This window comes from Leuciscus leuciscus, assembly GCF_965113295.1.
Source record: "Leuciscus leuciscus genome assembly, chromosome: 18".
NCBI classification, from domain to species: Eukaryota; Metazoa; Chordata; class Actinopteri; order Cypriniformes; family Leuciscidae; genus Leuciscus; species Leuciscus leuciscus.
Genome location: NC_138742.1, coordinates 21,276,325 through 21,853,040, shown reverse-complemented (window position 1 = coordinate 21,853,040; position 576,716 = coordinate 21,276,325). Strand labels below are relative to the sequence as shown.

General features: G+C 40.1%; 4 protein-coding genes and 3 long non-coding RNA genes across 15 annotated transcripts; 3 read left to right on the top strand and 4 right to left on the bottom strand.

Annotated features, from left to right (window-relative positions):
- Positions 1–10,973: 10,973 nt before the first annotated feature.
- Positions 10,974–20,991, top strand: tcea2 (transcription elongation factor A (SII), 2). The gene is made up of 10 exons (XM_082144505.1): positions 10,974–11,248; positions 11,718–11,780; positions 12,634–12,739; positions 12,992–13,085; positions 16,011–16,147; positions 18,041–18,097; positions 18,570–18,724; positions 19,152–19,298; positions 19,595–19,666; positions 20,336–20,991. The coding sequence occupies exons 1-10, from the start codon at positions 11,180–11,182 to the stop codon at positions 20,342–20,344; spliced, it is 909 nt and encodes a 302-aa protein (XP_082000631.1). The 5' UTR covers positions 10,974–11,179; the 3' UTR covers positions 20,345–20,991.
- A 2,968-nt stretch (positions 20,992–23,959) lies between these two features.
- rgs19 (regulator of G protein signaling 19) lies at positions 23,960–62,844 on the bottom strand. Of its 9 annotated transcripts, none has more exons than XM_082144510.1 (8): positions 62,678–62,842; positions 55,205–55,241; positions 54,730–54,938; positions 51,848–51,958; positions 34,784–34,923; positions 32,861–32,944; positions 32,466–32,700; positions 23,960–29,091 (listed from the first exon to the last, which is right to left on the bottom strand). In XM_082144510.1, the coding sequence occupies exons 4-8, from the start codon at positions 51,860–51,862 to the stop codon at positions 28,903–28,905; spliced, it is 663 nt and encodes a 220-aa protein (XP_082000636.1). In that variant the 5' UTR covers positions 51,863–51,958; positions 54,730–54,938; positions 55,205–55,241; positions 62,678–62,842; the 3' UTR covers positions 23,960–28,902. The 9 variants fall into 9 exon arrangements, with proteins under 9 accessions (XP_082000636.1, XP_082000635.1, XP_082000638.1 ...); XM_082144509.1 differs by having other exon boundaries at positions 54,730–54,877; XM_082144512.1 differs by lacking the exon at positions 54,730–54,938.
- Positions 43,981–47,315, top strand: LOC309480124. Its single transcript, XR_014199545.1, has 2 exons — positions 43,981–44,575; positions 45,226–47,315. It is a non-coding gene; the product is annotated as an uncharacterized lncRNA (long non-coding RNA).
- A 31,982-nt stretch (positions 62,845–94,826) lies between the features above and the next one.
- LOC309480123 lies at positions 94,827–485,367 on the bottom strand. The gene is made up of 3 exons (XR_014199544.1): positions 485,306–485,367; positions 95,366–97,353; positions 94,827–95,275 (listed from the first exon to the last, which is right to left on the bottom strand). It is a non-coding gene; the product is annotated as an uncharacterized lncRNA (long non-coding RNA).
- On the top strand, positions 212,932–251,876 carry oprl1 (opiate receptor-like 1). The gene is made up of 4 exons (XM_082144504.1): positions 212,932–213,219; positions 214,550–214,763; positions 240,750–241,105; positions 244,704–251,876. Exons 2-4 carry the CDS (start codon positions 214,558–214,560, stop codon positions 245,207–245,209), a joined length of 1,068 nt encoding a protein of 355 aa, XP_082000630.1. The 5' UTR covers positions 212,932–213,219; positions 214,550–214,557; the 3' UTR covers positions 245,210–251,876.
- Positions 328,701–331,021, bottom strand: npbwr2b (neuropeptides B/W receptor 2b). The gene is made up of 2 exons (XM_082144421.1): positions 330,976–331,021; positions 328,701–330,785 (listed from the first exon to the last, which is right to left on the bottom strand). Exon 2 carries the CDS (start codon positions 330,615–330,617, stop codon positions 329,592–329,594), a length of 1,026 nt encoding a protein of 341 aa, XP_082000547.1. The 5' UTR covers positions 330,618–330,785; positions 330,976–331,021; the 3' UTR covers positions 328,701–329,591.
- On the bottom strand, positions 351,411–353,547 carry LOC309481299. Its single transcript, XR_014199975.1, has 2 exons — positions 353,375–353,547; positions 351,411–352,722 (listed from the first exon to the last, which is right to left on the bottom strand). It is a non-coding gene; the product is annotated as an uncharacterized lncRNA (long non-coding RNA).
- Positions 485,368–576,716: the final 91,349 nt, after the last annotated feature.

Below are 576,716 nucleotides of genomic sequence, written 5' to 3'. Positions count from 1 at the left end.
TACAGAATATGAACTGGGCTTTTAGAAGAACATTAGTGGATTTGGTAACAATTTTTATATGAAGCCAGTGTGTATAATGGATTATGCAGCTTACAGTCAGAAGTACTGTGTGTTCTTATAAACAATCACAACAACAGTTATAATACTTCTAATTATAGAAAACAAGATAAAATTCTTACAAGAGTGTTAATACTAATTCATTATGTTAATGAATGCTACTAATGTTAATAATGTTACTAATGTTTTTACATTTAATTAATGAATTTGCATTGAAACTGAATGCACTACACATTAAAAGCAAAGATATTTTATTTATATTTAGAAATTTGTTTTAATTTGAATAAGATTTATATGTATAAATATTTTGATATATTTATACATTTGTTTTTATAAACATAATGACTTTTCAGCCATTTCTAAATTTTACACTACATTTCAAACTACATTACATTTTTTTTTTATAAAATATGACAATAATAATATAAAAATTTCTGCAATTTCAACATGTAAGATTAATCACGTTACCTACAAAGATTAAAAAAAAAAGATGTTTATCTGAAGTCATTTTTGCTTATTAGTATGGTTGAATTTGATCATAGAAGGTCAGCAGCAAAGACAGTGGTTAATAAAGTGAGATTAAATACATAAAGTACAGTATTTGCGTTATTTAACATATTTAACTATTGCAGGTTTGCATTTCACTTCTTAATATTTTTTTGAAAATACTGAATCTGTTTTCATCTGAATCTGAATCAGCGCACACGACATCTCTGCATCTCACTCCCGATTTCTCTCAACATGACAGGAGAGCTGTCAGTCAGTAAACGGGAAAATAAAGTAACTTCCGTTACTTATTTGAAGAAGTAAAAGTAGTGAGTTACTTTACTAGTTACTTGAAAAAAGTAATCTGATTACATATAACTCACATTACTTGTAATGCGTTACCCCCAAAACTGGTTGCAAACAAGAATCAACAAATAATAAAGTATGCAAATATGATGTCAATTAGATTTTGAACATTCAATGCAAGTCCTCTTTGAAGCTTGAAACCTTGAGTTCACAATTATTATAATTGCATGTAAAAAATTGATTCTTTTTGTTCCGCAGAAGCAAGAAAGTTCTATGAGTTCGAAAAGACATATTAACGCACTTTTGCGTGAACTATCCCTTTAAAGGAGGAAGATGATGAAGGAAGGGGAACAGCAAGAGTGACAGGCAGCAGGCAGGGATGCTGACACAACTGGAGTCCTAATTTCACCAGCGCCTCAGCAGAGGAAATGCGCACACCTCAGGTTTACTGTCCCCCTATTCTTCTGCCGATCCCAGAGGAGAGAGAAGGAGAGAGGGAGAGATGAAAAAAGAAAACAGAACAAAACAAAAAAAACACAAAAAAGCCATGTGTGAGTGCGATGGCAGGCCGGCAGCAGGAGGAAGTGTTGAATAGGAAGAGCCGTGAGGTGCGTGTGAGAGTGAGAGGGCTGAGGGCTTCCCACACAGCGCCCTGCAGCACAGCAGCACAGAAACCCTGCTGAGACAGGCCAAGGGGAAGCTGTCGATCCCCTGACGCAGAGGGTCAAGGCTGGGCGGAGAGGAGGGGGGGGATCAGATGAGGCTGGGTGGTGGGACGTCTTCATTTTGCTCCTGGAATGGTTGGGTGGGCTGAGGATGGCGTCTTGAGACAGACACGAGAAGTTGCTGTCAAGGCAAGCGTTTCTGCTTGAGAGAGAAAGTGCTTTAACGGGTCTCAGGGCAAATAAAGAAGACTGGAAGGGGAATGGGGGCCGTAGAAAGGAGGGGAAAGATTAAAGTGAGAGGATGAGGGTGGTTTTGCTCAATTAATTGTTAGGTACAATGTACTTATTGTGTTACTTTTACTGCAATTGAGGTTTGATGTTTTGGGAGAGTGTTTATGAAAAGTCAAGAATGACGAAAAATGTGTGGAGATTCTTTATATATATATATATATATATATATATATATATATCAGGTTGGATGGCGGCAGGAAAACAGAAGGTTAGTGTGCCGGGGCAATTGTGATGTGTGAGTGGGTGATGTGTTTAATGGCTTATTGTGTGGCTGCATTATTGTACTTCCTGTTGAAGGCGAAATGACTGTCGTGAGTCCAAAAGGAAAACAGTGATGTCATTAGGCATCCCAATCAGTGCTTACTAAGGGAAGCTTCACGATTACTATTGCTCACACTTAAGGTTAGTGATCTGAACAAACCCCTAACTCTTCGTATTAAACTTCTCTCGGGGTGGGCACTTTTTACTTGGGCTAATAAGAATGGACCAATCACAATACAGTATGGACATTAACAAACAACAGTCTGGTTAAAATCTGGTTCAGTTTGACTTTTGCTTAAGCAGCACAAGTTATGTCCTTTTCACAATTTTATGATGAATGCAACTCCAACCGTTTAAATGTTTAGTTCACTCAAAATGGAAATTATGTCGTCATATCTCCCTTGTGTCCCAAAGCTATACAACTTTCCTTTTCTTTGAAAGACAAAATATATTTTGAATAATGTGTCAGTGGTTTTTGTCCTTGTCCATATTATGGAAGTCAATTGGACCCAAAAACTTTCAAGCTCCAAAAAGAACATAAAGATCAGTTTAGTAGTAAAAAAAAAAAAAAAGAGAGAGAGTTTTTTCTTTTCTTTCATTTTCGGTTAATAAAGCTGAAAAAAATAAAAATCTAAATAGCTGAAAAACTTAAATTTAATTGAAAATTACAAATGTCACCTTGGCAGCTAACTGAAATGAAAAGTGTAAGCAGAAGTATTAAAATGATGAAAACTAATACTGAAATAAAATAAATAAATAATATAAATATAATAAATCTAACAAAAATTACAAAAGCACATTATAAAATTACTAACACTTAAAAATGAAAACTTAAAAGTACAAAAATGAAGGCAAATGAATATATATTTATATATAATAGTATAACATTGATAAAGGCATAATAAAATGAATCATTACGACTCACCAGGGTTGAAATGAATCTGCCTCAATGTGAAATGTGTGCCTTTATTCACATGACGTGCAAAAACCAATGAGGTGTGAGGTAATGAGAAGGATTGTTGTTTAGGTTGTAATATTGTAAACTACTGTAATTTTGTATAGTATATTGAAGCTTGTCTGTTAATGGCATTATGCACCATCATCAAAAGGTTTGAGGCTGGTATATATTTATCATTTATTTAATCAAAATACAGTAAAAACAGAAACATTGTGAAATATTATTACAATTTAAAATAACCATTTTTTTTATTTGATTATATTATGAAATGGAATTTATTCCTGTGATGTCAAAGCTGAATTTTCAGCATCATTACTCCAGTCTTCAGTGTCACATGATCCTTCAGAAATCATTCTAATATGATAATTTGATGCTCAAGAAGCATTTCTTATTATTATCAATGGTGAAAACAGCTGTGCTGCTTAATATTTTTGTGGTAAAGATGATACATTTTTTGGGGGGATCACTGAAGTATAAGTTCAAAAGAACAGCATTTATAATATATTATACCATGGTCTGGGTGAATACTCGATTCTGATTGGCTGCAGGGTGTCCATCAAAAAGTGATAGAGGACACCTAGTAAAGGAGTTCTGGTGAAACTGACTGTTTACTGTTCGAAATTAATAAATAAATGAGCTGGCTACATCAGCTGTGAGTAACCATAGCAAAAGGCAGTCAAAGTATCCGCTGAGCGGACTATAAATATCTCCGGTTGCTAAATAAACCGTCAGGCGTAACCAGGGAAACCAAGTTATTGTTTGTAAAAACTTTAGATTTCGATTGTAAAACTAATTAAAATATAAACTAATGTTTTAAAAATGTGTTATTTGGCAAGTGACCATGGTATAAGCGGGTTAATGCCCTTCGCGGTGTCCATTGTCAGGTATTAATGGACTTCGGCGGACGGTTCACGCCTCGCCGTCGTCCATTAATACCTGACAATGGACACCTCGTCGGGCATTAACCCTTACATATGTATATATATTGTATGTATATATAATATGTATAATATGTGTACGTATATATACTGAACCACTGAAACGTTATTCATATACATATATATATATATATGAAGAGTTCAGATGTAAAAGCCTCTAAGTGCCATCTGAAATGTTCTTCTAGAATGATCATTTTTATCAAGCTTGTATATTTAAGTTCAGTAATTTCACTTAAATGGCAAATGAAGATTTCCTATTAATTGTCATTTAAGTGAAATTATTGAACTTAAATATACGAGCTTGATAAAAATGATCATTCTAGAAGAAAATTTCAGATGGCACTTAGAGGCTTTTGCATCTGAACTCTTCATATATAATTAATTTAATGCATTATTGCATAATACAATTATTTGAGAAAAAAAAAGGAGTGTAATTAATTACTGGTCAATGTTAACCATGACTGTCCAGAAAGCAAACACCACCAATGTTTGTTTAGAGGCTCTCGTCCTGCAGAATCACTTTTTATAGCTGTGTATTACAGGATGAAAATGATCAGAGCAGAATTGTAATATGTGGGCTCTGCAGATCACCCCTGGCCTAAAATCTCTTTCCCAGCACATCAAGAGCAAGCCTGGGGCCGTTCCTGCAGTCCTACAGACACTGTTTTATGTGTTCTGATACATGTGTTAAAAATCAAGAACATGCACTTTCCTTTCAGACGGAGAGGACCCTTGACAGAGAAGAGGAGAATGCTTCTTTGTCTCTAATAAGATCTTGGATGATGTTCAGTCCCCTTCTCCCGGAGTTTTTATGTAACTCATCATTCGCTTCGACCAGGCTCACATGTTTTACGGTATCTCACTGCCTGAGAGTGAAAAACACCATGAAAAATTACTCTAGACATTAAATATGGCATCGACTGGAGTTTGTTATCATATTGAGGACGGCCAGTGAAAGATACATTTGTTCCAAAGGTAATATGAGAACACGGTTCAGCAACAACAGCACAAAAAAGGCTACGAGGAGAAAGAGAAACCCAGCAATGAGCTAAATAAGCACAATTAGCTTTCATTTAGGTCAAACAGATATGATGCATCTAACATTCGCCATTTGCTTTTGTTTGTGCCTGAGATATTTGTCTATGTCCGCCGGTGCCAGGACGGTCATGCATCATTTGCCCGTAATAAACACATACCAATGCGCTTACAGTAACGGCAAAGCACATATGATGATATTCCAAGCCCTGGGTTTCTTTCCTAAAACTGTTTGCAATTATACATGGGCTTTTTGACTGCACTGGACAGGTCGCACTCCCTCAATGTTAAATTTCCTCTGTGATTGTAAAGAGGATGTAAGTTTGGGACTAGAAGTGGTCAGCATCTGATTTCAATTTGAAAGTGCTTATTGACAGAGTGATCTGTTTAAACTCAGCACACATGATATTGCCTGTATGAGATGTCACTCTCTCGCGCTCTCCTTCTCCCACTCAAACACACACAGCTCTGTTCTCCTGTGTGCTTTAAGCAGAGCTAAACAACAAATGTACATGCTTGAAACTATTCCACTGAACAGGGATTCTTAGGAGAAGCTTTTAAATACAGTACATTATATAGCAGTTCAATGGAAGTACGGAAACACATTGGTTATATTAATCATACATATGCTTTATTAATATATAACTATTTAATCATATTTGGAAGATAACATTATTGTTTATTATAAAGTATAGGCACAAGTATCATATCCTTATGAGATATTTTGATTCTTATATGCATATGCTTAGAACAACAAAACCATATCAATGTTATTTGATATTTGAAACCTAAAAAATATAAATGGCATCATCATAACCTTGGTATGGTTGTTATAAGCATAAGAATATGCCTACTTTATGCTTAATAAAAATGAATACTATCTCTAAATACAGTTATAGCAACACTAATAAAGCATATGTAACATATTAACTGTGAACTTAAGCCAACTATTGTTGTATGACTGTACTTATTTATTTAGTGGTTATATTTTTTTTTTAACGGAGAGTTCTTAAATTAAACGTAATTTTTTTAAATTAAATAAATAGTCAAAGGTGTTTATTAAATATTTGTATGAAAAATTATCAAGACAAAAAATCAGTTAATTGCTAAAAAATATTGTTCAGATTTATTTTTTTAAAGGTAAAATTATTTAAAACTAAATGTTTATTAAAACATTTGTGTATCATAAATTGTTTTAATTATTTAATTAATATGACACCTATTTAGTTAGTTACCTTTTTCACAATACTGGTCATTTTGACCCCCTTTATGCATTCATAAGTTTTCTTTTGTTCACACCTTCTAGAGTTCAAAATTGTTGTTCATTAATGTCCTTAGGTCAAAACTGTTGTGAAATGTTATGAAGAAGTGTTATTATTTAAAATAAATAAATAAATATGACAATCTGTAATTTCTCCATTTAAGATTAGTTTGACCCCATGTCTCGTAATGACAGATTAATGGTCGGCAACAGCCTCACACTGATAAGCCGAGTGAAATAAACACACACCTCAATCAATCAGCACATTTCTAAACCACACAAAAGTCCAAAGTAAGAATGGCACCGCCAGTAACCCTCTAAAAAGGGAATGTATGGCAGGAACAGGGCATGTTCTAGCGAGCCGATCGAGCTGCCTTATCCCGGTCCAGTTATAATCAGAGATGACCTCAGCAGGGTGATGAAGACCGGGTTTCCTGCCCGAGTGACTGAGGCCTGAGCTGGCTGTTTCGGGGACTTCCCTCCCCCCTCTGAACACATTCCCTCATTGCTGAGGTGGGGTTTCCTCAGCTGGAGAACATGCCATGCTGTCACCTTCACTCATATATGGAGGTTTTAACCCCAGTATGTGCACATAACTGTGGGGCATTAACACTCAGAGCTCTGATTCAGCGGATCACAATATATTGTCTTCTGCATCACGTGACATGTTAAAATCTGTATTGATCTGATTTAAAAACCAACAGATGCTGCTCAACAGTCAGAACAATATGTGAATGTAATATTTCCAGAGGTGAAGGGCTTGAGTCACATGACTTGACTCGAGTTGCACTTTTAAAGGGATAGATCACCCAAAAATGAAAATGAAAATTCTGTCATCATTTACTCACCCTCATGTCATTCCAAACCCGTAAGACTTTTGTTCATCTTCGGAACACAAATTAAGATCTTTTTGATTAAATCTGAGAGCTTTCTGTCCCTCCATTGACAGCCTATGCAACTACCACTTTGCTTCAAAAAGTTGATAAAGAGGTTGTAAAACTAATCCATATGAATTGAGCGGTTTAGTCTGAAGAGACACATAAGTTGTGGTAAACGGAAGCTGAAGCATGTTTGCTTGACGTGCGAGAACCAATGAGGTTCATTCTCATGTGTTACGCAGCACATTTGAGCTTCCTCAAGAACCAATGAGGTTCATTCTCGCGTTACGCAGCACATTTGAGCTTCCTCAAGAACCAATGAGGTTCATTCTCGTGTTACGCAGCACATTTGAGCTTCCACAAGAACCAATGAGGTTCATTCTCGCGTTACGCAGCACATTTGAGCTTCAGCAAGAACCAATGAGGTTCATTCTCGCGTTACGCAGCACGTTTGAGCTTCCACAAGAACCAATGAGGTTCATTCTCGTGTTACGCAGCAAATTTGAGCTTCAGCAAGAACCAATGAGGTTCATTCTCGCGTTACGCAGCACGTTTGAGCTTCCACAAGAACCAATGAGGTTCATTCTCGTGTTACGCAGCAAATTTGAGCTTCAGCAAGAACCAATGAGGTTCATTCTCGCGTTACACAGCACTTTTGAGCTTCAGCAAGAACCAATGAGGTTAATTCTCGTGTTACGCAGCACGTTTGAGCTTCAGCAAGAACCAATGAGGTTCATTCTCGTGTTACGCGGCACGTTTGAGCTTCAGCAAGAACCAATGAGGTTCATTATCATGTTACGCAGCACATTTGAGCTTCAGCAAGAACCAATGAGGTTCATTCTCGTGTTACGCAGCACGTTTAAGCCTCCCCAAGAACGAATAAGGTTCATTGTGTTATGCAAACGCAAAACGTTTGACCTTCCACAAGAATCAATGTGGTTCATTCTTGTGTTACGCAGCACGTTCGAGCTTCAGCAAGAACCAATGAGGTTCATTCTCATATGTTACGCAGCACGTTTGAGCTTCTGCAAGAACCAATGAGGTTCATTATCGTGTTGCACAGCACGTTTGAGCTTGATAATTTGGGTAAATGTGTAAGCTAGATTTATGCCTATTTTTTCACATCTTCATGGACACAACAAGGATTTCCCTTGTGTGTTAATATTTTTCCTTGTAATAATGTAGCCTATGATTTGCAAAAATGAAAACTGCTGCTTCTGTGTAGATGAGAGAATCAAAGAGTATGCGCGTTGTGCACACGCTACACTCTCAGAAAAAAAGGTACAAAAGCTGTGTGTACATAAGTGTACATTATGGCCAAGCATGCGCCCTCAAAATAGCATTTGAATAACATGCGCAACGAGCCACTTACTTTAGACTAGGTTTTTCCTGGTCAGTGGCGGAATTGTTTTCTAAAAAAATAAATAAATGATTTGTTACTACTTTAAAGCTAGCCTATATTAAATTATTGTGGGATCTCATTCTATGCTCACAGATTATTTTATTTTTTCTGTATTTTTTAAATGAACATATTTAATGACAGTATTTATGGTGACAGTTTTTATTGAACACATATTAATTATTTTGTGTATCAAAAAAAAAAAACGAAAATACAAACTTTGCTAAAGTGATTGTTTTGAACAAGTATTAACTTAGACATTATTAAAACATATTATTCTAGCTAAAGTTTTAGTGTAAATACGCCCCATGCTGGTGAGCCTTTTGCCCCATGTGTGGGGCACCTCATACATTTATAAGATTTTTAAACAAACAAACTACGTTTATGAAATCCCTGTAGGTGATAATTCATAAATTCATAAATAAAGTTAAACCTATGATATTTACTATAAAATAAATAAAATGAATACATAACACTTGTTAATTTACCTTCAACTGTTTTCAACATTTTTCTTATCATTTTTCTTATAGTAACAATAATATAATATAACAATAAATATGTTTTCTAATAAATTAGTATATATTATTATGGTATAAACGTATCATTAATTTTATCATTTCTGAGGAAAAAATAAATAAGGTTGAGGCCAATATAAACTCTCTTGTTTCTGGTTGGTATTGTAACTTGACTTGACTTAATCCTTAGAAGAATTCGACTTGACTTGCTTGAGGTGAATCACTGACTTGACTTAGGACTGCAACTTAAGATTTACTTGTGAATCGAACCTGCACCTCGAACCTCCAACCTTGCTCCAAGCTCTGATATTATCTTTATTTGATGAATAAATAATTTTTGATACAACTACATTATATATGTGTCTTATCACAAACTCACTCCTCTCCTTAAATTTACCTTTTCAAACATGATTATTCTTCTGATTCAGAAGAATAATCTGAGATATAGCCTAGTACATATTTATACTTAACAGCATGTTTGATTCACAGTAAAAAGTCTAAGTGTCAAGTGTAAAGAGTCAAATTCAGATGTTCTGAAACATATAAGATGCTCTTTTAATCAATAATGTCCATTCATGATTAGACAACAAAATACAATAAAAAAAAACTTTTAAACATTGAGCTCCATTGTTCTCATAGAAAACAATAATTTTGAGCCAGATTTTATTATATATATATATATATATATATATATATATATATATATATATATATATATATATATATATATATATATATATATATAACTTATAGTAATATATTAATTATAACATTCTAAAAGGTTGAATGGTTAATACAAGTCATGTTCTTTACCAAACACAACTCAAAGTTGACGTTAAGACAATGTATGGTTGAAATTGGTTTAACATTCTGCTGCAATGAAATTCATGCATTTTAAATTGTGGTTTAGATGTCTAAATACTTTAGCACTTTTGATACAATGACGCCCTCTACTGATCCAGTCTAAACTAAAACCTGTTCAAGCAACACACAGGCTTACACAATATAGCCTAGTTGCTAGAGTGAACGCATTTTGTAATTTTTTTATTATCATTCCCTATCATGATGTCGAGACTAGGCTTAATATGCTATTTTACAGTAACTGACAACAAAGTCAGTATACGTGAACTGTGAAATTAAAGGTTAAACCAACTATTGTCATGATAAGGTTACATTCCCGATTTATCTAGCCTACTTATATAACAAAATATCAGAATTGTTAAAAATATTCAGAAACGTTTGCATGTATGTATGTATGTATGTATGTATGTATGTATGTATGTATGTATGTATGTATGTATTTAACAAGCCATATGATTCACTGCCTTGTTGCTGAGCTGGGTCATAAAGACTTCACTTCCCATAATGCCCTGCTTCACAACAGAAGAGTTGTCCAGTCTATGTAATTTCCGCGAATCGGTTCTTTCGAACAGCGCATTGAAACAACCGGTTCTAAAAAAGATTCAGTGATTTTTGAATCATAGAATTTTGAGAATGATAAAACCATGTATTCACATATTGCTCTGTATAACAGTCTATCAGCGGTCTATAACATTTCTGTCAAATGTGTTGTAATGAATGTATAATGACTGCAACAAACTTAACTAGAACACATCAATTAAAACACTCGATATGTATACGTATGTAAATAAACCTGCCATATAACAGTTAGTTAACTCCTAAACATTTATATTACATTATATTCTAACATTAAAATAACGTACCTTTCGCCTCCTTTGTCATTCAAATGTTCTTGCTATCATTTCGCTCCTCTCGTCTTGGCTCATTTACGAGTTAAACATGACTGAAAAATACGCGGTTCTTGGTTTCCTGTGAGTCGGTATGTAGTTGACTCAAGAACCACTCTAACTGATTCAGTCTGATTCGTAAACGAGTCGTTCACACCGATTTTATGAAGAGGTTCGTTGGAAAAGATTCGATTCTAAAGAACAATTCGCTTGCGAATCGGTCATCGCTAAACAACAGTCGAGAGCGGAGAGAAAGGCAGTGGATTCCTCTCATACTGCCACTAAAAGAGACACACACACACACAGAGAGACGGGCGCATTTTCACACATAAATGGAGGCACGTCCATCGGGCGCCATCAAACAGCCCTAAACCTGTAAACATGGCGAAGGACCAAGAAGTGGAGCGCATCGCCAAGAAGCTGGACAAAATGGTGCACAAGAAAAACACTGTAAGTGTGACATTATTTCTTTATTCCTAGCATCTGAAAAAACGAAGAACTATTGATTTCATCCACGCGCTCGTTTCTGTTTGTCTAACAAGCACGAGATCTAACGTTAGTGTGATTATCACCTGTTTCATCCTCATCCAGTCAGTCAACCACCGGGCTCGTATTGGTCAATCTTCATGCACAATCACACATTTGGTGTTTATACTCTCATGTTTGAAGCGTTTGTGTATACTGTGATGAGCTGGCAGCTGGTTGTTCTCCAAATTTCTCCAGCGCAAACAAAAGACTCATTTATCCAACACTTCACACCAGTCAGTCCCAGTTATGTCCCCAAAACACAGCATTTATGTGCAGACTGGCTGTGTTTTTCTATGACCCAACCTATAGTTGAAGTAGCCAGTGTTTACTAATGCATTTGAGAAGTTGTTGTGTAACTGTATTTTCTCCTCTATGTGTTTTTAATCTTCAGGATGGTGCTATTGACCTGCTTCGGGAGCTGAAGAACATGAAGATGTCTTTGGAGACCCTTCAGGTATCTCAGCTGGACTGGAGACAGAATTTGTGGGCAGAGCATGTGCTGTGTTGGATTACATAATCCTCTCTTTCTCTTCCAGTCAGGGAATCCCATGCTTTTGTTTCTTATTGGCTACATTACTGCTTGTACTATTTCCGCAGTGTGTAGTATGCAATCTATGTAGTATGCAACATTTATATAGGCCTATGCATAGAATATCTGGGTATATTGCATGGTATATACCACGATTGTGATCAATCAATCCTGTCTTTTTTTGCCGTCTCATTGGATTATATTGGTTAAAAAAAAGGCCTACAGGATTTTTAAAAATGCTATAGTATTTCATTCTGGACAGAGCCACTGTGTTCCAGAACATACCAATGTTTTGGCTGTCAGTTTTTATCAGCTGGAATTTTGTTTTATTTTTTTATTTTTTTGTGATTCCAACAATATCATTCCTCTGTTATTACTCTGCTATTCATTTATATTTAGAATGATATATATTTTTAGAACTATAATGTTAATAATTATCGCTCTTGGTGTGAACGGGCCTTTAGTCTTTTCAGATCAATGCCTGATGTAATGTGATTAGAATTGTAAAGGATATCATGCCTAATACTCAATGTTGGTCAAAAACTGAAAATCTCATACGGACATTTGCTCATTATTTTATTTACTTACGATCCCCTCTCTTTTGAGCATTTTATAGCAGAAGAGTGAGTTAGTCAAAGCTTAGTAATTGGCTACTGGATGGTCATTTATAACAAAATGTATCAAGTTACAATATATCACAAGATTTTGTGATAGTCACTGTTAAATTTATTATAACAAATATGATCTTCCCATTGTTTCAATGTGGCCCACGTTGCAGTCGACACGGATCGGGATGTCAGTGAATGCAGTGCGGAAGCAGAGCTCGGAAGAGGAGGTGCAGACACTGGCCAAATCACTCATCAAGACCTGGAAGAAACTGCTGGGTACTGCATCTCCATTCACACCCAGACAGCTTAAACAAGACCTTTTAGACACGCGTTTCTCTTATTTCAGAGTGAATGAAAATGATTGAAGGAAACTGAAGATTTCCATTTTAAAAAGTGGTGGCACAAGCCTGCTGTCTTTTTGCTTTCTTGCTCTTATTATCTTAAGGATGTTACAAGTTAACTTGGTGATAGTAAATGCAATGGATTTTGTCTAATGTTAAAGCTGGATTGTGATCTTCTTTCATGTAGATGGATCTGAGGCTAAATCAGAGGAGAAGAAAAAAGTTGGATCTCCTCTCCAGTCCTCGTCTTCTAAAGACTGTCCTGGATCCAGTGACTCCAGGTGTGTGGGATCTATTTTGTAAATGCATATTATAGATCTTATTGTGAACAATTCTATGGAAGCTTGTTTTCACCTCTGAATAAAAAATAAAAAAAGGTAGTTGCCACTTTTTATCCCACAATTCTGACCTTTCTCCCTCACAATTGCGTGATATAAACCCGCAATTGTGCGTTATAAAGTCGGAAATGTGAGATATAAACTTGCAATTGTAAGTAAATGTCAGAATATTGTGAGCTGACTTTTTTCCTCAGGATTGGACTTTATAACTCGCAATTGCAAGGTTAGATCTCACAATTCTGAGAGAAGTCAGCATTTCAGGATATAAATTCAGAATTGTGGGATATGCACTCATAATTGTGAGGAAAAAAGTCAGAATTACGGGATATAAACTCGTAATTGCAAGGAAGAAAGTCAGAATCGTGGGATATAAACTTGTAATTGCAGGATATAAACTGGTAATTGCAAGAAAAGAAGTCGGAATTGCGGGATATAATCTGGTAATTGCAAGAAAAGAAGTTGGAATAGCAGGATATAATCTCGTAATTGCAAAAAAAGTAATTATTGCGAGAGATAAACTTGCAATTGTGAGAAAAGAAGATGGTATTGTGGGATATAAACTCATAATTGTGAGAATAATAGTCAGAATTGCGGGATATAAATGCATAATTGCAAGGAAAAAGTAAGAATTGCGAGATATAAACTCGAAAAACTGCGAGGTGAAAAAAAGCCAGAGTTGCGAGATATAAACTTGCAGCTGCAAGAAAGTCAGAATTATGAGTTTATATCTTGCAATTTTGAGAAAAAAAGCCCAAATTATGTGATTAAAAAGTAAGTCCAAATGATCTTTTAATTTTTTTTTATTTTTATTCCGTGGCTGAAACAATCTTCCATACAATTAATCTGTCCATGTTTCATAAAAAAAGAAAAAGAAAAAAAGATTGACCTCGTTACGGTTAAGAACATAATCTTCAAGCTACTTGTCACTAGTGGTTGATTGGATCTGGATTTTTTGATGGCCGTTACATAGTCAAACTTTTTGATAACATATCATTTTTATATATTTTTTTTACTGGTGGGTGCAGGACACTATAGTTCATTTATGTGAGGATAGCAAAATAAAGTAAACTGACATATTATACCCAAAAAATCTTCATACAGTGGACTACCAGTAAAATGTATACAAATTTTGGACCAAAAATTATTCAGACACTTTGACCTGACCTGTTTTGCTTAAAGGGATACTTCACCGTTTTTTCATATTAAACTATGTTATTCCCTTAACTAAGACGAGTTAATACATACCTCTATCGTCTCAGTGCGTGCACTCAATCACTTTGGCGTGTGGTGATACTTTGATAGCACTTAGCTTAGCCCAGTTCATTCATTAGGACCCAAACAGAGATGAAGTTAGAAGCGACCAAACACCTCCACGTTTTCCCTATTTAAATACAGTTACACGAGGAAGCACTTCGACTCGGCGCAGTAAAAAGTCACTCCTGAAAAATCCTCTCCCCCTCTCCCTCTCACTTCTGTCATTAGAACCAATGTGACTTTTTACTGCGCCGAGTCGAAGTGCTTCCAAGTGCTATTCCGCCATACATTATAGTTATCCTTTTTACCCGCTTAGAAAAGCGCCACGTTTTATTTTGTGTCACCATACTTGGTCGTGTAACTACTCGTGTAACTGTATTTAAATAGTGAAAACGTGAAGGTGTTTGGTCGCTTCTAAAGGCCAATTTATACTTCTGCGTCGAGTGTACGCCGTAGTGTACGTCGTAGGCTACGCACTTAGGCGACGCCGTCGTGAGCATTTATACTTCTGCGAATGTCTGTGTTGCTCTGCAGTTACACCGCCGAAACGCTAGTTGGCGCGGGTGGGTTTTAATGTTCCACTGTGTTTACATTCCTCGCGGCTGTCTGAGCAATGGCGACTGAAGGAGTCATACAGATGGCTATATTTTCGCACTTCTTCAAGCAATCTCTCGGTCACTTGGTCTATTTCCATGGCTCTTCACTGATCTTCGGAATTTAAAAATGGCGGGCGGGCGGTGCAGAGTGCAGAAGATCATTCCGGAAATGCGTAGGAGGAAACGCGATGCTATCCAGCCGACCAATCACAGATCTTTCGGTCCGCGTCGCCGCGACGCGTAGTTACATTTTTGAGGAGGTGCGCGTCAGGGTACGGCGAAGGGTACGACGTATGGTACACGTCAATGCGTATGCTACGCCGTACCTTCTACGCGCACCCGACGGAGAAGTATAAATTGGCCTTAACTCCATCTCTGTTTGGGTCCTAATGAATGAACTGGGCTAAGCTAAGTGCTATCAAAGTATCGCCACACGCCAAAGCGATTGAGTGCACACACTGAGACGAGAGAGGTATGTATCAACTCGTCTTAGTTAAGGGAATAACATAGTTTAATATGAAAAAACGGTGAAGTATCCCTTTAAGTGTTTTTTCTTTAATTTCTCATGCAAACTTTTTACATCACAGACTGAACAATATTAAGCATTGCTTGGTAATTGGTTGACCTAAATTGGTATTATCTAATTGTGTACTTAAATTTAACAGCTGACAGCTATTCAACCTAATTCATTTGTGAGACAGTCTAACAGAAGGATGGCCAAAACCAGTGAAACATCAACTGACTTGATAACTCTGAGTTCTTGTCATATTTTATTACCATTTTCTAAACTATAGTGAATAAACTGTGATAGTGTGAGAAATGTTGAAGGTGTCTAAATACATTTTGGTTTGACTGTACATATCACACTTTATTTAATTTACACTTTCTAAAATGCATCATTAACTATTAAAAAATGTGGCAAAATTAAGCATTTATTCTTTAGATAGCAACGTCTTAATCCTATAAAAAAAATGGAGTTTTACAAAACAGTGAAATGTTGTTTCTTCTTGTTGACTAGTAACAAACAAGAGACGCCAAAAACTCCCACCACCCCAGGCACCCCAAAATTCACCTCCTTCCCACCGGCACCCGTCACGACGGACAGTGTGCGCACTAAATGCAGAGAGCTGCTGGTGGCGGCCCTACAGACTGATGGTAAGCCATGAACAAATTAAGCTAAGTAACTGTAAGTTCATTTTACTTGAATATAAGTTCATTGCACTTAATTAAACAAAGTAACATGAACTCTAACTGTGAAATTAAGGGAACTAAAATGTTGAAATTAAGTGCTATAAAATTTATTTTTGCAAAAGCTGACTAAAGGGCGAGATCTGTTAATGTTTCATTTTTATATTGGATTTAAAATTTGAGTTAAACTATTTTAATTTAATGGTTTTACTAAATTCAGTTAAATTTCAGCTACACAGTGTATTTGAATAGAGTTTATAGTTATTTAATATTTAGAAATAAAAATATTTTTTAGTGACATCAAATAAAACATGTTCACATTTGTCATAAATATTGGTTTTGACCTTACAAAATGGTTTTTAGCATAAAATGATGAGTTGACACAACTCATTAGGTCTTTACTATAAATGTATTTATAAGTTATATATAATATGTAATTGTATTATATTAAGTCCTGGTTTTACTGATAGACCCTAGATTAAGCCAGGATTATTATGCTTCTTCGAATATTACATTTTGTGCAGTGTGTAATAAAGCTGTTTGTGAATGTGAGAGATTTGAAAAGTTTTAAAGATCAAAGTGCACGACAAATAAAGTTATTGTGTCCTAATATAAATAATCGGTTCTGAACTGGTGAAATGAGTCGTCAGCAATTCCAGTCTCACTTCCTGTTCAAACCTACGTAACAATGTAACAAATTAGCATAATACCAGCCTATGGTTTTCATTGGCTGCCCTCGAACGATGTCTACTTTGATGTCTACTCCGCCCTCAAACACTGTAGGGTAACTGAGTACTGGAAGTGTTTGGTTTGTATTTCGACCATAGACAGTAAAAGAAATGGACACAGCGACCCCATAGAGTTCAACGGAGACCAGTGAAGTCAATTAGAAGCACTCACTTCCTGATAGCTGAGCGTACTGCGCAGACTCAAACTGAGCTTGACGACGTAGATGTGACGTGAGCAACCTGTCTGACAGTTGTAAGTCTTCTAGTAGCTGTGGAAAGAGAAATCTGAATCATTCCCTTCCGAATCTTGCAGAGACGGAGAGCGTGAGTAGGAGCTGTCCATGAGCTAGGAGCATGAGCAACTTTATGACTCTCTATGGGCTTCTCCCTTGACTTTAACAGACTTTATGCCTCCACGTCCCCCCCGATTGACTGTGAGCTTCTATACGGTCATTTCTCTACTGTGCGACAGAGGGTCGCGTGGTTATGACGCAATCCTTAGCCTATTTTTACAAAAACGGCTTCTACAGGGCCATAGTGTAAGATACAAGGTAATGGAGCCTTTTATACATTGTCGTGTTTCTTAAGAAATAAACAATGGACAAATGGGGTCTTTAAACGCCTCAGATGTAAAGATATCCGCTGTCAAAGTGACGCCAAAATGAATGGGAGTCAATGGATGCTAACAGCAGGTGATGGCTTGTTAGCCAATGGATGCCCCCATAGAAGGTACGCTTTCCGGGTGCTGGATTACCCCCTTGGTTTCGACATGTCGAGAAGATGATGTTTTCAGCGCTGCAAGTCCACTTTGCTGCTCTTCAAAAGAATGAGGAGTCCCGTTGGAATTAATATGGAAAAACCAGCGCCACCGTAACAGTTTGTATTACTGTGTGTGTATCAAGCGCTGAGGAAGCCTCCGGAACTGAAATTCAGATGATAGGTGTTTCTTTTCTGACACGCGCTGAAAGCAGTAGACGAATCACAACAGACTGATCTGTAGGAGACCATGTAGGAGACCTCCAAAATAAAATTAGAAACAATTAAAATAGCATAATAGAGGCATGTTCAGCATAAACTGGACTATTAGTTTTAATTTATAACTATTGTTATAATTTTTGTATTAATTTCTCAGGTGATCACCAGACAATCGGAGCAGACTGTGAACACCTGGCAGCACAGATTGAAGATTATATCCTTCTCATTACCACAGTTAGTTGGTAAAACAGTAATCTTCTGAAATATTTGTACAATAAAAAAATAAAAAAAGTTTATTTAAATATATTTTTGGAAACCATGATACATTTTTTTTGATGAATAAAGAGCAGCATTTATTTGAAATTGAAATATTTGTATTGTACTGACCCCAAACTTTTATTTTGAAAATGCATTTTGCCTGCATATTGTGTAGTTACATCTACCAGCAGGGGACGTGATTATCAGCCAAACCTTGACCTATTACCCTAAACAATGTTTTGATAGCGCCACAGTGTTTACACTTTCCATTGAAATCCGCCAACAAATGGTTTACTTGCAGTAGTCTCTGCATATTAAACTGGGAGAGAAGAAAATATTTGAAATATCAGAAAAATTGCTTGCTTCCCTTTGAAAGGAGAATGTAAAATAAAGACTTTGTGCTTCCTTGACTGGACTTCATGGCACACGTATCTACCAGGAGTTCAAATCCACTGACATAAAGTACAAGACCAGACTGAGGAGTCGCATTTCCAACCTCAAGGACCAGAAAAACCCAGACTTACGCCGGAACGTCTTGTGTGGCAACATCTCGCCAGACCGCATCGCCAGTATGACAGCAGAGGTACGTCTGGATCTGATTTTGGCTTGAGAAGTGTTAAAGTCACCATGAGATTAAAATGACAATTCTTTTTTTTTTTTTATGGAATATTGCAGTATTCATTCAGTGCACATTATTGTTTATTTTTAAATATATTATAACTTCCCCTCCCTCCTGCAGCATCACTACTTCTTTTCTCTGATGACATGTTTACTGGTGTGAGGGCGGGACAACCTGTCACTCACATGACATCACAGCAATAGCAAACCACAATGATCCAATCAATTCCCAATTGACAAAATCAAGTCCTGCCCTAGATTTTTTTCTGGTTTGATAGACCGTTTCACTCCAATATAATTCACACTAGGAAAGAAAAGCCTATCTGCCATTTAAGGTCTAGTAAACTACAGCAAGATATGAAGCGTGTTTGTGTGAATTGCGTGTTTGGCAGGAGATGGCAAGCGCAGAGCTGAAAGAGATCAGGAAAGCGCTGACCAAGGAGTCCATTCGAGAGCATCAGCTCTCCAAAGTGGGCGGCACGGAGACTGACATGTTCATCTGTGGAAAATGCAGGGGCAAGAACTGCACTTACACTCAGGTATGCTGTGACCAGCGTTTAGGACTGTTTCATAACCAGATGCGTTTATACTTGCCATCATTATAAATAAAAAAACAGCTATCAATCTGAGCAGCAGTAGGTTACACAAGCATTTGTATACTTAAGCCACGCTTTTAAAAAAGAAAATGGGGGCGGATCAAGTTTCTGAAACACAAAAAGCCCCACATTTCTGTGCTTTGATCCGTTTGCATGTCTGAAAGGAAGTTTGCAAGTGGGTTAAAGCTGCATTGAAGCGTGAAACAAGCAGGAATGTAACGCGCAGTCTCTCCCCGCAGGTCCAGACACGCAGTGCAGATGAACCCATGACCACCTTCGTGCTGTGCAACGAGTGTGGAAACCGGTGGAAGGTAAGAATCTCCCTACACGCCTTGCAGTGCAAAAGCCTGAGTAATCTGGGTTACTGAAGACCTAAAAACTGTCAAATCCATTATGCGACTGATAAACACGTGCGTTTTCAATTAATGTTACAATGTCGCCACATGGTGGCAGTATTTATTCACTGTTATCTAACCTTACAGCCATACTTCATTCAAAGTTTACCAGCATTACTGACTGCACAAATTGGCTATAAGGAAATGATCAATTTAAGGAGGTTTATATTTCAAACAATGACAATGGAACAAGATAAAATATAGAGAGAAGAACGGGTTAGTTGTCACATGGTTTATGTTTCAGTAACTGTTAGATCAGAAGGAAAATTACACGCATGCTGGTGTTCCCTAGCTAGAAGATGTCAGTTTCAATCACTTGTTTAAATACTTAAATATTTAAAATAAATATAAATATTTTATGTATATTTTTTGCTATAGGTGTTGAGCACACAATAAAACCTCACTGGCTTACATTAAAATTAACTATATAATGATATTAAACTATATTAACTGAACCGCGAAAATCACAATGGAAAAACAAGATATTCAATATATTCCACTAGTTATTACTCTTCATTTACAGGGGCGAGGGGGAAACATGTTTTGAATACTGTATTTATTGTCTTCTGTTTTCTCTTTTCATAGTTTTGCTAAAGACTAACGTGAGCAGGATTCTTCATATGAAGAGATGACCTGAATTCATAGTGAAAGGAACTCTTTTTTTTTTTCTTTTGAGAAAAAAAAAAATCTGATGTCTTTTTTTGATACATTCATTTTCATAGCTTTGTAATATATGAGTGTTGCTACTTCAAAAACCTGCTCCGTATTATTTTTTATTATTTTTTTTATTTTTTACTGCTGTAATATCATTCCCTTTCATGCACGCCCGATAACTTAGACTCAGTAAGTCAGCTGGCTTGTTCATTCTTGCTTTGCCTTTTGATATAGCGCTTGTGCCTTTTTGCTCTGAGTGCCAAGTAATTGCTGAAAGAATTTGTACCCATTCATACAATTTTTTTTGTTTGTTTGTTTGTTTTGAACGTGTGCTTTTCATATGTATATGCAGTTTATGCACTTAGCAGATGATTTATTTAACCAAATCTTGATAGGTTGGTTGCTTTTCCAGAGTTTAGGAAGTCTTAAAGGATTACGGTTAATATTTGAGTCTTAACGTAGGCGGTAGTTTGCTTCTTGTAGACAGCCAGACAAAGAGTAAAACAGAATGTGGTACATGATTGAAGGTTCATATGTATTATATGAATAATTTGACTGTTTTGCCTCAGTAAATTTGACTAGAAATATTTTGTGGATTTAGTGTTTTTTTTGTTGTTGTTGTTGTTTTTTACTTCGTCCCTCCAGACCCACCTGTATGACTCCCTCCATGAATAAAGCTAATGTTTTAGCAGCTCTTCCATGCCATTCAATTCAACAGGGAATAGCAACAAACCATGGGATCAAACTTAAAAATAAAATAAAATAAAAAGTATGATTGCACAGTATTTTTAGTCATTCTCAAGTCATTTTGTTTTGTGGAAATCATACTTTTTTTATGACTATAAAGTTAAAAGGCCAATTTTTTTTTTTTTGTAGCATTAAAATATATTTACGGTCAATTATGATCCGAAAATCCATTTTGATTTAATGCGTTCTTGCTAAATAAAAGTATTAAATATAAACTCCTTACTTCTGACCCCAATCTTTTGAACAGTAGGGTGTCAATGGTTTTCAAATATGGTGCTAAGACACATCACAACAGGTTTGACGTCAATGGCAATTGGAACCAATGATGTTTGATATTGTTTGATATATATGATGTATTGTTAAACCACTTACATTGTGGTATCACTGGTATATGAGTTGCATGGTTCACATTTTGGAGCTCAATTGCCCTCATCTGCATTGACTACATCATTGTATAGAAGACACTATGGAATGTTTTCCATAATATAATAAAATGGTCTAATTTGAAAAACATGGAGGTGAGTAAATGAATTTTAAGATATTCTATATTTAGTCTGCTGCTACTTTTTATTGTGCTTCAGATGTTTTCCACTAGAGGGAGCAGTCAGACAATACTCAGAACAAACACTCAACAACTGTGTTCCACTGACATCATATGTGTGATGTATTAACAGGAATATGATGTTTTAATCCAGTGTTTGATGTCTTTGATCCCGAGGACTTGCACATCAAACTGGTCCTATATTTTGGGAACTTCTCAGCAGTGTCCTCATATCTTAATCAAATCTGAGAATAGAACTGACCCTTTTTTGACTTGCATAAGACACAGCTGGTGAGATGTGTCTGGCCTTTGCCCGAGCAGTAATTTGCTAAGAGCTGTCACATTTCTTAATTATGTTGACCAAAAATAAATGCTGTGAGATCTGGTTTTGAATTGAAGGGATCATGGAAGGTGCTCCTAAATAACAGCACATATGGGTTTAGTACCTGCCAGATCAATAAGAAAACAAAGCTTTGAATGTGTGATGGGTTGGAGAATAGGGTGGGAATCTCCCAAGCAACTGTCTCCACAGAGGGGCGTTCGAGGGACAAAATAGCCCCCAGTCATGGGGGAATTAAAGGGTCACTAAGCAAGCATTTAGATCTGCTGATTTCAAATGAATGGCTGGTTTATTTAAAATGCGCAGTGTTTGGAGGAAGTTTCCAGGCCTTTCAAGGGAGTAAACCATGAATGTATAGTCTGTAGGACCCAGCCTCAGGTGAAGAAGAAAGGAGGATTGTAACAGTCTACATGTTACAATCCTCCTTTCTGAAAAATGTGTTGTTCTGAAACACTGATCTCAGTCTCCATATCCAAATGTAAACGCATTCGTTGAAGACAACAGTGTAAATAATGGGAATGAGTTATATGTGCAATGCTTTAAGAAAGTAGCAATGACTCGATGCACAACTAATGTGGGGGCACAACAAAATTTTTTTAAACATTTTAAAATGTTTAAAACATTTTTTTTTTAAACATGGATAAATCATTTACAATAATTTAAATATACATTTACAAAATATGTCCAATTTATTTCGTGTCAACTTAAACCTACAGAGCAAGTTTCTTATTTATTGGTCTATAAAGGGTCTGTTTCTGTTACCACCTTTTATCATGTAACTTATCTGTTTTAATTAGTGTTTTTTGAAGAGTTACTCATCTCTGTCCAGGTGACGGGTCACTCTCTTTATCACCGTCAGATTCATGTTGGAATGGCAGCGTGAACTGAGCCTCATGTTCAACTCCAGGAATGTTTGTGGAACTTGAAGGGGGAGGGAAAAATGTCTCTGTGTTGGTATTTCCGTCTCACGTTTTAAGCCATTTGTTTTTTTCCTACTAAATACATTCAAACTTTATGCGACACAGATGTTTGAACAGTGCTGATATATGTGCAAGAAGCACATTCGCTGTTTCAGTCAGGACTCAGCGGTCACTTTACACGGCAGAAGCGGAGTGTGTAGAGCCGCTGACTGATATCCGTGTTTGTTTTGGCAATATGACATATTTCCATACATGCTCTCAGCGATGGCAACAAGAAGAACGATAAAGCCAGAGAAAATCCCTGAGCATTTAAGGATACTAACTTGGCATTTCACACTGGTTTCAATAATGTATGCGGTCACGGTTAGCCCAGAGTTGAAAGGATCAAGTCAACACAATAATGAGACATGTGACATGTATAACTAACTGATAGTAACGCGAGGAAGACAGTCTAGAGCTCTTGATGCTATACAAAAAAAATAAAAAATAAAAATAATAATACAAAAAAACATCCCAGTCAATTCGTTTAGTAAAACCCGATGTGCAGAAGGGGGTCAAGTTATAAATACTATTTATATGGATACTTAGATCACATTACTTTATATGGGCTTTCACATTTAAAATTAAACATGTGATTCTGCAGCCTGGGTTAATGTTATTCTTTTCCATATTTCTCACTAATCGTATACTTGACTGTAGGTTAGTGAATACATGTATAATTTGGACTTGATTGGATCATTGTGGTTTGCTATTGATGTGATGTCATGTGAGTGACAGGTTGTCCCGCCCTCACACCAGTAAACACATCATCAGAGAAGAGGGGACGTTATTTTGATTAAATATTAGGAGGGCACGTGAATTAAATATTCTAAAAAAAAAGAAAAGAAAAAAGAAAAGAAATAGTCAGTTTAGATTTTTATAGTGATTTTAAGCAGTTAAGGGTTCAGTACAGTTTTAAAAGCCTTCTGGAGGCTGCAGTAAAATTAAATATCTTGGCAAGCTGTAAATGAATAATAACACAAACATATTTATTATTATCACTATAGTCATATTCTCTCTTTAAAAAACATTCAAATAAAAAATAATAATTCTGCAACCAAGTCAAAAGTTATGGAATATTACAGACGGGTCCTTGATTAAATCATCTCCGGCAATGAGCTGGCCTGGGACCTCAATTCGGCCCCAACCACAACCTGAAGAGGGCGTCCTGCTACGGCACCCAAGGGCGAGGGGAGGTTACACAGTAATGGTCACAGACTTAAAAAAATAAAATAAAAATAAAAATGGTCCAGAAATCCATAAACATACTCTTTAAAACATAACTTGATTTATTTTAATACAAAATATAATGATAATGTCAATAAATAAGTGTCCATAGAAGTCCATGAGTCTGGGACCGATCTCACTGCTGTATGTCACGGCACTGCAAATCTCGTGAGAATACACGCCAAAGAGAAAACCTCACAGAGTGACCGGAGAGAACGTAAGAAAGAGTGAGGGAAGGCCAATGAGATGCCAAGACCTTGAGGCTAGCGTGTGAGGTGACGACAAAACCAAAACATATTGTAACAAAGTGACCATTTGATGATGGCGTAATGCAGATGATGGAAACAAACGCATCAGTTATTGACAGACTCACTCCTCCACACAAATGTCCTTAGTTTGAGACCGTTAGAAGGCTAGATTCATTTTGGCACCTTAAAGAAATTTATGTAAACATAAGCAGCTCTAGGTCACAGTCTCTGTCTCCAATCAAATACAAGTATGTGAAAGTCTGTCTGTTCTGTGCAGCTGACGAAAGAACACGATACAACAGATTCAAACACTCCATGTTGAGATGCATTCATTTTGCGTTTTTTTCTATATGCATGGAATATTGGAACCATATTGGTTATTGGCAGATATTAGAGAATTTATATTTAAATTGTTATGCTCATTTCCCCTATTTTTACATTTACAGACAAAAAAAATATTTAGGCCTGAATTTGCATTAATTGCATGTAAAATATACATCCATTTGGATTACACAGTTTTAATATAAACTATCAAATTTAGATGTGATGCATATTTCTCAGTCATAAATTAAACAGGTGAGACATCTGTAATAGTAATAATAGTGAATGTGATTTAAATACACAATAACCAGGTTTACACATTTATCGTCAATAAATCCAGTTTGTTTCAATCTGATACATTTGAACTAATTTAATATTGCTTGTTCCACAGCTAGCCATATGTTAACCATGTTCATATTTTTAATGGAATAAATGTAATTGGTTTCACAATTAACAGACGTATGCAGATTCTAAGCAATCTGAAGAAATGCATTTTGAAAATATGATTAAATTAAATAGAATTATGAAATTATTTTTGAGTGCATAAATCATTCCTGTTACATTTACTGTATGTATAACTGACGTCACAATAATAATTTTTTATTTAGTTAAAAAAGTGTAATCGAAATGGATGAAAATTTTAAATGCAATTCAATTAAATAAATATTAAAAGTATGCCCTTTTTTGAGTGAAGATTAATCTTTAAAAATACTAATAATTTAATATCACTGATTAATGTAATCTTTGGCACCAAATGATCAAATATCCACAACTCAACATTATACTGTTGTGATGCCTTAATTCACTTCTATCATTTAACCAATTCATTTTACTGTTTTATCTTTTTTTTTATTTAGACAAAATAGTATAGAATTTTAATATCAGCCATGACATGACAAAGATCAGCTTATCGGTTTTGGGAATGTTTAAATCTGTTGCATCGCATTGGTTACAAAGCGTTCACACTGACAGCGATTTGCAAAGCAATCTGAATTAACTTTCAATGTGACTTGGCAATTTGAGTTGACGACGTGAGTGACAGTTTAACATTATGCAAAAATGAACATGTGACAACCAGGAGTGAACAGTGGTGCTCATTTGATCAGCTGATACAGTACAGTAAAGTGACCTCTAAATCGCTTTCAGTGTGAACGCAAAGTGCAAGTGATGTGAAATTTTAAGAGGTCCACCAGCAAGCGTCCCTCATTGAGCGTGTCTTTAAAGAGCTTTGTGTAACTGTGAATATCCCTGTGTAATTGAGTGTTCGCTGTCAAAGGCCGCAATGACATTGACATCTCTCTCCTATTGTCTTAAGTAAGTTCACTTAACTTTTACCACACACGCACACACACGCAGGCACGCACGCACACACACACACACACTCTCTATCTGGCTTAAGTTAGACTGGTCACATCATGTCGGACAATAAGAGCAATACTAAATATATGTTCATATATAACCATATACACACATATTTTACACACATATTCCAAAATGTACATCTTCATGCACAACTGATGGAAGAAAAAAAAGGCATCAGTCATTTTTTTTTTTTTTTTTTGGTACTACAGTACATGAAGTTCCTCTAAATTTACACATGACTCTTGAAATCTCACCACTAGAGTCCTTAATTCAATATACATTTATTTTCTGTACGTATATATTTACAAAGAACCAAATCCTGAAAGTACCAGGCGGATGTGGATGATTTACCTCATTTCAATGTGAAATGAAAGATCTGATATTAAGACTTATTTGCTCAAACCAAAAGAACTACTTAAGGAAGGAGAATGTTCAGGGGAAATATGAACACCAGATTTTCAGATCAGTGCTGATATAAAAAGAGCGAGTCTATAACAAAACTCTATTATTGTGGATCCACTCGCACAGTACTGGTTGGTTTCATATGCACATTATGAAATATTTAGTGATGCATACGTTTGGAGTGGTATCACAGCTCACAGTGTTAACATCAATCAAACCGGTTACTCTCCGATATTCCTACTATTTTCTTAAAGGGATAGTTCACCCAAAAATTAAAATTCTGTCGTTCCAAACCCGTAAGAGTCTCGTTCATCTTCGGAACACAAATGAAGATCTTTTTGATGAAATCTCAGAGCTTTTTAAACCGCTCAATTCATATGTATTAGTTTAGTTTTACGATCTCTTTATGAACTTTTTAAAACGTCTAGTTGTGCAGCTGTCAATGGAGGGACAGAAATCTCTCAGATTTCATTAAACAGATCTTCATTTGTGTTCCGAAGATGAACGAAAGTCTTACGGGTTTGGAACGACAGAATTTTAATTTTTGGGTGAACTATCCTTTACTATCAAGTGGGTTCAGAGGCTGTTGAAGGCATCTGTAAAAGAAATGAGTTTAAGCATAAGTGCAGATGCAACACTGAGCATTAAACGTGAATAAATGAAGTGTACTGGACCAGTGAAATCAACGAGGGATCGAGAGGATTTTAAAATGGATTTTACAGCAGATAATGGCTTCTATTTTTAAAAGGTTTCTGTACAATACTATAAAATACTTTTTCTTGTTCTGACACATAAGAGATATTCTCCTTAAAATGTACATTGTGTGAAAAACAGACAGAGAAAACACTGATGACTTGATAATGCAAAAAGCGAGATGTTAAAATAATTTCCAATGGAAGTATAACGCTTAAATTCAAATGCGTTATTCGCTTTTATTTTAATAAGTTATTATATTATTTATTAACTTTTATCACAACAACATAAATTGGGAATTAAATAACTGCATTTAATTTTGCCATCATTTTAGATGAAGTTTTTACATTTACCAAGACAAGCTATTTTCTGTGGAATAATGTGCACTGACTATTAAAGTAGTTAAAGTTATTTTGGATTTTATGTTGACTAAGAGCATCTGCTTTTGCCTCTCCGACTGAAGAAAAGGCAGGAACATTGAGAAACAGCTCCGCAGAACTGAAGCGAATCCGCTTGCAGAACTGCAGTACCTGAAACTGCTTTTCAGGAGGCGCCAGAGAGACTTGTGATTTTCACACCATACAACCACACGCTTGAACACAGAGAAACAGCGCGATTGAGCACTCACCACTAACAGTTTGCTCGGTATGGCGTATATGTTCCAGGTTTAAAATAAAAAAATCAAATCAAATCAGGTCATAGTTTAACAAAATAAATAACATTAAAAAACTATTTTTTAAATGTGAGTGACCAGTCTAATTAAGACCATGGCATTCTCTCACCTCTGTCGTGTTTGTTTTATTTAATATCTCTAAAAATGGTGTTCCTCCTCTCTCTCCTATGTTGTTAAGTTGTTGTTATCTGTTGTTTAAAATAAACAGGCCCAAACGAAATCTGTAATGCACAGAAATCTGAAACATAACTTAAGTTGATAATGTTTTCAGCTAACTGTATGAGTTTAGTACACATAAAAAAATAAAATAAAATCATATTTAAATTATTTCCACAGATTTTCCCTCAAAATCAGAGCAGAAAATCCGGAAAGTTCCAGAGATTCCGCCTGGGCCTGGAAATTGATTTGCTTTCGAAACAGTGTGTGGAAATGTTTGTACCCATTTGTTTAGCACCTAAAAAAAGTGCTGTCCCTCTCTTTTACGATGCCACCAATCACCTCAAGACCCCTCGCCTCAAAGAGCCAATCAGAGCACAGAGACAGTGGACAGGTCAGGGTGAAGAGAGAGGAGCAGATTGGTCAGGCCACTCCAGTGTATGTTATTGCAGAGGCCCTCTCAGCTCTCTTCAACTAGAAACGTCAGGTGATACAAGTGAAGCATGTTTTCTTAAAAAAAAAAAGAAAAAGAAGATTGCTATGAAAATCAGTAGTTGATGCTGGAACGAGGGGAAGAAAAAGAGGATTGGACAAAATGAAAACTGCATTTTCAACCCTGTGTCTTCCAGTTTCAGTCTGTGCAGGTTCAGAAGAAATGTGGGATTCCCTCAAAAATGAGAGAGGAACATGGACTGAGCAAAAAACAAAAACCATAATCCAACCGGGATGACACGAAAAAGGAGTACTTTCTCCTCGAGTGGTTGTGCGATGAGCGGGATGGAGAGAAATGGGATGGAGAGAATGAGAGAAAGAGGTGGGGGTCGGGGGTCTATGACTCAGACGAGGAGCGCGACCCCCCCTGCACCAGTGATCTGTAGACGGAGGAGTTGAGGAATCGTGGGTAGGAGTCTCTGTGCATGAGGGTGTAGATCTGCAGCTGTGCATCCTCAAATATGTGAGGGGTGGGATCCTGTAACCTCCTGTTGATCACTTCCCTCACGCGAGAGTCCAGACTCACCTTCAAGACAGAAAGACAGCATTGTGAATATTAAAATACAAGCCTTTTTAAAAAAAAAAAGAGAGATCACTTCATTGCCGTTTTTATGCTTAAACTCAGGGTTAAGAAAGTCCGATTTTAGGATTTGGGTTAATGTCTTTTTAAGCCTGTGTTAAACAATGTTTCAGACTTTTGAAAGGGGTTATGAAGGATTGTTTCGAATTTCGTATGCAAGAATACAGTTAACCAATCAGAAACTAAACTAAACCTCATTAAATATTATTGCACTTTGTACAGTCGCAAGAAACATTTACAAGTTTACTTTTAACGGATAAGGAAAACATGACAAATTTGATGAACGTACATTCTCCTACCACCCTTTTTTGATCAATGAATTTTGATTACTTTTCCTGTCATTCATAACTGCATAAGTATTTGTAAAATCATTTCATAGAGATACAGGTTGCAGTCGTACCTAAATCAAGGAGTATTCAAAGCCAAAGAGAATAAATAAGTCTTTAAAGAAGATTTAAAGGTGGAAACAGAGGGAGCTAATCTAATGTAGAGAGGTAGACTGATCCAAAGTTTTGGGCCTGCAGTCGCAAAAGCAAGATCGCCTTGTTTTTTAAGTATACATCTAGGCACAATGAGTAGACAGTGATCACTAGATCTCAGAGTTCTAGAAGGAGTGTACGGACAGAACAGATCGGTCAAAAACAATAACAAAATCCAAGATCATTTTGTTAACAACAAAATGTTAACCAAGATAACCAATAAAGTAGTATAATGATTTCTCACTGAAATAATGATACATCAGTCTTCACAAAATGTAAAAAAATAAAATAAAAAAATAAAAAATTAAACAAACAAACCATTTAAAAGTTTGGGGTCAGTAAGATTTTTAACTAATGCTAATTAAATTAATCAAAAGTGACAGTAAAGACATTTATAATTTTACAAACGATTTCTATTTCAAATAAATGTTGTTCTTTTGAAATTTCTATTCATTAAAGAATCCTGAAACAAACATATCACGGTTTCCACAAAAATATGAAGCAGCACAACTGTTTTCAACATCAATAATAAGAAATGTTTCTTGAGCATCAAATCAGCATAGAATGATTTCTGAAGGATCATGTGACAAGTAATGATGCTGAAAATTCTGCTTTGCCATCACAGAAAGAAATTACATTTTAAAATGTATTCAAATAGAAAACAGTTATTTTAAATTGTAATGATATTTCACCTCAAATGTATAAAATCAGCCTTGGTGATCATAAGAGACTTCTGCAAATACATTAAAAAGTCTTACCGACCCTAAACGTTTGAATTGTAGTGTACCTCAAAATGTCTTGAATATCTTTAAAAAATGGCTGACACTACTACTACACCGACCGCTCTAGTTTACTTTCTTCCATGACTCTATTTAATGATTCCTTTCATTCTCAGACTAGACACTCAAGAGCTCGTACACTCTACTGGAACTAGGAGTTCAGGGCAAAACAAAGCTCATCCATCCGAAGTCACTCACTCCCTCTTGCACTCTACGGCCTATTTATATAACCACTTTACAGTAGAGCGTCCAGCAGGGATCAATTTATAGCTTCCTTTGCTCAACCTTTGCTCCTTAATTTACTTACTCAGCTGCCTCTAGAAAGTGGCGGAGTTTGAAGGTGTGAGTTCTGACTCCGATGATGAAAAAGGCAAAAAGTCACATTTAACATGTCAACACAATTAATTAAAGCGCATACCAGCAGCACACGTGCGCACCGAGAAGTGTGTACAATTCATGCACACCCCGCCGTCTCACACCGTTAGGAGGCAAAACATAAACAGCTCATAATAGAAAGCAGGATCGACCACCACATATGGTGCTAGAGGCCTGTATCTCAGGAAATGAGCCTTATAAAACATTAGGCTTCAATCGTACATCTGGCAGAATTCCTTCACAACTCGTTTCTTTGTCACAGATGATCTTTAAATGGTGTGAAGTTCAAGTCAAGCTTCCAAATAAGTTTACTTTAAGATAAGTCCCTAGTTGCTTCTCATTGGTCAGAACATAGCCAATCACAGACCTGCGCAGAGGCTGAAATCTGCATTCCACAAAGAAGAGACAAGACAGAGGTGATAAAGAACAGCCACCAATCTTTCCACTGCAGTTACTGCAAACTGTTTCATGGACAATTTTTTATGGACAATGTATTCGGTGGCTGATTAGAAAGGATGTAACATATATATATTTAAGTTTAATTTAATTTAAAGGTGCATTATGTAATATTGACAGCTAGTGGTTGAAATGGTACTTCAGTCCAAATTCAAAATATTGCAGAGAATTTGTTTCCCCCGCCGCCTCCTGCTCAGACTCGACACTCACACTGGTTGCCAGATTGAAGACACAACAGGAACTAGCGCGATTTACAATGGAAGGCGACAAGCCTTACACTGCAAGTTTATGAGTTGATTTATTTGGGTTTTAATATGCCTCTCATAGAGCTTTTTAGATGGATGCTGAGGCTTTTAGGTTGGGTAGAATCTGCTATCTCTGACCCAGTTCATTTGCTGGCTTCCATTGCAACGATACGCTGTGTTTTCCGCCAACTGGCAACCCTGGGTGTCAAAATACTACTGGGTTAATCGAATGTGTGGGGGATCACACGGACCAAAACAAAAACAGACATTCCGACACGAACACACATTTCAAAGTAAAATAACTGGCTGTAGCGTTGTTTTTCGGAGAAACAAGTATGTGAACTTTCCATGTTTCCTAAAAGTCCTCAAATCTCAAGTCTGTTGTCAATTATGATATAAACATATTTTAATTATAATTACTTTAGACAAACCCTAAACCAAACCAACAGAAAACATTGTACATAAAAAAAATAATTAAAAAAACCCGTAAATTGTAACTTGCTTTTTTTATGAATTTCTCTAAATAAGTACATTCCTAGATTCACTTAAAGGGTTTTGTCAGATTTATAGAACTTATAATATTTTAGATATTTTAATATTTTAGAAATATTAAACATTTTCCACAAACTCCGCATTTAGGTTTTAACTTTACAACCTGACCTGATAACACATGTACATTGACAGCATATCGGAGGGATGTGAGAGTTTTGTCCTTTTCATTGTCATGTGTGATGAGCAGACTTCGCTCATCTGCAAAACGGCGTTAAACGGTTGTGTGTTTCAAGGGCTGTTTTTGCGACAATGATTTAGATTTTTGGGGGATATTTTTTTACGTTTATCAAAAGTACACAAATAAGAGGCTTAAAAGAACACAATGATTTCCGATTATGCACCCTCTCACAGATGTGCTTACAGGACCAAATTCCTGCCTTAAAGACAGCAAAGAAGTTTACTCTGAACCATTGTGCTGGGGTGTGTGTGTGTACCTCTTTGGGTGAGAGGATCGAGATGTAGTCTTCGTAGATCAAACGTGTCTTCTCCTCGATGGCACTCTTGTTGATCTCCTTCTTCAGGTCTTCGCAGGCCAGCCAGAAGAGCATGTTCTCCTCGCTGTACTCCGTCCGCAGGAACTCACGGAACTTGTTCCGCCCTGCCGGGTTCTTCATCAGCTTATCGAAAGACTGTGCCCACAGTTTAATCTCCTCCATCGTCGGTTTGGGGCTGAGAGACAGAGAGAGAGACACTGGGTACATTCGCATCCCTAATAAACATAATAATCCATGATGACTTGGTTAAGAGAAAGAGCTCAACCCTCATGATAAAAAAAGTATATGGGACTGTATGTCTATGGCAATGTATAACTGTGAGTATGTGTTCTCACCAAGTTTCACATGGAAAGGGCTCCAGCTTTGTCTCCTGGGTTTTCCTCCGCCCACGCTTGTCATCTTCACTCCTAACAGTGAGACTAGAAGGTGGTAAAACGGCATTGAGAAATAACAGCAGTGCCTAAACAAAACAACACAACCTACACGCATACAACACACTCACATTCAACATGCAAGGCCCTTCAACTTCATGGTCAGGTAAATTCATGTGAGCCAAGAGGATTTTTTATTTTCTGATATGATTATGAACTTTGTCTCATGTTTCTCTAGTCACACCATATGACTTTGAATCACTAAAAAGAACCAGTTCCTAAGAGTCATTTGTTTGGGGAATAGATCGGATTACATTGTCTGATTTAAATTACTAAAAAGAACTGGTTCATAAGAGTAAATTGTTCAGGAACAAGTAAGACTACACCGGTTGCACCACATTGTTTTGAATCACTAAATATAACTGCTTAATAAGAGTAATTTAAGGAATGAGTTGGAGTACAAATCATTAAAAAGAACCTGTTCATGACAGTAATTTGTTTGGGACAACACTGGTCATGGTTTATGGCTTTGAATTACTAATAATAACTGGTTAATAAGAGTCATGCATCTGGTAATCGGTCGGACAACGGTCATTGCACTGTACAGATTTGAAACACTGAAAAAAACAAAACAAAAAAAAACAGGTTAATTAATGTCATTAGTTTGGGAATCCGTTTGACTACACTGGACTCACTGTATGGTTTTGGATCACAAAAACAAAAAAATTATTCTTAAGAGTCATTCATTTGGTAATCGTTGGATTACACTGGTTGTATGGCTTTAAATCACTGAAAAGAACCAGTTCAAAAGGGTTTTGAGTCACTAAAAAGCACCGGTTCATTTGAGTAATTCATTCGGCAATCAGTTGGACTGGATTCTTTTGCATCTCTAAAAAGAACTGGTTCATTAGAGTTATTAGTTAATGAATCGATTGGACCAAACTGGTTGCACTATGGTTTTGAATCACTGAATCAAGAACTGAAACATAAAAGTTATTTGTTCGGAAATCGTCGGACTACACTGGCCGCACTGTATGGCTTTGAAACGCTAAAACGAACCAGTTCATAAGAGTCATTCAATTGGCTTCGGTTTCTGAAGTATCTACAGAAGCAGCTCTAATGAAGCTCTGTCATTAAGAGGACATCAGAGTTTGGACCTTAACTATCTCTACTAACAGCTATGTGAAAATGGCATGCTTGAACAATGAGTGCGATTCTTTTCTCCAACCACGTTTATTCTCCTGACTGATAGTACACTTGAATGTGTATATGATCACAGAAGCATGTATTCACCAGCACTCACAAACACATATCATTTATCATGCTGAAATACATATCACATCTCAATCACACACTTTCACATTCAAAATAACTGTATGTGGTGATGAGGGATCTTCTTGATATGACAGTACGAGAGAGAGCTTTATAACATATTCAACTTAATGTGGCATTATTTCCAAGTGAAACTGAATATTTGTCCGGAACTAACACAGCATTGATTTTTCACAGGGATTTGATTGTATTGTAAAAAGTAGACTATGATATTATTATAATATTATTAAGCTTAATGGTGGTGACACTGAAGTAATGCAGTTGTAGTGTAGTTTGTTTATAGCCTATGTTTAGCTTTTTACTTCTGGTGATTAAAAAAGTTGTGTTCATTTTTGAAGACGGTGAACATGTGAAATGTGTAAAAATTCTAAACTTTTGTTGGTCACAGAACTTGTTTTCTGCAATAATCTAAAAGCCAATGGAAAAATCTTATTGGGTTTTTGTTGAGGGAAGCAGGGTGATGCTAACTTCCAGTTAGCCTACAAAATTGCGTCCTGAAGGAGAATATAATCTCCGCTGATGAGTGGAATGTACCATGTGGAGAGTGGGTCGTACCATGAGCAGCTACAGCAGCAGCACCAGCAGAAGCAGCAGGTGTTGGGTTTCTGTGAGGGGGAGGGATGCTGGGCACGGCTGGGGGACGTCTCGCTCCGCGTCATCGGAGACTCGCGGTCTGCCGGGACAGGGCCTGTGTACTGAGACATATTAGAGTAAATACCAAACCCTGTGCAGAAACACACACACAATGGAAACCCTCTACATCGGATGACTTGAGTTTGGAAATTATCATGCACGTGGTCATGAGATCATTATCAGGCCATCTAAACAACCCCACATAATCATAATCCTCTAACAAACAGAGGTGAGTAGTAAAGCAGTACATTTAAAAAAAATGTTTTAAATGTACTTGTAAGAGTAGGCTTTACTGACTATACTTATACTCAAGTTAATTTTTTATTACAGGAATGTACTTTTACTTAACTACATTCAATGATATTCCTCCCATTAATGTTAAATAATAATGAATGTATAGTTTTAATAGTTTATATTACGTACAGGCTACGCTGCATGTTCTGAATGCGTAAGCATCAACTGCTCACTTTTGAGCGGGCTCAGATCTGGAAGATAGGGCCAAGGAGAGGAAAGAAGAGTTTATATCGATGGAGGCAAGGCACCCATGGCCTAACATTCAACCAATCGATCTTCTCACTCCAAGCAGCTATATAATGCAATGCCTGCTATGTGCACCAAAACAAGTTATCTCTGCGTACAAGAATTCCAGCTCTAACTTAAAAAAACACATGGCGGTAAGTGTCACGACGATGCCTATTATAGTAGGGTTGTGAATCGTCACTGATCTCATGATTCAATACGATTGCGATTATCATGTCAACGATTCAATTCGAAATCCCAATGCATTACGATGCGTTGCAATATTACTGCACTTGGCTACATTTTCATTAATGAATACAAGCAGCGTATGTGGCGAATGACATTAGAGAAATTTCAGTGAGTAAGCTAGAATGGTTATAATCGATTATGGTCTATTACTGCATCGATGCAGAATCGGCCATGTCCGCATCGCAATGCATCATAGAAACAATTAATTTCATATATTATAATTTTGTAGCTATGGGCACTTTATTTTAGTATAAAATATATTAAAAAAATATTTGATTTTTCTTCTGTTTTTACATGTAATCGATTTCTCAGGGTTTTTTTCTGATATATGATCCAGCACCAGCGATAATAAATATGTCAGCTCTAGAAACAACATACATTTAAATGTTTATTCCAAACATCTGCACATTTTATACCCATTTAAATGATCTAAATAATGCAAACTGAGCAGCATTTATGACATCTTGCAATCAAACACAGCGCCCTAACTTCTATCCAGTTATGTGCCACTAGAAGAATCTTTTTCAGAATAAAATCTTGATGAGTGCCTTTTCCGCCCCTGTCACAAAGGTAACGCAGGCAGAAGTTGCCAAACTGTTGGTCAATTTTGTTTGTTAAGACAACCAACCATTTTATGTCATGGAATTACCTTTATTTTTTTTTTTAAATATAGAAACCTTGCAACCTCAGTGCATAGTCATGACAAGGAAAACATTACGCCAAAAAATATAGGAGGCATTCGAAAGTGCAGTTACTTAGAGGTCACCTGCCTTTGGATTGCCAAAACATCTTTAGAGAGATCATGTGAAAGAAGACTCCATCCTTGAAGATAAAGATGAAAGTGAATTGGAGGTGGAGTACTACCAAGATGTATTCACTATTTTGAATGAGGACTCAGGCCTGGAATACCAACTTCCCAGACGTCAGAAGTGTGCATGGCATGCCATCTTCTCAGTCTTATTAGTGTTGATGCCACAGCAGCAAAGGCTGGAAACGATACGTACTAGAGACTGTCACGGTCAGCATTTGCAAAATGTGTAGTAAAACAAGCAGGTCAGTATAACTGTCTGGTCTGCAGCACGCACAATGAGACGGAATAGGAACTCCGAATATTCTTTATTTAAACTTTATAACACTCAGGAACACACAGGGAAACGTAGGAGAAATCGCAAACCAATAAACACATACAAGAACCGACAAGGGACTGAACATAACAGGAGGTTTAAATACAAGACGAGCATAATGACTACCAGGTGATTGTTATTCATAACCATAGAATCAAATGAGGAGATAATCAGTAACCAAGGAAACCGGGAACTAAACAGAGCGGGACAACAGGAACTAAGGAAGCAGAACAGAATATCAAAATAGAAGACCACAATTGTGACAGTCAGCCTTGGCTTTTGAACCCTGAGTGTCAATTTCAGTTCCTGCATCTCAATCAGACCCGCTGGAACTCACTGGCCCTTGCTGTAGAAAGGGTGGTGTGCATCCAGAAGGAACAAGGAGACAAGCAATTTGAAATGTATGCACAGCATTAAAGATAAAAACGTAAGTTGTAAGACATGTTAGCATTTAAAAGATATTCTAATGTTTATAGTGTTTGTGTGAGTGTGTGTACTCTATTATTACACAGCTAAACTACAATATTATTATTGTTGTTATTATTATTAGCTATTTGTGTTTTTTTGTGCAGGCTGAATCCAGCTTAAATGGGATTTTTGGCTGAGTACACTGCTGTAATGAAGCCTGTTGCAATGGCCCTCAAATACTCCAAGGGGAATCATCTGTCCTGCTGCCAACTCTTTACTAACTGCTGAACAAGCAGAAGAGGCTGGAGTCAACCTGTAAAGTCTGTAAACCCCTCCTTAAGGCCCTAAAAGAAGGAATCCTGAAACGTCTTGGAAAGGTCATGGAGGAACCAGAGCTGATTGCTGCAGATATACTGCTTCCAAAAACTCAGAACCTCTTGGATAATAGAGCATCTTGAGAACTGGTAATACTTCTATGTGTCAATTCAAGTCTTTTTTGTTTGTTTGTTTCCTTCAGAACACCAAGCACAACCCAGGCAGTGTCATTCATTCGGGAAGAGCAGAAGGTACAGGGAAGGCTTCCTTTATTGACCAGGTCTGTACATTTCGAAGGAGCACGAGAAAATGTTGGCCGATGTGGGCAAACAACTCAGTAAATTGTCAGTAAAGACCAGACCTGGTATTGTGGTTCAGCACCCTGCACACTGTGTATTTCATTGAATAGACTACCCTGGGAGGATGCTACTGAGGAAGCAAATAAGAGGAAGAGGTTTCGGTACACGGAGATGGCAGCGGATGCTCAGCAAAAAGGATGGAAAGCATTGGTCCGTCCGGTAGAGATTGACTGCAGGGGCTTTGTGGCAACATCGACCATCAGGCTATGGAAAGAGCTGGGAATCCACGGCCAAGCCCTGCACCAGACCATCAAAGAAACAGACACTACTGCAGAACGCTGCAGTCAGTGGCTTTTGGATGAGGCGTAAAGACCCCAGTTGAGCCCCAAGATGATGGGGACACACACCCGGGCCTGATCTTTTCAGTCATGCAGGACTCCTGCTCACAGCTAAAAGATCAATACTGAAGTGTATATACCTTGCGAGCCAATTATGGTTGAAATTCAACAGTTAAATTCAGTAAGACAAGCAAATACACACACACACACACACACACACGCTACACTCTTCTCTCTCTCTCTTTACACATACTTTCTCCTCTGTTCTGTTCCATAGTCTGTTCTTTTGTTGCCCTGTTCAAATGCAGATGCTGAGGAGTTTGTATTGAGAACATTTTGTGAGAATAAAGACAGTCAACTGTCTTTAAAATTATGAGGTGTGTGATTTTGCATTGAAAATGACATCTTCTGTATTATTGTACCCATCAGTCACGAGAGGACTGGGACATGCTGCTTAATGTTGAACCCAGGTTTTACATTATTTACATGTAATCTGAAATTCAAGTCAAGTCAAGTCAAGTTTATTTATATATATATAGCGCTTTTCACAATACAGATTGTATCAAAGCAGCTTCACAGTATTAAATTAAAATAATACATCAATGTTTGTTTCTAGTGGAAAACATCCACGTTTGGTAATGCTGATCAATAGTATTGTTGATTGATTAAATTAAATATCCCCAAATATCCCCAACTGAGCAAGCCAAAGGCAACAGTGGCAAGGAACCGAAAAACTCCATCAGGTGACCTAATGGAGAAAAAAAAAAACCTTGGGAGAACCCAGGCTCAGTCGGGGGCCAGTTCTCCTCTGGCGTTTATGAACTAGAGGTCGGATTTAACTGTAAGATTAAAAGTATTATATGAATGCCTGGCTGAAGAGATGCGTCTTTAATCTAGTTTTAAACTGGGAAAGCGAGTCTGAGCAACGAACAGTATCAGGAAGACTATTCCAGAGTTTTGGAGCTAAATGTGAAAATGCTCTCCCTCCTTTGGTGGTTCTGGATATCCTAGGTATGACCAAAAGCCTTGAATTTAGTGATCTTAAAGAGCGCGATGGATTATAGGGCGATAGAAGATCCGTTAAATAGACTGGAGCTAAGCCGTTTAGGGCTTTATAAGTCAGTAGCAATACCTTGTAATTAATACAGAACTTTATAGGTAACCAATGTAGTGATGATAAAATTGGTGTTATATGATCATATTTTCTTGATCTAGTAAGAACTCTAGCGGCGGCATTTTGGACTAACTGTAGCTTGTTTATTGAGGATGCAGGACAACCGGCTAATAAAGCATTACAGTAATCTAGTCTCAAGAAAAATTCAAGAAATTTCTTTCAATTTTATTCAGATCCAAAGTAGCAACTTGCAACTTGAGTAGTTTTATCATTGGATACTTTGTTACGCTTACTCAAGCAATTATTATCATTAGCCTATTAGTTTTACTGTTACTTGAGTAGTTATTTTTAGAAGTAGTTTTACTTGTACTTAAGTACATTTTTTGGCTACTACTCTACCCGCCTCAGTTCCACTCTCAATCCACCTTTAAAAGAGGCAAAGACACAGGGAAAGAGGAAGAGTGTTGGGCCATTGTGATACATCACACGATATGGGATTAGTTTGATTTCTGCCACCACAAGCACACACAGAGACCAGATTAACCTGAGAGAAACCCCAATAAACAACTGTAAACCAACCACAGTTTAAGGCCTTGTCCACACTAATGGATTTTCGTTTGTAAACGCACCTTTTTCTCTCCGTTTTGGCCTTCCGTCCACACTGAGACAGCATTTTTATTAACGAAAACAAAGCTTTTTGAAAACACTCTCCAGAGTGGATAGAAGTAAAAGTAGTGTGGGTTACACTTTATTTTAAGGTGTCAAATTGTTACAGTGTAATTATATATTTAAGTACTGTGTAATATTAAGTAACTGCATGTACTTACTATAGGGTTAGGGTAGGATTAGGGTTTGGTTTAGGGTTAATTGCATGTAATTATGCATAATTTACTGTTATTACTACAGTAATTACATGTAACATATGTAACAATGACACTGTAAAATAAAGTGTTAGTGTAGTGTGGACTGTGAAAACAGAGGTATTTGAAAACGATGACATGTTTAGTCATGTGACGCATATTGTACCGATATGTTTATACCGGTATTGTGCCTGTTATAGCCTAAGGGTGCTTCTTACATTACTGTATAATTATGAACTGTGACTGTGACTATGAACTGTTTATACTGTGAACTTATAAACTCATAAAAGCACTTTTTACGCTCAATAGTTCAATCTGTCGACTAACAGGGTGGATGTACAAATACTGCACATCAGAGAACTTTTTTTTTTTTTTTAAGTCATGAAAATGACCACCATATCTCAACTGATGTATTGAGTTTACCAGCAGACTGTGGTACAAATTACATTGTATGGTTTGATTGCAGGGAAAAAAAATGGGGGCAGTTGTGGCCACGGTTTGCAGTGTGTGCGTGCATTACTCACTACTCCTAATGTGTGTGCACTAACCTGGATGGGTTAAATGCAGAGGACACATTCTGAGTATGAGTTACCATACTTGGCCATACATTTCAAGCAAGCAAGCAAGAATTTTATTTTATTTTATTTTTTGTAAAAAAAATGCCAGAGAGACCATTAGACCATTTCATTTATTTGGGAAATTTCCTAAGGTACATTTGTTTTGAGAGAAAACAGAATGTAATTTACATAAAGAAGCTAGGATTGCAGTAAATCTTGTAGAAGCTGATGTGATTTTTAGATGTTTCTTGATGAATCCAGTCTTTATTGGTTTGATTTGATTGTTAATTATATGAATTATTGGATTTAATTATTTTATTATTATTCACAAAGTCAATTGGATTTAAATTTTTTTTTTAATTTTTTTTTATATGTTTGAACAATTTAAACGTTAAACATATTTGGAATTTATATTAAAACATATTTGGAAATCTAAAATTAAAATCTTGAAAGCAATACAAACCAAAAACAAAGTTTTTATGTGATTATTTTTGTTGATTTCGAGTATTTCTATATATCTCTGACATGTTAGGTTATATGCACACTTCTGTGTACAATACACATGGTTCTAAAAAAATTGGATTAAAACGGATGACTTTGTCAGACTAATGTCATTGCTAACTGTTTATGCATCCTAAATATATGAAATTAAAAATATATATGTATTCTCACAGTTTTCAGTACATAACAAAGTTTGCCTGGAAATGGCACAAGAGTGCATTACAATAAATGTAATTTCTTTGCTTTTATCAAACTGAGAGAAAAGTCAATGGTTTTCAGTGGTAATCGACAGCATGAACCAGTATCGAACCCGGAACATTCCTTTAAAGTGGAACAGAGAGTGGGGTGGTGTGTTTAAACTCTCCTCTCCTCCCCCATATGACCTTCTCAATTCAGAGGTTATTTTTAATTCACTAAAAGGACTAAGCCATAATTCTTTTCCAATTACATTTGGGCCAGCTGTCCTAAATAGAGAGGCCCTATCCCACTGCATACCGAACATCTCTAATGCCATCACAATAGACACACAAACATACTGTACATGTGTGTGTTGAGAAAGAGAACCACACAGCATTAAAACAAAAGGCTTTTGTGTTGTTTGATGACAACTTCAGAGAGCACGGTCATATTCACATGCATAGAGAGCATTTTAAAATCAAAACTTCCATACACACAGACACACAACCACTCCACAGTTTCAGAAACTTCCACAGCCTCTGGCAAAACCAACAACAAACCCCTGAGTGTCTCTACAAGACTGAGTGCCAGCCTGGGAGTGAAGAAAAGCTGTTCACTGTAATGAGGAAACCAAAGTTAAAGCAACAAGAGGAAGTGTGCATGAGGGTGACAGCGAAGTAGAACTTCATACCCAAAATGGCAGCAAATGTCTACCTTGATGGAAGAAACCAGGAGTATGGAGCCTTTTGAGGCAGGTTGTCCCCTCATGATATCAACCATGTCGAGATGCAACTGTCCAATATGAGACACTTTCATTTTATAAATCAATCACAAATGCACCTGCGAATAAAGTATTTCTAAAATGGCATCTAGTAAATAAAAACATTAGGTTTGGTAAAAAAAGAAAGGCTCCAAAGGGGTTTTTCGCAGCTTGGTTCAATCCATCGGTTGTTGATTAGATGGAGGCAGATCGGAGTGTAAGCTTGCAGACGACTGGAGAAGTCCGACATATGTCACCAGAGACAAGTTTCACTGGAAGCTCGAATTATGACAATTTGATTAAAAATTACATGGACATTTAAAAAACACACTGAAATTGTTCACTATATGATCAATAACATGCATTTAGGAAATAGATCGGATGAACCGAATTTAAAATTCTTCACTATTTTTGTCTAAATAAACAAAAACAAAAAAAAACACGATAAATTTGAATAAATTATTTGAAATGCAAGTAAATTTAGGCATTATAATGTACAGTGTGAAAATAATTATATAATTTTAGATCTGCTGAAGAGTAATAATTTTATATGTAATAAAGATTAACTTTAGATGAACATCAGAGGTCGGAAAAGGTCCTCTAAATGTAAAAACAGAGGAAATAAATAGAAATTCTAATATCGACCAACTTGGTAGTACCAGTATTCCATGTAATGCACATTTAAAATATTTGTCAAATGTGTTATCTTTATTAGTCCACCACGCAAAACAAGTTACCAGGCAGCTACAATGAACTATATCTTGTGTTTTCTCTTCCCTCAGCCTTTGACAGGCTGTAAAAGAGGCAGGAGGAGACGTCCCCTCAACACCTACTCCCTCACTGTTTTACTTTCCTGACTTTCATTTTATTTTCCACAAAGTTTTCACAACTTCTCTCCTCATTCCCTCTCGTGCGTGAAATTCTCTCTGTAGAGATGGTTGCAGCCGCTTGAGGTATTTTTAGCTATTGGCAGACCCCCATTCACCCTCCCCTCTCAAGCTTTCTTTTTCTTTGCTGGCGAGCTATTTTCTGCACTGGGGTCAATGGTGGCCAGAAATTTTGACAACACACTCCACACTTCACAAATACTGTCGAAAGCAAACAAGGTATAAATCCTCCCCCGTCCCTACATTCTCACAGCGCGTGGTGTTGTACTTCCCTCCGGAGATTCTGTCTGTATTAAACGCCTCTCCTGTTTGCTTTTTTTTAGCATTGCACAATGACAGTCTCAAATGAGGTCCTGTGAACATTTGTGTTTTTGTTTAGTCTGCGTCTTTTTTCTTTTCTTCTTCTTCTTCTTCTTTTTTTAAAGGCTTGAAAGATTACACAGGGATTTAACACATATACACAACTGTGTTAAGCACTGCAGAATGAACGGCATGTTAACCATAACATGCTTTGAAGGGGTCTACTTTATGATTCTGCAAAATATGAAGAGGCAAATGTGTGTGTGGGTCCAGAGCTGAGACAAAGTGGAAGCTCAGTCCTTTCTAATCTTGTTAACCCTCCCTCCAATCCTGTTAGGAGGGATTTGGTAAAGTTTTGGCAACCCCAAATACCGTCCCATTTGACCCACAGTGAGAGGGAGCAATACACAACGCAAGAAAGACAGCGAGTAGATGTGAGAGGAGAACGTATCTTCTGGGTGTCTCTTGAAATACAAATCCCAATGCAGACATCACAAAACATGTTGCAAACATAAAACATATCATCGAGAGGACCCCTGCAAAGCCTTATGACTGTGTGTTGAGGTCAACAAGTCTCTTAAAGTATTAGATCACCAATAGAGAATCAAAGACAACGATAGCTTGTTATAAAATGTGCTGCAATTAGCCAAAAAACGGGGGTTTTTTTGTTTTGTTTTTAAATACTCATTAAAAGATTTTAGCTTGAAAAAAAAATATATAAAAAAAAAAAACTTTTTGGAAATAATGATCAACATGTAGGCCTACAAATTAAATAAATAGTGCCTTACGTTTCTCAGGGAAGTCTTACAGTATTCAAGTACATACATTGAATAATCAAATGTAAAATAACACTGCATTGTCTTCACTGTATAAATTAGATATAATGAATAGTTTTTACAGCTACAAAAGTGATTTTCTCTTTGTATTTTGTTGTTTGATTAATATGACACAGACGGCAGCAGGTATATTAGGCTGCTGTCACTTTAAGACCAAATGCACGGATCCAATATAATGATATGCATCCGTTTTCTTTCCCAATTGTTTATGTTCACATAAGCCATAAGTGACTGTGTTTACAAGCATTCTCGCCGAGATGAGTCTTTTTTGACATAATTATGCGTGGATGTGTCTGTTCAAACACAAACAGATGCAGAAGAGAGCAGATTCAGTGTTTGCGTGCAGCTCAGTGTGCGTGCAAGTTCAGAATTGACTTCTCTTTCGCCTCTTCTTAAACTCAAATGGTTTAAAATTACTTGAATGTTTAAACTGACAACACTTTAAAACACGTGCAAATGAAAAAAAAAACGTTTGCTTTATGATAAAACTTTGCAATTAAAGGACAAGTTCGGTATTTTACACTTAAAGCCCTGTTTACAGATCGTATCTGATGAAATAGAACGGTTAAGATAAAAATTTGGACACATGCTCCTGTCCCGAGAATTTTAGGTTTATTTCGCTTTTGTGGACCTATTTTGCCAAACGCGTCACACCCGTGATTCTTCCGTTGTGAGCTTGAATAATAGACACTCCAGCCCAGTTGGTGGCGATAATGCACCTTTGCCAATTGCAAGCAAACCACGGGCATTTCATTGAATACACAGAAGAAGAAGCGGCGGAGTAATACCGTAAAAGTGCTGCGGTCTCACAGCACGTCCTATTAAGTCAATGGAGGTGGACAAAAACTACGATAAAACCTGTTGGAATGCATCTTTTTCAGCGATTTTTGAGGGAACATATCAGTGAACACCCCCTGACCACTCGGTGAGTTTCACATCTTTGTAAACGAAAGTTTAATGTGTTTTTAGGAAGGAATCTTCCAGTGCATATAGACAACCATTGTGGGGGTGGGGGGGGGAAGCGAAATAAACCTAAAATTCTCGGGACAGGAGCATGTGTCCAAATTTTAATCTTAACCGTTCTATTTCATCAGATACGATCTGTAAACAGGGCTTTAAGTGTAAAATACCGAACTTGTCCTTTAATTGGCGAATCACTTGCGTTCCGAACCGTGGTGCCTAGTCCATATGGATCAACAACGATCCCAGTACTTGACATTGCAACCCAGTGAAAATGTATTTCTGCAGATGAGAACTAGAGAAGAGGCTAAATGTGTGAGTGAGAGACAGGACATGGTGTAAAAGTAATAGAGGCCCCTGGGAGCTCCAGTGTCACCAAGGCCCTTGTGAAGCACATGATGGCAGAGGGTGAAACTCAGAGAGTGAGAACCGAAATGGAGGCATGCTGGGACGTGTCTCTCTGGGCGGCGTTGCTCTGGTGCTGAAGGGCAGAATAAAGCTCTGCTGTTCATGCCCGGGGGCTTAAGTCAATTAAGAGTTCATTTGAGAATTAATCTGTGTGATTATTCCCTCATAATATCAAACACAGATCAGCGCTAGAGGACCGAGTCAGAGAGAGAGAGGCTTGTTCAAATAACGCCAGGCACTGTGCCCATGATTACACAACAGCAAAAGAGAAAAGTTGGGATCGCGCTCCCATCACTGGGCGGAACGTTTAAAAAAAAAAAAAATGTATGCAGTCGATTCAATGTAACAAATGTTTTTTAATTACAAATTGTCATTGTCACAACCAGACATGAGCCATAATTAAGAACGTCTGTAATGGCTTTGAACGAACCGTTGGCGTTGAGTCTGATTTAATGATGTTGAGGCTCTTTTTAGTCTTTTGGACAGATTCCTTAAGAGGAACCAGTTCATAAAACTAATTTGTTTGCATTGTGTCTCGTTGTAAGGGGGAGGGGAAGTTAAAATGAGTTGATTAAAGATAATGAGGGCAAATGGATTCTAAAAAAAATAATGATGTGTGCATGGATAAATCATTTATGATAAACACTGCAATATATACATGTTGAGTTTTTGAATAAATGATGCTCAGCAGTTTGCACTAAAATGTGCAATGCTGGCATGATTCCACAGACAGGCAGAGACGTGTAGTTTACATACAAAACAAGTGAAAACAAACACACTCCGATATTTGAGACTGGAATTTCACTTTGACACAAAAGCGGTACTCTTAAAAGCGGTGCCTGCCCTTATGGTGTGAGTCATCCCTGCCGCACCTTATGGGGGAATTTGGTGTCCAGTACAAAGGAGGTCAAAGGTTAAAGGTACGAGGGCAAACGTCTGACAGCTATAGACCTTATGTGCCAGAGAAACAAGTGCGCAGCAATCTTTAGAATATTGTCTTTGAACTTCCGTTTTTTTTTTTTTTTTGGTCGTTCTGTGTATGTCTATGGCATCGCTGTCGAGGAGTAATTAGCTGGTGAACTGGATTTACTTATTGTAGAGTTAACGGAAGTAAGCACGAGCATTGTAATGTTTAAAGCAGGTGTCTTAACAAATGTAAATAGACCAGGAAGATTTTAAAACGGGCATTTCATTCATAAATACATAAGATCGCTGTGGAAATACAAACCGGAAGACAAAAGACAACGAGCGCAGCGCTGAAAAGGGGCGCTGTGATAAGGTTTATTCCACTGGTGCAAAATGCTTTGGAATTAATTGCAATCAATGTGATGAGAAATTTCCTCAGTCTATGTTCTTTAATGGAGAGGAAATTCACCCCCCAAAAAAACCCCCAAAAAATTGCCCAGTTAGAACAAACTTATATAAATATATTACTAGTATGAATAAGTCTAAAAATAGGTTCTGTCCAGCAACGTTTAATGCTCATGAAAGCAACGTCAGGCAGAATGAGTCCTCAAAGCTCCAACCAAAACAAAAGAAGAAGAAGAAAAAAAAAAAACACAGGACAACAAAAGAACACAAAAAACCCCACAACAACACAAAACAAGACAAGACAAACCAAAACAAAAGACAAACCAAAAAAACTAAACGAAAGAAGACATAAACACAACAACCCAAGACAAAGACAAAACAAAAAACAACCCAAGACAAGACAAAAAACCTAAACAAAACAAAAAGACAAAAAACAACACAAGTTAAGACAAAAACATCACAACACAAGACAGGACAAGACAAAAAAAGACAAGAAACAACAAAACACAAGACAAAACAAAAAACAACAGAGGACAAGACAAAATAAAATAAAAAACACCACAAAACACACTGCAGAAAATTTCACAGACGAGAAGAGCCTTTGCTAACTCTGGTCTTGTTCTAACAGGCTCTGAAACTCAAGCTCCCAGTGAAACAAAGAGAACGAGTTTTCAGATCTTCACACACACTAACCTACGCCAGCATAAAGATTTGTGAGCTAAGAGTGCATTAACATTCTCCCTTAAATCATCAACTCACCCTGAAAAAGCCGAAAACCTTGTGTGAAATAACAGTCACATAGTATTATAACACTAATAGTTTATTTGGCCAATAGATATTTTTAATACTGTCAGGATTTGTAGTTTGATGTCCATGTAAGGAGATCCCACTGTACATTTCGGCTCATTTCGTACAGTCACACGGGAAAACGAAGACCTCAACTATGAAAACTATCATGAGCACCCTAAGGCTTTGTACATTGTACTTGATCACAGATTAAACTATTAAATGCTTATTTCAATATGAATACATTAAATTAGTTCTTTTGTAAATTCTTTGCTGTCCAGTACTAAAAACATGAATCCACTCCAGGGTTCACACATTTGCAATGTGAAATAGTGTACAACCCAGTGTTACGTTTACAGTTTACCGTGACATTGTGCTAACAGTTTCAAGTGTAAAGAGTACAGATAAAGGAACAGGAGAGGAAAGGAAGTGTTGTAACTCTTCAGATGTTGTAAGTGGCACACGGCGCTTGAAATCTAATGAGTCAGCCGCAACCTCTTCCTCTTTCTAGACACTCACCTCTCACCAGATCAAACCAGATGTCCTGACAAACAATGAGTCCACAACACCACATCTAAAGCTAACATCCGTGCACAACTCCAAATACACTCTTTATCAACGAGCACACATCTCAGCACAACACAGCTCAACGAGTTCAGTTAGCTAATTCATCTAACACATCCGATTTATTACACAGCAGCGTGAAGATGCAGATTTGGTCATTTCAGAAAATTCACAGAAACTAAATTGGTGTAGGATTTACTTGAAACCACTTTCACACAAAAATGCTGGTAAATTTCAGAAATATAAACAGAAACGACAAGTAACAATGAATTAAAAGTTAAATTTGTAGTGGAAAGACTGAAATAGCATTTTCTTGTCAAATGTAATAATCTGTTATATTTACAACTTTCGAAAAATCTTTTTTTTTTACAGTGTAATTTACTTTATTATATTATATTCAATATTATGTTCAAACATTCGGAAATACATTTTATTGTTTTTTAAACAATTCTCTAAGGCTGCATTCATTTGATCAAAAACACAGTAATTTTCAGAAATATTATTACAATTTAAAATATCTGCTTTCTATTTGAATATATTTTAAAAAGTAATTTATTCCCGTGATGGAAAAGCTGCATTTTCAGTCCTCAGTGTCACATGATCCTTCAGAAATCATTCTAATCTGCTGATCTGATGCTCAAGACACATTCATTATTATTATCAATGCTTAACATTTTTGTGGAAACCGTGATTTTTTTCAGGATTATTCGATAAATATAAAGAACATTTATAGAGAGAGTCATAAGAACAACATTTATTTGAAATAGAAATATTTTGTCAAATTATAAATGTGTGTATGTACATTCCGCAATTTACATGGCGAGAAGCTGAGGTTTCTGTCATGCCAGTGTTTGCTAATAACATTGACACATGACACTTGAGTGACTTCTGAGCGAACACGTGCCACATCAAGAGCTGGCATTAAAAAGCAGAAGCATCCCGTGCCCGTGGTCACAGCCAGCCTCACAAAGCAGCTTCCTCTGAGAGTCAATACAACAGCTCCTATCCTGCAGCTTATGGGGGAGCAAAAGGTCACGACCTCTGGAGATAACAGGCCAAATGTGAACTGTAACTGTTACAGTCCAAACTAGCGATTGAATACAGAAAATAATTTTATTAAGTTAGGAAGACTAAAGGGGCCATTCCCGGATCCACCAATTTTGAACAAGACTGACAGTGTTTCAACTTCCTGCTGGGAGTTGGGAAACAGTGGCCATGTTGGCCTCTTTTCCCATTAATAGTGCATGAACTCCTCACATGCCATCCCATGATCATCAGTACACTGTGTGATTCTAGTCATCATTAACTGTACTAGTCCTGAAGCTTCAGGATGTCTTTTTACGGTGCTTATATATAGAATCAACATGTGAAGAGAATTGAATTCAATTTAGCCAGTGGCAATGTTGTAACCGCTCCACATTTAACAGGTAAAAACAAAACAAGGACTTAAGATGTACAAAAGAAGCATTAGTGGTCTACGAAAGTAAGAGTTTCAAATAAGAGGGAGCTGCCTCAAAGAACCAATGAGAAAAGGAAGTGGTTTTACTGAAGAGCAACCGCAGCAGAGCAGCAGCCCACCAGGAACTGGCTACGCTTTGGTCTTAAATCACTGCAAACACACATAACAGCCCTTTAAAGCAACACAGAGCCGCACTTGTAACTTCTATTCCACTCGGTCACATGACTAAACTATCACGTTTGTTTAGAGGTTACAGCATGAGCCTGAGCAGAAACACTCACACTGCAACTCAACCAAACAACTCAACAAATCAACTCAAACAACTCAACTGTTGGGCGCGTACCCAACAATCAACTGGGCAAATTGGGTGCCATCAATTCACTTTTCAAAATCCAACCAAATTTAAGAAGTTTAACAGTATCTTCAGCGCACACTAACATGCACATTACTGCTAATGTAGATTCCATTTAATTATTTATTTGTTATTTGTTATCTTTTATCATATTATTTTAATTTCTTTATCTTTACTGGTTTGTAGCACAAATAGTTTTACAGTTTACTGCACTTTGATATTCTTCAACTTATTTACCTTTATCAGCTAATGAATCAGAAATTTCACACATCACAAGAAAATAGCTAACTTCCTGCGTTTTGCTAAATAAGGTGGGTACTGTACTGCACAATATGCATTCTGTTGCAAACACAGCCCATGTTTCTGCAACGTGCATGACCACTACAGCATGAATCAATCCTTGTTGGACTGAAAGCTTGAGCTTTCTGGAAACCAGCCCGGATCCACTATAGGCTGCACCACCTCCATCCCTTATAAAAAAGACGTAGCCGCTTGTTTTCTAAAAGGAGTATCAAAACCAACAGGCTTGAGAGCACTAGCACAGAGAACCCCCAACCTGGCATCAAGCGTGAGAAACTCAGAGATCTCCTGAGGGCAAGAAACTTAACCCAGGAGAGGGGGAGGGAGAGAGAGAATGTTTGCTTTATATTCAAATATGTGAGCCAAACTTTAGTCTATGGAGTTGGGAGGTGCTCTGCAGAAAGACATGCAACTAAATAAACTGCTGGAGATATGAGTAAGCTGCTCTGTGCTATTAAAGACGAGAGGAAAACTCCCTTACACACACACACACACATAGAATGAATGTCTGTCTGCTTGTCTGTTTTTAGATCTAAATCTTGCTTTCCTCTAACTTTATCCAGATGCCATGGCGGACTGGCCATGAATCATGTGACTTATCACTCCCTCCCTCTTCTTCAGACTTCTCCTTTCTGTCTCTCTTGCTGTCTTCCTAGCTTCCCTGCAGTCTTTGTCTCTTAATGAACATCTCAGAATCTCTTGTTTTCCATCCATCTGTTCTGTGAGCTTTGATGGACCGAAACTAGCCAGGGCGGAATCGTGAGTGTGTGTGTGTGCACGCTTTTGAGGGGTGACACCTTTCTGAAAATACCAGAAATGTAGTGAAACATCTTCAAATCGTGATGAAGACAGATGATGGCTTAATAAAAATGTCAAAGAATGATTTGTGGGACATAGTAATTATAATTAGCTTAATTTAGGCTCATCTAAAAAATAAAAAAAACATTTGTGGGAGGTTTTCATAAATTGGTGTGTTTGTGTGTGTGGAACAGGGAAAGGACAGGAGACAAAAGGTGGAAAAAAGGAGAGGAGAACAGAGCAGAGGAGACCAGATGAGATGTGAGGAGATAAGAGGAGACTCAAGGAGAGGAGAGCAGACTGGGAGAGACTTCACATGCTGTAAAGTAAAAAAATTCCAGCAACGACCAGAATAATTCTCTCAAGTATCAAACACAGTGAAGAAATGAAAACACACATCATGATATATGGGTATAACCAAGACCAGACGGAGTTCACATTTTCTAGAACACAAAAGAATTGACTTCTATTGCATGTTCTCAAAATATCTTCTTTTCTGTTCCACAGATGGTTTGGAACGACATATGGGTAAATGTTGACAATAAATGGTGACAGAATGTTCATTTTTGGGTGAACTAACCCTTCAACAAAAAGGGAACTTTGTGAATTATGGAGTTTCTAATTCCATTTCCGGCTGGTCCTGGATACAACAAACAATATCCATCAGTATCTATCAGGACATCACTTGAAGAAACCAAAAAGAACAAACCACATCAGAACACTCTTCATTCCATTAATATGCAAATAAACCACCACAAAAACACCCCAAACACAAACAGCAATGAGAGAAAAAGGGCCAGTTACCAGAATGTCCATCATGGCTTGGCGGAGGGCAGCCTACTAGTCTTAAAATCCTCAATGATGTTAAATGCCTGGACACATGCATGTCATCCCCCCGCAGGCCGCGGACCTCTCCTTCACACGCAAACACATATAGCACAGGCCGGAATGCACAGGAACACAAACAGGGCAACAGTAAGACACAGACACACACACAAATAGGGAGAGAGAACGGTGAGGGAGAAAAAGAGAGAAAGACTTTATATTAGTCACATCAAGCAAATGCTCACAATTAAATCTATGGCTTTGTGTTTTAGGAATTGAGCTAATTTAGTCAGGCATGTTCATTTTAATTGTCTACTAAAATGAGCATATGGTGGCAGAAACGTTAGGTTTTTAAATAATATTGTTAAGGAAGAGATTAAAATGAAAACATCTGCAAACAAATTCACCATTGTATGAGATTTAACAGAGAAAATGACACATCCATCCTTCCATTCCATTTCAAACTGCTTATCCATGTCCATTTCCCACCACCTCCACATGTACTGTTCAAAAGATTGGGGTCGGCAAGATTTGTTAATGTTTTTGAGAGAAGTCTCTTAGGCTCAGCAAGGGTGCATTTATTTGATAAAATACAGTAAAACAGTTTTAACAGCATTAAACTAACAGTTTATTAGATTTTTTTTTAAATGTATAACTTCTATATGAATATGTTACAAAAGAATAATTTATTCCTGTGATGCAAAGCAAATTTTTCAGCATCATTACTTCAGTCTTCAGTGTCACATGATCCTTCAGAAATCATTTTAATATGATGATTTGCTGCTCAAGAATTTTTTTATTTTTTTTAGCAATGGTGAAATCAGTTGTAATGCTTAATATTTCTGTGGAAAACATAATACATTTTTCAGGATTCTTGGAAGAATAGAAAACTTTTGTACCGTAAATGGTTTTACTGTCACTTTTCATTTAATTAAATGCATCCTTGCTGAATAAAAGCATTACAAAAAATTTACAGACCCCAGACTTTTGTTTAATTGTCAGGATTAGTCTGTATTTAATTTATACAATGAAGACTAATCAGTATTATTTTGCATTGGATTAATTTAATCAATTTCTCTAGCATTTCTGTACCTGAACACTACTGTTAGACCTACCTGAAAAACTTAAAGCACTGCTTATGTCATTTATATCTTCTCGTATATCTCGTCATGTATATTCTATTGTATTTATTTGTGCTACTATTTGCAATTTGACTGCTTGACTTTTTTTGAAATCAAGCTTCCTTGTGCTATGTGTAAGCTATTGCGCAACAAAATTACCCCATTGTAAAACAAAAAACAATGAGTAAGCGAACATTTAGCTGATAAATGTAATAATAATAATAATAATAATAATAATAAAGCATGTCTAAAAAAATCCTCCCCAAAAAAATTTTTTTAGACATGCTTTATTATTATTATTTGGCATAGACATTTAGACATTTATTATATAGACATTTAGATCAAAATTAAATGTCTTCAATACATTTTGGCTTTAATATGATTTCCCCAATAAATAGGCAAGAATAAACCTGATGTCCACCATCCTATTCTTTCCAACAACAAAGTACCTGAACGCGACGTAATCACGACTTCAGAAGTGGGAAGTAAGACATTTCCGACAGCAGGTGAAGGCAGCATGTCTTGACCCCACCCTCATTGTTATCTGATTATCAGTTCATTTGCCCCACCTGCTCTCTCTCTCTACCCTCCTTAGTTCCTTCCCTATTTATTCTCCGTTTGCTCTTTCCTTGGCTGGACTGTCATCATATCTTCGCTGTTGTATCGAGCCTTGCCTTACTATTGGACAGTGTTTCCCATATGGGGTAATTTTTGATTGTTTGTTTTCTTTTCACTAAAAAGCCCATTAAACTCTGCGACTGAGTCCTTGCCTCATCCCTCAACCACTTCTGACAGTTCATCTCATCGTCTCAGGTTATTTAGCTTATGTATCTATCTTAATTTGACATGAATGGATAAAAGGGCTCTGAGTGTTTTTGCATCTTCTGACCAGTGAATGTCAATTATTATTTATATAATTATATCAACTAAAGACATTTCCATGACCTTTCAATCACCTTTTTATGATTTCATTAATTTCCATGACTTTTCCAAGCCTGTAAATAACACTTTTGAAATTCTCTGGTATTTCCAGGGCCAATATGAGCCCTGGGAATGAAGTACAGTCTGTTCAATAGGTTGTATCTTAATGTCACAGGTCAGGTCTGTTTTTCACAACCGACGTTTCTTGGAGTTTCTCTTCCACTGAACTTCATTTGAAAAAATGTGTTTTCAATGTTTTGTAGGCTAAACTATTTACATCAGCCTATTCACATTAAATCAAATGTGGCGCATACTCCTCTGATCCATAATGCACAGAAAAATCACACAAATGACATGAAATTAAATATTATTCTAAAAATCCAAGTCTAATACCTTTTCAGAACTTTGTCTTAACCAAAATCAAACTTGACCTGTCGTCTGACGTTAAATAAAAATCTACCAAGAATCACCCACAAATCATGAAAAAATCATCCCCAGATGTTCAGCCAGCTGCCAAGATCCTGTGCCACCCTCAGATGCACACAGATGTGAGCTAAGAAGGTCAATGAGTTCATAACCCAGTGAGAAACTGGCATGCGATCTCAAATAGGACCAAATATGAAAACGCTCTGCTTTTATTAATACGTATTACCATATTTAATTAATATTAACGTCACTAATACTACTACTTCCACAAACACTACTGTTAATGCCATTCTAAGAAGGACAAATGTAATCTCACTGCCCTCAATATAGCAATATGCGTATTAAAACGAAGAACTTTTAATAGAACTATAGATCAGGTCGACTGATACTTACATGGCTCCAGGTTTTAGGGGTTAGATAATATCTCTGGACTGTCAGCTAACCTCCACTAGATTTTCCGGAGAGGGGTTTGTGACTACGCAGGGAACTAAAGGCGCTGCTGAGTCTGCTATGGCCACAATCTCCTACTTCCCTTTTAACTCTGTGAAGGAGAGAGGAGGAAGGGGAGCTACACATGAAAAGAGGAAACGTTCAACAGAAGACTGGGGAAGAAAAGCGGACATTGGCGAGGACATGCGTAAGAAAAAACAGAGATGGAAGGCAAAAACATAAGCGCTAAAAGTATGAGGGAGGGTGTGGACTCTGTTAGCCAGCCTCTCTACGGACAAAATGTGATATTTTAGTGATGCATGTGTCATGAAATGGCATTTGGACACTTGAGAAATGACCAAACTAAACTGGTTTTCCATAGCAAAGAGTTAAAAGAACTGTTTGACCCAAAATTAACATTCTGTCATCATTTACTCACCCGCATGTTGTTCCAAACCTGTATGACTTTCGTTCCTCTGTGGAATATAAAAGAAGATATTTTGAAGACAGTGCTGGTAGCTCTTTTCAATGCAGTTACAATAGCTCTCAATTTTCAAAAACAACACAAAAGCACCGTTAAAGTTTCCTAACAGTTGTTTATATTAATCTAAGTCTACATATAAAAGATTTGTGAGAGGAACAGACTAAAATGATCATTATTTGAGATAATTAAGTCAATTTGTAAATTAATCATTTAGACTTATTTTGTGAACCAAACCAACTGATTCAATGAAATTATCTGTTTAAAATGAACGTCTGGTTCATGAATCAGATGTTACAATTCACATGAATGCGCTAAGAAAACCGGAGTGAGTTTTTCATTGAATAATGACTTCAAATTTTAGTCTATTTCCTTCACAAAGGTCCTTCAAAAAAAGTCATCATTTGACTTCAGAACACTTGAAATATTTATATTAACCACTTTATGGCACTTTTATGGAGTTTTTGACCTTTTTTCTGAAGCTTGAAAGCTGCATGGAAAATAGCTTCCAGTATGAAGTCATATAGTTTTAGAAAGACATGAGGTGGGTGAGTAAATATTTTGCGAGACATGATGGATTGGAATGGAGAATGTGATAATCATAGCCATTTAAATTTTATGTAAAGAGAGAAATAGAAACAGGAAGTATAAGAAAAGTGACAGAGAAGAGTGTGAAAGAGTGTGATTGTGAAAGAGACAAGACAAGAGGAAAGTAGAGTGTGATGAAAGAGAGAGAGAGAGAGAGCGAAAGAAAGAAAGAAAGAGAGAGAAATGACTCAAGCTTCATCCTTAAACTCCGTTTTTTCTTACAGCGACACCAGGCTAATGCTGGGAACTTGCACTCCAAACTTTTCCTCAGACCAACACATGAAAACTGACAAAACAACAATGGCGCAATGAACTCAAGTTGTTTACACTTGAATTCTTCGGCTTTCAACTGTTGGGTCGTGACCCCAAAATTTGTCAGGGTTACGGACAGCAGGGATATAAACAATTCTAAATGCAAATAGTAAAGTGCTACAAAATCATGCATAGTTAGATACAGCACAATAAATAGGCCTATGCTTGTTGACACAACTCAATTGTATTTTGACACATATTCATCTTTTATTTGCTAGAGTCAAAAGATGCCATGACCTCATCTTTGAAAACCATGAACAAATGTACTTTGTCAGGGATGGGTCCTGATTCAAATCCTCACTGAAAGACTGTAAAACTATTTATCAAGTTTTACTCCAGCATATGATATGAAAACAATGCCTATCGAAATTATTTTGACAAGCAAGGCGTTCATGTCGGGGCTTGGGTTTTCCGAGCAATGACAACAGGATTGTGTTTCATCATAAAACAAGCAGTATCATGAAAAACATTTTTGGTCTTTCCTGGACAGCATTTGTCCCTTTATCAACTAAAAACCCAATCCTTCCCTTTTCAACCATTTTATCTTTATTGACAATATAATCACAGTTTTACAAGTACCGCTTGTCAATAATGCCAATAAAACACTTTTACTAGACCTAACCAATTTATCATTTAACTGACACTTTTATTCAAATAAACTACATATTGCACATCTTCCGAAGCCAAAAGTGATGATTAGTGTGCAATTTGAACCTACAACACTTCGGCATGCCCGTCATTCACAAAGTTCAACACATCAGAAGAGTAATTTATTGAATTTAGTATAGAAAGACATGTTTACTGTCTGTTTATCTAGTACACAAAGAAATGCAAAAAGAAAAAAAAAAGAAACGTTTAGGTCATGACTGCACTACAAAGATTTTCATCCAATCAAATGTTCTCAAGGATGAGAATGTTCTGCCCCCTAATACCACCTCCAAAATAACGAGTGAATGAATGAATCAATCAATCAATCAATCAATCAATCAATGAATCAATGAATTAATCCCCTATAGCAACAACAACTCACAGAAGCTAGACGTTTAACTTTAGCTTACTATACATAATGTAAAAATGCCACCTTTGCAATTTGCAATGGCGAAACACTTTTTGTTTTAAAAGGAGCTGTGTTTGCTAAGCAGTGTTCTGGTTGAATTAGTGCTTCAGAGAGGACGACTAGCCCCTTATGAACCCTGCACAACCCTGAAGGCCCTGAATAAGGGAATCATTTATTCAGTATTCTGCTCCAGTGACTGGTCACATTGCTTTTCTATTTTCTCTGGTTTTGTTCATTCAGTAACTGTTGTTGAATAATGCCTATACAGCAGACAGAATGAGTTTTTTTTTCTTTTTTTTTCTTGCAATAGGATGTGGTTAAAGATATCTTATCTGCAAACCATACTGACGGAACTCATCATTTTTTACAAAAATATGTAAATGCAAAAACAATGCAAAAACTTGCCAGACCATGATTTCCTGTCTACTTTACACACTGTAAAATAAAAAAAGTGACAGAAGCACTACCCCCCTGAAAAAGAACAGCGTAACAATCTCATAAAAAGTATAGCCTAGTGGCTTTTACTCCATGTCTTTAAACTTTGAAGTTAATACAAATAATTAACGTTTAGTGCAGTGTTTTTCTGCATCACCTTCAATGCCTGCAGTTCGAATTGAATGTGGTAAAATACAGGGCTGTACGCTAACTTTTTTTGAACATAGCACTGGTGCTACAGATGTTGAGTTTTGTCGCACAGGCCACACAATTCTAGCATAAAACGGCTGAAACCTTTTCTGAAAACAACCATAAATCATGCATGCTATACAGTATGTACTCTATGCTAATTATGTTATCATTCACATCAATAACCTTTCATTTAGGGGTGGGCGAAGTGACCAAAATATATATTTTTTTTTTCTTACAGTGTATTTAGTTATATTGTTTTAGAAATTATGGACCAAACTAAATTAAATTAATATGAATAGAAATTCATAAAATTATGAGTAACAAAGAGTAAAATTATGAAACATATCATATGCACATTTTTCTTGTGCATATGATATGTTAGCAAGAGAATTATTACCTGTGCTATATATTGCACTATACTTTAATATATTTACATAATATATCTTTATTCCTGTACAGGCTATCTCTGTTAATAAAAAAATAAATACACACATTTTTATCAAACAGCCTCAATATCCACGTCCCTCCAAATGTCCAAAACAACCTTCCAGAGCATGCTTGACATAAAATCAAAACCTAAATTTGAAGTTTGACAATTTGATCTGACATTATTCCACCAAACTACTTCTCACCACTACTTTCTGTTGGTTTAGAGGATTTTTATCTCCAAACATCCCCCTATCGTTTCAGAAAGTAAAATGATGAGTGTGTCAACTATAAACACATCTGAGGTGTAAGTCAGCGGTGCTAGATGAAAATAAAAACAAGACTTGAGTCAGTGTGTCTGTGAGTATTAAATTATTTTTCGCAGCTTATTGTGCTTAATAGTGTTCTGTGCTTTTTCTTATTCACTCATGTTTCTTTATCACTCTAATATGTCAATACATTTTAAGCAGTAGCTACTTTGCTGTGTGAATAGGCCTATATTTACATGATGCCATATCATGCACGAATGAAATCACCATGAAATCTGCAGAGCATGAGAGGGAAAAAAGTTTGTCTTTAGGGGGAGGAAGTGCAACGGATCACAAAAAACTCATGGTTTGGATCATATTACGTTTTTTTGAGTCACGGATCGGTTCAGCAAAAGTTCAAACATTATTAAAGACAAGTGAACAGTCAGTAAAGAAATAACAACAAATACACTAATTACAAGCATAGATAAATACAATATAATGAAGTTACGAATAAAGTAAGGTCTAACAGTAGTATTTAGGTACAGAAATGTAATAATTAAATGTAAAATAACACTACATAGTGTTCACTGTATAAATTTAATATAGTGTAATCTTTGTTAAAGCTGTCTTTTGTTGATTAACATTAATGACATCAGCAGGTATTTATAGGCTCCTGTCACTTTAAGAGCTAAAGCACGGATCCAACACATTTAGGCCTACACATTCCTTTCTCAACTGTTTACGTTCCCTTAAAGGACAATTCCGGTATTTAACACTTTGAGTCTATTTTGTAGTTTGTTTTGGATGAACAAGAGTGGTGGACAAAGAAATTTTGACAATGGTTCCTGTCTCGACTTTTTGACTATTTTAGAATTGCCCATGACCGCTTTAGAATGGGAGTCTATGGCCATGCACAAACATGCCCTTAAAACAACCCTTAACGTTCGTTTTCAAAACTGTGCAACTCACCGAGTGGTACTCGAACCCAGAGTACTCCCCCCGGTTGTTGTAAGAGTAGCTTAGGACTAGAAGTGAGGAGATGGGGTGGTGGAGGGATGCTGTTAAACTGTCAACGAACTGAACTAAGGGCGCTTTCACACTGGCAGTTTAGTGCGGACCAGGGCACGGTTTGCATGAAAAATCGCTAATGTGAACACTGTCATCGGACCCGGGTGCGCACTAGAGTACCGAACCCGAGACTACCTGGAGGAGGTGGTCTGAGCTCGGTTGCTCCCGAACCGTGGCGCGGTTCGCGTTAATGTGCAAGCAACACGGACTCGGGTGCGCGCTTGTTCAGGAAGTATAGTATCCCGCGCATGCGTATCACTGTCGATATAATTGTTTCCTCACACACGACAACCATGAGTGGCAGGGGAACGTTGTGGGATACTGAAGAGGTGATGTCTCTCACTATGTTGTGCATAATAGCACCAAAAAAACAGACAAATTACAGCTATGCTCAGTCGAGTTGTATTATCCATCCATTTTCCGTGTGCGTTTGCGATGACGTAAGATCACTGCAAACGCACCTGGGTTCGATACAACTAATTGAGTGTGAAACCAGACCAACGCTGCGGGGGGCGCCGGGAACTAGCGCACTCGGGTTCGGACCGCAGCAAACGAGCCCAGTGGAAAAACGCCCTTATGGTGCGTTCACACCGGACGCGAATAGCGCGTCAGGCGCGAGTGATTTCAATGTTAAGTCAATGCAAAATTACCAAAGCATTCACTTGGATATGTAACGTAATTACTTAACTCAATCAGACTAAAGAACAAAATAAGTTTCACGATAATCACAAGAATGTAATTTTGTTAATAAAACATCATTTAGTTTATCCACAAGGTGGCAACCGTGCCCTGGGGGCGTCGATTCACAAGCTAGACGAAGAACAGAACAGACCGGAAGCTACAGCGAAAATGAAGGCCTACATAGACGAGAGATTGTGCGAAGAGGTTAGAAAGTACCCTCATTTGTACAACTCTAGCATGAAAGAATACAAAGATATTTACATGGGTTGCAAGTCGTGGCGAGAGATTGCTCAAAACTGTGTATGCGTCGAACGCCTGTGTACATACGAGTCATATTACGAAATAATAATTCTATAGAGGAAACTGGCTTTGCGTTTTAAACTTTTTATTTTATTTTTTATCTTTTATCTTCTGGCTTATATCGGACAAAAAAAAAGTTCAAAATGACTCATCCTGCACTACAGATTTTTGTCCAATCAAATACCACCTGCAACTGCCGAGTATATAGCAAATCCTGGTTCATGGCTGTGACATAACTAAAGTCTATTGACTATTTTAAAGAGAGAGAGACAGAGAGAGAGATAATTACTTTGCTCAAACTAGCTTTTTCAATGGGAAATACATCAGCACAATAAAGAATGGGGTCCGTAAAGCACCACTAATAACCACTAATCTCCAGTTATTGGTTGCTGATTTAAATTTGGTTTAGCTAGTTTTCAAGGTCTTTATCCCCTGACTAGATATATAAAGTGCTCATGACCACTTCTCTGGTAATATATGGTTTAATTAATGCCAAATGCACCATTACAATAAAGACAATGCAAACACAATGTCCTCTGTGAATGTAAGAGTCTGACTTTAAGGAACAAATGAAGTAAGCTTACTAAACCTGAGTCCTTGTACAGCAGAGATGCTGAAGATATCAAAGCAGCTGAGCTTCGACTGGCATGCCCACGTGGAAGCTTACTTGGTGTTTCAAAGCATGTCATTCTTTTCGCTAAATATAGACCTTGTTGTTGTCACCACAAACTAAGAAGGCTACATACACTATGATGATTAGGGTGAATTCAGGTTGATTGGGACACTTTTTGCCATTGAGATGACTGGAATCACCATGTGTCCCAAATCAAGTCAAGTCACCTTCATTTATATAGTGCTTTTTACAATACAGATTGTTTCAAAGCAGCTTTACAGTGATAACAGGAAATTAATGCAACAAAGATTGTTTTGGCAATCAACCTGAATTCACCCATTTCATTTCGTCAAGCAACAGACATGCCTGTGGTGTGGTCAACAAATAAAAATCCAGGCTTGACGTCCTCAGGGAAACCAAAAGGTCACGTATAGACTGTCATTGATTGGCCAAAAATATCTCTTAACCTCGGGAATTCTCTTTCTGACGTCAGAGCTGCGCGAGCTCTGTGTCTCCCCTCCATTTCTGCAGGGACACGCGCGAACGCGTTCAAAGCGTTCTACCGCCACGCGACACCGCGGGCCCCGCCCCCCGATCGCGACGAGAACGCGCAAACAGAATTCATTCACCCGAAGGTTTCGCGCGTGCATCGCGAACGCGCTTTACTATACAGCCAGCTAAAGGAAAAAAGAGAAGAACATCTTTCGAGAAGAAAAATAAACGCGAGCACGCACACACAAACAAAAAGCGTTCGGGGTTTATTCTCATTGGTTACGTAAAACATGCGGTTAATTGATAGAAATACAGACGTAGATATATGTCAGTGACAAATGATAACCTGAGCTTTATCCTCCCCCACTTCCTAGATGTTTGAATTGAAAATATCACCCTTCATACAACGCTATAATCCGTGCATTAGCTTTCACTCTCCGATGAACTGAAATGCCCCAAACCAACATTGTATCAGCTCACACTGCTTTACGGATAGAGATTTAAAGCATCGGCTGTGGTGAAACCATAATGTGTTATGCAAATATTGTTTTTGTGAGGAAAATTCAAACCCGTAATGCCCGTGACACACACACACACACACACACACCGGGCGCACGACTACTGCATGGGGCTCACAAAATACATCTTACAGCAGATGACAACTCAGTTTAGCCTTCCAACCAGATATCTATCCCATTCTGATGAAGCGAAACGGGAGACGCGAAAATAAGCGGCATTCCCTCATCGACTGCGAATAAGCGCTGTAGCAGTATAACGTTAGTCTATCTCGGATACATTCAACCGCTCCATTTCTAGGAAAGCTTCGTTTACACCAAGCCATAGAAGTAAGTTCCTGCCCATAAGACTGTACAAAAAAACAAATGTAGAGACAGAAGGTTGGGGTTTACAGAGGACGACTCATTCTTCGGGGGGGAAAAAAACGGAAAAGGACCCACCATCCACTGGCAAACTCAACGTTTATGCTATTGAAAAACGCTAACGATGACAATACTTACAATTTTGGCATTAAAATGATCTGGAGGGCGGTAGCCGTTTCGTTTTCTGAAGCACATCCGTTTGTTTTTGCCTGTTTTGTGTGTAAAATACAGTATCTTTATTTCCTCCAATGTTCCAGCTTGAGAATCGACACCCTTACGGAGGCAGGCTGGGGATGAATTGCGCATGCGCTGATTTAGACAGTTCTACACAGTCGATTGACGAAAGACTTCCTCAGTAATTGTCATTTCCAGCGGAACTTTTCAAGTTGATCTGCCCATAATATTAATAATAGTAGCATCATTGTATTGATTAAAGTAACAAAATAGGTGGCTATAGGCTACTAAACGTTTGGGACTTCAGTCATAGAATAATTAGGCCTTGCATTAACTGACTTTTATGTAGCCTACCTATACAATCATTTCCCTTTAATGTATTCTCTCTTATATAATAGATAATAACTCAAACATTCACATAACTTCTACCCTTCTACCTTTCTTTACATGTATATAACAGTGTATTGACCACAAAGCAGACATGAGGATTCAAATTATATAGAATTTCTATTAATTGAATCATTATTGTTTCATAGATTATAATCATGTCTTCACAGAAACCTTGTAAATATCCAGCAGGGGGCGCCAAACACTAAAAGAACAAAAATCTCCCAACAGCATTTCTGCAAGATTCCTGAAGATAAAACAACAACAACAAAAAAAACAATTCAGTATCAAATAGATGCAACTCAACTGGCTTGGCATGCAAGTTTTATTGCTTTGAATTATCTAGATTCGTTTTATTGCCAGATTCGATTTGCTTTTAATAACAGAGTGCAGTATTGTGAACCATCTGAAGTAGCCTAGTGTGTCTCTCTTGCTAAAACTCCACTGTTCGACAGTTAAAGTGTGAGCCTATAGGAAATGGCTGAGGGTTATGAGGGGACACCTATGCGGCGACCACTTGGTGTCAGTAAAGCTCTCTGCCTCATTGTAGGGCTGAACCCCCTCGTACACCATTAAGAAGTCCGCAGTTTGATTTATCATGATTAAACGCGTATCCCTGCTAAAAGCACCTATTTTGCTGAGCATTTAGTTAGGTACAATAAGAATGTCTTTAAAAAGCAATTCCTTTTAGGTATAATTAACGATAGTCTATGTTGTTAGAGCTATTTTCTCTCCTTGCTAGCAGCTCAGCTAATTGTGTTATCTGCTTCCTGTCATCTTCATCACCCCCGTCTTTAATTTAAGAGACATGAAATTGACCAATCTTTCTCCCTCCCTCCCCTCTAATTACAATGCTGACATTATGACTTTAAGCCAATTAGGTTGAATTCTGACTTTGTTTACCTCTCTCTCTCTGATGCAGAGAACCAATATGTTCGCTCAGGGTGAAGACATGAGTGTAATTCTCAAATAGCATCACACTTAAAGCACTTTGCTTTGTCAATAGCTCCCTTTCTGTCATAACGTCAGCAATCTGAAAGGTGATTAGAGGGCAGTTTTATTACTCAGACACTATACTCATCATGCACACCTTACAGACTCATCATCCGCTCACAGTCCGACCCCCCGCTGCCAGATTCACCCCCTGGTGCTTTACAGATACTTCACAAACACACAAAAAGTCTTGCTGACAGAATCTGTGTTTGACTGCTACTGACATTGCAAGCTGCCCTGTTCTTTACTCTCACTTCTATTTGCCAGTAATGTCAGTCTGGGCTTCTTTCTTTTCACCCTGAAAACCTCTGTGCTTTAGCTGGAGACTTTCATTTAGTCTATATGGGTTTTTGTTCTCGATAATAATCTGCTGAGATGGGATTACTGAACATCCAGTCTCCACTTTGGCATCCCCCTTTGGTTTCCAAAACCCAGTTTGAAGATATAGCAGAAACCATGAAATATGATACAATAAGATCAAAGGTTCAGACCTCTGGTTATTGCAAGAGCTGCACAGTGGATTTTATACAACAGTTAGTCCTAGTCCTCTATTGCTCAAAATGAATGTTGCTAAAAATGAACAAATTAAATGAATTCCTAAATCGGTACCATATCGTTTACCAGTCAATGTACATTTTGCATTCGATATATTTTACATTTAAATTACCTTTGCTGTCATATAACCAGTGTCGTTATCATTTACTAAAACTATTACAAATTGTTTGCTTTAATTGAAATAAAGCTGAAATACAATAGCCTATAAATATTAGATGAAAAACTTAAAAATGGAAAGGAAAATTATAAAAGATGCCTAACTGAAATAAGTTTAAGTATACAACAATTTCTAAAACTAAAACTGAAATAAAAATAAAATTAAAGCAATTTTTTTTAAATGTCATAAGAACTCAATTATTAAAACTTAAACTAAAATTACAATGAAAACTGTAAAAATTATTATTAAACAATATAAATAATCATTATTTTAATACTTAAAGCACTAATAATAAAAAATAAAAAAAATCATAAATGTTGTAATTCACTTGTAATTTATTTCTACATAAATTATATAATTTATCAATTACCATCTATAACATTAAAATATTTTTCGGTAAATAACTGGTATCAGCCGGAATTTTTAAATCAGGTACATCCCTAAACATAAATGCTTTATTGGTCTGTGGTAGTACGGTAATATATTTCTTGAAATTTGCAACATTAGCTATGTTTCCACCTATGCACATTTTGGACATCGCATTAAAATACCTCTGGATGGAAACACAAAGATGCGCATAAATTCAAAAAATGTGCATAAAAATCTTACGCGCTCAATTGAGACAGATACATTATTTATCCCATAAGAAAACATGCACATAAACGACGATGGAAACACATTTACTGTTCATATCATGTATGCTCAGAAACCAAGGTTCGTTGACTATAGAAAGTCCAATCAAACACATGCATAAAGATTTGGTATGCAAGCAAGGCCACAATATAGTCTGCATTTTCAGTCTCAGAATTTTTTTTTGTCTTCAGTTATCTGCGGTTGAGGGTCAGGCCCTTCTCATCCTCCAGGATCTCTTCAACTCTTCGTCTCTAAATAGAGCATAAAAACAGATAAGCAACAGAAATGTTGAAAATTTAATTTGAAAAGTTCATGTTCTTAAAGATGCCCTTTCAAGTTTATTTATAATTTGAATATCTATTCATGTAGCAGACGCTTTATCCAAAGCGACTACAAATGAGGAACGCTAGCATAAACGTTTTATAAGCAGTCAAGTTAAAGGGATAGTTCATCCAACAATTACATTTCTGCAGAATTTTGCAGAACACAAAATATATTGAAGCATGTTTCTGGTTTTGTATGTACAATGAGTCAGTGAGATCCACTTTGATTCAGCGTCATTGTCATTAACTATAACTAAACATTTTTGTTAATTGCAATAAAATTAAATATAAAAATTAAAGGAAAAACAAAAACAAATTTATAAATGATGCCTTGGCAACTCACTAAAAATAAATATCTATGAAACTCTAGAGAGTGCAGGTCCTTTACATGCAGTCTACAAGCAATCACATCATTGCACGGCACAAGCTGATTGGCCCCTGCTGATCCTGCAGCCAATGAGTTTATATATAATACTAAAACAACACTGCTTTCATTGTTTGGGCGTCAAAAACCACAAAGACATTCTTCAAAATATCTACTTTTGTGTTTCCGCAAGAAAAAAAGAGAGAGTCAGGTTTGGAACGTGGAAAATGAGGATGAGTGCATGACGACATCATTTTCAAACGACAAACTTTTTGGGTAAACTATTCCTTTAATTAAGTAAAAAAAAAAAAAGAACCTTTATGTGCTTACAGAGGCCTATAGCATAAAAAAAAAAACACATACAATCTCTTGAACTGAACAGTTTTAAGTTTTATATTTACTTGAGAAGCCAACGGCTAATGAAGACCATGTATCGATCTATAGATCAATAAATCATGCAAACTTGCTTTGAGCGTGCTCTTTTTTTAAACAGCTCGGTCTGAGTCCCTGTGCACTCTGAATGTCATGATTCAATAATGTCAATTCCATCAATGCAGGGTCTCGCATGGCAGCAGTTTGACCAAGCCTGCCCATGTTACACCGATGACACTTGGCACTGCATTGACATTTTACTTCTAAAGATAACATGAAAGGAGAGTCAGATTGGGACCCCTGTTGTCATGATTCTTTTTTTTAAAGAAGAAGAATGAGCAGAACCTTTTAGGGTAAAATAAAGGCTGAGACAAAACAAGCAGTCACTTCAATATCTGTCTGCTGAGGGGAGATAATTGGAATGTGTCCCTCCACCTGTTAGAATATGTGGAGATCTGGAGCTCTCTCTCTCTCTCTCTCTCTCTCTCTCTCTCTCTCCCTCTCTCATTTAAGAGATAGCATCAGGACTGTGACGGTCAATGAGAAATTGTCAACTGGAGGCTGCTTCATGTTATTTTGTCATTTCAGCAGTGGGAAAAGGGGAAATGAAGCAAAGATCAGACTCCCTCTGCTCCTATTCCGCTGTAGAGCAGGCATTGAAGAACATTTTGGGACCTGACTCACACATTTCCCTGAGCTACATACTGATAACAAAAGAAAAGTATTGGGAATCTATGAGATTTGATAAGTTTTAAGTAAAAATATCCACCTGTAATTGGTCCATGCAGTCAGTGTGGGTTATCTTGCTCTGTCTCACAGTGAGTAAATGCTCCAGGCGTACAGCCCTCTGCGCGTTAGACTGGCATGAAATCATTAAGTTAATTTCCTGTTCCTGGAAATTTGCAAAGGAGATAGATTAGACTTTTAGGCAAGCGTCAAGGAGGCAAATACTCTATTGAGAATCCTTCCAAAGAACTGGGTGAGATTATTTTACTTGTGTAAATCCAGAGGTTCGTGTAATGATTTTTGATTAAAGGTTTGATTAAAGGAAATTTACTAGCAATTTCGGAGTGGAAATGGTTTCAAGCTAACACCATTTTTAAGTGGGGTGTGTTTAAGTGGACTAAATGATTGGAGAAGTCCTGCATATGTCTGTCTGTCTGTCTGTCTGTCTGTCTTTTCACCAGATGACATTTTGATTCAAAATTATGAGCAACGTAAAAAAACATGCATGCACAAATCGTGTACAGTAAGATCAAACACATGCATTTAGAAAATAGGTGACGTTTCATTTCATGGCAACTTTAAAGATTCCAGTCATGTAAGTAACCTAATATAGTTTTATTTTATATGTTTGTGGCTTCACAGCGGTATAAATGTTAAATACGACCATTCTAAATATGACAAAATAAATAAATTAATCATGGATGACTATGTACAGCCGTGGCCAAAAGTAATTGCAGTGACAAAGTTTGCTGCTTCAGTATTTGTAGATAAAAAAAAATTCAGATGGGTTTTCAGAAGTTTTAAAGGCTTTATTGGAATTTTTTTTTATGGTGATCCATTCCTGCCTTATTAGTGTTCGACACAATTTGTGGACTTCTGCTTGTTCACTCGCTTTATGAGGATTGACCACAGGTTCTCATATGAGATCCAGGGAGTTGCCTGGCCATGAAAATGTCAATTATCTCCGAGCCACATCATTATCACTGTTGCTTTGTCACATGGTGCTCCATCATGCTGGAAAATACACGGATCATTATCAAATTGATGGTCTCAGGATGCTTCACTGTTGGTACGACACTGGACTCATGGTAGCGCTCACCTTTTCTTCTCCAGACAATCGATTTTTCAAAGTCCTCAAATAGTCGAAAGGGGGCTTCAACAAAGAAAATAACTGCACCAGTCTTCTACTGTCCAATCCTTGTACTTCCTGCAGAATTTCAGTCAGTCCTTATGCTTTTCTTGGATAGAGGTGGCTTCTTTGCTGCCCTTCTAGACACCAGGCCGTTGTCCAAAAGTCTCACCTGCTGCCAATGCTGAGCAGCTTCGCACCGGGGATGATCCGATGACTGGAAGAGACAGTCCTGGCACTTGCTGGACTCTCTGGGACATCCTGAAGCCTTCTTCACTGCAGTTGAACCTCTCTCCTTGAAGTTCTTGATGATCCGGTAAATGGTTCTTTCAGGCATAATATTTTTTGCAGCAATTTCCTTACATGTAAGGCAATTATGGTGTAGAGCGATGATGGCTGCACATCTTTCTTTGGAGGTTTGCTGACACAAGAACAAAGCTTGTCTTCTCTCCTTTTATAGCATTCAGAATGACTGAGTGATTTCACCTGACTAATAGGCTACTTGATCACAGTCTCACACTTTCCTATGCGCTGATATGATTAGTGAAATTATGTTAAGTGGTCACTTTGTGCCAAGGCCAAAAAAAGACCAAGGCATTTTTCAACCAACCAACCAACCAACCAACCAACCAACCAACCAACCAACCAATCAATCAATCAATCAATCCCCTACCTTCAGATCTTGGTAGTGTAGTCTCAGTTGTCTAACACGATTCCTGGCCTCGGCGGCTTTTAATTGTGCGGTGAGTTGATTTTGACGCTCGGCAGCAGCAGTGGAGGTGCAGACCTGACAGGATTTTTGATGATTTAAATGCGCACACACGCGCTGTCTCGCCTCTGCCATCCATCTCTGTGTTTGTTTAGACGGCTCGTTGTAGGCTTCGTGACGAGCTCTCTGCTGAGGGCACATCTTCACAGAAATACTGTTCCGTGATTTCCGTCCTGCCATCTTTCACTTCCACAACAGGGCACAATTATAAGCTATAGGCCTAAAACATTTATTTTAATTTTTTATGTTAAATTAGCTTTTCAAGTTGACAAGAACGTAATGGACTACTTTTTGTTTTTATACAAAACAATACATTTGTACATTGTAGAGAAGAAAGTCAAACTTTTAATATGCTATGAGGATTTCCTAAACCAATAGCCTACTTTTCAAATAGCCATATTGCACTACGCATTTTTATTTTCCATGTTGCCAGTAGTGGTAGGCTACATTTTTTGTTCTCGTTCACTAACTCAACTCACACTTTAAACACTATTTCTTAAAAGATTTATGAAAAAGTATTGTTTAACATAGTAAAATAAAACTGCAATGAATCGTTTTTAACATTTACTTATTAAAAACGAATGTTGGTTGAATGAGAGAGTGATTTGATTTGATAGTCATTCATAACTCACAAAAGATGATTTTGTCGCCACCTGTTGGCGTAACAATGTAACATGCAGAAATGATCAGTGAAGGAATCTGATTGAATCGTTTTGTTGAACGAATTCAAATGTTTAGATTAACTGAGATAAATGAATAAAAAGTCATTATAACATCAAATTCAAAACATAACCCTCTGCGCATTATTCTAGATCTATAACCCTCTTGGATCTGTCTATCAAACATAAAACTATACATGCAACATATTTGAGAGACTATAATTTAAAACGTTTTACCTCACAAAAGTCAAACAAGTAACTGCGTTCTGCCGTAAAAGAAGTGAACACACGCTGTTTACCAAAGTCGTCATGGTGACTTGATCTTTGTCTTGTAGACAAAAGCAATGAACCAGTTCTGCAGCAGCAAGGCTATACCAAGAAATTGTTAATTTGTGAAATGACATTGCAGTAGCCTTTTCATATCCTATTACAGTTAGTCTGAAACACGCTTCAGTGAATAAATAAATAACCACAGCTGGCAAAATAAAAGAAATACTGACATGTTATGTTTTGTAACACCACTAGAATGTTTTTGAACATGTAGGTTATGGTAATATGATCATGGTATTCTTCGAAGAATGGATCAGGATAGGCTACCCACAGGTCTACATTGTAGGCCTATAGGAAAATGCTAATTGTGTTGTCTAACTCCCATGGTATTGTCATTTGATACCACAGTATCAAAGCAATACATTTTTAAGTGAACCTATGACATATTTTGAGGTAAACAGAGTTCTGAAACAGATGAAGTGAACAATAACTGCAATAAAGCATTACAAAATGTGCATGTGTGTAAGATACTTGGCTGCTTATAGGCTATGTTTCTGTGTAAAGGCAGGAATGGGCGATTATTGATGATTGAGTCCCAGCTCCTCCTCAGGACAGGTGCTGAGAAGATGAGAGATGAGATATGCTGCCTGTTCGCATCCTGTTCTGCAATGAGTAAACAAACGAGGACAGGAATTCAAACATGCACGCACTTCCTGAAAATGAACTTCTGTACACAAACCTGCAAGTTTTTTTTTTTTCTTTGCTGGGTTATAACTGATGCACTGTTGGCGCAGCTGGGGGAAATTGGACTGGCTGCACATGTCACCATGCAGTTAACATTGATCACAGAGTGCTGTGCAAAGTTCAATGTTCTCCATCACTATGGATCCCACAGTAGCACACTCAACTCCCGCTGTGATCTATGAACTATATAATGTGGAAAAAATGGAAAGTGAAATCTTATTTTACAACTTTTTTCCATGAAAATACTGGCAAAACCTTAAAAGAAACGTATCATTGAATAGTTTATTAAATATCTGCAACTATTTGATTTTATAAAAAAAAAAAAAACTCATTGGAATGAGCATAAATCTGTTAATTGTGAAAACAATGAGCATTACAAATATGAACATGGTTCAAGTGAGGCAATCTGTGGAACAAGCAATCTTCATTTAGTTAAATGTATGAGATTGGTTTACATAATAAATTGGATTTATTGATGATAAATAAACCTGCTTATTGTGTATTTAAAACACATTCTGTTTATTACTATTACATAAATGTAATTCTTACTTGTTTCATTTATGACTAACAAATAGCCTATGCATCATATTAAGTTTATTATTTTTTTTTAGTGTAGTTTTAATCAAATTTTATCAAAGATAAATTCCTGTTTGTAGCCATATAAATATCAAAAGCCTCACAGTTCTGATTTTTTTTTTTTTTTATACAAATGTCTCCATTTACTTGTCATAAGTGTTGTCAATTGAACTTAACTAGTTCTGAACCCATTTGTTTAACAACCCAATGAAACCATTGCATGCTTAGTTGGTACAGTGAAGATAAATTGTCCATCACCTCCATAAGATCATATTTGAAAAATGAGTTTCTAAGAGCTCTCTCTGTTTGGCTCTGAGCCCATAAAGGCCCTAAAAGCTCTTGAAGGGGATGATTCACAGTCTCTCTGCGGGTGCTTTTATTAATCTTTAGAAACACCATACCACACTAGAAAAGAAAGAAAAGTTAACTTTCAGTATTGTAGAAATGTGTAGTTGTGTGTGTGGGTTTCCAACACTAATATATGACACACTTGCTCTTTGATTCTAATACAGGCTGCTAAACTTATGTGTGTGTAGAGAGAGAGAGAGAGAGAGAGAGAGAGAGAGAGAGAGTAAATAGTATATATTTCTCTTTAGCAACAGGACAGTTATTTATGCCCTTATGAGTGTCTTAGTGATTAAAACCCCCATGAAATGGTTTGATCAACAGCTTTCTTTCCTGTGTTGACATATTTTCAATTCAAACAAAAATTTGAGATGGCAAATACTGACGTTTTACAGAATAAAATAAAATAAAATTGTAGCCTTTAGTTAACAGCCATTAGCCTTTAGTTAACATCACAGCTATAGGCACGTTTGTCACATTAAAAGCAATGGAGATATTTAACATTCAGGTGTGGAATATTTCACTCCGCCACCTTCATCTTGCAGACCGGCCAGTGTCAGAGAGCGATGAAGAAGGAATTTAATATTAGAATATATTGGAAATATTAGAACTTAAAATCTGAGGGTGACCAATCTGATGAAGAGGTTCACGGTCATCAATAGAAGGATGATCAAATTATTTCTTTATTTAAAAAATGTGAGATACTGTGTTGTTGCCTCACATATTGATGGCATATGGTATTTAAGAGTCAATCAACTCTCTGAATAGTTTTGGCATGTTATTAGCTGCGTTTCCATTACAGATTTTTGCAAAACTTTTGCAATATTCTCTAAATGTCGATAAAAAAACTATTTAAAAATTACGGCGTTTCCATTAACCAATGTTATGCGACTAAAACGTAATTTTTTCCTCTCGCGATAAGTCATTTAAAAAATCATGGCGATGGATGTTGGTAAGTTTATGTAGGCCTATATCCCTGTCAGCGCACTAGCCATTATTTTTAATCGAAGTAGACGTAGGCGTGTTATCCAAGCATTAATGGCAAGGAAAGCCCCTTATACTTGGAAGCGGCACATTAGGTGTTTCTCCCTCATATCTGCTTCAAGTTCTTGATAAATTGTGGCATTTCTTTGTTTAGAATTCAGTATTCCTGTAATACTTTTGTCTTTAATGAGTTTAATGAAGAATTATGTCTCGTCTTCTGTTGAAACATACCGCGCCATCTACGTCAGGTGACCTGTAAATGCGCAAAAACGGTTTCCATTGCAGTTCTGCAAAATATTCCTTTTTCGAATTGCCTGAAAAACAACCTTATGCGAGCGTAAAACCTTTTTTGCGATATATGGGAGTTTTTGCGAAATTGACGTGTTTCCATTGGGCGTAATTTCAATTTGCGCAATTTGAAGGATAATGGAAACGCGGCTATTGAATATGGCAATGTTAATTGTCTTGGTGGACTAGATCTGCTGCTGCTGCAGAGATAGTATATGGACTTGCTACTGCTAATAGATACACAGACGCCCTGCTGTGAGCATGTAAGATATGCTACTGCTGCATAAATAGACATACATCAATCCCCTTGCACATCTAGGCAGGTGGAGGGTTTTACCCCGGATTTCCACCAACTGCGGAACAGCTCCGTGCTCCGCCGTCCTTCAATACCCACCAGGTCCGGATTTGTTGCAGAACGGCTGCGGCCATGACTGACAGCTGAAGTCACGAGGACCCACGAGATCTCGCAAATTCACGTATGATCGCGCAACACACATGCTGAATTGCTGCAGAGCTCTCCGGCATCCGGCAAAAATGGAGTTGGTGGAAATCCAAGGTTAGATGAACTAGCAGGATTAGATTATAGCAAACAATGAACCAGACTGTTTAAATGTTGAGCAAGCAATCTCATTAGGCAGGATCAGCAGAGGCCAATCAGCTTGTGCCATGCGGTAATGATGTGATTGCTTGTACAGTATGTGCCCACATAAAATTCATATGATAATTTTTTTTCCCCCATGGAATATACTGTAAAAGGAGTTCAAAATAAAGATAAAAATTACTTTTATAATGGACATGTTCAGTTTAAATTGAATAAAAAATTATTTTTATATATTATAAACAGTTTATAGATAGAAGTGCTAGCAAGATACATTTGATCAAAAGTGACAGTAAAGATTTTACAAAAGATTTCTATTTCAAATAAACGCTGTTGTTTTCAACTTGAATGCATCATATTTTCCAATTTTTTAAAAACATTTTTAGTCAGCACTGTTTCCAACATTGTTAATTATAAGAAATGTTTCTTGAGCAGCAAATCAGCATATTAGAATGGTTTCTGAAGGATCACGTGACACTGTTCACTGATCATGTGACAATTACATTTTAAAACAGAAAACATATAATTTAAATTGCAATAATATTTCAGAAGATTCATGTTTTTATTGTATTTTTGATCCAATAAATGCAGAAATTACAAGCATATATATATATATATATTTTTTTTTTACTTTATCTGTAATAGTACATACCGACCTGCTACAGTGACTACGTTTACATGCAGCCAATAACCCGTTCAAAACCGGGATATTAGCAATAACCTGGTCGCGCACGGCCATGTAAACACCGGCAAAAACCCGGATATGCTCATATCCCGGTTTTTAAAAACCCGGATATTATACCTGGGGTACCCCCTTTCTAACCCGAATATTTGGTCATGTAAACGCGTATCGGCATATCCCCATCAAAAGGGACATTGATTTGTGTTCTGCGCATGTTCTATTCGCAAGGAATCTTGGTCTTTTGAGTAGGGACGGCGCATACAGAAACCCGCGTGCAGTATACCGGAAGTAAACAAGAAGTAGAGGTAAACATGGCGAGACGCAGCACAGCACCACACTTTTGGAGCGAGGAGGAAAGCGCAAACAAAGGCGATCGCTATCTGCCCCGAACTATTCATTATCCGCATGCTGCTGCTGTTGTTGTTGTCTTTGGATACAGGAAAAAGAATCGGAAATGACGCATATTGCGTCTTAAGGAAGTCCGTACGTCCAGACGCTAACCGCGCGTCGCCGTTTACATCGGGATATTGTAAATTCCATGTATACAGGAGTAACTCTCTCTGCTCACGCATGTAAACGCGTTATTCCGAATGTTTCAGAAACCCAAATAGTGACCCTAACCCGACCATAACCCGGATATTGGCTGCATGTAAACGTAGTCACTAACACGTCTTAAACTTATTTTACCTATAGGATACCAAATGAGCCTGGACAGCCTCCTCAATAAAAATAGGGGCACATGCACCCTGTGAACACCAGTGTGGTACAGGCATAAGAAGATGAAGGAGAATCAAAAGTTCCAATGCAAACTTTTACTAACAATATGATTCATACAGGTACAGACCGGCAAAAGGTTCACACATACGTAATAAGACAGAGATCAGACAATAAACAAGGTAACACACAGGGCGTAAATACATCGGGAAACAGATCAGCGAAACGAGACACAGCCGACAAGACTAACGAGGTAACAGGTGTGACAGATGAACTAATAAGGGTTACCGTGGGAGCAAAGGAGTGGCGGGAAAACAGTAGTGATGGCAAAATCGAGGCCTCGTGAACCAATGAAACAGTTGAACCAAATGTGCCATATTGTTTCGAGGCTTCGAATCAATCCGACACCCGTCTCAACGGTGCAACCTAGTGGTCACTTGCAGGTGTTGATCTGAAACAACCTTGACGAGCCATTAAATTTTTTTTTGTTTTTTTATTATTATAATGTTCTAATATGTGAAGCTTGTAACCTATAGGCTCCTCACTGTGCATAATGTTATTTTGGTCATGAAAAATGAATATTAATAAAAGAAATCAAGCCACAATGTCTCACTTTTTTAGAGATTTTTATTCAAAAATATTAATTTATCTGCTGTGGAAGGACTTAGCCTACTTCTTTTTTTACAGATAATTTCTCCAGCCTTTGAAAAAATCCTCTCACAAGGGACACTTGTTGCTGGCATACAAAGATATTTTTTTGCAAGGACATACAAATGAGGAAAGATTACTGCTCTCTCTTTCCAGTAAGTTAGTGGATCATGAGTTCTGGGCAAATACGCATCGTTGATGTATTTTTTCACTTCCACTGTGGCATCAGCTGTAGCATTGTGTATCATCTTGGTTTGATGGATGCGAGTATCAAAAAGTTCCCATAAACTGTCCTGTGTTTCTACTGGTGTTGATGGTGATGGTGATGGTGATGATGATGATGATGATGATGGGTGTGATGTTGACATTTCTGGGTCTGAATAAAAATGAAAACAGCAATTAGTAACAAATCCTAAACTGACGGCATATATGAAGGATATATTATATTACACGATTCAGATTACATAACATAACACAGACTGAAACTGTCACCACCATGTTTATAAGAGCCTCATCCAATTCCCTCTGTCTGACTTTTAAAAGAGAAGATAAAACATACTTTCAGACAAATACATTGGAAAAATACAGCTTCAATTAGTGCACATCTATTAAAAGTATAGCCTACTGGTTCATTATTTGGAAACCTTCCAGTGTTTATAATCAGTGCTTTATATAACTTATAAACTTTATAAACAGTGTCCCAAAAGGTTGTAATTATATTTCAATTATAATTATATTTCAAACAATGCATACCTTGCTTAGATGGCCCAGCAGAGTCAGTAGCAGGCCTAGGTACAGGGGGAATGCCATCCTCTGCACCCTGCAAAATGGCAGGATGAGTGCTCCTCAAATGGCGCATCATGGATGATGTATTGTTGCAGTAGGCTAGCTGCCGATCACAATACACACATCTCACTTTATTTGGGGTTTCTAAATGGAAATGCTCCCACACCACTGATGTACGGCATCTCTTCTGGGGAGCCTCCATTTTATCTATCTATCCAAATCTATCTATCTATATATGAATCGATCTATGTATCTAGATATGTATCTATAATCTATGTATCTATATATGTATCGATCTATAATATATGTATTTATATATGTATCTATAATCTATATGTATCGATCTATAATATATGTATTTATATATGTATCTGAAATCTATCTATATATGTATCTATCTATTAATAGCTGTCTATATATATTTATATCTATGTATCTATTAATGTGTCACTATATGTATACTCTGTCTGTCTCTAGCCTATCAGTCAATGTGTTGTGTAAATTTAAATATAAGTCTAAATTGCCTATAACTAATCAAATCGCACTATGTCACTATATCACCAAAAATCCGCTATCTCAAAGTCAAACAAAAACCCACGAGGTCAAAATGCGTTTATTTAACTTTTATACAGATGTGCGATTGTGTGGTCTGTTCCCGACCGTTCCAATCAAACGCTGATTCGGCGGACCACACCTGATGAAACACTTAGTGAAACACTTCGAGGCTTCGTTTGGTCACGTGACATGGGTGTTTCGAATCACGCTTCGGATCAGTGTTTCGACACATCTGCGCTTCGGGATCTCGCAAAGCTTCGGAACGACTGTTTCGCTTCAGCCATCCTTAGAAAACAGAACAAAGGAAGATATACGACTAAGGGAAACAAAATACAGACAGAAACACAACTGTGACTCCCTGAACATGGACAAGTCACAAAACTCCAATTTAGTTTTAATGGGGTCTTTAAGACAAGAGATTACTCAGACTGTACCTATACACAACCCCTGACAGGTAATCAGTGTATTTTTGTGTACATGTGCATGTGAAACACAGAGCTGGACAGGGAATCAGGTCCTGGTAATGGGTATTGACAATTACACATTACGACTTTTCTGTCCTAACAATCTTTTGGAGTGAAGATATAATTTGATGTGTATGTAGGAGAATCAGATGATGGCAGGAGAACAATGCCGTTAATGGGCTTCCTCCAGAAAAGATCATTGACCTCTAGGAAGAGAACAGAGATGGATAATGATGTACAGACTATAGGATGAAGAAAATATGAAATGATGGAGGTGGACGATAGTGCACAGATTGACATGCGTTTAGTTGCATATCATATTATTTCGTAGATTTCACTCATCTTGCATCAATTACTTCACTTACCTTTCAAGCAGCAGCAGCACGCCAGTAAACTGATGTAAAATATAAATATAAAATGTTCTAATTGGTGAAATGTGACCCTGAAAATTAGTTCCTACCCCTGAGTGTTTAGAGATGAGGGAAAACTGAGCTAACAGAAGCGACAAGTGGTTTTTTTTACACAGTAACTCTGTTCTCTGGCTTATTCCTGCAGGCAGTGGACTCCAAATGACAAGCCTGCCAAAGATGGAAAAATGGAGTGGAAAGGACACAATTAAAACCATAGCCAACTGCTTTTTGGCCTTGGCAGTCAAAAGCTAGAAGTTGTCCAGTTTTCATGTTTCATTTGCTGCTGAAAGCAAGTGAAGATAAATATAAGGACAGACAAGGTCTGCAGTTACTCACCACACAATAACTCTCCGCTTTCTCTAATTAACAGAGACAATGACTTAATCAATCCCCACAAGCAATGCGAGTTCCTCAACCTTGAGTAATGCTTGAATCGTTCAGTAGATGGGATGTGTTTTGCTTTTCTGAAGAATACTTCTGTTGCACTTGCTAGCATGATTCTAGGGTGTTTTGAATGGTTGCCATGTTGTTGCTATGCAGTCTTCTGGGTGATTTTAGCACATTGCTACGCAGTGAAATTAATCATGATTATTTTATTTACAGGTGTTTAGTTGTAAGCACAGTGAACCATCTGCTGGGTGTTTCTGCCTGACGCACCACTCCGGTGCCACAGATCTGGCTGATCTTTACTGATGTTTCACTCCTTTAATCCCGGAACATCTCAAGGTGGCGGAGCAGCAAGAAGGGATGTGTCCTATAGCTTTCTATCCTTCCTTCAAAGGCAAAAGCTCCCTTGTTCTGCTGCCTCTGTCAGGCCTTTGAGAGCCTTCCTCTGGATTCCAAGTGACTTAGAAATCGCTGGGTTGATGCTCTAGTCTAGCCTCTACACCCCATTTTCACTGGACAGACGAATGTCCTCCACCCCTCTGCGAGCACGCTGATGATAGCTCTGTGTTCTTTTCCTTCTTCCTTTCAAATGCAACCTCCATTCCCTCCTCCCAGGGGATGGTCCCCAGACAGCAACAATTCTGCCCACATCTGTTACTTGTGGAATCCACGTGTACCAGATGTGGGCTGGATCTGGGCCGACACTATGTTGCTGTCTGGGTCAGCTCAACCATTATGACCGTCTTAGCGTGGGTGGACCAGAACACAATGTCTGGCAGCAAGGAGGTCAGGGCAATCTCTTGTGGAAACCTCTGCTGCATTATTTCTCTGGACTTTACAGTAAGTTAGTTAGCAGTATAAGACATCAAAATATGCCTATAGATTTGTGAAAAAATATTGCAAACTTTCAAGAATCTTTGTAGAATTTTCATTTTAAAATAAAGTAAACATTTGACTTTCATACAATGCCAATATAAAAGGCAATTATTTATTGTTACAAACAACATGCTGTCTTTATAATAGAACTTAACTTTTTTTTTTTCTCACGGAATATACATGTGTCTCTATGAAGCTCAAATGTTTGGGGTCAGTAAGATTTTTTTTTTTTTTTTTCAAGAAATAAATACTTATTTTCAGCAAGGATGCATTAAATTGATTAAAGTGACTAAAGCAATGTATAATGTTACAAAAGATTTACAGCATTATTCAAATAAATGCTGTTCTTTAAAGGGGTCATATAATGCCATTTTTGTACAAGCTAATATGATTCTTTAGGGTCTAAATTAAAAGTTTGTAATATACTTTAATTAAAAATTCTCATTAGTATTGTAAGAAAACACTAATTTTACCTGGTCAAAAACAGCTCTGTTTTCAGCACGCCGTTTCAGTGCATGTGTCTTTAAATGATAATGAGCTTTGCTCACCCCGCCCCTCTGTTCTGTGGGTACACCGTATTAGACATTCTCTGACCGTATCTAACACAATAACCACGTGTTATTCGTTATAAACGTGGGATTATGAATTATATTGAGAACGTCGTACATAGAAAACATGCCGTAATGTACCCTGAGTGTAAACCTTAGACGCATTCATCGTGAAGCCTGCAGCAAGGTTTGCAAATTTTGCAAAGATTAATATAAATACTAATACAGGGTTCGTACACATTTTTACCATTAAATTTCCATGACTTTTCCAAGACTTTTCCATGACTTAAAGGTAAATATTCATGACATAGTTTTCCATAAAACATCTGTGTATACATGTTAATTAACTCCTTGTGGGCGGGTAACGTTAGTAGCGGATGAAAAATCTAAATGTGCTTGAAGAGCTCTTTTCCAAAATGCGATAAACGCCATAAAAAAAAAAAAAAAAAAAAAACGAGATTGTTAACAGATCATTAGAAGTCCTCAAAATTAGTCAAACTAATCTTATATTCTCTCTCTCTCTCTCTCAATTTTAATTGTTTATTAATAAACAAGTATTTTCTGTTTCGACTGCAAAGACGAAGTTGACTGACTCGCGATCTTCTTAGTTGTGAACACGCCGGAGAGAAATGCACATTTCATACGGATTAGGCTACATCGTTTTATTTTGTTTTGAATTGTTCTGTTTAAAAGTAGATATTTCTGTAGATAATAGATATAGGCCTATTTCAGTTTTGTTTAGGTCTGTGAGGCGAGTAGGCTACCTTTTACGCTGAGTTTCGGTTCATGGATGATCCAGTTCACTCCGGCGCCTCTGTGTCGTGATTATCTATTTTCTGCTATTTACTTTTTATTTAGGCTATTAAGCAATTGGGTAATGAAACATTTTAAAATCAAGATACAATTAATACAAAACGAAATTCGTTTAGGAAGGCTTTGTGCTTTCTGTTTGAGGTCTCTGTGTAAGTTTTAAAGTCTTTTAGTGCCGCTCTCAGAGGACTCATTACCGTAATGGAGAACGGTCACGTAACATTGTTTTTTCCTCATAAATGTGAACACGGAAAATAAAAGACCAAATAAATTTTTTTAAAGAAAAAAATCATATATATTTTAAATGTTTAACAAAGAGGCAAAAAGTCATAAACAAAAATCAGAAAATTTGTCGATATTTTTTTCTTTTTCGCACAGCATTTGGTGTAGCCTACAGTTCAAATTTAAATGTTGGCGTTCAACTTTGCGTTTTAAAAATAGCCTACTTACAACAACCCTTCATTTTTCGTTTTTCATTTGGGGGTTAAAGGAAAAACGAGTGGACACAAAAGAACACGGACCTTTTGGACAGAAAGAATACATGAAAGCCAGGGTTCCTTATTAAATTCATAAAAGAAACAATACAGGGATAGCCTACTCTCAAAGAAATGCCACAATCAAGGGAGAAACATGAAGAAACTTAGCATATAGCCTATGTGCCGTTCGCATAAGGGTCTTTCCCTGACATTAATACTTGGATAAGACATTAATAATAATAATTTGTAGGGCGGTGGGTGAGATATAAACCTACTAACGTCCTCCGTTGCCATGATTTTTGGAATGACTGATCAAAAAAAAAAAAAAAAAAGTTTTAGTCGGTTAATGGAAACGCCATCCTTTTGCAATAGTTATTTATCGATATTTAGAAGAAAAAAAAGTTTTGCTCAAATCTGTAATGGAAAGGCACATACGAAGCTATATGAAAATGCAAAGCAGCTTATTTTAATTTGAAGCACTGAGCTGATGACAGCAACACAAGAGCCACACAGGTGTGGCTACTTAGTCGCTGTCCTCAGTGCCGTAGAAAAGCGCTGAATGAGTTCCCCTTCATGTCCGTTTCAGCGCTTTTCTGCGGCACTGAGGACAGCGACTAAAACTAGATGGGCCAAAAGAAATGGGTCCTCTTTCATGTCCGTTTCAGCGCTTTTAGTTAATGGAAACGCGTCATTTCGCCTCTTACGCGCGTAAATTTCTAGACACGTCAGGCGCGAATTTGACGCGCTATTCGCGTCCGGTGTGAACGCACAGTAAAACGAAAAAAGTATTGCAATTTGTTTCCCCAATTTTATTAATTAAACAAATTCAAGTACACAGATATTTTGAAAAACAAATTTCCATGACTTTTCCAAAACTTTATGAGTTTATTCATTTTCCAAAACTTTTCCAGGCCTGGAAATTGCCATTTTAAAAATCCATGACATTTCCAGGTTTTTCATGACCGTACGAACCCTGCTAATATAAAGGTTAATAAAACATTACACTCACATCTTCTGGAGGTTCAGCAGGAACACGTTGGTACCGATCCGTTTTTTCTCGTTTGTGAAGCTGTCTGGTGTGAAATGATTCGCGCAAACATGAGAGCACAGACGATCGTGGGGAATCCCCGTGAGGGAATCCCCGCGTCAATCCTTTGGGCATATCGCTTCAAAAACAAAACTCAGCCACTGCTTCTTCAACGGCTCGGATTTAGGAACATCCAAATGACTGCTGTGTTCCTTATTACATCTAAGAACAGAACACCACAATCGCTTAGACGCCATTCTACTCCAGCATATCAACAATGGCGGACTACTATGACGACGGCTGTCACAGCTTGCTCAGGGCGGGTCTTGTGTTGAAACACGGCTGTCAATCACAATAGCGGGAGGGGCGTACGATCTTATGACGTCACAATATCGAACGGCTTGATTTCAGAGATGGTCAAACATATAAGGAGATTAAAACAAAACCACTGGATGGATTTTTATCATGATAGGATGGTTGTGTACAGGCACTGCCAACAGACATTTCAGTGCAATCAACTTGTAAAAGTGCATGTACCATTATATGACCCCTTTAACATTTTCTATTCATCGAAGAATCCTGAAAAAAAAATTAATAATAAAAAAAAAGTGTATATATATATCAAGGTTTCCACAAAAAATAAGCAGCATAACTTTTTTCCAACATTGATAATAATAGAGCATCAAATCAGCATTTAGAATGATTTCTGAAGGATCATCTGACACTGAAGACTGGAGGAATGATACTGAAAATTCAGCTTTGACATCACAGGAATAAATTACATTTTATTATTTTATTTTATTACATTTTTGTGATTTTAAACTGTAACAATATTCCACAATATTACAGTTTTTACTCTATTTATTTTTTTATTTATTTTTTATCAAATAAAAGCAGCCTTTTTGAGCACAAGACACTTCTTTCAAAAACATAAAGTTACCCCACAATTTTGAATAGTGCATACAGTATAGCTACCTTGAAAGGTTTTTTTTTTTTTTTTTTTTTTCATACTCTAAATGAATGATACTTCAAATCTGCCCTTTAAATAATGCTGGGTTGTTTTGACTCAAATTAGGACAAACCCAGCTGTTGGGTTACATTTTTTAGCCCAATGGCTGGGTTCGTCCATATTTGATCCAAATTTGGTTTAAAACAACCCTGCATTTTTTTAGAGTGCAGATTTGAGGGATTGATTTGAAGTATCACTCATGCCTGTAGCACACATGACACAGGATGAGTTATTTTCCACAATATGTTTTCCCTTCTCATATATTCATAAAGTATCTTGATTAGCTGGATTTCGAATAAACATGGTCAAGAAGGTCAACTGGCACTCGTCTGAGCCCGGGGCATCTCTTTGCATTGTGTCTTGCTCTCACTGCATCACACTTGGATTTACTGTAATTGCAGATGCCCTTTTGAGCAGCTATTTATGTGGATTCATAGATCAGACAAGTGGGAGCATTTGAAAGAAGAAATAAAGGCAGAAATAGCATGATGTCTCAGTGGCACGCAAAGGTATTTAAAGATTGAAATTCAATTGGAAAAGATGATACGCTATGTCCTCTTTCACCCTGTGCTGTCTGGACTTTAGATCTCTCTCCATCTGCCAGCTGCTCCTTGTGTATCTTGTAGCTTGTCTGCTTGTATATGTGTGTGTGTTTGTCAGAGTGATGTGATTAATAGAGTGAGATTATTACACAAAGATTAGAATGAGTTTCTGGTGCTGTTATCGGTGTGGCCCCAGACCAGATAATAGGTTTACAACCTTTCAGATAAATATAAAACAGAGGCCATGTAATTATAATAGTTATTTGTCTAAAACAGGCTATATAATGACAGGGTGTGCTGTGATTAACTGACTGTACCCCGCATGGATGAGCAAAGTGCAAATTTTGCTGAGGTGATTCGCTGTGCTGCAAAATATACTATTATTAGAGTATCATTGTACACAGCATCTACCCATGTTGATGGCCTCCCAATTTTATTGCTCGAAAGTTTGAAGCCTTAAAATACTGTTACAGAAGCTTTGAAATACAGTTACGCATATACTGAACAAAGTGTATCTATATTTTAAAGGAGAACTCCGGGCAATTTTTAAGTTAATCTTGATCGTTATACCTTTGTGAGTACTGTCTATAGAAAAAAAAACGAACCGGATTGGTGCTTGCAACACGGAGCTGCTACAACTAATGCCCAGAGCTCCCACTCAGCTAAAACTGCAGTTATGGGGGCATAAACATAAATAGTGTCTTTGTGCCTCTTAACAGACACAAAATGCAATTAAAATGTCTGTCCAACATGAACAGGGCCCTTACATGACAACAAGATGCGTTTAGCAACTTAGCCATTGTTTAAATTCACCTAAATAGTGTTTTAGATGGCTAGCTGTAGTCTCGCGCTGAAGTCCCATGGGAACTCAGTTGTAGCCGGAAAAAGGTAAATAGCAGTGTGCAGGTGGGAGGAGCGTAGTGTGTGTGAAGAGTGAAGATCGGAGTTGCTCACGAGTGAAGAAGAAATGGTTCGCATTTGTGCCGTTCCGAATTGTTGCAACAGAAATGGAAGGATAAATAAAGTTTACATTACCACCACAGTGGTTGCACCCGTCTTCGTCCACGGAATGGCATTTTTCTTCAACCGGCCCCGCTGTGTTGTGTCTGTGTAGTCATCCTTGTCAAAGTGTTCGCTGCAAATGCGATAATCTTTAGCGCGTAGTACTTGTATGGGAGTTTGCACATCAAGTTGAAGTAAAACTAGCCACAACTGCAGAATCTCGAAGTCATGGAAAGGAAGACGAAAAAAGTTCTTGTATTTTCGCATTCTGTTGCCACAATTCGGAACGGCACAAACGCGAACCATTTCTTCACTGCTATTTACATTTTCCGGCTACAACTGAGTTCCCACGGGACTTCAGCGCGAGACTACAGCTAGCCGTCTAAAACACTATTTAGGTGAATTTAAACAATGGCTAAGTTGCTAAACGCATCTTGTTGTCATGTAAGGGCCCTGTTCATGTTGGACAGACATTTTAATTGCATTTTGTGTCTGTTAAGAGGCACAAAGACACTCTTTAGGTTTATGCCCCCATAACTGCAGTTTTAGCTGAGTGGGAGCTCTGGGCATTAGCTGTAGCAGCTCCGTGTTGCAAGCACCAATCCGGTTCGGTTTTTTTTTCTATAGACAGTACTCACAAAGGTATAACGATCAAGATTAACTTAAAAATTGCCCGGAGTTCTCCTTTAAAGCAGCACTCAGTAGCTTCGGGACTTCTTCGCTGTATTCTCGCTTTTTGCTCGCAGGTTTCTCTCTAGAGCTCCCCCCACAGCTTCGGAATAGATATTTGACAACACTGTTGTAAAAACTCGTTGTTGATTCTCAGACACCAGAGGCTGTAGATCAACGACATCAAAGCAGATGGGACGTTCTTTAAAACGTCTTCTTCATTCGGGTTCGGACGGCGTGAGGGAGCGCAATAATGACAGTATTTTAGCATATTTCTTTTGGCCGTAAAGCAATTGTTTACATCGCGAGACCTGATATCACGCGAGACTTCCTGACGCAGCGGCCGGCGGCCCGCCGGCTCAAAGTTGCAAGTGCGTAAAGTTGCAAGTGCGGGCACCAGGGGGGTGCGAAACGACCACCATTCAACCCGAAATAAGTAATATAACCATTCCAATGACTCCGAAGCTGTTCAGTTAAGGTAAAAAAAGTTACTTAGTTCACCTTTAAGGCTTATAACTTTCAAGCTTATTACTTACTATAGCCAAGGCCGATGAGAAAGTGGGTGAACACTATATGGTCAAATATATGGTAGTTGAATAAAATTTATCTTCACGTCGTTATTTTAACTGCATTGAAATACATGCTAACAAAACACTGTTGAATCATTTACATTAGGCTTGACTAACACATAACATATTATTAGTACATATGATCACAGTGAAACAATTTACAAGGCAAATTGTTGTATGCACACATACCTTCAAAAGGCATAAATCTTTATTCAGATTTCAGAATGAGCGCTACACTTGCAGTAGGATATTTTGAAGTGTCTCTTTGTTTGCTTATGTGATGTTGATCTGTACTAGGCATGTTTACATGCTTTAATTTTCATCAATCGGAATGACTCCAATCCGATTTCAGATTTTAAAAACTTTGTTTATATGAACCCTAAATGTTGTTTACATGTGTATTACAAAACAAAACGTACTGTAAGTACATATAAAGTGTGCCATTTGAGACGGGGCCAAGGAAAGTCTGTTCACTTGGCGGCCATCCCAGACAGCAACATAGTGTCGGCCCAGATTCGGCCATCTGGTTGAATCCACATGTACCAGATGTGGGCCTGATCTGGGCCGACACTATGTTGCTGTCTGGGATATTTGCAACGCCTCCGAGCAGCTATTTCGGGCATTCAAGTTATTTGAATGGGGAATCCTGAAATCTCAAAAAAACTGCTTGACAAACTTGCAATTAAATAACATATTTCAAATCACCAACAAAATATGACATGAACTGTGACATAAATGTTGTTTCTTATGCTCAAATAGCGTTGAAAAACTTTGGCGAGACCCGCCAATGCGCATGTGCAGTCATAAGGCGCAAGTCTCAGGTTTCCAGAAACTGGTGCTTCTAACAGCAGCTGCAGTGATGCAATGACTTTACCAATCAGCGATCAGCTCTTTTATTTAGAAGGCATATTCTGCGTGTTGCAGTTTCTCCTCAGTCACTTTCATTATATCGAAAAGTGACCAGGACATTCCTAAAAAATATCCAACAGTTGCAAAAAGAAGAACACATGGCTTTGGATCGACACAAGGGTGAGTAGCCTAAATAATAACAGAACTGTCATTTTTGATGAATTAAAGACTTCTCTAGTTGACAGATTATGTCATCTTGCTGTGGGCTATAGACTGATTTAAATGTCACGCGCCACACCATCCCTTTCTGATTCAATACTAGGAAACATTTCAAGGTTATAATCCTTCAGTATGGTCTGTCACTATGGATAGACAGCGAACTAGTTCTTCCACAGGTAAACAACCCGAGTTGGAACCATGTTGTCTTTGGGTTTTTTCCCCCCTCGTGTGTATGTTTTATGATTTTACTCTAAGGATCAAGGGTCAAGTGTGGTTCCTGCATAGAGCGTTGGATCACCGTTGAGCTGGTCTCTGGTCCTCCCACGTGTTTACCATTTGTGGCTAGTTGTTTGCTTTTAATGATTTATATTACCTCCAAACCCTTCACCAGGCTTCAGGCTGAGGTATTGATCTAGTGGTGATTTGCTTGTCTGGTTCGTACAACCTTAGAGTTCCCAGGGGTTGAGCGCTACACAGTCTGCAGTGGCTCTCAACACACACATTAGCTCTGTGATCCAACCTAATTTATGATCTAGATCAAGGGTGCTCAACCCAGGTCCTGGAGACCTTCTTTCCTGCAGAGCAAAGGTTTAACCTGCCTCTATTAAAGAAAACCCAAAGACCTCGGTTAGCTGGTTCATGTGTGATTAAATAGATATGGGTCTAAACTCTAGTAAGCAGGCAATTAGATCTCCAAGAGCAAAATGAGCATCCCTGATGTAGCAAGACATTAAATGTGTTGGAATTATTATTATTTTTTTCTATCAGCTAAATATGCTGGGATAATGATAAGTAAAGGTGTGTTCACATTAATGAAATGCATGAGGGACCACTCACACAGAAGTCTTTCAAAGCAATCAGCTTTTTGTTGGTCAAATTGAATACGATCCAAATCTGTGTGGGGAACTTTTTTAGTCCTTGCGCGAAACTCCCAATCCTGTTGAACTGTATTTCGCCCACAAAATATTGTGACATCAGTAAATGTGAATGCACATTAAAACATTTAATGTTTTGACTGTTTCTGAAAACTGTTTCTGTTGCAATCAAAAAATTATTCTGTTTGTTTGAGCCATCCATCCAGAGTATATGTGATTGGAGGGGAGTTCCATTTTTTTTCTGAAGTGTAAAATGTTTGTTTTTTTGTTCCAAAATCACAGTCATGTAATTGTGAAATATTATCAGAAAGAAAGCAATCAAAATATTAAGTTTTAGTTTAGAATGCACCGATGTGAAAATGCACGCTGAAGATGAAGAGCTAAATGACCACCAGGAAACTGAAGCGATTTGTTAGCGGGTTAAATAACTCAACGAAACCTATATCACATTTAATCATATAATTTATGCAACATAAACATAATATTACAACTCATATCTGCACAAAATTACGCAAATGAACAAGTGATCTTGAACTAAGTTATGTGCTAGTCAGAATAACTCGCTAAAACACAGGCGAACAAAGAATTCACAACATTCTTTTACAGTAGTGTTTTCATTATTATTTAATGTAGCCTAAATGACAGATTTGCACTGCAAATGTTGCACTTAACTGTGTTTTCCTTTTCAAAGTAATTCCAATCATATTTCAAGCAATTCAAAACCATCATGGCCAACAGTGCACATCTGAAGTGTCTCAGCTGAAGGAAATAACACATTATCTATCAGCTTTAATATATCAGTCTAATTTACTTATCAGGTCGATAACGATAACATTAAAAATGAACATATGTCGGCTAATACCGATATGTTGGCCGATACATTGTGGATCCCTAGTTTTAGTGAACATTAAAGATAGAAAATGCAGGTATAACCAAATATTCATAGTGGATTTGTTTGTTGACCAAAGGCAGACTGAGTGTTTGTGAAACCGGTTTGAAAACAGTCATTGGGATGGTTCATGAAATGCAATCAGAGAAAAAAAAATATTCTGTGTAAAATTGCACATAAAACCTGTGAAACTATCACCCTGTTGTATTCAATTCAAAATTACACCAAAATTTCCTCTGATTGTGTTTCATGAATAAGCCCCATTACTTTAGCAAATTACACGCTTTAAAATGTGTAGCTGTGCATGGATTACCAATATGAGAAGAGGCCAGTTTCAGGGAACGTGAAAACAATGCCTAAAACGAGATACGCCAAGCAATCAGACTGCTGATGGATTCATTGTGCTGGAGATCTAGCATTGTGAGTGATAATTGTGTGTGATGTGTGGGTTATTCTGTTCTAGAGAAAAAAAATGAAAATAGCTGAAGTGAAACATTGCCAAGTGGGTGTTTAAAGAGAAGTCTCCTGTGGAGTGCACAGGAGGCTAAAGAAGACTACAGCCAGAGAGAGAAGCCAATGGCTGGGAAATGGCTAAACAGAATATATCGATGCCAAATCTGCAATTAAATGCGGCAATTTTTTTTATGTAATGTGGTATACAGTTGCAATGGAAAATGAATATGAATAGTGCATACTGATAAAAGAATAGGCATATGGTGCAATTTCTCCATTGAAGACGAGACAGAACTCCATTAACACCAAGCATTTTCTTTATCAAAACAAAATTGCTTAGCATTGCTGGCTTCAATTGGCACTAATAATCTTTTCATTCTGACAATCAGCCATCTGCCTACATTACCGTTTCCATTTAGCTTCCTCACTGTGTTCCTTCCCTCTGTCTTGTCTTAATTCATTCTTTCCATCCCTCAGATTTGCAGTGTAGAGTTGTATGAATACAAGCTAATTTTCAGTGACAAGCCTTTCCACCTGCACTATGTTTGATTTCATGGCACGACTGGAGCTTTTTTCCGGCTCTCGTTCTCTTAAATTATTTATGCCTCACAAATGCATGAAACAATCTGCATGAAAATGGTTTTATGTTTTAAATGGAATAATTGTTTTAAATAAAGAGCCTCATGCACATCATGGAGTTTTTACAATTAAGAGGATCACAGTGATTTATTGTTCTCTTGACCTTAATCGTCAAGTTTTTGCTTAGTTTCTCTTAGGGTTGCCTGATATGTTGGTATTATACAATTTCAAATGGAACAAAAATCAATACTTAATTGTTCATGCTCATTTCCCCTATTATTTCCCCTATTCTATTATTAGATTACGTTTGCCTTTATCTAAAACTCACATCAAGTACATTTTTTAAACAAAATTTAACACTGTTAAAGGGGTCATATAATGCCATTTTTGTACAAGCTAATATGATTCTTTAGGGTCTAAATTAAAAGTTTGTAATATACTTTAATTAAAAACTCTCATTAGTATTGTAAGAAAACACTAATTTTACCTGGTCAAAAACAGCTCTGTTTTCAGCACGCCGTTTCAGTGCATGTGTCTTTAAATGATAATGAGCTTTGCTCACCCCGCCCCTCTGTTCTGTGGGTACACCGTATTAGACATTCTCTGACCGTATCTAACACAATAACCACGTGTTAAGGCCAATTTATACTTCTGCGTCGGGTGCGCGTAGAAGGTACGGCGTAGCATACGCATTGACGTGTACCATACGTCGTACCCTTCGCCGTACCCTGACGCGCACCTCCTCAAAAATGTAACTACGCGTCGCGGCGACGCGGACCGCAAGATCTGTGATTGGTCGGCTGGATAGCATCGCGTTTCCTCCTACCCATTTCCGGAATGATCTTCTGCACTCTGCACCGCCCGCCCGCCATTTTTAAATTCCGAAGATCAGTGAAGAGCCATGGAAATAAACCAAGTGACCGAGAGATTGCTTGAAGAAGTGCGGAAATACAGCCATCTGTATGACTCCTTCAGTCGCCATTGCTCGTAGAAACCTAAACTCAAAACAGCCGCGAGGAATGTAAACACAGTGGAACTGGAACATTAAAACCCACCCGCGCCAACTAGCGTTTCGGCGGTGTAACTGCAGAGCAACACAGACATTCGCAGAAGTATAAATGCTCACGACGGCGTCGCCTACGTGCGTACCCTACGACGTACACTACGGCGTACACTCGACGCAGAAGTATAAATTGGCCTTTATTCGTTATAAACGTGGGATTATGAATTATATTGAGAACGTCGTACATAGAAAACATGCCGTAATGTACCCTGAGTGTAAACCTTAGAGCATTCATCGTGAAGCCTGCAGCAAGGTTTGCAAATTTCGCAAAGATTAATATAAATACTAATATAAAGGTTAATAAAACATTACACTCACATCTTCTGGAGGTTCAGCAGGAACACGTTGGTACCGATCCGTTTTTTCTCATTTGTGAAGCTGTCTGGTGTGAAATGATTCGCGCAAACATGAGAGCACAGACGATCGTGGGGAATCCCCGTGAGGGAATCCCCGCGTCAATCCTTTGGGCATATCACTTCAAAAACAAAACTCAGCCACTGCTTCTTCAACGGCTCGGATTTAGGAACATCCAAATGACTGCTGTGTTCCTTATTACATCTAAGAACAGAACACCACAATCGCTTAGACGCCATTCTACTCCAGCATATCAACAATGGCGGACTACTATGACGACGGCTGTCACAGCTTGCTCAGGGCGGGTCTTGTGTTGAAACACGGCTGTCAATCACAATAGCGGGAGGGGCGTACGATCTTATGACGTCACAATATCGAACGGCTTGATTTCAGAGATGGTCAAACATATAAGGAGATTAAAACAAAACCACTGGATGGATTTTTATCATGATAGGATGGTTGTGTACAGGCACTGCCAACAGACATTTCAGTGCAATCAACTTGTAAAAGTGCATGTACCATTATATGACCCCTTTAAGTTTAATCTTTAGCAAATCTCAAAATGAATATCCTTTTTCATATTGTGCAATATGATGTTGTGATGCCTAAATTCACTTGAAGCATTTAGAAACCATTGATTTCGGTTTTTAATGTTGATTTTTTTTTTTTTTTTTTTTATAACATAAAATCAACTTTTAATATGGCCCAATTGGTTATCAGCTTTAACTGGAAAATTATGTTTATTGAAATAAATGATAATCGGTAGGTGTGGTAGTCAAAGGCAGGGTAGCTGATTTACTCCAGAATTCTTTTTTTTTTTTTTTTTTTGGTATGCTGGTTGAAAGTCTCTTCACATCCTGATAGCAATCACAAAGTTAAATGGTCTTAATTAATTTATATGGATATATCGTCTGTGGAGAGGAGTAGGACCATTCGAATGCAATGATATGATGTCCTACCTGCCTGTCAGCGTATGTATTTCCGTACCTCCTTGCATCTGATCGCGCACACATCACGTCATCAGCTCGTTCAATGCTAAGCAGAGTTAGACAGACGTCAGTCACAGAGCACCACAAACAAAACAGCAGCCACCTTATACAGTTTCTCCTGAACCAAAACAACAAGCTTATGCAGCCTGTGCCCATGCCATAACTACTGTAATTTGTAAGAGATGGAAACCCGTGATGTGATAATCGGAGCGGTTCGTGACTCAAATTTATGGGTTTCAATGGCAACACTTAGCCTGACGTCATCATACTCAGATTCTAGTCAGAATAAGAGTCTGATACTGCTCCATTGAGCTGTGATTAAGGGGCGTGTTTCAACCGAACCAGGAAAGAAAATGCCTCTGCACTGTATTGGGTACCTACAACCAATCAGAGCAACGGAGTAAGTGACATATGTTCTTCATTCATCTTTCCGATCGACAAATGCCTTGATCGCGGTTCTCTGTTCCTCTTTTAAAATCAATGCGCTATCGATATCTTACAGACGCTATAACAGACGCGATGGCGGAATCTACACATCTCAATTCTCCAGCGGCAGTCATCTTTGTTGTAAACGAATTCAACCCAAGCGCACTTTGGTGACGTATATGAATATGTTATTGTTGATCATCTGTCCATCATCGTATAAAGCCCGCCCTGACAATTTGATTTGTCCGAACAGCTCTGGTTCGAGCATAGTTCCTCCACAACGGATCAAGTCAAGACCGAACTTCCCGACCCCAAATGTTGTGGGCAGGGCTAAGTTCAGCTGGCATCCAGGCTAGGCAACACTATCAATGCCGAAATGAAACTGCAGCAGTCCAGTGGTACACGTCAGTGCTCTTTAAGTTGTTTAAGTTCATTATCATTATCATTGTAATAGTAATTGTAATACATAACAGTGCTTTAGGACATGAGGATGTTTAAAGCCGTCTCTTGTGATGCTTTTGTTTGCTCCCTGCTGTATGCGTTCATGTTTTTTGGAGTTCTTTGGTGATGCTCTGAAGGGAGTTGTAGTAATTGTGGTTAAACTAGATTGCACAGCATTATAAAGTTGTTGTTATGTCCCATTTGCTCGGATTCGAGTCTTGGTTACTCGATAAACTAAAGAAAGGATTTGGTTTTGCGCTAGTCTGATGAGATCCTCAAGCATCTGTCCTGTCGTCGTTGTAATCGTATCGATCTATCTAATTTTCAGTCTTCCTCTGCACCTTGTACCCTTGATCTTTCCAATCATAATATCATTTTCTTTTGACCTTTCCATCCAAACTGTGTGACCAAAGTATGACAATTGCAGTTTCATCATTTGTGCTTTGAGGGGCATTTCTGGCTTGATCTTCTCTATGATTGACTTGTTAGTCTGTCTCGCTGCCCATGGCACATGCACGATTCTTCTCCAGCACCATATTTCGAATTAGTCTGTTACGGTCCCTAATATAAATGTCTAGGATTCAAGGGACACATAACATAAGAGATGGACAACGACTAGCGTGATCCAAATAAAGTATTTATTACAACACAAACAACTCACAAAAGTAACCAAAAATGAGAGACGGGGAACTCAGCAACAGAGGAAAAAGAAAGACAACCCAACTAAAGTCAAGCTGAGACTCCCCGCTCCTAACTAAAGTTACAAACTAAGAATAAAAGGTAAACATGATGAAATGGCGTTGAACAAGCTGGCTGCCGGCCAAGAGCTGCCTCCTTCCGCTTTATAGCCTGACTTCCCCAGCTCAGCCAATAGGAAACTAAGGAAGACAGAAATAAGACAACATTACTACAAACAATCATTGGAGGACTCTAGGCTGGGGCGTTCGCGAGACACGCGTAACATAGTCAATCTTCCTTCAGTCATGTTTCTGGATAACCTAGCTTTCGCAACCGAAGTTGACAAATCTATAAAAACTAGTCTTTATCTTCGTCTGCAATCTGATGTCTTTGCTTTTGAATATTTTAAGATTTCATAGCCGTCTTGCCCAGGGCCAAATTACCATTTCTTGAGTACTAGTCGAATCAGTGGTCACAAAGCAAAGGCAACTAAAAGGCTCAACAATCTCAAATTCTTCTATATCGAGCTCTAATTTATTAAAGTTATCAGTTGACATGATCTTGGTTTTCTTCATGTTTAGTTCTAGTCCCATCCTACACTGTAAAAATAAAAGGTGACTGGAGGAACCTTTTGGGGTTCTTCACTTTGCCACACCGGCGGAACCGTCTGTAGATCCTCTAGGCACCCTTTAAAAAGGGGTGGTTCTCTGAAGAACCACACAAGTTTCCTGAGGAACTCTTATGGGCACTGTGTGGAACCACTTTGGGTGCCTCCAGGAACCAAATTTCATTTTTTTTTATATTTAATTTCATGTTGTAACTATGGTTACCTTTGACTTCTATTATAATAAACAAATTGAACCAAATACAAAATAAATGTTTATTACATATTTTATATTCATTTTTATACATACACTTCCATACACATGGGAAAAAAGCTAACTATAGATTAATATCAATGAATACACCAAAAAAAAATAGTATAATACATAAGCAACATGAATAATCAACCAAGTATATGCAATAGGCTATACAAGAAAAGACATTTCAACAAAATGCATGGAAACATGGATCCTAACCTTTATCTCTATACAGAAATCTCTGATGATTAGTTATTCAGCTATTTTGAATCATAAAGTGTTGAAGTCTGGGATGCCTTTTGAAAAGCTTAAATGTGTGACTTGAATCAACAGTGTTCATAAATGGTTGTTGAGTATTCTCATGAAACAAGATAGAGGAAGTAGAGGTAGAATTCCAGTCATTTCAATAAGAATCCACACGATCAGCAATTTCATTTGTGGTCAAAAATGTCACTATGGGACCAAGTTGGTTACTGGAATTCGCTAGATTTGACCAACAGAAAGCTGCTTGAAAGTGACTCCTGTGTGAGCTGTGCTTCATACATTACGTCACTACATTGCTGACAATGATCAATGGACTTTTTTGCCTGTGTAATTTCACGAAATTCAAAAATGTGACCGCACCTTTACTCGCTGCAACATAAAATGCAATCAATAATAAAATCTTCACAAGGGACATGTGAGGTACTTAAATAGTTAGAAAAGTGAAAAGGTACAGCAGATTCGTTTTCCGTTTGTTTTTCCTCTGTTCTGGTGGATGGTCCAGGCACTTCAGTGATTTTCGGGTCTACAGGAGGATTTTTATTCTTGTTCAAACTTGTATTTCAGCTTACCGAGATCCCTGCAAAGTACAACATTTACTGTTAATAAGGTTATTAAAGTGATAGTTGTCAAATTTAAATAATTTCCTCAGCCTTGTGACGTTCCAAACCTGTTTGACTTTCTGTCTGTGGAACCCAAAAGCAGATCTCAGGCAAAATGCAACCCCAGTCCCCGTTCGCTTTCACTGCATGAAACACCAGCAGAAAGAAATTGTGTAAATCATTCATGAAACCATTCTTATGTACACTTGTGTAGTTCAATTCAATGCAACAATTTATGTAAAAATGGTTAAGCTCCAAAAATGTCCCAGAAAAGATCCTAAAAATAATCAATGAGTTCACAACTCATGTGTTATGGGTTGTGTTGTAAGTCTTCTGAAGCCATATAATAGCTTTTTCCTCTTTTTTTGTCGAAAAAGACTAAACTTGAAGTTAATTCAGAGTTAAAATGTCTTATTTTCAAATGCAAATGATAAAGATATAAGAAAAAATGCATAGCATTATTGGCGCCAAACCTGTGATATTATTTTTCTGAGTAACATGAATGAGATTTGAGAGCATGAGGGAAGATTTTCAGAGAATAACTGATTAAAAAAACACAAGTACACAGTCAAACAATACAATTTCACACAGAGAAAGTTCATAGTAATAAAGTACGTGCATGTGGTGTAGGTAACTTACTGTAATTCAATGTTGCCACTGAAATGTTCAGATTATTTTAGAAATGTAGCCTACTGGTTGTTCTGGGGAAACAAAAGAACAAAGCTGATTATTCACAAATATTTATTGACCAGTAAATGGCTTTAAAATGGTATTTGAGAGAATGAGGGCACATGTAGTAAGTAAAGTTAGGCTAAACAAAAACAGACCAAACTATATTAACCTGCTTTTGCTATTCATAACAAACGCCAATGACGACAGCAGGAATCAGCTAAATTAGTTAGGCTATATATCAGCAATTTTAAGACACAGTTGTACAGAATATGTTGAATTGAATGACTAAATCAATCTAAGACAATAAGTCAATAATTTCCATCTGTTCATTAGATCAACGTATCTAGCATCGCGGCTAAAACCTTCATACCAGATACTGTGCAATAAACGAGTGGTAAACACTGTAAAAACGTAGTATTGTATAATACATTTAGTTTATATATATGTGTGATTGAATATATAGTGAGTAGACTCTGTATTTATATTTATTTGGCGAGTTTACAAACCTTGTAACGGAGAGCCGAACAAACGGCGGAAGCTTTGATGAGAGGAGCCGTTACTTTCAATTCAAACCCGATGACGATCAGCTGAGCTTTGATGCGCGCGAGCAGCGCGAGCATCACTGAAGCGACGACAGCAGAGGAGAGAGCAGCAGTTTCGTGACAGAATAAAACTTTTAACTTAAAACTTTTCTCCTCCTGGTTCTTCTTCTTCATATTATTAATATTATTATTATTTAGTGTTGTAGTTTAAGGTTTAAATTAATCAATAAAATAGGCCTAGATAGGCTACTAAATAAATGTAAGCTACCCAGGTGAAAAGACGTAGGCTACTGTTAAATGTATTACAAATGCATTAAAGTATATTTGTATTGATAGGCCTATACTAAAAACACACTTAAGTACATTTTTAATTCATTTAATAGTAGCCTACGTCTTTTTCACCTGGTAGGCTATACTGAATCAAACTTCAGTAGCCTATAATAATAATAATAATAATAATAATAGGATATTAATAACCGTATTCTGGCCTCACTGAACCATTGGGTTCCTCCAGATGCTGGCTTTAACATAAGAGATCTTCCAGGAACCACTTAAATGTTAAAAGATCTTCCAGTAACCCTTTTATCGCATTCAAGTTCCTCTATTTTCCCCCAAAGCACTTCGAGGTCTCATGGTAATAAAAAGGTGACTCCAGAACCTCTGAACTAAATACAAATTGCTTAAAGGATCCCATAAGTTCCAGCAAGAACCTCAAAGATTGTCAATGCTCCTCCAGTAACCCTATATAGGAGAAAGAGCTTTGAGGCACTTAAATTACATTTTGAAGTTCCTTGAGTATCCGACAGGATATTTGAGGCTCCTTTAGTTTTTACAGTGTACAACTTTATTCTCTGACTTTCCTCAGCAGATATTCCATATCTTCCTTTGTTTCTGTCATCGTGTTGTGTTGTCAGCATACCTCAGATTGTATATCGTTCTTCCACAGTCGTATTCCAATGTTATCCTCCTCTAGAGTGGCTTTTCGGAATATGGCTTTGTCGTACAGATTGAACAGGTATGGTGATAACATACAGCACAGTCGTACACCTTTTCGAACCGTAAACCAGGGGTCCCCGTATTATATTAGAACTGTAGCTTCTTGGCCTGTCATAAAGATTTCTTCTTAGCTGAACGACAATATTCCCATTTTTCACAATTGACAGTCAAATATTTAGCTATCAGCCATAACATGAAAATAATTCTTGTAGCAGGCAGGATTTTAATATCAATACATCCCTAATTTCTGTTGGTCTAAATATTGGTGTAATTGATCTAAACTCCTTAATTTTTTTAATATAATTGTGTCATGTCATTTCAAGTTAACGGACACTGTTGTTCATATATATCCACATTGTTCATATATATCCACCCCCTCATGTCATCCACTAGTGTCGGACAGAGGGTGAACCTGCGAGAGAAGGAAAGTCACCAGTCAAGGTGTTGCTAGGAGACAGTCTATTTATTGGAGCCCTTTGGTCTATCTCAGTTTAGCTTTGATAAGTGACATGCAATAACATCACACACTGTCAAGAGAGCTGGCTATAAAACATTAAATGCTCTTTCACAAAAAGAGTTCAGTTGGACAGTGTGTGTTTGTGTTTCTGAAGTAAATGGTGGCTTTTCAGATTTACCTTGAAGTCTTCTTCTATAGTTTGCTTTGTAGATTGTTACATACTCTCCATTTTGGACGGTCTCAAACTCTGCGTGTTTGTCCATGGATGATGGATGGCTTTAATACTTTCGAATGTCTCTTACTTTAGCTGAAAGCTCCGGTAAAGGACAAACCTCTGGCACCCCCTGCGAGGGACACACGTAAAAACGCTCATAAACAGACCTTGTGACTCACCTTGCATCCATCTGTTTCTGTGCTTACTTTTATATAGTGTCTTATAAATAAATCGAATGGCTTCAGTGCATTAAAACCCCCACAGAGCAAAAAGACAATTCTGGCTGTGCTTATTTGTTGCGTTTGGTTTTTTTGTGCAGTCTTGTGTGTTGGTGTACACACTCTCTGTGTCTGTGCATGTGCAGCGGTATCTGGTGATTTATGGCCTGCCTCACAATTACTCATAACGTTTTATTTTTCTGTCGACCAGCTCCGCAAAAAGCACTTTACACGTCATGACCAACAAGGACAAGACTATCTATTCTGTTTTAATATCTATTTTATTTGTTTTTGTAGTACAACGGCACAACTAATATTGATACTGAATTTTAAATGAAATGTGTGCATGAATTGATGTGTTTAATAAGGTCATTGTTTTCAGTTGTTATTTGGGACCTGGTATTGCTGTGTTAAGGATTTGTTGTAAATGCTTCCCACATGGACATGAATGATACCTCAAATTAAGTGGATTGTTAGGGAGAGGTGTGCTCTTACTTTTCTAGAAAAGTGGTTTTGGCTACAATAAAATGGGACAATAAAATCCCAAAGATGTACTGTACATTAGAAGGATTCGAGGCAGATCTAGAGACCAGAAGAGACTTGCGGTTGGGCTTTTGACCTGAGCAACAACATAATAATGCCCTAGTGTTTGGGTAGCAAGGCCATGTGGAAATTTTATGATATGGAAATTCTGGCTGATACCGATAACCGAATTTTTTTTATATATTTGGAAGCCGATAACCAAAATACTGGTCGATAAATCTAAATCTTGATATACATTTTCTGAGCCTGATTACAAAAACAAAAGGCAAACATTAGACAACTGCTTTTACTTTAAAACCTTAACTGCAGAAAACAAGGAAACATCTAGATCTTTCTTTTCCCAAAATCATTTACTAAATGTAGCCTGCTTTGAAACAGTTAAAGATTCTTCAACTTTTAAAATTAATTTTACATTCCTATGGCAAATTGCAAGTCTGATGTCTTTTTAATCACAGTGAAAAACTCCCACCAGGCCGACATTGTCTAGCATAAATTATTCTAAAGCGTGGTAATCTGCTGCGTACTTTGTGTTACGGAATCAGACTCATAAGACAGAGATGAATGCAAACAGGAAGTTTGACAACAACAGGGCTGGTGAACGGGAAGCAGAATGCTGGATTGGAGAGTGGTGTGCTGGCAGTGAAAGGAATGTGTCTTCTTACAGGGATGGTGGTGGATCGCTGGAGAAGTCGTCAGGGAGATCATGGAAGGCAAGGTGAGTCATCATGCACAAGGCACTAATCAAAACCCTCATGGCCACCAGTGTGCATCTGATTTGGTTCAAACGGAAGAAATACTACATTATTTATCAGCTTTAATATACTGTGTCAACCTAATTTTCTTATCGGAGCAATAACAATAACATTAAAAGCAAGAACCAAGTCATTTATACCACTATTTTTTTTCTAGTTCAAATAAATTTATTTTTAAGATATTTTATATGAGGTCTTAATTTTTGCAACTCTCTTACAAGGTTGTGAGACTAAATCGAAATAATTTAACAACATATTTTTTATGATAAAAAAAAAAAAAGATTGTGTAATTTTCTATCAATAAACATAATTAACATCAAGATTAAGTAGAAAAAAAGTTACAAAAATGAATGAAAAGAAGACTGTCAGATTGGCTAACAGATTTGCCAATTTATTTTAACCCTAAGTTTGGTTTGTAGTTTTTTCTTATATGAATTTATCATAACATATGTACACTTAGAAATTTATATTTTTTTATTATATTTTTGTAACTGCATATGTTTTACTTAGAGAAACATCTGAGCTCTTCTGTTTTCTTCTGGTGCATTGACAAGAGTGAAAATGAGAGGGACCAATTTTAAAATACAGGTGGGATTGGATGCATAAGTTGTTTGACTGAGTATTCATGTTTACCAGTCAGATGGTTGCAGTGCTGAGCCGAGTGACTGAGTTTGATTGGATCTCGTGGTATGGTCTGACACACCTTGGCATCTGTCCCTCTCATTCCCTCTCCCCATCAGTCATCTTCTCCAGAATATCTTTCAGTTTTGGGCCATACCACACCTGTCAGACAGAGATACTGCTGAGTTATAAAATAACCATGACAGGGAAAGGGAAGAGGTAGTTTGTGTCATCTACAGATCTCACTCCCACAGGAGTGCACTTTTCTATTTGTATTCAGACAACAGGTGGCAACATGCTAAACTGTCCTCAGCTTCAGCACACATATGTTTCATGTGCTCTGATATTGAGACTGGTATAAAATATCTCACATGTGATTTCTTTCCCTTCTGTTTACGTTCACAGACATAACCGACTGTAATTTATTTGAACTTTGTGTGTATTTGACAAGTTAAGCACAATATGATGTGAAAGAGAACTTTTTTTAGTGATCACAATTGCCGTGTGACAGCTGGCTTTTTTGCATATGCTTGTGTGAACTCAGGAAACTGCATATCAGAAGAAATGTCACATGAGCGTAACCGCGATAGAGATGATAATCATAAACAAACAGATGTTCTGTTTATTGTTGGCAGAGTATCTGAGGCACGAGCTGTAACATGATGATGGAATAAATAATTTGTGTGGAAATTTGAGCTGAAACTTTTGAGACACATTCTGAGACACCTGATACTGAAAAGTATAATTGGTCCCCTTTAATGGTTATCAGCCATAATATGAAAATGATGGTTGGCTTATCAATATCTGGCAAAATATACGATAATAGGTAATTGTGGTAGTTAATTGTAGTTAAACTGGACTGAATGTAATTGGGGAGGAAGACAAACAGCTGGCTTCTTTTCTTTTTTTTTTACTGAATTTGCCCCTCAGTTTTTATGACTTGAGTAGACTATATTGAATACACTATAATATTAACTATAATTTTTGTCAGACTGCAGGACTTTATTGATTCACAAGGAAAAATAATGAAAAAAGTGGACACATTTTTGGGCTTGTTCATGTAAGTACCCAAATGCAGCTCAGTCTCTTGTCAGTTTGTCGCCAGTTTATGACCTACAGGCACAAGACATGTTATTTAGTTTGAGTTTACTGCTTGCACACCTGATTTAAGCACTTATTAAGCTCTTCTTTGGCTCAATTAGATTTAGTTGGCTGGGAAAACAAAACCTGTCCATGGGTCCCCAGAGTTGCTCTGAGAAACAAACCAATTGTTTGTAATCACTGTTGAGAATGTTTCCCTGGGGATGTTTTTGACCATCTATAACGTGACACAGTGGGAGCTGTTGTGCACTATGCTGTCTATTGTAATCCAGTAGAGAGAGAATAGCTTTATTTATCTTGTTTCAGAGGCGGAGGAGTTAGTCTCATGAGGAAATAAAGAGTAGTTTGCCTTAGTAAGCATGCTTTAATGTTCAAAACTGTCTTATTAGTGACAAGCTTATTAGTGACAAGCTAATAAGACCTACAGAAAGTATACACCTAAAATGATGTAGGCTAGGCATCCATTTTGTTTGTTTGTGGTTTGCGCTAATGCACACCACCGAGCCAATGTGTCAGTGAGTCATTCGCTCCTGCTGATGTCTTTTTGGAGGGGGAGTGGTGAGTAATGTCTCAGATGATTTTCACATCTAATACTAAGACAAATTAACTTGGATTACCTTTATCATCATCTAATACTCACTTAGGAAAGAATATGAGCTGATTGCCTCTTTGGATACGGATACATCATTAAACCCCCGATGCCAAGAAGCCCAGAGCTGAGGACAAGAAACCCCAATCTAAAGACAAAAAGCCCAGAGCTGAGGACAAGAAGCCCAGAGCTGAGGACAAGAAGCCCAGAGCTGAGGACAAGAAAAGGAGTTTAATTGATTACAAAAACAATACTTTTTAGGATAACTTTTTTAAATTATTATCTGGAAATCCAGACCTAAATCTGAAAGATTAATGGTTCTGGCATCGACTAATGAAAATCGGCCAGCTTGAGGGGCGGCACCAAGCATGCATTTGAAAATCTCACTGCACACAATTGGATAACACTACGACCAATCACAACAAGCCCCATACGCTTAGCTACCCTCAGCTAGTTCATCACATCTCAGCAGCTCCATCCAGCAGAGAAGAAAACAATTGCAACTTGTACAGTGACATTTGACACTCACGGACCCATCAAGGAACTCAATTTTCAACCACTTCAAGAATTGTCCACTGCAATTCTGGTTGGTTCTGATTCTCTGCTTGCAACAAAGTACATTTTACGATCTTGATCTTGTTACATGCTCTAAGCGATGTACATGCTAAGAAATAATTATTTTTCGGTGGCCATGAAAGATTAGCCTGGTAATACCAAACTCTGCTACTTCGCTTTGCTTCATAGACAGAGTCTGGAAGGGCATAATAGAAAAGTGTTTTCTTTCTCGCAGGGGGGCGCTTGTCTGAAGTTCATTAAAATCATTAGTTACCCGTAAGCCAATCACATAACGTGTGTTATGCGCTGGCTCAGCCGCATCTAACTTCCACTGTAAACACATGTATGATGCGAAAACAAAACCATCGAGCGAAATACCGGAGTGAACATGGCTGTGAACGACTTTTGCAGATTATTTGAAGTAAATCTACGCATCCACGGTACAATCAGCGTCTACGTCACGGCTCTCACCCCGCCTTCTGTTCGTTGATTGGCCGGCTGTTTTCAGGCCGGAGGAAAACTGATAGACAGGTCGCTATCTCAGAATGAGTACTGAAGCGAACTGAAATTGAGCGGAAGTACGAAGTCTGGCGTAGTCAGGCTAATGAAAGATACACTTTTCTTAGAATAAATTAATAATCAAAAGAGTTTGTTGGAACTGATTAATTGATTGTAGTATTAATTTAGCTACCTCAAGTTAATCCAATTAACTGACCCACATATTAATAATTAATCATAACTGATAATTATGAGTGATTATTAATATTTCCCCTTTGAGCTAATATTGTTACAGTAGTTACAAAAGTAAAGATATGAAAAATTAAGAAAACAACATACATACATTGATCAGAAGATTTATTTATTTCTAATACACTTCAATGCACCTACTGTACTAACACCCCCCCCCCCCCCCCTTTTTTTTTTTTTTTTTTTTTTTTTAAATGATCCTGCAGTCCCCAAAAATTACACAAAGTTAAAATTTAAAATAAATTCAGAAATGTTAACTGCATGAAAGTAACACCTTAAAATGTAATTCAATTCATGCCTCATATTTAAATCCTCAGCGTAATGCGACACTGTCAAACTGCCAAATCATTGCGTTTTACATTAGGAGCAGTTGTGCAGTACATTGAGAGTTGAAGTGGCAGAGACAATCGGCAGTGAAATGTTACGGATGGTTTTATTCCATCCGCACGCACTGAAATGCAAGCAGTTCTGCACGTTCACATTTTTCCACCAATGAACGGAACTGTCTGTGTTTTAGTGCGTGCACAAGAATAAAACTAATGTTATGGCAGTTTACGCAATTGCTTCCTGCCGCGTTAATGAAAGATAAGGTAAAAAGGTATGGGGCGCCGTTTGTAAAGCGGCTCACGCTGAAAATGACAGCAACATTTTGTCACATTTAGCTTCAAACAATGTTTAAAAAACTGGTATGAATTTTTGACGGTCTCTTTTTACCACATTTACAACAATATTTGTCAACTTAGAGATATTTTAAATAGTTAAATATAAATATTAAATGTTACACCTAAATGCTAAATCTAAATCTAAATGTTAAATATTAATATAAATATAAATATAAATGTTAAATATAAATATAAATATAAATATAAATGTTAAATATAAATGTTAAATCTAAATCTAAATGTTAAATCTAAATCTAAATGTTAAATCTAAATGTTAAATCTAAATCTAAATGTTAAATCTAAATATTAAATTTATCTTTGGACAAAAGCGTCTGCTAAATGTAAATGTAAATTTAAATTTAAATTTAAATTTAAATGTTAAATTTAAATGTTAAATTTAAATGTTAAATTTAAATGTTAAATCTAAATGTTAAATCTAAATGTTAAATCTAAATGTTAAATCTAAATCTAAATGTTAAATGTTAAATGTTAAATGTTAAATCTAAATCTAAATCTAAATGTTGAATCTAAATGTTTTGGGTGAAACTAAATATTTAACTAATATGCAAATTCAAAATGCCGGTAACCGGAAGTGGCAAAATAAAAGTGTGTATTTATAGCATGGTTTTATAGCAGGGAACGACAACTGGCGACCCGCGGGCCAAAACTGGCCCGCCAGCAGGGCCGGCGCTAGCCATTTGGGTGCCCTAAGCACAAATGCTTGGTGGTGCCCCCCCCACCCCCCCCCCCCCACCCCCCCACCAAGGGAATAACAACCATTCAGAATTTCTTAGTTAGGTTCTCTTTACTTCCAAAATAACTGCTGCAAATAAATAATTTTACATTAACAATGGCACCAAACATGAAAAGAAATAAATAATATAAAGGTTAAAATTATAAATACCAAATACCACCACAATTACTAAAAACACAGATTTGGAACTGAACAATGTAAACACAGAAAGTTAAAAGTGCAAAGGTCAGGCACAATATAATAATTCTGTACATAATTTGACAACTCTGTGAATATGAAAATATACAAACACTGAGATTGTGGGGGTTTTTTTTCTTCTAATTGCAGTTTCAAAGTAAAAAAAAAAAAAAAAAAAGATTTTAGCCATGCAGGGCTAAAGCCCCGGATCTTTTGCACTACTATAGCGACGCCCCTGGACATGCATACGCATAGGCGTAATTTGCGGGTAGGACATGTCCCCACCACTTTTGAAACATCTCGCGGCACGAATGTACCAATACAAACAAACAAAACATCTCCAGTTAACCAGCAGAGCATTCATTTCATTCGTTTTTTAAATAAGAGTCGATCTAGCGCTGAAATGTGTTTTTTTTTTAAATCAACTGATCAAAGTGCTCGTTGCCGAGCGATCAGTGGCGCGGATACTATGTTTGTTTCTGGCTCGCGCACAGCCTTCACTCAGACGCGCGTTTCAATCCGTTGTGGAGAGACTCTCTATTCGCTCCGGTACAATTAGAAAACAAAAAGCACAAAAAGTGTCCCTGCCTGATATACAACCACTAAAAAACATAATCGGTTTTGATGAAAAAAAAAAAAAAAAAAAACGATATGAGTGCGGATTAGAACTCAGAACCTCTGACACGCTTGGCAAAAATTCTACCACTGGATCACTTAAATAAACACAGAATTTTCGTCGGATCAACATATAATAGGCCTCATTGAACGACCACTTAAACCCAATATTAACATGCTTTAGACATATTTTATTTGTTATTTATACTAGTACCCTATTGTGATGATTTTTCACGACCCAGATTTTTTGGTGCCCCCCCAAGCACTTGGTGCCCTACGCGCAGTGCGTGATGTGCGTGTGCGGAGCGCCGGCCCTGCCCGCCAGCAATATTTTCTGGCCCGCCGGATTATTTTGGAAGTCCTAAATGCTGCACAAAACTCTTCCACTACTTGAAAAAAGCCGTAGTCGTGTGAAACACCCATAGGGACCATTTCATGTGTGAAACACCCATAGGGAATCATGCGGCGCGGGATTACATTTTAAAGTATAACTGTGCGTTCACACCGGACGCGAATAGCACGTCAAATATTGCGCCTGCCGCGTCTAGTTATACGCTTGACCACTTTGTGTCCATTCGCGCGTCAAAAGACGGTAGCGGTCAGAACTCTGGTGTAGGCTACTTTGGACGGAGCGGGCGGTCTGACTGACAATAGCCCACTCCCGACATCTTTTGACAGCGTATCCGCACTTAATTCTGACTACCTGTACACCTAGCTCTGAGGAGCTGTTTGGTACTGAAACCATTGTCAGTCAACAACATTCTTTTTTTGCAAGGATGTTTGAAATAGTTCGGCAGAAAATAGCCTACTTCATTTGTCAGTAGGGCAATATGATTTTCGTTTATGTTGCTTAGAAATTTGAGTGATAGGCTTTGTCCTATTTAATTTATGTTAGGCTATTTATATTTCATAATTTTTTTCTGTGGCATTTTTTTTCTCTGCTGACAGTACAATGTTAAAATAGCCTAATATTTATATTGACATGAACACAATTTTTGTATAGCATTTATTATAGGCTTCTTAATCTCATTCTTGCCGTTAGAGACATTTGAATGTGAGATTATGGAAACGAGATCTAAATTTTGCGGAACCGTCAGGTCGGGAAATAAAGCGGGTGAACACCGAGTGTATTTTAAGCGGTTGCTGAATAGAACCTTGTGGGAGCGGGACAGAAAAAAAACAGTCCCGCGCAGAACTCCTTAAACCTTAGGTGTGTATGTGTGTGTCCCGAATAAATAATAATACAAAAAAAAGGAATAAAGTTCAAAAGTCGGACTGTAAGCGAATGAGTATGATTGCTATTCACACCTTTATTAAAATGGCTGTAATCTGTTACCACAATAGTACTTGATCTGTTTAAAATGATTTCCTTGATATATGCCTAAGGTGTTAAATGAAAAATAAAAATAAAAATTTGTCTAATCCAGTAATACATTTTTTCTATTTTTGATCTGAGCACAATCAGAAAATCAGAAAACCCATTGTTATTCGTTTTTTCATTTTAGTTCAGGAAATAAATAATGGAAAAACAAGTCGTTTTTCATCTTTTTATTTTTGGTTTTAATTTGAAAAAATGATCCACGCACGGTGACGGACCCATCATATTCCGCGATTATAGGCCTATATAAAAGTATTTAATTTGTATCCATAGGCCTACTCTGTGTAACTGGCCCGCCATCTACTGGCTAAAAAAAATATTGGCCCGTGGCCAAAGTTACTTGCCAACCCCTGGTTTATAGTGTCAAATAACGAATAAAAACCATCTCATAATAATAACTATAATATAATGATAATAACTACCTAAAATAATAAACACGTTTGGAGAAACTGTAGAGTTTCGTGATGAGAGTGATGACAGAGTGATGACATGACATTCAGTCAAAGTGAGCCCCCTCATGGCTGGCTATTATGGCTGCAGGTCATAAGTCCCGCACTTTTCATAAAAGTGACACTAGCCTACTCTTCAAATACAGTTTCTCCAAATGTGTTTATTATTTTAGGTAGTTATTATCACGATAATCCATGTCCAAGAGTCCATTTCCTCGGATGAGATGGTTTTTATTCGTTATTTGATAAACCATGCTATAAACACACACTGACCTCCTCGAGCTTTTATTTTGGCACTTCCGGTTACCGGCATTTTGATTTTGCATATTAGTTAAATATTTAGTTTCACCCGAAACATTTAGATTCAACATTTAGATTTAGATTTAACATTTAGATTTAGATTCAACATTTAGATTTAGATTTAACATTTAGATTTAGATTTAACATTTAGATTTAACATTTAGATTTAGATTTAATATTTAGATTTAACATTTAGATTTAGATTTAACATTTAGATTTAACATTTAGATTTAGATTTAACATTTAGCATTTAGGTGTAACATTTAATATTTAGATTTAAACTATTTAAAATATCTCTAAGTTGACAAATATTGTTGTAAATGTGGTAAAAAGTGACAAAAGGCCGTTTCGCATTTATTTTAACGCACCTCTATATTGATACTTTTCTCTGTGATTCGCAGTCTTTAAAGGTGCTGTATGTAGCTTTTCTACTAAAACGAATCCTTTTTTTTATTGCCTTTGTGTGAAGGGGTTGTAATCTCACATTAAAATGATCCACTTTGCGGGTTTTGCTATTAGCCTACCTCTGAAAGCAAGTATTCTTATTTCTATGTGAAGGTGCCGGGTCGGATTTACCGCGAAATCCAGTGACGTCACCTGCATGCTCGCCCCCGAGCCTCTCACCTCGTCTAGCCTAACTTTGCACTCAACAGCGACGACACTGCAACTTATGACTTATGCAACTTATGACATGTCTGATAACACTAAGAAACGACCTGCTCCCAGCACAACACGTCACAGACTCCAACACAAAACTCCACATATTGATAAAAAGCAATAAAACGTTTTTTTTTTTCTGCTGAAGCTCGTAAAGGCCAGACGTGAATCGGATGAACTTCGGGTGAAAAAACACGGATCAACATCGGCAGGGCATTTGAATCATGGAGAAACCTTATCTACAAACCTAGAATGTACATTTCCTTAAGAAAATGTGAAGTAGTGCTTGCAGTGGCAAAATTCGGCACGGTTGATAGGGTTCCATACTTATCATGGTACGGTCATGGAGCATTAGTTCAACGTCAAGCTGATAAAAGAAGCCTATTATTGTAACGTTGCAGTGGGAGTTTACCTGAGTTTCCAGCGGGAGTTTACCTGAGTTTCCAGCATGTTGTGGGATGCTTTCTCCGGTGTGTTGTGTGAGTGCTCGCTCATAAATTCGAGCAGGCCACGAGCAAGAGCACGCGCTTGTCAACTTATTGGTTGCAATCTGAAACATCACCGCTAGAGGCTGCTGAAAACTACACTCTAAAAACTGCTGGGTTGTGTTAACCCAATTTTGGGTCAAATATGGACTAACCCAACATTGGGTTAAAAAATGCAATTTAAAAATGGACAAATTGCATTTTGGACAAAATAAAAAATGGACAAAAATGCAATTTAAAAATGGACAAATTGCATTGGTTACATTAAAAATGTAAACCTACGGCTGGACAAAAATGCAATTTAAAAATGGACAAATTGCATTGGTTACATTAAAAATGTAAACCAACGGCTGGGTTTGTCCATTTTTAAATTGAATGTTTAACCCAACGTTGGGTTAGTCCATATTTGACCCAACATTGGGTTAACACAACCCAGCATTTTTTAGAGTGTACATACAGCTCCTTTAAATGCATATAATTTGTGTTGTCATTGATGGAAAATCTGTTTGCTTATAGTTATAGCCATACTTGTAACAGTAAAGGAAGAACACAAAGTAACCCCAATTAACTTAGTGATTACTATCAGGATGTGAAGAGACTTTCAACCAGCAAAACAAAAATGTTTCAACTATCCTGCCCTGAAAAGAAAAGCTTAGATTGGGGAATTTAAACTCTTGAAATCTGGCAAGCTTAAAAGCTTGTGGAGAATTGTAACTGATGCAAGATGCAAGACAATTATTCTTAATCGATAGAAACAGAAATCATCATCATGATTAATCTTGATCTGACTGTCTGTACACAGAATCACATGATCAGTGTCACAAATTGACTTGATTAGTGACTTATAGTGCCACATTTCTTTACAGGTTTAAATTAGATTTTGAAATCCAGATTTATTTTTATTTTTTTATGTGGACCCCACTGTATAGTCAATGAGAACGGGCTGGTATAGTATGTCCCTCTAATGCATTCTTGTGGTTGAAAGCTGAATCATTTGAAATAGTATATTTTATCAAGCAGTTTATTTTCCAGACTCTCAAGCTGGAGCTGCTGACATTGATCTAGCACCCTGATGCCTGCAAAACCTGGCAGACAGCAAGACTGCAGTTTCCATCGATTTTTATCTAGTTAATCTCCAACATGATATTTAAATACTTAGGAAAAGCCACACAAGGAGAAATCATGTATCGACATCCCAGCTGGTAATATCAAACCGAAAAGTAACCTTTAAAGTTTGAGTTGGGGTATTAAAGTAATCATCTTTCTTTGCTGTTGTTTCCAGTGCTTTTGGGAGCACTGGCTCAAATATTAACATTTAAATTTGCTTGCTGCCTCCATTTTCAACCTAAAATAGAAGGGTCTACAGAGGCATAACCATACTGCACAGAGTGCAAATTAGTTTTTAGAAGGATAAGAAATAAGAAAATAGAAGAGATGATGGGCATGCTTTGGCGGTGTGTTAGTGTAGTGGCTCAGTTTATGCCTCCTGTTACGTTAAAGTGGGTGAGCTGAGTTGTACAATCACAGTTGTGTTATTCATATATTTGATTTGCACTAGGGATGCATCGATATTACAATTCTGATATAAACCGATAATTATATTGATGTTATGGCTGCTAAAACCGCTGAATCACCAAAAACATTGTTTCATATTGTTGAAATAAATAAAAAATAGACCACTAAAAACTGGAATCAATCATTTAAATGCTACAAGTGAAGTCAAGGTTCAGAAAGTAAAAGTCCTCCTCAGTATTTTGTTCCAATCACCTGGATTTGCTAATTAGCACAGTTTTTCAGCCAGGAAATAGAACTAATTAGTGAATTCAGCTGGCTGAGTTCATGGGTGGAATAAACATATGGCAGGACTTTTACTTTCTGACCCCTAGACTTTACATCTCAGCATCACGATGCATCGATTGGGTCGTGAAGCACATGTGAAATCAGTCCAATGGCATGACAGCACATCATAGACAGGTGACGTCAAAATTTGGAAGCTATAAAGCAGACCCAGACCAAACAGCACTGGCTTCTGTGTCTTGGGTGATTCCGGTCAGGAGGGACCTTCTGTCCAAAGCAGGGGGCACAATCCTTCACCCTTGTCCAAAGTTATGGAAGCTCATAGACTCAGGTCTCTCAACCAAGGTTGTTGCTGGTTACTTGTTTCCTCCAAGAAACCCACTGGTGACTCGTTTCTTCCATGGCACCTTGAGGCTGAGGCCTGTAGTGAGCACTAGAGTGCCGGCTTGGGATTTGGCCATTGTATTGGAAGGCCTTTCTATGGCTCCCTTTGAGACTATTGAAGAGGTTCCAGAACAAAAAAAAATTGCAATCTCAAAACTGTGTTCCTTCTTGCCATTGCGTCTCTCAAAATAATTAGTTGGCCAAGTATCTTGGTAAGCTTGGCTTTCTCCACCCTGTACTGGGATATGTCCCTAAGGTCCCCACTAATGTGGTGGGGCCTATTATGCTGCAGGCTTTCTGTCCTCCCCCCTTTCGGACATCAGATCAGGAGAAGCTAAATCTGCTTTGCCCAGTCAGGGCATTAGATGCATACATCCACAGAGTTATCCTGTGGCGAAAAACTGACCAGTTGTTTGTTTGCTTTGGGTCACCCGGGAAAGGGTCCCCAGCATCTAAGCAAAAGATGAGCAAGTGGATAGTTGAGGCTCTCTCACATGCATATGAGTCTGTCGACCAGCCATGGACTCAGGAATTTCTCTCGCTGGAACGGATTCAGGAATTTCTCTCACTGGAACGGATTCAGGAATTTCTCTCTCTGGAACGGACTCAGGGATTTCACTCTCTGGGGTGGACTTGGGAATTTCAGTCTTTGGAACAAAATTGGGAGTTTCAGTCTTTGGAACAGAATCAGGAGTTTCAGTCTTTGGAACAGAATCGGGAATTTCACTCACTGGAATGGACTTGGGAGTGGTCTCTGGATGTGGGGACCGGAGAGGGGAAATTTTCTTCAGAGCCACCTGGATGGAAATAAACGCAGGATCCGCCACTTTCGCTACCAGGTCGGCGCTGTTCGAAACCATCTTCCGGGCTCGAGGGAAGACTGGAGGGAAGGATGAGATGATCCCAATGTTGAGGGAGGTGGAGGGTTCGGTCGCAGGCTTGTGGTGAGCTAGAGCGCCCAAATGCTCTCGGGATGTGACTGGGTGAGTGTTTGTCTTGTCCTCTTTAACTTAATCAACCACAAAATCAGAACCATTTAGCCAGAGGATGCAATTAATTTAATCAACTAAGAATATATAAAATTTACCCGGAGCAAGAATCTGAAATTAATCATCATCCTGTCCCATCCATAAGCAAGCATTGAGCATGGACTCAGCTCACCAGATATGAATATTCCAAAAACTAGAGGTCGACTGTTCTTACAGACGGTGTACAGAAGATGGTCCTCAGCCCATCTAAATAACTGACAGAAACTGAGGGCTTAAGGACAAGGGCAAACAAAGGACTAAGGAGATAATTTACGAGGTACACGTGAATAAGATGATCTGGATCAAAGGAATAGAGACAAACAGAAACTAGTGGTGCAACGGATCATCATTGATCCGTGATCCGTTCGGATCAATATCTTCGGTTCGGCACTCACGTGATCCGCGGATTGATTTATGAAAAAAAAGTTGTGCGCATGTTCAGTCCACACACAGCGTGGTCATGGCGAGCGTTATGAGCCGCAGAGAGCGTGACGCCTCATTCGCGCCGCAAAACCTCAAGACGTGCGTAAACGCGTCTTTACGTTACTTCACATTGAAATCACTCGCGCCAGACGCTCTATTCGCGTTTGGTGTGAACGCAGCATGGGTGACGGCGAGAGAGAGAGAGAAAGAGTGCCTGCGAGTGCGAGCGAGCAAGGTAATACGTTGTCAAATATGTTTAAACTTAAATGAACTACATATACAAGTAGTTATGTCTCTTTGTATTAATTTGTCCTGTTATTGACATAGGCCTAATGCACGTCATTGACAAAATGCGCAACCAGATGTTCGAATAATTCGAATATGTGTTTTTTTAGAGGGAATATTCGAACGTCATTTTTGAGCAATTTTGACAGCCCTATATGACAGTGGAAACACATAAAGCATTGGTCCATGTTTAAAGGAAGGAGATGCCTTTTTATGTTGCACTTTAAGTTGTTTTTCATTAATTATGTTAAAAAGAAGATATTATGCCTTGTGCACTTTAAGATGATTTTATATATTTTAATTTAATAATTTAAAAGTGTTAATACATTTTTTTTATTTTTTTTGCTGATCCGAAAAATGATCCGATCCGTGACTCTGATCCGAGAAATGATCCGAACCGTGAGTTTTTTGATCCGTTGCACCCCTAACAGAAACTGAACACAATTAAAAATATAGCTGCAAGGAGCAATTATCGGGGCCAAGCGCAAGAAGACGATAAGACATGCCAACATGGCTAGGAGTGTCAAACCAACTGCAGCAAGGAGCAATTAAAGACATTTTAAGATGATTTTAGGTAAAATGGCTGAATAATAATATATACATTAACTAAAAATATGATTTAATGGATAATCACTTTCGACCAATAGGTGGCGTAGTTATGAAATTGATTTGATGTGGTCAGAGTGAAGTGACAATGACAAATACAATGTTTGGTGTCAATATGTCAAGGCACTGCAGAGATAAAGCCTGAATAGTCCTTTTAGCATCATGTCTCAAATTTGCTGCTGCGGTATATGAAAACGGTTTTGTCTATCAACACGAAATCCATAACTTTTAGTCGGCACAGTCAGGAGATGATACGATTCGATTTTGTTGAAAATCGGACAAACGGTCTTGGAGGAGTTTGAAAAAGTAGGTATTGAATGAAAATCAAGTGGCGGACAGGAAGTTCGGCCAAATACGGCAAACTTGGTATATATGTTCTCGGCGTGACCCAAGGAATCTATTAAGACCAGTGTCATAACAATAAGCAGATTTATTCAAAAGTTATTCTTCCACTTCTTCTTCTTCTTCCGCTCTGGAAGTCTACGGCAGCCCATAGAACCGCTAGTGGAAAAGTTTTGAAATTTGGCACACTGATAGAAGATAGTCTGGACATCTTTTTTTTTTAAAATATCAAAATATCTTTTTTAACCTTTTGACCGTCTGTAAAGCACTGTGGATCAGCAAATGTTGTGTTTATGTTGTGCTCTATAAATAAATTGACTTGACTTGACTTGACTGTCACCATAGCAAATTTGCAGTCTCTAACTCAGTCCCTCTAGCGCCACCGACTGTCCAAAGTTTCACTCATGTTTATGCTAATAACTTTTTTAGTCATAAGGGCTAGAAACAAAATTTTCCCTATAATTCCCATGCTCAAGACGATTCGATTGCACCCTATGACGTCATTTTAATTTAAATTTTCCGTCATGAAAATTTGTCCGCCATTTTGAATTCTCCAAAAAAATACTTTTTCGAACTCCTCCTAGGCCGTTGCTCCGATGTTTATGAAAATCAATTCAGATCATCTTTAGACTATGCTGGCAAAAAGCTATCAAAAGCTCAAAACCCAACTATTATCAAATAACACGCAAAATAAAATTGACGTAGAGCACCCCAAATTGGACACAAGGCTGTATCTCCGCAACGTTTTATCGTATTCAGACCAAACTTGGTACATGACATCAGAAGCATGACCTGAGGCAACATGCTGTGTTTCGGCGCAGCGCCATCTACTGGTCCGGAGATACGAAAAATGGCTATTTTTGCCTATAACTTCTGAACGGTTTGTCCAAAAATCATAAAAGTGGTCTCGTTAATCCTAACTTTAGGTGTCACAGTGTCTGGTTGTGTTCCCCAGGTCTCCACTAGATGTCCTCCTTACCCCCACGGTGTCTTGCACTAAGAACTTCATCTCCCACAATTCTGTCTGTAAATTACACCCAGGTGTCTGTAGTTTGTAATCACCAGCTGTCTATCGTTATCCCCTTGTCATTCATGTATTTAAAGCCCTGTTTGTCTTGTGTTCCTTGTGGATCAATGTTAGATGTCACACTGTTTTGTTCCCGAGTTTCCTGTCTCCAGTCAAGTTGGTTGTTTAATGTTTTTGGACTGATATTCTGGATTTTGACCCTTGCCTGTTTGTTGATTACCCTTTTTGGATTGCCCTATAATAAAACCCCGTTTACTGCAGTTGGATCCTGCGCCTCTCTTCAGTTTTAGCGTGATCGTGACAGATTGATCCACCAAGGGATGGATCCAGCAGGACGGGGTTTTGCGCCCGGTTTTTCTCGGGAGAGAATTGCAAGGTACGCAGCCTTAAGGTCTCTCCGTCAGAGGGGGACCGACGTATCGAGCTTTGCGCTCAAATTCAGCGCTGCTGCGGAGGGACTGACATTGGGAGAGATGGCTTTAAAGGACTTATTTAATGTTAGTCTGGATGATCCCTTGCCTCGGTGGGAGATGAAGGGGCTGGAAATTTTAGATTTTCCGGGCTTCACGAAATATCTCCACCATCGTGCTCGGTGGGATGCATCGGACCCGCCTGCATCATCGCTGCCCAGTCCAGAGTGTGCATTGCCGCTGCCCAGACCAGACATCGCTCAAGCCCCAGAACCCAGTTCAGAGCCTGCACCTCACTGTCGTAAGCGACGGAGGAGGAGAAAGACCCCCGATTCCCCCAATGTCCCGGAAACTTCCGCTGCGGAGGAGCCGGTGGCGTCTGTTCCTGAGCCTGTTCCGGTGGTCCCTGTTCCGGTGGACCCAGTTCCGGTGGTCCCAGTTCCGGTGGTCCCAGTGCCGGTGGTCCAGAGTCCGATAGCTCCAAGACACAGGAGGAGGAGAAAGGCTCCCTCCGTAACTGTTCACGTCACGTCTGCCCAGCCAGAGACTGTTCACGTCACGTTTGCCGAGCCTGTGTCACCGGACAAGATGGCCGCCGCAGAGCCTGTGTCCCCTGACAAGACGCCTGCTGAAACGATGGCCGCAGCCGAGCATGTTCACGTCACGCCTGCCGAGCCTGTGTCTTCGGACAAGAGGGCTGCCGCCGAGACTGTTCACGTCATGTCTGCTGAGCCTGTGTCTTCAGACAAGATGGCCACCACCGAGCCTGTTCACATCACGTCTGCTGAGCCTGTGTCTTCGGACAAGATGGCCGCTGCCGAGCCTGGGTCTCCGGACAAGATGAACGCTGGGCCGGTGCCTGTGTCTGTTCCTGAGCCGGTGCCTGTGTCTGTTCCTGAGCCGGAGCCAGTGTCTGTTCCAGAGCCGGAGCCAGTGCCAGTTCCAGTCCCTGAGTCGTTGGTTCCAGTGCCAGTTCCGGTGCCTGAGCCGGTGGTGCCAGTTCCAGTGCCAGTTCCAGTGGTGCCAGTTCCAGTGCCAGTTCCAGTGCCAGTTCCAGTGGTGCCAGTTCCAGTGCCTGAGCCGGTGGTGCCAGTTCCAGTGCCTGAGCCGGTGGTACCAGTTCCAGTGCCAGTTCCAGTCCCTGAGTCGTTGGTGCCAGTTCCAGTGCCAGTTCCGGTGCCTGAGCCGGTGGTGCCAGTTCCAGTGGTGCCAGTGCCAGTTCCAGTGGTGCCAGTTCCAGTGCCTGAGCCGGTGGTACCAGTTCCAGTGCCAGTTCCAGTCCCTGAGCCGTTGGTGCCAGTTCCGGTTGGGCCAGTTCCACTGCCAGTTCCGGTGGTGCCGGTGCCAGTTCCTGAGCCGGTGGTGTCGGTGCCAGTTCCTGAGCCGGTGGTGTCGGTGCCAGTTCCTGAGCCGGTGGTGCCAGTTCCAGGGCCAGTTCCAGTGGTGCCAGTTCCTGAGCCGGTGGTGTCGGTGCCAGTTCCTGAGTCGGGGTCGGTTCCTGTGCCATGGCCGCTTGAAGGGTCGTCTCCTTCCTGGCCTCCCGAGGGAAAGTCTCCGCCCTGGCCGCCCGAGGGAAAGTCTCCGCCCTGGCCGCCCGAGGGAAAGTCTCCGCCCTGGCCGCCCGAGGGAAAGTCTCCGCCCTGGCCGCCCGAGGGAAAGTCTCCGCCCTGGCCGCCCGAGGGAAAGTCTCCGCCCTGGCCGCCCGAGGGAAAGTCTCCGCCCGAGGGAAGGTCTCCGCCCTGGCCGCCCGAGGGAAGGTCTCCGCCCTGGCCGCCCGAGGGAAGGTCTCCGCCCTGGCCGCCCGAGGGAAGGTCTCCGCCCTGGCCGCCCGAGGGAAGGTCTCCGCCCTGGCCGCCCGAGGGTTCTTCACCGCCGTGGCCGTCCGAGGGTTCTTCACCGCCGTGGCCGTCCGAGGGTTCTTCACCGCCGTGGCCGCCCGAGGGGTCTTCACCGTCCTGGCCGCCAGAGGAAGAGTCTGCGCCATGGTCGCCGGATGAACTGCTCGCTCCGCCCCGGCCGCCCAATGGGCTATTTGTGTCATCCTGGTCCCCTTTGAATCTGTTACCCACTGTTTCTGTTTCCCTTCATGGACCTGGCCCCCCGTCCCTCCCCCTGATCCTCCACCGTGCCACCTCCCTCCTGAACTTTTGTTTTGTTCCATGTCCTGTCTTGGAGTGTCTGGGAGCCACTCCGTAGAAGGGGGGTTATGTCACAGTGTCTGGTTGTGTTCCCCAGGTCTCCACTAGATGTCCTCCTTACCCCCACGGTGTCTTGCACTAAGAACTTCATCTCCCACAATTCTGTCTGTAAATTACACCCAGGTGTCTGTAGTTTGTAATCACCAGCTGTCTATCGTTATCCCCTTGTCATTCATGTATTTAAAGCCCTGTTTGTCTTGTGTTCCTTGTGGATCAATGTTAGATGTCACACTGTTTTGTTCCCGAGTTTCCTGTCTCCAGTCAAGTTGGTTGTTTAATGTTTTTGGACTGATATTCTGGATTTTGACCCTTGCCTGTTTGTTGATTACCCTTTTTGGATTGCCCTATAATAAAACCCCGTTTACTGCAGTTGGATCCTGCGCCTCTCTTCAGTTTTAGCGTGATCGTGACATTAGGACTCTAAAATATTTTTTAAATCGGCAAGTTAGGAGCTACTTAGCCTTAAGATTTTTTTGTGAACACAGCCCCAGATGTACAGTATGGTACAGATATATTGTGCATTCCTACTGTTTTTCTGTTATGTTAAATTGTGCTGTCATCCTACGCACAAAAATGATCGAATCTCAAGCCAGGGATATTAGATCCAGTCTCTTTACCAGATTCCAACAGTAAACATCCTTTTGGTCTGTATCCAAAACTGTCAGCAGAGTCTTCTATCATCCTGTGAGGTTGATAGGGAAAATCATGGAATAACAGAAAGTAGGAGATGATGAGATGATAACAAATGATCAGGGTCTGAGCCAACAAATCTTTGGTACACAGGTTTATAAATGGCAGCTATTTAACATACAGCCGAGGGACAGATAATTGAGGACAGATGGCTGGTGAAAGTATTGATCAGTTGAGCATTTACTCAGCAATCAGGGCTTTCAACATGATTGTTTTATCCATATTGCAGAAACTTGCTGCATACTGTATAGGGAAAAAGTAACTGAAGAGAATATTAAATTATTCAACTCATTCTGACTACTCACTGTCAATCCGTTATAAAGGTTTGGACATAGTGGTGCATTGCACAGTGAGTGTGAAGGTGTTTGTATTTGAGCAGATATTATGTTTTTGTGCACCTATATTCATTCTTCTATGAAGGTCAACAGTAATATAATTCCAGCACCTGGGCTACATGCCCAAACCAACTCAACGCCATGATTTACAGAAGAAATACTGTGCTTTGGGGCACAATAATCTGTTTGTTATTCCATGCATTTCTTTTTCTGTAAGCCAAATGCAGGTCAGCCTCCAGAAACTATAGTTTCTGATTCTTCAAGTCTCTGTTAATGCAGAATGCTGCTGCAAGACTCGTGACAAATTCCAACAGGGCCCATATATCACCTATCCTCACCTCTCTTCTCTGGGTACCGGTTCAATTCAGAATTCAATATAAAGTGTTGTTATGTGTTTTAAAGGTTTTTAGAAGGGCACTTGTTTATATTTCGGAAGTCATCGGCTTCAACCATAACCACAGGCCTCTCAGAGAACCAACAACTCTTCTCTGTCTAATTTTAAGTGCCAATTACATCATCTGCCTCAAACTCATTTGTTCACTTTGGCCATTGCAACAGCATAATGATTGTTATGTGCTAGAGAGATATAATTTGTCTTTCTCCTTTTTTTTCTTTTTTTTTTGTAGCTGTATTTAATAGAGATTATATTTGATGAGTGTGTTATAGGCCTGTTTTTTCCACAATTGATAAGTGTTTTTTTTTTGTTTAACTAGTGAAATAATTTTGTTGTTGTTGTGAAATCTCTTCAAACAAGTCAAACTTTTTTTTTTTTTTTTTTTTTTTTTTTTTTTTTTATCTGTCTAAGTGTGCTCCCATCGACCGCTGTTACTTTAAAACAGCAGTCAGAATAAAACCCCAATTTCAGAAATCATAGTTTGCTTCAGGTGTGTATTTCTTCCATTACACCCGGTTACAATAAGTTTAGGAGGATGCAAGTTTTTCCCAAATTCAACTGAAAAGTCTCAAAATTATTCAACCACTTCATGGCAAGCATCTTTAGTACTTAGTAGAACATCATTTTGCTTTTATGGCCTTCTGCAAATAAGATGTTTAACCAGACTCCAGCTTCTGGCAGTGTTTCTGAGGAATCTTAGCCCATTCCTCATGAGCAATGGCCTCCAGTTCAGTAATATTCTTTGGTTTGCGTGCTGTAACCGCCTTCTTCAAATCCCACCAGATATTTTCTATGGGGTTCAAGTCAGGTGACTGTGATGGCCACTGTAGATTCTTCCAGGACTTCTTCTGCAACCAAGCCTTGGTGGAATTTGAGGTGTGCTTGGGAACATTGTCCTGTTGGAAGGTCCAATGATGCCCAAGCTTCAGCTTCCTCACTGATGGCATGACGTTTTCTCCCAAGATTTCCTGATACTTCACTAAATCCATCTTGCATTCCACATGCTGCAGGTTTCCAGTGCCAAAGGATGCAAAGCAGCCCCAGAGCATCACCGAGCCACCACCATGCTTAACTGAAGGTAGAGTGTACTTTTCAGTATATGCTTCATTCTTCTTCCTTCAGACATACTGCTGATCAATAGGGCCGAAAAAGTCCAGTTTTGTTTCATCACTCCACAGAACAGAATCCCCAAACTTCTGTCTTATTTATATGATTTTGAGCACTTTTCTTGTGCTTTTGGGTCTGTAGAGGTGTACATCTTGGAGTTATGGCATGGAAACCTCATGCGTTTAATATGCGCATTACTGTGCAAACCCTGTGCAAGTGTTTTTTTGTTGTTTTTTTAAACCTGCCTTCTCAGAAATCTTGTTGCACCCGTTGATAGCTTTATTTGTCTGCCCTGTCCAGGTAGTGTAACCATTATTCCTTTAACTTTGAACTTGCAAACTATACTTCCAACGATGTCTCCAGGAACATTTAGGTCCTTTGCTATCTTTTTGTATCCTGTTCCTTGTTTGTGAAGGGCGATGATATCTTCACTTAACTTTTTGGGCCATTCTTTTGACTTGGCCATATTTCTTACATGCAGTCAAATGTGACACTCAACAAACCTATTCAGTTCAGGTATTTCATGTATTCAGGTATTTCTAGCTCCATCACACCTGGTGCAACTAATGAAGCCCTTGATTAGTTGCATCAGGTGTGCTTGAAGACAGCACCTGTTTTGCATATTTGTGTTCTTGTGAGGGATGCTATTCAGGGGGTTGAATAATTTTGAATAATTTTCTGCATAAGTCATTAAAAGTAGAATTTTTAGTTGAATTTGGGGAAACCACTTAAATCATTTGTTGTGTTGAACTATTTCAATTACTTTTCAACCTGATTTGCAACGAGGGTTGAATAATTTCGAATAATTTTACATGTTTACTTAATTCCTTATTCGAATTTAATCTTTGACATAATCATTGCTTGTCTGCTTGCTCTCATAACATCACAAATTAAATCAGTAAGGGTTTGACAAAACACTTAGGCTATCTTACGAGATGATTACACGTGGGTCCATGAGAACGAGACAATGTTTTAACACTATTTTGAAGGAATCTTCAATGACGAAATATATGACTGGAAAAATTGTCTTTTATTCGCCTGAAAATCACAAAATGCAAAACAATGCAGGTAAATTTGGCACAGAATCTGCATCTGAAGTGGCATTCGTATTTACTGACTGTTTAATGCAGCTCAGAGGTTGCATGAATGCATTTACATTGCAATTACATAAAATGCTACGATATAAAATATAAATAAAACCTTGAATATTGAAATATGAATTGATTAAAAAAATATATTTGCTATGCCTACTTTAAATATGAAACTAAAACCAGGCAAGTTCATTCAAACACAGCTGTGTGTTGCTCAGAGTTTTGCACCTATTCTGCTGTGGCTTTTCGTTGTTGAAATAGATCAAAAATCAACAATATTGTGTCTGAAATGTTACTCACAATATTAACTTGTATATTGAACTGTTGTATAAAATGTGAATAACAAGACGAGCATTTATTTCCCCCTTATCTTAAATTTTCGGATCATTCTACTGCATTTTAATAGGCTAAATTCATCATCCAGTGAATGCATGGACTCTCAAGGCGTGTTTATGTTTGGTTTTTGCAAAGTGAGCGAAATAATCAGCTTGTCCATTGATAAAACAACAGTTGAACATATAGACAAGAAAGCTTTTTGTAGTTGTTTTATCGTAATTATTATTGATAATTATTATGCAGTTGTATTATTTATATATGCATTTCACACCCTGATCTCCTTCCAGCAAGGAAGTGTTCTGCTCCGCACTCTTCAGTCATTCATTATAAGATGATCTTTATCTTTTTTTGCACAGAAATACATTTAAATGAGAGCTGACAGTCAGTATTTGACCCCAGAGTCAAGGATTCAATTCATATTCATATTCTAATAGCAGCACTGTCCAGATATCTTTGAAGGGTATTAAATAGCTTTGCGCAATTGTTTACCTTTCACATTTAAACTGAATGGGTCTTCAAAAATGACCAAGGAAACAGAAGCAAAGTCTTCTTTCTTTTTTGTTTATTTGCTCACTAGGGTCTAACAGGGTTGCTTGGGTCTGACTTAGACATTTAATCTGCCTTTTCATTTTCTTCACTGGATACGTCTTTTGTCTGCTAACAGCTTTGTGCACTGCCACAGTCTGTCTGCCAGAAGCACAGGGGATTGAACAGCGGTTAGTATTCAGCTCCGTGTAACTGAGGTTCTTCGTTGTGCTGATCATGGTCATGTCTGTTGATATTAGAAATCCCTTGATTATATCTGTAGGACTCTTTTGTGTGAGTTTAAATGCTTTTTGACAAGTGGTCTGTACAGAGACATTTTGCAATATACTGTGCCAAAGCTTTTATTTAATGGAAACCTGATGTTATAGTTTCACAAATACCAATAATAGCAGTAAACAGATAAAAAGCATAAAAAAAAAATAAAAAAAAATAAAAAATGTTGAGCTTCATCTCGATCACTGTGCATTAGCGCTGTTGTTCCTCTCTGGTAATGTGAGCATATCTGTGGGATTATGAGAGAGATCCGAACACCCACTCAAAGAGAATGACAGAGACAAGGCTTTTAAGGCAACAGATATGGGTGCTTGTATACGCTCGATGTCGAAATGGGACATTCCTTTGATTTTTAAATGGAACAAACATGCATGAAATATCAGCCTCTGACTGACGCAATTAGTTGCAAAAGGCCACACTTTTGGGGTTTTTCACATTTGATTTGATTATTTAATTTTTTTTTTTTTTTTTGAGTTGATACATTTGTGTCATCCAAGGTCTTGATTTATTTTTTGTTAATTTTCACATGCTTTTCAACCTTCAAATATGAAAATCCATCAAATAAATATGAATTATTACATATTTAAAACTATGATACTGAAGCAAATAATGAAATAATCAAACATTTATTGTGTGACAGTAAATTATATATGTATATATATTTTTTTTTAATGGCAAATTTGTCTGGAAAAGTTGTCTGTATATGAAGACAGCAAAGAACAAACAAGGTAAATATAAATGTTATAACTTAATAAACGATATGTTCAAACTTATATATATATATATATAAAAAAATATATATATATACAGTATATATATGAAAAAAAATAATATATATATATATATATATATATATATATATATATATATATATATATATATATATATATATATGAACATATATGTGTATTTAGGAAATAAAATGTTAGTTATGAAATTGTCATGTAAAAAAGTTATTTTTCCAACACCACCACATAGTGCCATTAAACACAATACATCATTTGAAATGTTCATGACTTAAAAAAAATATATATAATAATAATTCTCACCATCGTCATGTGCTTCACTGCAGCCACAAATACCCTGACAATTATTAAGTATTATTATAAATTATTGTGTCTATGATTACTCCTACAGTGTGACAGCATTTACAGCTTGCATGCACTAAATAACTTTTCTTCAATGCAAACTCATTACACTGTTCCTTGTTTACAAAACAAAATGCTTCTATCAAACATATAATCATTTGACGCAATCTGGGACATCATTAAAATAAAACATCTACTTGTTTCCAACGCTGGTATCCGCCTGAAGTCTGTACAGAGACGCAAATGAGATGTTTAAACTTGGACGCATCAAATCGAACATACTTTCACTCTTCCATTTGTGTTGTTGTCAAACTCAAGCGCGTGGAGTATGTTAGAGCTGAATGCGCATACTGTATCCAGTGTAGACAGCAACGCGATGCTCACATCCAGTGTAGGCAAATGTAAGCCATTAAGTAGTCTCAGCCTCAGATGTCACACCCACGGACTGCTGGCTGAATAACGTCGGATGCATATGGCATTCTTAACTGGAAACATTTCAGGAGTTTTGAAGTCGTCATCTGAGGTTGAATGCTACAGGATGTCTGGAAGACGTGTGTTTAATGGTCCACCTGGAAACAAAGATGCCGTGATGCCAAACCCCCTTATGGAAGAAAATTAATAGATTAATTTACCCTTACGGAACAAAAATAAATGGGAATATACTGCAAAATATAATGCGATATATTACATAATACATTTCCATAAATGGGAAACTAGTGCTTACATTTTTTATATATATTGGGAAATACATTTTCTTTGCATAAGGGGACGTCCTGCTCTGGAGGCAGTTATATGCAACTGTATTTACCCGTGTGTGACATCACAGATCCTGCAATGATTAAATAAATGCTCTGTTTATAATAAGGATGTTTTAAGCTATGAAACTTTCAGGGTGTTTTATTGGTAACACAACCTCTTATATATCAAAAGATCAAGGCAAATTTGATTTCTCATGCCATGACCCCTTTAAAGTCAAATCATTCTAACAAGAAACTATCTTAGAGGATTAAAACAATTTTACAGTGCCAAGCAGGCTTTACACAACAGGAACAGCAAATTCTCAGTAATTTATCGAGACCAAACCTAAGAGCAGAGCACTCTGCCTCAGCTGCTATTGGAAACTTTAGAAGTGGCATTTACAAGAGAGAAGAGGTTTTATTTAGACATCAACTGTGTCCTTTAAGATGGATGTACTTTAGATTGCAGCTAGTCCAGTTTCATTTGGAAATGTTTCTTTAACATGTATTGCAAAGGTAGGTGAAGATATAACAGGAACGACATGACTCATACAGTTTAAAATAAATGTATTTTACACTGAAATAAAATCATGACTTTTTTTCTTATCCAAAAGTTAGTTTCCAGCCTCCTTGTTTGCTGTGTCCAGTTGTCTTTATGAAAGGCTGTGATGACTCAGAATTTTTGTCTGAGTATTTTAAGAAAGGCTTGTTAGTGGGACACCATTGTCTTAAATACCATACAATCTTGCTTATGCCGAGTTCAGACTGCACGATTTTAGCCCCGATTTTGGCTCGCAGACAGGTTTTGAGAAATCGCCGACAAATGCCCGAAATCACAGGCAAATCGGTGCTCGTTCACGCGAGTGACAATCACGCAGTGTGAAAGAGCAAAGACGCGTCTGAGAGAATCGCCGACGAGTCGCCGACGCCCGTGAGATATTTGGCATGCTAAATATCTGGACCTGTCGGCGATTCAAAATCCTGCTGTGTGAAAGTGTTCTGACTGAAAACTACATCGGCGATGACCGTCAGCCAATGAGAGAGCAAGATACAGAGCAGCGGGGAGTTCGGGGGGGGGGGGGGGGGGGGGTTATAGACCAGAATATCAGTATTTTAATAGATATATTTAAAATTATATCAAACAGAAACAAAGCACAAACATTTGCTTGACCAGCAGCAACAGCAGCACATTGCAAAACTATTTATTTACCCCCAACTCTCTTTGCAGAACACACAGTCCTTGCTCCCCTTGTCTTCCCAGCCATTTCTTCATGCATAATATGTTTTTCTTTTTCTCCTTTTCGCTGCAAATCAGTGCACAGACAATTTGGATCGCAAGCTTCTTGCAGGCTATAATTTTTAATAACAATTTCAGTCTTGCGCGAGAACTGCGGTCTACGCACGCGGGATTTTGCGCTATTTCCTTATCACTTCTCGGGTGTGTTTGGTTGCGAAACGCAGTTTGCGGACCAGACAGAAGTTGTCGGCGATTCTTCCTCCTGAAAGTCATGCAGTGTGAAACCTCCTGTCACCGATGCATCGTGCAGTGTGAACACACCAGCAACTGAATGTTACCCCAGATAGTCACGCAGTGTGAAAAGAACAGTGACCCGACTACTTTGAAAACCGTGCAGTCTGAACTCGGCTTTACCAGAGACAAAAACCTACTCAGTTACTATTTGTGTGTTTTCCAAATAGTGTTTTAACCCCTGCACTGTGACTCAAGGAGAGAGAGGCCATACAGGTTTGCTGTTGCCTGTTAAACTAGAGTGTTGCGTTGGCAACACTAATGAACGCTTCTATTTTTGTGGCCTTTTTTGGTTCTCAAATTGATGCCTTTGTTTTTGCCCTGCCATTCTGGTGGATTGTACTGTCCTAGGATTTTGTCATCTAGTATCTTTGATTTGGACCCTACTTTGACATGACTTTTTAATTGAATACTACACTTGGGCAGCTGACATTTAACCATGAACATACAAAAAATTTACAGAACAAGAAAATCATAGGCCTGTTCCCTTGGATGAAGGTATGTACTGTTTGTGTGAAACTTTTCAGCTTACACTTGTGATGCTTTTCTTGGCTAGAACTAGAACCTAGGGCAGTATATTGACTTTGAAAGATACATTAATATATTTTCAAAAACGATATAGGACAAGAAAGTACAGTTTATATTGATACACAGTAGTTTGATGTAGGACTGCCCTTACGGAATGAAAATATATTTCCCATATATGAATAATCAATATATTAAATGGTTTAAAGGGTTAGTTCACCCAAAAATGAAAATTCTGTCAGTAATTACTCACCGTCATGTTGTTCCAATCATGTAAGACTTTCGTTCATCTTCGGATCACAAATTAAGATATTTTTGATTAAATCTGAGAGATATCTCACTCCTCCATAGGCTTCCAGAGGGTCCGAAACTCGCCGGCCCAGAAAGTCAGTGAAGAAAATGTTGAAATAGTCCAAGTGACTACAGTGGCTCTACATTAAGTTTATCATGCGACGACAATACTTTTTGTGTGAAAAAACAACAAAAATAACGACTTTATTCAACTATTAGTGTTCTTCAATGTGGGCCTCTGACGAGAGTTCACGGGAGCGCCACGACGCATGCGCGAGAACTGAGATTACGGTGTTCTTTTTCTACTACTACTTGTTACTGGCTGCTCACTCCTTAGGAGTATTATCGCCATCTACTGTACAAGATGACGTCCCGACATTGCCGGGAGCGCAAAACGGTCTGTTTACAAGCAGCTGAAGACGCGCGCTGTATGTAAAACTGTATTCGTAAATATGTCCGCAGATTTCGATGTAGATGTAGATGAAGATTTGATTTTTTTTTTAACCAACCATACTTATTTGAACCAGAATACACAGACATTGAACTACAATAGATGGAAGATGCTGCAACACAACCGCAGTCTGCTTCTGAAAGACAGAGAGCATTGGACAGCTGATGTTGTAAATGTAATCAGTGCCAAGCGATGCCTACTGAGGCCATCCTTAAAAATATTTTGGTTTGCCGTAACAGCCAAAAAAAAAAAAAAGAAAAAAAAAAAGGGGTCGGTTGGTCGGTCTATATAGCCTACATGGAGGCAGCCGCGCGCTCGTCTCTTAAATGAACCAAAACTCTAAATTGAATCTTTAAAAAAAAGAAGAAAGAATATAGGCTATATATAGACCGACCAACCGACCCCTTTTTTTTTTTTTTTTTTTTTTTTGGCTGTTACGGCAAACCAAAATATTTTTAAGGATGGCCTCAGTAGGCATCGCTTGGCACTGATTACATTTACACCATCAGCTGTCCAATGCTCTCTGTCTTTCAGAAGCAGACTGCGGTTGTGTTGCAGCATCTTCCATCTCTTGTAGTTCAATGTCTGTGTATTCTGGTTCAAATAAGTATGGTTGGTTAAAAAAAAAATCAAATCTTCATCTACATCGAAATCTGCGGACATATTTACGAATACAGTTTTACATACAGCGCGCGTCTTCAGCTGCTTGTAAACAGACCGTTTTGCGCTCCCGGCAATGTCGGGACGTCATCTTGTACAGTAGATGGCGATAATACTCCTAAGGAGTGAGCAGCCAGTAACAAGTAGTAGTAGAAGAAGAACGCCGTAATCTCAGTTCTCGCGCATGCGTCGTGGCGCTCCCGTGAACTCTCGTCAGAGGCCCACATTGAAGAACACTAATAGTTGAATAAAGTCGTTATTTTTGTTGTTTTTTCGCACAAAAAGTATTGTCGTCGCATGATAAACTTAATGTAGAGCCACTGTAGTCACTTGGACTATTTCAACATTTTCTTCACTGACTTTCTGGGCCGGCGAGTTTCGGTCCCTCTGGAAGCCTATGGAGGAGTGAGATATCTCTCAGATTTAATCAAAAATATCTTAATTTGTGATCCGAAGATGAACGAAAGTCTTACATGATTGGAACAACATGAGGGTGAGTAATTACTGACAGAATTTTCATTTTTGGGTGAACTAACCCTTTAACCGTGTATTTGAAAATATACAGAATAATATAATCTTTTAATATATTACAATATATTGAATAATACATAAGGAATTGCTGCTTTTCATATATTGAAAAATAAGTGACACAATATTTACTAATATATCAATGTATGTAATTTTAAATTCAATAATACACTTCATAATATATAGATGTGTATGTGATCAGATATGGTACTACATGTGTAATAAATTGCAGATATATGTACTCATGCAAAATAAACTAAATATAGAATAACAAAAGAGAAAAATATATAATGTAATATATTTCTCATATTTAATTATTTTTTTACATTATAAATGTTTAATATTTTCCATCATAAGCACCTGCATGTATGTATTTAACTATCACTGTGCAGTGTGCACTGTTTTAGATATGGTAATTATGGTCTTAATATTTTTTGGCCAATCATACCAAACCACAGGCTCTACCTCTTCAGTATAGTCTTTAAAGGGATAGTTCACTTTGAAATTAAATTTTGGTATGTTTTAGCTTACCTCAAGGGCATCCAAGATGTAGGTCTTTTTTTCCGCAGTAGTTTCAATTTTGATATTTTTAGGTGAAACCGTTCTTGTCTGTCAGTCATATAATGCAGGTCGATGGTCACTGTCTCAAAGAGCATGCACAGAGTCCAAATTAAAACAATTCCCCATCGTCCAAATTAAACAATTCTCCATCGTAAGTACACATTGATGGACTAAGACACGAAATGAGCGGTTTGTGTGAGAAAACGAACAGTATTTATATCGTTTACCTCTTGAACACAGCTGCGTCCAAATGATCTGAGAGCGCGGGCGGGTATAGATATATACACTAGATGTCGCATTGGCTACTGCGAAACCCTACGTTTCATTCATTGCCGAAAGATGCTGTGACTGACTCCATAACCTGCCCATAAATAAACAGTGCACAGTTCTGAGAACATATTTTAACATCCAAAGTAATTGGATTTAGTATCTTTAGAATAAAATAATTTGTTTTATGCAAGGGATCGTTTCCATCAGTCGTTATAGGCTAACTGACATTGTGTCCTTGTATGTTGCCCTGCATAAAATAAAAAGATTTACAGCACAGTGATGCTTTTATAGATTAAATAAAATGTACACAAACCTGTAGGCCTATTTCGCAGAAGAAATGCTCCAAATTGGCGGCGCTGAGAACTCTCCAGAAGAGGATGCAAATGCCTGCGCTGAGTAGGACCGCCGGAACTTGAATGGTGCAAAATAAGTATAAAATGTATAATAACTAAGTATAATAACTAAGTATAATAATAAGTATAATGTACATTATGATAAGTTTTGCTAATGAAATAAAAAGTTTGTATTGTATTTCATCCACCCTTCCACTGCTGAAAAAAAAGAAAAAAAAGAAAAAGAAACGGATTATTGTATAGTGACTAATTGTGTATGACTGTTCTTCAGTAGTTACTTGAATAGTTATTTTTCTTGAACCTTAATTAGTAGATCATTAATAGTAGTTCTTCAGGAGGTATGACAGAATTCATTAGTTATTGATTTACTGTTACTTAAAGTCCCCGTGAAATCAAAATTGACCCTATTTACTTTGTTAGCGCATATTACTAGTCTTGTGGTGAACAATTAATCCGTGCAAGTTAAGACACAGAAAAAAATGTTTTGCCGTGGTAATCTTTAATCAAAGTCTGAAAAGTTACTTCCGGTCTGGAATGGCGTCTTTTTCTGATGACGTAGGTTTGACGGCTTGGGTTGAAAAACGCTTAACCACTCCCCTCAAACCGTTAAGGTTGATTTATACTTCTGCGTCGGACCTACGCCGGAGCCTCTACGCTGTAGGCAACGCGTTGGCTTTAATTTATACTTCTGCGTCGTTGTCCGCGTTGACGCGCAATTACACTTGCAGAGGGAGCATGTGAAACCCGAGGGAGGGGTTCTAGCAGACCAATCACAGCGCTTCCGTCAGCGTAGAGTTGACGCGTTGTTACATTTTTGGAGAGGTGCACGTCAGGGTACGCCGAAGGGTACGCGCGCTACACACAGCCTACGACGTAGCTGCGGCGTGAGTTCGACGCAGAAGTATAAATTGGGCTTTAGTCTGCTATGAGCGAGAGATGGAGAGGAGGAGCGCTAGAGTAAAACCCTGCCCTCTGTTCAATATTCCGTTTCACTGGGAAATACGTCACAACACTGGAGAAAAATCGTTTGCAACTTCCGGTTCACGGGGACTTTAACACAATCATAAAATTCAAATACATACTGATTAGTTAACACATCTTTCTCAGAAGTTAACAGTAGTGAAGAAGTAGTTAAAGAAGAATTGTCTGTTAGTTCTTTAGTAATTCCTTATAAATTATGCAGTAAGTAAGAAACAGTATTCTAAACTGTTACCCAAAATCCTAATGAAAATCATTATGTGAGCATGCATGATTTCTAAACTGCAGAAAGCACAGTCTGTGATTTGGGAATATTTTGGATACAGGATAGATGATGTATCACAAAGCCAGGTAATTTGCAAGACCTGTCAATACGTAGGTGTCAGGGTTCTGTCACTAGGGTCTAGTTTATTCTTGGTTTTGTGACAGAGCCCTGACACCCCTGTATTTTCTTGTCTTTGTCTGAGCGTGCAGTTCCGACTGTGCGTTCTCTTGTCAGTGTACCTATTGTTTCATGTTCGGAGCGTGGTGTTTGGATTCTGGCACTCATGTCTAGTTTGGTTTCAGTTCTGTGTCAGGATTCGTACATTCATGCTCTGTGTGTTAGTATTCTTTTGTGTGCGCACTGGGTTAGCATTCGCTTGTTCTCATGCACTCTGTCTTGCTGTATGAGCGTGCGGTTTCAAGTTCGCTCGGGCCGTATGTTCGTCTGTCTGCATATGTTGTTGTGTTCTGTGTAGCACGCGGTTCATGTTTAAATCAGCCGCGTGCTTTCATGTTATGTTTTGTCTGGTGTTGTGTTGCACGTGTCATGTTTTGTGTGAGCACATGGCTTACGTATAGGTGTGTTCGACATTGGCTGCTGCTTGATGTAACTGATCGGCGAGAGTTGCCGCGTGCAGGAGATGAAAATGGAGACGGACACTTTCTGCTTCCTGTAGTGACCGCTCACGTGGTGTTTGCATACTTTACCACAGCTGAAGTGAAATAAATGAAATATTGGTCAAATACACAGACGTTTCAGATACGTTTCCATTTAATACTTATACTCCTTAATACAGCGTCTGTTTGTACAAGAATATAGATTCAACATCAATGAAGTGGGGTCTACGTTTTTATATCAGTTGTTTTTTGATAAACATGACACAATATAACATCGCGACTACATGAAAAAATATTTTACTGTTATAAAAAAACGATTTGTGAGCATTAGTGGAACTGAAGGTGTGAGAATAAACACGAAACACACGTGATTGTTGTCATGCGGTGAATTCGGTTAATCGTGGAAGAGCTGTGTCGTCATCAGAGCTCGTGCAGCCGCTCTGGAGAAGCTGCGCAGAATGAACCACCCGGCTGCTCTCCAATCTCTCTTGATGGCATACGTCACAGTCACGTGGCGTCGGCGCTGTCTCAAGTCGGACAACATTTCTAACCGGCATGCACTGCTTCAAGTCAGCCACCAATCAGTCTCCGCAGCGCTGTATGAAGTTGAACAAGCCTTTTATGTTTCCTTGTGCCATGTGCTCTCCTGTATATTGTCTAACCCCGCCCATCTTGTTACTGATTATTGGTTCAGTTACCCCACCTGTCCTCCCTCGCTGCCTATTTATTCTCCTTGTGTTTGCTGTCCTGTGTGAGTTTGTTGTCTGAGTTTGTTGTCTAAGTTTGTTGTCTAATGCTGGGGCTACACCACAAGATATTCGGACTGATCTTGCTCCTTCTGACAATCCTAAATGAAGTCCAGATTACCTCGATGGTTCTACAGATTATTTTATCAGATTTTCCTGATGTGTTAAGAGCGACGAACCTGCTCGGAAGAACATCGGAGTCTCCTTGCTTGCGAATATGAGGACAAACACGCATGTACTCTGTTGATTGTCAAGTGGAACGAAATTAAACCCAATCAAAAGCGAGCTGACAGAAGATGGAAGCATAACAACCGCAGTCATGGCGCAGCACAGAGTCAAATCGATATGGATATCAGAGATGTAGGATCAGTTTGTTGATTTGTGGCAACAGCATGAATACAATGTGTCCTGTAAAACATACCACAATAGAGTTGACAATTTCATTACAGTTTCTTCCTGCCTGTTGTCCGCCATGTTTATTCTGATGTCTCGAGAGATTTTGCGAGATTTTTTTTGTCTTATGTCCACATTTTGAAAATCTTATATGATTTAAAATATCTTTTGGTGTGGCCCCAGCATACCCTCATGTGTCCTGATCCTGCCAAGTCCTGTCATGCTTTCCCCCATGGGGTAGTTTTGTTTTATTTTTTACTATTAATAAAAAGCCCATTGCTTTGCATTCGAGTCCTCGCTCCTTTCAACAAAACCCTGACAGTACCCAGACAGCAACATAGTGTCAGCCCAGATCCAGCCCACATCTGGTACATGTGGATTCCACATGGCCCAGATGTGGGCCTGATCTGGGCTGACACTATGTTGCAGTCTGGTTAGGGACTATTCACACAGAACATGTTTTTGCGGTCAACGCAAGATGCAGGTCAGTGGAAATCAGACACAATTATTTGTTATATTTAACAAATAATCTTTAAAACTCACTCTGGGATATATGGTCACATCCCCCTAACTAGGGCAAGAACAATGACTACCATCAGATAAGATGGTTTTATTGCTGTTAAAAATGTGGTCATGTGGTCAAGACAGAGGCCATAGGAAAGACAGAAACAGACATTAAAACACTCCTGCATTAATTTATAGACGAACTGATCTATAAATGAATTATGGGAAGAATGAGGCGGGAACCGGCAAACATTTAAAGACTTTAATAAATTAATTAAAAAATACAAAACGAAAGTAAAAGACAGAAGCCCCTCACGGACGACTGCTGTCACATATAATAAAACATAAAACACAACATAAATCTAGGCCTGGCCTCTCTCGTTCTTCACTGTCATCGCTCCTCCTTTATTGCTTCCGCTCCTCCGTGAGAGATACGATACCGGTGCGTCGCGCAGGTGTCGTTCATTAGTAATCACGTCACACCGGCCACTCTCTCACGGCCTTCGACCTCGTCCTGCTCGCCACACTCACCTACAGTATACCATATTTGGTCTCTATAAATTGTTACTTTGAAGATCTTGTAATCTGTGTAATAGCTGCGCAACATATTAGTATTACAAGAATCACAGTTCTTCATCAGCAACCAATCCAGCTGCACATGCAAATGAGCACTCTTGAAACAAACCCGGAGAGGTGGGACTTTTCTCAGACTTTATTAGAGACAAATTCACAGTGACTCTCTTCTCTTCTTCTTCTGGTTTCTTCTGCTGTTACTTCGGGTTGATGTCTGTGAGGACCCCCACCGGGGCCCATGGGCACCGACAGGCCTCGACCACAGCCTGCTATGCCTTCACTCTCCCAACTGAGTCAGACTGTAATTTCTTCATTACAGCTCAGAAAAAACTGCAACTTTACTATCACAGAATGGAGAACCATCAACTCTTCCGACTTTCTCCCTTCTTGGTTACTCTGCGTTTCTTCTCTGGGCCAGGGCCGGCAGGCCACAATGGACTCATGGAACCATCAAAATCCTTCTTCAGGAACTTCACAAAATGCTTTCACTGCAAAGGCCATGCAAGTAAACATTTAATGAGGCGCTCTGAAAATAATAAACTGATGGTTCTTTTCATAGTTAGATTAATCTTTTCCATAGTTCCATTTCCTGTTTACGGTTTCATCCTGTCACTTTCTATTTTTACCCATGTATGTGTGATTGTGCGAATGTGCATGTTTAGATTAGTTATGTTTGTGATTTAGTTAATAAAACGTGTGCACAAATACGTATTTGGTTCTGATTCTTTGCTTGCAACAAAGTTTATTTTACGATTTAGATTTTGACTACAGGCTCTTTTTAATTTCTTAGAATTAATAAACAATTAACACTGAGTGTTCACGGGGCGAACAGGTTGATTGATTGTAATATTAATTTGACTACATTAAATTAATTCTTATTAAATTAATTATAACAAGTTATGATTGATTATTCATATTTATTTTGAGCTAATTTGCTACAACTGTGAGACGCAGACTGTTGCTTGTGTTTACATTGAAAAACAATGAAAAAGTAGCACAGTGAAATGGAAAAACCCTTTCTGAGTATGGCCGGTATCGTCAAATCTCTTCCTTTTCCTGAGGCAGTGCCATAAAGAGCTCTACAAGCAATTCATACTGAGAAAAAACAAACAAACATAATACAGCAATGTGCACGTCATCCGAAAGGAGATCAAAAAGGCTTAAAGACATAATTAACTCACCCACATATCATTTGCAAAGATATATGGTGCCCACAAATATCGCCAATAAAGCCGGCTTCCAAAAACAATGATACAGACGAGTGTGTGTAAGGAAATGTTAAAAATTGTGATTAAAATCAAAGTCGCAGTATTGATTAGAAAGTTGTGATAGTACTTGTGTGATGTTGTGAGCAAATCTGAAAAATAGTCAAGAGTGTGTCACAGTGCATGCATATATACACGTGTTAATAATAAATAATACATTTTAATTTAATCTTAATTTCAGCCTAATGACAAAAACAAGATCAGCTCATGGGGTACCAGAAATACAATCTCCTCTGTCTCTAATTTATGCACTGGTCAGAGATCACCATCCTCATCTAGCATTCAACAGTGCAATCTCATGAATGTTAAATCATGGAAAGACGCTCATGAATATCAGCAGCAGAGTGAGGACGTGGAGTCCACTGCTCATTCCTGTGGTAACATGTCAGTGCTGTGCTGTAAGTGCTTTCAGCTGAAGTAAACAAGTGAGTAGATTATTGATTTATCACAGGGGTTTGAGGCACAGGTGGCCTGTAATTGAGTGACTGGAGTGGTGGCCGCTCGTATTAACACGCAGCGTGACACCAGACCAAATAAAAGAACGTGAGAGTTTATATTTAATATATGCTTCCTCTCGTGCTGATTGGGTGAACGTGCTCCTCCAGAACTTTAATAAAACATCATATTTTATGAGGGACTTAATGATGATTAATGATTGAAGTGAGAACTAAAAACACAAATTGATCACATCACCCTTTCTTACTGATTACCGCTGGTATTGAGTGACAGTACTATCACTCTTCGCCAAAAATATGAACAAAACTATTGCACTTACTTTTTAAAGCATAAGCAAATATGTTACTATGCTTGTGTTATTAATGTCATGGGAAATATCTAACTACTTCCTTTGCTTACTAGCTGGATACCATTACACAACTTAAGAAGAGAATGAAAGGGAACACTGAAGATTTGTCAAGATGTTTAATTACAAATAAATTATGGTAATTTTAAACGACATATTGTATGGCAAAGTGACCTTGCTGCTCATCTGGTAAATCATGATGCTAACAATGCCATGGTCATGGGTTTGATTCCCAGGTAAAGCATATATTGCTTTTAATAAAAGTGGCAGTCAAATATGCAAATGTAGGCAACTGTGATGAGAGTTTTTGAGAATATATTGGCAAACACATTTTGAGGAAATTTTTGTTGTTGTTGTATAAACCTCCACATACATAACCAGCCCCTTTAAACAAATGTCAACATTTTTCCATTCCTGAGGCATCACTTGCTATATTTAATGTCATACCAGCACACATGAAGTGCTAAAGCTAAGGGTTGTTGATCTAACTGAACACTGGTATTTAGAGGCAGAAGAAGATGCAATTTATTCTGTTTGAGCACATTTTCTTCAAGTGTCTATATGATGTGTCTTGCTTTGACCTGCTCTTACTGCTCTCATGCTCCTCGCATTTCTTTTTTTCCCACTAGTAAATTATTAATATCCATTGCCCCTTTCTCACCTCCTCATATCACTGTTTGCCCCGTTGTGCTCTGGTGGCATAGCAATATGTTTCCATGGGGACTGCATCCACCCTCTTCCATTTTGGTCACTTCACTGTGTGTGTAATTAAAGGATGTAGGTTTTTGATTAAGCACTCTGGAAGTCTGTAGGTGTTTCAGGTCACCCTGAAATACGTTGCGTCGTGCACGTTTCGCGACTGTTTCAAAGTGAAATCAAAGCCACTAGAAGACAAGCCTGCAACCTTTAGCCAAAAAAGCGCAACGGCTAATGCTAACGCTGCGGCTGTGGCAGGGAAGGAGACCAGAGGCAGTTTTTTTTTTTTAATGGATGTCAATGGAGAAGAGGCTTCACTACACGTAATAAACCGCTTTTGTGCGGAAATAGCTTATCATTTAAAGAATCGACTGCCTGTCCACTAATCTTCAACATGTTTTACGCTAAACAATACTTTTGTTGGGAATGATATGTAGGCTAGATTTTACTATGATAAAAAAAGTTATTTTATAAGAGAAGACAGAGAAGGGAATGTCGGAACAGGTAGGACTAATTTACGGTATTACCATAGTATTTGATAGTAATATTGTATAAGACAATCTCTGGTGAAATGTCCAGTGTGTGGCGCTAAAAGCTTGTTTAGTTTTTGCTGGAACAGATGAACGTGAATATGGCAGCGCTTTATTACGTTGGAGTTTGTACGTATTACCGCAGTTCTGAATTAAAATGTCCGTTGAGTGGCGCTTAAATCTTAATGCTCCATTTACACCTACACTAAACCCTAACCTACCCGAAACTGTTAACAAAAGCAAATGTTAGCTTATTTTTGAACTCTTGTATTGTGACTCATCTTTCAAGGGATTCAAACTCTTTCACTTTAGCTCTCCGCATCACAAGCACAATTCTGAACCAGCTGAGCTACCAAGCAAGCTTAGTAGCAAAACCGAACAAATGGAGCTGGTTAAGTGATGCAAACTCCAACATAGTTCACAAATCATGCACTATGGTAAAACGTTTTTTGAGGTCATAACATAATTGTGCAAGGAGCTGTGTGAAAACAAGCCTTTATTAATCCATAATCTGCACCTGTAATCATAATTATGTGTGAAAATGATTAAAAGTGTTTGCTATTTTACTGCCTCTAGTGTTCATTTCTGTTAGAAACTGAAGTGTACGTATTGGTACATATTTAGCATTTTGCAAAAATGTTGCCACAGGTACCTAGATTTTCACAATGAGCCTGCGCGTGTTAGCAAAATGCACAAGAAAGTTGTTGTTTTTGTTGTTTATGACCTTATAAACGGTGCTTTAAAGAGATAGATCACCCAAAAATGTAAATCCTGTCATAATTTACTCACCTTCATGTCATTCCAAACCCATAAGACTTTCATTCATCTTCAAAACACAAATGAAGATCTTTTTGATGAAATATATCCTGTCTTTCTATACCCATTCACAGATATGGAACTGAAACAGAAGTTCATAAAGAGATTGTAAAACTAATCCAAATGAATTGGGCTGTTTAGTCCAAATTTTCTGAATAGACTCGGCCGTTTTATATGATGAACAGATTGAATTTAGGCTTTTATTCACAAATAAACGTTGATCAGCGAACATAAACAGAACAGAAGCTGAACCGAACCTGCTTGACGGACGAGAACAAACCTGTTGTAGTAGCTCAAACGTGCTGCGTAACACACAAAAATGAACCTTACCTAATTGTTTTTTTTGCGGAAGCTCAAACGTTAGGATGAAATGTAACAATTATACTAACATAAACTGTAAACTGAAAAAAAAAAAATCGTAAGATTAGTTTTATTTGCGACTTTTCTAGTCACAGTCGGTAGTCAGTAAGCACTGAGGCAGATTATGATTGATTGTCTGTTGGTAACCTTGCTGCATTATTCTCGCACAGCATCACTTCACATTGCACACCTTTGGCTCTGCAGTTCAAAAGTGGTGCTCTGAAGCTGGCTTTTATAACCCAGCAGTGCTTACATCCTCTCAAAGTCTGAAATGTCGCTTAACCCAGGATTAAGCGCCGTGTGAAAAGCCCTTATCTCTCTCTAGTTGCATTTCAGCTTAATGCAGAATCTTTCTGAAGTCACCCAGTCATGAAATCATGATGGATGCTTCTGGAACTGCAGTCATGTTACAAGCTTCATAATCAAATTTAAATGCCTGTCCTGTCTCCTCATTTTCATTACTTTCTCTTATTTCATTACATAAAGTTCAAGTTCTCTTCAGCAGAAAGTAATCATCATACCTGTTGGCAGCAGCGTGGAAAATGTATCCAAAACCTTTCAAAGACATTCATCACATTTTATAAAATAATATCAAGCTCCGGAAGACTTCACACATCACTGAACCTCCCATTAATAAGTCTCTCTAACACACTGTTCCCATAATTCATGTAATTATGTTGGTGTCACCAAGTTCTGTAGTTGACTGTTGTAATTACAGCATTGCACAGGAGAGCAGAAGCTATTCATCTGAATGGACAGTTAACTCTTCTGTTACAAGTGTATGTGCCAAAGAACTTACAAACAGCCTCGTATAACAATTCTGGGCTGGAAGATATGCTTTGTTTAAGCCTTTGTGTCTGTTCAAACAAATGACTACAATCTCCATTGTTTTGAATTTTTTTAGGAGTTTCAGGCTCTCTTTTTCTTGACTCAGTTGTTGTGCTTATACACAGTGTTTAAAGGGACTGCTAGCCTATTTTAATGGATGGTGCATTATGTGGCATAATTAACCTGAGTTATGCTGCATAAATATCATCTAATTATCAGCTTAATTCTTAGATGCAGGAAGAATATTGAGTTTATACACATGCTGTTATTTATCATTCCTGCCTAATTATATCTTCAGATTAAAGTCCTGTAGTGTTTTTAAAATTGAACTCAGGAATTATTCAAAAAATTTGCTAATAGTTCTTATTTAAATAAAAACAATAGTAAGTCAGAAGATTCAAGCTAATTTGTGGAAATTATTTTTAATTAATTATTTTTAAATTAAATAATATGAAGTATTGTAATTTAAGTGCTGTAAGTGATTTTAGAAATTTTGATAACTGCTGCCAGACTTCAGGGCTGTTTACACCAATTATGATAAGTGTTTGGACCGACACAAGCATTTGTATTCTGTCAATCCAGCAGTTTTTTGTTTGTTTTTAAATGAAGAGGTGTTTTAACAATATATTTTCCCTTACACTGCGAATAAAACTGGCCAACCAATAGGATTCACTCTTTTGGTCACATGTTCAGAGCCACTGCTACAACTTGGTGGCGCTCACAATCACGAACAGACTTTTTTTGCCAAGCGACAGTGAATGTGTGTCACTTTGGTTTTCAGTGGCATTGCAATTGTAATTATTACATCAAAGGTGCAAACGTTCTAATGTGATTTATCTTTGTTTAATTTTGTACATCACAAAAAACAGCTGACTGTTTATATCTACTGTATTGCATATGACGAGCATTCATGTTGGTGTGAACAGGTGACTGTCATTGACTGTCTAAATGTTTCTAAATGTAGCTATGCTTCGAAGCAGTGTGACATATTCAGGAAGGGAGAACAGTGTGTTCTAGCTGAAAGAACGGCACAATAGATCAGACATGAAGGACGGTAGGGTTCCGGCAGGACGGTACTTGTTTACAGATGTCAGATGCAAACTACCGAGCTAGAGCTGTTAGGAGATGTAATGCGTTTTGGCTTGGAGTGGAAAATCGGAGAGGGAGAAGAACAGATGAGGCCGAAGCCACTGAGAAAAGTCAGAAGAGGAGAGAAAGAAATGGAGAACAAATGAAAGAGAAGAGCAGCGGAACGAGGGATGGATGGATTGGAGCTGTCCATTAATACACAGCGGGTTGATAATGTCTCAGTCCCTCCGGGAAATAAGTGGGGGTGATTTGCGACGCTGTGTGCCTGCAAAGTGTGTTTGCAGCCACTTCTCTAATAGCACTGATGTGTGTGGCACAAACTGCTTATGAATTGCTTTCACATCATATTTGTTTATTATCAATTTCTTTTTTGTAATGGGAATTCAGGATTGAACCTGTTCCTCCTTTCATTTAGCATAACAATTTTAAAGGTTTTACAGATTGACTTTTTAAGACTTGTTTTAGTCACTCTACCTTGATTTAGTCCATATTCTGTTTGAAACTTTAATATGGACGGAAATATTGGAGCGTGATTATACAGTATGCCAAAAGCAGCTGGCATAAAGCCCTCTGCAGTTCATTGAATCTTTTTGTACTTTTCTTTCCTTGGTGCATTAGGGTAGGCTATAACTTAATGAATAACTTACCATGTCTTTTTAGGAACTTACCCTTGAGCTTGTCTGCTCAGGATATCTGAAACTATTTGAGATTTGAAAGCTAGGATGAGATGGTCTCATGTGTCTCAGTTGCCTGGATACCTTGTTAAAAGAAAGCCTGCTAATTAGAAGTGATAATGTAATGGCTTCCAGTCCTCAGAAAATTATATTAATATTGAAAATAAATTAGCTTAGCCTTTTCATTTCCCCATTACCAATTTTTTATTTATTTTTGGGCAATCCATTTCAGTCTCATTTTAGCCATTGTCTTTGTGAATGAATGAAATGGTGTGATTTGTGTGTGTTCTTACTGTTCTTTATTTTCTCTAAATTGCATAAGTGATCAAATTAGGGGGGTACATCTTTGGGCTTACAGCAAATTGATTGGTTTGTAATTCACTTGTCTTCAATTGGACTCAAAATTGAATTCAGAATTATACAATAAACAACTTGATTGAATTAATAATATCTCTAACCTAAAAAAATGTATCGTACTTTAACAAATTGATTATTAGTCAGGGCAAACAATTCATATTTCAGTATGAAACAGCAGGGGATTTACTGTACATGATATCATAACCCAAGCCCAAGACGCTTCAATTATGTTGATTTGCAAGCACATTCGCTGATTTAACCGCAAAGCAAAGAACTTATCTGCTCGTTGTCTATTGATTTTGTGCACCGGGTCCAATGATATTGTTGCATGTTTACACGCAGTGCCCGAATCAGTCCATCAGTCATGAGATGTACATCTCAGACATGTTTCCTCTAGAAATTCGGAAGAGATCTCAACAATGTCACAAACCATACCAGAGATTTCAATATAATCCAAAAAGAAAAAAAAAGAAAAAAAAACCCAGCAATTAGTACAGGAACATATTTATGCTATTCACATCATTATTTTAGCTATAATCCTTTACTGTATTTAATTATTTCTTTTTTTTGTCTCATTTGTTTTGTATTTTATTTATCCTAAGGAACTTTAAAGTGCCCCTATAATGGTATTTTAAAGGTTACTAATTTTGTTTTGGAGGTCAGGGTTATAACGGGTTTACATGCATCCAAGGTCATAAAACACTTTTATTTTCTCATAATATACTGTATATTGCAACAGGTTCACTGGTGAAAAATGTAACGTTGACGTCCCTACAATAACAGACCGGTGTGTAAATCTTTTGGACATACTTTAAATATTCTATACTGAGAATCCTGGCAAACACTGAGCTTCTCGTCTTCCCCGCCAATCCGTCTCTACAGAACGATTTCACCATCCAGCTAGGTACATCGTCTATTAGCCCATCAAGGTCAGCTAGAAATCTTGGAGTAATCTTTGAGGACCAACTGACCTTCATAGACCACATTGCAAAGACAGCAATGCAGGTTTGCACTACACAACATCAGAAAGATCAAGCCTTTCCAAACTGAGCATGCAACACAACTTCTCAACAGGCCCTGGTCATCTCTAGGCTGGATTACTGCAATGCTCCTCTGGCTGGACTTCCATCATCTGCAATCAAACCTCTACAACTGATTCAGAACGCTTCAGCACATGTTGTCTTCAACAAGCCCAAAAGGGCCAACATCACACCTCTCTATATCTCTCACGAGTCTACATCCCTACCAGAAGCCTACGATCGGTAAATGAGCGACGGCTTGTGGTACCATCACAGAGAGGCACAAAACGTTCACTGTTACTTGTTGGTGGAATGATCTTCCCACATTCATCTGTAAATAAATGCAAATGTAAATGTACTTTTGAAAATGCAGTGTTATGTTGATTCTTATATATATAGTCCGACCTGCTTTCTACGTTATTCTTTCATATGATAGTTAAAGATAATTGAATGCTGGATACTGAGACACCATTTCTCTGTCAGATTATCTGTTTGGTCTTGTCTTGTCTGATTTATTCTTGCTTTGAGTGATGTGACAGCTCCACAATATCACAGTAAGTCAGGGAGAGAGAATAGCAGAGAGAATATTCTTAAGAAAAAGAAAGAGAGAACTGTAGCTGCAGGGATTTCAGGCACCCATTCTTGAGCTGAGCCACTGCTCAGAGTACATCTGTAACCCTTATTAGAGTTTATTTTGAGGCCCTTCATCTTCTCAGACAGTCTCATTTCCTTTAGGGCACCAAGTGTCATTGCCTGAGTGTTTGTGTTCGATGTTGTGATCTTGTTTCGTTCTTGTATGCAGTTGTGGGCAAGTGCATGCACGGCATGGGGTGTTGTTTGAGATTCATGGTTTTCCTGAGTGATCAACTGTGCTGCTTTCCATTGAGTCAGTCATCCAAAACCTGGTTAACAGGCTTACATGACTGTCTGAATGTAAAGCTTAGATTCCCCCTCCCATAAAACACAGGCACACAGAGAGGAACTTACTTGACTGTCACTCAACCCAACAAATGTCTAATTTGCATATTAATTAAAAACTCAATTTTGTTCCCTGCCGTCTTTACTTGTGTCGCACAAGTGGAGTGTCTTGACGGGTCTCAGTAGACCAGACCATGAAGCAGAACCAGAAGATTTGAAATGGATAAAAAACGTTAACAGTCATGAACCTGAAACATTAAAGACAAAAGATATGATGGTTTCTAAAAACAAAAACAAGTGAAACACATGGACAAAACAATTGGTATGTTTGCAATTTGGACTTCTGGGACCAAAATGAGCAGATCATAATGTGTTTTTACATAATATTTCTGAACTGTCCAATTCTATCTAAATTAAATGCAATGACGTGAGAGAGAAAACATCACTGAAAGTCATTTGAGAAAACTATGAGACTGCAATTGACTCCATTTCCCTTTTAAAACGTACCGCATATCTGCTCACTAACTGATCGCAGTCATTTGCATTGAGGATGAATGTGGCTCCCAATATCATTATGCAACTAGAGAGAGAGACACTTGGAGATGGTTTATTCGGGCTTGAAGAATCAGTTTGGTTGAGATTAAATGTGATTTTTAAAGCCCTTTCCATGTTTAGAATCATTGCTCTAGGAACACAAGGCATCCTTTAAATCATCAGTGATGACTTCCTCATATTAAGCATGATGTGAAAGGAGAGGGGTTAGATGGTACAGCATTAGACATCTTTTAGATAGAGGTAATAATAGTGTGTTGCATTAGCACAGATAAGCTAAAATGGATAGTTCACTGGTAAAATGGCTTCTAGCAGGTGAAGATACTTTTTTCATGAGCAGACAGACATATAGTAGCAGACGTGAGAGGGGGTGGCGAAATAAAGCAAAGAGCTGCTCAAATAAAGTTACCTGCTAAGATCATGATTCATTGTGAATGAGAGAGGCAGTCAGGTGGAAAGGAGAGCGGGCACAATCTTGTGGAACTGTTGCAGATGAGCCATAGTGAAGTGTGTGGGTATGTGAAGGTTCTGCCTCAGGGAGCGCTGCCGTCGTTGCCTTTATCGCCTATCCCAGAATTCGTCAATGGTTGTGACTTAACTGTCGCCATGACTTAGCGAGAAATGTTGTAAACATTGATGTGGATAACCATGCTGCTTTTCTTTTTCTTTCTTTTTTTCATGCTCCTCTGAAGAAAGATTACAGTACATGATCTTCCAGGCTGCAAGTCTGTGCATCAACCTATAATAGAATATTTTGGAGGGATTGAAGAAGAGGAAGATCTGAGACTGAAAGTGCCTTTTTTTCCCCCCAGCCAATTCAACAGTTCTTACTGAGAAGAGTTTCATAAAGGCCGAAATATTATAGACAAATATGTCAGTGCTGTACACTATTAAAAACATTACCTCCAGATTGTCTCTTAATCATTCAAATTTGCTAAGGTAAAATGCTGGAAATCCTATAGATAATACTAGCCTGACTACGTCATACTTCGTACTTCCGCTCAATTTCAGTTCGCTTCTGTACTCAGTCTGAGATAGCGACCTATCTCCCAGTTTTCCTCCGGCCTCAAAACAGCCGGCCAATCAACGAACAGAGGGCGGGCTGAGAGCCGTGACGTAGACGCTGATTGTACCGTGGATGCGTAGATTTACTTCACATAATCTGCAAAAGTCGTTCACAGCCATGTTCACTCCGGTATTTCGCTCGATGGTTTTGTTTTCGCATCATACATGTGTTTACAGTGGAAGTTCGATGCGGCTGAGCCGGCGCATAACACACGTCATAACACGTTATGTGATTGGCTTACGGGTAACCAATGATTTTAAACTTCAGACAAGCGCCCCCCCGTGAGAAAGAAAACGCTTTTCAATTATGCCCTTCCAGACTCTGTCTACGAAGCAAAGCGAAATAGCAGAGTTTGGTATTACCAGGCTAAGATGATACTGCAACAGGTTAATAAACAATTCCTGGTCTCCTATTGAGGGAGGTTGAAGTATATCATGTGAATGCTGATGTTTCACACAAGAAGAATGGTGTAAATGGTTATGTTTAACCTTGATCATTCCATCATTTACAATACGTCGGAACAGGGTTGTGAAATATTGGACTAGTGTGTATGAACCGCAAAATTACTGCTATTTAAATATGAAGCCTGCATGCTCTGCGTGTCTTTGTGTGAATGAGCGGCACAGTCTCATCTAATTTTTCACAAATTTTATTGGCACGGTGGCACCAACTACTGAAATGTTGGTATGTTGTGTCATGACAATAGTATACTATTTTACGGTATACAAAGCAGCCAAACCGTACGGGAAGTTGTCATGACTAACAAAACTCAGTCATAACAACTGATGGTTCGCCAGCCGCTGTCTACCTCAATGTCATCAAAATCAAACGAGTTAAGGAATTCAAGTAACTTGGCTTGCTTGTGCAGGAAAGAAAGTAGCATCAAGCTGAAGTGCAGTAAAATTGGCCAAGATTCCACCGCCTTTGGGTCACTCAAATGCCTGTGGAAGAAGCACAACATCACATATTTTGGATTTGAAATGTGGACACTGCTAAAAACAGACCTAAATAAACTCGAAACGTCTCAAATGTGGTACTACTAGGTGCCTCTCTACGTGACCAGCTTCGAAATGACACCATCAAACTGAGATGTGAAAATCAACAAACAGCCGAAGAAATTATCTAAAGCGCAGGATACAGTGGTTTGACCCCGTATGCTGAATGAATGACACCTACCAACTACTCTGGCAGCAGGAGCCGGCGAAATGGAAGGTCCAACTAATTGCTTCCAAGAAAACCTGGGCAAAACAGATCGTGGCTGACCTCAAAATCTCAAAAGCACGGATTTGATTTCCCAGACTTCCCGTTCCCCTTCAAGTTAAACGATTCCTTAAGATGTTTCTCTCAAACTGTCATCTGAATGTGTGAAATACTCAAAGATTTATATCTACATGTTTCCTTTCTGTTGGAATGATGACGTTTTAACATTTCTGTCAGTTTTTCAAAGGGCATCTTTTCATCACAAAGGATCTCTGCACCAAATTGTCTGACCTACATGTATCTGTGACAGAATTTCCCCCCAAAACACTGACATCTCTGCAATTATCAAAAGCATCATGTGAATCTTTCCTGTGCAAAGGGAGATCTGAGGAAAATTGATGCTCTGGGAAACATTATGCTCAATTATGCAACATTGGCATGAACAGAAATAGCTGTCAACACCCTTAGGAGATATGTCAGTTAATTTCTGTCCGACGGCACCAGTAATTTGCGTGACTTCAGCTTTAAATGCTCTACATGGTGAACTGTCAGAAAAATGAATGGTACTGACTGAGGGACAATTAGCAGGCATGTTTGGAGAGCATGTTCTGCTCTGCCTCATGCTTCTCAGAAGCAGCTTTAAAAGGGCATATCTGCAATTTTCTTTTCCCTAAAGTCCATTTGTAATGTTAGCTGAGGTTTTCTGCACCAAAACAGTCATAATTTAGCTCTACATGACAATTTTGTACCCTTCTTTCTGACCTTACATTTCCAGAAGTAAAAATCCCATTAATTCTCCTCATAGCTGGTTGGTTTGGATCATGTTGGATCATGTAAAACAGTTTATTTGTTATTTTTTTTATTAATGCCTATGGAACAAAAAAAAAAAAAAGAACAAAAAAAAGAGAGAAATATAAATGGAACCAAGATGGCTTAAAAATACCATGAAGATTCCTCAATATTTTTTTATTTTATTTTTTTACAGCCTGTGGTCCATTTATGATCTGTGAGGAATAAAGATAAGCAATTTCAAAAGAGCAAGGAAAATCGGCCATTGTTGTATTCAGTATATGGGCTCTAGCAAAAGCCTGCTAACATGATAAATATCCCTTCAGAGCCGCTTCTTGCCATCATTCTGTCCTAACAAATCTACCCTTGATGTACCCTTGTTTATGAGCATGAAATCTGATGTGTTGCAGTTTAGAAGCATCACTCTCACTCATTTTCTCAGTTGAGGTTCTGTGGGTTCCTGGGCCTCCTCTGAGGGGTGTTACGCTGTTCTTTCATCTCTTCTGCTGCATAGTTTAGCCTGCTAAGAGCTGTTTCTTGCACATATGTTCATGCTTGCTCCATTTGCACTGTCACAGCAGCTGTAAATGTTCTGAAAGCTCCAGGCTCTCTCAGAGCTGTATATTAAAGCCATGTAATGAAACACTACTCCTCCACAGAGCCCTGAGCTTAAAAATAAAGCTTTTATTTATATAACATATACATAACATATATGGTTATAAAATATGTAAGGACATTTGTCCACTAGCCTGAGATTTTATATACTTGGTTAGTACAATAAATTTGTCGATGTGATCTCACATTGACACATGGGAATAAGTGTATGAAAACTGTAGGAGAACACAGCTTTAGCTTCACACATCTTCAGATGGGAGAAGTCAGTGTTTCGGGAAACAACCTGGACATATGGCCAGTACAAAAAATAATACAGAACAAATATGAGGAAAATATGAGGAAGGAAAATTATTTTATTTTTTTTAGGCAAATTCACACCGCACAGACAAACGCTAACATACACCAATAAACAAGATGGATTCGTTGGATTTAGAATTTTATGAAAAATAACTGTCATGTTAACACTGTCCCAACAGACACTGATCCACTTGTTCATGTTCAGTCGGGTGAAAACAAACCCCCAAATTTTCATAGCGAGAACAAACATTATTAATGGATTTACTGTCGCTGATCCAGAATATTAAGGATATTAGGCCTACAGGTCCTGCGTCGATTCAGTCCTCCACGTATTTTGTAGCATATAGATACAAACTAATTTAATGCATTTAAGCACTGACACCGCAAGGCAAACTGTATCTTGCCGTTTGACAGCACATTTTGTGAATCAGAGGCTGGAGGCTTTGAAATCCTGGAAACTCAATGTCTTAAACGTTTAAATCTTACAGCGGGGTCCAAAAACACCTTTTCTCTCTCTCTTCCCACATTTAACCTAAGAATTTAAAGCCACAATATGTAACTTTTTTGCTTTAAAAATAGCAAAAATCACTATATCTATGTTATATATTTTTTTTTAGTTGTGTACTTACATTATCCCGACTGTTTCCAACAACTTTCAAACCAGGAGAAATGTGTAATTTAATTCGAGAAACGTCCCGTTTCTTTATTTCCGTTTTGTCGCCGTCAATGGCGTCATATCCGCGTTGTCCCTGGTTTCCGCTCGTACTGCCATGGCAACCAGAGCTATGAACCAGAGCCCTCTGATAGTAACCAAAGCGACTGATGGTAGTTCGCAATGTCTATTTGCACGCTGTTGTTGTTTCGTTCAAACATTATGGACCATGGCAAGCAGACTTTGGATACAAAAGGAGAACTAAAACGAGAATCAATATCAGCGCGGTGTTTTCGAGATGCCTAGAGCTCCCATAGACAGTATATAAACGAGAGCTCCACGTCCGAGACTTCGACCGCTTCTACATGTACTTTATTAAACAGGTGAGCACATTTACATAAAACTAATCAATGTTATATAGCTCAACATGATGAAATGTTAGAATATGATCTGTATGTTATTCTAATGTTGATCTAGCTAGCTTACTGCTAGTCTCATACAGACAAACTAACACATACATTTCAACACATTCAAATGCAGTTTAGTGTGCTAGTGTAATGTTAGACCAAGTGAAACAACGCTGCGTTACCTCACAAGTTTAATTTGTCTAATAAACTGACCTGTGACTGTGAGTAGTAATTCTGCACTCACGTGTAACGTTAGTTCAGTAGAATGAAATGTCCATATCGCGTCGCGTGTGGAGCTGATAGCTGTCTCTTAGCAATCCCGAACTGCTTCATATCACAGTCATGATAAAAGCATCGATGTATTCAGTCATCCATAAACAGCTTGACGTTGACGACCAGTGTTGGGTAAGTTACTTTAAAAAAGTAATTAGTTATAGTTACTAGTTACTTCTCACAAAAAGTAACTGCGTTAGTAACTGAATTACATCATTACAAAAGTAACTAATTACCAGGGAAAGTAACTATTGCGTTACTTAAAAAAAAAAGAAAAAAAGTTTAAATATAAGAAATTTCTTGGATACCCCCAATATGAAATGTTAAATGAATTAAGAACATGCTTCTTAAGAAATGTACCAAAAATAAATAAATAGTAATAGAAAATATAGCCTACATACACATACACTAGTGCATATCATTAAAATGATAAAACTCACACACCTTTACAACTGGTAGACATTCTGTATAGCCTACTTGAAGTATTTTCTTCCTCACAATATTAAGTTTAACAAAAAGTGCTCTCAATATAATACTGAACAATGTACCAACATAAATAATAATCATGAAATATAATCTTTTGGGGCTTTATTTTTATAACCTACAGAGAACGTCATCATCAGAGGTTATTTTAGCCAAATTAGTCGTGTTTGCCGCACAACAACCGGTCAAACAAATAGCCATGTTTGAACATTCCCTGCAGGTTATTTTGGAGTTTATGTTAGGCTATATTTAATTAAAACATTGCATATGATACCAATATGCTACAGAGATTATTCAAATGCTGAAATGTGTAATTTATTTATAAATAAAGTATTTATGCTCGTTGCTCGGACACACTCGGTCTCTCTCGCGCACTGTCGAGCGCGTTCTCGGACACACTCGGTCTCTCTCGCGCACTGTCGAGCGCGTTCTCGGACACACTCGGTCTCTCTCGCGCACTGTCGAGCGCGTTCTCGGACACACTCGGTCTCTCTCGCGGACTGTCGAGCGCGCTGGCTCGCGGCATTCGCCTCGCTTTTGTCCAGTCCGGCGCCTCATAAACACACACACACAGAGAGAGCCTACTCGGATGAAAACCGCTTCAGTGAGCTCAATTATAGTAACGCCACATTTTTATTGACAGTAACGGCAACGGCGTTGTAACGGAGGAAACATTAATTAGTTTGATTACTCGTTACTGACAAAAATAACGCCGTTAGTAACGCCGTTTATTTATAACGCCGTTATTCCCATCACTGTTGACGACAAGATCCATAATTCTTAGCAAATGTTGCGTCATCAAAATACGCCTTTGTTATTGTAAATAGGTTAGCGACCCCTAGTGGCGAAAAATTCCATACTGTACGTTTAAAACAAAGAAAACTTAAGTCAATGTGATTTAATACTCTGCACTATTTGTAGGTCACTATTACCAAATAAACCAAACATTTTAACCTCAGGTTTTCCTGTTTGAACATTCAGTTGGAACATTCTCAGATACTGGATGCCATGATTCAATTGGATGCTGTCATTTAAGACAAAAGCCAATGTTCATTTTTGAAGTAAATTGTTATGCTGAAAATCAAACTTATAATGAATAGTTATATTAATTTAGAAAAAAGAACTAAGTATTTTTGTCTAGTATTTTCAGACTTGTGGCACACTGTATGTGCTGTAGACGTACCTGCAAGCTTTAAATGGCTAGGCCATTATTTAAATGCTGTGACAGTGCATTCAAATGCTTTAAAATTTCCTTCAAATTGATAATATCCTGGCAGAAAAATCCATTTGAATTTTTTACAGTGTGTCTGTGACATGGATTATTAAGCACTCCAGTGCATGGCAACAGCTGTGCGGCATCCATGGTTTTTCCTCTAGTTTTCTTTGGAGCTAGATCTAGAGCTTTCCGTCATACGCTTTTGGTGGTACACGTGTCTCTGTCATCTGCAGAGATAGTCACCAATGCCCTGCAGTGTCTTTTTTTTCTGCGTAGACACAAACATTAGGCTGTCTGTGCCATTCCTTTAAATCTAACAAATACGAACCTCTGACTATATATATATATTAAAGCTGATAAGAGGCTGATTTTGAAAGCAGGGGTGTCCTGTGAAATGGATTTTGAAATGGATGACTTTGAACAGAAGAGAGACTGATCTCGTTTTTTAGGCAAATTAGGAAACGTTTAGCTTGTCTTTTTTGCTGAGCTTCCTGTTTTTGGAGAGTAATTCCTGATGTAATGAATACAGAATAATGAATGCACATTTAGGTTAACCTAAAAGACCACATGAAATGACGGCTGTTTTATTTCCTGTGTTGAAATGTTCACATTGAAACAGGGAGTTTCAAAAGAATTTCCCCAAAAGTGAATCAAGTATAAATCAGTTTGAGTATAAATGATAAAGTTTGTCAACTATAAGGAGTATAATAGCAAACCCAATACTTCAAAAGTTTTTAAATTTTTGTCTTTTTTTTTTTTACAAATTTTATTCATCAAGTATATTGCTTATAATTTTACTTCTAAAAAAAAAAAAAAAAAAAAAAAAATTGAGAATGTAACAAGATTTCGCTTTCAAATACATGTTCTTCTGAACTTCCTATTCAGCAAAGAATCTTACGCAAAGTACCATGGTTATGATTATAAGAAATGTTTCTTGAGCCGCAAATCAGTATATTATAATTATTTCTGAAGCATCATATGTGACACTGAAGACTGGAGTAATGATGTTGAAAGTTCAGCTTCGACATCATAGGAAAAGAAATACATCTTAAAATATATTAACAATGAAAAAACACAAATTTTGATGTGATTTCCCAGGCCAAGAAGAATATTGATGTGTCCTACTTGGGTAAATCATGTGAAGCATTTTGTCACATCCGCCAGCTGGATTGCCCATGACTGCCACCAGAGGGCACTCCTTCGGTTTCCTGTGCCATCTCATCATGAACTCCATTTCCCAGCACCCACCGCACTTACCTTGTTAACCCTGTCTATATAAGCCCTGTGTGTTCTGTCATTCTTTGCGAAGTCTTGTAAGTGTCACACTGCATTTCTGAGCGCTCTCCCTCTGGTCACCCGTGGTTTGGCTTTCTTCCTGGTTTGCCTGTATCTTGGACTCTGTTATTGTTTTGGATGATCTAGACTGTGTTTTGACCTATTGCCTGTTTTATTGATTATGATTCTGGATTGCCCTAATAAAGCTGCGTTTGGATACTTAACTGTGTCAGAGCAGTTTGTGACATTTAAGTTCTAGTCTTCATATAGCCTATGTCATATACGTTTGGGAATGTTTAGTTATATGCTGCTGTTCTTCAAGGATTTTTTCATGCAATTATATAAAATAATTAGTTATTCTTGTACTAGTCAGGTTTAAAGGGCTACTTCTCTCAGCAATCAAATTATGTCATTATTTATTAACCCTCACATTGTTTCAACCCCGCAGGGTTGACATAATGATATTTGGTCATGAGACATGAGATTCGATGGCATTTGATGTTATTGATGTCCAACATGCTCCCTATGCAGCATATTTGATTTTACAGCTGCATAATGATTTGCATGAATAAAGAGTAAATAATGGTTTGTCAATCACACAAAGCTATCGTAATACTGGGAATATAATTTTATGCTCCGCTTTTTTGGCACGTTATTAGTGCCTTTTCATCCTTTTTGCTCATATATTTAGGTTCTGGGATGAGTAAACAATGACATAATTTTCTTGTTTTAGGCGAACTTTATTATGTACCTGTAAACATGTTCATTAATTTGTGTCAGATAAATACTGCTGCTTTATTTTTTGCTACTTTTTTGTTAGTAGCCGGACTACTTTGGCTTCTCTAAAGCTGGTCTCCATAGGAATGAGTGAGAATTACAACAAGCTTACATTAGTATGCGCTCAGGGACTTTGCATACAATAAAAGTGTCACCTTTTTTTCTTTCCGTTACTCCTGTGACCCTGGAGACTGTCATTACCCATCCTCCCTTCTGTTCAACCTATCCTCCTTTCTTCTCTCTCTCTCTCTTCTGTGCTCGTTTTCCCCTCTGCCCATATTTAAGCTATAATTACACAAACTATTGGCTTTGACTAAAAAGAGAAGGTTCCTTCACCTCCTATTATATTTTCATATTTTTGTTTTCCACAGGTGATGGGGCACAGGCTGAGAGGATTTTTCATCTCTGGGCTTAATAATACCCCACCCTCCCTTGCTTCCTCTTCCTATTGAACAGATAAAATCAATATGGTTATGCACGTTTTCAAAAGCTCGAGCATTTTACTAGAACCAAATTCAATTTTTTTGTGCCATCAGGCAGGTGTGCTGTGAATAGACTCTTTGTATCAGATCCACAGATTCATTCCATCCCCAAATTCAATGAATTAATGAATCAAATGGATGAATGGGACCGCGCAGCATGAGCAGATTTATCAGTGGATAAGAACGTGGGCGAACAAATTATTGTGAAATGGAAAGCTGGGGTAGACAGACGTCGGAAGTCTAACTTAGAAAATAAAGAGAACCAAAAACAGACTTCAGACATTTTCTGTGGTATCAATGCAAAAATATTCAGTAAAACATTTAAATTACAAAGAAAGGTCTAAACTCTAGCAGAGAGTATGTACATGCACAATGAATACTTGAGGACTGCATAGACTGCACATACAGTTGTAATCTAAATTATTCAACCCCAATTGCAAAAAAGGTTTCTTGGCAAATATAGACCTTCAGCTGTTTGCAATGATTAAATCAAACAAAAGTAAATGAAATAGCTCGACACAACAAATGTTTCAAGTAGTTTTCCCAAATTCAACTGAAAATGCAACTTTTAATTACTTCTGCAGTCTCAAAATTATTCAACCCCCTAAATAGAATCCCTCACAACAGCACAATATATATATATATATATATATATATATATATATATATATATATATATATATATATATAATGTTCCTGTGTTCTCTCAAGCACACCTGATGCAACTAATCAAGGGCTTCATTAGTTGCACCAGGTGTGCTTGAGCTAGAACACATCAAATATCTGAACTAGCTAGGTTTGTTGAGTGTAAAGTTTTGACTTAGGCTACGTTCACACTGCAGGCTGAAACGACCCAATTCCGATTTTTTTGCCCCTATGCGACCTGTATCTGATCTTTTCATGACAGTCTGAACGACACAGATCCGATCTTTTCAAATGCGACCCAGGCCACTTGGGTATGTGGTCCCAAATCCGATACATATCCGATCTTTTCAAATGCGACTTCAGTCTGAACGGCCAGGTCGCATTTATCCGACCCGCACGTCATTGATACGCGAAAAACGTCATAATTCTGCGTTGAAGTAGTCGTCGGTTTGATAACGGACTGCATATTCGTCGAGCTGAGGTAAATCTGCCGAACGGGTCGACCTCGACGAGCCCGTTAATAAAAAATAAAAATAAAAAAAGCACACGGCCATTATATATACGTTATGTTAACTTATTTGTGCTGAATCTGATATTAGATAGGTCAGCGGCTGCTGTCTGGCTCTTGTGTAACGGTCGCTGCGCGCGCTCGTGTGTGTGTGTGTGTGTATGTGTGTGTGTGAGAGAGAGAATCACAGTTAAAGTTGAGCTACTTCCGCAAACAACAAGTGACGTCGTTGACCGTTGAGTACTCTTCTGCGCATGCGGGTCACTTCTGGGTCATTTCACGTTCACACAGGAGATCACAAAAGGTCGCATTTAATTGGAAATGTGAACGGCCTTGCAAAAAAATCAAATTTTTTCAAAAAATCGGAATTGAGCATTAAGCCCTGCAGTGTGAACGTAGCCTTAGTGATGGGAAGTTCGGATCCTTTTACTGACTCTCTTGTTCGAACTCGTTCATCAAAATGAACGAATCTTTTTTCGAGTCATTTCGTTCATTTAAGGGGCTTTAAATGTTATACTTTTAACAGGCAAATTCCCCGAACACATCCACCTACGCAATCTTGATCATATTCTGAATTAAGAAATCATTATAATGCAGTCAAAAATAATTTACAGGGAACATAAATAATGACTTTACCTTCCGAGTCTTTCGTTCATTTGTCACGTGACAAACGCAATGAACGACTCATCACTAGTTTGACTGCATGTTAGAAATAAAAAAAATAAAAAAATAAAAAAAGGTCCAAAAAGTTAAAAGAAGATATCATCGCCCTTCACAAACAAGGAACAGGATACAAAAAGATAGCAAAGGCACAAAATGTTCCTATTGACACCGTTGGAAGCATAGTTCACAAGTTCAAAGTTAAAGGAACAGTGGTTACACTACCTTGATGGGGCAGAAAAAGAAAGCTATCAAGACTAACCAGATTTCTGAGAAGGCAGGTTTAACCCTTGTGTGATTGCAAAAGACCTGCAGGAAGACTTGGTGGCAACAGGCACTGAGGTTTCAGCTTTCACAGTAAGGCGAGTATTAAAAACCCATTTGTGCCCAAATTTTTCTGAATGGTTTCATACTGTACATATAATCGTGTTAATAGCATATAACATGTTCTGCATTTATTTTCCCCAGGTTTTTTTTTTTTCTTTCTTGAAAATCATATTTGAATGTGCGGCAACTATAGTTGCCGGTGGGCAAATATGTTGTATGCACCCCTTCAATGTCAAATATGAATAGGAGGAGAACATTTGGCATCTATCTCAAAATAACAGATCAATCTTTATTCATAAACAAATTTATTATGTATAAAAGTCGAAGAACATTTGATGCAAACCCCAAAAAACTGCATCTAGTTTATAATCTCTTGAATATGAAAACACAACAAACTACAAATCCATTTGCCTTAACCATTGTGCGCTGTTCAGGGTCTTTTTGACCCACATTTCTAACTTTCATTCATGGGGATCACATGGATAATTTGACATGGTTTAGTATAAGATTTTTTCCCATCTTTTGGAAAATGCTATTTTAAAAGTAACAAATTATCACTTTAACCAGTAGATGGCGTCAGAACTATTTGCTATTTGACTAACTGAAAGACATCTTTTCACAAGTTTTTCCAGTTTTATTCATATCTACATATTATGAAATCACAATTATAATAATAAAAGTTACTTTTTGTCAAAGTTTAGGCACTTTTTGTACTTGACACTAAACCATGTCAAATTATCCATGTTATCCCCATGAATGAAAGTTAGAAATGTGGGTATTTTGTAAGGCGAATTTTACATAATTTTTTTTTTTTTTTTTTGGAGAATTTTTTCTTTTCATTTTTTTTAACATTTTGTGGAGTAAAAATGTCCAAATGTGGAGTAAAAACATTAATACACTGAGTAAAATTATTTGTTTAAAATATATATATATATACAGTATATTGTTACAAAATTACATTTTGTTGCCTGGGGTCTCTCAGACCCCAAACAGCCTGACTGTAAACCGCAAACGAACAGCGCACAAGGGTTAAAGTTGTGGAACATAGTGCAGAACAAAGTGCAGCCATAACAGGGCATTGTGTATCAAAAAGTTCAATGAAAATTAATAAATATAAATAAATAGAATGAAGAAAAAAATTATTCTATATAAAAAAAAAAATAAAAAAAGGCAAATAACAAAAATAACAGTACATACAGACAATTTATGAACAGTAGAGATGTCATTTAAAGGGTTATGTTTATGCACTAAACAAGACCAATAACCTTGATTTATTAACCTATTAACACAGTATACCCCATTTTCCCATGATATATGTACTTACAAGGCATTTGCCCACCGGCAACTATAGTTGCCGCTTGGACTTTTGACCAAGTATACAAAAAACTATAGATCTCTTGTAAGATTTGTTTTGTTTGGATGATTCTAGAGACCTTCGTGATTATGTATATATATGTCAACAAAAAATACTTATTAGTAACATGAAAATTACCTTTCTTTGGGAGGGTTTGCCTTCGCCATGCTTCCTGGAAGTAGGGGTAGGAAGTTGACAGCCTCATGTGACATGTTTTGTGTTGAGCTATTTGAATTACTTTTGTTTGATTTGTTCATTGCAAACAGCTGAAAGTGTGTATATTTTGCCAATAAACCTGATTTGCAAGGGGGGTTGAATAATTTCAATTACAACTGTAGTTCTCAAATCTCATTTTCATTTATTTCAAATATGATTTGTTAAGATGCTTCTTGCAATGCTATTGGTTCTCAATGGTTACATAACTGGCGTCAAAAGTGCTGTAATGCCTGACATGACATATTTGAATAAAATGAGATTTGAGAGCTATGATAAATGGAATATTTCAACACATACGACTTAAATGTTGGTCTGTTTCTCACACAAAATGTTGCAATAATTTTTTAAAAAGATTTATTTATTTATTTTTTTAAGCTTGAGAGTCCTGTCCACTCTGGATATTCTGCAGAATATCCTATTTTGTGTTTTCACAGAAAGAGTATTCTTTCTGGCAGTAGTTTTCACTGGCCCTGACTATATATATTTTAAATTTAGTTTTATATTTATATAAAAAAAGAAGTACAAATTTTAAATTATGATTTTTTGCATTTTACTATTTATAAATATTTTAATATGTATTATAAATATGTATATCATTTAGTATTATATATGTTACATTTTCTTCACAAAGACAATTTGCAATAACAGCTGGAAATTAAACTATAATTATTATGCAGTAATTATGCAAAGAAAACCAAGACAATAATAAATTCATAAATGCTTTCAATGAAAATTATGGAATACATAGCAAAACTAACTGATTGATTTATAATTTTCAGCCCATTCTTCCTGATGAAGTCATTCTTGCAGTTTCGACAAACTGTGAATATGGCTCATCCAATCCAAATTTTGATTATCTGTTTTATAATTCAGTGAGAACAGAACTCGCTGTGCTCCTATCATTTCCTCAGTAGCATGTGGATTCCTCAAGCTTCCTGGCAAAGTGGACGTGCAGGACGTCACAAGGCTGCTGGTTTGCATGCAGCCCTTAAATCTGCTCCTGGAAAGAGGGTCATGGCCACAATGTCGTTCGTCTCCCTGAGGCACGGGCTTTCTATTCTGAAGACGTCCCTGCCTCGCTGACAGCTATCGGTTGGTAAATCCCTCTGACCAGCACGTCAGATTCAAGGACAAGACAGATAGCTGTTAAAAAAGAAGAAGAGATAGGCAGAAAGAAAGAGGAGGCTCAGGTCAGTCATTAAATCCCTTTGCTCAATGGCCTCTGCCCCAAACTCCATTCCCTGAAGGCAATCTTATCCCACCGGTCAATCGAAAGTCTTTTACAGCCTCGAATCTATTCCCATGATCCGTGCTGGTTTTAAGATCACCGAAAGGGTACTATCGCTTCATCTTCCGAGCAATCATTGTCTTTTTCTACCTGTATTGTTGTGAAGGAGATGGCTACCATTTATTTCTGTATCTCTGAGTCATGGCTAATTATTTGCATTAACATTCAGCTCTAGATATGTTCCAAGGCACAACTGTGTCTTTGTGTCAAGAATCCTAATTTCATGGCATGGATCATAGTAATTAGGATTCAAATTGAAGCTGAACATAATCAAGAGAACCTGAGATTGCAGTCTGGACAACTGTCATCTAAGCGGCCTGTTCAGCATAATCGGCACAGATAGATAATTAAGTTCAAATGCTGTGAAAGGCAGAGTTCAGGCATGTTCGATTTTTGATACCTGTGGGAGAGTTTGATTGGCAGTCTTTGACAAAGGTGGCTGCACATTTATAATCTTTAAAATATATATATTTTTTGAAACAGGGGAGCCTTGTTAAATATTATAGACTTGATCATAAGCTACAATAAAAGCCTCATCGAGACAACCTTGTGCTTGAAAGCTGATGTAGTTGAAGGATTTCCAGTGTAAAATTATAGGACTCTAGACTCTAACTGTCGTAGGACTTTTTGATTCAGTGATCTCAGTGATTTGATTATTTTGAATCCATTCAACAAAAAGATTAATTTAGATTTGTTCACTATTCATTTAGTGTGTTTTTCTGCAGGTTGCATTGTTGTGCCAGCAGGTAGCAACAAGTGAGTGTCTATTTATTGTTTTGAATGAGTCAAAATGTCACTGTACAAATCAGTAAACGAATATGAACAAAACATTTAATGAATCTTGTTTCAGTCCTAAATTACTCTGAATCATTCACTCAACTGATTCTTTGGTAAACACATTTGCTGCATCTGAAATTGCATACTTCAGAAGTTAGAATATTCGTTCAGTGATTCATTTAGTTTAATTGACTGATATGTTCATACAGGGACTCTTTTAGCTGCTTATTTTGAACTGCCAGTGGTGACAAGTCAGTAGCAGTTTCTCAAATCCAATAACGGTTTTGCCAGCTACCTTGAAAGAACAAACTCGGAAGGACTCTAGAACACAGAACGCATCCTTGTGAGAATTGTGCTGCGATCTTGTTGCTAAACTGACAATCTCAGCATATTATAAGTAGCGTAACATCACATAACATCAAAGACAAATGTAATAACCCATTAAAACATTTATTTCATTTTATAATTCTACCATGTATATTTGTAAAATGGGTTTGTACTGTATGTTTAATGTTACTTATGCTTTGTAAGATTCTGTTTAATAATGCCAGTAAAAATATTGCAGGCTTTCTTCAGGTCTTTATCACTTTAAAATTAAGCAAAACAAAGCAACAAATGTTTACTTTCACTGAGCCGTCACGTATTTTCAAGCTTGCAGCGGGAATCTCTTAAGTAAGAACGAGAACATGCTTCTGTACATCGACCGCCCGCAGCGTTTCCTGGGATTTCTAACGGTTCAAATCTCTCAAGTCTGCATTCGATGCATTCTCAATATCAAGAACACATTTGGGTACTTTCATGCGTCCTCGTACTTGCGTTCTTGAGCATTGGAATTATTCTTCAGCGGTTGATGATGACGGTTGATACGAAAAAATCTTAATGCGTTAAGAAAGCATATTGAGAAAATGCCACTCGCTCAACCAATCTGTTTTAAAAAAGAAAATTGTTCACAACAGAAACAAGTCATATTCTACCAGGGTTTTTCCTGCTTTGGCAATATTTTGGCGGCCGCCAAATATTACCTGCAATGACTCCGAAATCAAATTCGTCCCTATACTATGTGAAAAACAGTACCCCAAAAGAGTAGTAGGCCTATATCCAAATATTATGTACATTCGATGAAAACTTTACTATCCCTTGAGGCCACAGGAGAGGTTTTATTAATAAAAAGTGAAGCAATGCATTAACTGACGGTGGTAGGTCACATTGAAATAACAACATGGTGGATGTGGTACATCCAATTTTCATTCATATTACCCATATTCGTACTATATACTTTTTAAATGTTGCAAAGTAAATGCAAATGTAGTAGGCCTATCCAGAGCCATAGAGAGAGAGAGTTGCGACACTCTTTGATGTCGCCGCTATGGCTGTCACGTGGTTCATGTAAGCCCCAATAGTTCCAAATCATACGCTGGCTGTCATGTTCTTCTATGGGACAGACAGCAGCGATTGCATTATTGAACGGTAAATATAAAATAAAACACACACCCAAGTACTTTTTCAGCTGTTATTGCATTATTGCATTTTGTTAATGTCAGTTTTGCATTTGGAGATAAGTTTTAAGCTATATTTTTGGAGGGAAAAGCTTAGTGTTCATGTTCGCATGGGTAGTAGCACTGGCTTTAGCGGCTCTAACTTAACTTTTCCATATCATTCATCTGATGATGGACGTCTCATGATATTTATTTTAGCACAACTGGGCAGTATTAGGCTATTGATTCCCGTGATTTTGCTTATAAATTTTGATTCAGCCATTAGCCTACCTTCATGATCACGCAAGAGGTCTGCCGTGGCGGTCCGTTCAGAATTCGCTTAGAAGCTAGCTCACTTCTTCTGATGAAAGTGGCCACCCCCAGGACCACAACGTGAAACATGATCATGTTAAGACTAAGAATATTATTTTAAGATTAAGGCCATACACATTATCAAAACTATAACAGATTAAAAACGAATTTAAGCATGGCTGATACAAATGAAGGTTTTCAAATAAAATATTTTTTATTAAACAATGACAGACAACAAAAATGTGTGCTTGTGTGTGTGAACAAGAAAAACAAAAACCAGGGGCAGGTGATCCATGAAACAGACAGGACTGGTGATGGCCATAACAATCCTAAAGGTCCAGCATTGTTCTCACAAGCCACTTCACTCAAGACAATAATAACATAATGAAAAGTTAGTATATCCCAAAAAATTAAATTAAATAAAAGTTGCTATAAAGGTGGTAGCGATTCATTACCGAACTCTTAGCTGACGAAGTCGCGCTCTAGCAGGCAGTGCTTGAAAATTGGTTGAAACAACCAACATAAAATATAAATAATTACGCTGTGCATGTACAAATGAAGACCAGTATAAGCATCGCAAAGGGCCTCTGATACAATATAGACAGTTGACAATTCAAAAGAGGTCGATATTTCGACAACTTAACTCTGGAACAACTCGACGCGCAGCAATGTAAGTGAATGGTGTCCAACGCCCAAATGACAGTGTTTGGAACTATTCCGATCTTCATATCCCGGAAGTAGGCGGTTAAAAGCGCCGCCATTATTTACAACGGAGGTCTATGGGAGTGTCGCAACTCTCTCTCTCTATGGCTCTGGGCCTATCTATTCAGAGTCAGACTGTACGTGATTTCGGACGCAGCGCAAGAGTTTTTGCAAGAGTTGTGTACCTTGCGTTGTACTTGACAAGTGTTATACTTGTAGAGTGTACAACATGCAAAATAATAGACCTACCTCTTTTTCCATGTCATGTGCTACTTTGTTCACTTTTCAAATCAGTCACGAAGTGACTTTTACATTTGAAATGCCATCTGAAATTTTCTTCTAGAATGATCATTTTTAGAAAGCTTGTATTTAAGTTAAGTAATTTCACTTAAATGACAGATCATTTGCATTGCCATTTAAGTGAAATTATTGAACTTAAATATACAAGCTTGATAAAAATGATAATTCTAGAAGAAAATTTCAGATGGCACTTAGAGGTTTTTGCATCTGAACTCTTCATTTACAGATTTTTAAATATAAAATAGTTCTAAGCACATTTGTTTTATGATCTGTCCTGACAGTGATTATTTTTTATTTTAATAAATAGGATTAGTTGAGTTAATTTTACAAACTGTTTCTTTGTATTTATTTTGGATATATAGTCAGTACTGGGCTTGCAGTTCACGTGGATATTGTACTTTGTATTGTGTGTGGATGACTGTTTGTCCACCACCACAGAAGACCATCTGAACTAGGAAAACCCCTGTTTAAATGTAAACATTAAATTTGTGTCTACAGATCTAAACATATAATTTGGAATAAGACAAACGGGAGATACTACAGTGAACCAAAAATATGATTTGGCACAAGTATGTTCATTTCATAATTTGAAAACACTGCTGTGAGCACTCATTCTACTGTATATTAATTGGGCTACGATACATTGCTTTTCAACCATATAGTAATGAGTGAGGAAAAAGGATTTATTATTATAATTATTAATAATAAATTGAACTCTTCACTTGCATCATGCCTTCGAACACCCCTTTCCTGACGTAAAAATCTTTATTAATGAAACACAAGATCCTTCTGTCGAATTTCTATTTTTAGGGAACTGTAGCTATTAGAGCCAGGGCTGTCAACGTCAGTTGCAGGTAATGATGGGAAAAGTCTGTATCTAGGTGCAGCAATTCTTTTAATAAAACAAAAACTCAAAATAACAAGATATCCAGGAGACTAGAACTGGCAAAACACAAACAGAACAACCCAATGATATGTAACACAGACAGACAATGGACCGAGGAAAACACAGACCTTAACAAACCAATCAATGAAATGAATCACAGGTGCAAACACTAATCAAACAATTGAACACCATGTGAAAACCAAGGGAACTAAACAGAGGGGCTGTTTACACGACACCGGTTTCAACTTAAATGTATCGGTTACCTAACGTAACCTCTGTTCTCTCTAGAAGAGGGAACGAGTATTGCGTAAGTAGCTTACGCTGCAGGAAAAGTCATCTTTCTCGAGATATGAAGTAAAAAATTATCCTTAATTTTTATAATCTTGTCAACGCAGTGCAGCAGCACGCAGACCTAGAGCAGGCTATCTAGCGTGCTCATAGGCTGCCCTGCGGCAACTGCAGCAGCCTACCAGTGAGCCTAGCGTGACATCACGCCCAATGGGGGGCGCTCAGCGCCCTCACGCGCCACGGCCCGTCAGAAGGGGCGCGGCTTTGCTTATAAAAGAAGGCTCGGGGGCTGCTTTCTCTGGTTTTTGTCGCTTGAAGCGAATGAGCTCGTGGCGCGAGCGCGGCGGGTTACGCAATACTCGTTCCCTCTTCTAGAGAGAACAGAGGTTACGTTAGGTAACCGATACGTTCTCTTACGAGAGGTTCTCTCGTATTGCGTAAGTAGCTTACGCTGCGGGAACTCCCTTGTCAACGCTGTGCGCGCCCAGCATCCACTGAATGAGTCCCAGGGAAAGTCCGGGGAACACAAAGAGTGTGAGCCAGGTGGCCAATATAATGGCTAGCGCAAGTACATAAGCACATAGTAGGGCGTACAGAGCGGCACGGCCGGTCTGACTGACAAACCCTTGTATAGTACAGCTCAACCAGGAGAGCTAAATCAACAGCAGTAGCCCGCGCACAGAAGTGGGCCGGCCTACGCGAGATTTAGACTGATAAAAGTTTAGCCTGCAAGGTGGGAACTTCCAGGTTGTAAAATCTAACAAATGTAGAGGGGAAGGCCCAGCCCGCCGCTGTACAAATGTCATGAATGGAAATTCCGCTAGACCAAGCCCACGACGAGGCCATGCCTCTGGTAGAGTGGGCTCTGATGCCCAATGGGCACTGCAGGTCTTTAGACGCATAGCAGCTGCAATAGCGTCCACTATCCATCTGGACAGACTGTGTTTCGAGGCGGCGAGACCTTTAGTGCGCCCACCAAACGAAACGAAAAGCTGCTCCGAGCGCCTGACGGCGGCGGAGCGAGTAATGTAATTTCTCAGCGCTCTGACAGGGCAAAGGAGATTACTGTCAACCTCGCTGCCGGTTGCCGGCAAAGCTGAGAGAGAAATGACCTGTGCTCTGAAGGGTGTGCCCAAAACTTTGGGGACGTAACCGTGCCTCGGTTTGAGAATGACTTTAGAGTCATTAGGTCCAAACTCCAGGCATGAGGCGTTAACTGATAACGCATGAAGGTCACCCACACGTTTGACTGAAGACAGAGCTATCAGAAAAACGGTTTTGAGCGTGAGGTATTTCATATCCACAGTTTCCATGGGTTCAAAGGGATGCACTTTCATGGCCTCTAAGACCAGGGAAAGATCCCAAATAGGAACCGAAGGGGGTCGCGGGGGGTTCATCCTCCTAGCTCCTCTAAGGAAGCGGACGATGCACTCATTCCTCCCTAATGCGCGGCCCAGCGCCGAGTCGGCGAAGGCTGAGATGGCCGCAACATACACTTTGAGCGTGGAGGGGGACCTGCCCTAGTCCAACAGCTCTTGGAGGAAACAAAGCACACGCGACACCCCACATGCTTGTGGGTCCAGCCCTTTGGCGGTGCACCATTTACTAAACACAGACCATTTAGACGTGTAGAGCCGTCTCGTAGAGGGAGCTCTAGACTGTGTGATCGTGTTCACAACCCTTATTGGCAAGTCAACGGGTATCCGTTGAGAATCCATGCATGCAGAGACCAGCGCTCTGGATGAGGATGCAAGATCGAGCCGTGGGCTTGAGAGAGAAGGTCTCTTCTCGCCGGTATCGGCCAGGGGGCTGTGTCTGCCAGCCGTATTAATTCCGGGAACCATGTCTGATTCTCCCAATACGGGGCTATGAGGAGCACCGTGTGGTGCGCTTCCCTGATTCTCTTGATGACTTGTGGCAACAGAGAGACAGGGGGAAAAGCGTATAGTGGGCCGCTGGGCCAGGCTTGGGCCAGCGCGTCCTCGCTCTTTGAAAAGAACCGTGGGCAGTGCGCGTTGTCTTTTGACGCAAAGAGGTCGACTTTCGCTCTGCCGAAACGGCGCCACAGTGACTGGACTGTTTGGGGATGCAAAGACCACTCCCCCGGGGGAACGTTGCCCCTGGACAGTCTGTCTGGACCTTCGTTCAGGCGACCCGGCACGTGCGCGGCTCTCAGCGAGCGCAGTGAGTGCTGGGCCCACACAAGGAGGCGTTCCGCCAGGGTGCAGAGCGCTTTGGATCTGACACCGCCTTGACGGTTCACATAGGCCACCACTGACATATTGTCCATACGGACTAGTACATGGTGGCCCTGTAGGTATGGGAGGAAGTGCTTGAGCGCGTTCTCGACTGCCAGCATCTCTAGACAGTTTATATGAAGGCGATTCTCCTGGTCTGACCAACGGCCATAGACCGGTCTGCCCTCGAAGAGCGCTCCCCAACCTCGGTTGGATGCGTCTGTCGAGATAACTTTCCGGTGCGAGACAACTCCCATCGTCACTCCTGTGCGATACCATTCGGCTGCCAGCCAGGGCTGCAGGGCTGAGACACAGCCCTGATTCACCCTGACTCGTAAGCTGCCGGCAGTCCAGGCTCAGTGAGGCACTCGCGCTTTCAGCCAGCGTTGAAGCGGGCGCATGCGCAGTAAGCCCAGCTGGAGCACCGCTGCAGCTGAAGCCATATGCCCCAGGATTCGTTGGAATGTCCTCAGCGGAGCCTGACTGCCCGTCTGGAAAGACGCGGCGAGATGTCGAATGCGGCGCGCGCGCTGCTCTGACAATCTGGCCGTCATAGCCACCGAGTCCAGTTCTATTCCGAGAAAGGAAATCGACTGACGGGGCAGTAGTGAGCTCTTGGTCCAGTTGACTGAGAGACCCAGGCTTTCCAGATGGCTGAGAAGCGCTGTTCTGTGAGACAAAAGCTCTGTCTCTGACTGCGCCAGAATTAGCCAGTCGTCCAGATAGTTCAGTATCCGCATCCCCTGTCTTCTCAGGGGAGAGAGCGCCGCGTCCATGCACTTCGTAAATGTACGGGGTGCCAAAGATAGACCGAACGGCAGGACGGTGTACTGATATACCCGACCGTCGAAGGCGAATCTCAAGAATGGCCTGTGACGGGGTGTTATCTGGATCTGAAAATATGCGTCCTTCAGATCGAGAGAGATAAACCAGTCTCCCGGGCGAATTTGCGCGAGAATCTGCCTGGTTGTAATCATTTTGAACGGCCGTCTCATGAGAGCTTTGTTCAAATGTCTCAGATCTAAAATAGGTCTCAGCGCTCCGTCCTTCTTGGGTACGAGGAAATAACGGCTGTAAAAGCCCGACTCGCTCAGAGAAGGATGCACCTGTTCTATAGCCCCCTTGTGCAGCAGCTTTGCTATTTCTGCCTGAAGCAGACTTCCTTGTTCACTCTCGTCTCGGTTCGTGCTAAAAAGCGCGGTGGACAGCGAGCGAATTGAAGCGAATAGCCGTGCATTATAGTATTCAGCACCCATTCTGACACGCCCTGGATAGCTTGCCATGCTTTCGCACACATTGCTAGGGGTCGAATGGTCTCTGGGTTCAGATCGCCGCACTGCGCGGGATGGGGAACCTGTATCAGAGAGGATGGGGCGGCGCACGCGCCGCCGGTGCTCGAATACGAGGGCTCGCAGACAGTGGTGACCGGCTATACAGCACGCAACGGCTCGGTCGCTGTGGACGGAGCACATTTTGTTGCTAGAAACCCGTGGCGCGAGAGCGGCATGGGGGTTAATGTGTTTGTTAGTAAGTGCGCGCGCTCGTGAGCGGGCACAGGGCTTACAATTGCAACACGGCCAGTGTTTGGGAGCTTTAGAGGATCTGCGTCCCGGGATAACTGTGTGACAGAGCGGGCAGTGGGTAGGTGTGGGCACAGAATTGTGGGCACATTCTCTACACTTAGCACTCGAGCGGCGCTTGCCCGCTTTATGAGAGTGCGCTCTGTGAGCGTTACCGGGGAGATCGTGTTTGTGTGTAGTGGTGAACATGGGGGTGTGGGCACATTTTCTACACTCATGACACCTTCGGCGTGAGCCGGAAAACCCGAAACAATACTCTTTATGAGATGTCTCTGGGTCGCCGTGAAAACGGCGTTTGTGTGCAGGCGAGCGAGTTGTGTTACTGGCTCGTTGGCTGCGATGTAAGCTGCTGCAGTAGCCTTTTCTAAGGGGACTGACAGAGCTAGGTGCTTTGATGGCAGTCCGGCCGCGGCGGGACTCAGCCATCTTTTCCTCCTTGCAGCTGCTAGGAGGACTTCGCGGGCTCAGGTTTCAGCGCTATCTTGGGCCGGGGTCCCCGGGGGGGAGGCGGTCTGTGGCGGCTGGCTGAGCGCGATCTAGGGCGGCCGCCCTGGCGTCGCTGCGAAGACGGAGGCTGAGCAGAGCACTGTGACGAGCTGCGTGCAGGAGGCTGATTCTGAGAGCGGCCTGCAGAGGAGCTCGAGCGGCGGGGCAGGAAGAGGTTCATAGCCTGCGACGCCTTCTGTACCTCCGAGAAACGTTCCACAATCCCACTGACCGCTGGGCCAAAAAGACCGGAGGGAGGGAGTGGGGCGTTGAGGAAAACGGAGCGCTCAGATTCGCTCATATCCGCCAGCGTCAACCAAAGGTGCCTTTCGGTGACGGTGAGCGAGGCCATAGATCTTCCGATGGCTTGTGCAGCGGACTTAGTGGCGCGAAGCGAGAGGTCCGTCGCGCTGCGCAGGTCCGTCAGTGCATCTTGATCCGGGCCTTTCTCGTCCAGCTCGCGGAGGAGATCGGCCTGGAGAATCTGGAGCACAGCCATGGAGTGCAGGGTGGAAGCAGCCTGGCCGGCGGCAGCAAAGGCGCGGCCGACGAGAGCTGATGTGGTCCTGCAGGCCTTGGACGGCAGGGCAGACTTTGAGCAGCATCTGGCGGATGACGGGCAAAGGTGCGTTGCCACAGCTTCCTCAACCGGGGGAATTTGTGTGTATCCCTTCTCGGCGGCTCCGTCCACTTGGGAGAGAGTCGAAGAGGCCGGAGAGCGGAGTCTAGCGGAGAACGGGGCGTTCCACGACTTCGAGAGCTCAGTGTGGAGCTCAGGCAGGAAGGGTGCTGACCTAGAGGCAGGCGCTTGGCGGCTGCTAGGCAGAAAACACCCGTCGAGCCTGTTGGGCGCGGGCGCCTTCGGCGGGGACCAGTCGAGTCCCAATTGGTCGACCGCTTTGGTGAGGAGGCGGAGAAGTTCCGCGTCGACACTGGAGCGGGACCGGCTAGACTCCTGTGTTGAGGATGAGGAGCGGTGAGAACCCGACCACTCCTCGCTGTCCGAGGCTAAGATAGAGCAGCTGTCTGCGATAGCAGCGTGGTCCGCTTCATCCTCTGAGGCGACGGCAGTGCGGGCAGAGGCCGGCCGCTGCGCGTCGGGAAGGGGGGGAGGAGAAGGAGATAGCGAGGCTCGCGGGAGGGGCTCCGGCGAGCGCTCACCTACTGCTGCAGGTTCCGGTGGCCTCTGAGAGCGGCGTTTCTTCTTACGCGGCCCGGTGGAGGTAGACGGAGAGACAGCGGGAGCGTCGAACAAGGCGAGTCGAGCCCGCAGGGTCGACATCGGCAGCTCTTCGCACAGTTCGCAGCCGCCCGAAGAGAGGGCGATGGCTGCGTGGTCCGGACCCAGGCAGAGAGCGCAGATCACATGGCGGTCCCTGTCGCTGAGCGGAGCTTTGCAGGAAATGCAAGGCATCTTAAAATAATGCAATAAAAGGATATAATCGCCGGATAGAGAAGCAGGCAGGGATGCTGAAGGCGGCGAAGTCGGCCGGCTTTCTCAGGCGAATCCTCGGCTTGCAGGTCGCTTGATTCGACGGCGGCTTCCTCAGAGTCCAGCGATGCGGAGAGCAGCCCCCGAGCCTTCTTTTATAAGCTAAGCCGCGCCCCTTCTGACGGGCCGTGACGCGTGAGGGCGCTGAGCGCCCCCATTGGGCGTGACGTCACGCTAGGCTCACTGGTAGGCTGCTGCAGTTGCCGCAGGGCAGCCTATGAGCACGCTAGATAGCCTGCTCTAGGTTTGCGTGCTGCTGCATTGCGTTGACAAGATTATAAAAATGAAGGATAATTTTTGGCTTAATATCTCGAGAAAGATGACTTTTCCCGCAGCGTAAGCTACTTACGCAATACGAGAGAACCTCTCGTAAGAGAATGTATGTGTATTTTGGTTCAAAACTAAAGCAAACGCAGATAAACCCTGACAAGGGCCAAAGGAAAATCATATTTAAAAAGTCTCAAGAATGGATATAACCTTATAAAATTCCCTGTACAATCAATTACTGATTTTCAGCTGAGAGATGAAATATTTTATACAGTATTTATTTTGAAAACTTTCAAAAGACTTCTGTCAATCGATTGTGTAATTTTTTCTTCACTGTTGTACAGCCAAATTCTGGAGAGGCATTACAAGATTAAACAATGGCCGTTTCCCATAGTCCCTTCCTAATCGGATGCATAAATATCTACCAGATGGACAGGAAGAACAAGATATGCCACCAAGGAGAAGTAAAGGGCTATTAGATGTTTGGCCATGCAGATTTAGATCATGAAGCCTCTTAGGCTGAGATATTTTGTGTATTTTTGAATGCTGAGTTTTGCACTCTCTTGCTCATTATGGAAATGAACACCCACGATGGCTCTTCAGGAATTAAGTTATGATGAGCTTTAGATTAATGCACATTTTTTTAAATGTTATAACCTTGATTGCAAAGATTAATGAGGACTCGCTCTCTCTGAAGAATTTTCATATGCATCAATTTCAGTTTCTCAGTTATTTATTTATTTAGCCTTTTACTTTCATAGAAAAGTCAAGAGAAACATAGCATGACACATGCAGGCTGGTTTCAAACCTCCATTTATGTGAGCATGACATAAGCTGCATTCTTGTCACAGCAGTGTTTCCCGTGTCACAGCAGTGTTTCCTGTGACATGAAGGACACAACATAATTACAATACGCCAGAATTCATTGTGCGCCGGTGACAACAGAATATATTTTTTTGAAAGAAATTGCCGGATTACACTTTTAAATGTAAGTTAAATGTAATTATTGGGTTTCAACTTACTTGAATATGTAATGATACAGATGTAAAAAGAAAATCTTAAAAGCAGTTCAAAAATGTTGACATCTTACATTGACAGTTTAGTTCGGAACGGGGCACGGATCGCATGAAAAATCGCTAATTTGAATGCTGATAATTTCGCTCTTACATTCACGCGAACCACGTCACAGTTCGAGTACCACCAAACTCAAACCGACTCCTCCAGGTAGTCTCGAGTTCGGTACCCCAGTGCGCACCCAGGTCCGCATGACAGCGTTCACATTAGCAATTTTTCATGCGAACCGTACCTCGTTCCGAACTAAACTCTCAGTGTGAAAGATGTCTAAGATGCAATTTTATATCCTCTTTATTATGTACATAAATAGACCAAGATGCAGACAGTTGAATATACAAAAGTTGCTGCCACTCGTCAACAGCAGCCGTCAAAGTTGCTATGAGACAAGAGTGATCCACAGTACCTGTTTAAGGATGTATTTTTGTGTGCCTTTTGTAAGCTATAAAGCAATTATGCCATATTTCCAAGGGTAAATAAAGACTGCTTGCCAAGCACAGGGTAATGGATACATTTGTGTGCGTGCATGTATTTTGTATGTGTGGCAAGACATAAATGAAAGGTGACACATTATTCCTCCAGAGGATGACAAGACAGCCACATTAACACAGGAGGAGGCAATGCCTGTGTGACTTGGTGTCAGCTAGGGAGGGTGAGAGAGAGACAGACAGATGAAGAGAGGGATTGAGATGTGTATCTAAGGCAGAAGGTTATCTCAAAGATTCCTGGAATGAGCCAAGATGAATTTAACATTACGATGGTTATAGCTGAGGGCTGTACATTTTTACTCATATGTATGCTTACAACAGCCATATCAAACCACAACCAATGGTGGATGATAATTTCAAACCAATGGGCAACCAAGTGAGAAAAAAGTTAGTTTTTTTATAATGAGGTCTCCTCAATATGCATGTAATTTTTGGGCGAACCTCATGTTATTCAAATGTACCCAAATTACTTCAAAAGCAGCTCTTAATCAAGTGCTGGTGATTCAAATGAGTTTTGTTGCATTTTAATGTTTTCTTAGTTGTTTGCTCTAATGTTTGACCTTCAGTCAGGCACATTATGCTCTGCATGTTCTAAATGCCGTCTACATCCATAAAACATTTCCCTCTGGACAGGCATGTACAGAGAAAAGTCCACCTGTCAGTCTTTATCTTCATCATGCATCATTTATGAGCATAAAGTGATTCGATTCATGTGAAAGGACACATAAAATAGTAGCCTGACGTCGTCATACTCAGATTCTAGTCAGAATGTGAGTCTGATACTGCTCCATTGGGCTGTGATTATGGGGCGTGTTTCAACTGAACCAGGAAGGAAAATGCCTCTGCACTCAATTGGATAGACCTACAACCAATCAGAGTGACGGAGTAAGTGACATACTGTATGTTTTCCATTCATGTTTCCGATCGACAAATGCCTTGATCGTGGTTCTCTGTTCCTCTTTTAAAATGAATGCGCTGTTGATATCTTCTATAACAGACGCGATGGCGGAATCTACACATGATGTTTCATAAACAAAGTTCGGGAGGAGCACGTTCAAATAATCAATCCAATCAACTTGTCATCAAACAATTACCGTCTACACTATCAGCATGAGAGAAAGCATTTATTCACTCTGTCAACTCACCTAACATTCCTTGACAGTTTTCAGCATCTCTCCACTCACTCTCGGCTTGTCCTTCCACAGCCTGGAATACGGAGGGAGTACTTTGGATTCGGACCGAATACCGAGCCCGGAGCCCTCTCCTCGGACAGCACGCCAAATATGCATTTATTCTATATGACTTATTTGTAAGTGTGAAATCTCAATTCTCCAGCGGCAGTCATCTTTGTTGTAAACAAATTCAACCCAAGCGCTCTTTGATGACGTGGATGATTACGTTAATGTTGCTCATCTGTCCATCATCGTATAAAGCCCGCCCTGACAATTTGATTGGTCAGAAAAATTTTTGTTCGGGCATAATAGCTCCTCAACGGATCGAGTCCCAGGCGGGTAATATATCGACCGGAAGTTGAAGCCGGCCGCGTGCCGCCATCTTGTAGCAGAACTTCACTTGCGTTAGCATTTCCATTGACTCCCATTCATTTTGGCGTCACTTTGACAGCGAATAACTTTACATCTGAGGCGTTTAAAGACTCCATTTGTCCATTATTTATTTCTAAAGAAACACAACAATGTATAAAGGGCTCCATTACCTTCTATGTTACATTATGGCCCCGTAGAAACAGTTTTTGTAAAAACAGGCTAACGATTGCGTCATAACCACTCGACTCTCTGTCGCACAGTAGAGAGATTACCGTACAGACAGGAGGAGAAGCTCGCAGGCAATCGGGGGGACGTCAAGGGAATAACATTTAAAAATAAATACTATACAAAATAATTAATCAGAATACTTACTCCTGCTCACTCACGCCAAAGAACTCTTTACTCAAGCTCGCCGTCTCTGCAAGATTAACGTTGGCAGTTTGCACGCACAGCTACTAGAATATTTACATCTGTCAGACAGGTTGCTCACGTCATCAAGCTTAGTTTGAGTCGGTTTGAGTCTGCGCGTCAGGAACGGAAGTGCTAAAAAAATCGCTAAAAATGGGCTTCACTTGTCTCAATTGAGTTCCAATGAGATGACTCTGTCCACTTCTTATACTGTCTATGTCGAGTCCAGACTGAATTTCCCGACCTAAAATTTTTGTGGGCGGGGCTAAGTTCGGCTGACATCCAGGCTAATAAAATAGATGAGTTGCCCGAGAACAAAAGGACAAAAATCCAGAGGGCACAAGTGGAGAGATGTAAATACAAATTGTAACGTTTGGTTTACAGTGGGGGAAAAAATTATTTGATCCCCTGCTGATTTTGTAAGTTTGCCCACTTACAAAGAAATGAAGGGTCTATCATTTTTATGGTAGGTTAATTTTAACGGATAGAGACAGGATATCAAACAAAAAATCCATATAAATTATAAAGGTTATAAATTGATTTGCATTTCAATAAGTGAAATAAGTATTTGATCCCCAAGGAAAACATGCCTTAGTACTTAGTTGAGAAACATTTGTTGGCAAGCACAGACGTTACTTGTAGTTGGTCACCAGATTTGTACACATCTCAGGGGGGATTTTGGTCCACTCCTCTTTACAGATACTCTCAAAATCCTTAAAGATGAACTGAACTGAAAAAAAAAACCCATTGATAACGTGTTGTTTATGACAATTAAAAGTAAATTACACAAAAAAAATTTATTAAAAATATCAATATAGCTTTTTTTAAAAGCATCACAAAAATTGCGTTTGTTAGTATAAGAACGCTGGCAATTCTGATGACGTCACTGGAATGGTAGGATCTGAGAAGGTATATGGCAGCTGCAACTGCAGGTCCTATACACACGAAAATGAGTCATTTTGGTTACGCGTTTGAGCCTGTGAGGGACAGGCCAGTAGTACTGACTACCACCACAAGGAGGACGATCAGTTTCAGGCTCCACCTAACAGTACATGATCGTTTGGGGGGAGCGGCGCGCACTGTATCGATTCGCCTCACTGATCAAGTGCAAAAGAAACTACGAGCATGCAACGCCGTTACGTTGTAAATTACACGAAATAAAAGTAATGCAGGTATGATCCAGATTGTATTTGCAATGTACATAGTCAATTATTAATGGAGCAATAGTGGTTCATGGTGTTATAAGAGGGAAATATGGTGGGAGGTTGGAGGGCTGTAGCCTGACATGCACTCTCATTTATTGTATACAAGCACATTATGCATTTTATTAAATAGAGACTGCTTATATATGTCGTGTGCATTTAGAGAAAAATACTAAAACATGGTTGAGGTACTGTGCGTTTTAGAAAGTCGAGGCAGATAAATGGCAAATGTGATTGGACGAATTCATCCAATGGGATCGCTTGTTAAGTTAGCTGCACGCAAAATGTTAAAATCAAAATACTGCACGGCCGGTTACTACACACAGATACCTCTTACTATGGACCTAGCAGCTAACGTTAGTTCTGCGAGTTGAACCGGATTCTGTTGACAGACCTGCTGCGGTTTAGTTAGCTGCTAGTAAGGCTTTCTTGGCTGTCGCTTGGCAATTCAAAGTTTCAGCTCCCTCCACAGATTTTAGGCCACTCATTAGGCCATTGTCATGCTGGAAAACCCATCCACGACCCATCTTCAGTGTTCTGGCTGAGGAAAGGAGGTTCTCGTCCAAGATTTGACAGTACATGACCCCATCCATTGGCCCCTCAATACGGTGAAGTCGTCCTGTACCCTTAGCAGAGAAACATCCCCAGAGCATAATGTGTCCACCTCCGTGCTTGACTGTAGGGATGGTGTTCTTGGGGTCATAGTCAGCATTTATATTCCTCCAAACACGACGAGTTGAGTTGATGCCAAAGAGCTACATTTTGGTCTCATCTGACCACAGCACTTTCTCCGAAGCCTACTCTGAATCATTAGATGTTCATTGGATAATTTCAGATGGGCCTCTACATGTGCCTTCTTGAGCAGGGGGACCTTGGGGGCGCTGCAGGATTTCAATCCATTGCTGCGTAGTGTGTTACCAATGGTTTGCTTGGTGACTGTGGTCCCAACTGCCTTGAGATCATTAACAGGCTCCTCCCGTGTAGTTCTGGGCTGATCCCTCACCCCTACAGTTGGGAAACAGTATTGTCTTCTACTACTGTCGTAAAATCTGTCATGGTTACACCAGGGGATACACGTGCATTTGTTGACAAGCCGATACCCCGGAACTCTACAGAAGGCTGGACCAATAATGATCATCCTTACCTCATGAGGCCAGATCTTGCATGGAGCTACAGACCGAGGGCGACTGATTTTTCATTTTATATTTCTTCCATTTCTGAATAATCACCAACAAAAGTCTCCTTCTCACCAAGCTTCTTGCTGATGGTCTTGTAGCCCTTTCCAGCCTTGTGCAGGTCTACAGTTTTGTCCCTGATGTCCTGACAGCTCTTTGGTCTTGCCCATGGTGGTGGAGAGGTTAGAATGGAAGATACAGATTCTGTGGACAGGTCTCTTTTATACACACAATGAGCTGACATTAGGAGTACTTTTTAAAGTGACAGGACTAATCTGTGTTACACATGGGCACAACCAACCTGTGGGAGGCAGAATTCTTGCTGGTTGGTAGGGGATCAAATACTTATTTCACTCGATTAAATGCTAACCAATTTACAACATTTATATAATGTGTTTTTCTGGATTTTTTTGGTTGCTATTCTGTCTCTATCCGTTAAAATAAACCTACAATAAAAATGATAGATCCTTTATTTCTTTGTAAGTGGGCAAACTTACAAAATCAGCAGGGGATCAAATAACTATTTCCCCCACTGTATATTAATTGATTTATGTTTAGTTTGCATCTTAAATGCAAAAAAATACATATGAGACATTGAGCCCTATCATGCACAAGGCGCACTGCAGCACCAGTCGTGTTTCAGCCCGACGCAGTTATAATTTTCACGTCCTGCTTGAAAATGTTGTTTTGTTTGTCCTGCTTGTTGTTTAAATAGCAAATACTTTTGCGGCCACTGGCCAGGGGCGTGCTGGTCTGAAAACGAGGTGTGTTCAGGTGCATTATTGGCGCGTTGCTATTTTGAGGCAACTGAAATAGACTGCACCATTGACCAACTGAAACCTGGTCTAACGTCAATGGTGCAATATTTTTTCATTAGGCTATTTAAAGAGCTCGTTACTAATGTGCGCCTATGGTCTGGTCCAACACGCGCGTACACTCTGCTTATTACACACACAGGGACACGCAGCAGCACACAAATATACAAAAATAAAAGGATTACAATGTAAAATATTATTATTGTGTATAAAGATATGGTGGAATCCGGCTTTTTCAGTAGATTGTCTGCTTGCGTGCTTTAACCTTTTGTGCACGAGCAGATCCGTTTCCTCTCCGGAGACGCGTTCAGTTTCCATTATCAAATTCCGTCATGCAAATAGCAGATCTGCCTTGGCGTGAGCGCAGCTGGCACTTAAAGGGAATGGGAGATGAGACTCCCATTGCTGGGAACATAAGACCAGCAGCAACAATGAGTAATCAAATATGGTTTTATACGATTTTAGTCAAAATTGCCGATTTAAAAAAAAAATTTCAATAACATGTAATATGATTTAATTGCTTATGGCGTTTGACCAATAGGTGGCGATGTTGCGAATTTGAGTTGATGTGGTCAGTGTGAGGTAACAATCAAACATTCAAAAATTAGGGTTAATATGCCGAAGTTGCACAGTTACAGCCTCAGAATCAGTTTGGCATCATGTCATCAAATGTGTTTAAAGGAGGAGTTAAAAAAGAAAGAAACGTTGTTGTTTTTTTCAAAGAAAAACAAATTGCCGGAAAGGAAGTTTGGCCAATTATGTATTGGGGATTTAATTCCAATAATTTAATTCCAATAATTGTTTGGAGAAACCTGTTTGGGGAAATAAAAAACATTACATTAACAATTCCCTGTGTTATGAAGGTATATAAATATGAAATATGAAAATAAGCTGATTATTATTTTCATGGTATGGCTGATAATGTATAAAAGGACAATACAAAATATTTGAATAACATATGAAAATATGTGTATTTGAGCCCTTAGTTTTTGCTGTCTGACATAATTACTGTGTAGTACAGTGCTTTGTATGAAGAAGTCATTTCCCAATTACATGTGTCAATAATCTTTAAGTGCCTTAAAGATATCCCTCCCTGTCCCAGTCATCTCTCAAACTATCTCTCTTTCTGCCTCTTTGCTGGTCAGACTTATGCCACTTTAAAAAATAGCACTTTCAAGCAAAAATATCAAAGGCCATATTTGGTGTAACATTATAGTGCAACTTGAACACAAATTTTCCACATGCAGGAACAATAATTTAAAATAAATTGAAAGTTGCACTTCACTTGGAATTGTGTTGTTCCATTTTAAAGATGTCATTCTGTTTGGAGTTTCACAAGTACCTCAAAAGCTATGATCATGGCAAGCTATTTGGGAGACTGAAACTGGTAGCACGACAAGGCATGGCTACAGCATCTCAGCTGGTGTGGATCACAGATACATTAAAAAAGATCTCTACAGGTCAGCAGCTATTGAATTGTGACTATAAGAACCTTTTTTATGGGATACAGAGGAAGTGGACTGACTAAATGATGACTGAATTTCTGTGAACTATAACTTTAACTTTGCTACGTTATTGAATGCTATGGTTGATCAAATGATAAAACTGTATCAAAAACATAAAGATAGATAATACCATTTTAATAAAAAAAAACAAAATAAAAAAAATACCCAATGAATTCCCTAACCTATAATGTGGAGGACCAATCATTCAACTGAAGGGATAATGAGCAATTGATTATGGAAATGTATGCACCAGAGTCATTTACACTGTAATGATTGAATTATTGTCTTCATGGACAGTGAGGTCAATGATCGTGCTGTTAATCTTTCCACTGTATGCATGTGAGTCCCACAACAGTGTGAACATGGATGCCTCTTTTTATTTATTCTCATTAAATTAGACATACTGCCAGACACATCTAAGTTTGTTTATTAAGTAAACAAACACACATATTTATTATAAATAGTGCATTCATCAAAAGATTTATAATGCAGTGATGCAGAGGGATATATTTTACATGTGCACTACGATTAATTTAACTAACATTTAAACATTCTTTTGTAACTAACTAGTCTAACGAGCCTCTGCTTCACCTGGGACTGTCGTCCTTATGGCTTCACCAGGCTCCCTCGTCCCTCCGGCTCCGCTTTGGTCAGTTGTCGCTCTGCCTACGCCACAGACTTCCAGGCCTTCGGCTGCGCCTTGTCCCTCCACCTCTTCAGCTCTGTCGAGCTTCGTCTTCCCTCCACCTCTGCCTTGGTTCTCAGTCCCATCGGCAGCGCCTCAGTCCTCCAGGGCCTATGGTGTCACTCGGTCCCTCTGTCTCCTCGGCTCTGCCTGGGACTCCACCTCTCCTGTCTCCACTTTTTGTTTGGTTTTGCTCTGTTTCGGTTTGCCTGTTCCTGATCCTTGTTTGTTTCCATAGTTACTGATCATGCCCTAGTTTGTTTCGATAGTTACTGATTAGTTTCACCTGTGTTTAATTTAGCTCCCTTTGTTTGCCCTGTGTATTTGAACCCTTACTTTCCTCTGTTCTTTGTCCTGTGTCCTCTTAGTTTTAATGTGGTTATGCTATTCCATTTTCTGATTGATCTCCTGAGTGTTAGTAAAGACTGTGTTGTAATTTCGACTTCTAATTATGTAGATATGGTAAATACAAGTTTAATTTTATGGCTGAAAACAGCTGCCCGGGGGCGTTATAAATATCACTGCCAGGTGAACTGATGTGGCTTAAAGGTACTTTGATGGTAATCATCTGTCATATGAACTTAGTTTTTATGTAGTTTTGTAACAGCTTTTTATCTTCATCTTTTGTCAGTATACTAACAGCTTCCCTAGAACAACATTTAAACACTGTTGAAGGACACAGTGATAAAGAGAATAAATTAGACCTGAACCTCCATACAAATGATTCACCTTCACACAACCTCTACTTCACAGAGGAACAATTAATCAAGTGAATTTCATTTGAGTTTAAATTGTCAGATAAATAGACAGACATATAGGCAGAGTCATATTTAATTTTATCATCATATTTTTATATGAAAACATATATATATATTAAAGAGCCCCTATAATACTCATTTACAGGTTCATAATTTTGTTTAGGGGGTCTACTAGAGTAGTTATACAATATTTAATGTCCAAATGTTTTTTAATTTTCTTATATTTTACATTGTTGCAGCAGATTATTTCATTTCAAATTTGCTGTGGGAAAAATGTCCATGCTGGTGGGCCAGATTCCACTTTAAGCAATCAATGTTTGAGCTGTTCTTTCTTCTGGAGAAATCCTGATTAAATTGCTAGTTTCTGTAGACCAATTTGTTCCCCCAAGGTCCTTTTATGGAGTCTTACCTTCTCATCAGTAATTAGCTTTCCTGGAAGAGTACTATAGTGGCAAAACTAACTCTTAGTGAGCCTAGTCCTTCTGTAAGCCTAGCCCTTCTGTATTCTCCACAAGCCTTTAATTGCTCGACTTGAATTCCGAGAGGATATACTGCACATTATCATCAAGTGCTCTAAAGTTGTAGCCTGTAATTTGGTGTTCAAACCTTTACTGTATTAATGACTTAATCCAGAAAGTATTTATATTAATTAGAATATGGTTGCATTTCATCATAGCTCAAAAGAATATCCTGTTTAATTTATGGTAAAAAAATAATGAAAAAAAAAATGAATAAAAAAAGAATCTGGTGAAGTCACAGTTTTCTATTTTTTCAATTTTACTTCCAAAAACAACAAATTCAACAGTATTTTACAATACAATTTCATATAAAGCAATGTTAAACCATTTGCAATCAACATTAAATATGAAATTTGATTGATTTTCACACATATGTGCAGTTTGCGACATTTACATGTATAACAAACACTTATTATTTCTATTATAAATCGGCTTGTTATAAAATCCAAAGAATTAAACCATTTTTACATGAGATATTGTCTGTTTTTGTCTGTTTTTTATAGCAATGCAAAATATGTAAAAGAAAAAATATTTAACTGCACAACTTATGCAATCCTATCTATTGACTAAAGTTTCAGCAACAGTCTTCTTCAAGGTGCCTTCTTAAAAAAATCTGCCAATCAGATTTTATGTTTGACTTTTACCCAATAATTGATCACAGTGCAAGTGTTTACATGACCTTAGACCTTACACATTGTCTGGTTATTAAGGATAATTTGTGAGAGATTGCACATGTAAACACTCATTGTTGAAATCTGAAAACTGAAACACAATAGGAGAAACAAATTACTAAAATATTAGAAAACTTACAATCTCTCCATTTGCTCCATTCTCATCTGACTTTCTTTCCTGACTGCATATTCTGTGTATGATTATTAATAAAACAAAATTGTTCTCCAGGGGTTCTTAATTCATTTCTCATCACTGTGATGACAGAACCTGTTGTTAGTGGTGAATCACTCTGAGTACAGGAAAGACAAAATCATGTGCAATGACCTGATGGGTCAGCTGGGATTCATCGATGAAGACATCATAATCTTCACTCCAATTTGCAGGCTTCTTTTTTCATTTATTTTAGCCTTGGTTGCCAATCATCTCCTTTAATACCTCTAATAATGTTGAGTAAAGCTCCTGTCATCTTCCAGACATTATGGCATTCATGTGGCAAAGGTAAACACACATACACACACATTAGCACTGAAGATAACACTGAACACACCCCCAAAAACAGTGAGGCATCTGAGGCGAGGCTAATTAGCAAGCGGAAGATGATGGCGCGGAGGTGAGGGGTGGCAGAGGATAACTGAAACAAAGACCGGAAATGTGAGTAGGAGAGAGAGAGAGAGAGAGAGAAAGAGAGAGAGAGAGAGAGACAGAGACAGAGAAAAAAAAAAAAACATGTTTTAAAGACATCCATTGTTATGAAAGCTGTCAGTTAACTGTAGAGCAAGCAGGCTTGGCATTATTTACACAATGCAAACAGCAGGTACCGGTTTAGAGATATAATGCCAGAAAATGCTGGTTAGCTTTCAAAAACAAACACTGCTGAAGCACTTAAACATATGCTACATGGATTATTAATATTCTGCTTTTTCCTCTGGGTATTTGCTTCAGTTGAATCAATCAAGATTGTGTGAACATGGAGACCTGGAGGCTTGTCGTCATGGAGACCTTGAAGCATGAAAAAAGTAATACATTGCCTCGGTTTAAACATTTTTTTATTTTATTTTATTTTTTGAGGCAACAAATAATTTTATTTCAACAACCCCCAGTTTATTCATTTATCTATTTAGCTTGAATTTTAAAACTTGAACTTATTTTATTTCAGATCATTGCTTAAGGCAACATTCTTAATTTTTGTTTAAATTCTAAAATTTTCATTTTGGTATATTTCAGCTTTATTTTAATTAACAAAATATTCTAGCACTGGAATTGTCAGGTGTATGTTCCTTGGTTACTGATTATGCCCTCGTTTGTTTCCTCGGTTACTTATTGTTATAACCTGTGTATCATTATGTTTGTCATGTTTATACTCTCGGTTCTTTGTCAGTTCTTTTTTGTGGATTGTTTTTGGTTTGCTTATCCTGTGCCTGTGCCCACCGCAAACATTGAGCCTGCCACAAAGACAGTGACAAAGGTCGTTTTGGTCCTGGAGCCCTACGGAGAGTCTGACCAGGTGTGTGAGCCGGCACCAAAGTCTGTCAAGGAGGGAATCTTCGTGGAGTACGACGGCATGGAATGGAATGATGTATGGATCCTCTGGCTCTGCCTCAGCCCATCGTCCAGTCGGCTTCTCCTTGGCTGCTCGCTCCCTCGGCTCCAACGGGGACTGTCGTCCTTATGGCTCCACCGGGGTTCCTCGTCCCTCCGACTCTGCCTTGGTCAGTTGCTCTGCCTATGTCACGGACATCCGGGCCTTTGCCTGCGCCTTGGCCCTTCACCCACGTCGGGCTCCTCCTTCCCTTTGGCTTTGTCTTGATCCTCAGTCCCACTCTGAGGATCAAGGAATTAAACTCTGTCCTTTGGTCAAGTTTAATTCTGACATGACTAAAAGTGGTAATATCTGAGTGGATGAGTTGCATTGATTCCGGTTCAGGTCTTTTGTAGCTGCTACATTAAATATGGATCTGTGTTACCTTAACCCTCTGAGGTCGGCAAACGCGCCCCCGCGTTTTGCTGGATTTTCTTCACATTGTAGCACAATAAACTTAAATTACTCCGTCATTTATGGTCATACAGAAAAAAGAAATATAAAAAAAGAATCTGTGATATTTCTACTTTTGTATGTGTCCACTTACAATCAAATCAAAACATTGTGCTTTTGTAAAATAAAGAAAATAAACAGGGTGTGCGTTCTGCCTCTCCGTCGCGGTGAACTTTTTTTTCTTGAGCACGTCTATAAACTGAAACAAAACTCAGCGAATACTTGTCACACATTTATGAGCCATATACCTTTATACACATTTAAGTGTGTACTTTTAAATGATCGGATTCAAACTGAAAACAAATATTCTCTGTTTAAGTAATTTGTATAAAACCAACAGGATGTCCAGTATCTCAAACGCTTGCTAATTACTTTTAATTCGACCACGCCCACTCGCGCAAAAGTGATTCACATGCAAATCGTCCACATGGAACGCGAACGCCCTCGTTACCTCAAACACAAAACACCAAAAAACTTCACAAGTCTCTGCTTTTCGTCGAGTTTGGAAGACACGTCTGAGCTTACATTGGATTTAACTCAGAAGAAGAAGAACGCGATTTGAAGACAAGAAAGATGTAAGGTAAGAAATTCTTACTTATTAGTTTATGGTATTGTTGCATAAACTTCACATTGCAGTTGAACTGTTGCTAGATATATGGTGAATATTATACTATTTAGACTCGTGTTTACTGTTAAATACTGTTTGTGGATATCTGCTCAAACATAGATATTGTCAAGGGTGAGAAATCATACAACAAGGTCGCTCGGTGAAAACAGTAGCCCCGGAGGGTGGATTTATTGAAATACTTCAAAAAAAGTGATGGGTGAAATCAGGTGAGTGCTGTCTTCGTGGCTGGTGCTCTTTTGAAGTCCTCGTGCTCGTGAAGGTGGGTGTCCAGGCGTGCTCAGTCGGGCTGTCGGTCACTCGCTGCCTTCTGTTAGGTGAGAAACAAAGGATTAGTACCAGCACATTCAGCATGAGACGGGTCTCTGTCGAAGTGAGATCAGTGGCGGCTTTTAAAGTGGCGCTTGATGACGGGCTGCAGCTGTGACCGATCAGCCCGTGATGAGGACGTACAGGTGCCATGCGTTTGGGCAGGCTTTGCAGAAACCTTTCACGTCGGCCTCCAGGCCTGGCCAGTGAAAACGATCCCGGATCCGCTGGATGGTGTTAGCTGCTCTTAGGTGACCTGCCATCGGATGTGAGTGGGCTAACTCCAGGATGGTCTCCGTCTTCGTCCGAGGGACGACTAAAAGTTCCTTCTCCTCCCCCCTTCGCTGGGCGACGCAGTATAGCAGACCCCTTCGGACCACAAAATGCGGGAGAGGATGGGGACGTGGGAGGACGTCTTCGCCGTCAATGGCTCTAACTTGAGCCCAACAGTGCTTCAGACGATCGTCCTCTCGCTGGTCTTTGGCAAAAGAGCCCCCCTCGCTGGCCTGCTGGAACACATCATAAAAGAGGTTAGTACTTTGAGAGGGGGACTCACCATCTCTCCCGCTGTCCGAAGCTAGCAGCGCCGTCCGGCGGCGGGGTCCTTGTGGCCGGCTGCGACGGCGACAGTTCCGTTCCGGGCTGGCGGGCTGAGCGGCGGCGGCGAGCAGGCGGTCAAACCCCGGCCAATCCCTTCCAAGCAGTAGGGGGACTGGTAAGTTTTTCACCAATCCGGCTTCAACGGGCCAGGCGCCATGGGCGGCAGCGATGTTCACGCGGCAAGCTGGAACTTGTTGGGTGTCTCCATGCACACACGTGATCGGTAGGTAACTCTTTTGGCCAGGGTGAGGAGGGCACAGATGGGCCTGGATGAGGGTGACCGCACTGCCCAAATCCAGAAGCGCCCGGACGGGTTTGCCGTTCAACTTGACGTCCACCTGCAGGTGGGATGCGCTGATGGACGATGCAGCCCGCCAGCCAAGTCCGCGGAGGCGTCGTGGGTTCAGCGGTGGGCATTGGCTCGTCCATCGGAGAAGGAACCGTCGGTCTGCCAACTGCGCGTGAGGTGCCCTCCGGCGTGCGTTGCTCCTGGACCACCCTCCGGGGAAACGGCAGCGCTCTCTCCCCAGCCTCCCGTTGGTGGATAGCATCCGCCAGCTCGATCGCCTCCACCAGGGCGAGGACAGTGGCGGGGTTCCTCATACCCACCGCCTGACGATGGGACCAAGGCAGGGCGCAGAGGAGGCGATCGATGACCACTCGTTCCACTACCTGAGCTGCGGTGGGTTCCCCCTCCAGCAGCCAATGTTGAGCCAAACGGACGAGATCAGCGGCCTGGGCTCGCGCTGGCACCCGGACTTTGAACTCCCACTCGTGGAACTGTTGCGCTGCACAGATGGAGGAAAGACCCAGCCGGGCGAGGATCTCGCGTTTCACTTCCATGTAGTCCCCAGTGATCGCGGGAGGAAGGGAAAAATAAGCTCGTTGAGCTTCACCGGTGAGGAGAGGTGCCAGTGCGGAAGCCCAGTCTTCTATGGGCCATCCCTCACGGTTAGCAGTGGTTTCAAATATTTGTAGGTATGCCTCAACATCGTCGTGAGCCGTCACTTTGGGCAAGAGCCGGGCAGCCCGCATTCGGGGGTCATGTAGTGGAACCGGCTGGGCAGCCTGGGCGTGGAGGGCAGCGATTTCTTCTTCAGCTCTGCCCTGCCGAGTGGCCAGATGTTCCACTATCTGCTGCTGGCGGATGCTTACTTCTGTGAGGCGGCGAAGTAGCTCATCCATCTCCATGGGGAGAGAGGGCGCCGATCAGTGCTGAGGGGGTTGAACAGAGGAAAAAAAAGATTTTAATGCGGTGCAATGCAAACACTTGTGTGTGATTTCTCATGCAATTGCCCGCATTCTCCACCAGATGTCACGGGTGAGAAATCATACAACAAGGTCGCTCGGTGAAAACAGTAGGGTGGATTTATTGAAATACTTCAAAAAAAGTGAAGGGTGAAATCAGGTGAGTGCTGTCTTCGTGGCTGGTGCTCCTTTGAAGTCCTCGTGCTCGTGAAGGTGGGTGTCCAGGCGTGCTCAGTCGGGCTGTCGGTCACTCGCTGCCTTCTGTTAGGTGAGAAACAAAGGATTAGTACCAGCACATTCAGCATGAGACGGGTCTCTGTCGAAGTGAGAGCAGTGGCGGCTTTTAAAGCCGCTTGATGACGGGCTGCAGCTGTGACCGATCAGCCCGTGATGAGGACGTACAGGTGCCATGCGTTTGTTGCCAGGGTGACGCTGATGAGCCCAGAGAGACTCGTCACAATATGTATAACCATAATGTTTAATATTTTGGAGCGCGATCGCGTTTGAATGTATCATATTTTGGAGCGCGATCCCGTTTGAATGTATCATATTTTGGAGCGCGATCGCGTTTGAATGTATCATATTTTGGAGCGCGCTGTGGGTTTGAATGTATCATATTTTGGAGCGCGATCGCGTTTGAATGTATCATATTTTGGAGCGCGATCGCGTTTTAAAGGAAAAATGCACCAAACATTAGGCTTTATGTTTTTACTATTATCTCATTTCATATCATCATAACGAATGGAAACATTTGAAGTAACATAAGATAATCAATATATTTTTCTCTAGCATTGTTACTGAAATCTTTTGGAAGATTTATAGGCTGCTATAGGTTATTGTTATAATTATTTTATTCAGTACTGCACATAGCTTATGCCTACAAGACACAACAAACATGGTGTTCATTATATTATATATTGTTGGAAACATTTGTGTGTGTATGTGTGTATTCTGTGAATTTTAAAAAGCAATTTTAACCAGAAAAATCTAAAATGTATTCCCAAAATCGTGCAGGCCTAGTTTCTCTTGATACCAGTATGTTCACTTTTTTTCTTTTCTTTCAGGGACCAGATGCAACTGAGTCCTGCTGACTTCAACATTCACATGAGTCTCTGTACATGAACATGGTAAAGTGAAAATCAAACACCTTGGAAATGAAAGGTATGTACAATGTTTTTAGGAATGGCACAAAGGTCTCTGTCTTTGGATCATTGTTTTCAATGTGCTCTTTTGTCATTTGTTGTGTGTTTTTGGATTATGTTGTGTTGTAAATAAATCCAAACAATCTAAAAGCCATTATTTTTTAAATCTGAATGACAGGGCCTGATAGCTCCTAATAGGGCAGTTAGGGGAGTGTCTTTGTCTTTCTCAGGTGTTGAAGGCTTACATATTCATGAGATGATCACGCCTCTTCGCATAAGGCTTTTTCACACAAAACACGTCTTAGAAATCAATATATTGTCTTATCTGAATGAGCAGTCAGGGTGATTTTCACATAGTTTTGGAGCAAATATTCTAGGCTACGTGATACAATTTTCAAAAGTCTTGTGAAGAAATAATCAGTAATTTCATGGCCTTATTTCAGTGACAATTTTTTTTGGGGTATTTTCACAAACCACGCATAAATGTCATTATCTCAAAACTACAAACTTTTACATACATGCTGCTGATATATTATTGTAGCAGAGTTTGTGCTAAATACAGTGTAATATGACTTTAGCCATGACAATGTCACAAGTAACAGAAATAAGCACAAATGTCAGAGCATGTCAGAACACCTCCAGGGCCAGAAAACAGCTCAGACCTCAGAGGGTTAAGATGCCTTCAAAGAAGAGCATCCAATGTCCATTGCATTTGCAGGTGGACATATAAAAGTTTTCGGTAACACTTTATAATAGCATGCTATTAATCATTAGTTAAGCATTAGTAAACAGGTAATTCATCATTTATAAAGCATTAATGAACATTAATAAGCAGTTTATAAATATAGCTCTAATGCTTTATTCTTGATTTATAAGCATATCTATAATGTGTATTATTAATTATTGTATTTTCATACTTTATTAATGATCAATTTATCGTTTCTAAATGAAGTATTGTATTATTTACAAACCAGTTATTTAGGAGTTGTCAGTGGTTCATAAATTGCTGTTCATATTGTTCATATTGCTGTTAAAATTTCTCCAACAAACGGATTTTGTTTTTTTTCTGTTTACACTGTGACGTTCAGCATGAAGTCTATTAGTCTGTCCTTAAAACCGTCCATGACCTGTTTCAAGCATTAAATGATAAAAATAAGAGATTTATAGACTTTTTATTTTACATTTTATACACTTTGGTGTGTTTTTAATTGATGTTTTGCCTCCTTTGTGTTGTCGGAGAAAACACCCTTGGCATGCTGTGTCAGGACATTTCTTTTCTCACTGATATGTGAGGTATTCCTAAGAAAATCTCTCACAAGCACACCATAAGCATGTCTCTCATTTTAACAGAAAATAGCTTACTTTTGTGTTGCAAAATAAGGTGGATAGATCTTATCGTGAAATATTCATCTATGCATGTTTAATTTCTTTCTTCTTTTTTTTTCTTTTGACCTCGGATTCACCAGTGAAACAATAGACTTCTCTCTGGGGACGTGCCAGACTTCGCCACTCATTTATTCCGCTTAAACCTGCCCCTTTCCTAATTGACTGCAAGCTCGCATTAATTTTTCAATTCAAAAGTACAATCAAACAACTGATGCAGAGAACTGACCAGTCCCCGCCCTAAATTTCTTTCTTATTCTGTAATATTCTGCACTCTGTTGTACATCACAATAAGGGAGAAAAGATCTGCCTCCACTTCCATTACATTGTGGTTTTAAAGTCGTACCAGTGTTTTCTGCAGGCAATAACAAACACATTATGGGCCCTATTTTAACGATCTGAAACGCAAGTGTCAAGCGCAAAGCGCAGGTAACTTTGTGGGCGGGTCTCGGCGCTGTTGCTATTTTCCCGGCAGGATAAATCACTCTTGCGCCAGGCGCAAATCTAAAATGGGTTGGTCTGAAGTAGCTTCATTATTCATAGGTGTGGTTTGGGCGTAACGTGAAATAAACCAATCAGAGCGTCATCTCACATTCCCTTTAAGAGCAGACGCGCTTTTTCCATAGCGGATTGCTATTGTAACGGCGGATTTGCCAGGCGCGCGCCAGGAGCGGTTCACAGCCAAGGAGAGCAACGCTCTCGTCACGGCCGTAAAAGAGAGAAGTTACATTGCAATGGAGAAACCCACCCAAATTAACTTCGGTTAAACAGGCGTATGATAATTTGGTTAAATGTGTAAGCTAGATGTATATGCTTTTATAATAAATTGTCTATCTATCTATCTATCTATCTATCTATCTATCTATCTATCTATCTATCTATCTATCTATCTATCTATCTATCTATCTATCTATCTATCGTAATAATGTATGATTTGCAAAAATGAAAACTGCTGCTTCTGTGTAGATGAGAGAATCGTGTATGCGCGTTGTGCACACGCTACATTGATTATGGCCAAGTATGCGCCCTTAAAATAGCATATGAATAACATGCGCAACGCGCCACTGACTTTAAACTATTTTTTCCTGGTTAGTGGCGCAATTGTTTTCTAAATCTGCAAAATAGCATGAAGGAACGTTTGCGCCGGAACACGCCTCCTCTTTGCGCTGAACCGCCCCCGGGAGCGTAAGTGTATTTCCTAAATTACCGACGTGCTTCTGTGGAGGGAAAAGTCCGCTTTACGCGGATGCAAAATAGGAATGATACATGCGTCGGTGTACAAAGTCACTTGCGCTGGGTGCAAGATAGGGCCCTATGAGTTATGTCTGATTTGCCATAAAAAAACCTCTTAGAATGGTTCTATTTAATGAATCAGTTCAAAAGATTCATGAAAGAGCCTTGCTCATGATTTAGTATATGAAATGGTGTCAATAGCAAGTTGATCGGTAACATTTTTTTTTTTATTCTAACAATGCAAAATTATGAGAACATGAGTGTGAACAAACGAGAACAATGCTCGGGACAGTTGACGTGGCAGTGCCGCATGGTCACAAAAGTTTAAGCCTAGCCAATTCAAATTTTCAAGCTCAAGAAGATGCTAAAAGGAACTCAATTCATTACTCGCGAAGTAGTGTTGGAGGTTTTCTGTGTGCAAACATCTGAAGCACACGCCAAGAAATGCGCACGCAAATACTGAATCGAGCTCTCTTTCGCGTCTTCTTGCTCTTAAAGGAGAACTTGGTAACTTTTTTAACTTAATAAAACTGTCTAGAAATCATTTGGATGGTTAAACAACCTGTTCTGGTGATATTGGTGACTTTCCCCGCTCCCCCCAGCGTTCCCAGGCGGAAAACCAACCTTGCAACTTGCGCACTGCCGTCCCGGCAAAGTGAAATTGGAAGTCTCGTGAGAAGCGAGAACTAGAACGAGAACGAGCGCGAAACACAAATTGCTTTACGGCAATTCGACATAAACACACACGCATGTATGATGTATTACCAGATTACCCACCTCGGTAGACATAGCTCCACGCGATACAGTTGGCTTGCTCCGATCAAAACAAACGCACATGAGCAGCGGTAGAGAGGGGGAGGAGGCCGCCGCAAGTGAGTTTTTTACGACTGTGTTGTGAAATATACGCCCCCCCACAGCTGTAGGGGGAGCTCGTGGGGAAAACATGCGACAACAAAAGGGAAAATCAGCGAAGAAGTGACTAGAGTTCGCTAGAGTTACAGAGTTCTCCTTTAAACAGACATGTTCGAACTAAATTATGTAAAAATGCCCATCTTGACAAGTATCCTTGTCAGTTTTGTCCTAACTGAATGTAAACAGTTTAGGAATAAAATGACTGGTATGACAATGTTGTATGTTTGGTCTTGGCGGAATAGATCTGCTACGCTGCCGCTGCTGTAGGTTATTGCTGTTGCTGCAGAGCAAGTACGGGACTTGCTACTGCCAATACATGCATGACATGCTGCTGTGAGCAAGTAAGACATGTTGCTGCTGTACAATATAGCGTACATGAATTATCCGTAGCAGATCTACAGGTGGAGCTGGGGAAGGTGGAGGGTTTCTGAAGTGCGCTGCACTGCTAAGGCAAATGCTAAGAAGGGTGAGGAGCGAGCTCATTGGCTACTGATACGGCATAAACCAATCAGCTGTGCCCTAGATCAGTGGTTCCCAAAGTGGGTGCCGCGGCACCCTGGGGTGCCGTGACAACTGGCTAAGGGTGCCGCAGAATCTCAGCTTTATTTTCCAATTTAAACAGCCTAAAATAACTATCGTACCATATAATAACCTTTTACAGCCAAGGTTATAATCGTTAACGAAAACGAACGAAAAAACGAAAACTAGGTGGGAAAAAACGCTATTTAAAACACGCAGCGTATTCGTTCAGCTGCATTTCCTTTCCCTGCTCTCTCTGTCACTCATGCGACGCGTCTCTCACATGCGCGCGCGCACACACACACACACACACACACACACACACACACACACACACACACACACACACACACACACAAACACACAGCTCCTCCCCTCTGTGCACACCGCGAAAGCAAGTTCGCGAAAGGTTGGTCTCTCTATCTTGTGAACACCTTTACACAATCACACATTAAAAAGTGGTATAAAAATATTTTAAATTCTGAATATAAATTTGTCAGTGTGTTATTGTCGACCCGAGAAGCGATTGCGCCTTCTTTAGAAAGTTAACTAGTCGCAAGTTCGAGGAAAAATGCACTTTTTGGTTGTGGTTGTCGATGTCAAAACACTATATAAGCTGTGATTCAAATATTAAATAATGTTATGTCATTATGTCTTTCTGAATCTTGCCCCTGACAAATAACCCAAATTACAAAAAAAAGACTAAAACTAACACTAAAACTAATAAAAACTAAACGAAAACTAAGCATTTTCAAAAAATAAAAACTAAACTAAACTAGCAAACCCACTTTAAAAACTAATTAAAACTAAACTGAATTTGAAAACAAAAAGTCAAAACGAAATAAAAACTAATGAAAAAATGCAAAACTATAATAGGCTAACCCTGTTTACAGCATATTTTAAAATCATATCAAAACACCAACACATGCAAAAATATTTGGAGTTGTTTATTATTATTTAAAGAGTTAAGTATCTTTAAATCTGTTTTATTCCAATGATTCTCACATACAGTAGCCTTATTGGTTAAAATCAGTCTGTTGACGTGTGTCCAGTTATTAATGGACTGATGATTCATCTGAAGGGGTTGTTTCGCCTCATATTATGTCTGTTGTAATGCATTCATAATAAATTCATGCTGCTGTTTATGCTTCATTGGTTGTTTGCTCATCTGGATATAATTGTATATATGTATGCACATATGTTCGTTTAGTTTAATTGGGTTAGGGTGCCGTGGAAAAAAAAACACTACAAAGGGGTGCCATGCTTTCAAAAAGTTTGGGAACCACTGCCCTAGATAACGATGTGATTATGAACAGGTGAATAAAAGGACCTATTAGCCTGCACCATCTAGAGTTTCATGCCAGAACTTAGTATTTCTAGGCCCTGTTTGTATGTATAATAAATCATTTCATTACAGCAGTTTGTATAAAATTGAGGAATGACACTGCTACTACAACCACCATTATGAGACGTGTTTGGGATGAGACTAACATAAAGGGTAGTTCTGTCATCAAAAATGGAAATTATGTCATAATTTACTCACCCTCAAGTTGTTCCAAACATGTATGAATTTATTTCTTCTGCTGAACACAAAGTAAGATATTTAGAAGAATAAGGGTAACCAAACAGTGGATGGGACTCCATTGACTTCAATTGGAGTCAATAGGGCTCATCAACTGTTTTGGTTACCCATATTCTTCTAAATATCTTCTTACCCATCTTCTTTTGTGTTCAGCAGAATAAATAAATAAATTCATACAGGTTTGGAACAACTTGAGCATGAGTAAATTATGACATCATTTTCATTTTTGGGTGAACTGTCCCTTTAATTTTATTTTTATGTCGGATAGAATGTTCCTTCAGTATTATCAGCAGCTATCACGTTTCTCGAGAGCTAATTACCCTCCTCCATCCCCAGCTCCTCCTCTCGTCCAGTCAGTTTGGCATTCTGATTCCCCTTGAATCAGAATAAATTCTTGAATTATGTTGTACTTTAAAATCTTGAATTAATGATATCTGCAATACATTCTTGTTACATACATGTTGGTTCTGTTCTGTTTACCCCAAGAGGGGTTATTGCTGCTCTCCCTGCTCTTATCCATGCTAGGGAGTTCTTGCCCAGAACAGAACCATACCGCCAATCCTAACTGTATGCAATTGTCAATCGTATTTGACGATAGTGGTCCTGACAGAACAGAAGGCTGTTTGAGAAAAAAAGAAAGAAAAAAAGCGGACAGGATTCAAATTAAGTATGCATGTGAAACGCAAATTCACATTTCCATTGGAAAAACTAGTCCTGTCCAAAAAGGTCTATTGTCAGGGAAATGTGAAATTTGCTTGGAAAGGCATCTGTGCAATCCTGACAAGTGAAGAGAAATCAAACACTGAGTAACTGTGTTCGTAGAAACGCACCTGATTCTGTTTATTTTTTATTATACCAGCACCCCGTGTTGCATAATTTCTCTTGCTTTTTCTTTCCCCCCCCCTTTGAATTCCCTTTTTGTCCTTTCAGGCGGTGTAACTTGATATGACAGCAATCTATCAACTATCTCATCTAGAAACCAATACAACCAACTTTATGTTAATGTATGCCTAGAACACCCGGTTTATAATGTATATGCATTTGTTTTTATGTTGTTTTATGTTTTGTATCGCAAATCCTCAGGCTTCCTATTATTTTGCCTGTTCAGAATGCATCCGTAAGCAGTGTCATTTATTATGTAGAGAATGCATGTATTGACAGCAAGGCAAGAGACTGAGATTCAGACTATACAAAGAAAACAATAAGATCTTGGGCAATCCTCTAAAGGAAAGATTAACACACTGGCAAGGAATGAAATTAGGTTAAAAGCACTTACAAAACACTAACAAAGGTGTGGCGCACCATGTTTTGTTCATATGTCGACAAAATGAGAGCTGTGTTATTTCCTTTGGAGTTGTGCTCTGCTCCTTATCCCCCCCCCCCCCCCCCCCCCCCCCCTCTCTCTCTCTCTCTCTCTCTATATATATATATATATATATATATTTTAAAGAGTGTATATATATATATATATATATATATATATATACACACACTATACATACAGAGAGTAAATTACATACTCTCTGTGAGCACTGAAGCTAATCAGGCGGATAATTAGAGTCCCACACTGTTGTAATGTCCTCTGTTATAACACCTCTGGCAAACCTTAATCAGCCAGCAACGTTACTGTTGAAAAGGATATTCAGGGCCGTTGCTTTCCACAGCTCTATTCAAACAAATTATAGGCTGTACAATACCAGGTCAAGTCCCTCAAGGAAGCAGACACAGAGGAAAGAGATAACATTTGTTTACCATGTTCATTTAGAAACTTAGAAAGTGTAAGAAAATTATTAATAAACAATTTAAATGTACATTTATACATCTTATTATTTAGACATAAAGTAATAGTTACTCAGTGTGTTAATGAATGCTTTATTAACATGTATTTCTACTGTAATTCAAACTCAATTCAAATTCATTTTCAGTGTGTATTTGTGTGAATGCTAATGGAAAAGAGATGTGTCCCTTCTTTGACTAGCATAATTTGTTACTAAACACCTTGAAAGGTGTTATGCAACAAAATTATGTCTATTCACTTTAATAATTCAATTGAAAAATAATGCTCTAAAGAAAAAAAAAAAACATTTCTCAAACGTTTCTTATGATGTTCAAAAAAAGCCATCTAAAGTTATATACTGTATCCTGTCCTTTATATTATTTTTGGGAGACATATATCAGAAAAAAAGAAAATTGTGTCCAAAAAATTCTTGGAACAATGTCTAGTTACCTTAAAGAAGTATATAATATAGTTAAAATATATACAATAGTTTTATATTTTCCATTTGTGTTATTTTCAACACAATCTCATTGCAATTTGTAACTATTTTAAGGTTTGGCGACTTGTGACTAATTCTTTTGAATTCGATCTGCTTATGCCCCAGTGATGGTTATGTTTAGGGGTGGACCTACGGGCTTTTTTTTATATATTTTTTTTATGTTTTACCCTTTTGTATGATGATGATTATTATTATTATTATTATCACTATTTTTAATCATATGTTTCCATATGATACAAATATGAAATCACCACCTTGTAAAATAGTTACGTTTTCCTATGAGATTAAGGTTATTTTGCAGTTTTAATGACTTTACTATGTATAAAATAGTTTAAATGAAAGCCCTTGTTACAATTTCAAGTTAATGCTAAATAAATATTTTTAGCTATACACTTTTTGGTAATGCTTTTAACATTGTAGACCCTCTTCTTAATGTATTTACCCCCATTTATTACAATGGAAGATGATTATAAAATCCATTGGAAATACTATAGAGTACTGATTGAGACACTTGAAAGAACTTGTGATATATTTTGGAGCAGTTTCTATTGCAAGCATGTCTGAGAGCCTGTTATGCATATTTAGGATGCTAATTCAGTGATTATGTAAATGTGAGATCTCATTATTTGTACCACTCCTTTGGTTCCTAATAGTCTATCTTGAAGTTCTTCATGATTAAAAAGAACCATCACCTGGCTAGCTCTCTTTGATGTCTTTTATTTGGTTGTTGAGTCAAAGAGTATTATTATCTCAAAATGACTGAGGTAAATGGACAGTCTTCCCTCATTTTCTGTTTGCTTCAAATGCTATAATGTAAATGTTAAAATCTTTTAAAATAACTCTGCATGATAATTGTAACTGCAGCTCCTGTCTTCTTTTTGTATATATATATATATATATATATATATATATATATATATATATATATATATATATATATATATATTGCAATATGTATGCATGACGCAGAAAGACGCTGGAATCACTTTAATAACCACCAGGAAACCAAAAAGCATTACACACTCGAACATAACGTTAACACAGGACAAAGGACTGAGGAAAACTAAGGGCTTAAAGGGTTAGTTCACCCACAATTGAAAATTATCCAATGTTTTACTCACCCTCAAGCCATAGGTGTAGATTACTTTCTTCTTTCAGCAAAACACAATCGGAGTTATATAAAAAATATCCTGGCTCTTCCAAGCTTTATAATTGCAGTGAATTGTAGGACTACCATTTTTTAAGCCAAAAAATGTGCAACCATCCATCATAAAAGTAATCTATACAGCTCCAGGGGTTTAATAAATGCCTTCTGAAGAGAAGGGATGCATTTCAGTAAGAAAAATATCCATATTTATAACTTTGTAAACCACTTTATAAACCACACTGCTTCTAGTAACGGCCGTATACAAGTCTAATTCCGGTGGGAAAGTCAACTATAACCCGATGCATGAAGTGCAGAAGTGCAGAGGACAGAGCAAAAAAGAAAAAAGAAAAGACTGGTCACGAATTAAAAGTCTAAAACAAGATTTTTTAAAGAGAAATGTCGGAGGAGCTTGAATTTGTTGCCCAGCTCTATTTGGTTAAACCACAAGAGGAGTCTACTCTCACCTACGCTACGCCTATACGTCCTATATCATACGGCTAAACTCGACTCTCTCGTGAACGACCATTCGAAGCTAGTGATTACAGTTTATAAAAGTTAACTGAATTTATTGAGCTGGAGACCCAGACGGAGCCGAGGAGACAAAGGGACCAGAGGACCTGAAGGCCAAGGCAGAGACACGGTAATAAACGGCCGAGGTGGAGCCAGCGTGCAAGAGGACTGAGGTGGAGCCGGAGGGAAGGAGGAGCCCGACTGAGCTGAAAGAGTGTAGGGATGGGGCACAGCCAAAGGCCCAGAAGTCTATGGTGTCCAAGTACCAAGGTTGAGCTGGAGACTGGAAGGCTTAAGGCGGGTCTGAGCAGCAGAGCAGAACCACCAGGGGAGGAGCCGAGGGACTGAAGGGAGCCAGCGGAGCCAGAGAGGGAGGCTGGGTGTGACCATCAGCGACAGAGGAGACTTGGAGCTGGGCGGTACCAGCGGTGACGGGAGACTTTGCGGGTTAATCCTCTCCAATTTCTCAACCAATTAAATCAAAACCAGGCACAGCTGACAGGAGGATAGGTGGGACTCCACTTGTACTCCATGAGAACGCACACTGGGACGGACAGTGTTGTCGGCACTTGCACCTGTTGAGCATGGGCTCTGGGACGAAGAGGGCCTTCGGTGGTTGCTTTAGCTCAGGTTTCATGGTGGGCGTGGGTTCTGGGTTTGCGGTGCGCTCGGGCAGTAGGTCCATGAAGGGCGTGGTAGACGGCTGCCTGGACTCTGGGTCCAGAGTGGGGCTGGCATTGGCCTCATTTTTGAGGCAGATGGTGAATGGGGAGTTTACCAGCACCCACTCCATATAAGTGGCACAATTTCCCAGAGGAACATCCATGGACAGGTGTGCCTTGGACCGCTTGTTGAACTGGTGTGGAAAAATTTGCAGAGCGAGTAGTGGATGAGGCACCCCAGATCTAGAAAGTCCCTCATGTGGTCCTTGAGGGAACGATCTCCCTGCTCCAGCAAAAGGAGATGCACAGCAGGTAAATCCATATTATGACTTTACCATATCAATGTTATCTTGATCCTGTATTATTTTACGGGGAGCTGTAGTTAATCCAAGATACAGATGTGTGACGCAGAGAGACGCAGAGAGGCGATGGAATCACTAAACCCCAGGAAACCATAAAGCATTACACACTTAAACATAACGTTAACATAGGACAAAGAACTGAGGAAAACTAAGGCCATAAATTCACAAGGGATGATCATCAACAGAACAGGGCACAGGTGTGTGTAACTCAATTAGAAGGCATGGAAACAAACAAGGTGCGAGAACTCAGGCACACAGGAACAGGGAAAACCAAACACAAAGAAACAAAACAAAACCATTACAATATGTTTTTTTTTATGTTTATTGACAGAGCCACATTATTACACTTTTTAGCTGTCTGTCTTTAACTTTTAAAGCTCCCTCTGCATATTCAACTGAGAAAGTATTTTACATAAATGACATACCTCCTGTTTCCACCATTTTCAGCACTTTACAGATATTCTAGGTAACATTGCCAGACAAACTGATTGCTGCTATAAACTTCTCAATCACGTAACAACCAGACCTTCAAGAGGCTCATGCAGCTAGTTCAGAGGTTGAGGCAGTTGGAAAGTTGATAAATGGTTTGGTGTTTAAATAAAGGTCAGGGCAGGATGAATGAACAGAATAAGAGTCCGTGAGCAACTAAGGACGATAAAGGATGCATGAAGGAGGATGAGAGCAGGAGAGAGTACAGAGGGACAGAGGAGGAGTGAGTAAATGGAGAAACACTACAGCTGCAGGCACATTTCTGCACAGACCCTTGTCATATAATTAGATATGGTCTGTCTCAAACCCAGACCAGAGCAGAAAGGCACAATTTGATGGTATTTCTGCAATAATCTGGGCAAAGGGAGCATGTGGGTGTGTTTGTGTGGGTCAGATTTAGCCGGCATTTTGTCGACCAAATATCCCTGAAAACAAACAGAACAAAATGGCAATTTTAAATACTGATATAGGAAATAATGATGTGTGTATTTGTTACTGTACTTTAGAGGGCATGGGAAGTATTAGCTCCATTTACTTGTAGTTTTATAATGTTTTATGTCATATTTCAGTGCATGTCTGTCGCATGGGCTACTGTTTTCGCCCTCATGCCTTTAAACTGTTTAGGGGTCATATAATGGTACATGCACTTTTACAAGTTGATTGTACTGAAATGTGTGTTGGCAGTGCCTGTACACAACCATCATAAAATGATAAAAATCCATCCAGTGTTTTTTTTTTAATCTCCTTATATGTTTGACCCTCTCTGAAATCAAGCCGTTCGATTTATTGACGTCACAAAATCGACACCCCTCCCACGATTGTGATTGACAGCAGCGTTTCAACACAGACCCGCCCTCGCTCGTGAGCGAGCTGTCCGTCATCATAGTGCATTGATATGCTGGAGAAGAATGGCGTCTAAGCGATTGTGGCGTTCTGTTCTTGGGTGTAATAAGGAACACAGCAGTCATTTTGATGTTTTGATGGAATATTTGAAAAATCATATTTCATACGTTACAAGAACAGCCTTTTTCCACCTTAGAAACATTGCTAAGCTACGTAACATGCTATCTGTCTCTGATGCAGAAAAGTTAGTTCATGCATTCATGACCTCGAGACTAGATTACTGTAATGCTTTATTAGCTGGTTGTCCTGCATCCTCAATAAACAAGCTACAGTTAGTCCAAAATGCTGCCGCTAGAGTTCTTACGAGGTCAAGAAAATATGATCATATAACACCAATTCTATCATCTCTACACTGGTTACCTATTAAGTTCTGAAGAGACGACTCGACGCCCGTGAGGAGACGACTCGACGCCCGTGAGGAGAAGACTCGACGCCCGTGAGGAGAAGACTCGACGCCCGTGAGGAGACGACTCCACGCCCGTGAGGAGACGACTCCACGCCCGTGAGGAGACGACTCCACGCCCGTGAGGAGAAGACTCGACGCCCGTGAGGAGACGACTCCACGCCCGTGAGGAGACGACTCCACGCCCGTGAGGAGACGACTCGACGCCCGTGAGGAGACGACTCGACGCCCCTGAGGAGATGACTCGACGCCGGCGATATGTTATGCCCTAAATTAATGCATGATTAACTAACTGTATTTTTCTATGTACATTTATGAAATGCACTTTCTGTAAAGCTGCTTTGAGACAAGATGTATTGTGAAAAGCGCTATACAAATAAATTTGAATTGAATTAAATTAAATTGAATTGAATATTCCCAAAGCATTGACGCGGGATTCCCTCGCGGGGATTCCCCACGATCAACATCAATGTCAATGCTTTCATGTTTGCGCGAATCATTTCACACCAGACAGCTTTACAAACGAGGGTCAGTATAAAGCTGATTTTGCTTAGAAGCTGTTCCTGAAAATAAGATCGGTACCAACTATTTGTGTTCCTGCTGCACCTCCAGAAGAACTGAAGTGAGTGTAATGTTTTATTAACCTTTATATTAATCTTTATATTCATCTTTGCAAATCGCTTGCACGCTTCAAGATGAATGCGGCTGTTTACACTCAGGGTACATTACAGCATGTTTTCTATGTACATCATTCTCAATATAATTAATAATCCCACATTTATAATGAACACCGCGTTATGGTTATTGTGTTATTGTGTTAGAAACGGTGTACGCACAGAACAGAGGGGCGGGGTGAGCAAAGCTCATTATAATTTAAAGACACATGCACTTAAACGGCGTGCTGAAAACAGAGCTGTTTTTGACCAGGTAAAATTTGTGTTTTCTTACAATACTAATGAGAATTTTTAATTTAAGTATATTACAAACTTTTAATTTATACCCTAAAGAATCATATTAGCTTGTACAAAAATGGCATTATATGACCCCTTTAAGCACTGATTTAAGACATGTTATACTGTTGACTCTTCCGTGTAGACCTCTCAGGTTGATCACTTTCTTTACCACATACCAAAACACTGAGAAAAATGCCTCTCATATATCTCTCATATCGTTTTCTTATCTGTTTGAGTTGGAAGAAATGTTATGGTGGTTTAAGTCTCAGCACTGCAATCTCAAACTTTTGGACCCACTGAATTGAGTTTCATTTTGAATTTATACATTTTCTTATGAATGCAAATTTGACTTATATAATTCATAAACATTTCTATTATAAAAGAATCCTGGAAAAAAGTGCTATAGTTTCAACAAAAATATTAAGCAGCACAGTTGTGCTTATAATCAACTTATAATTTCAACTTAGATAATAATAAATAAAAAAAATCTTGAGAAGCAAATCAGCATATTATAAGGATTTCTGAAGGATCATGTGACATTAAAGACTCGCTTTAAGTCATCACAGGCATAAACTGTATGTTAAAATATATACAAAACAGTTTAGTTTAATATATCTATCATCATTATTGTTATTATTACTATTATTATTATTATTATTATTATTATTATTATTATTATTATGTGGTCCCAAAGAGGATATAATATTTATTGGTTACCCTTTTATTCCAGCAGCCATTTTGTATTTAGTGTGACATTTAAATTGGCGATAAAAAAAATGATTTGACTCATTGATTTTCCACTTCAATGACATAACAAAATCCATTAATCAATGGATCCATTAGTCACTATCAATTCCAGACAATGAATAATGAACATATTTAGTTCAGATAGACAACAGCAGTCATTTTCTGTGTTTGGAACATCCTTCATTGCAATGCATAAAGCTGCATGGTGACATTCAAGAGGTTGTTTAATGAACAGCGGTGTGTGGGCAGGTCCACTGTGACGGGGGTCATGCAATAAACTATACTTGAAAGGTCAGTAGTTTATGTCACTTCAGTAAAACCTGTGGACATTTCAGCCACATTCACTTTTTCAAGCCCAAGTCACATTAAGTTCAGAGATCAACGCAATTATCACAATGAGTAATTAGAGATGGATAATGTGTATTGAGGAATGCAATGACTTTCTGTAAAGGTCACAGTAAGGAAGATACATGAAATGGAGTCAAATTGAACATAGTTTGGTTGCGCTCTATTTTACAGTACGTGCTCTTACATGTACTTACAGTGTCCTATAGGGGTTGCACGACTACAGAGTTTTAATTTTTGTAATTTTTGTCATCCTTGATGAAATACCTCCACACATCTGATGTGTGGTGTCTGTTGGTGACGTTCGCCATTTTGAATGAATTTATGGTTAATGCACGCTGGAGTAGTCGATTGTTTCCGACAGTGCCGACTATTGGTTGAAGTAGTCGATCTCTCGACTACTCGACTAGTCTGTGAAGCCCTACAGTGTACTCACCTAAGAAAGTAATGGGTAATATAATGTAACTGAATGCTTAAGGTTAGGTTTAGGGGTAGGTTCAGGGTTAGTACCTAGTTATTACCCTGTTATTGCAATTACTATAATACATAGTACAGTAAATAAAGGGATTGGAGATTGGAGATATACATTGGGAAAAGGACTGTAAAAGTGCTACTGAGTTTTCTTTTGTTTCGTATCAAGACAATTAAATGAACTCACTGTGGGGTTAAGAGTTTTTATTAAAACACATGGGGCCCTATCTTGCACCCAGCGCAAGTGACTTTGTACACCGACGCATGTATCATTCCTATTTTGCACCCGCGCAAAGCGGACTTTTCCCTCCACAGAAGCACGTCGGTTAACTAAGAAATACACTTGCGCTCCCGGGGGCGGTTCAGCGCAAAGAGGAGGCGTGTTCCGGCGCAAACGTTCCTTCATGCTATTTTGCAGGTTTAGAAAACAATTGCGCCACTAACCAGGAAAAAATAGTTTAAAGTCAGTGGCGCGTTGCGCATGTTATTCATATGCTATTTTAAGGGCGCATGCTTGGCCATAATCAATGTAGCGTGTGCACAACGCGCACTTTGATTCTCTCATCTACACAGAAGCAGCAGTTTTCATTTTTGCAAATCATACATTATTACGATAGATAGATAGATAGATAGATAGATAGATAGATAGATAGATAGATAGATAGATAGATAGATAGATAGATAGATAGATAGATAGATAGATAGATAAACAATTTATTATAAAAGCATACATCTAGCTTACACATTTACCCAAATTAACCGAAGTTAATTTGGGTGGGTTTCTCCATTTCAATGTAACTTCTCTCTTTTACGGCCGTGACGAGAGCGTTGCTCTCCTTGGCTGTGAACCGCTGCTGGCGCGCGCCTGGCAAATCCGCCGTTACAATAGCAATCCGCTATGGAAAAAGCGCATCTGCTCTTAAAGGGAATGTGAGATGACGCTCTGATTGGTTTATTTCACGTTACGCCCAAACCACACCTATGAATAATGAAGCTACTTCAGACCAACCCATTTTAGATTTGCGCCTGGCGCAAGAGTCATTTATCCCGCCGGGAAAATAGCAACAGCGCCGAGACCCGCCCACAAAGTTACTTGCGCTTTGCGCTTTGACACTTGCGTTTCAGATCGTTAAAATAGGGCCCATGGAAACAATGTTGACCCTTTTTACTTTCTTAATAAACATTTCTGGTCATATTGTGCATGATTCATCAGTCAAAAAACTTTACTTCTTATTTATTGATCAAAATGCAACAACTTGATCTGAAAAGGTTCCAAAAAAGTCTGAAAATGATCTGAAAAGTCATGTTTTCAATCTCCAATCCCTTGATTGCACCCACTTTTTTGATCCACTAATCAAATATCCTTAATTGTCCTGAATATCCTGTTTCCCTTATATGTAATATTATGGAAGTAAGATTGGTGGCGAGAGCATCACTCATGAACAAGTCTAGTTACCTACACTGTATACAGTACAGCATTTAAAATCCCTTTACATCAAAATATTTATTTGTGCTCATTCTGTTAGTGAGTATGATGCTGAGATATATTGATTTAAACATTACAGGTTTTGCCTTTTTTCAACAACCAATGGTTCTTCTTCTTGCCAACTGAAGACTCGGATCAATGCTTTCAGTTTTGTGCAAATACCTCTTCAGAGTTTTCCGTGATTACCTTTTTTTTGCCTGGAACTTTATACATGTAAGAGGACAAATGTTTCCTCTAAATGGCAAGTAAATGTAGGTGACCAATGACCATTAATCTTTCTCACTGAATGTCAAGAGAAATAACAGCTGTGCATTTTCAGAAAGCATTTTCTTTGATGTTGCTCGCTATGATGTTGAGCACTCCTTTCAGCTTTCAAAAGTCTAAGACCTTTGAATCATTTCTCCTTCAGTCAGTGTTCAGTGAATGAAACTGATGACTTCTGACACATTTCTGCAAAATTATTCAAAGAGCAATTTTACACATTCTCAAAGCTAACACGCTCTGCTCTGTTCGCCTCATTGCTAGAGGAATTGCACTGCGGATCGCAAAAAAAGCAGGACTGTTTGTAATGCTCAACATTGTCTCTCAATCTCTGTCTTAAACTTGAAAGCATAGTTGTACTATAGATGACAAATAAGGGACCCATTCATGCCCCACAACCAATCTTTCCCAACACCAATGACAGAGTTCAAGGAGACACATACAAAAACTTGAACTGATCTTTTTAACATGACAACTTGAAAGCTCAATAATAAAACATGAGATCAACTATGTGAACTTGCACCAGGACACATTTTATTTTATATTATTTTATTTTATATTTGATTATTTCTTTCTTTGTCCATTAAGCAGTCATTCTGTGTAGAACCAGTAATCACTTTAATAAACTATTTTTAAATACACTATTATTAAGCCAGAAATTGTGATTTATATATGATGTAGGGGAGCGCGGGGCTAGTTGTAACACGCTTGTTTTAAATACTTCCGCACATGCTTGGATGACGAAACTTTGTGTATTTACTAGTTGCCATATCAACACTATATAGAAAAAAAAATTCCGCCAAAATTATTTATTTTTTTGGAAGATATCCATAGACATTTATTAAACCATAGCAAAAGTAAATTTCTTACTTAAGTTAATTTTTCATCTCTATTTTTTGTGTTTATTTAAAATAAGACAAATCTGATATTATTTTAATCTCCAAGATGTTATTTAACAGTTGAGATAGTTATTTAATGCTTCGCTAACTAGCAGAAGACACTAGTAGGGTTTAAATCCCAGTTGTGCAGGCGGGGGCATGTTGTCACACTGCGTTACAATGTGCCCCTATTAGAAATATGCTATTATATTCTATACTTTTATTCATTTTATTGGGAAAACGTGAGAAAAAGGTGAATAAAGACTGAGAGTCAATGTTCAGAAATGACTAATTATTTATTTGTTTTGAACTATGTTGTATAGCTGTGTTTTCATGTGCTCGTAGTCAAAACTAAAAAATTTGTTTATATTTAATTATTAAAAATTGCCATTATTTTATATGAAAAAGTTTTTTAATTGTATTTTATTTAGAAAATATTTTAGTTTGTTTTGTATATATTTTTTATTAGATCAGATAACATTTTAAGATGTCATATGTTATGTTACAATGTGCCCCACACATGTTACAATGTACCCCACCTATGGGGCATGTTGTCACATTTCACTTCCATTCTTTCGGGGTATGTCAAGAAAAAAGTATATACTGTATTAATAAAACAAAACCACATAATTGTACTAGACATGTGGGAAATTAATGTGGGAAAAAATAAATACTCTGAACCATAAGTAGATTTACACAAACTGAGAAAGTCAAAAAGCGTTAGGTTGTGCCCCGCTCTCCCCTATATTATTTGCATTTATTTTATCAGAACAGTAAAAACATATTATGAAATATTATTACAATTTATTGAATATATTTCTAAAAAGTAATTTATTCAATGGCAAAGCTGCATTTTCAGCATCATCACTCAAATCTTCAGTGTCACACGATCCTTCAGAAATTGTTCTTAAATTCTCAAGAAACATTTCTTATTAATATGAAACAAGTTCACTTCAGCTAGAAATTAGCTCTGCAAAAACTGTGATGTCATCACCCAGTGTTTCAATTACCGATTATCAATGTTGATTTTTTTTAGAGAATTAAATGATGAATTGAAAGTTTCATTTCACATTTATTTTGATTAATTTAATGTGCTCTTTCAAAATAAAAGTATTTATTTCTTAAAAAAAAACTAAAAAAAACACGTACAGGCCCCGAATAGTAGTGCATATGTCATCGTCCATGACTCGTACCACACTATTACCACACATCTACTGCCATTCTGTATTGGTAGCGTTCTGAGATTGAGATGCACTATCTATGTAAGTGTGTGTTTTTTGCACATTTGTGTTGCAGATTGGCATTCTGACCTTCACAACTGTCCGTCAAGCTCTGCGTCTGTGTAATTGCCTGTCTGTACAGTCACTCTCCCCTCCACTGCTCTCCAATAGGTCAGACAGATGGACAGGCGCTGACCTGCCTACAGGAGTGACGTGCTGGAGATCTGCGGGAGTGTGTGTGTGTGTGTGTGTGGGTTTGTGATTCTGGCTGGTGTCTGTATCTTTGTGAGTTATAAGCACATGCACACACCCACTGCTCACCCACAGCCTGGATTTAGTCCATCAGAAGCGAGAGGCCTCCTTTGTGTCATCCTTTCTCTCTCTTACATGTGTCCATCTGCTGATTTACCAGCCAAATGGTCCATTCTTCTAATCACACTGTTTATATGACTCTCTCCAGACATGATGCAACATTCTTTTAGTCCTAACAAACCTTCTCAACTCTATTTTTTTCCAGGACTGTGGTATGCAGATCATGAGGATCTACCTGGAAAAGGCTTACCATTAGCATTCCCATTCATCTCAGTGGTAATGATGTATTATCATGAATACAGGGGGAAATGGAGTGAATGGAGTGAATAGGCCTATGTCTCAGGGTGGGTTTAGATTTGAAAAGGTCTGTTTCTTTATAGACATGTACCTTGAAGTCATGGGTACGAAAAAAGCTGTTAAACATTTCCACTATTTTGCTCAGGGAAAAATAAAAAGTCAGTGGGAAATTATGTAACATTATGGGGTATGTTGTCACAATATGAACCTGCTGTTTATTGACAGTGATTTGAAAGGAATACCTTTGATTGAAATATAAAATTATATCAGAAATTTTACAAAGCCATATTTCACAAAATATTTGTATGTATTGGAGGGTAGTATATTTAATGTCTTTTCATAAACTGTAAAACCAAACGTTAAATTAAAATGGTACTATGCAAAAACCTTTTTTTGGCGAATTTATGATGTTTTGACTTGACTATGGAGACCAGTCTTGTGATATTTGGTCAAGCGCACACTTTTACAATAATACATACAAATTTTTTTATCATTATTGCTATTATTATTATTTTGATAGAAACAGTTAATTAGCTGCTCACAAAATACGTATCTGTTTGGACATAACATTTATAACAGAAAATGTTCTCTAAAATTTCAATTGGAGTTATGGAGTTTATTGCTTTTCAGTCAATCTCATTTGTGTACTCATTCGTAATAAATGATACTTTAAAGAACCTGAATGGATAATTGTGTAAAGCAATGTGACTCTGTGGTACAAGAGGGACACATGATTTGTGTGTATTATAACTGCAAACTATGAGGTGTTTGTGTGTGTTTATACAGGATCAGTGCTAATTGAGGCTCAGGGCTGCTAACTGAGCATTGGTGGTGAGGTGGGACTCGTTATTTTAGAGTCGGTCCTGCTTTGTTTACGAATGGCCACCCGCTGGCAGATTCTTTGTTTTGTTTGTCTTGCTTGTCATTAGTTTAAAGGAAAGAGTGTGTGTATGTGTGTTTCTGGATGTATTGCCGAGTTTGCGTAGGAGTGTTTGTAATTAGCTGAAATGGAAGAGAGAAACATTTGCTTGCGTCTGCTTAACCCGTCTGACCGGTGTGATAGAGGAAATTCCGCATTTGAAAATGACCTGAATGCATCACTGAATTATTAGTACAATCCAAATCACTGTCCACAAAATACACTTTGACCATGGCAAAAATGTTCACCTGACCATGAATGCTTTTAATTGTATGTATACTCTAACTGCACATATTGTAGAATGTGTATAAAATAACATTTATTCCTCATGAGTTATTTCTTTTTATCACTCTGCTTGTCTAAATTTTTTAGTGGTGGGGATTTTTCAGTGACTTTTTCTGCAGGTTACATAATTATGTCAGTCTATATGAGTGAGACGCTGAATCGTTCAGTCAAATAAATCGTTCAGGAACGAAAAAATGAATGCCGTCCGAATTCACATACTCTCTGAGTGGGTACTTACTTCTCACCATTAAAAAAGTATGTTTTATATAGTATGAATGTGTGTATGAATGTAATCTGGACATACTACATTCATCATGTTGTCATACCAGCATCGCTTTTACAGCCATTCACAAATCCTCTCCCGGGGACTCATGAGAGAGTAAAGTGTCCATCAGATGCACACTTACTGTAGGTCGCATCCGGGTACTTTTCACCTACTGTTTTATGAATATTGTGAATTCGGACATACCACACTTTTCACATCTTGTTTCAGAGGAAAGTAGCTGTGATTTCTGAATCCAGCCATTGTCTTTACGAGTCATTTGCTCAAATTATTTGTTCAATAAGGAATGAACGTCGTAAAATTATTCGCTCAACAGACTTGTTCAAAAACATTGATTCATTCAGAACCGAAACACTGCTACTTTATCTAGCTCTGGTTACTTTTGAAATTATTTTCATTGTCGGAGCAAAAATAGACAATTGTGTCTGAAAATGTAAGTTACTCAATACTAGCTATTTGCCTTTTTAAAACTGTGTTAACTGTGATGTTTTTGAATATTGCCTCGTTTGTGATTACCATTCTGGGAAACTGCTCATTACCTTACTCGTCTGATATTAAATACAATTCATGTCATTTGCTTAACATAAATGAATGTGAATCAACTTAATGTGATTCAAAAGTACAAACTAGTGAGTCTAGAATTACATAATCAACAAGAAAGGTAGTTTAGAACTTTAAATGAGGATACAAATCAATAAGCACATAATTTGGGGGGAAATAGAGTCGTAATATACTTGTAATGATTTGTCCCTCAATCTCTTTCTGTCTCTCTGTACTTCCAGTTCTTTTGTCTGTTACGTCTAATTGAATTTAAATGGAATTGATCCCATGCTGACATTCTCTGAATTCCATCTGTGGAATTCAGTGTGTAGTTCCGAAGAAATGCAGTCTACACACGCCTTCTGTCTTCCTCAATGAATGTCTTGAGCTCCATTCTACTAGTTCTTTTATGATGTTCTTCATTTGGCTTTGATCAATAGGTCTTATGTGTGCATGTTATGTTTGTGGGGTTTCCTACAGGATGTTACACTTCCCCACAAATCGTTAGGACATATTGTAGGACGTTTATAGACATGCTTAGTGGCCAATGACAACATGACAGACTGCTGACAAATTCATGAACGACAATGAAGTTGACAGGCAGGTGTCAAGAATGAGGAATGCTAGTGATCTTGACATCCATAGTGCTCATTTAAAGAACTCTTGAAGAATAAATGACAATATGAGTGGCACATTCATCTGAATGAAAAATAAATGTACATAATGCGTTTCACATCTGAGCCTTCAATTATTCTCCTATCAGTAGCATAATCTCTCAGCCCTTGCTGAATAAATGAGATACAGGAGATATAAGGGCTTTTTTAATTAGGTAGTCATCCATGAAGCGAATCCTGAAACCGTATCATTTAATAGGTCTGAATAGACTAAAGAGATTGTTTTGTTGCTCAAATGCATTGATTGAACAGTAGAAAGAGGAAGAAAGATTGAGCAAGGCTGGATGGTTTGAAGGTTGAGATGAAGCATTTCTGTATTTGAAGATGGAGGTTTGAAGGATAAGGAGGGTATCATAGTCTTCATTTGACCACTTCATGCCTCTGCAGACCCTCCACAACACCATCCCACATAATAACCAGAAACCGCTGATGTAACCACCCACATCTCCATTCCAAAGCACATCAGTTCCTCTAGAAATGATCTTTTTGCAGTGTTTGGGGAGCATTGATCTACAGTAAGACTCCTTATGGCCATTTTAATTTTACTGATGCATGTTCCTGCTGTTATTATGAACAATTTATTGGTGCATGTATTCCAAAGAAGAAAAAAAGACTTTGTACTCCTTCATCAAAATGTAATGTAACTTGATCTGCCTCTAAAAATTGCTTTACTTTTCGTTTGAAGTCACCACACTCTCTTATTATTAGTTTTCACATAACCTCCAAGTAGCCTACCTGTGATGTAGAAACCACGTTTCCCAGACAATCCAGACAATTCAAAATGGAAGTTCTGTCCTACTTTCACTGGAAAAATGTTTTGTCAGGTAACCTAAAAAGGCATCATGTAAATAAATTGGATTCATTCATGACAAAATAATGAATCAGGTTCTTATCTGTATTGGTTATTTTTACACTTTGTGCTAACCAGACTCGACGAGATAAGATTCCAGGGACAAGCAATTTGTCTGTCCACACTAGACCGAGGCTGAATCCAAAATTGCCCCAAACCCTCAATCACTATTCCCTACGTTAGTCCACTACAGTTCACTTGAAGGAGTGAATGAAAACGAGTTCAGATAGCCGTCAATTAAATTCACCATAGGCACATTTCCACTGCATGGTACGGCTTGATACGGCTTTGGTGTATCGTGTCGCAAATCCAACCAGCAAACGCTGGTAGAGACGATTCTCTCTGACCAATTAGTGATCTGCAGTGTTTACTTAGTATCGGTACGGCTCGGTTGGAACCTCAACTAAGGTGGTACTTTTTTTAATTTGCAGCACGAGACACCAAACCCGCTAGATTTAAATAGTCAGCAACAGCCAACGCAGTATTTTTTATTAGCACAACTTTTTTTAAACAACTTGCTTTTAACGATCGTTGCACACAACTTGAAAAAAGAAATGGCTGTATCGTGTTCAGTAGATGAGGTGGCGGCCAACTATAATGATCAGTCTATAATCCCACCCATTTTGAAGTGGTTCTAAACTGCAGTGGTAAAGCAAACCGAGCCAAGTAGTGCCATATGAAAAATAAGTGGAAAAGCGGTCAGCACTACATACTGAGTGACTTCATCTTTCTTCATCGTATAATACACTTGTTTGTTCACACTGAGTTAACAGTTCTGAACATTCTTGTTTCCTTTCATTTATTTTCAAGATCTAAGATGAATTATCCATTGTCGCTTTCAGTAGCCTATGGTTATGAAGGTCATGCAAAATGATATTCAAACTCACATTAAGTTCTTTTGACATTAAATATTGCACATAATCATTACTTGCAATTATCATTGTCATACTTTGCATGTTGTTGTTCTAGCACGACGTTGCAGAAATATAAACCATTTCCTAAACAGAATCGCATATCGCCGTCACGGCGGGATAGGACATGGTGTTACATTTATATTAACTTTACACTCACTTAAAATTTTTAAAACCCTATTCATTTTAATACTGTTGAATGTAATCTCAAAATTAAAATCACTTTTTCATACTATTAATTTAGACTAAATAGCATGTTAATGCTCACCATGTATCAGTATCCATAATATGAAAATCATTAGCCATAATTTGTGCCACTTGTGTTTGCCAAATTTAATATGGGTGCGTCCCATTTCCTGTTTCTTGAGGTAACTTCTCCACATTTACACATTTACACATTTTACACATTACACAGCAAACAATATCTTCTCCTCCTATTTGTTCAATCAATGCACACTCATATTTTTATAAAACAAAGAATGCTGTGACACATCTCCGAGAAACGCTCTTTCACAATTTCAAAAGCTTTGAGTAGTTTGAATGAGGCATCACACCCATGCACCATCAATCTCTTTTAGCAGTCCCTTGTTGTTTTCTTTCTTCCATCTTTCAGTGTCTTTGCGCCTTATTTTAGCACTATGTTATAGCACTTAACCTACCATTTTTCTTCTCATCCATTATTGGTCGTTTTATGTTCTCACCATGTCACTCACAGCCATTATTGCTATTAGTCATCCTTCCCCCACAGGTTTCCTCTCTTTACCTCTCATTTCTGCTCTTCAATGCTCCATCACATTCATTTCACCCCGTACAGCCCGTAATTCTTTCTTCTCCATCTGAGATTTCAGGTTCCTCCCAAAACCCAATGTCAAAGTTGTCCTATTCATAGGGTATACAGTGAAATTTACAATTACAAGAAACTTGTAAAATGAAAACAGTTATTTTACCTTTATTTAACTTTAACACTTTATTTCGATAGTCCAATTTATAGACATTCTAAGTAACTTTGCAACTACATGTCAACTATCGGTCATTAGAGAATTAGACTGTCTGCTTAATATCTGCTAACTCTTTATTATGAAAATTCAACTTTGCCATCACCGGAATAAATTACATTTTAAGACCAAATAGAAAACAGTTCATTTAAATTGTAATAGAATTTCACAATGTTACTTTTGACTGCACTTTGTAACAAATAAATGCATCCTTGGGGAGCATAAGATACTTTAATTATTATTTTGAATAGCAGAACAAAAACAAACTTTTGAACAGCAGTATATACATATATAAAAATAATACATAACAAAAAATATATAAAAAAATAGAAGCTCTATGGCTGCTGTATAATCTTGTCTGCACCTGTTTCGTTAGTCTCTATGGTTTCCAATTAGTTAAGTCTTGTCAGCTGCTGTTTAGTCTGCTTGTGTATTTGTTTTGTTCAGTCCCTGATTGTTTGTGTTAACGTGTAGGTTATGTTACTCCTGAGTTTAATATTAAAGACTTTGTATTTCTTCATATCGTCCATTGTGTGTTTTCTACAGCCTAGACACTTTACAATGTGCAAGTAAATAAAAGTACACATACCTTATCTGAAACCTATTAAGTGAACCCTTATCACATTTAGTGGACATAATTCAAATCTTGTGTACACAAGAGAGGGGAAAATAGATATATAATAGCAAATGACATCAGAAATGACATCAGCATTAGTCTAATCCTGGTGGGTTTTACAACACCATGAAGGATTGATTTCATTAGCATTTGTATGGTGCAACATTTTCACATTATAATTCACAAACTGACATTTATAATGCAACCACATTTGCTACATATAAGATGACACGGGTGATCAAATGAATCCAAGCAGAACATGCTGCTAATTTCCTGGCTTATAAAAGCACAGCAGGATATTTCACATCTAACAGGTTTAATCAGCTGAGATTCAAATAATGTGTGTAGTATTGCAATAAGATTGCAGTTTAAATGCTTTTTACAAGCTAAAATAGTAGGCCCGGGCTAGTGGTCACACCTTTACTTTAGTTTAGTTTATTTTTGAAAGTAAGACCTTAAAATCTTGGTGACAAAAAGCTAGTGAACATTAAAAATCTGCTTCAAAAGCTACCTGAATCTTATCTGATTCTATGATAGGGTTGTTTTACTTGTCTTTTTCACTTGTTTACACAACAGATACAGCAAATATATATATTATAAGACACTTTACGAGCTGAATGTGTGAAACCAACATATAAATCCACTGGTAGATTAATCATTCGTCTCAAAACGTACTTACTATGTGATAACTTGCCCTGGTCTCCCTTATATTATGGCTTTATACTATAATTGATTAATCCCAAAGTCATGCTTTCTGCTAAAAGCTGAGAGCTTGTCTGTTTTACTTTTGTAGGTTTCAGCACCATGGACAGTCTGACGGCTATGTAGTAAACAGATTGTAACATTTCCCTGAGCAGGTTGCGCTCTCAGACTTTGCTTTCTATTAATATATAACGCTTCGCATATTCCGTTAACTCAACTAGGTCCACAGTGCGAGAAACTGCTTAGGAGAGCAAAAAATTCATGGAGCAAAATGTTATTAGTCCACATTAATGCACCAAGTACTCTGAGCCTCCAACGCAAGTTTCCTTTAGGCATAAAAAACAAGAATCAACCAATGCTTATGTGACTGATGAGTGCCACATGTTGTCAAAGTAACAATGCTGTGATTTACGGTGCGTTGATACCTGAGCTGAGCATGAGCTCCCCCTGTAGCCAACACTCCCCTTCAAACTCTCATTAAAGTTCTCAGAGCTGAAACATTTAAGCGCAGCACATACAACATGCATCACTGACATTCAGCTGAGAAAGCATTTGTGCGCTTCTCAGTTCTCTGTCACATGGCTGAGGAAAGAAATGTGCATGCAAAATCAGACGCATCCTGCAAATAATTCAAAAGGCATTAATGACTTACCCATTAAAACTGTTGCACTTTGCAGTCTGCTGCAATTATCACAAATGATGCTTGAATATAAGAGCTTGAGGCCAGAGAGGCACATGAAGTGTCATGAGAAGTGAAACATGGGTGGTTGATTATAATACATTGATGTTATTTGTCAACAAGATTTTATGTAAAATGTATTTAAATACACATTCAAGCGAACGTGTATATGCTGCAACTGGTCACCATTTATCTTATTAGCTTTTCATCATTTTATTTATCTTTTTGCCTTTATCATTTTCCTGCACTGTTTAAGGTACATTTGTGGTAAAAATTGTGCTATTAAAATGTGTTTGTTAAAAGTCAAGGGTAAACACAGTGCACAAAATCAGGGTAGTAAACATGAACTAAACAATAAAAAATAAATACTTTTTTTATTTTTTTATTTTATTATTGATATACTATTATAGTTGTTTATATTTTGTATTTTGAATTAGATTTTAATTATATATTTTCTGTTTCCATTTTAATTTTAATTCAAGGTTTAGTAATTTAGTTTTTATAGTTTTTATTAAGTTTTCGATTTTGGTTTTAGTAGGCCTACTTCAATTTAAAACTAGATGAAAATGAAAACTGCTGCATTTGGAACTAGCTGTGTGTATAGAAGCATATATATATATATATATATATATATATATATATATATATATATATATATATATATATATATATATGGTTTTAGTTTTATTTATACACAAACATTATTAAAAAAAAGTTTACTGTAGTTTACCGTATGTATTGGCTCGTTAAACATAATATATTTTAGTAATATGTAAAGTCAATTATACTTCTTCCAAAAACATACAGTTCATACTGTTACACCGACTCTCCACCAAAGACACCTGTTCAGACGCGCGCGTGCCACTGACACCTGCATGCGCGCGCCACCCCTGCGTAATCAGCGTTTGGGTTAGCGCGTGCCGAGAGAGAGAGGAGAGAGAGAGAGAGAGAGAGAGAGAGAGAGAGAGAGAGAGAGAGAGAGAGACTGAAAGATACCTAGTGGAGATGTAAGTCGCTGCTGAAGATTCGCAACAACAAGCAAGTGCTTTAGCGCACCTCCCCCTCCCACTGCGCTCGTTCAAAAAAAAAAAAAATGTTTCTCTTTTTCCTGAGATGCACAGGGATGTGAATATCTTTGGCTGCTGGAAACAGAGCTCTGAGACTGCTTAAAACACAAAGAATAGCAGAAACAAGAATTCGTCGCTTGCTTACAGGAGTCGGACGCATAAGCGATCACACGGGATTTCTCCAAACAGCGGTATGTGCTGCTCTATTTGAATCCTGCTGAAGCGATGTGATAGAAATTATTGTAGGCTATACTTTGTCTGGTCCGGTGTGGATGTTACCAGGAATTTCGCATGGATGGGTTGTTTTCTGTGTAGCCAAACTGTGTAATGTATTTCATGCGCAAACTGTTGACAGTACAGTAGATGTTCACTATGCGCCTCGCATATCACCCCTACCTCATCAACTGTAGCTAAATTCATGCGGGTCAATGACGAATAAAGCTGTCTGAGATCTAAAAAAAAAAAAAAAAAAAAAAAAAAATTCTTAAGTTCTTAATGTTATATTTGTGCTCACATTTTCTTTTTTTTATGTGATTTTTTTAAAACATGTTTACAAGGTAAAATAAATGTTTTACAAGTATATTTCTGAATCATAAATATCAATCATTTTTAATCAGGGATATTTAATTTGAACTAACAAAGAATTTTTTATATGGTCAAAATCTGTATTTTCGTAAAGCTTGAGAGGCTAGTGGTTTGTTGTCATGTCACATGACAACAAAATGGCTGCCTGCAAATTGGTTACACCAGACTGACTGATTTGGCGGACAAAGTTTTTCAAATAATGATATTTTAAAACTATATTGCTGAACTGCATATTTTTGTTTACATTTACAGTACATGCATTTATTCTTATTTTAATCAAATTTAATCAAAAAGCGAGTTACAAAAGAGAAACAAAAGCAATTATTCAAAGAGCCAACAATATTCGTACAATGCTAGGCTTATTATACGGCTAGATTAGGAAGCAAGTTTTTTGTTAAATAAATAATGAAAGATTATGTATTTATTTTTTACTTTTTACCACAAAAATAAGAAAATTAATTTTAATTCACAAACTGAAAACATGTGCATCATGTGTAATCACGTCACTAGATACTTCAAGTCTGGGTGAATTAGATTTTTTTAACAACTTAGTAGATCTGGACAAAAAATAAGCATCACATCCTTAACCTGTTTATGTAAGATTAACCAAGCTAAAATCAGTAGAATAACAGTCTCTCTGTATGTCTGTTTTCATGTGAGATAGACAGTATGGAGACTTTGACTCAGCATTTTTGTGTTGTTGTTTTTGTTGTGTGTGTGTGTGTGTGTGTGTGTGTGTGTGTGTGTGTGTGTGTGTGTGTGTGTGTGTGTGTGTGTGTGCATTGCAATAGCTGCACTCATGGAGTACTCAACTGATTCCTCTGGCTTTGCTGACCCCAGACACTTCCATCTGTACAACGAGTCCCTGTTTTGACTCAGCATTTTTGTGTTGTTGTTTTTGTTGTGTATGTGTGTGTGTGTGTGTGTGTGCAATAGCTGCTCTCATGGAGTACTCAAATGATTCCACCGGCTTTGCTGACCCCAGACACTTCCATCTGTATGAGTCCCTGTTCCAGAACAACTTCAGCTCCTTCAACGGGACTGACAGCTTCTTCCCAAGGGGCTTCAAGATCACTATAGTAGTGGTCTACATGTTCGTCTGCGTGGTGGGGCTGGTTGGAAACTGCCTGGTCATGTACGTCATTATCAGGTAAGCTGACAGGTCAAACAGGATATAACTGTATAATAAAAGAGGAATTGTAATCTGTGGTTTTGGCAATGCAGTGCACCAATAGTACATCGCTCTGTCATGGATGTTTATTTGAGACCCATAAGGAAAAACCTCTGCATCCTGACAGCAGATCACTGGGTCATGACCTTCAGCACAGTGACTGAAGGGTTTATTTACAGGAGTGAACAATTCAGTATCCAAAGTAGCCATTGAAAGTGATCTTTTCTTTTCTTTTCTTTTCTTTTCTTTTCTTTTCTTTTCTTTTCTTTTCTTTTCTTTTCTTTTCTTTTCTTTTCTTTTCTTTTCAGCACTTCCTATTTGACTGGGAAACCTGATTGGAAAGTCATCATTTGACTGTTCATCGAAAAAGAAAAATTCTGTCCAAACTTATATGACTTTGTTTATTCTGCTGAACACAAAAGAAGAAGAATGTCTCAGTATATTTATGTTGGTCCATATAATAAAAGTCAACAACATTGGACCCCATTTACTTTCATTGTACGGACAAAAACAGTTGAAACATTCTTTAAAATATCTTCTTTTGGCATGAGGGTGAATACATTTTTTGCCGAACAATTCTTTAAAGCAATTGAGAGAAGGCAAACCACATTTAACATCCACTGTATACAGCTGAGACTCCCAATGTACAATCATTTGACCCAGCAGGCTTTGATCTCTATCGACAGGTCTTTGGGCCTAGAGATATGAAATGAATTTTCACCCTCCATCCTCAGTCATTCTGTTTGTTTACACGCTTTCTCTCAATTACTTCTTTTCATCCCCTCATCCCCATCCTCTCTCCATTCCTATGTTGTATTACAAAATGCAAGTGCTTTGGTTCTGGGGTTTTATGAGTGTAGCTACAATGGTGGGTCAAAAATCTATATCTTACTAACCATTGCACTTTTCCCTCTCTCTTTCCCCAAATCATTGTTTTCTTGTTTACCCTATTTTCTCATTTCATGGACCATCTGGAAGTGCCAAGTGTTGCATCAATTCTTCACAATTTATCACACTTCCTTTTTTATACCGTAGATGCCATAAACTAGCCTCTTAGCAATTGTTTAATGACTGGTTCATCATCTAGTTGTACGCCAATATCATTTCAGAATGATAATCCAATCATTATTATGGGAACCAACATACTGTAAGCTAAATAGACAGAATATGGACATATCTACCCACAATCCTTTGGATTTCATAGCAAGGTCACATATGTAGCCAATTTAATTCCATTTGGTTTCAGACAACTGGGCTGCGTCCAAAACCGAAGGCAGCTGTCTTGCTGCTTCTATGCTCAGACAGTCAGTGCATTAACAGGCGGTGCTTGTATGAAGACACCTTTTAAGAAATCTGGTTTCAGTCTGTTTCAGTCTGGTTTCATTCTTTCCAGGGTACCATGCAGTCACGTCTAATGATCTAAAACATATTCAAATGAGCTAAATCATTATTCCAAAAGTAGATAATCACAAGCTGAAAAGAAAATCCAAAATTAGAATTCTGTCATTGTTTACTCACTATCATGTCGTTCCAAATCTGTATGACTTACTTTCTTTTGTGGAAATTACAAGAAGATATTTTGAGAAATGTCTGAATGTTTTTTATTTTTTTATTATTATTTTTATTTTTTAAATTTATTTAGTTACCAACTTTCTTCAAAATATATTATTTTGAATATACATTTTTTGTATTTTTTCAGTAAATGATGACGAGTAAATTATGACATAATTTTCATTTTTAGGTGAACTATCCCTTTAAGCGTCATTTTGGTTTCGGATACAGACATGAACAGAACTGTACATCTGATTGTCTCTGGTTATCCTGTAATGATGTTGTATCATGGTGCATAGTGATGTATCAGTGACTAATCATCGGGCAGCCTCAGTTTCCTGTTCTGTGCTGAGTCTTTAGGCCATCACCCACTCAGACCCAGCTCACCCACCTTCTCCATCTGCCAGTATGCGTGGAGGCCACAAATGTGTTTACTGTTCCTCCCTCACTGAAGGAAAGTGTATGATTATGAGTCTGATGTATCACTGCTTTTGCTTGGATGAGTGCCGTTGATGATTTCAGCTGTGAAGTTTGTGGCATGTTCTCTTTGTTCTCTCTCTTACACTCTCTGTACACTGTTGTATTGTTTTATCTACCTCTTATGTTCTGTTGTGTGAATCAATCATGTTTTTGTGTGTAGGAATGAGGATGTAAGCGGTTTTCTTCTGCATTGCTGTTCTTTCCCACTTTAAGATAAAAGCGTTCCTGCTAGATCAGCGTTTCACCAATCTCACCCATTCAGAAGCATCGACCCAGTGGCGGGATAAACTGTATATGCATCATTCTAATCACTTTGTCTTGTGCTGGTCTAAATGCTGAGTGGATCCACTTTCTAAATGCAGTTGTTCCTGGAAGACCTTTAATGGTTGAGCGATTTCCATGAGTTTCATCTCTGTTGTCTTGGTTGTCTGATGACATTGACTAGTGTTAGTGTCTCTTCACAGTTAAAACAGATTGAAGTCTCAGATGTTTGACCGTTTTTGACTGTTGAGGAAGTTAATTGATGGCTGGTAATTTCATTAATGCCATGGTGTAAGGGATGATGACATTTATATGAACTTTAACCTGTTATCTTGTCCATCCACCCATTCATCTGTCCGCCCATCTTATCTGTTTGTCTGACTGGCTGTCCGTCCATCTGTCCGTCCGTCCGTCCTTCCGTCCGTCCAACCAACCATCCATCCATCCACCCATCCAACCATCCATCCACCCATCCATCCATCCATCCATCCATCCATCCATCCATCCATCCATCCATCCATCCATCCATCCATCCATCCATCCATCCATCCATCCATCCATCCATCCATCCATCCATCCATCCATCCATCCATCCATCCATCCATCCATCTGTAGGTTGTCTGTCCCATCTGTTCATACATCTGTCTGTCTGTCTGTCTGCCCACCCATCCATTTATCCATCCATCCATTGTCTGTCTATTTGAGCGTTTACATTCATCCATTTTTATTGTCCATCTATCCATCCATGGGTTGTCTATCTATTTGTATGCATCCGTCCACTCATCTGTCCATCCATTCATCTATCCGTCCATCTATGCATCCATATATATCCTGTCTATCCTTGCACATCCATCAATTTGTCTATCTGTCCATCTCTCTGTTCATTCATCCATCCTTCCATGCATCAGTCTATCTATCCATCCGTTTGTTTATCAATCCATCCATGGGTTTGTATGTCTATCCATGCACATCCTTGCATACTGTACTTCTGTCTGTCTGCTTGTCCATCTGTCTGCCCATCCATTCTTCTTCTAAGAACTCCCTGGATGAGCTTTGAGGTAAAAGATGTGTTTATGGGCATTGGGAGAGAATTCTCTTCCAGTTGACTCAGCTGAGGCCTGTCAGATCGATACCAGAGCTGTAATGAATTCATCCTCTCTCACTGGACTGAAGAGAGTACATTACAAGGAGGAATGAATATGAAGCTGCATAACAGCTTTAGCACTGCCTTGCCATGCCCTAAATTCAGCCTAAATGCTGTTTGGCTTTAGTAATACTAGCTGATGCCAATTCATCCTGAGCATTAGAGGTTTTTGATGTGGGGTCTTTTGTGGTTTACTTGCCGTTTTTCCTGTGTAAAATAATTTTAATATAATTAAATCACTTTATGACTGGCCTCCATTTACTATAAGATGCAGCTCCACCAAAGGCTTGATTAATTTGATCTCACATCCAATGGTAATGTTTTTTGTTTGTTTGTCTAGTTTGTGCAGATTTCAGGTTGAATGCATAGTACAGTCATTTGATGGTTTCAGACATGGCGTATGTCTCGTCTATGATTTTATTTGTTTATTCATTGGTGCATGGTCAATGTGCCAGTGACTCTTCGGTGACTCATGCCAGTGACTGTCTGACTTCATTGGCTCATTATATATCAGTATATATATATATATATATATATATATATATATATATATATTTTTTTTTTTGTGTTGTTAACCCCTTACCCTTATTAAAAATGATACAATGAAATGATTACTAGCAAATTAGCAGGGCTTGCAAAATCACTAGATAGTAGAAGGCATATTAGAGATCATCGATTGTGACTGATTATAACTTAATAGTTATAAACTTAATAAATGAGCATTTTGTGTATAATCAGGCCCACAGAGGGAAAAATGAAAAGGTCTTTTACTCTATGCTTGGGAATTTAGACAGTAGCTGACTGTAGGTATTCAATAAATGGCTTTTCTGTGAGATTTAAAATGGTTTTCTTTTTTGACATCCCTGAATGGAGTGCATGCTCACATTACAACATGTGTGGTCTGCAATCTTAACTAAAACATTAAACCACCAAAGATTTCAAAAGAATCCCATGAGCTGGTGTCAGTTTTGAAAGTCATGGCACATTTATTAAGCCCTTTTTTCATGCAGATGTGCCATTTTAATATGATGTTAATCTACATTAAAGATAGATAATCTACATTAAAGATAGTTCAGGGAATTATTTTAAAACCTGACTTGAGAGGCCATCAGTGCCACTACATCAGAGAATTTCTGTCAGTTGAATTTGGCAGAATATTCTGAACGTCAATTTGTTCTTAGTATATCCAAGGCCTGGCAGGATAATAATGTAACAATGTTTGCACTTGACAAAGTAGTGGGTCTTGAAGGGATATTAACCCCAACATTTTTATTCTGTCATCATTTACTCAGCCCCATGTTGTTCTAAACATGTATTGATTGTTCTGTGAAAATACAAAAGGAGAAATTTTGAACAATGTACTTGTTTTCCATTAGTAATAGAATGGGTACAGGAGTTTTCAAGATTCAGATAAGATGCAATGACACAAAGTATTACAAATGTAGTCCAATATATATCTGATCAAAAGCATTCCAATGTTTGGTGTCAGTACGATAAAAATAAAATAAAATAAATAAATTAAAATTAATTAAAATTAAAACTAATACTTTTATTCAGCAAGGATGAATTAAATTGAACCAACTGACAGTAAACACTTTTGAATTGTTATAAAAAATGTTAAATAAATGATGTTCTTTTGAACTTCCTTTTCATCAAAACACAAAAAAAAAAACAAAAAAAAAAACATCCACAAAAACATTAAGCAACTGTTTTCAACATTGATAGTAATGTGAAATGGTTCTTGAGCAGCAAATCATCATATTATAATGATTTCTAAGGGATCATGTGACACTGAAGACAGGAGTAATGATGCTGAAAATTCAGCTTTGCATCACAGGAATAAATTACATTTTAAAATAGAAAATGTCTTGGGTTACTTGACTGTAACCCTGTTCCCTGAAAAAGCAGGAACGAGATGCTGTGTGAACAGCGATATGGGAAAAACATTTTTGTTTGACCAGTTGTGAGCATGTGTGGCAAACACACCAAACATTTGGCTTAAATAACCTCTGATGATGAGGTCATCGGAATGCACGTGTCAGAGGCTATAAATAGACGTGTGACAGGCGCGCTCATCAGGTCATTTTGTCTGAAGAACGTCCTGAACACACCCCCAGTGCGGCAATGAAGCGCAGCATCTCGTTCTCGCTTTTTCAGTGGACAGGGTGACAGTCAAGTAACCCGAGACGTTCCCTTTCAAAAGCTACATGCAATGCTGCACGAACAGCGCTATGGGAACGAGAATTCCAACTCTGCCGCACTGGAAGTGTCTGGACCCCTCAAGGTTGTGTAGTGCATGCGCACAAACACAAGAAGGGCCTCAGACAGGGCTTGTGATGTCGACTCATGGACTCAAGTGAGCCTGGAGTAACATGAACATCCAAACTATAGAATCTAATACATGTGTGTGGAAAGGACCAGCCTGCTGCATCACATACTTGCTGCAAGGGGTGCGGCACCTCTTGCTAAAGCCCTGCAACTTCCCTGGTAGAATGAGCCCCAACGCCTAGAGGCAAAGCTTCAAAGTGTCTCATAGGCTAGAGCAATAGCATCCCTCACCCAATGCGACAGTTTGCTTTGTGTCCCTCACCCAATGCGACAGTTAGCCAGGGGCAATGTCTAAGCAGGATGGCGAAACCGACAGAGCTTGCAAATCCCCAATCCTCTTTAGTGACGGGATAGACATAAGGAAAACCATCTTTTAAGTTAGAAGTTTGACCGAGGCTGTCTCTAGGGGTTGTTGACTAGCCCCTCAAGGACCACAGCTAAATCCCATGAGGTAACTTTCACTCTGACTGGTGGTCTCAGTCATGAAAGTAGTCATTCACAGTCTGAGAGTAGCAGGACATGTGCCTACAGAAACTCCAGCATTGAAACAATCTGGCAGTGGACTGGGTCTGCATGATAGTACACCACCTTTCACTTAAGGGCGTACATTCTTCTAGTGGAGGGAGACCTAGCACTCAGAATGGTCTCTATTACATCCGCTGAAAGTCCAACATCTCTTAGCAGGCCTCCCTCAGGGGCCAAACATGAAGATTCCATAACTCGGGCCGGGGATGGAATATCATCTCTCCTATTCGGTATCGCCCACGGAGAGCCATCGATGAGAGATATTATTTCTGAGAACCAGACTCTGGTCGGCCAATGAGGTGCTCTCAGCACTAGGCATGACCGGGGGGCTGGAGGAGTCAGCAAGAAGTACAGGGGACATTCCGCTGTTTCTTGTGAAGCAAAGAGTTCCACCTCTGCCTCGTAGAAATCTTTCCCAGATCTGAATGACTACATCGGAATGGAGCTTCCAATCCCTGTGTGTGACCTCCTGTCTGGACAATAGATCTGCTCATGCATGCTTCTGGGAATGTAAATCACCGTGAGGGACAGGAACTTATCCTGAGGCCAAAGCAGAACCTGCTGTGCTAGTTTGTTCAAACTGCGCGAACGCAGTCTGCCCTGGCCATTTGTATAAGCGACAACTGCAGTGTTGTCCACCAGAATTTCTATATGAAAATAGGAGTCCTTGAGGTCGATTGTGACAATCCAATCTTTGTGTTGAATTTGAAACACAATAATTTTGACTGTCAACATTTTGAACTTGAATGTTCTGAGAGATTGGTTCAAACTGCGAAGGTCTAGAATTGAACGCAACCCTGTATAACCTTGACTGTCTGTCTGGGAGGGGAACATGTTCTATGGCCCCTTTGTCCAGCAGAGTTTGCAGTTCTACTATCAGCAAGTGTGCCTGTTCCGGTTTCATGGTAGTGGAGACCACGGCGTTGAAACATAGAGGACGGTGCGCAAACTGTATTCTGTAGCCTTTTCCTACAGTTATCAAAACCCAAGAACATATGTTTGGCAGTAGTTTCAACGCTGCCACCTTCTCCAAAAGGGGCACCAATTTCGAGGCAACATCTGGTGACGTAATGTCTTGTGCACAACGTCTTGTTGGGTGAATGTTAAATATCCCGTGTCCTGGGACACGGCAGGAAGCAGCCGAATATTTAACATTGCTCTGGAAACCGCTTCCCCCGAAACACCGGAGGTGTATGAATGCATGAATGTTGTTCTGCATGGCTTGGTGGGGAGTGCTTACATATTAAGTGATGATGAGTGTCTCTTCCAACTGGGGCATCATTGTATAACCATGTGCCCTTGCACCCACGATAGTCAAATATGCTGACGTCGAGGGCACAAACACACGTGAGGAAGGTGAGAGACCGCCACTGAGGCCCCTCCCCTGGCCACCGGAAATAAATTTGCTCTTACTTTGAGCACTTGCTCTTTCTCCTGTGGCCAGTCTAGCTGTAATCTGGCCACTGCATGAGTGTACACCTTGAGTAACTCCATGTGCTTCATCATCGCGGGAGGAGTGCTCGGAGGTGGCATTCTCAAAGTCCATCTCCAGATGGCTATTTTGCCATTTAATTCTTCAGAACTAAATGCAGTCAAAAACCAGCCAGACAAGATATTAATACAAGCATCTAACTTTTCAAGGGATATTTCACCGCTGGAAAGATGAATGTGTATTTAAATTGGGTCATTTATGTAGTAGAAATGTGAAATAATTTTAGAAGTTGGTGCCTTCTAGACTTAGAAAAGCCAGAAAATAAGCTTAATGCTAATCGGTGAAGTATCCCTTTCAGATTAGATGCATATTAAATAATTCCTCAGAGTTAAATATAGCAAAAATGTCAAAATGTTAAACAGGTTTAGAACATGAGGGTGAGTAAATGACGAAAGCATACTCATTTTTGGTTGAACTATGTTTCACTCTAATCCAGTGTAAGCTGTTCAAGCAGAGCACACAGCAGCTGATATCACATTCCTCTGCGATCTCTGCCCTGGCCTTTACTGCTCCAGTGATGCTATAGAGCCTAAACACCTCTCTGTCATTGAGGTCATCACTTTGTTTTCTAAATGCTCAAAAACACATTCATGCACAAATGCCTGCCCCTCTTAAGTAGAGCAGTGCTATACTTGAAGATCTATAAACCTCACCTTACTCCAAATGCACAGGTTACCTGGGAAATTCGCCATTGAATAGTAAATCCTTCGACACAGAGACCTGAAAAACCCTTCCATGAGCCCCCAGCAGAAGGTATAGATGTAATTAATTTAAAAAAAAGAAATGCTTCAGAGCACCTTATGATAGTCTTTGTGCAAACAAAGTGCTGTATAAATGATATTTAATTTAATTAAACATTTTATCTTTTCTCTGTCTACAATCACCTCATTGTCTTTGTCTTAATTAGAGGCACAGGTTGACAAAGATTTCCAACCTCTTAATTAAGATATAAAAGAGACTTTCTTTTCTGTCTGGGGTCACTTTATCATCAGGCAGATGCTTTTATCTGAACTCTCTCTACGTGCCTTTCAATACAAGGTGGACGGGCATTACAATTGGCATTATTAGTTTTGCTTGATTGCTTCTTGGTGTATTGCAAAAAATAAAAGGCACATATGAGCAAGTGCATTGTTGCATTTGAATCGTGAGCTCCTCTGCGCAACAATTCATTAGCTGTGATCAAAGCTAAAAAGGAACGTCGGAATTGCTTGTGGCGCATAATACTATCTCAGATCAAACGGAGTATTCAGCCTAAATGTTTCAATCATGTCTCTTGAATAAAACAATATCCTTTGAGATCTGAGATTTTGAAGGCAGACACTTATTTAGGTCTTTGGCTTTGTCATGTTCCCCAGATCATCAGAAATAAAGCTGTTTGCTTGATGTTGAACATTTAGAAGAATCTATTATGACTCTGAAAGTTTTAACGGTTATGTTCACCCTATTGGAAACACTTTAACCTAATGACCAAGCTCTGGAAAGTTATTTTGCCAAAAAAAGGCATGTCACTTAACATCTGCTCAGTCGCTGAATCATCCTTAGGCTGAACTTAGGAGACTGAACAGACAGAACAAACTGTGGGCAAAGAGGCACATCACATGAGGGTAGATGACAGCACCATGACTCTTAACAGAAGGGAATGAAAGGGCTAGTTGCGTGACTAAGAGATTTATGTTTTTGGCCTTGAATTAATTAATTAATCATTACATTTTTTTTATTTTTTTTATTACTCAGTCTGATCAGAATCTGGTCATACTGTATTGCTTATTGTGTGGGGCTTTTTGACTCTAACCCCTTTATGCACAACAATATCCAAAGGCTTTCCAGTTGTTTTTGATTTACTGGATAAGGATGCATATTTAAAAAAAATTGTACTTGTGATCTGTAACCAATAAATGTAAATATATATATATATATATATATTTATTTATTTATTTATTTATTTATTTATTTATTTATTTATTTATTTATTTATTTATTTATTTATTTATTTACTTACTTACCAGATCTAGAAATCGCTTTAGAAATTCAATTTAAAGGTTTTCCCTTATAACCTGATTTTCCAAGACCATAGGAGTCCTGGTTCTTTAAAGGCTATTTTAAAGTTGTAATTTGAATTATTCAACCCCCATTGCAAATCAAGTTTATTGGCAAAATGTACAGACTTTCAGCTGTTTGCATTAAAATCAGACAAAAGTAATTGAAATACTTCAACACAAAGTTCAAGTGGTTTCCCCAAATTCAACTGAAAATGCAACTTTTAATTACTTCTGGAGTCTCGAAATTATTTAAACCCCTAAATAGAATCCCTCACAACAGCACAAATCTGTGAAAACAGGTGTTGTCTCAAGCATATCTGATGCAACTAATCAAGGGCTTAATTAGTTGCACCAGGTTTGCTTGAGCGAGATAACCTAAACTGGCTTCATTTATTGTCATGTTTGACTGCATGTTATAGAAATATTGCTATGTCAAAAAATAAAAAAATAAATAAATAAAATAAAAAAAGGCCCAAAAAGTTAAGAGAAGATACCATCGCCCTTCAAAAACAAGGACCAGGATACAAAAAAGTAGTGAAGGCACTAATTATTCCTTGCAACACCGTTGGAGGAATAGTTCACAAGTTCAAAGTTAAAGGAACAGTGGTCACACCTGGATGGGGCAGAAAAAGGAAGATATCAACGGCTGCATCCAGATTTCTGAGAAGGCAGGTTCAGAAAAACCCTCAAGTCACTGCAAAAGGCCTGCAGTAAGATTTGGTGGCAACAGGCAAGTATTAAATGCATGCGGTTTCCATGCCAGAATTTCAAGATGTACAGCACTACTTACCCAAAAGCACAAGAAAAGTGCTCAAAATCATATAAATAAGCCACAGAAGTTTAAGGTTTCTGTTCTGTGGAGCAATGAAACAAAACTGGAACTTTTTGGGCCTACGGATCAGCTGAAGGAAGAAGAATGAAGCATATGTTAAAAAGGACACTCTACAGTTAAGCATGGTGGTGGTTGGTGATGCTCTGGGGCTGCTTTGCATCCTCTGGCACTAGAAACTTGCAGTGTGCGGAAGGCAAGATGGATTCATTGAAGTATTAGGAAATCCTAGGAGAAAACGTCATGCCATCAGTGAGGAAGCTGAAGCTTGGGCGTCATTGGACCTTCCAACAGGACAATGATCCCAAGCAAACCTCAAATTCCACCAAGGCTTGGTTGCAGAAGAAGTCCTGGAAGAATCTACAGTGGCCATCACAGTCACCTGACTTGAACCCCATAGAAAATATCTGGTGGATCATAGAAAATATCACAAACCCAATAATATTACTGAACGGGAGGCCTTTGCTCATGAGGAATGGGCTAAAATTCCCTAGAAACGCTGTCTGGTTATACGTCTCATTTGCAGCAGGTCATAACAGCAAAATTATGTTCTACGAAGTACTAAAGATACTTGCCATGAGGGGGTTTAATAATTTGGAGACTGTCTGTAAATTTACCCAATAAACCTGATTTGCAATGGGGGATAATCATTTGGATTACAACTATCTATCTATCTATATATATATATATACACATACAGTGGGGAGAACAAGTATTTGATACACTGCCGATTTTGCTGGTTTTCCCACTTACAAAGCATGTAGAAGTCTGTAATTTCTATCATAGGTACTCTTCAACTGTGAGTGATGGAATCTAAAACAAAAATTCAGAAAATCACTTTGTATGATTTTTAAGTAATTAATTTGCATTTTATTGCATGACATAAGTATTTGATACATCAGAAAAGCAGAACTTAATATCTGGTACAGAAACCTTTGTTTGCAATTACAGAGATCATACGTTTCCTGTAGTATATATATATATATATATACACACACACATACACACATACACACACACACATGCATATATATATATATATATATATATATATATATATATATATATATATATATATATAGTACAGTCCAAAAGTTTGGACACATTACTATTTTTAATGTTTTTGAAAGAGGTTTCTTCTGCTCATCAAGCCTGCATTTATTTGATAAAAAATACAGGAAAAAAAGATTAATATTGTGATATATTATTACAATTTAAAATAATTGGTTTTCAATATATTATACTTTCAATTATCATTTATTTCTGTGATGCAAAGCTGAATTTTCAGGATCATTACTCCAGTCTATCACATGATCATTCTAATATGATGATTCATTATCAAAGTTGGAAATAGTTCTGCTGCTTAATATTTTTTCATAACCTGTGATACTTTTTTAGGATACTTTGATGAATAAAAAGTAAAAAAAGAAAATGAAAAAGAAAAAAAAAGAAGCAAATGTTTTAGAAATATAAATATTTTGTAACAACAATATACACTACTGGTCAGTAATTTGGGGTCAGTAATTTTTTTCTTTCTTTTTTTGAAATAAATCAATACTTTTATTCAGCAAGGATGTGTTAAATTGATAAAAAGTGATAGTAAAGAAGATTTATATTATTAGAAAATATATCTTTTTTTTTTTTTGAATGAATGCAGTTCTTTTTAACCTTTTATTCATCAAATATATTAGGCAGCAGAACTGTTTCCAACACTCATAATAAATCAGAATATTAGAATGATTTCTAAAGGATCATGTGATAGACTGGATGTCACATGTGACACTGAATACTGGAGTAATGATCCTGAAAATTCAGCTTTGCATCACAGAAATAAATGATAATTTAAAGTATAATAAATTGAAAACCAATTATTTTAAATTGTAATAATATATCACAATATTATACATTTTTTTCTGTATTTTTGATCAAATAAATGCAGGCTTGATGAGCAGAACATTAAAAATAGTAATGTGTCCAAACTTTTGGACTGTACTAATATACACACACACACACACACACACACACACACACACACACACACACACACACACACACACACACACACACACACACACACACACACACACACACACACACACACACACACACACACACACATACATATATATGATTAGATAGTGGAAATGTTGTGCAAGAGCATTTTTTGAGCTCAAACGAACTAAACACTTGACTAAACAAAAGTGAATAAGTGATCCAGTGTTTACAGAGAATGCAACACATTAATGCAGAGGGACTGTCAAACCCCACTAGCATCAACTAATTCAAATTCCAATTTCATAAAGTAAAAAAATAAAATAAAATAAAACCAGGAAGGAATATTTTATAACATAGCTGCACAGTTACAATTGCTTTAATTTACAGCCCATCATCTATTTTATTGTCATCTGCACCTAAATGGCTCTGGCACTGAGCTGATGCCCTATTGGAAAACCAATTCTGTTTTTATTACAATAACAATGTACACTGTGAAATATTTGAATCCAGTGTGCCTGCAGACCCTCTGTCACGTGTCAGTGCTTGTTTGGACTTTCAGTTTGTGTTTTGATTTGTTCCTTTTTTCCTTTGTTCTTTTCCCACCACTCCTTCGTTTCCATAGTTACTGTCATTATCAGTTGAGTAAAGTTGTCACCTGTTTAGTCATCATGGTCATCTGTATCACATGTGTTCTGCTAATCAGTGTAATATGTGTTTGTTCTGTGTTAAATCCGTCTGTTCTGTCAGTCTTGGTCCGATGTCCATTACATTTAGTGTGTGTTGCTACCCGTTCTGCTGTCCTGTGTTTAATTACATTAAACCTTCGTTTTGGAAAATATATCCTGGTCTCCGTCTGCCTTCCTGTAACCACCCGTGACACCCTCATTGTAACACAAACATGTAGAGCCCCAAGTATTATAGAGTACTTCATGTGTTTCTAATTCTGGATTGTTTGGATGAAGGTCCAGTAGCCCTGATGATATCCACTGCATCTCTCAAGCTATTCTGCCTTAGATAGCAATTTAAGATGACTACAGTTTGGTTTGGCCACTGGTATTTTTTTTTCCAATGGTGGTTATTGCGTGCGTAAACTCTCACATACAGGTGTGTGAGTTGATAATGCAGACCATTTGGCAAAAATGCAAAAGCAGTCAGACACGAACATTTTAATGTGCTTGGCAGACAAAGTTGTGATTCCCAGCAGCTTCTTGCCAAATGAGAGAAATTGTGCAATCATGCTCTTGCTCTGTTTAGATGTGTAAAGCATTAATTATGTACAGGCAGGGGCTAATTCAATTCACTTCCCTTTCCAGGCTGTTTGTTTTTGAAGTCACTGGATGTGTTGTGCCTGTAATAAAGATGCCACAGGTTTACAGCTTGTGTACAGTCTCTGGATAATTGTTCTGAAATCTCAGTCAATATGTATTTACAGGAGTGACTCTCACTTTACATGAACAGGGTACACTAGGTTATGAAAGTCTTTTTATTGCGTTTTTTATTTTATTTTTTTTTATCAAATTATCACTAAAAGGAGGCGCTACACCTTCACAAAATCACTCTAGATTTTTTATAAACTGTTTGTTTTCACATTTATTTATTTATTATTACAACCTCATTAAGAACAATTTGGAACATTTCTTAATACAGTTTATTAAAACCCTGTTTTGTGCGTAATTTTTCTTTTAAAATAAATTAATACTTTTATTCTGCAAGGATGCCTTAAAATTGATAATTTATAATGTTACAAAAGATTTCAGTGTCAAATAAATGCTGTTCTTTTGAACTTTCTACTTGTCTAATAATCCTGAATAAATGGATCAGGAATAAAATACATAAACAAAAAATGCAAAAATAATTAATTAATAAAAAATATTACCGTTTTTAAAATGTAATACCATTTTAAAACATTACAGACCCTAAACGTTTGAATGTTAGTTTATATTTAAAACTTCCTGTGTATCATGCTTGATTAATTTTAGAATAGATAATAGTTTATCCAGTTAGTAGGATTTATGCGTCTAATGATTTGTTATAATATGTTTGTTTTTTTTACACTTGGAGATTTAATTACTCCAAGTTACAATGGTATGCAATTAATTTGAAAGAATTTTGAACTTTAACATCTTAATAATCAAATTGTTGCTAATGTGTATTTTGTGATGACTACAAAACAAGACTTTTGCTAGAACATTGAGAGCATAATTTTTGCACAAAAACAAAACAAAAACATCTGAATAATTTATAGATTGTGTTTTTTTCGTTGAGCTTTAAGATGTTGTCATTTTACTGAAATAAATAAATAAATTGTGCTGCATTCTCAACAATACTGATTGATTTTTGAAAGCTGAAGAGTTTGTTTTTATGCTTGTTTGATTTTTGCTCACATAGTTTTAATTGAGTTGTTTGTAGTCTCTCCGTTCTCTTGTCTTTTTCTATGCATAGTAATCCTCTCAGGGTCTGCTGGGTATTATCTGGACCACTGGCAGAGACTGGGACAAAAGGAATGTTGTTTTTGATTATACTCAATCAAAGCAGAAGCTACTGTATGCACAAGCTGTGATGGGCTTCACCAGCATGACACAAAATGTGTTAGATGGCACAGCAAATGTCTGAAGCCACCAGGCTTTTGATTAGACATTTACACATCGACTAAACTATAGGATCAGCTCAGTAACAGAAACATCAGTTACTAACTATTTTGTCATTAAAGTTTAATAATTAGGCCTAAAACGTTTTTGTGACAACATTTGCCCTGACTGCTTTGTTGAAAGTGGACATTGTGAAGTGAGCACTAGATTTGTCCAGCCCAGTGCCAAAGCATCCATTTGGCAGAGGCATTTGTTTGATTTTAAAATTGATGTTTACTTTGACTATATGTTTTTTTTTCTTTCTTTTTTTCTCACTGCGTATTTTTGTCGTCCATATAGTTATAATGATTGTCAGTACTCTAATGCTGTCAGTCAAGCAATTTGTTTTGCTTATAGTTTTGGCGAAACGTTATCTGAGCTGCCAGTCATTTTGTGAATTCTAACTCTCTTTCTCCAGTTCATTTAGTCTGTATTAAGATGATTAATGTGGTCTTTGAGGACTGTCCCTCACCTTGCCTGATTTATGATCAGAATTTCTGTGTGTGTGTGTGTGTGTGTGTGTGTGTGTGTGTGTGTGTGTGTGTGTGTGTGTGTGTGTGTGTGTGTGTGTGTGTGTGTGTGTGTGTGTGTGTGTGTATATAACTTTGTTGCATGCTCTGTGTGTTTTGGATCATTATCATGTTGAAAAATACTTGGCTACATTGTGTTCAGCAGGATTCCCAGGTATTTTATTTTTTATTAAATTTTTTTCAAAGTGCCAGCAACTTTGTAGATCCTTCCAACACCTGGGTTCCCAATACCATTATCTGTCCCCTACCATGCTTAATGGCGCCACACATGCATTTGGTATTAAAACACTCCACATACCATAACCATCCAATCCTAGGTTGTTATATTTTGACTGCAAAACACGGCTCCAATCTTCCACACTCCTGTCCTTATGTTCTTTGGTAAATGCAAGTTTTTTGTTTGTTTTTTTTTGTGTTTTTTTTAGAAGATAAAACTAATAAATGGTTTCTTTACTGGTACACAGCCTCTCAGTCCAGCCTGTTGTAGCCATTGGCTTACAGTTCAAGATGAAATTGTCTCATCCAGTCTTTAGAAGCTGTTTTGAGGTGGCCCTACCAGATGATTTTCATCCTTTTGTCAAAATGCTCACTAGTCTTTCTACCAGCCACAGCGCTTTACATTTGCATGGTAGTGGTCTCATGATGATTTGAAACAATTCTGTAGAAATTGTGACAATTAACATCCAGCATATGAGCAATAACCAAAACCGATTGACCAGATTTAGCCATTTCAGCAATGTCCTCCTTGGTTGCAGAGGACAGCTTCTTCCATTTGGCCATTTTCACTAAAACCCACAAAATAACATCCAATAATGTAGATAATACCCTCCACATAGTAATTTATTGAATAATAGGCTGGGAATAATGAGTGCAAGATTGGTATGACCACTTTGACAAAAATGACGTCCACACAGTTTTTGTATGTTTCATTGCGTCGTGACAAATGATAAAATTGAAACGTGGAACACACATTGGTTTTACACTCCCGGCACAACTTCACAGCATGCATACAAAATATTTAATACATTTTTAATCAAATGTGTGAAGAAAGTGTGAAGAAACCAATGTTCCTGTTTTTGAAAGAACAGTATGCTCACCATGGCTGCATTCATTTAAAAATACAGGGAAAAAAACATTCAAACATTTATTTGTTACTCAGTGTATACTTTTTTATTACATGCTAAGGATAATGTTAAACAATTGTTTATTTCTTTCCCTCAATACATGACCTCACAAAACTCTGTGTACCCACTGATTTGTGTGTATAGTGTGTTCTTTTTCAATTCCTCATCCTCTGAAGCATCTCTTAATGTCCGACTCACAATGCTGAGCCGCTATATTTCTGTGGAAGTTTAGTAATACAAATTGGCAAAGGCACATTCAATCATTTTCTAAAGCTGCCCTTGTAAATTTTCCTCATAAAACTATCCGTACAGCTTCTGAAAGGACCAATTACTTGAACGGTTGATCGCTTTTGGTTGTGAATAGGACAGTCATCATTATTCTATAGGATGAACAAATATATAATTATACTGAAGTACATCGACATGATCACTTCTTCAACAGGAGATTTGTTTCTCTCATTGCTGGAGTTCATGTGGAACGAGTAGCATTTGATGCAATGCAACACTAAATAAAAATATATTTTCTCTTTTACACAATGTTTGATATTACAGATATTGTGAAAAATAGTTGTATCTAGAAATATATATATATATATATAATATTTTTTTTTATTTTTTTTATATAGATTTTGTCTTGGATGTTGACCATTCAAACAAGTCATCCATCATTCATGAAACAAGCTGTCTTTTGGCTCTGAGAAGGAACAACAGTAAAATTTGTTATCACTCCCAAATGCTAGGTTACACACTAACTTCATCATTCAGATCACACCGTGACATTTATGTCATGTTTACACATCACAGACACATTGACAGCCATAACTATGATTAATGACATACAACGCAGTCACCATATGGCTTATGGACTTTACCTACTTTTATTACAAAATTACAGTTGTTTGGTGTTCAGAAAGAGCAGTTTGCACAGATTTATTAGAGAAAATATTTGTTGAGGTTTAAGTAAGAAACACATATGTTTTGGAGCTTTTAGTCCGTGTGTGTTTGATTTGAGATTATCTGGTGTATGACCATGATGTAGTGTGCATCAACAAAAGGCACTTTGTAAGCAAATTTAAACACATATATGGGCTCTTTAAAGTCCAGTAGACTTTTGTTTATTGTATAGCACAACCATTTTTGCTTACTATTGTTGCCTATTTGGGAGTTATAACTATGTTAGCCTGTACATAGACTGAAAAAAATTAAATAAAAGATGGATGACCTGTCTCCACTTCCTTCCACTATAGACAAATGAAGCCAAAATATCCCATAAATAACTATTGACATCTTGCACCATTACATCATTTGGAGCCAGAGGTGGTGCAGCAGTATCAAGGTCCCAGTCCTGCAGACTCAATCACAAGCACAGCTGTCAATCACAACGTTTTTACAGCACCAAATACCCAACTAAAACCAAACTTATGAAAAACATGCATCAGCTTGATAATAACTACCGAAAATGACAGAAAAAACGTTTTAATTATGGACTAAACACCGTTTTATTTTCATCTCATTTTTAATTTTTTTTTATATGAGAGCAAAATTTCATATTTCTTTCCACACTCAATTACACAGAGATGCTTAGTTTCGAAAACAGTATTTCATCTCCTCACATTTAACACTTGTAGCTCAGGAGGTCTTCACTAAAGCTGGTGAATGTCTTTGGCAGATCAGGTGTCAGAGTGAGAGTCTCTACAGAAACACTCTTCTGCCTCACGAATGAAGCTCACATACTCTCACCAACACTAACTCTGCTGCTTTATTAAGATTTGAGATATTGCTCTGCAGAAAATTCAATTAAATTCCAGCAACCTCAACTCTTCTCCCTGTGACTTCAGTCAGTGGCTGCAATTAACATAAATATATCATCTGACATGGCAGGTCATATAATATTTATACCAGAGATCAAGTGATTACTCATTCCTTTTTCCTGCATGGATACATAATCCACGGAGAGAGTTTCAAGAACCAAAATTAGAATTTAACTCACAGTACGGAAAAAAGATCAGCATTGCCACTTCTATCTCTCACAGTCAGATAAATAATATTTATAGTGAGGATTATTGTGATGATGATCAAATGGTGAAGAAGAGCTATATCCGGATGTACAATACTCTTCAAAAGTTTTGGGTCTGTAACTTTATTTATTTTATTTTATTTGTTTTACCATTTAGTTGATCAAAAATACATTAAAAATAGTAATATTGTGAAATAATATATAATATATAATATATATATACACTCACCTAAAGGATTATTAGGAACACCATACTAATACTGTGTTTGACCCCCTTTCGCCTTCAGAACTGCCTTAATTCTACGTGGCATTGATTCAACAAGGTGCTGAAAGCATTCTTTAGAAATGTTGGCCCATATTGATAGGATAGCATCTTGCAGTTGATGGAGATTTGTGGGATGCACATCCAGGGCACGAAGCTCCCGTTCCACCACATCCCAAAGATGCTCTATTGGGTTGAGATCTGGTGACTGTGGGGGCCATTTTAGTACAGTGAACTCATTGTCATGTTCAAGAAACCAATTTGAAATGATTCGAGCTTTGTGACATGGTGCATTATCCTGCTGGAAGTAGCCATCAGAGGATGGGTACATGGTGGTCATAAAGGGATGGACATGGTCAGAAACAATGCTCAGGAAGGCCGTGGTATTTAAACGATGCCCAATTGGCACTAAGGGGCCTAAAGTGTGCCAAGAATACATCCCCCACACCATTACACCACCACCACCAGCCTGCACAGTGGTAACAAGGCATGATGGATCCATGTTCTCATTCTGTTTACGCCAAATTCTGACTCTACCATCTGAATGGTAAATCGAGACTCATCAGACCAGGCAACATTTTTCCAGTCTTCAACTGTCCAATTTTGGTGAGCTCGTGCAAATTGTAGCCTCTTTTTCCTATTTGTAGTGGAGATGAGTGGTACCCGGTGGGGTCTTCTGCTGTTGTAGCCCATCCGCCTCAAGGTTATGCGTGTTGTGGCTTCACAAATGCTTTGCTGCATACCTCGGTTGTAACGAGTGTTTTTTTCAGTCAAATTTGCTCTTCTATCAGCTTGAATCAGTCGGCCCATTCTCCTCTGACCTCTAGCATCAACAAGGCATTTTCACCCACAGGACCGCCGCATACTGGATGTTTTTCCCTTTTCACACCATTCTTTGTAAACCCTAGAAATGGTTGTGCGTGAAAATCCCAGTAACTGAGCAGATTGTGAAATACTCAGACCGGCCCGTCTGGCACCAACAACCATGCCACGCTCAAAATTGCTTAAATCACCTTTCTTTCCCATTCTGACATTCAGTTTGGAGTTCAGGAGATTGTCTTGACCAGGACCACACCCCTAAATGCATTGAAGCAACTGCCATGTGATTGGTTGATTAGATAATTGCATTAATGAGAAATTGAACAGGTGTTCCTAATAATCCTTTAGGTGAGTGTATATATATATATATATATATATATATATATATATATATATATATATATATATATATATATATATATATATATATTCAAAAGAACAGCGTTTATTTGAAATGGAAATCTTTTGTAAGACAGTAAATGTGACCTTGGATCACAAAACCAGTCATAAGTCGCACGGGTATATTTGTGGCAATAGCCAACAATACAATGTTTGGGTCAAAATTATTAATTTTTCTTTTATGCCAAAAATCATTAGGATATTAAGCAAAGATAATTTGTAAATTTCCTACCGTAAATATATAAAACATAAATTTTTTGGTGAGTGAATGCAGCACAATCGTGGACATAAATTGACAACTTTAAAGGAGATTTTCTCAATGTTTCGATTTTTTTTTGCATCCTCAGATTCCAGATTTTCAATAGTTGTATCTCGGCCAAATATTGTCCTATCCTCACAAACCATACATCAATGGAAAGCTTATTTATTCAGCTTTCAGATTATGCATAAATCTCGATTTAAAAATGTGACTGGTTTTGTGGCCCAGGGTCACAAATGTCTTCACTGTCATAAAAAGTCATAAAATTAATTTCTCTCAAACATATATATTCTTTATAATATTAATACCTTAATATTCAATAAAATAAAATATAGTTTACTTTTTAATGTATTCAACTGTTTGATCACAAGAAGGTATCACAGAAGGTAGTTTAATCCTGCTGCCTATCATTTGGAACAGCATTTGCAGTTCAAGAATGCATTGTGAAGCCGTCTAAAGAGTTTATTTTAAGTACACTAAAAAATACTCCCTTAAAATCTAAAACTTCAGTACTAATTTAGATTGGAAAAGCATTCCAGAGATCTCTTTGTTTTGTCTTATGCTTCCCATATCCTTCCTGTTTTAGCATCAGTTAATGGACTGAGACAGGCCCAAGCCCAAAACTGTCTGTAGACATTCCAACCAAGATTGTGTAAATGAGACATGATCATAGGGGGAGAGAGAGAAGCTGATGTGCATGAATGTATTCCCAATGGTTTCCCCAATAGCTCACTGCAGCCTCATCATCTCTGTAGATCTGAACGCTCTTTTCTCTCTCTGAGGTCTCAACCTTGATTACTCTCACTTCATCCCTCCACTTCATTGATCTCTTCCTTCTGCTGCTCTCAGGCCCAGGGTCTAGTTTCAGTGCTGTCTGATCCCAGTCTGGTTTTCAAGGAGTTGAAATGCTGTCAGTGCAAGATCAACCACAATTCTCACGAGTCCCTTCCTCTTTCCATCCCAGACTAACAGAAACTGAATCTCTCAGCCTTCAGTCTTAACATTTCAAAGCAATCTCTCTCTGACTCTGTCCTGTGAGATTTTCTTTTACTCATCCAATTTTAGATTTTCTTGCCACAACCACGCCTGCTGTGAAATGTTTAATCTCTCTAGTTTTAGTTTGATTTAGTAACCTTGTGGAAAAAACAACCAAGATCAGCTCTGCTGGTGACAAACACGAGGCAGAACTTGAGCACAACTTTATTTGCCATTCATTTGATCTGGTTGCATAAACCACTAAGACTGGCCTTACAAGTTAGTCATCATACATATTTTTTTAAAGTCAGTTCCATAAAAGTATAGATTGGCCTAATTTAATACCAAAAAGTAGGATTGACTGCCTCTTTACTGATTGGGGGGTTGAATATCATTTCACTTTTCTAACTTTAGTTAGTGTGTAATGTTGCTGTTTCAGCATAAACAACATCTGCAAAGTTACGACACTCAAAGTTCAAGGCAAAGGGAGATATTTTATTTGACAGAAATCACTTTTTAAGGACTACAACAAATGGCTTGTAAGGACTACATGAGTTTCCTCCCGGGTTAGTTTCATCACAAACCCTAAAATTTACATAAACCCCACCCCTGGGAACACGCAAGCAAAAAAGGGGATGAGTTGTTGTAGTCGAGCACATTTAGGAATCTGCTCAAGCTGTCACATAAGTCTTCACATTTATTGCAATACAGTATGTAACACACATGGCAATAGCATGTCACTCTGTAGGCATCTTACAACAGTTCCCACACGAACGATTTATAGATTGTCATGAAAGAATATGCTAATCAATTACTTGATTATTAACTCCACATCAAAAATTCATCAACTAACCATTCAGAAACATCCTGTTGCATTCTACATGTTGTCACTTCTACTTGAGTCTCTCCATCATTGTCCGACTTTGGTTTGAACATAAAAGGCAGAACAGTTTCTGACATTTTAGTGCCTGTTTGCAAGCTGCTAACGCACAAGTTCTTTAAGCACCGGCCTCTGTGCCAGGAGCAGCAGCTCATTTGCATTTAAAGGGACACACACAAAACAATGCGTTTTTGCTCACCATCAAAAAGGGACAATTTAAACATGCTATAAAAAAAAATAGATGTTGGGTATTTTTTTAGCTAAAACTTCACACACACACTCTGGGGACATCAGAGACTTATTTTACATTTGGTAAAAAGGGGCATTATACCACCCCTTTAAACTAACACACTGGCTGTTTATGCAACTGGCCTTATGTCTCAGTTCCTGTTCTACAAATGTGACCCTGGATCACAAAACCAGTCTTATGTTGCACGGGTATATTTGTGGCAATAGCCAATAAAACATTGTATTGGTCAAAATGATAGATTTTTCTTTTATGCCAAAAATCATTAGGATATTAAGTAAAGATCATGTTCCATGAAGATATTTTGTAAATTTCCCACCTTAAATATATAAAACATTTATTTTTGTGAATGGATGCAGCACTATCGCCAATAGAAATGGACAACTTTAAAGGCGATTTTCTCAGTATTTAGATTTTTCTGTACCCTCAGATTCCAGATTTTCAAATAGTTGTATCTCGGCCAAATATTGTCCTATCCTAACAAACCATACATCAATGGAAAGATTATGTATTCAGCTTTCAGATGATGTATAAATCTCAATAATAAAAATAAAAAAAACCATAAGACTGGTTTTGTGGTCCAGGTTCACAAATGATAAAAGGTCATATGGAATGACATGAAGAGGTTAATATTTCAGAAAATGTAACTTTTTTATAAGGTTTCAAAGCTGTATCCCTCTTGTCAACACCATCAGATATTTATGAAATCAAGCAATTGCAAAGTCAGCTTTCATCCCAGAGGCCCTCTTTCCATATTTCACCTGTTTCTAGTTTAATAAAGTCACACAGGCTCTGGGTTAGGTTTAAACAGATTTATCAAAATATATTATATTTGACATGACAGAACAGACACATCTACATATAGTAAAAAAAAAAACACAATTTGTAAGAAAATGTGAGAAGCTGGTGGTTGCTAGTGAATAGATAACATCTTAACAAATCAACCCAAGATAATTTAATGCTAGGCTATACAAACTTTTCTGAAACCAATTAAAAAAAGTAATACTTTTTTTTTCTTTCTTTTTTCTTTCTTTTTGTGGCATTTTTTAACTATTAAACTTCAAACAAAGTCAATGTACAGTCAGAGCAGCAATAATACATGCATAGAAAAACTGACAGCCAAGGGGTAGGATAGACACACATAAATAATTTTAGATAGATAGATAGATAGATAGAGACCCCTGTGGGAATCACATCCATGACAATAGAAAACTCTCTTGGTGTCAGTGGAATTTGATGGACATCTAGAAACTCATAATAGGTGAGCAACCTGCCTTCTTGATTTAATAATTGATTGACTCGTATTATGCCTGCTGAAAAACATTTCAACCATTTTTAAAACCAAAGCCTGCAAAAGAAGGGGTTACATTTTTGGGAGGATAGGAAAAGGTATGTATGTGTGGCAAGAAGGGCGGGGCCGAGAGCCATGGGAATGGAGTGAGTGTTAATGAGTGTTAAGGAGCTCCTCTACTGCTTGCCATGGTATGATATACCATGTGTATTGTGTGAAAACGATCTCAGTGTTTGAAATCATATTTGAAAACTTCTTAAAATGCTTAAAATGTCTTTATATGCTCATGCTTTTACAGTGAAATATTGAAACTGCAGTATACATGTATATTGAGATTTCATTAAGATATTGAACTGTAATTTGATCAGTGCAATGTTGTGATTAAAATATTCAACACATACTTTATCATTTTGAGGCAGTTAAAAGAGAATTACTGTTAACTTCTAATGAAGTCTGTTCACTGTTTATTAAATACAATATGTCAGTGAAAACAGGGTGTTGTTTTCATTTGCCGGTTCAACTTGTCACGATAAACCCACAGGGGCTCATAAGCGGCATTCTAATATCGCTGGTGTAGCTCTTACTCACACTGACTCACACATACAGTTTCATAATTAGGGTTATTATTATTATTATCACTAGTGTCATTTCACAGCAGTGTCTATCAGTGTTTATATTGTGCTACCATACAGCTGGAAATATGAAAACTCTGTTTGAGTGAGAATGCAATTCAAATCTTTTGTCCCACTTCCTGGGAAGTTCAACAAATAATCTAAAAGTAACATATTTGATAGTAAGCTTTGATAGTGCTTACTTTTGGATCCACAAGCCTTACTCTAATTATTATTATTTTTCTACATGGTGATGTTTGTGGTGCTGTATTATTAAAATGGCTCTATACCTGCATGCGTGACTCAGGACTGGAGGAGGATGTGTTGTCTGTCTTCTTCACTTCTTCACCACACTTCCTCAGTCTGGCTCACGCTGTTGCATAACCACCCAAGAAAGTACAGCAGAGGCACCTTATAATATGTCATCTTATAATGATGCTGTATTAGAGAAGAGAGATTTTCTTTTTTATTATTATTATACTTTATTTTGCTTGGGTCTAAATGGGATTTACAAAATGCTTATTCATTAAAGATGGAACTTTATTTGAACCACCTTGCTCTTCAGAATTACAACCTGTAAGTATGATTAATTATTGATGTATATATTTTATACCGGGTGTTCAAAATATGTAGTTTTGTGTTTTATATTGTGTAGGTCTCTGGCTAACCGACGTTATTACTATCTTACTGAAACAGTTCTGCTAATCAGCTGTGGGCCCACTATAACCTACTGTAAAACTGTGTCCATTAATGCAGATTAATTAATAAAAAAAAAACATTTGTTAGATCCTGAGTGAATGTGGAGCTGTTGTGAATGATATGATCATTGGTACAGCACAGCGACTGTTATCTACCTTTCTCAAACATCATAAAACAGCTGCCAACCAAATAATTCATGCTTTTAATGCATTGTCATGGCAGTGCTTTGCTCATATTTACCAAGAAAATTCCTAGTGTGTGCAAGCAGACTTGGCAATAAAGCTCTTTCTGATTCTGGTTCCAATATTTGTAATTGTTTGTGAATCTTGGAGCATTTCCACAATGGGGATCACAGGTTGTAGCTATCAAATAAAACAAGACATTGCCGACGACGCATTAAAAAGCAAAGCGGATTTGATGTGAAATGTCATTTTAATGTCAGTGTTGCGGAGGGCCCAGGGGAGCGACAACTGATCTGTTTCCTTGCAAACACAGACTGCTTTTTGTCAAGATAAATGTGTTTAGCTGTTCATCCTGATTTATATTTTCATTCTCTCACTTTCATTCTGTCACTTTGCCAGATATACCAAGATGAAGACAGCTACCAACATCTATATCTTCAACCTGGCACTGGCCGATGCGCTGGTTCTGGCTACGCTTCCCTTCCAGGGCACGGATGTGTTCCTTGGTTTCTGGCCCTTTGGCAATGCCCTGTGCAAGGCAGTCATCTCCATCGACTACTATAACATGTTCACTAGTGTGTTCACCTTGACCGTGATGAGCATGGATCGATACGTGGCCGTGTGCCACCCGGTGAAAGCCCTGGACATGCGGACGCCCCACAAGGCCAAAGTGGTCAATATTTGTGTGTGGGTCTTGGCTTCAGCCATAGGGGTCCCGGCTATGGTACTTGGAGACGTGGAAGAGTCCGTGGAAGGTGTGTGCACCGTTATGACCCTATTTGCTTTTTTTTGTTTACTTTTATTAACTATTTACTACTAAATTTAATTTGTGATTCATTAAGACGCACATCAGTATTGTGTGCATAAACAGCGAACCAAAATTGAGTTCTCTTTTTCGCGCTTGAACAAATAACACACGTTTTGTCAAGTGTCCTCATAAGAGCAGTCTTAAATAAGTTAAATAAAGTCTTAAATGAATGTAAAGAGTTGTGAGAATCCATGTCATGTGCAGCAGTGTCAGATCTTAAAGTGACCGCAGTCACTAAAACTGTCTGTCATTAATGTTAATCAAAGAACAAAGGTAACCGAGGAAATTACTCACTGCTCTTGACTAAATAACTTTTGTAGCTTTAATAGGGATTAATCTAGATTTAATTTATAGTTTATGCAGTGCAAACTGTTTGATTTCTTTATTAAATTTCTGTGTATATCCTACCTATTAGACTGGTAGGAAGGGCACAGGCAAATATTAAGTTTATTATGGGTTTATGTGAGGATTGTTTTAAGTTTACTTAAATTAAAAGTTGTTATATTTTTTGAAGCCTAATAAATGTTAAAACATTTTTTTTAGCTTTCAATTACACTGTAATGTTGAATGGCTTGAAAAAAAAAGAAATTTCATTAAGATATCAGTAGCTGTATTAGTATCAATGATATTGGCCTTCATTCATAAATATTCATAAGTATTTAAAATATACTGTATTTATGTTGTTTCTACATTCATTTGGAGATTAACTGTGAAATTGTTACACTATAAAATATGTAAAAAAAAATATGTTTTTAATCGCGATTAATCAGAAAACAATTTGTGATTAATCTTTTTTTTATTTTTTTTTACATTTTTTTTTTTTTGTAAAAGTAAAGATTCCTGTTGACTTTAATGTAAAAGATACCCTCAAATGTAGAAAATGCGGGAAGGATCACAGTAACTCAAAGGCCAGTCAGTGAATATTAAACATTTATTTAACGTTCAATCGGGAGCAGCCATTTTACTACCACATCTACTAGTACACCGAATAACACATTATAACACCTTAGATCTACAGAGGAACCGTAATACGGCTGTTTATGTGTGGGGGGTTTGTTGGTCAATAATGCATGCACTATTAATGGGCTTTAAAAAGCACATCAGAGCATTGCAGTGTTAATCATTTTGCTGTTATGGGTTCCATTGAAGTTACAGTAATTGCCCTGCACACTATTCAGCAAGCAGAACCACAGGTGACCCAGAAGAGCCTTTCCTCCCTGTGGCTTTGAGCTCTTGATAATCATAGCATTTGCTAATTGAATGAGGTTTATTTTTAGTAAAAACAAAACAAAACATGAAAGTACCTTGCTAGGTTAATTGTATTAGTGGGAAACAGTTTTAATACCATGCTGAGCTTGCCTTTCTTCTTAAATGTGAGTGTGCATTCCTGTCAGTTTGAAATGCATTTTGAGTGTGTAAGTGGGAATCTCATGGGGAAAAAAATTCCAGGTTGTATATAAAATAAAATAAATTACATTTTGATTTGTGACCTGTTAACTATGTGTCCATCAGTGAAGGTGTGTGCGTGACCACTCACCACATTTGTATTTGTGTGTATGTGTGACACTTGGGCCAGGTCCTGGGTCTGTTCGATATCATCTCAACACCCCAACACTTCTCATCCATTATTCAAGAACCTAATAGATCTAAAAAAAAAATAATAATAATAATGGATAAGCACATTTAGATTTATTGTGTTGTGTAAAAAAACTTTGCTGATCCCTAGTTCCCTCTCAGTGAAGTAATTACCACTAAAGTAACTCACTAAAGGACAAAGCATTTACATTACAGATGAAGTATAAACCTGAACCTATACATGGACCTATGAATGCATTGTGCCTGTTAGAGATTCATTGTATTAGAGGTTAAAGACTTGCTTTATATCCAGTATATATAAAACAATAAAAAAAAAATTAAAAAAAATACTGGCTTATAATTCTTATATTTACATATCTTATGCTTACCAAGCTTTTATTTGATCAGTGCAGTAAAAACAGTGATATTATTACGATTTAAAATGATTTTCTATTTTAATAGAGAAGCCATTACTCCAGTCTTCAGTGTCACATGATCCTTAAGAAATCATTATAATATGCTGATTTGCTGCTCATGAAACATTTTGTATAATTATTATCAATGTTGAAAACAGTTGCTTAACACCGCTTATTTTTTTGTGTAAAATGTGATTTTCCCCCCAAGATTCTTTGATGAACAGAACGTTCATAAGAAGAGCATTTATTTGAAACAGAACTGCTACTGAATACAAATATTAGCTTAATTTCTTTCAAATATTTGTACTGACCCCAAACTTTTGGATTTTAGTATAAATAATATGAAATATAAGTATAATATAATATATAAGTATAGCTATAACTATAAGTATAGGCCTATAAAGTGTCACTATAAGCATTAAAGTTAATTACTATCATCAAACTGGAAACATCCAGTTTGGATGGAGGAGACCACTTGTGGAAGAGTGAGAAAAAGAGTAAATATCTTGCTGCACCGCTTAGCTCACTGCACCTTTGTTCACGGAACATAATCACAGAATGTTTAAGGTGCTGACAGCTAAATTAATGGCAGATCCTTGGGGTCTGAGATGAAAGACAGAAGCCCTCTTAAATAGGTTCTAACGATGCCAGTGTGCTTTACTGTATATGGAGTTTGATGAAAATAGCTCAAACTCTTTGGACACGCAGTACAGTTCAGATGATCAGCGTTTCTCTCAGCAGAATGTTCAGACAGATTTCTTTCGTAACACCCTCTCTCCTCTCCATTACTGCCAGGCTGCAACATATTTATTTATTCATCACTTCATGCAAGTTGCGTTCTGCTGCCGTTAACACTGCAGGGAAAGACAGACAGAAGCAGAGGGAGGGAGGGAGGATGACAGAGATTCAGAGCTGGAGGGATGTGGACGAATGTCTGTAAACAAATGTCCAGCAGTGTGGCTGTTAAATCTTTGTTTAACTTTTTAGCAAAGCTGTTCCGTCTAAAAATAGTCTTCAGACAAACAAGCGGACTTGGAACAACAAGTTGCAACTTTTATGTGCAGATGTGCTAGTCAGGGTGCAGCTTTAGACCACATGGATGGATGGATGGATGAAAGACCATCTCTTGTCACCTGTGACAAATGTTTAATGGGAGTGTTGATGTAAGTCTGAAAGTCCGGATTCACACATATCAGAAATGGAGAGGCTTTTAATGCTCTCAGATGTAGGCTGTCAAAAATGTCAAGAGGAGTGGCAGGGAGAAAATGATTAACTGTGAAAAACATTTTCGGAAAAGGGCATGCTGAATCTGTAAAAATATCTATATTATTGAGTGGCACTCAAGATATTTACTTGTCAGTTTTAGACCTTTGTTTTCTAAAGATGTTTTGTTTGTTTTTGTCAATGGCCATTAGAACAGTGAATAGCACTGGATATTTCAGGAAAATATCCTCATGAATTCTTTAACTTGAATTTATCAGCTTGTCTGTCTCTCTGTCTAAAATCTTCAAGTTTCAAGGCTTAAATGTGACTAATATTTTTCTTTCCTCTCAGGCACCGAGTGCATCTTAGTTCTCCCGGGTCCAGTGTTCGGGACATGTGTTTTCCTTCTCTCCTTCCTGATTCCTGTGGCGATCATCAGCGTGTGCTACAGTCTCATGGTGAAGCGCCTCCGCAGCGTTCGCATCCTATCGGGATCCAAGGAGAAAGATCGCAACCTTCGGCGCATCACGCGCATGGTGCTGGTGGTAGTCGCGGCTTTCGTTGTGTGTTGGACGCCCATCCAGATCATGGCCCTGGCGCAATCACTGGAATTCAAATTAGGCAGCGTCCAAATGGTGGTGTTCATGCACTTCTGCATCGCCCTGGGCTACGTCAACAGCAGCCTTAACCCCGTCCTCTATGCGTTCCTCGACGAAAACTTCAAGCGCTGCTTCCGCGAGTTCTGCCACCCCTCACCGTTTGGCCTTGATGCGCAGCAGTCAAGCCGTATGCGCAACATTGCGCGTGAGGTGGCCTACAACTGCAAGACTGCGGATGGGAACAGTAACCCCGCATGACTAGGCGTGGAGCTGCCCCTGGTCAGCCCTGAGCCACAACCCAATCCAGGGACAGGAAACTCAAACTCTGAGCTGACTCAGATTACAACACTCTAGCACCATAGTCACCTCCGCCAGGTGGGCGGGGGAAAGGGTTGGGCTAGGAGTGAGGGCGGAGTCATGTTAAACGACACGCCCTTTTAGGGACAAAGGGGCTCACTTTACAGTGTCTTAATTGGATTTGGATGTTATTGTCTACAATTCTGTTCTTATTCAATAATTATTACACTTTGTCAGTCAGTGTTGCAGCCTTGTACAGATGCTTTTTATGTCTCTCTTTACAACAATCAATGTTTCTCTTGAAATTTAAGACTGTAGGATTTCATCGCCTTAAACATATTTCTGAACCTATGGATTAAATGTTTCAGTCCTTTTTGTGGTATTGCCAAGTGTTGGACTGTACTATATACACTATAGAGTATATATAGTGTATAAACAGTATATAGTAAATGGACTGTACTATATATTATATAACTATATACAGTTATGACACGAATCTGAAACAACAGAGACTCGTAAAGCCTGATTGTTATTTTTTTTTTAAAGTTGATATTTTTCTTGGTTTGACTGTACAATAAGCAAAAATATTTTATATTCATGTACGTTTGGTAGCACAGATTCAAGCTTAAAGGGGACCTATTATGCAAAATTTACTTTTATAAGGTGTTTGAACACAGATGTGTCCACAGTGTATGTAAACAACCAGCACATAATGGTAAATTCCCCCCACTCCTTTTTTTATAATCCCAATAAACTATAAATAGTCTCTCCAAAGGAGCGGTTCCAGAAGCCCCACCCATGACTGGAGATGATCTGCTCTATTAGCATAGATCCCGCCCTGAGTAACAGCTGGAGAACCCTCTGTATAGCAGCTGGAGATATACAATGTCTGTGCCTAAAAACATTACAAATGTTTGTAATGAGTCTCTCCATAGACTCCCAACATTTGAGCCACTGAGGACACTGTGGTTGAATTTCATTTATGAAGGACATGTGCCGAAGAAAATCGTTAAAGTATTATATATTTGCGTAAATCATTTTACGCTGGACAAGGGTCAGTTCAACGCTGGATTTGCACAAAAGTTGTCAAAAGATTTTTAGATTAACATGATGATACATGGTAGTTGATGAGTTGAATCAACTTAGCTCCACAACAACTACATACATTTATCCACTGACCATTCCTTAACCCCGGAATAGGAATTCCTTAATCATCATCATCATTCAGAAACGTCAGACTTCGGTTAGAACATGTAAGGCTAAACACCGCTACTGACAATTTCTGACATTCTGGCTGTGTGACATTGTCCAGTTCCCTTTTGAGAACGGTCACTTCGTATTGCCTAGCTATACGCAGTGGGGAAACTCCTTTCCTCGAGAATATTGAAGCCTAAATTTAAAACGCAGTGCAGCTGCACAGTAAGTACCATAAGAGCAGCTAGCTCCCCGATTGGCTGTGCTGCAGCAACTGCACATCCTATGGCGAAGCGGGTCTGACGCGTGAACCAATGTGACCCGAGCGCATCAGAGCCCGCCAGAATGGATGTAGCTTATAGCTATAAAAGCCCATAATTTCGCCATAAAATCTGATTTAATCTCCTTCGGTGACCTTCACATCTCTGCCTCTTCAAAGCCTCGCCGTCGAACCAAGCCCTTCAGCTGGAACGAGCGCCCCTCCCAGTGAGTCTCATCTCATTCGGTGGATCGGACGAAGGAGAACAAGACGACAGTCTCTCCATTGCTGCGTCTGAAGAGAGTGGTCGGCCTTGGTGGACCCCGCCCCTCTCACCCAGTCAGGTGCCACTGTGACTGGGACCAATTCTGACTCCGAAATGCTCCGCATTTTGACCGCGGCCATGGCGGACCTCGGGCTCGAGTGTGCCTCGCCCGAAGAACCTAACAAGAGCCGGCTGGATGGATGGTTTCTGGATGGTGCCAGCAGGCCCCCCGTCACAAACCAGCGCCCTTCTTCCCGGAAGTCCATGCCAAGCTCACAAAGTCATGGCGCGCCCCCTACTCAGCGCGCATGAGTTCTTCTGCTTCAGCGATGCTCTCTTCTGTCGACGGCGCCGCAGAAAAAGGTTATGAGAAGCTGCCCCCCCCTCGAAGAGGTGGTCGCTGCTCATCTATGCCCACCCACCGCCGCTAGATGGAGAACTCGAGCCGTCCAACCATCTAAGCCCCGCCGAAACACTTCAGCCCTTGCTGGACGCGCATATACCGCCTCCGGACAGGCTGCTGAGGCCCTGCACACCATGGCGGTGTTGCAGGTTTTCCAGGCCAAACTTCTCCAAGCTATGGATGATTCTGGCCCGGACCCGAGTCGCTCAGGGACCTGCGTAGCGCGACGGACTTAGCACTGCATGCCACAAAGTCCACGGCTCAGGCCATCGGCAGAAGCATGGCTAACCTCATTGTGTTCGAGCGCCATCTTTGGCTGAACCTTACAGACATCAAAGAGGCGGACAGGACGACGTTTCTCGACTAACCCAGTCTCCTGCACCGGTCTCTTCGGCCCGGCTGTGAAGGGATTTTCGGAGCGCTTCACCGAGGCACAGAAATTGTCACAGGCTATGCGGCATTTCCTGCCTAAGCGCTCCAGCTCAGCGAGTCGACCCAAGAGAAGCCAGCTAAGCCAGCGCCCCAGGCCTCTCAGCCCCGCCCTGCGGCTGATACCCATCGGCGCTTACTGCCTGCTAAGTGCTACCCTCACCCTCGACACCAGGGGCCCCAACCCAGGCTTGTGTTGGACCCTGGGCCTCCGAAGACCTCCTAGCGACAGGAGGAAAGAGAGAGGGCTTGGGTCCCTCCACGGCCGGACCACCCTTGAAGAGAGCTCGCTTAATTCTCCCTGCTCCCTTGTTCAGCTCAGTTGGCTGGAGATTTTTTTGCTGTTGTCAAGGGGCCCGTTGCACTGCACACACCCCTGCAAACAAACGCTGTTTTTACAGCGACCCAAATAAAGCACAAAAAGAGTATGTTTTAAGCACACAACACCCGGGTAACCAGTCCCCCTTCACTAGGTGGCCCATATATAAGAGCCCTGGCTCCTTGGAAGGCTCCGAACTGGTACCAGTCTGGCATAAACATGGGCGTGGCCCCCAGGAGGACGGTGATATTGACGGATGCTTCCAACCTAGGTTGGGGAGCATTGTACGAGAGCAAGCCTGTCTCCGGCCTCTGGTCTGGCCCGGAGACGGAGTAACACATCAACTGCCTCGAAATGAGAGCGGTCTGTTTAGCTCTCAAAGCGTTTCTGCCAGACCTGAGAGGGCACCACGTCTTAGTCCGAACGGACAACATGTCAGTAGTATCCTACATAAATCGCCAGGGCGGCCTCAGGTCAGGCAACCTGTATGGCATGGCCAGAAACCTCCTCCTTTGGGCACGTGCCAACCTGCTCTCTCTGAGAGCTGCCCATGTTCCGGGCATCCAACATCTGGGGGCAGACATGCTATCCAGAGACAACACTCCCCTCAGGGAATGGTCTCTCAACCCTCAGATGGTCTGTCTGATCTGGAGTGTGTTCGGGAGGGCGGAAGGCGACCTCTTCGTCTCAGAGGACAACACTCACTGCGCAATGTTCTTCTCGAAGAACAGGGATGCGCTGGCTCATGCTTGGCCCAGGCTCCCGCTTTATGCGTTTCCTCCTGTCCCGATGTTACCACAGGTCATCAAGCGGATCAGAACAAGCAGATGCTCGGTCCTTCTGGTAGCCCCCCCTCTGGAAGAGCCAGGTCTGGTTCCCACTCGCATATTGTATCATAAGGCCCCGATTCATATCTGGTCCCCATTGTGTTTTCCCTTCTAAATTTTTATAGTGGCTCATGTTGTACTGTGACTCTTGGGCTTATGCCCTAGGCTCCAGTTCACAGCAGGGCTACGCAATACGAAGTGACCGTTCTCGAAAGGGAACGCACTCGGTTACTTACGTAACCTCGGTTCCCTGAGAGTAGGGAATGAGTATTGCGTAGCCTGCCGCACTATTGCAATCTGTCAGGTGTTTGCTTCAGTCGATTTAACCTTATTTTATGAGCCACGCCCATTCTGACGGGCTCTGATGCGCTCGGGTCTCATTGGCTCACGCATCAGACCCGCTTCGCCATAGGATGTGCAGTTGCTGCAGCACAGCCAATCGGTGAGCTAGCTGCTCTTATGGTACTTGCTGTGCAGCTGCACTGCTTTTTAAATTTAGGCTTCAATATTCTCGAGGAAAGGAGTTTCATCCACTGCGTATAGCTACGCAATACTCGTTCCCTACTCTCAGGGAACCGAGGTTACATTAGTAACCAAGTATCTGAAGCATGTGGGGTATAAGCTGAAACTTCACATACACAGGGCGAATTCCAAACAGCGTTTTTGCACCCTTGAAGGTTACTTCGTCAAGTGGGAGCCATTTAGGAGCATTAAAAATGAAAGTGAAAAACTGAATGCCTTCACAAAGGGCCCTTCCACAGTTCCGTTAGTGAAGGGGACATGCAATGGTCACTTCAAGGAAGTATTTTAATCATTTATGGTCATGTTCAGCCCTTCGGAGTGAGTTGGGCATAGGAATGCTCAATTCCAATTGGAATTTGTGTACATTCTGGGGACACCAGAGACTTATATTACATCTTGTGAAAAGGGGCATAATAGGTCCCCTTTAAAAAATAAAATAAAAAATACTTGTAAAGAAATGAAAACTTATTGTAAAACAGTTGCTGTAGTGTTCTATTATGTGCATAAAATGAAGTTACTCACGTTCGAGGCTGTGCATTGTTGAAGACGTCCATCAGCATTACCTTGTTTATTTTTTGAATGTTTTCTGCACCGCTATGTATCTTGCTTTGTTAATACATACGGATTCTTCTCGTTGAGACAGACAACAAAGAGCCAGCATTGTTATGGGTTTACATCACAGACCACTGAATGTGAAAAAAAGACTATAAAAAAGCCAAATTAAAATATATATATATTGAAACTGTCAGTGAAATATAGATAAACTGTACACTTAATGCTTATTCCTGTAAACTTTAACTTGTTATTGTGATTGTTTGTTTACTTGCTGCATTGACTGGCTGATTATCTACTTGCATATTTATTGACTGGTGGGACCATTTTCGGATGGACCTAAATCAAATGCCAGCTAGTGCTATGGACGTTTACACAGCCTATATGGGAAATCTTTGAAATCTTTTTCTCTTCTGCATACTTATTAAAGAGCAGTTATCAAAAGGCACTTCTATGGCTTGCTATGGGTGTAAATCACTGTGTTTTTGATTAAAAATTGTCACTGGCTGATATTTTGATGTATTTTGAATATTTGATATATACAGTATATATATATATATATCAAAGCTATATATATATATATATATATATATTAGTTTCAGACTATCTCAAAATAACATGCTGTGATAATGTTGATTTAAGGTGCAGGAAAATGTATTTGAACCCTTGGGTTTCTTCATAAATTTTGTCTGATCTGGGTCATAACAATATTCTTGGGATGTCTGGTGGCTCTCTTGAGGTAATGCCAAGCCATCTCACACTGTGAATGTGACAGTTGTTGCGCCGCAACAGCTTGAGGCTGTCTACACTGGATGTGACACATGACCATTGCAAATCCATTTGTTCTTCGTGTCAGAAGTTGTACGAGCGCTTGAAGTACGTCAGAATTAGAACGGGACATCAGTTTACTGCCAGAAATGTGTCATGTCGCATACAGTGTAGACAGCATCACTGATTGGTTCTATTTGCTTTTGTTGCGTCGCTCGCATCTAGTGTAGACAAGGTGTAATTGGGGTTAAGGTCAGAACTCTGACTGAGCCACATCAGAAGGTATATTTTCTTCTGTTGAAGCCATTCTGCCATTGATTTGCTCCTGAGCTTTGGGTCATTGTCCTGTTGGATCACCCAAGTACACTTGAGTTTCAAATAGAGGCCAAATGGGCTTGTATTCTCCATCTATATGTCCTGATAAGCTGAGAATAAATTAATTTTGTCAATGAAAACAAGCTGCCCAGGCCCTCAGGCAACAAAGCAGCCCAAACCTGATTCACATTCTTTTTCCACCATGCACTGTGAATGTTTAAACATTGGGTTCACTAATTATATGAAAATGTATAATTGTTTGAGTGTTATTGGTTTGAGCAGGCTGTGTTCATCCATTGCTGTGAAAATTACAAGGACAAAGGATTCACATACTTTTCTTGCAACTGTATTTCTCAACTAAGAAAATGTGTAAATGAGATGCATTCATATTGAGTGGCACCTCAATTGCACAGTATGTGTATCTGCCATCATGCTTCATTTCACAGCTCACTTTGTGCTTATTAAAGAAAACAAAACCTCAGATGTGAACATGTTTTGAAATTCACAGGAATTACACTGGTCTACAATTTTTTATTAGTCATCTGCTTCAGAGATAAAATGTGCTATTTATTATGTATATTGATGTGATAAATTCAAATATGACAATTAAAACAACCGACTGGCTACTGTTTCCAAGATATTTAAGTTTTTACCTTTTACGTCTATGTATATTGTGTAGATAGTACCTGTCACCTGTCCTGTTTATGTAATACTTTAAAAATCAGCAAAAGGGTTATATAAATATAAAAAAATAAAATAAAAACTATTGTGTACATAGTTTAGTCCTGTTCAGAGTCTACTATGCGCTTCTTGGCTTGTTTCTTGTATTCTTTAAATGGAGCATCTCTTTTCCCTGTCCAGCAATAGTCTACAAGCATTGATGGGATCAATTTGCTCCATTTGATGTTATCTGCACTGCTCATACAAGTACGATGCATCTCTGCTTACATTGGCTAAATGGAAATGTGTCTCTTTGCACAATCAAACACTGACATAAGAGAACACAACACTTTATGACAGGGGTGCAAAACTCCTGTTCCTGGAGGACCACAGCCCTGCAGAGCTTAGCTTCAAACCTAATTAACCCATCTCTTTGTAAGGGATCACCTGGGTTTGTTTCTGTTTTTTGGTGGGTTTTTGTCATGTGTTTTAGTTCTGTGTTCTAGTGTTAAGTATGTTGCTATGGTTTTTCATTGTTTGATTAATTTGCACACCTGCTGTTCATTTTGTTAACCCTTTCGCACGTACGATCACACCGGTGTGATCAGTCATGGCTGGTCCCTGGAGCGAACAACACCGGTGTGATTAGAACATTCAGTGCGTCACGTAATCAACTGCTAAATTCAAATGTGCTTTTGCGCGTTGGCTGGCGCTGAGCCAGAGACAGATGTGCTCAGCGCTGTCATATATCACAACTTTTCAGTGTTTTAAACCACATAATATTTATTTTAGGTTTTAGACATATAAATTCACATAAGTACTAACAAAAAACAATACATTTAGAGTTTGTAAAATACACACTGATGTCTATGGAAGCGGCAATAATACTAACACGTAATTAGACACGTTTTATTCATATCAGATGCACATTGTGTAAGTAATTTCAAGTTTACTATATTCTTCTCCCAGTTCACCGGCCACTTACTTTCATGTATTTCGGGAGAAGTGGATGAATTCACGTCTTGTAAATCCAACAGATCCGATTCTCTGAACTGTGGCGCAAACTAACATGGCGGCACCCATAGCGCATACAGCTCAACTAACGCGATCATTATAAAGGTGTTTAAACAACAAAACACATCCACTTGCATATATTTGGCAATCGGAATATCAGATATTTCATGCTTTAGCTAACAAATTTGTGAATATTTTGAATAAAAAAAGGAAAAATTACATAAAAGCAGATCATCATTCATTCAGCGCTGTTGTGGCTGCGGTGTGTCACGTGACAAGCAATGACGCATCACCGTGGAAACCATAAAGTGACACGTTCTAAATAATGGTCGCCTTGAAAAACTTTTTAAACTTACGTGTGAAAGGGTTAATTATTTTGGTCAGTGTATTTAAGCCCTGTGTTTTGTTCTGTCTTTGTCCGTTTTCAAGAGACAGACCTCAAAAGACATTCCAGGAGGTTCAGGAGCCTGGAGGTTTGTGGAGTGGGTATTCCTCAAAAACGGTTCCCCGTTCACCATCTGTGAGAGTGAGGAGGGAAAACAGCGACTCCTGTTTCCACCGCAGCCTGTCGTGATAGAAAATCTTGAGCCAAAGCCAGAGCCACAGATCGCCCTGGAGCTTGAGCCAACTGCATCTGACCAGGTGCGTGAGCCGGCAGCATTGCGTATTCCTGTGGATTTACTCGTAAAGTATGAGAGGATGACGTGGAGCCCACCCCCCTCAATAGTAGCTGATGGAGAGGCTCTGATAGATTGGGAAAGTGAGTGTTTCCTGTCGGTTTCATTTCCCTGCACTGAGCCTATTTCTTGACCCAGCACCTTATTGTTTGGGTTTGTGCCCCCCCGCCTCCCACTCCCACCTGCTCTACCTGTTTCTAGTCAGCCAAGTGATATGTCTGCCTGTTCCGCGAAGACCAAGAGGGTAATTCCTGAAATTCATGTTTTTCCTGTATTGTCCAAGAAAACTTATTGTGAACCCCTGCCTGCACTGCCCAGTACTTCAGCCATGCCTGCTCTGTCTCACTCCAGCCCTTCGTCTCTGCCCGATCTATCCATCGTGGATTCACCTCAGACTGATAGCACGCCAGTTTGGCCCTGGAGTGTTGACCCACTAGCTCTGCCTAGAACCTCCAGGCCCGTAACTCCACCTCGGCTTGTCGAGCGGTCGGCTCCTCGCCTTGGCTCCTCACCCACTCAGCTCCACCTAGGAACAACGTCCCTATGACTACACTGGGCTTCCTCATCCCCCTAGCTCCGTCTTGGTCAGTTGTCACTCTGCCTGTGCCACGGACTTCCAGGCCTTCAGCTACTATTCATCCCTCAACTCCTTCAGCTCTAACAGGCTCCTCCTTCCCTGCAGCTCCACCTTGGTCCTCAGTCACTCCGCCTTTGTCTCAGTCCTCCGCCATCCTGGCTCCACCTCGATTGCTCGCTGTGATGGACCTTTGATGTCACACGGTCCTGTCAGCTCTTCAGCTCCGCCTGGGTCACCACCACCATTGGCTCTGTCTCAGTCAGTTGTTCCCCTGGTTCCGCCGATCAAGTCTTCACCAGGGCTCCATCCTCCCTCGACTCCGCTGTGGGCTTTCGTCCTGGTGTTCCAGCTGGGGCTCGTCCCGTCTTCATGCACACCATGGTTGCTCCTGCAGATATCTCTCCTCCCTAGCTTGCTGTGTGTCGAGGAAGTCCCTCATCAGGCTCACCATGCCCCTGCTGGACAGGCCTGCTGGTCTGTGATGCACTGGATCTGCTCGACACTGGAAGCTCCACTGAGGCCTCCTCTCCCTCCAATGTCAAGCTGTCCCAGGTCTTGTCCACTTTAGCCTCCATCTTTACTTGTGAGCGCAGACCAGGCCTCTTACCTTTGGTGCTCTCTCATGGGTAGCCATTCAACCACTGCCACCAAATGTGATTCAATGATCATCTGGGTTTGTTTCTATTTTGTGAGGATTCGTCCATTGTTTTAGTTCTGTGTTCTAGTTTGGTCGGTCTATTTAAGCCCTGTTTTGTTCTATTCTTTGTCTGTTTTCATAGCATTTTAGTGTGGTTGTTCTGTTCATGTCTTTATTCCCAAGTTCCTTTTTAAATAAACTATATCACTGCTCTGATTAGATTTTTTTCCCCTCATCATTTCAACCCGCTGTGACACTCACCAAGTCCTTCAGGCTTATTTGAAAACTACAGGTATGTGTGTTGAAACAGGGTTGGAACTAAACTCTGCTGGGCTGTGGCCCTCTAGGAGTTTTGCACCCCTGCTGTATGATTTCTAGAACTAATATAGGGCAATTTGTCTAGCGGAGTGATGTAAGCTTTGTTATGATTGCATCATTCATGACTTTCTAGGAATAACAATTCACATCATGTATGACGCAATACCAGCTTCAGATTACATAATTCATTGTTTTGCCTAAAAAGTAAGCACTGTCCAAACCTAGTCATGGATTTTTCACAGATCCACACAAAGATGTATTTGAGTCATTTCTGGTTTAAATTGAGATCCCTTTCCTTTATTACACACTTGTCCCCCACCATTTCCAAGTTAAGGTTGTATAAACTGACCCAATAGCATATTTTGAAAATTAGAGCCAATCAACCATTTTAAGCATAATTTTCATTCTCAGTGATCCATAATAAAGTTTGTTATGACTTTAATCCATAATCTCAGTGATCCGTAAAGTTTGAATAATTGTATTTCAGAAGCATTTTGACTGTAGATCAGTGTTATAGAGATTCATCATTGGTCAGTGGATTGTCAGTATCACTGTAATCCCCTTAGTCAGAACTACCATAATCAGAACCATCACATATCTGTAAACTTTACACTGTTTCACACTTTCAGTGACTGCAGTTTCATAATGAATACAGGTAGTCAGCTATGCCAGACATGATTATGCTGCAATTCATACATTATTTATATAAGGTCTCCTTAGCTCCGTGCACTGTTGCTTTGTGCTAAATCAGTTTTGTCTTTATGTTTGGTTTATACACAGCTGTTACCAACTGTTTTTCTGCAGCACCAAACTATGTGTATATATTTAAAAATAAACAAACAACAATAATATTTTATTTTATTTTGGCACTTGCAGGTTGAAACATAACATGGTAGACGGCTGTATGTGGGTTGCGGCCCACACGTACTTCATTTGTTCAAACGAAATCAAACAATCACGCTCTCAAAATGAGACACATGCACAACTCTAGGAATCCCTGTTTCCTGTTGCATTTCATCAATATTTGATGTTTTCATTTCTGTTGCCATGGAAACATGGTTTCTCAGCCCCATCTTATTTCAGTTTCATGTGGACTAGGGGAAATGTTTTGAAAATATATAAGTCTGTGATATAAGAGATTAAATTAGAAATATGTCCCCGCTGTTTTTTCTCAAGCGCATGTAGATCTGACTGCAGAGGAATCACAGTGGGACTGATCAAATCAGAAGCAACACTATAGGGCCAAATATATATGGAAATCTGAATATCACACCTATACAATATGTGAATACATTTTAAAACCATGGGTCCTTGTGATGGCCGACAACGTGGCCACACAGCAAGGTGGTAACTAAACCACACACACAGACATACATCCTTCTCTTTTGTTTGTTTACATGTTATTTTGGTTGTCCTTTAGTATATTTCATAATTAAATATTTTGTTGCAGATCACCCCATATATATATTTCATAATAAAGACAGACACAGATTTGGTTCATTTTACCCACTTTATTTCTAATTTACACTTTTACCATACTTGACTAGGTTGGGTGCACACTTTCTAGTTATTAGTGGTATATTGTGTTAAAGTTTATTTCTTTTGAGTCTAAGTTGCTTACGTGGGAAGAGCGGAGGTTTGGCGCTGTCTGGGACGCTGCGCTCCGGTGGAGGTCCATTCCAATAAAGGACCAGTTGGCGTCAGTTGCTGCCATTTTGTTCTGTTGGGCTAATCCATGTTGCCAATTAGCTGGGGGGTGCATGATTGATTGTATGTTTGTTTTGTTTATTATAATTCTATTTATATTTTGTTGGCTATAGTTATTTGGGTATATTATTTTTGTTTATGGCCCATTTCTTGATATTTCTGAAGTTAATTACTTTATTTATTGTAATTGTGTTAAGTGATATTTGTGGTGTTCCCTGTGTATGTCTAATGGACTAGTCCTGTGTGTATATAAGTTTCCCATGTGTGTCATTTGGGAGGCCATGTTTTCTTTGTTTAGTTTATTTGTTTGATTGTTTGATTACTGTTTTTAGTTTGATCTACTTTAGTTTACCATTTTTATGGGCCCAGACCTGACTTTATTTTCAGTCAGTTTTTCAAGTTATTTAATTTGTAACTTTGTTTTTTGCATTTAATAAATCATTTTTGGTTGGAAATCCTGCGTCCTTTGCCCTTGACGGCTTGGTCCCTCACAGTCCTCCATAACAGCATCCACTCTTCTGGGAAGACTGTCCACTAGATGTTGTTATGGGGGTTTGTTCCAATTCAGACATGAGAACATTAGTCAAGTTACGCGATGGGGTCAGGAAAACACAATCTCTTGACATTTCGTAACTATTTTACATTTTGTTGAATTGGTAGCTAATTGTGTATTCTCATTCATGGCCACTGTTTTAATCTACTTATGTCAAATGCAAGCACAATTCTATTGAAATATAGAATTTTTCTGGTTATGTGCCTAAAATGTCTCAAAGGGGTCATGTCATGAGATTTTTTATTATTATTTTAATATGTTCCTTTGTTCCTTGAGGTTCATTATAATGTTAATTATGTTTTTTTTTTTTTTTTTTTTTACTATGTATAATTTTTTTATACGTATATATCATGTCAACTAACATCATTGGATAGGAAACATTATCAACACCCATTCGCTAATGGACATGAGCTGCATAGCTTTCCAGCGGACTTGGAAATTAGGCGCCAGTGGTTGCATGTACTTGGCCTGGAAGACTGTGAGTTCCCACCTAGAGCTGGAGTGTGCAACCTGCATTTTATGCGGGATTGATTCTCCAACGCAATGGAGGTGGAAATGAGCTTCTCCAAACCGCTCACGCTGAAAAGCAACGCAGTGCCAAACGCTGCTCCTCCTGCATGGAATCCACCACCGCAACGGCGTCTTGATGTGAGTGAGCATATATTTTTAATCACAATTTATGTTCTCTTACGAGAGTACTCTCGTGTTGCGTAAGCTAGCTTACGCTACGGGAAAAACCCTTTTCTCGAGAATACTGAAGCCAAAAAATTATCCTTAATTTTGCATTAGTTTAAAACGCATTGCTGCATAAGCAGACCTAGGCAGAGCGGCTCGCGCGCCTATTGGTTGCTCAGCAGCAACTGCTGCAACCTATCCAGGACCTGCTCGTGACGAAGCACCAATGAGGGCGCGGGCGCCCGTGCGCGTCACGTCCCTCCAGAATGGGCGTGGCTACAGGCTATAAAAGCAGGCCCGTGAGGTTGTTCTCTGATTTTTCAACTCTTCAGCGAAGTGGACACTCACCTCGCTGTTCTCCGGAGAAGCTGCGCCATCGAAGAGCCTTCAGCGGGACGAGCCTCAAGCCGGCCATCTCGCCGCTTCCTCTGCCGTTCCTGCTGCGCTATCCGGCGCCGAATATCCTTTTCATTACCGCGTGTTACGTTACACACGCTTGCATCTAAAAGAGCGGGGCGTTGTTGCAAATGCCTCTTTTCAAAAAGTGCGGCTCCTGCCGAGCCGATCTCAGCGACGGGGACCGCCACATCCTGTGCGTTTCCTGCCTGGGACAGACACACGCGGACCACGCGCTTTCACTGGGCGGCTGCCCGGAATGTGAAGTGATGTCTATGGCGACCCTGCGGGCTCGCCTAGCATCTTTCAGCGCTGATCCCGCCCCTCCGCTTCTCTCTTCTGGGCCGCGCCGTAAAAAGCGCCGTTCACAGAGAACACCGGAGGCATCTGCCGCGAGCGCTTGCATGCCGGATCTCTCCCCGTGTGCATCGCTCTCTGCATCCCCCACCTCTATCACGGCCGGCCAGCCGCCCGCTGTGGATATCGAGTCGGGGGGAGATGACACAGAAGGGGACAGCTGCTCTATCCTGGCTTCTGACTGCGAAGGCTGGTCGGGCTCCATTCCGGACCCCGCCCCTTCTCTTCAGGAATCGAGCGGTGTGCGGTCTACGTTCGACGCCGAGCTCTTCGCCTGCTTACCAAGGCCGTGGAGGACCTCGGCCTCGATTGGTCGCTTCCTGACGAGCCTGCACCCAGCAGGCTGGACGGTTGCTTTCTGCCAGGCCGCTGCTCGACGCCTCACACGAGGCCTGCCCCCTTTCTTCCGGAGCTCCACGAGGAGCTCACTAAGAGCTGGAAGGCGCCATTTTCTGCCAGGCTGCGTTCTACTGTCTCTTCGACGCTCTCTCTAGTAGACGGCGCGAAAGACAAGGGCTACCTCTGCATTCCTCCGGTCGAGGAACCGGTAGCCACGCACCTCTGCCCGCCTTCCGCCGGATGGCAGTCTCATCCTTCACTGCCTTCCAAAGCCTGCAGGACTACTACGGCTTTGATCGGTCGCGCCTACACCGCCGCCGGTCAAGCCGCGTCCGCACTTCACACGATGGCCGTGCTTCAGGTGTATCAGGCCGACCTTCTCCGTAAAATGGACGAGGCGGGCCCGAACCCTGAGAATTTGAATGACCTCAGGAGCGCGACCGACTTAGCGCTACGAGCCACTAAGTCCGCTGCTCAGGCCATCGGGAGGAATATGGCGTCTCTCACTGTCACCGAGAGACACTTGTGGTTAACGCTGTCCGACATGAAGGAGTCCGACAGAGCCACTTTCCTCGACGCGCCCATGGCGCCATCCGGTCTCTTCGGCCCGGCTGTCAAGGGGTTTTCGGAACGGTACTCCGAGGTTCAGAAAACCTCCCAGGCTATGCGGCATTTCTTGCCGAAGCGCTCCAGTTCCGCTACGGGTCGCTCTAAACAGCCACCCAACCGGAAATCAGCGCCACAGCCTCCCCCGCCGTCAGCCTCACAGCGCCGTCAGCCGAGGGATTCCCAGCGCTCACGCTCTTCCAGCCGCCACAGACCGTCTCCCCCTCGGGGACCCCGGTCCAAGATTGTGCTGAAGGCAGAGCCCTCAAAGTCTTCCTGACCGCGTTAGGAAGACAAAGATGGTCGAGTCCCGCTGCGGCCGGACCGCCATCAAAATCAGCGCGCCTCGCTCTCACAGTTCCCTCAGCAGAGGTGACTGGAGATGTGTATTTCACAGCCAACGAGCCCGTTACACAACACGCTCGCCTGTACCCAAAGGCCGTTTTTACGGCCGCCCAAATAAATCACAGAAAGAGCATTCTGTCTGTTTATCCGGCTCACGCCGATGGTGTTATAAATGTAGGTCATGTGCCCACTCCACAGTGTTCGCGCCTACATACAAACACGGCCGACTCAGTGACTCCCACTCATTCACGGCCCATATCCATAAACTCGGCTCACGCCGTGTGTGTTTTGAATGTGGGAAAGGTGCCCGCTGTACAGCGCTCATCCCTACACACAAACACGGGCTGCTCTGTGATAAGCACTCATTCAGAGCCCCCGCCAATAAACACAAAACGTGTCCCGTGTGTAAATCACCCTCTACCAGACACGAGCTGTGTTATGTGTGTGCGAAGCGCGCGCGCCTCCATGAGCGCGCGCTCTCTCTCAGGCGCTGTGAGATATGTGCCACACACACACAGCGACAACAGCCCACGCGTTATTCTCCCTCTAGCTTTTCACATAAAGGCATGGAGGGAGCTGCCGGGCGTGTCAGAATGGGTACTGAACACGGTAGGACGAGGCTATTCACTACAGTTCGCTCGCAGACCCCCTCGCTTTCGAGCCAGGGTCGAAACCACGGTGAACAGCGAAGTAGCACACCTACTTCGCGCCGAGATTGCGAAACTTTTAGAGAAACGAGCCGTAGAAGCCGTCCCTCACACACTGAGCGAGGCAGGTTTTTACAGCAGATATTTCCTCGTTCCAAAGAAGGATGGCGGTCTCAGACCCATCCTAGATCTCAGACGGCTGAACAGAGCCCTTATGCAGAGATCGTTCAAAATGCTCACGACCAGTCAGATTCTCGCGCAAATTCGCCCGAGGGACTGGTTTATCTCTGTGGATCTGAAAGACGCATATTTTCAGATTCAAATAGCGCCCCATCACAGGCCTTTCTTGCGATTCGCCTTCGAGGGGCTGAGCTATCAGTACACCGTCCTGCCGTTCGGTCTGTCCTTAGCACCCCGTACATTCACGAAGTGCATGGATGCAGCGCTCGCTCCCCTGAGATAACGGGGGATGCGAATACTGAACTATCTGGACGACTGGCTTATTCTGGCCCAGTCAGAGTTAATAGCGCACAGGGCTCTATTACTCGACCATTTACGGGATTTGGGTCTCTAAACTCTTGGTCCAGTTGATTTGCTGTCTCCCAGCCAGAGAATCTCTTTTCTGGGAACAGACTTAGACTCTGTGTCAATGACAGCGCGGCTGACGTGATTCAGCGCTCAGCTGCAGCTTTCAGGACCGGCAGCATTTTTCCTCTCAAACGTTTTCAGAGGATGCTGGGTCTTATGGCTTCGGCCTCGGCAGTGCTTCAGCTGGGCTTGCCTTTCATGCGCCCGCTGCAGCACTGGCTGAAGACGCGGGTCCCGCTGCGAGCATGGTCCGCTGGCCGCGTTCGCCTCAGGGTGACTCAGAACTGTGTCACAGCACTGAATCCCTGGAAGGCGGCAGACTGGTATCAGTCAGGAGTGGATCTGGGCATGGCTTCGAGACGAAAAGTAATCTCGACAGACGCATCCAACTCAGGTTGGGGCGCCCTCTACGAGGGCAGACCAGTGTTTGGTCTGTGGGCAGCCTCAGAAAGGCGCCTACACATAAACTGTCTGGAGATGAAAGCGGTCGAAAATGCCTTGAGATACTTTCTCCCCCTCCTCAAAGGCCACAACGTTTTGGTCCGTACGGACAACATGTCAGTGGTGTCATACATCAACCGCCAGGGCGGTCTCAGGTCACGGAGCCTTCACAAGCTGGCGGAACGCCTCCTCTTGTGGGCCCATCACAACCTGCGCTCACTGAGAGCATCACATGTCTCGGGCTCCCAAAATGTGGGCCCAGACATGCTGTCCAGAGACAACGTTCCCCCCGGGGAATGGTCCCTGCACCCTCAGATAGCCCAGTTACTATGGGACATCTTCGGCAGAGCTGGATGTCGACCTCTTTACGTCGACGGAGAAAGCGCACTGCCCAGTATTCTTCACGAAACAGAGAGATGCGCTGGCCCACGACTGGCCCAGCCGTCCGCTCTGTGCGTTTCCCCCGATCGCGATGTTACCACAGGTAATCAAGCGCATCAGGGAGAGCAAATGCTCTGTGCTCCTCGTGGCGCCGCTCTGGAGAAATCAAGTGTGGTTCTCAGAGCTGATGCAACTGACGAGCACGACCCCGTGGCCGATTCCGGTGAGGAAAGATCTCCTCTCCCAGCCCAGGGGCGTGAACTGGCACCCGCGCCCCGACCTATGGGCCCTGCATGCATGGGCCATCAACGGGTACCGGCTGACCTCCCAGCGGCAGTGTTGAACACAATTACTCAGGCTAGAGCACCCTCTACGAGAAGGCTCTACGCCTCTAAATGGTCAGTGTTTTCCGGCTGGTGCTCGGCCCGAAACTTAGACCCACAGCGCTGTAGCGTTGCAGAGGTTCTCTCCTTTCTGCAAGAGCTTTTGGACGAGGGCAGGTCCCCCTCCACGCTCAAAGTGTATGTGGCGGCCATTGCGGCGTTTACAAAACCTTTGCATGGCCGGTCACTGGGTAGAGACGACCTCATTGTTAGGTTCCTAAGAGGAGCTAGGAGGTTAAATCCTCCTCAGCCCCCTCTGGTTCCAGCCTGGGACCTCTCCTTGGTCCTGGAAGCCATGAAGGGCTGGAACCCTTTGAACCCCTTCAGTCCGTGGATTTGCGGTATCTTTCACTGAAGACCGCTTTTCTCATGGCTCTCGCTTCAGTTAAGCGAGTGGGTGACCTTCACGCGCTCTCTGTGAGTGCTTCGTGCTTGGAGTTTGGGCCTAATGACTCTAAAGTCATCCTTAAACCGAGGCACGGTTATGTCCCCAAAGTGCTTTCCACTCCGTTCAGATCACAGATCATTTCACTGTCAGCTCTTCCGAGATCTGAGGGTGAGGACGATGTGAATTTTCTCTGCCCCGTCAGGGCGCTGAGAATATATGTCGAACGGTCTGATGCTTTCAGGCAGTCAGAGCAGCTCTTCGTTTCGTTCGGTGGCCGCACTAAGGGCTTAGCCACATCGAAACAGAGCCTGTCCAGATGGATAGTTGACGCTATCGCTATGGCTTATAGGTCTAAAAACCTTCATTGCCCTCTGGGCGTCAGAGCGCACTCCACCAGAGGCATGGCCTCGTCGTGGGGGTGGTCTCGCGGAGTCTCGCTCCATGATATTTGTATGTCGGCGGGCTGGGCCTCTCCGTCTACATTTATCAGGTTTTATAACCTGGAGGTGCCTGCCCTACAGGCTAAACTGTTGTCAGTCTAACATACTAGCTCTGTTCGCTCTCGCTGCAGATCGACACAGACTGTGTGTGGTTTGTGTTATACACAGGCTCCAGATCGACAGACCAGGTCTTCCTGTCTATGATCGTTTTTCACTTGTCCTTCGGGTTCAGGTGGCTGACAGGCAGTGTTATCATTCTTAGTTCAGCCCACGGATGTACCTGGCTGTTCTATTGTATTAAGCACCCATTCCCACACTCTGGAATGGTTATCTCTTCCTGGGCCCAACCCTCATCGGCCCAGATATTACCACTTACGTTTGTCCCCGGGCACATGCCCTTGGGAACGTGCATGTGGACCTTCTCTAGCACGCACAGCGTTTTACATTGGGTTCCCGTAGCGTAAGCTAGCTTACGCAACATGAGAGTACTCTCGTAAGAGAACGCTCTCGGTTACTAACGTAACCTCGGTTCTCTCTAGATGAGGGAACGAGTGTTGCGTAACCCTGCCGTGCTTGTGCTACTTCTGGTTCGCTTCAGATTGAAAAACCAGAGAACAACCTCACGGGCCTGCTTTTATAGCCTGTAGCCACGCCCATTCTGGCGGGACGTGACGCGCACGGGCGCCTGCGCCCTCATTGGTGCTTCGTCACAAGCAGGTCCTGGATAGGTTGCAGCAGTTGCTGCTGAGCAACCAATAGGCGCGCGAGCCGCTCTGCCTAGGTCTGCTTATGCAGCAATGCGTTTTAAACTAATGCAAAATTAAGGATAATTTTTTGGCTTCAGTATTCTCGAGAAAAGGGTTTTTCCCGTAGCGTAAGCTAGCTTACGCAACACTCGTTCCCTCATCTAGAGAGAACCGAGGTTACGTTAGTAACCGAGAGCGTTCCTTCCTATTAGGCTAAAGTGAACCCTCTGGGGTCGACAAATGCGCGGGCGCGTTTTGCTGGATTTTTTCACATAGCAGCAAAATAGACTTAAAATACTTGATGAAAATGAATATGAAAAAATAAACTGTAAAATGTCTACATTTTTATGTGTCCACTTACAATCGAAACAAAACATAGTGCTTTTGTAAAATAAAGAAAATAAACAGGGTATGCTTTCTGCTTCCAGCGACTCGAATTGATAAGGCTCTGGCCCTGTGTCCACAGACAATTCACCCTCCTCCACTTCAGATGAAGGTGGGGGAGAAAAGTCCTCGACTTCAAATGACCACTCTGTTGCAAAGCTACTGGCGTCACTCCAGTCACTCTCCATCTTTGCGAGTCTGACAGCTGTCAATTAATCCATCACTGCGGGTCTCAGGTGCAGAGTAGGGGGAGGCTGCAGACCTGGAGCCGGTAGATACACGCCCCAGGCATTTTTACGCCCCAGGCAATTTTACGCCCCTGCTGTTCCTAATGCGTCCAGTAAGGGGAGGCTGTACAGCGACACGAATTGAGGTATATTAAATAATCTGCTAAAGTTATTGTTGTTTAGCAATGATGCAACATTTATTATTTATAAACAATTAGCTAGATAGAGCTAGGGTAGGTAGATATCAATTCATTTATATATATCAATGGATGGGTCTATAATTTATTTCGAGAGACAAAAAGTTCTGGACGGTCAGGTTGATGTTCTGTCTGGCTTAAACTTCTAGCTAACCACGTGTAGGTTTAGCTGCCCCTAGTCTTCTCTACTCACTTTCAAAATGTATTTTCTTTTAAATGTTCTTTTTTGCCTTAGCTTGCGTGAGATGGCCTCTTCTGGTAAGACTCTGGTTTTACTCCTTTCTGGTTTGAGTTGCTTCTTATAAATGAGATTATCTAATTATCTAATTTATATCTAAATATAAATTTTTCTTAAAATAGCTTACTGATCTGCACTAAAATGTAGGCTGTGTGCACTTAATGTGGGTTTTATCATACTCTGTCTTTAAGTTCTCTTTAACTTGCATCCCATAAAGGTGTGTGTTTGCTTTAGCTACTTAAGAGTAACTAAACCAACTTTTTTTTAGTTAATGATCTGTAAGAATGGGGCTTTATTAGAGCTGTTCATTGATTCGAGTAACTTTTTTGACATTTGGGTATAAAGTGTTTTAATTCCACAATATATGGTGTAAAAACGAGAGTGCTGCCCTCTTCAGGTTGAACGGTGGCTACTGCAGTTGAATTTTCCTATTGGATGTTTGCGGTACTGTGTGACGTAAGCGGTACTACGTGACGTAAGCAGGTTCCAGCTCACCACACCCTTGGTACGAGCTCACCACGCCCTTGGTACGAGCTCACCACGCCCTTGGTACGAGCTACCACGCCCTTGGCGGTATAAAAAACATCTTGTTTCGTCAAAACCACTGTAGCGAGTCAGGAGTTGGAATTGCGAGTATTGAAAACGATCAGGATAGAGTAGAAATGGACTTCTCCACACAGCTCGCACTGAAAAGCGACGCAGTGCCAAACGCTGCTCCTCCTGCATGGACTCCACCACCGCAGCAGCGTCTTGATGTGAGTGATCTTATATATTTTAATCACAATTTATGGTTAGGCTAAAGTTAATCCTCTGGGGTCGACAAACGCGTCGGCGCATTTTGCTGGATTTTTTCACATAGCGGCAAAATATGAATATGCCATCAACTCGATAAAACTCATCAGATGCATGTACTTTACGTCGTCTTGCGACCCTGTGAGGAAGTATTTATTTTCTCTCAGACACTGGCCCCATTCTCCCTTGCGCGGCTGCTTCGCTAGCATCATCGGATGCTGATCGCGATGCGGGAGTTAAGACCGCAGTTTGAGCCAGCGGCTCGAATTGATATGGCTCTGGCCCTGTGTCCATAAACAATTAACCCTCCTCCACTTCAGGTGAAGGTGGGGGAGAAAAGTCCGCAACTTCAAATGACAGCTCTGTTGCAAAGCTACTTGCGTCACTCTCCATTTTAGAGTCTGACAGCAGCTGTCAATTAATCTGTTACTGCAGGTTTTCTCTGCACAGTCCATCATCAGTGGCCGAAAGAAACCAAAGTGTCTTGACACTTTTTCCAAAAGTGTTCCACCAACAAGTGTCTGTGCCGTTGTACTTTAAAGATCAAGAGCAAATTGATGCAATCCACACTCACCTGACATAAATTATGGGCAGCACACCCACACACACTGTGACAAGATCAAATTCACCATGGATGTCCTTTTTAAACAAAAAATTATGTTCAATTTATCAGTGAGCAGAAGCACTTTGACAGGAGGATAGAAAAACCGTTAAAGAAGAGTGGCAAGCCATAGGGGAGTCATCTACAGGAGTCATCATAATTCATAAATGGTGTTGATAAATAATGTTTTTGTGAACAACAATATTGTCTCTTTCTTCTAAATGGCCCTTGGAATTTTAGAAAAGGGATAAATTGTGTTTGTCTTCATAAAATGCTATGTAGGACACTGTTTTGTAGCTGTATGATGACCAATAATGAACAGTACAGCAGATATTTAATCGAGGATACATATGATTACACGGTGCTGTATGTCTAATGGGCTAAATATGGTTAATATCTTAACATATTAACATATTTCACTCAGTCATATAAAAACCTACAGTGAATATAACTATTCTACAGTAGGTCATATATCATTACTTGTCATCTGATCCAACTATGTGTATTATTAATTTTTTAATTCACAAAAACAAATAGTCTTCTGTAGGCTGAGTGAAGAGAGTGAAGTCCAACTGAATATCTACAAATATTTTAATCCGTAGTGCAGATCTACACTGTAACGTTTATATTTAAATTAACAAAAAACACAAATTTGGTCAAAGTCTATGGACGGGACGGTTATTAATGTGTAAGTTTTGAGCATCGATTTAATGGTGTTATTTCGCAGAATATCCTGCATCAGGAACAGCAGGGGCGTAAAACGCCTCGGTTACGACTGTAACCTCGGTTCCCTGAAGAGGGAACGAGCGTTGCGCCGAAACTGACGCTATGGGGAACGCTTTGCGTGATGACGTCTTGAAGCACATGTAAAATCAGTCCAATGGTGTGGCGGAACGTCAGAGGCGGGTGACGTCACATACCAGGAAGCTATAAAAGCCGGCCCGAAACAGAAAACGAAAGCTTCGTAAAGTCTGAAGTCTTTACAGTCGTAACCGAGGCGTTCCCTTTCAAGGGAACTCGCGTTGCGTCGAAACTGACGCTATGGGGAACGTCTATACCAACGCCTCCATAGCTACAAATGTCTGTCCTGTGTGTAGTCAAGTGAGCAGCACTAAGAAGACAAAACATGAGACCCTGGAGCAGAGTCTAAATCCAGAGAGTAGAACCTGACGAAGGTGTGCGGTGAGGACCAGCCTGCCGCATCACAGACGTCCTGTAACGATACTCCTGATATAAGGGCCTTAGAGGCCTCCATACTCCTAGTAGAGTGCGACCGGACAGCCAAAGGAGAAGGCTGTCCAGCCGCCTCAAAAGCAAGTGAGATAGCCTCAACCACCCACTTGCTCATCCTTTGCTTAGACACCGGACCTCCCTTGTTAGGAGACCCAAAGCACACAAATAATTGATCACTTTACGCCACAGGGCAGCTCTGTGGACATAAGCGTCTAACGCCCGAACTGGGCAAAGCAAATTATTAGCCTCCTGGTCCGCATTCTGAAAGGGAGGAGGACAGAAGGCCTGCAGAACAATAGGTCTAGCCACATTAGTGGGGACCTTGGGGATATAGCCCGGTCTAGGGTGAAGAAAAGCTTTGACCATACCCGGAGCAAACTCCAAGCATGACGGAGCAACCGACAATGCCTGGAGATCCCCTATTCTTTTAAGAGAAGAGATGGCGAGAAGTAACAGAGCTTTCAGAGTTAGAAACTTCTCAGGAACCTCCTCAATGGGCTCAAAGGGGGCCATGGAAAGGCCTTGCAGCGCAACGGACAAATCCCATGGTGGCACCCTAGAGCGAACTGCAGGCCTCAGCCTCCAAGTGCCACGAAGGAAACGAGATACCAGAGGGTCTTTCCCCACAGACATTCCACCCAAAGGAATGTGGTAAGCACCTATGGCCGCCACATAAACCTTTAAAGTGGACGGGGTCAGACCTGCAGTGAACCGGTCCTGCAGGAACTCCAGAACTGTACCAATTGGGCAGTTGACTGGATCCAACTGACGGTCACTACACCAAGAAGTGAATACTCTCCACTTCAGGGCATAAAGTTTCCTCGTGGAGGGAGCTCTGGACTGTAGAATGGTCTCAACAACCTCAGTTGAGAGACCTGACTCTATGAGCTGGGCCCCCTCAGAGGCCAAGCCCACAGGTTCCACAGTTCCGGTCGGGGGTGAAATATTGAGCCCCCTGCTTGGGACAGAAGGTCCCTCCTGACAGGAAGCTCCAGAGGATGCCCGTCGAGGAGGGACACAAGATCGGGAAACCATACTCTGCCCGGCCAGCGTGGGGCTATAAGAAGCAGGCAAACCCGGTCCCTGCGAACTCTCTCCAGAACTCCCGGGAGCAGAGCCACTGGGGGAAAAGCGTACAGACGTAGCCTCGGCCACGTCTGTACCATAGCATCCAGTCCCAGAGGAGCTGGATGCATGAGGGAGAACCAAAGTGGACAGTGAGACGTCTCTCGAGACGCAAACAGATCCACTTGTGCTTGGCCAAACTCCCTCCATATCAGCTCCACCACCTCGGGGTGGAGCCTCCATTCCCCGGGCCTCGGCCCCTGTCTCGACAGAGTGTCTGCTCCTATATTCTGTACCCCGGGGATGTAGGCTGCCCTGAGTGACAGCAACTTCCCCTGGGACCACAAGAGGATATGGCGTGCCAGATTGGACAATGGGCGCGAGCGCAAACCCCCTTGGTGGTTGATATAGGCGACTACCGACGTGTTGTCCGTATGCACTAACACATGGTGTCCCCTGAGATCTGTGATAAAGCTCCTCAGAGCCCGGAAGACAGCTAACATCTCTAGGCGATTGATATGCCAGGAACGATGATGGTCTTCCCACAGACCTTGAGATGAGCGACCCTCTAGGATCGCTCCCCAGCCCGTGAGGGAAGCATCCGTCGTTAGCAGTTTGCGACGACAAGGAGCTCCCAGCACTGGGCCCTGGGACAGGAACCAGGGTTTCTTCCACATAACCAAGGCACGTAGGCATCGCCGCGTGACCTTGATTGTGCGAAATGGGTTGCCCCTCGGGGAAAACCCTCTGGTCCTGAGCCACCACTGCAGGGGCCTCATGTGCAGTAGTCCAAAAGGTATCACGTTGGAAGCTGCTGCCATGAGACCCAACAGTCTCTGGAACTGTTTGACAGTGAGTAGCTGGCCTAGCTTTACACTTTTCACAGCTGCAAGGATGGAATCTACACGTGGCGGTGACAGGCGCGCCTGCATCGACACTGAATCCCAAACCACGCCTAAAAAAGTGATCCTCTGAAGTGGAGAAAGCACACTCTTCTTGGCGTTCAGCCGTAACCCCAGCTCTTTCATGTGGGCGAGAACAACATCTCGATGTTGAACCACCAACTGATGCGACTGAGCTAAAATCAACCAATCGTCGATGTAGTTCATGATGCCCCGCTCAGCAGCCTCAATGAAAGAACGGCGGGGGAGAAGTTTTTGCAGTGCAGCTGCCTGTTTAGAAGCTTCTTGAGATTTAGCTACAGCACTGTTAACTGCATCACCAAAAAGACCAACAGTGGAGACCGGAGCATCTAAGAGAACGTGTTTCTCTTTATCTTTAATCTCGCTCAGATTGAGCCACAGATGCCTCTCAGTGGCCACCAGGGCTGCCATAGACCGCCCGATTGATTTAGCGGTCTCCTTGGTGGCCCTGAGAGACAGATCTGAGGCTCTACGTAGTTCGGCCACCGTGTCAGGACCAATTCCCCCGCCCTCCTCTAAATCCCCCAATAACTCTGCTTGATATGCTTGCATAAGGGACATCGTATGCAGACACGCTGCAGCTTGACCAGAGGCTGCATACGATTTATGAACCAGTGCTGATGTGAATTTCACTGGCTTAGAGGGAAGTGAAGGAGCCTTCAAGGAAGATGCCGTTGCTGGAGAGAGATAGCTCGCAAGCGTCTCCTCCACCTTCGGCATCTCCCCATAACCATATTCTTTATATTTATAAATGGAAGAATAGTGAGATGTTTGTGGTGTGTATACTCTGTACGACACTGGTTTTCCCCACGATCTCGACACCTCGGTGTGGAGATCGGGGAAAAACGGAAGGCTTCTTCGCTGAGGCTGTGTACGAGATGGCAGGAAGCGTTCGTCGAGCTTACTTTTCGAACGAACGTCCTGCCTATCCTCTGACCACTCAATAGATAATCTCTGAACTGCTCTCGTGACAACATCGAGCAATTCCTCAAAAGCGTGAGACTGAGGTGGCGAATCCTCAGACTCAGCTTCAATACTAACAACGTCCAACTCCTCAGAGCTGGACAATTGCAGTATTGGTGCCTCCATCGGGGGGGAAGAAACCACAGCGCGTGCTTCCACACCCTGATGAGAGGCACTGGATCTATCAGAAGGATGTTGAGATAAGGCAGAGCCCGTCTCAACATCCACTGATAAATCCATTTGTGAACCCCAGGTCTGAGATCGACGCCGTGCCTCGGCAGCGGCGGGACCCAAGCCCTGGGGAATGTGGTCGGGATTGAACCGAGCCAAGCGGGATCGGAGCGTACGCAATGGAAGCGCCTCGCAATGCACACAGTCACCACCCTCGAGTGCTGACTGGGCATGCTCCTCACCCAAACAAACAACACAAAGAGTGTGAGTATCACCTCCCGTTAAATAACGCGGGCAGGGATGGACACACACTCTAAACTGCTGCTTGCTCGCCATACTGAATATATAATATAGACAGACAACACCAAATAACAAGGACAGATTCAACACAGAGCGCAACTGAAGACTCAGAAAGCTTTAGTTTTCTGTTTCGGGCCGGCTTTTATAGCTTCCTGGTACGTGACGTCACCCGCCTCTGACGTTCCACCACACCATTGGACTGATTTTACATGTGCTTCAAGACGTCATCACGCAAAGCGTTCCCCATAGCGTCAGTTTCGACGCAACGCGAGTTCCCTTGAAAGGGAACTGCCTGGGCCGTATATCTACCGGCTCCAGGTCTGCAGCCTCCCCATATAGGAGGTGCACGCCCCCCGCTCAGCCCCGCCCTCGGTTTGTCCCCTCTATCTCCGGTGGACTCTGCCCACTTTTCCAGCATTTTTCAAATATTGCTAGTGGGTGGAGTCAGGCTCTGACCAGGGGTTGAGTTATCCTTTAAAGGTCCCATGACATGCTACTTTTTGTAGGCTTTAATATAGTAGGGATATATAGTACCTTAGTGGTCCCTAGTACTGTATCTGAAATATCTTTCCAAAAATTCAGCCTCGGTGCAGAATTATAGCCACTACAAGCCAGTCCGAGAATGAGCTTCCTTCAGACGGGCCGTTTCGGTGTCTGTAGCTTTAAATGCTAAAGAGGAGGAGAAAGGCGGCGCAAGGTGGAGGGTGGGTGTGGCCTTGACCATCTTGCGGCAACGTACCATGCATGTTTACCTTGGATATATTGCAATGGCATGAAGACACGCAGTCGTTCAAGCATTTCAGTTTGACCCAGAATCTGATCCAGATGGAGAAGCAAAGGATGAAGAAGTTGCGGCTCCAGCAGGACGTTTCCGAATGGTTAGTTTAAAATATTATGTCTGGATACGGTGCTTTATTCGGATGGTTTACAGTTATTATCATGTAGCTAACGCTACTGTTGCCTTTGCATGAGAGATCTGTAACGTCTGTAATTTATCTTATTACAATTACATCAAGCTCTGTGATCTTGAAATGCGGATATCACGCGCGCCATATAACCAACAGGAAAAACGGTTATCCAAATAACAAAGAAGTGTAAGTTACAACACTCGCGTTACAGTGTGTGTATTCACTGTCTACCTTTACATTAGCGCAAGTAACTGTATAGCTAATGTTCCAACCACATTCTACATGTAACAAGCTAGGTAACCATAAACAGTAAAGCAACACACTTATATATCATTAGTTGACTTGCTTGTCCGAGGTGTGTAGCTGAGCCAAAGAGAGTTGAGAGTACAAATGAACACCGAAGGGTCAATACACAGAGCTGGGCTTGCTGAAAGTCTGAAACTAAAGTCTGGATCAGTACACTTTAGTTTCAGACTTTCAGCAAGCCCAGCTCTGTATTGACCCTTCGGTGTTCATTTGTACATCCAATTATTGAGCAATTATTATGCTTCGCTCGCTCAAAAGCCATGATATCTCTCATGGTCAAACTAAAATCGCGCGCGCGTGTTCCTACTTCGGAGCTCATTTTCTCATGGGCGGAAAATATTCTTTGGGCGGGCAAAGCAGAGAAAGGGGAGGTAACATTTCTCCTTATAACATCATATGGAGGAGATTCAAGATCAGCCCGGTTGAGCTTCCATTTTTCTCAAAGGCAGAGAAAGATAGCAAAAGCTCGATTTACACCGATTAAAATTTCTAGAAACTCGGGGACCATATACAGGCTAGGGGAACTCATATTAATATTAAAAAAACTCAGAAAGTGAAAATTTCATGTCATGGGACCTTTAAGCTCTGACACTTTGATGATAATTTCTTCTGAAACTTCTGAAAATTTGATTTCTCATGTCATGACCCATTTAATTTAGATGTTTTCAACCATCAATATACTTTTCTGCATTATATTTATGCCTCATGTTGTCAATATGAACCCCTAAAATGTGATGCATTCTTTACTTCTATGTTTTTGAATCTGCACATGACAATGTCATCCGTTTGGTTCACAAACACTCTTTGGTCAGAGTGGAATAGATGGGGTTAAAGGGTTTACATGCAAAATAAACCACATATTTTACTACGATTATAAGCTTAATCACATCAATTTGATAAACGTATTTACATAAGGTAAAGATTATTCACAATATTTCCTTAATTTGTGTAAAACTGTGATGTTTTTTTTTGTTTTTTTTACACAAACAAGTTCAGTGCAATTGGTCATGTCAATCACTGTGCTGATTGCCTACACAATGCTACAACAAATAGGCTACTATACCCAAACCCTACCCCACATCCTAACCTTAACCAATGGAATTGGCTACAGGGTAATTCCACTTTTGATGTTTGATTTCTAGTGATAAATTAGTATTGTACTAATTAAATATTCGCTCAGTTATCACCAAAGCTCTCTGTATTTTTTTGTAGATCATTAAACAATTTTGCTGCCTCAGAAGTGTCCCAAATCAGTTTCGTAAGGTACCTTCATGCACAAACGCTGCCTGCAAAGTCATTAGGTGTGTTCGACTTCGGCTGGATGTATCCGATCGGCAAGAGTTAAAGAGATAAAAACGGAGATATGAAGTCGGCCACTGCTTCCTGTAGTGACACTCTTGCAGTGTTTGCATACTTTACAGAGTAAAAGTGAATTCAATGTGATATTTGTCAAATACAAAGTCGTTTCAGAGATGTTTTCATTCAGTACTTTATGTAGGCCTACTGCTTAATACAGAATTTTTGTACAATAATAAAGTTCAACATAAGGCTATACTATTTAAATACCATTAAAGAAGGGGGTATATACTGTATAAACGTGACATAACATCACGATTACACAAAAAGAGCTTTTACTTTCATAAAAACACTGATTTGTGAGCATTAGTGGAACTAAAGGAGTCAGAATAAACACGAAACACACGTGATCGTTGTCATGCGGTGAATCCGGCCAACCGTGGAACAGCTGTGTCGTCATCAAAACTTGTACAGCCGCTACTGAGAATCTGCGCCGGCCGAGTCAGCTGACTGTTCTTACAGTTTTTCTCAGTCGCTTAGGTGCATTTCTCACATCACTATTTACATTTGCACAACAGTTAGTTCAACCTCCACAACATTTAGTCATTTGTGCAGATCATAGTAGCAGTTTCTCATTCCTTCCAACAAATTGCAAATGCTTTTGGACATGCATCAATTGCTTTCATACAACTCTCTGCTGTTTTATAACATTATCATATGCTTATGTCATGTCAGTCAAAATTAACTATACTTGTGAATGCTGAATAGTCATTCCATATAAAACTAATAGTCCTCATTTCATTGCTTGACTCATTACATACAAAAATGTTGAACTAGTTGTCAAAATCTGTCAAGAAAATTTTACACATTTTTTAAAATCTTTTTTTCCTGAAAATGTCTCCTAAATTGAACAATACCAGACAGAGAGGAACGTCTGGATGTGCATGAATGATTATAGTACTACAGTATGTATGTTGTATGTTCAGTTCCAATATGTACTGCAATATTGTTTCCAGTTGTGCACAGCTCTACCCAAAGGGAGTTTATGTTTGTTGAAAATAAGGGTGTATTTTTTATTTTGCACAATGCTGTGAACAAATTAGAATTGCAAAGAGCATATGCAGTAAAAATGTGAAACATACATATTCAGTGTCTTGTACTCAGTTACCTCACTAAATACAGTAATGTGTAACTTTACTGTATTTTTCAAATGGCTGTGCAAATAGTATATAGTGCTGTCTTGAGCATTTTTTTAGGTAGTGTCACCAAGATCTGACTTTTTTGCATTGGAAAACATTTACAGAGTAAACTGTCATAATGAAAACATGACAAAGCCATTATCTTGTTCATAAACAATGGTGTCAGGACTTTTCATCTTGATGACACTGACACTTTCATTGACATGAATACTTGCTTTTGAGGAATGAGCTATCCATTATGAGCAAGTGACAGGTTATCAACTAGGTTTTGCAGTTTGTACTAATTGTTTTGAGAACTGCATTAACTGTTGTGCAAACGTAAATAGTGATGTGAGAAATGCACCAAAGCGACTGAGAAAAACTGTAAATTGCTCTTGCGGTACTTTGATGCAATATGTCACAGTGACGTGGCATTGGCCAAAGTTTCTAATGCACTGCTTCAAGTCAGTCGCCGATCAGTCTGCACAGCGCTGCATGAAGTCAAACGCACCTAACGCCTGATATATACACCTAACGCTGCCTATAAGCTTTCAGATACAGCCAATATCATGTGACCTACCAGCATCTGTTAGACAGACAGACAGACAGACAGATAGACAGATAGATAGATAGGTAGGATGGATGGATGGATGGATGGATGGATGGAAATCATTAGCTTTAAAATGTGGTCTGTGGGACTCAATTACAGACAAGTTTATTTATAAACCCTTTTTATGACCTGTTCACGCTCTCTTGATCTCACCGAATCATTATGGCAGTAACAAGCAACCTTCACCAATGCTCCAATTAGGAGCTTGGATCTGGCCACCTGCCTCAATTTAGTGAGTAATTATATCATGTTCATTCGAATGTGTGTTTGTGTGTATAGAGGGTTGTGTTAGAACACATTTCATTTTATGTAAGGCTCTAAAAATCTATTCACGGCTATTATTATTCACTCTTTCCTGCTTTCACTTTATCTCTCTGATGTAGCCTTTTTTTTTATCATGTGTAGATAGTTCCCCTAGGGTTACATTTCTAACGCCCACACAGACATCAAACCCTTGCCGCAGTGCACACCATTATGCTCACGTGCCATATGCGCACACATATACATGCATTAGAGCATGATAATACACTTACCTGCATATCTTGTTGGGCTATGCTATAAGATATGAACATGTCCACTTTCACCTCAGGCCGCAGTGTGTTTGTGAGCAATGAGAGATATTTCCATGCACTGATGCCACACAATTTCCTTGGTCTTTTTTGTACCTGTTTTGTCTGAATATTGAGTCTTAATGAGGAGTCTTTTATTAAATATGCATGTCACATACACAAACACAAAATGTCATGTCTGAAGTCATATTTCCCCTGTTGCTCATTACCCAGTAATATCATGTGCAATGTGCTGCATGCAGCCGTCTATCAGTCTCTTGCCAACATTACCAGTAGATTATTTTCTACTATAAAGTTAAAGAAATATTTCACCCAAAAATGAACAGACTAATACCATTCACTCACCATCATGTTCTTCATGTTACCTGCACCGAGATATCCCTGTTTATTTGTCAGCAAAATCCACCGGGAGATATGTTTTACTACTACATACAGTATGACAGCCCCAGGGCTTTTGTGAAAACTAAAGACCGTACTTCTGCAATTTAAAGCAAAATTCGTCTTTCTACTTCATAGACAGCCAAGTTTTATTAAAACCCCATCAAGTCAGCAGTGAATTATCCCTCTAAAGTTAAGTTTTTATTCACTTACAATCTTGCTTTAAAAATCTATTTTGACAGCTATGATGATCATACAATTGCATACAATAGTATAGCCTTGACTGCCGACTTGGAGTTCCACAACTACTGAAGAACTTGTTCTCTCCCACCGGACTTGTGTGTGTAGGTGAGGTAAAGGCGGAAAGGGAGGGGGACTCAAAATGTTTCTGAACTTAAATCGTTTGTATTGTTTTACTACGTACACAATTATTTTAAGGATATTATTTACAACACATAGCATGGTTTTAATGGCAACCCTCAGATGGGGTGGGTCCTGACCCCCCCCCCCCCCCCCAGTGATTTCCGCCTATGTCTGCATGTAACAACAGCTGTAATTAAACTCTGTAAATATACATCTACAGGCCAATTCACACCACACAGACAATTGGCAACGAACACCAACAAACAAGTTGGCATTTGGATTTAGAATTTTATGAAAAATAACACTGCCCCAACAGACACCAACAAACGCTGATTGAACATGTTCAGTCGGGTGAAAATAAACCCTGACCAATGCCAACAGAAGCTGTTTGTCTATGTGGTGTGAATTGGCCTTATAATTGCACTGTTGACCCTTCCTTTTCCCCCTTATCCAACCAAAGTCAATATGCTTTTTCCTAGGTGTTTGATGCATTGGGATGCATTTTTTTGCAAAGTAAAATAAAATCTATAGCTGCAGCTGTAATTTTGTCAGATATATACCTTAACCAAGTTAACTGTTTTGGTCTTCCCTCATATTTAAAACATTTAATATTTTCCTCATATTTTGAAAAACAAATATCCCCTCCAGACATCACTTTTGGCCACTACTGTATTCAAAGACAACTAATATAAAGTGTGACCAATGATTGACCAACCACTTGTGATTGCAAAAGCAATCAAATGCTTCACCATGTTATCTCATCTTATTATCATGTGGAAAGCCAGGAAGAGCTTTTAAGAAACGTGCTGAAAGGAACATTGAACACAAACACGTTAATTGATGAATATTTTATATTCCTCTCCCTGAGATCTAAATGAGATTTCCAAACTTGACCGGATTATTCTTCTAGTGTGCCTGGATAATTTTCTGATGCATTTAACTCAGACCTTTAAGTGACCACTTGGGAAGCTAACCATGCAGAGACATACAAACATCACTTCCTCCTGCAATCAAGGCTGTGCTAGAACGATCTGTTTTTCTAGTTCCTTTTTCTTCAGCATCTCTGGATGATGTACAGTGTTTACACTTATCGTCCAATGTCAGGTTACTGCCTGTCTCACCCAGCCTCTTCATGCTCCCCCCTCCCCCCACAGGTGTTCTTGCCATACAATTGCCAAGTGACAGAAATGTCAAAGCAGAAGGTCACGGAGCCTTTCCTCTTGAATTATGACAAGCTTTAACAACCTCTGGGGGAGAGGAATAACAGGGATGGCTTGCGGTAAAATGTGAGTGATGGGACTCTAAAGGCTAATGCCTTCGGTCACAGATGGGGTTTTGAGTTGAACTTCCCGTCGTTTCAGAGCTCTTCAGCCCACGTCTCAATTTCCTCTTCCATGCATTGACATGGCATTCAGAACTTTTCAATATGTGAAATACACTTTTTAGTGTGAAGGAACTTTCTCCTAAAGTCCAAAAATCCTAATGGATTTCTGTTGAAATTTTTTATTTTATTTTATTTTTAAGCATCATTTTGAACCAATCCTAATTGAGTTTTTTTTTTTTTTTTTTTTATTCCAGCATGCACAAAAAAGATAGAAATGTAGATCTTAGTCATGTTTTTTTTTTTTTTTTTTTTTTTTTTTTTGCCATACAGTACATGTATAGCTGAATAATTCAAAATATGTTACTCTGGTAATTCTGAAATGCCAAAGCCTGTCATCTAAGTGATTGCCTGCCATTACTTCCCTGAACCATTTCCATTTTGCACCATTTTTTCCTGGAAGCGACATTTTTCTCTTGATTCTTAGAAGTTTCTGATTTGATTCTTTAAGGCCACTTCACACCGCACTGGCAGAAGCCGACACAAGGACAATTACCAGATTACAGTACGTCATTTCTCAGACAATTCAGCATGTTCTATGTCCTGTATGCATTGCTTCAGGGCTGTTTGACTTGGGACTCCACTTTTTATAGTTCTGTCAGTTTAATATTCCATAAATACCAGTTAGTAAAACAGCAGGTCGTTTTAACACCTTGTGTATGCGGAGAGCACAGAGTGTAATCTTTGATTAGATTTACAATCTTTGATCTCAAATCTTAATTCAAGTAGTTTGAATAAAGATCAATCCATAATGAGGCCATTAAAGTGCAATCAAATATTCCAAGCAAGCCAGACCTTCATACTATAGGCCTATGCCTTTTATCTCCTCTCTAAAGCAGCTTGGCGTTCCCCATGGTCTGCATCATGTTTATATGCAGATATATCAGTCACACATCAGTGAGTGTAAGAGCTTCCGTTACAGTATCACTGCACCAAGGCAACACATACTGCATGTGCTTAATGATCCTTAACAGAAAGCTTTCTTTTCTTTTTTCTCATATATTATTACATTTATGGCTAAAACTGAACATGATTTACTGACTTCACCATATATTACAAGTCTAATGTTTGTGGATTCCTGTTATGTGTGTGTACTGTATGTGTAATGAAGGCTAAGTAGGCATATGTTCTATTAATGTATTTTTGCTGCTTGCAGGAACTCTCTGAATTAGTGTCTGGCTGCTGGTTGGACATTTGCCCTCATAGTACCTGTTATTATGATGAATGAAGTTCAAATACCTGCATGATCTGCCTTAACGCCTTAACTCAATTTTGTTTAATCACATGTACTTTAATGCCACAGTGTAATTCAGGTAGTCGTGACTATTCAACTTTTTTGACATGCCATACAAAAGAGGGAATTATGTCCAGGTGTAACGAGGCATACAGGGAAGCTGAAGACTCAGGTTCTCACAAAACACTAATAAGTTTAATTTTTACTCAAAAAGCAAGCAAACAGGCGGCACAAACACATCTCAACATAACAGAGATTGGACAAAGAGTGAAGGCAAGGGTGAGGCTTAAATAACAAACTGAAACGAGCTAATAAATGACACACAGCTAATGACGGTAACCAACTGAACAAAGGCGGGAAACTGAACAAAGGAACATGTGAAACTCAAACATAACCCTGACACCAGGTTTTTATTGGCTATTAAAAACTGATTCTGATAGAATGAGTTTTTAGTTACCAATGCTGTAATTTAATTTAATTTAATTTAAACCTGTTTTTTTTTCTTCATAAAAAGATTAATTTGTTTAAGGATAAAACTTACAAGAAAATAAATAAATGTACTTTTAATGCAACAGATAGCTACATAAGTGATAAATTAAACTAATGTTAAGCACATTAAAGAGAGACGTGAATAATTTGCTGCAGTTGTAGGCTAAATAAAACAAGCAGTTGGTGTATTTGGGTCATGTGAGGCTGGAGCTTGTTTTTCTGAGAGACATTTTAGATTTAATGGAGTCATTCAGCCCCTAGAGATGTTCAGAATCACTCTCCTGCCTTTCACGATATCTCTCTTCCTCCAGAGGTAAAGATGAACTGTGGACAGTGTCTTTCAACTTACTCTCACCTCTCACAATCCTGACTATTGATCAGTGTATGGCAATGATTCTCAACTGGTGGGTCATGACCAGGGCTGGACTGGGACAAAAAATCGGCCCGGGCATTTTGGCCCAGACTGGCCCACTATATGATCATAAACTACACCCATCTTTGCACGCCCTTAATTATATGCATACCAACTCCTATTCCTTAAAATCACTAATGCCATGTAATGAGTGAGTATAGGAACGAGTGAAAATTTGACATTTATTAATTAATACAGTTGAACTATACTCCACAGTGATGAATCCTAAAACAAGCTATAAGCTGCAATGGCATAGCAATACCAGTGTTTCTCATAGGATTTTTGGTAAAACTGTGGTGGGTGGACCTTGGTTCTTCTAGGGGGGTCCGGGGGGTCGGGGGGTCCGGGGGGCATTTTAATGTTAAATTCATCAATCTGGTGCACTTTGAGAGTTCAAAATTAAAAGCTCCAACCCATATTCAGTGTGCAAATTAAACGAAAAATTCAAACCTCTTTTAGTTACAGTGTCTATTTACATTACACCTACTTCATAATAATAGGTATAATATTAATCCAATGACTGTAATAGCCATATTTTGTAAAACAAATGCACAAAAAAAAAAGGAAACTTTCATAATTAGTTTTGTACCAATTCCTATACTTGAAAGAGATAAGCACATTATCTTTTATTTTGACGCAAACTGCATCAAGCTTTTATTTTGGCGGAAAACATGGTTTACAAACGCCTCTCATTAAATTTCTAGTGAATTGCGGTAATCGTCTTTATATACTGTCTATGTAATCGTCAACTGTGCAATGTGGAAATAATCTGTAACTGGGTTATGGGTCCCTACACTCGATCATGACATAGCTTAAGTGTTTTGAAAGTAGTTCTGCTTACCGCAGACTCTACACTTTCTCATCTCTCTCCAGATCCTCCTCACTATCATCATCATCACTGGAGCTGATGAAGGGCAGAAAACATATATTTTGACACATTTTACAGTGTCTGCTTTAAGGGCCTGGTTCTATTTTTTCACGCTATTTCTCTGCACAATCCTTGCGTTTCTTCTCCATCTCGCAGACTATTTTGACAGATACACATTGACACTGCTGCACGCTCGCTCACTCGTTTAAAGTTGTGATTGGGCCAGCCCAGTGTCAATCAAGAAAAGAACCAATGGGCCGCTGATCTACGTGTTTCATGGGCTGGTCTGTCAAAAAAAAAAAAAAACTAACACTGACTTTTTTTGACCACTGCATTACACCGGCACAAACCCAGCGCCGCCAATTAAGCAAAACAAAACAAAACGAATGGGCCGCCGATGTACAAATGTTATGGGCCATAAAAAAATAAAAAATAAAAGATGTATGAGATGTATCGGCCCAAAAAGCACGTCGGCCCACCGGGCAAATGCCCGGTATACATACAGTCGGCATCTAGTCATAGTTGGGGGCGTGGCGAGGGTGGAGTCGGCGTGGGGGAAAACACTGCGAACATCGTGTGTATTTGAATGACAAAAATGTGGTATTGCGAGTCATTGACGCCTGCCGACCGGCAACGGTACATTGTAAAATGAACTGCAATAGGTTATGATAGCCCTTATTTAATTAAAAACTGTGTCAATGACCCAACCAAATGGCCGGAGGTGTCGTTTCCAGACATATTTTGTGATCTGGGTGAATCTCCAAGACATCGCGGCAGCTGTAGCGGTAACATTAGCCTATAACTCAATCAACTTATGTTGCATACTATAACTCCATAAAACCTTGTCACTTACCAATTGTACGTATGCTTCACTCCAAACTATTAATCCTTTTGTAAAATGGTGATCAGTAGTACGAAGTTGCTGAGGGACTGTGCTGACAGTTATCCCTAAAGTCCTCTAGTAACTCACAGACTGCAGTCTACTCCATAGGTTCACGGCTCGCGTCATGAGCCTTCAGCTGATAACGCTAATGTGAATGAGACATCCCTTATGAAAAACAACTATAGGAATCTTGTAGTATTTTGGGACAAAATATTATAGTAATCCTATAGGAATACTATAGTATTTTGGTACATACTATAGAAGTACTATAGAGGTATTACAGAACATCACATACGTATTATACACTACTATAGAAATCTTATAGGATTACTATAGTTCTTTTTGGTAAGGGATGTAGACAAAACTAGCCCACCACTGCCTAATACGAGTTCAACACCCACTACTATATCACACAGGGATCTACTCACACAGTAATCTCAAAAAAGAAAGCTCAAAAGCCATTTTGTCCTCATTTCCGCTTCTGTGTGTTTTTTAGGAAGGATGTAGAACTTCAATTCATAATTTGTTTGTTTATTGGCGGTACAGAAAACGACACAGCAACTCTTCGGCATGTTTGCCCTGTGTATTTCAATGAGCGCCAAGGCAATGTTTTCCCCCACGGGCTAAATTCACATCACGTGACGGGGCGTTCCCGGGGGCATTCCCAGACCAACCGTCTCTATGCCCGATGGCCAGTCCAGCCCTGGTCATGACCCAAAAATAGGACCGAGGTCTGTTCTGATAGGGTCATTCCATATCTTTTGTTGTTGAAATTAAAAGCTGTACGTCCAGTCAAAATGAATTATTGATTTCCAGGGAAATTAATTAATCAAGATTAAAAAGATAATTATAAACTCAAAAATGAGGTGCAACAACTCATTTTGTTGATGTGCGACTTTAAAGTCGTCATGAAATGAAAATTGAAAATCTATTTTCAACATGCATGTTATGTATTCTTGTGAATCTTTCCACACGTTTCAATTAGGCCTTTTTTTTCTGGTGAAAATGTCTGACTTCTCTAATCATTTAGCCCACTTAAACCCGCCCCTTTCTAACAGTAAGCTCACATTTAGGGCTGCACAATAATGAAGAAAAATGCGAAATGTGATATTAAGTGTTTAAAATTATATTTAAATATATTTAAAAACAGAAAATAATATAACCAACATACATGTTCTATCTGAGAAAAGGAAGTATCCCTGCAACTTCTGAAAGTGAACAACAGTGTTTTACTGAAGCATTACATAAAAAGTTATGTCACAAATCTGATGGTGTCGTTTTAACATCAATGTAAGCCAGGGTTTTTCAGGCTGTTCCTGGAGCATCCCAGCACTGCCCATTTTGTCCATTTTGGATTTCTCCCTTATTGGACACTTCAAGCTCAGTTCATGCAGAAATAAGAGAAAGAACAAAAGTAAACTCTACACTGGACACGATATGCAGCAACGATGTTTCTGTATTAAAAACATTCAGTTATCAGGAGCCAGTGCGATCTTGATATGTACGCTTGCGATATTTTGATAACTTTTAAATATTGTGCAAACATACTCACATTCAGATTTGCCTTCATCAACCACCAGTAGATTCAGCCCTAAATTTTTCTTTTACAATAATCCGTTAAACTTGTACGTCACAATATGGAAGAAAAGATCTGTCGCTATTTTGTTTCATTGTGACTTTAAGAACTCTTTTGTATGACAGGAAATCCTACTCGGTTACTAACGTAACCTCGGTTCTCTCTAGAAGAGGTCTCTCGTACTGCGTAAGTATCTTACGCTAGGGGAAAATCCCTTTTCCGCGAGATATTGAAGCCAAAAAATTATCCTTAATTTTGTATTATTGTAAAACGCGTTGCGGCAGCATACAGACATAGGCAAGACGGCTTGTGTGCCTATTTGGCTGTTCTGCGGCAACTGCAGCAGCCTATCGAGCGAGGCCTAGCGTGACGTCAGACCCAATGAGGGTGCTTCGCGCCCACTGCGTCACGTCCCGCCGAAACGGGCGTGGCTTAGGCCTATAAATACAGCTCGCAGGCAGCTGATATCTGGTTTATCATTGCCGAAGCTAACCAGAGCGTGTGCATGCACGGCAAGATACGCAGTACTCGTTCCCTCTTCTAGAGAGAACCGAGGTTACGTTAGTAACCGAGTACATTCTCTACGAGAGGTTTCTCGTACTGCTTAAGTATCTTACACTAGGGGACCCAATGTAAAACGCCGTGCGTGCTGGGATCTGACACCAAAGACCCAAGGGCGAAAGCCCAGGGTTCATATAGTGCATAATCACCAGGGGAACTCACAGGGAGTCCGGGAAGAGGGAGGGGCGGAGCCGCGCTCTTCCACATATAGCAGCGTCCCTTAGACGCAAATTACATCATGCGGAGTACGGCCTGAGCTGATGGAAAATTGTGGGTCTTATTTATTTGCCCATAAGCATTTTGCGGTCGATCAGCGGGCAGTGCTCATCGAGCAGTGCTCAGCAGACACAGTATTCTGAACCGATAGCATCAGAATAGACAGTACTGGTATATTTAGACCGACAACAGCCTGGCCTGTAAGGCGGGAACCTCTAGGTTATAAAACCTTATAAATGTAGACGGGGAGGCCCAGCCTGCCGCCATACATATATCTTGCAAGGCAATCCCACTTGACCAGGCCCACGACGAAGCCATGCTTCTCGTGGAGTGCGCTCTGACACCCAACGGGCACTGCATACCCTTGGAAGTGTAGGCCAGCGCAATGGCGTCAACTATCCATCTGGATAAGCTCTGTTTCGACGCGGCTAGTCCCTTGGAACGTCCGCTGAACGAAACGAAGAGCTGCTCCGTCTGTCTGAAGACAGATGAGCGAGACACATAAGCTCTTAATGCCCTGAATGGACAAAGGAAGCTCGCGTCTCCTTCCTCGTCAGAGACCGGTAGGGCTGACAGGGAAATGACCTGCGCCCTAAACGGTGTGTTGAGGGATTTTGGAACATAACCGTGCTTAGGTTTGAGTATAACTCTTGAGTCATTAGGCCCAAGCATACTGAGAGCGCGTGTAAGTCAAGTCAAGTCAAGTCAAGTCAAGTTTATTTGTATAGCGCTTTTCACAATACAGATTGTATCAAAGCAGCTTCACAGTATTAAATGTAAATAATACAACAAAGTTTGTTTCAAGAGGAATTTATTGATTGATAAAATTAAATTAAATATCCCCAAAATATCCCCAACTGAGCAAGCCAAAGGCAACAGTGGCAAGGAACCGAAAAACTCCATCAAGTGACCTAATGGTGTCCTAAAACTCCATCAGGTGACCTAATGGAGAAAAAAAAAACCTTGAGAGAACCCAGGCTCAGTCGGGGGCCAGTTCTCCTCTGGCATTTATGAGCTAGAGGCCGGATTGTAGTTTGAACTGTAGGATTATATGAATGCCTGGCTGAAGAGATGCGACTTTAATCTAGTTTTAAACTGGGAGAGCGAGTCTGAGCAACGAACAGTATCAGGAAGACTGTTCCAGAGTTTTGGAGCCAAATGTGAAAATGATCTCCCTCCTTTGGTGGTTCTGAATATCCTAGGTATGACCAAAAGCCTTGAATTTAGTGATATTAAAGAGCGCGATGGATTGTAGGGCGACAGAAGATCCGTTAAATAGACAGGAGCTAAGCCGTTTAGGGCTTTATAAGTCAGTAGCAATACCTTGTAATTAATACTAGTAAGTCCCCTATGCGCTTCACCGAAGCGAGAGCCAGAAGAAACACTGTCTTGAAAGACAGGTGTTTAAGATCAATCGTCTGTAAAGGCTCGAATGGATCACCTTTCATGGCCTCCAGTACCACAGAAAGGTCCCATACGGGGACTGAGGGAGGTCTGGGAGGACACAAACCAATCTCCTCGGCGAATCTGCGCGAGGATTTTTCTGGTCGTGAGCATTCTGAACTGTCGCTTTGCAAGCACTCCGTTCAGTTGCCTCAGATCTAGTATGGGTCTGAGACCCCCGTCTTTTTTCGGTACCAGGAAGTATCTGCTGTATAGCCCTCCTTCTCTCTGAGCTAGAGATAACGGCTCTATGGCCCCTTTGCTCAATAGTTTCAAAATTTCGGCTCGAAGTAGGTGTGCTACTTCTGTTTTTACCGTGGTCTCGACGCGCGTCGCATAGCGACGAGGGCGCCGGCGAAACTGTAGCGAATAGCCTCTTTTTATAATGTCTAGCACCCACTTCGAAACCCCGGGTAGCCTCGCCCATGCATCTGCATGAATGGCTAGGGGTTGAATGCGAAGCGCGCTCTGGTCGCTCAGCGACAGAGGGGCTTCGGTGTGCTGTAACACAAGCGTCGCGCCTATGACATTCGAGGCAGAGGGCGCGCTGATAACAGCGGGCAGATTGCCCGCACTCGGCTCCTCTGCGGTGGTTAACCGAGAGGGGGAGGGCTGGGCGAGTCCCGTAGGACTTGTAATGTCTATGTGTGGATGTGGGCGCGGGATAGCGGGCACATTTACCACACCGAGAGCATTGTCCGCCTGAGCAGAGCGAATGCACGTTGGTTTCGTTTTTACAGAAACCTCGAGACATGCAGGACGTAGTGATTGTGGGCACTGGGCACTGGGCAGCTACGTTTAATGCGCAATCGAACTGGGTCGATTTTATGTGCGCGAGCCCTGTGTGATGGGCTGTGCTTGTGTGTAGGAATGGGCACTGGGCAGTGGGCATTTTGTCTACACTCATAACTCCATCGGCCGTGGCCGGGACACCAGAAAATGCACTCTTTATGGGATTTATCTGGGTAAAAACGGCATTTGTGTGTAGGCAAGCGGGCAGTGGAACCGGCTTGTTGACTGCAAAATACACTGGAACAGTCACATTTCTTGGAACTGAACGAGCGATGAGTTTTGGTGGAAGTCCGGCCGCAGCGGGACTTGGACACCGTCGTTTCCCTAGGCGTGCTAGGACGACTTCGGGGCCTCGGGCTTTACCGCAATCCTGGGCCGCGGCCCACGCGGGGTGAGCGAGAGCGCGGTCTCGCGCTTCGGGCCTGTCGGCGCTGCGAAGTGGCGGCGGTGGGCGGAGGCTGAGGCTGTGAGCTCTGAGCAGACGGTTTTCGCACGGCCTGCTGCAGAACTGGAGCGCTTCGGCAGGAAGTGCTTCATAGCCTGTGACGCTTTCTGTACCTCGGCGAATCTTTCCGCGAAATCTTTGACGGAAGTTCCGAAGAGGCCAGCGGGCGCGCTCAGACTCAGACATCTCAGAGAGCGTTAGCCATATGTGTCTCTCAGTCACAGTGAGAGAGGCCATGCTCCGTCCTATGGCCTGTGCAGCAGACTTAGTAGCGCGGAGAGCGAGGCCCATAGCATTCTCAAGTCTGGCACGCAAATTGCATCTGGTCCTTTCTCGTCCAGCTTTCGGAGGAGATCGGCCTGGAAAATTTGCAGTGTGGCCATAGTATGCAGCGCTGACGCAGCCTGCCCAGCGGCGGAGAAAGCGCGACCGAGCAGGGTTGACGTCATGCGGCAAGCTTTTGAAGGCAGAGCCAGCTTAGCGCGCCGTCCAGCGGAGGGCGGGCAAAGGTGGGCTGCTATCGCTTCTTCGACCGGCGGCAGCGAATGGTAACCTCTGTTTTTAGCATCGTCAACAGCGGAGAATGCTAGCGAAACAGAAGAGCGCATTCTAGCTGAGAAGGGGGCGTTCCAAGACTTAGCGACTTCTTCGTGTAACTCAGGAAGAAAGGGCGCTGGTCTGGACGCAGGCGAAGCGCGCTCCCCGGGAAGAAAATATCCATCCAGCCGGTTGTGAGCAGGCTGTTCATGCGTAGACCACTCGAGGCCGAGGCTCGCCGCGGCCTGTGCGAGTATGCGCATCAGCTCTGACTCGATGCTAGCTCTTTTGCCTGACGATGCGCGGACAGAGGGCGCGAGATCCTCAGAGCTCGCCCAATCCTCACTGCCCGATGCCAGGAGAGAGCAGGAATCATCCTCCCCCAATGCGGCTTTTTCATCAGCGTCATCGACGGAAGCAGCGGCAGACGGCGGCCACTGTCCGTCAGGAAGAGACACTGACGAAGCCGGTGAAGCTGGCGGGCGAACCGGCGAGCTTTGACGGGTGGGGGAAGGTTCCGGTGAAATATGTCTCAGTGAAATATGCCAGGCGAGTCCTCAGAGTCGCCATAGGCAGTAGCTCGCAGTGATGGCAGCCGCCGTCAGCGAGCGCGAGAGCTGCATGATCCTCACCCAGGCAGGAAATGCAGATAACGTGGCGGTCCCCGTCGCTGAGTGTGGCTCTGCACGAGCCGCAGGAAGGCATCTTTAAAAAGATGCAAGCTCTTTTAGACAGTGTGTGTCGTGGCGGCGAACACACACACAACAGAGAGTGTAAAGGATATAGGCGCCGGATAGCGCAGCAGGAAGGCGATTGAAGGCGGCACGGCCAGCGACTTCAGTGACGACTCGTCCCGCTGCAAGTGCTTCCTCAGACGGCGCGGCTTCTCTCCGGATCCAGCGATGCGTGTGCTTCGCTGAAGAGATGAAAAATCAGATATCAGCTGCCTGCGAGCTGTATTTATAGGCCTAAGCCACGCCCGTTTCGGCGGGACGTGATGCAGTGGGTGCGAAGCACCCTCATTGGGTCTGACGTCACGCTAGGCCTCGCTCGATAGGCTGCTGCAGTTGCCGCAGAACAGCCCATAGGCATATGAGCCGTCTTGCCTATGTCTGTATGCTGCCGCAACGCGTTTTACAATAATACAAAATTAAGGATAATTTTTTGGCTTCAATATCTCGCGGAAAAGGGATTTTCCCCTAGCGTAAAATACTTACGCAGTACGAGAGACCTCTCGTAAGAGAACTCAGTACTGTGTTGGGTCAAAACTTGTAGCATGTAAAAATCAGGTCTTGAAGCAAAACCAGTTGAAAACCACTGGCATATGCAACACATGCCAGAAATGAGCTTTTCAAACCATTCATGCACATAACCTTGAGAGTTGCCTGAGGAATAAAATCATTCACGCCAATGGTTTATGTGAAACTTTTGAACTAGATATTTTGTGATCTGTATTGTGTTATGCTAAACCTTTGATCAGATGGCCAGACAGCTCTTTCCTCTGTGTTCTGTCCACTGATTAGCATATGCCATTACCAGACTGTTTTGTTCTTTGTGTTTGCAGTCACCTGCATATGACTGCTCATGTTTGTATATGTGTGTGTATTTTGTGTTTGTGTGAGGTTGAATGTTTGAGCGCGTATGCCTCTGTCTACTCCTCAATGATTATATTTGCTCCTACAAACACAAATTTGTGTCATTCAGCTCTCTGTGTAGAGCCACGGTCACCAGAGCCGGAGTGGTCACTAATTTACTTCCTCAAACATTGAGGAAGAGAGAGAGACACTCATGAATAAAAGAGTAGGAGGGCAGATCTAACCGACTGGTATATACCACCTAAATCTCACATAATTCTGGACCACACAGCTCAAGCTTTCCCATGAATAAAACATGAAAGGGTCTTGGTCGGAAAATGGGAAATGTTAATCTTTATGGATAGTATTGTGGGCTCCGTCATATCGCTCTCCAACTAGCATTAAACGTTTGGAAGAGAGGCAGAGGCCCAGTGGAGGGGAAGGAAATTACCGGCATGAGAAAAGATGCAGCGTTCTGTGATGCTGTCTGTTTAACCTTGATTTACCACTGGGGCTGTTCTCAACATGGGATCAACCCGCAAGATAAACATTCAGGAGGCAGCTTTTCCTTGAAAGACATCCTGAAATCAGAATCGAAATTTGTAGAACTGTACATGAGGATTAGCTTAGATCTATATGCTAATGTAGACAAAACATTTGCAAACTTTCAACATCTATATGCATTTAAAATTTACTGTACTGTGCACCAGAGGTTTTTATTAAACTAATATCCCACCTTCTCTCTCTCTCTCTCTCTCTCTCTCTCTCTCTCTCTCTCTCTCTCTCTCTCTCTCTCTCTCTCTCTCTCTCTCTCTCTCTCTCTCTCTCTCTCTCTCTCTCTCTCTCTCTCTCTCTCTATCACTTTGAGACTACTCTTGTCTTGTTGCTTACGCCTCTATTTCCATTTACTCAAACCACTGACCCCGTCAGTCAGGACTCAGGAGAGTCTGTGTCTGTTTTCACTGATCTCCTTCAAGACTTCAATGAGAAGCGTCAGTAACTGTAACATATATAGTTTAGTCTTGGGAGCAGCAGGCCAGGTTTTTTTTTTTTTTTTTTTTTTTCTTTACCCTGCTTGAGGTTTAGCTTGAAGCTCGCTGTGTCCAAAATCGCATACTGTGTAAGTGCTACATTTGATGAAGAACTAACTTTGCAACCATTAAAGAAGCACATTCTAAAACACAAAGTACAAATTAAAACACAAAGTAAAAGCTCAAAGTATAAATGTGTGCAATATGAATGTAATCTGGATTAACTACATCCATCCATTGTCATGGAACTTACAGAATCAATTGCAATACATCTACGTATTTTTTTATAATTTTTTTTCGGTCATCTGGGTACTTTTCACCTATACTGTTTTATTGTGGGTTTTTTTGGACATACTACTGTTTTCTGCTAATAATCTGCTTTTCTTGTGGGGTTGGTACATCAGTGTAGGTTTTCAATGCAGGTTTTTCAGGTTTTGCCATTTTTATAGGGTAAATTTGTTCCCTACAAAGACCACACACCTAACACACACACACACCTGTGCAGTCTCATCCTTTTAGTAGCACTCGACTTATTCAAACGTATCTTCCATGATCCCCTGAGTGTATATGTAGACTGATATTTTTGTCAGTGACCATCTGAAGAGCCTTCTTCAGGACCTAGAAGTGTCTTCTGCTTACGTGGACTCAAGAAACTCCTCCTTGACACTTATTGAAACTGGCAGTCTTCAGAGATAGTGCATCTGGTTCTCCTCCACACACAGTGCTTCCCAATTATGGAGAGGGAATCAATTTGCAATTTTATTTGCTTGACCTCTGCAGATGTGGACAGATATGTCAGGCATGAATAAATTGCCTTTTCCTTTGTCTGGGATCCTTATATCCATGCCAAAATGGATGATATCTTTTGCCTGGCAGGGGTAAATTAATTTTCATTAGATGGAAAGGCTTGTGCTGTGCATCTCTAATTAGCATATCTGCATAAGTACGGCCTCTTAAAATGCAATAGTGGAAAGTTACACCTCGATCTAACAGAGATCCCGTTCAGGATCTGTGTTTTTCTCTTGTGCATTGTGATGTGATTTTCTTGTAAACCCAGCAGGGAATATAGCACAGGTTCAAACTCTTAACAAGGAAATGAATAGATTGGCTCCGAGTCTTATTGGATAAGAAAAGGGTCCAGGGAAGTAGTTGAGATTATATCCTTTCTTACCCCAATGGCTTAGCTTATCACCTGCTGTTACAGAGGAGATTATGGCTGTGCTTGTGAGCGTGTGTCAGAAATGGAGGCAGCAAGAAATATGGCATATCAGTGTTGGGCAGTCGTGTCACTTCAAAGAAGCAAAGCTATTAGTTTAGCTACATTACTCAGTAGGCTAATGAGTTGGAACCGTCCGTATTTTATTATTTATTTTTCAAATCATGCGCCCTTTAGGGTTGGCTTTTCATTCGGACAGCTGAAGACATTAAATCCTTTGGAACAGTTTGTCAGTCCATTAAACAGTAACAGGATACTTTAGCACACAGAAAACAGAATGATCACTAGATGAAGTGGAATATTTCCCTTCAATCAACTTGTTAAAGCTTCTTATTGATTGACAATTTTCCAATGATAAAAAAAAAAAAAAAAGGATCTGTTAAGTTTAAGACTTGCTTTTTTGCAATTCACGGTCAGAGAACATGCAAATGAAAGTCTCTCCCAGCTGAGCTTGAGAGATAATTATGGATATGGACCATGTGAACGATGTATATGTGGTGAATGTTGGGTAATAACATGAATTCTGAGAAATGTCATGATATGATGCTATAATTCCTCACAGTCTCGCAGAAGGTAGGATGTGAATGACGTATCGGCACGTCGAGACCCTTACCAAGTGATAGGCTGTCATTACTGTGCATTGAGGTAAAATGCATGACATGTGAGTTATATCAACATTGACAGTGCATCATGCAGCTTGTGAAAATGGCCTGTCAGCTATACTCGCATGTGATGAAAATAACTATAGTCCTTGCTGTCATTTACCAAAATAACCCACATTTGGGCCATCAATAAACATTTAATATGTTTTACGATGTTCTAAAACATTACTGGGTATAAAAAAAAAAAAAAAGTTGTTGTTAGACCAACATATAGCCTGGGTAAAAAGGTTGGAGGAAGTGATATGCCAAAATCAGCCAAACGAATGTCATGTAGACTAGCATCGGGTATGGGTGTATTTATACTTTCTAGACTGAAAAGAACTGGATATGTGGACTTAATGTAAGACTGTTAGATGTGGCTTTAAAACATTGAATGTGTTTATTTATTTATTTTCTTTTGGAAGCTGTCTGACAGTGACAATGGCAAGGGTCTGGAGCTGGCGAATGACTCATCGTCGCCATGGTGAAGAGCTTAATAAGTCTGCAAGTGGCATTAGTGTGACATACAACTCAAATCACATCTCTTCCTCTGCTGTGTGTGTGTGTGTGTGTGTGTGTGTGTGTGTGTGTGTGTGTGTGTGTGTGTGTGTGTGTGTGTGTGTGTGTGTGTGTGTGTGTGTGTTTGTGTTAAAAATGTGGGCTTTTGCTGGTTTTAACAGCTCTAATCCACCTGGTGTTCAATTCTTTTGCACAGATTTCACAGGGCGATCAGTTGACTAGATGTACTAATGCGGGGCTTTTTGATGGCAAGGACCCCAAATATGATGCTTCCTTTGCTGGGGACCCCCTTCTTTTGAAAGCAGCAACATTTTAAAGTTGGCATTAAATGGAAATGCATCCTATTGCATCTATTTTCTAAGTGCATCTTAATGATCTTACTGTGAGTTCATCTATGCATATGGTTATGTTTAAACCTTTTAAATTTATTTATTTATTTTTGGACCTCGTAATTATAGTCTTTCGGTGAAATTTCTCTCTGGTGATGAATGCCGGACTTCTCCAGTCCTTTAGACTGTTTAAAATGGCTGTGGCAGTGCAAATAGCGATAGATGCTATAAACACTAAGTGAAAATAGCATGTTTTCTTAGCGATAGATTCTACACTAAGTGTAAATAGCGATATATTATATTTACACTTTACAAAAATTGCAGGATTTTCTTTGCAATAAGTATAAATAGTATTTTAGTATATTATAAAACATTGTGCAATAATTTTCAGGAGTATGCTTTGTTTGTTCCTGTCTTGACCTAATTTCTAATCTGTGTTAGTTTCATTTAGTTCACCTGTTTTCAATTAATTAGCCTATTAGTCATCATTTGGTTTAGTATTTATATATATATATATATATATATATATATATATATATATATATATATATATATATATAGGCCTATATATTTTTTCTTTTTCTTTTTTTTTTCTGGGGCATTTTCTTTATTTAATTTGTTTTGTTCCTCTGTCAGCATGGACCTTCCTGCAGTCCAGTTTTTGTGGCTGGAGCAGAGGGACCGCTCCCTGGGAATTCACAGCAGCGAATTCATCGAACCGGCAAAAATGTATAAAGTATTATCTAGAAGATACTTCGTTTCTATTAAATAGATGCATGATCACACCAGGCTCTCCCTCACTCATCCGACCATCACACTCACCAGAGTACTGATTATGAACTATATTTCCCATCATCCTCCCTGGCACTAACCACGCACACCTGGAACTTATCCAGCCCTCATCACCAGGGCCCGTATTCATAAAGAATCTTAATGCAAAGAGTAGCTCCTAGTGACAAAATTCTACGAAAATTCTTAGAAATGTGGGCGTTTACTCTTAAAATTAAAGAAAAAATCCTAGTAAAGAAAAAAGTAATTCAGAAAGCATCTTAACCCTTAAAAGAGGTCTTAAGGTCAAAATTGTTAGGAGTACGGACGAGGACTTTTAAGAGGCTTAAGAGTTTCTTTAGCAGAGGAGAAAATGGCAGAAAGACGAAGAGGGAGAAGAAATGTGTTGCAGACAATGGATGACAGTGAGTTAAATAAGACGCTATAGATTAGATCGTGCAGGGATCATGTTTGTGACTGATCTTATTAGAGACACGCTAACATCTCCGAAACAGCGCAGAAATGCCATAGCGCCAGAAATGAAAGTAATCACTACATTACGATATTTGGCAACTGGGAAAATTCCATGTTTGATACATTAAAACCAACATTCAAACCACCACTTAAATAGACATGCCAGCAATCAGTGTAATTGGCTTAGAATGATAAAAATTGTTCCACTCTTTCCAATCAAATACCTTATAGGAAATTAACTGCATGGTAAATAAAAAAAAAGGATTTATATACACATATATAATGTGTGTGTGTGTGTGTGTGTGTGTGTGTGTGTGTGTGTGTGTGTGTGTGTGTGTGTGTGTGTGTGTGTGTGTGTGTGTGTGTGTGTGTGTGAGAACGGTCAAATAGGAAAAAATTACGCATGTAATTTCAAAGTGAAGGCTTAGAATAGACCCTATACTTAAAATCACTTTTTTTTTTTCTTCTTGGACAACCAACCAATCACAGTCTTCAAAAGATTGTGTCATACATAGCAACGGGGTCAACCCCGCCTCCTCACTAAGATGAAAGTTTTTGTCTTTTCCTTACTCAGAGTTGCTCTCAGATCGATCCCGAATCGCTTTTAAGCTAAGACTCCTACGTAAAAGTTTTTAAGCTAAATTAAGAATTTTCTGAGAGGATTCTTAGAATCTTTATGAATACGGGCCCAGAACTTTAAAGGGTAACTCTCGCCAAAATGCAACCTATAGGGTCTTTTTGTTAATCTACCCGAGGCAAACTTTCGTTTAAAAGCATAATTAGAATGGAAACTCCACTTTTAAGTAGTGATGGCCAGATCGAGGCCTCGTGAAGCAATGAAACAGTTGAACCAAATGTGCCATATTGTTTCGAGGCTTCGAATCAATCCGACACCCGTCTCAACGGTGACACCTAGTGGTCACTTGCAGGTGTTGATCTGAAACAACCTTGACGAGCCATTAAAAAAATTTGTTGTTTTTTTATTATTATAATTTTCTAATATGTGAAGATTGTAACCTATAGGCTCCTCACTGTGCATAATGTTATTTTGGTCTTGCAAAATGAATATTAATAAAAGAAATCAAGCCACAATGTCTCACTTTTTTAGAGATTTTTATTCAAAAATATTAATTTCTCCAGCCTTTGAAAAAATCCTCTCACAAGGGACACTTGTTGCTGGCATGCAAAGATATATATATATATATATATATATATATATATATATATATATATATATATATATATTGTTTTGGTGATTTTCCTTTTATTGTGACAGGACAGTAGAGAGATGAAAAAAAAACGAGGCGGGAAAGGTCCACGAGCCGGGACTCGAACTCGGGACGCCCGAGTGCAAAGACGCTACATGTCGGCGCACTGACCACGAGGCCATTGACGCAGACGGCGGAGATATTTTTTTTAGCTAGGACATACAAATGAGGAAAGATTACTGCTATCTCTTTCCAGTTTCATTTAAATTCCAGTTAAATTTAAATGCAAGCCTAAATAGCCTATAACTAATCAAATCGCACTATGTCACTATATCACCAAAAATCCGCTATCTCAAAATCAAACTCCTCTCACAAAAACCCACGAGGTCAATATGCGTTGATTTCACTTTTATACAGATGTGCGACTGTGTGGTCTGTTCCCGACCGTGTCAATCAAACGCTGATTCGGCGGACCACACCTGATGAAACACTTAGTGAAACACTTCGAGGCTTCGTTTGGCCATAGTCACGTGACATAGGTGTTTTGAATCACGCTTCGGATCAGTGTTTCGAAACATCTGCGCTTCGGGATCTCGCAAAGCTTCGGAACGACTGTTTCGCGTCAGCCATCCTTACTTTTAAGTTTGACCGTATTTTCGTTTTTGGTCAAATTTCCTTTTGAATGGGAGTGCTTGGGGCACTTCTATGATAGCATAAAAAAATCACTATTTTTAAAACACTAAGAAGGCTCGACACAACATGAAGCTTTGCTCGAAGTATCACCAGGGGCTCTACTCATGAACTCGAGCATTGAGAACATTCTTTGTGTACACAGAGTTTACTAAAAAGAAAGATTTTGAACAACTCAAACTCAACGCTCAGTGTTGCATCTGCGTCCGTATTTAGCCGCACTGTGGGGCGAAGCACGTGATGCGAATCTCGCACGCCAATGTGCATTGGCTCGTTTAGTTTACACTCGAAGGTGAGATCCCAATTCGTCAGTTCAGTTCCCTTATACTGGGAGCAGCCACGAATGAAGTGTTTCTCCCTCCTTTCTGCTTCAAGGTCTTGATTTAAATTGTGGCATTTCTTTGTTTTTTAGAATCCAATATTCTCATAATTCTTTTGTCTTTTATGAGTTTAATAAAGAACTCTGTCTCGTCTTCTGTCCAAACATACCACGTCATCTTTAAAGAATGATCGAGTTTAAAGGGATACTCCACTTTAAAATGAAAATTCTTTCATCAAATACTCACCCTCATGTTGTTTCAATCCTTTATGAATTTCTTTCTTCTGCTGAACAGAAAGGAAGATATTTAGAAGAATGTCAGTAACCAGACAGTTTCTGGTCCCATTGACTTCCATAGTAGGAAAAAAAATATACTATGGAAGTCAATGAGAGCAGAAACTGTCTGGTTACTGACATTCTTCTAAATATCTTCCTTTCTGTTCAGCAGAAGAAAGAAATTCATAAAGGATTGAAACAACATGAGGGTGAGTATATGATGACAGAATTTTCATTTTAAAGTGGAGTATCCCTTTAACGTATAGGCCAGGTGACCTGTAAATGTGCAAAAACTGTTTCCATTGCAGTTTTGCAAAATTTCCTTTTTTTTCTCAAATTGTCTGAAAAAACACCTAATGCAAGCATAAAAACTTTTTTTTTTTGTGATATATGTGACCCTGGATCACAAAACCAGTCTTAAGTAGCACGGGTATATTTGTGGCAATAGCCAACAAAACATTGTATGGGTAAAAATTATCGATTTTTCTTTTATGGCAAAAATCATAAGGATATTAAGTAAAGATCATGATCCATGAAGATATTTAGTAAATTTCCCACCTTAAATATATAAACAAAATATTTTTGTGAGTGGATGCAGCACAATCGCCTATAGAAATGGACAACTTTAAAGGCGATTTTCTCAATATTTCGATTTTTCTGCACCCTCAGTTTCCAGATTTTCAAATAGTTGTGTCTTGGCCAAATATTGTCATATCCTAACAAACCTAATATCAATGGAAAGATTATGTATTCAGCTTTCAGATGATGTATAAATCTCAATTTAAAAAAAAATACACATAAGACTGATTTTGTGGTCCAGGGTCACATATGGTTGTTTTTGCGAAATTTACGTGTTTCTATTCTGCATATTTTCAATTCGCAATTTGAAGGATAATGGGAACATGACTATTGTGAACATGACCAAAGTGATAATGAGATCGTTAGCAGATGAGATCAGGCTCGTTCAGACTATTTTTGTGCATTTCCGATAGAAATCCGATCAGATTTAGCAAGTGTGAATGGCAAAAAATATTTTAATTGTGAGTTTATCTCACAATTTAGTCTGACTTTGTTTATCACAACTGAGTTTATATCCTGCAATTTTGACTTTATATATCACAGTTCTGAGAAAAAAGTTGCAATTATCTTTTACTTTTTTATTCCGTGGGGGAAACAAGCTTCAATATAAAACCATGACTATGAACAATAAAATAATTGTGATTTAACCTCATACTTTGGTACATTTTAATTAGTTGTATTTGATAGATTATTATTGCTTTCAAATTGTATTTGATTTTGGTTATTATTTAAAATAATGTTACTTATTGTTATTGTAGGCTAGTTATTGTTTGTTTGTAGTTATAAAGTTTTTTAGCACTTTTTTTTCTCTGAAGTTTTCTACGATTTGAAAATCCTTGTGGTACTACTCTATCTGTCTATATTAGATATAGGTGTCCCCGGAGTCGCTGGTATACCACACCCCTCCCCTCTCAAAGCTGCTTCCTGACATCTGCAGGCAGCTATCGTTTTCATTAGCACAATTGCACAACAGGCAGTGACATTAAGCAGTGTCCGGATCTCATCTGTGCCGTCTGTGAGGGGAAGTAGCCAGTCAATGAGAGCTGATTGAATAGGGGTGGGATGTTATGGAAATTAATCCCACTTTACTCTCTTTTGGGCCAAACACGCAGGTCTTCAGCAAGACAAATGAGACTTAGGCGGTGTATAGGTCCCTAGAGCTTCCAGTTAGGAATTACTCTGTCACTGGAGCAGCTCAGCGGAGACTCTTCAGGAATGACTTCAACAGCCCTCTTTAGAAAAGCTCTCTGTTTGACATTAAGGTTGGACATGTCACTGAAATATTTAAACAACTGAGTATGAGAGCAGCTACTAAACCGCTGGGTTTTTTCTTCCTTTTTCTCTCCTTAAGTTTGTGTGTGTGTGTGTGTGTGTGTGTGTGTGTGTGTGTGTGTGTGTGTGTGTGTGTGTGTGTGTGTGTGTGTGTGTGTGTGTGTGTGTGTGTGTGTGTGTGTGTGTGTGTGTGTGTGTGTGTGTGTGTGTGTGATTTTACAGTTCTATAGCCATGGCCAACCTCAATGGTGTCAACTATAATATGCATTCATTTTATTGGCAGTAGGGATGAAGTGTGTAATGTTTTTAAAATGTTAAAATAATTTATCAAAGTTTAATGAGCATAAACCACTGTAAGTATGGTATTTTGATTCATCCCACTGACTTAAATATTTTAAATCCATTGAACCAAAATTAGTTTTTCTGTGTTTTTCTGTGGCTTTTGAAGCGTTCCCTTACACTGACACATTAAAAAACAGTCAACCGAAGTGAGTCTTATTATTTTTTTGTCTACAAATCTTCTAAAGTCCTGTCCCAAATGGCACACTTCATATACACTTGTGGATTTACAATGGCCGCTGCGTGTCCATTAAGTCCATGAGACTGTAGGGTGTCCCATTTGTCATTTTAGTTTTCAGAAGGGTGCTCGTGAGCGTCTCCCTCTGCGGTTGATTAAGTGCCCTCGATGCGCCCACTTTTGCTGAGCCTGCCCTGAAGGAAGCTCTGCAGCAGACTTCTTCCCAACAGTCAAAGCGTCTTTATGTAAGTGCGGAAGGACGGCCGTGAGTCATTAGGGTGCCATTTGGGACAGGGCCTAAGAGACTCTAGAGAGAGTTAAGGAAAGTAGAGTAAAGTTAAATGTTTTCCTCACAAAAGACAGCAACAGAGATTTTACCTCCTCAGTTTTCAAGAAAAATAAAATTTAGTAAGAGTTTCGATAATGTCCTTGAGTCATTTTAGACCTTTCTACTGCCGTCATTCTCTCGTTGTGAACAAGATTTTCTGATCATTCATTTACAGCTCCGCGATACGTCCATAAATAATATAACGATTCCACGATATGAGAAGAGGAAGAGTTGTTGTAGTAGAGCACATTTGGGAGTCTGCTCGAACTGTGGCTTCCATTTTATTCACATTTATTGCAATACAATACGTAACACAAATGCAATTGCATGCCACTCTGTAGGCATCTTACAACAGTTCCCCACACAAGCAATTTATAGATTATCATGACAGAATATGCAAATCAATGACTTGAAGATAGTTAACTCCACATCAGCTACATAAATTCATCAACTAACCATTCAGAAACATCCTGTTGCATTCTGCATGTTGTCACTTCTTCTTGAGTCTCTTCATCATTGTCCGACCCCTGTTTGAACATAAAAGACAGAACAGTTTCTGCCATTTTTGTGCGTGTCTGCAAGCTGCTAAGAAAAGGCACCAGCTGTTGTAGCTCCGCTCTCTTCTTGAAAGGGAGCAGCAGCTCATTTGCATTTAAAGGGACACACACAAAACCCATTTTTGCTCACCCTCAATTAGGGACAATTTTAACATGCTACAAAAATGATCTGTGGGGTATTTTGAGCTAAAACTTCACATACACACTCTGCGACATCAGAGACTTATTTTACATAAAAAGGGGCATTATACCACTCCTTTAACAAAGCAACACACCTGCTGTGGATTGAGCTGAATGACGTGCAGTTTTGGCTAATTTAAATGTTATTACCCCACTTAGGTTATAATCAGGCAGGTTTAGAGGTATGTGGACACATTGTCCATACTGTGCAAACAGCCAATTATGTGACACAATATATGGGTCTATTTGCTCTAATATTGCTGTCTACAATCCCTATGTAAAGGTGATGGAAATCCAGTCTCCACAAATCAGATTGCTTGAATAGAAACCCGAACTAACCCCACATATCCGCTAGAATACAGTTTTCCTCTGTGTGCCCCTAAGGATTCCTTTAACGAGATTTATAATATCCATTCCCTATAAATAAATCAAGTTTCCAGAAAATCCCACTGCATGTTGCATGCTGTCGCTTTCCCATATGTACAGCAGTGCAGTGGCAATGCCTGTGCAGTACACTGAAGGTCTGGGGTGCAGTGGGTTGCAGTATTTGAGAGTAGGGGGGTGATGGGGTATGATGGAGAGAGCAATAGGGACTACTGCAGAGACAGCCTCCGCACTGCAGTACAGCATGAGCGAGAGACAGAGAGAGAAATGAATAATAAAGGAGAAATGATTCATTGGGTGCTTGTTATTAAAGTTTCTGTTTGAAGTGAGCGGGAATAGCCCTTAGCTGGCAGTGTGTGTGTGTGTGTGTGTGTGTGTGTGTGTGTGTGTGTGTGTGTGTGTGTGTGTGTGTTTGTGTGCACTGTTTCTGGTGATGGAGACAGGAGCTCGCTTTGAAGACCTTGATGGTAGGCTGACATTTCTTATCTTTGCATAAACATACCAGAGAACATCCGTAGCACTCAAGAGTGCTTTTCACACTGCGCTTAACCCCGGATTATCAACGTTCTGAACCTTGCTTTAAACCCTGTGTAGAGGAAAAAAAATCACACTAGTAATTAAGAAGCTGGGTTAACACTGCTTTATACTCAGAGTTATGAAACAGTGTTAGGTGTACAGTGTGAAACCACCCTACCTCATACTCACGTACTTCAGACAGTCACAGAAACAGTGTTCGAAGGGAAAATGTAATTGGAAAATGTGTCAATTGGAATAAAGTAGAGACCTTTTCATTCATATCTTTATAGTCCGAAAAGTCCATTCAGGAAAAATAAAATCTTGATGGTATAGTCTGCAATTTGTAAAATGAGACTGCACAATGCTAGCTTTTATGACTGAGACCTGGATTCGACCAGAAGACTCAGCAACCCCCGCTGCTCTCTCTAACAACTTCTCTTTCTCTCACACCCCTCGCCAGTCTGGCAGGGGTGGGGGCACTGGTCTTCTCATTTCTAACAATTGGAAATACTCAACCCACTCTTCTCTATGCAATAAAACATTTATTGGAATTTCATGCAATTACAGTTACAATTCAAATCCAGAGTGTCGCCCCCAGGGCAACTGGGCACCTTTATACAGGAGCTGGATGTGCTGCTACATTTAGAGAAGCCTTATGCTAGACTTCCTCTCTCTCCTTGCCTCATTTGATCTCAAACGGCTCATCACCACAAGTACTCACAAATCAGGCAACCCACTTGACCTAATTTACAGGCACAACTGCATCTCAGACAACATTTTGGCGAAACCTCTGCACATTTCAGATAATTTCTTTATTACTTTTAATCTGCAACTTACCACTTGTGCACCACTGACCCCTGGATGTGAATACCGCAACGGACACTTTATGTTCCACTTTAACTTCTTCCCCAGACAATATCTGTCATCTCTCCTCCAGGCCAGCACGTGCTACTCCCTCTAACCCCTGGTTATCTGATGTTCTTCGTGAACACCAGACCAAACTCAGGGCAGCAGAGAGAAAATGGAACCAACAGAACCAGCTGTTTAACAGAAATCAAAAGAACCATCTGTCCTGAGTATGTCTCAGTCTCTGCTTTTCTGTTAAAGTTAAAGTTCACGCTGCTAAATCTTCATATTTCCACAACAAGATCAACAGCGCTTCTAACGTGAGTAAAACTTTTCAAAACATTCAACTCTCTCCTCTGTCCCTCTCCACCACCACCCACCACCTCTCTTAACTGCAGATGATTTTGTTAATTTCTTCACTGACAAAACAACAATCATCAGCAGTCAGTCTCAGCTCCACACGCACAGACCAGACCAGAACTCAGACCAACCACATCTTCTCCCCTCCCCGAGGCAGAAATGTCTAAACTTCTCCTCTCCAGTCGTCCTTCCACCTGCCCTCTAGATCCCATTTCCTCACACCTTCTACAAGCCATCTCTCCTACACTTTTACCAGCAATCACACACATAATCAGCACATCTCTCCGTACAATGAAGTCCTGCGGTTTGCGAAAGCATGTGTTTTAGGAAATCAATGGTTTTCTTCAAAATCATCAGTTCTCATTCTCCTGGATCTGCTGCCTTTCACACTGTGAATCATTAGATCCTTCTGTCCACCCTCTCATCACTGGGCATCACAGAAACTCCACTTCGCCCCTCCTCTTCTCCATATGCACATCACTTGGACCCAACATATAGGCACATGGTTTATCTTACAATTCCTATGCTGATGACACACAGCTCTACCTTTCATTTCAACCAGATGATCCAACAGTAGCTGCACGTATCTAAAGCTGTCTGGTGGACATCTCAGCATGGATGAAAGAGCATCACTTGCAGCTCAACCAAACACTGAGCTTCTCGTCTTCCCTGCCAATTGGTCTCTACAGCACGATTTCATCATCCAGCTAGGTACATCGTCTATTAGCCCATCAAGGTCAGTTAGAAATCTTGAAATAATCTTTGAGGAAAAATTGACCTTCAAAGACCAGATTGCAAAGACAGCTCGGTCATGCAGGTTTGCACTACACAACATCAGAAAAATCAAGCCTTTCCTAACTGAGTAGCTATGCAACACAACTTTTCAACGGGCCTTGGTCATTTCTAAGCTGGATTACTGCAATGCTCTTCTGGCTGGACTTCTATTGTGTGCAATCAAACCTCTACAAATGATTCAGAACGCTGCAGCACATCTTGTCTTCAACAAGCCCAAAAGGGCCGACGTCACACCTCTCTATATCTCTCAGTGCTGCTCACATCAAATTCAAGGCATTGACACTTGCTTACAGATCTACCACAGGCTCAGCATCATCCTACTTCCACTCGCTCTTACGAGTCTACATCGCTACCGGAAGCCTACAATCGGTAAATGAGTACCATCACAGAGAGGCACAAAATCACTCTCCAGAACATTTTCATTCACTGCGTCCCACCTTCATCTGGAATGCAGAATCCCTGACAACATTCAAAAGACAACTAAAAACTCAAATCTTTCCTTTATTCCCTCCTTTTTTTTTTTTTTTTGCCTCTTCACGATGAATCGCTATGTATTCCTCATTTGTAAGTCACTTTGTATTAAAGAATCTGCAAAATTAACAAATATAAATGTAAATAGGGTGTGTGTTGCATTCTTCCAATCAATGACCCTGACACTGCAAATATGCAAATAAGAACGTTAGGCCAGGTTTTAGGTGAAAAGTTGGTTTATAAAATACCCTGGATTAATTGCTAACCCTGGGTAAATTATGAACCGTGTGAAACAAAGCAAAATAACTCAGGATTCTGCTTTCCAGGGGTTTAGATCAAGAGTTAACTATTTTAAGTATGACAATCCCTAAGTTTGCTCAGTTGTTGAGTAATGGTTTTCCTAAAACATCAAAATTAATATCTGGGAACTACAATAAGGAGCAAATTACTCTGTTGGTAGATGTATAGAACTTTTTCTGCTGTCCTCAAGGGATCAAGTTTTAGCTTGTTCAAAGGTTGCTGTGTAATCTGATGAAATAGCATGTTTTTGCAGCATACAGTATAGATGGCTAATAATTCATATATTGTATATTTATTTCATTATAGTTGATCAATATTACTGTATTTTATTTTATTATTTTACTCATTCTCTTACTTATTTGCTTTATTTATTTACTTATTTATTTATTCATGTATTTACTTTTTATTTATGTATTTATTTATTTAAGCATGAGATTTACTTATTTTTTACTTTATTTTTTTCCTGTCTGCTGCTTTTGATGTTGCATCTCATGATAGCTATTAGATCTTCTTAGTTTACAATTTTGGGTGGCATAAACGTACATATAGCTTATTTATTATTACATATAGCTTATTTATTTAGTTGTTTCTGTTAAGCTGGGATGGGATAACATATTTTAGTTTGTTTTTGGTGTGTTGCATTTTCTGGTACTGGCATGAAATTACCCTGAAACAGTTTGTTCCGATATTCTGCTGCAATGCCTGTTTTAATTAAGTTTATTAAACCACTGCGTTTTGGTGAAGACATCAGAGCATTTTTTGCTTGGGAGAAGCACTAGATGTGAACTCTATTACCAAGGGGAGGATCTAGTGCCCTATTCTCTATCAGAGCCAGAACCTTATCGATTGAGACTGAAGAAGGCTTTGTATTCCCATGTTGGGATAAAGCAGCAATTTTTTTTCCCATTTCAGAATCGAGCGCTGCGTGTGAAGGAGGGCCAATGGCCAGTGGGTACTTGATATCTTCATCCTATAATAAAAGGACAGCGTGAATCCGAGTGAAATGGAGGGATGAATAAAAGCGCTGACTGCCTGCTGATTGGCAGCCCTACACAGCCATGGCTTTGTGCTTCTCTTTGTTATCCTCCCCCTCCTGTCCAGTTGAGCTGCTGGAACTTTACAAAGCTTTTGAGCAACTTTTTCTTCTTTTTTATTTCTGTTCATGCCCCACTTACTCTGCTCTGCTCACTTTTCTCTCTTTGAGGTGTGAGCGGAAATATCCACCTGTTACCAACACCTGTAGTCTGGCAACTAATTTTCCCCAGATCCTTTTCCTCTTCCTCCTCCTCAGTAATAATACAGTTGTGGCTTAATACTTCTTTTTTGGGGAATACTTTTTTTTTTTTTTTTTGACATTTTTGAAAGTACATAAGACTACACAAAACTAATGAATGTTGCAGTCACAAGTCACAAGCAACAAAGTTCTGTTTTGGATTTGTTTTTGAAGCATCTGATTTTAATAAAAACTGTAGGAGTGTCCAATTGCTATTTGGAAAATATTTATTCATTCATCTCATCTTCTGTCTCATTACAGCCCCTGTAGGAGCAGAGACTGTATGTCTTCTCTTTTCTTGCTGACATTTTCTGAAGTAATGTTTTTCACATTTCCATATTTCATCACTAAAGAGTAGCATAGGAAGAATAAATAGTTTTTTTTTTTTCTGAATTGTTATGGTACTGTAGGTTACATTTATTATAGATATTATTAGATTTTGTCTCACACATTGATGCTTTGCTTGACTAATTATCAGTGATAGTCTGTTGATGTATATTTTATTAGTCTTTCATAAAAAAATGTATATATATATATATATATATATATATATATATTGTCATGAACTCAACAAAAGTTTTAGTTGTTTTAGACGTATGCAAATTAATGTTTTATTATTATAAACATGATAATCATGAACCCTAACCTTGATCATGTACATAATAATATAAACTTAAAGGGGTAATTCGCCGCTGGCAAAGTGGGCTTTCAATAAAACTTGGCTTTATAGACCATACATTTTTAACGGTCGCGAAGAAAATTCAAATTTAAACATTAGGCCCTACGTGATTTCGGATGCAACATCAGTCCGTTCCTATTACGCCTGTTTGTCATAGGCCTACTTCTTAGCAAACGTTTAGGATTCGTCTCAATCCGCTCCCTCCCATAGCTTCAGAGGTCGTGAATCATTATATCATGTACAAGAATTCGAACACCGATTAGGACACATGCGGCTCACAACACATTGGGACATTGATGACTACTTCTGGCGACATGGCAACTTCCTCATTGTACAACACTACGATATTTATGAACAACAGCAGAACTGATATCTTTCTGACATAATTTGTTTATGTTATTAAAAGTACATAATACATACTTTGCTTGTTACATATACGTGCAACATTTCAGCCGTAAATAAATTATAAATGTTTTATGACCATTATCTGTCTAGCGATGTATTTTTATGCTGAAATATAATTAAAAAATGGTTTGTATTTAAAAAAATATATATCTTTCGCATGTCATTATGTGTAGTGAGTTTCACACTTCAGAAGTGCATTGTGGGACTTTTTAGGGAGCAAACGTTTCAGTACACTGGAAGGATTTTGTGATTTGAGACGGCCCTTAAAATGACAGACTCCCTGATCAGCGCCCTGACAACTGAACTAGGGAGCTGATTGAGACGCACCATAGTCACAATGGTGTTGACTTTTATTAATGGTGTCATTCCCAGATGTAGTTTCCAGTGAAGGATCCAAAGTTTTGCAGGCAGTGATTAAAGGCTGCAAAGAATTGTAAATATGGGGAGAACATCACATCAGAAAATCTGAGAAACCCATGTTTGTAGACTCCATTTCAAACTGGATGACTATGAACAGCATTTTAAGCCAAACAGAGAGGAAAAAATTTAAAGAAACTACCAGTCAGTTAATTCGGGAAAAAAGAATGGAGAGTACTGTCTGCCCAACTCCTCTAACCAAAACGCTGTGGCATGCCAGGAAGAAAGATGTTGCCATAGTATTTTTTACTAGGGATGCACCGACATTTTGGCCAAAACAGCTCTTTTTGATTTCAGGCTGAAATGCTTTATGGAGGGCTGACATCAGTGACAGAAACAGACATTTAATTAGCGCTTCTAATTTCATGACACAACGTGGATAAACAACTCACCTAAACAACAACTAAACAACTGTTAAACATGTCAGCTGTGTGGACACTAGCTCTGGATTTCATATTTAATTGGTAATGATATGGTTTCTTTGTAGCGTGCATGCCATCCAAAAATCGCAAAAAGTTTTGTTACTTTTAATATGAAGCAAAGTCTCAACTTTAAAATCCTTTCTATTTTATTACAAAATGCAAACAATAAATGTTGTTATGGCGCACTTTAATATGGCATGACAGATCAGTGATCACTGTAGCCTCCTCAGTTCGATTGGCATTTTCTATTTCGTTGCATCGCAAATTTTTGCTAGCCTGGAAATCCAGACCTAAATCTGAAAGATTAAGGGTCTGGCATCCAGTAATGAAAATCACCCAACTCGTGAGGGGGCACCAAGCATGCATTTGAAAATCTCACTGCACGCAATTGGATAACACTACGACCAATCACTGTCGTGATTGCGCTGTCACTAGCATTTAGCTCGCCTCTGGCCCGCTTATATCAGATACACCGATGTGATTGGTGCAGCTCGGCTACAAGGGCATAGTTAATGAGCATCATTACTCAATGCCAGAGTAACTCGCTGAGCAAATTCAAATTGTGCTATCGCGAGAACTCGATTTCAAGGGTAAATTTTTGCCGAATAGCTTTTTAAAGTTTAGACAAAGTGTGGTACAATTTTCAGTGATAAACCTACTCTTACAATAACTGTTTTGTTAATATCCTTCTGTTGACCAGACTGTCCGTGTACGGGGATACAAAAATGCGGAATTACAGTCTGTAGTTTTCACGAAAGCCCTGGAGCTAGCAAAAGCTGTCAAAAGGCATTATCCGGCAGATTTTTGCTGACAAATAAGCAAGCCTACACTTTAATTGACTTTTATATCCACTGTATAATAAATATAAAAAAAAATAAATAAAAAAAACACATGTATGCACAGTAATACTCACAAAACCCCAAAAAGACACCAATCTCCGCATGTCCCGAGAAAAGGGAAGACAGAAAATGTTTACAAAAAGAGTAAAGAGAGTCAAAAGGATTTGAACTGAATCATTCACTAAGTTTGTCCTTCGAGGATGAACCTATTCTGTGAACATACAGATTTTGTGCAAAAACCTTCAAGAGTCAGTGCAACAACAAATGTTATATTATTACATTGTTACATTGTGTAGCAATGAAGAGATAGACAGCTTATATAACTGCAGCAATCTACAGTAATAGGGTTGCAACTTTCCAGGTTAGCGGATCTGAGGTATACTTTGCTATGAAGGCCTGAAGGCTGCGCTTTTAATTTTGCTGAATGAAACATTGCCCTTGAGAAAGACAGGCTGTTTCTATTTCCAAAGCAAGGATGCTCCAAATGGCAGGACCATAGCAATAGAAATCAAGAATGAAGATATTTAGTTGAGATTCTTACACCATGTCCTAACCAGACGCGATGCGATAAGATTTCAGCGAAAAATAATTTGTCAGTCCCCACTAGACGCCACGCGACTGCGAAATGCGTCAAAGTCTCGCGGCAAGTGCACAGGTCCAGAGAGTAATCTTGACGGCAATCGCAAGAACATGAATCACATTCACAAATATTACACCATTTAAAAATTATAAAAAAATACATATGCTACGGAGTTACTAAAACAATCTTTGTCAAATAATACACTTGTTTGTTCACAGTTTGAACGTTCTTGTTTCCATTTATTTAATTTTAAGATCTGAGGTGAATTTGTTGCTTTTACAGCTACAAAGCGAGGATCATTACATTATATTCACAGTCACATTACACGCTTTTAACATTAAATAAAGCACATAAACAGTACCCTGAAATTATCATTGCCACACTTTGTGTTTGTTGTTCCAGCCGCAACGTCGCAGAAAAATAGAAACCGTTTCTAAAATATAATCGTCGCGTGTCGCCGTTGCGGCTGGTTAGGGCAAAAACTCTGATTAACATGGAAAATATACCTTTTATCGCGTGTCGCGGCGTCGCGTCGCGTGTAGTTAGGACACGGTAGTTTGGTAACAAAACATTGACTGGTTTTGCATAGCATCATACTTGACCTTGACTTTTTTTTCCCCCACTATTCCCTTGAGGTTCCTGTTGATTGCATTCTGGAACTGAATTAAACATGGGACTAACTATCTGTTGTTTGCTTTTTATGAAAAGTAAACTGAATGAATTATAATGTAGAACGAAAGATTACTTTGACATTATAGTGTCACCTCGCCATTGATGCAATTGATGTCATTCCAGCAATTGAGATTAATATTTTAAAGTTATACTCAACAGCCTTAAATCCAGAAAATGATGTCAATGGTGTCATGTTTTGTTTTTGTCTTATTAAAGAACAAACAATAGAGAGCTGGGATGATTTTGTTGTCACTTGTTACACACTGTGCAATTCAATGCTTTTTTTGTGGATTTTTCAACAGATTCTTTCAGAAGACTCATTCAATGTTGAAAACATTTTGAATTTAAAGGTGCTCTAAGTGATGCTGGGAGTGTTGACATTCGAATTGTTGTCAAACAAAGCGGAAGCTAGCTAGACCCTCCCTCCTCCTCATCCCGTCTCCTCCCTCCTCCCCTCCCTTCCGGCATAAAGGAAAGTCAAAGTAGTCACTAAAAACAAAGTTAAGTTTTACTGATACTTCATTCAATGTGTAATGTCACCAAGTTAGATAAATGCTTTTATATATTGCAGAACAGAATGCAGAAAAAGAGAAACATTGTCTTAAAATCGTTTCGCCACCTGAGGTTATAACTATAACTATAGCTCCCATACAAGGACGCAATAATAGCAAGATAACGTTAGCTTCGCGTTTCCCAGTGAGCATAAACAACGGCGGCGGCGTAAACAAATTTAGTCAAAGTTGTCAATAGCCTATATGAACATTCAAATCCATAACAAACAGTGGGTGAAAACAATAATTCACACAAATTGTCGCCCTACTGTGAATTTGCTTGACCATTTACAATAGAGATTGATCGCTAGCTGAAACATATATGTTGTAACGTTATTCACCAAAGCTAACGCTGACTGCATAGTTCTAGCTAATTACATCCTTGTGTTGGTTTGGCGAACATGAACGTCAATTTAGAAAGAAAAATGGATTTACCTGTTCTGCAAAAACAGAGCAACTGAATGTCGGATTGGAAGCCCTTCTGCCGGCGGAGTTCTCGCCACATTTCGAGGGTTTTTCCGATGTAAATTCGGGACTTCGCGCGTTCCTTATCCTTGTCCCTCTTCTTTACAATTTGTTCATCGGAACGTCGTCTCTTTAGTCGTGTGTCGGCCATAATTCAAACTTCCCTCTTCATGCTTCTCTCTCGTCTCTCCTCCACACCCCCTTCATGTCCACGCGCACTAACCCCCAAACCCCACCCTCAAATACTTCTTGTCGGTGATTGGCGGGAGCACTGTTTGTTGTGTTTCGTGGTGCGGGTGAGCCCAGTTTGTTTTTGTTGCAGTTTGTGGAGCCTGTGGTGTCTAGAGAGACCGCGTTTTTTTACAGTGTGTTCAGGGGACAGGCAGCTAGCGGATAGTGAGGAGATGTTTGCTGTATGTGACAAAAAATGTTTTAGCCTAAAAAACGCGTGACATCACTTAGAGCACCTTTAAAGATCAAGGTAAATTGTACTTAAGTTGTCTTCCGGGACACATGTAAGTATCTTCTGTTGCTTCCTAAGGGCTGTACTAAATGAAAAAAATTTGATATTTAAACAAAAGAAGAAATCTTCATCCTGTTCAAAAGTTTTCACCCCCCGACTCTTAATGCGTCGTGTTTCCTTTTGGAGCATTGGTTAATTTTTTTCCAACCTTTTTTTAATAGTTGTCTTTGAGTCCCTCAATTGACCTCAGTGTGAAAAGATGGATCTTAAAATCAGGGCAGTTTAACTGCTCAGGACAAACAAGGGACTCAAGAACAACCATCACAAAAATAACAAACAAAAAAACAGTCGTGGATCATCTGAGCAAAGACACACAGTATTAAGAATCAAGGGCGTGTTAACATTTGAGAGGGGTCATTTTTATGAATTCAGCTATTTTTTGTCTTGTGGGCTATATGTAAACATATTTTATGTAAAATGTCTTATTCAGGACAGTATTAAATAAAAAATATTTTCTCTCTCTTTTCTTCAGAGCAAGCTTTTTAAAAGGATGATACAAGTCTTTTGCCTGGGGAACGAAGTGGAATAGTGATCAATAGTGAAGCGAACCCAGAGTACTCCCCCCGTATTCCTGGCTGTGAAAGAACAAGCCACAAGTGAGGAGTCGGGGGTGGTGGAGGGATGCTGAAAACTGTCAAGCAATGTTAGGTGAGTTGACAGAGTGAATATATATATATATATATATATATATATATATATATATATATATATATATATATATATATATATATATATATGCTTCCTCTCTTGCTGATAGGGTAGGCATGGTAATTGTTTGATGACAAGTTGATTGGATTGATTATTTGAACGTGCTCCTCTCGAACTTTGTTTATGAAATATAATTTAAATAGCAATACACTAAATATAATACTGAACTAATTTCAATTTGACAGAGGGGGCTCTTGAGTGGCTCCTTACACTGAGCCGAGATCCATACATGCATTTTAGACTTCCATCATCTGGAACAGATGAAATTTCAGCACTTGAATTAGCACAGACACTGAAAACATCATGCGTTCAAAATCGGGTGGATGTAGATTTTCTTTTGAATCTACTTCATCACCACAGACCAAGGAAAGGATTTATTTCATAGAAAGAATTGTAACGATGAATAAAATGTGATGTGATCGTCAAGGACAATTGTGTATTATTCATGATGTATGAATAATGATGCCCAAGCCAACAGAAGGTCTACTGTGGCACAAGTCACACAACATTGTAATGATGGTTATGGGAGGAATGTGTCACAACACATACAAGTTTGAAATTAAGGACATTATTGTTTATGTATGATGTGCATGTGAACTGTGTTGGGTCCATAGGCGTAATTTGCAGGTGGGACATACCCACCACTCTTTGCCAGGGTCTATGTCCACCACTTTTTGAAACATCTTGTGGCACGGATGTACCTAATAAAATAGGAAAAAAAGTTGGCACACCATGGCTCCAAAAATGTGAAAATTTTATAATAGACTCACACACAGGTGGTAACGTTACCAACGGATGTACCTAATACAAATGAAACATCTTCATTTGATTAGCAATTCATTCATTTATTTAAATAAGAGGTGATCTATTGCTGGAATGTGTTGTTTTTGAAATCATGCTTGCTGTTGTTATCAATTCTCTTGGCGCTCATGCACACTGAGTAGTCTTAACGCCACTGCAGTGGCTCTGTTCCTTCCGGTGAAATCACAAAACAAAAATGCACACAAACATGTCCATGCTCTTGATATACAATCACTGATGAACACCTTTGGTTTTAATAAAACAAATAAAATAAAAAATAAAAACTATAGAAGGCCGGATTAGAATCCAGAACCTCTCTGACAAAAGTTCTACCACCACACCATTAAGGCACACTAGCTTTTTGTGTGAATCTACATATTTATTCACTAATGTGAAGAATCTTGGGACTAACTATATTGTTAGTCTAGACGTATATATTGTTATATTGTATATTGTAGTCTATATTGTTATTGTTAGAAGTTAGGACTAACTTCCCACAAATCCCAAAGGATTGTAATATATATATATATATATATATATATATATATGAATATAGAGTTCAGATGCAAAAGCCTCTAAATGCCATCTGAAATTTTCTTATAGAATGATCATTTTTATGAAGCTCGTATATTTAAATTCAATAATTTCACTTAAATGGCAATGAAGATTACCTATGAATTATCATTTAAGTGAAATTACTGAACTTAAATATACAAGCTTGATAAAAATGATCATTCTATAAGAAAATTTCAGATGGCATTTAGAGGCTGTTGCATCTGAACTCTTCATATATATATATATATACACAGTATACACAGTATGCACACACACACACACACACACACACACACACACACACACACACACACACACACACTTCTGTCCCACCCACTTTTTAAAACAAAGGTCAGCCACTGTGGGTCGCCACATAATATTCATCATAACATCTGGCTCCTGGAGTAAAAAAACAACAAACAAAAAAAACAGCTGAGAACAATTGAAGAAGTCTATGAATATATATATATATATATATATATATATATATATATATATATATATATATATATATATATATATTGTTGATCTTAAAATATTTATTCACCTGTCTGAAGAGTGACACATCAATAATGCAAAGTTCCATCTCTGCTTGATATGCACAACACACAAGGATTGTCACACATTAACAGATTGAAGAAAGTGCCACCCTCTGCCATCACACAACGCCATTTCATTAGTGCTTTAGCACTCTCTACTCCTCTCAATTAGCGCAGGCTACCATTTGTTGAAAATCATGGATCCCTCCCCCTCTCTCCACTCTGTCATTTCTCAAACCAATCCCCATAACTGGGTTATAATACTACAGTTTGTGACTTATGATTTATGTGCTCAGTACTGACCAAGGGATGAAGTTGTGGAGGCTTGAACACCATCAGTCAATGAAGGACCACAAATAGATGGATTGTTTGATGTAAATCAACCTGTGTGTGTTTATGCTGTGTGTGTGTATGCCAAGTGAATCCATGATGTCTTAGTATCAGCAATGCGGTGACAGCAAGAAGACGTGTGGGGTAATAAAAAGTGCAGCAGACTGATGCTTATGTGGCCTCACTCGTGCACACATACACACCTCCATGTCCCAAGGCTAAAACCGAGGGATACAGCCCCCATAATTCAACGGTCAGCAGGGAGACATATTTCTTCTGGCTGCTGTGGAGGTATTAGCTGTGTCTGGGGTCTACACACAGGTCAGGAGGCTGTAGAGGCCTACGTCACTATATTGCTGTGTTCAAATTCACTTTATTCTGCTTCCCACAAATCCCAAAGGATTGATTTATGACACTGAAGAAACACCTTACAAATAAAGTGGGGTTAACACCTTTGTGTGATGCATTTTTCCACTTAAGTTTTAGATGAGATATCTATCTGTTATGTCTTTCAGTGTGAACTGTTTTCACCTCACCCAAGAACTGAAGGGCAGATAAGCGCTTACGGGAAATGGCTGAGAAGAAATTCTTTATTTTTCAACTGTTGTGTATAAATCAAGATCATTGTTAGTCAAGGTTTAGCTGGTTAGGTTAGCAAAGCATGGTTAGCCCAAGCTGCCCAGCTATAGCAGGGTCCAAAAAAGCATGTTTCTCAATTTGTCAGCCTTTTGCGATTTGTGACAATATAATTTTTTTGCCAAGAAAGAAACATATAAATTGTAATTATGTTATGTTTTGTCATATTATGTCATGTTATATTATATTATATTATATTATATTATATTATATTATATTATATTATATTATATTATATTATATTATATTATATTATATTATATTATATTATATTATATTATGCCGGTATATGATATTTTGTGGTCTCTTAAAATTTTGAAATGGCCTTATATTTTTTCCCCTGTTTGCTGTTTTTATGTTAATGAGTCAGTAGTGAGCTGCATGTAAGATGCATGAAGCATTAAATTGATCACATTTATTTTAAATAAATGTTGTTAATCAAAGGACCCCGAAAGAAATTCGCAAAAAAGCACCACAACTGTTTTCGACATTGATAATAAATGTTTTTTGAGCAGCAAATCAGCATATTAGAATGATTTCTGAAGGACCATATGACACTGGAGTAATGACTGCTGTAAATTCATAAATGACATTAAAATACATTTTAAAATAGATAAGTGATGATTTTTAATACTGAAATTGTAATACAATTTCCCAATTTTCACTGTTTTTGATCAAATAAATTAAGCCTCGAGCTTAAGACTTTTTTCAATAACATTAAAAAAACGGATCAACTTTTGAACAGTGTACATCGTGATTTCATCATTTCCTGTGGCTCCTGAGTATTTAGTCACATGGCATTTACAAGTTAGAAGAAACAAACAGAGCAAGTGCCCATGAGCAAAGATGGAGATTTCAAAGTGAAAAATTCCTGCGGGTCCTTAGCAAGCCGAGCTACCTTGAGAGGAATGGGAATGCTATAGCTTTATCTCTAAATATTATAGACCTACTTGATTAAAAAAAATAGTATATGCCACAAAATGGTAGACTATGTCGACATGAAGTCGTTTAAGGTTTCACCAAGTTCATAAGTGTTTTGGGTACCATGGAAACACTGTAATCCAGATCCATTCTGGCAGGCTCTTTTGTCATTTATAAGTTGGTGATCAATTTTTTCAAGTCTTCCCAGATCAATAGACAGAAGACAGAAGCAAATGTTACATCAGGAGATGAGAAAGGTCTACACAAGCCTTTCAAATTATGAGCATATGACTTGTTAACAAAGCAACATGTGACTCTGGCCTCATTTCTGCAAAACCTAATAAGTGCAATGCGGGTGCATTTTGCTGCACTTTTCAGGTGATGTGTCCACAAATGGCGCTATAAGCGATATTGTTTTATTTTTCCACTTTGCAGATGTGGGTTTATTAACCATAAAGAGATGGCCAAAAAGTTGATCTTGAACACAGCGCAAAGACTACGGACAGAATTCAGAGTATTTTAAAGAGAGTGTAAAAAACAGTATGGAAAATAGCACATTTTAAATTAGGATGTTTTTTGAAATCTTGCTAACAGTATAAGTGGACCACAAAGAAGAAAATTTTTTTTTTAAATGCAGTTCATGACCCGTTTATGGCACGTTTCACCACAGTTTGGTGTCCGGTAACTGGTTTAAATTAACTTAACCCCTACACTAAACCCTACCCTAAAATTAAAAATACTTATGCTGAGGCAACCATGATACCACCATGTTTTGCGATACTCACATCTGAGGGCTCTGCATTGCATGTACTACAACGCTGTATAAGTCTTTATTAATCGATAATTTACCCCATAATTATAATTTGTGTGAAAACTGAAGAAAAGTTGTTGCTGTTTTACTGCCTCTGGTGTTTATTTCAGAGGGAATCTGCAGTGAAACGTACAAGTACATTTTGCAGTTTTGCAGAAATGTAGCCAGAGTCGCATATTTCCAATGAGCCTTGGTTGAAAATGTTGCATTAAATGGCGTCCAATGTTTTTATCTTCTGCCTAGAGGAGAATATGCCTTGTATACAGCTGAATCAATGCCACATAACTGAAATGTTAATTGTCGGGAATGGACGTGAGCCAGACAGGATGGGAGCTTGTTAAATCTGCATCTGCATGTTGGCACCATGAGTCAGTCCAGACATCAGTGCGATGCAGAAATGATTTAAGAGCCTCTCATCATATAGAACACAGTCAGAGCTTATAATTGGCCAGTGAGGGTTTCCATGCTGGGCTGTTTGAGCCAGTAGCCCATTTGTATTGTGAACAAGCGGATGATATTGCGATCCACATTTCCAAAGCTGAGGAGGAGGCAGCTGGCAGATGATTCAGGATGAAATGCGAGTTTCATCACAATGTCCACTCAATGCGTCTGTAACAAACTTACCGCTCTTTCTGCATTGAATCGAATCCTGCCTTCACCTGTATTGACCCTTATGGACAATAACACACACTCTTAAACCCAGCTGTGCAGAGAAGCACAATGAGATCATTCTCTGTGCAACCATCCATTCGTTTATCGCAGATAGACACATTCCCCGAGACGGGATGCAAATCTCGTCAACAGTTAGTCGATGTCATTGATTTGTGAGGGTACGGAGGCTGGGACATAATTGAAGTTTGCAGGAGGTTCCCCCTGTGTGTTCAAGTGTTTGACTTGTGGAGACAGAATACAGCGGGGGCTTCAATGTCGGATGCAGGTGATGGGCAAATCAAAGGCCAGCGGCAGCAGTGTTTGGAACGGAATGTCACAAAGTCAATTGCAGCAATGTGACCCAATCACAATCAATGCAACTTGACAGTCAACTCCAGAGCTTTTCCTTTGGAGCCCTAACATTACAAGGACACAGGATCACATAATGTCTAATGCCTGTCATGGTCATGCATGCAATTGCAGGGACCAAATCTATTTGTGTCACAGTTTTGCCAAAGATCAGCAGCCAATGGCACAAGATATCCTCACAGGTGACAAGTAGAACAAAGTAACTAAAAGTGTATGACTGCCATCTAGTGTCACTATTTAAAAGTATCAGGAAAATCCTGATTAAACTAGCTGTTTTGGAACACGGTAACACTTTACAATAACAGGGCATGAATAATCATGTTCTAATACCTGAATTAATAGTTACTTCAACATGAACTCATGAATAGTGAAGATATAAACTAATCATGAACCAATGAAGAGCAATCCTTAACTACGACAGGAGTCATGATTAATGCATGAATAACAGCAGCCTTAAACATGTTAGTACATGTTTGATAGTTAATGCATTAATTAAAGTTTAGGGGTAAACTAAATCAATCAGTCTCTGTAAGAATAAATAAGAAGTAATCTAAATTTGAATTAAACATGATTTAATACTGCCATAATTTAAATTGTAAAGTCATAATCTGCCATTTGCAGCTTTGTATCAAATAATTGGAATGGCGCATGATTATTTAGCCATTAATTACACAGATCCGTCTAAATAAAGGTGGAAAATAGACTAATAACTACCACTAATAAATGTATATAATAAAAACGTTTTCTGATTGTTATAGTTAATTTAGGCCTATGTTTAGTAATAGATACTTTTCATGTAGGGTTTTTTTTTTTTCTGGTGGGACACTCATGGCGCACTCAGTGCTCGCTCGGCACGTTAGTTGTGTTCATATGGTAGTGCAGGCATTTTAATCTCATAAATGTTGACTGCTTTGAAACAGAATTAATAATTAAAGACATGTTTGCATGTATGTTGTATTTGGGAGTTTTCAGAAGGTTATGTACAATAATTAAATGTATGTTTTGTTGTTTAAATGTATATGCTTTGATTAGCATTCGCTTATAGCTTATGCCCTATTTTACATATAAATGTGCCATATGTGTGTCTTTACAGGTATGTTTAGGCTTTCTTTTAAGTCCATATATGTTTAATTGTAGAAATAAAAATAAAAGAACTACACATAATTCGTATCTTTTTATTCTTTTTTTTTTTTTTTTACCATGGGTGTAAAGGAATAAGGATGGCACTCTTATTGTATATGTTTATTCATATTTTAAGGCAAGTCAAGTCAAGTCAAGTTTATTTGTATAGCGCTTTTCACAATACAGATTGTATCAAAGCAGCTTCACAGTATTCAATTAAAATAATACAACAAAGTTTGTTTCAAGAGGAATTTATTGATTGATAAAATTAAATTAAATATCCCCAAAATATCCCCAACTGAGCAAGCCAAAGGCAACAGTGGCAAGGAACCGAAAAACTCCATCAAGTGACCTAATGGTGTCCTAAAACTCCATCAGGTGACATAATGGAGAAAAAAAAAACCTTGGGAGAACCCAGGCTCAGTCGGGGGCCAGTTCTCCTCTGGCATTTATGAGCTAGAGGCCGGATTGTAGTTTAAACTGTAGGATTATATGAATGCCTGGCTGAAGAGATGCGACTTTAATCTAGTTTTAAACTGGGAGAGCGAGTCTGAGCAACGAACAGTATCAGGAAGACTATTCCAGAGTTTTGGAGCCAAATGTGAAAATGCTCTCCCTCCTTTGGTGGTTCTGGATATCCTAGGTATGACCAAAAGCCTTGAATTTAGTGATGTTAAAGAGCGCGATGGATTATAGGGTGATAGAAGATCCGTTAAATAGACTGGAGCTAAGCCGTTAAGGGCTTTATAAGTCAGTAGCAATATCTTATAATTAATACGGAGCTTTATAGGTAACCAATGTAGTGATGATAAAATCGGTGTTATATGATCATATTTTCTTGATCTCGTAAGAACTCTAGCGGCGGCATTTTGGACTAACTGTAGCTTGTTTATTGAGGATGCAGGACTACCAGCTAATAAAGCATTACAGTAATCCAGTCTCGAGGTCATGAATGCATGAACTAACTTTTCTGCATCAGAAACTGATAGCATATTACGTAGCTTAGCAATGTTTCTAAGGTGGAAAAAGGCTGTTTTTGTAACATGAAATATGATTTTCAAAAGACAGGTTGCAATCGAGTATAACACCCAGGTCTTTTACTGTAGAGGATAAAGTAACAGGACATCCTATGATGTTAAAGTTGTATTGTGCGAGGTTTTGTGGGCGGTTTTTTGAACCGATAAGTATTACCTCTGTCTTGTCTGGATTTAATAAAAGAAAATTACGCGTCATCCAATCTTTTATATCTTTAACACACTCTGTCAATTTGGAAAATGTAGCGTTTTCATCCGGCCGTGATGAAATATATATTTGAGTGTCATCAGCATAACAATGGAAACTAATTCCATGTTTCCTTATAATATTTCCAAGTGGCATCATATATATTGAAAATAACAGAGGGCCTAATACAGATCCCTGCGGCACTCCATAGTTTACTGGAGTTATGATCGATTTTTCTCTATTTAAATAGACAAAATGGTAGCGGTCAGATAGGTATGATTTGAACCAGCTTAGTGCTTGTCCTTGAACACCAGTATAATTTTGTAGTCGATCTAAGAGTAATGTATGATCTATAGTATCGAACGCAGCACTAAGATCAAGTAAAACTAGTATTGAGATACAGCCTTGGTCAGAAGCTAAAAGTAAATCATTTGTGATTTTAACGAGCGCAGTTTCAGTGCTATGATGCGGTCTGAATCCAGACTGAAACTTTTCATAGATATCATTTTGTTGCAAGAAAGAGCCCAGTTGAGCGGACACCACTTTTTCTAATATTTTAGACATAAATGGAAGATTTGAAATGGGTCTATAATTTGCTAGATTATTATGATCTAATTGTGGTTTCTTAATGAGAGGTTTTATAACTGCCAGTTTAAATGTTCTTGGAACATGACCTAAAGATAAAGACGAGTTAATAATATTGAGGAGAGGCTCTTCCACTACAGGTAACACTTCTTTCAGTAGTTTAGTTGGTATAGGATCTAATAAACATGTTGTTGTTTTAGATGTAGTGATAAGTTTATTTAACTCTTTTTGTTCTATAGTTGTAAAGCACAATTGTTCTTGCGGGGTGATAATTGAAGCTGAATTATAAGGCGCGATTGAAGATTGAATGTTTATAATTGTGGTTCTGATGCTTTCTATTTTCTCAGTGAAGAAGTTCATGAAATCATTACTACTGAACTGTAACGGGATATTTTGTTCGGGTGACGTCTGTTTATTTGTTAGTCTAGCCACGGTGTTAAATAAAAACCTTGGATTGTTTTGGTTGTTTTCTATTAGTTTGCGGAGGTGCTCAGCCCTGGCCGCTTTTAGGGCCTTTTTATAACGTGACATACTGTCTTTCCACGCAATTCTAAAGACCTCTAAATTAGTTTGTTTCCATTTACGCTCTAAAATACGGGTTTCTCTCTTTAAAACATGCGTAGTATTGTTATACCATGGTGCTTTATTTTTCTCTCTGACCTTTTTTAATTTAATAGGTGCAACCACATCCAATGTTCTAGAGAGAATGGTGCTCATAGTGCTAGTTAGTTCTTCTAGTTCATCTGTTTGTTTGGGTTCAGGCAGCAGCTGAGACAGATTAGATAAGCAATTTGAGAAATTATCTATGGTGGATGGGAGGATTGTTCTGCCTGGTTGATAACGCGACGCCGCATGACATATTACAGCAGTACGTAATATGCAAGTTACCATGTAGTGATCAGTGACTTCATCACTTTGTGGAATGATATCTATATCGGTTGGATCGGTTCCATGTGATATAATTAAATCGAGTGTATGATTAAGACGATGTGTTGGTCCGGTGACGTTTTGCTTGACCCCAAATTAATTTAATAAATCTGTAAACGCAGCTCCTAACGCATCATTTGGATTATCTACGTGTATGTTAAAATCTCCAACAATTAATGCTTTATCAACATTGACTAATAGGTCTGAGAGAAAATCTGCAAACTCTTTTAGGAAATCAGCGTAAGGCCCTGGCGGTCTATATAGAGTAGCCAAGGCTAGAGATAATAGGGATGTTTTTCTAACATCTAAGAGCGTAACATTTAGTACAAGTACTTCAAATGAAATAAACTTATAACCCGTTTTCTGAGTAACATTTAGAATATCTCTATAAATGGTTGCAACACCTCCGCCACGACCAATCAGACGGGGCTCATGCTTATAACAGTATCCAGGAGGAGTAGACTCATTAATACCGAAATAATCATTTGGTTTAAGCCAGGTTTCAGTAAGGCAAAGTACATCGAAGCTATTATCTGTGACTATTTCATTTACAATAACTGCCTTAGGTGTGAGTGATCTAATGTTTAAGACCTAGCTTTAGAAATAGTTTTTGTTTACTAATAGCAACATTTTCTGTTTAAATAACTATGGAATTAATTTTGTTCCAATAATAATGAACGTAGCTTTTCAAGAAACTAATTAAAATATAAATTGAAACTGAATAAAATATCTTTGAAACCGAAAAAGAATAAATCGCAGGCAAATTTTTTGACTTCATTTTTAATACACTGCATGTTTTGCTAACTATTTCTCATATTTCGTTCGCTGATCTGAACTTACAAATGCGCTTCCAGAGATTTCATTTACGCTTCTGAAGTTTTCGTTTACGCTCCCAGAGTTTTCGTTTGCTGTTCTGACACAATTCTCTCGTGGGGGCGGGGCTAGTAGCAGTGTGTTCTTATTGGCTACTGAGGTTTTTATTGACAGCTTCTTCACCTGGAAGTGAAGACGTCAGTGGTGTGTTTATGTGTGGATGTGAGTGTCTGTAAGCGCAGCTTTCTATTTCATTTTAATGATATTAAGTTAGGTTTGTTTTTTAATATTATCTGTATTTACCTGCTGCTACTACTTTGTCGACAGAAGCTTTTAGGAGCACAAGAGATCTATTCAGTCTATTCAGGTGTAATATTACATTAAAGTACTGTATATAATACTTAAAATATTGTATAGTGTCCAATGTTTTCGGAGAATATTTGTTTATTCCTGATGATTCTTTTGCATGTTAGGCTCTGATTAGGTTGAGCTGTTACAATTTAAAGAGAATACTAGCAAACGTGTGTGATTCTGTATATTCAGCCGTCAAGAAAGTTTCACTTCAGGTAATGTTAATCAAGGTTGGCAACCATGGCCATCACACTACTCATTGTTAGCATGATATACATTTACACCATCAAAATTAATTATCACTTAAATAAGAGGAATTTAAACAATATGAAAATTACAATCGTGGCCTGCTGTCAGATGATACAAACCTCAGAGGGCATTTCATTACATATGTCACACAAAGAATGTTCTTGTTGCCATTTTTTTTAACTGATAATTGTATTTAGTTATTTCATTTAATTAAAACTACCTTCTAAGATTTAAAATTGTAAATATATTTTAACAATCATCAACCATTTCAATTGTGACTTATACAACCAGTTAAATTAATGTAATTAAAGAATGTAAATTTAATTGAATTCATATTTTCATTGTCACTAAAGCATATACACAAGTATCGAAGTGAAGGTCTTGGATGCAATTATGTTGTGACAGGAAAGACCAGAATTCACAAAACATTAACTGCATAATATAGGCCTACATGTACAGTATTCTCATATACATTACTATACAAAATGAAAAATTACAAATACAGAATACATTTTAAAAATTCATATACATTTTAAATGTTGCAATGATTCTTTGAGCAGTTCCTGTTGCAGTTCAAGTAGCAAAGCAGTGACTGGATACAAGCAGTACAAGGATAGTCCACCCAAAAAAATTTGAATTCTCTCATTATTTACTCCTTCATGCCATCCCAGATGTATATGACTTTCTTCTTCACATAAACATAGACAAAGATTTTTAAGGAAATAATCCATCTCTGTGAGTCCATAATACAAGTGGATTGTAACCCATGTACGCAAGACAGTTGGTCGGAAGTGATTTTTAATAGTTAAAACAGTTTACATTATTAGTATTTCAGAAGGCATTGATTCATTCGCTGAGGTCGCATGGATTACCGTCACGCTCACTGTGTGTGGTTTTTAAAGCGTCTTTAGGACTCACCGAGATGGATTACTTTCCTTATAATCTTAATTCGTGTTTATCTGTAGAAAGAAAGTAAAATGCATCTGGGACAGCATGAGGGTGAGTAAAATAAGTGAGAATTGTATTTTTGGGTGAACTATGCCCTTAACATTCATATGCTGTTGGTATGCTAATCCAAGATCAGCATAGACTAATAAGAATAAAGTGCAAGGTGTCTGAAGATCAAGATCCCAGTCATTCAAAGGTGATGTGTCTGAACAAAGTAAGATTATTGTCTGATAGGGACATCTCTGGGACTATCACTCCATCCTCTGTGTCAGCATCAGAATTATGTTTATGGAAAAGTTGCTCCACTCCTGGAAAATGAGAGAGGAAATGAATTATAATCTAACAATACAAACTAATTTGAACCCCCACATACAGTAACAAGTTGCAGATTTACAATATTTTTTCCAAACAAATTATATAAATGTTTTAAGGGATTTCACAGTACTAGCTTAAATATTTACCTCGGGAGTCATGAAGCATTTATCATATGTAATACTGTTGTGTAACCAGTAGATGGCTGTATACCCCTATAAACATATATCCATGGCTGTGTATTCCCCAGTTGCTGGATGTTTTCAGTCATAATTACTTGCATGTATTAAGGTTTTAATTTGGACATATATTTATTATTAAAGACTATTAAAGATTAAACATTTTTCTCAGAAATGTTCATTTGAAGTGCAATTTGTGGCATTATTATTAGTCAAATATGGACACAGAAAAAGCATTTACTCATACTAGCTACATATAATAGCTTTATCTATCAGTCATCTTTATCACACAAAAGTAATCAGAATAAATAATTTCAAAATAATTAAATAATTTTCAAGATACTTCAAAATAATTGAGTGTTTATTATTATGAACAGAGACGTGTTCTGTGGTCAAGTCGTTTCTCTCCTCTTTCAAAAACTCTGCATCGCAAATTAATCAGCAATTGAGAAATTCAGGTTTAAATAGCTTTATTGGCATGGTAAAAAAAAGGCTTTACATTGCCAAAGTTGAATCAGGCAGTGATTGACAGCGCTCTGGTCCAATGGCATCATTGACTGATACAGTACTTTTTGTACTGTAGGCTACAGTACATATACTGTACAGTACTCTAGCACAATGATGTTTGGGGTGGCTGGGGGGAAATATGATATAATCGAAGACTGTAACCGAATGTAGATAAACAAGTCATGTAATGATTGGGCTAAGTTAAATCAAGACAACACAGCTGTATAATGTTATGGGCTCTCACCTGAAAAAAGCCAGTACTGTATTATAAATAGTATTAGTAGGCTATAGTATTGATTAAAAATAAATAAATCTGACTTACCACGAGTAGGCTATCCAGTAACCTTATAGCGACGATGGCTAATGATAATGATATCATTCGTCTGTACTATTCCTTCTATAAGAAATCATCTCAACAATATAGTGTAGCAGCAAAAAAATACAGATATAAACTTAATATCATTAAAATGAAATAGAAAGCTGCGCTTACAGACGCTCACATCCACACATAAACACAGCACTGACGTCTTCACTTCCAGGTGAAGAAGCTGTCAATCAAAAACTCAGTAGCCAATAAGAGCACACTGCTACTAGCCCCGCCCCCACGAGAGAAATGTGTCAGAACCATAGACTGTAAAAAATATGGACAAAGCGTCTGTGACGTCACCCATAGACTTCTGAAGAACGGTTTTGAGGCCACATACAAATGTTCAGAAAGGATAACTTACAGGTATGATGTGTTGTGTCAGATCATGGCCGAGACGTCAAATTTCAGGAATTCCACTCGGCGCAGCCTATGCTCGTTGTCAGCTGTCAATCAAGCTGTGAATCGCGCCCTTATTTGTCATACATTTTATATCTAAATACGATCTAAACTAACGAGTTAGAAAAAAATTCACCCCCCTCACAGTTGTCAGGCACTCGGAACCTATCGAAAAATACAATAAAAGTCCATGGGACCAACCTGTAAAAACATGAATTTATGCTGTGAAAACGGACATTTTAACATGGGGGTGTATGGACATTTGCTCCCTTTTGGGACCTGCCCCTAGCGGATTTTCGATGTATTGCAGTTTTTCGCACTTCCGGGTAGGCTTCATTTTTCAGATTAGAATGTTGCCGCTTGGTCAGAACAGCAAACGAAAACTCTGGGAGCGTAAACGAAAACTTCAGAAGCGTAAATGAAATCTCTGGAAGCGCATTTGTAAGTTCAGATCAGCGAACGAAATATGAGAAATAGTTAGCAAAACATGCAGTGTATTAAAAACGAAGTCCAAAAATTTGCCTGCGATTTATTATTTTTCAGTTTCAAAGATATTTTATTCAGTTTCAATTTATATTTTCATTAGTTTCTTGAAAAGTTACGTTCATTATTATTGGATCAAAATTAATTCCATAAATAACAATTAGATTTTTCCTAGATCCTGCAGTAGATTTATTATTTGATCTCACTAAACGAGGAATAGACACGGTTTCTATGCAATGTTCTACACTAGTATTTATATCAGTTAACTTGGTGCAGCAGAGACTATGATTTGGACTTTTGGTTACTAGTCAAAGGGTATTTAACATTTTGGAGATGTTATCTGACAGAAGATCCGCTCCGAATCTGCTTGGGTATAAGTTAATGATATTTTAGTTAATGATTTGTAAGTGTATCATTGTGTCATGACTTAACTTGAGGAGGCACATCATAATTAATTCATTATTAACTAACCATACACTAACATCAACTAATGGCTTGTTAATGTATCATTATGTCATGACTTTGAGGGGGCACATCATTTCTAACTCATGATTAACTAACCATACACTAACAAAAAGTAATGGCTTGTTAATGCATGACTGTGTCATGACTTTACTTGAGGGGACACATCATAATTAATTCACTACTTATCATAAATTTACAATCAAATACACATGTACTAGTATTCAGCCCAGTTAAGTGATGTTGCGTGGCTTTTCAAAAAGTCAGAGAATGGAGGTACAGTATCATCATGATCCCAGCAAACGTTCCCCTGACCTTAGTTCATGTTTCCGGTTTGGTTATTTTTTTGGGAACTGATTCCTCAGGAACTGTTGTAAGTCCCAGTTTAGTTTGATGGGAAAGAGAATATCACAAAATAGATTAGGATCTTTTTAGATAAATTATTAGTGTATGTAGTATTTTCTATGTTTGATAAGGAGGATCAATGAAATTAATGACAAACTAATCCTGTGCCTTTCAGTAATGTTTATGATGAAGCTGCCGATGTCAATAGTTTAAATTATGACTAATAAATTGTTTAAATGTGTTTCAAAGTCAAAATATTTAATATTTATTCTTACAGAGCCTGATTTATTTAGTTTACCCCTAAACGTTAATTAATACATTAACTATCAAACATGTTATAACATTAACTATCAAACATGTCTTTTGAACTTAATGGGCCCTATTTTAACGATCTGAAACGCAAGTGTCAAGCGCAAAGCGCAAGTATTTTTGTGGGCGGGTCTCGACGCCTTTGCTATTTTCCCAGCGGGATAAATGACTCTTGCGCCAGGCGCAAATCTAAAATGGGTTGGTCTGAAGTAGCTTCATTCTTCGTAGGTGTGGTTTGGGCGTAACGTGAAATAAACCAATCAGAGCGTCATATCACATTCCCTTTAAGAGCAGAGGCGCTTTTTCCATAGCGGGGATTTGCCAGGCGCGCGCCAGGAGCGGTTCACAGCCAAGGAGAGCAACGCTCTCGTCACGGCCGTAAAAGAGAGAAGTTACATTGAAACCCACCCAAATTAACTTCGGTTAAACAGGCGTATGATAATTTGGGTAAATGTGTAAGCTAGATGTATGCTTTTATAATAAATTGTCTATCTATCTATCGATCTATCGATCTATCTATCTATCTATCTATCTATCTATCTATCTATCTATCTAATTATCTATCTATCTATCTATCTATCTATCTATCGTAATAATGTATGATTTGCAAAAATGAAAACTGCTGCTTCTGTGTAGATGAGAGAATCAAAGTGTATGCGCGTTGGTCACACGCTACATTGATTATGGCCAAGCATGCGCCCTTAAAATAGCATTTGAATAACATGCGCAACGCGCCACTGACTTTAAACTATTTTTTCCTGGTTAGTGGCGCAATTGTTTTCTAAACCTGCAAAATAGCATGAAGGAACGTTTGCGCCGGAACACGCCTCCTCTTTGCGCTGAACCGCCCCCGGGAGCGCAAGTGTATTTCCTAACTTACCGACGTGCTTCTGTGGAGGGAAAAGCGCGCTTTGCGCGGGTGCAAAATAGGAATGATACATGCGTCGGTGTTCAAAGTCACTTGCGCTGGGTGCAAGATAGGGCCCCATATGTTTAAGGCTGCTGTTATTCATGCATGAATCATTATGACTCCTGTCATAGTTAAGGATCACTCTTCATTGGTTCATGATTAGTTCATATCTTCACTAATCATGAGTTCATGTTGAAGTAACTATTAATTCAGGTTTAAGTACATGATTATTCATGCCCTGTTATTGTATAGTGTTACCTGGAACTCTTACTGGTTTCTAGCTGGTTATTAGCTGGTCTTACCATCAGGTGGTGAAGCTTATTATTATTATTATTATTATTATTATTATTTACTTGTTTACTGATTTTGTGACATGGTTGTCAACAAGCTAATGATCAACATCTTAAGTTTTGTTGTTGTTGTTATTGTTGTTGTTGTTGTTGTTGTTGTTGTTGCTGTAGCTAGGCCCTATTTTAGGTAACTGGAGAGACTATGTGAATGTGTGTTAAGATGAATATAACATATTATTTGAATATGTATATGTATTATTTAAATATAACACTTATTTAGTAATTATCAAAAGATAGGAGCATGCAAATAATGGTGTGCTTGCATAATAATAATTATAATAATAAATAATAATGCACTTTAAAAGTGACTGGCACTATGTGACTGGCAATTGTAAGTATGGTTTAATATGAATTAAGACACATCCATTCAGATCTTAAAGCTAGAAAATGTAGATATTATATCTAGAAATAAATGCTGGGATATTATGCAGAAAACGTAAATGCACGCTGCCCTCTTCTGTCTGTTGCGTGCAGTTACCGATATAAATGTCTACACACACGCATATATATATATATATATATATATATATATATATATAAGCTGTCACACATTTATTTATTCATTTACTTATTTATTCATTTATTGTGAAACCAAGTTACCACAATTTTATTATTTATGGCTACCATGGCATGTAGCTGATGTTCTGTTCGTAATTTAAATAATATAGGCCTAGCTTCTTCAAAAGGTATATAGGTTGTTTCAATGTGTGAGCGACTAACTCGGATTGTGACATGTTGTGACTCTTGCTCAGTGTTGTGGTGGCATTCTAAGAACGCGCACAAACCCAGTATTAGTTACTTTTCAAGACCGCCAGGTGGCGTAACCCACGCGTGACAGGAGAGAGAGAGAGAGAGAGAGAGAGAGAGAGAGAGAGAGAGAGAGAGAGAGAGAGAGAGAGAGAGAGAGTATATTCAGGAACATTCGGAGGTAGAAAAATACATTAGATTATGCGTTATTTAAAACGTTGGGCCGTTAAAGAGTCCAGGAACACTAACAATATTTGACATCTGCATCAGGCTAAATGAAAGACAATTGATTTATTCCATTTTATTTAGACCTAGTATTTAAAAAGCCATAATAGTATGCTTTACTGTATCGATCTACATGACCAACATGTCTTCATGACCAACATCTCTTCATATACACAAACAAAAATATTTCACATTTATATTCATTCATTAAAAGAAAGGATAATGCACGTTTAAACATCGGTCTCAAAAGTGCTATTAAGACACTATGATGCTGGACCGGAAGTAATGACGTTTCATGTGACAAAAGCAGGTCTATACAAATATATACACACGAATTCATGCCCTGCTGTTTGAGAAACACATGATGTCATCCTTGATATCACTTTTTTTATTCCTATAGGTCAAGTTTTCATGGCACTGTTGTTAGAAATTATTTGAGCACATTTCAAAATAGTTCATCACAGAGAGAGCACAAGAGGGAGACAAACTCTCACTTTAGAATTTAGTGTCAGGAAAATACTTCCTTTAATTATTGGGGAGCCACACAGGGACAGGAGAATCTGAAGTAGTGGACACAGCGATTTACTGTATTTTAATCAGTGTTTATTTTGTTATTAATCAGTGTGAATTTGAATCTAATTGGGCAGAAACTACAATACTGAATTGGAACGACAATGATTTCAAAAATAAAATGCCTATAAGGGCTGAACACAGCCAGTATTCAGTTTTGATCATAGCCTAACTGTATTTTAATAAGGGGCTGGTAATTGGCCACAAGCTACAGAATCATTCAAATATAAAATATTAGACATTTGTTTAACATATTTCAAAATATATTTTATATTTTATTTAGATATATTCCAATTGCTAAAACCCGCATCCTGATTGCTACCTTAATTCAAATCCAAGAATCGAACTGGAATTCAGTTCCGAATGGTGCACACCCCCGTTATTCGTCTCTTCAATGTGTGTTAAATTCGGGTTGGTCTACATTCTAACATCTTCTTGAATGCTTTTCTGAAGCTGTCGTCCAGGAAGGCGTAGAGGAACGGGTTCAGACAGGAGTTGGCGTAGCTCAGGCTGGTAATGAAGTACGAGATGCCGATGAGAAGCGGTGTGGTCCGAAGGTCTGTGGTCAGCGCTACGATGGTGCTGAGGTGAAAGGGCGTCCAGCAGAACAGGCACACGGCCAGTACAATAAACACCATGATAGTCACCTTCTTCTTGGCTTTGTCCAGCGCTTTGGCGTTGGTGTTCAGACGCATGTTTCTTAGTTTGTACAGCATCATGGTGTAAAGAATGCAAATTGTAGACACCGGAATGGCAAAGCCCAGTATGAGTGTATAAATCCGGCTCGCTTTGAACCATAAACTTTCAGGACTTGGGAAACTCAGCACGCAGCTTTTCCTGTCGAAGTCGTCGGGACTGATGTAGACTCCTGCGAAAACGGTGAAGGGGATGACGATGAGGATCACCAGTATCCACACGCACAGACTCACTATCTTGGCTGCCCGGTATGTGCGGTACGGCATGCGCTTGGAGCGCACGGTCGAGAGCACCACCAGGTACCGGTCCACACTCATAACAGTCAGAAAGTAGATGCTGGAGAATATGTTATAGTGATCGATGCTTAAAATAATTTTACAAAGCACTTCGCCGAACGGCCAGTAGTGTAACAGATGCTCCGCTATATTGATGGGGAGCACTAAAGTGAAGAGGTCGTCGGCGATCGCCAAGTTCAGAATGAACATATTGGTCACCGTCTTCATTTTGGGTGCTTTGAGGATAACATAAATGACCGCCGTGTTGCCCGTCAGACCTACGGCACATATCACGGAGTAAATGACCGGGAGAACCACGTACAGATCTGCGTAAAAGAAGTAGTCAGCCGGCGGCGTGCAGTTCAGATCGCTCCGGTTGTGAGAGTTGTGATAGTACATGTCCATGCTGTAGTTGCATGTCGGGTTTGGGATGAAGGGGCTCGTGATGTTCTCCATACTGTAACAGCTGAGCCTCCGGGGATAAGTGCTTTACTTTATAAAGCTGCGCTCTCGCTTTCGCAGATCTCTCCACGAGTCTAAGGTGGTCGATGTCTTTCATCTGTCTCTTTGCGCGTCACGAGATCTGAGAGCTTTACAATACATTGGCATCCTGCAGAAAACAGACTGTACAAACAAATGTACGCTGATAAACTTATAACATATGCGCGAATTAGGCTATACAACTTACAATGTAATAATTTAATTTAAAACAAAACATGCAGAACAAAATGTAGCATATTCATATACGAATTGCAAATGTTACTTTTAAAAGAAAAGAAGCAACAGCTAACAGTGAAAAGGTGCGAGGTCTTACCGTGTTTGATATTCTTTCTCCGTGCGCGCGCTGTCCCCTCTCTGCGCCAGGCAGCGTAGCTCGCGCTTTCCCCAACAAGTAGGAAAGAAGTGCGACTGGTGACGTCACATTCTACCTCGCGCTCTCCGCAGATCTTTGAAAGAGTCACGCATTCTTTTTGATTGTTTGTGTGGGTAGTTGTCCTTTGGTAAATTACATAAAAAAAAAAAAAAAAAAAAAAAAAAACATGTCCCTAATTTTCTAATGTTGTTATAATTATTAGCTATATATGCATGCAACTATTGAGATATAATTAAAAGAGAATCTGCACGGATATTAACATTAAAATTGAAAGGCAAAAAGCTGTTTAAAATTGTGGGGGGAAAAGCAGTTACAGCATTTTAAATATATAATGCACGTATATAATTGTGAACCTAAAATTATGCAAAGTTCACGTACATGTTAGTCAAGTAAGGTTTTTATATATATATATATATATATATATATATATATATATATATATATATATATACGTATATATATATGTATATATATATGTATATATGTATATATATGTTTTTATATATATAAAAAAAATTATATATATATATATATATATATATATTTTTTTTTTTTTTTTTTTTTTTTTTTTATAGCAAGCCAGGCTAGAGGATGTGGTGTCCAGCGATTGGCTGACTGTTCAATTAAATCACAACCAGTTACCATAATGGTGAATGATTGGCTTATTGTGCAGCATCATATCCAGTGATTGGCTCAATATGCCCTGATCCAGTCATCATAAGTGTGAGTGGTTGGCATGTTGCATAAGATATGATGGATGATTCACAGTCTGGAAGCTTTGACTGGCGACCTAGGAGTGACAGAGAAATACTTTTAAAACATTATGAAATAAATGATGCATTTCCATCTTAAAATGGAGTTACTTTATAGAGGTATTCACCAGTGCACATCCCACACATTTTAATTTAGAAGAACTTAGTAAATTAAAGTGTTAGCTTTAGTTAATGCAATAGTTGACATTTACAGTGTGAGATGAAAATGTATTAAGATGTGGAAATTAACATAACATCTACCCCTGTAGATCAATAAATGTGGTTAATTATGGCTTATCGTGAATTAACAATGAAGAATAGTCTAAACATCAGCCTACAATAATAAAGGGTGTATGTTGTGTTTGTTAGTTCATGATTATAATGCATTCATTTAAGTAAATTGAACCTTATTGTAAAGTGTTAGCATTTAAATTGACCTTGTGCAAAACCTTGTGTAACTTGAAAAATTAGTAACTTTAGCAGGCATGAGGCTTTTTGGAGAAACCCATGAACACTTTTTTGTCAAAAACAGTGATTTTGAAAATAGATTATGAAGTATATTTCACTATAGCTGTGATTTAAATTAGTCTGCTTTTGAATGATTGATAATATTATTGTGGAGTGGATAAGTTTCAGTGAGTTCCTGCATGTGTAATAGTAAGAAAACAGCAAAAGGTCTTTTGAAGAAGGTGAATTCTGACCCTCAGTATTGACACTGTTGCATATTCCTTTCTTCACAGTGCCAATACAGGTTGCTACTCTTGAAGAGGTTATGACTAACTAATAATGGTATTACAGACTACAGTGACTAAATATAAAGCCTTTTCTCTCTTTTCTCATTTTCAGCTTCTATCATTTGAGGCTTTATTTTTTTTCAAATGATTGCGTTTGAATGAGTCCGTTCATGCAGGTGTTTGGCTGCTCTATTGTTGGATGAATAGGATAAGGTTCTGCTATAGTCATTACATGATAAGGCAGGATTAATTGTGACCATGAGCTGAAGTCAGCTGAGGACAAGGGTATTAATTGCACAGAAGCTTATTGTTAATGTGAGCGGTGAATGTGAATTTAAGGCTAAGCATTATCTGATGTTGATTGGTAACGTTAATTAGTGAGGTGAAATAGCAGATACCCTGCTGTCATTTTAATTTCATCCTTTTTTAATTATAACCCTTGTGTTCCTCGTCATCACTACATTATTAAAGGAAAAGACCTCTTTGGCTTTCTGCGCCAGCACTCCTGATCTGTGTCTCCCGATGAAGAGCTTTATAAGCTGCATGGAGTAATGATAGTTTAGAGGGGACTTGTGTGACTGATTGGCTCGCTTTAGAACAATCAAAGGAAATTGACTTATGTTATTCCCAAGTGTCAAAGAGCTAATTACGTGTGCATGCTGAGAGGAAAGATCCCAGGTCTGACAGCGCTTTAAAGGGATAGTTCACCCAAATTAGAAAATTCTGTCATAATTTACTCACCCTCAAGTTGTTCCAAACCTGTATACATTTATTTGTTCTTGAACACAAAGGAAGATATTTTGAAGAATGTGGGAAACTGGACAGTTCTGAGCCACCATTGACTTTCATAGTATATGTTTTTCCTATGGAAGTCAACAGTGGCCCAATGCAGCCTGGTTACAAACTTTCTTCAAAATATATTCCTATTCGTTGAGCAGAACAAATAAATGTATGAGTATTTTCTCCTAAAATCTGCTGTGAACCAAAAACCAAAAGAAATCGCTAGTGTTTCTGATGTCATAAACTAGGCCTACCTTGTAACCGATCACGACAACGTGTGATCGTCAACGAGTGGATCTCTGAGCTGGTGTGAGTGAGTGGAAGCGGGGCTAATTTGCATATTCACAGAACAGCATACTAAATGAGTTACATTCAAGATATTTTAAGGCAAGAATAAAAACATTTTCAAGGATAAAAACTTTTAAATATGTAATTTTGGTGATCAAAGATGAGTTTTAAGCGATCAAATTATTGACCACAGGGGGGACTTTAAGGTTAGACTCACATTTGGCAAAATGTACCATGGCTATCAAAGTTTTCACCAAATAACCAAAAAGAGAGAAATATTATGAACGCTTTATGAAAGGGGATTGTGGAGGCAAACAAAATTTTCAGATAGTTTGAAATGGGAGGATGGGAGGAAGATAAAATGGCATGAGTTTGAGTTCTAGAAATAGTTACATCTATGTGTCTCCACTTCATTTGAACTGTCAAATCAAATGTTCTGATTCTCAGTGTGGAGTTTGTTCCATTATTTATGTGTAAGGATGAAGAGCTTTTTGGATGGAGAAATTTGTGAGATGCTGATGTGTAGGAGTTGGGAGCAAGGTGACGGTTTGATGATAGTTTCAAGGGAGCAGGGAGCTGAGCAGCATTTGGCGGCTACTAACAGCCATGAGAAGACTCATAGCATGCACAAATTGTCATACCTTAAATATATGATGATTGGACACAGTGATACAATGGAATCATTGATAATTATGAGAATTTGTCCATGCGATGAGTCTGCTCATGGCTGTGAGTAGCCACCAAAGGCTGCCTTGCTGGTAAAATGTATACTTGTAGTCTTATGCTAAATTGTATGTAAAAAGTGAGAAGAGATAGCAAAAAGATTTAATGTGCCAAAAGAAATGTAACGTGCAACTTGTGGCTGTTTTGAATACATCTTGATTTGCAATATGAATTTAAATAATCTACTCTACCGAAATCAAATGTTTATAGTTGGTACGATTTTTTGGTAACACTTTATTTCGATGATCCACTTTAGACATTCTATTTACCTTGCAACTACACCTTACATTTTTGCAGTCAGCTTGGATATATAAGTAAATTACATTAAACTGACTTTAAAATGAGCTGAATCTGGTATAACTTGAAGTTGAAAATTGTGTAACATATGTTGTCAAAACTTATTGATCATATATTGTTTTACAGTGTACATGCCAACTATCAGTCATTATTAGAGTATTAGTAGACTGTCTGCTTAATATCTGCTTACACTTTATTGTGATGCTCCCCAACAGACATTCTACTGACTATAAGTAACTTTGCAAATACATCAACTTGTTCTACTAATCTGAACCCAACACCTAACCCTAACCTAATAGCCTACTACAGTATACTAATACTCTTATGAGAGTTAGTTGAAATGTATAGTTGCATAGTGTAACCGAGAAGAAGTCTCATACTCACCAAAGCTACAGTGATTTGTACGTTTTTTTTTTCTTTTCTTTTTTTGCATCCATGCTTAAGAAAATAATTAATTTCTTTGTTTTCTTTGGTTAAAAGCTTTCAAGCATATAATCATGCTAACACACAGTCTATTTGCATAACAATCAAAGCGCTAAATTATTTACATGTTCTGGGTGTATTCATGTGATAAAAAACTGTGATTGCATGTGATTACACCTTTTGTTTGAGAGCATTTATCTGCTTTTTTTCTTCATGTTTCATTTTTATATATTTTTTTCTTTTTCTTTTTCTCTCTGATATTTGAACACACAATATGTGCCTTGAGACAAGGCTAGAAATTCAGTGGGAAGTCTATTTTACTCTTCCCTAAGCATTCGCTCTGAATTTATTCAGCGAATAATTGCAAAGGGAATATTGGCTTGTTTACTTGTTAGTAATTGGATAATTATGTCATGGTGGGCTGTTATCCAAAGAGCTTTTAAAAATTCAAATCCTTTCATATGTGAACCACTGCTGTGCTGTCACTGCATGTACAGTCTTATTAAACCTATTATAAAAAAAGAAAAAAAAAGACTCAGAGTGACCAAAATTCGGGTTAGAACCAAACTGAACAGAGAAAAGTGGTTTTATTTTAAGCATGAGTTGTGTGACAGCAGTAAGTGCAACAGAACACACCCTTAAATGTTTTCTTTTGCAATCCAAATCCTTTTTGTCTCATATACCAGAATTACAGTTCTACCAAAAATACTCGGGAGGATTCTCGTATGAATGAATTTTATTTTGTAAAATGATTTTACAGACAAAATGAATAAATGAACCCTCAACAAGCTCTGTCTCAAAGTTCTTTGGCGTGGGCCCCGTCCTTCGTCCAGGTCTTGAAGGTAACTGGTAGATCCTGCTTGATGATAGAGGCAGGGGCGGAGCCTACCCCCGGACGAGTGGACAGAAGCCATCCTGGTGGTGGTGGGGAGGATGGAGGGGAACTTCGCTACGACACCTACAGGCAGCAAAATAGGAGGATAAGATTGGTCTTTTATATTTGATGTCAAGCTGCGCAAGATTATAAATTAACAACGTGGAGTCTTTCAGGTAGAACTTACGCTTACGCTTTCATTAACATGTTGAAGGTGGAAAAAAATCATACATAAATAGCATTGAGAAAATTATAGGGCATTAACTGTAAGGGCAATAATTAATCATGGACCACTGATTTTTGTTGTCTAAACCTGAAAAAAAAAAAAAAAAAAATATATATATATATATATCCCTCTGATGGTCTTCCTTTAGCAGTCACAGTGCTGGGGGCCTTCCCGGTCATAAATGACCGGACACCTAAAAATGAAACTTCCTCCATCCCAGTAAAAACCAATGCAATTTATTTTTGTTCTATAATATTTATTCTTTTTAATTTAGAATTTTGAGACAATTTGATTGAACTTATTAATATTTATGCAATATTTATAGTCCATTTTTTGCCATTGGAAATAATTTTTTTTTTTTTTTTTTTTGTATAAAAAAAAAAAAAAAATTCTATGCAGTATTTTCGGGTAAAATAGAGACTAGGCTTTCAGAAAAAAAATTCAATAAAATAAAATTAATCAATTTATTAAACATAAAATTAAATAAAACATGTTATTGCATGGGTTTACCACTAGATGCCTGTATAGCTCTAAATGGAGATGTTTGTGAATTCTAGTTGTTTTTGGACCAAATTACTTACTTTTAAGATGTGGATTGAATGTATTTTTTTAGAAATTCTCAAATAATACTTTTTGCCAAGGTTTATAACATTTTATTAATTATTATTTTAATAATTTTAATAATTATTATATTATATTATATATTATATATATATTATATAAAATAATTATTTTTCACTCTTGATGTTTTAGAGCTTCACCCCTTCATAGCTGAGCACTTTTTTTCTGCATCGTGGCTGATTTGTAGAGAATTTTTGTGTTTTTGTCAATTTCCCATTCATTTCCTATGGGGGTCATTTTTGACCGAAGACCAAAATCGTGACTAATTTTTTTACGACCACTTAGCATGCTCGGATCATGAACTCAATTTTTTTGTGTGTTCACATACCTAATGCCAGAAAAGTCACCAAGTTTCGTAACATTCTGATGAAGCTGTGATTTTTAAAAATTCAAAACAGATTTTTGTAATCTGAATTTATTGGTGTGTATGTGTATAAACGTGTGTTTGTATGTGTGTGTGTGGGTGGGTGTGAATTTTTTGCACTCTTGATGTTGTAGAGTGTCACCCCTTTACTACGGTGTACTTTTTTTTAGAATCGTGTCCGATTTGTAGATTGTACAGACAAAAATTCAGAGAATTTTTGTGTTTTTGTAAATTTCCCATTCATTTCCTATGGGTCGGTCATTTTTGACCGAAGACCACGAGTGTGACTATTTTTTTTACGACCACTTAGCATGCTCGGATCATGACCTCAATTTTTTTTTGTATTCACATACCTAATCCCAGAAAAGTCACCAAGTATCATAACCTTCCGATGAAGCTGTGATTTTTAGAAATTCAAAACAGAAAATTATTCGGTCAGAAATGACCGAGGACCATCAGAGGGATATATATATATGTAATTGTTGCAGAAAGGTACTTTATAAAACAATTGCCTATTGTAGTTATTTCTAAATTAATTTTTTATTTTATTTTTATTTTTATTTTTGGGGCTAGTAAAATGCCACATCACATGTGCATTGTTGTTAAAGAGTGTAATTACGAAATAACTTGTACATACAGTTTTCTCATGTGAACATTAATGAGAGAGTAAATGAGCCATGAGAGCAAGAATTAGATCTCATCTATAAGGAGCTATTTCCTCCCAGAACAAAAACCTCATCATAATTGTAATTGCACATGGAGTGAACAAGGCCATCATCTGCCGCTGTGTGCGTTTATATTGTGTCCTGTATTGTGTTTGCCTAGTGTAAGGTGTATCATTAAAATGCACGCCTGTTAAACCCCCACTGTGACCAGAAGCATGAGAATGACATATATTATGACAAACAAATGTATATTACATAAACCTGTCAATACTGTTCAGATTCAACCCACTGTTAAAGGTTGAGACTTCGACCATTAATGTGGCGTAGGAGGTAAAGGTAGGAGTTTTAAAACAAAAACTGGCATACTAGATACAAACAATTTGAAGCGGATATGATACCATGCCAATATTGATAATTTATTACTATAATTATTATTTGTATGTTATTGTAATCATCTTTGTTTTTATTCTATTCATTTCACATTCTTGTTTCTCATGTGTGCAGTACATTGCGGGTTGTAATTGAGCTTTATTGTACAGTGTATTTCATTACTATGAGAGTCAGTGAGATATAAGAATACTTTAACTTTGAACCTAATACATGGCTAAAATAAAAGAGCCATTACTAAGCAGATCAATTACAGATGATCACTCTGAACTTTGACATTAGTGTGAAAAAGTCAAATAAAAAAAATATACAACTAATATTGAATAATAAACAAGGTGAAGTTTTCATCAAGGGAACTTTAATAAAGTGACAGTAAAGAACCATCAGTTTCTTAATTTAAAGCACATTGGCAACAAGGGGCCTACAGCTACAAAACTATGAACTTCAGCGATGTTAGCCTGACTCAGTTGCTGTCGGGAGAAAGATACAGCTTGAGTTTGACTTTAGAGCCCCTCTGGCTACGCACTGGGGAAAGTGAGGTCCCGCAGCGTCGCGGTCGGACCGGGTGTCTCCAGTCTTTTCACACACAAACAGCAACAAGACTGAGATAATGCCCTTTTACTTCTGCAGAGGTCACACCTCTCAAGTTTGGCTTGACCAATGAAAAGGCTGTAATTTCAAGCTCGCAGATTTGTGTGCCATTAAACTCGAATTAGTGTAGCAAGAGTCTCACTGAAATTATAAAGACATGGTATAGCCCAATGTGAATGATGTTAAGAAAGTATACATTTGACTGGAAGCATGATATAGATTTCATTAACTAGTGGTTCAATATTACAGTCCCCCTGTAGTCAGTCTTTTTATCCTTTAAAACTAAATATTTAAGCGTTTTTTTTTTTCCTTGAGAAATATTTATTAATTCCTTAAAATAGCTTGAATGTAACTCTACACTCTCGCCTCATTTAGTATGCGTTTCATGGAAAGTAGCCCTGCCTCACTCACACCAGCTCAGAGATCCACTCGTTGACGATCACACGTTGATGTGATTGGTTACAATGTAGTTTGTGACGTCAGAAACACTAGCGACTTCAAATCGCGTTTTTGAGACTGTCTTTGGTTCACTGCAGTTTTTAGGAGAAAATTCTGCACATGGTTTATCTTAAAGCATATTAAAAACACCACATAGACATATAAACAATATTAAAACCTTGATTTTCACCACAGAGGGACTTTAAGGCTTGCACAAAACAGTATACACTACAAAAAGACAATATACAAGACAATAATAATACACACATTGTCCTGGGGATTTGCATGTTCATTCATAGAAAGTGTAGTCTATGAATTAATGGAGAAAAGTCTGTTTTATTGGCATTAGAGTGGTAAGTCCAACTCTCTCTCTGAATTCCTTTTGGTCGTAAACCCGTCTTATCTTGCTAGTTTGTGTTTGTTGCCATGGTAACCGGAGGCCTGTTTGGGTGAGGGGTCTGTTTCATTAAATATGAGCAAATATATAGCATAGGATTACTGCATTTGCACGCACCCCTAATTATCCATCCTGTTTAACATAACTGATATGTTTGTACGAAACAAAAACTTCCTGTGGAGATTAAAAGAGGCTCTACAGGATGCTTTAGGGAAATGGTCCATTTTTGGCTCCATGTAGTTGAAGGCATATCAAAATCCTGCTGTGATACAAGGGTACAAGTGCCTGTACCTCTATATCCCACAGTGCTTTATGATATTGATATTTTGGTTTAGGTTAAAAGGCTTACCTGCTCGAGTATGGAGGCAATGCTCCAGTTATGTGATGTTATCATGTCTGCACCTAGAGATTTTCTCACAGATCTTTGAAGTGTGGTATATTTGTGAAGCATTGCAGTGAGTTTAGCTTCAAAAGCCCTTTTAGCACCTCACTGCCATGACGTTCCTTTGATATGCAGGTAAGTGTGCCCACCCTTGGGGCTTGTTTTAACCCTCTATCTGCTGTGCAGCTTCTTTCGTCACACGTCTGCTTTTAAACTCTCTCTGCCCTCTTTTCTCTCAATGTCACTAATTTCTCTTTAAATATATATTTAAATAATTACAAATCAATGTAATCAATTCTAAATAAAAGTATTTAATTTTGATTGTTTTGAATTTAACAATTGTTGTTTAGGGTTAGGGTTTTTGTTTAGTTTTGGTTATTTTAGACAGGACTTCAACTTAAACTAAACTTTGAAAAATGCTGCTTTGGCAAATAGCTGAAATGAAAAACTTTCATAAAATTTTAAGGAATGGTTTTAGTTGCAGTTAACGATAAACACTGATGGTAAAAACTGGCTCTCTGCGACTTAATCATTGTAAGTATTGGTGCTGTTTCTTTATTACATTTTCTGATGAAAGATTATTTCATAAAAGAAAGATATGAAAGATATTTTTTTTATATATTGTGTGTGTATTTGAAAATTCATTTAGATTTGACAATATAATTTAACCAGAACAGTTTAGCCTTGAAATGTCTTCCCAAGTGATTTGTTCCATTTCGGTTGGTTATAAAGATGATCAGGCATTGCTTTCATTGACATGAATGCTATGTACCTTTCATTTAATCAGAAAACAATTGATAGACACTTTTACAGATAACATAGAGAGTTTGGTAAATCTTTATAAAGCCTTTATGTATAATGCATTATGAGGGTATTCATAATGAACATTATAATGCATTATAGTATTTACAGATTCCTTGTTACATCTGAAATTGGTTAACGCATTGTACTTTCTAAAGGTGTAACATAAGTATTATAATGTATTGTAACTATGGTTACAATTATTCATGAGATCATACAATGCATTATAACTGCATTATTAATGCATTAAAAAATAATGCATTGTATATAAAAGGCTTTGATGGTGACTGTCATATGTATTAATGCTTTGAAATATACATTTACATTAATGTCAAACATTTAATTAAATGTATCTTACTAAACATGCGCAATTGCCCTTAAGTACTAATCATGGATGTGCAGTAATTATCCTGCCGTAAGCATATACTCACATTAGACTTTTAATATGGTAATTTAAAGTGTAAATTCAGAAATGTTCTTCATCCAGATATTATGCACATTTGGCATGCAGTTTCATTCTTTTTGGTGGTATCATGTAGCTGATGGATTGAAAACGCCTTGGTTATGACTGAAACGCTGTGGGAACGCTCTGCGTGATTGCGTCGTGAAGCACTTGTGAAATCAGTCCAATGGCGTATAGGCGGGTGACGTCATGGCAGGAAGCTATAAAGCGCACCCAGACCAAACATTGTCAACTTCTGATAGGTCAAAGCAAGTCGATCACAGGCACGCTGGAAGTATGGCAGAGTGACGCAACGTCTCGTTCCCTCTTCAGGGAACCAAGGTTACAGTCGTAACTGACGGGTTCCCTTTCAAGGGAACTCGCGTTGCGTCGAGATGACGCTGTGGGAACGTCTATACCAAGGTAGTGACCAGTGCCTGTCTTGTGTGTAATCATCAATGCCCTCGTTGGCCTGACCCCTCGGGCGTCAGGACCTTTTTCCTGCAGCCTTCTTGGAAACAATGACAGTCCTCAGATTCATCTTACCCCTAGAAGGCTGCGGTTGAGAGCGCTAGCCTGAACCCCAGTCCCCCAGGACTGCTTCTGTTGAGATATGTTTGGCAGAAGTTCCCACGCTGCCAAAAAAAAAAAAATCAACTAAGAGAACCAGTCTCTCAAGACTGGTCTAGGTGTTACTCGAGCGACCAATTCGGTGCCCTATATGGTGAACCGTCAGGGAACAACTGAACTGACTGCTCAGAGACCCTCCTCAGAGGGGGCGAGTATCCCAGTGCCGCTACGTTTCCGGGCGAACACGGAGATATGGACTCATCGGAGACTGTTGCGCTCCGACGCACATGAGGTGGCGGGGTTGGCAGAATGGCCCCCCGAAGGCATCGATGGGAAATGGGCACCGTATAGTGACGTGTTAACCACTTCCCCCCGGAAATGAAGAGGACCAGCCACTCGAGACTGTCTCTGGTATTACTCAAGTGACCAATTCGGTGCCCTGAAACAGTGCACCAGCAGGGAACAGCCGAACTGATTGCTCTGAGACCCTCCTCGGAGGGGGGTGAGAATCCCAGCGCCGCTACGTTTCCGGGCGGACACTGAGATAAGGGATCGCCTGAGACTAGAACTCGCTGGAGACTGTTGCGCCCCGAAGGGCACCGTATAATGAGGTGTTATTGATTTCCCCCCAAGAATTTCACCATTTATTTCCTCAGAATTAAATGCAGCCAAAGATCAACCAGACAAGTAAACACGGTCTGAATGAAAGGCTGAATAGTATACCAACATCTTACTCCTCAAAGATCAGATAAGATCTTACATATTTAATTTTCTCAAAAGTTAAATGCAGCCAAATATCAACCAGACAAGTAAACACTGTCTGGATGAAAGGCTGAATAGTATATTAATACAGACATCTAACTCCTCAGAGATCAGATAAGTACATATTTAATTATCTCAAATTAAATGCAGCCAAATATCAACCAGACAAGTAGAAACAGTCTAGAAACGCTGCCTCAGCAAACGCGAGATCCGGGCCAAGGAATCTTTACTGACTTTCTTCCCTCGAGAAAAAAGCCAACAGGAGTAGAGCTAAAACTCTCGATAGTGCATATGTAACACGTCAGGAATTTATGAATGAACACTGTCAGCCCCCTTTTACTAGAGCTGACCATGCATGCTCTACTCCCAAACAAACAACACATAAATCGCGTGTATACCCACTCGTAATGAAGCGAGGGCAGGGAGGAACACACAATCCAAAATGCTGTTTGCTCGCCATTATATTCCTGTCTAGATATATGATATACTTGTGGACAAACAACAATAAATAGACAGAGATAGTTTCACACAGAGCGCTTGCTGAAGACACAGATGCTGACAATGTTTGGTCTTTTGTGCGCTTTATAGCTTCTTGCCCTGACGTCACCCGCCTATACGCCACTGGACTGATTTCACAAGTGCTTCACAACGCAATAACGCAGAGCGTTCCCACAGGATGACCACTATCAAACAAACCAAATGTGGGAGGATTACTAAGTTTGTGTGGGACAATGTGGGACATGTTACCAACACTAAACCATAACCTGAAACTGTTATATAATGTCTATCTAACTTAATAAAAACATTTGTATTCCACCTTTCAGCTGATAAAAATACTTTTTTCTTTAGTCCCTTCCAGAAAACACCATTTCATCACAATAACATAACATGTCTTTATTTTAGCTGTCATTGAAATTCAACATCATTGAGCCCAAAGACAGCAGGCATCATGCAGACAACTGTTTTTGATCCAACAAAATAAATATAAAACAACATGAAATTAGTTAATTGACAGTCTTATATATTAAGAATATATTAAACTAAAAACTTTCATATTTTTAGAAAGAATGTGAATTAAAACAACCACAGCAGGCAACAAGTTGATAAATGATGTTCTCCTCCAGCACCAGAGAGCACACTCTCTTTTTTGTTGCCATTATGCCGCCTTGTAAAATTTTTATTTACCGAATTAGGCTATCCATTTGTTTTCTGACAGGGAACACATGGAACGAATCAACGCTCCACATTTTGATTGACAGCCGTCACAACCTACTAGTGACCGTGTTTACTCCTTTCTTTTCAACCATTGGATAGGATTTAAAAAAATGGCTGTTGTATTTGTACTTCTAACGAAGCGCGGAAATATAGGTGAAAAACTACTCCGCAAAAAGAATAAATAAAATGCTTTCTTAAAAAGGCAAAAGAACGCATGCATGTTTTCTATAATAAAAAAATAAAAAAACAGACTGATGAAAATGCGGGACATTTTCTCAATATGCGAAGGGGTGAAAATGCTGTGCGGCACAACGCAAAGCGGGACGGGTGGTCACCCTCGTCATCTCGATGCAACGCGAGTTCCCTTGAAAGGGAATTGATCAATTTGAACCATTTCCTTAGTGCCTTCAAAAGTAGAACCACATTCAACTTTCTTTACTGACACCGCTATCAATTGTGCGTAATAGCTCTTGATGTGCTCTGATTGCCTGGACATCTAGTATGCTCATTGTGTCTTTTTGAAATCTGGTACTTTTGTGTCCTGCATTTCCCTTCAGGAATCAATAAACATCTAACTATAGGATGAATGCAAGGGATAAACCAAACAACTTCTAACTGTCGTTACTTGGTGTCCATGTTAGTGTCAGCCTGGATTGTGTGGAAGATGCAGAAAGAGCTGCATGGAGGTATGAGGTGTGATTGTGTTGAACTCTTTTAGCATTAGGATGCAGTGCCTGTGTGACCTTTAACCGAGATGAAGGTTGTGACAGCTGTGAAGGGCAGCTCAGTCTTGTTAAGGCTTAGCTTGAGGTGATGAGTAGATATCCATGTTGAAGTATAGGCGGAGATGTACTCCGAGGAGTATAAGGTGCAGAACGGGCTGACAAAAAACAATGAAATATGATGATAGGATGACAGAAGAACCAAGTGATTTGTTATGGACAGTGTGTAATGGTCAAGACCACATTCCCTTCAGGCACCAATGGTAACAAGGTAGACCTTTCCATCTGACTTAGAATACAAAACAGGAATGCACTGATCCAGAAATGTTCTTTGCCAGGATACCAGGGTACAGTGCACACCATTATAACAAATATAAATTATTTATGTGCATTATTATGCTTACCAAATATATGGTTTTGTGATTATTATGTGTTCTAATCAACCATGTCCTCATTATGTTATTACAGTTTTTCTCAATTGCTAAAACACAATTTCTGAAACCTTGCTCCTTTTTCTGAAAACATTAAACACAAAACCTCATCTTCAAGCACTATTTACAAAACCTCTGACTCCTCTTGCAAAATGAAACCGTCGCCTCAAAACAGTTTTACCTGTGTTCAAAATCAAACACTGCTCTCAAATCTTAAACAAAGTGATCAAAAGTGATCAATACACTATCAAGCAGTCAGTAAACAATACACCAGAAAATAGAAAACACATTGTTCAAAACATATAGTTCTCGAAAGATATCTACAGACTGCTATTCTGTTTGTAGACTTACTTGTGACACCTTACTGTACAATCAAAAATTTTAGGGAGAAGTACATTTTTAATCTCAAAACAAATTTCATATTTTTCCGTCATTGTCTTTTGATGAACGAAAACTATCATAGTAGATCAAAACTGATCAGAAATTACTACTCTGCTTTGCTCTTTGCAAATTTTTTTTGTTCTTCCTCCTCCTTGTACCCCTATTTTTACAGTACTGTACCCTGCATCTCACAAACTTGTCCTTGGTCTCTGTGATACTGTAATTCTTGTTCTTTGTTGATATGAACCTCCAACCAGTCAAAATCTATTGAGTAGTCAGTGCTGTTACTGTAACAAATGGAAAGCACAATGTTCAGGGCCATACAATTTGTTCATTGTACAGTATACAGCCTACAATGCACTGTACTACAGTATACAATATTAAAAGGGACAAAAATCAAAGGAGTAAACATGTGATCAGTGTGCTTCTTCTTGTCTTTGGGCATCATTTGAAACAGGTTAAATACATTTTGAGTGGTTGTGTTCAATCAATGACGTGTGTTCTCTATTTGTATTTGATCGTTGCCACTTGTGTTTACCAGTATGGATGACATGTGCAATAGAGTGCAGAATGTGTTTTGAGAATGAGAATGAGTTTAGCGTTTTGCTGAAAAGTCTAAGTGGGATCTGCAAATTGTGTTTTACCATGTGGAATGGTTTAAGGTATTGAAAACAGACTGCACAATTAGCTAAATGAGTTCAGGCAACTGAGAACTTCATTCAGCCAATGGGTTTTAGTGTTTTAGCAATTGAGAAAAACTGTAATGAGTGTGAAACTAAAGCACAGCACTGATAGACCTGCATGTAATAAGATAACTCATTTATATGTAGCTCAGAATTCTCTGAGAAAAGTGATAAAGATATTGCTGCAGGGATGGCATATTTTTGGAGGCCAAAACCCTGAAACAAGTTTGCATTTACCACTTTTGGTTCCATTGTCCTGAAGTCACTGGACTTTTTGAATGGAAATAAGAAATAAGGTTTGTGAATCCTATCAAGCTGAAAATATATTTTCACGTTTTATTCTATGACAAAGCACCACACTCATGATATTTTTAAGATTTTACTTTTCTTGAAAAAGGTAGTTGCTATCAAGTGGCAACAAGTAAACCCATCTCACTTGTTCGCTTTCACAGCCTCATTGTGTTTATATTCAAGATATTGCGAACAATTCTAACTCAGACTTTCAGGAAATCAAGGGCGAAATTGTCAATCACACATTGGGGGGGACAGCTGTGGGACTTTTTGTGTTGGCGCATGCACACATTTTTTTAATCAAAATAAAATAAAAGTCAGAGTCCAAATGTTTGTAATTGTATAACACAACAAGGAATTTTATTACATCTGATCGGCAAACCAACGTATACTCACCCTGTAATGATTTCAGCATCGGCATCAATTACAAGCCTGAATTGACAACAAAGCGGCCAGTGATCTCTCTCTTATATTCTTCTATAAACATATAGTGGCTATAAACATTTTGATAAAATTACTGTTACAGGATAACAATATTCTAATATCAAGTCTTGAGTAATGATAGTAAAACAGTTGTGTACTAATTTTATTTTTTATTTATTTATCCTTTATTTAACCAGGAAAAGCCCATTGAGATTAAAAATCTCTTTTGCAAGGGAGACCTGGAAGTGCTAATGAGGGAAAATGCTGTTTATTTTGTAGAAATTTAAACAAAAGTAACTTGTCAGTTTAAAAATAAACTCGCTGAAGTGCTTAAGCCACATATTATAATAAATACAGTTTGTAGGCCAATGTAGGCTCATATAGGTCCTATTTTCAAAATGCTGTATTTTAAAAAAAAATAGGAAGAATATTTTTGCATCACAATAAAATTCTTGACACATCTTTATAAATCAAACAAAGTAATTAACTTCAAGAAGGTTTATGAAACCGATATACAGTACACAGTAAAGCCGCTTAATACAGGCTATTAAGTCACAAAGCGGAATTTAAATATTCAAATAAAATGAACCAGTGCATACTTTGTAACATGCCACCCTTAACACTTTTATTAAAATGATCCAAACACATTCTTGCGGATGTCACTCATGGCTATTAAGCTTTTGCAGACTTGTTTTCTATAAATTCTGTCCAACCTCATTCATACAAGCTGTATAGTATTACAGTGGAAATGCACAAATTCTACAATTCTAAATTCTAGTGAAATTCACCTGGTCGTTATCTAAGGGATTATGTCAGCCAAATACAGGATATTTACCATTCATAGATATGTGCCAAATGTCTGTCAGATTTCGCGCTCCTAACTCTTCTTCTGTTTGTTTTTTCCTAACTCACTGACGGTGCACAAGCTACTAAAGGTATAGGGAAAACATGACATGGATTTCTGGAGAAATAGGTTTTGTTAATGTATAGTGTAAGGCCAGTCGAATGGATTTGGGAAATGGACCGGCCGAGATTTTATATTTTCGGAGCTGGAAAGAAAGACGCATTTGCAAATGTCCCCCTGTCCCCCTGTCCCCCCATAGAATTACGCCTATGCAGGAAATGCTTTTTAAATAAAGACTGAAAGAGTGGTTGGAAGCTTAGAGATGGCGACGTTGAAGTCATGTAACCATGGTGTAGTTCCTTTTTACCTGAGGGTTCCTCAAAGTGCCACTGTCCTGCAGAGTTTAGTTCCAACCCTGATCAAACACACCTGAATGCAATCAACGTCTTTGATTTTGCAGATACTGAAAATTGCAGATACTGTAGGTGAGTTTGATCAGGGTCTGAATTAAACTCTGTGGATTTGAGGGACCCTGCTCTGTAGCCTACATTTAGCTTTTTACTTTTGCCGATTGTATTACAGACAAATTTAGTACAGACTTGGCGGTCACAGTTTTCACTCGTTTAAAAGTAATAAGTATAAACCTTTTCATGAACATAACTCTGCAAAGTACTAAACAGAATTTCAAAGGTTTGATGCCATGGAACTTGCAAACTTTAGCCATTTCAGTATAGTTCTTCTTTAGATGTGCTCATTTTAGAAGCTTAGTAACATCAATACAAGCTCTGATTCTGTGGGGAAACACAAAGCTGTCAAGAGGTTCAACACAGTTTAACACAGTTTGGAGGAGGTTGCAGCTCCATTATATTGTGAGCCAAATATGTATGGCTCTGGCTGCCGTTATAGAATTGCACAGTTTCGTGATAAGAGGTTTTCATTCATTTAGATAATTACCAGTGTGATCAGATGTCCTCATTTTTTTTTTTTTTTTTTTTTTTTCTGGGCTGATTATTATGTTCAAGGGATAGTTTACCCAAAAAATTCTGTCATCATTTACTCACCCTCAAGTTTTTCCAAACCTGAATGAATTTCTTTCTTCTGCTGATCACAAAAGATGTTCTACCAGAAAGACTCGGGAGAGTTATTTCAATAAACCATACATTTATTGACAGCTCAGCAAGCTGATAATCTACAAAGTCATTTGGCGTAGGCCCCGTCCGTAGTGCATAGTCCGAGAGTATCGGATCTGCAATTCCTGCCTAAAGATGAAGGCAGGGGCGCAGCCGACCCCCCTCCTGGGAGGTATGGACGGGACCATCCTGGTGGTGGTGGGGAGGATGGGGGTAATCGTCGCTTCAGTATCTGCGAACTCAAACATGTGTAAGTACCGTGCTTTTATACAATAAGCATAATAATATGATTGGATAGAAGTGAAGCAATAAGTGACGTAATAATTGAGTCTTCCCAGCAGAACTTATGCTAAAGCTTTCATTTCTACCAGAAAGACTCGGGAGAGTTATTTCAATAAACCATACATTTATTGACAGCTCAGCAAGCTGATAAATGGCATACATAAAGCCAATTTGATAAAGTTGCTCTTAAGCTTGATTTAGTTATTTTCAGCAACCCAGCTGTTAATATTTTAGCAATTAACCATGAGAGCGTGGAATCAACAACGCTGAAATAAATTAGTAGTTTTTTTTTAGTTTTTTTTTTAAACTACCGCGTCACAATTGAACTTTACCGCTGATGAAGGGAGCAGTAGAGTAGCAAATTAATATACTTACCTGAATGGAATTTAATCATAGTAGCCTAATAGGGATGTAAACAGTGGCCGCGGGAAGCTACCAACGTGAAAGCCTTGAAAATGGAACTTGAAAACCCTGTTAGGAGATCGTCTCTCGTGAGATTTAAAGCCGCCACATCTCGTATCCTCTGCAAGCGTGGTGCATTCGCGCACCGCGAAAATGGCTGAGATCAAATCAACGATATTACTTGTGTTGTTATGAATCGAACGCAGGTGTCGTTCTGCGAACTGAATTGAAGCGTCAGCATCTGCGAACTAATCGTCGCTTCAGTATCTGCGAACTCAAACATGTGTAAGTACCGTGCTTTTATACAATAAGCATAATAATATGATTGGATAGAAGTGAAGCAATAAGTGACGTAATAATTGAGTCTTCCCAGCAGAACTTATGCTAAAGCTTTCATTTCTACCAGAAAGACTCGGGAGAGTTATTTCAATAAACCATACATTTATTGACAGCTCAGCAAGCTGATAATCTACAAAGTCATTTGGCGTAGGCCCCGTCCGTAGTGCATAGTCCGAGAGTATCGGATCTGCAATTCCTGCCTAAAGATGAAGGCAGGGGCGCAGCCGACCCCCAAAAATAGGTGGAGTATGAATACACCGGGACGGGGCACGCCAACCCCCAAAAGATGGTAACTGAGTATACCCACCAGTCTAGAGTCCTGGGGTTCCTGAAAAATAGAGAAGGAAGATACAAATGGTGAAGATACAAATTAGATGTGAGAAATACAGTGTGCCTAAAGTTTAATAGGGAAGAAGGACAATTCTAATATAATTTTTTATTTTTTTTTTTTTTTATTTTTTTTATATATTGCCAGTTCACTCCTAGGAAAACACAGAGACGAGGCCTCATTGGACCGGCAATGCCGCTTTTGGCTTGCATAGACTAGGTCACATTGGACCACACAGACAGCCGCCTTGGCAAAAATAATAAACAGGCCTCCTTGGACCACATATAGCAGCCACCTGGGGCTGAGCATAACACAGACTGTGGCCTCATTGAACCACATGGCCTTTATAGACCACAGAGACGAGGCTTTAATGAGCCACACGGCCACAATAGACCACAGAGACGAGGCTACTAAGCCACAACGGCCGCTAATGCCACAAAGAGACGAGGTAAGACTGGACAACACAAGTTTTTATTTATTTTTTTATTTTTATTTTTTTTTATTTATATCTTAAGCCTTAAGATCACGAAACCTATGCCCCGGGGGGCAACTGGCCACCATTGCATCTTTTAATGACAAGACCGAGCCACTAGAGCCACGTGAAGACAAACCACACAAGACTACGGCATCTAAGCCACATAAAACCTCTGCCCCGAGGGGGCCACTGGCCGTTCAGGCATCTTTTTGAAAGGACAAGGCAAACATATGCCACAAGGCGCCAAGCCCCACATGTACACGAGGCCCACGTGGCCACAAGGCCACTAATGCCACACGTAGACAGACATACTTGAGTACAAGGCCACTAGGCCACATTTAACCATGCCATGAAGGCCACATTAGGCTACACGGTCACAGTAGACCACACAGAACATAAAGAGTTCCAAACCATAATCCCACACTTAGACGAGACGTACAGACAACGGCCACTAAGCCACACGGGACAATGGCCACTAAGCCACACAGAACAAGGCCATAAGGGCCACAGCCTTGAAGGCCGAACATAGGACAAGGCAACATGGGACCACGAAGCCATGAGACCGACACAGAGACGAGGCCCACCGGGCCACAAGGCTGCTAAGCCACACTGAACGAGGCCAACAAGACAGAGCCACTAGGCCACACAGAACCTGCCATATTTAATGGCCACAAGACCACGGGACAGCCACATTAGGCTACACAGTCACAGTAGACCACATAGAACATGAATATCGCATGAAATAGCCGTCACTTTTTTTTTTTTTTATATATAATTAAATATATATATATATATATTTTTTTTAGTATTTTTATTTTTTATTTTTTATTAAATGACGAACATGTAACAAAGGCACAACGGCTGCTACAGCCACATAGAGACGAGGCCACATTGAACAGAGCCGCTAGGCCACACATAATAGATGACTAGATAGTCATTGAGGAGTGCTGGCTAGAATAATAACAGGATGAAGGAAATAAGATTGACACCACCACCAGTAGTTGCATAGTTATTTACCTTATGGTTATTGTAGAGCTTGCTGGGCTTTAAGAATAGTTTTAGAATCGGGTCTTATGTAAGACTTGAATGCAGATGAAGACCATCTGCCCGGGATCTTGAAAGCTTAAGTAGAAATGCCACGTTCAGCTGCTGTAGTGGCTGCCCCAAACCTAAATGAATGACCGTTATACTGGAGGGGAGATAACTGCAGCTTTTGAGTCCTGAACCACGCTTAAGAGAGAGGTGCTTCGTAGGTAGGAAAATAGGGAAAGTGATCTGAGAATCTAGAGCGGATTTTTAGGAATGTAATCAGATGAGAAGGGACAAAATGTATTGCTAATTTTAGAAATTGTTGATGTGATACCAGAAACTTGAGAGTCGGTTGGAGTGCTTAAGAAAGAGTAAAGAAATTAGGGGAGAAGGTGAATCAGAAAAAGGACCTAGGGCAAGATCGGAGCGTTAGATCTGAAGAAAATTCCCCTGGATGCATGAGCCATGAACATAGTTAAACATGGATACAATCTGAATAGGAAAATAGGAAAAGAAACCAATATGGATGGGAGGTAATAAAAGGGGGTTAAATGGATTTCACTTTTCTGTAATGTTACTGTTAAAGCATAACAACTGCAAAGTTACAATGCACAAAGTTCAAGCATTGAAGATTTAATTTAAAGAGATCGCTTTTTAAGGACTACAACAATGCTGAGAGGGACTGTGCGGCATTCCTTTGGATTAGTGGCAACACAAACCATAAAGTTATATATTCAGCTCCCGGAATATGATTTATAGCATAACAAACAGCATGAGCTAATCAATACTAGAAGATAACTACGCATAAGCTACATGATACATCAACTAACCATCCGGAAATGGGGTCTACATGTTGACGCTTCTTGAGTCTCTCCGTCTTTGGCTGACTTGGTTTGAATATAAGCTAGAAGTTTTGAAATGTCTGTGAGAGGTAAGCAAAGCTGCAAAACGAGCTGTCGAACTCCAGCCCTGTTCCGGGAGCAACAGCTCGACTGCATCCAAAGGGACGACAAAAACCATGCGCTTACTCACCCTCAATGACAATTCCAGCATAGGATATGAAATGTATTTAGGGCATTCCAAGCCAAACCCCACACACACACCATGGGGACACTGAGACCCACCACACATCGATTTTACTAATTGTAGATAAGGAAGGAACAACCGGCTGTGATCCGGATAAGAAATAAGGAATCTGAAAGAAAAGCAAAACATATAATCGATTCTGCAGAAATATAAGCTTTTAAGGTGTAGGGAGCCACATCTTCAGTGATATACTGTCTAGCTGGATTGAGCAGAGTGACTAATTTATTTGATCACAGTTAGAAGAGGGCAGGGTGATGGATAAGGGTTGCTGAAAGGCAGAGCCGCCTGAAGACTACAGTGCGTAGCTATGGCATTGCAGTGGTCAGGAATGAGCTTGCGTGACCTTAATCATGAAATTGGAGACTACGGATTCCCAGCTGAACGTCTCTGGAAAAGCATGATCGTCTAACAAGATCTGCCTTAGAGATGCAACCGAGCTTCGTTAGCACATACAACATAAGTTTTGCCACCACTTCGAACCCAGAGATGTTAGCAGCCGCTATAAGGTAATTTCGGTGAAGTGCGAATGAACGGAGTCTGAGCAGGCTTGGTAATTTATCTGACCTTTGCTATTCCAAATGTCCAAATCTGAACGGATATGCACCCTTCAACTATGGCCAGAGTTAACAGACGAGAAATAAATGCCCTGCCTTAAAGAGATACTTATGGTGAATTTTTAGATTTTTATTTTATTTTATTTTTTTAATATATTTTTATTTTTTTTATTTTTAAATCTTATTAAATCTCAGTAAAATACTTACCTGTAGTAAGGTGACAGCATACCGATAAGATACCTCAATCACATTTGATATTCTGTTGTTGACTTTTGAGCATAGACTCTTTCTCAGCTGCGCAGCGTACACCTGACACTACTCTCAAGTTGTATGAATGAAGTTATTCACGACCGAGAGATCACTGCCATGGCAAAAAGTGAGTTCCTTGAATAGAAAAATAGGTAAACATTTAAATCATACAGATAAGAAAATATAATGTCATTCAAGTCTTCTTGACTGAGATTCATCTGGTGATTGGTTTGAATTATATATTCTACACTTATAACTGTTAGTTCTACTGTGTTAGGCAAGTTTTGGCAAAGTCTGTGACCTTCGACCTGAGCATCCTTAGTCTGCCTTTGTACATTTAATATCAAATCCTTATAATGTCGATATTTCTATGACACATATCGGTGGATTAAAGTAGTCGCCAAGAAAATTTGTTTTATGGCGGTTGTACCATATTTCTGTTAGTGAAGAACTTAAATTCAAGAATTAAAAGATCTTAATATGAAAAATCATATCATAGGCCTATATGCCACAAGTCAAATTGAATAGAGATATAGAGAATTATTAGCACTGTAAATGTATCATTTACTTCCTTTGTATTGAATACTCCTGCTACATATACCCTTCATAACCATGTCTTCTACGGCATACATATATGTCCATATCAGAAGCTAGTTGATCGTTGGATGTTATATTTACATATATCACTTCAAATTTTTACAAACCCTTTGTAAATTTATAACTTATGAATTTATTTTTAATAATTTAACAGTAGCTATTAATTGCTTTTGTTTTATGTTTGAATAATAGATAGTTATATTTACAGAAAATAAACGGAGATAAAATGCCCCCTTTTATTGGTTAAAGCGCAATCTAGGTAGGCTATGAGTCGAAATCTTCCCGGCGGTCGGGAAGTGATTAGTAAAACGTCGCCATAAATGCCGAAGCAATAACGAATTCAGATAAGGGCGTAAAACGAGTTGAATAGGTATGCTCCTTTATTGACAGGCACTCTCACATAGTGAGTGAGCAGATGAAGAGCGCGAGCTGTAAATGGCATACATAAAGCCAATTTGATAAAGTTGCTCTTAAGCTTGATTTAATTATTTTCAGCAACCCAGCTGTTAATATTTTAGCGATTAACCATGAGAGCGTGGAATCAACAACGCTGAAATAAATTAGTAGTTTTTTTTTTTTTTTTTTTTTTTAAACTACCGCGTCACCAGAGTCACAATTGAACTTTACCGCTGATGAAGGGAGCAGTAGCAAATTAATATACTTACCTGAATGGAATTTAATCATAGTAGCCTAATAGGGATGTAAACAGTGGCCGCGGGAAGCTACCAACGTGAAAGCCTTGAAAATGGAACTTGAACTTGAAAACGTACTCGGTTACTAACGTAACCTCGGTTCTCTCTAGAAGAGGGAACGAGTACTGCGTAAGATATCTTACGCTAGGGGAAAATCCTTTTCCGCGAGATATTGAAGCCAAAAATTATCCTTAATTTTGTAATAATGCAAAACGCGTTGCAGCAGCAATGCAGACATAGGCGAGACAGCTCGCGCGCCTATTGGCTGCTCTGCGGCAACTGCAGCAGCCTATCGAGCGAGGCCTGGCGTGACGTCAGACCCAATCAGGGCACTTCGCGCCCGCTGCGTCACGTCCCGCCGAAATGGGCGTGGTCTAGGCCTATAAATATCGCTCGCAGGCAGCTATTATCTGGTTTTTCATCATCGAAGCAACCAGAGCGTGTGCATGCACGGCAAGATACGCAGTACTCGTTCCCTCTTCTAGAGAGAACCGAGGTTACGTTAGTAACCGAGTACGTTCTCTTACGAGAGGTCTCTCGTACTGCGTAAGATATCTTACGCTAGGGGACCCAGTGTAAAACGCCGTGCATGCTGAGATCTGACACCAAAGACCCAAGGGCAAAAGCCCGGGGTACATATAGTGCACAATCACTCAGTGAACTCACAGAGAGTCCGGGAAGAAGGAGGGGTGCAGCCTCACTTTTCCACATAAAGTAGCGTCGAAGGGACGCAAATTTCATCATACAGACAGGGCGGGGTACGGCCTGAACTGATGGGAAAAAATGTGGGTCTTACACAGTTTGCCCAGCTTTAAACTGTCGAAAATTGAGCTGTGCTCAGTAAACGCAGCATTCTGAGCTGAACGCATCAGGTCAGATAATACTGGTAGTTTAGACCGACAGCAGCCTGGCCTGCAGGGCGGGAACCTCTAGGTTATAAAACCTTATAAATGTAGACGGGGAGGCCCAGCCTGCCGCCATACAAATATCTTGCAAGGCAATCCCACTTGACCAGGCCCACGAAGAGGCCATGCCTCTCGTGGAATGCGCTCTGACACCCAAAGGGCACTGCATGCCCTTGGAGGCGTATGCCAGCGCTATAGCATCAACTATCCATCTGGATAGGCTCTGTTTCGACGCGGCTAGTCCCTTAGAACGTCCGCTAAACGAAACAAAGAGCTGTTCCGTCTGTCTGAAAACAGACGAGCGAGACACATAAGCTCGTAATGCCCTGACTGGGCAAAGGAGGCTCGCGTCTCTTTCCTCATCAGGGACCGGTAGGGCTGACAGAGAGATAATCTGCGCCCTAAACGGTGTGTTGAGGGATTTTGGAACATAACCGTGCTTAGGTTTGAGTATAACTTTTGAGTCATTGGGCCCAAACTCCATGCACGCCGCGCTCACAGAGAGCGCGTGCAGATCCCCTATGCGCTTCACTGAAGCGAGAGCCAGCAAAAACACCGTTTTGAAAGACAGGTGTTTCAAATCGATTGACTGTAAAGGCTCAAATGGCGCACCTTTCATGGCTTCCAGAACCGTAGAAAGGTCCCATACGGGGACTGAGGGAGGTCTGGGAGGATTCAGTCTCTTAGCTCCTCTAAGGAAGCGGATGACTAAATCGTTCCTTCCTATTGACTGACCAAGCGTTGTTTCTGAGAACGCTGCTATAGCCGCCACATAAACTTTGAGCGTGGAGGGGGCCCTGCCCCCATCCAACAGCTCTTGTAGGAAGGAAAACACCTCCGTCACATCACAGTTTGTGGGTGACACACCACGGGCTGTGCACCAGCCCGAAAACACTGACCATTTCGAAGAATAGAGTCGTCTTGTAGACGGAGCTCTAGCCTGCGTGATCGTGTTTAATACTCCTTTAGGGAGTCCAACATGTACCCGTTGATGGCCCAGACATGAAGGGACCATAGTTCCGGGTGAGGATGCCAGATCGAGCCGCGGGCCTGTGAGAGGAGATCTCTCCTCACTGGTACTGGCCACGGGGCAGTACTTGCTAACTGCATCACGGCTGGGAACCAAGGTTGGTTTTTCCAGAACGGTGCTACCAGCAGTACTGAGCATCCTTCTTCCCTGATCCGTTCTATCACCTGAGGCAGGAGAGAGACGGGGGGAAAAGCATAGAGCGGGCGGCGGGGCCACACATGGGCCAGCGCGCTCCTGCTCTTGGAGAAAAATTCTTGACAGTGAGCGTTTTCTTGAGACGCAAACAGGTCCACTTCCGCTCTGCCGAATTTCTTCCACAGCAGTTGGACTGTCTGTGGGTGTAGAGACCACTCGCCTGCCGGAACATTGTTCCTGGACAGTCTGTCTGGTCCTATATTCATGATCCCTGGCACGTGCGCTGCTCTGAGCGAGCGCAGGTTGCACTGAGCCCATACCAGGAGGCGTTCTGCCAGCCTGTACAGTTTCTCGGATCTGATGCCGCCCTGGCGATTTATGTAGGACACCACAGACATGTTGTCCGAACGGACCAAGACGTGGTGACCTTTTATTTGGGGACAAAAACGCGTCAGTGCGTTGTCTACTGCCAGCATTTCGAGGCAGTTTATGTGCAGGAGCTTCTCCCGTTCTGACCACTGGCCGAAGAACGGTCTGCCCTCGAGCAGCGCTCCCCATCCCGAGGTGGACGCGTCCGTGGACACCACTTTCACCCTCGAGGAAGTCCCCAGGCTTACACCTGATTGGTACCAGTCGTTCGCTTTCCAGGGTTTCAGAGCTGTAACGCATTTCTGATTGACCCTGAGGCGAAGCAAACCGGGTGCCCACGCTTCGCGTGGGACTCGCGCTTTCAGCCAAAACTGCAGCGGGCGCATGCGGAGCAGACCCAGCTGGAGCACTGACGATGCTGAGGCCATGAGACCTAGCATCTTCTGAAAATCTCTTGAGCGGGACAGACGCGCCGCAGCGAAAAGAGTTCGCTGTGCGTCGAATGTCTACCGCGCGCTGTTGTGATAGTCGCGCTATCATGGATAGTGAGTCCAGTTCTGTGCCCAGGAAAGATATTTTCTGACTGGGAGACAGGGAGCTCTTCGCCCAATTGACACTCAGACCCAAATCCTCGAGGTGATCGAGTAAAATGGTCATGTGTTCTATGAGCACTGCGCGAGATTGCGCTAGAATCAGCCAATCGTCCAAATAGTTCAGCACTCGCATGCCTCTCATTCTGAGGGGTGCGAGCGCCGCATCCATGCACTTCGTAAATGTACGGGGTGCTAGGGACAAACCGAACGGCAGGACTGTGTACTGATATGCCTGGCCCTCGAAGGCGAATCTCAAATATCGCCTGTGACGTGACGCTATCTGTATTTGAAAACACGCGTCTTTCAGATCTATTGACACAAACCAATCTCCTTGGCGAATCTGCACAAGGATTTGCCTGGTCGTGAGCATCCTGAACTGTCGCTTCACAAGCACTTTGTTCAGTTGCCTTAGATCTAGTATGGGTCTGAGACCCCCGTCTTTTTTCGGTACCAGGAAGTATCTGCTGTATAGCCCTCCCTCGCTCTGATCTTGAGAGAGAGGTTCTATGGCCCCTTTGCTCAATAGTTTCGTCACCTCGGCTCGAAGTAGATGTGCTACTTCTGCTTTTACCGTGGTCTCGACGCGCGCCACATAGCGGCGAGGGCGTCGGCGAAACTGCAGCGAATAGCCTCTTTCTATAATGTTCAGCACCCACTTCGAAACCCCGGGTAGCTTTGCCCATGCGTCTGCATGGATAGCTAGGGGTCGAATACGAAGCGCGCTCCGCTCGCTCAGCGATGGAGAAGCTTCGGTGTGCTGTAACACAAGCGTGTCGCTCGTGACATTTGAGGCATGGGGCGCGCTGATGACAGCGGGCAGATTGCCCGCGCTCGACTCCTCTGCGGTGGTTAACCGCGAGGGGGAGGGCTGGGCGGTTCCCGTGGGAACTGTCATGTCTATGTGTGGATGTGGGCGCGGGACAGCGGGCACATTTATCACACCGAAAGCATCGTTCGCTTGCGTGAAGCGAGTGCACGTTGGTTTCGTTTTTACAGAAACCGTGAGACATGCATAACGTGGTGTTAGTGGGCACATTCACCATGTTTGAAGCGCAATCGGTCTGAGCCGATTCATGTGCGCGAGCCCTGTGTGACGGGCTGTGCTTGTGTGTAGAGATGGGCACTGGGCAGTGGGCATTCTTCTTACACATAAAGCACCATCGGCCGTGGCCGGGACACCAGAAAAAATTCACACTTATGGGATTTATCTGGGTAGCCGTAAAAACGGCGTTTGTGTGCAGGCAAGCGGGTGACAGAACCGACTTGTTTACTGCAGGATACACTGGAACAGTCACATTTACTGGAACTGAACGAGCGAGAAGTTGCCATAGAAACAGAGAGCGTCAACATGCTGGCGTTTATTGCAGGCCTGCGTGCATTACAACAGGCTTGTTCACTGCAATATTGACATTTCCAGTCGCCTGAATTCCAGAGGGGAATGGGAAATGTATAGGAAAAAGGAGGTTGGTCCGTCCGCAGCGGGACCAGAAAAACTCCCTTTTTTCCTTACGCCAGTGACGCACGGAACACCATAGAAACGGTGTTTGGGTGCAGGCGAGCGGGTTGTACAACGCGCTCGTTGGCTGCAAAATACACATCTGCAGTCGCCTTTTCAGGGAACTGACAGAGCGAGCATTGACGGCATAATTTTATCTGCCGGTAGACCCGGGGATCGAACGCGGGTCTCTCGCGTGCAAAAACCTGAGAGTCTGCCACTGGGCCACAGGGGGAGACACATTGTAACTCAGTTAGCGCGAGTATTATAAGAGACCGTCAACGTGCTGGCGTTTGTTTGCAGGCATGCGTGTATTACAACAGGCTTGCTCACTGCAATACAGACATTTCCAGTCGCCCGAACTTCAGAGGGGAATGAGAAATGTACGAGAAAGAGGAGGTCGGTCCATCCGCGGGGGGACCAGAAAACGCTCTTTTCTCCTTTCGCCAGTGACGCACGGAAACCATAGAAACGGTGTTTGGGTGCAGGCGAGCGGGTTGTGCAACGCGCTCGTTGGCTGCAAAATGCACGTCTGCAGTCGCTTTTCAGGGAACTGACAGAGCGAAGCATTGGCGGCATAATTTTAACTGCCGCTAGACCGGGATTCGAACTCCGGTCTCTCGTGGGAAAAACCAATGATTCCGCCACTGAGCCACAGGGGGGGAACGCAAAGGTTTTTGGATGCACGAGCATATAAGAGCGTCACATGCTTTCTTCGGCGTATGCTTGCAGGCGCGCTTGTATTAAAACAGGCTCGCCTGCTGCAATATTGATATTTCCAGTCGCATGATCAGGGAACTGGGAATATGTATGAGAAATTGAAGGTTAGTCCATCCTCGGAGGGACTAAAAAACACATCTTTCTCCTTTCGCCGGTGAGTGACGCATGAATGGGGCGCAGAAGGCAGGGTAGCTTTCTTATAACGTAAAGAAAAACTAACCCCGACCGTCCGCTTCCAGCCTCCCTTGTGAGCGGCGCAGTTTGCGCGGCTTGAACAGAGGGAGAGAGAAAGCTAGCCCCGTGACCGCCCGCTCCTGACATCCTCTGTGAGCGGCGCGGTGTGCGCGGCTCGAACAGAGGGAGAACAGGTATCGTCCCCCAAGCAGGCAAGGCAAGCGGGCGAACCGGCAAGCTTTGCGGGTTGGGGGGGGGGCGGAGGAGCAGTCTCGGAGAAGGATGCCAGGTGAGTCCTCAGAGTCACCATAGGCAGTACCTAACTCGCAGTGAGGGCAGTCGCCGTCAGCGAGTGCGAGAGCTGCGTGATCAGGAAAAGGGGCGTCTTGAAAAAGACGCCCAGCTCTTTTAGTGCAATGGGAGTGTGTGTCGCGGCGGCGAGCACACACACATACATAAACACAGTAGCAGAGAAAGGATATAATGCCGGAAAGCGCAGCAGGAAGGCAAGGAAGGCGGCGCGGCCAGCGACTTCAGTGACTCGTCCCGCTGAAGGTGCTCTCTCTCGACGGCGCGGCTTCTAATCCAGCTCCAGCGATGCGTGTGCTTCGCTTGAAGGATGAAAAATCAGATAATAGCTGCCTGCGAGCGATATTTATAGGCCTAGACCACGCCCATTTCGGCGGGACGTGACGCAGCGGGCGCGAAGTGCCCTGATTGGGTCTGACGTCACGCCAGGCCTCGCTCGATAGGCTGCTGCAGTTGCCGCAGAGCAGCCAATAGGCGCGCGAGCTGTCTCGCCTATGTCTGCATTGCTGCTGCAACGCGTTTTGCATTATTACAAAATTAAGGATAATTTTTGGCTTCAATATCTCGCGGAAAAGGATTTTCCCCTAGCGTAAGATATCTTACGCAGTACGAGAGACCTCTCGTAAGAGAACCCTGTTAGGAGATCGTCTCTCGTGAGATTTAAAGCCGCCACATCTCGTTTCCTCTGCAAGCGTGGTGCATTCGCGCACCGCGAAAATGGCTGAGATCAAATCAACGATATTACTTGTGTTGTTATGAATCGAACGCAGGTGTCGTTCTGCGAACTGAATTGAAGCGTCAGCATCTGCGAACTAATCGTCGCTTCAGTATCTGCGAACTCAAACATGTGTAAGTACCGTGCTTTTATACAATAAGCATAATAATATGATTGGATAGAAGTGAAGCAATAAGTGACGTAATAATTGAGTCTTCCCAGCAGAACTTATGCTAAAGCTTTCATTTCTGAAGAATGCCACTAAGCAAACAGTTGATGGGCCTTTGACTTCATAGTATGGAAGTGAATGGGGCTCATCAACTGTTTGATTACCCATATTTCATATATATTACCAGATTTTTTGGGGTTAACTATCCCTTTAAAATTGTTTAAAAAATGTGTGTCTCATGTACTTTAAGATGATTATACTAAATCTTTTTTTACATCTTCAGTGGTAACACTTCGAGTCTTGTGGCTCTTTAAATTCATGTTCTCTAAAATTTCAGCTACGGAAATAAAACATTGTTACTGACTCTACTTAGTTAATTCAGTATTCACTGATAATTCACTAATTCACTTCCCATCCTGTGAGTCGGTGAGTCATTCAGTGAGTCACTAAAAAGCAGTTTTTCAATTTTGTTAGACCCAAAAGAATAATTCATTAATTTTGAATTTTGGATTTAATGAAGTCAGCTGCGAAAATACCATGTCATCTAGTAAATAAACAGTTCATAATCATACTGCAAGTCACTTTGTTTTCTTAATTCTTGTGTTCATGATCGGCGGATTGGCTTAATAAGCAGATAAACGTGTTTTTAATGAAGTGGCCACTGCCAGCAGTGTAACAGTGGTCTTATTGTTTTGTTAGAGCAAATTCTGTATTAAAATTTGTAAGAAAATTCACAGAATTAGAAGTGATTAATTATTTCCCCCCTCCCACATCTCCTGCACGGGTCAATGCGATCTCTAAATGCTCACTTTAATTCACTTCATGTGACTTTTATCTTTAAGTTCACTCCATTGAATTCTGCTCATACTGTATATTTGGGTTAATTGAGTGCAGTTCTGCTGCTCTAGTGATACTGAACCTGCCAAAGTGGTGAGCACATAAAGCCAGTGTTTCTTTGATTGTGCATGAGTGAGTGTGTGGGGGTGGGCTGAGAAATCTTTTGAATGCTTCAATTAAGCATTTGAGCGGTTGTTATGGTGATGTGACACATGCAGCAGTTTAAAGACATCACAAATATGAACTCATTCTCAACATTTCAGTAATTGGTTAAAACCTTTGCGTTTGTTGCGCTCTCTCACCCTCCTCACTTCTTACCTGCTTCACACAGACACACAGGCACTTATTGTACACAGCAACAAAGGAAAAAAGTCAGTTCAGTTCACATGCAGTATTATGAAAGTCCAAGCAATTGAAGACTTTAAATTATATATTTTTTTTATATTACAGCTCTTGTACTTGTATTTAACACCTCACAGTAGGTGTGTCTTCTCATTAAGCAGAAATTTTCCACCGAGCTTTACATCTTGACAAAAATATACAATTTGATAAATCTATATTGTAAATTTGTAATTGTACAATAAACATTGAACTGAAGCTATATAGTGGAATTCAGGGTGTTTTCTTTTATTTATGTATTTATTTATTCTCCTCTATTATATGTATATGATTTGTTTATTAATCTTATGCAATGGCTGTCATTGGAGGCGGTGTGTTGACATTTATCATTATTATTTTTATACAATTTTTGTAAATGAAAACATGGTAGGTTTGACAGAAGGATGGATGTGCTGTCTGTTCAGTTGCTTATTGTCTTTTCAGCTAATGGTCATTTAAATAATGCAAAATAAGAGGAAAAATCTGGCATACATGTTGTGAAATTTAGATTTCATGTGACAGGACAATACTAAACAGACTGTACATTTATTTATCCCTTACAAATGTGAGTTTTTATTTATTTATTTATTTATTTTATTTGGTGTAATTTATTTTTGCAAAAACACACATATTCAACAAAATATTTGTATTCAACAAAAAGACAAAGCTGATATACCGGTAGTAAAAATTGTAGCATAGTCTAACACCTACTGGTTCCTCTCAAAAGCCATAGATGAAGGTAACTTGCAATTATTGTCTATGGTAACAAAAGAGATGTTACTGAGTAACACCTTCAGAAACCCACTTAAATGGCTCAAATGATCATTTTTGTATTACTTTATTTAAATAGAGAAAAGCAATTTTATCTTTTCTAGTAAGATAAACTTTATCTTATTGCTTAGGCTAAATTAGCTGTTCTTGTTTTATCAGGATTAAAGTCCACATCTGTTTAGGTCATCACATGAAGAACAATATTTGTTGTCTATATTTACAACCTTTGTGCATCATGAAGACTCAGAGCACAAGTGATCATAAGACATGTTTGCTCTTTTTGTTCAGGATTATTAGACTCTGTATAGGAGAGAAACCAATAAGTGTTTTTTTGTTTGTTGTTGTTGTCTGAGAGCATTAATGTATTCTGCCTTAATGATACCACATGCAATTCATTGCAGAGTTTATGTATCGCACAGACCAAAGGCAGAATTCTTTATGGATTTCTAAGAAGAATTCAGATTTTCCTGTCTTTGTCTAAAACTTCCCCTCACTCCTCTCACTATCCCTATTGTTAATATTAATAATGATATATTCATAATAATGCTTTCACTGAGGCATATACTGAATATAACAGCATGCAATAGAAATGATTTAATCCAACATCAGAAGCCATGATTTGATTTCTTCTGAGAATCTAGAAAGAATGTAGAGAAGTGTCTTTGTTTTATTTATAATTTCTTACATCTCACTTATTCTGTGTGAAATACATTAACAATAATGCAGTGAAAAGGAAGGAATGCATGAAAGGACAAATAAATAATCATTTTTTTTTATAATTTAATATTCAAAATAGTCCCTTTCTTCTCCTGTCTTTTGTTCTGTTCTCTATTCCCCAGATGCCACTGTGATTTAGTGTCAGACCCAGTATTGTTTGTTGAACTGTGAAACAATGACAGTGCTGTGGAAGCCCTGTGATACCCACAATCACTGACTCCAACACTGTTTATCTGCCATCAGAGTCTAATATTCTCGTGTTACATTTTTTTGAATTTTTTTTATTCAGCTCACAGCCATGGGACCTTCTACTGCTCAGTCATTTGTAGGGTGAAATTGGGAATATTTTAGTCGTTTCAAATGTGAAATTTTACTCTACATATTTTTACAGAATTTGGAAAACTATGTTGGATGGTCAAACATATTAAAATGCAACAATTACAAACTTTATTAAAATTATACAGTTTAAATAAGACCCATTACACAAAAGCAGTAATTGTTTCTTATGGGGATTTAAGGTACAGGGGCTCAGTGATTTTAATGCCGTCTGTGTCCAGAATATTGGTGTTTTTCTCCCACCACACATATAAAAATTCCCAGCTGAATTACCTAATGATTTTTTTTTTTTTTTTTTTTTTTTACAAACGGCAAGGATGTGTGGCGAAAAAAGAAGGGGTCGATCAAGAAGTGGTTTTTTTTTTGTTATTTTTTGCCAAGAACTACATTAATTGTTGTGCTTTGCGGTAATATGCATGCATTTGAGAAATACTTTTTTTTTTTCTGAAATGCTGGAAAACTTTTTCTGGAAATGCTGTTTACAAGAATAATATTACATCACCACTTCACTAGGTGAGTGGGAGCTATAAGGAAGAATAAAGAGAAGAAAATCACAAACTTTTAAAATAGGCCATTATTATTGCAGCAACAAATATTTTAGAATGTGTGTTAAATAAAATTTAGGCTTGCACGACTAATAATTTTACTAGTCAACCAAGTAGCTGAGTCAACTGCTTAAAAAAAGGGTTCCTGCAAATTTCCACATTTTAAAATTAAATATAAAATGGAAAATAAAAACCAACACAGAAAACCATTTAAATCATACCACTTCAATTTTCTGATTTATTTATTTATTTATTTTACAGATGTAACATGAGAAACAATTACCGTTCAAATTGGACTGAAGACTAACTGTAAAGTGAGTCACACTTAGAAACGCCTACACCAGTTAATATATAAATATCAGATTAGATAGCAAAATATAAAAGCAAGTGAAATTTATTATGTAAGGGATAATCCATGGCTAACTGTGCATTAAACGACTTTATCCTGCTTAAACCATGGTCATTTGCCATCATTGACAAGTTAAAGCTGTTATTGATGTTTGCAGTGCAGCAGTGCAATATTTGACCGGACAGGTATTTGAATGAATGAATTATAGCATTTATTTCAGTGATTCTCAATCTTTTGAGAATGTGCTCCTGATTGTTTCTGTGCGTGCGTGTGTGCGTGCGTGAATGAAACCAGCACATTAATTTAGACCGGATTAAACTGACTGGAACTACCTGTGCATTAAATAGTTGGAATGCACACCTTCCAACCAATCAGAGTTGAGTATTCAGACAGATCATGGTATAAAAAGGAAGATAGCACAAGCACATATAATAATGGTAAAGCTCTAGCATTACTTTTTCACACATGCCCTTAGTTTGACAAAAACGCACTAAACGTCATTATGAAATATATTCATTCATTTTCTTTTCTTATGTGATTCTCCAAAACTGTCATGAGGAGTGAGTCACCATGAGCACATGCATAGCGCCTGGTGGGCCGTCCACGGACCAGCGCTATTACTGAAGAGGAGCAATTACCTCCAAACACTCTAATCAACTCGCAATACAATCATCTGGAAGAGGTTCGAAATGATCACATTTACATTTAATTGAAAAATTTCTGACACAATGAATTGTCATTTAAAAAAACATCTAAATTTTATTGGAAGGACAGATTTTTCTTTTTTCTTTTCTGCATATTATACTGTATTTGGTATATGTTGCACACACACACACACACACACACACACACACACACACACACACACACACACACACACACACACACACACACACACACACACACACACACACACACACACACACACACACACACACACACTCAAACAGACACACATCATTAAAGATCTGAGCATCTGGTAACCTCAAGGTCGGTTTTCTGCTTGAATAATCTGACTGTATCATTTTGTACTCATAGGGAAGGCCACTTAGATCACTTAAGCAACAACGCTATTATAAAACGATCTGAAACATGACACCATATGTCATATAACAAAGGTCATCAAGCGCACTGATATCCCCTGATCTAATGTAATTTAAATTATCTAACCACAGGGCAGAATATGGGTCATTTCAGTTTAGGTTTTACTGAAGGGGTGCTAAACTGACCTATCATTCAAAGCTTATTCAAACATGTCCCTCTTACATTTTATTCCTTCTCAACAGATTCACAGCTTATTTTGATTTAAAATCATTTTTCGTATTGATTTTTTTCAGCCTGGTCACATTGAAAACGTACTCGGTTACTAACGTAACCTCGGTTCTCTCTAGAAGAGGGAACGAGTACTTGCGTAAAAATCTTACGCTAGGGGAAAACCTCTTTTCCTCGAGATATTGAAGCCAAAAATTATCCTTAATTTTGCAATAATGTAAAACGCATTGCAGCAGCATGCAGACATGGGCGAGACAGCTCGCGCGCCCATTGGCTGCTCTGCGGCAACTGCACCAGCCTATCGATAGAGGCCCCTCATGACGTCAGAACCAATGAGGGTGCTTCGCGCCCATTATGTCATGTCCCGCCGAAAGCGGGTGGGGCTAGGGCTATAAATACGGCCCAGAGAGGCTGGTTTGGTCAGTTTTTTCATCGCTGAAGCGAATCAGAACGTGACGCATGACGACCTCTTCTAGAGAGAACCGAGGTTACATTAGTAACCGAGTACGTTCTCTTACGAGAGGTTCTCTCGTACTTGCGTAAGTATCTTACGCTAGGGGAACACAGTGTAAAACGCAGTGCGTGCTTGAGACATAACACTAAAGTCCCAAGGGCAGGTGCCCGGGGCTCATACAGTGCCTAATCACAAGGGACTCCGGGAAGAAGGGCTAGAATAGCATCATTCCTGTAATATAGAGCTCTGATAAGAGCATATTATATCAAGTGTTCCACACAGCCAGGGCGAACTCGGCCTGGACTGATAAATATGGGGGACTTACGCACTGCCCACAGAAGTATACAGACGATCAGTGATCGACGCTCTAGCAGTTTCAGCATCCTGAGCCGATAGCATCGGGCGGGCAATACTGAAAAATTAAACCGAGAGCAACCTAGCTTGTAAAGCGGGAACCTCGAGGTTATAAAACCTTATAAATGTAGACGGGGAGGCCCAGCCTGCCGCCATACAGATATCTTGCAAGGCAATCCCACTGGACCAAGCCCACGACGAGGCCATGCCTCTTGTGGAGTGCGCTTTGACACCTATCGGGCATTGCAGGCCCTTGGATGTGTAAGCTAGCGCTATAGCATCAACTATCCATCTGGATAGACTCTGTTTTGATGCAGCTAGTCCCTTAGAACGTCCGCTGAACAAAACAAAGAGCTGCTCCGTCTGTCTGAAAACAGATGAGCGAGACACATAGGCTCTTAACGCCCTGACCGGGCAAAGGAAGCCTGCGTCCCCTTCCTCTTCAGATACCGGCAGGGCCTACAGGGAGATAACCTGTGCCCTAAACGGTGTATTGAGGGATTTAGGAACATATCCGTGCTTTGGTTTGAGTATGACTCTCGAGTCATTAGGCCCAAACTCCATACACGTCGCGCTCACTGAGAGCGCTTGCAAATCCCCTATGCGCTTCACTGAAGCGAGAGCCAGAAGAAACACTGTTTTGAAAGACAAGAGTTTCAGGTCTATTGACTGTATTGGCTCGAATGGGGCACCTTTCATGGCTTCCAGAACCGTGGAAAGGTCCCAAACGGGAACTGAGGGAGGTCTGGGAGGGTTCAGCCTCTTAGCTCCTCTAAGGAAGCGAATGACCAGATCGTTCCTTCCTAATGACTGGCCAAGCGGTGGTTCAGCGAACGCTGCTATGGCCGCCACATAAACTTTGAGCGTGGATGGGGTTCTGCCCTTATCCAGAAGCTCTTGTAAAAAGGAGAGAACCTCCGGCACCCCACAGCGTGAGGGTGAAGTGCCACTCCCTGTACACCAGCTAGTGAACACAGACCATTTTGAGGCATAGAGCCGCCTCGTAGATAGAGCTCTAGCCTGTGTGATCGTGTTTAACACTCCCGCTGGGAGGTTAACGGGTACCCGTTGATGGCCCACACATGTAGGGACCAAAGCTCCGGGTAAGGATGCCAGATCGGGCCTTTTGCCTGCGAGAGGAGATCCCTCCTCACCGGTATCGGCCACGGGGCGGTACTCGTCAGCTGCATCAGGACTGGAAACCAGACTTGGTTTGTCTAAAAATGGGGCGACGAGTAGCACCGGGCATCCGCTCTCCCTGATTCGCTCTAACACCTGGGGTAGGAGCGTGACAGGGGGAAACGCATAGAGTGGGCAGCGGGGCCACGTGAGCCAGCGCATCCCTGCTCTTGGAGAAAAATTCCTGACAAAGAGCGTTCTCTTGAGACGCAAATAGGTCTATTTTCGCTCTGCCAAATGTCCTCCATAGCAGTTTGACTGTCTGTGGGTGTAAAGACCATTCTCCTGCCGGAAGATAGTTTCTGGACAGTCTGTCTGGTCCCACATTCAGATGGCCGGGCACATGCGCTGCCCTGAGCGAGCGCAGATTGTGCTGAGCCCAGACCAGGAGGTGTTCCATCAGCCTGTGAAGGATTCTGGATCTGATACCTCCTTGGTGATTTATATAAGCCACCACTGACATGTTGTCCGAACGGACCAAGACGTGGTGTCTTTTATCTGGGGACAAAAAGCGCCTCAGCGCGTTGTCGACTGCCATCATTTCCAGGCAGTTTATATGCAGAAGCTTCTCCCGTTCCGACCACTGGCCGAATAACGGTCTGCCCTCGAGCAGCGCTCCCCATCCCGAGGTTGAGGCGTCCGTAGACACCACCTTCACACTCGAGGAAGTCCCCAGGCTTACTCCTGACCGGTACCAGTCGGTCACTGTCCAAGGTTTCAGAGCTGCGACGCATTTCTGATCGACCTTGAGGCGCGCGAGACCGGAGGTCCAAGCTCTGCGCGGCGCGCGCTTTCAACCAATACTGCAGCGGGCGCATGTGAAGCAGACCCAGCTGAAGCACTGAGGATGCTGAAGCCATGAGACCCAGCATCCTTTGAAACTTTTTGAGCGGGACTAAAGCGCTGTGGCGAAAAATCTCTGTCATGCGCTGAATACTTAGTCTGCGCTGCGGCGACAGCTGTGCTGTCATAGACAGCGAGTCCAGATCTGTGCCCAGAAAAGATATTTTCTGACTGGGAGACAGCGAACTCTTCGCCCAATTGACTGTGAGACCTAAATTCTCGAGGTGATCGAGTAATATGGTCCTGCGTTCTATGAGCTCCGACTGTGATCGAGCTAGAACCAGCCAATCGTCCAAATAATTCAGCACTCGTATGCCTCGGAGCCTGAGGGGTGCGAGCGCTGCATCCATGCACATCGTGAATGCGCGAGGTGCCAGGGATAGGCCAAATGGCAGGACTGTGTACTGATATGCCTGACCCTCGAAGGCGAATCTCAAAAATCGCCTGTGACTTGAAGCTATTTGTATTTGAAAATAAGCGTCTTTCAGATCTATCGACATGAACCAGTCCCCTTGGCAAATTTGCAAGAGGATTTTCTTGGTCATGAGCATTCTGAACCGTCGTTTCAGAAGTGCTTTGTTTAGTCGTCTTAGATCTAGAATGGGTCTGAGACCCCCGTCTTTTTTGGGTACCAGAAAATATCTGCTGTACATGCCCCCTTCGCTCTGAGCTTGTGATAAGGGTTCTATAGCCCCTTTGCTCAGTAACTTCGCTATTTCGGCTCGAAGTAGGTGTGCTACTTCCTTTTTCACCGTAGTATCGATTTGCGCTGCTTTGTGTTGCGGGCGTCGACCGAACTGTAGCGAATAGCCTCTTTCTATAATGTCTAGCACCCACTTCGAAACCCCGGGTAGCCTTGCCCATGCGTTTGCACGAATGGCTAGGGGTTGAATGCGAAGCGCGCTCTGGTCGCTCAGCGACAGAGGGGCTTCAGTGTGCTGCAACATAAGCGTCGCGCTTATGACATTTGAGGCAGGGGGCGCGCTGATAACAGCGGGCAGATTGCCCGCTCTCGACTCCTCTGCGGTGGTCAACTGAGAGGGGGAGGGCTGGGCGAGTCCCGTAAGACCTGTCATGTCTATGTGTGAATGTGGGCGTGGGATAGCGGGCACATTTACAACACTGAGAGCATTGTCCGCCTGAGCAGAGCGAATGCATGTTGGTTTCGTTTTACAGAAACCTTGAGACATGCAGAACGTAGTGTTTGTGGGCACTGGGCAGTGGGCACATTTACCACATTTAATGCGCAATCGATCTGGGTCGATTTCATGTGCGCGAGCCCTGTGTGACGGACTGTGTTTCTGTGTAGGAATGAGCACTGGGCAGTGGGCATTTTGTCTACACTCATAACACCATCGGCCGTGGCCGGAACACCAGAAAATACACTCTTATGGGATTTATCTGGGTAGCCGTAAAAGCGGCGTTTGTGTGCAGGCAAGCGGGCTGTGTCGCTGACTTGTTTACTGCAGAATACACTGGAACAGTCGCATTTACTGGAACTGAAAGAGCGAGAAGTTGCCATAGAAACAGAGAGCGTCAACATGCTGGCGTTTGTTTGCAGGCGTGCGTGTATTACAATTGACATTTCCAGAGAAATGTGTGAGAATGGAGGTAGATCCAGCCGCAGCTGGACTAGGAACACTCTCTTTTCTCCTTTCGCCAGTGACGCACGGAAACCATAGAAACGGTGCCTGGGTGCAGGCGAGCGGGTTGTACAACGCGCTCGTTGGCTGCAAAAATACACATCTGCAGTCGCCTTTTCAGGGAACTGACAGAGCGAGCATTGACGGCATAATTTTATCTGCCGGTAGACCCGGGATTGAACACGGGTCTCTCGCGCGAAAGCCTGCGAATCTGCCACTGGGCCACAGGGGAAGACACATAGGCATTTAGTTAGCGCGAGTATTATCAGAGAGTGTCAACATGCAGGCGTTTGTTTGCAGGCGTGCGTGCATTACAACAGGCTCGCTCACTGCAGTATTGACATTTCCAGTCGCCTGAACTTCAGAGGGGAAGGAGAAATGTGTGAGAAATAGAATTCGGCCCGGCCGCAGCGGGACATAAACAGTCTTTTCTCCTTTCGCCAGTCACGCACGGGAACCATAGAAACGGTGTTTGGGTGCAGGCGAGCGGGTTGTACAACGCGCTCGTTGGCTGCAAAATGCACATCTGCAGTCGCCTTTCAGGGAACTGACAGAGCGAAGCATTGGAGGCATAATTTATCTGCCGTTAGACCGGGATTCGAACACCGGTCTCTCGTGCGAAAAACCAAAGATTCCGCCACTGAGCCACAGGGGGGAACACAAAGGCTTTTAGATGCACGAGCATATAAGAGCGTCAACATGTTTTCTTCGGCGTTTGCTTGCAGGCGCTGAACTATATATATATCCAGTCGCCTGATCAGGGAACTGAGAAATGTGTGAGAAAATTCAGGTCAGTCCAGCTTCGGCGGGACTATAAACACTCTTTTCTCCTTTCGCCGGTGAGTGACGCGTGAATGGGGCGCAGGGGCAGGGTAGCTTTCTTGTACGTAAAGAAAAACTAACCCCGACCGTCCGCTTCCAGCCTACCCTGTGAACGGCGCAGTTTGCGCGGCTCGAACAGAGGGAGAGAGAAAGCTAGCCCCGTGACCGTCCGCTCCTGACATCCCCTGTGAACGGCGCGGTTTGTGCGGCTCGAACAGAGGGAGAGCAGGTATCATCCTCCAAGCAGGCAAGGCAAGCGGGCGCACCAGCGAGCTTTGCGGGTTGGGGGGGGGGGGGGGGCGGGGGGCGGAGGCGCAGTCTCGGAGAAGGATGCCAGGTGAGTCCGCAGAGTCACCATAGGCAGTAACTAGCTCGCAGTGAGGGCAGTCGCCGTCAGCGAGCGCGAGAGCTGCGCGTCCTCAGGAAAGGGGCGTCTTGAAAAAGACGCCCGGCTCTTTTAGTGCAATGAGAGTGTGTGTCGCGGCGGCGAACACACACATACACAAAACACAGTAGCAGAGAAAAGGATATGTACGCCGGAAAGCGTGAGCAGGAACGGCGACTGAAGGTGGCGAGTTGTCGACCGGCAGCTTCAGATGCAGAACAAATCCCGCTGAGTGCTTGAATCAGATGGCGTGGCTTCCTCTCAGGATCCAGCGATGCGTAGGCTCGCTGAAGAGATAAAAAACTGACCAAACCAGCCTCTCTGGGCCGTATTTATAGCCCTAGCCCCACCCGCTTTCGGCGGGACATGACATAATGGGCGCGAAGCACCCTCATTGGTTCTGACGTCATGAGGGGCCTCTATCGATAGGCTGGTGCAGTTGCCGCAGAGCAGCCAATGGGCGCGCGAGCTGTCTCGCCCATGTCTGCATGCTGCTGCAATGCGTTTTACATTATTGCAAAATTAAGGATAATTTTTGGCTTCAATATCTCGAGGAAAAGAGGTTTTCCCCTAGCGTAAGATACTTACGCAAGTACGAGAGAACCTCTCGTAAGAGAACATATTATATACATATATATATATATATATATATATGTGTGTGTGTGTGTGATTATGTATTTACATCTTACAAATAAGTTATATAATATGTCAAATATATTTGTATAGTTGCATTTTTCTATTTAAGGGTTAAGGGTTTAAGGAAATATCTATAATCTTAACGGATAATATTCTGGCATTGGCATAATTGTTTTCTTTTTTTCCACACAGTGAATGGCAGTGTATCACTTTGATCAGTTTAAAGCCACCTCTTCCCTGTTTATGGCAGATGAAAGACAGCAAATCATTCAGATAAACAGACTATATTTCACATAAATTTCAGTTTTGGCACTAAACAGTTGACAAATGCCTTTGATGAACTGCAAAGTGATTGAATTTTAATTAAGTTTATCATTCAAGTGTATGTGTGTGGTCATGGTATTCCCTATGGGGACCAAATATCTGCACAAGTATAGTGATACCAGTAAATGTTGACCTTGTGGGGACATTATTTTTGGTTCCTGCGACAAACAAGCTTATAAATCATACAGAATGATCTTTTTTGAAAATCTAAAATAGCAGAACGTTTTCTGTGATGGGTAGGTTTGGGGCTAGGGTTAGTCTAGGAGGATTTAATATAGTCTGTACAGAATAAACACCATTACATCTATGGAATGTCCCCATAAAACATGGAAAACCAATGTGTGTGTGTGTGTGTGTGTGCGTGCGTGCGTGCATGCACGCGTGTAAACATGCATGAAACTGGTTTTGTAATTGACTTTTCTTAGTATAGTCAATTAGCTGGAAAATGGTATTCTGATGAAAATGACTGAAGACAGCATTAACACTAATGGAGATTTGGTGTGGTGCGCAATAAATCTGCATGGATAAATAGCTGTACAATTGATTTTGAGAATAATCTTTCTAAGTCTCGATCACATTAATGAGGTGAATGTGGTAAACTATAATGTGGAAAAAAGTCAGCTGGGTAAAAATAATGTAGCTTTTCCAATGCAAGATACGTTTTAAAGAAAGTAGCAGTGTAACATAACAAATTCTGCATTGTTTTTAATGTCACGCCGTACTGTGCAATCTAGTTTTAAAGTAGTTCCCATGTGAAAAAAAAGAAAAAAAAGAAAATTGCAAACTAAATCAAATTAGTGTCTTCAGTAGTTTGAATGAAAAGAGACAAACTAACAAAACTAGAAAAAAAAAAAAATTTCTGACATACAGATTTATTAAATATATAATTTGAAGATGTTGAACTGACATACAAATTTGAACAAAAAGCTCCACCACACCACTTTAAATGAGTCCATCCCTAGTCAATTCAAAGTTCAGCCCAACCAGATGTCTCAGCATATGGCAGTTACATAAAATACTTTAAAATACTTGATGTCATTGTTGTCCAACCTGCACTGAGACATGGAATATGGTGCTTACTTATTTATTTTACTTTTTTGGAGCCTGGCAGATGTGGTGGAGATGTTAAGTTTGAGATTTCAACTTTTGTGTTCTAAAGAAATAAAATAAAATAAAATCCAAAGGGGAAAAATACCATTTAAAAAAAAGAATCAATAAAAAAATAAAAATAAAAAAAACTATCTTTATGGAATAGTCAAAGGTCATTTTTAAAAATATTATATCCCTCTCACACACTCAGGCCCTGTCCACACGGAGACGCGTTTAGCTGTATCCGTACAAATTTTGTATCGTATTGGCGTTTCGTCCAGACGGATCCGGCATTTTCGGACACTGAAACCGCTATTTTTTTAAACCGGGTCCCAAGGTGGATAAATCTGAAAACGCCACCCTTGCGTTTTCGTGTGTACTGCCAATCCGTACATTTTGTGAAACGATGATGTCATCACACCAAGTGTCAACTAGTCAGACACCGCTAAGTCACAGCAACAACAATTGCCGACTACATGCTTGTGTTCGTGCTGCAGAAGCTACTGAGCCTCTTTTATTTATTTCTTTATTATTTACTTGAATGTATTTTTATTTCATTTCATTTCTTTTCTTTTTTTTTTACTTCTTTATTTAGGCCTATTTAAAATTTATTTCTTATGTTATGATCGATGCTTGTCTGTTGTCTGATTAAGATATTTCGTATTTTGTAGGGATGGGCGTTTCAAGCAAAAATAATATTCGACGATCGCTGGGAATTATTTGATTATTATTCAAAAAACGCACCCCCGCCCCTCATGATCACCGGTAAAACGGCGTTCGCTCAAATTCCACTCTGACATTAAATTTCTCTGTACTGTAGTCTGTAGGCCTACATGTTGTAGCCATTAAAGAAAATGTATTTAGTTTCATATTTAGGCTATGTGTAAATAATATGTTATTTTTTTATTTCATCTATGTTGATTATATGAAAAGTGAACAGCATGAGTAATCATAAGATGCGCAATATATCGGGAGACATACTTTTGACCACATTAAGTTTTGTTTTGCATAAAGCCTTTCTTTAAAGTGAATTTCGTTTTGTATAAATTGTATCTTAATTTTAATCAATGTTTCATCAACCAATTGCCTGGATTTAATAAATAAGAAGCAAATATAGCATACAATTTAATCAGGACATGGAGGCACCGGCGTGATATAAATTGCATTGCTCGTGAACTGGAGCTCATCTCATAAATGAACCGAAACTCAGAAATGTATCTATTGAAAGATTGAAATGTCTACTTTTAAACAAAACAATTCAAAACGAAAAGAAAAGAAACAGACAACTCTCTTATGTAATCCGTATGAAGTGTGCATTTCTCTCTATAGGCACGTTCACAATACTGCAAAGATGACGAGTCAGCATCTTTAGCCAAGACTAACACAGAAAACACTAGTTTATTAATAAACAATTAAAATGTCTCCTTGCTATATTTGACACATTCATAATGATTACTTTTGCCGGTTCTTTGTGGCAAGTTTTATGCGTCCGCTAACTATCGAATATCGTGACTCATATTTTGTACCAGGCCATTTATGGTTGTTCATATTGTTCAATAAAGTTCTTGGTAAAAAAAAAAGAAAAGAAAAGAAAAAAAGAAGCTACTGTGCCTAATATTACTGTATACAGCGCGCAAGGTTTATGCATGCTCTAAGTCTTCTTCTCCGTTTTTGTGTATGTCTGTGGCAGAATTACAGCGCCACATACTGGTCTGGCATGTATACTACATCGTTTTGAGTCGGTTTCAGTGGTTTCGTGTGTACGCAGATATTTCTTGATGACGCTGTGTTTACAGAATTTTTTTTTTTGAACGGGAGAAAAAAAAACATCGGATAGGGAAAGCTCTGGCTTCGTGTGGATGTGGCCTCAGTCAAATTCTTTCCAGTGTAGGCGTCTGAGGACAGATAGGACAGGATGTATGTATGCGAGCCCAAGGCTAAGCCTGAAGCTGACTGACTGTGGAGGCGCACTACCCACCCACTCTCAGCTTCAGGCTCCTGTAGTATTTTCACCCTCAAAATACCCAGATGAGCACATACAAAATGGTCTTAATCTTTGGTTAGGTAAGTCAGAGTACTGGGGTGACTCAGCATTCACAAAGGTTTTTGGAAACATCTGTTCATGCGGTTTCATGCTCTGATTTATGCTTTAGGAAATCTAACCTTACTTGAACTGACTGCAATGCTTTACTAGCTGGCCTCTTCATCTCTAGTGTTACAGAAAATATTCAAAATATGAATAAATGTAATAAAACCTAATTTAGTCGCTGGTAACTATGTTACTGAAAGGTTTACATAGAATTTCATTGTCATTTGTTTCATTCAATATTTAGTATTTTTTATTTGATGTTTATGTTTCTATAAATACAGCATGACATAAAATCATTAGTGTAAGGACTGATTTTCCTGCTAAGACCAAACTCACCCTGCAATAAAGCCATAAAACGCACCCTGGACAAAAGATAGCAAAGACCGAGCACAGGACAGACCTGATCTCTGCATCCCCCTCTCCCTCCTCCCTTCCTCTTCTCACGAGTCAAGTCACCAAAAGTTCACTGAGAATGTCTGTATATCACATATGATGTATCTTGTGAATCTATTGTGTTTTTCCTTTTCATGTTTGGTATCATTTTAAGTGTCTCAGTGCGTTTGGTAAAATGGTCTTAATTTCATTGCAGTCACTGGTTTAATGAGAAAGATTGAGAACTTAGGAGAATCCTGTTCTCCTCTCTGGGTGATGTCTCTTCAAGATATCTCCCGAAACCAGGTGTTACCCCCTGGGGTACATGAATTGACCCAAAACAACTCTAAACAATATTTGTATAACCCTTTTGTTCTGGTCTGGGTGTTTAAGGCTAGGTGACAGAGCAGTCTTTGGGACCCTTTACCAGGATCATCCCCCATACAGTGCTGTTTCAGTGTTTTCCTGTTGGAAAGCACTGACACACAGGGACGGACTGACCATCTGTGCGTTCGGCCGTCCAACCGAGGGCCGACGGCACAAAAAAAAAAAAAAAAAAAAAAAAGTCTAATAAAGCAATATGAACAGCCAACAGCAGGGGCACTAATATGGTCACTTATATGCTACGTGTAAAAAACAACAACTGAGGAAGAAGAGTCGGCCTATAGCCACTGACAGAAAGTTAGTTTTATAAGGCTGCACTTTTAAATTTGCTTACATTATATTTGAATAGCAGTGGTCTCCATCCTGTGAGTTGCCCGCTAAACACATTCTATAAATAGCCCCAACTTGCCATCGGGGTTCCAGACTTCGAATAAATGGTATAATTTTGCGACCTTTTCAACTAAACGTTTCAATTTGAACTTTTGCCTCTACAAAATTACCCAACTCTCTTTGATTATACGCTGTCATTTGCGTTGCGAATGAGAAACATCAAATGGCAAACGCTCAAAAAGCGGAACAAAACTTGTTTGATCTGAGCAGCGCATTATAGCTCGGCCCAAAACAGCGATCGCGACAAAGCAGCTGTGCGGGCTGATCTCGATCCCGCGAACATTAGGCTATTACACAGAGCTGCGCGATCCACTGAGAAGCATTTAAATTCAGCGCAGAATTGTCTATCTCTATTATAAACCCACAAATGACTATGTGATTTAAGCTTGTAAAAAGCCAGATGAAACAGCGCTGATATTCTCAACATATTGACGCAAAAAACAACAACAAAGAAACATTGTTCCGAGAACAAACCAGTTAGAAGACATTTCACACCAAAACTTATGAATTAACTTTAGTAAAACAAACTTTTTTGGCAGAAATGTGCCTGTATTCATATTAAAAATGCTGTTATGTTAATATAGTCATGTATTAAATGTAGCCTAATGCAGTAATGTTTTGTTTAGAAGTTATGGCAGTTAATTTTTTTATTTATTTTTTTTCATTTATATTTATACTAAATGTTTGGGCTACTGTTTTTGATAACACATACAATAGGTTTATAGAAAATCAACAAAAAAAATCAATAAATATTTTCATAATTTTTCAGGAATTAACCAGAATATCAAGATAATTTATTATTTCCCATATGATGGTGAAAAGTAAAAAAGCTTCACCATGTTATGTATAATAAATATTGGAGTATAACAAAAAAAAAATTCTTCTAGATTATTTTATCCCTTGAGGTAGCCCTCGCACACAAAAAGGTTGGACTCTGGTATATAGTAACTATATGTTTTATAATTACAAGTTTGTGTAATTTGGGGTTACTGTATACACTCTCAGAAAAAAAGGTATGAAAGCTGTCACTGGGGCTGTACCTTTTTAAAAGGTAAATTTTTGTACCTAAAGGGTGCATATTGGTACCTTAATGGTACATATTAGTACAGTGACATTTCATTATTTGTATTGTATGGCATTGTACATTTTTTGTTTTTATTTGAAGGCTGAGGCTTCATTAATAAACACAACCCCAATTATCATCATTTGTTTTGAGATGTTACTTGCTTGTGAATACCTTGTCTGATAGGCTACAGTATTGTGGCATATAGTATCAGGACATCCTGGCTAGTGTCTGTCGCACACGGCTAGAGGCAAGTGGCCGGATGATGGGCCTATTTGGGAGAAAGTCCAGGGCTGTTTTTTAGCCCCAGTCTGTCCCTGCTGACACACCACTGTGTGTCTCTGTCATGAATGCATTGCTTACTTTTAGAGTCATCTTTGAGTAAATTATGTCATGTATTTATTATTTCTGAATTGGCTTTTAATCATTTACTTGTGTAATTGGCATGATACATTTTTACATGACAAATAAATGTTACATCTTGATTTATTCTGAAGTTTTCTGAAATCATTATTTTAGTAGACTATGCTGGTTTTACCGCAGCTCTGTGTCCAGGATAGGTCAAACTAAAGGCACATATGAACGGAACAGTAGGCACGTCATCTGAAGACCTTTTGATTTCTGTCTATCACTGACTTGGCAAGTTGTATGGAAGTGGCTAAATAAACTACACTTTTTTTGTATGAGTGAGCAGTAGGCAACTGACTTAAGAGGTATTAGCAAACCCTGCACCCTCTGACCAAGATCAGACTGGCGAGGCTGTGTCCATGAAATCCACGTAAACCAGAGCGTGTGACTCTGTGCGGCATCGGGTCCCTTAATGAATTAATAATTGAGAGTATGGGATACTCAGAATAATCAAAGATCTATATTAATTCATAATCAATATTTATGACTATTTTCAAAATTGGAGTTAGATTAAGCGTAGAGCTAAAGTAATATTGAAACTAAATTCCAATAAATGAAGTGAACTTCACCGGAGCGCTGAAAAGACATACACGCATTATTCCTTCGCCCACCGTTGGATTCCATCGTTGGGCCAATGGGTGGTCCTTACATTAGAAATGCTGAGATGTAATGTCAGTCCTTTAAATACAATGTAACTACTGTATATGACTTGTCTATTATTCAGTCTCAGGAATTTTGTACAATTATCTGCCTCTATCCAATCAACATCTGATGGAGAGAAACCAAGACACCACCCTACTTTTTTGTCACAAAGCAGAAGAAAAGTTATCTATCTGGCAGTTACTTTGAAGTTATGTCGACTGATAAATGGGGTCTCACTTGGGAGCCAGGTAAAAAAAAAAAAGGCCAATGAAATTGGCAAGTGAAATTTGCTTGCAAAGCCACTCTCCTGTAAATACAGGTATATAAGATGGTGCCATGCATCCACTCATTAGATTTTTGCTTCGGACCAGAGTGGTTGCGCATAGCAATTGCTCTTCCAATCACCAAGAATAAAAGAGCATTCTAAAAGAGCTACAGTATAGAGAGGAGATCTCTCTTGCTGGAGACTAAGGCGCATTCAGCGCCACAGTTAAGTGCAGTGTTTCACCCCTGGGTGCTTCGGCGTAAAAGAGCAGATGTCTCTAAAAAAGCAAGCAAGGGTGGTGAGTAGGGGTGTAATGGTTCACAAAATTCATGGTTCGGTTCGATACGATACACTTGTGTCACGGTTCGGTTCAGTACGGTTCGGTACGTTTTTGATACAGCAAAAAGAAAGAAATGCCAGAGAATTTTTTTTTATTTTTATTCTTTTTTATATTAAAACTAACATCATAAAGTATGATTTTTATTTTACTTTGAGCAATTCTAGAGCTATAATTGACTCTTCTTATGAGCATATAAAACAAACAGCTCCTTGGAAAAAATTAAATGTAATATTGTAGTAGTTATAAACAAAGGTTTATTTTAGTTCAGATTAACATTTGAGGGCAACAATTGTGTTCATAATGTCAAAATAAAACCGACGTAATGTTACTTGAAGGCATTATAGCCTACTATTCCTGCCAAACTTCCATGGTTGCAGTTAGTGTTACTACAGTAAATCCATGGTGAATGTTGCTGATCTATGGACACTGGATAGTTCATTCATGGGCATGGCACAATGTTTCTTCCAGGTTTCCACGTCAACGCTGTTTGATCCGTTAATAACGGAGAAATGTGAATGTTTCTCACTATATCTCGCAGCGATGTTATTACTTCTGTGGCGAATTCAAATGCTTTCTTTACTGGATCTCTTATTAGCGCTGTGTAGTAACAGTGCCGCATGATCACAATCGGCTCGCGCGGCACTGGTCCAAACTGATAAACGGTCCTTCAACCACACAATAACGAGCAGTTTCGTTCCGCTTGCATTACGTTTGCCATTTGATGTTGGGCAATGTTGTGGTCGCGCCGGCGTCTCTTACATTATGAGCGCGCTTGCCACGCGCAACGCGCCTACATTTGAAATAAAGAAATTTTGGTCGGCAGGAAAAATGGTCCAACGAACCGTTAGGTTTGAAAATGCGTACCGAAAACCGAACCGAAAGCCTCGTACCGAACGGTTCAATACGAATACGCGTATCGTTACACCCCTAGTGGTGAGTGTATTTTTTAAGATTCCTTTCCATCCGTATGTCTCTGAATGTGGTCGTTTCCTGGCCTCGACTTATGGCCAGGATCGCTGTCTCGAATGTCTTGATCACAATCCTGCTGAGACAGTGTTCATGGATGGTTCATGTCCACATTGCAAGAACATGACCATGGCAATGCTGTGATCGATACTCTCCGTCACTGCAAAGGCTAGAGTCCCCTCTGCTGTAACCCACCGCGGTTCCTCTGCACAGCACAGGGCTGTGGTGGTTAACACTAGTGGTCGACCGATATATCGCCTTGGCCGATATTTGGCATTTTTTTTATATCGGCATCGGCCGCTAAGTTTTTCTGATTGGCCGATGTGTTGGAAGTGGGACTTTTATTTTGACAACGCTCCAGACTTTTATTTTGACGGGCGGCGCTGAGAACACCAGTGCCTGAGAAGAGAACGGCAGCACCTGATCACACAGCGCTCACTCATATTCTCCGCCTTCATTAGTTTACGATCTCTGTCAGTCATATCTAATACTTTGTTAGACAGAACTGGTAAACAAAGAAAGTAAATGGTATGCGAAAAAGTAAAGCGTTGCTTTTATATTATTTGTAACAGAAAAGGAAAACAATCAGGCTAAAATACTTTATCATTTACCGTCAACATTCAGCAAATGCGCATCTAGATCATTATACAAATCTCAGAATATCTAATAAACTTTTAATTTCACAAACCTTGCAGATTTAATCGAATCCAGCTGTGATATCTTGTGAAGTGTGCATTTGTAGCCTGCATAAACGTGTGACTGCGAGTGACGGTCGGTCCGTGTGAAGTGAGTGAATGCGAACAGAAGATCAGCTTCCCAGGAGACGCAATCAAAAAACTTTAAATCCTTAATTTTAAAATATGCTGTACTATATCCAGTTGCCCACTGTGTCATATTCATATCGTTTTCACTGTCTGCTGTATGTAAAATTAGCTTTACCTTGTCTTTATTTGAAAAAATATGATTACCAGTGCGCACGAAATTACCAGATTACTGAGTGCCATGTTACAGTGTTTACTTCCTTTTTATTCACACATGAATCTATTTTTAAAAAATTAGGCTACTTTATTTTGTGAAAAATACTGTAACAGGATTGCAGATTCAAGAAGTTGCCATCTAAAGTATTAGCATATTTATTTTAAGGATTTGTTTTCTCATTTATTTATAATTTATTAAATATTGATTAAAATAAATATAAAGTATATATAAAAATATCGGCTTTATATCGGCCATCGGCCACTCTGCTCTCTAAGATATCGGCATCTGCCATCAAACAAACAATATCGGTCGACCACTAGTTAACACAGGGAGATCTGAGGGTTACAGTGGGAGCTCTTCCGCCAGGCCAGTCTTCACGGACATCTCACTTCTCCAGTGCGTTGCATGCCGTCAAGCTTCTAGATGATGGCACGGGTCCCTCGCATGTAGGACCCAGCGTGACATGAGGGGCTCTGGCCGAGGACCAGATGTCGATAGCTGCATCGGAAAGTGGGCTATTGTCCTCTGGGGATGAAGACGAGGCTGAACTTTCCCTCTCTGGGGTGGTCGCTCACACTGAGTAGGATTCAGAGTTGACTGCCATGCTTTCCCAGGCTTCCACAGGCATCGGGTTTAAATGGAACCCTCCCCCTTGCCGTGAGTGCTCGCGGTCGGATGATTGGTTCCTGGGTGCAGGGCACGGTTCACATTGCATATTAATGCCCCAGTGCTATTCTTCCCAGAATTGCATGAGGAGATACAGAAGTTGTGGAAGGTGTCTTTCACTGCCCAAAGCCACTTCATGGCCTCCTCCACTCTCACTGATCTTGATGGTGGGACCACCAGGGGTATGTGGAGATACCACAGGAGGACTTGTTCCTGCAATGTGCTGCCACCTGCCTCTGCCCTGCATCTGATGGCCATTCTGCAAGTACATCAGGCCAAAGCACTCAAAGAACTGCATGTGCTCACGCTCCTGGGAGAATGAAGACTTCAACTTCAGGTGATCCAGCTGATCTGGAGTCAATTTGGGGATATTTTGGGGATATTTAATTTAATTTTATCAATCAATAAATTCCTCTTGAAACAAACTTTGTTGTATTATTTTAATTTAATACTGTGAAGCTGCTTTGATACAATCTGTATTGTGAAAAGCGCTATACAAATAAACTTGACTTGACGCCCAGGTAGACCTGTTTGCCTCCCAGGAGTCCTCTCACTGCCCATGCTTTTACTTACTGACCGAGACACCCCTCGGCATGGATGCAGTGGCACACAGCTGGCCCCAGGGCCTACACAAATATATGTTTCCCCCAGTGAGCCTGCTTGCACAGACATTGCGCAAAGTTTGAGAAAACAAGGAACAGGTCTTGTTGGTTGCGCTTTACTGGCCCACCAAGACCTGGTTCTCGGACCTGATGCTCCTCAGTGACTGCCACAACCTGGTGGATTTCCCTATATATGTAGGGCTGCGCAACACCTAATAACAAGATTCTACAATCTCTGTTTTGAGCTGGTTTATTCCTATGTGTTGTGTACAAACAGGTAAAGTGCAGCAAGACTGGCTCTGTCTCGCTTGCAGCACCATTTTCCCCTCTAAGGAGGGAATGTGGGTGCCTTGCTCTCCATGAGAGTTCCCCATTTGGCAAACCCTGGTTTGAATATCCTCCAGGCATCCTTCGGCAGTCAGACGCGGCGGAGACATCCGACGCCAGGCCCGGTACTTGAGATGTATGCCCGGTCGGTCAGCCCCTTTACTGGGCTAGATGTGTGTATTCTTCCATGGTACTGTTTCCCTGTCTGTAAACCCGTGTCTTTTCCTTGGCAAATTTCACTCTGCCCCATCTCTGCATCTGTAGCAGTTCCATCTATTTTAAGGTAGGACCTACCACAGAGATTTTTCATATGTTGCACTGCCCTGTAATGATATTAGCTCAAAGGGGAAATATTAATAATAATCCATAATTACCAATTATGATTAATTATTAATATTTGGGTCAGTTAATTAGATTAATTTTGAGGTAAGCTAAATTAATATTACAATCAATTAATCAGTTCCAACGAACTCTTTGATTATTCTTTTAATCTAAGAAAAGTGTATCTTTCATGGTCACTGAAAAATAATGATTCCTTAGCAGGTACAGCACTTAGAGCATGTAACAAGATCAAGATCGTAAAAGGGACTTTGTATGCAAGCAGAGAATCAGAAACCAAATGCATAATTGTGCACAAGTTTTATTAACTAAATCACAAACATAACTAAACTAAACAAACAAACATACATACATTCATTCATCCATCCATCCATACATGCATAGGTAAAGTGGTGAGTGTTATGGAACCGGAAGCAGGAAATAGAACTATGGAAAATATATATTTAACTATGAAAGAACCATCAGCTTATCATTTTCAGAGCACCTCATTAAATTGATACTTGCATGGTCAGTTGCAATCGTGGACAATTTTTGAAGTGGTTGAAAATTGAGTTCGTTGATGAGTCCGTGAGTGTCAAAAGTCATGGTGCAAGTTGCCATCGTTTTCTTCTCTGCTTGATGGAGAAGATGATGATGACTTGCATGGTGGTTTCGACTCTGTTGTGGGTCGGAGCTTGCATGGTGGCTTCAAGCACATGGCTGTTGTGAGTCGAAGCCTGCTGCCCTGGCCTGCTGAGGGCACGCTGGACGGCGCGGCATCCTGAAGTGCCGAAAAGGCCAGGGGTTGATCGTTGTCCATTCAGTGATGGTAAAGTTGCAGTTTTCTGGATTGGAGACACGGCCTCCTGTCTCCCTTTGGTAGTATGAAAGCATGGCAGGTGGTGCTCCGGCCTGCTGGGTCCGTGAAGTATCAGCAGAAGCAGTGTTGTAGCCGGATGAGACGAGTTAAGAAGGAGGCGGTTACGTGGACTGTCTCTAATAAAGCCTGAGAATGGCTCCACCTCTCTGGGTTTGCTGGACCAATGAGAAGGGTGGACTTTCTGGCGGGAGTTTTCTCTGTGACGAAGATTTATGAGCCTTTGTCTTAAAGGGTAACTAAACCCTAAACCAACTTTTTTTAGTTAATGATCTGTAAGAATGGGGCTTTATTAGTGCTGTTCATTGATTCGAGTAACTTTTTTGACATTTGGGTATAAAGTGTTTTAATTTTACAATATATGGTGTAAAAATGTCCGAGTGCTGCCCTCTTCAGGTTGAACGGTGGCTACTGCAGTTGAATTTTCCTATTGGATGTTTGCGGTGGCAAGTGACGTAAGCGGTGGCAGGTGACGTAAGCAGGTTCCAGCTCACCACGCCCCTGGTACGATCTCACCACGCCCTTGGTACGAGCTAGCGTAGATTTATCTGTATTTAGTACAGTGGTCAGGAGGGTACGTAGGTGTAGTGTTGCCGGTTGCAACAGCACTGCTGGACTGCATAGCTTTCCAGCAGACTTGGAAATTAGGCACCAGTGGTTGCATGCACTTGGCCTGGAAGACCGTGAGTGTGAAACCTGCATTTTACGCGGGATTGCTTTTCCAACGCAATAGAGGTGGAAATGCCTGGGCTTCTCCACACAGCTCGCGCTGAAAAGTGACGCAGTGCCAAACGCTGCTACTCCTGCATGGACTCCACCACCGCAGCGGCGTCTTGATGTGAGTGATCATTAGGGTTGGGTATTGGTTGGGTTTTATCCGATACCAGTACCTACTCGGTATTTTTCAAACGGTTCCGGTGCTTAAACGGTTCTTAAACCGGTACTTAAGAAAACGAAACCACACACACTTTATCAAAAAAATAATACCTGTGTGTGTTTTCTGAAAAAGATTTTCTGATGTCTGATTAAATTAAAAATTGTGCTGATGTAGCCGAAAACACTTAAGTTAAGATCAAAATCTTGTCTTCTCATATTATTTATATATATTATATTACATATTATATATTATAGACTTTTACAAAACAGAGAAATATCTGACACTGAGCAGAAATATTTAACACACATAGTATAGCCTCATATAAATATACTTGATATACTTCATACTTGATATGCAAGATTTGCAGTTGCCATTAAAATACTAGACTTACCCGAAGAGGAACACTGCAGCTGAACTTGAACTTTAGTCAAGAGTGTCAGAGGTTTTGGGTTCTAATCCGCATTCGTATATTTTGATTTTGTTTTTATTTTTTTGATTATGCTCATCAGTGGTTGTATATCAAGCAGGGACACTTTGTGTGCATTATATTTTGTGATTTCACCAGAATAGATATGAGGCGCCGTCTAGGGCTTAAATCGAACTTCATTCACGCACACATAAAACGCTTGCATACACATATACTAAGTAGTCACACATACATACTGCTGAATGCTCCAACGAAATGCACAACGTCACATCTAAAGTCGCTCACGCGCACACACACGCAAACTCTACACACACGAGACGCGGAACTCTCCGCGCACATACTCATCTGAGACGCGAGCACACACACACACACACACACACACACACACACACACACACACACACACACAAACTCGCGCACATACTCATCTGAGACGCGAGCACACACACACAAACAAACTCGCGCACATACTCATCTGAGACGCGAGCACACACACACACAAACAAACTCGCGCACATACTGATCTGAGACACGAACACACACACACAAACAAACTCGCGCACATACTCATCTGAGACGCGAGCACACACACACACACACACACACACAAACAAACTCGCGCACATACTGATCTGAGACGCGAGCACACACACAAACAAACTCGCGCACATACTCATCTGAGACGCGAGCACGCACACACAAACTCTCCGCGCGCATACTCGTATAGACGGCGCCTCATAAATAGATCGATCTCTGCAACGTATTGAAGCGCGCGTCCGAGTGAAGTGCGGTGTGCGCGAGCCACAAGAGAAAACACGCAGCGGCAACGAGCACTTTGATCACTTGATTTAAAAAACACAGTTCAGCGCTAGATCGTCTTATTTAACAAACGAACTAAATGAATGCTCTGCTGGTTAACTGGAGATGTTTTGTTATTGGATCATTCGTGCCGCGAGATGTTTTATAGGGGGAGGTGAAAAAAGTCAGGCACCGAAATCAGGCACCGAAAGTTTCGTTCTTATTCGGTCTGGTTCTCTTACGAGAGGTCTCTCGTACTGCGTAAGATATCTTACGCTAGGGGAAAATCCTTTTCCGCGAGATATTGAAGCCAAAAATTATCCTTAATTTTGTAATAATGCAAAACGCGTTGCAGCAGCAATGCAGACATAGGCGAGACAGCTCGCGCGCCTATTGGCTGCTCTGCGGCAACTGCAGCAGCCTATCGAGCGAGGCCTGGCGTGACGTCAGACCCAATCAGGGCACTTTGCGCCCGCTGCGTCACGTCCCGCCGAAATGGGCGTGGTCTAGGCCTATAAATATCGCTCGCAGGCAGCTATTATCTGATTTTTCATCCTTCAAGCGAAGCACACGCATCGCTGGAGCTGGATTAGAAGCCGCGCCGTCTGACAGAGAGCACCTTCAGCGGGACGAGTCACTGAAGTCGCTGGCCGCGCCGCCTTCCTTGCCTTCCTGCTGCGCTTTCCGGCATTATATCCTTTCTCTGCTACTGTGTTTATGTATGTGTGTGTGCTCGCCGCCGCGACACACACTCCCATTGCACTAAAAGAGCTGGGCGTCTTTTTCAAGACGCCCCTTTTCCTGATCACGCAGCTCTCGCACTCGCTGACGGCGACTGCCCTCACTGCGAGTTAGGTACTGCCTATGGTGACTCTGAGGACTCACCTGGCATCCTTCTCCGAGACTGCTCCTCCGCCCCCCCCCCCCCCAACCCGCAAAGCTTGCCGGTTCGCCCGCTTGCCTTGCCTGCTTGGGGGACGATACCTGTTCTCCCTCTGTTCGAGCCGCGCACACCGCGCCGCTCACAGAGGATGTCAGGAGCGGGCGGTCACGGGGCTAGCTTTCTCTCTCCCTCTGTTCAAGCCGCGCAAACTGCGCCGCTCACAAGGGAGGCTGGAAGCGGACGGTCGGGGTTAGTTTTTCTTTACGTTATAAGAAAGCTACCCTGCCTTCTGCGCCCCATTCATGCGTCACTCACCGGCGAAAGGAGAAAGATGTGTTTTTTAGTCCCTCCGAGGATGGACTGACCTTCAATTTCTCATACATATTCCCAGTTCCCTGATCATGCGACTGGAAATATCAATATTGCAGCAGGCGAGCCTGTTTTAATACAAGCGCGCCTGCAAGCATACGCCGAAGAAAGCATGTGACGCTCTTATATGCTCGTGCATCCGAAAACCTTTGCGTTCCCCCCTGTGGCTCAGTGGCGGAATCATTGGTTTTTCTCACGAGAGACCGGAGTTCGAATCCCGGTCTAGCGGCAGTTAAAATTATGCCGCCAATGCTTCGCTCTGTCAGTTCCCTGAAAAGCGACTGCAGACGTGCATTTTGCAGCCAACGAGCGCGTTGCGCAACCCGCTCGCCTGCACCCAAACACCGTTTCTATGGTTTCCGTGCGTCACTGGCGAAAGGAGAAAAGAGCGTTTTCTGGTCCCCCCGCGGACGGACCGACCTCCTCTTTCTCGTACATTTCTCATTCCCCTCTGAAGTTCGGGCGACTGGAAATGTCAGTATTGCAGTGAGCAAGCCTGTTGTAATACACGCATGCCTGCAAACAAACGCCAGCACGTTGACGCTCTCTTATAATACTCGCGCTAACTGAGTTACAATGTGTCTCCCCCTGTGGCCCAGTGGCAGACTCTCAGGTTTTTGCACGCGAGAGACCCGCGTTCGATCCCCGGGTCTACCGGCAGATAAAATTATGCCGTCAATGCTCGCTCTGTCAGTTCCCTGAAAAGGCGACTGCAGATGTGTATTTTGCAGCCAACGAGCGCGTTGTACAACCCGCTCGCCTGCACCCAAACACCGTTTCTATGGTGTTCCGTGCGTCACTGGCGTAAGGAAAAAAAGGGAGTTTTTCTGGTCCCGCTGCGGACGGACCAACCTCCTTTTTCCTATACATTTCCCATTCCCCTCTGGAATTCAGGCGACTGGAAATGTCAATATTGCAGTGAACAAGCCTGTTGTAATGCACGCAGGCCTGCAATATGCCTGCAGGTCTGAGGCAATACTTCCCTCAGACATTTCATTATAGCACCTTATAACTTTATATATATTTATAATTTATAATCTTTTTATTTTATTTTTTCTATTTTATTTTTTTATTTATTTTTTTTTATTTTTTATTTTTTTATTTATACCTGTTACTTGTCACTTGTCTTGTCACTTTGTATTGTATGTGTACTGGAAGCTACTGTCACCAAGACAAATTCCTCGTATGCGCAAGCATACTTGGCAATAAAGCTTTTTCTGATTCTGATTCTGATTCTGATTCTGATAAACGCCAGCATGTTGACGCTCTCTGTTTCTATGGCAACTTCTCGCTCGTTCAGTTCCAGTAAATGTGACTGTTCCAGTGTATCCTGCAGTAAACAAGTCGGTTCTGTCACCCGCTTGCCTGCACACAAACGCCGTTTTTACGGCTACCCAGATAAATCCCATAAGTGTGTATTTTTCTGGTGTCCCGGCCACGGCCGATGGTGCTTTATGTGTAAGAAGAATGCCCACTGCCCAGTGCCCATCTCTACACACAAGCACAGCCCGTCACACAGGGCTCGCGCACATGAATCGGCTCAGACCGATTGCGCTTCAAACATGGTGAATGTGCCCACTAACACCACGTTATGCATGTCTCACGGTTTCTGTAAAAACGAAACCAACGTGCACTCGCTTCACGCAAGCGAACGATGCTTTCGGTGTGATAAATGTGCCCGCTGTCCCGCGCCCACATCCACACATAGACATGACAGTTCCCACGGGAACCGCCCAGCCCTCCCCCTCGCGGTTAACCACCGCAGAGGAGTCGAGCGCGGGCAATCTGCCCGCTGTCATCAGCGCGCCCCATGCCTCAAATGTCACGAGCGACACGCTTGTGTTACAGCACACCGAAGCTTCCTCATCGCTGAGCGAGCGGAGCGCGCTTCGTATTCGACCCCTAGCTATCCATGCAGACGCATGGGCAAAGCTACCCGGGGTTTTCGAAGTGGGTGCTGAACATTATAGAAAGAGGCTATTCGCTGCAGTTTCGCCGACGCCCTCGCCGCTATGTGGCGCGCGTCGAGACCACGGTAAAAACAGAAGTAGCACATCTACTTCGAGCCGAAGTGACGAAACTATTGAGCAAAGGGGCCATAGAACCTCTCTCTCAAGATCAGAGCGAGGGAGGGCTATACAGCAGATACTTCCTGGTACCGAAAAAAGACGGGGGTCTCAGACCCATACTAGATCTAAGGCAACTGAACAAAGTGCTTGTGAAGCGACAGTTCAGGATGCTCACGACCAGGCAAATCCTTGTGCAGATTCGCCAAGGAGATTGGTTTGTGTCAATAGATCTGAAAGACGCGTATTTTCAAATACAGATAGCGTCACGTCACAGGCGATATTTGAGATTCGCCTTCGAGGGCCAGGCATATCAGTACACAGTCCTGCCGTTTGGTTTGTCCCTAGCACCCCGTACATTTACGAAGTGCATGGATGCGGCGCTCGCACCCCTCAGAATGAGAGGCATGCGAGTGCTGAACTATTTGAACGATTGGCTGATTCTAGCGCAATCTCGCGCAGTTCTCATAGAACACACGACCATTTTACTCGATCACCTCGAGGATTTGGGTCTGAGTGTCAATTGGGCAAAGAGCTCCCTGTCACCCAGTCAGAAAATATCTTTCCTGGGCACAGAACTGAACTCACTATCCATGATAGCGCGACTATCACAACAGCGCGCGGTAGACATTCGACGCACAGCGAACTCTTTTCGCTGCGGCGCGTCTGTCCCGCTCAAGAAATTTCAGAAGATGCTAGGTCTCATGGCCTCAGCATCGTCAGTGCTCCAGCTGGGTCTGCTCCGCATGCGCCCGCTGCAGTTTTGGCTGAAAGCGCGAGTCCCACACGAAGCGTGGGCACCCGGTTTGCTTCGCCTCAGGGTCAATCAGAAATGCGTTACAGCTCTGAAACCCTGGAAAGCGAACGACTGGTACCAATCAGGTGTAAGCCTGGGGACTTCCTCGAGGGTGAAAGTGGTGTCCACGGACGCGTCCACCTCGAGATGGGGAGCGCTGCTCGAGGGCAGACCGTTCTTCGGCCAGTGGTCAGAACGGGAGAAGCTCCTGCACATAAACTGCCTCGAAATGCTGGCAGTAGACAACGCGCTGACGCGTTTTTGTCCCCAAATAAATGGTCACCACGTCTTGGTCCGTTCGGACAACATGTCTGTGGTGTCCTACATAAATCGCCAGGGCGGCATCAGATCCGAGAAACTGTACAGGCTGGCAGAACGCCTCCTGGTATGGGCTCAGTGCAACCTGCGCTCGCTCAGAGCAGCGCACATGCCAGGGATCTTGAATTTAGGACCGGACAGACTGTCCAGGAACAATGTTCCGGCAGGCGAATGGTCTCTACACCCACAGACAGTCCAACTGCTGTGGAAGAAATTCGGCAGAGCGGAAGTGGACCTGTTTGCGTCTCAAGAAAACGCTCATTGTCAAGAATTTTTCTCCAAGAGCAGGAGCGCGCTGGCCCATGTGTGGCCCCGCCGCCCGCTCTATGCTTTTCCCCCCGTCTCTCTCCTGCCTCAGGTGATAGAACGGATCAGGGAAGAAGGATGCTCAGTACTGCTGGTAGCACCGTTCTGGAAAAACCAACCTTGGTTCCCAGCCGTGATGCAGTTAGCAAGTACTGCCCCGTGGCCAGTACCAGTGAGGAGAGATCTCCTCTCACAGGCCCGCGGCTCGATCTGGCATCCTCACCCGGAACTATGGTCCCTTCATGTCTGGGCCATCAACGGGTTCATGTTGGACTCCCTAAAGGAGTATTAAACACGATCACGCAGGCTAGAGCTCCGTCTACAAGACGACTCTATTCTTCGAAATGGTCAGTGTTTTCGGGCTGGTGCACAGCCCGTGGTGTGTCACCCACAAATTGTGATGTGACGGAGGTGTTTCCCTTCCTACAAGAGCTGTTGGATGGGGGCAGGGCCCCCTCCACGCTCAAAGTTTATGTGGCGGCTATAGCAGCGTTCTCAGAAACAACGCTTGGTCAGTCAATAGGAAGGAACGATTTAGTCATCCGCTTCCTTAAAGGAGCTAAGAGACTGAATCCTCCCAGACCTCCCTCAGTCCCCGTATGGGACCTTTCTACGGTTCTGGAAGCCATGAAAGGTGCGCCATTTGAGCCTTTACAGTCAATCGATTTGAAACACCTGTCTTTCAAAACGGTGTTTTTGCTGGCTCTCGCTTCGGTGAAGCGCATAGGGGATCTGCACGCGCTCTCTGTGAGCGCGGCGTGCATGGAGTTTGGGCCCAATGACTCAAAAGTTATACTCAAACCTAAGCACGGTTATGTTCCAAAATCCCTCAACACACCGTTTAGGGCGCAGATTATCTCTCTGTCAGCCCTACCGGTCCCTGATGAGGAAAGAGACGCGAGCCTCCTTTGCCCAGTCAGGGCATTACGAGCTTATGTGTCTCGCTCGTCTGTTTTCAGACAGACGGAACAGCTCTTTGTTTCGTTTAGCGGACGTTCTAAGGGACTAGCCGCGTCGAAACAGAGCCTATCCAGATGGATAGTTGATGCTATAGCGCTGGCATACGCCTCCAAGGGCATGCAGTGCCCTTTGGGTGTCAGAGCGCATTCCACAAGAGGCATGGCCTCTTCGTGGGCTTGGTCAAGTGGGATTGCCTTGCAAGATATTTGTATGGCGGCAGGCTGGGCCTCCCCGTCTACATTTATAAGGTTTTATAACCTAGAGGTTCCCGCCCTGCAGGCCAGGCTGCTGTCGGTCTAAACTACCAGTATTATCTGACCTGATGCGTTCAGCTCAGAATGCTGCGTTTACTGAGCACAGCTCAATTTTTGACAGTTTAAAGCTGGGCAAACTGTGTAAGACCCACATTTTTTCCCATCAGTTCAGGCCGTACCCCGCCCTGTCTGTATGATGAAATTTGCGTCCCTTCGACGCTACTTTATGTGGAAAAGTGAGGCTGCACCCCTCCTTCTTCCCGGACTCTCTGTGAGTTCACTGAGTGATTGTGCACTATATGTACCCCGGGCTTTCGCCCTTGGGTCTTTGGTGTCAGATCTCAGCATGCACGGCGTTTTACACTGGGTCCCCTAGCGTAAGATATCTTACGCAGTACGAGAGACCTCTCGTAAGAGAACGTACTCGGTTACTAACGTAACCTCGGTTCTCTCTAGAAGAGGGAACGAGTACTGCGTATCTTGCCGTGCATGCACACGCTCTGGTTGCTTCGATGATGAAAAACCAGATAATAGCTGCCTGCGAGCGATATTTATAGGCCTAGACCACGCCCATTTCGGCGGGACGTGACGCAGCGGGCGCGAAGTGCCCTGATTGGGTCTGACGTCACGCCAGGCCTCGCTCGATAGGCTGCTGCAGTTGCCGCAGAGCAGCCAATAGGCGCGCGAGCTGTCTCGCCTATGTCTGCATTGCTGCTGCAACGCGTTTTGCATTATTACAAAATTAAGGATAATTTTTGGCTTCAATATCTCGCGGAAAAGGATTTTCCCCTAGCGTAAGATATCTTACGCAGTACTCGTTCCCTCTTCTAGAGAGAACCGAGGTTACGTTAGTAACCGAGTACGTTACTACCGTTTACGTCGGAACCGGTTCCCTATTGGAACCGGGTTTCGGTACCCAACCCTAGTGATCATATATATTTTAATCATAATTTATGGTTAGGCTAAAGTTAATGCCCTGGGGTCGACAAACGCGCGACGCATTTTGCTGGATTTTTTTTCACATAGCGGCAAAATATGAATATGCCTATAGAGCCGATAAAACTCATCAGATGCATGTACTTCACGTCGTCTCTCGACCCTGTGAGTCACTCTCCATTTTAGAGAGTCTGACAGCAGGTCTCTCAGGTGCACACCCCCCCCGCTCACGGTTCGTCCCCTCTATCTCCGCCGGGGTCTGCCAACTTTTCTAGCATTTTTCAAATATTGCCAGTGGGTGGAGTCAGGCTCTGACCAGGGGTTTAGTTACCCTTTAAGCGTGCTCACTCGAACTAGCATGCTGAATTGGTGCTTGACATGGTATAAGTGGGGTTACATTGACCGTTGGTCCTGTAATAAAATACATAGTATCAAAGAGATAATAGTATCAACAGATAATAGTATTAAAAGACACAACACACGACAGTAAATCATTCACAAAATGTTCTGGAATGCATGTTCATTTCATGTTAGTCAGTTCATCAATAAATGAATGCAGGAGAGTCTGTTCTAGTATTGCAGCAGAGGCTCTGTCCACATTGCTAAAAGTCATAAAACTCCTTATCTGATCGTGGCCATGGTAACGAGAAGACCTTCTTGCCCTGTCTTGCCACAGGTCCCAGAGTGACGTTTGAAGCTTTTTATGGTACATGTACCAAATAATTGTGTCTGATTTTGTCTCAGTCGTTACAGCCCCACGGGTCTGTCCATATGTGCATTTCCACATGTTCCTCCCTACAGGTAGGATGTGGCCTCCATATCATCCCTCTCCACCTGGACCAGGTAAGCTTCCCCGGCGTTAACACACTAGTCAGGGCTGAAAAAGAAAAAAAATGGGAAGAGAGCCGAAGCACTCTTTCCATGAAGTAAGGAACAGCAGCTAACGTCCGTCTCCATAAGTCCTGTCCATTCCGACTCGTAGGCATGGAGGACTAAGATTTTGGGCTTACGTTGGGCACTGGGAAGGTTACGACTTAGGCAAGGCAAGGCAAGTTTATTTACAGTATATAGCACATTTCATACACAAAGTGCTTTAAAATAGTCAATAATCACAACAGATGCATAAGAAATAACAATAAAAGCAGAGAATAAAACAGTTATAAATTCATGGTGCCCTGAAGCGGCGAACCGGCAGGGAACAACCAAACTGACCGTTCTACGCCCCTCCTCGGAGGATCATATGGGGACGCTGACACCTCGGTGCCCTGAACGGAGAACCGGCAGGGAACAACCGAACTGGCAGCGCTGCGACCCTCCTCAGAGAGTCGCACCCCAGAGGGTGCCGAGGAGAAACGATTTCTCAAAACCGTCCCTGCCCCGGGGGAACCTTCAGAAGCCTGATAGCCTCAGCGTCAGGACTTCTTGTCTAAGTTTTAATAGAGATAACGACAGTCCTCAGATCTTGCCTACCTCTAACTAGCTTTGTTCCTACGACCCTCCTCGGAGGATCGCTGGAAAAAAGCAGGCACCTCGGCGCCCTGAAACGGCGAACCGGCAGGGAAACCGAAATGACTGCTCTACGTCCCTCCTCGGAGGATCGTTTGGGGACGCTGACACCTCGGTGTCCTGAAACGGCGAACCGGCAGAAAAACCGAACTGGCAGCGTTGCGACCCTCCTCAGAGAGTCGCACCCCAGAGGGCGCCGAGGAGAAACGATTTCTCAAAACCGTCCCTGCCCCGGAGGAACCTTCAGAAGCCTGATAGCCTCAGCGTCAGGACTTCTTGTCTAAGTTTTATTAGAGATAACGACAGTCCTCAGATCTTGCCTACCTCTAACTAGCTTTGTTCCTACGACTCTCCTCGGAGGATCGTTGGAAAAAGCAGGCACCTCAGTGCCCTGAAACGGCGAACCGGCAGGGAAACCGAACTGACTGCTCTACGTCCCTCCTCGGAGGATCGTTTGGGGACGCTGACACCTCGGTGTCCTGAAACGGCGAACCGGCAGGAAAACCGAACAGCCAGCGTTGCGACCCTCCTCAGAGAGTCGCACCCCAGAGGGCGCCGAGGAGAAACGATTTCTCAAAACCGTCCCTACCCCGGAGGGGACCACCCTCAGAAGCCTGCAGCCTCGGCGTCAGGGCTTCTTCCATTTTTATCTATTTTAGAGATAAAACAGTCCTCAGATCTTGCATATCTCTAACTGGCTAGACTGTGACCGCCACCCAGGTCCCCATCGATTGTGGATGATTTGCCGCACTCTATGCTGCGAGGAGCTTAAGTATGCTGAGACTGCTCCCGCCCAGCAGTCTCAGGAACGTTAGATCGGTGAGGAAGAAACCTTTGGAACGCCGCTGAAGAGTTTCTTTCTTCATTTTTTTTAAAGCGAAGCGTCCAGAAGAAAAGACATATTTTATCTTAATTTTTCTTTACATCAGAAAAACTATATATATATATATATATAAGTATAACACTCCGTGGCCACCAGCAGGAAACAACCGAACTGGCAGCGCTGCGACCCTCCTCAGAGAGTCGCCACCCAGAGGACGCCGAGGAGAAACGATTTCTCGAAACCGTCCCTCCCCGGTATAGTTTATCTGTTGCGTGACGCAATTCTCGAATAGCGACAGTGCTGTTACATCCTCACATTCATCCATGCTTATATATTTTACCTACCAGTGCTGCCTAATAATATTTATCTATTATTTATGGTGGCTGGTGGGTAACGTCGGGGTTATGATGACACCAACACGGGAGAGAGATAGCTCGCAAGCGTCTCTTTAACCCGAGGCACTGTCATACCATGATACTTAATACCCATAACATTACTATAGTAGAAGTTTAGGGATAAAACACATAAACAGAAACCGGTTTATTCCACGATCTCGACACCTCAGTGTGGAGATAGGGAAAAAACGGCACTCCCCGACGAGGAGGCTGAGATATAGAGTTTTCCTTATACTTTCACTCTCATATATGTTCGGCTGGCCAGTAATATTTAACTTAGCAACAGCATTATATAAAACCTCCTTTTATAAGCTCCTCTTTATTCAACAGAGTTATGAGCTGACTTATTTATTTATTTATTGAAAACTCATAAACATCTGCCTTATTTTCTTTTATTTATTTATTTTTAAAACAAAAACACTAACGATACCAATTCCTCGGAACTGGAAATCGCAGCATGAGTGCCTCATCCCGGGGAGGAGAAACCGCAGAGCGTGCTTCTCCCCGAGATAAGGCACGTGGATCGAACAGGTGTTTGTTAGAACCATTTGCGATCCCCAAGATGCGCTTCGACGCCGTGCCTCGGCAGCAGCGGGACCCGCGCCTCGGGGCGCGCGCACCGAACCGTCCTCCTCGAAGAACGGCCGGCGGGAGCGGAGCGTCCTCACGGACAGCTTCTCGCAATGCTCACAGTCAGCCCCCTCGAGAACTGACTGTTGGCATGCTCTACTCCCAAACAAGCAACACAAAGCTGAAGTGTGTGTCCCCACCCGTGATATAACGTGGGGAGGGAACAACACAACGCTTGCTTGCTCTCTTTTGCCATAATAAATATATATATTGCAACTTGACAGACAACAATAAATATGACAAGGACAGAATACACAGATCGCTTGCTGAAGGCACAGAAGCTGCCGCGGTCTATCGCAGGGGTGCTTTATAGCTTCCTGGTCGATGACGTCACCCGCCTATGACGTCTCGTCTTTCCATTGGACTGATTATACACGTGCTTCACGACGCAATCACGCAGGGCGTTCCCACCGCGTCTCGACGCAGCTCGAGTTCCCTTGAAAGGGAACTTCCTTGAGGGTTGATAAGAAGATTGTACTGTCGGTTCGGTGGACGAACATATTATTCGATGTGAAATTAATTCTGTTAAAGGTTATTCTGAAAATGTATCTAGCCTATTTATATATTCATAATTGATAATTTGTTGTAATTAATTATCCATATATAGATACAAATACATGGACTGTGTATTCCTTTTTTGGGCGATTTAAAATATGTAGGCAATAATTGATCATAACCAGTATGATTCATTATTAATTATATATTCCCTTTATGAGCTAATTCACTACAGTGTCCTCGGCAAAGCTGTGGTAAGCAATTTGGTACTTTCTCATTATATGGTTCAGTGGACGCATACACAGGTTGAATAGGAGTGGCACAAGAATTGAGCCATGTCATGTGGGACTCCACGTCATGGATGTCTAAGTATGACCTGAACCAGGTCTATCCCAGAAAGCCAGACCCAGTTTTCCAGCCTGTCAAGAAGTATGTTGTGATCGACTTAGCGAGGGCAGTTGCCAATAGACACGCTACAGCTTGCCAATATCTGTATTGCCAACACTCGTAACACAGTTCAGTGGTTGTTCTGTTCAGTCAAAATAATGTCGAAGTGACTGACAGATAGGGAAATAGATATGGATAGGGTCCGGAATCTGTCACTAGTTTAATTGTATTGTGACTTTAACTTAGTGACAAAAAAATCTGCCAGTGTTGACTTAATTTATTGGAATGTCTTAAAAAATACATTTTACAGTATGAACATATATTCTTTAATCTGTAACCCTCCCAACCCTGGTTGCATTAGTAGTCACAACTTCTATTGTTTCTCTCTTGGCTTAGGTCCTTTGTTTAGTATTCTCATTTGTAAGTTGCTTTGGTTAAAAATCATCTCTGAATGTACTGTATAAATGTAAATGTTGCATTTACACTGGTTTTAGCCGATTGAGGCCTAATTTAACACTTCAAAGTCACTTAGGTCAGCCCTGACAGCTTTGAAAACAAGTTTATTTATTTTTAAGCTTTGAAAACGAATTTGTATGACCATTTGAGGCTTTTATTTTGGGGTTATTTAAGTGACTGGATTCAAGATTTAATAGTGAACCCTTCGAGCTTCAGCACAGACTGGACAGGTAGAAAAACAACATTGCATCAATCAGTTTGTCCGTGGAGATTGGAGAAAAATAAGAAGCTGTAGGAGACACTCACATCTCAACCGTCTGTTTGAGCACTTCAATAGGGCCTCTGCCTCACTTTACCCCTAAAGAGAGCTTTGAATGACCCTTCAGCATTACACAGCCTTTATTTTTCCCTTAACACACAGATACAAATGGAATCTCTCATGTTTCAATGCTCCCTGTCTTCATCAAGAACACAAGTGGTTCACATGCAGTTCACTGTTGCAGATGTTAGCGCTCATGAATACAAAGACCGTGGTGTTAAATTAAGGCTTATATTTTTTTTTCCTCTGTCATGGTTTTAATTAAAATTGATAAGTTGCCATGGAAATGAGAGCTAGTAATTTACACCAATTCATGAGAGGTGGCATTTAAAGTTCATTATTGTGGTCAAGGTTTGCCAAAATGTAAAAAGGTTCCTCATTTGAACTCTGAGTTTTGACCAATGACACTAGAATAAGAATAAAGAACAACCTTGCGGTGATTTGTACTTCATTTGTACTTTATCTGCATTCAAATTCTTAATTGAATGAAGTACAAGAAAGTACAGTAATTCAGAGGCATTTGAAGACTAGTTTATGTGTAAACTGCCAAAGCAGCAGTGCTCAGGATCATGTGAGAGTATAAGTGTGTGCAATGAAATGTGCAGATCTGTATCTATTCATCCATTCATTCACTGAATTCTCAGGAACAAGAGTGAGGAGGGAAACTTTGGAAAAAACAAGGTGGAAAAGTAAAACATGAGCCATTAAGCATGAGGAGCCCGGGTACAAGGGTTTGTTTCTCACATGGCAATGTACTCAAATGGTAATTGCTTGGCATTCAGAATCTATTCCTGGCCGCAGAGACATAGCTATGTGTCTCTGCATTTGTACACATCACAAAATGGAGCAGCAGGTGCAATCTGTGAAAAGAGCATTGGGTCAAATCTCTGAAACACAGTCAGTCTGGCCAAGCAATTAAAATCTCAAAGTTCTCCATTAATACTAAACACGCAGAAAGACGTGCACTAAATAGTTAGAGGCCGGGACAAACCAAGATATTGGGCAATGTCGGGTCGTTTTTGACCGCCGGTCGGCTTAGTTTTTTGGTGTGTTCCGCACCGCTGGCTCTAGTCGCACGCTGTCTGTTTTTTGGGGGGGCCGATTAAACGTCGGGCCGTTGGTGCGAGAGAGAACTCTGATTGGCTGTTCAGCTTAACGAACGAGTCAGTGCTCGAGAATAAAAGCGAAAGTGATGAAAGCGAGCAAAGAAGTCAACACGGAGGCTGTTATAATTTTATGTTATCTTACCAGAGCATTCAGATGCACAAATATTTTCATAATAACATGAGCTGCCTGGAATGAAGGAAGTAATAAGTGTGATAGATATTCAAAATGGTAAGCAAGCACTGCTTTGTCTACAGTTTGTATATAGGTTCGGTTTCCCTTTTTGAATTCCCCTTCGGTTTCCCGTTAATAAACTATTGATACCTGCTGATATAGACCGATTTTGGTTTCACTTTATTTTGATGGTCCCTTTAACACATTCTGTTGTGTAATAAGTAATGTTGCACCTACATGTCTGCTAACTCGCATTAGACTAGTAGTAGAGTGTTAGTAGAGTGGTAGGGTTAGGGTTAGAATAAGTTGACGTTGGAAAGTTACTTGTAGTCAGTAGAATGTCTGTTGGAAGACCATCACAATAAAGAGTCAGCAGATATTAAACAGACAGTCTACTAATACTCTAATGAGAGTTAGTTGACATGTAGTTGCACAGTTACTTATAGTCAACAGAATATTCAAAAGGGACCATCAAAAGTGTTACCCAGATATTTATCATTTTAGACTAGAGTTTTTGGTACTGATCCCAGTCCATTTGACGTCAGAGTTTGTTGATGTTAAAGTGGTTTTCTTAACCAGCATCTGCATGATTTCTATTATTATAAGATCAGTCTGGCTGACATAATTTTTAAAGTTTACTGCATTTCGCACAACTGCTTGTTCTCTGAATAAATTGTATTTGGAGAGCAGCTCGCATCTTTTGCAATGTGGCAGACAAATGCAAGTGCTGGTCTGAGTGCAAAATTTTGGTGGGAAATCCAACGGGACGTTTTTTTTTTTTTTTTTTTATCTGCACCTTCGCGAGTGGCTTTAGAGCCCGACTCTAGAATGGCAATCTCTGCTGCATTTTCTGCAGGTGAAAGACGATGCCTGCAAAGGCTGCAGTTGCTTTTCCTTCCTCTTGACTCTCTTTGTGGCAAGGTTTTTATATCTGGTTTCCTCGGCTTTCTGTATGCCCTGTCTGACAACAAGCTGCCAGGCGTAGCGGTCTTCTGCCTGGTTCTCCCACGTGCCAACGTTGATGTCAGACAGCTTCATGTCTTTCTTGCAGATATCTTTGTAGCACAGTCATGGATGTCCAGTCAGTTGGGAGCCCTCTGCCAGCTCGCCGTACAGTAGGTCCTTGGGAATGCGGCCCGGGCCCATTCTCCTGATGATGTTGGCTTCACGCATATCCTGAGGGATGTGGCCCTGATCCCAGCATAGGCAGAGGAGTTTGTGTAGGGGCTAAAGCAGTGCCGGTTTGCCCTTTTTCAAGGCTTCTGGCAGGATGCTGTCTCTCCCAGGGGCCTTCCCAAAGGTGAGGCAGTCGATGGATTTTCTGAGTTCATCCAGGGTAGGTGGGGTGTCCAGTGCTTCCATGACTGGTAGATCTGGGATGGCATCCAAGGCGGTGTCAGTGGCAACTTTCTGAGTTGCATACAGCTCGAGATAGTGCTCAACCCAGCGCTGCAGCTGCTTCCCTTGGTCTATGATGACTTCACCCGTCCTGGACTTGAGTGGGGCGATCTTGGTGGTTGTGGGGCCTATCGCCTTCTTTATGCCTTCGTACATGCCCTTGTGTCCCCGGTATCGGCAGCTGTCTGTATGCTGCTGCAGAGATTCAGCCAATATATATTGGCACAGTGGCGGGCGGTTTTCTGGGCGTCCTTCCTGGCTGTCCTGAGGGCTTCCAGTGTACTGGGGCAAGGCGACGCCTTGTAAGCCAGGAGGGCCTTCCTTCATTTCGTCGCTGTCGGGCGGAATCCTCGTATCTCCAAAACCATTATTTTTCAGGAAATTAAAAAAACTGCATATTTTTTGAGTTATTAAATATTGTATCGTTAAAGTTGGTATTATACCTTATATTGCTATCATATACTGTTGTATACCAACATTAACACAACATTTCCCTAAAATCATGTTTAATCGGAGATACGAGATTTATGACTTGGGAGCGGGGAGATACGAGGTTACGCTGTCATTGATTAGAATGGAACGGACACAGACGGCGCTGCTGCCAGCAGTATTCATCACAGTCTGCGGTCGTGTTCAGCCTTTTGATAAGAGATAAGGCTTTAAGAGCTATTCAAATCTAATGATTGTGGTTACATACATCATCCTAAACTCAATTTTAAACGTTTAAGAGATATGAGTGATGCAATACCAAAATATTAGGCTGTCTAAAATAGGCAGAAATGATCTGCACGCAAACAAAATCGGCGGTCGCGTTGAGCCTTTTGACAAGAGAAAAGGCTTCAATAGTTAATCAAAGCTAACGACTGTGGTTAAATACATCTTCCTAAACTCCATTTTAAAGGTTTAAGAGCTATAAGTGAAGCAGAACAAAAAATGATGAGCTGACTAACGTTGTCTAATAGGTGGAAATTTGCCTAATCTGCACGCAAACTTACCTCCGTGGCTCACGGGCTTCCTTCTGCACCGAAGCATTACAGCTATCGATTTGTAACAAAACAAGTTATGCAAAAATAGGCTTAACTTACTGGCGCCAGTAGACCCTTTTTCTCCCATAAATAAAACCTGCTACTTGGGGTATTTAATATGCACAGTGCCAACTTCGAGTCAGTAAAATAATAATAAAAACAATAATTTAAAGCTGGTATCCAAAACATTTAATTCAATTCAAGTATTATATTAGATACATTTTAAAACTTCAATGCACAAGTATAATAAGCCTAATAATAAGCCTAGTAATATGAAGACATTTAAAATACATCAATAACTGATATCATAGTTTAACACAGAAAAAATCAGAGTTAAGGCTTGCTTTACGTGTTGCTCGACGAGGGTTTCTTAATCGTTGCGAGTTTCAATCCTGAGGAGACAAAATGCCGCGAGGCTCCCGCCACGGAGTGAAGAAGAGGTGGAGTTACGAGGATTCTCAGACAGTTGAAGTGTCCAATGGAGTTACGAGATTTGCTCTCAAGCTATTTTCAACACTTTAGATTGGTTAATAATTTGTAAAAATAACAGAACCACGTGGGGACTCACCAATAGCATCGATTTGTGAAAAAATATGAAATTGACCAAATTTGGACATACGAGGTTTCCGCCCGACAGCGACGATATATATCTTATTCTTAACCTTTATTTAACTAGGAAAGTCACATTGAGGTTAAAACCTCTTTTACAAGTGAGACCTAGTCAAGACAGGGTCGGATAGCAGGATTAAACAAATAACAAGCCACAATAAAAACCAATAACAACATCATCATTTGATACAACAGAAAACACAACAAAACAAGTCTCCACAACAAGATGTTATACAACACCGAAACACAGCACAGCAGCACAAACATTTAGGTATTACACAATACCCTACATAGTACTGATCACAGAAACAACATTATTAAATCATAGGTTTAATAAGGAGTTAAGTGGTAGTAGAATTGGCAAAACAACTGCAATTAGCAGTGACCAGCTCCTTTATTCTATGTCTAAAATCATTTAAAGAGATGAGGGATTGTAGTTTGAGTTTGGTCTGCACATCATTCCAAGACCAAGGGCCATAATAGAACAGGCTTAGCTTTCCAGCCTCTGTTCTGATAGCCGGCACTTTGAACTGTAGCCAATTATGTGACCTGAGATTATGACAGCTTTGAAGTGATACAAATATATGTGTGTGTGTGTGTGTGTGTGTGTGTGTGTGTGTGTGTGTGTGTGTGTGTGTGTGTGTGTGTGTGTGTGTGTGTATGTGTGTGTGTGTGTGGCCTGGTAAACCCTACATTATGGGGACAAAATGTCCCCACAAGGATGGCAATATCCGAAATCCTTGTTCGTGTGGGGACATTTTTTGGTCCCCATGAGGAAAACGGCTTATAAATAAAAAAAGTGATGTTTTTTTGAAAATGTGAAATTGCAGAAAGTTTTCTGTGATGGGTAGGTTTAGGGATAGGGTTAGTGTAAGGGAATATAATATACAGTTTGTACAGTATAAAAATCATTATGTCTATGGAAAGTCCCCATAAAACATGAAAACGTACTCGGTTACTAACGTAACCTCGGTTCTCTCTAGAAGAGGGAACGAGTACTTTCGTAAGTATCTTACGCTAGGGGAAAACCTCTTTTCCTCGAGATATTGAAGCCAAAAATTATCCTTAATTTTGCAATAATGTAAAACGCATTGCAGAAGCATGCAGACATGGGCGAGACAGCTTGCGCGCCCATTGGCTGCTCTGCGGCAACTGCACCAGCCTATCGATAGAGGCCCCTCATGACGTCAGAACCAATGAGGGTGCTTCGCGCCGTCATGTCCCGCTGAAAGCGGGTGGGGCTAGGGCTATAAATACGGCCCAGAGAGGCTGGTTTGGTCAGTTTTTTCATCGCTGAAGCGAATCAGAACGTGACGCATGCACGGCAAGATACGCAAGTACTCGTTCCCTCTTCTAGAGAGAACCGAGGTTACGTTAGTAACCAAGTACGTTCTCTTACGAGAGGTTCTCTCGTACTTGCGTAAGTATCTTACGCTCGGGGAACACAGTGTAAAACGCTGTGCGTGCTTGAGACATAACACTAAAGTCCCAAGGGCAGGTGCCCGGGGCTCATACAGTGCCTAATCACAAGGGACTCACAGAGAATCCGGGAAGAGGGGCTAGAATAGCATCATTCCTGTAATATAGAGCTCTGATAAGAGCATATTATATCAAGTGTTCCACACAGCCAGGGCGAACTCGGCCTGGACTGATAAATATGGGGGACTTACGCACTGCCCACAGAAGTATACAGACGATCAGTGATCGACGCTCTAGCAGTTTCAGCATCCTGAGCCGATAGCATCGGGCGGGCAATACTGAAAAATTAAACCGAGAGCAACCTAGCTTGTAAAGCGGGAACCTCAAGGTTATAAAACCTTTATAAATGTAGACGGGGAGGCCCAGCCTGCCGCCATACAGATATCTTGCAAGGCAATCCCACTGGACCAAGCCCACGACGAGGCCATGCCTCTTGTGGAGTGCGCTTTGACACCTATCGGGCATTGCAGGCCCTTGGATGTGTAAGCTAGCGCTATAGCATCAACTGTCCATCTGGATAGACTCTGTTTTGATGCAGCTAGTCCCTTAGAACGTCCGCTGAACAAAACAAAGAGCTGCTCCGTCTGTCTGAAAACAGATGAGCGAGACACATAGGCTCTTAACGCCCTGACCGGGCAAAGGAAGCCTGCGTCCCCTTCCTCTTCAGATACCGGCAGGGCCTACAGGGAGATAACCTGTGCCCTAAACGGTGTATTGAGGGATTTAGGAGACCGGAGGTCCAAGCTCTGCGCGGCGCGCGCGCTTTCAACCAATACTGCAGCGGGCGCATGCGAAGCAGACCCAGCTGAAGCAGACCCAGCTGAAGCACCGAGGATGCTGAAGCCATGAGACCCAGCATCCTTTGAAACTTTTGAGCGGGACTAAAGCGCCGTGGCGAAAAATCTCTGTCATGCGCTGAATACTTAGTCTGCGCTGCGGCGACAGCTGTGCTGTCATAGACAGCGAGTCCATATCTGTGCCCTGAAAGATATTTTCTGACTGGGAGACAGTGAACTCTTTGCCCAATTGACTGTGAGACCTAAATTCTCGAGGTGATCGAGTAATATGGTCCTGTGTTCTGTGAGCTCTGACTGTGATCGAGCTAGAACCAGCCAATCGTCCAAATAATTCAGCACTCGTATGCCTCGGAGCCTGAGGGGTGCGAGCGCTGCATCCATGCACATCGTGAATGCGCGAGGTGCCAGGGATAGGTCAAATGGCAGGACTGTGTACTGATATGCCTGACCCTCGAAGGCGAATCTCAAAAATCGCCTGTGACATGACGCTATTTGTATTTGAAAATAAGCGTCTTTCAGATCTATCGACATGAACCAGTCCCCTTGGCAAATTTGCGAGAGGATTTTCTTGGTCGTGAGCATTCTGAACCGTCGTTTCAGAAGTGCTTTGTTTAGTCGTCTTAGATCTAGAATGGGTCTAAGACCCCTGTCTTTTTTTGGGTACCAGAAAATATCTGCTGTACATGCCCCCTTCGCTCTGAGCTTGTGATAAGGGTTCTATAGCCCCTTTGCTCAGAAACTTCGCTATTTCGGCTCGAAGTAGGTGTGCTACTTCCTTTTTCACCGTAGTATCGATTCGCGCCGCTTTGCGTTGCGGGCGTCGACCGAACTGTAGCGAATAGCCTCTTTCTATAATGTCTAGCACCCACTTCGAAACCCCGGGTAGCCTTGCCCATGCGTTTGCACGAATGGCTAGGGGTTGAATGCGAAGCGCGCTCTGGTCACTCAGCGACAGAGGGGCTTCAGTGTGCTGCAACATAAGCGTCGCGCTTATGACATTTGAGGCAGGGGGTGCGCTGATAACAGCGGGCAGATTGCCCGCGCTCGACTCCTCTGTGGTGGTCAACCGAGAGGGGGAGGGCTGGGCGAGTCCCGTAAGACCTGTCATGTCTATGTGTGAATGTGGGCGTGGGATAGCGGGCACATTTACAACACAGAGAGCATTGTCCGCCTGAGCAGAGCGAATGCATGTTGGTTTTGTTTTACAGAAACCTTGAGACATGCAGAACGTAGTGTTTGTGGGCACTGGGCAGTGGGCACATTTACCGCATTTAATGCGCAATCGATCTGGGTCGATTTCATGTGCGCGAGCCCTGTGTGACGGGCTGTGTTTCTGTGTAGGAATGAGCACTGGGCAGTGGGCATTTTGTCTACACTCATAACACCATCGGCCGTGGCCGGAACACCAGAAAATACACTCTTATGGGATTTATCTGGGTAGCCGTAAAAGCGGCGTTTGTGTGCAGGCAAGCGGGCTGTGTCGCCGACTTGTTTACTGCAGAATACACTGGAACAGTCGCATTTACTGGAACTGAACGAGCGAGAAGTTGCCATCGAAACAGAGAGCGTCAACATGCTGCCGTTTGTTTGCAGGCGTGCGTGTATTACAATAGGCTCGTCCACTGCAATATTGACATTTCCAGAGAAATGTGTGAGAATGGAGGTAGGTCCAGCCGCAGCTGGACTAGGAACACTCTCTTTTCGCCAGTGACGCACGGAAACCATAGAAACGGTGCTTGGGTGCAGGCGAGCGGGTTGTACAACGTGCTCGTTGGCTGCAAAAATACACATCTGCAGTCGACTTTTCAGGGAACTGACAGAGCGAGCATTGACGGCATAATTTTATCTGCCGGTAGACCCGGGATCGAACACAGGTCTCTCGCGCGAAAGCCTGAGATTCTGCCACTGGGCCACAGGGGAAGACACATAGCCATTTAGTTAGCGTTATTATTATCAGAGAGCGTCAACATGCTGGCGTTTGTTTGCAGGCGTGCGTGCATTACAACAGGCTCGCTCACTGCAGTATTGACCAGTGACGCACGGGAACCATAGAAACGGTGTTTGGGTGCAGGCGAGCGGGTTGTACAACGCGCTCGTTGGCAGCAAAATGCACATCTGCAGTCGCCTTTCAGGGAACTGACAGAGCGAAGCATTGGAGGCATAATTTATCTGCCGTTAGACCGGGATTCGAACACCGGTCTCTCGTGCGAAAAACCAAAGATTCCACCACTGAGCCACAGGGGGGAACACAAAGGCTTTCAGCGTCAACATGTTTTCTTCGGCGTTTGCCTGCAGGCGCTGCAATATTTATATTTACAGTCGCCTGATCAGGGAACTGAGAAATGTGTGAGAAAATTCAGGTCAGTCCAGCTTCGGAGGGACTATAAACACTCTTTTCTCCTTTCGCCGGTGAGTGACGCGTGAATGGGGCTCAGGGGCAGGGTAGCTTTCTTGTACGTAAAGAAAAACTAACCCCGACCGTCCGCTTCCAGCCTCCCCTGTGAACGGCGCAGTTTGCGCGGCTCGAACAGAGGGAGAGAGAAAGCTAGCCCCGTGACCGTCCGCTCCTGACATCCCCTGTGAACGGCGCGGTTTGCGCGGCTCGAACAGAGGGAGAGCAGGTATCATCCTCCAAGCAGGCAAGGCAAGCGGGCGCACCGGCGAGCTTTGCGGGTTGGGGGGGGGCGAAGGAGCAGTCTCGGAGAAGGATGCCAGGTGAGTCCGCAGAGTCACCATAGGCAGTAACTAGCTCGCAGTGAGGGCAGTCGACGTCAGCGAGCGCGAGCGCGAGAGCGAGAGCGAGAGCGAGAGCTGCGCGTCCTCAGGAAAGGGGCGTCTTGAAAAAGACGCCTGGCTCTTTTAGTGCAATGAGAGTGTGTGTCGCGGCGGCGAACACACATACACAAAACACAGTAGCAGAGAAAAGGATATGTACGCCGGAAAGCGTGAGCAGGAACGGCGACTGAAGGCGGCGAGTTGTCGACCGGCAGCTTCAGATGCAGAACTAATCCCGCTGAGTGCTTGAATCAGACGGCGCGGCTTCCTCTCAGGATCCATCGATGCGTAGGCTTGCTGAAGAGATGAAAAACTGACCAAACCAGCCTCTCTGGGCCGTCTCGCCCATGTCTGCATGCTGCTGCAATGCGTTTTACATTATTGCAAAATTAAGGATAATTTTTGGCTTCAATATCTCGAGGAAAAGAGGTTTTCCCCTAGCGTAAGATACTTACGCAAGTACGAGAGAACCTCTCGTAAGAGAACACTATGTGTGTGTGTGTGTGTGTGTGTGTGTGTGTGTGTGAAAATGTTTAAGATTGTTAAATTCAGCTTCCTGGTGTCCAGCATATACAGTAGATCTTCTACTGTTCCAGGTAGCAGATGGAAAGCGTCTTTACAGTGCATTGCGTCGGTTTACCAAGGTTTACCCAGCACTCACAAATAAAGGAGACCGATAAGAATCGCTGTCCCATCATCCGTTATTAATATTGACATGCTACCACACTAATTTTGCTCATCTGTTGCCACCAGATAATGCATGTCTAATATTTCCAATACCAGGTTATGAAGAATGAGGTCACATTGCTGGGAGAAAACAGGCTATATTTATTTGCCTATATTTTTTCATCAGTAGCCTAAATCTTTTTTTTTTTCAATACCAAAATGGTTCTGGAACATTAAAAGATTTGTTTACACTACGATCCTAACACTTTGTCTATTGAAAGCACACACGACAACCCAATGATATTTATACCCAATGACAATTATAATTGAGAGATTGATTTAAAACTTTGATACCATGTGAGTGAAATGTTTAATCTAAATCAAATGTAATGATTCATTTGGACTTTCTATTCATCAAAGAATCCTGAAAAAATATATAATTGTTTCCACAAAAATATTAAGCAGCACAACTGTTTTCAACATTGATAATAATAGGATTTCTTAATAATAAGAAAGGTTTCTTGATTCAGCAAATCAGCACATTAGAATGATTTCTGAAGGATCATTTGACACTGAAGACTGGAGTAATGATGCTGACATTTTTATAATATTTCACAATATTACTGCTTTTACTGTCTTTTTTTTTTATCAGTTTTGAACCAAAATTGACCCCAAACTTTAAGCAGTAGTGTATTTCTGCTAAATGTATGATGCATGTTGCTTTAATCAGCTCCGTTTTGGAATGTTTTCATGCTCAGATTATGATGAAAAGGTTAGTTCGTAAAAAAATACCAGCTGTTATTCTCCTGCTTCAGTGAGAGCCAGGATTATGATGGGGACATAGTGTAATGGGGAACTTGAGAAAAGAGCAATCAGTCATGAAATGACATTATTCTTTTGAAGATAAATGAGCAAGAAATCAGACATTGATACAATCACATAGTGGCTATTCTAAAGCTTTGATCCACCCAGTGGCTTTCATGGCTAAATGCCAATCAGTCTTTTATCACTTCATATTTAATCCGCTTGCGTCTTATGATCATCAGCTTTTCATTTTCATTTTCCTTGAAAGAAACACTCAATGATTTTCATTTAATGAGCTGCCTTACACTTACAGACAGTTTCAAACAATATGATTCCATGTTATTTTAAAAGTCCAAAATCTATCAATAATAACAGATAAAATTAGTTTGTGAGAAGCTGATGATATAGGTGCTCCCTGTTCCATCAAGAGGTTTTTAACAGCAGCTGTTCTTTGCTATTACCACAGGTGGTTCAAACCAGCACTGAAGCGCTCAAAAATGATGGGAAACTTTCAGGTGTTTCCTCGGCAACCGCTCGGAAATGTCCAGTTGCCTGGAGATGCAACTTTTCCCTTTCAACCAAGCATAGTGAGGTCACGTACAGGTTTAGGGACATAAAAACACTTAACTTCATGGTAGAGCGTATTCCCTTACACCTCTCTTAAAAAAAAACTTTAAAAAAAACACATACCAAGTACCCATTGGAATTAGTATTCTTGTGAATGTATTGGGAAAGCTTGAGAGTCAACAAACCCTTATGGCAATTTGTAACTATTTTGGAGAATTGATGGCTAATTCATATTAATTCATTGAATCTCATACGTACATTTTTGCACAATTTGCTTATGCCCCACTTTTGGTAGGGGTGGACTCTCATTGCTTTGTAAATTCCTGTACAAATCACATTTTATGAATTCATATGAAATCGCCACCTTGTAAAAGTAGGTTTTCTCATGGCTCAGGTTGGCGGTGCACACAAGCCCCTTTGAGGAGGTGATTATGGTTCACCAATTACCATAGATCCTATTGCAAAGCCTTCACCTCTCCACATCTAGCAAACCTGCAGGAGTGCTTGGTACACAAGGTAGAACATTACTAATAAGTGATCTGAGTGGCAAGGATGTTTCTCTGGTTACAGACTGAAATAACGACGTGTTATTTAGAGAGAAAGCGAGATGGTATATGGTTCAGTTTTACCTGCCCATAACTAGCTACTTTACATTGGGTACATTTATTTATTTATTTATTTATTTATGTATTTATTAATTAACATATCTTTATTGTGAGGATTTATTTTCCATTGGATGATTTTTGTTGATTTGATGATTTCTTGTTTTTGAATGAAGGTTGCATTACAGCTGAAAACGTTCCCTGAGAAAGGAAACAAGAAACATGAAACCCCATGGGCAGGAGAGAACATCTTAGCTCTCTCAACTGCCAGCTCAACCCTCAATCTTGCCAAACTGCTCTTTCCCTCTTGATCAGCACCAACAAAAGCTCTAACTTCCACAAACGTATCATCTTTACTTAAAAAGAGTCATCTCACTCATAAAATTTGACGAAAAAAAGAGAAAAATACATTAAAAGACACGTTAATGTACAAATATTGAAGCACACATGCAGCCCTCCCAGTCATCACAAGAACAGTGCTCGGAAGTCCTAGTCTCACCTCCGGTATAAATGGCTTGCTACCTCTCCACTAGTTGCCCTGATTGGCTAAATGTTGGTTTATATGAAGAATAGGAGTGGCACAAGAATTGAGCCTTGTGGGACTCCATGTCATGGATGTCTAAGTATGACCTGAACCAGGTCTATCCCAGAAAGCCAGACCCAGTTTTCCAGCCTGTCTCTCAACTCCTCATTCGCAGGGGTGTGGAAGGAGGCAGTCTCACTGACTGTTTCCACATCGACTTCACTGTCGCCACAAAGATGGTGAAAAGAATAATCAGGTAAACTTGAGGTAAACTTCTTATAAATCATACTAAGAATTTTGTGAAAATTTAAAAATGCAGAAAGTTTTCTGTTTCTGAGATGAGTAGGTTTAGGTGTAGGATTAGTGTAGGAGATAGAAGATACTTATTGTACAGTATAAAAAGCATTATGTCTATGGAAAGTCCCCATAAAACATGAAAACACATGTTTGTGTTATAAATCATATTAAGTGATGTTCTGTGTGATGTTCTGTGATGGGTATGTTCAGAGTTAAGGGATAGAATATACACTTTGTACACTATAAAAATCATTATGTCTATGGAATGTCCCCAACGTGTGTGTGTGTGTGTGTGTGTGTGTGTGTGTGTGTGTGTGTGTGTGTGTGTGTGTGTGTGTGTGTGTGTGTGTGTACAATTAAGAATTCTCTGAAGATAAATCTGCCTTGTTTATCTTTTTGATCTTTTTTTTTTTTATCACAAAAATCTAACCTTTCATTGAATTAAAACAATCACCATAGCAGTACCATACATAATGATATCATAATTAATCAAGCATTAATTGGAGACAAAATACTGCAGGAGAAAGTTCACTGGGTGACCGAAGTGAAGTACTCTTCTGTCACAATGGACTGTAAGTCCACAATGGACTCCTCCGCTTCCGGTTCCGGGGTACGCTGGCGTGTTTTGCTGCCGCTCCTGTTACTGGATTTTAACATATTTTTATATTATTCTATTTTTAAGTTTATTTGAGTCTAGTGCTTCACCTGGGCTAACGTTAACGTAAACTACAGCGTGGATTTGGATTATTCCCTTGCTTCGCCTGTGAGGATTGTGTGACTTTGTTCTCGCAGTGTGCTACGGAGTTTGACTTTGTGCTCGCTACAGCATAAACGTTGAACTACAGCGTGGATTTGGATTATTCCCCCGTTCCGCCTATCTGTGAGGATTGTGTGACCTTGTTCTCGCAGTGTGCTACGGAGTTTGACTTTGTGTTTGCTGTGCGCTAAAGAGATTCAATGGGAGTAACCTGCACTGTGTAACTCCGGATCTTTGCCTCAATTCGGCTATTTATGTGGTCTGTACGACGTGGTGCTTGCAGTTGTACTACGGAGATCCATTTGGAACAACCTGCATTGTGTTATTTTGGATCTTCATCTCAATTCACCTAACGTTACTGTGTGGATTATACGGCGTCCTGCAGTGTGCAACTGAGGTTTGCGAGTGGCACATACCGATCATGGTGTTAAGGTACACTACACGCACACTTTTGAAGTTAAATCAGAACTGTTATTGCCTAAATAAAAACTCTTACAATCTCTGTCGAGATGCTGGACTGGTACGTCCTAAGCCATATATCCATCGAGGTTTGAGCCGCAGCCTTGCTGTCTCATCCTCTCAGAATGTCTATGTCCCTACATGTCGACGTAAGACCAAAAAACTGTTTCATACTAGTGCTGTTGTTCACAGTAATTTAATTTCAGTTCCCCGCGTGGAAAATAAACCTTTGCTATCTCCATTACAAAGCAAGGCTTATGCAGCTTTATTCAATGCGCGGTCTGTGAACAACAAAGCATTGCTTTTAGCGGATTTTCTTACAGATAAAAAGCTAGACCTGTTGTTTTTAACTGAAACTTGGCATAAAGAAAATGATGGGCTCCTGTTTAATCAGATCACTCCAGCGGGCTTTGGAGTACTAGATCTCCCGAGGATAACTGGCAGAGGTGGAGGCATTATTGTGCTATATAACTTGAAGTTCCGCATAAGCTCTGTGACTATCCCCCAGTTTTCATCATTTGAATGTCTGGTCTTGAGTATCTCTGCTCCTGTCTCCACCATCATCGCTACAATCTATAAACCACCTAAGGCCAAGACACACGCAGCTTTCTTATTAGAGCTCGCAGACCTCCTGTCGATGTTGACTGTGAAGTTTGACAGAATTCTAATTGTGGGCGATTTCAATATACATGTTGACCAGAGTGACTCAGGGGCGGCCAAGGAATTTCTGTCACTAATTGACTGTTTCAGCCTCACACAGTTTGTAACGGACCCAACTCACAACAAGGGTCATATTCTAGATCTTGTGATAGCTAATGGCTCGTTTGTATCACAGTTTTCATCTATTGACATTGGTTTGTCTGACCACTCAGCTGTCTTTTTTAACCTTGAACTGTATCATACAAATGAGCTCACCACCTGAACAGTAACCTACCGGAAGTGGAAGTCTATCGACCAGGCAGCTTTCTCCAATTCGGTGGTTTCCATCTTAAGTGACCTTCATCCCTCATCACTGGAGGAGAGAGTTTTGCATCTAAATTCCACTCTTGCTACTAATCTTGACATTTATGCTCCTCTAATGTCACGAAAAGTCACATATGTCCGATCTGCCCCTTGGTACAATGACAATCTACGTTCTAAAAAGGCTGCTTGTCGGAAAAAGGAACGCAAATGGCGTCTTACTGGGCAGAGTGTCTACTATCAAGAGTGGAAAGATCTTCTGCAGGAATATCGAGTTCTTTTGGAGATTGAAAGATCCTCTTTTTTCTCTCAGACTATTGAAAATAATCAAAATAACCCCAGACACTTGTTCCAAACCATAAACAGACTGCTTCAAGTTAATCAGTCTGCCACGCCCGCTTCCCAACAGCTCTGTGACTCTTTTTTAAGTTTTTTTAATTCAAAAATTGACAATGTCCGCAAAGACATTCATGCTAACTTTGACTGTGCCACTCCACCCTTTTGGCCACCTGGGTTCACTGGTGTTCCTTTCACTGACTTTACATTACTGGATTCTGAGGTTCTTTCAAGGGAGGTGTCCAGCATGAAATCAACTACTTGCTTGCTGGACCCAATTCCTACGGATTTATTAAAATCTTGCTTCCCTGTGTGGTGCCAAATTATCCTTAGAATTATAAATGAATCATTGGAAACTGGGATCGTTCCAGCAGTGTTAAAGACTGCTGCTGTTACGCCAGTACCAAAGAAAGAAAATGTTCTAGGGATGATTTTAACAACTTTCGTCCCATTTCTAATCTTTACATTTACATTTACATTTATTCATTTAGCTGACGCTTTTTTTTATCCAAAGCGACTTACAATTGCTATATATGTCAGAGGTCGCACGCCTCTGGAGCAACTAGGGGTTAAGTGTCTTGCTCAGGGACACATTGGTGTCTCACAGTGGATTCGAACCCGGGTCTCTCACACCAAAGGCATTTGTCTTATCCATTGCGCCACCACCACCCCTCTAATCTTCCCTGTTTGGCAAAAATACTTGAGCGTGTTGTTGCCTCTCAACTTTGTAATCATCTTACAACCAATAACCTCTTTGAACCCCTTCAGTCAGGTTTTCGTAAATTTCATAGCACTGAAACAGCGTTGGTCAAAGTTACCAATGACTTGTTAATGGCCTCGGATTCTGGTTCTACCTCACTTCTCATTCTTCTTGACCTTAAAGCTGCCTTCGATACTGTGGATCACGGTCTTTTACTTTCCCGTTTAAAAACTGCCTTTGGTGTATCTGGTACAGTTTTGGAATGGTTTAAATCCTATTTTACCGACCGTACCCATTTTGTCTCGATGGGTGGCTTTAGGTCTGACACTCGTCCGGTGTTCACAGGTGTTCCTCAGGGATCAGTTCTGGGCCCACTACTTTTTAATATTTATCTGTCTCCGCTTGGACATCTGTTGCAATCTCTCGGTCTTAATTACCACTTATATGCAGACGACACTCAAATATACATCCATTCTAAACCTGGCGAAGACATTGATGCTCTTTATCTTTCTGGCTGTATTTCTGAGATTAAGGCATGGATGAATAATAACTTTCTTTGCCTGAACAGTGGGAAAACTGAGGTCATGCTTATAGGTTCCCGTTATCAAATTCGCAAAGCAGCTCCACTATCCCTGTCTGTCGATGGCTCTGTCTTAGAGACCCAGAATAAGATGAGGAACCTTGGTGTAATTTTTGACACCAGCCTCACTTTTGATTATTTTGTGCAGAACACTGTGAAGGCATCTTTTTTCCACCTTAGAAATATAGCCAGACTGCGTCCCATCCTAAATCTATCTGTTGCCGAGAAACTGATTAATTCATTTGTGGTCATGAGAATGGATTATTGTAATGCAGTTCTAGCTGGAGTTTCCAAATCTACAATTAACAAATTGCAATATGTCCAGAATTCAGCAGCCCGGATTCTGACGGGAACCGGAAAATTCGAACATATTACTCCAGTCTTGAAGTCTTTACTCTGGTTACCGGTTAAGTTCCGCGTTGACTTTAAGGTCATGATGTTAACATATAAGGCTTTACATGGCTTAGCACCGCAATACTTGTCTGGTTTACTAAACAGTTACACTCCAACACGTAGACTACGCTCTTCACAGTGTCACTTATTAACTGTTCCACAAACGCACTTAAAATCTATGGGAGACAGGGCCTTTTCTGTTTATGCTCCAAACCTTTGGAACTCTTTACCGCGTGAACTCAGGGAAGCACAGACTTTGGGTATTTTTAAAGTTCTTCTCAAAACTTATTTTTTTAAGCATGCATTTGATTGCTGATGCCTTTGCGGTTGGTGTATTGTAGTTTTCATTATTAATTTATGCTGTTTATGTTATTATTAATTCCCACTTTTTGGTGGATTGTGATTTTATGTTCAGCGCTTTGAGAAGCCTCATTTAAAGGCGCTTTATAAAATAAAGCTTATTATTATTATTATTATTATTATTACTCCTGAAGTCGGCCATACTGAACAACTTTCTGTTTTGTTGAGAATTGTGAATTTTATCTCATCTGTGCAGTGCTGGGCAGCTCTACAGAAACTGTGAAATCTTTGTCAACAAAAAGATGGGAGGCTCGAATTGATAGTGTGAAGGTGGTATGTTACCAGCTGCCAGGGAATGTGAAAGCCCTGTCTGCCCTCCAGACATTTACTATGGAGAAGAAAGACTCAATGTCCATGGCAAACAGCATACAGAAAGAGCCAATGACCTGGCGTTTTGTCCTATGTGTGGTGATCTGGTACAATGTCTTGTATCAGATTAAACATGCGAGTAAAATTATTTCTCTAGAAACACTGAAAAAGGAAACTAAGGGAGTGCAAACATACTTGAATCATTTCAGGGTAAGTGGACTTGCTGCCTGTCAAACGGATGCAAGAGCGATAACAGAAGCTCTAGATACTGACATTACATTGCCTGAGAAAAGACAACGCAAAAAATCATGGCATTCCTATATGAGGGCAGAGATCAGACACAATCCACTTCAGAAGAGTCTTTCAGAAGATATTTGTTTCTGCCCTTGGTTGACACAGCCATTGGAAGCTTCAGTGACCGATTCTGTAAACTGGAGGATTTTTATGCCCTAAGCAATGCATAATTGACAACTCAAAGACAACTGCAAAAAATGGGAAAGAGTCAAGACATGCATTCAGAGGATTTGGTCATGGAGGTCAAGGTTGCTGTCCACCTTTCCTGATCATGCATATACTCCAAGAGACATGTTAGATTACATCTGCAAGGAGACACTTCTAGATATTTGAGCATTGTTCTTCATCTGCTTCTAACACTTCCCATCACCATTGCCTCTGGTGAGAGAAGTTTTTCAGCTTTAAAGCTGATTAAATAATACGGAAGGTCAACAATGAACGAAGAGAGGCTCTCAGCACTGGCACTAATTTCCATTGAACAGAACATAAGAAGGTATTTGGATATGGAGGACATAGAGACAGCATTTGCTGTAGCTAAGGCTCGTAAGCACCGTTTTTAAGGTGACAATCCATTATAAATATGAAGATTGTATTGTATATTAATTAATAAATATGAAGATTGTACTTTTTTTATTGTTTCTTTATTTTAAAGATGAAGACTGACATTTTGTTAATTAAAAAATAAGCACTTTAATGTTGTAAAAAATAAACAGATATATTATTTTCAACTCGTTTATCAGTCGAAAAGAAATGAAGGTTTTTGAGGAAAACACTCCAGGATTTTTCTCCATATAGTGGACTTCAATGGGGCACAACCATAGGGTACAACCAAGGTCCAAATGGCAGTTTCAGTGCAGATGTGTTTTTAGTACTTTTTTGTATGTTGTATAATTATATCTCTTGGTATATAAAGATATATTAACAAACACATTTTTTAGAAGGGCTTCATTGATTCATTTTGCCTGCCCCCACTTAATGCAGGCTCGCCTTTGTCCCTACCCACAACGTATCCCTAAAATAAAATAGGTGAATAACACTGAAGCACCTAACCCTGAGCCTAAACTTGACATAAAATGTAAACTTGTCCCTCGAATCTGATTGATTGACTGGAAGAATGTTCCAGGAACTCAGTGAACTTAGTGAAATCACGTTCACCGTGGTTTTCTGCTGTAGCCCATCTGCTTCAAGGTTTGATGTGTTGTGTGTTCAGAGATGCTCTTCTGCAGACCTCGGTTGCAACTAGTGGTTATTTGAGTTACGGCTGCCTTTCTATCAGCTGGAACCAGTCTGCCCATTCTCCACTGACCTCTGGCTTCAACAAGGCATTTTTTCCCACAGAACTGCCACTCATTGGATATTTTCTCTTGCTTGGAGAATTTTTTTGTAAACCCTAGAGATGGTTGTGCGTGAAAATCCATCCAATGAGTAGGTCAGCAGTTTCTATATTTCATATATATAACCTTGTGCCTCGATGGAAAATACATCTTGAATTTATCCAGAAGTGGTGATGGTGTTAATCTTTGCGTTTGCTCCTCTGAGGCCACAGAAAGCCTGCGATCATCCAGATATTGACAAGCAGACACACAACAATCCATAAACGGTGTCAAGGGAATAATTGTGTGTGTTTGTTGGCGGGTGGGGGGTCTTAATCACCATGATGTTGTTTGGCAAAGAAAAAAGAGGTCACACTCTTTTCAGCACTTTGCCCGAGGTGATAAACGAGTGTGTTCAGTGCAATGGCAAAAATGGAAGAAGACACGGTAAAAGAAAGACGTGTCAACATCTCTGAAAAAGGCGAGAGAGATGGGGGGGAGGGGGGGGACTGATAGACAGAAAGTGGGTGTAGAGATGAGAAAAGGACAATTTGCCCCTTGAAAATGAAGAAAAATATAGTGAAGGCAAATTTGAATGGAAATGTGAGAATATTAAGTAATATTCAATATATTTAACATATAGTTAACATATTTATATTTAACATATTATTTTACATAACAATTTTTAGTGTCCACAGAAGAGCATCATCTGTGTCCACATGTATCAGTAGCAGAGGTGTCTTGCGGTCTGTGGTCTAGTCTGTATATAAATAGAGCAGGACATGTCTCCAGGGAAGGCCACTGTGTCAATATCACGCACACATACCACACACACACAAACACAAATGTTTGTTTTTTGTCATGGTGGAGATTTTAATGGACTTTTAATGCTTTTTACCGATTATATTTAATCCTCTAAACCTAAACGTAACCTTTAAATTCATTTTTTTTAAAGTCCCCCTTTGGTGAATATCAAGCTTTTAATGTTGTTTATATTTCTAAGTGGTGTTTTTAATATGCTTTAGGACAAACTGTATATATATATATATATATATATATATATATATATATATATAAAGAGTTCAGATGCAAAAGCATGATCATTTTTATCAAGCTCGTATATTTAAGTTCAATAATTTCACTTAAATGACAATTAATCTTCATTGCCATTTAAGTGAAATTTCTGAACTTAAATATACAAGCTTGATAAAAATGATCATTCTAGAAGAAAATTTCAGATGGTACTTAGAGGCTTTTGCGTCTGAACTCTACTCTTGCCTAGTTCCAGTGTTTATTCTGCTTGTCCCAGGCCTTACTTCTAGCTTTCTTTTTTGATTTATAATGTTTTGCTATCTTATAATGTTTTACCCTTATTTGTTTTTCTCTCTAGTTCCCTGCAAGGTTGCAGTCTTGTTTTTCTTTCTTTTGTTTGCATCTCATTAATTTGTAGAATTTATTTCATTTGTGTATCATTTAATTTTATTTTCTAATTCCAGTTGTTTCTAGTTTCTTTATTTTGTTCTCTCTAGTCATATTTTTTTGACAGTTTTTAATCTTGCTATTGTTTCTCTTTTTGTGGCCATCTCTTTTTTGTGGCAGTCTCATTCCTGACCAGCCAGTTATTCCATTGTATCTTACCCCTATTGTTTGGACTTTGTTCCCACCCCACTAAACTTGTGCTGTGTCTATTGTTGTTAATAGATAATGTGTCAGTGTACTACGAGACGAACAGTATCTTGTGCATTTTTAATGAGCAAGTACATATATCGCAAACCTGTTCTGACTCGTCATGTATATATATATATATATTTTTTTTTTTTCATTTAGGACAATATTCTTAAGTTAAAAAAACAACAACAACAAAAAAAACACTAGTGGTCTTTATTTGAGATGCTATTAAAAAGCTGTTTGATGTCACACCCACAGCTGCCGTTTCTTTTGATGCATCAAGAGCCTCTATTTCCATTCTCCCTCCTCTCTTGGGGTACAACCATAGGGTACAACTAGGGTACAACGGTTTGAAGGTCCAAATTTCAATGCAGCTTCAAAGGACTCTACACAATCCCAGCCGAGGAATAAGGGTCTATAAAACATTTATATACTTTTTAACCACAAATGCTCGTCTTGCACTAGCTGTGATGCGCCACACATTACGTAATCACGTTGAAAGGTCACATGTAATACATAATTTAGTACTGAAAAAAATTATCATTAATTAAGTATGCAAATACTATTATGAAGCAGTATTACTATGTAGATATGCTTATAAATCAAGAATAAAGCATTTACAGCTATAAACTGCTTATTAATGTCTATTAATGCTTTATAAATGATAAATTAATGATGTACTAATGCTTAACTAATGATTCATAGTACACGTTATTATAAATTGTTAACAAAAATTCTGAAATATACAAATATTAACATTGATAATAAAAATGAATGTTTCTTGAGCAGCAAATCATCATATTACAATGATTTTTGAAGGATCATGTGACACTGAATACTGGAGTAATGATGCTGAAAATGCTTTGCCATCACAGGAATAAATTACATTTTAAAATATATTCAAATAAAAACTGTTATTTTTGAATTTTGTAATAACATTTCACACTATTAGGCCTACTGATAATAATACTTTCTCATTTTAATACTTGCATAATAATTATAATACTTACATAATACTTATACTGTATTTTAATCCTATCATTCTGTTTTAAACTGCAATCCTCATAATGTAAGCTGTAGTCAAATTTATTGTATTCCAAATTCCAAATGATATCAAAATTCCATATTTGCTTTTCTTATAAAAAATCGTCTTATTATGTGTGATTCATCAATGCATTTTTTTTTTTACAATGAAAGAAAATGTTTGTCTTTGTAATCGTTCATCAAACTTGATTTTCTTCTGAAAAGATTTTCTTTTCCAGCTATGTTAGCTTGTACTACAGAGACGTTTAATGATGAACTGCCCACAGTGGTTCTCTATATTTAAAGGATGTCAAGACACATACAGTTCTACTTTCACACAAATACTGAACTATTTCTCTCTCTGAGCATCTTCGAGAGTGGCATCAAATGGCTGACGGGTTTCCTCCTTTGAGGCTTTGATGTTCTGGAATAAGACCTGAAGGCTGTTCGCTAACAAGATGTTTCAGTGAGCTTCCTGAGTTTGAGACCTAAATAGAAAGACTGCTCTAAAAGGTTACATGATCTCTGTGAATGTTCCTGAATATATTCTCTCTCTCTCTCTCTCTCTCTCTCTCTCTCTCTCTCTCTCTCTCTCTCTCTCTCTCTCTCTCTGCGTGTGGGTTGCAATGGGCGAGATTGTAGGACACGAAAAAATAGCATCGGCCTTCAAAATGAACAAGGCGGTGGTGTTTCTAAAAGATGAAAAATTTGTAAACAGCCTTGTTGAAAAAGGAACTGTTGTTTCCGATACCCTGGTGAAAGTAATGCCTTTGCGCGCACCTGCTACTAGGGTTACCATTTCAAATATGCCGCCATTTATTTCCAATGAGTAAATTATAAAATAACTGAGTGGCTTTGGAAAGTTTGAATGTAATGTCTTTTCATAGCAAAAAAAAAACAAACAAAAAAAAACTTCGGGGTTAATAACAAGGATTCGGAGGCTACGGTTTCGGCAGGTGAACGCAGCGTTATTCCTCAGACTGGTTCTCCACCACTCGAGCACCTGCCCTTTTGCCCCTTGGTGCCCAAAGTGCCCTTTTGTCAAGGCAAAATTTCCTCTCCTTTTTTTTTTGTAATTAAAGGCCCTTTTGTGGATGCCTGCCCAATCTAACTATTAGTAAAATTAATGAATAATAATTTAGCCGTAAATAAAATGACCCACATGATGACCTATCACCTGAAGAAATCTACCGGGATGATTCCATACGCTGCACGCGCATTTTTTTAATTCGCGCGGCTACGCGCCCTACCAGAGGATATCTTCAACTCTGCGGCTGCTGGTGAGTGGTGTTTCATTCTCAGCGAAGTGCTTATGATGTTTGTTTACTTATTATTATTATTTTACAAGAACGACGTGAAGAGAGCATGCAGAAATGTTGTTTATATTGCTGTGTGTAGGCTGTAGAAGTTACGTTAGCTTGCTGTTTAGGGAGAAAAGTTTCACGGGCGTCGAGGGGTCTGGTCTTTTTTATGTTATTTATACTTTAAACTATTATTATTATTACAATATTTATTTAAAAAACGTAGAGTGCCTCAAAAATGATCACAACACTGGTAAGGCTTACCAGTATCTTGTGTTTTGTGTGCAGCAGCCTCTGTGAACATCTCCCCTAACAGCCTGGGCAGAATCTGCAGCTTTACAGCAGGTCAGTGAGCTAGTGAGCCAGTTCTAAACACTGTCAGCAATGTTTACATCTTGTCATGGTCACATAAAAATTGTTTAATCAGCTAATATATCTCCTATATGTTTGTTTTAATGTCTACAGTCTCAGATCAGCTCCAGCAGTATCATCATCATCATCAGCAGCAACAACAGCAACAGCAAAGGCAGCAAACTCACTTAAGGACTTTAGTAAGCATTTACCAGAAAAGTTTTTTTTTTTTTTTTTCTGTTTGCTTTGTTTTTATTTTCATTGTATAAATGTAACTCTTGTATTTTTGTAAATCAGTTTATGCCATGAAAATAGCCCCAGATGCTGACATGGCATTAAATAAAACTATACTGTACTGTACGGAACATGGGCCACGTTGATTTTGTCCTACACAGTTTACTATAACAGCTGTTCTTTATTATTCTGTAGGCTATAACAGAGAAGGAAAAGCCATCAGGTTGGGACAACTTAAGATACTTCAGTTTCTAATCCCAGAGTTATTAATAGGTACACATAATTTTTTTTTTTTTTTTTTTTTTTTTTTTTTACTTTTAAACTTAAAATGTGTCTTTTCTGTTCTATTTCTTTTTCAAAACTGCATCAATGCATTTGCTGCCGTATCGATACAGAATCATCCATATTGATATATTGCTGTATTGATATTTTAAGCACAGCCCTATTTAAAGCCTTGTTCCATGTGCCCCCTTTTATACTTTGAGCACCTGCCCCTCCAGAGGTCTCTGCACGGCCCTGGTCTTTGGAGGAAGTTTATTCTGTCGAAGAATTAAATGAGTTTCTGGATTTAACTAAAGGGAAAAAGGTTGATGTTGTAAACATTTTCCCCAATGTGAAAACGTTTCTAAAATCAGTGTCAATAGCTCAGAAGACGTGGGCTATGAGGTCATTTCAAAACAAAAATTATTTCGGCTGAAAAAGTTTCTAACAAATGTACGGAAAACTCAAAAGGATAACGGAAAACTGGCAAAACTGAAAAAATAAAGCACATGGGTGTGGGATCTATCCAAAATTTGTGATTTGTTTTTCGGTCATTTGTTGTTTTTTTCCCTCTCCCCTGCAATGCAGATTCTTAGACTAGGATCATTAAATGTGAATGGGCTGAGGGATGGAGGAAATATAGTTTTACTCTCTGAGTTTCTTAGGCTTAAAGATTCAGAAGTAATATTTTTACAAGAAACTTATAGTGATATAAAAGATGAATCTGAGTTAAATTTGTGGTGGGAAGGAAATCATCATGTTTAGCTAATTAGGAGAGTTTTTAAAAAGTTATAATTTAGATGTTATGTTAATCATTGGTGGGGATTGGAATTGTTCTCTTAATTTTCTTTTAGATAGGAATAATGAGGAACCACATCCTTTATCAGTTGCTGTTTTAAAAAGTATTATAGTTCAGAATGATTTGGTAGATGTACGGAGAGACAGGAATAAAGAGATGAAGCAATTTACATGGAAAAATTTTGCAGGGAATGATAAGTGTTGCAAGACTGGACAAGTTCCCTTTCAAGGGAACTCGCGTTGCGTCGAAATTGATGCTATGGGGAACGCTTTGCGTGATGACGTCTTGAAGCACATGTAAAATCAGTCCAATGGTGTGGCGGAACGTCAGAGGCGGGTGACGTCACGTACCAGGAAGCTATAAAAGCCAGCCCGAAACAGAAAACGAAAGCTTCGAAAACCAGTATCGTTCAGAGTTTACACGGCACAAACATCCCACTACTCCACTATACATAAATATAAAGAGCATGGTTTATGGGGAGATGCCGAAGGTGGAGGAGACGCTTGCGAGCTATCTCTCTCCAGCAACGGCATCTTCTCTGAAGGCTCCTGTATTACCATCTAAACCAGTCAAATTCACTTCCTCCCTGGTTCATAAAGCTTATGCCGCCTCCGGCCAAGCTGCAGCGTATTTGCACACTATGTCCATAATGCAAGCATATTAGGCAGAATTATTGGGTGATTTAGAGGAGGGCGGGGGTATTGGTCCCGATATTGTGTCCAAACTGCGTAGAGCCACAGATTTGTCTCTCAGGGCCACCAAGGAGACGGCTAGATCCATCGGCCGCTCTATGGCAGCCCTGGTGGCCACTGAGAGGCATCTGTGGCTCAATCTAAGCGATATAAAGGACAAAGAGAAGCATGTTCTTTTGGATGCACCGGTTTCCACTGTAGGTTTATTTGGAGATGCAGTTAATAGTGCTGTAGCTAAATCTCAAGAAGCTTCAAAACAGGCAGCTGCACTTCAGAAACTTCTCCCCCGCCGTTCTTTCTATGAGGCTGCTGAGCGGGAGCAGCCTCACTCCTCTAAAAAGAGCGCTGAGCACCGTGCCACTCAGAAACAGAGCGTTTCCTCCCGTGCTCCCCCACAAAAATCTCGGGGACACGGAGGGCGCTCTCAAACCCAGCAGTCTTCGAGGGGTAAAACGGATCTGCGGACCGTTATTACCGCCAAGAAGGCTGCTGGGAAGAAGTCCTGACGTCCGAGGGCTCAGGACAAATGAGGGTAGTCCCCCCCCCCCCCCCGAAGCAGAGCGGTCAACACCTCTTTTTACGGTGCCCGTCTCTCTTCGGTGCCCTCAGGGGACCGTTCTGCCAACCCTGCCGCCTCCGGTGTTTCAGGGCGCAGCGGTCTCCGGCGAGCACATATCTCAAGGTCCACCCGGAAACGTAGTGGCCTCGGGATGCCCGCCCCCTCTGAGGAGGGTGCTAGAGCAGTCTGTCCGGTCGTTCCCTGCCGGTGCGCCGTTACAGGGCGACGAACCGACTTCTCAACAGCAACAAAATCCAGAAAACAGTCTCGAGAGGCTGGTACCTCTAGTAGAATCTTTGACAGCGTGGAAGCTACTGTCAAATGTTTCTCGTTGGGTCCTGCAGACCGTGGAAAAAGGGTATCAGATACAATTCAAGAAACGCCCACCTCGGTTTATGGGGGTCCTGCCCACAGTGGTGGGCCCCGAGCTGGTTCTGGTTATGGAACAGGAAGTAAACACTCTGTTAGAGAAAGGGGCCATAGAATATGTACCTCCCTCCAACAGGGAAACCGGGTTTTACAGCAGGTACTTCATAGTTCCAAAGAAGGACGGGGGATTGCGTCCCATTTTAGATCTTCGAGTTCTGAACGAGTCAGTCATGCAGCTCAAGTTCAAAATGTTAACATTGAGACAAATCGTGCCACAGATCAGGTCCGAGGACTGGTTTGTCACGATAGATCTCAAGGACGCATATTTCCATATTTCCATCCGTCCGTGTCATTGGAAGTTCCTGAGGTTTGCTTTCGGGGGCAAAGCATACCAATATCGAGTTCTTCCATTCGGCCTGGCTTTATCACCCCGCACTTTCACCAAATGCGTGGATGCAGCTCTGGCGCCCTTGCGCCTTCAGGGTATTCGCATATTGAACTACATCGACGATTGGTTGATTTTAGCTCAGTCGCATCAGTTGGCGATTCGGCATCGAGATGTCGTCCTCGCCCATATGAAAGAGCTGGGGTTACGGCTGAACGCCAAGAAGAGTGTGCTTTCTCCACTTCAGAGGACCACTTTTTTAGGAGTGGTTTGGGATTCAGTGTCGATGCAGGCGCGCCTGTCACCGCCACGGATAGATTCCATCCTTGCAGCTGTGAAAAGTGTAAAGCTAGGCCAGCTACTCACTGTCAAACAGTTCCAGAGACTGTTGGGTCTCATGGCAGCAGCTTCCAACGTGATACCTTTTGGACTACTGCACATGAGGCCCCTGCAGTGGTGGCTCAGGACCAGGGGGTTTTCCCCGAGGGGCAACCCATTTCGCACAATCAAGGTCATGCGGCGATGCCTACGTGCCTTGGTTAGGTGGAAGAAACCTTGGTTCCTGTCCCAGGGCCCAGTGTTGGGAGCTCCTTGTCGTCGCAAACTGCTAACGACGGATGCTTCCCTCACGGGTTGGGGAGCGATCCTAGAGGGTCGCTCATCTCAAGGTCTGTGGGAAGACCATCATCGTTCCTGGCATATCAATCGCCTAGAGATGTTAGCTGTCTTCCGGGCTCTGAGGAGCTTTATCACAGATCTCAGGGGACACCATGTGTTAGTGCATACGGACAACACGTCGGTAGTCGCCTATATCAACCACCAAGGGGGTTTGCGCTCGCGCCCATTATCCAATCTGGCATGCCATATCCTCTTGTGGTCCCAGGGGAAGTTGCTGTCACTCAGGGCAGCCTACATCCCCGGGGTCCAGAATATAGGAGCAGACACTCTGTCGAGACAGGGGCCGAGGCCCGGGGAATGGAGGCTCCACCCCGAGGTGGTGGAGCTGATATGGAGGGAGTTTGGCCAAGCACAAGTGGATCTGTTTGCGTCTCGAGAGACGTCTCACTGTCCACTTTGGTTCTCCCTCATGCATCCAGCTCCTCTGGGACTGGATGCTATGGTACAGACGTGGCCGAGGCTACGTCTGTACGCCTTTCCCCCAGTTGCTCTGCTCCCGGGAGTTCTGGAGAGAGTTCGCAGGGACCGGGTTTGCCTGCTTCTTATAGCCCCGCGCTGGCCGGGCAGAGTATGGTTTCCCGATCTTGTGTCCCTCCTCGACGGGCATCCTCTGGAGCTTCCTGTCAGGAGGGACCTTCTGTCCCAAGCAGGGGGCTCGATTTTTCACCCCCGACCGGAACTGTGGAACCTGTGGGCTTGGCCTCTGAGGGGGCCCAGCTCATAGAGTCAGGTCTCTCAACTGAGGTTGTTGAGACCATTCTACAGTCCAGAGCTCCCTCCACGAGGAAACTTTATGCCCTGAAGTGGAGAGTATTCACTTCTTGGTGTAGTGACCGTCGGTTGGATCCAGTCAACTGCCCAGTTGGTACAGTTCTGGAGTTCCTGCAGGACCGGTTCACTGCAGGTCTGACCCCGTCCACTTTAAAGGTTTATGTGGCGGCTATAGGTGCTTACCACATTCCTTTGGGTGGAATGTCTGTGGGGAAAGACCCTCTGGTATCTCGTTTCCTTCGTGGCACTTGGAGGCTGAGGCCTGCAGTTCGCTCTAGGGTGCCATCTTGGGATTTGTCCATTGCGCTGCAAGGCCTTTCCCTGGCCCCCTTTGAGCCCATCGAGGAGGTTCCTGAGAAATTCCTAACTCTGAAAGCTCTGTTCCTTCTCGCCATTTCTTCTCTCAAGAGAATAGGGGATCTCCAAGCATTGTTGGTTGCTCCGTCATGCTTGGAGTTTGCTCCGGGTATGGTTAAAGCTTTTCTTCATCCTAGACCGGGTTATATCCCCAAGGTCAAGTCAAGTCAAGTTTATTTGTATAGCGCTTTTCACAATACAGATTGTATCAAAGCAGCTTCACAGTATTAAATTAAAATAATACAACAAAGTTTGTTTCAAGAGGAATTTATTGATCGATAAAATTAAATTAAATATCCCCAAAATATCCCCAACTGAGCAAGCCAAAGGCAACAGTGGCAAGGAACCGAAAAACTCCATCAAGTGACCTAATGGTGTCCTAAAACTCCATCAGGTGACCTAATGGAGAAAAAAAACCTTGGGAGAACCCAGGCTCAGTCGGGGGCCAGTTCTCCTCTGGCATTTATGAGCTAGAGGCCGGATTGTAGTTTGAACTGTAGGATTATATGAATGCCTGGCTGAAGAGATGCGACTTTAATCTAGTTTTAAACTGGGAGAGCGAGTCTGAGCAACGAACAGTATCAGGAAGACTATTCCAGAGATTTGGAGCCAAATGTGAAAATGCTCTCCCTCCTTTGGTGGTTCTGGATATCCTAGGTATGACCAAAAGCCTTGAATTTAGTGATCTTAAAGAGCGCGATGGATTATAGGGTGATAGAAGATCCGTTAAATAGACTGGAGCTAAGCCGTTTAGGGCTTTGTAAGTCAGTAGCAATATCTTATAATTAATACGGAGCTTTATAGGTAACCAATGCAGTGATGATAAAATCGGTGTTATATGATCATATTTTCTTGATCTCGTAAGAACTCTAGCGGCGGCATTTTGGACTAACTGTAGCTTGTTTATTGAGGATGCAGGACAACCAGCTAATAAAGCATTACAGTAATCCAGTCTCGAGGTCATGAATGCATGAACTAACTTTTCTGCATCAGAAACTGATAGCATATTACGTAGTTTAGCAATGTTTCTAAGGTGGAAAAAGGCTGTTTTTGTAACATATGAAATATGATTTTCAAAAGACAGGTTGCAATCGAGTATAACACCAAGGTATTTTACTGTAGAGGATAAAGTAACAGGACATCCTATGATGTTAAAGTTGTATTGTGCGAGGTTTTGTGGGTGGTTTTTTGAACCGATAAGTATTACCTCTGTCTTGTCTGGATTTAATAAAAGAAAATTACGCGTCATCCAATCTTTTATATCTTTAACACACTCTGTCAATTTGGAAAATTTAGCGTTTTCATCCGGCCGTGATGAAATATATATTTGAGTGTCATCAGCATAACAATGGAAACTAATTCCATGTTTCCTTATAATATTTCCAAGTGGCATCATATATATGGAAAATAACAGAGGGCCTAATACAGATCCCTGCGGCACTCCATAGTTTACTGGAGTTATGATAGATTTTTCTCCATTTAAATAGACAAAATGGTAGCGGTCAGATAGGTATGATTTGAACCAGCTTAGTGCTTGTCCTTGAACACCAGTATAATTTTGTAGTCGATCTAAGAGTAATGTATGATCTATAGTATCGAACGCAGCACTAAGATCAAGTAAAACTAGTATTGAGATACAGCCTTGGTCAGAAGCTAAAAGTAAATCATTTGTGATTTTAACGAGCGCAGTTTCAGTACTATGATGCGGTCTGAATCCAGACTGAAACTTTTCATAGATATCATTTTGTTGCAAGAAAGAGCCCAGTTGAGCGGACACCACTTTTTCTAATATTTTAGACATAAATGGAAGATTTGAAATGGGTCTATAATTTGCTAGAGTATTATGATCTAATTGTGGTTTCTTAATGAGAGGTTTTATAACTGCCAGTTTAAATGTTCTTGGAACATGACCTAAAGATAAAGACGAGTTAATAATATTGAGGAGAGGCTCTTCCACTACAGGTAACACTTCTTTCAGTAGTTTAGTTGGTATAGGATCTAATAAACATGTTGTTGTTTTAGATGAAGTGATAAGTTTATTTAACTCTTTTTGTTATATAGTTGTAAAGCACTGTAATTGTTCTTGCGGGGTGATAATTGAAGCTGAATTATAAGGCGCGATTGAAGATTGAACGTTTACAATTGTGGTTCTGATGCTTTCTATTTTCTCAGTGAAGAAGTTCATGAAATCATTACTACTGAACTGTAATGGGATATTTTGTTCGGGTGATGTCTGTTTATTTGTTAGTCTAGCCACGGTGTTAAACAAAAACCTTGGATTGTTTTGGTTGTTTTCTATTAGTTTGCGGAGGTGCTCAGCCCTGGCCGCTTTTAGGACCTTTTTATAACGTGACATACTGTCTTTCCATGCGATTCTAAAGACCTCTAAATTAGTTTGTTTCCATTTACGCTCTAAAATACGGGTTTCTCTCTTTAAAACATGCGTAGTATTGTTATACCATGGTGCTTTATTTTTCTCTCTGACCTTTTTTAATTTAATAGGTGCAACCACATCCAATGTTCTAGAGAGAATGGTGCTCATAGTGCTAGTTAGTTCTTCTAGTTCATCTGTTTGTTTGGGTTCAGGCAGCAGCTGAGACAGATTAGATAAGCAATTTGAGAAATTATCTATGGTGGATGGGAGGATTGTTCTGCCTGGTTGATAACGCGACGCCGCATGACATATTACAGCAGTACGTAATATGCAAGTTACCATGTAGTGATCAGTGACTTCATCACTTTGTGGAATGATATCTATATCGGTTGGATCGGTTCCATGTGATATAATTAAATCGAGTGTATCATTAAGACGATGTGTCGGTCCGGTGACGTTTTGCTTGACCCCAAATGAATTTAATAAATCTGTAAACGCAGCTCCTAACGCATCATTTGGATTATCTACGTGTATGTTAAAATCTCCAACAATTAATGCTTTATCGACATTGACTAATAGGTCTGAGAGAAAATATGCAAACTCTTTTAGGAACTCAGCGTAAGGCCCTGGCGGTCTATATACGGTAGCCAAGGCTAGAGATAATAGGGATGTTTTTCTAACATCTAAGAGCATAACATTTAGTACAAGTACTTCAAATGAAATAAACTTATAACCCGTTTTCTGAGTAACATTTAGAATATCTCTATAAATGGTTGCAATCCCCAAGGTCCCCACTAATGTGGCTAGACCTATTGTTCTGCAGGCCTTCTGTCCTCCTCCTTTTCAAAATGCGGACCAGGAGGCGAATAATTTGCATTGCCCTGTTCGGGCGTTATACGCTTATGTCCACAGAGCTGCCCTGTGGCGTAAAAGCGATCAATTGTTTGTATGCTTTGGGTCCCCTAACAAGGGAGGTCCAGTGTCTAAGCAAAGGATGAGCAAGTGGGTGGTTGAGGCTATCTCACTTGCTTATGAGGCGGCTGGGCAGCCTTCTCCTTTGGCTGTCCGGTCGCACTCTACTAGGAGTATGGCGGCCTCCAAGGCCCTTTTATCAGGAGTATCTTTACAGGACGTTTGTGATGCGGCAGGCTGGTCCTCACCGCACACCTTCGTCAGGTTCTACTCTTTAGACCTAGACTCTACTCCAGGGTCTCAGGTTTTGTCTTCCTAGTGCTGCTCACTTGATTTCACACAGGACAGACATTTGTAGCTATGGTGGCGTTGGTATATAGACGTTCCCCATAGCGTCAATTTCGACGCAACGCGAGTTCCCTTGAAAGGGAATGCCTCGGTTACGACTGTAACCTCGGTTCCCTGAAGAGGGAACGAGTGTTGCGTCACCTTGCCATATCTCCTTCATGCCTGTCAGCACGACTTCAGACTCTACGAAGCTTTCGTTTTCTGTTTCGGGCTGGCTTTTATAGCTTTCTGGTGCGTGACGTCACCCGCCTCTGACGTTCCGCCACACCATTGGACTGATTTTACATGTGCTTCAAGACGTCGTCACGCAAAGCGTTCCCCATAGCGTCAATTTCGACGCAACGCTCGTTCCCTCTTCAGGGAACCGAGGTTACAGTCGTAACCGAGGCGTTTTATGTCAAGTGTGCTGAAAATAATAGAATAATGGGGTGTAATATTTTTTCCATGTTGTCTATCAGATCACAATTGTATTACAGTCAATATTGTTTTGACACAATCTAAATTTAAAAGTCTGTATTGGAAATGTAATGTTGCATTGTTGAAAGAAAAAGAGTTCACTGAGAAATTTGAAATGTTTTGGAATGAATGGTGTTCTAAGAAAAATGAATTTGATAATATGATACAATGTTGGGAAATAGGAAAGACACTAATTAAAATATTTTGTCAGCAGTATACATGTTTTTTTCAACAAGAAAAAAAAATCTGAAATAGAACAAGAGATTTTACACATCACATCTGGTATGATTCAGAAATCTAATTCATCTTCAGCTGGCATTTTAGGTGAAAAGAAACGAGATCTAGAAGATTTGTTGCAAGTGCGGGCAAAAGGTGCCCTGATCAGATCTCGTTTTATGTCTGTACATGAGATAGATGCACCTACTGCTTATTTTTTTTAATTTAGAAAAAGTGTCAAAACAACTAAATTAAATGTATTGTTTGACAAAAACTGATGGACGAAATACTTTTGATGCAAGAGAAATGAGAAAGATTGCGGTGGACTTTTATTCAAACTTGTATAGAAAAGAAGAAACGGATACTGAATGTACGTCAATACTGCAGCAGTTGCCTTCTCTAACTAAAACGCAGAGTAAGAATCTGGACAGTTCTGTATCATTTGAGGAGTTAACTGATGCCATTAAACAGATGAAGCCTGGTAGAACACCTGGAATTGATGGACTATCAGTGGACTTCTTTAAAGCTGTGTGGAACTACATCGAAAAAATACTTTTATGAGTTTTAAAGAAAAACGCCTTCCCACAAGTTGCCAACGGGCAGTGTACCAAAGTACATTATTACCAAAAAAGGGTGACTTGAGTGATCTTAAAAACTGGAGGCCTGTGTCAATTCTAACAAATGATTATAAGCTAAAAGCCAAAGTGTTGGCAAATAGGCTGAAAATTGTATTAGGAGATGTAATATATCAAGATCAATCTTACTGAATTCTAGAAAGAACCATATATGATAATATTATTATGATCAGGGACATTTTAGATTACTCTAAACTATATGAAGTGAATGTTGGCTTTCTGTTCCTGGATCAGGAAAAAGCATTTGATAGAGTGGATCATGGTTTTCTGTATGAAACAATGAGTGCTTTTGCGTTTGGAGATGGTTTTATTTCTTGGATAAATTCAAACAAAGCATGTAAATGAGTATACAGGTTAAGGAACCCGCCCCAGACCGGCAGTCTCAATTTAATCAGCATACCTATTCAAATGCTGATACTGGCCAGGAACTCCGGTTCCAAGGGCCATCCCAGAGCCATTAAAGACAAAGGTGAAAGTCTCCCCTACATCTAATCCAATCAACCTAACGATTCAATGTCTGGGCTCCGAAAGGTGAGAATCTCAGTGATCTGACTCATTTAAAACACAATAGAGATTGCAACTTTGCTGACATCTTAACCTTAAAAGCTAAAATCAGTATTCTTCACCGTGATGTTATGTAAGGAAGCATATCTGAAATAGATTCTTAAATTTGTAACCCTTCAGGACAACACGACATTCCTCCCGGGTTAGTGACATCACTAACCCTAAAATTTACATAAACCCTGCCCCCGATTTGTAGATTATCAAGATAGAATATGCTAATCAATGACTAGAAGATAACTACACATCAGCAACATAAATTCATCAACTAACCATTCAGAAATGTCCTGTTGCTTCTACATGTTGTCACTTCTTCTTGAGTCTCTCCATCATTGTCTGAATCCGGTTTGAACATAAAAGGCAAAAAAAAAATTGACATTTTCAGTGCATGTCTGTGTGAGTGCAAGCTCTTGTAGCTCCACCCCTGTGCCAGGAGCAGCAGCTCATTTGCATTTAAAGGAACAGACACAAAACGGTGCGTTTTTGCCCACCCTCAAAAAGTGACAACTTTAACATGCTATATAAAAATATATGTGGGGTATTTTGAGTTAAAACTTCTCATTCACACTCTGGGGACATCAGAGACTTATTTTACATCTTGTGAAAAGGGCATTATACCACTCCTTTAATAAAATGACTTAAACGTCACACTCGTCCGCATACATGGGGATTGAGTGAGGAAAAGTATACAAATAAACATTCTATTCAGGTCACAAAATATAAAAGGAAATACAAGGAAGAGTACAAAGGTCGATAGAGTGGTTATCTCTTCTCCTCACCTGTCGAATCTATTACTGAAACTCAACGCACATGCGCAATTCTCATTTTACCTCAGATTACCATAAAAGCACAAAGTGACCGTTACACATGGCAATTCAAAACCTGTTATCCCTGGAAATGTAAAGTGGGAAAAATATGAATTTAAGTTTTTAGGCATCTTTTTAGGTTCAGAAGTACATCAAAGAAAAAACTGGGAAGGTGTTAAAGATCAAATTTGTAATAGATTATCAAAATGGAATTGGGTTTTACCTCAATTATCATATAGAGGGAGAGTGCTGGTCATAAATAATCTTGCCACCTCTATTTTATGACATAAATGAATTGTGTTAAACCCACCAGATGAATTCATTAGGGGAATTCAAAGAGTGTTGGTGATTTTTTTCTGAAATGGACAACATTTGGTTAAGAGAATCAGTAAAGTATCTGCAGTTAAGTGAAGGAGGCCAAGTCCTTATGGACATTAAGTCCAAGGTAGTTGTGTTTAGACTGTAGATTGTACAAACATTCCAATATAATCAGTCTCAAAAATGGACAGAAATAGCTTGTGCTTTACTAAAAAGAGTGGGGCGGATGAACTTGGATAGACACCTATTTTTAATGAATATGAAGGAATTTAATGGATTTTAATGGACTCTATTCTTTTTATGCATCAGTCTTAAATGCGTGGCAAATATTTATTGTTAAAAGAGAGCTGTCTGAGGTAACCCATGAGTGGGTTCTTGAAGAACCTTTGATTTGTAATCCTCTTTTATCTAGAGTGATGTTAAAATTTAAAGGTGTCTGGGCAAACTTGGTTAAAGCAGGAATATGTCAAATCTGTCATCTTCGGTCAAGGGACAAATGGATTTCTGCAGAAAAACTGGCCATGAAGACTGTATTCATTCGGTTCGGACTGTTGAAAAATTATTTGCTGAGATGCAGGAGTCTTTTACTGTAATACCATTGCAAGCAGAAATGGTTGAGACTGTATTCCCCAGCATCAGGGTGGGTATAAATGTAGGAGAGTGGCAGGAGGTTGATGGAAGATTACTTTCTTTTACAACACCTGAAATTGGTCTCTTTGACACTATGGGCCCTATTTTAACGATCTGAAACGCAAGTGTCAAAGCGCAAAGCGCAAGTAACTTTGTGGGCGGGTCTCGGCGCTGTTGCTATTTTCCCGGCGGGATAAATGACTCTTGCGCCAGGCGCAAATCTAAAATGGGTTGGTCTGAAGTAGCTTCATTATTCATAGGTGTGGTTTGGGCGTAACGTGAAATAAACCAATCAGAGCGTCATCTCACATTCCCTTTAAGAGCAGATGCGCTTTTTCCATAGCGGATTGCTATTGTAACGGCGGATTTGCCAGGCGCGCGCCAGCAGCGGTTCACAGCCAAGGAGAGCAACGCTCTCGTCACGGCCGTAAAAGAGAGAAGTTACATTGAAATGGAGAAACCCACCCAAATTAACTTCGGTTAATTTGGGTAAATGTGTAAGCTAGATGTATGCTTTTATAATAAATTGTTTATCTATCTATCTATCTATCTATCTATCTATCTATCTATCTATCTATCTATCTATCTATCTATCTATCTATCGTAATAATGTATGATTTGCAAAAATGAAAACTGCTGCTTCTGTGTAGATGAGAGAATCAAAGTGCGCGTTGTGCACACGCTACATTGATTATGGCCAAGCATGCGCCCTTAAAATAGCCTATGAATAACATGCGCAACGTGCCACTGACTTTAAACTATTTTTTCCTGGTTAGTGGCGCAATTGTTTTCTAAACCTGCAAAATAGCAAGAAGGAACGTTTGCGCCGGAACACGCCTCCTCTTTGCGCTGATCCGCCCCCGGGAGCGCAAGTGTATTTCTTAGTTAACCGACGTGCTTCTGTGGAGGGAAAAGTCCGCTTTGCGCGGGTGCAAAATAGGAATGATACATGCGTTGGTGTACAAAGTCACTTGCGCTGGGTGCAAGATAGGGCCCTATATCTAAGAAGTCACTTTATCTTGTTTGTGTAAAATATTTAAATTTAAGAGCATTGAAAGATCTTCCAGAGACCAAATGGACTAGTTTTGTTGAATCAGGGGCCTCTCAAAAAGGATGTTGCAGGACATTGTATAATAAACCAATTGAAAAAAGAAGTGGAGATTTGCAATGGAGGATTTCCCATTGGATTTAAGCAACAAACCATTATAAAGTTAATCTAAATGCTTTGCGAGGAGAAGAGTGTTTGTTTTGTGGTCTAGCAGAAACAGTTTTTCATAATATTTATTGGATGTTCAAGGCTATTAGGAATTTTTGTATAAAAAGACTTGAGCCATAATATACTGTATATATATTTTTTATTATATATTTTTTTGGACCAAAATATAGCACCTCAAATAAAAGCAAAAGTGTTTTGATACATGATACAAAAATGGCAATTTGGCTGACAAGAAAGAGAAAAAAAATGCAGTTTAATAGTGATACTGATCCTTTGAACATGTTCAGAGCTCTGGTAAAAAGTAGGCTGGTTATGGAGTATAAGTATTATGAATTGGTGAATGATACTGAGGGCCCTATCTTGCACCCAGCGCAATTGACTTTGTACACCGACGCATGTATCATTCCTATACATCCGCAAAGTGGACTTTTCCCTCCACAGAAGCACGTCGGTAAGTTAGGAAATACACTTGCGCTCCCGGGGGCGGTTCAGCGCAAAGAGGAGGCGTGTTCCGGCGCAAACGTTCCTTCATGCTATTTTGCAAGTTTAGAAAACAATTGCGCCACTAACCAGGAAAAAATTGTTTAAAGTCAGTGGCGCGTTGCGCATGTTATTCATATGCTATTTTAAGGGCGCATGCTTGGCCATAATCAATGTAGCGTGTGCACAACGCGCACTTTGATTCTCTCATCTACACAGAAGCAGCAGTTTTCATTTTTGCAAATCATACATTATTACGATAGATAGATAGATAGATAGATAGATAGATAGATAGATAGATAGATAGATAGATAGATAGATAGATAGATAGATAGATAGATAGATAGATAGATAGACAATTTATTATAAAAGCATACATCTAGCTTACACATCCAAATTATCATACGCCTGTTTAACCGAAGTTAATTTGGGTGGGTTTCTCCATCCCCAATGTCCCTGACGAGAACGTCGGTCTCCTCGGCTGTGAACCGCTCCTGGCGCGCACCTGGCAAATCCGCCGTTATAATCATACCTGTCAAGTATCCCGTTTTGGCCGGGAAAGTCCCGTATTTTACCCTTCTTTCCCGCCGTCCTCCCGTATTAGTATTTTCCCGTAAATCTCTCGGTTTTTAACCTGCGTTATTAAAAATTAAAAATAGGCTACCCCGGGCCCGGGCAGAGTAAAAAAAAAAAAAACATTCCTAATCTGAGTCTGTCAGTAGCCTCGCGATAACTGCCACCTGCAGTAGCCTACTACAGGTACTGTAGGTGGCAGTTGTCGCGAGGTTAGTGTGTGAGGTCAAATGATGAGTGACAACCCTTACAGTCTATGGTGACAACGCAGAAAAAAAAAAGAAAAAAAACAGAGACGGATGATGGACGCTACTACAGAGACGGAAGGCACGCACAGTATTTGTAATGTTCTCTGTACCTATTGTCCTGTGCATTGTTCATAATAAAGTTTGTAAAAAAAAAAAACGAAAAAAAAAAAAAACGGAATTGGGCACTCCTGCCAAAAAACTAAAACCCTCATGTATATACCGCGAATGCAAAGTCTGCAACCAATTTGTACAGTAACTCACTAAAAGAGTAAAGAAAAGTTATGTGAAATGAAAAGAAAAACTGTAAAAGAAAAGCAACATGAAATGAAAAGAACGTGTGGAATGAAAATAAAATGTAAATGTAAAGACAAGCAATGATAAATGAACAGAAAATATGCAAATAAGCCTTTAAATAAATGCTCTTCATATACACCCTTTTGTGTTTTCATTTAGGCTATAATGAATGTTCACAGCATGGGGGGGGGGTGTTTGCTCGCGGAAAAATAAATTTCCCTTATTTTCAAATCCAAAACTTGACAGGTATGGTTATAATAGGAATCCGCTTTAGAACAAGCGCGCCTGCTCTTAAAGGGAATGTGAGATGACGCTCTGATTGGTTTATTTCACGTTACGCCCAAACCACACTTATGAATAATGAAGCTACTTCAGACCAACCCCTTTTAGATTTGCGCCGGGCGCAAGAGGCATTTATCCCGCCGGGAAAATAGCAACAGCGCCCGAGACCCGCCCACAAAGTTACTTGCGCTTTGCGCTTGACACTTGCGTTTCAGATCATTAAAATAGGGCCCTATATCTTTCTTCTATTTATGGGGAGTTGGAAATATTTTATGTCAACCCAATGAAGAGGGAGAATGTAATGTATTGTTGTAAAATAAGCTATTTTAAATTTTTTTTATTTTAAAGATGTTTTATGTGGATTATGTATTTATGAAGTAATGTGTTAAAGGTGTATGTCATTTTTGTGTTATTAGATTGTAATTAAAGAGATGTTAAAAGTCAAAGGGCCATATTTTAACGATCTAAGTGCGTGGTCTAAAGCGGAAGTTCACTTAGGGCGTATCCGACTCTAGTTTTGCTAGTTTAACGATGGGAAAAATGGTCGCCGCGCCAGGCGCATGGTCTAAAAGGGTTGTCCCTATTCTCTTATATGAGTAATAGGTGTGTTTTGGGATTTACGTGCGTTACCGTTAAACCAATCAGAGTCTCATCTCCCATTCCCTTTAAATGCCAGCTGTGCTCGCAATATTGCCGCCTTAACCTGATGTAAGGCCCCGGGGCTGAGAGGGTTTGTAGGCCCCCCATCCCCTCGATTTATAGAGTCTCATTTAAAAAAAGTGTAATATTTAGGTAATCTACATCACAGATTGCATTCATTTCTTTCGAGACCTACAACAGTGAGTTTTTTTAATATTGTTTTCAATTTGAACATTGTTATTAACATATCACTGAGCACATAAACACAAGACACTTTATTTAACAACCACACACAGCAACTAAATTTCAACTTTATGCAAATGAGAAGCGATTTTCGCGAGCGACAACCAATAGGAAAGAAGCCTTTCAGTGAAGCTCAGCTCCCGTCACCGCCTCGAGTGCAGTGCAGGCAAGACAGAAGAGTTCGAGGGCGATTTCACTGTTTTATATGATTTACTGTAACTAACCACAAACATGGATATAATAAAATGATGCATGGAAAAGAAACTGTCGACAGTCTCAGTGAGTTTATGCTGGATTTAGTGCGTAAATCATTTTGTTTACAAATTAGACGCTTTGCAGTTGTTATATACATGTTAAAGATTTTATTTTGGATGTGTTTAATTGTGATTATATTGGCTGGGTTTATAAAAGTTTATAAAATTGAAAGGATCATTGCATGGTACATTTGGAAACAAAGCTTGTCTATTTCTAAATTGAGCGTCAGCGTCAGTTCTGGCAGGCCAGGTAGTCAAGACGCTGCTAATGCATTGCTTCAACACTGTCCCGCCAGCTGATCTGCTCCAGCTGATCTGCTTCAGCTGAGTTGCATTAGCTGGGTAACTCCCCTCGCTGCTCAATGGCCAAGCTCAAACAAGGCGCCCTATTTAAAGCACATTCAGTTTGCTCATACATGCTTGCTGCTCGCTACTGCTGCCCGCCACCTCCCCAGCTCCTCCTTATGCATAACGTGGCATTTTGCTTTGTCATGTTGCCTGCTCTGTTCACGGGGGGATATTTTAGCTCTCACAGTCCTAAACTGTGAGCGTTCCCTATGCTGCTGCTGTCCTCTGACTCTCTGCTATTTCATGGTGCTCATGAAAGGTCAGAGGACTCCCTGAACAGAGCCATACCGCCAAATTTCAATTCAGGAACATCAACCTGTTTGCAGTCTATTCAATAAAAATTCTTAAATTATTTTTATTGTCTGTGTGTTCTTGACTTAATGGACCTGACAGAAATGTAATCGCGTGCATCGCTGATGATTATACTGTCCGTGTGTTGAAAAAAACTTAGATTAAACACACTCGCAACAGACACAGCCCAAAGCGGAGACGTTACAGCGTTGCCAGCGGCACTGAGCGGACTTTTGCCGCTGTAGTGGACACGCACCGTAACGCCTCATTCGCGCCGCGGGACCTCTAGACGTGCGTAAACGCGTCTTTGCATTGACTTAACATTGAAATCACTCGCGCCTGACGCGCTATTCGCGTTTGGTGTGAACGCACCATAACAGTAACATTAGAGCGACAGCACTACCAACGTCCACAAGCGACTAGCGACATACAGCGAAAAAATCTGACAAGTTAAAACAATATGACCTTTTCAGCTCATCATGAACCTGAACATGGGAGGCCCCTGAACTTGGGAGGCCCCTGGGCTTCAGCCCAGGTAAGCCCGTGCATTAATGCGGCCTTGATTGCGCCATTGTCTTTAGACCAGCTTTCAGCTGGTCAATGGCGCAGTCTATTTCTGTTGCCTCAAAATAGCAACGTGCCAACAATGTGCCAGAACACACCTCATTTTCAGACCAGCACGCCCATGGGCCCACAAATGGGCACAAATGCATTTGCTATTTAAACAACGTGGCGCAGTATGTGAAAACGATAACTGCATCTGACTGAAACTAGCTAAAAACACTTGCATCGCACTGGGTGTAAGATAGGGCCCATTGTCTCTCTCTCTCTCTCTCTCTCTCTCTCTCTCTCTGTGTGTGTGTGTGTGTGTGTGTGTGTGTGTGTGTGTGTGTGTGTGTGTGTGTGTGTGTGTGTGTGCGCGTGTGTGCGCGTGTGTGCGCGTGTGTGTGCGTGTGTATGGAGACGTTCAGATGTGAGTGATAGGCCAGTCTGAGCAGTGCTCATGCATAATTCAGGTGGACTAATGAGCATTTTCAGGACTAATGAGTCTCAGAACAGCAAATATAGAGAAAAACGTCCCACATTTGTTTATTGCTGTTTGTTTCCAATATTTATTTGTTTACTTACTGGTTTATTTATGTTAATTTAATTTTGTATTTTTGTAAGGGTTGTAGGATTGAGTGCGAACCAAAACACAGATGAATCTTCAGGGTGTTTTGTTCAAACATAACTCCACACAGAACTCAACATTCCAGAACCATAAAAGAAGGCTCCAGCCAGTCTACCCAAGAACTTTTATGAGCCCAACTAAAGGAAGAACTTGTCAATGTGAGATAGCTTGGAAAAGAATGATTGGCTCAGAGATGGCACAACTCAGTGCCCGATCAAGATAACAGCAGAAGTTGCTGGACCCCACAACATTCCAGATCCCCTCCTCCTTAAGGACCTCTGAATGACCAAACCAGAGTTCTAATCTCTTCAAACCACAAGAACTGAGATTGTACCTATATCAATTCATAAAATCATCCCAGAACAGTTTTCAATGGAATTATAATCAAACATCATGCAACTACATAATTCTATGTTGTTTCTACCACTTATATCGTCGCTGTCCGATGAAAACCGCGTATGTCCATTTTGCCGATTTTGAGATATTTCGACGGATAGAATGTCCAGGTTCATTTCCGTATACAGTATGCTTCACATATCTAAATGACCAATGAAAAGTTGTGAAATCATGTCATCTGATTTTCACGTATATCCATTTGGTGTCAAAGCTGTCAATCACGCCGCGTATCTCCCGCCCTGTGGAGGCATCTCGCCGGTCTAAGCGTCTCTGGAAGCTCAGCATTGGATAGCCGAATAACTCTGTGAGGTAAAGTATCAGCAAACGTTTGTTTTTGACAACTGTTCAAGTTTATTATATAGTCGCAATATATTCACAACTGTTATTTACCGGTAAATGGTCTAGACGAAGTAATTGTCACTTTTTATTGTGGAGATGTTCACGCACGGGTCTGTTAACTTAAGCAATACTTTTAAGGTAGTCTAATATTTTCCTGACTAATAAATTACTGACACAGTAAAGGGTAGATTTAAATAAAGAATAACGAATTTTAAATAAAGAAAAACGAAATTTAAATAAAGAAAAAAACGAAATTTAAAAAACGAAAAATGAAATTTAAATAAAGAAAAAACGAAATTTAAATAAAGAAAAATGACATTTAAATAAAGAAAAAACGAAAATTAAATAAAGAAAAACCTGAAATTTAAATAAAGAAAAACTAAATTTAAATAAAGAAAAACTAAATTAAGTTAAATTAAAAACGAGATTAATTTAGATTGATAATGGGTAAAAAGGCTAATAGCCTACATGTTGGGTCCGTGTACTTTTTCGTTCATTCATTATTCTATTTCGGAATGAAAGATGAAATGTAAAAAAAAGGGTGCAGCTTGTTTTTTTGTTTTAAAGAAAAAAACAGAAATGGCTGTATTTTTTTGTACATAGCATAGCCTACTTTGTTATGATTTTAGTATCATAATGATTAATAAATGCACGCACAATTATCCGTGAACTTGATTTGAAGCCTTTCAACTTGTGTGTGCAAAATGCAGAATTAAATGAATGTGCAGCAATTTGTACAAATAGAGTCTGTAGGTCTACTATACTGTTAAAAGTATGAAAAGTGAACAGCACGAGTAATAGGATGCACAATTTGAGACGGGTCAAACATGATTTTGACCACTTCATTAAGTTTGGTTTTGTAGAAAACCTTTCTTTAAAGTGAATTTCGTTTTGTATAAATTGTATCTTAATTTTAATAAATTTTTCATCAACCAATTGCCTGGAGTGGATTTAATAAATAAGAAGCAAATATATAGCAGACAATATAATCATGGAGGCGCCCGCGCGGTCACTTGCATTGCACGTTAACTGGAGCGCATCTCATCCTAACTTAACAAAACTCAGTGTATGCCTCACACAGACATGAGAAATACATCAAATACACAAAGCTTGAAAAGTCTTTAAACGAAATAATTCAAAACGAAAAGAAAAAGGCTCTCTGATTATGTATGATTATATGATCATATAGCCTAGCCTATTTTGTGAATTGTTCATTCCCGGTTGGCACACATTTTGCTGCCCTTACAAAAGTGCCGCTCTAGGCAATTGCCTAGTTCGCCTATATGGACGCGCCGGCCCAGCAATGAGTGTTGATTCATTGTCCCTTCATAGTTTGCAAGAGACATTTAATAAACTGAGACGTAGGCTATTTAATAAACTGAGCGTAGCCTATTCATCTGTCAATATGAAACGCGACTTGGCCATTCTAATTAATGATTGGAAGAACGCGTATCGACCACCGTTACTGTAAAATATGCACGTATGTCCATTTAAACTCGATTTTGGTCAAATGTGGATTATATCATTACACTGGCAAGAATATGGTTACATTTAAAGTAGTGGTGGGCCGTTATCGGCGTTAACGTGCTGCGTTAACGCGAGACTCTTATCGCGCGATAAAAAAAATATCGCCGTTAATCTATTCTCCAAGTTGGGTTGGGAGATGGCTCTATACTACACAAGCTATGATGACGCAATCTACCCGCGGCCGCGAGGTAAACCCGGCTGCAACGCATATTCGTCGTCATCTTAAGTAAACACGGCTGAAAGTGAAAGCTGGTGAAAAAGATCGGTGCAACATCCATTATTTGGACTTGGTTCGGGTTTAAGCCGTCAGACGAGCAGCAGCAAACTATATACAGAGTGTGTGGGGTAACAGTTCGGTAAGTTAACACACGACTAGCAGCTAATCCGTTCTACCACCTCAAATTCAAAACGAAACATGATATCACTGAATACCAAAGACGCGCGCGCGCCAGTATCGTGCGCACAGACAGCACGCCAGAATACAGTTATCTTTCGTGCTTGAACTTACAATAACACACACAATTATGCCAAAATGTCCGTTTTGTCGAGTATCTTCATAACATAAGAGCTGTCTTATGATGAACGTCAAGAGTTGTGAAAGAATGAGGCGCGTGCGAGAGCCGTGTCTCCGTCAGCTGGTCTTAAAGAGACAGCAGCCAATAAAGCTTTCTGTCAGTAAAGTTAATCAAAGAACAAAAAGAACAGAGAAAATGACTCACTGCTGTTGACTAAAGTTTTTTTTTTTTTTTTTTGCTATAATAAGGATTAGTCTATATTTAATTTATAATTTATGCAGTGCAGTTTGACAATTTCGGTATATGTCCTAGGTCTACCTGTTTGACAGGCACAGGTAAATATGACATTTATTTTTAACTCTTGTATTATTGAGACAAATAACAATATTGAATTTATTTTAATTTGAAAACACAGTGCATTTAGTTGTTGTTTCTAGTTTGAGTTGAGAAATGGGCTACAAATTTCAGCATTATCACTAATCTGTGTGTGCATTTTACTTGAGAAATAAGCAAGTTAACTCATGAAACCATTTGTTTACTATATCGCAATCGCATATCGCAATATTGACCTCAATAATCACAATATGACATTTTCCCCAAATCGTGCAGCCATACTTTTCAGAAAAATGTATTTCGTATCATTGTCTTGTGAACTAGTCATTCAGCTTTTGATCAATAGTGATTGGCATGTTAAATCCCACACCTGGTGTGTGTTCCTTTGGAGGGTGTGGTTGTCAGGTAGGGGAGGGGGCCCATGAGCTTCAGTGCCCAGGGGCCCCTGGGGGTACTAATCCAGCCTTGCTTAGTGGTGTAGCACATCATCTCGATTTTAAGAATCGTTGTTGTGTTTCTTTTTAACTGAAAAGACATCAGTTAGACAATATTCTAATTTTAAATTTGGGGTTTCATAAGCTCCAAGCCATAATAAACATTAGACCTACTTAAGTCTCTGCAGCTAGTGTACTTAAATTTTATTTATCTGCAAAATGATGTTGTGTACTTACAGTTTTGCACAATATATGTTCTCAAAACTACATACACCCTTTAAAAACAAAAACATTTAGCAGTTGTTTAGCATGGGTCTGTGTATTCTGTTCTGAAATGGTTTTATTATAATATACTGTAAATCGTTATCGCAAGAGGCTGCAATGTATATCACAATATAGATTTTAGGCCATATCGCCCATCCCTAATTGATAGCCTATAGTAGTTGATAATAACATTGGCCTACCTAATGTTGCCTACGGACGGTAACAGTACAGTAGTAACCTTTTACAGTCTATGAGTAGAACAGCTTTCTCAAGCAGTTTGTGATGCATTTTGGAAACAGGAGATGAGCCCCTGGTCTAATGCGCCACCTGGCTTGAGAAACCCGTTCTCAAAGACTTACTTTTATAGTCATTATTTGGGTAGCACACATATTCTGAATGCCTTCGGCAGAATTCAAATGAGCCATTTTAATCTAGATTAATCTAGATTAATTTCAAAATTAATCTAGATTAATCTAGATTAAAAAAATTAATCTATGCCCACCTCTAATTTAAAGATGCCGTACCAAGTATGACAATGCTACGTTCAACTGCTTTTGAAATTACGGTGTTTTTTTCACTTCCTGAAAAGTAACCGTTTTGGACATACGTGAGTTTCATCGGGCAGCGACGATATGCATATTTAATAAGCTTAGACCCCATGTAAGTCATTTAATGGTTATAACTGTTAGGTGTTTGAATGAAAGTGTGTTGTGTTTCATATCAGTATGATCGTATGCTCTTTATTCAAAAGATGGCTTGATTGAAATCTCTGTAAAATGTTTCGTATTCTTATAATACTAATGATGTCTAAACTGTGGCATCTGTTCTCTCTGTTAGTGCTGGAGAGCAAGGAGATCACAGATAACTCATGATTTACGATGAGACAAATAAAGACAGTGTCTAATTGGTCAGAACTGATCCAGGAGGCCGGACAAACATGTGAGTTTAAAATCTTAGACCCGAACAAAGTGTTAGAAGAGTTCTCAACAAGGTTGGAAAAAGTGCGCAAAGGGAGAAGAGACCAGACAGACTAGTAACCATGGAGACGCGCAGAGATAAAAGAACCCAAATCAAGATCAGAAGAACGGGTTCAACAGCTTCATTCAAGCCATCACCTACTCTCGTCTCAATTTCCTTTCTTTTCTTAGTTTCCTTTCTTTTCCGTTGTGAGTCTCGGTTCTAAGTTAAGTTTTGCGGCAAGAATTCGGTCCACGTTTCTTCTGCAAAGCCAGCTTCAACAAAGACTTTCATTCATCCGCCAGCACACCACGTGATTGGCCGCCCCAGACATCAGGCACGAGGACACCAGCCAATGAACAAACTAGGGAAACCCCCTTTTAAGCCTATTGAAAGGGAATCCCCAAAAGGAACGCAAATATGCAAGTACTGCCTCCAGACTCTTAAGCTGAACTGGTGCATTGATATATATTAATAACCCCCCTAAGAAAAGATAGAAGGGTTAAATTAATGATTGATGGTTCGTTCAGGTCAGGTCTTATAAGTGCATATGGGATTTCATCATCTCACTCTTAAAACTCATTCTTTCCTCACTCTCTTTCTTTCTGCAACTCGTATGAATGTGTGTGTGTGTGTGTGTGTGTGTGTGTGTGTGTGTGTGTGTGTGTGTGTGTGTGTGTGTGTGTGTGTTTGTGTTAGATATTAGTTTTATGTGTTAGAATAATCAATAAAGTCTTGTTTGAATTTTAATTGTGTTATGTGCTTATGAATTAAATGTCTTAAACTGCTGATCTAAGTTACCTTGCTAACAAATAGTATTTAACTATAGTTGGATATTTTATATCCGCTGCAGAGCTGATAGTTACAGCCAGTTCAAATGAACCGCGAACGAGTCATTTGCTCGGTTGTAATAAGTGATTCTTTCGAATTCCCTATAAATTAATTAATAATTCCTTTGAGCTAAATTGACCTGTCAGAATTACTGACTAAATAATCTTACAGGGTGGATTTCCTAGGGGTTCAGGCTGCAAGACTTCCGAATGACTAAAGAAACGTTATCAGCATGATGGTAGAAAGCTGTACATTTTGTGTCTAATAATACCACCCACTGTTAGCTAAATATGTACGAGAGGATTGCTATAGTGTGACGATATTGTATTGCAATAGGTTGCACTTCAAAGTCAATACCAAATCAAAACTAGTTAGCACATCATTTGTAATTGAAAGGGTTTAATGAAAATATGGTTATGGTTACACTTAACATAGTTACAAAATAGATGATAAAAACTTATACCATTAATCATACCCAGCATATATGTAAAATGTTACTGAGAGGTAGAAAGAGAGGGAGAGAGAGAGTGTGTGTAGAGAGTAAGAGACAAAAAAAGGAAAGAGGCAAAGCAAGAGTGCCCCAAGAAAGGGAGCCAGAGAATAAAAGAGAGACAGAGCAACTGTTACAATCTTCTTTTATCCCTTCCTGTCGAGTAGGCCTGATGTATAGAGATGAGGAGGACTCAAATGCAGTGATGAGAAGTGAAAAGTTTATTAGTAAACCTGTGAACAAAATAAGGTTCAGTGACACAGTGAACAAATGTTTAGTCTATTGGTGGTTCCAGTGAGCATAGCCCGCACACATACGGACGTAGAGAAAAGGAGACTACCGACAGACAGAGAGATCCCAGGAATGCCCAGCAATAGATGAGAATTGGGTCCAGCAGGCAACAGTCCTGCACCGACCCCCACGTCTAGGTTTCCTGAACACAGATCACAGGTAAGCAATACAGAGAACACAAACAGACAAGGAACGCACACCCAACATGAAACAATCCACTGACAACACTTGTAGACACAGCTGGGAATATATAGGGTAGGGGCAGGCCCGTCGTGACAAGGCAAGCAAACCAAGCAATTGCTTGGGGCCCCGAGCTGGCCTGGGGCCCCAAGACAACGACTGGTTAAGAATAAAATGCAATGACAAACTGTGTGAGCGCCCCTTTGATAGTCAATGCAGTAAAGTGCAATGACACTGTTATCGGGATCCCCCTCAAGGGGGCCCTCTCAGTAGTCGCTGACAGCAGCCAGCCAACCACGTGATCTCTGTTGCCGGCAAAATACAAAACCTCCTCGGCAGTCATCATGAAGCTGAATTATGCTTCAGGAAGCCAGAAAAGAAAAGAGAAAGGAAGAGGGGGATAAGAAAAAACAAGATAGTGCGGTAAAAAGTGATAAATTACACTGGATAAAATAGCTCTACTTGTCTTGTACAAATATGTTTATGTTAGCTACCTGCCTGACGGCAAATGCTGCTTGTAACGAACAGTTAGTGCAACTTTTTTTGTCTTGAACGGACGGAATCTGGTTACATACTGTAATATGTTTTTTAACGGGATAAGGAAGACGCAGATCTGTTCCAGAATCACTGTTTATCGTATTTAATGGCATGACATTGCTATAGCTTTGTAATAGGTTTTGATGAAAGTGGCATAGCATGCTATACTAACTATTCCACAGTGATAATCTATTTATAGGAAAACCACACAATAAATTCCGTGCATCAAACATTAGCTTGGGATGTTTTTAAGCATTGGTAGTTGTGAAAGCAACTGCATCCCTTCCCTTCTAATATCAAAATATGGAAATGCTAACATATCTTTTCGGTAACACTTTTTAATAACCATCATTAATAGATGGTAAATTGTTAGTTATTTAATCTTTAGTTAATTGTCATTTTACTGTTAGCAAACAGTCCATGTCCATGTCCATGTCCATTTTGCTTGGGCCCCCCAAATTCCTTCAAACGGCCCTGGGTAGGGGGAACGAGCAACAGGTGAGGAAGATCAGCTCGTGATTGTCAATGTCAATGTCAATGTCAAATTTATTTATATAGCACCATTTATCCCAACCGAGGTTGTCCAATGTGCTGCACATCTTATAATAGACAATTGCACAGAACAAATAAGCAATAAAAACATCATAATAAAACAAACATTTCAATACCACTTCCTCACTAAGTATATGCTAATTTTTAGCATAGTTTTAAAAACAGATAAGGATGATACAGAGCGAATACACAGAGGTAAAGCATTCCATAATCTGGGGGCAGCTACTGAAAAAGCCCGGTCGCCTCTGCACCTCAGCTTTGACTTTGGGATACATAGCAGTTTCTGGTTAGATGACCGGAGAGAAAGAACCGGACGATACTCAGTAAGTAATTCCGAAAGATACGGAGGGGCCAGACCATTTAATGATTTAAACACCAAAAGAATAATTTTAAAATGTACTCGATAACGCACGGGCAACCAGTGCAAAGAACGTAAAACTGGTGTAATGTGCTCCCGTTTTTTAGTCCTGGTTAAGAGTCTAGCAGCTGCATTTTGAACTATTTGTAACCGGGATAAAGCTGACTGGCTAATCCCAAAATATAGTGAGTTACAGTAATCCAGTCTCGTTGTAATGAAAGCATGGATCAATTGTTCAAAATTTTTTCTCGTCAAAATGGGTTTAACTTTAGCTAGTAGTCTAAGCTGAAAGAAACATGATCTGACCACAGTATTGATGTGTTTATCAAATTTCAGCTTATCATCAAAAATAACCCCTAAATTTTAACCCAAGGTTTTACAGAGGAAGATAACTCACCAAAATTTATTTTTGGTGTACTAACAGAGTCTGAAGGACCGAATACTATTATCTCAGTTTTGCTCTCATTAAAATTAAGAAAATTTAGAGACAGCCAGGCTTTCACATCAGCCAAACAAGTCATGAGTGCTTCTAAGCCATTGGAACTGTTTTTTAAGGGCAAATATATTTGAGTGTCATCTGCATAGACAGACCATGCAATTGTGCTAATTGCCCACATCACGAGCTGCAGAAATGACAGGACAAAACAAAACAACAGAGAGGGGCCGGTGACACACCCTGACCCGTGACACTTCCTTGACCATGTGACTGTAACCCAAATGTGAGACATTCAAACTGACCAATCAGAAAAAGGCAACTTCCACCACAGTACTAAAGGAGTGACAATTTGAAGACACTAGGGGCCCTATCTTGCACCCAGCGCAATTGACTTTGTACACCGACGCATGCATCATTCCTATTTTGCACCCACGCAAAGTGGACTTTTCCCTCCACAGACGCACGTCGGTAAGTTAGGAAATACACTTGCGCTCCCGGGGGCGGTTCAGCGCAAAGAGGAGGCGTGTTCCGGCGCAAACATTCCTTCATGCTATTTTGCAGGTTTAGAAAACAATTGCGCCACTAACCAGGAAAAAATTGTTTAAAGTCAGTGGCGCGTTGCGCATGTTATTCATATGCTATTTTAAGGGCGCATGCTTGGCCATAATCAATGTAGCGTGTGCACAACGCGCACTTTGATTCTCTCATCTACACAGAAGCAGCAGTTTTCATTTTTGCAAATCATACATTATTATGTGAACTGCTCCTGGCGCGCGCCTGGCAAATCCGCCGTTATAATAGGAATCCGCTTTAGAACAAGCGCGCCTGCTCTTAAAGGGAATGTGAGATGACGCTCTGATTGGTTTATTTCACGTTACGCCCAAACCACACCTATGAATAATGAAGCTACTTCAGACCAACCCCTTTTAGATTATCCCGCCGGGAAAATAGCAACAGCGCCGAGACCCGCCCACAAAGTTACTTGCGCTTTGCGCTTGACACTTGCGTTTCAGATCGTTAAAATAGGGCCCCTTATCTTGCCCTACAGGGCAAATGTCTTTGTTCATTTTCAAATATCTTTGATTATTTATCAAATTTGTTATCAAAGTCTCTGAAATCCATATACTTTAAGTGTAGCTGAACTTACTCCAAACACTTTTAGGGGGCGTCTGTAAATAACATGGAATATATCAATCTTTCACTTTCATGGTACAGTAGATTTCACAGTACTCATCATTCTATGTTATCACCACAGGACTTCTGTGTAAGGGAAAATGCAGAAATATTATTATGTTAAAAACCCTGACAACTTTGCCTATTCAATTTTAGCACATTCAATAATGGATAATGGATATGTTTCTGTTTCATATGTGAAAGTGTTTTCTGTTTTCTCAAGTGCAACACTGGAAACAGCTTTCCAAATCACGCCTTGAAAGACTGTAAACAAGTTAACGGTTGGCAGAGTGTCCATTTAGGCATGCTAAAATAGCAAAAAAAACAACAACAAAAAACAAAAAACAGTGGTTTAAATTGCTCCTTATTTTCCCACTGTTACTTTAAAGAGTCCCAGGGCTGTGACAAGTGGACTCTTTGAGGTGAAGAGCATGGGATGCTTTTATTAAGAGCGACAGCATGCAACGGGAACACACATGTAAAAATGCCACTATGTCCTGTCAAGATGTCAACAGAATATGTCTTAAAATTCAGGTGAGGCTGGGGCACCCTCTCTAGCAGCCTGTCAGAAAAACAACGTGTTTTTCTCTTCCCACATTTCAAGGGCATTTAAACCTAAAAGTATTTGTGGAAGTGGAAGTCAAGACTTGTTGAATGTTTAAATCACGAGAACGATTTGATTAGTTGTCAAAAATAACAATATTTACCTCAGGAAATATGGCAGTGTATGAAACTGTTAGCAATCAATAGTCACTCAGTGAAGTCAAAACATCAATCAAGACATTAACATAGCTGCCAACTTTTGAGTTTAGCTTGGAGTGAGATTTATAGTGGTGGTGTTGGTGTTTGTGTGTGTGTGTGGGGGGGGTGGGGGGTGGGGGGGGGGGGGGGGGGGGGTATTAGGTTTAGTGACAACATGTTACAATGTTTACATGGTACAATTTCTGGTAAGCTACGTTTTTTTATTATTACTTGACACAAATTTCACGATTTCAATTAAATAAAATTATTGTGATTTGATTTAATATTGACTCATTTAGATAAGTATTAGGTACACAAGATAGGTGTTAATTTTTCTCAAGAAAAAAAAAAACTCACCTAATGTTGTAAACATACAGAGAGCCCTCAGCTGGTAGTATTATTTAAGGTTAAAAATAGACTAACTCAAATTAAATATAATGCGTTTAAAAAAAAAAAATTATAATAACAACTTTAGTAAAAGTAAAATAAAATATGTCAAGTAAAAATAGAATAAATATGTAATATAGTACACATATTTAGCAAAATACTCTCTATAGCTCTATTTTTCTAGCCAACTGCTAGCCCATATTATGGTCATTAAATGGCTTTCCTGAGGTAAATGTTATGCGACATAATTGTTCTCCAGCTGTTTTATTGACCCCTTCCCACGGATGAAAAACACTGATTGATCGATATCATGTATGAGGAATATACATTTCGGTAAGTTGTACTGTATCTTTCAACAGTGTTCGTGTTTATTTACTATTAGCTAGTAGAGATGATCTGTTCATGTGCCGCTAGGGATCTGTCACGTCACATTTACAAGCGCCAAAACGGTATTTATTGTTTGAATTTCGTTATAAAATGGACAGAATCCGAGAGCTGAGATTTTTTTTTATATCATAAGTAACCTGCTCTGTCTAGTCTGTCGGTCTCCGTGTCCTCTTTGCTTCGCGATTTTTCTGTGCGTGAGAAAATGGAGTGTGAAAGTGATGAAAGAAATGAAAGTGTGGCGTGAGAGAGTGTGAAAAATCTCAATCGCGTGAGTCTCACGGTGAATGCGTGAGTGTTGGCAGCTCTGAATCATTAAACGTGTCTGAAAACTTAAGTCCAATCAACTGTCACTCATAATCAGATAGTGAATGACTAGTGCAGACTTGATTTGTGTAAATGTTCATCAAAAGCCACTTGCCATTATTCTGTTTTTGTCGTGTTAGCACGTTAGCGCTTATAGAAAGAAAAAAGGCATGCTAACTCGCTTTTAGAAATACACTAAAAGGAGAACACAAGTAGTGATTTAAAAGGACTTTGACTTTCTTGTCGACATGCAGAACACTCGGATGCCTTATTTTCAGCTCTTTATTCATAATTACAGCTGAATCACTGGAGGGAAATGGTGGTGCATGTTACTGCAGCCCGCTCGCTGTCCTTTTTACTTACCACAAAGTGGCTTTGATTCCCATTTTACACAGGGGAGCGTGTATGTAATAATTAAATCCATATTAAATATGTTCAGTGTGCTCACACATTCATATCAGAGGCTTAATTTACTCAACACAGGTTAAGACTATGCATTGTTTACTGTCTGAGTTTGTTTGTGTGTGTGTGTGTGTGTGTGTGTGTGTGTGTGTGTGTGTGTGTGTGTGTGTGTGTGTGTGTGTGTGTGTGTGTGTGTGTGTGTGTGTGTGTGAGAGAAGGTGGTGACACTGTTGATGAACCTATTCACAAATTCACTTTAATTAGGCGATGACTTGCAGTCTTGTGTAATCAAATATGTCTGAATGAAGATAATTATGATTTACATTTGCATTCAAACCCAACAAAATCCTGAATGTGATAAATGATTTCCTTTTATGCATTTTCCCACTTTCTTCCTTTCTGTTCTGTTTTGCTTCTTTTTGCCTCTCTATCCATTTTATATTGTTTGTGCCACTACATCTTAAAGGTGCATTAAGCAAGATTCTGAGTTTTTGCAGAACTATGCCACCTCTGGCGGCAAGTGAAACTGCAGCCAGAGATGTGCACGCTCATGGACCACACGCACACGCACGCTTGCACGAGCACGAGCTGTTCATAACCAAAGGAGCATCAGCCGCAAATCTTTTGTTTACAATCATAATGTCTTCAGAGGTAATAAAGTTATAAATCTGCAAGTCATTTTAAATATGTGAAAGGAAAGGCAATTGAGTAAATTACACACTTATGTGTGAGGGAAAAACGGGGGTAGTAGAAAACTTCGTTTTTTATTTCCATCTATCTCCATGTTGAACTGTGTTATGTGTTTACTGTATCCACTTATGATTGTATTATTATGGAAACACGTTCATGAACAATATAAGTTGTTACTTTGTAAAAGCTCAAAGCACAGTCGGTCAAAAAAGTACACTCAATTGTCTCAAGGTAATAAACAATTAAATGGCACTATGACGTTACCATAAAAGCCAAACAGGCTAATCCGCCGAAGATTTGCGGGGGTTTAGCCTGTTTTATTGATCTGCTAAGTAGCATATTCCAATAGCAATACATCCTAATTGAGCAGTAATTTGCTCAAAATTTGTGTCTAATTATCTAACTTATATATCAGCATTTTATATCACACTCAAGATATTTGAACTGTTTTAATCGAATAGCAAATCATTAAACTGCATGTAGTGCAGATTTATTTAGTAGATATTTTGCTAGGGACAATACACACTGATGAACATTTATGTGAAATGTGTCAATACTTTTCAACTGCTGTCCCTGGGCAAGGTCACAGTAGTTCATACATTTATAAGACAAAAAAAGGGTAACTATATACACAACATCTATACACTTCCCTATGTTTACTCTCGTCTTATTCTGACGCCTGTCTGAGTCCAATTTTGCCCTTTTGGTTGCACTAGAGACAAGTTTTCTTTTTTTTATCTTGCGTGGAGTTTGCGTTGGTGTTTGAAATGAACTACAAGCAGGTCTCTTACAATCCATCTTCTACGGAGAATGCCGGCGAATACACAAACCTGCCAGACATAGCTATGTGAGAGTGCCGTGAACGCGCATGACGTCACGCCCAGTCTAAAATTCCGGCCCGAATCCCTCTTATTTATTTTACTTTACAGGATTATAGAGACAATCTCAGTGATCAGAGAAGGGCTCATTCAGCCCATCAGGCAATTGTTTAAGCATGTATGGGTTAGAAAACGGGTCTTTTTAACATGAAAAGTTGCTTAATGCACCTTTAAACAATGCAAACGCGTAATGAATATAAAGAATAAAATACTGGCAGAGTGCCTTTCTGTCGATGCTCTGAAGTTCTATAAAAAGTTGATATATGGTATCAACACAGTGCTAAATATTCTTATGTTGATATATTTCCGATTGAAACAAGATGTTTAGGCTGGACATACAGTACCAAATGTCCTCTTTTAAAAAACTGCCAATATGTTTTTGTTATATCTGTCATTTATGTCACATTTTGGTTTCATTTTACTCAAAACCTTAATCTTCATCAACCTTTGTGGACCCTGATCATAATAGAACACCAGACCTAAGAAATATAATATTGCTGCAATTAATATAGTCCCAGAAGCTACTTTTCAAGAGCCTAAAGAGACTGATGTTTTTATTTTTCAAGATGGCCCAGATCTGGAGGACTATGTGTGAAAATCTGGGGGATACCTGCTTGACATTAGAACAGTAAATGAACTTTGCTTTGTGGGTGGATGGATCCTCATTGACAGTAGCCAGAGCAAAGGACTGAGCACACCCCCGCCCCGGAGCCCGAACCCCACAAATGATTTGACCAGGTGTGTGAGCTGGCAAATTTGTGCATAACAGTGGGATTGCTAGTGGAGTACGTGGGTATGGCGGAAAACCCTGCCACACTCCCACCGCTGAGGGTGAGCTGCAGCTTGCCTCTACTAATATGTATGATGATTTGGAAACAGACATTTCCCTTAATCTCCTGTCTTTGTTGGTCCTGCCCAAATTCGATATCTTTTTCATCGCCACTGGTTCTGCCCAGCATCAAGTCTATTTCATCACTCAGCACCAAGACTGTTTCATCGCCCAGCCAAAGTCTATGCCATTGATGAAACTCCCGCCCAGCCACCCTCTCTCACCTCCTCTGCCCAAGCTAGCCAGTCCTTCAGCCCCACCTCTGCTGGTTCCCTTCAGCTCCTCCTTTATTTAGCTACTCCATTATGCTGCATGGATCCGCATCGGATCTTTCACGACCAAGCTCCACCTTGGCTAGAGAATTCTCTATATCGGCCTCCAGCCACTGAGCCCATCACTCCACCTTGGCTCGGCAAACAGTCAGCTCCACCTTGTCTCGGCAAACAGTCAGCTCCACCTTGTCTCGGCAAACAGTCAGCTCCACCTTGGCTCCTCCCTCCCTCAGCTCCACTTTTTTCCTCCCTCACCATTCCAGCTCCACCATTGCCCTTACGACTCCACTGGGCTCCCTCGTTCCTCCGGCTGCACTTTGGTCAATCGTCACCCAGCCTGTGCCACAGACTTCTGGGCCATCAGCTGCACTTCGTCCCTCCATCTGGTTCCGCCTTCCCTCTGGATCCGCCTTGGTCGTCAGTCCCACCACCTCCGCCTCTGGCACCCTGGCTCCACCTCGGACGTTCATCGCTGCAGCTCTGCCTTGGTCGTCAGGCTTACCGTCTCCGCCTCTGGCACCCTGGCTCCACCTCGGACGTTCATCGCTGCAGCTCTGCCTTCGTCGTCAGGCCTACCGTCTCCGCCTCTGGCACCTCGGACGTTCATCGCTGCAGCTCTGCCTTCGTCGTCAGGCCTACCGTCTCCGCCTCTGGCACCCTGGCTCCACCTTGGACGTTCATCGCTGCAGCTCCGCCTTGGTCGTCAGGCCTACCGTCTTCGCCTCTGGCACCCTGGCTCCACCTCGGACGTTCATCGCTGCAGCTCAGCCTTGGTTGTCAGTCCCACTCTCTCCGCATCCGCCTCTGGCAGCTTATATATGTATACAGTGATAGGCGTCGTATTCCTATTGGTAGACGTGTATTAGCTGAGAGTCAGCTGATGTGAGCTTGACTAACGTGACCTTTCAGAACTGACGCTACGCTTTATTTATACCACATTTTGATTTTGTTTTCAAAGACTTTTAGTATGTTCTATGTATCTTGTGTATATAAGCTCTTCAGTTCATTCAGCTCTTTGTCTGGTGTTAAATGTGTTTGAGGACACAGTATTGCTTTGTTTATTTCGATTGTAGTGTTGAATTAAAAGCCATTGCTACTATTTACTCTAAACCTTCCTCTTTGTCATCCTTTGTGGACCAAGATCATAACAATATCACAGTAGGACTTATGTATTTTTTGTATGTAATTTCATAATTATTTCTATTGTTTTTTAAACATTAAAATGTACAGCCAAATACACTGACAAGCATAAACTAAGTATATGCTAAACTAAAATATACTTAGTCATTTCAAAATTTTAAAAAATATTTAAAATGTACTTTTAAAATTAAAACTTTCAATTTGACATTATTACAAAGTGCACTTTTAACATAGTCATGAAAGTGTACTGTCTTTAAGTGCACTTAAGTGGCCTTTTATTTCATTAATATCGTACATTTAATATTCATTAATATTATGTGCAACTACATTTTTTTTTATCTACTTCATTTTCACAAGGAGAGGTCAAAACTGAACCAAAATAAAAATTATTTTACTTTTTTTATTTTTTTATTATTATTAATATTTTTTTAATCAAACTATGTGGAATGCACGGTTCAGTAATTGAAATAACTCTGAAATAACTCCTTCACTTCAGTCATTGCAAAATCCATATTTAACAGTGATAAACAGTAATTATGTCTCCCTATGGCTTGATGAGCAAACAATCCTTTAGCGGGAGCATGCAGTGATGTGACATTTGAGGGCGAACCAGCCTTTGGTATTCAAAACATGCTGAACACTCACAATAGGAATATTTTATGAATAGTGAATAGTGCCATTCACTTCAAGACTGAGACACAGAAATGAAATATCTAATAAAAGTCATGCTCAAGCCACATTTAATACATTTTTGTTGCATACCAGTGAGGATGTTCACACTCCCTTCTATAATTTCACAACTGACTGATTATATTTAACCAACAGGCCTCTAGGATCCAAATTTTGTATCACTATGAATTACATTTTTGTCACAGTTGGGTGAAATAAAGTTGAGTGCAGATTCTAATCAAAAGCAGTTAACTGGTTTATTCACAATGAACTCAAGAACTAAGAATATGAACAGAACAACCAACATAAACACGACAAGAACTGACAATGAACAGAATGAAACAGAGCTTAAATAAACTGATCAAACCAATGAACTAAATGAACATAAGGTGCAAACGATAATTAAACAACGAGTAACCTAGGAAACTAACTAGAAGCTTAAAAAGGAACAAAGGAAACTGAAAACAGAGCAAAAACCAACTCATGGTAAAACTCAAACACAGATTGAGGCCTAGTCCACACGGACACGGGTATTTTTATAACCAGAGTTTTTCCACGCTATCACGCGTGGGTTACCTGTCAAGAGCATGCCACACCAGCAGGTGGCGATATAACCCTAATCGTAAAGCCACGTTGGCCGATCAGAAGCCTGAATTAGAAGCAAAAAACCCGGTTTTACTGTCTACACGACAACACTGCAACTGGCGTTTCTGAAAATCCTCACCCTGGCAGGGGTTTTCAAAAATGTTCGGTTAATGTTCTGATACTGCGTTTCCGTGTGGACGAACGGCCGAACCGCGTAAAAAAAGTAACGGTTATAAAAATATCTGTGTCCGTGTGGACAAGGCTAAAGCAAGACATAAACCTTTATTCAAAACTTAAACAGTAACAGAGGAGGGAGGGGCTCAGAGTTCCCTGACAATTATCAGCTTGACAACTTGCATGTCAATTTTAAGTGAAAAATAAATAAATTTAGTAGTATTTATTTTATAATTTATTAATAACGTATTTTCTTATTATTACAATGTATTTAAATTATTTATTATTTTACATCATATCATACAATATTTGTACTTTTTTAAATATAAAAAAAAAATTGAATCACAGATGCTCGATGTGAACTTTTGAACCCCATACAGGTGATATGATTACTTTCAGTTACTTGAATTATTGGCATTACCTGAACACTAATCAGCCTTGGTTTTTTATCTCCTCTGGTTTTTACTTAAACTTTGATCTCATTTGCCATTCCTTTTCCATAGGGTTGAGAGCAAAAACATGAATGGAGTGGAAGAGGGAAATATTTCTGCCTGCCAGGGTCAGCTGAGGTGATTTCTTGCCATTTAAAGTACATGTCTGCTCCGCTTAGGCTGGGTCATGTTGGCCAGGCAGGACCGCAGTGTGAAAAATGTGATTCATGGAAACGTGTCATGCATCTAATACTCTATTTTATAATGCTTTAAGCATTGCATCAAACAATGTGTTACTTTTGATAACACCATTTTATGATCTCTGGTGGTAGTCATATTCCTCAGTAAATATTTTGCATACTTCCAGTCTGGGTTCGCAGAGAACAATGCTGTCAAACTGGAGGGGTTTGTTTTTCTGCATTATAAGTATCAAACTTTAATGTTTACATATTTGTCTGCTACAAATTAGTTTATGCTAAATGGTAAAATGGTTAAAAAGAGATGGAGAGTTTCTGCTGAGCTGTTTGTAGCGCTCTTACATCAACCAACATCCAATCCCTTACACTGACATTTGTCAGAAATGCTCACAGAGTTTATGAGATTATCGTTTATCCGAACCCTCTGTCTCAGCACTGTTATTAAAACCTTGATCAGAGAGACGAACAGCCAGCATGTCAGGAATCAGAAGTGATTTATTCAAGTAATGCATTTCAACTGACACAATAACCAATCAACAACCAAGACCTTTGTTTTACTCATTTTTATGTATTTGTTTTTCTGTAAACGTTGTAAGTAATTATGCATTGTATGAGGTGACTTCTGAACTGTGATTCCAGACAAGGAGTAATGCAATAATTGTTAGGCTTTAAATACCAGGTTTAGATTGTAAACACAGCGGGATTACTGATTTTAATTTCCCAGGATGCTCGGTGAAAGCTTGGTGGTTTGTCACTCTGTATTCTTATGCAGGACCACATTCAGGAGGAGTTTGTTGAGATAGTCAGGAAAGGGAAAGAGTGAGGAAAAATGCATGATACAGGTCAGATGTGCCCTTGAGATCTGCTGTTTATTACCTCCATGCTTACAGGATTACGGGTGAAATGACAGGCAGACTCAAACTGAGACTGGGATCCAGAATATATATATATATATATATATATATATATATATATATATATATATATATATATATATATATATATATATATATTATACCTGCTGAGAGTTAGACTGAAGTGTCCTGCCCTTCAGCCAAGCCTCAGTGATCAGAAGGACTGAGGTGTGCACTATACCTTCATCCGTCAGAGACTAAATTAACATCACACAGGATCCTACCAGACCTTTAATATAGTAACCTTAGATATTTAAATGGATTTATCCCCTGCTATTAGCAATGCTATTACATTCAATGTCAGTTAAGATTCTAAGCTACATATTAGGGGTGTCAGTTGTTTTAAATATAATCAAATTAAATGATACACTGTTATTAATTAAATTGATGGCAATTGTCAGAGCTACGATTGAATGCATTTATTTTTAGTAATAAAAAAAAATAAAAAATATTTTAATGTTATTTTGACAGCCTTAACGCCCCGATATACTTCAAGTGAAACCGGAGAATGAATTGGTGCGACGTCATTTTGAACGAAATCAGTCCAAACTGAAGCTCGTTTGGATTTCGTTTTGGGAGTTCAAAACAGCTTTCCAAATCGAACTTTCCAGGAAAAGTTCACTGCAGCTGGTAAACGCCTTTGAACTACCATTGTTCCATGGCAATTACGTATTAGGTGTTCTGGGGCTCCACTTTCTATGATGTGGAAAGTCATAGGTCAGAAACAACATGAACACACTGGAGAGCTGCTTTATAGTAGAAACTGAGGTTGTAGTTCTAATTGAAATCAACACTGACACTGTTTTTTATGTTTAATACTGTAAAGCTGCTTGCTCTAAAGTAATATATTGTATAAATAAATATAATAAATAATATATAAATAAACGTGATGTTACTTGACTGGAGTGCTGAACTGCAGAGCTGGTGCAAACATATGCTCTGATCAGATGCTCATATCGCTATGATCGGTTGCTTTTTTAACTGTGGTTTACTCACCGCTGTGTTTTTTTAAATTTTTAAATTTTTATTTATTTTGTTATTGGGAGGAAAGCGTGCAGCAAGTATTAACATATTCATCTAAATGTGGGCACCAACAGGATGTTCGTTCGCTAACAGTACATCGCTGCTCACTCGGACGATTTTTGCTAAATCGTACATATTTTACAAGTTGCCCAATTCGTATGAATTCGTATGACCTACCCCTGACCCCGTCCCTAAACCTACTCATCACTGGGGTTTAGACAAATAGTACGAATTCGTACAAGTGAAGTCGTACAAATTCATATGAATTAGCGACCTTTTACTCATTCTATTATTCATACAAATTGGTCGTGAGATAGCGTTGGGATTTTACTATGATATGTATATCTTACCTGCCATCCTCTAATAAGTAACTGAATGCTCACTTCTATATGTCGGTACTGTACACTGTGATGAATTACGTATTGTTCTCTGAATCAACATGCCAGGGCTAAGAAGCTTGATAGACATGTCTTAAGGACCAGAGGGCAGTGGTAATTACAGATGAGCTCTCAGTAGGTGGGTGACATTTCCAAGTCTACAGGGGGAGGGATTTCTAAACAAGAACTTGAAGCCATATCGGATGTCTCCCAGATCCGTATCTTATATGTTCCACAAAATTGCCTAGGGGAAAACTGTCAGAATCTCTGTTGAAAACAGTGTGTAATCCCATTTCTGCCCTTGGATCAATGCAGATAATACCTCTGTAGATAACATTTTTGTTGGTTCACCTTAAACCTTCTACATGAACAGGCAATGCCCATTGTATTTATAGTGAGCTGCTAGAAAATGTTGCCATTTTTAGAATAACGTGTACCCTACCGATTGTAGGTTGACCAACTGCAGCCAATATGCACCAGAAATCATTTGCACTTAAAAGCAGAGAGGAGATTTCTGAGCCAAATCACTGATGGTGGATTACAGAAAAATCCCTTTCCCACAGAGGAATCGAGGACCAGAAGATTTCTAACAGATTTTTTAAGTCAATATTTGAATTACAGCTTCAGTCAGCAGGGACTTACTGATACCTTTATTCAAGAAGCACTGGCTTCCAAACAAATGATGGAGCCAGTACTTTTAGAGAACAATAGAATCTCATATGAATGCATACTTTTGCAACATCATGTTTTACTATAGGCACTTCTTCTACTTCTAATAGAGGAGTTTTAGCTATTGAATGGGCCACCAAATACAGTTTATTTTCTTGTTAAAGGAATTAAATAATCGGCTGGGTCTCGTATTGCTGTGTTCCAGTCAACTCGAAAAAGTCCAAAAATAAAATTTCCTGGAAAAGTGCAACAGAATTTCAGTTGAAATCTTGCGAAGGAAAGGTGTATAAAACACAATTAACTTGTGTTGGTAATCCGCATCAGGCTAGCATAGCATAGTAATTGACAGCTTCAATGATTTTAAGGCAGCGATCTTTGCCTGCTTTCTGCATAATATTTTCATGCAGATAACTCCACATTGCAAAGTTTCTAGATTGACAACCATATTTAAATGTGTGATTGAATACAATTTACAGTGATAACCATAGCAATGGATGGAAGAACATTATCTGATACTGTATGTCAAATGATCTGTGAATTCTTGGAGAAATTCTTGGAGTGCAAATTTCCTTCTTCACATTCCTGCTCCTCTTCACACATAGTAGATATCACATGTCGTGCAATGACGAAGTTACAGGTATGATTTTCAATTTACCATAATTCGTGAGCTTAGAATTATAAGGTTTATCTCCGTTTAGGGTAGTTCCGAGATATTGAGCATCAAAGTTTTTACATCCCAGCTGGCAATGGAGAGATGGAACCTTTTTATTTTATTAATAACTACTAACAAAATATTTTTTTACAAAAATAACACCACACAGGCATTAATAAACACCTAATGGATCAGATTATGTCAAAAACTCAATTTTGACCAAAAGTGGAGATAGAACCTTATAATTCTAAGCTCACGAATTGTTGTTTTAGAGTGCCACGTCCCAGAGAGCTGGACTATAATTTAGATCCTGAAAGGGAGCACCCATCTGTGGCTTCACACTTTGAAACTGCAGCCCTTTAACAAAAGTCAGTAGCTCTGTAAAAGAGAAGTGGGGTTTGATTGATATCAACCATGGCACTGCGATTAGCACAGCTTACTGAGGCTCCATACTGATTCGATATCACTGAACAGGCTTTACAGACTGTAATAACAGAGAGAAGCTATTGGGCTGGAATTATGAAATATTGCTGTATTGTGACATGGACTGCACATCAATTCCAGATATGGTCTGATTATTTATGACCCACACTTACTTTAGCAATCAACAGCAACCAGGCACATTCCTCAATTTGAAACTGATCAATAAATCACTGATGGATAGCTTAACAGCGCTCTCTTCTGACCTTTACAGCTTGTAAGACAAAAAACCTTTCCTAAACCGGGACAGTGTATATCTAACATAATCTGTCAATGAACATTGTTGGATCCTATGTGACCTTCAGGGCATGTGCAGGCTTTACATGTACACCATTTAGTTTGAAGATTGCAAATGCAGATGAAGTAGTAGATGGACAAGGTAGATCACAGGCCATGTGATAGGTCTCAAGAAATTATTTCATGAGGTAAGTGAGACGCAGTGCTCTTGTTTCTAGGACATTCAAAGACATGGGGGATGCTGGTGTCATGCTTTTGTAATTTACTTTATTTTAGAGTTCTGATAGATTCTAAATTAGTAATCAGTTATGACTGTCCCACCTTGACAGAGTATATGCATATAAATATGTACATAAAGCATAATCACAGTCGATGAATTAATACAGGAAGAGCATTAATGATACATTCAAACTTGAGGAAATCCAAAGGGCTGCCATACAATTTGCAATTGGCGGTGAAATTTGGGTTCTAAAGTACATATCTTCCAGTTGTATGATATGAAGCAATTCACGCAACCAAGCTTTGAGGCATGGAGAGTCCGAAGATTTACAGTTCAGAAGATTTATTTTATTTTATTTTTTTCAGAATCATGCCCATCAATAGAGGTCGTTGCTCAAAGCTTGGAAGTCTGCTTGGGCAGAATGGGCATGCACTTTAAGATGTTTCCTTCTTTGATTTACTATTCGTTTATCGTACTATTATATTTTGGGCAAAATCTATAGTGAAAGGATTGCTGCTGTAATTTCCTTGCGACGATCCTTATAAAGAATATTGAGATGGCGAGCGTTGCAAAAAGAAAAGTGACCCAGTATGCTCCCAGTTTGGTCTGGGTGTACTATTGTTGAAATATGGTTACCAAGTCTATTGGCCAACACTTTAATTATCTCCTTCTGATTAAAAGTAAGTAATGATAAAGGTCTGTAATTGGTCAGTGTTATCTTTTCCTTTCTTTAATAATACAAAAATGTTGCCCTTATATAATGAGTCTGCCATTTTTATATAAATCATTAATCATTCTCAGTAAATAAGGGGGTAGTTTATAAGAGAAAGCTTTAATCTCTTCCGGATTGTTTACGTTCTCTGCTGTTTTTGATGAATTGCTTGCTTTGCCTTTTCTCCCCTTAATTGTCTCACTAATAAAGTTCTGATTTATCACCCAAATCAGAGTGTTTTTGTTTCGGTTTAAGTAAGAGGTTCTCAAATTGAGTTGCCTATTGAGTTGTATTCATATTCTAATGTCAGTATTAGATATAATCTTATACACATCTTATATACTTGATTATACACATCAAGTATAATCTTGATGTGAACCAAAATTTGTATATGCCTGTTCTAATGTTGGAAGTCAATTTTCTATTACTAAAAGTCTGCTGTTACTATTTTTCTTTTTGGCTGCTTCCAAAGAGATAATGTGACCCCTCATGACAGCCTTAGGGGTATCCCATAGGACTGAATCAGAGACTTGATTGTTGTCATTGGTCGTAAACTTTGGTCCAGTTTTAGCTCCAATAAATATTTCAAAAGCTGGGTCTTTGAGTAGGCTAGAGTTGAATCGTCAATAGAAGCTCTTCCATGTCAAACCGATATTAAATTGAAGCATGATGGGACTATGGTCTGAGATCTACCTTTTATGGTACTGCGTAGCAGTTATTCAAGATTTAGAATTAATCAGAAAATAGTTGATCCTGGTAAATGATTCATAAACAGGAGAGTAAAAAGAAAATACTTCTTATTCATTGGGTGTTGCAGCCTCCACATATCTACTATGTTCCAATCCTTAATCAGTATATGTGGGATCTACTGTATACTGAAGCAATAGTGGGAGGGGGCTTTGAAGACGTTCGATCTAGAGACGGATCTAAATAGCAACTGAAATCACCACCAATAATGACATTTGCACACCCAGATGAAATTATACAAAAAAAATTTTTTATGAAGAATTGAGAGTCATTGGTATTTGAGGCATATATATTCAACATTGTTATCTGCAAATAATTAAGTCATCCTTAAATCATGACATGTCTGCCATGTGCATCGATAGTCATTGAGTCAAGCTGAAATAAAATCCCCATTCGAAATAGGATTGCTACCCTACTATCTTTTCTGCTAAATGGGGCCTGATATACTTTGGATATGCAGTTCGCCCTAACCTTACATTCTTGTACAGCTGTTATATGTATTTCGAAGTGAAAACTTTGCCTCTTTTAATGGGGTGGCCAAGCCCATTAACATTCCAAGAAACAAAGGTTAATGAAGAATTTATTCTATTTGTTTGATCATTCCCTTTTATTTAACTCTTGTAACACAAGGTATCCAGCATATAACCTTATTAAATAGGCTTTTAATAATAAATGTAAAGCAAAATTACATTGGCCCCACAAGGTAAAGATTAGTACCTTGTGCCACTGGTATTCTAGCGTGCATTGCTGCCGGAGAAGTAGAATGCACTCTTTGTCCTGGAAGTAGTGAATCCAGTGCAGTTATTGTGCGTTCCTTAGCTCCTTCAGGGGGTTTTGGCTGCAGAACCCGATGTGCACGATCAATGACTGGAGGATAGGAGAAGTCCACGAACAGTTGCTTGATCAAATCTGCCACGAACTAAGATGGTCTTCTTTTCTCGGCTCCTTCCGGGATACCAACAATCCTAATGTTGTTGGGACGCAAGCAGCCCTTGAACTTAAGCATCTTGTTCTTTTTATGTAAGGAATCCAGGAAAGTTTCCAGTGAAAAGATCAGAATTTAATCTATGGCCTGGCCCTCGACCTTCACGACTATCTTACATAGCTCCCTCTACATTGTTTGTTTAGCTTGACTGGTCAAATCTTTCGTTGAGAACACTGAGAATCTTATCCGAAATCTTCTCTATCAACTGCGACATACCTTTTTTCCTTCTAGACCGAGGCCAGCAGCTTGGTTAGCCATCGCATGTTGTCTGTAACATTACCTTGCTGCTGAGAGGATAAAAAAATAAAAAAATCGATGGCATCAGCAAAACTTAAAGTTTAAATGTAATATTATTGATGTCTGACCAAACTATTAACCCATCTAAAATTAGTTTTGAGACAATTAAATTGCGATTTTTATCCTCTCGGTTGTGGATGAGATGGCAAACACATCTAACGTTTGTGCCGCTCCATGTGATTGGATGAGCCACGCTCCACTAACCTGCAGGGCAGCACTCTGGCAAAATAAAATAAGCACTGAATTATGAGACTGGCAGCAGGATGTGCAGGAGACACTGGATTTATTTTTTATGAGGAAGGGACAGTATGTCAAAAGCAGTTTTCTGGTACGACTCTGTGATTGGCTGGTTTAAGTATTTAGGAATATTGTTTAAAACACAGTGAGAGTGAAAAACAAGAGGAATGAGTTATTGTCTTGTAGTGCAGAAGTCATTATCCCTGGATGGAACACATTCCCCAAGAGAGATATTGTTATATCTGAGGGAGATTGTGACCTTGGATCTTGTGTGCTGAAAGAGTAGCCTTGAAAGACCAACCATGCCATAAATCAGGGATTTTAACAATTCCTGTCCCATTTGACTGGTATAAGTAGTTATGAAGCATCATGAAAAAGGCATTTATAATATACCCTGGTAATCCAGAGTTCTCGCGAGAGCACAAGTTGAATTTGCTCAGCGAGTTACTCTGGTGTCGAGTAATGAAGCTCATTAAATATGCCCCTCTATCTGAGCTGCACCAATCACATCGGGTTATCTGATATAGGCGGGCCAGAGGCAAGATGACGACAGCACTGCGACGTCGAAGTCATTATTAAACATTGCAAGATGGCTATGGATGAACACCATTTGTTTGAAACGGCTTTGGCCGCTACAATGAAAGATTTAGACTTTTTCTCTAAAAGAGGAACAGAAGACGGCGCTCGAATCGTTCCTTTGCAAGAAGGGCGTTTTGGCTGTTTTGCCGACCGGATCCGGTAAGAGTCTAATCTACTAGTTAGCTCCGCTGGTAGCTAACTTGTTGTGATTGGTCGTAGTGTTATCCAATTGCGTGCAGTAAGATTTTCAAATGCATGCTTGGTGCCGCCCCTCGAGCTGGCCAATTTTCATTAGTCAATGCCAGACCATTAATCTTTCAGATTTAGGTCTGGATTTCCAGGCTATTTATAATATGCACTACAATTCCAAAGTTTGATTATTTTTTTATTTTTTTATTTTTTGAAATTCTTATCATAGCTTTATTTATTTGATCAAAAACGGTAATATTGTGAATTATTACAATTTAAAGTAGGCTAACTGTTTTCTATTTTAAGCTTTCTATTAAATTTCATATTTGAAATCTGACAACAAATGTCTTATAAATTAGGTTTCTTATGCTCAAATAGCGTCAACAATGCTTCTTTTTCAGGATGGACCAGCCAATGCATATGTGCAGTCCTAAGCGTGTTTCTCAGAAGACAGACTGTTTCTACTGCAATCGGAGCTTCTAACGGCAGCCGCAGGGACGCAATGATTTTATCAATCAGCAAGTGGGTCTTTCATTTAGAAGGCGGGGCTTATTCCGCCATATTGCACATTACACTTTCTCTCATTCACAGTAATATGAGTGCACAGTCGTTCTCTACATAAAGTCTTTGCAACAGTGTGGCTGTGGCTTTATAAGTAATATTTTCATTGAAAAAATTTAGCAAAAATGTACAATATGGTGTCTAAAATACAACACAATATTAAAGGTGCTCTAAGTGATGTTGGGTGACGTCACTTCTTGTTGACGTTTAAAGTATTGTCAAACAAAATGGAGGCTAGCTAGACCCTCCCTCCTCCTCATCCGCACACTAACCCCCCAAACCACACCCCAAATCCTTCTTGTCTGTTATTCACTGGAACAGTTTGTTGTTTCGTGGTGCGGGTTAGCCCAGTTTGTTTTTCTTGCCGTTTGTGGAGCCTGGGGTGTCTACGGAGACCGCATTTTTTTTACAGTGTGTTCAGGGGACAGGCAGCTAGCGGATGGTGAGGAGATGTTTGCTGTATGTGAAAAAAAATGTTTTGGACTAAAAAATGCATGACATCGCTTAGAGCACCTTTAACTTCTTATTTATTAAACTCTGGCAAAGGAGCAAATTTACAGACACAGTTTTCCGTATTAGACATTTAATACTGTAGCTCACTCCAGAATGAATGTCATGGCAAACATGTTAAACATTAGCAATATAGCCCAGCTAACAGGGAATGTTCCCATAACTTTCACTAACGTTATGTAAATGTTAATAAAAAAAAAAACTTTCCTGAAATAATGGAACGTTCTTATAATTTTTATAGTTAAAATACAAAAGAACAAAGTTTTTAGAACGTCCTTGTGATGTTATTTGTACTTGACTGATGTTCTCATAATGTTGAGTGAAAACGTAATATATAATATATACTATATATATCCTAATGGGAATGTTAGCAAAACATTCTGACAACTTATTTTTGTTAGCTGGGAGGCAGTCTATTTATTTATTTTATTAACTGTTTGCAAGCACACAGTTAATCAAAATCAATTTGTTTGAAAAGCTTTTAGAGTGGTCTGTTTTTCTCCTCACACCAAGACATAGCTGGGTTTAATTTTTACTCAAGATTTGATATTGTAAATAAAAGCACTAATAATTTGTTATTGGATTGCCCAGTGATCCTATGGAGCATCTTGTTTAATTAGATGTATGGTATAATACCCATATCAAACGTCCCATATTTTCTAATCATTTTGATAGGCTTCATAAATGAATTAAACTAATGAAATAAAACTAATTAAACATATATTGTTATATAAATTGTTATATTGTAATCTGTACAACTGTTAAGCTTGTGTGTTTTTTTACACTGCAAATGTGACACATGTGAAGCAACATACCAAGGTACACTGATTTTTTTAAAGCCATGCAGAGACAGCAAAAAATAATTAAAATTGGGGAAAAACTATCAGCTCACTGTGTGATGGTTGATGATTCTCATGCTCAAGATGTGCACTGACTGTCATCCAATGACATAATTCTATATGTGTGTTTGACTCAATTCAAATGGTGCATCTGTTTTATAGAAAAAGTCAGTTTAGTACTGTACAAAACAGTAGACTTAAGGGGATACTTTGACAAGTTAGAATTGTATTATTATTATTATTATTTGATATGGTGGCTGGCCACGTGACAATTTTATCATAGGTGATTCTAATATACTGTAGACCATATTGTTAAAGGGAATATTGTCTTTTCTACAAATCTACAATTAAAATGTAGCTGTCAGCATGCATCTCTGTGATTAGCTTAGATGGGTGGTTACACTTCTCTGTCCATCAATCTGAAGCCTGCTATCCGTTACAGTGAAATCACAAAGTAAAATGTAACCATATGTTGGCTACAGTTGCAATTTTAACTTATACAAAAAAAAGAAAAGAAAATGTCCATCACTTCTGAACATGCATTCTCTCGCACTGAAACTACAAATATCCTTCCAGCAACTTTAAGCAGAACTCGATCCTGCAGTGAATAGTCCTTATAATCAGGGCTGTCAGTTGCTTAAAATGTTAATCAAGTTTTCCCAAATATAATTATATTGTACTGGTTTTTTATCATTAAATTGTCAGCCCTATTTACAAGCTATATTCCCTAACACAATACATTCCCTAAACACAAGGCCAGTTACATGTCAGCTGGTTTTTCGAGTGCTGAGGATACAAAAACAAAACTAGCAAGGATATCTCCATGACAACTAATGCAGGTGTTTATCTCATATTACACGTTGGCACGCAAAGTATTTAGTTAAAAAGCTATTTACTTATTTAACCAAATACTGTCCCCATCTCATATTGCAGTACCTCTATCTTTCCTTGGTCAACCTCATGCACACATAGTCAAACCACTTTCACACTTTTTCTTAGTGGACGTTTTAAGATAATACACAGGTGATATAAAAAAATATATATAATAACTCAAAGCAATGTTTCATGTCCACGTATTTATTGGTTTGGGAAATAGTCATGTAATAAGCGGGATAATGTCTTTTAGTAATACACTCAGCTGTATGCTCACTATAGTGTGCAACAATTGACCCTTAAGTAACAAAAATAAATGGAAATACACTGCAAAATATAATGCGATATAAAGTATTACTTAATACATTTTCATATATGGGAAACTACTGCTTATATTTTTCAATATACTGCAATATTGATACATATAAAAATATTTAGAAATTAAGACAAAACTAGCATTACATGTAATATTCATAAAGTTGTATGCTTTATTGTGTACATACATTGCACATACATGTTCCCATATAAATGTGAATGTATTGCACACACATATATATACACACATTCACAGAATAAGTTACAGCAGATTTCTAGTTGCCAGAATACTTTGCTTCTGACTGTTAAAGAAGAGTAAATGTTAAAATTAAATGTTATTTCACGTGTTTTGCTCAATATTCATATCAGAGGAGATCTGTTATTGTTTCATGTTCTATTATTTTGGAATTTAAAAAGGGTTTCTGGTACTTGTGAGTTTTTATTCCTTACACATCAGCCGGAGGATCAATGGTAGTCATGTTGCTGCTTATTTGCATAAAGGTTGTCAGTTCTCTTTGTCGCTTGTATTGACAGAAACGCCAACTCTCGTTGAAAATGAATGATGTCTGGTCACGTAGTTTTGTCATAGAGATAGAAAGCCCTAGAAAAAAGAAATCTAGACACTTGTAACATTAAATTAAACCTGGAAATCCATCTAGAAATATTCAAGGTGTGTTCAACTGCAAACACCTGCATAGGAGGATCATAGCTAGATCAGACTGAAATATTATAACCTCTCAATGATATGATCAAATGGCCTTATATTGGTTTGTTCAGCTGCCTGAACAGATATGCTAACAATATTGCCTGAGGGAAAACAGCCCTTCAAAATAGGAAATTCCAGTAGAGAAATGTTATTTTGATAAGAAGCACATAGAGAGGATAGAGTGTGAAAATGAGCATTTGTGAACAACTCTCTTTCAGAGCTGAGCGGGGGGGAGTTCTTACATAAACTTTAAGAAAGCCACATGTGTTTTATCTCACTCAAACAGTATTGTCTTTGATTTTGTGCAAAGGGCAAAATCCCAACTGTATTACTCCAGGGTTTCATATCATCTGGATGTTCATTAGCTTCAAATCCCCCATAGATACAGCTCAAAGAGAGAGAGAGACAGAGACAAACGGAGTGAGTGTGAGATGCCTCCTAACAATATTCCCCTCTCAGAGCAACTGTATTAAACTGTATTAAAGCCACAGTGTGTAACTTAGCGGCTTCAAACAGGCCTGCCTTTCTCAAAAGCATTTTGAGCTAAGTTGATCGTAGAGACTATTGGTGTCAATGGTTCTACGATCTACTTAGGCTTACAATATTTTTGTGAAATGCAGGCCTGGGGGTAGAAAGCAAGGTTAACTTATCGTCACATATACCCTGAACTGTCGGTGGATTATCCCAAACCTTGTTTCCTAAAGGTATGCAGGTTCCAAAACCGTACGTACAGTACATACCCTGAAAGTTAACTCAAATTTTGGAACCAGAAGTTGAGGTTATCTTCTTACTTTGAGTAAACTTACCCAGGTAAGTCGCATAACCTGCTTTCTGGAATACACCCCAAAAAATAATGAATTTGCAAACAAGTTTCAAACACTCCCCTTGTCTGCCATTGACACTTTTTGTATAGTGCTGGGACATATACATATATATATATACACACATATTAATATGTTATCTGCAGGGTCGGTCTTAAAAGCTGCTGTTCAAACTGGTAAACACTAAAATTACATAATGAAAACATTTACCTGTAAAATAAATAAATAAATAAACTGTATTTTCACAATTTTACAAATGCAAAAGAAAAGGTCATGAATGTTAAACTAAATGTAGGCTAACAGATTGATTGTTTGTTGCAATGTCACACCCATTTTACAACTTGACAAAACATTTAGAAAAGTCCCTATGTCATGTCCAAAATTACAGTTAAAAAAGTAATATTGGGAAATATTATTACAATTTTAATATATTTAAAAATTCCTGTGATGGCAAAGCTGAATTTTCAGCATCATTACCCAGTGTCACATGATCCTTCAGAAATTATCCAATATGCTGATTTTCAATGATATTTTCTGATTATTTGAAATAGTCTTTTGCAACAATACATTTTAATTTAAATTAGTATCCTGTATTGTTGACAATAGTATTCAATTTGAATGGTATATTAAATGTTATTGATCTATAATATAATATCATAAATAATATAAAATAAAATATTAAATTGCAAGATGTGGTCTTAAAGCAATCTGGTTCATATAAACATGTAATGCTGTCTCAAATATATGAATTAGTCCTTGTTTGGAAGGGAATTTTAGCTAGATATTCAAGTATCCCCACAAAACACCATGATAAACAAAACGTCAGAAGATATGTATGCTATTCTTGCGTTAGCATTGGTTGAATACCATTAAATCGAAAAACATCTTCCCATAGGCCTCTCTGTCCAAGCTTGTTTCTTTGAAGTGCTCTCCAACCAACAGTGTGTGTTGAATCATATACAATGCATCAGATGGAAGATGTTAATTCTGTTTCATCTGAAGTGTAATTCTAGAGCAATCAACAAACTGTGCTGCGGTGCTTTTGTTGTTCTCATTCATTATTCTCTCTCTGTGGATGAGATGTGATTCCCCAGCCCACAACAGACTCAGACTGCAGTAAATAGGTCAGCCCAGTCCAGCTGTCAGACCCTGAGGTGGACACCAAGGTTTTGGGGCGAAGGGAGAAGAGGAGATCAATCGCGTCGTGCAGCACACCTGGAGCTGTTCAAAAACGTTAGTATCACCAGGTGAGCTTCTAAGGCTACTGTGGACTGTGATCACAACACAGCTTTGTCTAAACTACTGCCATTACTGTTGATACAGGGAACAGTCCGCGACCACAGAACGCTCCAAACAGATGGAAGATATTCTGCAAACAGCTGCGGACATATTAGCTGCATATGGAAGCAGGCCAATAGTGACTGGCTGTTCTCAATGTTTACAGGTTGTTGCTCAGGCTGATTTAAACAGTTGTGGTCTCTCTGTAAGTGTATTTTACAAGATAGGTTGATTTTTTTTTTTTGAGGGTTGGGCAGTTGTCTGTTTGAGGTGTCAAAACTTGAGCCAAATTCACAGGGGATTTGTTGCTTTCTAACAGGTTTAGGTGATGACCGTGTGGTGTGAAAAATAACAAAAATGACAACTGTAGGCAGTTTTTTTCTCACAACCAATAGTCCACAATCTCTAGGAAATAGCCTAAAGCAGTTAGCAAGGATTTCTTGACACTGCAGGTTAACTATATTTTACAACCAAAGAGAACAATGAAATTAGTGGCACATTGTAACTGTATCACAACCCAGGAGAAAAAAAAAAGCAATGGGGTTCTTTATTCAGTTTTAAAGGACCCTTTATGGCAAAAAATAAATAAAATAAATCTATTCAGAGAAATGTCTTAAATGATTATATTACTTTCATGTTTAATGGTTATTTCTATGTTTTTCTATGGAATTCATATTCATTTGTATATCATTACATAAAAAGGATTTTGAAGGGGTTAATTTAAATGAACCGTATAACTGCAGCCAACTAATCATGATGTATTATCATTGCAATTGTTATGTAAACTTTGATGTAGTTTACATAACTGTTAATTATGTTAATTATGCTGTTAATGACTAAAATCTGAGAAGCACATTTAGTGGTGCATGCAAACGCATTCTTCTTTCAAGTCCAACTGAAATCAAAATTGACCCTATTTACTTTGTTAGCGCATATTACTAGTCTTGTGGTGAAAAATTAATCCATGCAAGTTAATGCACAGAAAAAAATTGTTTGCCGTCGTAATCTTTAATCAAATTATGAAAAGTTACTTCCGGTCTGGAATGGCGTTTCTTCTCTGATGATGTAGGTTTGACGGCTTGGGTTGGGAAACGCTTAACCACTCCCCTCAAACCGTTAGTCTGTTATGAGCGAGAGATGGAGAGGAGGAGCGCTAGAGTAAAACCCTGCCCTCTGTTCAATATTCCTTTTCACTGGGAAATACGTCACAACACTGGAGAAAAGTCATTTGCAACTTCCGGTTCACGCGGACTTTAAGTTGCAATCTTGAGAAAATTAAATAGGTGAATTGTACTAGTCTCTTGTAACACACAATATTTAAGTGCTGTTTCCTGCCTCATTTACTTCCATTGTAAGTGCCTTACTACAAACTTTTTGCACTGAAGAGACAAGTGAAGTCAAAACGCAAACAAACTGAATTATTAATGCAGGACTGAATGTAGGCTAATTGTTAAATAACCATTTAACAGTGATAGCCTACTAATGTATCATTAGCCTACTGCATCTAAAAATGTAAAATTCAGCATTTAAAGCATGCCATAAGGTAAGGTTGGGCAATAGCCAATTGCCAAAGAAATCTGACTTTTTGGGCTAAATGGTGCTAAATGGCAAACTAAATAGTATAATCTCAATATTATTATTTTTTAAATATTTGAATATAAAAAAAAACTGTATTTAATTTATATAAAATATATATATATATAATTATATCACATCCTGATCAATATTGTCCTACAAACAATGTTCATATTGAACTTCAATAATTGAAGGCTATGAAAACAAACATAGTGAATGTAACCTTGCAGTCTATCTGCCTTGCAGTCCATCCAAAAAAGGGATCAAATCACATTACATTCTAACAACAAAGTAAACGTTACATTTACTAAACTTGAAATGAAAATAAATAAAAACAAAACTGAAATTCTAAAAATACTCGTGTAGGTTTGAAATTCTTTAGCACATTTATGTTCACCAACAACAACAAATATTCAATAACAAATATTTTAGCTAAATATATTTATAATTTAGTGTTAATGTATATTTTAGTCAGAATTATTGCGCTCCTATTCTATTGCACTTCGTCTGTTCGGCGCACGGCGCGCATCGTTCACGGAAGTTTGCTGGACCTACGCCGGAGCCTCTACGCGCTGTAGGCAATGCGTTGGTTTTCATTTATACTTCTGCATTGTTGTCCGTGTTGACGCGCAATTACACATGCAGAGGGAGCATGTAAAACCGGAGGGAGGGGTTCTAGCAGACCAATCACAGCCCTTGCGTCCGCGTAGAATTGACGCGTTGTTATACATTTTTGGAGAGGTGCGGGTCAGGGTACGCCGAAGGGTACTGTACGTGTGCTACACACAGCACAGCAAGTAAAAGAAATATAAATTGGGCTTCAGCCTGCAGAAAGCCTGTCCACTCATGACAGAAAAATGGAAATATATGCTTGACTTTCTAACATTTACAGATGGAGAATATGTCCGTGGAATGTAAGTTATGCACTGAGGAAATTATTGGATGTCACTTCAGCTTAAAGATTATTAATAGAGGTAGCCTATATTTGTTTCCACCAATCGCTGCACAAGTGAAGTTTACGTATGATGACGAAAGCACGTTGTGATAGCCCTCCCGGAACCCATAGATAATGCATTGCAGTGCCTGCAGTTCGAAAAAAAAAAAGTATTTGGCCCTGTCCCAAATGGCACACTCCAGACTTGTGGACTTCCTCAGAGTCCACACTTTGGTGACGTCATGTAGTGCAGACCTATAGGGCCCTTGGCGCGAGTCCACGAGGGCGCATTGAGAAGTATTTTTGGGACAGACTCGATCGGCATGCCGGAAATAACGGTCTGGTTGTTGTTGGACAGGAGAAATCACATTTTTGCGCTCCGACGTCTTATCTGCATGTCAACTACACAGCCTAATTTTACAGTTCTATATTTTGATATTATGCATATCACCTGGGCATTAGACAATAGATAAATCATGCTTATTTAAATGATGTATACAGTTGTATATAATAATACATAATGTTCCATTTGAACAAAGATTACAATTCTAAAACATAATTTAAACATAATGTTTTCAATTTACAGGTTTCAATATTCATACTGTACTATGATTACATATGACTCAGTAAAGCCCTGACATTCGGTTCTATTTATTTAATGAATCATAATGCGATTGTATTATTAAACGCGCTATTATTATGTTTAAGACATCAACCACTGCTCGATGACCATAATGTTTGTATAAACTGTAGGTAACAACTGGTAAAATGTACATTTAGGTCATAAAAACAGTAATATTTTCTTCTCAGCCATGTCAACAATTATCCGTGAGTGAAATCTCCTCCCATCTGTTGTCTGATTGGCCTTTCGCAAGGATTCCTGGGTAGTTAAAGTGCGTGGACAATTCAAGTCCACGAGACCGAAAGTCCGCATGAAGTGCGCCATTTGGGACAGGGCCTTTGTATGGAAGTCTATGGGAACACTCTGGGCGAAATCGGCCAAAAAGAGGTGGTACTCCACAGAACATGACTTGACGCTGATTGGACTATATCCAGAGGCAGAACAACAGCGACTGCTAGCGTAACTCTGTGGTTGAATGCGAATGCGAACGATTAATATTTACATTCATCATTCATAACTAACCATTTAAACTTTATTATGGAAAAATTACCTCAGGTAATACTAATCCCGTGCTAATAGACACGCTGTAAATATGTACGTAAATATTTCATAATTTCCTGTTTAAAAGTAGTTTTCCATGGTTTTTCAAGTATGGACACGCTTGAAAAAGAATTCAGCCACTTTGGCTTACAAACCTATTCTATTTCTGCACCTATAGCAGCAAATTTTGCTTTCTCACCATCATTAATGGATTGGACTATCTCTCAGTGGTCAGCATTGGGTATTATAACATTTAAGGATCCTTATACAGATAATGTATTTGCATCTTTCCAGCAACTACTGGAAAAATGTGCATTGCCCAAACACGATTTATTTTTAGATATTTGCAGGTTCGCAGTTTTGTTCGGAACACACACCCTCAGTTTCCTATCCTCCCCACTGTTACTCCCAATGACTCAAACCTCAAACCTATCCATGTTATGAAGGGTATGATTTCACATTTTTATGAAGCAATCTGCTCCTTACGTGAAAGCTCACTGGCATCCATTAAATCTCAGTGGGAGGAGGACGTAGGAGAAAATATTCCAGAAGAACAATGGGAAAATATTTTACGTTGTGTACACTCCTCATCCTTCTGCGCCAGACTGGGTCTGATGCAGTGTAAAATCCTTCATCGCACCCACTGGACCAAAGTTAGACTTTCTAAAATATATTCCAATGTAGATCCCATGTGTGATTACTGTCATCAAACACCTGCGACTATTGCGCATATGTTTTGGTCTTGTCCATCTCTACACAAATATTGGTCTCTGATCTTTAAAACACTATCTGAAGTGCTTGGAATTTATGTTAACCCTTTGGCTGTCACAGCTTTATTTGGTACTCTCTCTCTTCCACTTGACACGCCCAAATACACGCTTTTGTCACTCTCCTGGCAAGACGCCTAATTTTAATAAACTGGAAATCGCCTATACCCCCTACTCATTCATCATGGATTAATGATATTTTTCATTTTGTCAAACTAGAAAAAATCAGACATACAATGAAGGGATCTTCTGATAACTTCTATAAAATTTGGGGTCCTTTCCTAGATTGTGTAGGAAAGTGAAATGGTCTTAAACACCTGTCTATCTACTCTGGTAGTAAAGAATCTTCTTACACGTGATATTAGTCTGTATATGTTTTTGGATGATCAAGCTTTTCATGGCTCCTTATTTTATTAACATTAGGGTTTATTTTTTTTATGGTTGTTACGTTTTGGTTTATGTTGCTGTTCTTGTTTATTGTACTTCTGTTGTTATTTTATTATCTCATGCGGAATGCTGTTTAAACGTAATTTGCATCATATGACAGATCCATAATATTTGTATATTTCATTTTTATTATTTCACTTAGAATTAACCTTATTCTGTCTCTGTTTGCTGTATGGTCCTTTCTATGAACAAGAGAGATGGAATTAAGTACATACATGTGATATATCAATGGTATCTGTAATTGTGTGATGTATTCTGTTTATGGAGAAAATCAAAATAAAGTGAGAAAAAAAAAGCATTCAGTTCAAGCATTCTAGACGCTGGGACAAGTCTGTGGCAAAACTCAAGTGTTTTCCACATACCATTCAGATCAGAAAGAAGATCGACAGCACTTGTTAGAGGCACGAAACATCTTTTAGCATTAGGTAAGTGCCTATTACCAACACAATCCAATCTGAAGTTAATTAATACATCAGACATAATTATTTTATATATATAAATATAGGTTGTTTGCGCACGTGATATCAGGAAGCAACGTAATACGCACATGACGACAGGAGGGTGACGGCGATGTGCAAATCGAGTTACTCCTCCCACTTCTGCTAGTTTTACTGAGATATCTTATCCTGTGCGAATTGGCCATTAATATTACAGACGTCCTGTGGTAAAATTACATTACTCCATCTACCCTTGTAAAGTTAATCCCGTCCGAATAGGGCCTAAGACTCACTCCATTGGCAGTGTTAAATCTTCAGCTGCACTGGTGAAAATGTTAAATGTAAAAAATTATTTCTTTGCTTTTAACAGACTAAAAGCCCCTGTAAGCGTGACCGAAGCGTCCTCTGTTTAATCTGAGCTGAAGTTCAGGGCAGCAGAAACTGGTCTGTGTGGTTGAGAGGAAGGGCTGCCATCAGTCAGATAACGTCTTCTCTCACAGTCACAGAGACTTTAATTAAAGCTGGCAGAACATGAATGAAAAGAAAAAAATATATGATGCTCTCGTTTAATGGGACCATGCATGAAATTACTTATAATATTATTGCTTTTTTCGTTTACCTGATAATATTGATCTTCTCAAATCACATTTTAGAGGCAAGAGGAAATGAACATGGCACTAGTAAGGAACACAAGGATATTCATATCCTGAAGGTAAACCCAGAACCACCATATTATACAGCCTTGTATGTATATCATCATAAAATTCCTTTTGCACCTATTCTCAAATGTATTTATACATGATGTTTGTTAGACTGGATTTGCTGGATAAAATATGTAATCAGCTCGTGTTTAAACAGTAAGAGTGTCCACATATTTATCTTCACTGTATTTACTTTTATAGCCTGCACAATCCTTCATTATTCTTGCCACAAATCTTTCATTTGCTTGCGTATACTGTCAAAACTCGAAATATTTTACTAAGGTTGTGCCAAAGAGAAATCTTCATAGAAATCTTTGTATTTCAGATGGACGGATGGGCTCTGCTTTAATGTAGGGGGTAAATTTAGGTAAAAAGAAACATTTTAGTTTCCCCTATTTCAATAATATCAATGAATACAAAACTTCAAAGAGCTAAAAAGGAGGGTAAATATATTTATGTATAATTTCATGATGGAATGCATTTAATTGTATAATGTTATGCATAAAAGTCTGTGTAATATGTATTATAGTCACAAGATGAAGACAGACTGAAGACAGGATACAAATATAAACAAGGTTTATTTAAACAAAAATTAAGAAAGTCATAACAGTGTGCATGTAAGGAACTAGCACACACATGAACAACAACTGACAAACGCAGAGTGAAGGTGAGGAACTTAATTACATAGTAATATTGAGGAAATAACGAACAGGTGTGATGATCTGATGAGTGTCCAATACAACTGATGACTGGAGGGAAACTACGAAAAAGAAACACACGTGACTGTTCAAAACTAAACTGAAAGTCCATGAAAACAAAAAAAGCAACCAAAACTGAGTGTGTATGACATATAGGCTATATTTTGGAAAAAAAACAGCAATTGGTGGGGAAAAAAACTTACCTGCTTCAACAATGAAATGGAAATGTATTAGTTAGTGTTAGACAGCTCAAATATAACCATTGGTATACAGGATTTTTGCAGAAGTATCTTCATTAGTTTCTTGTCAATAAGTTTATGCATCATGAAAGTCCTACATCAGTGGTCTTGAATGATTTATTTGCTGTAGTGCTCTGTTGGAAGGAAGAAAATAAAAAAAAAATGTGTCAAGAAATGTGATCAAGCCACATATATGAGCTGAAGACAGGTTTCAAATATGTTGTTTAGTTATTCCAGTGATGTTGAAGTCCTTTAAGAGAGTGGATACATTGCTGGAGAAAATGACAGTACAGTCAGTAATTAAAAAAGTAAAAGTTTCAAAACTAATTCAGGTGTAAGGATGTTTCATGCCACTTGTAATGAGCCTCTTCTTTCTTTGGAGCATAAAGAATGTTTTTAGGCATTCATCATGTTCACGCTTAAATGATTCAAGAAATGGCACTTGAAAGACATACACAAAAGCATGTCCACACAAACTGAGGAAGGAGACAATAAATAACAATAATAATAGATCTTCTGGATATTAGGATTGGGTGTTTACAGTTTTTCTCGATTGCTTAAACACATTTCTTGAAACTATGCCTCGTATTCTCAAAACAGTAAACACAAATCCATAACGTCTCACCCAGTTCCCCAAACATCCTAAAATGAAGCTCTACACTCAAAACCATTCACTCTTGCTGAAAAACCAAACGTTGCCCTCAGACATCACACACAAGCCCTCACAAACACACACACTACAACACAGTCTTATACTGGTGCAATAAATTCAAAACAATAAATCCCCCCTTTTTTTAGTTATCATTTGGATGTAAATGTGATCCCACTCTTCATGTAAATTTGATTTCATCATGATTAAGTTTTTAATAGTTCTCAATCGCCCTCTCCCGATGGTCATTTAATCATTTATGGCTCTTATCAAAGGAAATTCTCACTGCATTAACCCAGGAATCACTTTATTTTCTGCATAGAGCCGCAGTTCTGTTACTCTGCGGAAGAAACGCTATGTGAAAGAACCATGGGAGCGTGCCGTAGCAAAATGTGTGAAATAAAAATGAATTTAAACCAAATACAGTACGAGTATAGTGTTCTTGAGAGATTTTGTGCCTCGCTACTCCTTTATCTACAGCTCAGTCACTCTTCGGAATCTCATTTACACTAAATGAAACTCTAAATCTGTCATTACTGCTGATTGCTCTGACCAGTCTCTCTCCATTTATCCATTATAGTGAGATTTAGCTTTTAACTCATCTTGAAGTCTTTGAATGAGTTCCATAGTTTGGGCTCAATCACTCTTATTACTGACAATAGAACAACAGAGCAGGCCTATACTCTCTGAACCATCATTATCACAGAGATCGGCAAGACGTAATGTCTTTTTTTTTTACATTTGCTTTCTGAAACTCTCACTAAAATGCTCTCTTATGGATGCAGTAAAGATAAGAAAGGTTGAGTAAATGAAGAGTGATGACTGAAAGTACTAGCTTATTATGTCTTTCTAAACTCAAAAAGGCTTTAAAAGTTTATGCATTTGCAATGGCATATGATCACGTTAAACTGGCAGTGTGAGAGATTGTGTTTATTTAAGGAAAAGTGACATTTAAACAGAAAAGAAAAATGACATTTCATTTTTTTATGTATTGTAATGGACTGAAAGAAGTTGGATTGCATGCGGCGAGAAGAGAGCGAAAAGAAATTGATTGTTTATGCTAATCAGACCTGCAGTTCTGTTATGACCACATACCTGGGTACAATACGAAATGTACGCTGGATATTGACTCTGCTCTGGGGAAGCCATTGATTCATCTCCATTTTATAATAGAGACAAAGTAAAACACACACTTCTTTGATGGTCATCTTACAGTAAGCAGTGCTGTTAAAGGACAAGTTCAGTATTTTACACTTAAAGCCCTGTTTACAGATCGTTTCTGATGAAATAGAACAGTTAAGATTAAATTAAAGGGGGGGAGCGAAAGAAACCTAAAATTCTCGGGACGGCAGCATGTGTCCAAATTTTTATCTTAACCGTTCTATTTCATCAGAAATGATCTGTAAACAGGGCTTTAAGTGTAAAATACCGAACTTGTCCTTTAAGGTTAGTGTTTGTGAAGTGGAAGCACAGAGGACAGTTTTAAAGGACGATTTCTGTCGAGGCTGACCTCTGATTTTGGGTCTTTTCATCATCTGTCACCCTGTCAAAAAACTGTAGCTAATGAAGCTGTCAGCATTGTGAAATAATTTCCATCCTTCATACCGCCACCTCAACTAATGAATTAGACAGGGCGATCACCACAGATGCACCCTGATAGGTTCAGTGAGGGTTAGTCTTTTTATAGTGTTATGGCACCTGCTGTACCAATTTTTGTATATTCGTATTATTCTTCAATTGGCATTTCTGGCTGAGAGTCTATGGGGCATAGACACAATCTGAAAATGGGCGGAGACACAAACGTATCAGATAGGCTCATGAATATTAATAAGTTTATCTATTGCATATTCATTCATTCGATCTACTCTACTAGATTTTCCAGCATTATATCTGTCAAAAATGGCTCAGACTAAAATTGTGGTTCTGCGATTTTGGTACACGGCCCTGTCATTTTTAGTTGATGGTTTTGCTGGTGTTTTGTTAAAATGCGTATTCGCCATGTATTGTGTGAATTGTGTGTATAACCTTTTTTTTTTAATATATATATATATATATATATATATATATTTTTTTTTTTTTTTTTAGAGACTTTAGGTTTCTTTATTCTTCTTTTAATGATTCAATTTGTAAGCTAATTTAAATAGATACGTTTTGAGAAGATGACGCAGATGGGTCTCGACGTAGTGTTTAAAATGGTTCTAAAGTGTGCATTTCCTGGATGTCCGAATCGTGAGAAACCAATGAGAAAACATAAAAGTGCCTTTCCAATGCCGCAAAATGATTGGCTTACCTTTCACACTTTCCTATCGTGAGCGTCATCTTCGCGTATGCGTCGTGGCACTCTCGTGAACTCTCGTCAGAGGCCCACACGGAAGAAAATTAATAGTTGAAAAAAGTTGTTATTTTTGTAAACAAAAGTATTTTCGTCGCTTGATAAACTTAAGGTTGAGCCACTATAGTCATTTGGACTATTTTAACAATGTCTTTACTAACTTTTCTGGACCGGCAGATGGAATTACCTCGCAGCCTATGAAGGAGTGAGCCAGCTCTCAGATTTCATCAAAAATATCTTAATTTGTGTTCTGAAGATGAACGAAAGTCTTATGGGGTTGGAACAACATGAGGGTAATTACTGACAGAATTTTCATTTTTGGTTGAACTAACCCTTTAACATGAGAAGATGGTGTGATTACAGAATTATCAATGGAGAGTGAAAAGCTGTTGGATTTTTCCAAATTGGATTTAGTGCCAACAAGAAGAACCTCTGTTTTATCAGTATTCAGCTTGAGACAATTGCATGAAAACCGGGATTTAATCTCTTCTAGACAGTCCAAGAGAGAAGAAGGAAGAAGAGTGAAATTTGGCTTGGAAGGCAATTTGTCCGGTGTCGTCCGCAGAACTAATACCGTATTTCCTAAAATTTAACCAAAGGGTAGTAAGTAAATGATAAATAAAAGAGCACACCAAGGTGACAAGGAACATGAAATTGTCTAGCTATGACTTATGGGAGTATAATTAGAAGTATAAATACGAGGAAACGTAGGCCAAATTCCCTTTAATCATCCATCACAATGAGTAAAACCAAAGAATATATTTCGGATGTGCAGCAAAAAATTGTTGAGCTATAAAGTCACAGCCAATCAGAATCCAGTCGACTTTGAGCATATTTGAGCATATAAAGCTGCAGACATCATAAACAGAACATTTCATAGGCTCATGTAGTGTAAGATATTACATAATTATATGTAGAAATTAGCAGTTCCTGCTAGAAATCTTATAATGGGCCGTGGTTGGATCTTCCATCAGGACAACTATCCAACACAAACATCAAAATCAACACAAAAATGTGTCACTGAGCACAAAATAAAGCTTCTGCCATAGCCATCCAAGTCCACTGACCTGAACTCATAGCAGATGAGTGGGCTGAACTGAAGAGGAGAAGCACCAACATGGATCTGGGAATCTGAAGGATCTGGAGAGATTCTGTATGGAGGAATGGTCTCTGATCTCTTGTCAGGTGTTCTCCAAACTCGTCAGGCATTATAGGAGAAGACTCAGAGCTGTTATCTTGGCAAAAGGAGGTTGCAAAAAGTATGTAATTAAAGGGTGTCAATAATTATGACCAATAATTATCACGTGTTTGTGAGAAAATGCAGTTGGCATCTGTGTTTGTATCTATATAATATCCTGCTTAATTTGCTGGGTGTATCATTTTCTGATGATCTAATGCTTGGATAGGTATAAATCACGTTGATCCAAAATAATATGCGTTTATAATTTTCCTGTTTGGCATTTACCTCTTTCTCTTAGAATGATTAATGCTCATAAATATGTAAGGCAGAAATATTATTAACTCCACACTAATGTTGTCAGGAAGGCCACAAAGCAAAATGAAAAGCCTTGGAGAAAAAAAATATATATTTCTTTTTGACACAAAACCAAAAAAAAAAAAAAAATTATGTTATGTTATATTTTTTGGGGTCTGTAATATTATTATTATTTTAGAAATGAATCTTTTTTTAGCAAGGATGCATTAAATTGATCAAAAGTGACAGTAAATGCATTTACATTTGTAGAAAATTCTATTTCAAATAAATGCTGTCTTTTTACCTTTCTATTCATAAGAGAATCATGAAAAACCACAAAAACTGTATAGCACGACTGTTTTCAACATTGATTATAACAATAAAAATTTATTGAGCATCAAATCATCATATTATAATGATCTCTGAAGGATCGTGTGACACTGAAGACTGGAGTAATGATGCTGAAAATTCATCTTCGCCATCACAGGAATACATTACAATATAAAAATTATTACAGTTTTTCTGAATTGCTAAAACACATTTCTTAAAACCATCACTCACTATGTCAAAACCTTGTTTTCAAACCACAGAACCTGTGAATGTGAATCCTGCCTCAAAACCATTTTATCTGTGCTCAAAATCAAACAATGCTCTCAGATCATACACAGAGAGTCAATATTTTAGACACTACAGATCTTTCATTAAACACTACATCAAACAATGGAGAACACAGAACCCAAAGCATGCAGTTACAGAAAAAAGTATATTGTAACAAAGTAAAAAAAAAAGTGCAATTATGTAAAAAAGTATAGTAATGACAACTTACAGTAGAAAGGTGAATAAATGGTATACTGTATGCACTGCAAGTATAGTATTGTACTGAATATTGAATAGTATTAAATGTCTGTATACTTGCACTTGCATACTGTGAATATACAGTGACCCAACTGCAAAAGCCAAAAAGGTTACAGTAACAAACTCTAAATGAAAAGCATGTTACAGTCACTCAGAAGAGTTGTGCAACTGCAGAATCAAGGTCAGTGAGAGAGATTCTGCTTCAGCATCATGTTGGTCCGGCCGGAGGAGTTTCTCCACGTCTCAGAAAAATGTCATCTCTGCAGGCAAAGGGAAAAACCCTAAAGCAGATCCAGCCTTGACAACATTCTCCACACCTTGCTCTTCCTCGTCCTCCTCCTCCTTGTTCACCACCTCTTACACACATACTTTTCCTCCTCTCCCTCTTATATTGTTTCCATCCATTGTTGGTATCAATATTCAGTGCAACATTTTGAGTCAATTTTGGGACTCTGAACTGACTTGTATTATGTACAGTTGGTTTAGTCACATCATTAGAAATAAGTTTGAACAATTTTGAGTAGTTGTGTGCAGTGGTGTAGTCTAGTTTTTTGTAGTGAGTATACTCTAATATAACACCCCCAGCTCCCCCCCCCCCCCCCCCCCCCCCCGCCCCCCGCCCGCATACTCACCCAGCCCAGAGCGTCACCCCATAAGCACCACCACACTCACTAATGCATACAGTATGCATCGACATGTAATTGAGAGCATTATGAAATACTAAGTGTTATCAACTTATTTATTTGTTATATGAATATGGTCCCTGAAGCACAGGTTTTATCAGTTGACAATTATCAACAAATTTTTTTTAAAAACATTATAGGCACAAATACAAATTTACTTTTAGAAATGGTGTTTTTGAAAAAAAATTTATTTTAAAATACATTTTACTGTGCAATTCCTTTCTAATTAATTTGAGTTAGACCGAACTTTTATTTTGGTGGGTTGTAGACATTTGAGTTTCTGTGTGTTTTAATAAACTATTATTATTATTATTATTATTATTATTAGGCCTGAAGTATACTCTGTGCAATAGTAATATATTTCTGTTATAATTTCTTCAAGTTATACAGAACTTTTATTTTGACAGGTTGTCGTAAAGACATAACAGTTTCTGTGTGTATATGAAACGAATGAATGACGATAGTTTTATCAAATGAAATGGTGAAATTCTCATCAAGTGACTCTCATAGCAGCTCTGCGATGAAATGCACATGTGTAGCCTACATCATGTCTCAATACAGTGAAACGCTGAAAATACCACGAGCGTGAGTCACGCGTGCTTCTGTGTGTGTATGTGTGTGTGTGTGTGTGTGTGTGTGTGTAGTGGAGCATACACTGAGCGCTCATTCCCAGAGACGCGTAGAACAATTGCAGTCTCTTTTAGCTTTAATATTCATAGACACTAGTCCATATCGAGATTTGATTCATTGTACAGCAGCTACTTTTGATTTATTCATTCAAAAATAGCCTAATTCCGTGACGTTCTGCTTTATATAGCAAGTTCCATTTGTGACTGGATTCCGCGATTCGATCCGTCGCTTTGCAAACACAGACGGGGTGAATTTATGAATGAAAGTGTGAAAGTTCTGACACAAAACGAAGTTGATACGTATCCTCACGCTTTTTTTAAGTGGGTATACGCAAATCCTTGGCCTTTTCTAGTGGGTATACGGCGTATACCTGCGTATCACGTAGACTACACCACTTGTGTGTAAACGATGACAACTGTGTTGTAGTTGTGTTTAACTTTTGCCTACCTGTGTTTAGCGTTTTGAAACAAGTGCATCAGTGCAAAATGTGTTTTAGTGAGTGAGAATGTGTTTAGAGTTTTGAAAAAAGAGTGCATGAGATTTGCAAACAGTGTTTTAACTACTTGAACCTGTTTAATGTTTACAGAAAGAGTGATTTATTAGACTATTGAGAATTTGGTTCAGATAATGGGGTTTAGTGTTTTAGCAATTCAGAAAAACTGTAATATAGAAAAAAAATTGTATTTTACAATATTACTGTTTTTACTGTATTTTTGATTAAATAAATGCAGCCTTTGTGAGCATAAGAGACTTCTTTCAAAAACATTCACATTTAAAAAATCTTAGCGACCGCAAGCTTTTGAAAAGTAGTGTATATTACAGTTGTTCTCAATTGCTAAAACACAATTTCTGAAACCTTGCTCCTTTTTCTTAAAACATTGAACACAAAACCTCATCTTCAAGCACTATTTACAAAACCTCTGACTCCTCTTGCAAAATGAAACTTTCGCCTCAAAACAGTTTTACCTGTGTTCAAAATCAAACACTGCTCTCAAATCATAAACAAAGTGATCAAAATGATATACACTATCAAGCAGTCAGTAAACAATACACCAGAAAATAGAAAACACATTGTTCAAAACATATAGTTCTCGAAAGATATCTATGGACTGCTATTCTGTTTGTAGACTTACCCGTGTGTCAACGCCAGTGAAGAATCCTCTGTCGGCCACCGGAGGTCTCACTCTCCTGAATATTAGCGTTGGTTTTGAACTACATTTCCCAAGAAGCCACATACTGGGACTGATTACTGCACACCTGATCTTCATCACCAGACTATTTAAACCCTGCCTGTTCATGCACAATTTGCGAAGTCTTGTTTGCCCCGGCTGCATTTCTGAGCATTGTATTGTCATTGTATTGTCATTGTATTGTCATTGTATTGTCTGCCTGTGTTTGGACCCTGCCTTGGATTACCGTTTACGACTCTTCTCTGCCTGCCCTTGATCTCTGTTTCACCTGGACTCTCACTTCTGTTGTTAGCTGCCTGCCTTGACCTTTTGCCAATTTTGACCACGTTTGTTGTTCTGTCTCTGATATTGTTGTTTGCCCTGGTATTTTGACCCACGCCTGTTTGTACACTGAGCTTGCACCTTTGTTAAATAAAACTGCACATGGATCCTAATCAGTCTGTGTCACAGAAGACTTCGCCACCTACAGATCCAGCAGTTCTCAGCGAGCTTTCTGCCCAAGCGAATCAACTGGCGATTCAACAACTAAGTCGACTCACCACCATGACTGAGGAGTTGGTGAAGGCCATACAAAGTCTCCATCAGCCCGCACCTACAACCACTGCTCCAACGCCTCAACCGAGTCAGGTACCGATTGAAATACCTCACAGTGCACAGTCTGCTAATCCTCGTTTAGCCTTTCCAGAGAAGTTTGATGGTGCCCCAACCAAATGTAAAGGCTTCCTTATGCAGTGTTCTATCTTCCTGGCTCAACATCCCTCGTTCTACTCAACGGATAACAGTAAGATTCCGTTAGTGTGTTCTTTGCTCACAGGAAAAGCACTGGAGTGGGCAACAGCGGTCTGGGACAACCAAGGACTAGAGAGCACCACTTACACTAACTTTATTCAATGTTTGAGAGAAGTATTTGAACATGCTGAAGGAGGAAGGAATCCTGGGGAACAACTACTTGCCCTTCGTCAGGGAAGAGATAATGCAGCTGAATTTGCTCTGACATTTCGCACTCTCGCTGCACAAACTATGTGGGTGGAAGACACATTAAAACTGCTGTTTTACCAGGGATTAAACTCTGATTTGCAGACAGAACTAGCATGTCGTGATGAAGACAGAACCCTAGATCAATTCATTGACCTTGCCATTCGCGTTGACAACCTTCTTCGCTCTCGGAGACCCAACCGACCTACATGCTCTTTCAACCAAATTAGTCAACCTAGTGACAACTCTGAACCCATGCAAATCGGGCGAACTCATCTTTCCACATAGGAACGTGAACGCCGCATCAGAAACCACCTTTGCATATACTGTGGCCAAGCAGGACCTCTGAGAGCTGACTGCCCGATTCGACCCTCTCAGACATACAACCGCAGGGTGAGTTTGCTGATTTCTGCCATACAAACCAATTGTGTTGAATTACCAGTTAAAATAACCCGTCAGTCTGAAACGATCACCACTCCGGCTTTACTAGACTCTGGGGCTGCAGGCAACTTTATTGATGAAGGTCTAGCTCGACGTTATAAGATACCACTAATCCCTTGTGACTCTCCTTTGGCAGTGGCCGCACTAGACGGGTGCCCCCCTGGGGACTGGCCATGTACTGCACACCACCACTGACCCAATTCTACAAGTTGGAGCCCAACACACTGAAACAACACGTCTCTTCATCATCCACTCTCCACACAGCCCAATCATCCTTGGTTTACCCTGGCTGCAGGACCACAATCCACAAATTGCCTGGTGTGAAAAACAAATAATACGGTGGGATCCCACCTGCTACTCCAAATGCCTGAAGCCAACCACCTTGATACCGGTAAAAACTACTAGCACAACCCATGAGCTCAACAAAGCACCACATGTACCTCCTGAGTATGCTGACTTGACTGAGGTATTCAGTAAAACCAAAGCCTCACAACTCCCACCACATCGACCCAGTGACTGTGCCATCGAACTATTGCCTGATACCACACCTCCTAGAGGTAGAATCTTTCCACTATCCGAACCAGAGGCTAACGCAATGAAATCATACATTGAAGAAGAACTGGCTAAGGGTTTCATTCGACCATCCACTTCACCAGCAGCAGCGGGATTCTTCTTCGTGGGAAAGAAGGATGGGGGTCTTCGTCCCTGCATTGATTATCGTGGTCTAAATGATATAACGGTCAAATTCAGATATCCATTGCCTCTGGTTCCTGCAGCCTTGGAACAACTAAGAACTGCCAAATTTTATACTAAGCTCGATCTACGTTCCGCCTACAACCTCATATGCATTCGAGAAGGGGATGAATGGAAAACTGCGTTCTCAACCAGTAGCGGGCACTACGAATACCTCGTTATGCCATTCGGTCTGTCCTCAAGTCCATCCGTGTTCCAATCTTTCATCAATGACATATTCAGAGACATGCTAAACCAGTGCCTAAACGTATATATTGATGATATCTTGATCTACTCAGACAGACACCATGGAGGAACACATCAAGCAGGTCCGGGCAGTCTTGCAGCGTCTCATCAACCACCAACTGTATGCCAAGGCGGAAAAGTGTGAGTTCCATCAATCCTCAATTTCCTTCCTTGGTTATATCATCAGTCCCGAAGGAGTGTCTATGGATGAGGGAAAGGTACGAGCAGTTCTAAATTGGCCTCAACCTACTACAGTAAAGGAACTACAAAGATTCTTGGGATTTGCCAACTTCTACAGAAGATTTATCAGAAATTTCAGCTCTGTCGCCGCTCCGCTCACTGCTATGGTAAAAGGGGGACTCCCCAAGCTTCGCTGGGCTACTGACGCCATTCAAGGCGTCAGTGGCTAGAGGGGGCTAGACATTCCTTTCTGGTATTAACAGATCATCGCAACCTGGAATACCTACGCTCAGCCAAAAGACTAAATCCCAGACAAGCCAGATGGGCCCTGTTCTTCAATCGATTTAACTTTTCAATCACTTATCATCCAGGATCAAAGAACATCAAAGCTGACTCATTATCCCACCAATATGACTCCACTCCTCAAAATCCCTCTCCAGACCCCATCATCTCACCCTCTCTAATTCTAGCTCCAGTCCAGTGGGACATCATGTCCGAAATCACTCAGGCTCACGCACAGAACCCACCACCTCCGGAATGTCCGCTCAATCGAACCTTTGTTCCCCTAGGACTACGAGAAAAGGTAATCCACTGGGTGCACTCCTCCACAAGCTCTGGCCACCCAGGCATCACTACCACAGTTAGACTATTAAGAAACCGGTTCTGGTGGGAGACTTTACAGACAGACACTGTCTGTAAAGTCTCACACTGTGCATGCGTCGCGTCTGAACGCGTTGTTGTTTTTGGAGCTCTATCGATTTGATTTATAATTCTTGATTTTTCTCTTTAAACTCACTTACAACGAACATTTTCTACTTTTCCTCGCTGAGAAGCACTAACGTTACTGCTCAAACCTCATAGTTACAACGCGGACTGTTGAGCAGACGCGTCTCAAGCCTATTAGTGATCCAACGCTGCATACTCTTAAAGGTTACGTCCGTGGATCACGGCTGAACGCGTCTTCTCCACACTCATTTACAAACAAATTTTTTTTTTTTCGCCTATCGTGCGTCTACTCTACACCCCTACCACAAAAAAAAAAACGGATTATATCCAAGACTTCAGTCATAAATTAGTATTAATATTGATAGCATCACTGGTAGCTTCGTTGCTAACTCACTGTCCATCTGTTAAAATGGCGAATATATCAGATGTAAGTAGTCTACCTTTTGGTGCAGGTGAGGACACATTTGAGCTGCACGCACTGCAGTCTGAGATGGAAGCTGTTGAGAAACAGATCCACGACCTTTTATTGAGACAGGCCGAGCTGAGAGACCGGTGTTTGGCTCTTGAAACATCACGCGCCGATGCACACAAATCAGTGTTTAACGTTACTAACCCGCTGACTCCGACCGCGTCTACTCCGTGCGTTCCTTAGCATCGGTCGCGATCAGCCATGGTCTCGTTCACTCCGGCTCCAACACGCCACCATGAAGCCTGGGTGGTTCCGCAGCGGAAGACGCGAGTCAGGTTTAGACCAAGACTTTCTCCGACCCTCCCGGTTTTCGAGTTATCCACACAAAACCGCTTCTCCCCTCTTCGCGAAACAGAACGCGATGCTGTGATCATCGGCGATTCCATCGTTCGGCACGTACACGCTACGTTAGGTAAAAGTAAGGTGCACAGTCACTGCTTTCCTGGTGCTCGTGTTTCTGAAATCGCTGCTCGCGTTCCCGAGATCCTGAACGGTGACGAGCGCGTCGGAACTGTGGTCCTGCACGCGGGAGTGAACGACATCAGGCTGCGCCAGACGGAGATTCTGAAAAAAGACTTCAGGAATCTGATCGATACGGTACGCAGCACATCGCCTGAAACAACGATCATTGTGTCAGGACCGCTTCCCACGTACCGACAAGGGCATGAAAAGTTCAGCAGATTATTTGCGCTAAATGAATGGTTAATGTCATGGTGCAATGAGCAGAAACTGCTCTTTGTAAATAATTGGAATCTGTTTTGGGAGCGTCCTAGGCTTTTCCGTGCTGATGGCTTACACCCAAGCAGATTCGGAGCGGATATTCTGTCCGATAACATCTCCAAAATGTTAAATACCCTTTGACTAGTAACCAAAAGTCCAAATCATAGTCTCTGCTGCACCAATTTAACTGATATAAATACTAGTGTAGAACATTGCATAGAAACCGTGGCTATTCCTCGTTTAGTGAGATCAAATAATAAATCTACTGCAGGATCTAGGAAAAATCTAATTGTTATTAAAACAGAAAATGTTGCTATTAGTAAACAAAAACTATTTCTAAAGCTAGGTCTTCTAAACATTAGATCACTCACACCTAAGGCAGTTATTGTAAATGAAATAGTCACAGATAATAGCTTCGATGTACTTTGCCTTACTGAAACCTGGCTTAAACCAAATGATTATTTCGGTATTAATGAGTCTACTCCTCCTGGATACTGTTATAAGCATGAGCCCCGTCTGATTGGTCGTGGCGGCGGTGTTGCAACCATCTATAGAGATATTCTCAATGTTACTCAGAAAACGGGTTATACGTTTTTTCATTTGAAGTACTTGTACTAAATTTTACGCTCTTAGACGTTAGAAAAACATCCCTATTATCTCTAGCCTTGGCTACCGTATATAGACCGCCAGGGCCTTACGCTGATTTCCTAAAAGAGTTTGCAGATTTTCTCTCAGACCTATTAGTCAATGTCGATAAAGCATTAATTGTTGGAGATTTTAACATACACGTAGATAATCCAAATGATGCGTTAGGGGCTGCGTTTACAGATTTATTAAATTCATTTGGGGTCAAGCAAAACGTCACCGGACCAACTCATCGTCTTAATCATACACTCGATTTAATTATATCACATGGAACCGATCCAACCGATATAGATATCATTCCACAAAGTGATGATGTCACTGATCACTACATGGTAACTTGCATATTACGTACTGCTGTAATATGTCATGCGGCGTCGCGTTATCAACCAGGCAGAACAATCCTCCCATCCACCATAGATCATTTCTCAAATTGCTTATCTAATCTGTCTCAGCTGCTGCCTGAACCCAAACAAACAGATGAACTAGAAGAACTAACTAGCACTATGAGCACCATTCTCTCTAGAACATTGGATGTGGTTGCACCTATTAAATTAAAAAAGGTCAGAGAGAAAAATAAAGCACCATGGTACAACAATACTACGCATGTTTTAAAGAGAGAAACCCATATTTTAGAGCGTAAATGGAAACAAACTAATTTAGAGGTCTTTAGAATCGCGTGGAAAGACAGTATGTCACGTTATAAAAAGGCCCTAAAAGAGGCCAGGGCTGAGCACCTCCGCAAACTAATAGAAAACAACCAAAACAATCCAAGGTTTTTATTTAACACCGTGGCTAGACTAACAAATAAACAGACGTCACCCGAACAAAATATCCCGCTACAGTTCAGTAGTAAAGATTTCATGAACTTCTTCACTGAGAAAATAGAAAGCATCAGAACCACAATTGTAAACGTTCAATCTTCAATTGCGCCTTATAATTCAGCTTCAATTATCACCCCGCAAGAACAATTACAGTGCTTTACAACTATAGAACAAAAAGAGTTAAATAAACGTATCACTTCATCTAAAACAACAACATGTTTATTAGATCCTATACCAACTAAACTACTGAAAGAAGTGTTACCTGTAGTGGAAGAGCCTCTCCTCAATATTATTAACTCGTCTTTATCTTTAGGTCATGTTCCAAGAACATTTAAACTGGCAGTTATAAAACCTCTCATTAAGAAACCACAATTAGATCATAATAATCTAGCAAATTATAGACCCATTTCAAATCTTCCATTTATGTCTAAAATATTAGGAAAAAGTGGTGTCCGCTCAACTGGGCTCTTTCTTGCAACAAAATGATATCTATGAAAAGTTTCAGTCTGGATTCAGACCGCATCATAGCACTGAAACTGCGCTCGTTAAAATCACAAATGATTTACTTTTAGCTTCTGACCAAGGCTGTATCTCAATACTAGTTTTACTTGATCTTAGTGCTGCGTTCGATACTATAGATCACACATTACTCTTAGATCGACTACAAAATTATACTGGTGTTCAAGGACAAGCATTAAGCTGGTTCAAATCATACCTATCTGACCGCTACCATTTTGTCTATTTAAATGGAGAAAAATCGATCATAACTCCAGTAAACTATGGAGTGCCGCAGGGATCTGTGTTAGGCCCTCTGTTATTCTCAATATATATGATGCCACTTGGAAATATTATAAGGAAACATGGAATTAGTTTCCATTGTTATGCTGATGACACTCAAATATATATTTCATCACGGCCGGATGAAAACGCTAAATTTTCCAAATTGACAGAGTGTGTTAAAGATATAAAAGATTGGATGACGCGTAATTTTCTTTTATTAAATCCAGACAAGACAGAGGTAATACTTATCGGTTCAAAAAACCGCCCACAAAACCTCGCACAATACAACTTTAACATCATAGGATGTCCTGTGACTTTATCATCTACAGTAAAAGACCTGGGTGTTATACTCGATTGCAACCTGTCTTTTGAAAATCATATTTCATATGTTACAAAAACAGCCTTTTTCCACCTTAGAAACATTGCTAAGCTACGTAATATGCTATCAGTTTCTGATGCAGAAAAGTTAGTTCATGCATTCATGACCTCGAGACTGGATTACTGTAATGCTTTATTAGCTGGTTGTCCTGCATCCTCAATAAACAAACTACAGTTAGTCCAAAATGCCGCCGCTAGAGTTCTTACGAGATCAAGAAAATATGATCATATAACACCGATTTTATCATCACTGCATTGGTTACCTATAAAGTTCCGTATTAATTACAAGGTATTGCTACTGACTTATAAAGCCCTAAACGGCTTAGCTCCAGTCTATTTAACGGATCTTCTATCGCCCTATAATCCATCGCGCTCTTTAAGATCACTAAATTCAAGGCTTTTGGTCATACCTAGGATATCCAGAACCACCAAAGGAGGGAGAGCATTTTCACATTTGGCTCCAAAACTCTGGAATAGTCTTCCTGATACTGTTCGTTGCTCAGACTCGCTCTCCCAGTTGAAAACTAGATTAAAGTCGCATTTCTTCAGCCAGGCATTCATATAATCCTATAGTTCAAACTACAATCCGGCCTCTAGCTCATAAATGCCAGAGGAGAACTGGCCCCCGACTGAGCCTGGGTTCTCCCAAGGTTTTTTTTTCTCCATTAGGTCACCTGAATGAGTTTTAGGACACCATTACAGTAGGTCACTTGATGGAGTTTTTCGGTTCCTTGCCACTGTTGCCTTTGGCTTGCTCAGTTGGGGATATTTTGGGGATATTTAATTTAATTTTATCAATCAATAAATTCCTCTTGAAACAAACTTTGTTGTATTATTTTAATTTAATACTGTGAAGCTGCTTTGATACAATCTGTATTGTGAAAAGCTCTATACAAATAAACTTGACTTGACTTGACTTGACAGACACCAGCACGTTCGTGAACTCTTTTCACACCTGCGCTGCAGCAAAGACCCCCAGACAACTACCAGCAGGACTACTACAACCCCTACCTATCCCACAACGACCATGGTCCCACATCGCTATTGACTTCGTCACCAATCTACCAGTCTCTCAGGGTAACACCACCATACTAACTGTCATTGATTGTTTCTCCAAAGCGTGTCGACTAGTACCACTGTCTAAGCTCCCATCAGCCTTCGAAACCGCAGAACACCTCTTCCACTTTGTATTTCGCTATTATGGTCTTCCGGAAGACATTGTCTCCGACAGGGGTTCCCAGTTCACATCAAGGTTTTGGACAGCCTTCTTTCGATTACTTAATGTCAATATAAGTCTCACTTCAGGTTACCACCCCCAATCCAACGGACAAACGGAACGACTAAACCAAGAGCTCACCAAATTCCTCAGAATGTATTGTCAGCAGAATCAATCCGACTGGAGCCGCTTTCTTCCCTGGGCAGAATATGCACAGAACTCAATTCTCAAACCCTCCACAAAATGAACACCTTTTCAGTGCGTTCTGGGGTTCCAACCCCCACTTTTCCCATGGTCCGGAGAGCCGTCCGAAGTACCTGCTGTGAACGACTGGTTTCAACGAAGTGAGCCGGTTTGGAACCAAGCACATGTCCACCTACAACGTGCCATACAACGTGCACTACAACGTGCTCTTTCACGAACGCCAGTGAAGAATCCTCTGTCGGCCACCGGAGGTCTCACTCTCCTTAATATTAGCGTTGGTTTTGAACTACATTTCCCAAGAAGCCACATACTGGGACTGATTAGTGCACACCTGATCTTCATCACCAGACTATTTAAACCCTGCCTGTTCATGCATAATTTGTGAAGTCTTGTTTGCCCCGGCTGCATTTCTGAGCATTATCTTGTCATTGTATCTTCTGCCTGTGTTTGGACCCTGCCTTGGATTACCGTTTACGACTCTTCTCTGTCTACCCTTGATCTCTGTTTCACCTGGACTCTCACTTCTGTTGTTAGCTGCCTGCCTTGACCTTTTGCCAATTTTGACCACGTTTGTTGTTCTGTCTCTGATATTGTTGTTCGCCCTGGTATTTTGACCCACGCCTGTTTGTACACTGAGCTTGCACCTTTGTTAAAGGTGCATTGCGCAAGTCTCTGAGTTTTTGCAGAACTATGCCCCCTCTGGCGGCAAGCGAAACTGCAGCCAGAAGTGTGCACGCTCACGGACAAAAGTTTTCTTCTTTTTTTTTATCTTACGTGGAGTTTGCGTTGGTGTTTGAAATGAACTACAAGCCGGTCTCTTAGAATCCATCTTCTACGGAGAATAGCGGCGAATACACAAACCTGCCAGACAGCCAGGTGAGCGTGCCGTGAACGCGCATGACGTCACGCCCAGTCTCAAATTCCGGCCCAAATCCCTCTTATTTATTTTACTTTACAGGATTATAGAGACAATCTCAGTGATCAGAGAAGAGCTCATTCAGCCCACCAGGCAATTGTTTAAGCATGTATGGGTTAGAAAACGGGTATTTTTAACATGAAAAAGTTGCTTAATGCACCTTTAAATAAAACTGCACTTGGATCCTAATCAGTCTGAGTCTGTGTCACACCGTGACACCTTACTGTACAATCAAAAAGTTCAGGGAGAAGTACATTTTTAATCTCAAAACAAATGTCATATTTTTCCGTCATTGTCTTTTGATGAATGAAAACTATCATAGTAGCTCAAAACTGATCAGAAATGAACACTCTGCTTTGCTCTTTGCAAAAATTTTTTTTTGGTTCTTCCTCCTCCTTTTACCCCTATTTGGTTACAGTACTGTACCCTGCATCTCACAAACTTGTCCTTTGTCTCTGTGATACTGTAAGTCTTGTTCTTTGTTGATATGAACCTGCAACCAGTAAAAATCTATTGAGCAGTCAGTACTGTTAACAAATGGAAAGCACAATGTTCAGGGCCATACAATTTGTTCATTGTACAGTATACAGCCTACAATCCACTGTACTACAGTATACAATACTAAAAGGGACAAAAATCAAAGGAGTAAACATGTGATCAGTGTGCTTCTTGTCTTTGGGCATCATTTGAAACAGGTTAAATCAATTTTGAGTGGTTGTGTTCAATCAATGACGTGTGTTCTCTATTTGTATTTGATCGTTGCCACTTGTGTTTACCAGTATGGCTGACATGTGCATTAGAGTGCAGAATGTGTTTTGAGAATGTGTTTAGCGTTTTGCTGGAAAGTCTAAGTGAGATCTGCAAATTGTGTTTTACCATGTGAAATGGTTTAAGGTATGACAACAGACTGCACAATTAGCTAAATGAGTTGAGGCAACGGAGAACTTTGTTCAGCCAATGGGTTTTAGTGTTTTAGCAATTGAGAAAAACTGTATTATATCATGAACCCTGCTAAATAATAGAGGTCATGTAAATGACAATTATAGTACTTTGCTCATGCAGAAGTTTGAAACATGAATCTGATAAGCCAATTTAGCATTTTGACACGCAGATCGTGAATGTCAAATATTAATGCATCACAGTGACTTTGCTTCTGAAGAATTATCTCATAAGGAGAGGTGAATATTTGAGAAAATTATGTGATTCATGAGGAATAGATTGAAAAGAAACAATGGAAGCATTTAATGATGATTCAAGGGATTGGTTGAGAACTGCAAATATCAAAACAGTCAACATATAATCCTTCTGACACAAAGTTTTATCAAAGTGTTGCCTTTGATAAAATATTCATTCAGTTCTGTGACATTTCAGTTAATCCTTTTCTTCTCGAGCAATTTGAACAAAAATTAAGATAGAAAATTTCTTACTGATGCTGTCTTTTGTTTTTTCAAGTTGGCCTCCCTCTGTTTCCGGGTAAGCCTTGCTGTGACAGGGTTTTCATCAGAGCAGCCTTGAAAAGGGCACGGGGAGTGACTCACTTTGAAAAATAACCCTTCTTTTTTTTCGCTATTATAACAACCCGAACAATGTCACGCCTGGATTCAAAGAGCATCATGATTATGTAAAGACAGAAAAAAGGCGATTGAAGATAGATCACACACTTGCACACTTGACCACCTCTACCTCTCCTTTGCGAAGTCTCCTCAACTTTGATGTTCTGGTATACTGTGGGATTTAGGCTTTAAACTTGAATGTTAAATCTACATTAGAAAAGTTCACTAAACAGGGTTATCCAAGCACATATGTAGCTCTTCTCGATATATATTTAAGCAAATAGACTAACGTTCAAAAGTTTGGGTCTTTAATGCTCACCAGGACTGCATTTATTTGATCAAAAATCAGTAATAATGTGAAATGTTATTACAATTTAAAATAATGGTTTGCTGTTCAATTCCTTGTAAAATGCTGATTTTTGTTAGCATCATTACTCCAGGCTTCAGTGTCACATGATCCTTCAGAAATCATTATAATATGCTGATTTGGTCACGATCTGTTTCAGATGAAGATTATCAAAAAAAAACTATTTCAAACAATTTTCCAAAAAAAAAAAAAAAGGTAATCCAATAGCAGGAAGGCAACATACAGTGTTCACGTAACAGCGTGTGATACACGAACAATACCAGACACCACCCAGCGGGCACCTTGATATCAATTTGACGTCAAAAGTTAGTCAAGATTTGATCAAGATGCTGCATGTCATTTTAAGGTTAGTTTGGAAGGCAAATATACTTTATTTTATTCTTCTGTAATTGTTACTCTAATATCAGGAGAGTTTTATATTACTGCGGCAGGAAGAGATCCTTCCGTGTTAGATATAGATACGAGTCGCTAAAGACCTGAATGTAGAAATGATTGGTGAAACATTAATGCATTTAAGGGTTAATGCATGTTATTGTAAAGAAGAAGAAAAAATTCTTTGTAATCATAATGTAGCTTGCTCTGACTCAGAAATGGCTTTTCTTCCTGCTGACATCACCAAGCCCTCTTATTTTTCAAGTCTTTCTCTCTAACCAGCTGTCATGAGGAGACCACTTTTCATGATACAGTAATTTTCCTGATGGATAAATTCAAGTTCCACCCTATATTTTTCTTTAAATTGTGGTCAGCACAGAATAAGTGCTGTAAGAACACACTGTGAATAAAGCAGAAGAGCCCGGCAGAAAGTGCATTAAAGAATTAGAGGCCTGGCATTCATCTCTCATACTGCTCAAGAGACCCAGAGCAGCTGCCACCAACCAAACTAATGCCTCTCTCTCTGCCTCTCTCTCTCTCTCTCTCTCTCTCTCTCTCTCTCTCTCTCTCTCTCTCTCTCTCTCTCTCTCTCTCTAACACAGCAAGATATTGTTCAATAACCCTCCACCATCTGTCTCGGTTGTATTTTCTCTAATAGAGGTGCATTAGACACAGAAAATGTCTCTGACATGTCACTAAATATGGTCTCGGCAAAATGTGGTCTCTCTCTCTCAAAAAAAAGGCAGTCAGTGCCATTACTGCTCTAACTGTTTTGTTTCAATTACTTTGACTGTTTGGGGGTAATGGAGGCCTGTTTATGTTTGGAGTCTCAGATATCTATTGATGAATGTGTATAGGCCTAAGTAACAAGTTTCCAAATAAATGTTTTTTTTTTTTTTTTTTACACACTGAATAAAATAAGGATCTTTTAAACCACTACATCAAATTCTCCCATCATGGGTTTGGCGAACGGATTCCGACAGCTGGTTTGTTTGCCGTCGGATTCTGTTCCCCTGCAAGTTTCCTACGCAATGAGGTTCTAAAATTTACAAAACTGACACTTACTGTTAGCACAGATAGCCTCGTCAGCAGTGCACTGACATATAGTGCCAATGTGCGTCCATCGACCTGAGTTTCAGTCCTGGCTCGAGGACTTTTCCTTATCCCGTCACCCTCTATCTCTTCCACTTTACTTCCTGAATTTAGCTCTGGTGTGCTTTGGGTGACCCGAGTTCAAGTCCCTGCTCGAGTATTTTTCACGATACCATACTGTGCTGTCATAATAAAAGGCAAAAACTCCAAAAAATCATTCCTTAAACTGATGCCAGTTAAGCTCAATCCACACACAAAATTGAATCAGCCTTTTTTTTAAGCCACTACATCAACACCTCACGTAATGGGAGTGGGGGAACGGATTTCGTCAGCTGGATTTTTTGCCATCGGATTATGTTCCCCCCATGTTTTTTACACAAGGAGGTTCTTCTAATATTAATCAGACTGATGGTGATTAACAGGCCCTGATAGCCTAGTGGTCAGTGCACTGATATTAAGAGCTGTTGATTTTTAGGTGACACAAGTTCAAGTCCCGGCATGTGGACTTTTTTTGATCCCATATTTTCTTATCATAATAAAAGGCAAAAACTCCAAAATAAAGTTATTTAAACTGATGCCAGTTAAGCTCCATCCACACACAAAATAGAATCAGCATTTTTTTAAGCCAATACATCAACACCTCTCATTATGGGAGTGGGGGAACGGATTTCGACAGCTGGATTGTTTCTTATACAGTGAGGTTCTAATATTTATCAAACTGATGCTGGTTAAGCTCCATCCACTCACAGAATACAATGAGCATCTTTTAAGTCAATGAATCAACATTTCTCATCATGGGTGTGGGGGAACGGATTTCAACAGTTGGATTTTTTTGCCGTCGGATTGTGTTCCCCCAATGTTTCTTACACAAGGAGGTTCTTCTAATATTACAGTTTTTCTCAATACACAATTTCTGAAACCTTGCTCCATTTTCTGAAAACATTAAACACAAAACCTCATCTTCAAGCACTATTTACAAAACCTTTGACTCCTCTTGCAAAATGAAACTTTCGCCTCAGAACAGTTTTACCTGTGTTCAAAATCAAACACTGATCTCAAATCATAAACAAAGTGATCAAAATGATATACACTATCAAGCAGTCAGTAAACAATACACCAAAAAAATAGAAAATACATTGTTCAAAACATATAGTTCTCAGGGAGAAGTCAATTTTTTAACTCAAAACAAATTTCATATTTTTCCGTCATTGTCTTTTGATGAACGAAAACATGTTCTATCATAGTAGCTCAAAATTGATCAGAAATTACTACTCTGCTTTGCTCTTTGCATTATTTTATTTTTTGTTCTTCCTCCTCCTTGTACCCCTATTTTTACAGTACTGTACCCTGCATCTCACAAACTTGTCCTTTGTCTCTGTGATACTGTAATTCTTGTTCTTTGTTGATATGAACCTGCAACCAGTCAAAATCTATTGAGCAGTCAGTGCTGTTAACAAATGGAAAGCACAATGTTCAGGGCCATTCAATGTGTTCATTGTACAGTATACAGCCTACAATGCACATGTGCTTCTTCCTTAAGAGGGAGAGGAGGAAAAGTATGTGTGTAAGAGGTGGTGAACAAGGAGGAGGAGGACGAGGAAGAGCAATGTGTGGAGAATGTTGTCAAGGCTGGATCTGCTTTAGGGTTTTTCCCTTTGCCTGCAGAGATGATATTGTCTGAGATGTGGAGAAACTCTCTCTCTCACTGATCTTGATTCTGCAGTTGCACAACTCTTCTGAGTGACTGTAACATGCTTTTTATTTAGAGTTTGTTACTGTAACCTTTTTGGCTTTTGCAGTTGGGTCACTGTATTTTCACAGTATGCAAGTGCAAGTATACAGACATTCAATACTATACAATATTCAGTACAATACTATACTTGCAGTGCATAAAGTATACAGTTTATTCACCTTTCTACTGTAAGTTGTCATTACTATACTTTTTTTTACATAATTGCACAATTTGTGTACTTTGTAACAATATACTTCTTTTCTGTAACTGCATGCTTTGGTTTCTGTGTTCTCCATTGTTTGATGTAGTGTCTAATGAAAGATCTGTAGTGTCTAAAATATTGACTCGCTGTGTGTATGATCTGAGAGCATTGTTTGATTTTGAGCACAGATAAAATGGTTTTGAGGCTATTGTTTGATTTTGCCAGAAGAGTCAGAGGTTCTCTTACGAAAGGTACTCTCGTACTGTGTAAATCTTACGCTAGGGGAAATCTCTTTTCCGCGAGATACTGAAGCCAAAAAATTATCCTTAATTTTGAAATAATGTAAAACGTGTTGCGGCAGCATGCAGACATAGGCGAGACAGCTCGCGCGCCTATTGGCTGCCCTGCGGCAACTGCAGCAGCCTATCGATAAGGCCCTATCGTGACGTCATCACCAATGGGGGCGCTTCGCGCCCCATACGTCACGTCCCGCCGAAACGGGCGTGGCCTGGGGCTATAAATATAGCATCGAAAGGCTAGCTTACCGATTTTTCATCTCTTCAGCGGAGCTCACGCATCGCTGGATCCAGAGAGAAGAAGCCGCGCCGTGGAAACAGCATTTCAGCGGGACGAGTTCGGTACCTGGAGTCGCTGGCCGCGCCACCTTCAACCACCGTTCCTGCTACGCTATCCGGCATTATATCCTTTTATTGCATTGTGTGTGTTCGCCGCCGCGACTCAAGCGACTCTTTTTCAAGATGTCTCGTCCATCCTGTGGCTCGTGCCGAGCCCCACTCAGCGACGGGGACCGCCATGTCATCTGCGTTTCCTGCCTGGGTGAAGGACATGCGGCTCTAGCGCTCGCTGACGGCGGATGCCCTCACTGCGAGCTTATGCCTATGGCGACTCTGAGGACTCGCATGGCAACTTTCCACGAGCCTGCACCTCCCGCTTCGACGCCGCGCCGTAAAAAGCGCCGTGCTCAGCGGATCCCTGAGCCTCCCACCGAGAAAAGCTCGCCGGTGCGCCTGCCAGCTTCGCCGTCTGCTTCTCTCGAGTCTCTCACTCCCGGACAGTGGCCGCCGCTGGCCGCCGCTTCCGCCGGAGATGACAAGGAAGAAGCGGCAGTTTTCGAGGAGGACAACTGCTCTATTCTGGCTTCGGACAGCGAGGATTGGGCGAGCTCTGTGGACCTCGCCCCTTCTTCTGCCCGCGAGTCGTCAGGAAAACGGGCCAGCATTGAAGCTGAGCTGATGCGTCTGCTCACACAGGCCACAGAGAGCCTCGGCCTCGAGTGGTCCGCGCCCGCCGAGCCTACACGCAACCGTCTGGACGGCTGTTTTCTGCAAGGGGACCGCGTTTCCACGCCGGGTTTCCACCAAAACTTCCCGCTCGTCCAGTTCCATTACATGCGACTGTTCCAGTGTACTCTACAGTAAACAAGTCGGTTACATTACCCGCTTGCCTGTACACAAACGCCGTTTTCACGGCGACCCAGATAAATCCTGTAAAGAGCGTATTTTCTGGTATTCCGGCCACGGCCGACGGTGTTATGAGTGTAGTAAAAATGCCCACTGCCCAGTGCCCATTCCTACACACAGACACAGCCCGCCCCACAGGGCTCGCGCACATAAAATCGACTCATGTCGATTGCGCACAGAATGTAGTGAACGTGCCCACGTCCCAGTGCCCACAAACACTACACGCTGCATGTCTCTCGGTTTCTGTAAAAACGAAACCAACACACATACAACCGACTCAGGTCGATGGTGTTTTCAGTGCAAATGTGCCCGCTGTCCTGCGCCCACATTCACTCACAGACATGACGAATCCCTCGGTTTCCCCCACGCTCGCCGTCTCTCAGCTACCTGCCGTGAGAGAGCCGAGCGAGGGCGAACCGCCCGCTGTGATCAAAACACTCCCCGCCTCGAGCGCTGCAAATGCGGTGTCTATAATACAGCATACCGAAGCTCCCCGGTCGCCACTATGTCACGACCAGAGCTCCGATCTCATTCAACCCTTAGCTATGCATGCACATGCGTGGGCAAAGATTCCCGGTGTATCAGAATGGGTGCTGAACATTATAGAAAGAGGCTATTCGCTACAGTTCGCTCGACGTCCCCGCCGTTGTGCGGTGCGAGTTGAAACCACGGTAGAAAAGGAAGTAGCAAGTGTACTTCGTACCGAAATTGCGAAACTGTTGAGCAAAGGGGCAATAGAGCCTTTATCTCAAGCTCAGAGCGAAGGGGGGCTATACAGCAGATATTTTCTGGTTCCGAAAAAAGACGGGGGTCTCAGACCCATTCTAGATCTAAGACAACTGAACGTAGCGCTTTCAAAACGCCGGTTCAGAATGCTCACAACCAAGAAAATCCTCGCGCAAATTCGCCACGGGGACTGGTTTGTGTCAATAGATCTGAAATATTTGTATTTCCAAATACAAATAGCGTCACGTCACAGGCGATTTTTGAGATTCGCCTTCGAGGGCCAGGCTTATCAATACACAGTCCTACCGTTTGGCCTGTCCCTAGCACCCCGCACATTCACGAAGTGCATGGACGCAGCCCTCGCTCCCCTGAAACTTCGGGGAATGCGAGTTTTGAACTACTTGGACGATTGGCTGGTTCTAGCTCAGTCACATACGGAGCTCATAGAACACAGAACCATTTTACTCGAACATCTCGAGAATCTGGGTCTCAAAGTCAACTGGGCGAAAAGTTCACTGTCTCCCAGTCAGAGAATATCTTTTCTGGGCACAGAACTGGACTCGCTGTCAATGACAGCTCAAATATCGCTACAGCGCAGATTGACTATTCAGCGCATGACAGAAACCTTCCGCCGCGGCACTATAGTCCCGCTAAAGAAGTTTCAAAGGATGCTCGGTCTCATGGCAGCAGCATCCACAGTTCTCCAGCTGGGTCTGCTTCGCATGCGCCCACTACAGTTCTGGCTACAAGCGCAAGTACCGCGTCGAGCATGGACTTCAGGTCTCTTTCGTCTCAAGGTCGATCAGAAATGCGTCTCAGCACTGATACCCTGGAGAGCGACCGACTGGTACCAGTCAGGTGTAAGCCTGGGGACTTCCTTCGAGTGTGAAGGTGGTGTCCACGGACGCCTCCACCTCGGGATGGGGAGCACTGCTCGAGGGCAGACCGTTTTTCGGCCAGTGGTCAGAACGGGAAAAGCTTCTGCACATAAACTGCCTGGAAATGATGGCAGTCGACAACGCGCTGAGGCGCTTTCGTCCCCAAATAGCAGGACACCACGTCTTGGTCCGCTCGGACAACATGTCAGTGGTAGCCTACATAAATCGCCAGGGAGGCATCACATCCCGAAACCTATACAGGTTAGCGAAACGCCTCCTGGTATGGGCTCAGCACAATTTGCGCTCGCTCAGAGCAGCGCATGTGCCTGGCCACCTGAATGTGGGACCAGACAGACTGTCCAGGAACAATGTTCCAGCAGGAGAATGGTCACTGCATCCGCAGACAGTCCAACTGCTGTGGCAGACATTCGGCAGAGCAAAGATAGACCTGTTTGCGTCTCAAGAAAACGCTCACTGCCCGGAATTTTTCTCAAAGAGCAGGGATGCGCTGGCCCACGTCTGGCCCCGCTGCCCGCTCTATGCCTTTCCCCCCATCACGCTCCTACCTCAGGTATTAGAGCGGATCAGGGAAAGCAGATGCTCAGTGTTACTGGTTGCTCCGTTCTGGAAGAACCAGGCTTGGTTCCCAGTTCTTATGCAGCTGACGAGCACTGCCCCATGGCCAATACCAGTGAGGAGGGACCTCCTCTCTCAAGCCAGGGGCTCGATCTGGCATCCTCGCCCGGAGCTTTGGTCCCTACATGCGTGGGCCATCAACGGGTACCCTCTGATATCCCAGAGGGAGTGTTAAACACGATCATGCAGGCTAGAGCTCCCTCTACGAGACGGCTCTATTCCTCAAAATGGTCAGTGTTCTCCAGCTGGTGCACAGCACGCGGCTTTTCACCCCTGGACTGTGGAGTGACGGAGGTTCTCTCCTTCCTACAAGAGCTACTGGATGAAGGCAGAGCCCCATCCACGCTCAAAGTCTATGTGGCGGCTATAGCAGCGTTTTCCAAACCAACGCTTGGTCAGTCACTAGGAAGGAACGATCTGGTCATTCGGTTCCTTAGAGGAGCTAAGAGGTTAAATCCTCCCAGACCTCCCTCAGTCCCCATATGGGACCTTTCTACGGTCTTGGAGGCCATGAAGGGTGCCCCATTTGAGCCTATCCAGTCAGTAGATATCAAACACTTGTCTTTCAAAACGGTGTTTCTTCTGGCTCTCGCTTCAGTGAAGCGCATAGGGGACTTACAAGCGCTCTCAGTGAGCGCGACGTGTATGGAGTTTGGGCCAAATGACTCGAAAGTCATACTCAAACCAAGGCACGGGTACGTCCCTAAATCCCTCAATACACCGTTCAGGGCCCAGGTAATTTCCCTGTCTGCCCTGCCGGTCTCTAACGAGGAGAAGGACGCCAGCTTCCTTTGCCCAGTCAGGGCGCTAAGGGCTTATGTGTCCCGCACGTCTGTTTTCAGACAGACGGAGCAGCTCTTTGTTTCACTCTACGGACGTTCTAAGGGACTCGCCGTTTCGAAACAGAGCCTATCCAGATGGATAGTCGATGCTATAGCGCTGGCTTACACCTCTAAGGGCTTGCAGTGCCCATTAGGTGTCAGAGCGCACTCCACGAGAGGCGTGGCCTCGTCGTGGGCTTGGTCTAGTGGGATTGCCTTGCAAGATATCTGTATGGCGGCAGGCTGGGCCTCCCCGTCTACATTTATAAGGTTTTATAACCTAGAGGTTCCCGCTCTGCAAGCTAAGCTGCTTTCAGTCTAAAAATCGGTACTGTCTGCCCCGAGTACGTCCGGCCCAGAATACCGAAATAGCGCGAGCAACGCTCGTTTAGATCGCGCAGCTCTATGGGCAATGTGTAAGACCCACTATATTCATCAGTCCAGGCCGGGGTCGCCCTGACTGAGTAAATACCATCACTATAACTGTTCTTATAGGATGCTGCATTACAGGAATGATGCTATTCTAGCCACTCTTCCTGGGCTCTCTGTGAGTCACTTATGATCATGTACTACATGAGCCCGGGCACCTGCCCTTGGGACTTTGGTGCTGGATCATAGCATGCACGGCGTTTTACACTGTTTCCCCTAGCGTAAGATTTACGCAGTACGAGAGTACCTCTCGTAAGAGAACGTACTCGGTTACTAACGTAACCTCGGTTCTCTCTAGAGAGGAAACGAGTACTGCGTATCTTGCCGTGCCTGCGCACGCTCCGGTTCGCTCCGGCGATGAAAAACCGGTAAGCTAGCCTTTCGATGCTATATTTATAGCCCCAGGCCACGCCCGTTTCGGCGGGACGTGACGAATGGGGCGCGAAGCGCCCCCCATTGGTGATGACGTCACGATAGGGCCTTATCGATAGGCTGCTGCAGTTGCCGCAGGGCAGCCAATAGGCGCGCGAGCTGTCTCGCCTATGTCTGCATGCTGCCGCAACGCGTTTTACATTATTTCAAAATTAAGGATAATTTTTTGGCTTCAGTATCTCGCGGAAAAGAGATTTCCCCTAGCGTAAGATTTACGCAGTACTCGTTTCCTCTCTAGAGAGAACCGAGGTTACGTTAGTAACCGAGTACGTTCTCTGAATGTGGTTTGAAAATTTGGTTTTGTGTTTAAAGTTTGAGAAAGTGAGTGATGGTTTCAAGAAATGTGTTTTAGAACTTCAGAAAAACTATAATGCGCCCCGACAGCCTAGTGGTCAGTGCACTGACATTAAAGCTGCAGTCCGTAGTTTTTCCTCTGTGTCGCCATCTCTTTTCAAAATCTGCAATTGCAGTTATTCGCGGAATTATCAACTTCATGTGGGTTGTGCCTTGGCACGGCACAGCGCGGATGAATCCAATGTTTTGAGGAGAATGTGCGGCTGTCAATTACCGCGCCGGTGTGAATACTGTCATTCAGAATCACAGATTTTACTTTTTGGAAGTATGACCAACATAAGAATTTTCACCTGAAAATGTCATCTGAACAAGTAAGTAACATCCACTTGTGTTCTGACCAACTAAGGGGAAAAAAGCATTGCTGATTAAATCTAACGATCGCTTATCATATCACGTCAAACCGTGCAAATTATATTTTGTTCTCAAATTGTTAATGTTAACAACATCAGCATTGCGTGACTACATAATTTGTATAGGGCTACCTGTAGACCAGTTTCCATTTCTGTGCAGTCTAATTTCTATTTTGTCATACCAACAAATTAATGTTCCTAAGAACTGGTACTCTTTGAAATACAAACACACGTATCTGGGCATATTTATCCTTGTTTTCGCATGGGACCGGTTGCAGTCTCTTTTTTTCTGTAGCCACTTCGAAGTCTGAAGTCTTTTGCATTTTACAACGGGTGAATCTCCAGTTGTCACTGGTGATTGTCATTTGAACCTTTCTGGATCAACTCAAATTGATAAGTTTAATTATATCAAGTGCTGTGAGAAAAGGCTATAAATCTCCACCTCCAACATCCTCACATGCAATATAGCCTACTAGCCGAGACTCCTTCTTTATGTGTACAGATGTGACGTAATGACACAAAAACATGCTCGAATTTCCCGCAGAAATCCACCAGTACTACTGGAATTAAAAACATCATTACAAGCTTACCGTTTTGAATCGAGCCAAGGCAAGCAGATAGTTTTGAACACTGGCTGGTTATGTATTTGCTCAAATTAATTTTTTATAATTTTTAACCGAAAAAAGTTACGGACTAGAGCTTTAAGAGCTGTTGACTTTTAGGTGACACGAGTTCAAGTCCCGGCACGTGGACTTTTCTTGATCCCACATTGTCCTATCATAATAAACGGCAAAAACTCCAATAAATAATTATTTAAACGGATGCCAGTTAAGCTCCATTCACAAACAAAATAGAATAGGGGGGTTTATCGTAATAATTCAGGAAATAGCTGTCAAATAACAGTGTTTTTCTGTAAAACATTCAAGGAAAAATCTCTGGTTTGCACTTTATTAGGATATTTTATTTTATTTTTAGGGTTTTTGTTTGGCAGCCGTAGCTGACAGTAATTGACAGTTTTTTAAAGATTTTATTTTTTACAGTGCAGTATCCAAAAAAATAAGAACTAGTATCTAATGCATAACTACTAGTATCTTTTAAAAAGGTACTAGTATCTAAAGAACAGGCACTGGTATCTAAAGAATAATCACTAGTAGCTAATGAATAAGTACTACTTAATGGAATAGATACTAGTATCTTAAATATAAGTACTAGTAGCATGAAAATATATACTAGTAGGTTTAAAGGATTAAATGTTAAAACGGCTTGCCATAATAATAGATGGTGTGCTCCCATATGGATGCAGGTCATTGTCCTTCCGCTCTCTTTGTCCTTCTCCTCAGCTTTGTGTTTTAGTAGCACTCAAAAAAAAGGAAGCAGTGGGTGACAGGCTGGACTATAGATCCAGGGTTTGTATGGAGCACTCAGAAGCCCATTAAGGCCAGCCATGTCTGTGTGGCTGCGAACAGCAGACGGAGGTGGATACTGATGGAGACAGTGTAGGCGGCTGGCATTTTTATGAGAGAGAGAAACAAGTACTAGCGCCGTCTCTAATCTTTAGGTTCTCTCTTCACCTTTTCTCCCAGGCACAGTGGACGCACGGCCTGTCAGGAGCGATCACCAGCTGCCTGACTGCGTCCCCAACCCCTGCCCTGAGAGAAGAGAGAACAACAACACAGGGAGAAAAACTATGTTTTTTTGCCAGATATATTAGCATAAAACCTGTGTTTTATTCACAAACCACCTTGAACTAGTTGAACCAGGTGATATCTGCATTAGTACCACATCATTGTAATTCCTGGCGAATATGCCTTATTTACAAATGTTATTGGATATATATATATATATATATAATATGTACTTTTTTGTTCAAAATTAACCAGATTTAAATATACGAGTCAACACGTCATCCATCCTTCTTCCAAAACAAGTATTTGTCTAGCCCTTATTCACGATGGTAAGTCTATTATAAGTGTTCATATTTTAGATCGAGCAGGATGGTTTTCGTGGGAAATTGCGTACATACAGTACATCACTCACCCATGCTTGTCTATAGAGGGAAGTTGCTCCGGCTGCTTTGACACGTGCATGGTGTGGGAGTGGCACAGGTTAGCTGTCACAACAAGCGAGAAAGGTTGACATGAGTGAGGCATGTTAAATCTCGAACCGCAGGAATTTCCCTTTTAAAAAATAAAACACAGAACAGAGGAGAGTCTTCTGGCAAAAAGATAATGCGTCAGAGCGTTATAAAACTAGAATCAACATTGACTTGGCTTTTCAGAGATGATGAGAACTGATGAATTTGAAATGTTGTAAAAGCAAGATTGCGTTTTTATTACTCAACAGGTAAGTAAGGTATTTTATTGAACAAATACATTGCCATATGTAGCTCTCTACCAGTTCATTGTAAAGCATTATCTATTCTGAAGGGTCATGTTTGGATTTAAATAAGCAAAAACTTAGCAGTCTATGACTGGATCATTATTGCTGTGATTATAATTTTTCTAGCGTGTTATATTTTGGCAAAATTTTAAAAAAAGCTTTTGTTCTTCTGTAGGTACACTTGCGCATAGATTTTCAGGTGGCTTTGCAGGTAGGTTTTTTCAAGCGTCTTGGAGATGTTACCGCAGTTCTGGATTTAGTCTAGCCTGGCTAACGTCAGACCTTGTCTCATTGAGACGTGGTCTGGGAACCACATGTTCATTTTCTCGTATTTGAGGCGTGGTTTACGAATGCCCAGAGATGTTTATTGGACGCTACGAATGTCTATCAAATGCGCCTGTACATACTTCATAGCCAATCGTTTCAATTATACCAGATGACGTATGTAGAGCGACAGAAATTCGACGAGGAAGACGACGATGGGTCAGAGATTTATGTGTACACGATGGCGTTCAACTACTTAGAACACTATCTAAGGCTGCATCGAAAGGTAACTTCGTGTCTGCTGCCATGTTGGATCCATAGATATAAACAAACTGCTTCGGTGTGTCGTATAGACGTCGTCATCGTCTTGCTGCTCCCTCCCCATTCTGTGATTGGCCCCCTCGATGAGGCGAAAATCTGGTCCATGGAATCCATGCTGCCTAGCAGCGTGAATAAAATCGCGCTCTGTGCAAGGCAGCATGGGGAAACCCAGGCTAGATTTAGTCTGTATTTCTTTCAAAAACAATCTTACTGTTCGGTAACTTACGGTAGTGTGTGAATATATGTATATTACTTTTTATGTTGTGATTTCAATGTAATGGAGAACATTCAAAGAGAGATGGAGAAATGGAGCGCACATTCTTGACAGCTATAGATAGAGGGTACCATTTAATGTTGAACATTTACCCCTTCGCCTATATGACCATGTCCAGCCAGTGACTACAGAGAAGAAGAATACTTAAAGTAACAAACTTTACTTTAAAAAGGTTTTTAATGACTCCTAAGGGGAGGATTAAAGGTGAAATAACCTCAGATAGCTTCCTGCAGTAACTGTTTTCAGCAAGTGAGATCTCACAATCACAGATTCACAGATTTTGAGGTGGCTAAAATTAAAGACAGGGCTAAAGTTCACCTAGACAGCTCTAGCAAGCAAGTGAATTTTTATTGAATTTAAAGCCATGACATGCCAAACTGATAAAAGAACTAGTAGCTATGAAAGCGGACTGTGTTGTTGCCTCGCATCGATTGCATCTATGCCAAAAAGCTGCGCTTGAACACACCGCAAAGACAACTGCCGACTGACTATAAACTAGCATGTGCGTTCTGTGCCTTATGTGTAAGGAAATTATTGTCTATCAGCGGGTCTTTATTGGCAATAGTCTGTATTCGTCATTCAAAAAGGGAAACCGAAACTAGGACTGCAGATATACAAACCATAAACAAAGCAGCACTTGCTTACCATTTTGAATATCAATCATGCTGATCAATTTCTTCATTAGGCGACTCATGTTCCACTCGCGCACTGGAATGCTCAGGTAAGATAATGTAAAATTAGAACAGCCTTCTGTCTGTGCCATATTGACTTTGTTGCTTGCTTTCATCACTTTAGCTTTTATTACATCCAATCAGAGTTCTCTCACTCACTGACGGCCCCCGACGAGGTCCAACTATCGTGCCGACAGTGTGGAACACACCGCAAAAACTGTGCCGGCCGATGCTCAACAAGTCACCTTTAGTTGTGAATTTCCCCTTTTTATCGCAAATTTCTGACAACCCATAGTACCCTGCATTTATCTTAAATTGCCTAAACTTTAGCTGTCTACTCCCAGAAGCACCTCCACATTTATCATTGTTCACAAATGACTTTAATTTTGAAATAAATCAAAAGGACATATCTAGGACACCCTGACATTTATTTTAGAGGCTGAGTGTTTTGGCACCAGCGGAAAAGAGTTCACCTGTCCAGAGGGTCATCAAGCTTGAGGTCAATGAGATGTTTACACTTTTAACCCTATTACGTCTTAGGAAAGCTGCAGCAGAGCAGCCCATTAACCCTCCACTTTCCCCTTTCTGGGTAAAACGGTTCAGGTTTTGTTATTTAATTAGAAGATTTAAACCGAGACCCTGTAGATTGAAGTGCTGCATATTACTGTACAAGAGGCTCTTATACTGCTTGTCTAAGCCTTTCTAATTTGCATTTAGTGACGCTCATAAACTCGCATACAAAATGACTCGCACATAGTGCAAATACGTAACAGTTCTCATGCTTTGCAGAAAATTAAATGAGCACTTACACTTTTGTGGTAAAATGATTTAGTTGGAGAGGTCATGGTTGTAATAAATTCCTCTTGAAACAAACTTTGTTGTATTATTTTAATTTAATACTGTGAAGCTGCTTTGATACGATCTGTATTGTGAAAAGCGCTATACAAATAAACTTGACTTGACTTGACTTGACTTGTAATTGACCTTGAGTCATTCAGAGGATGAAACACATACATTTGTTCTCTCAGCAAAGGACATGCATGATTTTGGGTTAGCCTATTGCCTTTTTTATCTCAATACTAAATCACACACAAGTTATTCAGTGTTTTGAGCTTCACAATGTCCTTCACCACACATTTCATCAAAAGAGCACCTTCATCAGGGTTAAAAGAAATTCAACACATTTCAAGAACAGAGTTTCAAATCTTTAGACCTTTTTCTTTCTTTTTTTTAAAGTTCTTGGAGTCATTCTTCTATGAAACCAGCCATTGTTGTGCCCTTACAAAAGACAAGAAACTATTATGTTCACCATGTATTACTGTGATACAAGGTTGCTAGAAAACTAAAATCCTCATTGAAACTTTAACTTTTTTATATACACATGTCGCTGATAAACAACATACACTCACCTAAAGGATTATTAGGAACACCATACTAATACTGTGTTTGACCCCCTTTCGCCTTCAGAACTGCCTTAATTCTACGTGGCATTGATTCAACAAGGTGCTGAAAGCATTCTTTAGAAATGATGGCCAATATTGATAGGATAGCATCTTGCAGTTGATGGAGATTTGTGGGATGCACATCCAGGGCACGAAGCTCCCGTTCCACCACATCCCAAAGATGCTCTATTGGGTTGAGATCTGGTGACTGTGGGGGCCATTTTAGTACAGTGAACTCATTGTCATGTTCAAGAAACCAATTTGAAATGATTTGAGCTTTGTGACATGGTGCATTATCCTGCTGGAAGTAGCCATCAGAGGATGGGTACATACATGGTGGTCATAAAGGGATGGACATGGTCAGAAACAATGCTCAGGTAGGCCGTGGCATTTAAACGATGCCCAATTGGCACTAAGGGGCCTAAAGTGTGCCAAGAAAACATCCCCCACACCATTACACCACCACCACCAGCAGCCTGCACAGTGGTAACAAGGCATGATGGATCCATGTTCTCATTCTGTTTACGCCAAATTCTGACTCTACCATCTGAATGTCTCAACAGAAATCGAGACTCATCAGACCAGGCAACATTTTTCCAGTCTTCAACTGTCCAATTTTGGTGAACTCGTGCAAATTGTAGCCTCTTTTTCCTATTTGTATTGGAGATGAGTGGTACCCGGTGGGGTCTTCTGCTGTTGTAGCCCATCCGCCTCAAGGTTGTGCGTGTTGTGGCTTCACAAATGCTTTGCTGCATACCTCGGTTGTAACGAGTGGTTATTTCAGTCAAAGTTGCTCTTCTATCAGCTTGAATCAGTCGGCCCATTCTCCTCTGACCTCTAGCATCAACAAGGCATTTTCACCCACAGGACTGCCGCATACTGGATGTTTTTCCCTTTTCACACCATTCTTTGTAAACCCTAGAAATGGTTGTGCGTGAAAATCCCAGTAACTGAGCAGATTGTGAAATACTCAGACCGGCCCGTCTGGCACCAACAACCATGCCACGCTCAAAATTGCTTAAATCACCTTTCTTTCCCATTCTGACATTCAGTTTGGAGTTCAGGAGATTGTCTTGACCAGGACCACACCCCTAAATGCATTGAAGCAACTGCCATGTGATTGGTTGATTAAATAATTGCATTTATGAGAAATTGAACAGGTGTTCCTAATAATCCTTTAGGTGAGTGTATTTCAGACACATTTCAAACATAATGTTCTGCCTCATAGCCAGAAAAACTATCACAAAATAAACACGCACTGCAGCCTGCACAGACTTTGAGGATTAGCCTACATGTCAATTAGAAATGTTCTTCTTAATTAAATATTGTGCTACTACAGTGTATATGCAAATGCAGATTATAACAGTGACTCTAAATACTTGGGCTCCATCCAAACTAGTTTCTTGCCACCTCATGAAAAAGAAGTGCATTTTAGCTTACTTTTAAAAAGAGTACTTATTACAGAAATAATACCCAGAATATACTTAAGTGCAAACTGAATGTAATTTTTTCAAACACTTGAATGCATGGTAATTGACAATGTTTTATAGTTCAAAATTGATGTGAAATGCAAATAATCGTAACTTTAGAGTGCCTTTTTACTCACTTAAATGGTTAGTTCGCCCAAAAATGAAAATTCTGTCATTAATTAGCCGTAAGTCTTTTGTTCATCTTTGGAACACAAATGGGGATATTTTTGATGAAATCCAAGAGCTTTCTGACAAACGTTGTGTACATTATTTTTGTTTTTTTGCGCACAAAAAGTATTCTTGTCGCTTCATAACATTAAGGTTGAACCACTGTAGTCACATTAACTATTTTAACAATGTCTTCATATATCTTTACATGTAATTTCATAATTACTTCTATTGTCTTTGAAATATGGTTAAAGTGTTCTGAATGTACTGACAAGCATTTATGGTAAACTAAAATATATGTTTATGTCATTTCTATTGAAGATGCAGTTTATTTCATTTAAAATATAATAACTATAAATGTATTATCAAAAAAACACTGCATTTACATTATAATAATAAGTACTATAAATGTGCTTTAGTATAATTGGTCATCATATCAAATTAAGTGTACTATGTCAAAAGATAAAAAAATATATTTGAAAAGAACTTTAAAGTGAAACTTTTAATTTGACATTATTTCAAAGCGTACTTTTTTAAGTGTAATATAGGCATGAAAGTGTTCTCTTTAGTGGCTTTTTATTTCAGCAATATTATATCATGTAATTTATTTTATTTTATTACGGTTACACTTTATTTTAAGGTGTCCTTGTGTGTATACATTTAAGTACTGCGTAATATTAATTAACAGCACATAGGTCTATAGTATAGGGTTAGGGTTTGGTTTAAGGTTATTTGCATGTAATTATGCATAATTTTCTGTTATTACTATGACAAGTACATGTAACGTGTAATAAAGACACTGTGAAAAGTGTTACCAAATGTACTTTAAAGATTTTGAAATACATTCAAGCACACTTCTTGTTCTCAAAGGCAGTATAAGTTCTGAAGCTAATTGATAGCTTTATGTGAGGAACAGATGAAAATTGAACTTGTTATTCAATTTTGGCACTGTGTTGAGTTACCACTTGATGTAAAATCTGGAGCGTAAAGAAAAAATAGTTTTTTTACTGCTACTAGTCTGTATGCAAAATATATGGCTTTTGTAGGAAACTCAGAAGTGAAGACCAGGAGAGGAGGGGGCAGAAATGGAAGATACATTTTAGAAACGGAGAGAAAGCATCTGGGTGACGACCTTAAAGCATGCAAATGAAGTATACAGTTATAGTAACTCAGTGTCCCAGAAGTCATAATCCAATCAGCAGAACTATTCAAAGAATGGGACAGGGGTTCCAAGATCCATTAAAGATAAAAGGTGAGAGTCTCAGAAATCTGGCTCATTTGACTTACAATAAAGAGAACAGGAACTGGCAGAAACCTCTTGCTAAAATCTCTGCTTAACAGAATCATTTGTCGATGTCATCATCTTTACATGCTAAATACAATGTACTTCACCTTCATTTTTCATGTGATGTTTCATGCATTGGATCAGCATGCAGATCTTAAACAGATTGTTACATTTGTAAATCCCACATTTTCCATATTATTCATTTTAACAATCTGGATCTCATATGCTGAAATAGAACAGATTATTAAAACAAGGACAGATGGCAAAACGACACATGTGACAAGGAAGTATAAGGAAGTGTGTGATTCATTCTCAACCTCATAACATCTTCATACTCATACACTGTAAAAATGAATATACGCTACATCTAATCAATAAAATTGTGGCAACAGATTACAAGCAATATTATTAATTAAATGTAACAAATTAGAATTGAGTAATAATTAATCAAATTAATTCCTTAAAAGTTAACCATTTAAAATGAGTAAAATTTACAACAATTTTGTTTTATTGCCAACACTGAAGACACCTGATGTTAACAAGCAGAATCACTGAAGGAGAAAACCATAATTTTAAGTCACCATTATGGTGATCAGTGTTTGTTTTAGTTGGGCTCTTGACCTTAAATCATTGACTTTAGATTTTGTTTGGCTGCTGTACCTGAGTTATAACAGCCAGATGTACAACGAGAAAAGGTGATCTGATGGTGTTGGTTGTGTTTTAACATATTCGTTATTTCACAATCATTTATGCATGCAGGGAACTCACAAACCTGTAACATTTCAGCAATATTGTTCAATTTGAAATTCTTTGTTCAGAGAACTGTTTGACTAATGTTGTGAGACAACATTTGGGGGATTCCTCTTGTTCTAAAATGTATTATGTAGTTTCAAGTAACATTTCTTAGTATTTGTGACTCAAAAGATCCCGAAAACTGGAAAATATGTATGTTCAGTGCATTGATTTAAATCGATTCACTTGCTGGAGCTAACAACTAAAATGCATATTCAAAATAAATTTCACTTTCATATCAAGAGCTAGCCAAGCAACAGGCTCTCATGTATTAAACATCAGAGGAATATGTTAAGAGCGCAATAAAGTAGCCTATTACAAGCCAATTAACGCTTGAATTTGTACCAAAGAGGTATTGTGGGAACTGCAAGCTTGGTCGATCAAACGATTAGTCACTCAAACTGCATGACTGATGGTGCTCGTTGATCGCTGCCGCTTCTTTCCGACATTTAAGTGACTCTGGGGGCTGCGACTATACCCAGCATTTCGTCAGTTCTGCCTGGGAGCCTGTATCAGAGCTCTTAATGTGCCTTGTCACTGTTGCTGGGCTAATTAGTGCACAGCAGCTGCAGCAGATGGAGACTCACTCTGGGCTGCTCTACCATGTACCTGTCACATTCCCTCTGGCCCGTTACCACGCTCAGCTATCACTGCGTTTGAGTTCCTGCTCTCCGCACAGGTTTAATTGCTTTTTCAAAATCCCCCTCTCTTTGAGAAAGGGATAAAAAGGAGCAACATGTGATCAATTGTGGTGTCCTCCTAGGGGCTCGCTTCCATTCCGGTTTAATCTCTGTGGTAAATACAATTTCTGAAGGGGGATGTAGGGTTATGTTGGTACGAGAGCTATGTTTGGATTTATAGAGATGAGCGGAAACATGCCTCTCATGCTTTATCTGCTTTTTAAAGACATAGTCAACAGGAAGAATAAACATGGTTCACATTGGCCATATCTGTGTGAATGTGCAAGTAATGAGTACCATGTTATGAAGCAGGCAGGCGAGTCAGCAAAGGTCATTACAGAGAAAAGAACATGAGGAAATAGGCAGCGATGTGCACAATATTATTTTCATCACATTTACAATCATTGCTTAAAGTTCTTTTTTTTTTACAATATTGTAGGAATACAGCTCATAACATACAGGTGAATGCACTGTGTACATTATGCAATGTATTACTTATGGTGACAAATGCACACAATTTGTCACTTTTTAGTCTACATTTTAGACCATTTTTTTATTATAAAAATAATTTCATTATTATAAGCATATGCTGCATTTATTTGATCAAAAATACAGTGAAAAGGGAAATGTTTAAAAATAACTGTTTTCTATTTTAATATTTTTGAAACCGTAATTTATTCCTGTGGTGCAAAGTTGAATTTTCAGCATCATTACTCCAGTCTTCAGTGTCACATGATCCTTCAGAAATCATTCTAATATTATGATTTGCTGCTCAGGAAACATTTATTATTATTATCAGTGTTGAAAACAGTTGGAAACTGTACATTTATAAAAAAAAAAAAAAGAATAAAAAAAAAAGGATTCTTTGACTCTTTTGTAACATCATAAATATCTTTACTTCACTTTTGATTGTACTGCCCCTATACTTTTCACCCCCTATATCGTCCCATATACCCTCATTCACTACATTGGTCCACTAAAATAGTCCATTTGGAGGAGTGAATGAAAACAAGTGAGTGAATTTGGACACTGTGCGCCAGAAGGGCTGCAGCTTTTGCATAGTTTGAGCTTGCTGTTTAATAATCTTTAGAAACTTAGCAAACTGGCAGCTCCAGAAGTAAGATTAGAAGATTTATTTTGAAATCCACTCTGTCTTGGAAACAGTAAACTTTAATTGAACAATTTAATAATTCCTTTAAAAGGAAATTAAACCAGTATGCTATTACTCATTGGCCTCATTGGACCAGCGGTTTGGAAAATGGATGAATGGATGGATTCTTATTGACTATAGTTCAGCATTTAACAGAGTCATTCCTGACAGGCTGGCAGCCAAACTGCTGGGCTTATGTATTTCCTCATCTATCTGTCACTGGATTAAGGACTTCCTGACCAACCGCCCCAAGACGGTTAGGTTAGGTCCCTATTCCTCCTCCACCTTAATTCTCAGCACAGGTGCCCCACAAGGCTGCGTGCTTAGTCCACTTCTCTACGTCCTTTACACTCATGACTGCACCCCAACCCATTCTGCCAACACTATCATAAAATTTGCAGATGACACGACCATAGTTGGACTCATCTCAGGAGGAGACGAAGCAGCTTACAGAGATGAAATTCAGAGATTGACAGAGTGGTGTGGGGTAAATAACTTGGCCCTGAATGCTTCTAAAACCAAAGAGATCATCATTGACTTTCGAAAGCACAACACAAAAAAGCACAGCAGCAATCCTCTATTTCTTGAAGATTCTCAGACAGAACCACCTACAAGAGCAGCTGCTAGTGTCCTTCTATCGCTGTTCCATCAAGAGTGTGATAACCAACTGCATCTCATACGTGGTACGGTACGCAAGTAGCTCAGCGGCAGATAGGAAAGCTCTCCAGAGAGTGATCAACTCTGCACAAAAAATCATTGGCTGCCCTCTGCCTTCCCTAAAAGAGCTTTACACTGCACGCTGTCTCAGAAGAGCAGGACACATTTTAAAGGATCCTTTCCATTCGGGTCATTATTTGTTTGAATTGCTGCCCTCTGGTAAACGATTTAGGTCCATCAAATCGCCGGACCAATAGACTCAAGAACAGTTTTACCCCAGCGCCATATGGGACTTGAACACTGCCAGCACACACACAAATACTCATAAACTGAAAAATGCACCAATCTGACGGGGCATGTTATATCTCAACCTATAGAAGGTAAAAAACACCCTCTGTATATGTCAGTGTATATGTTACACTATATTATTTAAATTGGGTTGCATTCTGTTGCACTTACCTCTCTTTTCTTTATGTACAATATCATGTAGTACTTACTGCTTTCTGTGCAATATTTGTTTGCACTATTTGACTATCGCCTTGCTTGCACTGGTTTTTTGAGTATTGTTTTATATTGTCTTTGCGTTGTCTTGATTATGGCATATTGTTTATTAATGTATTGTACTGTGTATTGGTCATTATCGTATTGTTTCTATTCTACTTACATTTTATTATTTAAATGAAATGTTAGACTGTACAAGCTATATGTGATGGTACCGTAAGGATTGCATCAATTTCGCTCTATGTTTGTATAGTGACAATAAAGAATCTTGAATCTTGAATCTTGAATGATTCAGAAGCTGGACTTAATTTGGTGCGTGACTCTCATAGTGCATTATGGGTATTCTCTAGCCATTAAGCGTACATCAATTGTACACGTTGTTGCGGTGCATTGTGGGACTGAATGAGAGCACAACGTTCACTATTGTTTCGGACACCACTACAAATGGCTGTCCCCTCAAATAGTGCCCTATTTAAGGGTATAGGAGATCTCGGACACAGTCTTAGTTTCACAAAGCCCCTCTTCTTTGAAATGTTCCAATCATTTGATTGGGTTTAGCACATCCAATCAATGCATGCATTTGATTTGCCCTCTCCCACATGCTGCTCAAGTGCTCTGACCAAGAATGGACTTGATTTAAAAAGGAGAAACAACAAGACCTTTCTTACTGTATATGTGCAGGTCATGTTTAACATCCAGAAATGTATGTTATGGCTCTATTCACCTTATTCCTGACGAGCTTACTGCGTTTTGAATTATGGGTGGCACTTCCGGTTTGGGGAGCTTCCATTCAAAAAGACTGAAACGAATCATTTCAAATTATAAGGTTGCCCTACAAATTAATAAAGTTTATCCGTCAGTTTGACTCAATGAGCTATTAGTTTTCTTTCATGTTATATTTAAGAATAACTTGAGAATAACGTTACACTTGGTATTTTAACGTGACATGTTCTAACAAAAATATCTATGGCAAGAGCTCTCTTCAGTCACTGCATTCTTTTCCTCATGATTTTTTTTTGTTTGTTTTGTTTTGTTTTTTGGCTGTAATAGTATGGAAAAAGGTCAACATGTACTGCACATTTGTGATGTTCTCCCGATTTAATTTATGATATATGCCATTAATAATTCACTCGAATGCACAAAGTATACAAAAATCTCTCTTTTTTTTTCTCCCCAAATCTTCGCGTCTCTTTTCAGGTTTGTTTTCACAGCGGTAAATACAATTTATCATCTGTCAAAATGACTGAAATCACTTTGAAATAGTATCACTCATGCAGGCTGAAGTATATATATATATATATATATATATATATATATATATATAAGGCAACGTATGTTACATACACAATACAGATTACCACAATGATATTTAACCGTCCGATTTTGCTGTGGAAAGATTCACGCTTTCGGGGTTATTCATGGTCTCTTGTTGAAAGTACCTTGTTGATGCTTTTACACTTTTAAATGTCATTTTAATGTTCAATAGTTGAAGAGTGTTTAGAATAATGTAATGTCCTTTTACACAGTTTAAAATATATTATTGCATCCATAGAGCTAGTCTTTCACAGATTGTTTACAGCTTTATGGAAGTTACACCCGCAAAGCGTCATGGGGCGTAGAGTAATGTGGATACTACAGTAACTGGCAGAATCGTATGTTTCCATCTTATAATGCCAATCTGGTCCTCTACTATTTTCAATAGATCACCAACTAGACACCCTACCCTGACTGCTACTTCAGCCTCTTTTTCTTTCACTATCTTTCTACATTGAGGACACAGGTCCATAATTACTTAGTCCTAAGAAAATGTTCATTAGAAGAGAATCTGTATTGACAACACTTGTGACATAATATCCATTACCACATAATATATGTAATTCCCTCAGTATGAACAGTGATTCATAAAAATTTTCGCAAAGCCTAAAATTAATACTTGGCAAGCGGCAAATGCAAATGGGGCATTGGCGAGTATATGAAATGGTGTCAATCACCAAACATTTTTATGAATTCCAACAATATAATGTTGTGATAACGTGAACGTAAACAAACGTGAACGACGCTCTGGATAGTTGACGGGCAAGTACTGCATTGTCACGAAAATTTAACCATTGTCAATTTTAATATACAAGCGTAAGACATGAAAGGGAACTCAATTCATATTACTTGTACGCAGTGTGGGAAGTTTTCTGTGTGCAAACATCCGATGCGTGCGCTCAGAACGCTAGGTCTAACAGTGCACAAATACTGAATTGAGCTCTCTTTCACGTCTTCTTGCGCTTGAACCGACAAATTCAAACAAAATTATGTAAAAAAAATGCTTGTATCAGCGAGTGTTCTAGTAAACATATGTCTTAAGTTAACATAAACAAATGATAAAGACAAACCATGTCAATATATTGGATCCGTGCATTACATCTTAAAGTGACAGCAGCCTAATAAACCTACTGCCGTCTGTTTTAAATATTAATCTAACAACAAAAGACAAAGAGGAAATCATTCCCAGCTCTTGTCTGAATAACTTTTGTACCTTTCATAAGGATTAATCTGTTTAATTTATACAGTGAAGGCTATGCAGTGAATATTTTACATTTGATTACTTTATTACATTTCTGAACCTGAAAACATACCAGAAGAACCTTCCTGAAAATCACTGTTTATTTAATTTGTATCTTGGTTCTATTGTATTTATTTGTGCTATTTGTAATTTGATTATTTAATCTAATTGTATTAATTACTGTTTATGCTTTAATCATGTTTTATTTTTATAGTTAGACTGGTAGTTTTAGATGTGGTATCAAAATTTGATTTTTTTGGAGTCTTTGCTGTGTCGTGGTCTGTAAAACAAATATTTATGGCCAGAAAATTTTCTTGAAGGGATGTTCACCCAAAAACAGAAAATTCTGTCATCATTTACTCACCCTCAAGTTGTTCCAAACCTGCATGAAGAAAGATATTTTAAGAATGTTGGTAACCAAAACAGTTGCTGGTCTCCATTGACTTTTTATTGAATATAGACCATAATATATATATATATATATATATATATATATATATATACAGCGGGGGAAATAAGTATTGGACACGTCATCATTTTTCTCAGTAAATATATTTCCAAAGGTGCTATTGACATGAAATTTTCACCAGATGTTGGTAACAACCCAAGTAAGCCATACATACAAAGAAACAAACAAAAATAAGTTCAGAAATTAAGTTGTGTGTAATAATGTGAAATGACACAGGGAAAAAGTATTGAACACATGAAGAAAGGGAGGCGCAAAAAGGCATGGAAAGCCAAGACAACTGCTGAAAACTTACAGTAATTAAAAAGCAATCCAGCCCCCTGTCAGTGGAAATTAATAACAGCTGGTTCTGTCCCAAATGATGGCCTACAAAAAGGTCTCATTGCCAAGCTGTCACACAAGACACATCTCATGATGGGTAAAAGCAAAGAGCTGTCTCAAGACCTTCGCAACCTAATTGTTGCAAAACATAATGATGGCATTGGTTATAGGCGCCATTCTAAGCTTCTGAATGGTCCAGTGAGCACTTTTGGGGCCATAATACGGAAGTGGAAAGACAATAATTTCACCATAAATTTGCCTCTACCAGTGCTCCTCGCAAGATTTCTGATAGAGGAGTGAAACGAATAATCAGAAGAGTTGTCCAAGAGCCAACACCAAGTTGTATGGTGTTTTTAGGGTAATGTGCACTGCCATTTCTCCTCCAAATATGGTGTGTATTATGGCATCCAAACAGTTCAATTTTGCTCTCATGTGACCACACTATATTCTCCCAGTATTTCACTGGCTTTTCCAAATGTTGTGCAGCAAACTTTAAATGAGCTTCAACATGCTTTTTTTTCAGTAATGGAGTCTTGCGTGGTGAGCGTGCGTACAGGCCATGGCGGTGGAGTGCATTACTTACTGTTTTCTTTGAGACAACAGTACCTGCTATCTGCAGGTCTTTTTGAAGCTCTCCACAAGTGATCCTTGGCTCTTGGACAACTCTTCTGATTATTCTTTTCACTCCTCTATCAGAAATCTTGCGAGGAGCACTGGTAGAGGCAAATTTATGGTGAAATTGTTGTCTTTCCACTTCCGTATCATGGCCCCAAAAGTGCTCACTGGACCATTCAGAAGCTTAGAATGGCGTCTATAACCAATGCCATCATTATGTTTTGCAACAATTAGGTTGCGAAGGTCTTGAGACAGCTCTTTGCTTTTACCCATCATGAGATGTGTCTTGTGTGACACCTTGGCAATGAGACCTTTTTTGTAGGCCATCATTTGGGACAGAACCAGCTGTTATTAATTTCCACTGACAGGGGGCTGGATTGCTTTTTAATTACTGTAAGTTTTCAGCAGTTGTCTTGGCTTTCCATGCCTTTTTGCGCCTCCCTTTCTTCATGTGTTCAATACTTTTTCCCTGTGTCATTTCACATTATTACACATAACTTAACTTATTTTTGTTTGTTTCTTTGTATGTATGGCTTACTTGGGTTGTTACCAACATCTGGTGAAAATTTCATGTCAATAGCACCTTTGGAAATATATTTACTGAGAAAAATGATGACGTGTTCAATACTTATTTCCCCCGCTGTATATAAAAATACTATGGAAGTCAATGGGGACCAGAAACTGTTTGGATGACAATATTCTTCAAAATATCTTCTTTTGTGTTCAGCACAAGAAAGAAATGAATACAGGTTTGGAACAACTTGGGGGTGAGTAAATTATGACAGAATTTTCATTGTTGGTTTAAACAATACCTATAAGTCACCGGCCATGGGTAGGTGTGGCAAGAAGTTAGTTTTAGGCCCTGTTTTTACAGTTATGTCACTTCCCTTTCAGGTATAATTTTGTGTAATGTGTTTAAGTTACCAGGTAACCAGCATGACCTGCTTTATATCATCATGACAACAAAGTAGAAAGATTGGATATAGTCCTGTGTAACTGCCATTTTGGGGATTTTTTTCTTTTCTTCTTTTTTTCTTTTTGCAGGAATACATTTTATTTATTTATTTTTTATAGATTGCTACTTTGGTAAAAAGTGCTTATTAACATCAAACTGGTATGTCAGTTATGTTCTCTAGTTCTTTCATCTGATAAATGTTTTCCTTTTGTCTGAGATGAAGACTTTATTCTTATAGCACGAACAGCGTAAATTAAGCTCTACTGCTTCTCTTCAGTTTATGAATATCAAGTCATTGTTCTGCTTGAGAGATCTCAAAACTGCCTTGTCATTGTTGTTTTGCTAGTGCATCATTATCTTTTATTTCACAAAAGCTGAAAACAAGTAGACTAGATGTGTATGTGAGTGGAAGAGTGGCACATGAAATGACCTTCCTCCTTGTAACACTGTTCATAGTGTGGGGAAGAAGGAAGGTAGAACTGGCTCAACTTTAATTAAAATGTTCAGTTTTATGCAAAGAAATAAAAAAATAAAAAGATAAAAGTTATTATCATATAATTCAGTAAATCGTGTTTTAACCGTATATTGTTTTTCTTTTACATCATTAATGTGTTCAATTTAGAAATATGCAAGCAACAATGCATGTCCCCAAAACACTGTTTGTGTTTGTGCCTACTCACACTCAACCCCACAAGAAAATACTAGTTTTACTTGATCTTAGTGCTGCGTTCGATACTATAGATCATACATTACTCTTAGATCGACTACAAAATTATACTGGTGTTCAAGGACAAGCACTAAGCTGGTTCAAATCATACCTATCTGACCGCTACCATTTTGTCTATTTAAATGGAGAAAAATCGATTATAACTCCAGTAAACTATGGAGTGCCGCAGGGATCTGTGTTAGGCCCTCTGTTATTTTCAATATATATGATGCCACTTGGAAATATTATAAGGAAACATGGAATTAGTTTCCATTGTTATGCTGATGACACTCAAATATATATTTCATCACGGCCGGATGAAAACGCAAAATTTTCCAAATTGACAGAGTGTGTTAAAGATATAAAAGATTGGATGACGCGTAATTTTCTTTTATTAAATCCAGACAAGACAGAGGTTATAGGTTCTTATAGGTTATAGAGATACTTATAGGTTCAAAAAACCGCCCACAAAACCTCGCACAATACAACTTTAACATCATAGGATGTCCTGTTACTTTATCCTCTACAGTAAAAGACCTGGGTGTTATACTCGATTGCAACCTGTCTTTTGAAAATCATATTTCATATGTTACAAAAACAGCCTTTTTCCACCTTAGAAACATTGCTAAGCTACGTAATATGCTATCAGTTTCTGATGCAGAAAAGTTAGTTCATGCATTCATGACCTCGAGACTGGATTACTGTAATGCTTTATTAGCTGGTTGTCCTGCATCCTCAATAAACAAGCTACAGTTAGTCCAAAATGCCGCCGCTAGAGTTCTTACGAGATCAAGAAAATATGATCATATAACACCGATTTTATCATCACTGCATTGGTTACCTATAAAGCTCCGTATTAATTATAAGATATTGCTACTGACTTACAAAGCCCTAAACGGCTTAGCTCCAGTCTATTTAACGGATCTTCTATCACCCTATAATCCATCGCGCTCTTTAAGATCACTAAATTCAAGGCTTTTGGTCATACCTAGGATATCCAGAACCACCAAAGGAGGGAGAGCATTTTCACATTTGGCTCCAAAACTCTGGAATAGTCTTCCTGATACTGTTCGTTGCTCAGACTCGCTCTCCCAGTTTAAAACTAGATTAAAGTCGCATCTCTTCAGCCAGGCATTCTTATAATCCTACAGTTCAAACTACAATCCGGCCTCTAGCTCATAAATGCCAGAGGAGAACTGGCCCCCGACTGAGCCTGTGTTCTCCCAAGGTTTTTTTTTCTCCATTAGGTCACCTGATGGAGTTTTAGGACACCATTACTGTAGGTCACTTGATGGAGTTTTTCGGTTCCTTGCCACTGTTGCCTTTGGCTTGCTCAGTTGGGGATATTTTGGGGATATTTAATTTAATTTTATCAATCAATAAATTCCTCTTGAAAAAAACTTTGTTGTATTATTTTAATTTAATACTGTGAAGCTGCTTTGATACAATCTGTATTGTGAAAAGCGCTATACAAATAAACTTGACTTGACTTGACTTGACAAGACAATGCTTCACCAGCTCCGTTTTGTTTAAGAACAGTATGAATATGCTGGTCCACCAGCTAGACCAGCACCAGTGTTGAGTAAGTTACTCAAAAAATGTAATCCACAACATATGACTAATTACTACTTAAATTTTTTTTAATTTGATACATTACTGATTACTGCATGTAAAAAGTAATCAGATTACTAATTGCTTTACTTTAACAAAGTTATTTTGAAAACCTATCAAACCTACAAGAATACACAATAAAGTGAAACTCTTTCCACAATTTAATATCGACTGAAAAATATTACAGAAGTATGAAAACAGCAACTTGACTTAAAGATCCAATGCATTTCTAGATCTTAAACTTAACAATCTTAACATAAAACTACCTAACAATGAAACCTGTAGTCTTTTTAAATGTATCTGTACAGTATGTCTTATATACAACATTCCTTGCTGTGTGTAACATGTACTGTGTGTGCTAGCTTAACTGTGATTGTGTGCATTAAAGACATTGATCACACTTGAAAACAGTATTTATAAATAAATAAATAAATAAAAACATTGCATGTTTGAATGCTTGTAGTTGTTTTTCAGTATTTATGTACTGCAAAGTAAAAGTTTCTAACACTACTACAGGGTACAAATTCAGTTTTACTTTTCATTTATTTTACTTGTCAGTAAAATAGCGGTTGTATCAAAAGAAGTTTCTCAAATTGCTTGCTGGAAAGTCTGTTTCTCTTTGGGGTCAGCACAAGACTCCCTAAACTGAAAAGTCTTTCCACACGAGCACTCGATGTTGTTGCAGTGTTGTACTTAGGTTGAGTGACATGACTTTAATGTTTGGGAATGACTGCGATTCCACAGTCGACAAGGGCAGAATTTCCTCCACACACACACTACACCTTGTTGTGTTCTCTCAAGTGGGGTTTAATAATGCATTGAGTTAGTGTTCAATGATGCATAGAGTTTGATTGTGCTGGAAGCATTCTATTATGCCTGACGAGGATGGCTGATATCGCACTACCACCTCCTGCTCCTTTCCTCGCTCTACCTGGTGAGCCTCCGATTCCCTGGACTCGCTGGTTACTGTCCTTCGAGACTTTCATCTCTGCAGTGGGGCTGACTGACGTGAGCACAGCCTGCAAAAAGGTGCTGTTACTGCATTGCTTGGGAGCCGAGGATCAGCGTGTGCTGGGAACGCTTGAGTCAGGCACCACAAGCGATTATGACACAGCCGTGGAACTACTGACCGCACACTTTGCGGCCCCACAGAGTGCACTCTTGCGCAGTTTTCTGTTCCGCCAAAGACACCAGCTGCCCGGTGAGTCAGTGCAACAGTACGTAGCCAACTTGCGTGGATTGGCCAGCACATGCAAGTTCGGTGTTTGCAGGACGAAATGATTTGCGACCAGTTAATTGAACATACCAACAACACAAAAGTATGTGAAACTCTGCTATTAGAACCGGATGATGCACTGTCCCGAGCAATCACGATTGCATTATAAATAGAGAGTGCAGCTGCAAGTGAGTCAGCTCTGACTAAACAGCAAACAATCACAGACTACCCAGCCCCCTCCCCCATGCCCCCATCAACATTACAGCCCAGCAAGAACGACACATTGGCGGCAGCAGACTCCTCTGCAGTTATGCTACTGAGACGGCCGCAGCGGTCTCGGCTACGCCCACAAGCACTAGCGTCACGGCCCTGTGATAACTGTGGATCTTCATCTCATCCGTCTAAAGCACAGAACTGCCCAGCCCGTGTCCAAATGTGTCGCAACTGTGGCAAACGCAACCATTCTGCTTCAGCCTGCCGCTCGGCTCCAGCTGAGTCACCCACTACCATTCACAATGTCTACCCTGGACCGGTCTCATTTAAAGCATGCTCAGTGCACTTAAATGATGTGTGTATCCCACTGCTTTTTGAACATTCACATATACAGTTTTTTTTTTTTTTTTTTTCAGAGCGCTGCCACTTTCGCCACCCTCTGCTTCACTCTGTGGCTATGGCGATTCAAAGACTGACCTAGTGGGTTCCCTGCAAGTGACTGTTGGGTATTGCAACAAGTTGGTACCCAGCTTTATCTTCCATGTTGCCTGTCACGGGGCCAATCTGATGGGTCTGGATTTTTTCTCGGCTCTGGGATTCTCCCTAGTGGACACAAAGGGAGCTGTGATCCTGACAGTCTCCACGCCTTGGCAGCAAAAATGGCCATCCCTGTTTGAAGGCTTGGGTTGCCTCACTGCTTTTGCCCACCAACCTCTCCTGAACCCCGCCGTTAAACCAGTCATTCAACCACTTTGCCGCATTCCTCTGGCTTTCCACGATGGTGTCTCAGCTGAACTAAAGCAGCTGCTGGACGCTGGCATTATCGAATCAGTGGATGCATCGCCCTGGGTCTCAAACCTGGTGGTAGCTGTTTTCAAAAAATCATGGTGTCGGTGTTGGCTGGTATACCGGGGGTGGCCATTTACCTAGATGATGTGGTTATCCATGGGCCCTCTCCTGAGAGTCATGATGAACGCCTCAGCAAAGTGTTTGCAGCCCTAGCTGAACACAAACTTACCATCAATGCTGAAAAATTTGTTTTCTCTGCACCGACCATTGAGTATGTGGGCTTCCGACTGTCGGTGGATGTCGTCACACCACTTCAGTCAAATGTAGAAGCCAAACTGGCAATTCCCGAACCCAGCTCGGCTGTACAGGTTGGCTCCTTCCTGGGCATGACAGGCTACTATCTGAAGTTCCCACATTATTCTGCTACCACTGCTCCACTACGGCGTCTGCTGCATTAGGATGAGCCTTGGGTATGGTCACAGGCATGCTTAGAGGCGGTGCATGCGCTCAAGGTGCAGCTCACCACAGCCCCAGTGTTGGCTTACTTCGATATCTCTTGCCCCACCTTGGTGACCTGCAATGCGTCGGCTACAGCCATAGGAGCAGTGCTGTCACAGACTCAGCGGGGCGTGGAGAAGCCCATCGTCTTTGCGTCGCGGGCCCTCAATCAGACAGAGCAGCGGTACTCGGTGGGGGAACGTTAAGCATTAGCCTGCATCTGGGCCTGCGAGAGGTGGCACTTGTATCTCTATGGCCGCGACTTTACCCTGAGGACAGATCACCAGGCCCTGACTGCACTGCTTTCTATGTCTGGGACAGGCCACAGACCACTGCAGCTACACCGCTGGTCCGACCGTCTTTGCCAGTATAACTTTTACCTTAAGTTCACCCCTGGCAGAGACAATGTTGTGGCTGATCTACTGTCCCGCACAACTCCACCCCACCCTGCCATGCACACACACACCGACACGGACCGGGTGGAACGGGACATTGTCCAGATGTTACACACACCCCTCCAGGCCGTCGTATCATTACTAGAACTGAAGCACACATCTGAACAGATACATACAACAGACACATACAATAGGTGTCACATCTCAAGCCACACCATCAGCTTGCCACGACACCCCAGCGCTTCAGCCAACACCTCAGATAGCTCCCGCACCGGCTCCAGACATCCCTATCAACCTGCCTGCTGAGATGTGTGCTTGCCCATCACAGGCTGCCCAGCCTCATCCTCGTCTTTCACCACGGCATGTTCACACTCGTTCTCGCCCGGGGCACTTACAGGACTTTGTGTCAACATTTCATGTTTGAAAACTAGTAGAAGGGGGGGAAATGTTGTGTTCTCTCAAGTGGGGTTTAATAATGCATTGAGTTAGTGTTCAGTGATGCATAGAGTTTGATTGTGCTGGAAGCATTCTGTTATGCCTGACGAATGTATACGTTCATTTACTTGGGTCTGAAAGGACAGTGAGATTGAAGTAAAGGTTTACGATAAGTTGATGCTACTCTCTGTGTCAGTGTGATCCTTACCAAACACAACAAACCTCTCTTCACCTGTCCAGAAGTTACCTTCCCTCCCGATGAACAAAAATCCAATCTAGCTTGTTTAGGCGAGGTTGCACCGCTCTCGTCTCAAGCGTGGGTATTCTCCTTGGCGACGAGCTTTGTCGCAGAATGCATTCTGTTCAAGTGCTTCAACAAATTGCTGGTCGAGTTAATAGCGGTAGAAGATTCTTTAGAAATTGTGCACAATTTACATTTAACATTTAACAATATTTTTGTTTTTACGCTCAATGAAATCACAATAATGTTTATATTTCCACTTGAAGAAACAACCACCACACTTGTCTGCGTTCATTTTAGCAGCACTCGTTCTCCGGTGATTCACTAAAGCATGCTCAATAACTGACGTCTGACGCAGCCATGCCAAACATAATTAGAAATGCATTTTATGTCATATTTTTTCTTAACAATACATTTGTAACGCAAGTAACTTAATTTTATTGACATCAGTAACTGTAATCAAATTACATACATTTTAAATGTAATGAGTTACATTGCTGCATTACTTTCTAACGCATTATACCCAACTCTGACCAGCACTTTATACATTTTGACTCCAACTTCGTACTCCTGCAAACTATTCTAACTCTAACCTTCAGGGATTATAATTTTTTTTTTAAATAACATTTTAACAAGTAATTAGTTTATAGCCTATGTTTAGCTTTTTGTCTTCTCTTCTGTTTTACCTTCCAAATTCAAAGTTATGTTCATTTGTGAAGATTATCATAATTAGCTAAATGTGTAAAAATCATAACCGTTTGCTGGCCACAGAACTTATTTTCTGCAATAATCCAAAAGTCAATGGAAAAATCCTAATGGGTTTTTGTGTGGGAATATGGGTGATGCTTGGCCTTCAAAAATATACTTTGTCACTGCAGCACTCTATTAGCAAATCCATCAAGTCCCCTGAGCATCAAAATGTTCCTGGTTGAGTGAGTGGTGTTGACATGAGCGATGATACACTGCACACTTCCTAATGTCATAATCTCTCAGTAACGTGTTTTACCCTAGACAGGCTCTATCTGCTCCTGCAGTCCTGCCTCTGTCTCATCTGTCTGCCCCCATTCATTAGAGCTCATTAGAGCACATCACTTAAGCTGCACCTTGTCAAAAGCCCTCTGCTTCCAGCCCACCACCAACCAGCTCTCCACAGCCAGACCAAGAGGAGGTCACACATTCAGTCTCCCACCACATGCCAGCACCGCCTGAGTATCCATTATTATCTCTGATGCTCCATAACATGAGGATGGCCCTGTCTCCGGCTACGTGTAAGACAAGTGAGAAATGCGGCTTTAAAAAAACACAGATCCTCAGGGGCTGCGAGGCGTCATTACGGCCTGTCATTCTGACTTTTTTTCCTCTGCTCAGATTGATGTTTTGTGCCGAGGGAATGTTTGGATTCTCCGGGCTACCGAATGTGGATTGGCGAAATGTGTCACTGCTCAGTCGAACATAGAATTACTGCACACTTCACATTAACGTTCTGTACATTGGCATCATTGTCTAATGCAATAGCTAACGTGGAATAACAATGAACAATACTTTTACAGCATTTGCATGTTATTTTTTACATATACAAAAATTTGAACCTCATTGTAAAGAGCTTAACCTTCTCTCTGCACTTTCATACACAAAGAGTGACCTCAGAAAAAAAAATCTATTCAAAATTATTTAACAAATCACTAATAGTTTCCTACCTGATGTAATGTCATGGGTTAATTGGCTGCATTCTTACAGAACGAATTAAGCATAAATCTTTTCAGCTTTTTCTTGTTTAACCATTAAATAAATCATATATTTAGCTTTACAAAAAAGGCAAACCATTTACAATTACTGTGTGTTTGGAAACACTTATTAATATGGCAGTGCAGATTAAAGTTAACGCAATAGTTCACATGAACTAACAATGAAATGTTCATTTGACAACACTTTACAATAAGGACCCATTAGTTAGCGTAAGTTTATGCCTTAACTAACATTAGCTAACAAAATAGCATTAAATGCAATTTGCACTAAGTGAAGATAGCAATATTTTCTTTGCCTGAAATGTAAATAGATGTTATTTAGTAGTGACAGATACTGTTTGCACCTACAGTGTACCACTGTGTATATTATGAAAAAGCAAGCAATAATAAAAACATATTCAGTGTATATGATTATATTTATTAAAATCATAAAAGGATGCTTTATTTTATATCCCTATCCCTAAAGTCCACCCCTACACCTACCTCTAACCCTTAAAACACTTTATTCGAATTTGTCTAAGAGTTTGGACGTCACGCGCACAGCACTCTATTTGCACTTGGTGTAAATGGAAACGTACTCGGTTACTAACGTAACCTCGGTTCTCTCTAGAAGAGGGAACGAGTACTGCGTAAGATATCTTACGCTAGGGGAAAATCCTTTTTCCGCGAGATATTGAAGCCAAAAATTATCCTTAATTTTGTAATAATGCAAAACGCGTTGCGGCAGCATGCAGACATAGGCGAGGCAGCTCGCGCGCCTATTGGCTGCTCTGCGGCAACTGCAGCAGCCTATCGAGCGAGGCCTGGCGTGACGCCAGACCCAATCAGGGCACTTCGCGCCCGCTGCGTCACGTCCCGCCGAAATGGGCGTGGTCTAGGCCTATAAATACCGGGCACTGCATGCCCTTGGAGGCGTATGCCAGCGCTATAGCATCAACTATCCATCTGGATAGGCTCTGTTTCGACGCGGCTAGTCCCTTAGAACGCCCGCTAAATGAAACAAAGAGCTGCTCCGTCTGTCTGAAAACAGACGAGCGAGACACATAAGCTCGTAATGCCCTGACTGGGCAAAGGAGGCTCGCGTCTCTTTCCTCATCAGGGACCGGTAGGGCTGACAGGGAGATAACCTGCGCCCTAAACGGTGTGTTGAGGGATTTTGGAACATAACCGTGCTTAGGTTTGAGTATAACTTTTGAGTCATTAGGCCCAAACTCCATGCACGCCGCACTCACAGAGAGCGCGTGTAGATCCCCTATGCGCTTCACTGAAGCGAGAGCCAGCAAAAACACCGTCTTGAAAGATAGGTGTTTCAAATCAATTGACTGTAAAGGCTCAAATGGCGCACCTTTCATGGCTTCCAGAACCGTAGAAAGGTCCCATACGGGGACTGAGGGAGGTCTGGGAGGATTCAGTCTCTTAGCCCCTCTAAGGAAGCCCCCCTATTGACTGACCAAGCGTTGTTCCTGAGAACGCTGCTATAGCCGCCACATAAACTTTGAGCGTGGAGGGGGCCCTGCCCTCATCCAACAGCTCTTGTAGGAAGGAAAACACCTCCGTCACACCACAGTCTGTGAGTGACACACCACAGGCTGTGCACCAGCCCGAAAACACTGACAATTTCGAGGAGTAGAGCCGTCTCGTAGACGGAGCTCTAGCCTGCGTGATCGTGTTTAATACTCCTTTAGGGAGTCCAACATGTACCCGTTGATGGCCCAGACATGAAGGGACCATAGTTCCGGGTGAGGATGCCAGATCGAGCCGCGGGCCTGTGAGAGGAGGTCTCTCCTCACTGGTACTGGCCACGGGGCAGTATTTGCTAACTACATCACGACTGGGAACCAAGGTTGGTTTTTCCAGAACGGTGCCACCAGCAATACTGAGCATCCTTCTTCCCTGATCCGTTCTATCACCTGAGGCAGGAGAGAGATGGGGTGAAAAGCATAGAGCGGGCGGCGGGGCCACACATGGGCCAGCGCGTTCCTGCTCTTGGAGAAAAATTCCGGACAGTGAGCGTTTTCTTGAGACGCAAACAGGTCTACTTCCGCTCTGCCGAATTTCTTCCACAGCAGTTGGACTGTCTGTGGGTCATTTCGAGGCAGTTTATGTGCAGGAGCTTTTCCCGTTCCGACCACTGGCCGAAGAACGGTCTGCCCTCGAGCAGCGCTCCCCATCCCGAGGTGGACGCGTCCGTGGACACCACTCTCACCCTCGAGGAAGTCCCCAGGCTTACACCTGATTGGTACCAGTCGTTCGCTCTCCAAGGTTTCAGAGTTGTGACGCACTTCTGATTGACCCTGAGGCGAAGCGAACCGGATGCCCACGCTCTGCGTGGGACTCGCGCTTTCAGCCAAAACTGCAGCGGGCGCATGCGGAGCAGGCCCAGCTGGAGCACTGATGATGCTGAGGCCATGAGACCTAGCATCTTCTGAAATTTCTTGAGCGGGACAGACGCGCCGCAGCGAAACGAGTTCGCTGTGCGTTGAATGTCTACCGCGCGCTGTGGTGATAGTCGCGCTATCATGGACAGCGAGTCCAATTCTGTGCCCAGGAAAGATATCTTCTGACTGGGTGACAGAGAGCTCTTCGCCCAATTGACACTGAGACCCAAATCCTCGAGGTGATCGAGTAAAATGGTCGTGTGTTCTATGAGCACTGCGCGAGATTGCGCTAGAATCAGCCAATCGTCCAAATAGTTCAGTACTCGCATGCCTCTCATTCTGAGGGGTGCGAGCGCCGCATCCATGCACTTCGTAAATGTACGGGGTGCCAGGGACAAACCGAACGGCAGGACTGTGTACTGATATGCCTGGCCCCCGAAGGCGAATCTCAAATATCGCCTGTGACGTGACGCTATTTGTATTTGAAAAATACGCGTCTTTCAGATCTATTGACACAAACCAATCTCCTTGGCGAATCTGCACAAGGATTTGTCTGGTCGTGAGCATCCTGAACTGTCGCTTCACAAGCACTTTGTTCAGTTGCCTTAGATCTAGTATGGGTCTGAGACCCCCGTCTTTTTTCGGTACCAGGAAGTATCTGCTGTATAGCCCTCCTTCGCTCTGAACTTGAGAGAGAGGCTCTATGGCCCCTTTGCTCAATAGTTTCGCCACTTCAGCTCGAAGTAAATGTGCTACTTCTGTTTTTACCGTGGTCTCGACGCGCGCCACATAGCGGCGAGGGCGTCGGCGAAACTGTAGCGAATAGCCTCTTTTTATAATGTTCAGCACCCACTTCGAAACCCCGCATGAATAGCTAGGGGTTGAATACGAAGCGCGCTCCGCTCACTCAGCGATGGGGAGGCTTCGGAGTGCTGTAACACAAGCGTCGCGCTCGTGACATTTGAGGCATGGGGCGCGCTGATAACAGCGGGCAGATTGCCCGCGCTCGACTCCTCTGCGGTGGTCAACCGCGAGGGGGAGGGCTGGGCGGTTCCCGTAGGAACTGTCATGTCTATGTGTGGATGTGGGCACGGGACAGCGGGCACATTTACCACACTGAAAGCATCGTTCGCTTGAGTGAAGCGAATGCACGTTGGTTTCGTTTTTACAGAAACCGTGAGACATGCATAACGTGGTGTTAGTGGGCACATTCACCATGTTTGAAGCGCAATCGATCTGAGTCGATTCATGTGCGCGAGCCCTGTGTGACGGGCTGTGCTTGTGTTTAGAGATGGGCACTGGGCAGTGGGCATTCTTTCTACACATAAAGCACCATCGGCCGTGGCCGGGACACCAGAAAAATTCACACCTATGGGATTTATCTGGGTAGCCGTAAAAACGGCGTTTGTGTGCAGGCAAGCGGGTGACAGAACCGACTTGTTTACTGCAGGATACACTGGAACAGTCACATTTACTGGAACTGAACGAGCGAGAAGTTGCCATAGAAACAGAGAGCGTCAACATGCTGGCGTTTATTGCAGGCCTGCGTGCATTACAACAGGCTTGTTCACTGCAATATTGACATTTCCAGTCGCCTGAATTCCAGAGGGGAATGGGAAATGTATAGGAAAAAGGAGGTTGGTCCGTCCGCAGCGGGACCAGAAAAACTCCCTTTTTTTTTTCTTTTTTTTTTTTTTCTTACGCCAGTGACGCACGGAACACCATAGAAACGGTGTTTGGGTGCAGGCGAGCGGGTTGTACAACGCGCTCGTTGGCTGCAAAATACACATCTGCAGTCGCCTTTTCAGGGAACTGACAGAGCGAGCATTGACGGCATAATTTTATCTGCCGGTAGACCCGGGGATCGAACGCGGGTCTCTCGCGTGCAAAAACCTGAGAGTCTGCCACTGGGCCACAGGGGGAGACACATTGTAACTCAGTTAGCGCGAGTATTATAAGAGAGCGTCAACTTGCTGGCGTTTGTTTGCAGGCATGCGTGTATTACAACAGGCTTGCTCACTGCAATACTGACATTTCCAGTCGCCCGAACTTCAGAGGGGAATGAGAAATGTACGAGAAAGAGGAGGTCGGTCCGTCCGCGGGGGGACCAGAAACGCTCTTTTCTCCTTTCGCCAGTGACGCACGGAAACCATAGAAACGGTGTTTGGGTGCAGGCGAGCGGGTTGTGCAACGCGCTCGTTGGCTGCAAAATGCACATCTGCAGTCGCTTTTCAGGGAACTGACAGAGCGAAGCATTGGCGGCATAATTTTAACTGCCGCTAGACCGGGATTCGAACTCCGGTCTCTCGTGAGGAAAACCAATGATTCCGCCACTGAGCCACAGGGGGGAACACAAAGGTTTTCGGATGCACGAGCATATAAGAGCGTCACATGCTTTCTTCGGCGTATGCTTGCAGGCGCGCTTGTATTAAAACAGGCTCGCCTGCTGCAATATTGATATTTCCAGTCGCATGATCAGGGAACTGGGAAATGTATGAGAAATTGAAGGTCAGTCCATCCTCGGAGGGACTAAAAACACACCTTTCTCCTTTCGCCGGTGAGTGACGCATGAATGGGGCGCAGAAGGCAGGGTAGCTTTCTTATAACGTAAAGAAAAACTAACCCCGACCTTCCGCTTCCAGCCTCCCTTGTGAGCGGCGCAGTTTGCGCGGCTTGAACAGAGGGAGAGAGAAAGCTAGCCCCATGACCGCCCGCTCCTGACATCCTCTGTGAGCGGCGCGGTGTGCGCGGCTCGAACAGAGGGAGAACAGGTATCGTCCCCCAAGCAGGCAAGGCAAGCGGGCGAACCGGCAAGCTTTGCGGGTTGGGGGGGGGGGGGGGGGAGGAGCAGTCTCGGAGAAGGATGCCAGGTGAGTCCTCAGAGTCACCATAGGCAGTAACTAACTCGCAGTGAGGACAGTCGCCGTCAGCGAGTGCGAGAGCTGCGTGATCAGGAAAAGGGGCGTCTTGGAAAAGACGGCCAGCTCTTTTAGTGCAATGGGAGTGTGTGTCGTGGCGGCGAGCACACACACATACATAAACACAGTAGCAGAGAAAGGATATAACGCCGGATAGCGCAGCAGGAAGGCAAGGAAGGCGGCGCGGCCAGCGACTTCAGTGACTCGTCCCGCTGAAGGTGCTCTCTTTCAGACGGCGCGGCTTCTTATCCAGCTCCAGCGATGCGTGTGCTTCGCTTGAAGGATGAAAAATCAGATAATAGCTGCCTGCGAGCGGTATTTATAGGCCTAGACCACGCCCATTTCGGCGGGACGTGACGCAGCGGGCGCGAAGTGCCCTGATTGGGTCTGGCGTCACGCCAGGCCTCGCTCGATAGGCTGCTGCAGTTGCCGCAGAGCAGCCAATAGGCGCGCGAGCTGCCTCGCCTATGTCTGCATGCTGCCGCAACGCGTTTTGCATTATTACAAAATTAAGGATAATTTTTGGCTTCAATATCTCGCGGAAAAAGGATTTTCCCCTAGCGTAAGATATCTTACGCAGTACGAGAGACCTCTCGTAAGAGAACTACGATTTATCAATACTTTTTAACATTAGTGTCACGGATACACCGTGCTCGCCCTCCCCCAACACACTCCGCTCACTCTCCCCAGAGAGTGTGTTCATTAGTATGATCCCTAATATTTGAACATATACAACCTTACTATAAAATGTTACCATGTACAATATTGATGAGCTTAATTGGTAAGCATTTTGTTCATCAAAATAAAGAATTCCTCTTTTTTTCTTTCTTGGGGTTTGTATTTAGGCCTTAATTATCATTCATGTGAAGGCCTGGCCTGTAGTTCAGGAGATGAGGTGAATGCTTTCCTCCTACGCTCCCTCTGTCTAGCCAGATGTGTGATTAATGTTCCTAACCTCTCCTCATTATCCTGGTCTGGAGTCAGAGCTACAGGGTGACTAAAACACAGGTGAGGTGAAAAGAGACCAGATTGAGGTATGGGCTAAACTACAGATTATATAGGATTTTCCCCCAACTATTTATCACTATACTTCATCCATAATTGGACCAATAATGCATTTTCATTTGAAAAACTTATTTTCTTTGACCAAACACACTTATGGAGCAGATCATGGTGGTTTAAGGTTGTGTTTTTATATAATTTTGTTCCATTTATGATGTTATAAAGTAATACAGCAATTTGGCCATTTTTATAAACTGATTCTAAGCTTTTTATTAGAAAGAACTTTATGGATGTTTTGCCATAAACAATGCAGACATGTTGATTAAAAGTGATGAAAGAGGCTTTAAAGTCATAAACGGGTTTAAAAAGCAGCATTGCTTACACTTTAAAATAATTGACAGAATTTACACTCTAGGCCAACAAGAATCTAGGCTGTCCTTTATACAGGAGAAATGGAATTTGCTTTCAATATGTACACAATGACAAGTCTATGACATTTGACCTTTCAGTGAGCCGGCAATTTCCGTTTTGAAATGCAGGGGTGTAACGTGATGTGAATGTGAATTTTTCAACTATTGTTTTTAAAAGAGACTCTCTAGCATAAAACACGAATTGAGTTCTCTTATCAGAACCATTTTCAAACTCCTTTTGGTTTCTCTGAGTAAAGTTTCCTGTTTTGAGGATAGTTGCATGAGGTGAGAGGTCTGCTGGTGACTTTATTAATTAGGTAGGTCTTCAGAAATTTCAAAACATTCTGATGCTGGAGAGAATATTCAACATTTGAAGTGGATAAGACAGTACATTTATTTGTGGATTTGTCTGCATTGACGCTAGAAGTGTTTCAAAATCCACAGATGCCTGAGGGGATTTACAAATGCACAAGAAGCAATTCACAAATGTGTGCAGCGATTTACAAATTCACAGAAAGCGGTTCTCAAATAAATGCCAGGTAGAGTTGTGTTTGTGACATAAAACACATTTATAATTTTTTTTTTTTTTTTGGCAAATCTCATTTTATTTATTTGTGAGTTTTATAATTTTTTTTGTGAAACTCTTTACATTTATTTGTGGATCTTAATCTATTTATTTGTGAATTTGTTTTTGTTTTTTTGTGAATCTCTTTACATGTGTTTGTGAATCTCAATCTATTTATAGGAATAATGCAACAATTCTAACCCCATTTACATCTAGTGCCTGCAGTTGTCAATTTGTCAATTGTATTGCTGTTTGCAGCTCATTACTTCTGTAATGAGAATTCATGATCCATTACTTCCAACATGAAATCGAAATTTTACTTTCATGTCATCTCTAAAGTGTTCAGCATTAGTTCAATAATGCTCATTGTGTGTACACAAATATGACATAGATTGGTCAATGATTTGCATATACCGGCTTCTCTTAAAATCATTTGTGTAACATCACAAATTTTTTTTAACATCTCCATCAAATGCATGCCATCTGTAATCTACTTTTGCAAAGAGGAAAATCTCTCTAAAAACTCTATTCATATCATTCCACCAAATATTAGCTACTGCAAAGGCGTATTCCCCAAGAGCTGTTTGAAATGGACTTAATGATTACATGCAGCTGGTTTGTGGTTACTGGAGACCCCTTAGGCGAAAAATTTGCTAATTACATGACATACATGCTGTACAACTGTAATCTGCAAGTTTGCATATGGCTTGTAAGCTCTTTTGGGAAATGTGTATCTTTCTGACTTTTTGCCATTGGAATTGCAGACTCTTAATAAACTATTTAAATTAATCTTTTGAACACTATGCCGTTTTTACGTAAAGTTTTTTTTTTTTTTACTTTAAAAAAATACCTGTGCTCTTTAATATATTTTTAATACACTTTAATATTTTTTTCAATTAAGATTCACTGATATAAGAATGATAAAACGTGATAAATTATAGGGACCGAGATAATTGTTAATTAATAATCATGTCGATTTACTAATTTCATCATGTTTTACAAAATATTTTGGTAATTTCATACTTGTCACGATTTTATGTGTCAAGTAATTTTATAATGGTGACATTTTCTTCAGCATCAGTTAGGCTAATGCATTAGGTATCATGAACTAACAATGAACAAATTTACAGCATTTATTAGTTGATGCTATACATACACTATTATTTTTTTATGTGTCAATTTGTATAATGTAACAACAGGTATTGTACAATGAACAAACATGAACATTTTAATTGTAAATTGTGAATTTACAAATTAAACCTAAGGTGTCACTGATTAAAGGACAACAAGTTCAGACTCTGTGCTTATAGAATATGCAAGTATAGTTGATATGAATATGTGAGGAAGACCGATACAGGAGCGAGACTGAGGAGGAAAGAGAACGAGTGTTGACTCACACTGAGCTCAGCATGCTGTCTCTCCCTGTGAATCTCTCTCTCTCTCTCTCTCTCTCTCTCTCTCTCTCTCTCTCTCTCTCTCTCTAAATGTCAGACTGTTGTTGAAATTGAGTAGGATCGCCATTCACACAACGATAGACGGTCATGATGAACTATAGCCATGCTTTATTTAATATGTCCTCTGGCCCCTTAATCAGATTCAAATGGAATTACATTGTCACTCTGATTCCTCTCACACTCCTTCCACTTATAAAAGCCTTCTGTTCAAACGCCACAATTCTCTCTAACAATGAGGGAGAACATCTTAATGCTTTCAACTAGACACTAACCTTTTGCGACACAGAAACTGAATTTCATACTCAAATATCAGATGATTTATTATCTATTTAGTGTCTTGCTATAAATCTTCTCATAAATTTAAATGTTATGGATAATAATTGGCATTGTGGTACATACAGTACAAAGAATATTAATTTAATTTTAAGCTTTTATTGTTTATAAAAAAAACTAAATTATCTTTCCTTTGAAAACTTTATTGTTCTCAGTTTGTACAATCTTTAACCACAAGAAAGTAATTGAAGAGTTCAGATGCAAAAGCCTCTAAATGCCATCTGAAATTTTCTTATAGAATTATCATTTTTATCAAGCTCGTATATTTAAATTCAATAATTTCACTTAAATGGCAATGAAGATTACCTATTAATTGTCATTTAAGTGAAATTACTGAACTTAAATATACGAGCTTGATAAAAATGATCATTCTATAAGAAAATTTCAGATGGCTTTTAGAGGCTTTTGCATCTGAACTCTTCGTATATTTCCTTATTCAATGTCTTGTGTTTAAAAAATCATGTCTGAGAGACATTTGAAATGAAAGAAGGAACATTTCAGTTAGTAGTTTAAATGTTAATATTCCATGATATATATATATATATATATATATTTTTCAGCAATTGTTTTAATCATTAGCCTGACTTGCCTGAGGGAGCAATGCATGCTTTAATGAAAGCTGAATGTTACACCAGTGAAACATGATGTAGAAAATCCACAATCATGATATATTTGATCTAAATTGCTTAAATAAAACTACTAAGAACTTCTAAGGCAGAGAATTTCATCTGAGCTTTCTGCCATGACATCTTTTATTGGACATCAGTTGCATACTAAATTTCACATACTTGAAAACAGAATTTTGTTTCAAAAGCCTTCATGCTAAAAAGATGCTCGCACGCATCTTATCCCTTCAAAGCATTCTTTGAAGAGATGGATTTTATTGTCAGCAGGAAGCAAAATAAACCAGTTTGGCACTCCAAGAGTGTACAGAGATATTTCTGTTCAGCATGAAAAAATTGCCTTGCAATGGAATCTTTCATCTTGTCACCCTGTTTTGTATATGACTAGGGTGACGCTATAGACATAATGACATCCGGAGCTAAGCTCATCGGTGTCATATTATATAACGCAAAGCTCCCTACAAATACATAACACATAGGTAACAATTTACAATAAGTTCTCATTTGTTAACATTAGTTAAGGGATTAAGGGGTTTAATGGTTCAAATTCCTCACGGTTCAGTTTTTATCAAGGTTTTAGGGTCACGGTTTCAGTACGGTTTGGTATGTGCTATGTTCAGGGAAAAAAAGGTCTACTGTCAAAAAAGAAAAGAAAATAAGAACTGTTAGTGATCGCCCTCGCGATCTAAGGCATAATAAGACCAAGGCGACAGGAAATCCCAGTTAAGGTGATTTTATTGTGCAGACAGTGCAAATCCCATAGCAAAAACAAATAAAAATATTTATATATAAATGTAAAAAAAAAAAAAAAAAATTACAAGTCTTTTTTGTGGGAACGTAGCCACTACAGCAGTTATGTCATACCCAACATGGTTTCTCACAATCAGACAGTGCGTCCACCATGTTTAAATACTCTGCTTTTAAAACAATACAGGTTTGGCCACTGGTGTTTCACAAGCAGGTAAGTTATATTTGTCATACTGTGTAACCCAATCTTAAATAAAGATTTAAAATCAAACATATGTGTATTGCGGTTATTTATGACAATGAATGAACAATGTAAGCGGCTAATGTTACCCAAACACATTGTACATATCCACTACACATAACGGGCAAATACACATTGTACCCTCACATATCTTAACCACATTATACGCAATACCTTCAAACATTGCACAAGTCCGAGTATGCATGATATCAGTGTCAGTAAACAGATCTTGTTAATGAGACAATATATGTGTGTGTATATGGTGTACGTGCATTAAGTCCATTCATGATCACGGGGTTGCTCTGTGACAACAAATAATCTAACTACAAGCAATAGAACAAATAAATACAATAAGGCAAAGAAACAAATAACATAAACAGTGTTTTTCAGGTTATTTATATATCTAACAGTAGATTTCTGGTACAGAAATTGAATAAAGTAACCAAATGAAAAATAGCATTGCATGCACTGTGTAAATTAAATAAAGATTAATCATTAATACAATTTCAAAAGCTATAAAGTCAAGAGCAGTGAGTGATTTCCTTGTCTTTTGTTGTTTGATTAACATTAAAAACACAGACAGCAGATATATTAGTCGGCTGTCACTTTAACCCTCCTGTTACCCTCAAATCTACCAACATTTTTTACCCACTGGGGTCAATTTGAGCCCAGCAATTTAAATTTAAATTGACCCCCAGAATATGTTTTTTTCCTCGAAAGGTTTAAGTCAGATACTTTATGTTTCTTTGTTGACTACTTAAATAGCCCTTTAAATAAAACACCACCAACCCCCCAACCCCTCCCCTTATACATCCAGAATACCTATTGCACGACTATGGAGAAATGAGCAAATCACTATAAAATGTCACTGATTTATCTAAAATTCAAAAATGATATATATTTTTGGTGTTTTAATAGCTTTATATTTATTATATTATACAATTTATTTTATCAAGGATAGGTTTGGGGTCAATTTGACACTCCCATTGATAGTCTCAGGATGCCTCACTGTTGGCACGACACAGGACTCACGGTAGCGTTCACCTTTTCTTCTCTGGACAATCGATTTTCCAGATGTTACAAACAGTCAAAAGGATGCTTCATCAGATACAATAACAAAAAGATACAAAATAATTTGCACCAGTCTTCTGCTGTCCAATTCTTGTACTTCCTGCAGAATTTCAGTCAATCTTTGATGTTTTTATTGGAGAGAAGTGGCTTCTTTGCTGCCCTTCTTGACACCAGGTTGTTTTCCAAAAGTCTTGGCCTCGCTGTGTGTGCAGATGCTCTCACACCCACCTGCTGCCAATATTGAGCAGTTCTGCACTGGTGGTGACACGATTCCCTACCTGATTCCTCAGGAGCAGAAGTTCCTGGTACTTGCTGGACACTCTGGGACATCCCAAAGCCTTCTTCACTGCAGCTGAACCTCTATTCTTGAAACTCTTGATGATCTGGTAAATGGTTCTTTCAGGTGCAAAATTCTTTGCAGCTATTTCCTTACATGTGAGGCCATTTTGATGCAAAGATGATCCTCCATCTTTCTTTGGAGGAAACCATTGCTAACAGAAGAACGCAATGATTGGAAGCACTTCTTCCTTCCTTTTATAGCAATCATGTGCTGATGAAATGATTAGTAAAACAATTGTAGCTGGTAATTTGGTGCCAAGGAAAAAAACAGTGAAATTTGGGGTTTTGTGATAAAGCTTTTTGAAATTATGTAAAATGGCTCTGATCACTCTGCACAATAATCTAGAAAAATGTGAATCAACATCATAACAACAACTGAAGCAGACAAATTTCAAATTTGGCCACAGCTGTACCCTGTCATTCAAGTGGGAAGTGGGACCATAATAACGTTCCATTTTTGAAAGGTAATTTATCTGCTAAACAACATGAGGGTCAACACTAGGAGTCTCATGCTCATCTGAGGAGATATGCTCATAGCTCATATGAGATATCATAATAAGGTTCCTCCTTGACATTATCGTCTATTTCAGACACATTCTCTTTTGTCACTGTCACTTTCAGAGAACTATGACAAAATCTAATTGACAGAAAACCTTTGCTAAGAGGTAATTTTCAGTTGAGAAAGAGCATAAAGAGAGAGCTCACAGAGCACAAAGAGAAATGGTTAATAAGGCTTCTGTGGGAGCTTTCATACATTTGCTCCTCCCCTATATGATGTTTTCCCCTCCCCCACGGCACAAAATATCAAAGTTCTTGCAAGAATTATGTTTTCCCTTCCTTGGAAATATATAATTGGCACTGGAAATATCTAATTTCTTGTGAGAATTATGATTCCCCCCTCCACTATATTGTGTGAACTATCAGTGGTTCGCGCAATACTCCAGGTAGGCCTATATGGTAATGTTAGGTTAGGGCCCTAAAGCAGAGGGAAGTTTTTTGAAAATCATAAAATCTCAAGTTGTAATGACCTAAATATCATCCAAAACAAATGTGTGATTTGTGCCAAGTCACCAATGTGTGAACAACTAAAAAATGTATATTTCTTATATGAATGAATGAATGAATGAATGAATGAATGAATAGTTTTTATGAATGAATAGTTTTTATTATTGTGTCTTGCATACTACAGTATGCCCAGCCCTAATGGGCTTGTAAGACACCAATATCACCAACAAAAAAACAATTGTAAGACAGTAGGCACAACATACATGAACTTATTTAAATAAACAAGTCTGCCGCCGCATCCAGGCTTTACAAACAAAAGTAGCCAATTTAATTTAAACACATTGAAATTAAACAACCATTTCATCTTGTCGTCATCACTAATCCAGAACATTTCAGGCTTTTTAACAAACAATTCACCAAATAATACATTTCTAAAGTCATCGTAACATGGACAATATAACACAAAATGAGTTTCATTTTCAACCTCTCCTAACTCACACAGTCTACAGAGTCTGTCCTCTTCAGGAGTTTGAGTGAACCTGCCAGTTTCTAAGGCCAAGGGAAGGATGCCGGTTCGCAGCTGAGCCACCAAAGATCGTTGGTTCCTTGTCAAGTTTGCCTTTACATACAACTCTGTTTCATATACATCTTTAATTTGAAAGTAAGTCCTTAGCTTTGGCTTCGCCATAATCCCAATCAGCCATTTATGTTTAAAATTTGACATCAAATTGGATCTGATATTATTGACGCTACAAGGCAAAGAATTACAGAATACGTACTGGAGTTGTACATCAGCAAAAACAGTCTGGAGCTCTGCAGCCCAGGGGGACTTATTCTTACTCCACAGAAAAACTTTTTTTGTTACTCTATTTTCAGGCAGATTAACAAGTCGATTCCACAGCCTAACCATTTCACATTTCCTTTGGACTGGACCAGGAACCCAGCCCATATCACCCAGCGCTGCCAGCACTGGGACAAACTTATGAACCCCCAAAAAGCAGCAGATTGCACAATTTTCTACAGCGTCCAAGGCTGGGCTCTGCACGGCCCCCCACACACCAGCAGCATAGTTTAACACAGGGGACACACAGGCAGTATACAACTGGGAGAACGTACCATAACCAAGATCTTTACAGATTTTTAACTTGTTTATCACAGAACCCAGGGCTCTACTGGCTGCAGCAGCTAGGATTTTAACTCCTGTCAAACAACATAAATTCATCAAATACAAATCCTAAATACTTATACTGGGTTGCATACTCAAGAACGGTATTACCAAAAGTAAAAACTTTTGTACTTCATACAGTAACACACTTCCTGAAGTGCATAATTTGCGTTTTTGCTTCATCTTCATTTTCAGCCAATAACGCTACATAATCAGCATAGAGCAGAATGCCAACAATGACACTGTCTAGGCGCACCCCTAAGTTTAGATGTTTAATTTCAAGAGCCGAATCATTTATGAACAGAGAGAACAAGCTTGGGGACAAAATATCCCCCTGTTTTACACCAGAGGGAATACGAAACCACTCAGTCTGCTCATCATTCACCTGAACACATCCCACACAGTCTGCATACAGGGACTTTAATGCCCAATAAAACTTCCCATCAACCCCTGCCTGGAGAAGCTTCAAACTTAACAAATCCCTATTCACCCAGTCAAAAGCCTTTTTAAAGTCCACAAAACAAACAAAAGTGGGTTTGTTTTCAGTTAATCTAGTTCTGACAATTGTTGAGATTATATAAATATGGTCAATACATGCCCAGTGTTTTCGAAATCCATTTTGTTCATCTACTAGATACTCTGTTGTTTAAAAAAAAAACTTAATCTAGCATTTAAAATACTAGAGTAGATTTTATAAACAGTACTTAGGAGACTGATTCCTCTGTAGTTACGAGGTATGCGAGGGTCATCTTTCGCTGATTTAGGAATAGGTTTAATGATTGATTTATACCATGTAGAAGGAACAATACCGTTGTCAAAACAAAATTTTAATAAACCAAGAAGCATATGCCTAAGATGTGAGGACTTTAACACCTCATTTGGAATTTCCTCCACTCCCATAGCCTTCCTCAACTTGGCCTTATAAAGGGCATCGCTCACTTCTTCCAAGGTAATATCAAAATTCAGATAAATATTTGATCGGCTGTTATCACCCATAATTAATTCAAGATTTTCTTTTACTTGAACTGAAAGAACACTGAAAGCAGGGTCAAAATCTTCAATATTAGTCAGACCTGAATATAAGTTTGAAAAATCCAGTTCCCATTTTTTAACCACTCGCTCTTTTCTCATCTCCACAACACCATTTTCCATAACAACTTCCATAGGAATAGTCTTAATTCTATATGGACCCAATTTATTAATCTCTTTCCAAAATTGTTGTGGATTACTTGCAGGGCTCTAGAGTGCGACCAAATTTTGTAAGGGTGCGACTAACATTTTTCCTAGGTCGCACCGGTGCACCTAACGTCCTCGCATCCGCTGCCTCTCCACGAACTAATCGTTTGTTCTCCTTTGACGGAACTCACACTCATGGGAAGTTGGGAACTCACACTCTTCTCTCACGCTTAATGAGTGATGACGGAGGACAGAATTAAACATTCAAACGTAGCCTAAGCCTGGTTACACTTAAGGTCTGTGATATTAGTCTGATTTTATTTTAGATTTCGGCTTCCAAAGATTATAAAAAATAATATATTGAGGTAAAACCATTAAAAACTATAGCCGCATTCTATCTAGTGCAACTTCTTCCCTTCGCAGCATTACACTGTCATTTCTCCCTAAAACTCAAACCTAACGACAGAATCAGCACGATCGGTGATTGTTGTAAAATGCAGTCTAGTTACTGTTGCTAACTTGCGGGACGCGTTAAATAATTAAAAGAGCTATTAAAAGCACAAAAATCTGCATAAGAGATGCATGTTCGCAAGGCGGCGAGCGCTCCGAAACCGAGACCAAGACAAGCAAATTATAGCCTACTTTGGGTTTCATGTGCGCGTCTAAACGATCAAATGTACACAAAAGTATGTCAAAATGACCGGCTTGGAGATTCACTAAAAACAGTTTATGTCTTAAATGGACGTAGTTATCGAAATAGTTGGGAGAATATGATGCATCAGACGTAGCAGATCTGCACTCGGTCTTAAAGGGGCCGCAGTCTAGTAAACATGCGGACGATTGCGCCATTGCTGCGAATCAAACAACAAGAGAAAAATTACTACAAAGCTCTTGAAAGAATAACTTCAGCTTTATTAAGCATTAAAGGTGCATTAAGCAACTTTTCATGTTAAAAATACCCGTTTTCTAACCCATACATGCTTAAACAATTGCCTGATGGGCTGAATGAGCCCTTCTCTGATCACTGAGACTGTCTCTATAATCCTGTAAAGTCAAATAAATAAGAGGGATTCGGGCCGGAATTTGAGACTGGGCGTGACGTCATGCGCGTTCACGGCACGCTCACCTGGCTGTCTGGCAGGTTTGTGTATTCGCCGCCATTCTCCGTAGAAGATGGATTCTAAGAGACCGGCTTGTAGTTCATTTCAAACACCAACGCAAACTCCACGTAAGATAAAAAAAAGAAAACTTTTGTCCGTGAGCGTGCACACTTCTGGCTGCAGTTTCGCTTGCCGCCAGAGGGGGCATAGTTCTGCAAAAACTCAGAGACTTGCGCAATGCACCTTTAATTTATTTATGAAAAATTACGCAGTGTTATTTTTCATTTGATTACTTTATTAGATTTCTTTTTAGGCCATACCTGAAGAGTAATGTTAGTAGACCTTACTGAAATGAAAGCACTGTGTAGGCCTATATAATGTGTATCTTTGTTTAATTGTTTATCTTTTTTTTAATCTATTGTTTATCTTTGTTTAATATTATATATATATATATATATATATATATATATATATAAATATATATATATATATATATGAAGAGTTCAGATGCAAAAACCTCTAAATGCCATCTGAAATTTCCTCCTAGAATGATCATTTTTATGAAGCTCGTATATTTAAGTTCAGTAATTTCACTTAAATGGCAATGAAAATGACCTATTAATTGCCATTTAAGTGAAATTATTGAACTTAAATATACGAGCTTGATAAAAATGATCATTCTAGATGAAAATTTCAGATGGCATTTAGAGGTTTTTGCATCTGAACTCTTCATATATATATATATAAAACAAAAAGAACCGATAAGAATACAGTTAAAGTACCGGATCGATAAGCAGTATCGGTAAGAGTAGGAATACCGTTAAAACCCTTTACTCCCCGGTCAATGCTCCGACAACAGCCCAGACATGGAGCTACTTCAGCCACCATTCTCCCCAGTCCCTGGTAAGATGCCAAGCCCTGGTCCTTCGTCGGAGATGGCATCCGACTCAGAGACGGAGGTAGAGCCTACCGCGTCTGAGCTAGAGACTCAAAATAGTTTGTTTGGCAGCTCAGTGAAACACTTTAAACATTTTTTATTTAAAAAAAAAGATTTTTATTTTTATATAGGCTACAGTAAAATTGTGCTTAAAAAAAAAATATATATTACCTACACCTTATTCTTGTTTAAAATCATTTACATAATATGAATGTATATAGAGCGTGATAAAAAGGTGACCTTGAATTTGTGGCGTTAAAGGTGACGCAAGCTGAGGAAAAATTTGGGTGCACCCAAATTTTGTGCTGGTGCACCTAAATAAAAAAGTTAGGCGCACCAGTGCAACCAAGGCAAAAAGTTAGTCTGGAGCCCTGACTTGTTTGTAAATGCTCAAGTTTTAATGCTTGACCCCTATTAAACTTTATTTTATAAAATCTTACATATTTATCAAAAAGTGACTGCTTCTGCTTATAATTTTCCCTCAGATCTTGTTTATTTAAAGGCGCTTTACACTTAAGAAACCCTCTCTCTGCTATTGTTCGCTCATTCCATAACTTTTGAAGATGGACATTCCAAAAGGGCTTTACACCCCGTTTAAAATGTTTTTTATTAGATATGCTATTTTTACTTGAGTTTATTTCCCCTCTAATAAATTCACAAAAATCCTCATACCATTTATCAACATCCTCCTGAGTATTATGGCACAGCTCTAGCTTATTTTCTAGCCCTTGCACTGCCATTTGGCAGCTAGTAGATGTTAAAAATGTCTCAGGGAATGGTCCATATCTCCTTTTAGGTACACAGCAATAGTTATTTTCATTAGTTAGTTGGGTATCCACTTTAAAAATGAAGTGAATTAAGGAATGGTCTGGTAAACGACATCTATCTCCAATAAGAGGCAAACATGCTACTGCATTTTTGTTAAGGAGGTCTGCGGCAGTAATCACTTTAACATCAACACAAAATTCTAAACAGGTATGAGGCGTCACAACATAATCTACAACGGCTTTGCCTCGAACTGAAACAGAGGTGAAATTATCATCATTTACATTAAGCCTGCCGTTCAAAATACAACACTTTGAGGCCACATCCACACGAAGCCAGAGCTTTCCCTATCCGATATCTTTTTTCCCCGTTCAAAAAAAAAATTCCGTAAACACGGCGTCGTCTCAAGAAATATCTGCGTACACACGAAACCACTGAAACCGACTCAAAACGATGTAGTATACATGCCAGACCAGTATGTGGCGCTGTAATTCTGCCTCAGACATACACTAAAAACGGAGAAGAAGACTTGGAGCTCGCGCATAAACCTTGCGCGCTGTATACAACAATAATATTAGGCACAGTAGCTTCTTTTTTTCTTTTTTAATCAAGAACTTTGTTGAACAATATGAAAAACCATAAATGTAGTTGCGGTGTCTGACTAGTTGACACTTGGTGTGATGACATCATCGTTTCGCAAAATATACGGATTGGCCGTACACACGAAAACGCAAGGGCGGCGTTTTCAGATTTATCCACCTTGGGACCCGGTTTCAAAAAATAGCGGTTTCAGTCTCCGAAAACGCCGGATCCGTGTGGACGAAACACCAATACGATTAAAAATGTATACGTATACAGCGAAACGCGTCTCCGTGTGGACAGGGCCTGAGTCTCTCAGAAAATCAAGAAAAGAGTCACCATGACTATTACAAACTAGATCTAACGCCACTCTTGGTGGAATATTGTCCAAACCCTCAATGCAGTCCGCTTTATCAGCAATGCAACAGTTAAAGTCGCCACAGATGTAAATCGCATCCACCTCTAAACTGTACATTTGAGTCAATAAATGGGCAAAGAACACTTCACAGTCTCTCCCTCTAACAGATCCCTCCGGGGACAGATAGCAAGAGAACACCACAAAGTTATAGCTCGTATTCCGGTGTTCAAAGTGTACTCCTATAATATCATCCACCAACTTATCCATCACCTTGATTTTAAAGTGTTCAAAAAGTTCATTTCTAACCAAAAATCCAACTCCACCGGAGCCTTTTGGCGCTTTTATATGCCTTTTTCTGTTGTTCCCGAACCAACTGTAGCCGCTTAGCTCGACAACATCATCAGCCACCAAATTATGCGTTTCATTAAGGGAAATAATATCGGGATTTAGAGACTGCAGCATTTGAGCCCTAAGTGAACAGTTTGCTTTTGTCCAGCCATTTACATTCCAGTGCACTAACGACAAACAAGATGAATCATGTCTTACTGAATTGGCTACGTCTCCTCAGCGTCTCCATGCCTGGCCTCCTCCTCTGCTACCTGCAGCAGCAGACGCCAGTGGCGGAGGCGCGCGCGCCGTTCCTCGGTCACCGCGCCGGAGAATCCGTCCATTCCCCGACACGAAATAATCGGATCCATTTGGTAGATCATGCAAAAGCACTTTGAAGTTTTCTTCCATTACGCGCTCCGTATACGATTTTAAGGTTCTAATAAAGACTTTCTTAAACTTATCTTTAGATTTCAGATTCATTTTCCCCCGAAGCACTGCCACTTTCTCCTTAGCCGATGCAAACGCCACCCTCACCACGCCGGGGCCTGGTCCTCGAGCGCGCAGCCTCTCCAGAGCAACCAGCGTCACCCCGTCAACACAAGCACAGCCATCCTCAATCAGTTCCTCAATCTTATTAGCGAAGTTCTCATCTTCATCAAAAGGCAAACCCAGAACCACAATAGAGACATCTGGGTCAAATGTATTTGAAGGACGGCTATAATGCATTTTTATCTTCTCCTCCAACTGTTGCATTCTGGATTTAAGTCCGCCGATTTCCGAATCAAAGTCGTCTTTCATTTTCTTCAGTTCTTGTTTCAGTGTCCTCTCCAACGAAATCCCAAGCGCATCCACCCTGGAAGTCAGCCTTTCTTCAATATTATCAATTTTAGTATTCACCAGTCTGACCTCCTTCAGTAGCGTGCTGGTCTCATCTTCTATGTCTACAACTTGACTACGGGTAACTTTTTTCTCTGCCATTTCAAAACGTTTTGTGACTCAAAACTAGTGCAAATAAACATCCAAGGTTGAAACCCACTGAACTTGCGGCATAAATTTCACGTTAAAGCCACAAGAATAATAAACAAACAAATGTTTGGTAGAGACACATGCACCGACCACCTTATATGTTTTATACAGCAAAATGAGCCTATAGGGTCAAATTGACCCCAAAGAACACCGATGCTACAAAATGTGTACAGAACATTGAAAACATATCATCATGTTAATTTTATGTTTACCCAGTTGTCCCCATTAAATTAGGAAAAGTCTTTAAATATGAAGCAAAAATATTTTTTTTAATTATGTATTTGGAGACGTTAAACACTGAATGGGGTCAAATCGACCCCAAAGATACACTGGTCTAGTACACTGATACTGATACACATACCTTGTCTTTCTTGACTGTTTATTATTATGAAGTTTATTTAGATAGGGACAGATACAAATAACATAGATAAGCTTTAACAGTCATCCGATGTATGTATCATAGTGTTTTTAGCTAAAGCTAATTCACGACACTTGTCCCTAGTAGGACTTTTTGATAAAAAATACAGTTTAACATTATTAAAAATAAAAAGAGAAAAGAAAGAAAAGAGAAAAAAAGAAATACAATGGAAGGAAATAAAAAAGGACAAAAAATATACAGAGAGGGCAAAGTATAAAGACTAAATATGAGAACAATATTGTTCCTGAATTAACCACGATTTGGTGTGTTTTTTTTTAAGGTGGCTAATGTCGGGATAAGGCAGCCTTTACTGAAAAGGCAGCCTGGGCAAATGATGTTCTACGAAAAGGGATACTACAATTGCCTTTTGACGCTGATCGGGTGGTGGATCTGGTACTTCGCGGTCTTGTTATTGTTTTGCAAAGCGGTGGTGGAGCAGCGTCATTTAAGCATTTGAAGACCAGTTTAACCAGATGCAGGGAGATAAAATGAGCAAAACTTAAAATCTTATATTTACTTTGAATTTGGCAGTGATGGTACCTTATTCTCTTCTTGTCCAGAACTTTCAAGGTTCGGTTATAAAGACACACATAAGGTTAAGCCATAAGATATGTGTGAGAGAATCACAGAATAAAAATAAATAAAAGTACAGTCAGGCAGTTTCTTATCTTGATAAAACAGCTCAAGTTGGCCTTAATGGTTTTACAGATTTTCTTGATATGACTTTTAAAATTTAACTACAACAACAACCTTTATTTATAAAGCACATTTAACACAATAAAAATTGATCCAAAGTGCTGTACATAGTGCAAAGCAGGACTACACTATAAAAAACAACAATTACAAATTTCCAAAAGCTAAGGAATAAAAATGTGTTTTCAGAGTAGATTTAAAAATGTCCAGTGAAGAAGCAGACCTCACATGATAAGGGAGAGCATTCCAAAGCTTGGGCCCAGCCACAGAAAAGGCCCGATCGCCCTTTAATTTGTAGCGACTTCGTGACACATTTAAAAGCAAGTGATTTGAAGATCTAAGTGCCCTAGCAGGACAGTATGGCACAATAAGATCACAAATATACCTTGGTGCACAGCCAGACAACGCCTTATAAACAAACATAAGGACCTTAAAATCAACTCGAAACTTAATGGGAAGCCAGTGAAGGGATGCCAAAACAGGAGAAATATGATCCCTCTTTCTAGACCCAGTCAACAGTCTTGCAGCTGCATTTTGAACAAGTTGTAATCGAGATTATGTGAAGATTGAGGAAGACCACAATCAAGAGAGTTGCAATCGTGTCTAATCGTGATGTTACAAATGCATGAATTGCAACTTCTAAATCTTTGCTTGAAAGAAGGTTCTTCAACTTTGCAATAGATCTTAAATGGAAAAAGCTTCCTCTAATAACCGCACTAATTTGTTTATCAAAGAATAGTGAAGAGTCAAAGATCACTCCAAGGTTTTTGATTTGTTTGCATACATTTGTTGAGAGAGGACCTCACTGGGCTTTCAGAGCAGGAGAAGAATCTGCCGGACAACCCAGAATTAAAACCTCTGTTTTATCCTCATTTAGCTGCAAAAAAATTATTTGTCATCCACCTCTTGATATCATCTACACATTCCAATAACACATCAAATGGAGCAATGGAATCAAGCCTTACTGGAAGGTAAAGCTGAGAATCATCTGCATAACAGTGATATGAAATGTTGTACTTCTGAAAAATTAGGGCCAAGGGGAGCATATAAAGTGAAAACAATAACGGTCCCAAAATAGATCCCTGGGGCACACCAAACAAAACAGGCGCAGATGGCGAGTAACAATTTCCTAAATTTACAGAAAAAGTCCTCTTTTCGAGGTAGGAAGCAAACCATTTTAGTACTGTGCCCTTGACACCTACCATATATTCTAGCCTTTCAAGAAGAATGTTGTGGTCAATGGTATCAAATGCAGCGCTCAGGTCTAGCAAAACCAGCACAACACAAGAGCCTGAATCTAGAGCAAGCAAGATATCATTTGTAACCCTCAACCAGTGACGGACTGGCCATTGGGCAATGTGGGCAAATGCCACTGCGGCCGCCTGGTCTCATCACTTGTTGTGGCCGCATCACAAACAAATAAATAGGCTAAATAAAGCGAGGAAGCGGGGCGCAATGGCTGCAAGCGGCAGCACCACCAGCGGCTCGCTCACCGCTCACCACAACTTGTGGTGCACAACCATATAAAAAGGCTAAATAAATAAATAAAGCGGAGATGCGGCCGCCTTTTGGCGGATTGGCCGCCCGCAACCGGCAGCACAGCCAACGGCTCGCTCGGCGCTCATCACAACCATATAAAAAGGCGAAATAAATAAATAAAGCGGAGTGTCGGCAAAGCGTCTGCCAAATGCATAAATGTAAATGTAAATATGAATAAAATAATAATAAATTAAGCGGAGCTGCAGGCGGCCACAAAAAAACAAGGAAAAAAGCAAACAAACAAACACCACGGCCTATCTCTGAAAAATAATAGCCCTATGAACTAAATAATAATAATGACTTTTTATTTATATTTTTCCTGTGAAGGACAAATAGCCTAAATGTATGTAATCTCTCTATTTATGAGGTATTTTGAATGTTTTTAGTCAGTGGAATTTCTCGCGATCATTGACCTGATGAGATGATAGATAGTGACAAGTGAATGATGGGTAATGAGAGCATATCAACAACCCGGAGTGAAAGAAAATGGATCGAGGAATGAGAAAACGGCGAGTAGAAAAGGGTGGAGCAGAAAAAAAGAGAGAGAAGAAGCGTAAGGCTTTATTGGCTGAAAGTGGGAAAAGCGCCAATATTGTGGAGTTATTTGCTAAAAAGCCTGTGCCCAGCAATGAGCCCGGTGGGACTCCTAGCTGCTCTGCAGCTGTTGCCACTAGCAGCATGAGTGAAGGTGACATGGTGCCAGACGAGAGTGGGAGCCGGTCTGAAGAGGAAAAGAAAGAGGAGGAATTAGTGGAGGAAGAACAGTCACCAGCAAACACTGTAGGCCAAGAAATGGATGCTGCAGTTACACCTGCACCTGCTATTGCAAGTACAAGCAGAGCAAAAGCTGCTCCAGTGACAGAGGTGATCCAGGAGGATGAATATAATTATTTTGAACGCCCAAAATTCACCACACTTGAATTTTTTTTCAAGTTTCATCCAAAACAGCCTTCTGATGCACAGGAATCTGTCAAGAAATGCTACAGCCATAAAGATGGATCCCAAAGAAAATGGGTGAGTTATGATGCTGAAAACCCCTCATTATTTTGTGCAGTTTGTATGGCATTTTCTAAAAAGACAGACACAAATGCCTTTATTCAAGGATGTAAGGATTGGAGACACATACATCAGAGGCTCAACAGTCATGAAAACACACATATTCATCTAGAATGTGTGAATGCTTACCTTTCATGGTTAAATAAGGCAGACATTCCAAACCTGCTGGATTCAAATATGATGTCAGCTCACCGAGAACAGGTGCGCAAGAGGCGACAAGTCCTAGAGCGTGTCATTGATGTGGTAAAACTGATGGGAAAACGCGCACTCAGTTACCGTGGAAGTAAAAATGAGGCAGCTCACTCATTAGCAGACATGTCTGTGGATCATGGGAACTTTCTTGAAATTGTTCTGCTTCTTAGCAAATATGACAGCTGTTTGCAGCAGCATGTTCAAGACTGCTTCCAAAAAAGCCAATCAAGCAAAGGAAGAGGCTCACTAGTGACATTAATGTCCAAAACTACTGTATGTTCAGTTGTGGAGGCTATCCGGTAACTCATCAAGGAAAGAATTGCGACTGAAGTAATCCAGGCTGAAATGTACACTGTACAGATAGACACAACTCAAGATATAGCCTAACCTCAAAAGATCAGTGCAGTGTTGTAGTTCGCTACGTAACAGACAGCAGCATTCAGGAGAAGCTCCTTGCAGTTGTTGAATGCAAGTCATCAACAGGGGAGGATTTTCTTAAAGTGCTCAAGGAGACGTTGGCCACTTGCAAAATTGATGTGAAGAACTGCATTGGAAACTCAACAGATGGGGCTGCAAATATGCAGCGGCAATACAGGGGGTTCTCTGCCTGGCTGTCAAAAGAAGTCCCAACCCAAATGCATGTATGGTGTTATGCCCATGTTCTAAACCTGGTTATGTCTGAAACCACAGGGGTTGTGATAACAGCAGCATCATTATTTGGGTTGATTAATGAGATTGCAGTGTTTCTTCGTGACTCATATCAGAGAATGAATGTTTGGGAAGGTGTAAGTCAGGACCCCCAACACAGAAGAATTTCCCTGATTGGGGAAACAAGATGGTCTTTAAAGGATGCTGCATTAAAGAAGATCTTTGGATCCTTTGCCCAGCCAAAGAATGCTTTGTATGTGGACTTAGTTGAAACATTGTCCAAAATTCAGGACAATTCACAGTTTAAGCCAGCTGTACGTGTAAAAGCACATGCCTTCATTGAGTCACTCCTCAAATATGAGACAGTTCTCACTGCACAGTTGTTCCTGCGTGTTTTCACACTCACATCGCCTTTGTCAAAGTATCTCCAAACCAATGCCATGGATCTCTTGACTGCCCATCGCATGGTGACAGAAACACACCACAAACTTAAAGACTTTGTCAGAGACTTTGACACAGTGAAAGACGCAGCAGACAATTTTGTGAAATGGGCTAATGGTGGATTCCAAAATGTGGATTCTGAGATGGAAGTGCAGGCTTCACTGCCATCAAAACGGATGAAAAAAAGAAAAACAATGCCAGGAGAGTCTACCGATGAAGAAAACACAACTGAAGACTCACTGACAGCTTACAGGATCAATGTTCACAACATCATTCTTGATACAGTCTCTGAATGTATGCACCGCCGCTTCCTGCAGCACGGGAAACTTTATGCTGACTTATCACTACTTGATCCGCTTCATTTTCCAGAAATAAATTCAAATGGACTCCCTCATAATGCACTTGAGGACATAAGTAAATGCCTCATTCCATTTGATGAAGATGGAACAGTTGAACATTTACAGTCTGAGTTGTGCAGTCTGGCCCTCCACTGGAACACTATTAAAAAGTCCCCTCTCAGTGAGTACACAACCAGAGAGTCACAGTCTCTTACCTCTGAGGAAGAAGACAATCAGGAGGACATGGAGGAAATTGATCTAGTTAGCAAAAGATGCACAGCCTGCAGGAACTGTGCTGTGTGTTGCTACTTCCTCCTCCAGCAGCTGAAGTTTTTTTTCACAAGCATACCACAAAATACAGTTGGCCTACAAATTTTTGTTGACCCTGTCCTGCACACAAGTGGCATGTGAAAGAAGCTTCTCGACACTGAAGTTCATCAAGAGTCGTCTAAGGAGCAGAATGCGATAGGAAAATTTGGAAGTCTTCATGTTGATGGCAACAGAGAAGGAGATCCTCATGAGACTGGATACAGATGATGTGATTGACAGAGTGGCAGAGAAAAGCAAATTATTGCGCAACCTGCTACTGTAACCACATGAAGGTAAAACATTTATTTTTCATGTCTTGGTTAAGCTATTATTGGAGTGTGTTGTTTGTGTAATGTTATGTTTCTTTGTTGGTTGCAGATGACTTGAGAAGACAAATGTGGCCTCTCTGCTAAAATTGCCAGGGCCTCTTTTTGGTGCCAGTCCGCCACTGCCCTCAACAGAGCTGACTCAGTGCTATGTAACGATCTAAAGCCAGACTGGAACATGTCCAAAATATTAAAATAATTCAAATAAAACTGGAGCTGTGAGAAAACCACTTTCTCTAAAAGTTTAGAGATAAAAGGCAGTTTAGAGATCGGTTGATAGTTACTGCACATTTCTGGATTTCTGGTTTTTTCAACATAGGTTGCACAATTGCATGTTTAAAACTAGCTGGAACGACACCTTTGGCTAGAGAGCTGTTTATGATAGCGGTTACCATATGACTAATGGTAGAGAAAACATCCTTAAAAAGACGAGCCGGGATAATATCTAACTTAGAACCAGAACACTTCATAGTAGAGATAATATCAGCTAGCTGAGTTGGAGAGACAGGTTTAAAGTTTGACAGACAACTCATAGGACAGGGCAGTTGCAAATGACATGGTTCAGATGGAACAATGGAGCTTCTAATATCATCAATTTTTTGAGTGAAATGTTTTAAAAAATCTTCACAAAGCTCAATAGAGGCCTCAGATAAAATATTCGTGGTCGGGTTTAGAATAGAGTCAATCGTATCAAACAGGACTTTTGGTCGCTTAGCGTTGTCAGAAATTAATTGAGAAAAGAAATTTGATTTTGCCTGTTTTACTGCCGTTTGATAGTTGAACAGACTTGATTTTAAAATGTCAAATGAAACCTGTAGCCTATCTTTTTTCCACTTTCGCTCTGCTTTTCGACACTCTTGTCTGAAAGCGCGGGTGTCATCATTTAACCACGGCTGGCCAGCAACCTTCATCTTTTTACGCTTAAGCGGAGCAACAGCGTTCATAGATATAGAGGATGCTTTATAAAATATCTCAGTCAAGCATTCAGTATCTGTTTCATTCAGAAAATTATTATAAAAATGTGAAGAAAAATGTTCCGAAAACAAATTTGCAGTATTTGAATGAATAGCTCGAGAGAGAAATGAAGGCTGAGGGCAAATAGAAGATGGGAGAAAGCACTCAGATTCAAACAAAATAGGATAATGGTCAGACACACACGCATCAATAACCTCCAGTTTTGAAATCAAAAAGCCACGAGACAGTACCAAATCTAGTGTGTGACCCAGATTGTGAGTTGGACCACATACAGATTGTACAAAGTTCAAAGACTCTAAAATAGTCACAAATTCTTTGACCAACGTTTTAGAAGGGCAGCAGAGATGAATGTTAAAATCCCCAAGAATCAATAGTCTATCAGCCCGAGTCACCAGATCAGAGAGAAAATCTGAAAATTGTTGAATAAAATCCTTATTGTATTTACGGGGTCTGTAAATCAGAGCACATAGCATAGGACCATTTAAATCAACCTTCAGTAACTGGACTTCGAAACTGGAAAAGGTGTCCGTAGGCACAGACTTGCATTTGAAACAGTTTTTAAAAATTGTTGCAACTCCACCACCATGTCCAGAGGCCCGTGGAGAACTGAAAAAAGCACAGTCAGGAGGAGCAATCTCGGCAAGAGGCATCAAATCACCCTGTTTTAACCAGGTCTCAGTCACAAATAAAAAGTCTAAGAAGTGAGATGTAAACAAGTCATTTAAAATAAAAGATTTGTTCGATATTGACCTTGCATTCACTAAGGCCATCTTTACAGTAGCAGGGCAAACAAACTGCCGAGAGCTGAGAGGCGTGTGTTTGAGCAAACTAATATTTTCAAGATTGACACTCTGACTCATATTTGATCTGATGGAAGAGCGGCGATGTGGTGACCAGATGACCGGGATGGGATAATTATCCTGAGACAAAGTCGAAGTCCTCACAAGGGGGTCACGGCGAGATCCACGATGGATGTACCTGTGGCGGCGTGTAATTCCCAATGCGGCGCAGCGGTTGTAAATTCCGCCGGAGAGACGGCAGAACGAATTTAGTCTCTGTAAATCCACCGAAGAGTATTTAAGCACCATATTTGAAGAATTATCCACACCGGGAACGAAAAACAGACCCCACTTTGAACAATGGCGCCAGGGGGTGGCCAGGAGCAGGTAATCGGGAGAATCGGGAGAATTCCCGGTGGGCCGCTTCACTTTTGGGCCGGTCGAGGATTTATTTGTATTTTTATTTTTTTTACATTTGTCACGTTAGTTACATTAGGCTACACCATAGACTGTAAAAAAAATATGGACAAAGCGTCTGTGACGTCACCCATAGACTTCTGAAGAACGGTTTTGAGGCCGTTTATGGGGGGTATGGGCGGCGCCATATTTCAATACAAATGTTCAGAAAGGATAACTTACAGGTATGATGTGTTGTGTCAGATCATGGCCGAGACGTAAAATTTCAGGAATTCCACTCGGCGCAGCCTATGCTCGTTGTCAGCTGTCAATCAAGCTGTCAATCGCGCCCTTATTTGTCATACATTTTATATCTAAATACGATCTAAACTAACGAGTTAGAAAAAAATTCACCCCCCTCACAGTTGTCAGGCACTCGGAACCTATCGAAAAATACAATAAAAGTCCATGGGACAAACCTGTAAAAACATTAATTTATGCTGTGAAAACGGACATTTTAACATGGGGGTGTATGGACATTTGCTCCCTTTTGGGACCTTCCCATAGCGGATTTTCGATGTATTGCAGTTTTTCGCACTTCCGGGTAGGCTTCATTTTTCAGATTAGAATGTTGCCGCTTGGGCTACACACGTTCCGCATTCTGACACCGCAGCGCGCAGCCTCTGCATGGGTTGTACCATGTGAGGGAGTTCTCCCCTCCCCTCCTATAGAGTTGGTTGGATCCATAGCCCGTCTTTTCCAAAACGTTTTCTCAGGCGCCGCGATAGCTGGGCCGGCCCTACCGTAACGGTACGCGTCAGGGAGGATGGATGGGAGGAAGAGGCCAGGAGGTATGGAAGCTTGTTTCCGCCACAGAATAAAACATTTTTAAAAGATAATTGCGACTTTTTATCTCACAATTGCGAGTTTACATCTCGCAATTCTGTCATTATTTCTCAGAATTGCGAGATATAAAGTCAGAATTGCGTGAAATAAAGTCGCAATTGCGTGTTATAAAGTCAGAATTGCGAGATATGAAGTCAGAATTGCGTGAAATAAAGTCGCAATTGCGTGAAATAAAGTCGCAATTGCATGTTATAAAGTCAGAATTGCAAGATATAAAGTCAGAATTGTGTGAAATAAAGTCGCAATTGCTTCTTATAAAGTCTAAGTGAATTATTATTTAACCTTTACATTATTTGTGAACCATGGCATTAATACAAACTACACAATAGTAAGAGCTGAACTGTTGCTTCATTTATCCAATTTGGAAAAAGTGCTAATATTTGGAATTCCACCATGGAAAAAGTGGGCCGGTCTTAGGCCTGAAACTCCCGGGCTGAAAAGTGGCCCCACTCCGGCCCTGACCGACTCCTGGCCACCCCGCTGGCCAGTATAAATTTTAGTAGCATCAGTTATGCATTTCAGCAGGCAAGCCGCTCTAGACCTTCGATCGCACACAGTAGCCAGTACTCCCCCGCCCCTCCGTCCATGCCGCTGTTGCGCGCTCAGACAGCAACTGCAACAGCTCAGCGCGTGCCCGTCGGTCAACAATTTCAAAAGAAGTTAAGAAAGAAGACGAAGAAGACTACCGCGTCAGTTTGGGTGACTAAGTCATCTGAAGTTATTCCATAGCTTAATGTGAGGGACAGAAGTCTATTTACATCATTAAAGTTTACCTCGTTTTCCCTCCTCTGTGGCTGTCAATCATTCTCCATTCAGTATTCAAACAGCGTGCGCGCCTCTTCCGGTTGGATGCACGGTAAAACTCTCTCCAATATGATATATTCACAATTTAATGCATTATCTGTAGATAAAAGGCTGTGGCTTTGCATAAAATGACTTTATTTTGTTGGAGTTTGTTGCTGTTTTTAAACGACTCACTACCGTGTGCTTGTTAGATCACACACATCACAAGGACTATGAATCGGAATCAAACACACAATAACTGGAATTTAAAACTGTGAAACAAATGATCAATAAACTGTTGGACAGATATACACTAGGATTTGTGCGCTCGACATTTCTTCGCCTTGTGCCGTGAACTTTTAAATGCGCACTTGTGCAGGGCAGCGCTGAACACTGTGACTCCATGTTGCTTTGAGCACATCATTCTGCACCCGCGATGCGCATACGCGCTTTGTGCGCTCTGTTTTGAAGCGTTCATATTATCATGGTTTTGCGCACTGAAAGATTATTAAAAGCCTATATTTTTATACCTAGCCTGCTCAATACATTTAAAATAAGCATAATTTAATTGTATATTATTTATTTGTAGTGTAGGCTATATAAATATATACACTTCTGAATTCTTGACATTAATAAATATAATATATTTGTATCTGCCAGTATCTGCTTTTCCCCAGTAACTGTTTTGTTTGCAATAAATGTACACCTTATGCCAAATATAATTGCAAAATACAACAGAATTGTTGTGCAACTCAAAATGTTAACTGTACTGTTATTAGTCTATGCACATTAAATATAACACAATAAACCATCATATAGTATATCAGTAGGAGTTTCCTTAAGTCTTTCTAAAAGTTTACTACAGGCCGGTTTACTACAACAGTAGAAAAAAATTCTGAAATTATGGTTTATAGTTTTGGTGTGCCACCCCAAGATTTTAAGTGGCCCCATCTGGCCACCCCTATGAAAAATTTCTGGAGGCGCCACTGACTTTGATAGACAAACAGTAGAACTCCAGCACACCAGTGTGCAAATGATCATCTTGGCAACTGATAGTCTATAATTATTCCGAGATACTTCACTTCAGGTACTTGTTCAATAAGTTCCCCATTCATTTTTACGTTCAAGAGTTGTGTTAGAAGTAGTTTATTTTTTATTTTATTTTTTTATGTTTAAAGTTAAACAAGATGAGGCCAGCCAAGATGATATTTTTTCTAAGTTAGCATTTAGTTTGTCAGCCACAGAAATACAGGTATTACCAGATGCATACACCACTGTGTCATCTGCATACATCTGTAGACCTATATCTGGACATACTACATCTGGCAAGTCATTAATGTAGAGACTGAAGAGTACTGAGGAATCCCTGTTTTGATTTTAAGAAAAGTGGATCTCACATTATTAATCACAACACACTGTGCACGGCCTTTTATATTCAAACCAGGACAATAACTGTTGTGTTCACCCATTTTAAGTTCATATTTGTTTTGGGTGGCGTTACCCTTTGGATTTAGTAGGCTGTTCAATTGCTTCCAAATTAATTTGCCATTCCCTTTAGCCTCTGATAGAGCTTGAATATAATGATTTGATTTGGACATTCAGAGTTCTTTAACAACTTGGTTACGCAAACCTTTAAATAATTTCAAATCAGTGTCCCTTCGGGTCTCTTCTTTTCATCAGTTTTCTAATATTTTCGTTCATCCATGGTATACTTTGCGACAATATTACATTAATACATAGACATTCAGTAGACATATCAACAGTTGGATACATTTCCTTTTCATTGAATGTGTCCTTAATGTATATCAGTACACCCCCACCCCTGCCCACAGTTCGGTCCCTTCTAAAGCATGTATACCCGGAACATCAATTATGCTGGTTGGAATTTTATCATGTAGCCAAGTTTCACTAATACAGAGAAAATCGATATTGGACTCAGACAACAATATCCTGATCTCATCTCGCTTGGGAAATAAGCTTTGGATGTTTAAATGAACTCCCAAAATACCTTTAGGTTTTTCCGTGGAATCCCAAACCACTTTGGCATGATTAACAGTTTGAAAGAATAGAGTCTGTCTCTGTTTGGTCAGTGCTTGTGTTTGGAGTGGTCTTACTTTGGCGGGGACAGTAGTTCTTCTTCGCCAGCCAGCACTGTTAGCTGAGTGGCCCAGGGCACTGGCCAGGCCTAGTCCGTTATCAATCGCCGCACCGGCCTCCGTCAACCCTTCAACCGCGCAGGCAGGCCCCTCTGCCCGCTCCGTCGTCCCCCCGACGTTGCGGAGCTGCACGTTCAGGTCCCCGTGCCAGGCTCTGTCCTCGCTGGTGGATAGAGACCGGAAACCTGCGGGCACTCCGGGTGGTATGGAGCCAATCGGACCGGTGTCATCCAGGTTAGGAAACTCCAGTCAATGGCGGGGAAGGAGGCCCGTCGCACCGTCAACAGGTGTATCCACAGATGTATCCACAAGGCATGGGCCTGGATTGAGCTGCACATCTCCCGCGAGTAATACCAGGAGTAAAAGGTATGATACCGCATAAGATTTGTTTGCTTTGATGCTGTTGGAGTAACATGTTGTTGTGCGTAAAGTGCGCCTTGAATCAAAGATTAAAAAGGAGTGGTAAATGATGAGTTGTCCATATCTGAAGTTATACAGATGAATTTTTTGGGGGACAGAGCTTAGTGTTTGAACATTTCTTACAGACTCTGATTGAGTTCTGGGTTTTAAGGATCCAACCATAGAGGCAAAAAGTGTAAAAAAATACTGCTGTAGCGCAGATGAACAGCAAGTAGAGACTCATGTGGCATTGTTTGTTTGTGTGCTGTCTCTAGCGTTCGAGTTGTTTCTGTTCAAGACGAGCACATATGCTTTGTTTTTTGCTAAATATCAGCGGTGATTGCCTCGGTGTTGAAAGCTTGATCAACCAATATTTGAGATGCGTGGAGAAATGAGTTAATCCGATAAAAAGTGCAACAAGCGCAGCAAGCACGGAGCCCCACCAACCGTGTATGCGTGCCGTCGCCATCATCCCCCCCCTGACTGATCGTATTAGAGCATACAGCACTCCTATACTGAACAAAGTTTACAAAGAGGGACTGTTGAAAACGGTATGGATCCATTACACCCCTAGGAACTAACAATAAAGAATATATTTTACACTATTTATTAACCTTTGTTAATGTTAGTCCTTGTTCATTTTAGTTCACAGTGCAGTTATTACACGGCTCTGTGGAATGCTTGATTTTGATCGGTCAATCAAGTAGTCACTATTCCTCAATAACAACCGCTGAAAACAGATAACTGTTACGACTGAGACAAATCAGACACAATTATTTGTTATATTTAACAAATAATCTTTAAAAACTCATTCTGGGATCTATGGTCCCATCTCCACAACTAGGGCAAGAACCATGACTACCATAAGATAAGATTTGGTGCGTGCATAGCCCTTTACCTGGAACTTTGAGTATAGTACGTGTTGGCTTCTTGCACCAGGTATAAACAAACACTCCTCAGCCCCCGAAGATAGGATTGTATGCCGTCTTTGAACAATTATCAAACATGCAATTATTACGGCAGTAACCATCCATCTATTATTCAACTGAGTAGATGTAGGTGATATGATAAACCTCGTAGACTGTTTAAACTGCAGACACCTCTGCTGTCGTGCCTGGTCCGTGGCGGCCATCTTGGAATCATTGGCATCATGGCATTAACTAGACCAGACCTTAACTAGGAAAGACCTACAGCCCTTAAAACAGAGTTTCCTGCATTAATTTATAGACGAACCAATGGGCATTGTGTGTGATAATATTATGTCTTGTAGACTGCCTTTTGCATTTGTATTTATTTCATGCATGCTGTATGAGAGAGCTACTAGTTAATGTAACCCCACCTATATCATGTCTCCTGTCTAATTAATCCTCATTTAATGACTCACACTTTAGTGTGCATCACATTCTCATAGAATGCAGTGTGTGTTTGTTATATTTATCTGAGTATAAATGGACACAAACGGCAAGGCCCATGTCTAACCACACTTGAGACAGAGCCATAAATCCTCCCAACAGAGGAATTTCCCGCTTGGAAATTCCACCTTTCTTATTGGTCGAGCCAACCCTGAGAGGTGGAACCTTTCTCAGGCTTTAAATTGCCTCTACACAAACCCTTCCCTCTCTTGGCCTTCTCGGTACGTTTGTGTAGCTGTCGTGTGTGGTCGCACCAGGCTCCAGTGCAGCAGGCCTTGACCCACAACCAGCCATGTGCTCATTCAGGAGAGAGAGGACTCTCTCAACCACAACAGAATCAAGGACAACATCAGGAGTTTGGCACAATTTCTTCATTCAATGCAGAAGAAGTCAATTGCAAATCCAACTATTAACTCTTCCGACTTCCTCCCTTCTCCTGGTTGCTCAGTCTGCGTGTCCTCTCCGGCCCAGGGCCAGCAGGCCACAATCTGCACTCCAGCCATGGGAACAGAGTCAAACAAACCATGCAAGTTCATCACCAATTCTTCATCCAACGTCGAAGATATCAATTGAGACTCATGGAACCATTAATATCCTTCTTCAGGAACTTCACAAAGTGCTTTCACTGTCAAAATATAGGTGCTCTGAAAATAATAAGCTGATGGTTCTTTTCATAGTTAAGGCGAGACACGGCAGGCAAAAACATTGTTTGTTTTTTTACTGGTCAATTTCGAGATTTCAAGATTTTTGGATATTTGTCTTCAATAACATGTCTTCTTTCAGACTTGTGGTGAAAAAAAGTCCGAAATACACATTTAGGTCTTTATTTTACTACACTTTGTCTGTTTGCGTCTGTAGATTTCTCATAAATTCGACAAAATGTGGCGTTCTTAATCAACATGCTGCTCCGCGATCGCTGCCGGCACCCTGTCATCACATGCACCGCTGGGAAGCTCTCTCTCTCCTGTACAATGCTGTCAGATCCAAATATGGTCATTTCCTTTTCATCAGCAACCAATCGTGAAAGTAAAAGGGCTGAATGCGCAATCTCATTGGCTGATGATAAATCTTTAGAGCCGGTTTTCTCAAAATGACTTTTCTCTCATACTCCAAGTCCGAAATCTCCACTTCAGTAGCACCTATATACACCAAACTTTCCAGTCGTGTACCTAGTTATATTATGAAGACATTTACAGAGGGATTTGTAAATATATTATTCCTAGCCTGATTTATATAACATTTTATTCTAAAAAACATGGTGAAAATAATTTTTTTAAGGCTATTGACAGTATATTCTGAATTACAGGATAACAAAAGTAGATATCCATAAATCCCTCGGTAATTTTTTTCCCATCTAATATGTGAACACAATGAAAAAATAATTTTTAACCTGGCTTTATCCAATACTCAGATTTCGTTTTTTTATATATATATACCCCTCCTTGAACTGCCACCTTAATGTGGTGGAGGGGTTTGAGTACCCGAATGACCCTAGGAGCTATGTTGTCCGGGGCTATATGCCCCTGGTAGGGTCTCCCAAGGCAAACAGGTCCTAGGCGACGGGTCAGACTAAGAGTGGTTCAAAAAACCCTTATGAGTGACGTTAAATCGAGGACCGTGACGTCGCCCGGTATGGCGCAGCCGGGGCCCCACCCTGGAGCCAGGCCCGGGGTTGGGGCTCGTATGCGAGCGCCTGGTGGCCGGGCCTTTCCCCACGGGGTCCGGCCGGGCTCAGCCCGAAGGAGCGACGTGGGGCCGCCTTCCCGTGGGCTCACTATCTGCAGGAGGGACCGTAAGGGGCCAGTGCTGAGAGGATTGGGCGGCAGTCGAAGGCAGAGGCCTCGACAACCCGATCCCTGGACACGGAAACTAGCTCTAGGGACGTGGAACGTCACCTCGCTGGCGGGGAAGGAGCCTGAGATTGTGCGTGAGGTTGAGAGGTTCAGACTAGAGATAGTCGGGATCACCTCTACGCACGGCTTAGGCTCTGGAACCACACTCCTTGAGAGAGGATGGACTCTTCACCACTCTGGAGTTGCCCATGGTGAGAGGCGGCGGGCTGGTGTGGGTTTGCTTATAGCCCCCCAGCTCAGCCGCCATGTGTTGGAGTTTACCCCGGTGAACGAGAGGGTCGTTTCCCTGCGCCTACGGGTCGGGGATAGGTCTCTCACTGTCGTGTGTGCCTACTGGCCAAATGTGCATGTCTTGGCTGACATGCCTCTGCAGCATCGCGTGGCGGTCGGGGACAGTGCCTCTGGGATGGCAGACCGGGGTGGTGGTCCCTCTTTTTAAGAAGGGGGACCGGAGGGTGTGTTCCAACTACAGGGGGATCACACTTCTCAGCCTCCCTGGGAAAGTCTATGCCAGGGTACTGGAGAGGAGAATACGGCCGATAGTAGAACCTCGGATTCAGGAGGAACAGCGTGGTTTTCGTCCGGGCCGTGGAACACTGGACCAGCTCTATACCCTCTACAGGTTGCTGGAGGGTTCATGGGAGTTTGCCCAACCAATCCACATGTGCTTTGTGGATTTGGAGAAGGCATTCGACTGTGTCCCTCGCGGCGACCTGTGGAGGGTGCTCCGGGAGTATGGAGTCCGGGGTCCTTTGCTAAGGGCTGTCCGGTCCCTGTACGACCGAAGCAGGAGCTTGGTTCGCATTGCCGGCAGTAAGTCAGACTTGTTCCCGGTGCATGTTGGACTCCGGCAGGGCTGCCCTTTGTCGCCGGTTTTGTTCATAATTTTTATGAACAGAATTTCTAGGCGCAGCCAGGGGCTGGGGGGTGTCAGGTTTGGAGACAACACGATTTCATCTCTGCTCTTTGCGGATGATTTTGTCGTGTTGGCCTCATCAGACCAGGACCTTCAGCATGCACTGGGACGGTTTGCAGCCGAGTGTGAAGCGGCTGGGATGAGAATCAGCACCTCCAAATCCGAGGCCATGGTCCTCAGTCGGAAAAGGGTGGCTTGCCCACTTCAGGTTGGTGGAGAGTTCCTACCTCAAGTGGAGGAGTTTAAGTATCTTGGGGTTTTGTTCACGAGTGAGGGAAGGATGGAGCGGGAGATTGACAGACGGATCGGTGCAGCTTCTGCAGTAATGCGGTCGATGTACCGGTCTGTCGTGGTGAAGAAAGAGCTGAGCCGCAAGGCGAAGCTCTCGATTTACCGGTCAATCTACGTTCCTACTCTCACCTATGGTCATGAGCTGTGGGTCATGACCGAAAGGACAAGATCCCGGATACAGACGGCCGAAATGAGCTTTCTCCGCAGGGTGGCTGGGCGATCCTTAGAGATAGGGTGAGAAGCTCGGTCACTCGGGAGGAGCTCAGAGTAGAGCAGCTGCTCCTCCACATAGAGAGGGGTCAGCTGAGGTGGCTCGGGCATCTGTTCCGATGCCTCCTGGACGCCTTCCCGGGAAGGTGTTCCGGGCGCGTCCCACTGGGAGGAGACCCCGGGGAAGACCTAGGACACGCTGGAGAGACTATGTCTCCCGGCTGGCCTGGGAACGCCTCGGTGTCCCCCCGGAAGAGCTGGAGGAAGTGTCTAGGGAGAGGGAAGTCTGGGCATCTCTGCTTAGACTGCTGCCCCCGCGACCCGGCCCCGGATAAGCGGAAGAAGATGGATGGATGGATATATATATATATGCAAATGAGCACATATTTAATTAGATAATGCCTAATTCGCATATTTAAACATTAAATTACAGAAAACTTGTAATACATTTTTTTCTCATCTTAATGTAGGTAATCAACTGGGAAAGTTTCATGGTGATATCTGCTAGTTAAAAATTGTACCATATTCACCTGTAGTGTCTCGCCTTAAATGGATCTTTTCCATTTCCTGCTTCCGGTTTCATTCTGTCACTTACCATTTTACCCATGTATGTGTGATTGTGTGTATGTTTGTTTAGATTAGTTGTGTTTGTCCATCCATCCATCCATCCATCTTCTTCCGCTTATCCGGGGCCGGGTCGCGGGGGCAGCAGTCTAAGCAGGGATGCCCAGACTTCCCTCTCCCTAGACACTTCCTCCAGCTCTTCCGGGGGGACACCGAGGCGTTCCCAGGCCAGCCGGGAGACATAGTCCCTCCAGCGTGTCCTAGGTCTTCCCCGGGGTCTCCTCCCGGTGGGACATGCCCGGAACACCTTCCCGGGAAGGCGTCCAGGAGGCATCCGGAAAAGATGCCCGAGCCACCTCAGCTGGCCCCTCTCGATGTGGAGGAGCAGCGGCTCTACTCTGAGCTCCTCCCGAGTGACTGAGCTTCTCACCCTATCTCTAAGGGATCGCCCAGCCACCCTGCGGAGAAAGCTCATTTCGGCCGCCTGTATCCGGGATCTTGTCCTTTCGGTCATAACCCACAGCTCATGACCATAGGTGAGAGTAGGAACGTAGATTGACCGGTAAATCGAGAGCTTCGCCTTACGGCTCAGCTCCTTCTTCACCACGACAGACCGGTACAGCGACCGCATTACTGCAGAAGCTGCACCGATCCGTCTGTCAATCTCCCGTTCCATCCTTCCCTCACTCGTGAACAAGACCCCAAGATACTTGAACTCCTCCACTTGAGGCAGGAACTCTCCACCAACCTGAAGCGGGCAAACCACCCTTTTCCGACTGAGAACCATGGCCTCGGATTTGGAGGTGCTGATTCTCATACCAGCCGCTTCACACTCGGCTGCAAACCGTCCCAGTGCATGCTGAAGGTCCTGGTCTGATGGGGCCAACACGACAACATCATCCGCAAAGAGCAGAGATGAAATTGTGTGGTCCCCAAACCTGACCCCCTCCGGCCCCTGGCTGCGCCTAGAAATTCTGTCCATAAAAGTTATGAACAGAACCGGCGACAAAGGGCAGCCCTGCCGGAGTCCAACATGCACCGGGAACAAGTCTGACTTACTGCCGGCAATGCGAACCAAGCTCCTGCTCCGGTCGTACAGGGACCGGGTAGCCCTTAGCAAAGGGCCCCGAACCCCATACTCCCAGAGCACCCTCCACAAGATGCCGCGAGGGACACAGTCGAATGCCTTCTCCAAATCCACAAAGCACATGTGGATTGGTTGGGCAAACTCCCATGAACCCTCCAGCACCCTGTAGAGGGTATAGAGCTGGTCCAGTGTTCCACGACCAGGACGAAAACCACACTGTTCCTCCTGAATCCGAGGTTCTACTATCGGCCGGATTCTCCTCTCCAGTACCCTGGAATAGACTTTCCCGGGGAGGCTGAGAAGTGTGATCCCCCTATAGTTGGAGCACACCCTCCGGTCCCCCTTCTTAAAAAGAGGGACCACCACCCCGGTCTGCCAGTCCAAAGGTACTGTCCCCGACCGCCACGCGATGCTGCAGAGGCGTGTCAGCCAAGACAGCCCCACAACATCCAGAGACTTGAGGTACTCAGGGCGGATCTCATCCACCCCCGGTGCCTTGCCACCGAGGAGTTTCTTGACTACCTCGGTGACTTCAGCGTGGGTGATGGACGAGTCTGCCTCCGAGTCCTCAGCCTCTGCTTCCTCAATGGAAGACGTGACGGCGGGATTGAGGAGATCCTCGAAGTATTCCTTCCACCGTCCGGTGATATCCCCAGTCGAGGTCAACAGTTGCCCACCTCCACTGTAAACAGCGTTGGTAGGGCACTGCTTCCCCCTCCTGAGGCGCCGGACGGTTTGCCAGAATCTCTTCGAGGCCGACCGATAGTCCTTCTCCATGGCCTCACCGAACTCCTCCCAGGCCCGAGTTTTTGCCTCCCCAACCACCCGGGCTGCAGTCCGCTTGGCCCGTCGGTACCCGTCAGCTGCCTCAGGAGTCCCACAAGCCAGCCAGGACCGATAGGACTCCTTCTTCAGCTTGACGGCATCCCTTACTTCCGGTGTCCACCACCGGGTTCGGGGATTGCCGCCTCGACAGGCACCGGAGACCTTACGGCCACAGCTCCGAGTGGCCGCGTTGGCAATGGAGGTGGAGAACATGGTCCACTCGGACTCAATATCTCCAAACTCCCTCGGGATCTGGTCGAAGCTCTGTCGGAGGTGGGAGTTGAAGATCTCTCTGACAGGGGATTCGGCCAAACGTTCCCAACAGACCCTCACAGTACGTTTGGGTCTGCCGAGTCTGTCCAGCTTCCTCCCCCGCCATCGGATCCAACTCACCACCAGGTGGTGATCAGTTGACAGCTCCGCCCCTCTCTTCACCCGAGTGTCCAAGACATACGGCCGGAGGTCAGATGAAACGACCACAAAGTCGATCATTGACCTCCGGCCTAGGGTGTCCTGGTGCCATGTGCACTGATGGACACCCTTATGCTTGAACATGGTGTTTGTTATGGACAAGCTGTAACTAGCACAGAAGTCCAATAACAGAACACCACTCGGGTTCAGATCAGGGGGGCCGTTCCTCCCAATCACGCCCCTCCTGGTGTCACTGTCGCTGCCCACGTGGGCGTTGAAGTCCCCCAGTAGAACGACGGAGTCCCCAGTCGGAGCACTTTCCAGCACCCCTCCCAGAGACTCCAAGAAGGCCGGGTACTCTGCACTGCCGTTTGGCCCGTAGGCACAAACGACAGTGAGAGACCTATCCCCGACCCGAAGGCGCAGGGAAGCGACCCTCTCGTTCACCGGGGTGAACTCCAACACATGGCGGCTGAGCTGGGGGGCTATAAGCAAACCCACACCAGCCCGCCGCCTCTCACCATGGGCAACTCCAGAGTGGTGAAGAGTCCATCCTCTCTCGAGGAGTGTGGTTCCAGAGCCCAAGCTGTGCGTAGAGGTGATCCCAACTATCTCTAGTCGGAATCTCTGAACCTCACGCACAATCTCAGGCTCCTTCCCCGCCAGAGAGGTGACGTTCCATGTCCCTAGAGCTAGATTCCGCGTCCAGGGATCGGGTTGTCGAGGCCCCCGCCTTCGACTGCCGCCCGATCCACTTTGCACCGGCCCCTTACGGTCCCTCCTGCAGGTGGTGGGTCCACGGGAGGGTGGCCCCACGTCGCTCCTTCGGGCTGAGCCCGGCCGGACCCCATGGGGGGAGGCCCGACCACCAGGCGCTCGCATACGAGCCCCAACCCCGGGCCTGGCTCCAGGGTGGGGCCCCGGCTGCGCCATGCCGAGCGACGTCACGGTCCTCGATTTTGTTGGCATCATAAGAGTTTTTGAACCATTAGTTGTGTTTGTGATTTAGTTAATAAAAACATTTCTTAGAATTAATAAACAATTAACACTGAGTGTTCACAGGATTAACAGGTTGATTGAAATATTAATTTTACTATGTTAAAATTAATTATATTAACTGATCCAAATATTCCTAATTAATTATTACAAGTTATGATTAATTATTCATTTTTATTTTGAGCTAATTTGCTACATAACACAGGCCCATACAGGTTACTGAATTCAGCAGTGAATACTGAATACTTTGTTGTGAAGTATGTGTGGCAAACACACCAAGAACTTGGCTTTAATATACTGCTTTTATTGAAGCATGCACACACTTACATCTCTGCTACACAGAGATCAGAAATCATGCTGCGGACACAGAAACATTAAGGAGCAAAGAAAACGCGGTGTTGTTAACTGCTGGTGTTGGGCAGTGTCACTTAAAAAAAATAAAAAAAAGAGTGATTTATTCACTTTTTAATGGCATGTTTTGTAATGTTTGCGTTGTTTGAAATCATGTGAAAAACACTAATATGTGACTGTTTTACTTACAGTGCATCTACATCTGCATGCAGGAGGACCTAGAAAAGGTCAGTGTCTCACAGGTAGTGCTGTTAAAGTAATCAAACCAACCCCATGTTGTGTATGTTAGTTGCTTGGCATTTAGAAGATACTTTTGATTCAAAGTGACTTATGTTTCACTAATTTAACAACAGTTCCCCTGGAGCACAATGGTGAATAGCTCTACAGGGGGGACGCCGTAGAATGCAAGTTTGAGAGGTGGCGCCCCGACAAATCTCGCGAGAATCACAACTTGCTTTACGGCACGACGTCACATACATCAACAACATATGAAGCAGCCTCTATGGAAGACACTAGCACGCATTTCAGACATGAATCATGGCAGAGTCGACAAAAAAAAAAACTAAGAAAGCGCGGTCGAAAAGTGCAGAAACGGCTCTGCGTGAGTGTAAATACAAGTACAGTAGCGTTAAATACAAGTACTCCACATCGACTCTAGGGGTCGCTGTTTGGGAAAAACGGAAACTGCATAGTGTGCCTTTAAATGTTTTTATATAAGACTCTATTTACACTAACTTCGCCAACCATAAACTGAAACAATCACAAAAAAAATCACGCTGGACACAGGAGCAGTGGCATGAATAGTAACGAGGGTGGCGTTAGCTTTCGACATGACCGAGTTTGAAATCGCCTTTTTCCGAACTAATTCTTCTCCATCACATATCAGCTTAGAGATTAATGCTCGGATTGTAAATAAAAATGAAGGGGGGTACCGAGGCTTTCCCAGGCCAGCCGGGAGACATAGTCCCTCCAGCGTGTCCTAGGTCTCCCCGGGGTGTCCTCCCGGTGGGACGCGCCTGGAACACCTCCCCGGGAAGGCGTCCAGGAGGCATCCGGAACAGATGTCCGAGCCACCTCAGCTGGTCCCTCTCGATGTGGAGGAGCAGCGGCTCTACTCTGAGCTCCTCCCGAGTGACCGAGCTCCTCACCCTATCTCTAAGGGAGCACCCAGCCACCCTGCGGAGAAAGCTCATTTCAGCCGCCTGTATCCGGGATCTTGTCCTTTCGGTCATGACCCACAGCTCATGGCCATAGGTGAGAGTAGGAACGTAGATTGACCGGTAAATCGAGAGCTTCGCCTTGCAGCTCAGCTCCTTCTTCACCACGACAGACCGGTAGGCTACATCGACTGCATTACTGCAGAAGCTGCACCAATCTGTCTGTCAATCTCCCGTTCCACCAAGACCCAAGATACTTGAACTGCTCCACTTGAGGCAGGAACTCTCCACCAACCTGCAGTGGGCAAGCCACCCTTTTCCACCTGAGAACCATGGCCTCTGACTTGGAGGTGCTGATTCTCATCCCAGCCTCTTCACACTTTCCATTAAGGAGGATCTTATAATTAGGGGTACATATTTGTG

Excerpts from the sequence above, each read along its gene's own strand:
- tcea2 (XM_082144505.1), top strand. The coding sequence starts at position 11,180 with ATGGCGAAGGACCAAGAAGTGGAGCGCATCGCCAAGAAGCTGGACAAA. Across the intron at positions 12,740-12,991 it reads GACCTGGAAGAAACTGCTGG|ATGGATCTGAGGCTAAATCA; the intron begins GTACTGCATCTC and ends TCTTTCATGTAG. Across the intron at positions 16,148-18,040 it reads GGCGGCCCTACAGACTGATG|GTGATCACCAGACAATCGGA; the intron begins GTAAGCCATGAA and ends TTAATTTCTCAG.
- oprl1 (XM_082144504.1), top strand. The coding sequence starts at position 214,558 with ATGGAGTACTCAAATGATTCCACCGGCTTTGCTGACCCCAGACACTTC. Across the intron at positions 214,764-240,749 it reads GTCATGTACGTCATTATCAG|ATATACCAAGATGAAGACAG; the intron begins GTAAGCTGACAG and ends TCACTTTGCCAG. Across the intron at positions 241,106-244,703 it reads CGTGGAAGAGTCCGTGGAAG|GCACCGAGTGCATCTTAGTT; the intron begins GTGTGTGCACCG and ends CTTTCCTCTCAG.
- rgs19 (XM_082144506.1), bottom strand. The coding sequence starts at position 62,734 with ATGTGCTTCAGAAAACGAAACGGCTACCGCCCTCCAGATCATTTTAAT. Across the intron at positions 34,924-62,677 it reads ATCATTTTAATGCCAAAATT|TACACAGGCCCTGTCCCGGC; the intron begins GTAAGTATTGTC and ends AATATGTCTCAG. Across the intron at positions 32,945-34,783 it reads TGCTGCTGTAGCTGCTCATG|TCTCACTGTTAGGAGTGAAG; the intron begins GTACGACCCACT and ends ACCACCTTCTAG.
- npbwr2b (XM_082144421.1), bottom strand. The coding sequence starts at position 330,617 with ATGGAGAACATCACGAGCCCCTTCATCCCAAACCCGACATGCAACTAC.